Raw genomic sequence first — 533293 nt, 5'->3', positions numbered from 1 at the left:
CTATTTATAGTAGAGACGGGGTGTCGCTCTTGCTCAGGCTGGTTTCGAACTCCTGACCTCGAGCAATCCGCCCTCCTCAGCCGGGAGCCACCGCGCCCGGCGACATAACTTCTTGTTGGCCCTCTAACCCAAGTCGCAGGCACACCTAACTCTACGTTGAGTGGGCACACAGGTTGCTTAGGAAGCGGCGAAGTGGCCAGGGTGCAGGACGGAGGGCATGGGTCTAGCTAGCCTGGGGGTGGGCTGAGGACAGCTTCTATTTAGCTCCCCATTTCCCTGCCATGTGGAAATGCCAGCTAAGTGCTGCCAAATACTCAAGATTTTTAAAGAGAAGCTGAAAACAAGAGACTTTGTGTTAAGGCTTCCATTATTTTTAAACATTGACAAGTTTTTAAAATGTTGGAAACTGTGTTGGTCAAACAGAATGTGTCTGTGGGTGACGTTGTCTGCCTCAGACTCCCACTGTTCGATCTGTCTCGACGGAAAGTTCCACAAAGTGCAGGGACCATACTGGCTTTGTTCACCCATTTTTGTTACCGGATCCCGCAATGGTGCCTGGTGTATCTTAAACATCTGCTGCATTGTTGAAGCATGGATGGTGTCCTTGCGGTCAATAGCCCCATAATGTGTTCATTGATTGAATATTTCGGGATAATTCTATTGCCATCTAGCTATTTCCCTCTTCTTTCTCTCATCTGTAGTCATGGGCTACATTCTACCCTTATATTTTCATACTCGGAATAGCCTTTAACGCACACTAACCCACTTGTTCATTTTGCATTTAGAGTCTCCAAGAGGGATTTGCCCAAAGCTGTGCAGGGAGTTGGTGGCAGAGCTGGGTAGAAGCATGGGTGGTAGAGCATGGGTTACCTCCATGCTGCTGCTCTTCCTACCACCTTCTGTTGCCTGCTCTTTATGAAGACCCTGTCTGAGAGAGAAGTCATTGCTATCAATGAACGTTTAATGTGGAAATTGGGGCAAGAGGGCTCAAAACAACCAAGTTTAGGGGGAATAAATAGAATATTTAAGGAATTCATTTTGGGGAGAGAGTTTTCTTTTTAAGGCAAAAATCAGCCACCTAGCAAAAAAACACATTGTTTTTGTGTAACACCTGGTAGTTTACAAAACACTTCGATTATCTTCGAGGCATTGGAGATGCACTACAGATTTGTTGGGCCTGTACTAGTATCCTTTTTTCCCTCTGAGGAGATAATGATATTCACTTTATCACTAAGGAAACTGAAACCGTAAGAAAATGGTCTTAGACTGGAACCGAAGTCTATGGAAATCTCTTTATTTTCTTTTCTTTTTTTCTTTTTTTTTTTATTTCGGCATATTATGGGGGTACAGATTTTAAAGTTTCAATAAATGCCCTTCCCTCCCTCCCCCCACAAGTCTGAGTTTCCAGCATGACCATCCCCCAGATGGTGCGCATCTCACTCATTATGTATGCATATACCCGCCTGGAAATCTCTTTAATTTGGTGTTGTTCTGGCTGGCAGAACAGTCAGACAGTCAGACATTCAGACAGTCTTGCATCCAAATGCCAGCTCCACCAATTATTATATCTGAGATGTTGGCCAAGGCACTTAAAGATCCTGCACCTCAGTTCTCCATTTTCAGTAAAGGCGACAGTAGTCATCCCCATTGGCTTTGACCGCAGGAGGATTAACTGAGGTTACATATATGACAATGGTCTAGCACTGTTCTAGGCAGTCTGGAGCAAAGAAACACTCAGAAACTGGCAGCTTTTAAGATGGTCATTTTAATAAGCAGGCTACCAGATTACGTGTAGCCCAATACTTCTTAGATCTGTTCCATACATCTTTCTTCTGTTGGCACAATCACTTTTGCTTAGAATAAAAGTACTAGTCAGGCCGGGCGGTGGCTCACGCCTGTAATCCTAGTACTCTGGGAGGCCCAGGCGGGCGGATCGCTCGAGGTCAGGAGTTCGAAACCAGCCTGAGATCCTGTCTCTACCAAAAATAGAAAGAAATTAACTGACCAACTAAAAATATATATACAAAAAATTAGCCGGGCATGGTGGCGCATGCCTGTAGTCCCAGCTACTTGGGAGGCTGAGGCAGGAGGACTGCTTGAGCCCAGGAGTTTGAGGTTGCTGTGAGCTAGGCTGACGCCCCAGCACTCGAGCTGGGGCAACAAAGTGAGACTCTGTCTCAAAAAAAAAAAAAAAAAAAAAGAGAGAGAGAGAGAAAACGAGAAAAAAAAAGTACTGATAGTCAGTCATTGTTCTTGTAAAGGCTTGGCACAGCATAGATTTTATAGAAAAACGCTGATTTTTATTACTGCATCATGCAGGCTATCAAATGCAGACCTGTTTCAAAGAGCTGATTGTATTTTAATCTTTTTTTTCTTGTTCAGTTGCTCATACTCTCCTGTTGGTATTCCTATCTCAAGCAGCTGTTGGGGAGACTCAGAGACTGCCGCAAGGTTGGTGCTTGGGCCGAGGCTACATACTTAGGACAGTCTCTGGAGCCCCCCAGTGGAGAGGAGAATGAAGTAAAGAGTAAACCAGCGAGGAAGGTTTGTCCACATAGATATACAGAATTTTTAAAAATTAAAAATCTAGATCATGGTGTGCAACACAAACTTTAAGAGCATGCAAACTCAACCATGTTATTCTTGGCTTGTAACTGTGTGCTGAGTTCCACTGCATTTAGAATAGAGTGACGCTCTTTACTCCGGAAGACAAGGACTTCCGCTGTCCACTCCCTGCTGCTCTGTCCAGTTTCATCTAGGACCAGAGTTCCCTGGCACCTCCACTCCGACCCACCCACCTTCTGCTCGTTGCAGATCATAACAAGCTTGTCCCCACCCCAGGACCTTTGAATGGCTCTTCCTTATGCATGGACATGGTTCCTGATTCCTGCTCATTCAGCTGCCAGCTCACACTTCTCCTGCTCAGTGATTATCCCCTCGACCCCTTCTCTGAAGGTGTTTCCCCACTGCTTCCTCCCTTCTCCACTGCGTACCCTAATTTCTTCCATCTTGTCACTCATCATGAGCTGTAATCATTTTGCTTGTGTAACTTCTTTGCCGTGTCTTCCCTTGTTGGGTGCAGGTTTCATAGGGGCAAGAACAGCTGTCTTGTTCACCATTATATGTACAGCACTGAACCCAGTATTTGGCATGCGGAAGATGTTCGATAATTAAATAAGTGTTTATTTCCATCGTTCTTTTCGTTGAACAGTCGAGAAGGAAGATACAAAGAAGGCATATTATACTGCAAAACAGTAACCATGCACTAGCGAGGTAAACAGACCTTGACAGGGCTATGTTTAAAGGGTACAAAGACAAGGAAGAAATTATCGCTGTACCTGAGGATTTCGTGGTTTGGATAGAAGCATAAACCGCAGCCTGAGACTGACAGGCGCCTGGGTGGGAGCTTTTGCAAAACATGGGTTAGCTGTGCCTGAAGGAGCCAGCAGCCTCAGTAACAGCTGATCTGTGTCCCGGAGGATGAATGGAGGGTCACTAGGCACAGAGGAGGGCTGTCTGGAGAAAGGAGACATTAAAAAATGTAATATTTGGGGAGATTATAAAAGTTTAGTGTGATTTGAGTGTAGGGGGTGTAATATAGAGTGAGAGAGTGAGTATAGGGGAACCAAATGTACTAGGAAAAACAGGTTGAAGTATAAGCCTTAACCCTTTGCACTCGCTTGCTTTTTTCTCTTGCTGCTACTGATGCTAACCATGTCGAGTCACACTCGACATCCGAGTGCAAAGGGTTAAAGGTAATGGGAACCCCTTAAATGTGTTAGTAGGAAAATAGGCATATAGGGTTTTAGTAAGATTACTCTCCCCTCTTTATATAAAACAAGGCTGTATTTTATGTTGGTCTGATATGCAAGTTATTCTCAGTTATTAAAAAGATGAGATCTCTTTAAAAAAATGTTAAAATTCTCCTTAGCTATAAAATAAATAATGAGGCTTAGCACTGTGTCTCATACTTAGTAAGTTCTCCAATATTTGTTGAATCCAAATCAGTGCTCAGTTTTACCTGGTTTGTCCGCTTCTACAAATACAATCACTTTGAGAAACTACATGTAATAACTTCCCGGAGAATATTTTTCTTTTAGATATTATCGTGACAAAGATCCTCCATTTTATTTTCCAATTTCATTGAATAATTGAAGTTTACAGTCTCTAAGCAGCCTTTAAAAATTCTATAACCTCAAGTTCATTATCTGTTTAATAACCCATCCCTGCAGTGTTGATCATTTGTCTACAGTGGGGAAGGCACCATGCCAGGAGCTAGAAATACAAAGATAAATAAACCAATCCGTAATCTTGGAGAGCAAGCATTGTAGTGAGCTCACAGGACATATCGCGCTGTCTTCACTACTCACCCTGTGAGTTTGACGTAATTTGATTGCCAGAGAGGGAAACAACCCTAGGAAGTAATGGGAACATTTTGTTTCTAGTGCCCAAAATAAAAGCTAGACATAGTATGAAAATATTCTGTAATACATGCCTATTAAAAAATACCTAACTGGAAAAGAAAAAAAGAAGGAGTATAAGTTAAAGCACAGAAGAAATGAATATTTATGGCTTCTAATATTATATGTGTGTGTGTATAAATACACACATATAACATTTATTCCACAGCATTAACGGAGATGTGAATATTTTAATTTCACTCCAGAAAACTCTCACAGTAGGGCGTTGTTGTTGAGCGAAAGTATTGTTAACATCAGACAGACCTGAGTTTGTTGCGTGGTTCCACCACTTAAAGCTTCGTGGCCTTATGCAAGTCATTTAGACTCCAAGTTTTTGTTTCTTGATCAGTATGATATGGCTACTACTAGTACCTGCTCCTGAGGAGTGTTGGGATAATTAAATGAGATAATGCATGAAAGCACTTAGTGCAATGCCGCGCGCAGTATGGTATCCAATATGTTGCATTACTGTTATACCAAACATCTCTCTTTTGTGCAAAAAGTGTGAAAGTGCCCGTGTCATTGCACCCTTATCAGCACTGACTATTTCGAAAGATCATTGCTAGAAGCCATAGCTGCAGCATTGAACAATATACATTCTTATTCTAAGGAGCTTGTCATCTATCAAAAAACTGACAATTCTAACACAAGATGATAAGGACGTGATAGCACAAGTTAGGGGGCTTCATGAGTGCATAAATGAAGTACGCAGTCTAGTCTAGGGATGTCAGCAAAGGTATAACAGAAAATTAGGATCTGAGCTTGGCCCTAAAAGTAGAGTACAAGTTGCGCAGAGGGGAGGGGATGAGAGTGTTCCAGCCAGAAGGAACGGCATGAACAAAGCTGGGAAGGCAAGAGAGAGCAAGGTATGTTCAGGGAGACCAAGGAGCTATACTGTGGCTGTGGCCAGGTTGTGGAGAAGGAAGGCACTATACGCAGAGAAAACAGCAAGTGCCACATCCTGGATGTGATAGAGACCACGTGAAATCATGTTCCTTTATATAAACTGCACAATAAGCCTGTAAATCATGTGCTGTTACCTTCTGTTTTCAGAACAGAAAACAGAAACAAAGGGTTTAGGAGAGTTTCCCAAACTCCCAGGTCTGGTTTACTGCGAAGCCAATGCCATTTTTATCATACTACAGGCTTCCTCTCTGAATGGCACATGTGCGTGGTGTGTGAGTGTGCGTATGTGTGAGATACAGTTTTGATCCCTTTTTCTATATCATAAATGTAATGATAAAAAATACAAACTTAAAAAAAAATAACATTTCTGTGAAGTTGTTTTTAAGCCAGGAGATATTAGCCCAGTCTGTCTGATGTCATCTCTTCATAGCATTCCACCAAATGTTCTATAAATGACAGCTCAAAATATACAAATGGCTTAAATTCTTAAACAAATTTGATATTATAAAGAAAGGAATGAAACATTCACGTCTTGACTTTGTTTCCTACGTCATTAGTTTACATCACTCTTATGAGAGATGGGATAAAGTTGTGACTTAGAATGTGAAAGGAAGGAGTGATTTTATTCACCTATAACCAAATTAATTTGACACCTTAGGTCACCAGTTCTCTCCCTAGTCTCACTCCCAACACACCCCCCACACACACACACACACGCACACACACACTCCCTATGCAGTCATACAGCAGCATGTGCACATATATCCATGTTGAGACCCAGGAGCATGAAAGAAGAGCAGGAAGTGGACTTGATGTTTACCTAGATTACATAGCAAACTAATGAGCACTCAATCTACCGTTTCACCCTTTCCTCCTTCTCAGTGTTTTTGTAGTAAGGATGTCTTTGCAATGAGCTGGCCTCACATATGACCCAGAAATGAAGAGCATAACAAGGAGTTGTGCTCTGACAATAGAAAATACATCCGATGACATTATATTTCTTTTTGAAACATTTTAACGGTCCCATTGGTAATGTAGATTCCATAATGTACGTTTCTATGTGATTCCAAACACCCAGACTATCCACATGCAACTAATTAGGAGTTTGAAAAATGTCTGGATTATTAACCCAATTTTCCTATTTTTATTTGTGTGTAAGGCATTCTGTAAATATGATATATTTCCAACTTCTATTTTTATCAAAAAGCCATTTTTCTTCTAACCATGGAGGTTAGATAAACTTTCCTGTAGAGAACCTTGATCCTCTTAATTAATTTTGTGATTGTAACATTTTCTTCTCACTAGATACTTAATGTTTCTTCTACTACCCAGTTATTTCTTCCTTCTCTGTCAGTTGTTCTTTTCCAGTAATAAGAACTGAATGTTACCCAAATTCTAATGAAAGTTAAAGAAATTGCAAATTACGTATCAGCTAATGAGATCCCTGTTTCTTTCTCTGTAGGTGGAGTCATTAACAGCTTCCAAATCCTTTAAAACAAGAAAAGCTTTTTTTTGAAAAGATTACAGAATGTAATTAAGTTCCAAACTAATTAAATATGGACCTATATTGATAATTAATATTAAATAAACAACTTTCATTTTGCATACCTCAAAACTTAATCAGAAGCATAGTGGTTAAGCTTGCATCATTTGTTGCAGACTCAAAGATTTGTAAAAGCATGTGTAAGCATATGACTAAGCAATTTAAAAAGAAGTATTATGCTAACATTAGATATAAATATTAATAATCATTCTTTGACTCAGCATTTTTTTCATTCCACCATCCCTGTACAGGAAGAAGGGAGTTATTTATTTCAGTTTATGAAACAGAAGATTAAAGAGCTTAGGTTATTTGCTTTTTATAACTATAAAAATATTTTAATTAGGAAACTGAGAACAATTTGTAAAATAAAATATAATGCATCTTCCCAAGGCAGAGTATTCATTGAACTTACATCTTAACTGGATTATAAAATGCTGACGAATTTCATGTTGTATTTATATTTCAGAGTAGTCTCTATCATAGAGCCCCCATATTTAGGTCGAATTCTTCTTTATGGCCCTCCATAAAGGCCTAATTCCTTTCATTTTTGTGTTTGGAACTGCTTTCTTACAAAACATTTTATAACGAAATAATAAAAATTTTATAATGAACTTTATCTCTTAAAAGTGTACTATTGGATGAGTTTTTGACAAATATTCAAGTTATCTCACTTGCCTCATAATCCTTTAGAATTCTGTGATAGACACCAGCTCAAAGAACTGGTATGCAATACACAATTTTCTCACCTTACTCTAGTTCAAACTTTTTCTGTGAAGGATCGATTAGTAAATATTTTAGGATTTATAGGCCATGTGATGTCAGATACAACTACTCAATTTTGTTGTTATGGTGGGAAAGCAGCCACGGAGATTATGTAAATAAATAAGCATGATTGTTTTCTAATAAAACTTTATTTGTGGGCACTGAAATTGTAATTTTATAACATCTTTATATGTCACAAATAGTATTCTTCTTTGAATTTTTCCAGTGATTTAAAAATGTAAAATTCATTTGTAGCTCCCAGGCCATACAAAAAACCTGATGGCAGGGTGGAGTTGATCAGAGGGCCTAAGTTTTGACCTCTGCTGTAATCTAAAGGATCATAAAATCATAGAATTTCAGAGTAATATCTCATCTATCGATAGATGAGAGCATCTCATCTATTGTACTTTTTTTTAGTCATATAGGAGAAGGAAGCTCAAAAATAGTAAAGGACTCTAAGTGGTTACAAAATATATCATATGGTGTGTCAGAGGGTCTGGGCGGGTCAGCTGGTAGTAGCTGCCTGGACTGTTGTGGTTGGAAGGACTTTGAGATCCAATCTGGGTCTGCTGGGAGGAAGAGCATGTTGTGGTCGATTGGTGATGTCTGCCTTGCGTGCTACAGTGGAATCACATCGATGGATGGAATGTATGTTTGCAAATGTTTGTGCTCTGCTAAAGAAGGAGTTGGAGGAAAGGGAGGGTCAGAGAAACAGAAATCAAGATTGTGTGAATGTAGCTTGAGAATGAGAAAGAATTAATGAGTGAACAACTGAAATACAGCAGGCTCTTCTGACTGTCATTCTACTCAGCAAGTACATGCCTCTGAGCCAGTGTGAGAACTTCAATAGAATTTTATGTTCCCTCTGTGAGGAACATACCTCCATACAGAGCATGATTCCAGACTTCAAAGACACCCTTTAAAAAAAAAAAAAAAAGTCCCAGATGCAAGCAACCTACCTAATATGTGTTTAGTCAGAGGAGGAAACCAGTATGTTTCAACAGGGGGAAAAATTTACTGGCTATATTTAATGTTTTGAAGCATGTTATATAGTACGTTCCCCTATGGAGCTTTTCTAAGGGCAATTTTGACTTGATGCCTTTTCACCCGTGTTATGTGCTTACAGACCATCTCCCTTGAAAGACTGGTCTCTACTGTACACCGCAAATCTGTTATCCTCTAACAAGGTAAGAGGGATTTAATGCCAGGGTAACACCAGGCATTAAAAACTCAACTTCACCTTTAATTAGTACCCTCACTCACTTGCATACGAGGGATTGAAGGTTACGTCAAGTGCTTAAGAAAGGAGGCTGCCTTGTCACATTTGGCAGACACTGAATCCATTTACCCCATTCCTTTGGGTCCCCAAATGACCTTCTAGACCAGTGTCTTTACTCATTCTTTACCTTCCTCTCTTCTTCTCAGGCTTTGATTATTGGAGTAAAGGAGCAGTCAGCAGGCCTGGAGAGTGTTCTTTTCCTTTCTGGTAACTTTATTGGATGATCACATCGCTGCTTTGCCTTAGTCACGGGCTCACCCTGCTCAGCACTCTCTCAGGAAGGAGCGGGATCAGACCAACAGCAGTTCAACCAGTGATCTGTAACTCCAGCACAGTAAGCTGAGGCCCTAACCCAGGGTCAACCTCAGCCTATGCCCAGTTGTCAGACCAACCTGATGACAAGTCATGTGACCACGTGTTGTACACACCATTTTTCCATGCTCAGCATTGCTCCTGTCTTAGGGGATTTTGTTACCAAACAGAGATGGATCATATACACTGGCAGGTAAGAATTCTAAATACCAATTCACTTCTTTCCAATTTCAGCTCTTTCTCTGAGGCTTTTGAAAAATGCAGAAGTGTCATAGTTTAAGCAAAAATTCCAATTTTGATCAGGAATTAAGGATATTTGGTTTCTATTTCGGGCTCTGCCTTGTATGCCAGTTGTATTCAACATCCATTTATCACTGGCATAAAGAGACTGTATCTGTCTCTTGGCATAAAAGAGCTAGGAGGATAAATGACACACTGTGCTTCAGTATAATTCCTTAGTTAATTGCAATACTATTTAAACACTATGATTGTAAACACTTTTGCTCTAACATAATTATTATCTGTGGTTTAGGACAGATAAGCTTATTTTTGCCAATTAGTTCTAATTTAATAGCAGACACCCTTTTCTTCTTAAAGCCTCTAACTATCTGCTAAATACACCCTTCCAAATTATTGGTTGGGGAAGAATGCAAATCCATTGCCCTTGCTGTATATTAACTTGATAATATGGCACAAATAATCTTTGTGTTATAAATAGTTCCCTTTCATCCCAGATGCAACTAGAAAGTCAAAGAAAATAATGTTGTAGATGAAGAGAGGCATTCTTTCCATTTTCTGGAGAGAGCACAGTGCTGCCAGTGTTCAACATTTTTATTTTGCCTTTCATGACTTCCACTGACACTGCCTAATTGTGCAGCCCTGATAATTTTCCATAAGAGGCTTGCCAACAATTGAAGAATCATATTTTTCTGATGGTAAAGGAAATGCTGGAAAGTTAATGCAATAGGCCAAGGTAAATATCCTTCTAAAATCTTAGCTTTAAATTTGTTTCTTAAAAAATATTATGTTAATATAGAGTGATTATTAAAATAAAAAATAATACTGAATTATAAAAAATATTGTTAATATAAGGTAGTTATTAAAATAAAAATAATATTAGTTATAAAATATTATGTTAATATAAGATTATTAAAATAAAAAATAATATTTATAATATACATATAAAAATTGTACCTTTCATAAGTATATTATGATTTGATTTTATTTTTGATTTTTTCCCCATATATGTTGTGCTATTTTTAAATTTTTTCCAAAGAATATACATTTTCACAAAATTGTTTTATAACTTGACACTTTGAAAAATTAAGTAGAAAAGCAACATATATTCTGAATTTTATTTTTAAATATATGTACATAATTTAGGAAGAATATATAACAACATGTTTATAGCTATAATTGTTGCTTTGTGAGACTAGGGTAATTTGATTTTTATAAAAACTTTTTTGTAATTTCCAAATTATCTTCAATTAACATGTACTACTTTTATAATCGAGGAAAAGCCATAACAATTATAGGGTACTCTAACACCTAAAATTGCAATATTTGCCCTATTCTTTGGGTAAAATTGAATTTTTACAAATCACACAAATTTTTTTTTTTGCATATTAAAATTCCTTCTTCATCGTTCCATAATTATCACTGAGTTTTCACTAGAGCCGAGTCCAGCACTTGACGCACATGAACATTTATTCATTTGACTTAGCTTTGTAGAAATTATCTTTGTTTACATTGGGATGTCCTGGGGCAGTGTCTCCCATGTGCTGAAAGTTGGGATTGTCTCTCATACCATGGTATTAGTCCACTCCTCCTCCTCCTAAAAATGCCCCATGGCTTGTTAGTATCAATGGAATTCATTTGTTTCTGGAAATTAACTGTTATTTGAAAATATCTGCATCCATTGCTTGACACTTAGGTTGATTCCATCTCTTGTCAATAGTGCAGGAACAAACATGGGAGTGCAGATATGCAGATATCTTTTTGACACACTGATTTCATTTCCTGTGGATGCACACCCCGTAGTAGGATTCCTGGATTATATGGCAATTCTGTTTTTAGTTTTTTGGGCAGCCTCCATAGTGGCTGTCCCACCAACTGTGTATAAGAGTTCCCTTCTCCACATCCATGCCAGCATTTGTTGCTTTTCGTCTTTTTGGTAATAGCTATTCTAACTGGGGTGAGAGGATATCTCATTGTGGTTTCCATCTGCATTTCCCTGATGATTAGTGAGTTTGAGCATCATATACCTGTTTGCCATTTGTATGTCTTCTTTTGAGAAACATCTATAAAGGTCTTTTGCCCGTTTTTAAATTGGATTATTTGTGGGGTTTTTTTTGCAGTTGAGTTGTTTTAGCTCCTTATATATTTTGGATACTATCCTCTTATGATATGCATAGTTTGCAAATATTTTTTCCATTCAGTAGGTTGTCTCTTTACTCTCACTCTGTTGATTGTTTCCTTTGCTGTGCAGAAGCTTTTTAGTTTGATATAATACCATTTGTCTATTTTTGCTTTTGTTGCCTGTGCTTTTGGGATCTTATCCAAAAAATCCTTCCCCAGACCAATGTCATATATACAATGGAATACTATTCAGCCATAAAAAGAATGAAATCCTGTCATTTGTGACAACATGAATGAGCCTGGAGGACAGTATGTTAAGTGAAATAAACCAGACATACCAGTAAGACCACATAATCTCTTTCATCTGTGGAATCTAGAGAAGTCAATCTCATAGATGTAGAGAATAGGTTAGTGTTTACCAAAGACTGAAGAGGGTAGAATGGAGGGATAGGGAGAGATTGGTTAACAGGAGTAAAGTTGCAGTTTGATAGGAGCAATAAGTTCTGTTGTTCTATTGCACAGCAGGGTGATTATGGTTAACAATATTGTGTTGTGTATTTCAAAATGGCTAGAAGGGAGGATTTTGAATGCTCTTACCACAAAGAGCATAACTGTATGACATGATGGATATGCTAAATACTCTGTTTTGATTATTATGCAATAGATACATATATTTAAAAATATTTTTTTTTAGAGGCAGGGTCTCGCTCTGTTGCTCAGGATGGAGTGCTGTGGTATAATCATAGCTCATTGCAGCCTCAAATACCTGGGCTCAAGTGATCCTCTGCCTCAACCTCCCAAATAGTTGAGGCTACAGCTGTGTGCTACCACACCCGGCTAATTTTTTTATATATATTTTTTAGAGACTGGGGTCTCACTATGTTGCCTAGGCTGGTCTCAAACTCCTGGCCTCAAGCCTCAAGCCAAGGATCCTCTATCCTCAGCCCACTGAGTTGCTAGGATTACAGGCATGAGCCACCGCACCTGGCTCTACATATATTAAAACATCACACTGTACCCCATAAATATGTACCATTTTTATATGTCAGTTAAAAACAAAATAAAATCCAAAATATAGAAAAGTTAAAATCACCTATAAACCTAGTACCCAGTATTAGCTACAGTGACTGACTGAGAATGAAGGACATGTATATGTACATGTATACATGAATATATTTATGTGTATACATCCTCTATGTAACTGGAATGTAGAACATGTTGTATTTGGTACATAGGTTGTAACTTACATTTATTGTCTCCTCTCTCCACCGCTCATTCTAGATTTCCTTCATTCTCAGTCAGTCATTGTTGCTTGGCCAGCCAGGTGGTTGGGTTACCCAAACCTTCATACCCAAAGTGCCTGAGGATGTGTTGGACTGCACTTACTGCAATTTCTCATTTATAATCACCACTGCACTGAAAGTTCCAGGAAATGGCTGAATTGCAAAAATACTATCTCCTATTTCCATTGGGTAGCATCAACCCCAGCCCCTCCAGGTAATCAGGATCAATAATCCCTGCAAATATAGTAATTCTATTGCTTGCTTATCCACTGGTGCGAGAAGTCTGAAATAACCAGATGGTGGCCATAGCTTCTGGTTCAGTGTTATCTTTACTTAATAGTGTGGTTGAAGTTCCCATCACAGGAACCCAAACTTCTAATCCCCCCAAATCCTAAATTTGTAGGGACAGAAAACACGAATTATTCAAGTAGGTCTCTAGTAGTTTGGGTAAAGATAGTTAATCCTATTTCTATCCTTGGTTCTCAACCCATGTATTCTCATTCCTGGGGGACACAGTGGCATATGGTGGCCTTTAGTGCAATGAACATGTGGTGTTTTGGAAGACAGCACTGAAAACCCACAGGGTGTTACTCATACATGCTCCTTTGTAGCTTCACTATTCTTATTATCAAATCTGCTTTTCAGCATCTTTTGCCCCATGGCTACAGGAGATTAAGATCTCATGAAATGCTGCCATGGAGCCCAAATGATTGTCAGAGTGCTTCTTGAGTTGACAGTTAATTAGCCTGAGACTGTCAATTTTTTTCAAAGCTTTGGTAAAAAGTAGCTAAGTCCACAATTCATATAACTACCCTTGTCCCTATATCGTTCACCTGCACTACTACCACAAGAGTCAGCGCTTCACTTTCCACCCCCATGTCCTCTCAGTCACCATTGCTGACAGTCTCAAGGTCTGGAGACAAACACTGCTGGGGGGTTATCTGCACCCACTGACCACAAGCAAAGGGATCCTCATTACTGTCCAACAGGCAAGGGAGCCAGTTTTAGAATCCCACCCTGAGGCTATGATGTCTATATCCATTTCTTGAACCAGCTACCTGACCTAGGTCCCACCCACCCTTAAGAGCAAAGCATAAAACAAGGGCTCTCTTGCAGGCAGCTGATTTGGGGAAGTGATGCCAGGGAACAGCAATGGGGGGAGGAAGATGGAGAAGAACTGAAACAGGAAAGGAGAAAGATAACAGGAGATGGATCATTGAGCTGCTCATCACCCCTGTGGCTGACTGAGGCTGGCTCTTTGAAGGAACCTTCGGGGGAGCCTGTGTAATATCCACGTGAGGACAGACAAGGGGAGCAGTTACCACTGCGTGCTGCTGCAGGCATCATAATCCCTAGCAATTTCCAGCACAGTCCAAGTCTTGTATCACCAGCGTCTAGCATAATACTTTGAACATAGGAGGGACTTAATAATGAAGACTTATTGAAGGAATGAATCAAAGAATGTGTTCTGCTTTATAGTTATTTTGAGCAGAGAATGGCGTTGCTGAAATCCACAGAGTACATCAAATCTTTCCCTGAGGCAAAACTGTAAATATTAACATATGCCTTTTTCCCTTTTAACTTAAATGTGTCAAATTTATTCTCTGCCTCTTCACCAGGGCCACAGGGATGGTGGTGGGTATTTCAGGGTCTTCCATATTTACTCTGCATGTGACTTCGGACAGGTTGCTTAACCTCTCTGCTCCTCTGTTTTAACACCTATAAAATGATAGTCTTAGTAACTGCCTCATGAGACTATCATGGAATTATAGGTGATGAGCCATGTAAAGTACTTGGCAAATAGGCCCATGCCCTCCAAAAGGAGGCACTTCGTTTATACTATATAGTAATGAAAGCACTGTTTGGGCAGGAGAATAGAAGCATCTATCTCATAGCTCCTGTTGTCATTCCGAGTACATATTATCAGGGGCAGTGTTGAAAATATTTGACAACTGTCGGACCCAGGCATTGACCAAACAGAGTAGTCACTGGCCATCGACGATCATCATGGCCATACTCATGTGTACAGGTTCAATTAAGCACCTAACCCCTTCAGAACTTTCCCAATGCACAGGACTCCTCTAGTCCCCTACTAATCCCACTCCCCATCTGCAGGTTTCTCGCACCTGGAGGTGGGCCAGGATTGTGCATAGCTCTGTGAAGGCAGACTCAGATGGGAGACAGGGTGCTGAGAGGTTGGTAACCCAGGAGGGATAGTTGCTTCTGGGCAGTAGTATTGCTTGTGATGAGGAGGAGCCCTCAGATGCCACTCCCAGACGTTTCTCTTGCAGTGTCAGGGTATCAGGTGTGCCGCTGTTGAGAGGACCCGGGTCTCGTTGCCTGTGAGCACCACCAGAGCCACCTAGGGTCCACACGCTGGCTCTGCTCTCTCAGCTGCCTAGCCGGTAAGCCCAGGAGCTTCCCCCTCCCCTTGTGTAAGAGCCAAGCGTGCAGGCAGCTACAGCCATGGCAGGCTGAGTTGGATGGCTGTTAGCTGAAGAACAACATATTCTTTTTATTTCTGTAGGGAAACACAGCTCCCCATTCCTCTGATCACAAAGGACTTCCATGGCCATCCTGACTAAAGTAGTCCCCCAGCCCAGACCCCTTGCACTGTAAATCGAGTTATTGGCACAACAGCACCATATTCAGCATTCACTCCGATTTGATACTGTCTATCTTGCTTAGTGATTGGTTTTTGAATTCATTTTTTAACTTTTCCAATGAAAGATGAACTTTTTGAGAGCAGGCAACTTGTCCTCCTTTCTCGCTGGTCAGTCCCCAGCAGTTGTTGACCCCAAAGTGAGTACATGGCAAATAGTACGCACTGGATAATTATTTATATTTGCTGAATGAAGGAATAAATGAATGAAGTGTACAGTGCCAAGCACTCTGAAATAATTATAACAGTTTATTGGATGAGATGTTCCCCTGCTGGGAAGATAGGAAAAAAAGAGGTAGAAATTGCTAAAATTCATGCTATCAAACAATTACTCTTTTCCATTTGGAAGTAGAAGCTGTCAAGACAAAAGAAGGTAAAGAAAGGAAGTTCACTCTCTTAACGTAACAGTCAAGATAGGATTCAAATCTCAAACTGTCTCACTTTAAAATGCATGTTCTGTCTTTTTGCTGTATAGCACTGACCATAAGTGGCCAGGTTTCTTTCACTTAAGACATCGTCTAATAGAATAGTGATTTATATGATTCCATAATTATTTAAAATGTCATCAGCTCTCAACTGAATATTCATGGTGTTTGAGAACCACATTCTCTCTTATAAATATTACAGCTTTCTTCCTCTGAAATTATTTCAAGTGATTTGTCAAACCATGGGCCAGTAGGAAGCTTCCTCCCTAATGAAATAAAGTAATACCTGTAGTAAATTTCCTATATTCTGGACCACAAATACACGGGAGGACAAGATGAGTAAAAAAAAAAAAATGCATTTGGTTGGAAATAAGAAACTAATTCTGGGAAACAAATCTAATTGCCTCACTGGAAGCTATCCCAGATTTTTGAAAGTTACTCAGTGGTCACCAACCTTTATTGGCACCAGGGACAGGTTTCACGGAAGACAACTTTTCTATGGATGGATGGAGGCTGGGGGGAGTAGGGTGGGGTGGTTTGGGGATGATTCAAGCACATTGCATTTACTGTGCAGTCAAACCTCTCTGCTAATGATCATCTGTATTTGCAGCCACTCCCCAGCACTGGCATCACCATAGCTCTGCCTCAGATCATCAGGCATTGGCTTCTCGTAAGGAGCACGCAACCTAGCTCCCTGGCATGTACAATTTACAGTAGAGTTCGCGCTCCTATGAGAACCTCACGCTGATCTGGCAGGAGGCGGAGCTCAGGCGGTGATGTGAGCGATGGGGAGCAGCTGTGATTACAGATGAAGCTTCCCTCCCTCCCCCAGCGCTCACCTCCTGCTGTGAGGCCCAGTTCCTCACCGGCCATGGGCTAGTACTGGTCTGTGGCCTGGGGGTTTGGGACCTCAGCTTTAAAATTGAAGAAAGTTGCTCTAAGAAATTAAATGGCTGCATCTAAATCACAGTGATTTCACCTCTCGTCTTGAGAGTGACAGCCACTATCGTATGAGAGGTAAACTCCCTCTTTCCGTCTACTATGTTCTCAATTTAGAATCACAGCCAGGCAAGTCCTGTATCAAAGTCTACAAATGAATCCATTTATTCACTGGACAACAGTTGTCTTCTTCCTGTGTTATATTGTTCATATTACTAGCTCTAGACCAGGCGTCCCCAAACTACAGCCCGAGGGCCACATGCGGGTATTTTTGCCCATTTGGTTTTTTTACTTCAAAATAAGATATGTGTAGTGTGCATAGGAATTTCTTCATAGTTTTTTTTTTAAAACTATGTTTAAAAAACATAGTTTTTTTAAAACTAGTCCAGCCCTCCAATGGTCTGAGGGACAGTGAACTGGCCCCCTGTTTTAAAAGTTTGAGGACTCCTGCTCTAGACAGTTCTATTGTGTCAAATACTTCGCCCAGTGCTTCTTATAGTATAGCATCGTATTTTGCTCTCACAGCAACCTTATTTCTCCTATTGAAACAATTATGAAACTGAGTCTTGGAGAAGTAAAGTGACTTGTCCCAGGTCACACAGCTAATAGATATTGAAGTTGAGACTCATATAGTGTGACTTTAGAAACCAAATTCTAACCTGGTCCATTATACTCCCTACCTTTGAGGAGCACTGTAATATAATGTTCTCAGAGTTGAGGAATGTGCTGAATATTTTTGAGTGGAAAAAAAGAGATCTTATAGTCAGTGAATTTATTTAATTTCTTTTTTATTATAATGTTGTTTATTATAAGTAAAAACATAAATCCTAGGTATATATTTCTTCTACTTACAGCTCATATAAAACCATAAAACCGAAATACACTTATAAATTAAATATAAAATAAAGAACAAAACTTGGCCAGGCGCGGTCTCACGCCTGTAATCCTAGCACTCTGGGAGGCCCAGGGGGGCAGATTGCTCAAGGTCAGGAGTTCTAAACCAGCCTGAGCAAGAGCGAGACCCCGTCTCTACTAAAAATAGAAAGAAATTAATTGGCCAACTAAAAATATATATAGAAAAAATGAGCCGGGCATGGTGGCACATGCCTGTAGTCCCAGCTACTCGGGAGGCTGAGGCAGGAGGATTGCTTGAGCCCAGGAGTTTGGGGTTGCAGTGAGCCATGATGACGCCACGGCACTCACTCTGGCCCAGGCAACAGAGTGAGACTGTGTCTCAAAAACAAAAAAAAAAAGAAGAAGAACAAAACCAACAAAATTCAAATTAACACAATTGAATGAGGGAAATGAATCTTGTTTTACTGAAACTGTACCGTCCTCACAGCAGGGAGATGGTAGCGAGTCAGTGGTGGAAATCCTTTCTGACTCTGCGTGCCTCTGGTACTGTGGAACACGATGACTCCATTCCACCACCATTTTTCTCCATTAAAAATACCAGCAGACCTTTGTTTGTGGTGATGCATTTGGATTTCATATGGATTGAGCATGACATTAACGTGTTGGCTTTTCCTCCCTTCTCATTAGCCTGTGGCAATTAAAATAATGCCACCAAGTGGCAATGTGAGTAGAAGTACAGAACTGAACAACAGTACTAGCTTAGAAAGTGGCCATCCAAATATTCAAGAAGTGCTGATAGTAAGTACTTCAGGATAACCCCCCCCCAAAAAAAAATTAAAAAAATGTTTAAAGAATTTGTAGACCTCAAAAATACATCCCTGGGTACCCCAAGAGTCTGCAGATCCTAGTTTGAGTAACCCTGTCTGGAGTTGATCTATTTGACAACACTACCAATTTTCTAACCGTGTAAACTGGGTGCAAGTTATTGAATTCTCTGTTTCCCCACCTATAAAATGGGAATAAAAAGAATACTGTTCTCCTACAGTTGCTGTGAGGATCAAACGATACAATGTATGTAAATTGCTCAACCCCTATGGTAAAGGATAAGGTAAAACCTCTGTAAATATTTTCTGGTATTGTTCATATTGCACCTAGGAAGGCAGAGATGCATACAACTAACACGACCCCGGGGAAAAGGGCTTTGTACCTTTATATACGAAGTGTTCTTTTAACAGAGATACGATCTTGATAACAGCAAATTGGCATAGCTGGTAGGTGGCCAAGCTGGGATGCAAACCTGGGCAGTCTGGCTCCATGTGTTGTGCTTTTGAGTCCTAAAAAGAGATTTTAATGCTAAACAAAAAAGAGAGAGGAATATTGGTGATCTTCAGAGCTGGTGCATCTGCCTCTAAAACAACACACACTGAAGCGCTGTGCTCTGCGGCTTCCTCCAGCAAATGTCGCACACGGCTGGACTGTAAAAACCCCGATCAATCTTGGGGCACCTTTTATTTTGGGCAAGTGCTGCTGTTGCTGTGGGGTTCTTTCCACTTCGCAAATCATGTGTCTTAAAAGGAAGACGGCACTCCTGTGTCCACACTTAGTTCCAGCAGGAGTAAGCAAGCGGACCCAAACCAGTCCTCCACTGCCCCCTCATGAGGGGTGGTTTGTCCCAGCACAACGTTTAAGAAATTGAATTAGTTGTCAGAATGTAAACCTCAGGAGATTTTTATGTAATGATCCACCATCATTTCACCATCTCCTGAAAAAGCAGGATAGCTGCAAACTTTGAGCCTGTATTCCCACATGCAAGCGACCAACCGGGCCTGGGCAGCAACCTTCTCATGCCTTCAGTAGTAGCCTGCTCCCATAGGCAGGGAAGTGGGACTTCTGGAAAGTACTATGTCCATCTTATGTCGGCTGCTTTACTGGGGCTGTTTTGTTGTCTGCGTTAGATCCTCAGCGCTTTTCAGAGCCTGAGACTCAGGAGGTGTGACAGATTGCAAGAACTGGCCACTGATGCCCCCTATGCTTGCACGCACACCCCTTTGCATTACAGCTTAGCTGCCCTTCCAAACTCATGAAGGTGCCTTCACTCCGTGACTCTAGGCTTGGCCATGTGACTTGCTTTGGGTAATGAGGCGTTGGCAAATACGTGGAAAGCAGAGGCTGGGCGTTGGGGCCTGCTGACCGAGTCTTGCTGCTGGGAACCCTTGGCCACCACATAACAAGCCCACAGTAGCCTCCGGGAGGGTGAGTGACCAAGTGGAGGGAGAGTCCCGGCCATGTGGGCAAGGCCGTCATAGACCAGTGGACCCAGTGAACTCATCAGCCAACCCCTGAATTAGGAGAAGAAAGAAATCATTATTTGGGGTTGGCTTTTACACAGTGACAGCCAACTGACAAGAAGGCCAACGCTTATAATGCCCCACGTGATAGATGCTGCAGCATAAACTGTGACTTCCCACAGGGTCTTCAAATTAGGCATCCTTTCTCCACAAATAAGATCTGAAATAAGCCGACTCTTCTGCTTTAGTTTTTACTCAACTGTCACTGAATGAGAAAAGGATAGGGGTGAAAAATCAATAGTGAGAAAAAATTATGGGTGTTTTTATAAGCGGACAATGAATATTCAGGTAAATACTGTCAACTCAGAATAAGTGACTAAGGCCACGACCTCCATCAATGGAGGTTTATTAAGCCAAAGTTGAGGATGTACCTGGGAAAAACACAACTCCATGGCTATCTTTGTGGAGGGGAATTTGGGAGCTTCAGTATTTAAGGGGAATAGGGCATACAGAAAGGAAAAAAAATAAAGCAAGGGGAGTGGGTAGTGAGACAAAATGGTTACATTCTTGTGAGACCCAGGAAAACCTACATTTTACATAAGATAAGGCGAATGTTAGAAAAGAAAAAGGGAATAAAGGAAGCATCAGTTGTGTAGGTGTCCCTGGGTAGGTGAAAGAGTGTTTGATCCCGTTTTATCTCTGTTCTGCACCTGGAAAGATACACTTATAATTTATCATTAGTGTGCAATTGAGCGGACTTTACTTTGGGGAGCTAGACTCAGCCTACAGACCCAAAGTTACAATTTGCATGTCCTTGCTTATGGGAGGCCAGCAAAGAATTTCCATAATGAGTGGTCTGTGGGGCCAGGTACCTTCGCTTTTGCACAAAGAAGTTGTGTGTGTGTGTGTGGGTGGCCCTGAGATTTTTATTTTCTTTTACAATATGTAAAAACTGTATATAGTCATGTGCTGTATAATGACATTTTGGTTAATGACACATATATGACAGTGGTCCTATGAGGTTATAATACTTTATTGTTACTGTACCTTTCCTATATTTACTTATGTTTTAGATACACAAATACTTACCATTGTGTTTCAGTTGCTACAGTATTCAGTACAGTAATACGCTGCATAGGCTTGTACCCTAGGAGCAGTAGGCTATACTATATAGCCTACTGGAAGGTGTAGGTAGGTGCGGAGTAGGATAGACCATCTAGGTTCATGTGAGTACACTCTATGATGTTCACACAACTAAAAAATCACCTGATCATGTGTTTGTCTGAATGCATCCCCAGCATTAAGTGACACATGACCATATATATTAATACTTTCAGTAAATATACAGAAAACATTAAGGTAAATATACAGAAACATCTTTTTACAGAATTCATGTAATGTATAAAAATGCACAGAATCATACCATTCTAAGGTAATTCCTTAATCATTTTCCCAATTATCAAGACTTCATTTATGTGCATATGAGTTTATTGTTTGCAAAGTTATCAAGATGATATTAATAGGAACAACAATAAGAAGAATAAGAACGGTTTCTATATTGAGTACTTACACACCCAGCACTGTTCTAAGGATTCTTATGTAGATTTTCCCCTTTAATCTTCACCAGCAACCCTATAAGGAGCATTCTATTATGATGCCCATTTTACAGAGGAGGAAAGTGCGTCTCAGAGAGATTGGGTAACTTCTCCAGAGTTCCAGAGATGGAATCTACCCTATAGTTTTGCTAAAAGCCCAGGTTATTGATGTCTACACTTTGCCACTTTCCTCGTGACAGTAGAGAATTTAAAAAGGTTTAAATCAATAAGGACTCCAAAAGATGACCTGAATTCTAACAGGAGAATTTTTTTCCCTGTTCATTTCTTTACTCTGACAGAGCAGAGACACTTTTGTTCCTGTGCACCAGAGGGCAGCCTTAGCCAGAGTTTGCTTCTGACATCTAGTCTGTTTTCCAAGAGCTGCTGCTACTTTACCTGGCTGCGTGGAAATCAAGTCTTCGGCTTCATTTCTGTAGTTGTTTTGTTTTGTGTTCCATTTTTAAATGCTTAGAGGTGCCCCAGCTTTTCAGCACACTCACTGTTCTTTCTCGATTAGCAGCGCGATGCCGTGGAAACAGTGCTGGATAAAATACTAGGATACTTGTTTGCTTTGTGGTCCTGCATTAGTGACTCACTGACCTTTGGAAATGGCTCAGCTTGCTGGATCAGATCTGTTTATATAATGAGGTGATAAGGCTGGGCGAGTTTTAAGGATCGATCCAACTCATGCTACGACTTGTAGCGTAGAAGGTGGCACAGACCTTGACACTGTACAAACAAGGATATATAAGAAATGTCACATTTGTCGTTCATAAGTCCAATTAAATATGACTGAGTCCCCACCCTGCCAGCTTGGTGAGAGATGTAATCTGTCTTTATTGGGGTTCTTCCCAACTCTCCTCACCCCCAATGACCTAATAAAGGTGTCTAAAGGGTCCAGGAGGTGCCTGCTCTGGGGGCTTCTGTCCACACTGGTTGCCATAGAGATGTCCACCGTCCAAGCCTGTCTGGGCTCCTGAGATCAAGCAACTGCTGCTGTGTTTTGGTTGAGGACCCTTGCCTGGGTTGGGAGCCTGGGGCCCCACTTTTCCCCAGGTGTACTACAGAGTCAGGGAGGCTGTGACCAGCAACAGGAAAGATGAGTTGGAGGTCAAAGCCTTTCTCTGGCTGCCTCAGGGACAGTCCCGTTGCTCCTCAATCACATCATAGTTGCTGTCATGAGCTCAGATTTTCCCTGGAAGGAGAGAGAGGGAGGAAAGGAGGATGGGGAGGGAGGAGAGAGAGGGGAGCTGTCCTCCAGCAACCTCTACTTTACCCTTGCAAAAAAACCCTAAAAAATACCTAAAAAAACAAAAACAAAAACAAAAAAAAACTAAAAAAATCTTCATGGAAAGGGGAAGGGAAATCATGAAACAAAATGTGTTATTGTTTATATGGGTAGTGTCCTGTCTGTCCATGGGACAAGAGCCTTGAGGCTAGGAGGGACAGCGTCTTGGGCTAGATTGTGTTCTTCAGTGCTGGAACTAAGCCCTTGCTCAATGGATATTGGGTGGTTAAATTTTCTTCTTCAGTCTGAAAGAGAAGAGGAAAAGTGGGCAGAATTCGTTTTTGAAACAAATTGAACAGTATTTAAGTCGAAAGCAAAGCGTAGCTATGAATCCGGGCTCCACCGCTTTCTGGCTGTGGGACCTTGGAGAATATTGACTCTTCCTTCTCCAACATGGAGCTATGGACATTCTGGGTCTAGCTTAAAGGAATTTGCTGATTGCTTGAAATTGAGTCAGCATCCCTAAACTTCCCACCCCAGGAAGAGGCTGCAGATGGCGTCCTACGGCTAAGCTGGAGAGAGCCTTGGCAATTCTCTCCTCCTTTGTTGTGACTCTTTCTGCCATGTGTCCTTCCCTCTGTCCATGTGTCCTGACCTCTTGGCCTACACCTGGCCCTCAGCCCTCTGTAGAGCTCTGCTGGACTCTTCTAGACCCCTGCTCTGTCTCTGGACACAGCCTTTTGGATCCCATGTGTTGCTCACTGAGATCTTGCTCCAGATTCAAAACCCATAAGCCACATTCACAGCCCCAAGGCCCCCAAGATGGTCTTTTAAGTGCAACAAATGTCTACCATACCAAAGTAGCTGTACCAATGTACGTTCCCACCAGCAGTGTATGACGTACCCACTACCCAGTCCTTACTGGCATTTGGCATCCACAGACTTCGGCCATCCTGGTGGGTGTGATGCTGCTTTTCATTGTGAGTGTGTATTATATCATTGTACACATAAGATGTGTACCCTCTTAACCCTCCGAAGTGTGCAGTATATAATACATTTTCATTGTGTTTTTAACATGCATGTCACGGTTACTAAGAAAATGTAGCACTTTTAAGACAAGTTTACCAGGTTATCTCTTCTGTGAATGGCCTGTTCAAAAACCTTTGCCTGTGTTTCTGTTGTGTTGGGGGGAGGTTCCCTTTTCATTAATTTAAAAGAATTCTTTATATGTCCTAGATATTAGCCTATTGTCAAATCCAAGTGTTACAAATACATACTTCCAGACTATAGCTCATCTTTTCATTTGGTTAATAGGACCTGTTGATGAAGTTTAATATGTTGAATCTTTTTTTTTCCCCTTTTGAATTATGCTCTTTGTATCTTGTTTAAGAAATCTTTTCTACACTAAAAAATGGTGGGATCAAATTTTAGAGAGCTTTGCAGGCCTCTCTGCAAAAGAAATTTGTAAAATCTCTTTTAGCCATACAATTCCAAAAATTGACAATGAACATCTTAAGTATATTTGTTGGATAAATGCCATTGGGGCAACTAGTTATTCATAAGAAAGACAATCAAGTTAGATTCCTACTTTGTGCTATACACAAAAATCAATGCCAGTGATTTCGAAGCACTATTTGTGTGTGTGTTGGTCTACTTTTAGAAAATAATATATAGGGGAAAAAATCCTCATTTTCCTAAAAGTTTTTTTTTAAACTTATACATTAAATGGCAAAATTGATCCCACTCTCTTTTGTCAGAGGGCGTGATTCAATATTGTAACTGCAATGAGTAAGTAGAACAGAGATGGGCAACAGAAGTGGCTAGACATGGGACTGTCCACAGGCCAGGGCCAGCTAATGAGGGGCCTTGAACACTGGGCCGTGGTGTTGGAATTTTATCCTGAGGGTAATGGACAGCCCGTGAGAAGCTTTACACAGGAGAGGGATTCGATCACTAGATTTGCCTTAAGAAAAATAGGTCTGTAGACACAAGGCATAGCAACTAAAGATGGGAGAAAGAAGACAGAAGGGACAATGATGGGGAGGCCACCGTGGTAATACAGGTGAAAGTGATGGGGCCTTGAACTGGGGCAGTGGCCACTGTGATGGACAAAAGAAGATTTTAAGGACAGAAAGTTGCTGGGTGCTAGTTTATGTAAATTAGTTTCTTTTCCTGACCACAAGAAATAGGCCACAAAATTTAATAAGTAAACCATTCCCACTTATCTTTTCTCAATTTCAAAACTCCTTTTTGAAGGAGATATAAGAAATACCTTTATTTTGTGGGTGTTGGTATACAATTATTTGACAATAGCATTTTAATGCTAAAAAACAAGTTATTTATCTGATTTTGGTAATATTTCTTTTTTACATGCATAAACTGAAGGAGTAAATAGTCAGTGGCCCTTCCCAGGGAAGGAAAAGATGCTACAAATTCACAAAGTAAGATGAAGGCTAGAGAGGACATGTCAATTTCAGGGAATTATGCTTAACAAATATTAACTTGTAAAATACAGGGCTGAGAAATGCCTCTTTCCTACCCTCAAAATAAGCATAAAAGTTTAGAGCTTTAGAAAATGAGGCCAGGCATGGTGGCTCACACCTTTAATCACAGCACTTTAGGATGCTGAGAGGGGAGGATTGCTTGAGCCCAGAAGTTTGAGACCAGCCTGGGCGACATAGCAAGACCCCATCTCTACAAACAAATACAAAAATTATCCAGGGGTGATGCACCTGTAGTACTGCTACTCCAGAGGCTGAGGCAAGAGGATCTCTTGAGCCCATAAGTTCAAGGTTGCAATGCATTATGAGCACGCCAGTGTACTCCAGGCAGGGTGACAGAGTGAGACCCCATCTCTTAAGGAAAAAAAAAAAAAAAAAGAAAGAAAAGAAAATGAGACAGTAAGACAATAACCAAGTAAAAAAGAGATTGCTTTTTCATGTAAATTATTAATAATTAGATGAAATAATATTGGTGACTTCTATAGCAGGGATAAATTCAAGATTAAATATGCAAGCTTAAATGAAGATGTCCTAAAAATAATTACCTAAAATAAAGGTATAAGAGCATCAAATTTTGGACAGAAACTGTCAAAAACTTTAGCGTAATAACATTCATGAAGCTTTTACCACTATTGCTGGGGTCAGTATTGACCAATGACCAGCCCCTCTTACAGCAGACGATGGCTAGCATGGCTTCAGGCTTCGTATCTGCACACCATGTCATCAGCACACACCTCACTGGCCCACATTTAGTTAAATCTCATAGTCAGGGGGTGCAAGTGCTGCTTTTCTTTTCTGAAGAAATCACTAGGTTCAGGAGACTGAGATTACTTAGATGATTTAGGTCTATCAGGGTCCACCCTTGAACCTGAGGATGAAGACAGCTTAGTCTTAAAGCAAAGGACTGTCTAGGAAAAGGCTGGATACCAGAAAACTATATGAGTCCTGCCCTGGGGGAAAACAGGGACTGCATTATCACTCACAGCTTTATAAGCACAAGTGGGAGAGACTTGGCATTTTCTAATTGTTGATGCCGGGTAAGGAAACTTAGCTGAAATATGGGTGCAAATATGAATCCCTTATGTCTTCCTACTTTTCAAATTTCTTTACATTGAATCTCATTGGCTGCCCATAAAAACCATTGAGGCTTTCGAGAGAGAAAAATGTGATTTCCTTTCTTTTGCAGATGGAGAAACAGAGGGCGGAAGAAGGATTTGGAATCGCTCTATTCTGGCTGTGGGTCTATGAAAAAGCATGTGGCCTAGTGCAAAATGCATAGATTTTGAAGTTAGAAAGCTCTTGGATCTGGGGCAAGTTATTCGATCTTGCAAAGACTCAGCTACTTCGCCGGTAAACAGGGATTACAATATCCACCACTAATGGCTACAGGAAAGAGAAGCAAAAAGCATGATGCAGATGAAAGCACCAACTCATTGGGTGAGTCTGATATGGGGGAAGAGAGGTTCAGGCACCAGACAGGCTACCTGGGCCCAAATCCCAGCCCCATCATTTACTAGTTTTATGTATGGCCTTGACAAGCCACTTCTCTCTGAGCTGCAGTTTTCTCATCTATAACCTGGGGCTAATAAGATAGAATCTGCCTAATAGAGTTGCCAGGAAGATTCATTGAGATGATGCATCTAAAGCATTTAACACAATTTAGAACACTGGTGAGCACCAAATAAGATTTAGGGGTTATATTTTGAGCATGCATTAACAAGGACCCTCAGTACAGGTGGTGTGGATTATAGAATGATCAGTTTTTCCCAAGGTATTTGTAAAAGGACCAACCAGATTGACAACCGTTCTTATATTTCCAGAACACTTTTGATTTCCTTTACATAACTTGGGATATCCTTTTTTTTTTTTTTTTGTAAGAGTGAAATCCTGCAGGAAAACGTGCAACATTTTGGTTATTTCTGTGTCATCACGAGGTGGGCTGGATAGCAAGTTATGGAAGCACTGAACACCCACACGGAGCTGGCTGCTCTAAGGCGAGGAGACACGTTCACTGAGGAGGTGAGTTAAAAACAAAACCCCAACACAAATCAGGCTTCAGTTATATCCATTTCCCATAGCTGGGGGAAGATAGCACTGCAGCTATCTTTTCTTCCTTTGAAAAAGAAAGTAGAACATTTGGTGTGAATAAAGGCAGTGGCAAGAAAGACATGTTTGGACAGCTATTTCACACTCTTGTTAAAGGCATTAGCTCTTCTCCAGAATCAAAAAGGCAGAGTGGAGACCAGCCTTCTGTCTAAATGTCAAAGAGCACTGAAATTCAAATGCAATTTTTTACGCTCAATTATAGGCCTGTTTTGTTTTTTTGTCATCCGTTTTTTTTTTCAGTATATTATGGGGGTACAGATTTTAAGGTTTCAATAAATGCCCATTCCCTCCCTCCCCCCCCCACAAGTCTGAGTCTCCAGCATGACCATCCCCCAGATGGTTTTTAATGGGTATGCTCACAGAGGATTGGGATATTGTCCTGTTTTAAAATTATTTTCTCAACTGCAGCTCTGAGCATTTTTCCGATTATGTTTGCTTCCTAAAGACATATCAGGACAGGTGGATTGACTGTCACTGTTTATTATAACCATGACATTTGAAAATGTTTATTAATTAAGCAAACAGATTCATTAAGAGCTAATTATGTTCACTAGAAAAAACATGCACCAGAAAACACAAATAAATAAACAAATGAAAAGCAATCATAATCCCCAACCAACTTCTAACTACTGTTAACACTACATTGTAGTATATCTTTCTACTCTTTTACTCTGTATGTATGTTTTCATGATCACTGAGTTTTGTTCAGTGGGTGGGGCACATATGTGTGTGTTTGCATATGTTTTGCTCTGTTTACTTATATTCTAAGCATCTTTCCATAATAGTGTGAGATTTTTCTCTCTTGAGAAATTATTATTATAAATATACTTATTTTGGACATACAAAAAGGTATCAAGAACAGTATATGGCCGGGCGCGGTGGCTCACGCCTGTAATCCTAGCTCTTGGGAGGCCGAGGCGGGTGGATTGCTCAAGGTCAGGAGTTCAAAACCAGCCTGAGCAAGAGCGAGACCCCGTCTCTACTATAAATAGAAAGAAATTAATTGGCCAACTGATATATATATAAAAAATTAGCCGGGCATGGTGGCTCATGCCTGTAGTCCCAGCTACTCGGGAGGCTGAGGCAGGAGGATCGCTTGAGCCCAGGAGTTTGAGGTTGCTGTGAGCTAGGCTGACGCCATGGCACTCACTCTAGCCTGGACAACAAAGCGAGACTCTGTCTCAAAAAAAAAAAAAAAAGAACAGTATAGCAAACACTAGGTATCCATCACTAGTTAGGAATAAATGTCGTGAGCAATCCAGTTGAATCTCTTCCCTCACCTGCAAAGGTAACTACAAGTCTAATTTTGGTAGTTTTATCATTTACATCAGCTCTATATATTTTTACTATACATTTATGTTAAGCTAATTAAGTATTCCTATCTTAAAATTTTATGTAAATAGTGTAACTTGCTTTTTTTTCTCCCCCTCAATGTGATCTTTTTCAGATCCATTCATGTTGATACCTGCAGCACTGGTTATTTTTACTGCTTTATAATAGTCCATCTTAGCAGCATGCCATAAATTATTTGTCTACTCATCAGATGATGAACATGTGGAAGTGGCTCTATATTCCTAGAAGTGGAATTGCAGGGTGATGGGGTATAAATATTCTCAATTTAATTAACTTAATTAACTGTTGTCAAATTTTTCCCCAAGGGGTTGTATCAATTCATACCATCAACATGTAAAATATCCTATTTCTTCAAATCCTCTTCGATTCTTTAAATATTTTCGCCTATCATACAGGTGTGAAATGGGTTTTCATTACGATATTAATGATCTCTTTTATGATTGCTACTGAGATTGAACACATTTCACTTATTCTTTATCTATTTGAGTTTCCTGTATGTGCATTGGCTTCATATACTCTATTAATGTTTCAAATTTCTTATTACTTATTTTAGAGGTACGAAGAAAATATATATCAGTGTGTGGGATACACACACACACACACACACACGCACACAGGAAAATTAGGCAGTAAGAAGAATTAGGTACAGTAAATTAGTAAAAAGAATTAATAAAAAGAATTAGGTAAAAAGAATTAGGTCTAAAGATGTAGAGAAGGATTGGTCTTATTAAACAGACTCATGGAGAGGGGACTGGTTAATTAAAAACTGGGGAACAGGGACCCAAAAAACAGATATAGTATAAAGAACAAACACCTATATGTGTCACTAGTATTTAAGCCAAAGAAAGAAAGAAAAAAAATCTTAATTAAAAAAAAAAACATTTAAATGGAATATCCATTTAGAATTTGTCAGACGGAAAGCCATCACCAGAAGCAATTGTTTTATTTCAGTAAAAGGCTCACTTATCTTGTAAATAATGACAGCTTTTGTTTGACTAGCACTTTAACATTTGAAAAACTCCTTGGCTATACAATCTAATTCTGTCATTTGGCAAACACAGCCTGAGGGCCTTTAAGAGGCAGTTGGTGTGTGAAGTACAGAAGGAAATAAAATTTGGTTCCTGCCTTCAAGGAGCTTATAGCCTAGTGATAGAGACAGGGGCAAAAAGTTGGACAATATATCCGCGGTCCCCAACCTCTCTGGCACCAGGGACTGGTTTCATGGCAGACGATTTTTCCACAGAAGGTGGGGTGGAGATGGTTTGGGGATGATTTTGCAGCCACTTCTCAGAGCCTCCACCTCACCGCCTCAGCTCCACCTCAGATCATCAGGCTCTGTTTGGATTCCTATGAAGAGCGCGAACCTAGATCCCGCGCATGCGCAGTTTGCAGTAGGATTCAAGCCCCTGTGAGATCTACTGTCGCTGCCCATCTACAGAAGGTGGAGCTCAGTTGGTGATGCAATCAGTGGGGGGCAGCTGTACATACCGAGGAGGCTTCTCTTTCCTGCTTACCCCCTGCTGTGCAGCCGGTCCCTAACAGGCCAAGGACTGGTACCGGTCTGCGGCCAGTGGGTTGGGGACCACAGCCTGATGTCATCAAAAGGAGCCATTAAAGGGGGATGCATTTGGAGTGCAATGGTCCAAGGGAAGTGACAGACACCACCATGTGGAGGGCGGAGGAGAAGCTTTGCAATTAGGTAGTGTAGGGTGTGTCTTGCAGGGTGAGTAGAGCTTAGTGGGCAGACAAGAGAAGAAGGACATTCCAGACAGAGAGCTGCACAGCCCTAAAAGCACAAAATCTTGAAATGGTGGGAACACGTTCAAAGAGCAATAGAGAATGATTGTGGCTGAAGATTATTTGACACCCTTCTTGTCCAAAGGTGCATTCTGTGTCCCCTCCCCTCGACTCTGAGAATCCTTGTTCGCAATAGAATGCAGAAAAGTAGCCCTGCGTGGCTTCCCAGGAGAGGTCAGAGAAGGTGATGCAGCGTCTCTCCCCCCATAAGCTGGAATGCCAGTGCCTGGAGCCCCCAGCAACCGTGTCAGAAGGTCACCTACTGCGGGCGTCTCGTGCTGAGAAAGCCACGCGTGCGCATTCCGTGGCCAGCCCGGCTGAGCGCCCGCCCGGCGGCATCAGCGGTGGTTCTCACGAGGAGCCGCCTTGGACACTCAGCCCCAGCTGACATCTCACTGCGACCACAGGACAGACGCCGACCAGGAACTTCCAAGCCGAGCCCTTTCAAATTCCTGACCTCCCGGTAATCATGAACAAAATAAAATGATGGTTTTGAGCCACTAACTTTGGAGCCTGGAGCTAGGGGAGAAGTTCTTTTGGATAAGAATAATAAAATTTTTTTTTTGGCTAGTCTGACATTCATTTCCTTTTATTTTGGTGCTAGCAGTCTAATTGTTTGTGTGCAGGTAACCCTTTTCTTAAGCCATGCAGTTCAGGTGGGCCTACCCTGGCTGCCTGCATGTGCCTGCCTAGCCACCCTACTTCTCCTAAGGGACAGTCTTTGAGCAGTACTCCATATTCCACCATACTCCCTCCTAAGGGACAGGTGAGCAGGTGACCCAAGGAAAACAACTGGGATTTTGCCTTGTGACTTTTAGTGAAATTAGTGGGAAAATACACTCTTTTGGGGTAGGGGGTGAGGAGGACGGAATTTGCTAAATAGGTGCCAGGTGAACACAAGTTTAGGGGCAAATTTGATATTAAGTGAGAAGAGCCGAATGAAGAATAAAGCTGCCATGGAGGAAAGCAAAGCAAAGGATGGAAAGAGACAGCTTCCTAATGAGATCATGTGAGCCTTTGGACTCAGGTCTGCCTGGCCTGCCCCAGGCTTTTTTAGTTTCATAAACCAGTAAGTACTCCTTTTTGATTATGCCTATTTCAGAGGTGTTTCTGTTACTTGTGTCTGAAAGATTCCTTATTAATATAGAGGTAGGTAAGATCGAGGTCATGGAGGGCTTTGTACTCTTATGTTGGTAAATTTGTATTTTATTCTATCAATGATGGAGAGTCATATAACGATTTTAATCAGAAGCAAGATGATGAGATGCACACTTTAGCAAGATAACCAGATGCAGTGACAAGGAAGAAAAGGATTGATTTTTGGTGTTAGACTAGGAACAGGGAGCTGGGCTAGGAGGATGTAGCATCAGTCTAAGACATCATGATGCCAACTAGCATAGCTAGTGGGAATAGGGAGATAAGGAGATTTGAGAGGGATTTAAAATGTGGAATCAACAGAATTCAGAGACAGATTGGGCGTCGGGATAAGAAAGAGAAGAAACAAGGATGACTTTTAGATTTATGGCTTATGTACAAGCTGGAGTATGTACCACCGAAGAAAGAATACCGGCTCCAGTTCATGCCTGATGACACAGACTCAGAGAGGTTGAATGACCTGCCCGAGGTTTTAAGAACAGAGCCAACCAGGTCTGCAGGCTCCAATACCAGGCCACTCGCTGTGTTCAAGGTGCCACGTGCATTGCATTCCCAGGAAATCAACAAAGCACACGGGGCTGCTTGTTTCTCAGCACATCATGGGGAAGGCAGTATCATTAATGATTTATTTTCCTCCCCTTGCAGTATCTGTCTTGCTCCCAAACAAAACCTCTGCAGCAGGGCATTTGTATCATTCAGGCTTTCTTGGCTGACTTATCAGCGTTCATAAAAGGCACGGAAGATTCTCTTCCAGCCTTGCTGTATTCCAACTCCAGAAGCTGATTACAGACGCCCAAGCTTGAAGGGAGAGGAAATCTGTTTCCTAAGACAGGATTATTGATTTGTACTGAAGATCAAAAGGGTGTGGTTTTTCAATATGGACAGCAAGGTTTGGTGGGTTTTGCACAGTGGAGGAGAAAGGCCCCGTTAGGAAGAGAAGTTGATAGGAAGATTTGGTTTAAAGGCAGGTATGTAGAGAAAGTTTTGAACTTTATGAAAAGGGGGTGAGAGAAAGGGAGGCAGCAAGCTGAGGGTGGACGCTGCTGCTTGTTCATCCAGTTTAAATTTCTTGGTCTCATTTTTCACAATTTTAAAAATACTTTAACATATTTTACATACACTGAAGATCTGCTCCTTTCTAGTTGTGTCACATATTGTTAAGTCTTTTACCATCTTTGAACAGCAATGATCTCATCTGTGAAATGAGACCAGTGATACTTTGCACCGTATGATTGTTGAGTGTTAAATAAAATCATGGCATGAATGTGCCTCACCTGATGCTTGTCGTTTGTCATCTACACAGCTGATGCTTGTGGACTATATAGAAACTGTCCCAATCCTCCCAAGTAAGCTTTTATTTAAAAACACAGTTATGCATTAAGCTTCTTCCAGAATTACCAGTGTATGTTTAACCAGTGTATGTTAGGGAAACAGGACAGCCAGCGTTATGTTTATTTGTGAGTTCTCAGAGGTGAAGTAGCTCGATGCTGGTTACCCAACTATCAACGAATAGGAGGTGAGGGATTTTTTTCAGAGGGCCCCAGGCGAGATGCACAGGTGTTACCTGGCCACAGCACAGCACTCTGGGCTGCTTCACGTAAGGGCTTCATGGTGATTTTGATCAGTTCAGAAAGCCAACACCCAGGACTTAAGAAAGTGCTGCACAAAACAGGACCACTGCAAGGGGGAGGAAACGTAACGGTAAGGCCCTGGCTCACTGGGGAAAGATCACAAGTGGGAAGGGTGCTTGTGGGCTGGTGGAAAGTTCTTAAGTTTTGGAGCAGGTGAATTTGTGCTCAAATAATCACTCTTCCCCTTACTACCTGTGTGACTTTAAGCAAGGTTTTTAACCCCTCTAAGCCTGTTTCTTCAACCGTCCAATGGAGATAATGCCTTATTTGATCACAGTTATTAGTACAAAGCACCCATTTAGTCTCATTCCTTAGGAAATGCTCAGTAAACCTAATTAGTATTATTCCTGTTGTTTATATTTGAAGCAAGCCTTAGGTAAACATTTCACCTGTGGAATAAGACCGTTTGAATGGGTATTATTCAATCTGGAGGGATTTATAACATTTCCAAAAGGCTGTTTAGAAACTAGGTAGTTTGACAACGCCTAAAAATCAATTCACGTCAATTCATTTAATTTTCAGCTATTCTGAAGGAGAAGGTGATGTAGGTAACAGATAGTTGCAGCCCACCTGCACTCTTGTTTTAGTCCTGAGCCAAAGCTTGGGGTTAAAGTGAGAGAAATAGGGCAATTGATGACTGAGATCCAGAAATGGGGTAGAGTCAGAAATATATATTGTAAATTAATTTATGAAAATATATCAATTAGGGAATGTAAGTTTTCACATTTTGAAGCAGCTGCATTCATGCTGATTTGTCTGGGAGGCCTCAGATTAAGAATCACACCCTGTAAGTGCGGGGATAAGTGATTGAAGACCCATCCTTCTACCTTGACTGAATTTTATGTCCAACTTGCTGTGTAGAGGGGGCCATTTCCTAAATTTCATTCATATTCTGTTTTGGATATAGAATAGCTTGGGTTGAAGTTAGCCATTATTATCGTATAACCTTGCACACGTCACTTATATAATCTGTGCCTTGATTTACTCATCCGTAAAAATGGAAATCCTAACTTGTTTGTAGCCTGTTGTGAGGATTCAACAAGATTACTTTGTAAAGTTCTTAGACTGTTGTTTGGCACTGAATCTGTGCTCAGTAAATATTAGTCACAAATTTTAAGAGTTACCATCTCAGAAAGAGAACTGCTCTTTGACTTAAGTCTTGTAAAATCACACTGGTAGTATTATTGCTTATCTGCTTTCTGTTTCCCTGACAAATATTTAAAGTGAAAAGATGTGAGTCGTGCAGTGCAGCCATCTTGTCTTTAAGGCAGCAAGGAGGGGAAAGCTGCTGTTAGCATACAGTGTTTAGGGGACAGGACCCCATAGCATGGGGACTGGGGTGGCAACCACACTAAGAAAATGGACCTAGGCCAAGGAGGTGGGCTGGGAGGCTTTTCAAGGTGAAAAGTGACCCCATGGTAGTGTAGTGTTGGATCCAGAGAATGTGTAAAGTCTAATATCTGCCCCTTGTGATGTCTGAACCACTTAAAACATCCCTGCCAGGTGGTATTTCAGCTGCTTCTTATTTAAACTTTAAGTTGCATAGATTGTACAGAAAATGCCTATAGAACTTGCTATTCAGTTTCCCCTATTGTTACTGTTTTACTTTAGCATGGTACCTTTATCACCACTAATGAACCAATATCGATACATTATTATTAAGTAAACTGCACACTTTATTTGGATTTCTTAGTTGTTCCTTAACGTCCTGTTTCTGTCCCAAGATCCCATTTAGGATACTATGTTTCACTTGGTCATTGTGTCTTCTTAGGTTCCTCTGGACTATGACAGTTTTCTCAGGCTTTTGTTTGTTGTTTTTTTGTTTTGTTTTGTTTTCAATGACCTTGACAATTTTGAGGAGTACTCTGGTTAGGCATTTGTAGAATGTCCCTTTTATTGGGATTTGCTTGGTGTTTTACTCATGGTTAGGCTGGAGCTATGGGTTTGGGGAGGAAGACCACAGAGGTGAAGTGCTGTTCTCATCCTATCAAGCTGAGAATACAAACTGTCAACCTGACTTATCACTGTCATTGATCTTGATCACCAAGCGGAAGTCCGCGTTTGTCAGGTTCTTCATTGTAAAGTTGCTCTTTTTTCAGCCTCTCCATGCTACGCTTGTTGGAAGGGAGTCACTAAATGTAGCTCACACATAAAGGATTGGGAAAACATCTTTTGCAATAAAATAGTAATAATGTTAACAACAACAACAATGTTTGCGAATGTGTATTATGAGCTTATTCTATGCCAAGGGCTATGTTACCCTTCTCACATATGAACTCATATAATCCTCACAACAGCCCTGAGGAGAAACCCAGGCTCAGAGGAGTGACCAGCCCAGTGTCCCCAAGCTAGTGACTGCGAAGGCTTAGTCTCCAATACCAGAGTCTTTGAGAAACTTACCTGCCTCCCCTCGGTGGGGTTTCTAAATGCTTTGCTTGGATCTGTGGGGTCTGCTGTTTGCTTTCTACCTGATATTTCAAAGAATCTCATATTGTCTCCAAACTAGATATTATTCTTACTGGGATCCCGTGTGAGTTCCGTGTGACTGTCGCCCACTCCCCAGCCTGGGGTGCCTGTGACGAGACCCCTCAGACGGGTCTGTGCCAGGGTCAACCTTGCTCCTGCCGCCCCCGGGGCCCCTGGACCTGGCTCACAACTCTGCACCTTCCGCCCATAGACGCTGTTCCTCCTGTGAACGCGCACTTTGTAACGGCGTCGTCTTCTGTCGGCTTTCATCTCACTGTTGTTCTTTCACAGTAAGGGATATTTGGCGGCTTTACTCTTTTTAAAAAACAGACTAGCTGCCTTTCATCGAGAAAGCTTTCTTGTATTTAGTTCTGAAATCCCTTGAGAGAAAAGGGGTTAGGTTTTCTTTTTTCTTATGAAAATGCTGCCATGAACATTCCTTGGAGACAAATCTTCATAGCTATTAATGACTCTCTGATGACCGCGTGTTTTTAGTATCTGTTCCCCTCAATTTACGTGGCTAATTGAAAACCAACAGCAGCCCCAGCTGAGGTAGAGACAGTCTCCCATTGAAGAAGAGTGAGTCAGCCTGTCCCAGCCATCTACGGCAGGTGCATAATCTTCCACAGCCTCAAATGACACCTGAGGTCAACCACCCTCGGTGTGCTTTTGTGTTAAAATATGACTTGGTGATGACAATAGAGAGCGCCAGGTGTGAAGTGAGTAGAGGAAATAGCCCAGACGTTGGAACTAGACTCCTGTTCTTGGGCGGCCCCTGGATCACTTGGTGACTTTAGTGAAGTCACCTCTCTGTCCCTGCACCCACCAGGTGTGACAGTCACCCCTTCCTGAGACAGAGGTGGCCACTATATGTGGCTTTCTTGAGTATAAACACTATGGAGATGGGCGTACCAAACACCGCTGGGCTCCACGCTTGCAATTATAGGACAGATGAATAAAAAAAAAAAAAATGCACATTTCTGGAGATAATAAGGTGCTTTGTTTGGAAGCAAAGCGGCGCTTAATCAATAACTATGGCTTCTTCTGGACAATTACAGTTTGTTTATTACTAGAATTATGTTTACAGATCTGACCTGGGTTAGTGCATTGGGGAAGGATTTATCTTGTGTTTCCGAGAAAAATAACAAGGCCTGTAAATTAGCAAAGCTCTCTCTGCAATAGTTGAGGAAAGGCCACAGAGCTCTCAGAGTCTTGCTGGGAAGTCAGAGCTGCCCAGCCAAAACTGTCCTTAATTGCTGCAGCTACAAGAAGTGAAAGCTCCGGTTTCTAGGGAAATGAATGTTTAATGATAAGCCGAGTACTTGAAAGAGTAGCTCAGGATGCAATAAATACTCCAGCCAACAGAGGTTTTTTACCCCCCTGGTTTTTGCTTCTATTTCAGAGAGATCCATTGAAGCCAGATGAAATGTGTTTTGTGGTTTTGTTTTTTCCTCCCCCCTCACCTCAAAAGGCCTTTTTCATTTCCAGACTTTGCAATCATTAATGGAGCAGAGAGGATTCTGACCTAGGTATCGCCGGTTTGTTATTCTCCTATGATTTCAGATTTGGCCAGATCGTGCATTTGTGTGTGGATATGCACCCGCAGACTGCTCATGTACAATGACCGCTGTGCTACACACTGATGCCTTCACACTTGAGCAGTGCACATGCTCCTTACGCCTTACTCATTACTGCATACGCAGCCCAGTAGCCTCAAGAGGAAACATGCAGAGTAGGGAGAGCAGAGCTGTAGCGTCAGGAGGGAAAAGGAAAGGAAGGGAACAAACTGTTTTGCAATACAGGGATCAGGTTTTGAATCACAACCCCCTGAGTGTCTTAAACCATATATTGTAAGCTCGTTGTTTTACACAGCCTGCTTCTTAACCACGCAACAGCGAATCTCACATACTTGTGCAAAGTCCGCTTGTTCCAAATGGGAACTTCAGAGAAGAAATGACATGCACAGGATCTGACAGTGAGTCATCAGATCCTGAAATGCAGAACCATGGTTTCTGGAGTGAACGGGGGTAACCAGCCACCTCTCCTTCGAGGCTGCGGTGTGACCCTAGTAAACCAGTAAATGAGATTGTCTCCTTATACGCCCTGTGACAGGGACGCCCCTAGAGAGGCGTATCCATTGCAAAAAGCAAAGGCATACGAGTGAGGAAGGTGCGCATTCACACCCCAGCTTAGCCACCTCCTAGCAGGTGGACCATAAGGGCAGTCTTTCGTGGCCACTGTATGTGGGCCACCATCCATTGTGATTTACAAAGAAAACCACATAGCTTAACTATTGGATTTCTGCTTTGGTGAATGGAGTATGAGATCTGAGGAGGAGACCTGGATTGCTTAGGCAAGCAAAACAGACATTGTAAAAATTGCTGGGAGCAGAACATAAGCGGAGAGACCCAGCAATGGGGCAGCCAAATAGAGAAAATTCTGAGAGAGGACTGGACTGTTTAATGGTGGACTTACCACTGTAAATGTTTGGAATGGGGCACAGCACTCTTGTCTGTTCTACATAAAACCTTTAGTAAAAATCCCATTAATTACTAATGCTCTTGAAATTGTGCGTGTGAGAGAGTGTGGGTGTAACAGTAAGGGAAGCAATGATGCCCTGAGACGGGACAGGGCTCCATGCAAGCATGAGAGAGAGGGGTCAGGACCCAGGAAGTCTGTTCACAGTGTGCATCCTACGTGCAAAGCTCCTTGCACGGAGCAGGCACTCAGCAAATGTTAGCCACTGTCACTGTCATACCAAAATCCCTTGAAATTTTTGGTACTACTCAAAAAGAACGATACATGTTCCCAAACCAAAAGCTACTCAGTAAGCAAAGATTGTCAAAGAACAGACTTACTAAAAGGGTCCTCTTAGTAATTGCCACATTGGTAATAGCTGGTTTCTGCATAAATGACTTAAATTCACAAACTTTTGGAGGATCTTGCAGAGTTTATTACTTCTTATATTTTTATCACTAGGTCCAAAATAATGGTAGAAAGCTTCATAAAAGTAATCCTGTTTTTGTTCCAAATGCTGAAAAACAAAACCCAAACCAGAAAACCTCCTTTTGCAAAAAGATGCCCCTTAAAAGATTTTAATTTAGTAAACTGAATAATACGGGGTGAGTGCTTATTAATTATATAACTTAATTGTGGTATCATGTCAAATCAATTTTTAAATACTCTCTGGGAAAAATTAATAACATCCTCTGGGGAGGAAAAAAAAGAAGAAAGAAACAATACCATATTAACTGTTTGACAGTTAACATTGATCGTAAGATTCATTCCACTTTCAGAGATACTTAAATGTGGAAAAATTATACCTTAATATGGAGAAAATATGATAATTAACATTTATTGAGCAAGTGCTAGGCAACACACTAAGTGTTTTATATGAATTAATCCCTTTACAATAGGAGACAAATAACTGATTAGGAATGCTTTAGCTGCAAATACTAGGTCACACCCTATAAAAGTGCTAGTTTTTAAGTTAAAAATGCTTAAATATTGACAACTTCCTATGATTCCACCTAATAAGAGAACATGACTTCAGTATCCTAAATAGAATCTATTTTTCTCACAAAAAGAAACTAAGAGATAAATGGTCACTACGAATTCACTATCAAGACTTAGCATCTTAGTGATTATCTTGGTCTTACTGTCATGTTCATTTCCTCATGGTCACAAGGTGGCAGTTGCAGCTCCTGGCATCACATCCTTATTTAATGCAAGAAGAAAGGAGAAAGAAGGGGGCAGTCTTTTTTGCAAAGGATAGGTTTACCCAGAATCTCCCAGCAGATTTCTCCTTTCATCTCACTAGCCATCCATTTCCCATGGCTAACCCTAGCAGCAAAAGAAGCTGGAAAAGTATAAAAACAAGCAAAAAACAAAACTATTTAACTTTTCTACTTTAAATAGATAAGGTCAAGGAACAAAGAGTTTGAAATGAAAGTTATATTAGATAAGCAACTTATCCATCATGGTGAATACTATTTTCATAATCTCCATTTTGCAGATGAAGAAAGGGGGTGGTCTTAGAATGTGAGTGTTATATGTCTGCAGTCTCACACGCAGCTATGGCAGAACCAGCATTTAAACCCTGGTATATTCTGCCTCCTGAGTCTCAAGCTGTCAGTTACCATGCTATGTCATATAATTTCATCAATGATTGCCATTTATGTAAATTTTTAAGTCATAACATAAGTGGCTTGTATAGTCATTTCTATCTTAGAAGTAGATAATTTAGAAAAAATGACTCACTGCTTTGCTGATGGGGACTTTCCCTCTCCTGTCCGTCCGTCATTAGTAAGCTTAAACGTAGTGAGAGTTTCGGAGGTATGTAGAGAGTGGGAGAAACCAAACCATAATCGTATTTGCAGGGAAGGAAGAAGAAAAGGTGGGAAGAAGGAAAGAGGAAAAGGAAGGAGGCAGGAAGCAAGCAAGAAAGTGGGAAGAGGAGGCAGGCAAGTCCTAAGGGCAGTTATTAGCTGAATGAAACCTCTGTTTGTCCAGGATAATTTGCAAGCCAGAAAGCCAAGAACTCTAGGTTCTCCTTTCAAAAAAAGAAAAAAAAAAAATGGCAAGGAGCATTCCTTCTGTTTCATGCTTTTTTTGTTTTTTTGGGTTTTTTTGCCCAGAGACTGGCCTGACACATCAGCTAAGTTGGCGGGGGCATCTTGCCTCTCCGTTACGTCTGTGGCTACAACAGCACCAGTTTGCCACTCACCTGGGGACTGCGTTGGTAGGACTTTTTCCAGTGTCCATAGATTATCTGGATGGAGGGACCCTCTGCAGGGTTAGGAATCATAACCAACGATGAAAAGAATGCTGGAGCAAGATCCAACAGACCTTCAGTCCCAGCTCTGCCACTCTGACCTAAAAACACAACAAAAACCCTCTTTTTTTTCCTCTTCCCTATGAAACAATGGAATTAGATGGATGATATTGAAGATGATGCCAGCTCTCATATTCCGTATCAGTTGGGGTTGCTTGTTTTCAGGCAACAGAAACCAATAGAAAGCTAAAAGAATTGAAGGGAAAGCTGAGGAGCCAGGCCCTGGAAGGGGAAGAGTCCTGGAGCTCTTGGAATCTGGGAGCAGCAACTGACGTCCCCTTTACTCTGCAGACCTGTCATCGTCAGGCTTTGGGTTACCGTCTAGCAAGTCAGCATCAGATTGACCTAACCTGGGTCTTTGGAGCTTCTTGACAGCCGAAAGACAAGGACCTTCCTGGCATCCCTCCACAATGCATATAATTGAGAAGGAGTCATCCACCAAAATGAAATTGGCAAGTAATTAGCAGCAGCAGAAAGAACAGGCACTGGGCAGGAAGAAAACCAACAATCTGCCATAGGGTCTGAGTCTGGCCCCAGACGGTCAAATTTGGTTCATTAATAAGAACAAAAACTTCCATTTATTAAGCACCTAATAGGTGCCAGAAATTTTGCAGGATACACTAAACCCATTTTTAAAAAAAAATCTTCACAACTTACGTGTTTGCTGCCTGTATTTTTTCAGAGGAAGTACTGAGATGAATTTATATGCAGATGTCTATGAGGAATCAATCAGCAAGTCATTTATTGGCAGCTCTGAACACTCGGCTGCCTACCGTGCCCCCAGCCTTCTTCCAGGAAAGCCCTCCTGTAACTGCGTAAGTGCTTTTCTTTGGTCTTGTACAATTAGAATGTCAGGACAGCATTTCTTGCAAAATTGATGACATTATTTCCTCAGAGGAATAAAGTCATTGACACAAACTCTAATGCCTCTTTGTTCTCCCATCTATTTCTAAAAACCCTCCATTTCTGTATTTGTACAGACATATTACCATTCCAATTTCCATACCATGTAATTCAATAAAGGCAACAATAAGAGAAGCCCTGTCTGGGATGGGGATAACTAGAAATTTTATTATTTTGTCCTGAAGTAAAGATCTATTAACACTGATACGCAGTCAATTGACATTCAAATGCAATAAGTTAGCGCAGCATTTTAATAATTCACACCAAGTCCTTAGGTGCTTTGTCCATGAGAATAATTAACATCCCCTGCATCTGTGCACTTGGCAATCCTCTCCCAAAGCCTTCTGATTTGAATAGTGAAAATACATTTCCATGTGTTCCTTGCCAGCACAGGGCTGTAAAATGCATCAGTCGGATTCCAAGCCTTGGGCTAATATTAGCACCAGCCATTGTGGATCTTCCTAACTCCTTTCACAGATCACAATGGTCGTGTTCTGTGTCATTTCAATGGGTCTTAGGAAAGAACTCAGTGCCCTTTCCCAAGACTGTCCTGTCTCCATTACTTTCCACTTTCCTCTGGAATATTAAGAGGCTAAAAAAAGAATGTAATTGAATTTTAACTCGTCAATGATGTGGGCCCAATGACTGGCTCTGCCAAACAGAAACTCTTGCCAAACTGAATGACTGACTATTCCCATGTACCATTACCCCTTTCCAGCCCTGGTCTTTGCTCAAACTTTTCCTCTGCCTGTCATGAGACATGCCGTGCCCCTTGTCCCTGGAGAGCTTATTAAAATACAGATTCCTAGGCCCCAGCCTGAGAAATTCCGCTTCAGTAAGTCCAGGGAAGGGTTCAAGAATGTGCATTTCTACTAAGCTGATGCTGATGCTGCTAGTCCAAGATAATAATTTGAGAATTGCTCCTGCATATATTATGACAAGAATAGTTGAAGTGCTTGTGGAAGGCAGTTCTGGCTTATGGCTTCAAGATGAGGATGTTTTAAAATGAGATGCAACCATTCTGAAGGTATGAATGAAAATATATGCACACATGCATGTGTGCAATATATCACTTTCCATGCTGGAGTGATTTAAAGTGAACTACAGACCATATGAGATGAGGAAACTACAGAGAGGAAAAATGAAGGTAAACAGGAGTAATCCCAGAAGGCATCTCAGAAAAGTGGTGACATTAAGCTTCCATTTGGAAGGTTGCACAAGGGACAGGTAATAAAGTCTGCAACCCTCAAAAGGTTGGGAATTAAATAGGAGACTCCTCATTCACCCCCCCCCCAAAGGGCTACTGCTTTAAACTAAGGAGAAATGAGAAACCAACCCACTCCTCAGGAGAGAACAGCACTGAGTGAAGGGGGAAAATAGAACACATAAACATTTTCCTGAGATTTCAGAACTCCAAGTTGCTCCTCATGTGGGTTTGTGGCCAACCTCATATTGCCTGTAGGTTACAGAACACCTCCAAAGGAGAATTTGATAAAAGTCCCAAATTGGTAGTATACTCAGAGAAGAAATGCAACCCCAAGTCAAGTCCCCCAAATTCCTACAGATACATTTGCAAGGAACAGGATTTCATAGTCACATATAAATATGCACAGGTCCACATATACATACGTGAAATACACATGGCAATAGGGCAACGTGAAAAAGAACCTAAAGAAACAACAGGCAGCAAAATAATACTCAAAGACCTATATGATTTTGGTATTATCAGTAAGGCAAGTAAAAAGAAAGAACTCTTTTTAATATACTTAGAGAAAACATCATTGAATGAATCATCTTTGTATTTCCCAAGTATTTGCATATATTAATAGTAATTATTTAAGCAATATTAGTTGACTAAATTAAAAAAAAAAAACCCAGATAACTGTAATAGAGATTATCAAAACAGTTAATTATGTCCTCCCAGCAACAATCAGCTGGCATCAAGGAGCACCTTACTCCTGGAAGTTATTGATTAGTAATCTTATACCCTCTCTGAGCCTGGTAGAGCAGCTCTTCTCACTAGTAGGGTTCTGCTTTCACAAAGTTAAATATTTAAGGGAAGTTCTGAAGGATCTAGTCTCTGTTAGCCCTGAGCACACATCTACTAATCCTAAAGACTTCCCTTAGAGCTTTAACATACTCTGCTAAGTCACTTGGCGGTGAGAGAGCAAGGACGGATGGCTGCCTTAGGTATAAAAGAAATCTGAAACTTTATGATTGTTAGAAATAATACATTTTTTTCTGAAATTGAATTTAGAAATAAATTATACTAGACTCTTTAAACTTCGGATCCATAGGCATCTAGGGGACCCATTACTGGGTTTCAGGGCTTCTGTGAACTCATATGACATAAAAATTTGCATATTTCAGGGGATAGGATCCAGAAATTTTATTAAATTCCCATAAGCACCTGGCCCATGATTCCAGAAAAGGTTATAGAAAGATTTCTTTCTGGGATTTTCTCTTTCTTCAAAAAAATGGGGAAATTCCGAAGACCAGAGAGCTAAAAAGATCTGCCCAATATCACAAGATCACATGCACGTCTGCATTCAGAATGCCAGTCAAACTCCAGGGGAAAGTTTATCCATTCGAAAACTCTATCTTCAGTTAAGTCACTAAAGAGTGGCTTATTTTTTTTTATTTTTATTTTTTTTTGAGACAGAGTCTCACTTTGTTGCCCAGGCTGGAGTGAGTGTCGTGGCATCAGCCTAGCTCACAGCAACCTCAAACTCCTGGGCTCAAGCGATCCTCCTGCCTCAGCCTCCCGAGTAGCTGGGACTACAGGCATGTGCCACCATGCCCGGCTAATTTTTTCTATATATATTAGTTGGCCAATTAATTTCTTTCTATTCTTTTATAGTAGAGACGGGGTCTTGCTCAGGCTGGTTTTGAACTCCTGACCTTGAGCAATCTGCCCTCCTCGGCCTCCCAGAGTGCTGGGATTATAGGCGTGAGCCACCGCGCCCGGCCTAAAGAGTGGCTTATGAATATTTTCTTTCTGTGATAGTTCTCTTAACAGATGAGAACTTCTCTGCAGTTTCCAAACTTCCTTAATTTAACTTGCCATTTTGAAACCTACTTATAAAGAACTCTTTAATTTCCTTCTACTTTGCATGGATGTTCTTGTACAAATGCAGGTTTCTCCATTATACTGGGAGTATTCTACTTTGGACATCCAAACCTGCCCCCAAGAAGATCCTAAATTCAACCTCTGGCAAACACACACTTCTTTTTGTCAATGTTTGCATGAAAAACCAAAACAAGGGTTTGTCTTCAATTTTTCAGACTTGATCAGAAAACTCTAAATATATGTTGAGGCTGTCGAGAATAAAGTCTTCCCCAAAGAGGTATAATCTATTGGTTTTAATTAGCGTTAAAGGTACTTTACACGATGAGAAGTTTTCCCACAAGTCTATTTGCAAGTGTGGTTTGACAGAAAAACCACAAACTGAGTTTGCCACTTGCTAGTCATGGCGTCTGAGCAGGTCACTTAAATTCCCTGAGCCACAATTTCTCACGTGTTAAGTAAAATAGAATCACCTTTAAAGTATAGTGGGTACAGTTAGGTGTAAACCTAAGCATTGGGAAAGTTCCTTGTTTTAATGAAAGTCTGATGAAAAATTGCTTAGCCATTGGAGGTCATACTCTATGAAAAATATGTGTTTCATATGTGGTTTTCCCACTAAGCACTTAGAATTGAAATTACAGAAATTAAGCAGGCATGATTCACTATACAAGTAATGATACTAATCTTATAGGGTTGCTGTGCGGCGTGAATAAGTTATAATGACTGAGCCTACTCTAAGGCTGGGACTGAGTGTTAGTTATTCTTATATCCAAGTTCTACTGGAAATTGGCTAATGTATTAAACCTGTCTAGGCATCTCTTTTATGATCTGTAAAATAGGAATAGTAATAGTAGCAATCTTACAGGGTTGTGAAGATTAAATTAGGAAGTGTAATGTGCTTAGAACACCGGTAAGTTTTCAATAAATATTTTTATTGTGAACATCGTCATTCCATACATCATGCCCATCATAGGGCCTGACATTTATAGATGATCAGTGGCATTTTTAAATTAATGAATAGGGAACAACCAGGTTGGCACCCAAAACAAGACAGGTGCTCAGTAAACTCGTTTGGGGTGAGTGAATGAACTCATTCAGTGTTCGGCACATGGTAGGTGCTTGAAAACCTCAGGTGGGTTTGGATCTGGTTCCAATGATCCCACCTGCTCTTTTCTCTCTCTTTGCTATCTAATCCTTTGCTCAGAGGAACTAGTGACATAAGAGGCGCCTGAAAACACCAGGGCAGTTCTTCTCCCAGCCCTGCCTTAATCAGTAAGAAAACTTTTGGCAAAATGAAAGGGCACAGTTGTCTGATGTAGAGAAGAGGAACATGACACACGATCCCAGAGGGGAAAGGGAAAATATCCCTTTGGCGTTGGCAGCTGCAAAGCTGGAGTGACAGATGCTGGCAGACTTCCATCCCCAACCTCGGGCAGACCTCTTGGGACTCCGCAGGCAGAGCCCTATGAGCTGAAGACGGAGGGAGCCTTTCTAAACCCCGACTTCCCACCAGTTCTCTCTCTGGGGACTGGGAGGAGGAGGGGACTTAATGATACCCCGACTTACCTACAGGCTCCCTTGGTAGCTGGGTAAACCTGGGCAGGTTACTTTAATACCTGTGTGCCTCATTCATCTCTAAACTGAGAATAAAAATAGTGCCTGCTTCATGGCATTGTGATTAAATGTGTTAACACGTGTATTGTGCAAAGAACAGTGCCTGGGACATGGTAGCTGATAATGCTAGTAGCAATGAATGCTGCTTATTACTATTCTGCTCAGGACACAGGGTCTTTGAGCAGAGTGTGGGAGCAGATGGGGACCCATAGTCTCTTACGATAGAATGGCTGGACCTTAGAGTTTAACCTCCCAGGTTCAATTCCTGGCTGTTCTGCTTACCAGTGAATTCACTTCGATCAAGCGGAAAGCGCGTCTGAGTTTCAATCGCACCATCGTACATTGGATAAGCCACTCGCTTCCCTTCCCCACAGGACTCCTGTGAGCACCAAATAGGACAGTGGCTGAAAAGGTGCTTTCTGAGCGGTGAGGGGCTAGGCGAGTGCTACTGCCGTCCCCAGTCGGGCTTCCTCCAAGTACCCCTGCCTTCTCATTCAGGGGTGATGCCGTGGCAGGGATTCAGAGAAGGAAGAACTCAAGCGTCCCTCCCAACGCTGTCACTCTGAGAAGGGTTCATGCAGCTCTGAGCTGTCTTTGCCCTTGTGCAGTCAGCATGCAGCATTAGCCTGGCATTGGAGAGGCAGCATCATTTCCCCAAAAGGGTCACTTGGCCAGTCTCGGAGTCCTAGCTTCTAAGACAGGCTCAGGGAACGGAGTCTTCTTAGCAAAATAAAGGATCTTTTTAACTCTTCCAGTTTAGCAACAACGCCATCTGATTTCTTCAGCCCCTACTGTGTGTCACACACTGCTGTAGTTACTAAGGATTCAGCAACCCCTAGCTTCGTGGAGCTTCTCTCCAGAACCCCTTCATCTCAAAGGTGGAGAAACCGAAGCCAGGGCCCCAGAGGCGAAGGGGCCTGTGCACGTCGTGTCTGAGTTTTGCAGCTGAGCTGAGCCCACAGCTCAGGTTCTCACTCCCAGTCCAGACTGAGCAAATTAATTCCTTCCCTTTTTTCCTCCCTCTGAAGTTACCTGTCAACTCCCAGCCTCAAAAGAATACGGTATGCAATGACTGTATAGAACCATGAGCCTTTGGGAGGAGAATGGAATCATTATTTTACCTTGGGCTCACTTCCCTCTACATTCTGCTGACAGCATTGTTTTTGTCATACAGTTTTTTTAACAAGAGGAAAAAATGCTGGGGGAGCAGCAGATAAGATTACTAAAAACTTGCTCAGCACTAAGAGTGACCCCACTGCCTCTTGGGTCTCTGCCTTTGCTATTTTCAGCTGCAACCTTTTTTTTTTCCTGGCTTGTTGCCATGCTTTGGGAAATTGCTAAACATCCAGGGGCTTTGCGAGCCTGCCTGTGCTGGTTTCCATGGCAAGGGGCCGGTCTGGGTATGGACATGCTCCTGCCACTAAAGGAGATGAGATTCCCCAACACAGATACCAATGGCTCCCTACCTTAGGAATCTTCAAAGGCCTTCAGCAAAACATACAACTAACAGAAAAATAAACCCACATTGGACATTTTATTCCTTCAATGTTAACACTTAGCCTTTAAGTATTTATTTACTAGGCAGTGGTTTATGTGTAGATTTCTCAATTGAAACCATTCCTATGTGAAAGGCATTTACAGTGGGAATAGCTGTCACCATTGAGTGCTATGCACGGTCCCAGTGTGGTGCCCAGCAGTTGACCTGCATTAACTCATTTAATGCTTACAAACCCCTGAGAGATAAATAGGGACAAACACAATTAGCCCCATTTTGCAGATAAGGAAATGGAGGCCCAGAGAAGTCAAACTTTTGTCCAAGATTATACATTCAATAAGCGTCAGGCCTGGGACTCGAACTCCCATCTGCTGGACTCCCAGGCCTGAGTTCTTAACCAGTTATGGAGGCTGCCACTCCACAGACTTCTCACTGGAGGCATTCAACAAAAGGAAACAGTGGAGCACATCAGTGAAGGCAAGGCCTCTTTTGCTGTTTGTGCATTGGGTCAACTCATTCTGTTTTCTGGAATTCAGTTTTTCTTATGGAATAAAGATCTACTGCAGGAAAACTTCGTTAATTCTTAAATGATTTCATGGGAATCCCCGGCTGTATTAGTGAAATACAGTCTAAATCTGAGACTATTATAAAAGGAAGAAAGACAATATTTCAAACTTCGCTATTCCTCCCAGTTTCTGGAGGGTCACTGCCTATGTATGCAATCTTCCTGTATTTCTCTGAAGAAGCCACAGAGGTGGACAGGGGTAGAGCTTAAGGTGGCTTCACTCTGAGTCAGCAGGTTACAGGTTAAGGACAGTGTTTTGCCTTCAAGTAAAAGTGAATTCCAATTATGACTTGCTCATATAGCGGCATGGACTTTGAGCAAGTTGCTTAACTTCTCTGAGCTCCAGTTTCTTTATCTATAAAATGGCATAACGATACCCCTTTGGAGGATTATTTGAGGGATCAATAAATAAGATAAAGACATTTTAGAATTCTTAGTGTTATGCTTGCAAAGAATAAACAATAAATCTTGACTGTTAATGGTACTACTCACCTGATACCATCCACATCACATGTACATTTTTATATTTAATTAATGCCAAATATTGAATGCTATGGTGCCCTCTCTCATCCCCAATATGTAGTATAATCTTATATACTTAATAATAATTCTTATAATTATAAAGTCATTAGGCATATGTTTTAGAATAACAACAATAACAGATAACGTACTGAGCATTTGCTAAGATCCAATACCTGAACTAAATATATAATTTTAGGAGACAAATTGCAGACTCTAAAGCGTAAGATATTGTGAATAATCATCATAACAACTGATGTTTACTGAGCCTCTATTCTGTGTGAGGCATTTTATTAGGAGCTATAAACACAATAGCTCATCAATCCTCATAATAAACTTACCAGCTGGTCATTATCTTCCCACTGATGAGAAAACTGAGGCTTAGAAGGTTTATGTAACTTGTTTAAGGTTGTACAATCAGTAACCAGGCAAATCAAACCTGTTAGATGCCAAAGTTACTATGCTACCAGTTGCCCTAATGTGTTCCTTGTAATCTCTTGGGAGTGGGGGAAGGGACCACTTCTTCATTCTTGATTGTGAAAGGGACGTATCTTTAAATATTAAGCTAAATAAGGGGTGGATAATGGTTAGTCATTATTCCAACTTACTAGTTAGAATAAATTGTGTGGTAAGCTCTTAAGGAAAGAAGGTTGTTGAAATCTTCTCAACTGTATAAGTTGCTTCAGTGGCATTATTTCCAGGTCTTATTGCTGCTTGAAAGACTTGTCTTTGCTTTTGCTTTTCATCTTTTAATTTCTGCCATATGATCTTTCATGCCTCCTCCTCTAATTTAAAATATTTGCGGTACTTATGAGTGTTATAAGGCTGATGAGCATTGAATTTCTTTACTGTTGATATTGCAGTATCACAAAGCAAGCAAATCATCTTATCTTTAGCAGAAACAAGATAAGACAAGATAATATTGCAATTCCTAATCCTCATTTAAAAAAGTCTGTTTTCTTCCTTTAGCATTCTCTTTATCTTCGTTGACATGATGGACTGTTAAACAGACAGAATTAAAAAGTACTGTCATGCTGTGCAACTGTTTACAAATTCCACTTCAAACAGAAGCACAGGGCACCATTGTCAAAAGCTGAAAACAGACTGGTGTACTCGACCCCCATAAACTCCCGCCAAACAGCCCCATGAGGTAGTGGTGCCAGTCAGGCGGGGGAAGTTAGAACTAAATCATGAGGGTAGCAGCTGTCAAGTTAGCCCTTATGGCCTTCTAATGGTCTAATTCTGCCAATCAATCTGGGAGGATTATTTTGTTGAAATTTATTTTATTCTTTGGTATTTAAAATATGTTCATTTTAAAAATAAAAATATAAAAGACAAACAAAAATGTATTAATAAAACTAAAAGGACTTGTTCCATAAAATTTGGATTCAGTCAAAAGGCTTAAGGACCTAGAAGGCCACATGTGGCCTTAAGGCTGCAGGTTCCCCACCGCTGGTCTGGAACATTGACAATTGTGCCTATTACATCTTCTCATCTCAGTCTTCTCCAAGGGAAGAGACAAACTCTTGGAGATGATATTTGAGAGCTCATCTCAGCCCCGGTTTTCAGTGTGGGGTGCATAGGAGCAGGGACAGGGTTTATGAAGATGAGGAGAGGAACCCATGAACTGCTAGAGCATTAGCAGTGCGTGGCCCAAACCTGAAGCCCAAAGAGGCAGAAAAATAGCACTAACGACTGGTTCAGAGTCATTTTGCTTATCAAAGAAGACCCAACACAGAAACACATAAATCATCTACATGCCTAAGAATCTGTACAAAAACAGCTCTGTTTTACATGTTTCTCTTTTTGATACCCACACAGGTATTTTTAAGAAACAAGGCACATACGTTCTATGCAACAGGATAAAAATCTTACCATATCCTGACTCCATCAATTCCTGATCACGTGGTTTTGACAGTTCTTTAGCCATTAAGCTTGTTGTGGGTATTTAAAAAGAAAATGTATGAAAAACGCTTGGATCATGTTTTAACTGCTATTGTTATTATTATTATAAAAAATTTCATGTGAAGCAGCAGATCACTCCTTTGGTTATCTAGCTATATCCTAAGAAAGAAGAAAAATAAAAACCATTAACACTGGGAAAATGCCATTGTTTGGGTAGGTTTGAATGTCTGAAAGACATCATGTTACTTCCCTTTTTCAGCAGTTAAATTCTTCTTGGCTGGAGCACTTCTGCATTCATGTTTAGGCTCACTCAGACTAAATTTGTTTGCACTGTGAATAGAATAAAATGACATGTGAAAATTCTCTCATCTCTATTTTTCCTTATTAGTTATGTAATGCGACATTTTTAAAGAGTGAGAGTTTCTTTTTAATATTTCATTTTGTGTATCTCCAAATTAAACAGAATGTGAATTTATTCTTTGACTATAAAAGCTTTAATTGCTCAGAATATGTAAGAAACATTGGGAGCATGTCATTTGCTCCTCAACACGATTTTAAGTTCATAAGGAAAGGCCTGGCACTGTCTCTCTTTCCTTTATATAGAGGCTGTCACAGTTTTCTGCATTCAAAAGGGGCTTGATAAATGTATAAATACAGATTTTTTTTTTAGCTGAATAACTGAATAAATAAAATAACTTATCTTAATAATGGGGTCTTGATGCCTAGTAGGCAGAGCTAAAAAATTCCGAGCTTGCTATGATTCTTTGCAGGGACAAGACAGCATAGGAGCATGTTTATTTCTTATTGTTAGTCACAAACAAAAAACAATTGCTTTAATATCTGAGCCCCTACTGCATGCCAGGCATTATGCCAGAAGTGTTATAGACATTATTTCACTTAGTCCTCCTTCTCACTGGGTGAGATTGTTATTATTGTAGCCCCATTTTACAGGTGGGAAAACTAAGGCTTAAAGAGGCCTGTATGGTTAAACAGCCATGAAGAGCTAGGGCTGGCATTCTAAATTGGGTCTGCTTGACTTTGAAACCCATGTTCTTTTCAGGAAAACCACAGCCCTTCTGCTTATGCCAACTAGACCTATTGTGCACCAGGGTTGCATTCAGAATGGAAACATCATTAGGAATGCAGAAAGGCTAAAAAATACCCAACCAGTTCTGCTGTTCAACCTGCCTGAGGGCTACCTTCATGAGTTTAAGTTGGCAATGAATGCCAGGAAATATCATTAAAACCCAGCCAGGCATGGTGGCTCATGCCTGTAATCCTGGCACTCTGGGAGGCCGGAGTGGGAGGATGGATTGAGCTCAGGAGTTCGAGACCAGCCTGAGCAAGAGTGAGACCCCATCTCTACCAAAAATATAAAAAATTAGCCAGGCATCATGGTGCGGCGTCTGTAGTCCCAGCTACTTAGGAGGCTGAAGCAGGAGCATTGCTTGAGCCCAGGAGCTTGAGGTTGCAGTGAGCTATGATGACACCTCTGTACTCTAGCTGGGTGACTGAGTAAGACTCTGTGTTTAAAAAAAGAAAGGAAAGAAAGGAAAGAAAGAGAAAGGAAAGAAAGGAAAGAAAGGAAAGAAAGGAAAGGGAAGAAAGGGAAGAAAGGGAAGAAAGGAAGGAAGGAAGGAAGGAAGGAAGGAAGGAAGGAAGGAAGGAAGGAAGGAAGGAAGGAAGAAAATCACTCCCCTGGACAATCAAGTGTGCAGGCATATTTGATCTTTGAACAGATCTGAATGGAAAGGCATTTAATTTTCAAGCTCAGGCCAAGTTATAAGAGATTAAAGAAAGAGGGAGTTCCCCGGTGAATTGGAAGATGCATTAAATGTGCATAGCGCCGAGTCTAGCTCTCTTCCCTTTGCTTTTTTGGGGGTCAAGGATTAGTTTTACGCAGACACATTTCGGAAACTCAGTGGGAAGGCGCAGTTTATAAATGAGTCGTGTGTGTGACCCCCAGTGCCTTCTGCATTTTAATTTGCAAGTTTGGAGCTTACGACCCGTTATCTCTTCTGCTGTGCTCCTCTTGCTTCAAATTAATTAAGTTTGCTGCTCTCCAGATGCTCAGCTCTCAGTGCCCCGAGGAAGTGAAGCTGTCTGTGTGTGAAGAACCCAGAGCTGACAGGAAGAGTCTTCCGATTGCTGTGCATCTGCAGTGTGCCCGGCCTCCTAGAACCTTGCCCCTGTCCCCACAGCTTGCTACCAAGAAGCCTCTAACCGCCCAGGACACAGAGATCATAATTCCCGGCTCTGGCCTTCTACATGATGTGATGCAGCATTGAAAGGAGGTGTTCTTTCTACATTTCGGAGCCATGGTAGCTACAGCACAAGTAATACAGCTAACGTGTGCTGAGCACTTATTCCATGCCAAGCAGCATTTGACCTGTGAAAAGGCTCATAAAATTAACTCATTTCATCCTTTCAACATTCTGTTATCATCCCCATCTTACAGCTGAGAAGATGAGGCACAGAGAGGTCAGTACCTCACCCATGGCCCTATAGCTACTGAGATATGTGTCTGTTGGCCCAACCATCTGCCCATCGATATCCGGAACTACAGTATAAGCACACACAGAAACCCAAACCAGGTCACCTCCTTCTTCTCCATCAGTGGCCTAGCCAAAAGTAATAAAAAAACACAAAGAAAGAAAACCAATAAGGATGCTTTTGCAGTGAAACTGCAAATCATTTAATGATTTAGCAAAGACTTACTGAGCACCTTCTGTATAGCAGAACACTGGAGAACTGCTGTCTAAAGGAAATATAGGTCATTTAAAATTATCTAGTAGCCTCGTTAAAAAAAAAATAAACAGGCCTAGTTAATTTTAATAATATATCTTATTTAAACCAATAGATTAAAAATATTATCATTTTGACATGTATCCATTATGGAAAAATTATTAATGACATATTTTATGTACCTTCTTCCTATTCAGCCTCAATTTCCCTTCTTCTGGAATGTGGGCTGTCCTGTTTTGTGACTTTCCTTGACCAAGAGAACATAGGGGAATGAGGCTCTGCCAGTTCTAGACCTATGCGTTAAGGGGTCTGAAATCTGCTTTTGCTTAAGGGAGAAACCAGCCACCAGGACTACACTGAGGCCACCATGCTGCCAGGAAGCTCAAGCGATGCACATGTAGTTCTTTCTTGAAGAAAAAAAAGTCAAGGAACTGTACCAATTTCAAGAATTGGGGCCCTAGATGTATGACCCTAGTCGATGCCCCCATCAACCATCAGCTGTTTAAACCATCCCACCTCAAGCCCAGGACATCATGGAGCAGAGACCAGGCATTCACTCTGTGCCCTGTCCAAATTCCTGACTCAGAATCATGAGCAAATAAAATGGTTAATGTTTTAAGCCATTAAATGTAGGAGTCGTTTTTTTACATGACAATAGATAGCTAAAATATTAACTACGTGGCTTAGGACAAGTCATTCAAACTCTTTGAAATTTTATTTTCGTGTCTGTAAAACTAGGGATGGTTATACCCAGTTCAAAGGAATGTTTGTGAGAATTTTCACTTTGCAATGATTAAACAAAGTATTCTTTACTCATTTTTTAAAGAAATCCTCTGAAATTGGGTAGATTATCTTTATTGAGGTATAGGGCTATCAGGTGATGGTGTCCATATAAAATAAATAAGAAACATTAAGATGATAAGCTTCTCATTCCCAAAAGGCTGTTGTTGGAATTCCACTATATATATATATATATATACACATACACACACATACATATATATATATATATATATATATATATATATATATATATATATATATGCTGGCATTTAACTTAAGGATAGTCTGTAGTAGGTGCTTCATAGATTGGCTAAAAAAAAGAAAAACAATGCAAACGAAGTTTTTGAATCTAAAGTAGAATGATACCTGATGGAATTTAGGTCTTCAGAAATGAATTACGAGCATCCAAAATGGTAAATATTTGGGTAAATATAAAAGACTATTTTTCCTCTTAAATTTAAAATAATCTCCTGATTATTTAAAGCAAAAATTAAACCATTTTCCCCATACTACATGTAATAATTATTTTATAACAATATAAATGGCATCTATGGCACAAAGAAGAGGTTGGCAAACTTTTCCTGCAAAGGGCCAGATAGTAAATATTTTAAGTTCTTAGGGCCATCCAGCCTCTGTCATAATTATTCAACTCGGCAACTGTACATGAAGGCAGCTACAGACGATATGCAAACCAAGAGTAGCTGCCTTCCAATAAAACTTCATATACAAAAACAGGCAGCAGGTCTGAGGTGAGCCATGGGCTACAGTTTGCCAGCCCTCAGCATAAAGGGTGAAGACATTCTTGAAAATGGACCTATACTGTATCAAAGTTTCTACATTTTATATGAAGTGGTACAACTCTAAGTCGAATCTGAAAATTTGAGAAGGTGTATTGTATCCCCTATATAAACCATATATATCTTTTTGTATTAAAAATAATACAAAATGTGTAGCTGAAAAGCCCATAGAGACTGGGCCAATGGTGGTAGCAGGAACCATGGGGCTGTTGGCATGTGGCAGGCACACAGGCCAGGACAAGGGACCCTGGCGGTGTGGCCTGCTGAGCTGTAATCACCAGGAGCCAATGTAAGACTGAAATGGGATCTGCACCTCTCACCTTTCATAAAAATCAATTCATGGTGGATAACAGACTTTTAAACCTAAGGCATGAAACTATAAGAATTCCAGAAGAAAATGTTGGAAAAACTCTTACAGACATTGGCCTGGGCAAAGAATTTATGAAGAAGACTCAAAGGCAATCACAGCAACAACAAAAATAAATAAATGGGACCTGATCAAATTAAAAAGCTTCTGCACAGCCAAGAAAACTATCACAAGAGCAAACAGATAACCTACAGAATGGGAGAAAATATTCACACGCTATACATCCGATAAAGGGCTGATAACTAGAATCTATGTAGAACACAGGGAAATCACTAAGAAAAAATTAAACAGCCCTATCAAAAAGTAGGCAAAGGACATTAACAGAAATGTTTCAAAAGAAGATAGACTAATGGCCACCAAAAATATGAAAAAATGCTCAACATCTCTAATCATCAGGAAAGTACAAATCAAAACCACAATGTGATATCACTTAACTCCAGTGAGAATGCTTTATCAAAAAGTTCCAAAACAATAAATGCTATGCAGAGATAGGAACACTCCTACACTGCTGGTGGGACTGCAAACTAGTACAACCTCTGTGGAAAGTAATATGGAGATACCTCAAAGAGCTACAAGTAGAACTACCATTTGATCCAGAAATCCCATTGCTGGGCATCTACCCAAAGGAAAAAAGACACCTGCACTCGAATGTTTATAGTGGCACAATTCACAATTGCAAAGATGTGGAAACAACCCAAGCATCCATCAATACATGAGTGGATTTATAAAATATGGTATATGTATTCTACTCAGTTCTACTCAGCCACAAAAACCAATGGTGATCTAGCACCTCTTGTATCATCCTGGGTAGAGCTGGAGCCCATGCTACTAAGTGAAGTATCACAAGAATGGAAAAACAAGCACCACATGCACTCACCATCAAATTGGTAATAACTGCTCAACACTTAAGTGCACATATAGTAGTAACATTCACTGGGTGTTGGGCAGGTGGGAGGGGTTAGGGGTTGGGTATATTCACACCTAATGGGTGCAGTGTGCAATGTCTGGGGGATAGACATGCTTGAAGCTCTGACTCAAGTGGGGCAAAGGCAATATATGTAACCTAAACATTTGTACCCCTGTAATATGCTGAAATAAATAAATACATAAATCAACTTAAAAAAATAAAAATGTTCATAGATTGAAAAACTCCATATTGTTAAAATGTTAATTGTCTCCAAATTTATCAGTAAATAAATGTAATCCAATTATAACCATAGCAGGTATTTTTGAAAAAAATTGGTAAGCTGTTCTAAAGTTTAGATGGAAAAACAAAGGACCTAAATAATCCAAATCAGTCTGGAAAATGAACAGTGTTAGAAAACTTACACTACTGGATTTCATGACTTACAAATATATGATAATGGGGAGAGTGTTACACTTATATAAGGATTGACAAATAGACCACTAGAACAGACTAGAGACCCCAGAAAGAGATCTACATGTACACTTATTTTTTTTTTCAAATGATAGCATTAAAAAAATAAATGGAGAAAGAAAAGTCTTTTCAATAAATCTAGTGGGAGTAATTGAATATCCCTTTAAACTGTACAAAACTTTGGGGTAAAATATAGCACAATATCTTCTTGACTCAGGGGTAGCAAAATATCTCTTTTAAAAAAATCACGAAAAAGAATAACCATGAAAGGAAAAAAAAGATAAATTGGACCTCTTCTACATTAAAAACTTCTGTCAAAAGACACCACTTACAAAATGAATAGAAAAACAACAAAGTAGGGTAAAATATTGTCAAAACATGTATCTGGCAAAGAGCTGGTACCTAGGTTCTGTAAATAATATCCCCCAAAATTGGTTAAAAGATCTGAACAAACACTTCACAAAAGAAGATATATTAATGGCGAATAAGCACATGCAAAAATGTTCAGCATCATTAATCATGATGGAAATAAGAATTATAACGACGTGAAATGACTGTGTACCCTGTGGAATGGCTAAAATTAAGATTCCTGACACTAAATGTGGATGTGGACGCAGTATGGAGTAGCTGGAGCGTCGTACGTTGTTGGTAGTAATGCAAATGGTACAACTGTTTTGGAAATGTTCACACTACCTCTCATATAATTGAACATACACACCAAAGAAGGAGAAATAGGAGTTCACAAAGGACTTATACAAGAAGCATTAGCTGCTTTATACTTAACAGCCCAAATTGAAAGTAGTCCTGGGGTCAATTTTTAATAATGAATAAACAAACTTTGGTATACTCATGCAATAAAACATTACACAGCAATTAAAAGAAAAAATTACTAATAGACAACAAAATGGATAACTCAGAAACACTATGTTGAGTGAAATAAAGGTTATGTAAAAAAGTACATGCTATATGATTACATATACATGAAATTGTAGTCCAGACAATATAACTCTAAGGTGAAAAAAATTGAAATTGTGGTTGTCTCTGGTTAGGGGGAGGTAGGAGTAGCTAATGATTGGAAAAGGCGTAGGATATATTCTGGGACGAAAGTAACGTTTTGTGTCTTGATAGGGGTTTGTATTCTCCAGGTGTAGGGTTTTGTCAGAACTTGGTGAGTGTGCAGTAAGTCCTTACTTAGTGTCAGTGATTCTGGGAAAGTGTGACTTTCAATGAAACGAGATAACAAAACCAATTTTTTTTCTCATCACTGTTACAACGAAACAATGTCATGGTGAACGACATTATTTAAGGATCTGCTATATGTCAGTTCGCTTGAAGTTGCGGTTTCTAAAAACCAATTGACAAACATTAAGTGAGGGCTTACTGTATAATTTTAGATTCATAGACTTTGTCACATATACATTTTACATCAAAAGAAAAAATGTAAACAAATATTAAACCGTAGTGAATAATATGGATGGTGAAGTATTTAGGAAGAAGTGTTCTGATGTTTTCAATTTACTTTAAAAGGTGTCAAAAAAATGAAATGGTTTGATGAATGCACAGAGAGATAACTGAATAGAGATGTAAGTTAAAATAAATACAGCAAAATGTTAATGCTATGTGGATGAGTAGATGGGTGTATGATGGTTAATTTTACGTGTCAACTTGACTGGGCTAAGAGATGCCCAGATAGCTGATAAAACATTATTTCTGGGTGTGTCTGTGAGGGTGTTTCCAGGAGAGATTAGCATTGAAATTATTAGACTGAAGATTGCCCTCACCAATGCAAGTGGGAATCAGGAGAAGCCGAATAGAACAAAAAGCCAGAGGAAGGGTCATTTGCTCTCTGCTTGAGCTGGGACATCCATCTTCTCCCACCTGCAGACACTGGCACTCCTGATTCCCAGGCCTTCAGGTTTGCACTAGAATTATGCCACCTCCTTCCTGGGCCTCCAGCTTGCAGATGGCAGATCGTGGGACTTCTCAGCCTCCATAAGCACCTGAGTCAACCCTCATAGTAAATCTCTATATATCCTCTCTTTCTCCATGTAGCCCTATATATCCCATTCATTCTCTTTCTTTGGAGAACCCTGACTAATAATACAGTGTGTTTACTGTAAAATTCTTAAACTTTGCTGTGTGTTTGAAAATTGTTTTAATGTTGGAAAACAAAGCCTGAGATTTCTACTAGGAGGTGTAAATATACTAACAGCACTACCTGTCTCGGTCACTCTTATGTTGTGTTACCTTGAGCAACTCGCCATTCTGTGCCTCAGTTTCCCCGTTTCATATAGATTGGGGAATAGTAACTTGTAGCTGATCGAGGAGTGGGAAGTGACTATGTGTTACACCCAAGGATCTGCTGCAAACTTACGATAGATGAGTCTGATGAGCTTGATTCCTTAGAGTCCTTCAGTGAATTTTGGTTTAAATAAAAGAATTGCTGCTTGTGGTAGAATAATCACCATAGCTCCTTCAAGTCACTTCAACTCCTCTGATTGCTCTTCTCCCAGTCCGGGGTGATAACACACACTCTACCTACATTATAGGATCTGTAAAAGTCAAATGTGTCTGGGTAAAAAAAAAAAAAAATTGCAAAATGCAGCCTATTTTCAGAATTATGTAAATTCAGATAAACAAGAATGGGAATAGACCAAGTTTCCTTAATTCTCTGTCCTGGGGACTTTGAGTCTGTGTGCACACCAACAGGGCACGACCGAGCCTATCCTGTGACTTGCTTCTTCCAGAGGGGGAAAAGAATTGAGATAACTAGATTCAGAATTTTGTGTGATATGCTGGTCAGGGAAGCAAGGTTCTATACAAATCCTTTTTCCTCTAGGTGTCCTTGCTGTGTAGGAAGGAATTGAGAAGGAAACAATGTTCCTTGCCTGCATTTTCACGGGAGAAACGGTCACTCTGATTAACAACAATCCCTACCAAGACTTAGTTCAAAATCCTGGCTATTTACTCTTCCCTGGGTAATATCAGTGCAGCCGGAGAGCCCTGATAAACAGGGATAACACAGTCTCCTTCCCACTTGAACACACTAAAAACCACAGTATTGCCAAGGAAACCATTTGCATTAAAATTAGCGTCCAGTCCATTAAGTACATCTATAATTCAACAGTCGCACCCATGGAGATTTTTCCTTATAAAAAGATCTTTTGTGAGAAACACTTATTTGCAAGCTGTTGATTAGTTCATCAGATTAGACTTAAAGTATCATTTATAGCGATTCTTCAGCCTCATGGATTGGCCAACAGGTGGGGAATTCCAAAGCTTCCCAAGGCTCTGAGTTTCATTCAAGGAAGGGCCTACCAGATCAGTGAAGAAGAAGGAATGTAGCACTGTTTCAAGGGCTCAAAATCTGCTCCTCTACATGATATTGCCTTAAAGCATCAATTAATGTTATAGATGTTTCTTTAATGCATCCATCTGTTTTTAATTTCACTTTGGGTTTCTTAAAGAATGATTACTTTTTTTTTTTCTTTTTGTAATCTAATCTTTTTTTTTTATATATATATATATATATTTTTATTTTGGCATATTATGGGGGTACAGATTTTAAGGTTTCAATAAATGCCCATTTCCCCCCCTCCCCCCAAAAGTCTGAGTCTCCATCATGACCATCCCCCAGATGGTGCACATCTCACTCATTATGTATGTATATACCCGCCCCCCTCCCCCCTCCCACCTGCCCAATACCCTATTACTGTAGTACCTATGTGTCCACTTAGGTGCTACTCAGTTAATACCAGTTTGCTGGAGAATATATCTGGTGCTTGTTTTTCCATTCTTGGGATACTTCACTTAGTAGTATGGGTTCCAGCTCTAACCAGGAAAATATAAGATGTGCTATATCACCATTGTTTCTTAGAGCTGAATAGTACTCCATGGTATACATATACCACATTTTATTAATCCATTCTTGGATTGATGGGCACTTGGGCTGTTTCCACAGCCTTGCAATTATGAATTGTGCTGCTATAAACATTCGAGTGCAGGTGTCTTTTTTGTAGAGTGTCACTGGATCTTTTGGGTAGATGCCCAGCAATGGGATTGCTGGATCAAATGGTAGATTCACTTGTATCGCTTTAAGGTATCTCCATATTGCTTTCCACAGAGGTTGAACTAGTTTGCAGTCCCACCAGCAGTGTAGGAGTGTTCCTCTCTCTCCGCAACCACGCCAGCATTTATTGTTTGGAGATTTTTTGATAAAGGCCATTCTCACTGGGGTTAAGTGATATCTCATTGTGGTTTTGATTTGCATTTCCCTGATGATTAGAGATGTTGAGCATTTCTTCATATGTTTGTTGGCCATTCTTCTGTCTTCTTTAGAAAAATTTCTGTTCAAGTCCTTTGCCCACTTTTTTTTTTTTTTTTTTTTTTGAGACAGAGTCTCGCTTTGTTACCCAGGCTAGAGTGAGTGCCGTGGCGTCAGCCTAGCTCACAGCAACCTCAAACTCCTGGGCTCGAGCGATCCTTCTGTCTCAGCCTCCCGAGTAGCTGGGACTACAGGCATGCGCCACCATGCCCGGCTAATTTTTTTTTTTATATATATATCAGTTGGCCAATTAGTTTCTTTCTGTTTATAGTAGAGACGGGGTCTCGCTCTTGCTCAGGCTGGTTTTGAACTCCTGACCTTGAGCAATCCGCCCGCCTCGGCCTCCCAGAGAGCTAGGATTACAGGCGTGAGCCACCGCGCCCGGCCCTTTGCCCACTTTTTAATGGGGTTATTTGATTTTTTTCTTCCTAATTTTCGTGAGTTCTAAGTATATTCTAGTTATCAGTCCCTTATCGGATGCATAAGATGCAAAAATTTTCTCCCATTCTGTAGGTTGTCTGTTTACTTTCATGACTATTTCTTTGGCTGTGCAGAAGCTTTGTAGTTTGATCATGTCCCATTTATTTATTTTTGTTGCTGCTGTGATTGCCTTTGGGGACTTCTTCATAAACTCTTTGCCCAGGCCGATGTCTAGGAGAGTGTTTCCAACTTTTTCCTCTAGAGTTCTAATAGTTTCATATCTTAGGTTTAAATCTGTTATCCAGCGTGAGTTGGTTTTTGTGAGAGGTGAAAGGTGTGGGTCCTGTTTTAGCCTTCTATAGGTGGCTATCCAGTTTTCCCAGCACCATTTATTGAAGAGAGATTAGCATAACACTAGAATAAAAACCAACAGTGATTTTTTTTTTCTATCATTGCTCTTTCAAAGGTTGCAGATGACAGTTAATACATGACTTTTGGAAAAACCAATCATTTTTAGTTTAAAAGTAGGGCCAATGTCTATGTCTGATATGCATTCTCAGAATAAAAGTTGGCTGGCAGCTAGAGTCAGTGAGTCATCTGACATATAAAGTCTTTTCATATCTTAGGGCTTTAAAGAAGAGGGCCCAGTATAATTACTGATGTAAATAATGCTGATTCCATTTCAAATATCTTTTCAAAATGTATTGATTTGCTTTGTGATAATAAATCTCCTTTTAATTTCTGCTCTTAATCATTGAATTTATAAACTAATTAATTTATCCATCCATTGAGCTATTCATTTTGCAAATATTTATTAAGTATTCAGTATGCTAAAGCACTGTGTCAAGAAATAGGGATTTAAATATTCACAAGGCATAATTCCTGTCCCCAAGGAGCTCATATTCTAATTGGGGAGATGACTCATAAATAGTTAACTACGTTGCAATATGAGATTTATAAATTTAGTGTGGCATTTTATATTTTTCTAAATGTTGTGAGGCAGCCAAAGAAGGAAATATTAGTCCCATTTTACAAATGTATAGAATGCTGAAGCCCAGGGGTGTGACATCCCCAAAGTCACACAGCTAGTTAGAGACTAAAAGTGGAAGTAGAACTCAGGCCTTCACTTTGCTCACCCAGGCCTTTTTCTGTCAAAGCCCACTGTCTATATTTAGTGATTACGCCTATTGCTTTAGTTAACTTTGAATATCTACTTGTGCTTAAAAAAGAATCCAAATCACTTTTGCTTCAAGAAAAAAGCTGACTTTCCTAATTGCAAGCTTAACCAAGTACTAGAGTACATATGCCTTGTGCATAGATCATTACCAATTAAAGTTTGTAGAAGCAGCTGATGTAGCTAATCTTGCAAGAAGTAATATGGTAAAAGTTGAAGCTACACTACTCTGGGTGCTCATATAGATGCCTAACAAAGTAACCAATGTGTCTTAAGGAGAAGAGCCTACAAGGGCATGTAGAGTATCAAATCCTAGACTGAGTTTCTCTTATTCCCAACACTCTTACTAGTACATCTCCAAGATGAAAAGCCTCTTGGTCCAACCTCTAGAACAGAGATTCGTAAGCTAAATCCTGCAGTACAAAATCAACCCATCTCAATTTTTATAAATAAAGTTTTATTGGAAACAGTTATGCATGTTCTTTTACAAATTGCCTATGGCTACTTTCATACTGTAACAGCAGAGTTGGGTAGTTGTGATAGAAATGGGCTTCAAAACCTAAAATATTTAGGTTTTGGACTGTCTGGTCCATTAAAGATAGCTCTAAAATAAAATTTTCTCAACCTTTCACAGTATACAAATGGTTGCAAACTGTCACATACTGTCTGAAAATAAACTTGACCATCTATATTAAGAAATAAGAAATCCACATATTCTTTAATGTTGTAATTCCTCTTCTGTACTACATGGCCCTGGTTGACCAGTGACAGAGTGGATGAAATTATTGCTGAACTCTTACTACATACCAGGCATGACTTTTACAATCATAATCTCCTTTTAGTATCACAATTCTATAAAGTAAGTACTATTATTATTTCCACATTACCAAGGAGGAAACTCATTTTCAAAGAGTTTAATTTGCCAAAATCACACTACTAGCAAATTATAGACTATTTTGATATGCTGATTCGAAAGCCAAATGACCTGAAACACTATGTTGTACTATCTTTGGACCAAAACAAAACTTTTTTTAAAAAATGAAGTGTAATGGTTATCTATAGTCGTTAGGGTTGTATAACAGACAACCCTAAATTTAGTGGTGAAAACAATCATTTTACTCATGATTTTATTGTTTGGGCATCTGGGCAGGGCATAATGGAAGTGGTTCATCTATACCCCACAATGACTCAAGCTTCTGTTGAGTTATCAAATGGCTGGAGGTATCTGGGAAAGCTTCATTGATATTGTATGTCTGGAGTCTTGGTTCTGGCTATCGGCTTGGTTCCTTGGTCTTACTCCACTTGCCTCTGTTGGGGCTAATGTGTCCAAGATTGCATCATTCATGTGTCTTAAAGCCTGAACTGTGAATGCTGGAACAACTAGAGCTGGCTGAGCACCTCCCTCTTTTCACACAGCCTCTCCACGTGGCTAGCTTGGGCTACCATGGCACTTGCAAGATGTCCAGACTCCTACAAGGTTGCTGGGTTCCCTCAAGCGGAAGGTTTCAAGAGACAGTAAGTAGAATCTGCCATTTTTTTAAGTGTTGTGCCCAGAAACTGGTCCAGTGTCTCTTTTACAGTAGTCTACTGATCAAAGCAGACATAGAGCCCACTCAGATCCAGAGATTGGGGGCCAGGGGAAGTAGAATCAAAGAGTTAGTAGTCATCTTTAATTTATCATGGCGTTTTCTAGAGAGAATAAATCTTGAAGACATTGATTAAATTATCACCTCTGGGTGATTCGCAATGTATATTTGTCTATTAAAGACTGAGAATCCCTAGAATGAAGAAAGCTGTCTCCCAAATATATTTAACCATAGAACTTTATTTTTGCGTTACAAATGTTAATATCTTAGGACAATCGCTTTGTGAATTATTTTTTCTAAGGAAATATTCTGAAATAAGATACAGTTTTAATGCACAAAGGTCTTTGCAGTGTTATCTGTGGTGTGTTAACATTACACACCACTCAGTGTTGAATATCCGCTATTAGAGAAATGGTTCCATAAATAATGTTTCTGTAATAGGGTATTACATAGGCATTAAAATCATGTTTACAGAGAGTTTTCTCATTTAAAATTATGTTTGCATGGTAAAATGCTTATGCTCTATTTTGGTTTGGTTACGTCTTTCATTTGTTTTGTCTTAGCTTTTTATTTTAAGGTAATTGTAGGTTCACATGCAGTTGTAAGAAATAATGCAGAATTACTGTAACCCCCTTCAGACGGTTCCCCCAGTGCCAATATGCTATACTACTGTACTAGACTATCACAACCAAGCAATTAGCATTATACAATCAACTGATCTTATTTAGATTTCACTAGTTTTATATGCACCCATTTTGTGTGTGTGTGTGTATTTCTACATAATATTATATGTGTCTATTCATGCAGCCACCTCCACAGTCAAGGTATAGAACGGTTCCATCATAAGCATCCCTCCTGCTGCTCTTTTATAGAACTGGCACCACCTTTCCTGGCAACCAATGATGTGTTCTCCACCTCTAACATTTTATACTTTCATGAATGTTAATATAAAGACATACAATGGGCAATCTTTTAAGATGGACTTTTTTTCACTTAGCGTAATTCTTTTGAGATTCATCCAAGTTTTTACATGTATAAATAATTCTCCTTTTTCAGTGCTATGCAATGTCTGTGGCATGGATGTGCCACAGTTTGTTTGACCTTTCAGTTATTGAAAGACAGTTGTGTTGTTTACAGCTTTGGGCTATTACAAATAAAGCTGCTATGGATATTTGTGCACAAGTTTTCATACAAATATAAGTTTTCACTTCTCTGGGACAGATGCCAAAGAATGGAATTGATGGCTTGCATGCTTGTAATTTTAAAGGGGGAAAAGGACAGATATGTACATGAAAACTAGGTAAAAATATAAAGTAATGGAAGCTGATATATTCAGAATATTAACAGTGGTTACTGCTTCTGATAGAATTATGAATAACTTTTAAATTTATTTATATTTTCCCTAATTTCCAAATTTTTCCTAAAGACTTAGAAAAAAAAGTTTTTTTAAAAAAGGAAAGAGTAAATGTACAGTAAATATGAAAGAAAATATACTGAAATACTTAAAAAGTAACCATTTCTGACTAATAAGACTAGATAATTTTAATCTTCTTTAAACTTTGAAGAATTTTCCAAAATTTATTCAATGAGCCTTTGTTCTGAAAATTAGGAAAATGTCCTCTGTTTTAAATGTTGAAATTGTTTTTATAGAATATATCTAAATGTTGGTCTCCATTTTTCTATAGCTTATATCTATTTACAACAGTTTTCAGAGTCTGATACATTGAAAAATGCTTATTTCCTACTGCATCTTGAAGCCCATTGTACAAATTTTACTGCCATTTTTTTTCTGTTTCACTAGACATCTCATGGTGCCCATTATTCTTCTCCAAAGTTCTCCACATCAAGCCAGAAATAAACTCTGACATTCTTAAAAATTAATTACGATATTTTTGTCTAAGCTTTTGCACTTAACATTGATGAACAATTCTGAATCTTTCCAAAAACTGTAGTGGCAGACAATAATTTTAGCAGAGTGATGTCCTGTGTCTAATGGAATTGAATAAACTAAAAAGTAAATTAGTAGCCAATACCATCCTTTTTGGGCCCTTTTCTGTGTCATTCCCACTTCTCACCTGGTTCTTGTTTGTTACCCCATAAACAGGTCATTTGTCCCCTTAGGATTCTGTCACCAAGCCACCTAGCAACTAATAACAATTTGATAGTTGCCTTAAAATGAAAATTCATAAAGTTTTGATGTTTCCCTGGCTGAGTTTCTTTAGTTGAGTTTTTATCATACAAATAGAGTATCTTACCTGCCAGTGATGTTACATTCTGAAACACACCTTTGCTGAATCTTCAACAATGTGGCTTTTCCTGCCTTCCATCAATTCATTCAAGATCATTTTAAGTAAAAATTATACTGAACATGGGTAATTTTCCTTTTAGGAAAACAGAAAAAGTTGACCTCATGAGAATTAAGACTTGGAAGGAATTTACAGGTATTGATCCATGAATCCTCGCTGGAGGGCACTAAGCCCACCTCTTTGTAGCTAGTGGCAGAGACAAGCAGCGTAGTGAAGGGCCAAGGAGAGCTAAGTGGCTTTGACAGGGCCTAAGAAAATCAATGATTCTGAATTTGTAATTTCCGGTTCTCATGTTGTCTTAGTCTGTCTTGTGCTGCTATAACAGAATACCACAGACCGGGTAGTTTATAAAGAACAGATTTATTTGGCTCACAGTTACAAAGGCTGGGATGTCCAAGATCACAGGGCTGCATCTGGTGAGGGCCCTCTTGCTGTGTCATCCCTGGCAGAAGATGGAAAGGCAAGAGAATGAGTGTGAAAGAGAAGGAAAGGAAGCCAAATGCATCCTTTTTTTTTTTTTTTTTTTTATTTCGGCATATTATGGGGGTACAGATTTTAAGGTTTCAATAAATGCCCATTTCCCCCCTCCCCCCAAAAGTCTGAGTCTCCATCATGACCATCCCCCAGATGGTGCACATCTCACTCATTATGTATGTATATACCCGCCCCCCTCCCCCCTCCCACCTGCCCAATACCCTATTACTGTAGTACCTATGTGTCCACTTAGGTGCTACTCAGTGCATCCTTTTATCAGGAATCCACTCCCACCATAACTAACCACCCCCTTCCATAATGGCATTAATGATCTCTTAAAAGCCTGGCATTTTAAAACTGTTAGAATGGCAATTAAATTTCAGCAGGAGTTTTGGATGGGACATTCAAACCATAGCACATGTTCATGTTCAGATAATCTGGTCTTTGAGGAAGTGTGAGAAAAGAACGAGCCTCATATCGTACCAACGATATCTACTCAGAAGAAGCAACACTGAAGCTGGTTCAGTTTCCATTTTCATGTTGTAATTAGCCCTGTGCAGACAGACCATTTTTACTAGTAAACATTCATTGGACCGAAAAGTGTGGTGGACTTGAAAAGGGAAGGTAAATTTCTTCATCAACGTAGACTCTGCTAAATCAGTTCTCCAACTGATTCTATAAGTGGCCATTTAAATTCTTTCCAATATGGGCAATATTTCTTCCAGCATATGGCTCTAGGGCTCAATGCATAATTCCAGGGGCCAAGAGGTAAGAATTTTTTGCCTACTTTAGACTTGAATTATTTCTTCCCTGCTGCTTTTACCAAGAAACATTTTAAGTAAGGAAGCAAACAGCTAATGCTTTATGGAAAACTTTTAGTTGGCACAAGCTAAAGCTAATCAAACTAATGAGTAACTTCATATTCCTGAATTCCAAATCCCATTTCAAATATGCGCTCCCAAGGAAGATGAAATGTGACTGATGCATGGCAAATGTGTTAGAAATGACAAGACATTGGTTCCTCCAGGCTAGTCAGTACTTTTTCTCCTCCCTCCCTGTAGCAAACATTTATTAAGCACCCATCAGCTTGTGTCATGCGCTACACCAGATATTGTGGCCAAGATGATGAGTAAACACATTATCTAAAGGGAGAGTCATATTTCGCATTGGCTGCTTCTGTGGCCCTGGCATATAGTTCCTTCCTGCTTCTAGATTGGATATTCCTTTGGGAACAACCCCTTCCCAAGTTTTAGACCCGTGCTTTATTTTTATCCAAGACCTAGCCCTAGAATGAAGCATGTGACCAAGACCTAAACCGATCAATCAGTGTGCTTGGTTACTTTGGGCAGTGATTGAGTCAGCAATAGACTTAGCCTTGCTTAGAGCCCCTGAGAATCAAGGATATTGTCATGAGGCTTTTGATGAAAAAAAAATTGTTCTCTTTCCATTAGGAGTGAACAAGAGACTAAGGCTGGAGCTGTAACAGCTGTCTTGTAAGCAGTGGGACTGAGAATGAAGTAAGCATTAAGGATGTGGTCAAAGAAATAGGGAACAAAACCCCATTCTGTTGACATCATGCAAAGCTTGCATCAAACCATGCTGATGGAGAACTGCCCTGGACTGTTCAGTATTGTGAGCTTATAATTCTTGTTGGGTTGGGGTTTTTGTTTTTTTTTCTTCTTTTCTTCTGAAGGCTTTTAGATTTCTATCATTTAAACAAGAATCTTGAATAATATACATAAGAACAAAGAGGCCATATGGCAAGTGCCATAGCACGTATATGGGCTAAGTAAAGCCAAAGTTTGGAGGAGGAAGGGGTTACTTCAGTCTGGGGCTTTGGGGAGAAGGGACAGCACCGAGAGGACAGGCTGACACTCATCCTTTATGGACCTGCCACCCCTACACTAATCTAAATAGTGTTGGTTTTAAGTGAACCATTTCTACATATTTAGGATCTGGCCAAAAAGTGTCAATCAGCCAGAGAGGATAAACAGATTGGAATTTAGGTTAAAGGCCTGATACATAAAAATCTGTCTCAAAATTTACCATGAGCACCTACTATGTTTTTGTTTTTTTTTTTACTGTTCAGAGCTCAGGTAGTAACAAAAGACAAGTGAGATCTCGGCACGGGCTCTTCTCCCAGCCAAAGTCCATTCCCCTTATTCCAAAATTTCTTTGGGGATGGACTTTTCTCCTCTTCACCTTAGCTCAGTGATTGGATGGGGCTGACTATCGCCTGCAGCTCGGTGGTGGCCACAGGACTCAAGCCTGCTCCATGCAAGCAGCCCACCCTGGGACAGAGTAGGAGTCCCTAGACAAAGGCAACTTATTTTCCTACAGGTGCATTGCTGTGAGGATATGAACACAGCTTACTGACACAAGGTGAATCTGCCTGGAAACAACAGAGACAGAAGCAGATCTGAGACAGGGAGAAAGACTGAACCCTGGATGGTATCTTGTGAGCCCCTGGAGCCAGCTGTCCCTCACTTAACCCTTTGGGTTACACGAGCAAATATTCATAAATATCTACATAGGGCTCAGAGTCTTGGTTTATTATTCAATACCATCTTCCTACATCAGTATTTTTGGAATGCCTACCATGTTGATGGTACTAAGACTGCCTGCAGGTAGCTTATTAATTGTGGAAATAAGTCTCATGAGTACAAAAGAATTAGAGATTAGAATGATGGCTGTTGCAGAGAAGGGAGACATCCATGTGGGCCAAAGGCTTTTGAAAGAAAGTGGCGCTTGAGCTGAAATATGAATTTATGTATAACCCACACTTCACTTTTTTATGAAATATGTCAGCAGAGCATATTGGGACCTTTTATTCAGAGCAACACTGACACACATCTGCTCAAATAAATTAATGTCCCAATCTCGAGTGACTCATTTGGCAGGAAAAACAATTTCGTTTCCTATTACAAATAGAAGGAGTAAAAGGACACATGGGAAAATGAGGATGGAAGAAAACATTTTTTAAACAATTTATTAAGATGCAATAGTATTAACAGTGTAGTTGTGTTAGCAGTGGTAGTGGCAGTGGTAGTTGGAGGAGCAGGAGTAATGGTAATAGTAGTAATAATAATATTAATGATAGTGGTAGTAATATGGTGGTGTTGGTAGTGGTGACAGTAGTAATAATAGTGTTGGTTATTAGTAATTATTTGGTTCTCACTATCTATGTGGTGGCTTTGCTAAGTGATATACAGGCATTTTCTTACAGGCTCCTCACAACATCTCTGGGAAATGGCTATCACCAATATATTCCTTCTATATTTGAGGCCCAAGACCTAGAGAGATGACATGCTGGGGTCACAAAGCCTGGATTTAAATCTGTATCTCTTTAATCTCAGAACTTCTGTATTGAACCACTACGCTATCCTGCACCAGTGTATTTATAGATACCTATAAAGGTACATAGAATATTTCAGACCTCAACTTGAAACCACCCAACATGGCTTCTAAATGGTACATCTGAGGGGACTACAGGACCTGCTGCCAGGCCTGAGGACAATGCAAGTGGCCCTGTGGATGGGAACACACTAGTGAGAAGCAGGTCAGTCTCCTCTGGAGAACAGGTTTTCAGTCTTAATTCCTTCATCTTGATATATACATTCAATATTCATGAGCATTGTTTATGCAAAAGAAGTTTGGGAACAAATGCCAGAGAAATGGTGCATCACTTTTTTTCTTTTAAATTTGAAAGCTTTCCGGCATGCAGTTTATGCGCTTTACTTGGTAAATACACACTGGGCAGGGAAATAGTGTTTTAAAAATACCTCTTACCAAACCATGTTTATAAAATAGAATTGAATTGCATTCATTTGACTTTATTTTCGACCTCCTGCTTATTCAGATTTTCCAATTGAACAGTGATTTTTAGGCTCTGAATCTGGTTTCTAGTATGTGACAAAGAAAATCAGAGAGAGTTTATTCAATTGGATTTGTATGAAAAATTATTCAACTATCCCAGTGGTTGTCTCTTGAAATCAGTTTTAATACTAAGTGTCAGTAGTGAGACTTGGGTTTAGGAATCTGTTTTACTCTATTGTCTCTCTAGACTGGTGATGGTTGGGTTTCTCATATTGACTGACACCCCCTCTCTACTCCATTTATTTCTATCACCTCCGTGATGTGGAAAACCTGGCCAGTGAGGCACCCTATTTCTAAGCCAGAGGATGACAATAGGAGAGAACATTTCAGGAGATGAAAACAGTCTGAGGGAGACAGAAGCAGGAAAGTGCATGGCTTTGTGGCTCCCCGATTTATTGGCTGTGTATGACCTTGAGCAACACACTTGGCCTCTCTGAGCCTGGGTTTCCACTTCTGCAGAATGGAAAGTGGAACTCTTAGGGTTGCCATGAGGATGAAGTCCAGTTGTGTCCAGCTCACTCCCTATAAGTGACTAGTGAAGGTTGCCTGCTGTCATCATCATCATGTTTATTTCAGGAACATGAGATGCGAGTTGTTCAGATCAGCACTTCAAAGACGCTGCCGTTCGCTCCTGCTGAGGAACCTGAAGGCTGAAGCCTGCTCATGACTCAGTCATTGCACCCAGCAACAAAAACCCTGGAGAGCAAGAGGAGAATGTATCTGGAGGAAAGACACAACAGGGTCTATAGGGACAGATGCCACATTTGTGAATAACGATAACAACAGGGCAATGAGAAAAAAAAACCAGGAAAATTATCCTGCTTTTCTATATGGTGCAAACTGGTAGGTGGGTCCTGCCAGTGCTTCCTGTGACTGTTTTAAACTCCCAGAAGCCATCGTGTATTTTTTTGAAAGCAGACCAAATATAAATAGCGAATAAATAAATAAATAGTCCTTTGGGTACAGTGCCCAGCAAACAAGTGTTCAGCCAATATCTTTTAATTTTTTTTAAAGACTATTGCTGATGAAGTGAAATAGAAAAGGAGAACATCTTCAATTAATTAGGAAGGTGTTATGGACTGAATCGTGCCTCTCCCGTCCTAAACCCCAATGCTCACAGATGAGATTTTTTTTTTTCTATTCTTTTTTTTTTTTTTTTTTTGAGACAGAGTCTCACTTTGTTGCCCAGGCTAGAGTGAATGCCATGACATCAGCCTAGCTCACAGCAACCTCAAACTCCTGGGCTCAAGTGATCCTACTGCCTCAGCCTCCGGAGTAGCTGAGACTACAGGCATGCGCCACCATGCCCGGCTAATTTTTGTATATATATTTTTAGTTGGTCGAATAATTTCTTTCTATTTTTTTTTTAGTAGAGATGGAGTCTTGCTCAGGCTGATTTTGACATCCTGACCTCAAGCAATCCACCTTCCTTGGCCTCCCAGAGTGCTAGGATTACAGGCGTGAGCCACCGCGCAGATGGGATTTTTGAGAGATAATTAGGTTTAGATTAGGTGATGAAGGTGGGCCCCTTATGATGGGATTAGTGCCCTTACAAGAAGAGAAGAGAAAACAAAGAGCTTGCTCTGCTCACCCCCATTAAATGCCTCACTAGAAACTGACCCTGCTGGCACCTTGATCTTAGACTTCCAAATTCCTATTGTTTCAGCCACCTGGTCTATGGTATTTTGTCATGGCAGCCTGACTAACACAGAAGGTTTGCTGCGGTCACTGCTAACAGATACACTCCCCTATGTGGGACAGGGCAGAAGGGACCCAGAAACTGAGGTGGTGGCAAGAGCCAGAGCAGCAGGTCCCAACGTGGCCCTGCAGCAGCACAGCCTGGAAGTCCAGTCCTGCTGAATCAGAGTCTCCTGGGATGGGGGCAAAGACCCTGGATTTTAAAGGAGCTGCCCAGATGTTTCTGGCACGTGGGCAGGTGGGAGAGCCACGGGTCAAGTGCAGAGACTCATCCAGCTTTGGAGTGAAACTGACCCAGATTTTACAAATGGACTTTGCTAGTCATGAGGCCTCAGTTCATCCACTTTTTCTAGAGACTTTGTTTCTTCATATTTTAGCAAAGGGATAATACGAATGCTAACATTTATGGGGGCCCGCCATCTTCTAGGCACTGTGTGTCTGTTGCACATTATCTCATTTAATTCTCACTGCAAATTTTATTTTCAAAGTGAGGAAAAAGAGAGAGCCAGAGAAAGAGAGAGGATAAAGGCTAAATGGCAGAGTTAGAGGCAAATGCAGGCTTAGTAGACAGCAGGGCCGCAGTTTCAGTGAGGGTTAGTTAGTTGTGTTAATTTTAAAGTGCTGAGCGTGGTAGCCGGCATATAGTACTTATTCACTAAATTACTGTGACTATTATTACCTCTGTTGAATTAGTATCCATTATCTTTATTACTGTTATTTAGAACAGACCTGGGATCAGTCTGGGTTTTGTCACAGGCTGTCATGAATTGGTCATATGGCTCCACACCAAGACAAAGTACTTTCCAGAAAAACAGGTGTTTCTGTTTGTCTCCAGATTGAAATTAACTCTCATAAAAGGTAACATTGCAGTTAATTTAGCCTTCTGGTTTTGGAATAGGAAGACCTGGGTTCAAATCCAGCCTCTACCAGCTGTGAGATCTGATCAAATCACTTAACTCCTCTCTGCCTGTTAGCTCACCGACAAAGTAGGCTTCCTAATACTCCTCCCCTCAGAAAGCGGTTGTAGGAATTAAATAAGACAGTTCCTGTAAAGACATCCAGACAGGTACCTGACATATTAAGCTCTCAATCTGTGGTTATTACTAATATTTTTTATTGTCTTTTAGGAAAAGTCTTTGACCCCTGCTACACAGAGGCTGATCTGGTTACTCAGATGAGAAGCATTTCGGCTCAGGAGTCATTCGGAGTTTGCTTTTTGTTTTAGCAGAGCAGAAAGCCTGCGACCCAATTCACACCACCTTAGGTTCCGCGGTGTATACCCCTAACTCAGGCAGAAGGGCGTCCAGGGCAGGCCAAAGCGGCTCTCCGGCTCTCCTGCTGGGAGAGCTGTTTTCGGCATTGAAGGTCCGATGAGGGCCTGTAGCTCCCTGAGTAAATCCACACTCACTGTTCAGTTGGCCCTGAACCAGATTCTCACTGTTCGTGAATAACGAGCAGGCTTCAAATACCATGTGACAATCTCCTGTACGTAGAACAGGCACCTCTCATTGAACAGAAATGTGCCCTAGAAAAATTGAAACTTCATGCATCAGTATATGAATTGAACCAGAAAAATTAGTGCTCCAACCCTACAAAATGTGAGGTCCTGAGCCTGCCATCATTTGGAGTTTAAGATGGGGTTTTCTTCCACGTTAACTTTTATATAATAACTTGAAACATAAAGCTGTTGATTCACAACTTATTAATGACTGCCACCATTACTTGGGAATTTACTATGTGGCAGGCACCATGCTAAGCCCTCCATATATGTTGCTATTTCATTTAATCATCACTCTGTGAGTAAGTACTGTTGTTATCTCCAGCGGAGAGACCAGGAACCTGAAACTCAGAGGCTAAATAATTTATACTAGGGCTCCCAGCAAAAATGTGGCAGAGCGCGAAACTGAATCAGGCCGTTTGATTCCAGAGCTATGAAACATTGTTATAGTTTTCTCAGAAGTGTTTCAAATACCTTCTTTTAAAAGTATGCTTTATTCTAGAGTGTGATTTCTTATCACATCCAGAGACCCATTTTTTCCCCATTACTGCAACATCTCTTGTGTTTATCATGAAAGCCAATGAATTGATCAGAGTCACTTAACAAAAATTTGCTTTTAGACAAGCCTCACCAAAAAAATCTATTCCTTCAAGAGAGGGCTACCTGTAGTGCCACTGTCGAAGAAGACATCATTTCTCTACACAGGCAAACAAATGGGGAGAGCAGAGCAATTACCCAGAAAACACTATCAATGCCAGCAGGCAACAAGAAATAATTCAAACCAATCATCTCTTTCCCCTCAACTGCATGGTTTGGTGTAGGGTTTTCTTTTTCTGTTGTTTTCCATTGGCTGAGCTTTCCAAATAATTGTTCCATCTGTCCACTTCACTTTGCCTGAATAATTACAGCCAGAGGGCACTTGGAAGTCAAACGTCAGACTTGCAGGGAAAATGAAGGCGAGGAAGGCTGCAGGAAGAGAAATCGTTGTCTGTTCTCCCTCCCTGCAGCTGGGCCAGGAATCTGGAAGTAAATTATAAGCACCAGTTGCCCTAGGGAGGAAGCTTTAGTTTGGGAAGGAGAGTGGAGGAGGGATTGGGTAGACCCCATTGTCAGGAATGTCGGCTACCCAGGATCAAATGTGCTTAGCAATGGGATTAAGGAAAGAGATCACAGCCAAGCCAGACATGAAGAGTGTGGAGACAGGAAATGAAAACCAGAATCCTATGACAGCTTTGTACTGTGCCGTTCCCTCTCAGCTAGGCCCTTGGCTGGACACTCTACGTACTTTCGCTCCTTCGATCCTCCCGCCAGTTCTATTTCACAAATAAGGAAACTGAGGCCCAGAGAGTTCAAGTAAGTTGCCCAGGACCACACAGCTAATAAATGGTAGAACCAAGATTCGAACCTAAATGTTTCTTAATCCAAAGTCCCTGCTGTTAGCCACTGCTCCTGGCTGCTCTAAACCAGGGGTGCTGACCAAAGGTGTAATAGAGTTTTGGAGAGGACAAAGGTGCAAAGGTGAGCCCAGATTATAAAAACATGGTTACTGTTTATTGCACATCAAGATATTTTAAGTGCATCAGAGGTCAAATGCTTAGAGGTAAAACCAAATTAGAAGCTCAATTACAGAGGCACAGAAAGGTTTAGTAACTCACCTGAGGCCACAAAGCCAGTAAGTAGGTCAGTGGAGGATCTGAACCTGGGTCTCTAAACTTAGCCAAACCTGTGTTCTTTGTTATATCAGGCAGCCTTATTCCTTCCTTTCAATCTATTAACTTCCAAGTAAAGCAAGTTAGTTCAGCCTCTTATAAATTATCTTCCACAGAATGCCATGTTTCAAAAGATGTTTAGCAGCAAATAAAAATAGGTTCATAAAAATGATGTATTAAACAAGGCTAAACAGATTTCTAACATCTAAGACTTCTCCCCTCATCTAACCTGCTCATGTCCATTGTAAATATCCAAGGGAGAGCTTTGACCATGGAACCATTTTTTCTCAGATAGAGGTTGGACAACGCTTGGCCAATGTGTCAACCCTAGATGATGGATTTATTCCTGTGTCCTTGCCTTTTATAGCAGGATGGAGGTTTTCTTAAAACACCAGCGCTCACACTGTTTACTGCCTATTGCCTGGATCTTATGTAGGCTGAGCTGCAGCTGGGGAAAGGGTGAGGTCTATCCTTGTTGCTCTCTCGCTGCCTCTTCAGGACTCCACTTCCGACTTCTATTCTAAATGTCTTTACGTGAACCATCCCTTCCCTGGTGCAGCAAGGCACATAGAGATCATTCTATTCTGATTAAATATGAATATTTAATAAAAAATAATAGCTTCCCTTGTTAACCCATTTTATTGAAGGGCTCATGAAAAGAAAAAGTCAATGCTCAGAAATGCTTCTTTGTGCTGGAATTTTAAGCATGAAGGTCAGCTTGTGCCTTGTGGATAGTAGAGTCTTCCTGGTGCTAAAGTACAGACCACAAACTACCCTGACTACAGGTAAAGCCAGCATGAGGATCAGAGAGTTTCAGGGAATTATGTCAGGGGTGCAAATGGTATAGCTAAGATGGTCTGGAGGTTTAAACTTAAAGCTAGGCAGCCATAGATTTAAGCCATCATCACCTAAACTCAAGGAAATTAATCTATGATATTGTATTTTGAAAATGTATTTTCTATGTATTCTCCTAACTTTGTAATATTAATAGTAAAATAATACCAGCATTTAAGAACCTTGAATTGAAGGTCTGACCTGGGCCAAAGGGAAAGAGGAGGAACTGACTCCAATGGCAACTATACTGATCATGGCATGACTCACTCTAGGGGCATCTACACTGGTCATGGCATGACTCACTCTAGGGGCATCTACATGGGTCATGCCACTGGCAGGGCTCAGACCTGGCCCAGACGGGCCGTGGAAGTGGTTGGCCCAGATCCACACAGAGCTGTTGGAAGACTCGCTCCTCCACTCTTTCATTCATTCACCCATGTGCTAGTGACCGAGTGCCTACTCCAAGGCAGGCCCTGTGCTTGGTGCTAGGAATCCCATGGAGAGAAATAAACACAGTCACTGCTCTCATGAAACTGCCCTCCAGTGTGGAAGTTGGATATTAATCAAATTCAGACATTCTATGAAGTAAAAAAGCTTTTGCACAGAAATCTTGCACAGAGTAAAGGGTCATAGCAAGTAAATGTGATGATATTGAATGCCTATTTCATATCTAATGGACATCTAAAACAACACACACAAAACCTCCCAGCCTGCCTGTGCCTATCTCAGTAAATGGTGACTCCATTCTTCCAGTCTCATAAACCAAAGACATCTTGGCATCACTACTGTCCTTCTTGCATACCCAACGTCCAACACTCTGCACTGTGTCCACCACTACCATTCTGGTCCGTTGTTCACTTGGATTATTGCACTAGCCTCCTAACTGGCTTGTTTTTACCTCCCTTTTTCTGTTTTCGTTCTTGTTTCTTTTGCACAGCAGCCGGAGTGATTTCTTTGCTTAACACACTCCAGTGGCTTCTCCTGTCATTCAGAGGCTAAGGTAGAAATCCTCAGTGTCCTAAGTGCTTGAGCCTGATATGAACTGCCCACCACTGCAGCCTCTCTGCCCTTGTTACTTCCTGCTCTCCTCCCACCCCCTGCAGCCACCAGTGCCTCCTTAGTGTTCCCAGGACAAGCATGTGCTGGCCTTAGGGATTTTGCACTGGCTGTTCCCTGTGTCTGGGATGTCGTCTTCTAGCTGTCTGGCTCGCTCACTCGCTTCGTTTAGGCCTCTGTCCAAATATCACTTGTTCAGAGGGGACTGATCTGACTTTCTTATGAAAACTCATATCCCCTGTAGCTCTTTCTTCCTCTTAGCCAGCTTCTTTTGGCTTCATAGAACCTATCACAACTTAACAACTCATATATATCTATTTCATCATTGCCTATCATCTCATCTCCTGGAATGTAAGTTTCATGAAAACAGCACCCTGCTTGTCATATCCCACCGCCTTGAGCACAGCTGGCCCTCAACAAGTATCTGAACGATGTATATCAGGGGTCCTCAGACTATGGCCCGAGGGCCACATGCGGCCCCTCTGAGGACATTTATCTGGCCTGCTTGGTGTTTTTGCCCCCGCTGCCTGTCCTGCTTAGCAGCTAACTCATCCCGGGCCCACAGTGCGCATGTGTGGAAGGTGTGCCGCACTCTCCAACGGCCCTCCAATGGTCTGAGGGACAGTGAACTGGCCCCCTGTTTAAAAAGTTTGAGGACCCCTGTATTAGACAGATAAATGATGCAATAAGAAACAGCACCACACCAGCCTGAAAGCTTGGAGCAATGGGCGCACAGTTCCAATGACATTCGGCCTACTTCATCTCTCCTGCCGCTGTAATTGTCATTCCTTCTATTTGTTACTCACACATCTCCTCTCGTACAAAACTGTAGGAAGCAGAAAGTGGCTTATGCCCTGCAGAGGGGCCTTTTCCTCAGCAGCTCCTCTCCCTGCCGGTTCTCCTGAATCGAGTTCCCTGGGGCTAGTTCAACAGGTGGGCCAGCTGTGTCTAGTCATTTTGGAGCTGTCCCCACACCCGGTCGTTTCAGAAAGCACTCTTTCCAGTGGCCAAAGCTCCAGCCAGAGAAAAGGGCTTTCCCTATGTAGAAGCCGTGTGACCCAAAGGAACAAGAATGAGAGGAGAAATTCAAGTCATAAAAAAAGTAGCCGCAATCATTTCCTCCATAACGCCCCCCTCGACTGCCACCTCTTAGACTGCCATCTTGGCACAGGTACATTCAGAATCTAAATGTACCAATTTACTGTTATTAATGAATGCTTCATTTACCAAAGGATCCCTGAGGTTCCTTCTAACCAGCAAGCTTCCCTCATACATGTGGGACAGAATTTGGATCATAGAGATTCCACCTGCCCCTTAGCAACAGAGACCCCATATAGAAATGTCACGAGGAGGGAGGCCTGGGTTTAGGACCGTCAGACCAGAATGCTGATGCCAGCTTGTCCACACTTAGCCATATGACCTTGGGCAGGCCCCTAACCTCTCTGTGCTTTAATTTCTTTGCTTATAAACATCTAAACTATGGTCGTGAAGATGATATGAGTTATGTTTATCTTGGTGCCTAGGACGGAGCAGGCCCTCAACAGATAGTAGCTCTAGAGCTAGAAGACATATCTCATGTGTAACAGTCATTCAGTGATCTTGCTCATGCGTTTCTGTATTCATGTTTCTACTCTGTGTTCCCTCTGCGGGTATACACATGATGGGGAATTTGTGGCTGCATTTTACAAGAAGCCAGTCTTGGTCATGCTCACCTATTGCTCTCTGGGTGGTTGCCTGGGGCTGCTCTCACATCTGGAGGACATTTAAAATGATCATCTCTCGCAGCATTTTCCACGCCTGCACTTTCTGAGTTTTCACTTTCTGCTTCTGTTTGCTGTCAGAGCATTATTTTAGCAACTAACTTCGCCAATTCTAATTGCAACTACTTTTGTGCACAGCAAGGAAAGAATGTTGAGAATGAGAGTGAAGGACAGAGATAACAAGTACGGCCGTACCTTCTTGGCAGCTGAATTTTCTTCCCTCTTATTTTGATGTGGCACTGCTTGAGTTCCCTGTTTGCAAATGTGCTCCTTGCTTTCCATCTTGCCAACTTTTTGATCATTTTCTTCTTTCAGCAGGAAAAAAACCAGCCGCCACCAAACTTCATTTTCTATATAGTTTAATTGAATTGATGGCAGCTGTCACAAAATAAAATAAAAACCTCACAAATAAGAAGGCTGCAAATCCTAGGATTAAGGCTACCTCTGAAGTTTTAAAAATTCTTCAAGGCATTTATTTGCAAATTGGATCATTTGCATATTTTATAAGCATAATACAAATGTATTATTTATCAGGTGGACTAGGCATGAGTGTAAAAAATGAATGGTTGCAAATTCAACCTTCATTTAAAACTCCTCGTTGTAAACCCATCCCTATCCCTCCAATTTGCAGGAAAACTGGGCTTTTAAACCTTGCTTTTCTGAATCTATTCAAAATGCCCTAGGCTTCACATTGTGAGTGACCTTTCTTAGGATTACAGGTCTGTGTATTTGAATAGAATGACTTCCAATATATAAAATCATAATAAATGCAACATAATTTACAATGTCAAAATTTCCTGATCCCGTTGGCCCCATCTGATCTGTTTATCTCAATGACACCCATCCCAAAGACATTCTTGCAAGCCTTCGGCCAGAAGTATGATCTCACACTTAGGCAATTTCGGTTGTCAAGGACTCAGGACTGGGGAGTTTCATGCCTCAATAACTTGTCTAGCCTTTCTGTACAGCCATGAGAAGAAATGCAATTTGAGCTGTTGCTGGTTCTTGGTGGTTTCAGACGCCATAGGCCAGAGAATATTCCACACGCCCAGATCTGAGACAGTTGATGAGTTAAATAATCAGTACAGTAGAAAACAAAAATTAAATGAGCAGGCCATTGTTTTGGCTTTTTGCCACTTGTGTTTTATAATTCACTGCTCATTTTAAGTGAAACAATGCAGTAAGTATAATGTCTATATTTTAATATGATTACCCTCTTTGGTAAAATGGTTTGGTAAATAATGTTTCTGTAATAGGGTATTATGTAGGCATTAAAGGCTGAAAATGGAGGAGCATTGGCTAAAGCATCTATGAAGCCTTCTTTTTTGTAAGATGTTTTTTCTCTAGGAAGCTAGAGGACACTTTGGGCCTTGTAGAGCCAAATAATGCTTCCTGTATTACCGGAAGTGAGACACCAGTACACAGGGTGCTGGCCCTCCATCCTGGCTGCCTTCTGCTTGCCTGTCATATCACATATCTGGGAACGGGTTTTTGTCCTGTGAGCACAGCTTCCAGCCTGGGATTAAAGAGCTGCTTCTCTTTCTGTTGTAATTCAATTCAATAATAACTTCCTAGTCTTCTAACATGTACCAGGAGGTGTTTTAGGTTGTAAAGGCAAAAGGACAAAAAAGACATAGGTCCTGTCCTGAAAGAACAAAGTCTACAAACAGAGCTGTAAATCAATGATACATAAATTGTAACAATGCAATTTGTGCTTTGATAGTTGACGTTTTGGTTAAAGGTTGAAAATAGTGAAGCAGAAGATGAAGTAAATGATGGATCATTCTGAAGTAATTTATATCTTAAAAACCTAAAAATGACTGTTTGACTTTTATTGTGCAAGAAATAAAAATGATTGTTTCATTATATACAGATACTATCCTCTTTCTCCACTCTGCATATGAGGGATTGGATTTAGCTGTAACTGACTAAACAATGGCTTCAATAAATTAAACTTGTTGTTGTTTCTTCATGCCATGATAAAGGAGGCAGGCAGGTGCTATGTTAGTTCAGGGGTTTCAAGACATCAGGGCCAACGTCTCTGTAATCCTTTCTCTTTGGATGCCAGAAGACTTCACAATATCACAGATATTGCAAGGGAAGAAATGGAAATATACTACTGTAATGTTTAAGTAGAAATCACTAAGAAGCAGATTGTGATAACTTAAAGATAAATACTATAAACCATTTAGCAACCATTAAACAACAAAACTTAGAATTATAGCTCAATACTAAAATAAGTAGGTGAAATGAAGTCATAAAAAATACCCAAGAAACCAAAAGAAGGCCGTAAAAGTGAAGGGGAAGAAAACCCAGATGATGCAAATAAAAAACAATAAGATAATAGATTTAAACCTAACTATATCAATAAGTACAATAAATGTTAATAGTATAAACACTTCACTTAAAAGGCAGAGATTTTTAGATTGAGTTTAAAAAAACCCCAAATCCAACTCAATGCTGCCTATATGACAGACTTTAAAGGAAACAAATAGACTAAAAGTTAAAGGATAGAGAAAGGCTCACCATGCTAATACTAATTTAAAAAAAGCTAGAATGACTATATTAATATCAAAGTAGATTTCAAAGCAAAAAATATTACCAAGGATAAAGAAGATCATTTCATAATGATAAAGGAATCAGTTTATCAGGAGGAATAACAATTCTAATTATGCTAATGTATATAACAGAGCTTCAAAAATACAAAGAAAATATTAATAGAAATGAAAACAGAAATAGACAAACCCGAAATTATATATGGAAATTTCAATACACCTCTTGCAACAATTGAGAGAACAGAAAAATGGTAAGGATATAGGAGACTTAAGAAAACAAAATTATTCAACTTGACCTAATTGACATTTATAGAAGACTCAACAACAGCAAAATGTACGTTCCTTTTGAGTGCACCCAGAATATTTACCAAGATAGGCCATATTTGAGCCATAAAATGAGTCTCAGTAAAATCAAAAGTATTCAAATCAAACAAAGTATGTTCTATGATTATAATGGCATTAAATTAGAAATCAATATGAGAAAGATCTCTGGAAAATCCTCCAAAGATTTCAAAACTAAACAACATACTTCTAAATAAATCAAGAATTAGAGAAAAAAATCAAAAGGGACATTAGAAATTATTTTGAATGAAAATGAAAATGCAATATATAAAAATTGTGGCATGCCACTGAAGTGGTACTTACAAAAAATGTATGGCACTAATTGCCTACATTAGGAAAAAAATGTCTCAAATCAATGACTTTAAGTGGAACCACACAAAGAACAAAATGAAATCCAAAGTAAGCAGAAGAAAGGAAATAATAATGATCAGAGAGGAAATAAATGAGATAGGAAACAGAAAAACAATAGAGAAAAGCAATAAAACTAAAATCTTGTTCTTTGGGAGGATCTGACCATGCTGATCAGGAAAAAAAGACACAAAATACCAATGTCAGGAATGAATGAGGTACATCTCTACAGATTCTTCAAATATTAAAAGTATAATAAAAGAACATTATGAACAACATTATACCAATAAATTTGACAAATTTGATAAAATTGTTCCTTGATAGGACACAAATTAGCAAAGCCACTCAAGAAGAAATAAGTAACCTGATTAACATTATGTCTCTTAAAGAAATTGAATTTATAATGAAAAAATCACACACAAAAAAATGTCAAGCCTCGACAGCTTACTGATGCATTCTACTACATATTTAAGGGCGAGATAATACCAATTATACACAAACTTTCTGGAAAACTGAAAAGGAGCAGATAATCCCCAACTTATTTTGTGAGGTCAGCATTCCTTGATACTCATTTCTCCCATAAGTATAAATGCAAAAATTCTAAACAAAATTTTAACTAATCACATCCAACAATACATAAAAAGGATAATACATTCCAACCAAATGCAAGATGACTTTAACATTCAAAAATCAGTCAGTATAATTCATCGCATAAACAAATTTTAAAAAGAAAAAAATGTTTTCACCTTAATAGATGCTGGTTTGACAAAATCCAATAAGCATTCCTGATTTAAAAAAAAATCTCTCAATAGACTAGGAGTAGAATGGAACTTCCTTACCCTGATAAACAGATAAACCCATCTATAAAAAATCTACAGTTAATATCATACTTAATGGTAAAAAACTGAATACTTTCCCCTTCAGATGAGGAACAAGGTAAGGAAGTTTAATTTCACTGTTTCTAGTCAAATCTCTACAGGAAGTTTAGCCAGTGGAACAAGGCAAGAAGGATATATACAGCTAGCAAATAAGCACCAAAAAAAGTTATTTGGGAAAATGCACATTTGAAACACAATAAGATACCACAACATTCCCAGTAGAGTGGCTAATATTAAAAATTCTGACCATATAGTGTTGGCGAAGGATGTAGAAAAACTAGAACTCTCATACATGCTGGTAACACAATCACTTCAAAAAACAGTTTGGCATTTCTTAAAATGTTAAATATATGTGTACCATACAACCTGGCCATTCCGCTTTTAGGTATTTGTCCAAGAGAAACAGAAACATACACAGATACATATACACAAATGTTTCTAGCAGTTTTATTTGTAATAGCCAAAGATTGGAAGCAACCTAAATTTAGGTAAATGGATGAACAAACTATGCTATTTCCATATAATGGAATGCTTGTCAGCAATAAAAAGAAATGAACTATTGATTTTGCAAACACATGGATTAATCTCAATTATGCTGAGGGAAAGAAGCCAGAAAAAAAGGAACACATATCATAGGATTGCATTTATATAAAACTATAGAAAATGCAGACTAATGTATCAATATACAAAGCAGATCAGAGGTGCCTGAGATTGTGGGCAAGGAAGGCCTAGGTAGGCGAGGGCTGGAAAAGATTACAAAAAGCCCTGTGGAATCTTTTGGGGGTGTTGACTATGTTATTATATTGATTGGAATGATGGCTTCAAAGTGACAGTATACACATGTCAAAACTTATCAAATTGTACATTTTAAATATATCCAGTTTAATATATGTCAATTATATCTCCAAAAGCTTTTTTATTAACAAAAAGTGTGGAAAGGACTAAATTAACCATTTACTGAAACCTTACTATAAAAGTAACACTATTACAAAATAATTATTTAATATATATATGGAGAAAATGAGTAAAATATGCTTCGATTAGGCTGCTATTTTTTTTTTTGAGTCAGAGTCTCACTCTGTTGCCCAGGCTAGAGTGCCATGGCATCAGCCTAGCTCAGAACAACCTCACACTCCTGAGCTCAAGTGATCCTTCTGCCTCATCCTCCCAAGTAGCTGGGACTACAGGCATGTTCCACCATGCCCGGCTAATTTTTTCTAGATATTTTTAGTTGGCCAATTAATTTCTTTCTATTTTTAGTACAGACGGGGTCTCGCTCTTGCTCAGGCTGGTTTCAGACTCCTGACTTTGAGCGATCCTCCCGCCTCAGCCTTCTAGAGTGCTAGGATTATAGACGTGAGCCACTGCACCTGGCCTAGGCTGCTTTTTAATCATACTCCAAAATAGCATTCTAGGATGCATTGGACAAGAGATAACGACTATCTTCTCATTGTTTTAGTATCCACCATATAAATATTTCCATCAATCTATCTGAGGATGTTAGTCACTTCCACTTCCCTTGATTTGTAAAACAGGGTGAGGTTTCCTGTGAGGTGCATGGCAGCATTATTATTTCTTTGAGAGTATAAGCTTCTTTCTTTTGGCCAGCAAATAAATTCTTAGGAGGTAGGATAAAGAGATCAATAAAGAATGAATAGCTCCACTGGCTCACCAACAGCCCAAGGTTTCTTCACCTCTCCCCTTCCTCACGCGTATCTCAAATCACCACAACCCCTCATTGATTCCACCTTCTTAGCAATCAGTCCAAGGCGGCCACTTCTTCCCACCTCCTTTCCCTTCTTCCACTAGATAGACTATCGTGATGGGCAGTTTAGCCAATTACCAATTTGCTTGATTACCCATCGAAATCATCCAGTGAATTAAACTCTGCAAATTGACCCAATGACGGTTTCTAATGGCTGATGCAACCTTGTGCAAAGGAAAAGTTTGATTTTTAAATCTGACATGTTCGTATTCTGTATGAGCTCACTCACTGGCAAGTTGAGGACACAGATGTGGCCTGTCTTTATTAGACACAGTGGCAATTGCTAAAAATGGAATAATGTACAGAATGTCGAAAAATGAAACCCTTTGTTACTGAAGTCTGAGGTCCCCCTCATTTTTAACTGTCTCTGAAGCACCAGAGTGTCTCCTCGTAGCAATCTGGCTTCCTGGATAGGAAGATTTCCACAGCCTGTTGGGGCTGATTTGTTAGCAAGACATTCGTTCATGCCAACGGAACTGCTGTAAGTCATGCTGGTATCCTTATTACAACACGCTCAGAGAGGATCACACAATTGTAGGCTCTGTCTATGTAGTGAATATACATCTACAGCCTATAACATAATCAATTTCAAATTAGATTCCTCTCAGAGAACATTTATCTGGGTAAGGATCACACTTTCTCTCTCTCTCTCTCTCTCTCTCTCTCTCTCTCTCTCTCTCTCTCTCTCCCCTCCCCTTCCCCCTTTCCCTGGTCCCCTCTCTCTCCCTCCTTCTCTCTCCTTTCTCCCTCCCCCCCCACTTTCTCTCTCCCTCTCTTGCAGAGAGAAGCACACTGCTAGCACCAAGCCCCTGAAAATAACCTCTTTCCACCCCAAATCAATAAGGACTTTATTTGCTGCATGTCACACCCCGTGTTCATTGTATTCATGAAGCTGGATTGGCACAAAAGAGGCAGCACAAAGGCTGGCCTCAACCCTGAAGGGCCCGTGCAGGACATCGGAGCCCTGGGCTGGCTCCAACGCGGCTGTGAACTCACTGTGTGGCCGTGTCCCCTTCTGGGCGTCCACGTCCTCTGCTTTTAAATGAAGGATTTGGACCAAATGATCTCCAAGGGCTGACCAGACCCAGAAATTGGCTGTTCTATGACCCTAGAGATAGGACAGGTGTGTACCGACAATGGGCTGAGCTCCCGGCCAGGCCATTCGGCTGGCGGGACTCAGGGTCTGTTTGGGCCATGAGTGAGGAGAAAGAAACAAAGGTCTTCCAGGATGTTTAGCAACTGGATCTGTACCAGCCTCCTGGTGGAGAATGTTGCTTATTGACACCATCACTGTAGCAACCGGAGTGTCATTTGGCACTGGGGTCTAGGGAAGCTGTCGAGTTCTGTAATTTAAGGGAAACAAATTTTCCTTTCTCACTATGTTGGCTTAATTTTCCCAGTCATCCACTTTAGCAATCAAATACACTTCCCTAAGGAGCATTCATTAAATCTAGATAGATATCTTGCCAAACCATCACCATGAACCGTAGCCTAGTGGTAGAGGGAAATCAGGTACAAGAATTGGATTTGTCACCTTGGTGTCCTAGGCCTGCAATTAAAATAACTTTGTTGTGTTGTGAGTTATTTCCATTCCTGAGGCCTCTCTTCCTAATGGTAAAATGGTGAGAATGGACTAGGTATTCTCTAAAGTGTCTTCCAGCATAAATCTTCTAGCTAGAGATTTGCAGATTGGTGGCGCAAAGACCATATTCAGTCTAATGTGGTGTTTGCTCCGTGCTGTGTGAGCCATGCTGCGTGAGTGTTCTAACTTGAACTGATTGACAATATTTAAAAATTTGGAGCTATTCACATAATGATCAAGACTTCTGGCTGTTTCTGAGGAAAGTCAGCCAATCTGATAACACTGGACTGAGATTCGCCATGGCTACCGTCAGCTGGGGATGAGTAGCTGCTACTCCTTTAGACAGGGCCTGGGTCCTCCCGGTCCCACTTCCCCACCGCTTTCAAAAGGATCACAGACTCAGACCACGTGTCAGCTCACTGAGTGTCTTACACCTGGCCAGCTTTTCTCATTCACATCCAACCCAGCTAGGCATTTGTGTTTCTAGCTAGTGCTTAGCACTTGGAGGGTAAAGATGACATGGTCCAAACTCTCTTTATGTCACTAATGGCATCATTTGGCAATGATCTTGGTGGGAGATAGGAACTGGGTCTAGTCAAAGCCTGCTCAGGACAAAAAAGCTGTCGACGCCTTGGCTGCCTGGAACCCTCACAGTCATCGACCAACTCTAATCGCGGAGCACCCCTGGGCAATCCTATCTGCGGGTAATCCTCAGGACCGTCCTTGGGATGTGAATTGGCCACATGACCCCCTGCTGTGCCACTCTCACCAAGTCTAACTCTGTATAATTTGGGTTTTGCAGTTGCGAAAGGAGTTTATTTCACACATAAGCAAGGTTCCCTCTAGAGCTAAAATTCCCTGAATTAGGGTGAATATCTTGACGTAGGCTCATATTTAAATCTTCCTGGGTGTGTTATGTGTTTCAGAATTATATATGTTTGCTTGCTTTAAAGTACATGTTTTGTGATAACAGATACAGCATCTATATCCAGAATCGTAATTAGCCACATAGGAACTCTGCCAGGACAGAAGCCAGGGGGGAAATCTCACCTGTAGCTAATGGTCTATAAGAGATCAATGTAGGCCGGGCACGGTGGCTCACGCCTGTAATCCTAGCACTCTGGGAGGCCGAGGTGGGCGGATTGCTGGAGGTCCCAAGTTCGAAGCCTGAGCAAGAGCGAGACCCTGTCTCTACTATAAATAGAAAGAAATTAATTGGCCAACTAATACATATATAGAAAAAATTAGCCGAGCATGGTGGCGCATGCCTGTAGTCCCAGCTACTCGGGAGGCTGAGGCAGAAGGATTGCTTGAACCCAGGAGTTTGAGGTTGCTGTGAGCTAGGCTGAAGCCACGGCACTCACTCTAGCCTGGGCAACAAAGTGAGACTCTGTCTCAAAAAGAAAAAGAGATCAATGTAGTCTTCGCTCTCAACTGCAGAACTGACACAGTTTAGAGAGGGCCAGTCACAACTTGCAAGGAAGGGTAAGAACCTATTAAAGAATGTCTGATGCCGAAACCCAAGGCCAGAGCCGGGAGCACTGTGAGTGTGCTCTTTCCCTGCACCAATAAACGTTGCCAAAGGCCTTCTTTTCCCCTCCTGGATGCTCATCTTATCAGGAAGTTTTAGCTCTGTGTCATCTTGGAGAAGACGTCGATACTTTACTAGTTGGCATGTGCAGCAGCTCAGCCTTCCAAATGAGACTCTAGATCAAGCAGCGAAGCTTCTCTGAACTGTGAAATGGACAACTGACCTCTGCACATTGGGGATATTGGGATTCAGGCAGGCTTGGTTGACATCCCAGCTCAGGCATGCCGTAGGTATGATCTTGCGGGAGTTACCAAAACTTCTCTCGTCTCAGTTTCTTCACCTGCACAACGGGGATGATAACAGTACCCTCCTCACGATTCGTGTGAGAATGGAAATACTCTCTAGAAAGTTCTTAGCACAGTGCCTGCCTCATAGCAGCTACTTGAAGTTTTCTCAGCTAGTATTCTTTTTTACTATTGAACGTTTTAGAATCCTTGCAAATAATAATAACATCTATTATTAAGTTGCTTGGCCGTACTAATCACATTCGATATCCACAATAACTCCGAGAGATGGGTACTATTATTATTGTCACTTTAAAGAGGAGACAACAGTCACATCATGTTTAGGAGTTTGTTCCGAGTCAGAGCCAAACCCTGTCTAATTGCAAAGAATATTCTTTTAACGATGACCCTATGCTGCTTCCATCGAAGGTACAGCCAACAACAGTGAGAAAAGCAGATGAAAAACGACTCTCGCCCGGCGTGGCTGAGTGAGTGAAGGTTTCTTTATAGGAATTCAATAAAAATCTGCCACTGGCAATAACTACTCAGTTCACTGTGTGTTTTAAAAGGGCCGATTTGGTTTTGATATGCATGGTTTTTCCTACTGAATTTAATCATTCTTAAATTCACACCCTCTTCCCGAAATTTGACTACGCAACGTTCCCCTTAATCTTAAAACCTTGCAGCACGGAAGGGGATGCTCTTGCTGCTGGGAAGGAAACCGGCGCCTCTGCTATGCACAAGTGTTCTGAAAAGGGCCCCTGTGGTTTGAATACCTACAGTAATAAAGATATTAGGATATGTATTCGTATCTATATTAGTAGTGCATACCAGAAGTCATGATGACACAGAAAATTTAGCCCCATCAAATGTCTCGTCAAATTGCAAACAGAAATCTGCTGGAACGAAATAGGCCGCATTTGTCAGAAACGGACTGCCCGGCCCTGCGCTAGCTGCCCCTGCCCCCATCCCAGCCTTGTTTGTCGCTTTCCCCTGCTCTGCAGTCCGCTCTGACTTTGGCAAGCAGTCAAGGCGTGAACAAGAGAGATGGAAGTTCTCTGGGTGTCTGACCCCTTACTGGCCGCTCAACCATGCAAGCTGTGAAACCCAGTTTTTTTTTGTTGGTTTTTTTTTTTTTTTTAAAGTCGCCTTTCTTTTCCTCTCACCCCTCTAACGAACTGCCTCTTTCTCTTCCCCACCACCACAGAAGGAAAACAATCGAAAGCATTAGTATTCCCATGAAAAGGGCCAGTCACACAGGGGCGCTTGCAGGCCCTTCGTAGCTGCTCTAGGATGCTGCCAGGGCCCGAGAAGGGACGGACTCCAATTGCTCCAGTTCGCACTGGCCCTGGCATGGTCAGGCGGAGGGGACAGAACAGTGATTCACAGCAGGACGCGGCGCTTGCAGGCCCACCATTCTCCCGGGACTCATCAGGGTCTCTTCTCCAACGAGATGATACCGGGTGTGCAAGGCTCCTTCTAAAAATGCATAGATTACACCGTAGATTTCTCCTCTTGTTGGCCTTTTAAGAACAACTGGGGGCTCTTACCTAACCCGAAGTGTCTCCTTGTGTCGCTTTCAGGAATTGGAACGCTCACCCAGGACACGCTATGGTGCTTCAGCCAAGTGAAAGCCACCATCGAGATTGGAACCACAGAAGGTAGGAGAAAGCTCCCCCGCCCTTTTCCTTGCCTCCTTGGGGTGTGTGTGTGTGTGTGGGGGGGCGTGTTGTGCAGATTTCAGACCTGAAACCTTTCATCTCTGCTTCCATGAATGTAAGTCCCCATACATGTCAGAATAGCATTCTAAGCTACAAGCGGGTTTAATCATTTCTGTCTACCCTGTTTTCTGGTGAAGAATATTTTATTCCCGTCAATGAGGCAGCGCCGAAATGAACTTTCAGTGAAATGGGTTTGCAGAGACAGAGGCTGAACTGGGCAAGCCTGGTTTCTGGCTGGTCTGTCAACTCCGGAGAATTCTTGAGAACATTTCCAGGCTGTCAGCCATGAATCTCTCCCTTCCATCCTGTGCTGAGGGTCCCTGGCCATGCGCAGAGCACACAGGGAGATGGAAGAATCCAAGTCTAGTCGTACGACTTATGGGAATGTTGACTCCCAATTTCAGCATAGAATTTCCTTTCTGCTTCTCAGGAGACTTCCCTATTCCAGGGCCCTTCACCTGGGATCACGCATTAATTTTCCTCCTCCTGAAGAATTTATTTCTAATCATCTTCATTTCTTTTACAAGCCTGGGCTCGGAGACCTCTACGACTCTCCCTAAGGTTGTCATTTCAAAACAGCTACAGGATAGGCGATCAGAAGGAACCAGGCTAGCACTTCTGGGTGCTTTAAGTCATTGTTTAGCTCTTCCAGCAGAATGCAGTAAGGGTTGCCTAAAACAGATTTTACTCATTGATGGTAGATGTAGATTCCAGATGTGGTATAACACAGGTCTAAAACCAAGTTTAATGAATGAGGAAGTGAACAGTTGACAGGGTTGAACTTTATAATGGAAATGAACATGCATAAATGGCTTTGGGTCATTCTGTAGCATTTCAATTCTGAGTAAAACATAATTTGATTAAAAATTAATCTGAGTCATTTGAAGAAGGTTGTTTTATTCACAATCTTGCTATAATTCTTTTTTAGAGACTCGATCTAATGGTGGGTGAGTACCCAAAAACCAAATTATCTATGTTTAAAGAGCAGGAGAAAACACACTAAAATAAATTGATAAATACATGTATAAAATTATGCTTTTTAAAAATTGACACATAATAATTGTTCATATTTATAGGATATAGTGTGATGTCTCAATACAGGTACCTATTGCATGATGATCAAATCAGGATGTTTAGCATATCCATCACCTGATACATTCATCATTTCTTTGTAGTGAGAACATTCAAAATCCTCTCTCCTAGCTATGTTGAGATATACTATACAATGTTAACCCTAGTCACCCTACTGTGCAATAGAACACTAGAACTTACTCTTCCCATCAAATTGCAACTTTGTACCCATTGACCAACCTCTTTCCATCTCCTATCCCCACCCTTCCCAACCTCTGGCAACCACTATTCTCCTCTCTATTTTTATGAGATTAACTTTTTTAGATTTCTAGTATAAGTGATAAATAACATGTGGTGTTTATCTTTCTGTGCCTGGCTTATTTCACTTAACATAATGTCCTTCAGGCTCATCCATGTTGCCACAAATAACATGATTTCATTCTTTTTTATGGCTGAATAATATTCCATTTTATATATACATATATACACACACATATGCACACACACACACATATATTTTCTTTATCCATTCATCTGTGGATGGACACTGAGGTTGATTCCATAACTTGGCTATTGTCAATAGTGCTTTAACAAACATAATAGTGCAACTATTTCTTTAACATACTGATTTCATTTTCTTTGGATATATACCCAATAGTAGGGTTGCTGGATCTAAAATTATTCTTGCGCACAGCATCTACTATTAATATTTTTCACATGCATTGTCAAATGGAGCTTTGCAAAAGATCCTTCTAAAACCCCTTCAAAGACAGAGCAGGAACTATTAATTCCATTTTATGTCATCTAGCCAATAAATATTTTTGTGTGTCTTCTATGTGGCAGCACTGTGCCAGGCATTAGAGATTAACAAAAAGAAGAAGAAGGAGAGAAAAAAAAGACCTAGTTCCTAACCTCATGGTTCTTAAGAAAACTGAAGCCCAAGTTAATCAGCTGTTTTAAATCTTGGCTGTGATTCAAAAATCACTTGTGGTTTTTAAACAATAGAGACTCCCCAGGTCCCTAAGAGCTACTGAATTAGAGGTTCAAGGACCAGGGTGATGCGGTGTATTTTAATGAGCTCACCCAGAGAATTCTGATGCAGGAGACTGGCCCCCAGGCTGGATGACTTGTTCCAGGTTATCCATTATTCTCACACCCTGGACTTATCCTTGTGACTGGCTTCCTACCAATTCAAGGATTCTGAGTGTCTAATTATAGCTCTTATCAGTTGTGAACCTACTAAGTGCTTAAGACAAGTTACTAAGATCATGCAGGTATGGCATTGGCCACAGTGCTTGATACTTTGTAAATAATATTTATAAGCTATTAGTATAAATATCATTATAGTTAGATCTTCATCCTAACTTAATCGTCATCATAACCTTATGAGAGATAGTAGATATTTTTATTCCCACTTTACCTACAAGGATGTTGAAGTTAAACAAATGAAAAATATTAAGTACTTTGCCAAAGGCTTCTTAGCTTATAAATGGGTGAGCTAATTTTCAAACCTACTCTTTGGGACACCAAAGCCTCTGCTCTTTAAATATTGTTTTGACAACAAAGATTCTGACTTAGTAGTTTGGGATGAGGCCCAGAAATCCACGTTTTTCACACATTCCCTTAGATGATCATCCTAGATGCAGGTGAACTGAGGACAGGTTTAAATGTTTACTGTGTATAAGAAATAAACAGCCTGCTTGAGCTGTTAATTGGATCAGAGAGTCAAAAGCAAAATGACAATCAATCTGTATTTTGTCTGAAAATGTACTTCAAAATGGTGAATCAAAGCAGAAACGTTTTAAAGAGAATTAGGTTGGATACTAACAGCCATTGGCATGGAGGCCCCTGGCCAACATATCTTAGATGCCATCTCACCTACACTAACACTGCCTCAATAGCGGTTGAATATTTGTTAAGTGAATTAATGAATGACTTTAATTTGCTACTGGTTAAAAATTAGGTTCTTTTTTTTTTTAAAAAAAAATTGATCTCATCTACCGCAGTTGGTTTTCTACTCCAGTTTTACCACTTTCTAGCTGGTGACTTTGATCAAATTACTTAATATCTCTGTGCTTCAGTTTCCTTATCTGAAAATGGTGATAATAACGTAGGTACTCATTATGATGGCTGTAAGGACGAGATGGAAAAAAAATATATATATATAAAATGCCATTTTATGCATACACACACATATATCTATATATAGTTATAAGATGCTCAAATTGCATTACCTGCTATTGTCGTATTATAGAGATGGGACTAAGAAGGTAAAATGACAAACATAAAGATAAATATTTTTAAAAATAAAAATTAATGTAAAGTATCCGTGATGAACAAAATATCAAAATGTTAAATACAGAATCGGTGTTACTGATTTTTCTTGTTTCTTCAGTTTCCAATATGTCTCAGCATGGCACTGTTACTATTAATTTACTTATGTACATCTTGGGTATCAGGTTGTAGACTGATGCCCAAGCTGTATTTCAATGTGAGTCACACTTCAAATTATTCAGCAGGACTTTAATGAATAACACTAGGAGTACAACAATAAACATATTGTGAGCTCTTGGTATACCTAGGGTACTGTCCCAGAAAGTGGAAGGGTTGTAAAGATAAATAAAATATAGTCCCAGCTCTAAAGAAATACACCACTGAAGAGGAGACAGAGTATGGTACAGGAGAATAAAGCATCACAACAATAAATATAATACAAGGCAAGGTGAGCTAAAGACAAAAGTGCTTTGAATACAAAAGAGGTAGAAATTTCACACATTTGGGGGACAAAGGTATTTAAGATAGATCCTAAATAATTTTTTAAGAATATAACATTTATTCTTTTTATTTTCTGATTACTAAAATGGTATCTTCTCAGTGTAGAAAATTTTAAAGATAACTAAAACAAATATTAAAAAAGAAATGTCACTCATAATCTCACAAACCACAGATCAATACTGTTAAAAGTTTGTGGCATATTTTTCTAACCTCTTGATGATGGATAGATATTTATTAATCAATTCAGTCAACAAACAAGTATTATGTGTCAAATACTGTGCAAGAGACTGGCTGTTTTATACCAAACAAAACCATCACTTTTTTTTTTTAACAAAAATGTAGTCATAATGGAAATACTATTTTGTATATTGATGCTTTTTATCTAATACTATATAGTGATCATCATTCCTATTAAGAGAGGGAAGTATGTTCTAATTTATTTATCCAGACTTTCAGTATTTACGACATTGTTATGAACACCTAATTGCTGAATCTTTGCATGTATCCAGGAAAAGTTGTGTGACAGAGTGATTAAGAGCATACGTTTCACAGTTAAAATACCTGGCTCAAACTGGGCTTCACTTCTTATTGCCATGCAGCAAGTTATCTCAAACGTTTCATGATTCTACTTCTTGATTTATAAAATTGGGATAATAAAACTTATCCTGAATGACTATTGTAATGATATAATTAGACAGATATTTTAAACAACATAGCACATCAAAAATGCTCAATAATTATGATTATTTACTGTGATTATATCATTGGAATACATTCTCAAAAATAGAACCCCTTGATCAAGGTTTATGAAGGCATATTTTAAGATTTTTTTTTTAATTTAAGGTATTCATGTCCCTTTAGAGAGTTGCTAATGACTTACAAATCCACTAGCAATATGTAACAGTGACTATTTCCCAAATTCTCCAGTTTGAAGTATTTAAATATTGGTTTTGCAGTATTTGCTTCATTGATCCTTCTTTACTCAAGTGCCTCAGAGGATTTCAGGAAGCAGAAATTATGAGACATGAAAAGGAGGGAAGTCGAAGTGGAGGGAGCAGAGTGTGCAAGGGTCCTGGGGTGAGTGAGCTCAGAAAGAGGAAGAAATCCATTTAGCCGGGGCATTGAGTACTTGCAGAATCAAAGTGAAAAGACTGAACTCAAGGCATTAGGCACTAGATGGGAGACCCCGAATGTGAGGTGTCTGAATGACAGTAAACAATACTCTACATCTAGTGCCTTAGGATGCCGGTTGATGCTGCAGAGGCCTGAAAAAGTTATTGCCATGTGTTCAGACATACTTGAAGTCATGTCAGCTCATTTCAGACAATGGGATGAAATCGATTTGTTGGTAAAGTAGGAATTCTCTAATTTCATTTAATGGACTCTAATTCATTAATTCACTCACTCAAATATTCAATAGGTATTTATCAAGGGGCTGTTGTGTGCCAGGCACTGCACCAGGTAAACAAGACACATGATGAAAATTAAGTAGAAACAGAAGATCGTTGAGATTTTGATGAACACTAGGAAAGATATAAATAGGGTGGCATGAGAGAGTTTCTGGAGGTGGTCACTTCGGTGTGGGGCACAGGTGAAGGACTTTCTGAGGAGGCAGCACCTGAGCCACAGCCTGCAGGATGGAAAGGTGCCAGCAATTAAAGAATGATGCCTTGGCCACTGTAGGGAGTAACTCAATAAGCACATTTGCAGGCCCAACACCAGGAAAAAGGTGATGTCTTCAAAACACATAGATGAGCCCAGTGCGGCTAGAGTCCAGGGAGAGAAAACTGTGTGAGAGGAGGAGAGAGGTAGGGAAGGGCTAGATCTGGCAGGGCCTCTTAGGTCACCTTACAGAGTCTGGATTTTATTTTGAGAACGTTGGAACTCCCTGCCACTGACGGAGTTTAAAGATGAAATACATTCTGCTAAAATAAGTTCCTATAGGAAGTCTGATGAGAGATAGTGTGGCTTCATCAGAGTGGAGAAGGTACAGGTGGAGAGATAACAGGCTCCAGACCTATTTTGGAGGTGACAGGCTCAATTTTAAGGGAGAGGTTAAAGCACTGAGATAGTTTTCAGGTTCTGGCCTTGATCAGTTGGGTGTTTGGTGGACACCAAATACTGGTGCTGGAAAACCTGGAAAAGAAAGATATTTGGGAAGAAAAATCATGAGCTTCATTCTGAGCTCATATTAAGTGTGAAGTGGCTATAAGATACCCAGGTATAAGTGCCAAGAAGGAATTTGTATATATGAGTATGTGTGTGTATGTGAGTGTGTGTGTGAGTTGTAAATATATCTCAGAGAGACGATCTGAGATGGACATAGAAATTGGGGGGGGTCTCCACACACAGATGGAATTTGGAACCATTGAACTGGATGGGACCACATAATTCATGCAGACCATGTTGACATGCATTCCGCAAACAACTTGTTGATGGCCTAAAACTTTTAGGATGCCATCTAAGTAAACATTGTTTACTTAGTTTAGTTCTTGGAAGACATCTATCAAAAGGTTCTGATTTACCATGTGCAATTCTTGTATTTGATTTGCCTAGCATGAGTATTTCCTATAATATATGATTTTGTCTCATGAAGCTTTACACTATTTCATCATTAGGAGCACTTTCTGTGCTGGAGATTGCTCGCTCTGGATATCAGACTATATTTTGAGATTTGGTGTCTGGTTCTGTAGATGGGAAAAAGTCAGAATTATCTGGTGGAGTTTTTGTTTTTATCCCAGCTGTAGCATAGAACCATTTTCTTTCTGGTACTACAATTCTAGGGTCTTTTGTTTGTTCCTCATTCTGCAGTCCTTTGATGTTTCTCAACACAGGTCATTTCATCTTACTCACGGGAAATAATTGTGGTATTTATTCTGTTTTGCCACATAGGCATAACAGTTTTTCCTTCTCCTCCCTCTGAAAAGATCACTCATGTAGAGGGAAGGATGAGGCATTCTATCGATTCCATTTGCTAATGAGAGAAAAACATCAATTTGGCTGTCGATGTGAGGCGCATTCCTAAAGCAAAAGCCAATGACTGTGACTTCCTAGCAAACAGGCATCCACTACCTGTAACATTTGCAAGAACGCCTCATCTTTGCACTGATGTTTAAGGAATTCGAGGATTGTAGAGAGGATTTCTCAGCTTCCCTTCAGTGATTGTGACTCTTTGCTGTCACTGAAAAAGAAAAACACTGGCTGGGTTGTCTCAAAGCAGTATAAAGACTTGTAACCTTCTCCTCATTTTATAGAAAGAAGCCAGTGATTGACGAATAACCTTTCTTAGATGTCTATGCAACATAAATGACACAAAATAACTGTAACTGCAGCCCCCAAATCTTAGCCTGCAACATATAAAATGGAGCCCTACTTGCCTTGTGCCTCTCACTGCTAGGGACAGGGTGAAGTGCTGGCCGAGATATGAATTCCCATTACAGGAAGAAGAAATCTTGTCTTTTTGGACAGAAGCTTTCGGCTTCAACAACTGCAAGGGGTATTCATCAGGCACCAGTTGGAAGTCAGGTTATCCCTTGCTTTAAACTTGGTTCAGCTACCCAATTAGTGACCTTAGGCAGGTCATTAAATAATCTTCAAACTTTACTGTGCACATGAGTCACCTAGGAAGGGTATTAAAGTGCATGGTCCCAGGTCCCACCTCTAGAGATTCCAATCCAGTAGGTCTGGGATGCAGCCAAAGGGCTTGCAAATTTCACAGGCATCCCAAATAATCCCAACATAGAGTCATCCAAGAGACACACTGAGAAACTCTTTCTTTCCTTACATCAAAGGGCTCTGGTGAGAGCAGAGCAGCTAGAAGACCTCGATGTATTTTGAGTGCATTTAAAGTAAACTAGAATGCCAATAAATACAAGGTACTGTGCAGCCTGTTTCTCTGCCTAAGGCACCAAAGGAAGTGAAAACCTCCCCTCTGTGTATCAAAAGGAAGTGGGAATTTCCTCTCTGCATCCAGTAAGGCTGCAAAGGGATTTCCTACGCAACTTTCACTTTGTGTGGGGCTCCACTCTGCTAGAAGCAAAATTGGTCTGATTATGAACAAGTTGCTGCGAGATGAAAGCATTTTTCTTCTCAGCTGTGATGCAGGATGTCTTGATGTGAGAGGCTGGCTGTCCTCTGCAGGCGAGCTGGTGAGCCGCCGACTCTCGGTGGGGGAGGGAAGCAGGTTTCTCTGCACACCACCGAGGGCAAACGTCCTGTTCTTTGTCAGCATTAGGTAATGAAATATTTCCAAGCTGAGAAAGAGAAAAAGCTGCATGGCTGTTCATTTCACCCTTCCCTAATTGCAATCACTTTAAATGTGCTTAATGAACAAATGTTTATGGAGCGCTTAGTATGTGTTAGGCACTGGGCTGGGCGATGCGGCCAGACTCATGGGCAAGACCCTGTGGCTCCCCTCCCTTAAGCACATTACTCTCTCCTCAGGACATCAACAAGTAGATTTCAATTATAACCCAATGTGAGTGTGGAAAATGCTAGAAAAAGAGTGAGTCACTCAATCCACCGTGGGTTAGGGACGGAGCAGGGAAGGCTTGCTAGAGTCACTGGCAGCCTAAATCTGAGACCTAAAGAAGGAACAGGAGTTAGCCAGATATTTTAGGCACACAGACCTGCGTTTTATTCAGGGCTCAACTATTCCTTTGGGCTAATTACTCAGCTTCCCCAGGCTATCTGGAGAAGATGAGATAATTCGTTAATAAAATCTTCAAAAGCCCTGCATCATACCTGACCGGGGTAGAACGATGATAATGATAATTCTATTTAATTGGGCGTCACTAAGCCAGACTCTATAATCATTGCTTTCAACATATTGTCTCATTTCCTCTTTGTCACTATTAGATACAAGGCAGGTGCCAGCTTAAGCCCATTTTACAGTGGAGAAAATTGAGGCTCAGAACGTTTAGCAACTTTGCCCAGCCACACACCTGTCTGATCGCAGGGTTGGTGTTCTGGAGTTCTTAATTACTGTTATAGAGTGATAGAGTCTTCCTGGAAAGTAACCTGGCACTGAGTCAGGGCTTTGTGAATATTTATTGGATGAATATAGCCTTCAGTAACTAATAAATGTCAATGAACAACAAAAAAAATCAGTGTTACCATTAATATAACAATAATGAAATAGCTCATTCAAAACAGCCCATTATAAATACAAAGCACTTTTCTACTTTTAACATGTAGGGGTCATTTATTTCTTATAACCCATAGGATGATAACTAGAATAGGTCTTATAATCCCATGTTACAGACAAAAGAGATAGTATATATGCTCCAGATAGTAGATAGATTGTTCTTCAGAGAGAGGAGGAGATTAAGGCAGATAGAGATAAAATTTAAATTTCCCCAAGTCACACAGAAACCAGAAAGCAAAATTTTGGATCCTGCACCAGCACTTTTTCTCAACTTCCAATACACAGTATGAAATGTTGACTTCGGGGTGGGGGATACTCTCTTCTAGAGGTGCTGACTATGAGTTTAAGGCCTGGTTGACTGTCTTGATAATGCAGGGCACTGGACTTAAGGCAGCTCAAGGGACATCCATCATTCGAGATGCTTTCAGCCACAACAGAAAACTCCTATTCAAAATATCTGGAAAAGTAAAAGAACTATTATCTCTTCCTTATTTCTGCAAACATCTCCTGAGCACCTGCTATGTGCTAGGCATGCTAGGCCTTTGAGATTCAGTAGTCGAGAAGATAGACAATAGATAAAATAAGCAAGTAGAATGTAAAATATAAGGTTGTAAATGCAAGAAAACGAGCCAATAGAGGACGCAGGGGTATGGGGTTCCCTTTTAAATAGGATGGTCAAGGCTTCATGCAAAAGATGACATTTGAGCAATGGTCTGAAGAAGGCAAGAGTCACGTGGCTATCTGGGGAGGAGAATTCCAGATGGAGGGAAGAGCCAGTGCAAGTGTCCTGAGGCAAGAGCTTTTCTGGTAGGTTCAAGGACTGCACATGAGGCCAGTGTGGCTACAGTTGAGTGAGCAAAAGGGGCAGTTGTGAAAGCAGAGACTGAGAGATGATGGCAGACAGATGCAAGAGGGGGACTTCTGCCTGCATGAGATACAGCCACTGGTTATAAAATGCTCTTTCTACCAGCAGGTCAATAATAGATTGTAAGGCGCCAATGTCAAAAGCAGGAATCGCAGTTAAGAGGTTATTGCAATAATCCCGTTTTTCACATAAGTCCTGAGGAAGGGTCCTCCAGAGCTGATAAACTGCTCAGCTGAACCACAGCATGGGGGACTCTGCTTCTCTCCAGCTCCCTACCTTGCTGTCCTTGGAATGTCAGCTTTGTCCCAAGACAGCTGCAGCAATTCTGGGCTTCACACTCAGATAGACCCAACACTATCCAGTGAAAGGATATTCTGCCTTTTGTTTTTTTAAGCAAGGAACCTTTCCCTCAGATGTCTCTAGCAAATTTCTTTTGATGTCCCGCTGGCCACAGTTCGAGTTATATGCACACTTTTAGCCAACCACTGGCAAGGACAATGGGATTCGCCTAGCCAGCTTACACAGAGAGACTGGCATCTGTGTTTGGTATAGGATCATCATCCCTGAGTGTGGGGTACCACAGCAAAATCTAGGCTTTGGAGCAAGAAAAGGCGATGCAATTCAAGGTAGTCCAACAACAGTGTCAGCTACCGGAAGAAGAGACACGTGTGGCTTAACCAATTCTCTCGCTACTGCAAGGCAAAGGGTGATGGGTCATTGGCTCGTTCTTTGTTCTTTGTAGAACATTTTAGAATATTTGCAGAGGCCAACCTTCCATAGACTGACTTGTCTTGAAGCTGGAGGTTAGGGTGTAGGAAAAGATATTTGCCTTTTTAAATGTCACTAATTAAGCAGACTCTGCATCATCCTATGTCACCGCCTATGTCATTTGTTGATGGAATTTAAAAGCCAAGAATAAATAAATAAACACACGGACACTGCGTGGTAGTTCCTGGTTTTGTCCTCAAGGTTTCAAGTAAGCATTATTGTCTTTTTCTTCAACATGTTTATTTTTAATCTATTATGTACAGATTTTAAAAAAAGAGTATAGCTAACTTTATGCTAATATGGTTAGAGGCAAGAATATTGAATTTCATTCATTTTTTCATTCAATAAATATGTATCAGGCAACAGGTGTTGGAAACACAATAGCACTCGAAATAGCTGAGGTCTCTGGTGTTCATGGAGCTCGCATTCTAGCAGGGAGATGGACAATAGCTCATGCAAGCTTACAATGACACAAGATAATTTCAGATTGTGATACGTGGTCACATTGGAGTGGCTCAGCAAAGGAACTGGGCTGCCATGTTAAACAGTTGTTCTGTTAAGGCTTCTCTGAAGAGGTGACATTTAAGCTAAGAAAAAAATAATGAGTAGAAGTCATGTTCAAAAAACTTGCGGGAATAGTGTTTAGAAACAGGAAACAGCAAGTGCAAAGGCCCTGAGGCAGAAGCAATCTTGGCGTGGCCAGAATGAAGGACAGACTGACAGTGTAGGGAGTTGGGGGCAAGAGTCTATGATGTGGTTGCAGAGGGAAGCAGAGGCAGGTTCAGATGAGGCTTTGCAAGACCTGGTAAATAATTATGTTTTATTTTGAGCAAAATGGGATGTGTTAGAGGATTTTAAGCATGAAAGAAAAGTACCTTGATATTTTAAGACCTAAAGCCTAGAACATGTCATGTCAATGAAGAACTTTCAGTAACATAACTTTCCTTACAGTTATATTGTGAAAATCAGCCTCACCTCTAAACTCAACTATTTTTGTTTGTTTTGTTTTGTTTTTGCTTCCAAACCTAGAGGTCTTCACACTGCACCTCTCCTAGTAAAACAGTACCTGTGGTTTAAAGCTCACTGTGGTATTTTTGCCCAGAACCACACTAGCAATTTGTAAAATATTACCTTTAGTCGGTGCTCCAAAGTGACTCCCGAGGCATTACTGAGATCACTTAAATTTGAGAGCCCTTAGACCTGACAGTGTCCTTTCAGTTTATAGTTTGAGGACTATAAGACCTATTTTTTTTTTCATTTTACTTTTTACCGTGCATAAAATTTTCATAATTTTGTTAGCTGTTTTTTAAAGAATGATTATTATCTATCGTTTCAAGAGTGATTCTTCTGATCATGGTTTAAAGCAACCTTTCCCCAAATTATGGTGCAAATCATTTTTCAGTGTGTGCTTCTTACTCTACCCCATGAATCAAATATGCCAGGTAATTTCAATGCTGACAAGTCTACACAAATGATATTCATGCCATAATGATTTCCAAATATTGATATTAAGTACCTATTTTCCAAGGAAAACTGGTGGCAATTTTTTACAACATACCATTCACACATGCTTCAGAATTTATGTTCTTGTTCTTTTTCGGTCTATGATTCATGTAAAGCAAAGTTTCTCATCAGATGTACCTGAGAGAGAATATTTTTTAATAAGTAATTTACAGCTTGCTCAAGCTAAGCTGTCTTTAAAAAATACTGTTATTTAATAACAACTTCGGCTAATTCATAAAACTAGAACAGAAAAAAATGATTCACAAACTTTAAAAAAAAACACCAAGTGTTACTTTTAAAATACTTGCATTTCTTTTCACATAAAGTAATAATTTTTTTATGTCCCCAGTAGGGAGACTCAAGGACGATAGGAAGAATTTACCATAGTTAAGAGCATGCATGATGAACAGATGGTCTGGGTTTGAATCCCAGTGGGACCACTTTCTCTGCCACTTGGGATAGATTGCATAACCTTATTTTGATGTGACTTCATGTTACTCCTCTGTAAAATGGGAAAATAGTAGTTTCTCCTTCATAGATTTGTCACGAGGATGAAATAACCCACAGAAAGCACAGAACCTGGCATAGACTAAATGCTAAGTCGATGTTAGCTATAATGCTGATGAAAACAGATTACAAGAAAATAAAAATGACTATTCACCCTACCATCCAGACCATTATATCTTTTTTTGATGTTAAATATCTAATAAGTTTACTAAACTTGCTTGTAAACGAGTTTAAAGTGGCCATGAGATCCACATGTTTACTAAAAGGCTTGTTTACACCTGGGTGCACACAAAGATCAGCCTCATCTTTGGGAAGAGCAGTAAACATCTGCAGAGGATTCTGGGCTCTGGTTAAACCCACACACGATGCCAAAGGAGCTGAAAGAAAATGACGGATAGCTAGTTGTTACTATATCGTCAACAAACACGGACAATTAAACAGCGTTTCTTACGCCTAATCTAAGTGTGATCTGCCCACATGATGTTAATGAGCAAATAGATAACCGTGATTTAAACACTTAGATTCATAGCATAATGGAGTTTGAAGGAAACTGGAAGGCCATGTCTAATCTCCCCGCCTTCTAGATGGAGGAGCTGGGGTGCAGAAGGGAAAAGGGATAAAAACCAAAGTTGCAAGTTTACTTTTCCACATTGCCACTTGATGTTTCTACCACTCAGGTTCTTCTGTGACATTATAGGGTTACATTAGCTCTCTGATATCCTTTCCAGTTAAAAAAAAAAAAAAAACAATGGAATATTATTCGACCTTAACAAAGCCTTTGCTCAGAGGAGTACCAAGAAGAGTGGCATTAATAGTTACCAGGGGCTGGGAGGGGGGAAGTCAGGGAGATGTTGGTCAAAGGACACCAAAGTTCAGTTAGATAGGAGAGGCAAGTTCAAGGGATCTATTGTGCAACACAGCGACTGTAGTTAATAACAATCAATGTATTGTGTACTTGAAAACTGCTAAGAAGTAGATTTTAACTGTTCTCACCACAAATAAATGATACATAAGGTGATTCATCTGTTAATTAGCTTGATTTGGCCATTCCACAGTGTATGCATATTTCAAAACATCATATTGTATACCATAAATACATACAAGTTTCTCTCAATTAAAAAATTAAAACCTCCTGGCCAGGAAGTGAATGTGAGAATTTTCCGACTGCATTGTATCAGCTAGTTGTTTTCTTTCATCCACAGGGTGATTAGATGCACAAATGACAGGCAGGAGGCAGCAGCCCTCCCGGGGCCCTGGTGTGGTCTCTTGGCCGATGCCCAGGCTAATCACATCAGCAGAGTAGCTCAGCGCTGTGTATTTGGCTCCACATGAAGCCCAGCTCCCCTGGCGGCCACGGAAACATTCTTCATAAACCACTGACATTTCCCGACTTCTCATGGGCAGGGAGGCTTGATAGAAAGAATAAAAATTCATGGCTAGAAATGGCTTTCCAGAAGTCCAAGAGAGGCATTAGGACAGGAGCCCTGTCTATCTTGTTTGCCTAATACAGTGCCTGGTACTCATTGGAACTTTAATAAACAACATTGAGTTAAAATTATAGCCAGCTCTCAGCACATGCAACATGCCAGGTGCTGGGCTGTTGGCGTGTCAGCCACTTTCTAAGATCTCACTTCTTGGCAAAGGCAGCGTGACACAAGCAGAGAAGAGCCCAGGCTCCAGAAATGCTCACCCAGGTCTGCATCCCAGCTATGGCATTTAATCTCCCCGTGCCTCAGTTTCCCCATCTATCAAACATAAGAACAACAATTGAAGCTACTTCAAGGGCCCTTATGAGGATTCAATTAGCTAATGTATGTAAAGTAATTACAACAGAGCCTGGAATACAATCAGCACTCAATAAATGCTTGCTCTCTCATTAGTATCGGTGCTAACTTACTCACTCTGCCAGCCCTGGAGGGGCTGTGTTCTAACACCCAGACATTGGCTGGGAGGGATTTGAGATTCAAAGAGCTTAAATGATTGAATGTCTCTTCCAAAACTATCATTAGTCACTGGAAGACCTGTGATTTAAACCTGGAAGGTAAACACTCCAGTGAATTCACAATATTTATGTGTGCTGGTTCAGAGAGCCGGCTCTAGAGTCAGGTTGCCGCGATTGAATCTGGGCTCTGTCATGACCAGACGTGTGTCCTTGAACAGGCTATCCCGAGCCTTGATGTCCCGAGGGAATGATAGATCCTATCTCAAAGGCAGGTTGCAAGATTTAAGTGAGATAATGCTCATTAGCTGAGGGACAAACGTTCTTTCTGTTTTGTGACTCGAAGCAATGGCTGTGGCCCACTCCAGGTCCTCCCGCCAAAGCCCACCCAAAAACCCGAGGGTCCTCCTTGGCTCTGCCTTCCTCACTTTCCTGAACACGCACATTCACGTACTCTGTCACTGAGTCACATGTCACTCTTCCTCCTAAATGGATCAATCTTTCAGATCTCTGTCTCTCCAGCTCCATGGCCACTATCCTGGGCTGGACGCCACCTTCTCTTCTCTGCATATTGGAGTAGTCTCCTAGGTTTCCTCCCACCCTCTCCTTGTCCTAAACCCCTCCAGTCTGTTCCTCACACTGTTTCTCGAATGGTATCTCCAGTGTACAAACATGTCCCTGGCCTCCCTGAAACCTTCAGTAGGTGTCATTCTTCTTAGGATCCTCCCAGCCCCACTCACCATTCTCCCCACGTCCTCTGCTGCCTATTTACGTCCTTAATGCCATATTCCCTCACCTCCAGCACTGCACACATTCTGTCACCTTTGCCAGAAATATTTGTCACCCTCTCTTTCTCTGGCAACCCCCTATTCATCACTCAGACCTCAGCTTTGGTTTCATTTTCAGTAGTAAGTCTTCTCTAAGCCTGAACTCTGAGCTTGGTGGTCCTTCTAGGAGGGCCTGAGTGTTTTCCAACACATGCTTTCCAATGCACTATAATTTCCTTGCTCCTTGTATGTTTCTTCTACTAAATCACACTCTGTGTGAAGGCAGGGCCAAATCTAGCGTGTCTGTCCAACTGCGAGTTCCGTAAGCATCCCTGGTGCCCAGCACAGTGCCTGGCACAGAGTAACATCGGACAAATATTTATTGGGTAAATGCATGATTGAATGAATGAAAGAACACCAGCTTTCCGATCAGCAAGAAAGACCAACATGACGAGAGACTAAGAACATTCATTCTGGTGGCAAGAGTGACATTTCTGACTGCTAAGGTCAATTCCTTGTCAGTACACTCCACTCGGTTGATGGAACTCCTTCAAGTTCAAATGATTTACGGCAGAATATAGCTGCCATTTTTCAATGTGCCAGTGTCAGCGGTTGCCTAAACAGCCAGGTTAGACCAGAGGGCAATGACCTGATATGTTTAAATTTTCAAATCACTTCCACAAATACTGTTTCACCGGATTTATATACCAGAGCTGTGGGAGAGCGAGGTGAGGAAACCAAGATATGAAGAATTGCAGTCAGATCTTAGGTCTCTTTGCTGCTGCCTTATGTACTAATAATACGGCCATTATCACAGCCCAGGTCTCTGAGGCCATATTGCTGTAAAGCAGAGACTCTTAATCTGGGGCGTGGGAGGGTAATTTTGCCCCCCAGGGGATATTTAGCAATGTCAGGGAACATTTTTAATGGTCATGACTGGAGTGAGAGGCAGGCGTGCTACGTCTCTTTCCATGCAGCCCAGCTGTGGAGGGACGGGGAGTTCATACCCTATTTAAGGGCATGAAGTTTGAATTAGAAAATTCTTCCCCAGGCCGCTGCCTGCAGTGTGACACCCCCGGGGGAAGCTCGTTGCGGAATGAGCAAGCCTCGCTCCTTACCTCAAGAAAAACAGGTAGAACATTTTCTCCCTGGCTACCTCCTAAAAGATTTACCATTACAGCCTCTCAGAATCAAGGGGAAAATTGGGTTAGAAGTGTTTTCTAGAAAAGACATTAAACCCAATCACTCAAATGCCTTTTCTGCATCTCCAAGGCAGGCGTCCTCACACTACGGCCCGCGGGCCACGTGGCGGGTGTTTTTGCCCGTTTGTTTTTTTTACTTCAAAATAAGATATGTGCAGCGTGCATAGGAATTTATTCATAGCTTTTTTTAAAACTATAGTCCGGCCCTCCAACGGTCTCAGAGACAGTGAACTGGCCCCCTGTTTAAAAAGTTTGAGGACCCCTGCTCTAAGGGGTAGGAAAACTAAGATCTTGCCACCTGGATTCATGTGCTGGGTTGCTTTAAAATCCTCTGACATTCCCACTATGCTGCCTCATCCTGGGAAATGCTCTAGGGCCAAAATACACATTAATATCACAGTCAGAGAAATCCTTAAAAACCATTGTTATTATATAAGCATATTGATTTCTTTTCATAATGTTCATGGTTTAATTAAAAACCAGAGATGAGTTCCTTCTGAGAGGAAGCAGACAGGACCATTCCTTTTGAGGAACAGGAAGCACATTCTGGGTTTACTTTGGAATGTTTTCTTCTTGTGAAGGCTTCGGGGCATAAACACACTGCATAATTACGCTATTTTTTTTGTCCCGTCTGGTTGAGGGACGTTGAAGTCTACTATTTCCAAACGAGAACTAATTAGTGCAGAGCCCAAACACAGTAGTTAAATCTGCTTCATGTATTTAAAATACGTCTTATAATTCTATTAATTTATAATAGACAGGGAAAAGAGGGAACCTCAGTTGTTTTAGTCCAACTATTGCTCTTATTGCTACCTCCTACCAGAATGCTCTTCCCAGCAATTTGTCCAGCAATGTGTCCAGCCCTAATCAAATGCCTGCAAGTTCCAAATAAGTAGATACAGAAGTTTAGTCAAATTCTTGGTGCTCGGTCCTACACACTGGACCACAGGGAGACAAGGTCCACCCAGGGGGCCTGGCAGCATCGGGCCAGCCTGGGGGTAGGAGTGAATGGACAGCCTGCGTTGGAATCTTAGTTTCTCCACTTGCTTACAGTTGCCAATTTATTTAACCTTGCTGTCTAAAGTTCCTCCTCTAAAAAATAAATAAATAAATAAAAATAAAATAATAAAGTTCCTCCTCTATAAGCAGATGAAATAATGATATTTACTTTATTAATATTATAGGTTTTTCAGGAGGATTAAATGATGTATTCTAGGTATAGTGCTTAGCAGAGTGGCTTCACCCTAGTAAGAATTCAAATGAACTCAGATTTGGTGGTTGCTCTTATTACGACCACGGTCATGTGTCACTCAATTAACGACAGGGATACATTCTGAGCAATGCTTTGTTAGGGGGTTTCATCATGTGTGAACATCATAGAGTGCACTAACACAAACCTAGGTGGTGTCGCCTACTGCACACCTGGGCTATCGGGTACAGCCCATTGACCCTGGGCTACAAACCTGTACACGTGTTACTGTCCTGAACGCTGTAGGCAGTTGTAACACAGTGGGAAGTATCTGTGTATCTATCTAGATGTAGAAAAGGGACAGTAAAAATACAGTACTATACTTTGATGGGACCACTGTCATATTTGCAGCCCATCGTTGACCAAAACATCTTTATGGTGCATGACTGTGTTATCATCATCTATTCAAATCAAGTCATATTTGCATGGCTCAGAACTAAAAAAAAAAAAAAAAAAATCATATCGCTTACTTGCCCTGACTTCTTATAAATTAGGAGATGTTATTTCTCTACTTTTTATAGGTACTGTGAGAGTATGTAAAATTTGGTGGAAAACGTGCGTGGCTTTATTATACTTTTACTTCTATAGTCTTTTCAATGAGAGCCCAGATCTTCCCTTGTTACCCTCTGGTTTTGTTTCTTCCCTTGCTGCATGGTGGTGTCTGCTCTCAACAGAGCTGCCCGCCGTCTTCAGAGTCCTGCTCAGTCTTATCTGCGGCTGCCCACCTCTCGCTTGTTTTATTCCTGTGCCAAGAGGGCTGGCTGGAAAAAGCCGTCCAGGCTGCCAGTCAAAAATGTGAATTAAGTCACTCCCGACCGCTCCGTTAGGTCTGGGGGATGGGATGGGTGAGCAAGACAGCATGATCTGTGCCCCCACACAGCTTATATTAAAGTAGTGAAACAAACCTTAAATTGTTATTTTGAAAAATAATTAAACAGTTAATTAAATTAAAAGAGGGAATTGCTGTGAGGGTAAATTGCAGCCTGTAGTAGGGCAGGGGAGAGGGCCAAACCCATTCCTTGGCCAGCAGCTTGTCTTTTCAGCCTCAGCTCAAATGTCACCTCCTCCGAGAAGCCTTCCCTGACCATCTGAGCAAAGCACCCACTCTCTACCCCTAGCCCCATTTTATTTTCTTCATTCTACTTTTCACCAGCTGAAATAACCTTGTTGATGCAACGTTTACTTGTTTATTGTCTAGCTCCCTCTTCAAGAATATAAACTTAATGAACTAAACTTCAGTATATTATTTACTGCTGTATCTCGGACACCTAGAAGAGTGCCCAGCATTTAATACCTGCCAAAAAGATCGTATTGTATAAATGAATGGATGAATGGCCTATCCACTAAGAGAGTCCTGCTCCTTCCAGATCAGAATCTGCTACCTAGCTGTGAATTTCACACATAAGCTAGAGGATGTGGGAAGTGTGATGGACATTGAATAAGAATGCCCTTATTCAGTTCAACTGGATTCAATCCAGCACAAATTTACCGATTTATGCTCCAGGCAGCAAACTTTGAACCCAGGACTCAGCAGAGAAAAGTCAAATTTCTACCCTCCTGCAAGTTAGAGCCTAGCCGAGGTGTCAGATACTAAACAGCAGTTTATATTAAAGTAATTAGCATATCTGTCCTGCCAGGTAAAAATTCTCAGCACTCTACTGAAATATCTTGCTTAATCCTCACCGCTACCATATATGTTAGAAATAGTTATTATACTCGAAGAACAGAGCAGGTATTTTATCCGTCCTGTTTTACTATTGATTCGTTAGCACCATGAACAGTGCCTGGCATAAGTAGATGCTCAGTAAATATGTTCAATAACCAATGCGTGTTTGGGAAGGGGAGGATGGTGTTTGGGAGTCTGTAGCAGGGGGGTCTGACCCAGTCAGAAGCCTCCCTGTAGACGTGGCGTTTTATTTGAGATGTGAAAAATGAATAGGAATTTGCTTGGCTTTGCCTTGAGAGTGAAAACCTGGGCAGGCTCATCCTGATTGATCTTAAATAAGTTATTTTTCCCCCCTGGGGATTTACTTTCCTTCTAAGCAAAATGAAAACGGATGATAAATCTTCCCCCAAACGATGTTGTAAAAAACATGCTAAAAGAATTATCAGGGTGGCTTTCCCATAACACTTGGGCTTCAGTGAGAGTGGGCAACGGAAATGGCCCCAGATAGACGAGCCGTTGGGAGGCCCCAAGTCTACTAGGCACAAGGCAGGGCAGAAGCAATTGCTCCTGGTCTCCCAGGAGGTCAGTCTAAAGAAAAACTTGAGCAGTTTGGTCTATAGCACAGCACTCAAGAAACTGCTAATTAATTGCTTTTTTTTTTTTTTTTTTTTTTTTTGGTGCTGTTTGATGTCAGCACCTGAAATGTGGACATCATCTAGGGGAATTTCTTATCTCGGTACTCTGCCAGACTCCAGGGACCTTCTCGCATGCCACCTAAAATGGGTCACCTTTATCTTTCCTTCCTCCTAGGCTTCTAGTTTCCCTTTCACGTCCTCCTTCTACTCTTCGGCCCGCCCTCCAGCGACCTCTGCCATTGCCTTCGAGCATCTCCTCTCCTTATACAGGCGCCGCTCCTCTCCTGGTGACCCTGCTCTTATCTGCGATGGCATTAGGTGTACCAGAGACTAATTCCACTTACGGAGTTAATGACTGCTAACTCTTCACTCCTTATGCCTCCCAGTAAGATAATTGCCTTTTAACAGGAGCTTTTTGCAAATGATGCTTAATGCAAACACGCATATCTCTTAACATTGACCTTTTGGGGCTTTATGATCCCAAAGAATCTTTTCTGACCCTCTTCCTGCTGTCATGGCCCATATGAAGGTGTATTAAAATAGCTTAGTAGTCTCTTTTGTTTTCTGGAATATGCAATCCTTTAGAGCAGGGATCCTCAAACTTTTTAAACAAGGGGCCAGTTCACTGTCCCTCAGACCGTTGGAGGGCCGGACTATAGTTTAAAAAAAACTATGAACAAATTCCTATGCACACTGCATGTATCTTATTTTGAAGTAAAAAAAACCAACGGGCAAAAACACCCGCATGTGGCCCGCGGGCCGTAGTGTGAGGACGCCTGCTTTACAGCGTGGGTAAGATCTTACATCCTGTATCTCCGTTACTAAGCCTAGTGCCTAATGTATTTACCCAACAAATTGTTGGGTAAAAATGGTGAGGTACATGATTAGGACAAGGGTATTTGGAAAACGTTCTGTTACCCAGACCTATCAAGCCAAAGTGTGAAATTAAACACCGTAGTCCAGAGGTTCTCAAACTTGAAAGAAAGAATCACCTTGTTATCCCCGGAGACTGAATGAATTGGCTTAGCAGCGGTGAAATCTGCATTCTTCACAAGCTCATCATGTGATTCCAATGCGGAAACACTGTGTCTCCTTTGGATAAATTATCTCCTCTCAGCCTGTTTTCTCCTCTGTAAAATGGGGTTGTTGAGAGAATCAAAGAGGAAAACAGGAAGGGAAGGCATATGCAGACAGTTCGAATGGTGCAGTGCAGACTACCTGCGTGAGATTCACCCATCTGAGGAAGTTACAAATTTGTTCTTTCTGCCCCTTGCCCATTCTGACTTAGAGGCAGCTGTTTTAAATCTGGATTGGAGAAAACATTTTCAATTGAGGTCAAGAGGTACTGGTTGGTTTGGAGTGGCCCATTTGGCACTCGGGCGCTAAAGTTGAAGCATTTCTACTCATGAATTCCATACTGCCTTTGAATGATCTAGTCCAGCGTATGATAGGCTCAAGTCTACTTCATGCATGCTGTGAAAGACCTTCACAAAAAATCATATTGTGAACATATCTTCCGGAAGCTTTCACCTGTACATATTGATATATCCATGTATTATTCATTCATTTAATTAATATTTACTACCTACTTTGTGCCAGGAACTGGGCTAGGCACTGGGAATACAGAAATGAACGGGACATTGATCTCTCCCTCAAGACGTTTGCAATTTCATTGTTTAGATAAGATAGATAATTAGACACAGTGACATACTGTGATTAAGGGCTGATACCACTGTTATAGGCAACAGTAATTAAACTTGTGAAGCATTTACAATTTGCTAGACTCTGTATTAAACCCTTTATAGGAACCACCTTATTTTGCCCTCAACAATATTGTTTGAGATTCTACCATGTAATGAGGTAGAATTACATTAGACATGTAATGAGGCTTAGAGATGTTAAGTAAGTTGCCCGAGATCACACAGTAAGTCAATGTCAAAGGCAGGATTAAGACCTGGCTGTCTAGCTGCAGACATTCTTCTTAACCACACCCCGTCTTCGGCTGCTGTCAGGTTGGTGTTTGGCCATAGAAACGCAGAGAAGGCCAACAATAGCAACACTGGTAGTTTGTCAAGTGCCAACAACGTGCCAGATATTTTATGCTTATCGTCTCATGTCTTTTAAGAGTACATGAGAAAAACCTTGTTTCTCTATCTACAAAACCCATTTTATAGGGGGAGAAAGTAAGGCTCACAGGTGTTAAAGTTGTGTTCATGTCTACCCAACCACAAGTGGCTGCACTCGGATTCAAACTTTTAGGGTCAGATTGACCCCAAAGCCCACACTCCTGCTCCGCCTCACCGCTGACCAGAGGTGAGAGGTGAAGTGTCTCCCAGGATGACACCTCTGGACATGCAATTCTGTCGTGACTCTGCCCTTACCCACATGAACAAACCAGACCACTTCAGGATCATTTAAACAGCATCTTACTAGGGAAGTCCCTAAAATGCTGAGTCCCTGGCTCTAAGGTGGTTATATGACTATCCAGCACTAAATGGCCTGGCTCTGCCAGCAGTTTGTCATCATGTCACAATAGTCCCAGAGTCAGAGAGGTGGCGTATTGGTGGCAGAGCTGATTTACATCATCATGGCCCGGCCTGGCACGACAAGTACTTTGTGTCTTTTCTCTCCTGAGCAGACCAGCACATCAATCCAATACTAAAGTTAAATATTTGTGTAAAGAAGAGAGAGCCCATAAAGGCTTAAAAATGACTCCATCAGATTTTCAAGGCACATTTTAATTTTAAATTGTATTTTTAAAAAAAAAAAACCCACTCAAGGAAATATTGTATTTCTTTTACAGACATTTAAATTAGTTCCTTGTGCCTCTGAATGCAGCACGAAGGACATTCGCCTCTTTCTCTTTATCATATACAATAGTGCCTTTGACGGAACTGATTAATCCCAAACCGAAGCCCTGTGCTCGCTGGCCTTCCATTGACGAGCTTTCCAAAATCACTATGATTTCATGGGTCAGAACCAAACCAATCCCCCGTCCCAAATTCCTTGTATTTGATGACAGGTCATGTCCTTTAATCATCTCAATCTCTCTCCCCCTGTCTCTCTCTCTATCTCTCTGTCTCTCTCTCTCATTTGAAATCTCAGTGAGAGTTTTGGTAAAGTTGTGTAATCCTCGGATCCACTTACTGTTTCCACGTTTTTGTATGCCATCGGGGTTCCTGGGTTGGTGAAGGGTCAGTTCCCTTGGGTCTAGTCTCTATTCTTGCATCGTGGCTTTATATTTGGAGAGTGGATAACTTAAAAGTAAGTTATTGCTTCACTGTTAGAGCTAGCAAGAAAAAAAAAAAAAAGGCTGCCGTGGAGCACAGAATCTGTCTGTGTTAGCCCTCTGTCACCCACTGCTTTTGGCTTCACCTAAATGATAAATGGTCCTATTGTTTGGGCTTTCGTATTAAAAAAAAAAAAAACTAGAACTAAATCTAGATTGAGCAAGGACAGAGACCCATTTCATCGCACTGTACTTTAATATTCCTGAGACCCATGGCATTACGGGTGGCTCCTTTTCACTGCCGTCTCTCTCCAGGGCGGAACACTATGCTGTCTTTGTTCCATCTGATCTTTGAGCTAAACAAGAGATGGTCACTTATCCTCAGTACTCCCGTATCCTGCTGGATCCCTCTTGCTAAAAGAGAAACTGACCACATGGGAAAAGGTAGAGGTTTCATGCAGCGCATTTCAGCGTGTGTTTACAGGCAGGACTGACTTACTCAGCAAATCCTGCTCGGAGGAGCTTCAGCCAATGAAGAGGCTATATCCCGGCTTGCTTGGGGGCTTCTGAGTTTGAGCTGCATGCAGAAATGTAAGGCAGTGCTTCCTGGCGCTGATGGCAAAATGGGACCCATCTCCAGTTCTTCCTCGGGCTCCCCAGCTTTGCAGATCTGGGAGAGAACCGACATAAACATATTGGTGATGTAGCCAGCTTTAAAGGCCGAGAGAATCCTTATGGATTCGGGAGACTGGTTTTTTATTTAGCTTTTTATTTTTTATTTGGAAGATGAAATGCTTCTCTCGTTACCTGCCTTACATCTTCAGACCTCCGAACACCATCCTCTCTTCCAGCTGCCACACGGAAGGTACAGACCAGAGAGGGAGAGTGTCTGGGTGGGTGGGAAAAGTGGGCTGGTGTCTGACTTCCCGCAGGTTCTGCTGCTGCTGCTGCTGCTGCTCTCTGTAGCTACTAGATGACTGTCGTTCCTGGCAAAAGCATGTATCCGACAGACTTAGATCTGCTTTTAAAATCAGTCTGTCTTGTACGAGGAGAGGGAAGTATTTTCTGAAAAGCACGGTAACGTTGCAAAGGTAATCTCAAAGCTGACACAGCTGATCGGGAAATAATTCAGAATTGTTTTTTGCCAATTTCCCTTGTTTCATTTAACATGCAAACAAGTCATCGGAACTAACGTCAAGAAAACAATTTGTCAGCAGGTGCTGCTCCCTGCATCTATCCGAGCTCTCTGTTTTGCCACTGTCTGTTTGATAACTTGGTGCGTGCCCAAGAAAGCAATTAGCAAAATAGAATTAGCTTAGGACATCGCTGTGGAGTGTTGATTGTTGGATTGGTTCACTTGGAGTCTGTACTTGGGTTTCAGAGCAAGAAGAACACAGCTGACTTTCAGCACTTGTAGGAAATGTGGTTTGTGGGGGTCTTAAGTTAATGCTGTAAAGAGACGGGGAGCTGAGTGGTGCACACATTTCCCAGTTCCTGTTCTTTTGGGGACCTCCTCTGTTGCCTTCTAGCTAGCCTAGCACAACTTGCATACCTGTGTGTGTGCCTTACAAACATTGTGGTAATTCCCCTTCAGCTGAGCACTGCAGGAGTCAACATTTCTATAGTCAGAAGCTGCTTGTGCACCTTCTGTATGTGATTTGCCTGTTTCTTTGGATTTGGCACATCTTAGAAAAAGAGCAAATTTCAAGAAAAGCAACTGGCTGAACATTTTTCACCCTTAAGGATTGTACCTACAAACGGTACTTGATTGAAGAGGGCTGAGGGTGGCGAGGTGCTCTGGCTCTACCTCAGGGCCAGCCACACTGTCCCGGAAGCGAGCTGGTGACCAGCCTGTTCTGAAATCCCACGCTTGCTTCTCATCCTCAGAGTAGGGGCCTGGGATTGGGAGCTGTGCATATAAAATGAGAAGCATATATGATACTATAAGATGGTTCTCAATTAGTAGCCCCAGAAAAAGGGAATGGACATTGGGGGTCACCTTTGAATTGAGACTGAGGATGGTATTTTTCATGAACATTGATAACTCATAGATTTTTATACAATTATATATTTCCCTTGAAAATTTATTAGTGGCTAAAGGAAATGACCCACTGAGAAATCTGTTCTTTCTCATGGAGAGAAAGCTAGCAAGTGCCTGCATGTATTGAGGGGAGGAGAAGGATGGAAGGGTGTCATGGACTGAAGTTTCCAGGAGAACTTTCCAAATAGCAAAGGCCATATAGGAAGCTGCCCGGATGACTTTTGTATTTCTGTCTGGTCCCTCTGTCCTCTCCTCCCAGTTGAGACTTTGAGAATCGAAAACACTTGGTCCATTCACTGCTGTTTTGTGTATTAATCAAACCAAATCTCCTACATCATATAGTCAAAAACAGCACTACAAGAACTTTTTAAACTGATTTTTAAAATCAAATTTAACTGATTTATGCCAACAAAATGGAAACCTCATTTTGCTCAGGTCAAAACAATTTCTGCTTCACCCGTTATCAGCAGGTTTAGGGCTGGGGGTGGGGAGACATGTATTTAAATTTGTTGTAAACCTAATACAGACAGTGTGTCAGGAGATAGCATCTGTCAAACATTAATATAATGGAGCAGCCCCTGGGGCATAATGGAAAAGGCGTGAGTTAGATACCAAGCATTCGTTCCAAGTCACTTAACCACTCTGTACCCAATCTTACTGATGACATGGAAATAAAAAGACCCACTCCTATGAATGTTGAGAATTAAATGTGATAATTAAATAAAGTTCTTCCTAAAGCTCAGCACATAATAGGTGCTGGTTTTGAGCCCCTAGCCCATGTGTTTTCTTAAATGTTTAAGTTTTCTTTGTTACACTATCTTAAGCAACGGGTGGTTTCTTCAAACATATCACTGAGTCACTGAAAACTCATTATGCTTATTTAAAATTATCTAAGGAGAAAAACATGTCAGAATGAACCTGAGTTTGTGTTTTGTGTATTTGTGTGTTTATATGGTTAGCCATCATGTCTCCCTGTAGTCCATTCTGGAAAAATTATGGCTGCGAACTTCACATTTTATTTAATTGAAAAAGTGGAGAATGAGTAATTTGTGAATGTCTCTGTGAAAGTCAAATAAATACAAATGACCCAAACAACTTTCATAAGAGTAGTTCTAGGACAAATTTAGGAGCTTCAATAATTTGGGGGCTTCTTATGGGACAGAACCATCCTGCTTGGAAGACTTGGGTGGTCTTCCCAACTTTGTTTTGACATTGAGTTCTCAATGTGGGAAGGTCACAGGCTTTGACTCTTAGTTCTGGCACCTGTCAGCTGAGGGATGTTGGGTTTATTTAACCTCTTTGATCTTCAGTTTTCTCATTTGTAAAATATGGATAATGATACTCCATAGGATGGTTGCAAAGAAATATATTCAGGATGCCATACACTGGGTAATAATAATAGGAATAATAATCATCATCATCAGCCTTCACTCATACTGTATTTACTATATCCGATATCCAAGGCATTAACTAAATACATTATATGTTGTAACACATTTGTATACAAGGTAAATTAACAATGTGTGGTTCACAAATATTAGTTCTTTTTTCTTCCCCTCTCTCACTCTTAGCTCTCAAGCCTGTTTCTTCACCCATCAGATGGAGATTTGGTGGATTTCTCCATAAAGCAGTCAGAATGATTTTTAAAAATATGATCACCCCACCCTCTCAAACATACTCCACCTTGCCTGACCTCCAGACACGCTGGCCTTCTTTGGTTCCTCAACATGTCCCCTCCAGCCATGGACTTTTAGGATGCTTGTCTCTGCCCTCTGCCCCCGTTGCCTTGACTCCGGTCTTCAACTCTCAGCTCAAGCTGAGAAGCCATCCCTGACCCTCAGCTGCTCACAGCTCTTGAAGAACCGGGTTTCTTTACTTCAGAGCACTTATCCTAGTTTGTCATTGTGAATCAGTGGGTGGGACTGTTTGGTTAATATCTGTCTCCCTGCTCCATTGAAAGCTGCATGGTAGCAGGACCCACGTGTAATTTTGCTCTCTGTTGCAACTCCAAGCACTGGGAGCTAATAGGCGCTCAATAAATTTTTGTCATTTTTGTTGAATGAAAGATGGCAAATACCGAGGCTGTTGTATGGATACATTTTAAAACCGTATGTGAAAAACATTCCGAAAAAATATTCACTCCTACAAGAATTCAAGTTGTTTTAATCATTGTGAATTGGGGAGCTTTCTGTGGCCATACTCTAAGGGACTAGTTTTACCACAATGCTCTCTTTTCAGATTTGAAATAAGAGGGCACAACCAGAAACAAGGGCAACCAAATAATGCTGATGTATAATTAGCATTTTGAGAAGACAATTGGACTGGCTTTTCTTCTTTGTGGACCTCATTTAGGGGGAACATAACTTCCCCCATGCTTGAGAGGGGAGGATTCATGCACAAAAATGGTATCTAAATTGCAAGAACAAAATCCTAATCACAGCCCAAAACATAAAATAAAATAAAACAAACCATCTGAGACAGGACAGTGGGGAAGCAAAAACCCACAGCAATGAGAAAGTCAGTGAAGTACAAGGAACCTTGCCTGATACTTTCCAGTGGACATAATTTGGCAGCAGAAACTGGAGGACCTTTTTCGGTTATCTAAAAAATCAGTAGGGACACTTGCTTTTCCTAAAGGGACAAGGGTAATGTGCCTTGCCGTGTGCTCCTTCCTTCCCCTAAATCCTGTCTGTCTTACTTCCACGCTGCAAACCCCTACTCCTCCTTGAGAACTCAGCTCAAGTTAAGTCTTTCTAGGAAGACTTCTTCAGCAACTCCAAAAATGGAGTTGTTATGATGAGTCACACAAGCCACAGTAGCAGTGGGAAGAAGAAATGGGAAGCAGGAGCAGCTTCAGCACACGAAGCCTGTGAGCTGAGGGCCGTGCCTGGACCATCTCGTGGGCTCCCGGCAGCAGTCTCTCTTGCTGAACGCCATCCCCTGCGCGTTAGAGATGAGGAAATGGACTTGGACAGAGCTTGCCCAGAGCCACAGTTAGTAAAGCAGCAGAGCCAAGACTCAAGTCCAAACTTATCTGAATCTAAAAGCCAGTGCTCTTAAACTTCTCAGTGCACTGCACACTGCCTGCTCAGTGTCAGAGTGAGGACACCCTTCAGCTCACATGGAAACAGTCTGTTTGTTGTCTGTCTCCTGGGGTGGCCAGGAGCCACTGGGGCACAGGATTCTGTCCTATTCTTCTTCAGTCCTTGCGCCCTGCTTTTAGCACAGAGCTTGACTCAGAGTAGACGCTCACTCAAGAAATCCTTCTCAAATGAAGGACTGAATGGGAGAGGGAATGAACAAACTCACCCATATTCTGTCAATTCATGCTCCTGCAAGAAGAGGAAACATCTCGAAGCAGAATATCTTCCAATGGCACCCCAAAGCAGGCTTGCTGGAAGTCTACACACGCACACACACACACACACACACACACACACACACACAAACACACACACGATGGAAAAATGCACATTTTTTCTAACTCTTTATTATATCATAAAGGATTAGAAGCCATGCAATCTGGTTCCAGGGTGCATGCTAAGAATGGATTCATTGCTATCTTTGGGGCCTTTTTCACATTTACGGAATTCTTATCTTTCATGGTTTTAGAATCCTCTTCTCAGTCCCTTCCACAGATTTAGAACCAGCCCACTCTTTGTAGCCCACATCGTGTGCACTCGGCCCCGCAGCTCTCCCTGACTACTCATTTTCTCCTCCAGCTCCTGCATCTTACACATGCACACCTACCTTTGAAGTTTTTCCCGAAAACACATTCTGTTTCTCTGTAACATGGAAACAGTGATACATATTGCCTCAAGGGGTTATTGTAAAGATTGAGACAAAATCTTACATGGTTTGATATTGCTTTATGTCCGAAATAGACTCCTCAAATTTTACGTGCAGTGGCTTGAACGGTCCCTGCTGTCCTCTAAGGCCACGCTTCCGCTTTGGGCTGGACCCCACGCCCTCCCTGCTATTCAAGCGCATCACGCCCGATCTGGTTCCTGCTCCGTCAGGGCCAAGTTTTCCTCGCTATGGGATCATGATCTGCAGCCCGCAAACATGCTGGAAATCATCTCCTCTGAAGCCCTGAGGTGGCTGTCGCCACCGCCTCTCCCCTGATTTGCTCTTTCCATCACGCCACCAAAGTCGCTCTTGCGAGAGTCACCGGTGACCCCCAGAGCGCCAAGCCCAGTCATCCCCTGCCAGGTCTCCTGTCACCACAGCTCTCAGCGGCGCTAACACAGACGACTGCCGCTTCCTGGAGGGGTGTCCTGCCTTGGCCACGAGGCCACCCTTGCTCGGTGTTTTCTCCCTCGCTGGCCAGCCCTTCTCAGACGCCCCTGCTGGCTCCGTGCCATCCTCCTGAGCTGGAAGTGTTGGAGCCCGGGGCTCAGCCCTCTGCTTAACCTGCATTTGCTCCCAGGTGACCTCCCTCGCCCCCGTGGTCTTAAACATCATCTATTTAATTTACAACTTCAGCTCTGACCTCTCACCTAAAATGCAGGCTCGGACATCCGGCTGCCCACCCGACACTTCCACTTGGATGCAGAGTCGAGATCTCCAAACAGAGCTCCCGACTCCCCTCCTAGAAAGACCACGTTTGTCCAGAGTTCTCCTTCTCCACCTCAGGAAGTAAGGCTTCTAGAACGCCATGCTTCTCGCCACTCAAGCCAAAAACCTTGGCGTCATCTCCATTTCCCTCCTTCTCTCAAATCCTTCTTCCGACTCTGTGATAAATCCTCCGGGCTTAACCTCCTAAAAATATCCAGAATCCAATCACATCTTATCACATCATCACTCAAATGTTTCTTCATCAGGGAAGCCTTTCCTGGTCTTCCTATCTAAAATCTCACACACACATACTCACTTCCTCTGTCCCAAGATCTCCCCCCTCCCGGTTACTTTTACTTTTTAAATTTTTCCTTCATAGCACTCATGTTAATGTTTACCTGACCTGTGATGAATCCATTTACTTATTTGTTGCCCATTCTCTCCCACGGTAGCAGGTAAGCCACGTGAGAGCAGAGGCTTTCTCTGTCCTGCCCATCCTCGTGTCTCTGGTAGCCAGAGAAGTTTCTAGTGCTTGGTGAGCATGTAGTATCTGTGGATTGAATGAATGAATGGATGTATGAATGAATGATTAGCGGAAGTCTTAGTAATAAAGTGGGAAAAGGGGGCTCTGAAACCAGACAAACCAGAGTTCCAATCTCAGCACTCATAATTACCTGTTGGATGACCTTCCATCACTCAACTGGTACATTTCCTTCTCTGATAGTAATATATCAAAGTATTGTTACAAGGGTGAAAAAAATAATGTTGTAGCATCAAGGCTGTGAATAATCAGTGAATGGGACATCCTATTCTTTGTTTTTGTATCTCTCACTGCACTTGCCATGGTGACAGTCACAAGTAAGCATTAGTAGTCCCATGTTGATGGGATTTGTTTTGCCTGCCTACACAGCTAGCACTGACTATGGGCCCCTTATGTGTCAGGCCCTGTGCTAAGCATGTGATAGTCACTGCCCCACATAAATCTCACAAAAATGTCACAAGATAAGTACTATTCATTTTCCTCATTGTACATATAGGGAAACAAGGCACAGAATGGTTTAGTAACTTACCTAGAACCACAGAGCTAAAATGTGGTCGATCAGGGTTTGTACCCAGACTGACTCTAGAGTTCAGCTTCTCACCTACCCCACAGTACTGCTTGCGGCATTTCAAGCATTGTTCTCAGCATGTCGGCCATTAAAAGATGAAAAAGACTCATCCCTGTTTTAAGAAGCTGCAGTCCAGCTGGAGAGAGAAAGGCGTATGCACACAACTCTTAGCAGTAGGTTTGAACCCTGGCTATGATTGAGAGTGACCTGGAGCAGAGACACATGTCTGCATCCCCACAGCCCATTGAATCAGATTCCCTAGAAGCGGGTCCCAGGAATCCTGGTTTTGAAGCTTCCCCAGGTGAATCTTACGTGCAGTCGGTGGTGGGAACTTAACAAGAGTCAGGGTAGAGGAATGTGCTAAAAGCTCAAGGGAAGGGTTCTGGGAGAACAAGATTGATCATCTGCATCCTTCTGAAATGACAGAGTAAATCCTGCAGCTGAAAAAAGGTTGCTTTGGGTCAAGGCCTCTGATGTCTGCCAGAAAAGTGGCTGTCCTGAGAAGAATCAAGGTCACTGTCATCCACTTAGGCATTCAGTGGAACTCTGCTGAGCATTTGTTTGCTTCCAGGTAGCTGTGAATTTGCTTTTGGAGCCCATATTCAGGTATTAGCTAAATCATGTGCCTAATATGCAGAAAGTCATTCAATTTCTTGGGCTTTAATTTTGCCATCTGTGAAAGGGGGAAAGTTATGCATATATCAAAGAGTCGCTTTGGTGGGTAAATGTGATAATTCATGCCATGTATATAGTATGGTAGCCAGTGCAAATTAAGAGCTCAGTAAAAGTTAGCTGTTGTTATTGATACTCTGCATTTTAGTAGAGGCCTCAGAAATCAGCTCTTGGCCTGTGTACTTTGATATGATATGGTTATGGGAAGAACCCGAGGCCGGTAGTCCAGAGACACTTAGATTCTAGTCCTCATCTGACATTGATGTCCTTTGGGAAATTGGTTAATCCTGATATGCCTCAGAGTCAAATGGGAATATAATAAAACCTGGTGATGTTGGTGCCAGAGTAAGTGATTATGTGCTTTGTGAAGTCTGTCCCCTTCTTGAATCTTCCCATATTAAATCAGAAGTTGGGAATGGTAACCCACGTTTGGGAGTTCCTAATAAGATCCATAAGGAACTCAGCAGCTGATAGGAAATAGGGAGGAGAGGAATTCATGTTTAATGGAAACCAAATGGGCGCCAGGCACTCTCCTTGTGTTAGCATGTGGAGATAATTACAGCAATGCTACCTGGTATTAGCCACACTTCACAGGTGGAAAAACTGAGGGAGGACTGTTGAGATGAAATAGTTAGTGAAAAATGCCTTTGGCTTTGGAGTCAGATAAATGACAGCTGCAATTATAACTTAAAGTTATTTATCCTCTGAATACCTGGGGTTTTTTTTCAACTTTAAAATGGAAGTAATGTGCTTCCTTTTCATGTTTATTATGAGTATTAAAGACATTGAATGGAATGTGCCCGGTAGCCACCTAGTATAGGGTTCCTGTACTTACCCTGACAGTGTCTTTGTCCAGGACTTACCAGTGGTGACACCAAGCTTGTCCCATTGCAAATGCTGGCTTCCTCCCACTTCACTGTGTGCCCATCAAGAAAAGCTCCTGTTTCTAATTTTTTGATTCTTTCAACCTACAATCACCTTTGCTCGTGTTTGCCTTCAACATACACTGGTCAATGCTGTTTTGATTTGTGTTTCAGGATCCATTTTTTGTCTTTGGTACTTGTGCCCCAAGGCAATTGCTTCATTTTGACTCAATTTTATAAATCTAATAGAAAAATCACCGGCAGTGAAATCATTGCCATCGTTAGAGAGACTGGCCCATTAGTTTTCTGAGTCATGGTTTCTTCACTGGCAGATTGAGCCGGGAGAAAAGATGGGCTGAAAGGGCCAAGGCCTTTATCTTCACAAGTGTCTGCAAAAGCACAGTTAGTAGGAAAAGCAAACAGGAGGCAAATAAACGAATGACTTCAAAGATGCATATGAAACCCTGCTCCGGATCTTATTGTTGATACATGGAGTGACACTTTGGGGAAAATTTTAGAGGCAAATTCAGGAGTCAGTGAACCTCCTTGCAAGAGAAGTTATTCATTTATTTATTCATTTATTCAAAAAATGCACACAGACGTAAAGAACATCTCTATTATGTGTCAGATATCAGCTGGGTGATGGGTTCACAGGTGGTAAAAATAGATGTGGTTCCTGCAGGCATGGAAGACAAATTAATCTAATAGATGAATGTGCACTGTGACAGATGCTGCAATGGAGAGGGGATGGCGTTAGCACAAGGTGTGATGGAGTTCTGCTATGCACAGGAAGGTCAGGATGGCTTCCCTAAGGAAGTGTCTCTTGAGCTGAGACCTGAAGGATGAATAGAGCTTAACTAGGCAGAACAAGAAAGAGGATTTTTCAGGAAGGAGAGCGAAGGAGAGCATGTTCCCAAGGTCTAGTCTCCAGCAGGCCACAGTGGATGCAAGGTCCTGGAGAAAAGCCAGTGTGAACGGGGCACAGATACCAAGAAGGGGCACAGTGGGAAATGAGGCCATAGAGAGACATAACCCTGCGTGACTCTACAATGTAAATTATGGAGTTTCATCTTAAACCGAAGAGCAGCTCGAAATTATTGAAGGGCATAAATTTTGAAAAAAATTGATCATATTTTTCATACCATATTGTGATTTGAGAAGATTTTTCTGACTGCTGTGAGACTAGATTAGGGGGGGCCAAGAGTGGATGGGCATACAGCCATGCGTTGCTTAATGACAGGGATACATTCTGGGAAATGTGACATTAGGTGATCTCGACGTTGTGTGAGCATCATAGAGTGCACTTCCACAAACCTGGGTGGTACAGCCTACTACCCACCTGGGCTATATGGTACGGCCTGTTGCTCGTAGGCTGCACACCTGCACAGCATGTTACTGTCCTCAATACTGTAGGCAGTTGTGACACAATGGTACGTATTTGTGTATCTAAACATAGAAAAGGTGCAGTAAAAATATGGCATGAAAGTCTTATAGGACCACTATCATATGTGCTGTCCATCATTGACCAAAATGTCATTATGCGGTACATGACTGTTTTTTTTTTTGTTTTGTTTTGTTTTTGAGATGAGGTCTCATTCTGTTACCAAGGCTGGAGTGCAGTGGTGTGATCATAGCTCACTGCAGCCTAGGACTCCTGGGCTCAAGTGATCCTCCTGCCTCAGCCTCCCAAGTAGCTGGGACTATAGGCAATGCTACCATGCCCAGCTAAATTTTTTATCTTTTTTTGTAGAAATGTGGGCTTACTGTTTTCCAGGCTGGTCTCGAACTCCTGGCCTCAAGTAATTCTCCCACCTCAGCCTCCCAAAATGCTGGGATTACAGATGTGAGCCACTGCACCCAGCCACATGACTGTATTTTAGGGAGAGGGACACATAAATAGAAATATGTGGTCTCTAAAAACAGTCCTTACTGTAGCATTACAGTAGTCTTGTAGATGGCTGTATGTATGCCCCAAATTCCTGAATGTCTGTTTGTGATTATATCTGAATAGAACAGTCTTATGAACATGAAAACCTGTCCATTGTCTTGACATACAGACAGTAAAATTTTTATTCTCAATGAGCAATGGCAGGGACACACTATGGTCTGTTTGGAAGAGGCAGTAAACATTCCAGGCATAGGAGCGAGTTGCTCTTCCAGACACAGCACTTGCAAAGCATGATATTTAGAAGAAGAAGAAAGGCTGTCTTAGGACAGAACCACTAAGAATGTTTTCATATCATGTTTATTCAGCAAGATATAGCTGCTGCGTCAAAGCCTCTAGATAGAATTGTACGTATGCTCAGCTATGTATATTCATATATAAACAGCAAGGTGACCCTCTAGAGGGAGAGTGGACCAAAAGGCAGCCTTGTAAGTGAAGGTTGGGAAGCCATGTCTACCTTAATTGATAATCCCTCTTTTCCTGGTCCGATAACGCTTCTTTACTCTTTGCTCCAATTGTCAAGCCAAATACCTATCGTAGGTGGCCCTCAGGAGGTCAGCCAGGAACAGGAAGTCACAGCATAAACAAAAAAACAACACACTGGAATAAGAATAGAGGGATAATTTACTATGACCACAAATCATTGCTCCACTTCCACCGATCCAAGCTATCTAGTATATTTGGCAACCTAGAAATAAAGCAAACAAGCTGCAAGATAGTAGGTAGTCAAACTGTGTAAATAAATGTTCAAACCAGAGCCCCGCCAAGGGCTTTCCATTTTACTCTGAAAATCTGAGTCCTTCCATAGCCTGTAAGGCCCCTAGGTGATTCGTACCCTCTTATCTCCCCGGACTCTCCTCTTCCAGCCCCCCTGGCCTCCTTGCTATTCCCCAAACATGCCAGGCGTGTTCTCTCTCCAGGGCCTTTGCGCTCCTTGCTGCCTGTGCCTGGGATGTGCTTCCCTCTGCCACAGGCTTCTTGCCCTCCCATCTTTTATGTCTTTGCACAAGGTCATCCTTCCCGCCCACCCTGTCACCTCCCTGTCACTCCCCTGTCATCCTACTCTGGAGATTTTCTTACCACTAGAAGTGGCACATATTTATCATTCGTTTCCCTTCGCTAGACCGTAAGCACCATGAGAGCAGGTACTCTGTGCCTTTGCTCATCACTGCCTCTGCGTGTAGGAAGTGGGTGACATTAATATATCTTTGTTAAATAAACGAATCAACAGTCATCATGGTTAGCAGCAGCAGGAGGCAAGTGGAGTTATCACTCCAAAGATTTTTGTCTCCCTTCTTGTGGGACAGCAGCTTCCAAAGGTTAGCTAGCAGACGTAAAAGAATTACCTACAACGCTTTGTTGAAAATGCAGATTTGAGGACTCACACATGCCCCCTAATTCTGAATCAATAAATCCTGATCAAAGGCCAAAATTTCCATTTTCAAGAAGTACCCCAGTACCTTTTAAGGAGGGAACCCCAAGTGTAATACTTCAAGAAACAATGTCCTTGGATGACAAAGCACACCTGCTAAAGAAAGGGCCTCAGAGGTCAACTCGGAGCAAAAGGGCAACGTGAATTTCTTCCCTGAACTGTGCACAGTGCAGTTTTCTGAATGGCTGCTGCAGCCTGTGGGTAGGGAGGGCACCCACTGCGCCTTGGCAGTTCTCATCGAACCGGACAGCGGCGTTGGAAGAGACATTGAAGCCCTTTTGTAGACCCCACTCGTCGTCTTGCAGAGTGATTAAGGGAACTTCCCAAAACCACACAGCTCGTTAGTGTAAACAGCTGGGACTGAACCCCAGTCTGTGGACGTCACTGTGGTGTTTTGGCCTCTTTACTTCTGTGGAAAGTGGCTTGCCTGTCCCTGGCAGTCCTGTGAATACCTTGACGCTCACATCACAGCCTCGGCCCCGCGCCTTCCACGCCCGCCCAACCCGGCCATAGGAAAACTGTCTTCCGAGAAACCGGTCCCTGGTGCCAAAAAGGTTGGGGATGGCTGCCTTAGAACAGATGGCTGACCTGAGTGGTAACTCTTCTTAGACAAGGGGGGGAGGGGACCCTCAAGGATACACTGTAAAGCGTCGACTTCCCTTCTTGTCTTGCTAAGCCCTCAGGAGAGAACTAGCTTCAAGGTACTTTCAAATGGCTGAGCAAGGCGTGTGTAATGGTACTATTATTTTACAGGTTTTTGAAAGGAAGCTCATCTTTCCTTGAAATTGGCTCTATTTATACGCAGAATCAGCTGAAAACACTCTTATCTGTTATTAAGCCTTCAAGAATGTTCTCTTAAGTGCTACCTTCCTCACACTGGGTGTCTAACAAGGTAATCCAGGGCCAGGGTGTATATTACACGTTTCCCCACGTTGTGCCTCTGAAACATCACTAAGTAAGGGGCCAACCCTGACTGTTTATTGCTCAGGGCTGGGGAGACGGGACAGATATTATCTGAACTGGTCCTCCTACAATTTCTCCTACTCCACTCTCAAACATGACATTGTGCCAACCCACATTTTTCCCTGTCCAACTGACCCAGGCTAGGCTTGCTCTATCTGCTGGGAACAACCTCCTCCACATTCACTTCATTTGCAGTCGCTTCTAGTCTTCTGTTGGGAAATTGTATTTTTAGCTCTGATTCAGATAAATTCAAGCTGAGATGATAAATGAAAATGATCGTATAGGTGAAGCAGTGGCCAAGGCTTTAGTTGCGATTCTCTATTGATCCTCAGAGATGCTCTAGGCAACACAAAATGATTTATTTCATACAGCATTATCAGGTCATAGCACAGACCTCAGAGAATTGATTAAAGTTTGAGGTGCCCGGCGATACCCAACGTTCATTGAAAGAACCCCTTGCCCAGCAAGACCTGATTTTATGACATGGAAGAAGAAAGGCATCTTCCACTCCATACATTTTCGGTTTTCAAAGCTTGCAACTTAACAGGGGAAGCAAATGAAGTAAGGTATGTGAAAGCCTCTGGAACAGTGCCTGGGACTCACCAGAGACTCCATAAATGTTTGCTGCATTCCGTCCTCCCACCCGCCTTTGTCTGGAGACAGAGTTTAGTGTTGGCCCATTTATTAAATATCACTTGAGCACCTACTATGTGTTGTGCATGCTTCTAGGCACAGAGTATACAGTATTATAAAGGACAGATGGATCTCTGCTCTCACAGACCTTACATTCTGGTTGGGGGAAACAGTTGATGCATCAGGACAAACATTAGATCCACATTAAGGTGGGAACTACAATAAAACAAGATACGAACAAGAGGCTTCAGCCGAAATTGAAATGATGATGACCTTGCCTAAGTTTAGCTGCAGAAATTCCCTCCAAATTGACCCTTCTGCACATGGGCTCCTTGGTAGCCCTCCGAGCAGTCACAGCTCACTGGGCAAGTGTTTCTCAGGCCCCAGTTGCTGATCTCTCTTTTCCCATCTTGTGCTCCAATTCTGCACAGAATGGTGGGCAGACGTGTGAGCCTTTGCAGAAGTAAAGCCCCTGGGACCGGAGTCTGCAGACTCCAGGGACAGCATTGGTTCATTCAAATGTCTTTGAAGCCTCTGTGATGTGCCAGGCAGAGGTCAGGCTCTGGGGACATTTCAATCAAACAAAGCAGCCACTGCCCCTGGCCTCATGGCGCTTGCATACTCGTGGGGGAAACAGCCACAGGAAACAATGAATAGTGACGAGGACTGGGAAGAAAATAAAAATAGGATACACACAATAGAGGGATGACACGGTGGTCAGGGAAGGCCTGTCTGAAGAGGCACAGGTGAGCTGAGGCTTGACTGCTGGGAGGGAGCCAGCCAGGCCGAGAACCCAGGGAATGGCACCCCAGGGAATGGCACCCCAGGGAATGGCACCCCAGGGAATGGCACCCCAGGGAATGGCACCCCAGGGAATGGCACCCCAGGGAATGGCACCCCAGGGAATGGCACCCCAGGCAGAGGGCCTGCGAGTACAAAGGCCTGGGGGCTGGAGCCATGTGATGTAGCACGCAAGGAGTGCAGAGCTCTGCGCCTCATAATGTATTCTTTTGTGGAAGGGTTTGCAGCTTTGTTTAAAAATCTTTTAAATCCTCTCAACTATTTAAACCCTTATTCTTATTCCTAATTATATCTTTTAAAGGAGCAGTGGATCTTAGTAATTTAAAAAACTTGGATTCTGGAGGCGATGCACTTAATTCTGTGAGGCAACAATCTGGCCCTAGAGTCAGACTGCCCGGACCGGATCCTGGAGTTTCTACCTCGTAGCTGAGTGGCTCTCAGCCATTTACTGAATCTTGACTGTGCCTTGTTTGCAGTGAGAGGGGGACAGGAATAGTCTTATTTCATGGGACTCTTCTGGTGATAAATTAAGATAGCGAACATAATGTGCTTACCAGCACATGGTAAGTACGCAAAGCTTGTTGGCTGTTAAAATCCCTTCATCATTTCCTCTAGAAGTTCACTCTCTTGATCATTGCTGCCATCCTCCTTTTATCCCACCCAGCACTCACTGAACACATTTCTAAACATAAAGTAGAAAATAGTGCCCTAAAAGCTTTATGATTTGGGTGTCATTGTAATCCTTGAAAATTTTTCGATGTAATTTAACAGAGGCAGGCCTCATAAAATCCCCATTAAATTGGGTCTAGGCTCTGGAGAATGCTTTCCCCAGGGGAGATAATTTGGGCTGTAATCTCGTGTTCCTCCATCCCTCTCTTTCTCCTTTCCCTGCTTTTTCCTAGCATTTATCACCACCGGTCATGTTGCGCATTTGTCTGTTTTTCTGCTAAACCTATAAGAATGGGAACAAGGACCTAGCTTGTTCAATAAACCATCCCTAATTCCCTCTGAGAGTGTTCAAATAATGGAGCTCGAGACATACTTGTTGACTGAATTATGTCTCTACACACCCCTAAAAATATACCAGGTTTGCTGATGGGTCAAAGAACCTCGGATCTAAAAATATCCCGTAGCACAATCTGAGTTGCCAGCTTCTCAGTGACCCAGGAGAGCAATGACTCTCTGACAGGACCTGATCCAGTAAATACTAAGTATTGCATTCATTTCTTATCCCCTCAACAAATGTTTATTAGGCCCTGACTTCATGCCAGGCAGTGTGTTAGATGCTGGCATACAACGGTGAATGGAACAGAGTCCCTGCCCTCAGGAGATTAGAGTCTTGTAATTAATCTCTCTAATTCTTACAAAAAGCACCTCATTACCAGCCTTTGCAATATCCTCCTTTCATGTGAATCTGAAGATTAGAACCTAGACAATAAATAACCCTTCTGGCAAGGCGTCTGTGAGTGGGCCGTCAGGAAATGCTGTTCCCAGCCTGACTCATCCCTCCTCACACCACTCGTAAGGTACTGGTGGCTCTCAGTGCAGATGGCACCCATGGACACTTCCCGTGACACACAGCGGCTCCTCTCACTCAGCACATACGTGTACACACACACACACACACAACCCAATATAAACTCTCATCCAGCACCAAAAGGAATGTGTTAGAGGGCAAAGAACCTGAACACATAAATATGTATTCAAACATATATGCATTCATACATATATACATACATACATGTGTATCTGTCTCCCAGATTCAGGGATAAGTGTTCATCCTACTTGCTTGTCTAATAGTTTACTCACATCGAGCTCAGTTTCCTCTTGGATTGTGATGTCAGAAGTCACTTTGTCTTTAGTCCTGCCTGATTTTCATGCTGGTTACCTAAATGAGCTCAAGGCATAGTCTCTTTTAGGCCATCGATCCCACAGCCCCGTTATTGTGATTTACCTGCTTTAGGCAAACATGGATATCTTTGTCCTGAAGAAATGGTAGGTTCCTTGAAGAGTCATGTACAGGCATGGTCAGGCTCTCTAGTTAAACTGCCTGGGCTCACCTGGCTCTACCGCATTGTAACTTGGGTGAAGTTACTTAACCTTACTGGCATGTGGTTTGCTCCTCTATAAAACTGAGTCACAATAATACTTTAATAGGGTCGATATGGAATTTAAGGAGTAATTCACAGTGTGGTTAGCAAACTGCTTGATAATATTTGCTGATGTTCTTTCTAATACTTACCCTCCATCGCATCTACCACTCACTAGACATAAAGTAAGCTATCACCAAATTGTTACTGATTCCAAAAAAAAAAAAAAAAGGCTTCCTAATATTATGACTGTATTTAATAGATTTTAAGAACAGGGTTGATCCTCCAAATGCATAAAATTAACCACATTTTATCCCCTAAAATGTTAATATAGAAAACTAAAATTCTAAGAAAATCCACTCGGCAGAAGCAACAATTGCTAAAACACTTTGTGAAGTGATTCAGCACTATTATATCTTCATGGCACCAAATAACCAGGTAGAAATAAAAATTTTAATGAATTATCAAATATCATCAAACTATTCTTTTTTCTTCAGTTTTCATCAAGACATTTGAGGTTCTATAAAGATAATCTCCAGGTCGGTCGGTGAGGAATTTTATTTTTCCTAAGACTTTTCTTAACTATTTTTCTCTGTTCCTATTCTCTCCTATTTCAAACTAAACTTTTTGGCAGTATGTAAATGACTTTCTAATAAATACTGCCACTCACAGACGTGTTGCCAAAAAGTCTATTTCTTGGTCAAGCTAAGCCCGAAGATTAATTAGCCAAGTAAAATCAGTCTTTCTGATTTTCCTGAGCTCAAAGCCTTGAGAATTTATTAATTAGAGAGTTGTTTTAACAGAAGAGAAAGAAATTCACAGAGAATTACCTGACTTTGGTTTGTCCTTTCTTCCAGGAATGATATTAAATGAGCTGAGTTCAGAGTTTGCTACTCCTAAAGTTTTATCTGATCATGGTGGTAGGAAGTATGCTTGCTCTTTTTCCTCTTTTTCTCTCGCCTCCTTCCCTGTGTCCCTCCCTCTCCCTGCCATTATTGATTACCAAGGGGTTTGTTTAAAAACAAGTTATAGTCATCCAAAGTCTTCCTTATCATACCTGGTTCCTTGGTTCCTGAAGTTCATTTGAGATAGTAACATGGAATATTTTGTTAGCTTTTTGGCCTTGAGAGATTAATGGACACATTCTAAACCTTAGATATCTCATCCATAAGGTATGGATTACAATAGGATTTAATTCAGAGTGTTGATGTGAGAAATAAATGAGATAATCCAACACATTGGCTGGCATGAATATGAGATCAATATATGTTAAATCATTATTATTACAAGAAATTGGTAATAGTTCTGTAAGAAGAATGGGAGTATAAACAAAGGAAAAATGTATGAATTTTAAACTTTATTTACTCTATTTCCTTTTAAATAAAAAATAAACAAGGAGGACTCATTCCTAAGAAATGACATTTAGAAGAGCAGTGGTGGGAGAGATTGAGACTAACTAAGGCCCTTCAATTGTCATTCCCTTATATATTCCACAAATAAATAATGACTAGCTACTATGTGTCATAGATTGTTTTAGATGCTGGCAAAATGGTAATCAATAAAATAGACAATAAAAAGAAAAAGGTTTTAATGAACTTTGGTTAGCTATAAGAATTGTGAAAAAAAATAATGCAGGACAGTGTGATAATGAAAGATTGGGCAGCCATTGCATAGGGAGGTCCAGGAAGCTGGAGACACGAAGGATGTGAGTTTGCAATGAGCTTGCTGTGTTAACATAAGAGAAATCAGGGCCAAGTGGCTGCAGCTTAGTTAACAAGAGGAAGAATGATGAAGCCACAGTCATACAGCAAAGCAGGGACCAGACTATGTATGGCTTTATAGGTCATGATGAGGAGCTTGATTTTATTCTGAGTATAACAGAAAACTTTGGAGATTTAAAGCAAGTCAAGGATATAGTATGCTTTGATTTTAAAATACATGGTTGCTGCATGGAGAATAAATTATAGGGAAACAAGAGTAGGAGGCAGGGATATAAGTAGGAGGCTATCGTAATTGATAGAGAGGACAGAAGCTTGGATCAGGGTGACAGCAGAGATGGTGGAGAGAATTGAATGGATTTTGGAACAATTATTTTAGAGAATAGAGTTTATAGGTTTGAGAATGAATTGGATACGTTGAAGGGTGGCATCAATGGGAGGCATATGAGTGGCATCCCCATGGTGAAAGGTTGACTTGCTATGTAGACTTACAGACAGCAGAAATTGAGGATGAAACAATACCTCCCAACCCAATCCCATTCCAAGCAGAAGTCATCTAAGCAAAGAGAGGGACAGTGTAGCTATGAATATCTTCTCATAGACACTCTACTAATAGTCATTCAGTATCTATTACTGTGGTCTGTACCACGTTATGAATACTGGTCATAAGGTAGCAAGCAAGATAGACACACCTCTCTTCCAATGAAACTTATGTTCCAATGAGAGGAGATGTACTAAAAAAAAAGTAAATATAACAAAACATCAAACACCTAAAACTACTATGATAAAATAGGGACAGAATAATATGTTGGCAACTATTGGATTGCTACATGAGAATTGGTGTTCGGGAGGCCTTTATCCAGGGGTATCAGAGTTCTGTTTGGGAAAGACTCACTTTGAGCTGTGTACCATAGATCCATGAAGTGACATCAAACAGGTCATTAGACATCTGAGTCTGGAGTACTGGGAAGAGGACAGAATTAGAGGTAAAGATGGTATTTAAAGCCATGAGCCTGGGTGATTATTAAGAGAAAAAGTAGAAATTGGAAACAGAAGGAAGGCCAGGACCAACCCCTGAGACTCCTCCAATATTTATGAGTTGAGCTGACGAAGGACCAGCAAGGAGGACTGAAGCAGCCAGAGTTACAAGTGAACACAGGGGACTGTGATGTTACTGAGTGAATAAGCTGAACCCTTTCCCCCAGCTTTCACCCCTATAGACCTCCACCCTCCAGGAATTTCAGAAAATAATTTCTTTTGTGTAGGCAAGGGGAGCTTGGGGTATGGCCCAGTATCGGGAAACTCCCTCTCACTGATGTAGGGTGGTACACTCTTGACCAGAATTGATCCAGCCTGAGTCATCTCGATGAGCAATCGCTGAGCTGCTGGAGGAAGGACAAGGCCCTGCATTGTGGGGGCGCTGGTACCAGTGATGCTCTGCCCACTTTTAAATAGCAGGCAGCTGAACCAGTGATGCCCCCCAAGGCTGGTGGAGAAGTGTTCGGTATGCAAACAATGTCTAATTACTCTAACCAGGCAACATAATGGCTCCTTTCTAGGAGGACACAAATAAGAGAAAACTACTAGAGACACTGTAGCTCTATCAAATCTAGCCAAACTCACACTTTTTGAACCATCAGTAACAGACGTTGTGAGAATAACATCAAATAAGAAAGATGGGTAGGGATGAGCAGAAGGAAAGGTAAATTCTGAGGCCACGTCATAGCAGCAACAGATGAAAAACCTTAGGTTAAGAGAATAAAAACGTCTGATAACTCAAATTAAGAATTCAATCAATGCATTTAGCAGCTGCTGTACTATGGAAGTAGAGATTACTGACCAGAAAGTCAGGTGGATAAATATTCAGATTGAAGCAATAAGTAAAAAGGATAGGAAATAAAAAAAGAGCCTAAAAGATATATGGGATGTAGTGAAAAGGTCTAACATATTTTTAACTGAAGTCAAAGAAGTATGAGAGAGAGGTAATGATCAGTATCAATATTTAAGGAGATACTCGCTGAGATTTTTCTAAAATTTATGAAAGCCATTGAGTTACAGATTTAAGAAGTGTTACTATTTCCAACAAGGTAAATTTTTTAAAAAATCATACCTAGGCATATCATAGTAGAACTGCTAAAAACAAAAACAAAATCTTAAAAACAGAGACAATCATGTACTATTATTAAAAGAAAAACAATTTGATGGTTAAATTTTTAATGAGATTATGGAACCCAAAAGACAATGGAGTGACCTCTTTAAAACACTGAAAACAGCTAACCTCCATTGTAGAATTTCTGATAAAAATAATCTTTAAAATAAAGGTAAAATAAAGATATTTTCAAATGAATAAAATCTGAGATAATTTATTGTAAGCAGACATGTATTTAAAATACAGAAATGAGTGCACAATAAAAAGTATTGAATATTGATGGAAAAGAATTAACAAAACAGTAACCATGTAAAGTTTAAAATATAAGGCAAAAATAACACTGGCAGAAGGAAGAGATTAAGAGAGTCAAAGTAATTAAATACTTTTGGGGGAAGTAGTAAGATGGCTAATACAGATTAGACTCTAATAATGAATACATTTATGCTGTAATTTCTAGTGCAACCATTAGTTTTAAGTGGTAAAATAATGCATAAGTAACAGGCTAATAGAGGGGAAATTTTGAAAATTAAAAATACATTACCAACCTAAAAGACAGAAAACAAAAGGGAGAGAATGAGAAATATAGAACAAGTGGAAAAATAGAATGCAAATAATCATATGGTAGGTACATTAATTGTAAATGGACTAAAAACTAAAAGCAGATTCTATGGCTAGATTTGTAAAAAATTATATTATAAATATGCATGATAAAAATCAGTCAACAAACTACACATAGAAGGGAACTTTTTACCATTTTTATCAAAAAATATGAAGGCATTTATAGACAAAGTGTTAAACAGGTAATTTTGCAAGGTGTTTAGATACCTAGTTAATGTGTTACATGAATATGAATTTGTATCTTCCAGTGATAAGAACAAACATTTAGAATGATTTTTTTTATTATACCTTTATAATAGCAACAGTAACACCAAATACTTAGGAATAAATTCAAGTAAAGATGCTCAGAACATCAACACCAAAATAAATAAATAAAACATTAATTAATAAGAAATAAAGAAGACTTAAATAACTGGAGGTATATATCATGTTCACACACTGGAAGACTCAATATTGTAAAGCAGTCAATTCTTTCCCACATTGATCTACAGAGAAATGCAATCCTAATCAAAATTCCAGAATTTTTTTTGTAAAAAAAGAAAAGAAAAGAAATAAAAGCTGATTCTACATTTATAAATAAATTTAAAGGACAAAAAACCACCAACACAATTTGAAGAATTAAGCACTTATTAATTATAATTACATATATAATAATATATATATTAATTATAACCTAACCAGTCTGCTAGGGCTGCTATAACAGAATACCAGAGACTAGGTGGCTTAAACCGTAGAAATTTATTTTCTCATAGTTCTGGAGGCTGGAAGTTCTAGATTAAGGTGCCAGCAGGGTTGGTTTCTGGTGAAGCCTCCCTTCTTGGCTTGCAGACTGCCACCTACCCACCATGTCCTCATGTGGCCTTTCCTCTACATGTGTTTATTCTGGGTGTCTTTTCCTCTTCTTATAAGGATACCAGGCCTTTTGGATTAGGACCTCATCATTACGACCTTCCTCAACCTTAATTACTTCCTTAAAGGCCATGTCTCCAAATACCATCACACTGGGGGCTGAGAGCTTCAATGTATGATTTTACAAGGGGACACAATTCAGTCTATAACACCACTTACCAAGATTTCTCATAAAGCTTCAATAATTTAAGATGTTGGGTGTTAGGTAGGTGCAGGACAAACAAATAGATCAGTAGAATATAATGGAGACCAGAAACAAACCCACGCTGATATGGGTTTCCAGCCAGTGAAAAGGTTACACTGCAGAGCAGAGCAGGAAAGGAGGTCTTTTCAATAAGTGTCACTGGGAAATTTTGAAATCTATTTTGGGAAGGAATAGAACTACCAATAAGAAAAATTCTGACAACTGGATAGAAAATTAGGAAAAAAAAACTTGATAGACACTTCATAAAAGAGAAGAAGTACATGAAGAGGTACTCAATCCTGTTACTTATCAGGGAAATGCACATTAAAGCCATGATGGAATACCACTACATACCAACCAGAACAGCTAGAATTAAAAGGACCAAAAATTCCAAGGGATGTTGGGCGTGTTGTGATACTGAAATCTCATATGCTACTGATGAGAGTATAAATTATTACAAGCACTTTGGAAAGCTCTTTGGCGAATCCACTGAAGAATATGCCCAGCTATTCTACTAGGCATGTATCTGAAAGAAATGCTTATCTGTGCTCACCAAATGACATGTATAAGAATGGTCATAGTAGCACAGTACACAATAGCCCTAAATGAAAACAACACCATGTCCATCAAAAATAGAATGACCAAGTAAATTGTAGGATATTTATACAAGGGATTACTTAAAACAATGAAAATATATTGTGATGCTCTATTCATATACATTTCAAAAACAAAGTATCAGAAGTTAAGATAGTGGTTGCCTTTGGGGATTAGGGGTAATGACTGGGGCTGGAGTCCAAAGAGATATCCCAAGTATTGGTTTTATTTCTTGGTCTAGGTAGGTGGTGGTTACAAGGGTGAAAAAAAAAATCACCAGCCTAGGCACTTTCTGTACACTTGTTACTCTTCAATTAAAAAACATAGTGCAGTAACTGAGGGCTACACTGTTAGCCTTGGCCCCATAGGATCAAGGAGGGAGAAGATGTCACTGAAACTTAGAAAAGAGGAAGTTTTATTGAATCCTCTGCTTTGAGAGAAATCCCTATCTTCTGTTAAGGAACAAAGCCCTCATGGAAACAACCCAAGTGCCTGTCAATTCATGAGTGGATAATTAAAATGTGGTATATGCTCACAATGGAATATTACTCAATCCTAAGAAATGACTGTGAGCTAGCACTGTTTATGCTATCCTGGATTAAGCTTAAGTCCGTTATCCAAAGTGAGGCGACACAAGACATGGAAAATGGGCCCCACATCTACTCTCCATCAAATTGGTACTGACTGATTAAAACTATGGTTTTCAAATGGTGGCAATGCTCACCAGGGATTGGGGGGGGCCCAATCTTAGGGATGTGGCGAGCACTTCGGAGGGGAAGGGCATACCTCTAACCCTTCTTAGGGAGAGCCAAAGATATACAATGTAACCAAAATGCCAAGAAAACCCACAAAAAAACAAAAAAACCCACTTTTTATCGGGTGGTGGGAGGGTGGGAGGGGGGAGAAGGAAAGGGGTGTATACTTCCATAACGTGTGTGGTGCACACCACCGGGGGATTGGACACATCAGGGGGAGGGAGGGGGCAGGGGCAATATTTGTAATCATAACAATATTTGTACCTCCATAATATGATGAAATAAAAGGAAAAAAAAAGAAAAGAAACAAAGTCAACAGAAGATCTTGCGGGAAAGAGCCTAAGGTAATAAATATCTCCCATCCTTAATCTTGTCTCCTATTGGGAATCCTTATGGGCTAAACTAAACTCAACCAGTGGTCAGAGAGCTTCGGAAACTGTTGATAAAATCAACTTCAGGGATCTCATTTGCATGAAGCTGAAGAAAGACAAAGCCACAAAAATCCCCCACCAGCCCACTGTCTCTTGTTAAAGAGATATCCTGGAAGCCCCACCCACTAACTTCTGCTTATCTCTCATTACCCAAAAGAGACATTTAAGTAGCCATAGTTGCAAGTGAAGTTAAAGAAATGTATTTTTAAATCAACTTTACTGGGACATAACTTACATGAAATACAATGCATCTATTTTAAAGAATAATTCAAGGAGTTGTAACACATGTATTCTCCCATTAATCACTACTACGATGAAGGTATAGAACATTTCAATCACCCCAAAAGATTACTCTGTGCCCATTTGTAGTGACTCTCCCCAGTGATCAACACTGATTTTTAATTGAGGTGAAATTCACATAACATATAATTAACAATTTCTAAGTGAACAATTCAGTGGTATATTCACAGTGTGATATCCATACTGACTTGATCACTATACATTGGTTTATCCTTGTATAAGGATAAACTTCATATAAACGGATTTGTATTGTATGTGGTTTTTTTTTTTTTTTCTTCTTTGAGACAGAGTCTCACTCTGTTGCCCAGGCTAGAGTGCCGTGGTGTCAGCCTAGCTCACAGCAACCTCAAACTCCTGAGCTCAAGTGATCCTCCTGCCTCAGCTTCCCGAGTAGCTGGGACTACAGGCATGCACCACCATGCCCAGCTAATTTTTTCTCTATATTTTTAGTTGCCCAACTAATTTCTTTCTATGTTTTTTTTAGTAGAGACTGGGTCTCGCTCTTGCTCAGGCTGGTTTCGAACTCCTAACTTTGAGCGATCCGCCCACCTCGGCCTCCCAGAGCGCTAGGATTACAGGCGTGAGCCACCACACCCGGCCTGTTGTGTTCTTTTTTGTCTGATTTCTTTCACTTAGCAAAATCACAAGAATTGTGATTCATCCGTGGTGTAGCGTGTACCAGTAGCCCCTTCCTTTTATCACTGCATAGTACTCCATTGTGTAAATATACCAAGACTTGTTTGTTCATTTACTTGATGACAGTTATTTGCATTATTTCCAGTTTCTATTATGAAAGGAGCTACAGTGAACATTGTTTTCCAAAGCTTTTTGTGAACACAGGCTTTGATTTCCCCTGGGTAAATACCAGGAATAGAATCGCTGGGTCACGTGGTTAGAGTTTGTTTAGTATTATAAGAAATTGCCAAACTAGTCTTCAAAGTGGTCACCCCGTCACCAGCAGTGTATGAGCATTTCTGTTGTTCCAGGTGTTGGACAAGGTTTGCAATTGCCACTTTTTAAAATGTTAAGCATTATAGTGAGAGTGTACTGTGTTTCCCCAAAAATAAGACAGGGTCTTATATTTATTTTTCCTCAAGAAGACACCCTAGGGCTTGTTTTCAGGGAATATGTTATTTTTTTTAAGTACGGTACAACAATCTACATTGATTCAAATATAGTTAAGTCGTCTTCTTCTGGAACATCATCATAACTCTCCAAACCCCGAATTCCATCCTGAATTTCTTACGACTCGATTTCCTTTAGAACCATTGGCCCCAATCTCTCATGTCGAGCAGTAGAGCTCTCAGGGGGCAGATGAGAAGGGCTGCTCGTCTTCTTTACCGCTCCTCGATGAAATGCATGGGTTGTGCAGATGCGCTGCGTAGCCACGTCCATCACTAGGTCTTATTTTCGGGGTAGGGCTTATATTGCGCAAATGCTTAGAAATCCTGCTAGGGCTTATTTTATGGGTAAGGTCTTAACCACGGTATTAGCATTTTACGGTAGTTTTAATTTTTATTTCCCTGGTGGCTAAAGGCATTGAACATTTATTCATATGCTCATTGGCCATTTGTATATTTTTGGAGAAATATTTAATTTAGTTTGTCTTTTGAATAGTTTTGTTGATGTATAGTTGACATAAGTAAATTGAACATAAAATGCACAATTGCGTAAGTTTTGACACATACCAGGGCTGTCCATAAAGTATCTAGCCATGTACTATGACATGCAAACTGTTCTCATTATATTAACAATGGCTGGATACTTTACGGACAGCCCTTGGATGTACACAACCATGAAACTATCACTAATAGAATGAAAATATCTACCATCCTCAAAAAGTTTCTTGTGTCCCTTTATAATCCAGTTTTTTCCCTGGTCCTCTTTCTGTCACTGTGGATTAGTTTGCATTTTCTGGAATTTTATGTATGTATACTCATTCTATATGTACTTTTTCCTAGCTTCTTAAACTCAGTATCATTATTTTGAGATTCCTCAATGCTGCTGTGTGTATCAATAGTTCAATCTTTTTATAGTTGCAAAGTGTCCCATTGTATGATAGGGGAACATTTTAAGAAATTGCCCGATTGCTTTCTAAAGTGATTGTACCATTTTCCATTCCCACCAGCAATGTATGAAAGTTACGGTTTCTCCATCTTCTCACTAACACTTGGTAAAGTGAGTCTTCATATTTTTATCTATTCTACTAGGTGAATACTGGTATTTCATTGTGATTTGAATTTGTATTTCCCTGAATGAAGTAGGGCATCTTTTTACGTCCTTATTTGCTTGCTGCTATTTGCTAGTATTTTGTTATGGATTATCATGCATATTTTCAGTTTTATTTTCTTGGATGTTGTCTTTGGTGATATGTCATTGCAGCCATTTGGATCCACATTTTGGGATGTTTTCTCATTTATTAAAACTTTAACCTTTTTAGTAGATATAAGAATTTTCAGATTTTCTATACCTTCTTGCATTGGTTTTATTAATTTATATCTTTCAGAAATTGTCTATTTCCTCTGAATTGGAAAATCATTAGCATAAAATGGTTTAAAATATTCACTTATTTTTTAAAGTCTGTAAGATCTATAGTGAGATCCCTCTTTATGATACTGTCAATTTGGTTTTTTTATTGCTTTTTTCTTTATTAGTCCAACTGGAGGTTAATTAATTTTATTGGTCTTTTTGTCTTGGTTCCTGCTCTTACCTTTATTTCTTTCCTTTTCCTCACTTTGTTTTATTTGTCCTTCTGTTTTCAGATTCTTAAGATGGTGGTAGCTTAGATCATTGCATTTAAACATTTCATATTTTCTTTTTCTTTCTTTTTTTTTTTTTTTTTTTGAGACAGAGTCTCGCTTTGTTGCCCAGGCTAGAGTGAGTGCCATGGCGTCAGCCTAGCTCACAGCAACCTCAAACTCCTGGGCTCAGGCGATCCTCCTGTCTCAGCCTCCCAAGAAGCTGGGACTACAGGCATGTGCCACCATGCCCGGCTAATTTTTTGTATATTTATTTTTAGTTGTCCAATTAATTTTTTTCTATTTTTAGTAGAGACGGGGTCTTGCTCAGGCTGGTTTTGAACTCCTGACCTCAAGCAATCTGCCTGCCTCAGCCTCCCAGAGTGTTAGGATTACAGGCGTGAGCCACCGCGCCCGGCCAACATTTCATATTTTCTAACATAAGCATTTATGTTGTAAATTTCCCACTGTGTCTTTATCTGCAAGTTATCAATGTCGACATGTTGTTTTCATCATTATTATTTGGTTAGAAATATTAAATTTCCCTTCTGACATCTTTCAGCAATAGACTGTTTAGAAATGTGCTGGTTAATTTCTAATATTTGAGGACATTCCAGCTTTATTTTTTGTTATTAATTTTTAATCTGTTGTGGTCAGAGAACATGCTCTGTATGATTTCAGTCCCGCTGAATTCATTGAGCCTTACCGTATAGCCCAGTATATGACCTCTCTTGGTATACTCCATGCACACTTAAAAAGAAGGTATATTTTTTTAGGTGTTGGGTGCTGTGCTTTTCAATGTCAATTAAATGAAATTGGCTGATAATGTTGTTTCCATCTTCTACATAATTGCTAATTTTCATTCTACTTGTCCTATCAATTACAGAGAGAGGAATGTTGAAATTTCCAACTGGAATTGTGGATTTTTCTTTCTCCTTTTGCTTCAGTTAGTTTTCGATCCACATTTTTTGAGTTGTGATACAGGGCCCATACACATTTAACATATGTCTGTCTTTCTGGTGTATTGACCTTTCCATCAGTGTATTAGTCAGGGTCTCCAAAGAAACAGAACCAATGGGACACAGATAGATACATGAGAGATTTATTATGGGAATTGGTTCACATAATTATGGGGGCTGAGAAGTCCCATGCTATGCCACCTGCAATTCAGAGAATGAGGAAAGTGGAGTGTAATTCAGTCTGGGTCCAAAGGCCTGAGAACCAGTGGTGGAACTCTTAGTCCCAGGATTCCTGGAATGCTGGTGTGAGAACTAGGGGAGGAAGGGCTTCTGGTGTAAGTCCTGGAGTCTGAAGGCCTGAGAACCTGGACCTCTGATGTCTGAGGACAGCAGAGCATGCGTGCCCCAACTCCAGAAGAGACAGCACGTTTGCCCTCCCTCCACCTTTTTATTCCATCTGAGCCTCAGCGCGTTGGCAGATCCCTGCCTGTGTTGGTGAGGGCTGATCTTTACTCAGCCTACTGGTTTAAATGCTAATCTCTTCCAGAAACACCCTCACAGACACAGCCAGCAATAATGTTTTACTATCTATCTGGGTATCCCTTAACCCAATCAAGTTAACACACAAAATTGCCGTCACAATAGGTATGAAACACCCCTTTTTGGCTCTGGTAAGATAGGTTGGCGTTCAGTCTGCTTTATCTGATACTAAGATAGCTCTCTTACTGTTTGCAAGATATGTCTTTTTCTATCCTTTTACTTTTGACCTATGTTTTTATATTTAAAGTATGTATTTTTAGGTGGTATTTAGTTGGGCCTTGCAATTTTATCCAATCTGTCAATCTATGCTTTTTAATTGGTGTGCTCATTCCATTTTTAAATTTACCATCTTGCTATTTTTTTTCTATTTATCCATCTGTTCTTTGTTCCTTGCTTCCTCTTTTTCTAACTTCATTTGTCTTAATTGACTATTTTTAGTATATTATCTCCTCTGTTGACTTTTTAGCTATACCTCTTTGTTTTATTTTTTAAGTTGTTACTCTAGGATTTATAATACGTGTCTTTAACTTATTGCAGTCTAAGTAGTGTATCACTTATGTATAATGTAAGAACCTTACAACAGTATACCTTTCCCTTTCTAAACTTTGCGTTATTTCTCCATATGATGTATGTATACATATGTGTATAAATATGACATATATACATATGTATAACACAATTCATTGTTATTCTTTTTTGTTTCATAAGTAAATTTTTTAAATTGAAAAATGAAAAAAATTGCCTTTTATATTTACTCACATGTTTACCATTTCCAGTTCTCCTCATTTCTTTATGTAAATCTGAATTCACATCCAAAATCATGTGTGTGGCAATGAATTTACCCAACTCTTTTTTTTTGCTCTTTTAGGAAGTTTTTGTCTTCTCTTTATTTTTAAAGGCCTTAAGAATATTTTCATTGGTTCTAATACTCTAGACTATTCTTTTTATTATTTTGACACTTTATCAATTTTTTCCATTATGTTATGGTTTGCCCTGTTCATGATGAGAAATCAATAGTAATTCTTAAGTATTCTTTGTATGTAAGGGACTTCTTTTTTCTGGCTGGTTTTGGAAATTTTATCTTTGTAGTTGTTTTACAGTAATTATATTATGATGTGCCTTAGAAAGATTTATTTATCCTGAGTGGATTTTATTGAGTTTATTAGTTCTGTGGGGTTTTTAAAATTAAATTTGGAAAATTTTAGCTATCATTTCCATAAATACTTTTTCTGCTAACTCCTTACTCTCCTTCCAGAACTCCAATTGCTGTATGTTTAATGGCTTGATATTTTCCCACAGATCACTAAAAGCTCTTTTTATTTACCTTTTAGCATTTTTTTCTGTGTTTAAGTTTGGCTAGTTCTGTCTCCCTGTCTTTAATTTCACTGTGGTTTTTGTTTTTGTTGTTGTTGTTGTTTTTTCTTTTTTTTTTTTTTTTTGGTTTGGCTTGTTTTTTGGTTTTGCTTTTTTGTGTTTAATTTACACTGAAACCCACCTAGTAAAATTTTCATTTCAAATATTATATTTGTTAGCTCTAAAAGTTCCTTTAGGTACTTTTTTATAGATTGCATTTCTTTTCTCATGTTCATGTTTTCCCTTATGTCCTTAAACATACTTTTAATAGATTTTTTTATGTCCTTGACTAATAATATCATCATCATCCTTATCATTCTCAGAGCTTGTTTCTATTGACTGATTTTTCTCTTGCTTATGGGTCATATTTTGCAGCTTCTTTGCACATCTAGTAATTTTTATTTGATGCTAAACATTGTTAATGGCATGTTGAATATCTAAATTTTTTTATCTTTTGCTAAAAACAAAAATTGGGCTTTATTATGATTGCTGTTCATCTATTCATTAATGACCGTGTTACTCTTAAGGCCTGCTTTTAAGCTTTAAAAGTGAGTTTAAAGTTTGGGTGAGTTTAGATTAGCGATCATTTTAAGGCTAATTTAACTGTGCTGCTAAGGTATGACCTTTCTGGGGTCTCTACTCCATGGTTCGGGTTGAAAATCTCCCACTTTAGGGTAGTTCTTGTAGTTTAATTTATACCTCCCCAGGATCTTAGGCTCCCTGATAGTCATTCTTTGCTAAGCTTGCAGAGTCTCACATTATGAATGTGCATCTTTGTATTCAACCAAAGATTCAAGAGGACTTCTACTGCAGCTTTCTCACACTCTTTCTCTGCTCTCTTCTCTCTGGAATCTGCCTTAGACTTCCTGAAATTCTCTGTGTCTCCTCAACTAAGTCATGTTTTCCATCGCTGCCCCTTTGCTACCCCAGGGTTCATCGAATGCCTCAAATGGAAAGAACAATTAAAAGGCTTTGCTTGTTTGTTTCCCTTCTCTTGGGGATTATAATTCTGTGTTGTTTGTGATTTGATATCCAAAAATAGGGATTTCTTTCCCACATTTTGCCCAGTTTTCTAGTTGTTTACAGTGTGGAAGGGCTAGTCTGGTACCAAATACCCCACCATGGTCAGAAACAAAAGTCAGAAATATGTTTTTTTCAACTCCACTTCTGTTAACGTATACTGCCAATTTTGCATGTCAAGGGAGCTCACAAGTTTTTCAGTGACTATAAGAGTTAGTGACAATATGTCATATGGGATATCACAATACCCTGGAACTTTGGTTATACAGCTCTCCTCTAAAACACTTTCCTAAGCCCTCAGTATTCTTAGAATTTGCTGGGGTTGGTTTGGAATATTTCTTCCTTTTTCAGTCATGTACATAAATGTCTGAACTTCAGGGATATGTCTAATATTGACTAGGCTCATCAGTACTGTACTCATTAGAAGGTTAAAAATATATTAATATGAGATTTTGATAATCTGAGCTCTGATGTCTATGTAGTATTGAATACACCTTCTTTGTCGATCTCTATCAAAACCCCATAAGCAGAAAGATACAGATGAGTAATTTTACAAGTACTGTTGACTTAATTTTCAGGCTTTCTTCTATTTCTCCACCCACTTTGTCACCTTCTCTTGCCAAAGTGACTATTTTGTTCCATCCTTTTTAGTGCAATCCGTCAATCTTTCATGATAGTGTGGTACTGTCACTATTTCTTTCATTGATTTATCCACGCAATAAATATTTATAAATCATGTATGACTCTCTAGGTAGTTTGATAGAGTCTAGGGATAAAGTATACATATTTCTTATCCCAATGGAAATCAAAGGTCTGATGGGAAGAGGATCATTTATTAAATAATCACATAAATATATAATTAGAAAAAATGTGCTTTAAAGGAATGGTATAAGGAATTCTAAGGGTATGCCAGTAGGGTATCAGTTTGAGCTCTCCAGGGTCAAATGCCAAGATGGAATTAAAAGTGTTACAGAATTAATAGAGGAAACACCTATGGAGGAAAGAGGAGAGAAATCAGGAGTAGGGAAAGCTGCAGACAGAGATAGAAATCTGACACCTTTTTAAGGAGAGAGGGAAGGAGGGAAGACTAGGTAGAAAGAGCCTTAGGCTACAATGCAACTCTGAGACAGTCTAGGCCAGCCTAGGCTCCAGAGCAAAGACTGCCTTCCAGGGGAATCTCTGTTGATGAGGAACGGCCAAATCTAGTGCCCATGCCGTGCTCAGTCACTCCTCACAGCACATTTCCCTCAAAGAAGATCTGAGAGGTGCATTCCCACAGCTGCTATACGGGACAACCAGACCTAACCTGGGAGGCTGGGAAAGGCTTCTCTAGACATTATTTAAAATCATATTTAAGAGACTGCTTGAACATCTCTCACATGCTGTAATGGGAAGACAAGGTATTCAGGTCACACAATGAGAATATTTGGTAGACCAGTTGTTAAGACAAGAGCTGGCTTGCTGGGTTTTGGTGATAGATCCTGGATCTAAAGCACTCTGTGCTTTTTACTTATCTTCTTTCAAAGTAATGGATAGATTAAACAGCACAGTAAAGTCTTTGGACAGCATTAGATCTCACTGCACCAGGTTTTGTAGTTCCATTCTTTCAGTCATTGCAAAAGCTAACATTTTCCTTGCTTCTCTCCCACTTCCATGTTGGTAGCAGATACTTTATGCACTTCAAAATATTGCACATGGTACTTCAAAAATATTGGGGGTATACTTAACAAGTTGTAAGCATGATCTTATGAACTTTCTCTTCTTTTGCTGGATAATTACCAAGTAATAATTTACTCTGAATCTTTTCTATTTTAGCTTCCCTTGACCTCAGCAGATCACAGTTGTATCTTCAGACAGCTACTGTTTTCAGTAGCTTTGATTGTTGAACAGCAGTTATTTAAATATTTATGGTCAATCTGTTCCAAAACAATATTGAAAGCAGCAGGGCACAGTTTAAGAAATACATAAAAATCAATGGGGCAAATTTATGTATCAGAAGATTTACATTTCTAACTAAGCGCCAGATTTTCCATTTATAATTTTTGCAAATGAAACACTCTGGGTAGTCATAAATACTGACCTCTTTGAACCTTCCTTTGTGAATTATGATCTTGCAATAATAAACAGAGAGCAGCATTTGATTTGCAGGCTGAACTATACAAAGCAAGAACTCAATGCTAATGCCTTTGATCACTCTAATTCATTTTAACTGGCCAAGAGGGAGATGATGAAAAGTCTTTTATAACACCATCGCTTTATGTTCTCAGTGTGCCTAGTGTCTGTCTTGACATATTTTCTCCACAGTAGCTGTACCTAGCATTGTGTCTGGCACCACAAGGACATAACTAAATAATTGTTCATAAACCTGGTCGTGTAAAGCCAGCATGGAACATTGCCTAATTCAACCCACAACCCCAATTCTCCTGCAGAGGGTCTCATGACAAATGAAACTAATACAACACCAACTCACACTCTGTTCCAGTCCTCTCCTGGCTCCAAATGATTTAGTTAACTCAGCAGGGAATTTTTTTCCTTCATTTCCACATTTACTGTAGTTTCTAGAGTCTAGATCAGCCGCTCTCAAACTACGGCCTGCGGGCCACATGGGTGTTTTTGCTGCCGCTGCCTGTCCTGCTTAGCAGCCAACTCGTCCTGGGCCCATGTGCGCATGTGTGGAATGTGCGCTGCATTCTCCAATGGCCCTCCAACAGTCTGAGGGACAGTGAACTGGCCCCCTATTTTAAAAGTTTGAGGACCCCTGGTCTAGATAAATGAAGTTTCCTATTTAGAAGGGATCTTAGAAGTAATAGTCACATAATCCAGGGATGGCAAATATATTTTATTTTCTAAGCCCAGTAAGAAAAAATTCTGTTTCCAAAAAAAGTGTTGTCTTTTCAAGGGAGGTTAATACTGGGTCTTGACCATTCCAAATTGAGTCCAACCATCCCTCCTGACAGATGGCCATCAACCTCAGCTCGAATACCTCCAAGACAGGACGTCACTTCCTTTCGAAGTAGTCTATGTCATGACTGGATGATGGAAAATTGTTTCCAGCTGTAATTTGTGCTTTTGCAACTTCCCCATTCTGATTTGAGTTCTGCCTTTTGACGTCACACGAAATAAATTGACTCTGTCTTATTCTACATAATAGCTCTTTATATATTTGAACACAATTTCTCTGAAGTCCTCTTTCTTTTTGTTAGCCTCCAGCCTCTAGCATCTTTGATATTCTTATCTATGAATGCTTGAAGCTTTCTGACCGAAGTATGTATGTGTGTTTGTGTGTGCACGCGTGTTCCAGAATATAATTCATCAGGGTCTAGAAGGTCCCCTGTAGGCAAAACTCTGAGGTCCTGTTTTTATCATCTTCTAACTTATTTTGAGCTTTAATTGCCTCTTAAAGACACTGCTCTCTACCTTTCCAATTTAAAGATCCTTCTTCTTGACAGGGTAGACAAGCAACAGAAACGCTGTAGGCCTCCTTCTCACTGTCATCTGTTAACATGACATCATCTTTTCCAAGCAGCAGGCTAAAGCCTATCTTGTTTTCCTTCTTGCTCTAAACCTAATTTAAAATGCCTTTTGCCAAATCTAAGAAACACTTTTTAGTTCATATCTTACTTTACATTGCAGCTGCGTTCGACAGTGTTGATCAATCCCTCCTTCCTGAAATCCTCTGCTCCCTTAGCTTCAAAAGATTCATTTTCATGTTGTTTTCCTCTTCTCTTTCTCTGCACATTCCTAATATTCTTCCTTTGTGGGCTCCTCCTTCTCTGCTTTAAATGCCGTGTTCACCAAAATTCTGGTTTCTACTTAAGCTTTATCCTTGAGTGAGTTTACACACGTCGGGTTTGTAACCACCCTGTATTCTAAGGATACCAAATGTTACCTCCAGCTCAGATCTCTCCCTCCCCTAAGGTTAACACTCTGAGTACTGATACTCCAGTGTGACTAAAACTAAACTCATCATCTCCCTCCCACATGTCCAGCCTATACTCTGTTGCCTCTCAACAACAATGTCCTATCTCAGTATCCTGCTCACTCATCTAAATAGAAGCCCAGCTTCCTCCTTCCTCCAAGCCAGTTCATACATCAGTCCCCAACTCCCACTGACTTTGTTGCTCACAGTTCTTGACTCCAACCCTCTCCCATCACCCACCTTCTCTGCTTTGAGCAATCCATTTCTGTAGCTTAGAGTTTTTTAATAGCTTCCTGACCTGGATGTCATACCCCTACCCCTGTAGCCAGAGTCATCACTCTCTAACATAAATCTGATCATTTCCCTTCCCCACTTAAAATCCTTCAAGTTTCCCTTTTACTTGCAAAATAAATCTCTAGAGCATGACACTTAGGATATTCTGTGACTTGGTTGAAAACTCTCTCTCCAACTTTGTATTTTCCCACTACTTGCTCCAGAATAGACACTGTACATGCCTAAATGCTTGTGAAATCCAGCATGTATCATGCTACTTCAGGCCTTCTTGCCTTCGTTTACGACATGTTGTCTGCCTGGATAGAATGTCCATTCTTCTCATCTTCTTTGGACTAATTTTCACTTATCTCTAATAGTTTAGCTTAGCTATTATTTTCTCTAGGAAATATTTCCCAGACATAAGACAAAAGTACTGACTACACTACCTCTGTGTTCCCATAGTGCCCTGGGCTTGCTCCTACCCCATCCCTTACTCTGTATTTTAACTCTACAGCGTGTCTGTCTATGTGACTTTTGTCTCGATGGCAAGAGCCATACCTTTTTGAACTTTATTTTTACTCTTTTATTTTCTTCCTTTCCCTTATGCATTCTCAGGCTTATTTTAGAATAGTTTAGGCAGATAATTTCTTAACTGATGAGTCCTTTTTGTATACTAGGAAATATAATAAGAAAGCCTAATGCTAGAGAGCTTCTAATTCTATGATAAGAACAGCTGAGAAGTAAAACAAAGTCATATAGAAACAGATTTATTTGCTAAAAGATGATTGCCCCCCCCAAAAAAAAAAAACCTTCCATCAACTTTTTAGCAGGTATTTTTGCTTTAACTTCAAGGACAAAGTCATGACCTTGATTCTCAAATGTATTCAACAAATATTCACTAAGCACCTGGGTGTGTATAGAGGTAAATTAGACATTTATTCTGTTTTTAAGAAACTTACAGTTTAGCATGAAATAGCATAATTATATTTCAAGGAAGCAATGATGATGGTTATGATAATGATGATAGTTAACATGTATTGAGAAAATCAGACCTTTAACCTTATAATCATATGGTAAGTAAATAAGCATTATCTCATTTAGCCTTATAATCATTACTGTAAATGAGCTATGAGCAGCCCAATTTATGTTGAGAGAACCAAGACTGAGAGAGTTATAAAAGCATGCAGAAAGTCACACTCTGGAGGTGTATAATGTTATGCTTATCCCTCTGCTATGCTTTCTGCAGTACAGTGATATGTTATGAGACTTAGCGAATAGTAAGACTTAGAGAAGATACAGACAGATGACTTTTCTCCTGGAGGAATCAGAGCAGGCTCCATGAAGGAGATGGCATTTGATTTATTGAAATAAGAGTAAAATTTGGACCTCCAGAGAGGCAAGAAAAGGGCATTCTAGACAGAGGAATGTCTTAAATATAGACATGGAGGTGGGAAAGTATACAGCATACATAATGCTAAGCAAGGGAGAGCAGTTTGGATGAAGCAAAAGAATAGTAAGAAAGCAAACTGAAATGATAGTAGGAGGTTCACGTCGTTCCAACTGAGCAACATGAATTTCCTTCTGGAGTCATAAAAAGTCGACAAGAATTTTATAATAGAACAGAGCAATGATATAAGATTACCACAGCTTAGTAAAATTGGAGAAAGGAGGGTATGAAGATGGTTTAAGCGTCGATTTGACAAACATTAAGTTCCTTCTACGTGTCAGGCACTGTTTTATGTGTTGGGCGACATCAGTGACCAAAACAGACAATAAAAATCCCTGCCCTCATAGAGCTCTTTTAGTTGGAGGACAGACAATTCAAAAATTTTCTGCTATATACAGGTTGGGCATTTCCAATTTGAAATGCTAAGGACCAAAATTGTTTTGGATTTTGGATTTTTTTGGATTTTGGAATATTTGTGTATACATAAGGAGATATCTTGGGGATGGAACCCAAGTATAAACGTGAAATTTATTTATGTTTCATATATCCTTATACACATAGCTCAAAGGTAATTGTATACAATGTTTTTAATAGTTCTGTGCATAAACAAGTTAGTTGTATAGTTATATGTAGTTTACTTTTTATATATATGGTGATATATATAGTATGTTAGAAGGTAATAATTTTTGCAGACAAAGGTTAAGCAATGGAAGGAGATGGAAAGTTCTTATGGAGGAATGGAGGGTGCTTAAGATTTTCAATAAGGTTATAGGAGAAAAGGTCTTACTGGGAAGGTAACATATGAGCAAAGACAAGGAGATGAGAAAATGAGCTATGTGAAAATGTAGAATGAGAGCATTCCAGGCACAAAGAAGAGCAAAATTAATGGCCATGAGTGTGGCCGCTGCACTTAAAATACAGTGAAGTGGACAAGTATTTGGGGTCGGCTAAGGAGGGGCTGTAGTAGGTTACAGGAGGGAAGCGTTGCAAAGACTTTGGCTTTTGCTCTGGGTGGAATGGCACCATCGGAGGGTTTTGAGGAGAGAGCTGACGTGGTCTGATTCCTGTTTCTGGAGGGTAACCCTGGCTTCTGTGTGGAGAATGTCTGGACGGGACAAGAGCAACAGCAGGGAGACTAGTCACAAGGCCACTGTGGTTACGGAAGATGGTGGCTCAGTCCAGGGGGCCAGCTGCGGAGTCCCTTGGTGGAGTCCAGGTGTGCTGACCAGCTGGATGTGGAGTAAGTGACAGAAATAGAAGAGTCCAGATGACTCCAAACAATCCACGTACTCAATCGTGATTGTCACTTGTTTTTACGTATTGCTGGGTTTATGTTTGTTGGTGTATGCTGTTTATACCCTGCATTTATAGCCCTTTTATATTAGGCTACAAAAATTGAAAGTTCCTTCTGACAGGCAAATGAATGCCCTTGTAAAATGTGTATTTATGAATATGTACACATCACATTGCTCTCGATTAAGTCTTTTAACTTTGCAAAGTGCTTTCTCATCTCATTTTATACTCACACTTCTGTGTTAGGATGGCTATACTGATGTAAAAATGCATGAATTATCTCTAGGTCCAATATCTTGAGCTCAAAACATATATAAATGTGCCTAAGAAAGTTAGAGAATAATTGCTTTAACAATAATTTCTCATTTGGCATAGTTGTTAAATTGGCGGCCATGCCTACATATGCCAAATGTCTGGATATTACCTAGAAAATCATCTTTGCAATACTAAAATTAATTGGAAGCATGTGAAGCAATATCTTTAGGTTTACAGATATTCTAAAATATTTGGTGTAGCTTGCATATCCTAAAAAATGTCTTGAGTTTTTTCCATCATTCATCTAGATATAAAACTAGGATATTGATACCTCTACCACCAAATTTAATTTTTCTTCCCTCCATTATCTTTCCTCTTTTCCCCTTTAAAAATGCATAAATGTGTCAAGCTCTAGAAAAAGTATTAGAAATTCAAAACAAATAGGATACATTATCTGTCTTCAAGGAAATATAAATTATTTAAAGATCTATCCCTCACCTCTTTTATACAAGTATTTGAAGCATCTTACAGAAGTATATAAGCAAAAAGGGGAAAAATATTAAATGGAGGTGAGACTAAAATAAAGGTAGGAAAATAATAGGATCAGTATAAAAAATGTGCATCAAAATATTCTGTTCAGTGTTTATTCAGAGCTTTCTCCCAGCCAGGGCAGGACAGGAGTCTCTGCTGTCAACAAGATGAAAGCTCACCAGTTGCTTAGAAACATCTTTTCTTGGTCTTCAATCATGAGAACAATTTCTCCAGTGCTTTCTAACAATAATGTAGCAATGGGATACATACAGATCATTTTTGTAATATTTCTTAGTTCAGATAGATTGCACACCACTAACGCATAGACCAGGAAAGAGGCCCAAACAGTGGGATCAAAATGACTCATGAATATTTCTTCCTGCACTGATGCTTTTGAGAAGAATTCAGCGACAGAAAAGATCAAGTTCTCGGACCAGAACCTAGGGTTCTGTTACTTTGGCTGCTCGGTAAAGATTGACAATCAACCAAACAGAAACTAGAGTCGAGCTCCATCCATGGTGGATCAACGACTTAGCAAAGGTGACGTTTGGGAACAGAAAACCCTCCAGCTGCTGAGGTGTGCTCTAACAGAGGTTGTCTCTCCAGGAACAATCACGGGGACGTGAAGTGTGGGAGTTGGGGAAGGCTTCTTAGAGGAGGTGACTCTTGAGATCTCAAAGCATGAATAGGATTTTAATATGGAGAAGCATGGAAAGCCATTGCATGTGGAAAACAGCTTGATCTATGCAGGAAGGAGAGGGTTCACATAGTAGGTTGACAAACGTGGACAGTCCTATTTGGTTAGGACAGATGGTGAAGAGTGGCAGGTGTGAGGAAAGACAGTAGAGACACCGGAGTGAAGGTGTCAGCGTAGACACGGAGAGGCCTGGGTTTCCCCCTCTGAGAACCTCTCCCTTCACCTCACATGGCTCTCTAAAGAAACTAGAGCCCTGGCCAACTAGAGCACTAATTTACGACAAAGTTTGACAACTATTTATGACATTTAGGGAAACCGTGCCTTCCTTCTCAAGATCCAGCGAATGTCATTCTCCCCTTAATACAAATATTTATGCCCCACAACATAAACAGGAGTGATTCTTGGCCTCAGGGAGATACTGGCCATTTATTTCATTGATGCTCAATAAATAATGAGTATTGATGCAAAAGGTTTCTCTTGCTTTTTCTAAAGACTTTCGTTTAAGGTGCTGCATTTCATTATACTGTCCTTATAGACTGTCTCTTTGGAATAAAGGAAATGCAAACCCCCAAGGGACAAATTGGAAAATCAGGAAAAACAGGAAGCTGCCTGACTGTTTGACAAACAGTATGCAGCTTTGAAAAAAAAAAAAAAAAAGAAGAAGAAAGGTTCCTCTTAGGTCTCAAAGAAATCAGAGTGAACCTAATCAGAAGAGAAAACTCTCAGGCAGGACATGATTAAACTGAGGAGCATTTATGGATGATGCTGACTGTTGAAAGTATTCAGCCCACACTATGTGCTTCATGGTTGTAATCTCAACCAATTACTATAAACCTGTGTGATCTGTATTATCTTCGCTTCATGGATAAAGAAAAACAAAGCCCCAGAGAGGTTTAGCAACTTCCCCAAGGCTGCACAGCTTGCAGAAGGCAGAGGACATTTACACAGGCATGAAGAAGCCTCCAAGAGCTCCTTCTTTTCACCTCTATCCTACTGCCTCTCTGTTTAATGAAACTTTAGAACTCGAGCAGCCATTAGAAACCACTTGGTTCCGTGTCAGTGTGTGACCCCAGCCAGGGGATTAGAAGCAAGTGAATGAGGCACTCACTCATCTTAAGTACAAAATTTAAAGGGGTGCCAAAAAGCCGAGCAATCAAGATAAGCAATATTTCAATGCAATATTTAGAAAAATCAAAACTAATGTAAATGTTTATGATGAATAAAATGTCAACATTTAAATAAAAACTGGATCCCTGTCTTAAAGAAGAGAATCCTCTTGGGCTCCCTCTCTGTTAACGGGACCTTCGTCCGGGTCTTGGTGCTGGAACGGCAACACCAGCAGCACCTGGAAATTTTGGGGGAATGCAGATATTTGGGGCCCATCCCAGACTTTAGCCAATCAGTGGCGGAGGGTGGAGCCCAGCGATCTGTATTTGAACCAGGCCTTGGGTGATGCTGATGTAAGGTCAAGTTTGAGAACTATTGGTCTGGTACAATGCTTTCACTTGACCCTTGGGGAAGGGACTTTTCGGTGCCACAGCTTAGGACTTCAGTGTGAGTTTGGGGTCCTTCCTATTCTGCACTGCTCTCCCCATTCTACTGACCAGGTGTGGTTGACTCTTTCCTAATCTGGTCTATGCTGTATTTATCAGGATTTCCCGGGGATCTGTTTCTTTCTGGGACATGAGTCATTTTGCTTCTGAAAATCATGGTGTTCTCTTTTTATGGTGACACACAATCAAACAGAGGAGGAACCACACAAGGTTCTCTGAGGGGGCTTGCTAACAGCAGTGGTTTCCAATCTTGGTGGCATGTTAGAATCACCTGGGGGGCTTGGGCAAAGCACCAATACCAAGATCTCCCTCTGGCCAAGTAAATCCAGGGTCTCTGGGGGTAGGGCTTACGTACCGGTGTTTGTTTTGCCCACTCCTGCGAGATTGCAATGTGCATCCAGGGCTGAGAACCCCCGGGCTGGCTATCATGGGAGGATCCAGACCTGGAATTGCATTCAATAGTCACTGTCACTGTCCACAAATCATAAAGTCGACACCATCCTTATCACCTTCCTTGTTATCATCCTCTACATTTTACATTTATTCGTGTGACCTTTTAATTGATACACTTATCCTGCAATATAAATTGTGATGATATTAGCCCCTTCTTCTTTTGCTTATCACTGAGTCCACAGCTGCTAACTAGTGCCTGAACAGAGAAGGTATTTCATAAATATTTGCTCAAAGAAAAAATGAATAAGCACCTAGAAACTAAGCCAGCCGGGTAAACAATTTTTTGGGTTGATGGATTGCCTAAGAGAGACCGCAGAACCAGAGATAGACTTTCAAATCCAGGCTTGGACACTTTCTAGCCCTGTTACCTTTGAAAAAGCCTTTTACTTTTTGGGCGTGCGTCTTTTTAAACACTGTACTAGTGGTTTTTAAACTAGGCTTTACTGAATCCCTTAGGACCGGTGGATGATTGGGGGAAATGGGAGGGAAGGGGTCAGTAAAATAAAATCATTTTCATCTATTTCTGGGCAATATTGATTTTGAAGGAAGAATTTAGTAAAAGAAAAATAGTTCAAAAACCACGGGACTAGAAGGTGCCCGAAACCCCTTCTTGGTGGATATTTCTAGGACACTGGATGTTTTCCAGAGGAAACTGGATTTACAGAGTTCTGAGAAGACTGAACAGCTGGCGAGTCAGGTTTCTGTTTTTCTAGAAGGCTGCAAGTATGAATGCAAATACAGGTGGGCTTTTCTTTTCAGGAAAAGCCTTGTGGCAACGAAGCCCACGTGTTCAGTCACATCTGCCCATGCAGAACAGAACAAGGTGGCAGACACAGCCTGAGTCACTCCCACTTCCTGGGCTGGCAATTTAATAGGCTTCCTAGATTTTGGTGCTTAATTAAGTGCATTTACTAAGAGCACGTTCCTGGGCAGGTGGTCCAGTCTTGCAGCTGCAAAGATGATTGAAGCATCTGCATTTCAGTTGCACTCACCTCCTCCCTGGGAGGACCGCTGCTAAGTGAAGTTCACCTCCCTTCTCCCCATTCTTAGTCTTTAGGGAAAAACATGATCACAACAAAAACAAATTTTCTCTTTATGGTTAATTAAAATGCCAGTCCCAGGAATATGATAGACTTTCCCTGAGGCCTGTGCATGGGGCATGCAAAGTGAAGGGGGAATTAAAGCTATTTTCTGCAGTAATGGGCCTTGCCTGGAGCCCTCCTGGCCACTGGAGGAGGAGGAGTCTGCACCCCCTGCATTTGCCTAGAGTACAACCCAATTATCTGTTTTACGTTTGGGGTTTCAGTTTCGATTTCATTTAAATCAAAGGTTACATAGCTTTTAAAAACAGAGTATGTCTTGGACCCCGTGCATTTAGAGGATGCAAATAAAAACCGACCACTTATATTTGCCTTAATTACCTGAATTTTTTACACCTAAGGCTCCTGGGTAATTTCTTTCTTCCTTTGTCCATAGAGATATTGCCAGGTTACATGAAAGTCTCTACTCTATTCACAAAAGTTAAATTCCATCCATTCTAAAAATTTTACCACGTTTTATTACTGAGTCTGCTTTCAGCTCCAAATAATGAATATATTCATGTATTATTGAGGAGTAGTAATGTATTTTTCTTTTTATTGCTCCATATTTTAATTTATTGGTTCTCAAATTGTTGTATGAATCAAAATCACCTGCAGGGCTTTTTTTTTTTTTTTTAAAGGGACAGGCTGGGCCTCACCCCCAGAATTCCTGATTTAGTATATCCAGGTAGAGTCCAAGAATTTCCATTTCTTATGAGTTTCCAGGTGATGCTGATGTTCCTGGGCTAGGGTCCACACTTTAAGAACCCCATTTTAATTCAAAAGGGGGCTTGACATAGAGTTGTCAAGAAAGTGTAAGGCACAGGGGACAGGCCACATCCGTCAGTCTCATGCTTGTGTGCCTATCTGGAGGGCTCAGTGCCCTGAGCTGATGGCCAAGTTGGATGCCCTCATTCCTACCAAGTCATCTGTGGCTGCTGCTGGTAGACACAAGTGTCTTCACCAGGAGTCAGAATAGACAGTGGCGACAGAAAAGGACCTGAGAACCAGAAGGCTCCTCTGAGTCCAAGTTACCCTTCAAACTACCGACCTCCACGGCTGTTCCTTGAAACCCCACCATTGCTGCTGGCTTTCTTCATGATGAATCATGCCTGGTTTAAATACCAGTACCGGGTGGGAAGATGAGGATGCTCTGAATGTTTAACGACTGAGGGTGTGCGGTCTTGGCAGAAGTATATTGGAAAAATCTAGAATTTTAGAGGTGGGTACAATCCTGTGTTTCAGCCTTCTAATTTTAAAAGGTGGAAATGGAAGGTCAGAGAGGCTAAGAGATTCTTCCCAAGGTCATGAAGCCAGCCTGCCTAGAGAGCAGGGGGTGGGGTGGACACTACCAAGTTCTGGAGCCCTGGAAGCAGAGAAGGTCTGGGAATCTGGGAGGGTCCAGGAGTTTGAGGCCTTGTGGGAAGTAAAGTGAGGAGATAATGACAATGAGATGGAGAACAGATCCTTCCTGAGTTCCCTTGCTGTTAACGGCACCATCCACTTGTCCCTAAACTGGACTTCCAGAGTTGCCTTCCGCTTATAGTCCTCACCCAATCACCACACCTTATCAGCAATGCCCTCTTTTCTGTTACCCCTGGCACTGCTGAGGTCCAGACCTTCTTTGTCATTGTCGCTGAAGCCTCCTAATTCATTTTTCTGCCTCTACGGAAAGCAGTCTTCCACACAGCCACCAGCATTTTCTACGATCGGACCACACTCCTATTTAGGGGTCTTAAGGAGCTACCTAGTGTCAACAGGATAAAAATCACATCTTCTCAGTATGGATCTCAAGTTGCTCCATTTCCCCAAATCCAGCTTGCTTTTTCACTTTTATTTCCTTATACTTTCTTCCATGCAAACTGTATCCTGGCCAGAGCAAATGACTTAGAAGTCCCTGAACATATCCTATACTTTCACATTCCACTTTTACTTAAACCACACCCCATAACTAAAATAATAGTTAAATACTTTATTCTTAAAGTCAAAATTCCCCCCATCACTGAAAGCCAAGCTCAAATTCTTCTCTATGAAGTCTTCCCTCAGTCTATCAGAATTGGTTCTTCTCTCTCTTTGATGACCTGAGAGCATTTTTACTTGTGAACCTGTCATGGGTTTAGCTTAACTAATATTCATATGAGGATATGCTTATGAACACACCCATACACACATCCTGCTGTCCTTGGTCCTGAAATATAACTGAAGGTAACAGTGGCTGTTTAGCCTAATTTCCAGGATTCCAGTTATTCCTGCCCAAGCACTCACTAAAATTGTCATTGAATGTTGTCATTTTTTATCATGATTAATGAGTTGAGATTTGAATCCTACCTCAGAACAAATTGAAACATAGCATATATTTCACAATTTATATCGCTGATTTTAAGAGCTCAGGGCAGTTCTAGTACATCTAATAATAACAAATTCTTCCTGTCATGTCTAGAAAGCCCGGGAGGAGAAATCTTGCTCTCTTGTGTGCCTGCCTGCCTTGTGTTTTGCTCATGCTTGCTGACATGTCCTCTGGACTGGCCTCAGTTCTATCACCTTGAGAATGTTTTATGTCTTTTGTCTTATGGAACTCACAGTCTTGCTCATCAGCATGGAAACTACATAGTATTTTCCTCTGAGTCCTTAGAAGATGGTGATATAGCAGCTATGCAGGCAATATGGAGTTTAACTTGTGGGAAGGTAGGTAGATGGGACACCAAAGACAACCTTTATTCCTCTTATACTTTTTTGGCAACATATCACTATTTGCTTCAATGAACTTGGAAATGCCCATGTCATTTCTGAATTTAAACCTGCATATTCAGCCTTAGAAAATCAGCTCTTAAAAGGTAGAGCGTGACAATGGTTACACCCCCAATTACAATATATACTTCCTGTGCCCCCAGCCTCAACAGAGAATGTAGCTTTTTCTACAGACAGATCATTTAATCGTTCATTCAACAAATGATTGACTATTACTATATATCAGAACCTGGGAAGGTACTGAAGATCTGACAGTGAAAAAGGCAGGCACTACTCCTGTTTCATTTTAATATGAATACTGATTACCATGGAAACATAGAGCTGGGAAGTAAAACCCATTGTGAAGATTCAGAAAACTCTGAAGAAGTGACATATAATCTAAGACATGAAGAATATGTATGAGACACCCAGAGGGAGATGGAGAATAGAGTATTCTGTACAAAGGGAATAGGATTGTGGAAACCTCAGAGGCAGGACAGTGGCAACTTAAATCACTGAGATACCACTGCCTATGGGAAGTCTCCTCTGTCCCTCTCCCAAGTCTTGGGTTGGAGCCCCTTCCTATTTGTGTTCCCAAGCTTTCTTTACTTCCATCATCATAGCCGTTATCACCCTCCATTATTAATGCTGCTTACTTAGTAGGTCTTTCTCATTAAAGAATAAAATCCACAGGAGCATGAATTATGTCTCTCTTAACCACCTCTGCATCTCTTGCAGTTGGCACAGTGCTGGATATGTACTATATTGCAATAAATGCCCTGCACATAGCCGTACCACTCGCCATCCACATGCATACCTGCCTGGCTGCCAAACATCAGCACCTGAAGTCTGGGCAGAGAGACCCCACAGGCAAAGAGTCTCAGGCACCAGGGAATTAATACTCTCAGCAGCAATCTCAACCAAGGACTGTGAGGTTTGGTAGATAAATACGGTAATAGCTCTCTCGCCTCTAAGGTGGGATAATGCTGAGTTATATGTTCTATAGGAGACTTAAGCTTCAGTAGCCCCCAGAACTAAATTGCCTGACAATGCATTCTTCACTGGTTTCCTCCCCTACTTTCTCACATCCTACTCCCCTAACAAGGTTTCCTGGGATCATCTCCCAAAAAACCACTGTTGACTAGATCCTTGACTCGAGGTTCACTGCTGGAGGGACCCAAACTAAGATGATATCTACCAAATATGTGTTGAATGACTAAGTTCCTGCCTGACTCAACCACATATTGGCTTGATTAGGCAAGTTATTACCTCCCTGAGCCTTTACCCTCATCCCCATTCTCCTGTCAAATGCCCTCACTTTTCTCGCCAGGTTGTTGCTTGGCTTCAGCAACATATGGTGCATGACAAGTCTGAGCTGTGCCAAGTTGTTGAAATGGACAGTTGCCCTGTCACCTGCCTATCTGGCCCAGCTGGGACAGAGCAGACTAAGAACCAAGTGGCTGGAAGATATTTTGTGACTATCTGCTTTGACCTCAAGACCCTACAACCTGCTCAGCTATTCCTGAAGTGAGGTTATACCCAGAGGGAAAACACAGAGCTTTTAATGAGAGGTAGTTTTCTGCAGGTTGCACACAGCTCTGGGGCTTGTTCCTGCCTCCTGGCTTAACTGATAGCTCTGGATCCTTAGAGGATAGCTACTAACCATTTCTCAGTATCCTAATATAGGGAACCAGAATCTGGTTTATATGTGACTTACATGCATAAAAAAAATATGCTGGACCTTTCTAGTTCTGTGACAATGACAATGATGACAGTTATAATGATGATGATAGCAAGTGTCATTTATTGAACTCCTGCTATGAGCTTGGAGCTTTGCACATACTACCTGTCTAAAGTCTCCTAACAGTCCTGCTGTAGTAATAAGGTCATTATTACTATCTTCATATTTTTAAATGATAAAGTTGAGGTTTGGAAAGGGAAAAACTCTTCTCAAGATCACACGGTAGCAATTCACACAAACTGGTATTCTAAAGCTCCTATTCTGCCTATTTCCCATTAGATTTTTCCATCACAATAATAAAGAATTAAGGTGTTCACTGAAGACAGAGATGCCACAGCTATTATTGGTCTAACCTTAAAATAACATATTAGCTACCATAGCACCCCTCCAGCAAAGGCCTAGCGGACAGCCTAGGCTTTCACCCCTAAGAGTCTGTAATGAAGTATCTCAATATCCCACTGGGGTAAGGTCAGAGAATTCCAAGCAGGACGCCAGGACTTTATCCCAGCTATGTTGTAGTGAGAGCCTGCTGCCATGAAGTGTCAGTGGAAACCACATGAGGATCCTGGGCTTCTTCCCCCACCTGGCAGTGATGAGGCATCCTTCTCCCTATTAAGGGTATATCATAGAAAGCCTAATGAAGAATCAGAATTATTACTACCTTACTACCACGTTAAGGCCAATGACTCTTACATTTGCTCATTTGATGCTATTCCATAGACCTCATAAATGTTCTTTGTTTCTTTTCATACTTTTTTCCCCTCCTCTATGTATTTTCAAACAGCCTGTCTTTGAGCTTACTGATTATTTCTTCTGCTTGATCAATTCTTCTATTGAGATCCTTTAATGCACTTTTTAAATTTGTACATTGTATTTTTTAGCTCCAGAATCTGTGGTTTTAAAATTATCATCATTTCAATCTCTTTGTGAAATTTCCCTGGTAAATTTCAAAACTGCTTCTCTGAAGTTTGTCAAGCTTCTTTGCAATAGCTATTTTAAATTTCCTATCTGAGAGGTCACATCTCTCTGTCTCTCCAGGGACAGTCATTGGCACCTTATTAAGTCCATTTGTGAGGTCATAATTCCAAGAATGTCCCTGATGCTTGTGGACATTTGTGGATGCCTCAGTATGAAAGAATTAGGTATTTATTTTAGTCTTCACAATCTGTCCTTATTTGTACCCATCCTTCTTCAGCAGGCCTTCCAGGAATTCAAAGGGAATGAATGACTATTGAGTTCCCAAAGCCTGTGGTCACTGCAATCATTTCAGCACTAGAAGGCACCTTAAGCCTAGAGGTGCTGTGACTCACTCTCAGACTCCTAGGTCCTCAGCCCTGATGGACTTGGTAAGGTCACTAGCTCACTTCCTTCTCTTTCTCCCAAGAAGAAAGAGTCTCTTTTCACACTGTACTTCTTGAAGTCAGGGGAGGGGTGATGTAGGCATTCCCATGGCTGCTGCAGCTGGCACCACGGTTGGTCACACTGTAAGCCCATGGCCTCCCAGACCAGCACACCACTAGGGCTTGCCCACTGCCCACATCTGCAATTGCCTGACTGCCACTGACATTCAGTGCCTAAAGCCACTTTAGTCAGCTGCTGATAAAGCTGGCCAGAACCTGGGTTCATCACACAGAAGCAGAAAATTCCATTCTGGCCCAGGGTGGTCAGAATCTCCTTTTGGGAGCACTGGCCCAGAATCAGGAGCTGCAGGGCTTTGCCTGTTGCTGTGTTTTAGTGTGGCGGGGCTGGTACTAGGTTCCTTGGCAAAGGACCCTGCTCTCTTCCCTTTTCCCTCGCCTCCTCTAAGCTGAAGGAGTCTCTCTCTGTGCTGCTCTGCCTGGAGTTGGGGGAGGGGAGATACAAGCCCTCCCATGGCTGCTGCAGCTGACGTCACACTGAGTTGCACCTGAAGCCCACAGTCTCCCAGACTAGCACAGCACTGGGATTCATCCAAGAACCATGGTTACCATGGCCTGCCTGACACTGACTTTTACTCAGGGCCCAAGGCCACTTTAGTCAGGCAGTGATAAAGTGGGCCAGGGCTCAGTTTCTTCCCGCTGTGGCAGCAGATTCCCTTCTGGCCAAGAGCAAATCCTTTTGTGGGCCTCAACCTGGAGTCAAGGGCCACAGGGTTCTGCTTGGTCCCATGTTTTATTGTGATGGGGTTGGAACTGAGTTCCAAGCTGAGTCCCACACACACTTTCCTTTCCCTCTCCCAAGCTGATTTGAGGCAATTCGAGGCTGTTCCTCCTACCCTCTTCAATGCATCTTTTCTTGTTATTATGCTCAAAACTGGTACTGCAATCTCTCACCTAATTTCTTTAGCTCTTATGTAGGTGTTTTCTTGCACAGGTAGTTGTTCAAGTTGATGTTCCTTCAGGGGGATGATTGCTAGAGGGTTCTATTCTGCCACCTGGCCCCACCTTTTCCTGTTTTCCTGTTTTCTTTTTGTATAGCTTGTTATTTTTACATAGAAGTGCTACTGATCTTTGTGTCAATTTTGTATACTGTAACTCTGCTATATTAACTTATTAGTGTTAACAGTTTTTGGAAGAGTTAATTAAGAAAACACATCTCAACTATATGTTGTCTATGAGAAACTCAGTTCAAATATAAAAATATGGGTAAGATAAAAGTAAAAAGATAGAAAAGAAGACATATTATGCAAACAATTGGAAGAAAGCAGGAGTGGCAACATTAACATCCGTTAAAGTGACTTCAAAGCAAAGAAAATTATAAGAAACAGAGAGGGATATTCTATAATGATAAAAGGATGAACTCACCAAAAGGAAATAACAATCTTAAGTTTATATACATCACAAAACAGCTACAAAGTATAATGTTAGGCAAAACCGATATAATTGAAAGGAGAAATAAACAAATCTACAATTGTATTTGGAGACTTCAACAACTTCTTTTTAACAATTGATAGAACGACTAGACAGAAGGTAAGGAAGGATATGGAAGGCATGGAAGGGTATGGAAGAATGCAATTACACCATCAACCAGTAGGACCAAATGGCATTTATAGAACCCTATGCCCAATGACAGCAGAATACACATTCTTTTCAAGTGCCTGTGAGACCTAATCCAAATCCTGGGCCATAAATCAAATCTCATCAAATTTTATTTAAGAATTAAAATCATATGGAAGGTGTTCTCTGACCACAATGGAGTCAAACTATTGTAGAAATCAATAAAAGAAGGGTAACAGGAAAACCTCCAAAAACTTCGTAACTAAGTAACACACTTAAACAATTAATGGGTCGAAGACAAACTCTCAAGGGAAATAAATATATTGAATTGAATGAAAATGAAAATACAGCATATCAAAATTTGTGAGACATGGCTGAAGATGAAAGGCAAATATATAGTCCTAAATTGGTGCAGTAGAAAAAAGACACAAAAATTTCCAATCAATAATCTAAGCTCTTATCTCAAGAACCTAGAAAATGAAGAGCAAAATGATCCCAAAGCAGGGAGAAGGGGGAAAGATAATAAAGATAAGAAGGAGCTAGAAGCGAAACCTCTTACATGGTTGGCTTGGGGAGCATTTGGTTCTCTCTGGTTGGTCCTAAGTTGGAAGGAAGGGCAAAAAATAGGGAAACTGTTATTGACTGAGTCCTGACCATTCTGGGCTAAAAGCTGCAGAGGCTGTGGTTTGGTTTCCTGGACTGGCTGCTGCAGAGGCTGTGGGTCAGAATTGTATCATCATGGTCAGTTTGTGTATTTGTTGTCTCAGTTTGTATATTCAATCTCTTAGTTCCATTTATATAACATTAAAAAATATATATATATATACACATACACATAACATTTTGAAATGACAAAATTATAGGGTTGGAGAACAGACTAGTGGTTGCCAGGGGTTAAGGAGGGGTTCAGTGGGGGGAAAATAGGTGTAAAAGGGCAGCAAGAGGGACCCTCATAGGGGGAGCAGTGCTCTGTATCTTCATTGTGTCAATGTCAGTATCCTGGTTGTGATACTGCACTATAGTTTTGCAAGATGTTACCATTGAGATAACTTGAGCAAAGGATACAACGACTCTCTCTATATTATTTTTTCCAACTGCTTATGAATCCACAATTATCTCAAAATAAAAATGTTTAATTAAACAAAAAAATTCTCAGAGAGAAGAGAATGGTTATCTTCCAAAGAATACTAGACTGACAGCTGAATTCTCAATAACAACATTGAGGGCCAGAAAACAATTCATGAATAATTGATTTGAGCTACTGAAGAAAAAAAAAATAACTCATGATAGAGGAACTTTATCCAGCTAAACTCTCATCCAAGAACAAGGACAAAATACAAACTTCTGATCGTGACGACTAAGAAAATCTACCACTGAAGACTCTCATTAAAAGGATTGAAGTATGAACTTCAGTAAGAAGAAAATTGAACCCAGAATAAAGGGGGGGAATGGTTGAATTAATTAACAAATTTTTACAGAACGCTTACTATGAGCCAGGTACTATGCTGAGGGTAGGCATGGCACAGTGAACAGAATAGGCAAAATATCCCATCTGCTTAAAATTCCAGTGGAAGAAGACATATAATAAACAAGAAAAATGAGCAAGACATACAGCATTTTAAATGTTCTGAAGTTCCACCAGGTACTTCCTAGATGTGGATATCTTTCTATTTAATTTTTTGGGGATTCACTGTTTCTTGAGTTTGAATTTCCAAGTAAAAAGAAATTTACAAATCCACTCGTTCCAGTTGATAGGTCTAACAAACACCAAAAAATAGTAAAGATATAGAATATTATATAGAATATAGATAGAATATAGATATAGAATATTATATAGAAAAGATATAGAATAATAACATAATATCTAGTATCATTTAACAAACATATATGCATATAAAATCTTGTATATATACACTAAAGAAAGCAATTGTTTTGAGCACATGTAAAAGATTCTAAAACTTGACTACACATTAGCCTCAAGTTAGATGTGAAAAAATAGTACTAATGAGTATCAGGGAGACAATACTGTAAAATAAATTAGGATGACAAAGCAAGAGAGATTATCAGTCATCAGGGCTCCCTTCTGGATGAGGCTAGCAGGGCGGGGAAGGTGTTCAGGAGGCAAAGATTCTAGTATTCATAAGACCATTAGGTATTTATCCTGCCAAAATTGACCTTCTCTTTGCTTCACTGTGCTCAAAGGACTTATGGCTCCTTCTCTAAATTACCGAGGTTTCCTTCCATTACCCTACCTTCAGCCTATCTATGCCCATCTCTGGTAAGGGAGTTGGGGAGTGAGGAAAGTCTACTTGGAAATATAGATGCATGCACATATTTTCATTTTTTTTTAGGTGAAGTCATATCCTACCATTTTGAATTTCTTTTCTGTAAAAATATATTATGGACATCTGTTTGTAACAGTAAGTCTACCTCACTTATAAAGAATTAAATGAAAGAATTAATTTGTATTTTGTGGATATCTCAAAGATAAAAACCACAAAGCTGTATTAAAAGATAAACAAGATTCACATGTGTGTATCTATTATCTATAAAATACATATATGCATATAGTAGTCCCCCCTTATCTGCTTAAGGTTTACTTCCCACAGTTTCAGTTACACACGGTCAACTGTGATCTGAAAATAGGTGAGTATGGTACAATGAGATATTTTGAGAGAAAAAGAGAGACCACATGTATTTAACTTTTATTATACCATATTGTTATAATTGTTCTATTTCATTATTATTATTGTTAGCTTCTTACTGTGCCTAATTTATAAATTAAATTTTATCATAGGTATGTATGTACAGGAAAATAAACACAGGATATACAAGGCTCAGTACTACCAGTGGTTTCAGACATTTACCAGAGGTCTTGGAATATATCCCTGGTGGATGAGGGGGGACTACTTTTTTGGGGGAAGGTGCTGGGTGTGTATTCCAAGGTGGGAAAATTCAATATTAATTCATTGGTTCATTTAAGATTTACTCATTGAGCATCCACTATGTAGCAGGTACTATTAATACTTTAGGCACTGAGGATATAGCACTGAACAAAGCAAGTGAATTTCTCTGCTGTTGTTGAGCTCATATTCTTGTGGAAGAACACAAAAAATAAACATTATATGAAAATTGGGTGGAATTTTATAAGATGATGAATGCTGTGGAGGAAAAGAAAGCAGGAAAGTGTGGCCAGGGAATATTGAGATGGGGGAGCAATTTTCGATAGAAGGGTCAGGGAAGTTCTCAGTAATGCAGATGAGCAAAAACATTAAGGTAAGGGAGGAAGCCACACAGTTAACTGGGAGAAAAGCATTTCAGGCAGAGGAAACAGCAAGTACAAAGGCCCTGAGGTAGAAGCATACGTGTCCTGTTTGAGAATCAGCAAGGAGACCAGTGTTACTGGAATGGAGTAAATAGAAAGGAGAGAAGAAGGAAATGAAGACATTCTTAAATAGAACAGCTTTCCTTTCAAGTGAGATGGGAAAACATTGGGAAGTTTTACACAGAAGAGTGATGTGCATAGGCTAACTTTTTTTAACAGACGAAGAAAGTTTCAATTTCTTTTCACATTAAACATTACCATAGTCAGTTAACAGAAATTACTGTAACATTGGTCAAGATGACTTTATAAAATGAAGGATAATTTTTTGTTATGAGAAAATCTCATTTAGTGTGAATGATAATGTTAGATACTATATTTTTTTCATGGTAAGATACAATTTATCATGAAGAAAAAGCAAATAGTATAGATCAGGGAGAAACATGCTGAGGCTTCAGTAAAGAAGAAAAGCTTTGCCTTGCCCAGAACACTTAACTAAGTCTAGAACTTTAGATAAAAGAGATGAGTTAGATACCAAGTGCTGGGCAGAGGCAGAGGCTCATAATTCAGGTTTTATTTACACTACTGGATCTATGCAGCTCTCACCTTTAAATAAGTGAGCTGCTATTTTTGGGCAGAGAGATCTTTCAAAGGTAGCCTTGGATATGATGAATCGTATTTTAACCATCAGGCAGTCTAAGGGATTATATTTAAAAGGATAATTGAGTATTTTCACAAATACGCTATTAAGACATCTAAATTTTTGGTGTTTTCAGTATAAAATTTTACTACTACTTTTCTTTTTTTCATTTTGTACAGCTATGATATTGGGTATTTTCATAATTCTTTCTCTATTAATGAACCAGTTAATCCCACTTAGCAAACTCTAAATTGAGTTGACTTGATTTACACTTCTCGTGAAAGGGAAATATATAATGTGAGAAGACACAAAAATATAGGATCTTCTGTCTCCTGTGATGAGAATAGACTTTGCAGGACAAAGGGTAAATGCAGAACAGTCAATTAAGAGGCTATCACAATAATCCAGGGACAAGATAAGGGAAGCCCGAACCCAGTGGAGGGAGTTAGCAATGGTTAAATTCTGTTTTTCAGGGTGGATCTATCTAATAGAATTTTCTAATGGGTTGGACCTGGGGAATGAAAGAAGAAAGGGATTCAAAGATGACTCCAAGTTTGGTATGTTTTGGGTTTTTTTGTTTGTTTGTTTTTTTGTGTGGGTTTTGTTTTTGTTTTTGTCTTTTGACCAGAGCATAAAGAAAGATGAAGTTGTTACTATCTGAGATGGGATAGAGTACTGGAGGAGCATATACAGAAAGAAATATCAAACTATTAGAAAAAGTCAATCCTGGTCAATCCATTTCTCTCTTAATCTCTTTTATGGAGGTGTGTGGGGTGGGGAGATACTGATGAGGTGGCTGAGGAGTATTCTAAAAGTTCATAGTAAAATTTTCAGGAAGAATGAATATGCAAAAGTCACCAAGAAAATTTCAGATGAGAATAACAGTGAGAAGGAATTTGCCTGTTTGCTCAGAATATAAAATTAACCTACGTTGAATACGTCCATGTGGCACTGGCACGAGAACAGACAAATAGCTCGATGGAATAGAATGGAGCCTCCAGAAGTACATTCATATACATTAGGATTTGGTATATGAACAAAATACTGTTTCAAATGGATAGGAAAGGAACCATTTATTCAGTAAATTGTGTTGTGCCAATTGGCCAATCAGCTGGGAAAAAACACAATTAGAAATTGGTCCCTTACCTTCATACCATATACAAACATTAACTCAACATGAATCAAAGACCAAAATGTAAAACCTAAAACTATAAAACTTTTTTTTAAAAAAAAAAAAGCTAGGAGAAAAGCTTCATGACATTGGATTTGGCAATGATTTCTTGGATATGGTACCAAAAGCACAGGCAATAAAAATAAAAGTAGACAAATTGGACTAGTTCAAAATTAAAAACTTCTGTGCATCAGAAGGCATAATTAACACAGTGAAAAGTAACCTATAAAATGGGAGGAAAATTTACAAATCTTATATCTGATAAGGAATTAATAACCAGAATATATTTAAAAACTTCTATAACTCAACAGCAACAAAAGCCCAATTAGAAAAATGAACAAAGGGCTTGAATAGACATTTCTCCAAAGAATATATACAAACAGTCAATAAGCATATGAAAAGAAGCTTAACATCACTACTCATTAGGAAAATGCAAATAAAAATCACAGTATTACCTCATACTCATTAGGGTGGCTATCATTTTTAAAAAAAGGAAAAAAAATCAGAAAATAACAAGTGTCTGTAAGTATGTGGGAAAATTGGAACTCTTTTGCACTGTGGTGGTACAACCACTATGAAAAATATTAAAAATAGAATTACCATATGAACCAGAAACTCCACCTCTGGATATAGAGCCAAAAAATTTCAGAGCAGGATCTTGAAGACACATTTGTATACCCATGTTTATGGCAGCATTATTCACAATAGTCAAATGTTGGAAGCAACTCAGTTGTCCACTGACTGATAGGTAAGTAAACAAAATGTGGCATAGACGCACTGTGGACTATTTACCCAGCCTTAAAAAGGGAGGAAATTCTGACATGCTACAACATGGATTAACTTTGAAAATTTTATACCAAGCGAAACAAGCCAGGGACAAAAAGACACTATGATTGCACTTATCTGCGGTATCAAGAATAGTCAAACTCATAGAAATAGAAAGTAGAGTAGTCGTTGCTAAGGACTGGGGTGACAGTGAAATGGGGAGTTGTTGTTTAATGTGTACAGAGTTTCAGTTTTGCAAGATGACAAAGTCCTAGAGATTGATTGAATAACAATGTGAATTTACTTATCAACACTACTAGACTGTATACATAAATGGCAAACTTTACATTATGTGTGTTTTATCACAATTTTAAAAGTGTTTAAAGTTTTAAAATAAAAATCAGATCCTTTTATTTCAACACACACATTTTAAAAAATTACAAAGAAATAAATGACATAAATGCAAAAAAAAAAAAGCAACCAAAAAAATATATAAGCTTTTTACTTTAAAGCTGGAACATTGATTTCCATATGGAGTATTTTTTACTGCATTATTTATCTATTGCTACATGAGAAATTACCCTAAAACTTAGATACTTAACAAACTTTTATTATCTCAGTTTCCATGGGTCAGGAAATTGGGCATGACTTAGCTGGGTGCCTCTGGCTCAAGGTCTTTCTTGAGGTTTCAGTCAAACTCTCAGCCAGAGCTACATCATTTCAAGGCTCAACTGGGCCTGGACAATCGATTTCCAAGGTTATTCACAAGGTTGTTGTCAGGCCTTAGAAGATTTGTTTCCATGCTAGCCACATGGGCCTCTCGGCAGGGCTGCCTCACTACGTGATCGTTGGCTTCCTCCAAAGCAAGAGATCCAAAAAAGAGGGAAAGAGCATGCCCAAGACGGAAGCCACGGTCTTTTTCTAACTAATCTCTGCAGTGTCATCCGATCACAGCTGCAGTGTTCTGTTCACTCAAAGCAAGTTGTTAAGTCCATCCTACACTCAAGGGTAGGGAAATACCATAAAGACACGAATACCAGGAGTGGGGGATCCTTGGGGTCCTCTTAGAATCTATCTACCATAGGATCCTTGTAAGACTTTTACAGAAAAGAAAACCAGAATCTTATATCTTAAAGAATTGGATAATCACTTGCATAAGACTTTGATCATACCTCTATTCAGGGAGTCAAAATTCATTAATTTATTAAGCATCTAGTTTGTGTCTAGGATTATGCTGAACTTGAAAGTACAAAGAAGAATATGACTTAGTCCCAGCTCTCCTAGTGAAGAAATGAATCACTGTGACAATTGCCTGGGTCACACAGAGCCCTCTTAGGAAGGCTGGTGATTCAGACCATACCAGGGCTGAACTGCCAGATCCAAACCCAGCCCCGCCACTCCTGGCTATGTGACCTTCAGCTAGTTACTCATCGTCTCTGGACCTCCATTTTCTAACGTGTGAAATGAGGAGACTAATGGACCCGATCTCATGGCTGGTTTTGAAGGTTATATAAATTAATGCGTGTTAAAGGGCTTAGAACAGTGTAGAACACACTGCCAGTCCTCTGCCAGTGTGCGTTATTAGTAGTGTGAACTAAGCCTATTGCAGAACACAGTCCTTTGTTTTCTGTCCACTTGACTTTTTTGTTCTTTTAAAATATGCATTCTTGCTTTTAAGCTCAAATGATAGTTTCCTAGCCAAATTCCAAATATATTTACAAGTTTACTATTTCCTTCCTTTCTTCCTCCCTCCCTTCCATCCTCCCTCTCGCTCTCTCTTTTACTCTCTCTCTCTTTCTCTCTCTTTTTTTTTTTTTTTTTTTTTGTGACAGGGCCTCAGTTTACCCCTGGCACTAGGGGGCAGTGGTGTGATCACAGCTCACTGCAGCCTCCGGCTCCTGGGCTCAAGCAATCCTCCTGCCTCAGCCTCCCGAGTAGCTCATACCACAGATGTGCACCACCATGTCTGGCTAATTTTTATATTTTTTTATAGAGGTGGGGTCTCACTCTGGCTTAGGCTGGTCTTACATTCCTAGCCTCAAGCAGTCCTCCCATCTTGGCCTCCCACAGTGTGAGGATTACAGGCATGAGCCACCATACCTGGCCAATAAGAGTTTACTGTTTTCTAACTTCATTTCCTTGGTTCTTTACTATCTGGGGGTGGGGGGGGGGGGAATCAACAACACTCAAAACCTTAAAATCATCATTTTGTTCTGCCTCCAGATTATTTCTGTATATCTTAATGAAGGATGAGCCTCAGATGGAACTTTAGGGAACAGGATCCCTTTCCCTGTGCAAAGCTTGTGTACTCAGATTTGAGTGCCTGTTATCTGTACCAATTGCTCTCTTCTCTAATGCGATGACTATCCCGGCCAAGAGTGTCCTTCATATACAATCAAGTGGTTATTTCTCTCCAAACTGGGTTGAGTTATACATGGGGAATTACCAGCAATGGAATTCATCTCCCAGCCCCGATTTTATAGCTCTAACTATAGATTTAAAACAATTCTAATAACCCAGTATGATCTTGGTGATCCCTCCACTTACCAGCTGCTTAGCTACTGGCTAGGCCCGTGTTGCCCTTCAGATGCGGCTGAAATAAGGTCAAGGTAAGGGCAGCCCAATGTGCCAAGGGTGGTTCAAATGAAAACTTGTGCCCAGAAACATTGAGATCGATCTATATGAGCAACAATGTAAAGTATTGGGGTTCTGTTTGTTTCTTGTGCTTTACTCTGCCTCTATGGAAAGAACATGAGAATTCAAAACATACAGAGCTGAGGTTCCTATGCTTTTTTCCTGCAAAATTATCTAGTGTACTTTGAATAAAATAATGAAAAGTGGACTATTCAATAAATTGCTCTTGGGGCAACCAGGTAACTATGTGAAAAAGAAATAAAATCAAATCCTACTCCCTTTTATACCAAAATAAAATCCAGGTAGATCAAAGATATACCCTAAAAAAGGAAGCCATGGAACATTTAAAAAAATCATCATGGAACAGTTAATATATTTCTAAGTATGATAGAAAACCCCTAAATCATAAAGGAAAACTGATACATTTTATTACATAAAAATTTAAAAATGTAATATATATGGCAAAAAAAAGTCATGAAGAACGAGGGAATGCTGAGAAACTGTCAGAGACCAGAGGAGACCAAAGAGACATAGTGACTAAATGCAACAGTCTCCTCAATGGGATCCAGGGACATTAGTAGAAAAGCTGCTAAATTCCAAATAAAATCTGGAGTTTATTTAATAGGAATATATCATTGTTAGTTTCTTAGTTTTGATGAGTGTACCATGGAAATATAAGATGTTTCCACAAGGGGAAATCAGTTCAGGGGTATCTAAGAACTCTATCTTTGCAACTTTTCTGCAGAAGCTAAAAGTATTCCAAAATAAAAACTTTATTAAAGATACAATTTTCATCTATCAATTTGGCAAAGATAAAAAGTTTGATAACACACTATGTTAGAAATGGTGTAGGAAAACAGTATTTCATACATTCTTAAAAGACATATAAATTGAAACATTTATGGAAGTCAATTTGGCAATATGTCTGCAAATAACAACTGAATTACCCTCTTACTTAGGAGTTATAGTTCTAGAAATGCAATAGGTATATACCAGTATGTATGCAAAATATATAAGATTATTCAACATGGCATTGTTTGTTTTAGCAAAAGAGAGGAAATAACCTTGCCCACCAGTGGGGACTTCTTAATAACTTGTGGTTCTCTTTCAAGAGAAAATTTGCAATTGGAAAAAAAAAACTTCCAACATATAGTGTTAAGTTAAAAAACAATTCAAGATGCCCTAGTGTGGGTAGTATGCTATCATGTGTTTAATGACAGGTGGATACATGTAATATCTTCTTGTATGTACATTAAAATGCATTTAAAAGGGTCAACAACCATCTGGAAAATATGGAAAATATCATCTCCCTCCAGAGGGACACTGAAAAAGGCAAGGGTGAAAAAGACCTTTTTCTATGTGCCTTTTAGTTATTTTGAATTTTGAAAGATGTGGACACATGACCTACCATATTTTACCAAATCTAAGATACCATCAATTAAAAGATGGAGGATTCTTTGTACAATTAAGAACAAAAATCTGCCATTTACCTATAAAACACCACTGATTACAAGATAAATCCTGATTTTTAAGACGTGCAACTTTAGAAGCAATAAAGTATGATTTTAGAATAAAACTTTGAAAAATGTTTCAAAGAAATCCCTTTTTGTATGTGTAGAAAAAAAGCTGAACAGTTACCACAATTATTTCTAGGTATTTGAATACTGGTGATTTTTATTTGCTTCTCTGTATCTTCCATGTTGTCTAATTTTTCTGCAAGGATAAAGCATTGCTTTCATGATCAGAAAAGAATGCTAGGAAATGCAATGTGACTACGTTTTACAGGGCCACTCAATTGTCTTGTTTGCAGTGAAGAAGTTTTTAAGAAATTGGCCTTACAGTGATGAGTCTTGGGTTCTCCACCAGCATCCCTTGACAGTTCTCCTTTGTAAATTCCTCTTCTGTGACTTAAATACTCATTTACTCAGGGTTCTAACCTTCAGTTCTATTCTCTTTAGTCTGTGTATTTCAACAGACACAGCCCAACACAATGGTTGAGAAAGTAGGCTCTGGTGCCAGATGGACTGGCTTCAAATCTGGGCACCACCACTTCCTGTGCAGCCTTGGGAAATAGTTGCACTACTGTGCCTCAGTTTCCACATCCACAAAATGGGACTAATAATAATACCTACATTATAGGGTGGTGGTAATGATTGAAAGCGTGGGCGTATGTAAGGAGGGTAGACAGTGCTGGTAGAATAGATGGCACCATAAACCTTCGATTCTGTCTAGGCCCTGGATAATCTCACCCACATACATGGCTTTGGCTGTCACTTATATGCCCATGACTACCAAACTTACTTTCCAGCCCAGATCTGTGTTCTGAGCTTCAGACTTAACAGACTCAAGTCCTTCCTGGATATCTTCACTTGATGTCCACTCAGACAAATTTAAGTGAACTCTCTAAAAGTGAACTCATCCTCCCTCAAGTCCATTACTTGTCCCTCCTTCTCATTATCTCCTACTTTCATTATTTATCTACTCAGTTGCTGTTGTCAGAAACCCGAGTATCATTCTTGACTTCATGTCCCTTGACACCCCTCCAGCCCAAAAATACACACACACACACACACACACACACACACACACACACAGAGTCACTCACTTTGTCCAGCAGATACAAGCTCCCAAATGATTCATGGTTCCTTCGGTCTTTTTCATCTCTCTGGCCATTGCCATCATGCGGGCACCCTTCATCTGTCCCCTAGATTGCTGCAGCACGCCTGTCCTACCTCGTTCCTTTACCACAGGCAGAGGATCTAATAAGAAGTCTAATCGGGGTGCTCTCATATATACAAGCTGCCAATGAGCACTCACTAACCTTACAACAACTCTTTTTATGCAGTTCTATGTGCTGGGTCTGTACTCCCCCCTCCCCCAGTCTTATCCCATGTCACTAGCTTACCTTGAGCACTTCATTCCAGCCACGATGAAATGCTGTGTGTTTATAAAAGGTTCTGCTATCCAGTTTCACTCCAGCCCTTTGCCCAGGGTGCTTCCTCCATCTGGAACCCACGTTCCACCCTCCACATAGTTAATACCTACTTTCCTTCAGGTCTCAGATGAGATATTTTCGTCTCAGAAAGCTTTCTCCAAACCCAACTCTTGATTGGCTTTGCCTCCCAAATGCTCCCAGAAATCTTGATCTTCCTGCTTACAAAGTATTTCACATACTGAGAGTTTTTCCCCAACTGAATTATAAAGTTCTTGAGTTAGAAGACTGTGTCCGACCAGGGGTGTGCTGCAGTTCACAGACACCAGCTTGCTAGAGCCGGTTCTTAAATGTCCCAGATTGCTTCATACTGGTTGTTGAGCATAGTCATTAACAAAAATCAAATTTTATAAGTTTACAAGCAAATATGGTATATTTAAAATGAAAATACTAAATGCTCACGCTCATCCCTTCTTAATTACTATATTTTACTATAATCTATGCACCTGAGATTATGTGAATCTATATTGTACATCTCTTCCCAACTCCATGCTCAGGGAAAAAATACTGGTAGCTTGAAACTGGGCACAACAGGCATATTTACACATGAAAATTGGCAAATGCTATAAACTAGGGCTTGATTTATTCTTTTGTTGCTTGTCTAGACTCAAGAAACTGATGGAGAAATGTTAATAATGCAGATTAAACTTAAAAATATGTCATGTTATCTGTGAATAACACAAAAAAATCAAAGAATGATTCTTCTATTAGGGGCAGTATCATCTGTTTCAACAAAGAAGTTGTTCATGTCATTGACTAATGTCACAGACATAAGTCTTTGAAGTTTCATGTTTGTCTTACTCATTAGTGTAAAGGAAAATGACAACCAACATTTATTAATACATCAGCACTACACTCAGAGAGCCAGTTGTTCACCATGTGCCAGCACGGCACTGTGTCTAACTCACTTCGATGTTCTCAGCATCTGGTGCTGACCTGAAATAGAGGTGATGCTTAATAGATATTTATTCAAAATATATCAATTTATAAGTACATAAATATTTGAAAACATGAATGAATGAATATAAGGAGGCCCAGGATTTCCCTAAACACCATTGCTGCCTATTGCTTTGGAAGAAACGTTCCGGGAAGGTTGGAAGCTGTCTGAATGACACCCATGGAACACCTTTGCCACTGTCCTTGGTGTGTCGCCTGAACCCTTTGCCTTGCCCAGGTCCAGCAATCCAAGATAGACAATTCAATGAGCACAGAGTCAAGTTGCCCAATGGGCATGCGGGTGACCCCTAAATAACTTCTAATTAACACATCATTGGCAGGATTGTCCTAGATTCATGGGGCCTTGGTGATGCGTGCTGCTTATATAAGCTGAGTGGGCTGCCTTTGAGAAACGTCCAGACCTTGAAGGGAAAATTTTCCTCCTCTCCATCACTAGCTTGCTTGCTGCAGTGAAGATATTTTTGGATCTTGGCTGAGTCGGTCTCTCTTTTTGGCCCATGTATCCCTAGGGAATTGCTGTTCCTACAGATGGAAACTAATTGAAGGGTAACCGTAGGCTGGGACTGCAAATGGGGAGGAAGGAGAGCTAGCTGCAGGATGCCTGGTATCCCTAACCGTTCTGACTTCAGTGCAGTTTCTGAGCTCACACATTCTGGGACGTGTCCTGCCCAGGGGAGGTGGCCCTGGGGTTTCCTGAGGGCCTCCCCTCACCTGGTGGCAGCAGAAAGAATGTGCTGGGATTTGCCCCTTAGGGAAGGCTGCTGGTGCTTAGGAGTGTATCCTGGAAGCAAACTGCCTGCCTGGGCTCACAGCAGGGCTCTGGCTTAGAATGTGGGTAGCCATGGGGGAATTACTGCACCTCTCTGTACCTTGGTTTCCTCATTTGTAAAATGGGAATGATACCAACAGCACTCGTTTTACAGGGCTGTCATAAAGATTAAATGAGATGATTTGAGCCCCACCTGGCATATAATGAGATCTCAATGAATCTTAGCTAGTTACTATCTTTAAAGGGAAAATTCAGGAGACATCTAGAGTCTAATAAAGACCCAGCTATAGGAAAGTCCAACTTGGGGTTTAGCTTGGGAGCAAGGCTTCATTCAACTGCATAGCCAAAACTCAGATCTCAGTTTCCTGGGCAGAATCAAGAAAGCCTTTTTTATCCACATGTCTAATAGAAGGCAGTGCTTTATAGTGAAAAGAGTAGGGCCTTTAGAATTAGATGAGACCTGGGTTTTAAACTCAAGCTGAGGGACTCCAGAGTGCTTCTTTTCTCTGAGACTCAGCTTCCAAATCTACAAAATGGGTGAAACTATAGTGAGGATTACAAAAGAGAGAGGATTAAATAAGGTATGGCATTATATGAATAATACTGAGCAAAGGGGGACTGTGGTTGCTGAACTGGGAAGATCACTTAGAGGACCTAGAAATTTCTGATCCTATGTGGGTAGTGAGATTACACCCTGCAAGGAAGGTGATTATAAATATTAAATGAGATGATCTATGTACAGAACTTAGCTCTGTGCTTGGCAAATAAAGTAGGATCCACAAAGAGTGATATCTGTGATTATTAGCATTATCATTGTTATTTTATTCTATCGGCCGCAAGTATTTCTGAGCACCTACTCTGCGTGGGAAGTCTACACAAGCAGGAATCCTCAGATCTCTCCCTGGGTACAGCTCCAAATCAAGAAGCTGAAACCACTGTGGGCACAGTGGGCAAAAGAGTATCTTCTTGTGTGACCCAGATGACCTGACTTAACCTTCGCGATTTCCTTGCCTGCATGTTGTCAATTCTTCCACCAGGTGGCAGTGTTCAATAATGAACAATGACAACATTAACGAGGGCCTCTGGCCAGCACTGATACCGCAGGCTGCCTAAAGAACATTTGCTACCGGCACCAATTACAGTTATCCTTTCTGCTGGCTGATGGCTGTGCAGGATTCCAATTCCTGGCCTTGCTATGGTGACAATCTTCTTCTGGATCCTCTTGCATTTTATGTCTGAAATAAATAGATAATGTGTATAATTGCCATAAGTGAGCACATGTTCCGTGCCCAAGCATTATACAAAGAGCTTCACGAGCATTGTTGTGTTACACTGCTCTACCAGCTTTGCAGCGAGCCATTATCATGCCCATTTTATAGACGGACAATGTGAGGATCAGATATTAACAGCTTACCTATGGACACATAGCAGGTAGGTGGCAGTACCGGGTTCAAACCCAGGATAAACTGATGTCAAAGCTTAGCTATTAACCAGCACGATGCCCTGCTCTGGATTTTAAAAATTATTACTAAGACAAGTAGTACTGGAGCAGAGAAAACTGTCCTTCATATTAGGGTATCATACTCTCATCCATACAATACTAGTATTGTTACTACCGAAAGGAGTATTTCCGTAGCAGCCACCTGGCTCTAGGAATGACTGGGCGAGGACACAGAGGGAGTGGTCCTGGCAATGCTTCTGCTAAAGCCTCAGGACACAGGGGCAGGCTTCTAGCAACAGAGTTTTTTTTTATGACAATGACTGACAGTTCTGACACTATGTCTTAAGGGAAGGAAGGGCACGCTGTCATTTTCTCTTTGCAGATGAAGAGCACAGTCACAGAGAGTTCAAGCTGCTTGCCTGAAATCCTACTGCATTTTACTAAAACCACTCTAACTCTCTGTGGACTTTTTCATTATCCTGAAAATTGACTGATCAAAGAGAAACTCAGAGTTTGAGAAAGGGAATGTGAGTGTAATTCCAGAGAATACCTTCTATGATTTGCTAGCAGATAGAGGTCAATTAATATTTATCTGTTTAAGAATTCTATAGCTTGAGGAAGATTGTTATTTCATCTCTGCGAGACTGAATGAGATTAAGGAGATAAAGATGCACGCGGTTTATTATGATATTTTGGTTTGCATGCCCATCGATTCCACATGTGTAGATGATAGTAGGCTAGCATTGGAAGGGAAGTTAGGGACAAAACGGTGCATTGCCTTCATTGTGCTGATGGGGACACTGAGGTCCAGAGAGGAGTGAATTGTTCATAGTCACTCAACTAGTTAATGGCAGGATCAAGCCTAGATTCCCATAAGAGGACCCTCCACCCACTCCCTTTAAAATACAGGAGACAAGAATTTAAACCAGAAGCTTCTCCGGAGTGGGCTCCTGCGAGCTGTGGCTGCAAGATCAAAAAAGATCCTGAGGTCAAATCTGAGAAGTGCCAGGTCAAGCTAATTTAGCAGGACTTGTCAGAACCTTTAATATGCTAATATTTCCTCCAAAAAGAACTTAGAGTTTGCCAAAATTATTTGACCTCAAACTGGTTTTTTGTTTGTTTGTTTGTTGTTTTTACTATCAGATCTATTAACTGTTCACACAATAGTGTTTAATGGAACACAGCTGGGAACTACCAACTTAATTTTTGCTATCTCAGTTTCCCAAAGCATTTAATCATGGAATCTCATCTTTAAGAGGATAATAGGCTAGGCTAGGCTAGGCTAGGCTAGGATAAAAGTTGTGGGGAACACAATTAGGAACTGCTTCACTGAGCTATGGACATGACAAAACCAACTTTGTGCCCCAATGTCCAACTGATTTAAGGGCTGTGTTTGTAGGACCCATGTTTGCCCAGAGAAAGTCAAGTCTCACCCGAAGAAATTCAGCCTTTTGGCCTTGAGAAAGGTAAATTATTCATAGTAGACAGCTATCTTTTTAAGAAACTTCTGAACGAGATCTGAAAGGTCAAGCTATTGTAATTGTTCTTTTTGGAGGACAACTCCTTTATACAATATATAGGAAATCAGCAAAGATAGTAAGATTTTAGTACAATGAGTTGGGAAGTTAATGTCATTAACCAAAGCCAGAATTTGGGGAGTCAGAAAAATGTGGATTTGAATTCAGGCTTTGCAAGGTGTTAGCAGTGTGACTTTGGGCAAGTTATCCTCATTGACTTCTAGACTCCTTAAAATGGGGATAACAACATTATATAAGAAATGGGATAATAACATTACCTACAACTTTACCTATGTGAAAGGATGGAGAAAAGAAATGGAAAGTGCCATATTTGTTCCAAATAATTACTGATAAACCACTTGGGGAGACGAGTGGGATCCCAGGAAAATGCTCAAGCAATAAAATATGCTCAATTAACTGCTTTGCATAGTAAAAGGAGAATAAATTCCAAGGGGTAGGTGCAGAACTGACCTGGCAACTCGGGTGGGAGCCAGTGAATGACAAGGCAGAGAACAGGGCAGAAGAAGGGGAAAGAAGGGAAACCTCACCAGCCCCTCCAGATTCCCACTCCTAAGAAGACGATTGCTGAGAAGAGAATGTCTGGGAAATATTTTCACATGAAATTCCCTAGGTGATGTCAGCCCGATATTTACACAAACCCTCGAAGACAACAGCCAATCTCATGCAACAATTGGTTGCATTGATTTTTATTTTTATTTATTTTTTGTTTGTTTGTTTGGTTTTGAGACAGAGTCTCACTCTGTTGCCCAACACTAGAGTGCCGTGGCGTCAGCCTAGCTCACAGCAACCTCAAACTCCTGGGCTCAAGCAATCCTCCTGCCTCAGCCTCCCAAGTAGCTGGGACTACAGGCATGAGCCACTGTGCCCGGCCAATTTTTTTTCTATATATTTTTATTTGGCCAATTAATTTCTATTTTTAGTAGAGATGGGGTCGTGCTCTTGTTCAGGCTGGCCTCTAACTCCTGAGCTCAAGTGATCTGCCCACCTCGGCCTCCCAGAGTGCTAGGATTACAGGCGTGAGCCACCACACCCGGCCTAATTTTTATTTTGATTCGATTTGATAACCAGTTATAATTGCCACAGAGGGTTGGTATAAGGACTCATAGGAAATGCCCCTTAATGGGAAGCTAAGCAAAGATCATGGGCTTTAGCTCACTGTATATGATATATTTTTGAATAATTGCCCCAGTCCAATTTGTGCACATTCACTGTTTCTTCATTAAATTGCATCATCATCTCAAAGATGAGTCAGCCCGGGAAAGGGCACCAACAGTGAGTGGCCTGACAGTCAGGGGCCTGCATCCTCTAGTCAGCTCTGCCAAGAAAGTCTGAGTGTCTTAGGCCAGTTGCTTAGCCCACTGGGCCTGGGGTCACTCACCTGTAAAATGAGAGGAAGCTAGCATGCTAATTTATGAGGCATCCTAGCCTCATAAAATGAGTTTGGAGTCATAGACACCTGAGTTAGATTTCAGCTCTGCCACTATCCAGTTTTGTGGCCTTTGGAAAGTTCCAAAGTGAACTTGAGGGTAATCAGAATCAAATAAGGTTATGTTTGTAATTCTGAAATGGTATCTCTGATTGCATCTCCAATTTGTATTGGCTTCTAAGACTTTTTGCTTTAAGGTGTGTTTTTTTTTTAAATCCTAAACCTCCATATCTGTTTTAACACAAACACATACACACTCACATACACACACATACATATGCACACTCTTTGCTAAATCCTTCTCCCTTCTCCAGAAAAACAAAGGAAAAAGGGAAGCATTAGAAGCAAAGAGAAGGGCATGAGGAAATGTTGGTATGAGCAAAACTCTGGACTGACCCAGAGGAAAAACACATGCATATGCTCTTCATATCTCATGTGTTTCTGGGACTCAGCAGGCATGAGAGTGAAGAAGAGCCCCCACCATGCACAGATTCATGGCACCATACTGGAATGGGAGTATGGGCTGGGGCTGGGTGTGAGTTTATTGACCCATTCTTCTCTCTGAAGCTTATGCCTGGCTGTTTAAGCAAATGAATCCCAGACTAGCTGAATAAGCTTTTGCCAATCTTCTTTCTCTAAAACACCTTAGAGGGTGACTCCATAATTCATCCTATTCTCTAGGGACACACACAAGGCATGACCAGAAATTGCCAAAGCTAAAGTGGGTCACAGACCACATCATTTTGCTAATTGGGCCACTAAAGAAAATCCCTTTTGGTTTGTGATTGTTCCTTTGAAAAGAGCTCCTCCCTCGGGGACTAACATCTTCCTGGCTGTGGATTGGTTAAGTTTAAACATCCAGTAGTGATGTTGGGCAGATTTTAGGTTCAATGTTCTTCGAATTTTCAGACTATACTACGGGTTTTTAATGAATTAATATACAGAAACATCATCAAATAGAAATAAGAGCAAAGGACATGAAAATGAAATTCATCAAAACAATAAATGCCTAATAATAATATGAAAAACTGTTCAAGCCTAGTAGTATTCAAAGAAATAAAAAATTCAAATAGCAATACAAACTGTGCATGGTGGCTTACATCTGTAATCCCAGCACTTTGGGAGGCCGAAATGGGAGGATAGCTCAAGGCTAGGAGTTTGAGACCAGTCTGGGCAATGTAATGAGACCTTATCTGTACAAACAAAAAACACCTAGTGTGGTGGCATGTACCTTTAGTCCCAGAGACTTATGAGACTGAGGCAGGAGGATCACTTGAGCATGGGCATTGGAGGCTTCAATGAGCTATGATCATGCCACTGTACTCCAGCCTGGGTGCCAGAGGAATGAATACCTTGTCAGATGAATATTAACAGATAGATAGATAGATAGATAGATAGATAGATAGATAGATAGATAGATAGATAGATAGCAATGTGATTCTAGTTTTCACCTATCAGGTAGGCAAAAGTTAGAGCCAAAGGTAACGTCTAAAGTTGTTACAGATAGAGCAAAATAAACCTTTCGCTTAGTGAGGTAGTCCATGGATACAATCATTCTGGAGAGGAATCTAGCAACATGTAGCTCAAGTGTGAGACATACATACCATTTGGCTCAGCAAAATTCCACTTCTTGAATTTTATTTTAAGTAAATAATCATAGAAACACAAGATTTAGCTACATTCACGTTCATCACAGCCTTCCCAATCCTTAAGGTTTTTTGGTGTAAGGAATAATGTCTATGAAGAGGAGATTAATAAAATTATGCCATATCCACATAATGGAATACTCTGCAGGCTTTAGAAATGAGAATGAAAATACATATTCACAGTCTATTTAGTAGAAAAAAGCAAATTATACAATTAATATAATATTCCTTTAAATATTCCTTTATTCCTTTAAAAGACAATGACAAAAACAATATTGTGTACATATGAGGACAAAATCTGGGGCTAGGGTTACACCAAAATGTTAAGCCTGGTTGATTCTGGTTGGTGCGATAAAGAATAATTTTTACTTAAATTTATTTTTTCTGCATTGTTGGAATGTTTACAATAAGCATACATGAGTTTTATAATCAGAAAAACACATCAAAACATCAGAGAAGGGGTGTGAGGGGTACCCCACACAACAAAAAAGGCCTTGCAACTTTAGCATGCCAGAAATAGAAACTTTCATTTTATTATATTAATATTTTAAATGTTACTACTTACTTTCCTCAAACATTGGAAAAACTTGTCACCTGGGATTTAGGGCTGATGCCCTGCCAAAGAGACATGTTGACCTGAGCTCGGAGTCTAGTTTGTTTAGGTTTGTCTACACTGCCTGGTCCATTTCCACTCAGGTCTGCTGGTTTTTCATCCTAATTACTATGCTCCTGTTTTTTGCTCTGCTCAGGGTGACTTTCATTTATAGACACATGTGTTTTGTCTTTTCTCCCGGTGGTTTCTATAGGTGTGTCATGAGACAGTGTCTGCTAGCTGGAATGCACTTATATAGGAGTAAGGGGGCTTGGGGCTGTCCTGGGTGTTGTCAACAGGGCCCAGGGAACCTAAGTGAGAGCCTAGGAGGGAGATTTATAGCCAGTCTGGTCTAGAACTGAACCGGAGGAAGGATGACCTCTGCTCATCGAGTCCTGACATGACTGTAGCATTGTCTAACAGAGCCATCCCTACTGAGGCTTAGGAGACAAAAGTTTGCAATTTTACAGCCCACTGAAATTGGTCTTGACGTTTCCCTGCCTAAAACCTATCAATGGCTCTTCCATGGCTTTCAGAGTCAGGTTCAAAATCCTTAGCTTGAGAAACACGATCTGGCCCCTGTTGACCTCTTGAGCTCTCTCTCTCTCATTGTTGCCTCCCTAACTCTGCTTCTAGTCGTCCTTGTTCTTCCTCACCTGGTGCACATTTCTGTGCCGCCCCCCAGCCAAGCCTGGAAATCCTTTCACAAACCTATCAGCAGCATCGCAACTCGCCCACGGTGCTCCTGTCCGTTTGTCTGGTTCTCCCATTCCTCTCTTCCCTTGCCTGGCTTGCTCCTGCTAATTCCTCAGTTCTCAGTACACAGTTCAAAGGCTCCTTTAAGGACCCAGAAGCTTTTCCATTGTCCTCTCTGTTCCGTCCTTAGCTGACTTCGCCCGTCCCCAAACCCCAGTGCCTTAGCACCCCCACAGCGCCTCAGTCCATTCAGATGTGCGTTCATAAACGTGTTCTCACTCTCGGCCAGGCACTGGGCTAGGTGCTGGGTGGGGATACAGCACAGTAAGGCAGAGACCCTGTGTTCACGGAGCCCCCAGCCTGCCATAGCATTCGATACCCCTACTATAATCACTGGTTTCCTTCCAAGTCTCCACCAGACAGTAAGTTTGTTTTTTTTGTTTGTTTGTTTGTTTGAGACAGAGTCTCTCTCTTTTGCCTGAGCTAGAGTGCCATGGTGTCAGCCTAGCTCACAGCAACCTCCAACTCCTGGGCTCAAGCGATCCTTCTGCCTCAGCCTTCCGAGTAGCTGGGACTACAGGCATGCGCCACTAATTTTTTCTATATATTTTTAGTTGGCCAATTAATTTCTTTCTATTTTTAGTAGAAATGGGGTCTGGCTCTTGCTCAGGCTGGTTTCAAACTCCTGACCTTGAGTGATCCTCCCGTCTCGGCCTCCCGGATTGCTAGGATTACGGGCGTTGAGCCACCATACATGGCCAAGACTGTAAGCTTTTTGAAGACAAGAATCATGTCTCTATCCACTCTGAGTCCCCAGTTTGTGAAACTGCAGGCACTCTGTAAACACGTGCTAGTCATTGAACAATTGCGTGAGGAAACTAATGCCAACAGAGATATCTCTAGGGAGGCAGGTTTTGAACATTTCTTGCAAAATGCCATTTGGTTTCCAAGGATTATCATATTTGAAGGCAAAGACCTTATAATTTCCAGGTTTCTACTACACTCTCCCTCTGAACCAAATTGTAAACCTGAATAAGTCAGAATATTTTCCTAGAAAATGTTGAATTTGCATGGGTTAAGAAGGCTATGTGAGAACAAAATATAAAATTTTATTTTAAACAGTTTTAAACAATATCTCAACAGCTATTGTGAATTATTTGGATGTCACCTCTAACTACTACTAACTTGATGATCTTGGACATAGAATTTAATTTCTGTGTGCCATGGCTTTCCCTGTTCTCAATGGAGATAATAGAACCCACTGCATGAGGTTGTTGTAAGGTTTAAATTAGCTAATACATAAAAAGAGCTCAGGTCATGAAAGGTTAGGTACTATGGAGAGAGTGATTATATAGCTTATTATTTGAAGCAAAGTGGGTAGGAACAGTATCATGTACTGGTATATTCTGTGGCCTTTGGGGTTAGACAATCCTGACTTTGTATCTTGCCTTTGCTATGTATTAACTGTGTGATTCAGGGTAAGTTATTTACCTTCTCTGAACCTTGGTGCTCTCTTTAAACGGGGTTTCATAATGACTACGTCATGGAATTCTTGTGAGGATGAAATGAAAATTGTGACTATAACGATTTAGGCTCATTGATTGGCACATGGCAAGTGATGAATGAATTTTTATTTTGATACTTATGGTGATAAAGTAGTAAGGAAGGTTATAGAAGTGAGACGGCTAACATTGCACACTTTGGGTAGATTCCTTATATCTCCTTAGGGGGACAATATGTCATGTGGACAGATCAGCTAGTGCTATTGTCTCCAAAAATGGAATGGAAATATTTCTCTGGAATTGAAGTCTTTGGAAGGAATACAAAGACTCCATTTAACAAAATGAAGGGCCGGTAAAGACACAGAGAAGGGCCAGAAGCAGTGGCAGGTGGCGGGTCTCATGGGCGATGGAAGGCACTGCTCTTCGTAGATGGTGTCTGGAGTCTGACAGCGTGGAGCCCTCAGGAGCTCTGTGAGCAACGGGTCCTTGGTGTGATATCTCAGGAACACTGGATATTGGTTGTTTGATTAACGTCTTGGCACCAACACTTGGAGAAAAAAAGAATAACAAATATGCTTGCTGATCCTCCTCCAGATCTGCTTTTCCTACTGCCCCAATTATTTGACCCTTTGCCCCCAGTCCTAAGTTGTCTTGATATCTGGAGCAGATACATCCTTTTGACATGCAGTCAACACCGCGGGCTGTAGTGACAGCCTTCCCTCCAGGGTTCCCCGCTTTCGTTACGGGGTGATGCATGTATGTGCCTGTGAGACTGAAAAGTGGCGAACAAGGAATGTGGTCTCCCCACTTCCTCTCCTCCAGCCCTACTGGGCTTTGCACAAGTTAGAAAAAGAGGCTCTTTCTTCAAGATATAGTGTTGCCATATGTCAGAGAATTATTGCAATAAATGCACACACTGTGATGACTATGATGTGATTGGCGCCCCAAAGTTGGGTGGTGTACAACCTACGCAACTGTGTGTGCCAGGTGCCTTTACCTTCTCCCATTGCCCCCTCTGTTTATCTTCAACGATCATGCAAACAAAGATGCATTTGTGTGCTTATATCCTGTCAACTAGGGCTTGCTGAACTTTCACTTCTCTCCCAAGACTCAACTTAAACACACTATTTGAAGAAGCCATACCTAACATCCTTCCCTACTGTAGACTAAGTAAAATTCTTACCATGCCCCTCCCTTCTGCTAGCACTATATGTGGTACACACTTCTGTCATTCAATTTATCATGCTGGACTGCAGTTCTTTGCTTACATGGCTGTTTCCCATTCTCAACTGTGAGCTTCCAAAGCAAGACCACCTGGGGTGCTTATGAAATGCAGGTCCCTAAGCTTGACTTCTCATCTCCTAGGTCAGAATTCCCAGGCACAGAATTCAGAAAGCTACATTTTTTAAGCAAGACTCAGCTGGGACAGCTATGTTCACTCACTTCTGAAGGACAAAGCACATATTTACTGCAGGTGATGAGCTATTAGGTATTGTGTTTTACTTGAAGAAAGACTTGACTACTCATGTCTTCCCAGTAAGAAATTTTAAGTTCCAAAATGTGTTATATAAACTCTAGGATATTGCTATTGACTGAATGTTTATGTCTCCCAAAATTCATATGTCGAAATCTTAACCCCCCAATGTGATGGTATTAGGAGGTGTAGGGCATTGGGGAGGTGATAAGGCCATGAGGACAGAGCCCTCATGAATGGAGTCAATGCCCTTATAAAGAGACCCCAAAGAGTTCTCTTGCTCCTTCTATCCTGCAAGGATGTGAGGACACAGTGAGAAGATGGCCATCTATGAACCAGGAAGAGGGCCCTCATCAGACACCTAAATCTGCTGGCACTTTGATCTTGGACTTCCCAGCCTCTCCAGGACCATGAAAAAAAAAAAAATGTTTGTTGTTTAAGCCACCCAGTCTATGTTATTTTGCTATGGCAACCCAAATGGACTGAGATGGAGATATGTGTGTATATACCGCCTTCCGGAAAGAGGTGTGCTCTCAGTTTATGAACTGGTGTGCGTGTTTGGTTCGGGCAGAGTCCTGGGAGGAGACGAGGAGCACTGAAAGTTTGACGTGTTTCTAAGATAAACATGCAGGATAACAATATCCTGGGTTATTTCAAAAGCTGACTGTCTGAGTTGGACATATTTTTTTTTCCCCCAAGATCAAAAGGCTAATCTTTGGTCAAACAAAGGTTGATAAAATCTTGAGCAAGCTCTTTGGGGAGTGACCAGAGAGATTAGTTTTCTGTGATGACAGTTCCGTATAGTTGGGGATCAGATAAGAAAACGAAGAGTAAGGAGTCAAGAATTCAGGCAGAGTTTTTTTATGCATGGGATCAGAGTATACAGGAGAATACATTTTAAGAACTAATATGAAAACTTTTTAACAACAAATAAATAAAACTTTGATACGGAGAATTTTTTCACGTTTTTTTTTTTTTTTTAAGTCCTGAATAACACATCTGTTGCCTTTGTTCTGCGTTCTAATGGCCTTGTTGGTGTGTCTTTAGATCCCATTTTTTTCCAGACTCCTTAGAAGGAGGACAATTGTCAGTGATAACCTGTCAAGTGACCAGATTAAGGGACAGAATCCATAACCTCTCTTCTGGTGCAAGTCAGTCAGTGAATGCAGCGAGTCACTGCTCTCTCAGAGCAAGAAAGCCCCTTCGTTCCGGTTCTCGTGTTGGGTTTTACGAGTCAGGATATTTCTCTCAAGAATGATTTACCAAGCATTCATTGAATGGCTTTATTTCTATGGGGCCGGCACTGCTAGGGGATGTGGGTGCTTTATAAGATACTTCAAGTACTTACAATTTATCTGGGGAACATAACTCATGATTTTTCTTAGAGAACAGATATATAAACATTGTATGAGCTCATAGTCTACCAATTATGCTAAAATACAATATCTGGGGTTGGGGCCTAGGAATCAGAATAATTAAAAGCCATTCCCCCCCAGTCCTACCCCTACCCCATTGACTTGCTGTTCCCAGTGTGGTCTGAGTGTCAGCAATGTTGACATCACCAGACTCTCAGGCCCAGACCCAGACCCACCGAATCAGTGTCTGTGAAGTAACGAGACCCCACGTGATGCACACGCGCCTGAAAGACTTACCAGTGGGTTCTTAGACCAGTATTGAGCTGGATGCTAAAAAATCATCTGGAGGCTTTTAATCAGTCTGATTCCTAGGCTCCAACCCCCAGTATGTTCTCTTTTAGTAATTGTTAGAGTGTAAGCTCTTGGTGAAGACTGTTTAGGTTTAAATTATGGTTTTGCCGCTCCCTAGATGTGTTAATAGCCAAATCATTCAGCCCGACTGGGTCTATTATCCCATTTCTGAAGGAGGGAAATGATACCTATTTGGCAGGAGGGTCGGGAGGATAAGATATTCATCATGGCTCTTGTTGTATAGTGAGCATTCAAAGAAGCACTGGCTATTTTTGTTCTGATGGTCAGGGAAGTTTGGGAATGCCCACACGACAGAATTGTGCTTGGTTTATTTTACTGACCAGAAAATAGGCCCCTTTGGGTAACAGCTAAGTGAGGGAAACACTCAGTAGTGTCATGGCCATCATATCCTCAACTCAACATACGTAGACATGTATGTGCTTGGCATGTTTGTTTCTCTACAGATCTGGACTCTCTTCGGTTCATACGTTTTCTGGAGTTCCAACTGATCCGGCACAGGTGTCATTTCATGATCGTTCCATGTTAGCAGGGCAATATCTTTATTAAACTATCCTTATACACTTGGAGGTTCTAGAGAACTAATGCCAAGAAAATACCTTCCCAGAGTGACGTGTTCAGGGAAGGGAGAAACAGTAGCTTTAGATAGCTCCCCAAGTGGAAAAAAAATTCTCTCTTGGTAAAACCAAACTGTGATCCTCTCTTCCTCAGAAAATGCTGACAAAACGTGGTATTTATAGGGAAAATAAAATTGCATGCTCATACACCCCAGTCTACCCCACAGAAACCAATTAATATGGCGCTTGTATCCCAATTTAGAAATACTGGAGACTTCAGTTCTTCCTTACTGGCCAACCAAACTAGTTAATGCTACTTTGTGGAGCTTCTGCAATTCTCGTCTAATGCAAATGCACCTATTTTCTGGCTTTGGATATCTTGTTAAACTATCCACATTTATTTTTACATGTATGCATTCTTACTTAAGAGTTTGGCATGGGGCACACTCTCAGTAGCTGATAATCATTTAAACTTGTTTGTAACAATAACTACCTCACAGGGTTGTTGTAAAATTAATAGAGATAGTGTACACTAAGAGGCTCAGTGCGTGTTTAACACAGACTAAGCACCCCATAAACGGTGGCCATTATACCATAGTCACTTCTTCACTTGATGAGGTTCATTTCCTTCTGTCAAGTCATCAAATTCAGTTTTGTACAATTTTATATCTCTGTTATTTTAATGACAAGTATTTGACCAACTCCATTAACACCTCTGAATTAATTTTTTCCTTTCCTCGCTTAAATTACGTGAAGTTCTTATCTGTTTGAAGTAGAATGCCTATTCCATGGTAATACATTGCAACTCAATTAGCTCCAAGTTTGGAGCCTGTATATCCACTGTTCCCTGGGTAGTAAAATTATACTTACTATGCATTGGTAACAGTTTTGCAAATGAATTGGAATTTATATTTCAGACCTATTACAGATTGCAAATATAGATGTGTCTGTATAAGTACATGTGTATGTATTTTTAATGCATCAGTTACAGGTCAAGAAGATGCAGAGAATAGACACTATCAGACGCCATATTGCAGATTTATTCACAGTCGGTAGTTTCGTTCAGATGCAGATTCGTGAGCATTTCTTACTACATTTCCCAGGTTATAACTCAGTAATCTATTTTGATTAGAGGAAGACATGTAACTTGGTACCAGTCCTTTGGCTTTTTGCTTATTATTTTTCATAGATTTCATCTGTTAATTTCAGGTATGAGTTTTCTTTTGAAATTTTGTGGCTGTACTCCCCAAACATACTGTGATTATTATACTCTCACTTATTGTGCGCTGGTTCTATTGATTGGCTGACATTGTGTCTGAAGTGGATAACCTACCAGGTCATATGTTTTCTAAAGCTCATGACTGTCACCTTCCTAACAGCCAAGGTTATTCACATAATCACACTCCTACACTCTCTGCCAACCTCATCCATAATCTACCACCAGATCAGATTCTGAGGTTCCAGACTACATAGGCAGTATTACTGCTTTGCTTGCAAAACTGTATCATATTCAGTTATTTAGTTGTGAGCAAGAGAAACCAACTTTGGCTAACTTTACCCAAACGGAACACTGGTGGCAGAACATAGGTAGCTCAGCAAATTGAATGTCTATCTGAGAAGGGGCTGGAACCAGGCGGCTCAAGGTATTTAGGTATCCAATTGACTGTCTCATCTGAAAGCTGTTCCGAGAATGAATCGACCTCAATCTTTTTACTTTCCTGTCCTTGTATTGCTCAGCGCAAGGTCCAAAGTCTTGAGAAAGAAAACCTGATTATCTTAGCTTGGATCCCATGTAAGTCATCTTAACTAACAGTCTCGCTACGATCCCAGACCCAGACGATGGTGAGGAAGAGCTCCCCAGTCAGCATGCTGTTCCCAGTCAAAAGGAGTGCATGGATGGAGAGAAAAAATATCACCATAGCACTTTATGGTATTGTTTATCCTGGTTTGTAATAACAAATACTCATTATAGAAAATGTGGCCACCCAAAATCAAGATAAAACATTAAAAAGGGCAACAAAGGAAGGAAGAGTTATTCCCTTACTCCCATGGGAGGATCCCAAAGAGCATGATAATAATATTTTCAGTTTATTCAGGCAGGCAGAATTTTATTTACAGAGCCTCAGAATTACAAAAGTGCTAAAGATAATAAATTTCAGTGATTCTCAAATGCCAGGGTGGATCAGCTGTATTATGTCACTGAGGATGTTTTTTTTAAAAAAAAAAAAAAATGGAAATTTCAGAATCCCACTCTCAGAAATAATACTTCATGTGATTCTGGAGTTCATCTCCAGAAGTAAATTCGAAGCCCTGCCACGTTGGTAAGTGGAGGCCCCAGATAGGAGGGCCTTTCATGCCTGGGCCTCTCAGGCATGAAAAATCTTGGTCTTAATGCTGCGTGAGATTGTACACAAACCCCAGTACCAGGACCGGAAGAGGACAGCAGTCACACCCTTCCCTATTGTGTCCATACTGCCTACATATTTTGCACTAAGATTAAGGGTTTGTTATATATCTGTCAATTTATCTGGTAAATGGTGTACCAGTGGTAGTGATAAAAGCAATAACTTTTTCAATATATACCTTTGAAATGCATCATGACTTTGATCACCTTCTTTTGACATTTCTTCAGGCAAGAGGTCTGGTCTGTTGGCAGCTGGAAGGCACAGGCCTGACCCCACACAGAAGCACAGAACCTCTGATCCAGCACTTACAGTCCTTGTAGAGGTACTGTGGACTGCTTACTCAGTGGTTCTGGAGCTGAACATTCATTAACAATACTTTAAAAATAGTATTATTAGTGCTTTAGAAAGTACTGATGTTTGGCCTCGTGTCAGACCAATTGAACCTGAACTTCTGGGCACAGACCCCAAATGTCTCTATTTTTCAAGGGCTTTCCAGGTGACCCCACTGTGCAGCCAAGTTGAAACTGAAGTGAAATACAAAAGTAATTGCCACATACTTTGAGACCAGTGGAGCAACTGTCAGGCTGTATGCTCTGTCTTTGACAGCAGTGGCACCAGGCAAGCTGACATTTCTTGAAGCTCAATTGTCTTGCTCCTGTCAAATGTTAGTAAACTCCTGATCATCTGTAGGAACCTGGCACATGTATCACCTCCACCATTCAGCCTCTTTTGACCTATCTGGGCAAAGATTATCCTCCTGTCTTCTATGCCAGAAATTACTCATGAAGATCTGTTACACATACAGACACATGACCCCAGACCTCGTATTTCAGAAGCTCCAGGGATGGAGCCTGAGATTCTGTGTTTTTTGGCAAACTCCTTAGATAATTCTTCTGTGCGGCAGTTTTAGGAAGCATTGCTCTGTGACCTCGTGGTAGGTGTGCACACTTCTCTTATTGCCTACTCACTTAATTATAATTATTTACCTTTCAGATTCGTCTGCTAAAAACCATCAGCCCCTAGAAGGGAAGGATGTTTTCTTAATCAATTTTGACTCCCAAGGCCAAGCATAATGCCCTCTCCATAGATTTTGCACAAATGAATGAATATGAACAAATCTCCTCAAATCAGCCAAATTTCCTTTAATGCCTCATAATATCTCACAAGGACATTTAAAAAAATAAAATTATAAAGATTAAATTATTTCTTCCTTCCCTTTATTGCTTCATATATAAAACTTACAGAGTTTAAGCCTTCTTCTCATGACTGCATTTATATTTTTGAGTATATTTTATGTCTGGCATTATTAGACACTAGAAAAATAATCATAGCTAATATTTACTGAAAGAATACCATGTTCTAGGTACAATACTAGGCACTTCACATGGATTAACTCATTTCATCCTCAAAAAAAAAACCTATGAAGTAGGTATTAAGCTTATTCCTCATTTTACTAATGAGGAAACTGAGGCACAGATAGAGTAGGTAATGCATTTAAGTCACACATTCTAGGAAGTAGCAGAACCAATGTTTGAACCCAGGCAGTCTGGACTCAAAGACAGCCTGTGCTCTTAACAATGTTTCCTGCCCCCAAATGATGAATAAACACAGTTCTGATCTTAAAGAACTCACAGCCTCATGGGAGACATGGACAGTCTCGAATGGTATTCTCATAATGTGTTACAACTTCACAGAGTAAGAAAAATGGTTATGAGACCACAGAACAGGAAGTTTTAAATTTGGCCTTCAGGGGAATATGGGAAAACTATTAATGAAGAGTTCATAGAGAAGGTGAGTTCGGGTTGAACCATGAAAGGTGATTAGTAGGATTTGGCCATGAGGAAAACAAGAGAAAGGTAAGTGCATTCCTAATGAAGTGGTAGCATGAGCAAAGCCATGGGTTCATGAGAACACAGTCATGTGGATAAGCAGAGTTCACTTATGGTGGCTCCAAAGAAGGAAATGGTAGATGGTCAGGTGTGAAAGGACAAGGTGGGAAAAGGTGCATACAACCATTAGATCTCCTACAGAAAGTCTGATCCAAAGTGACTTGAGCAACAAGAGAATGTATCACCTCATTAAACAGAGTCACAGACTAGGGTTGGCCACAGGCATGAGGATATAAAGCTTCGAACCCTGTGCTTAGTTAGATGCCTCTTGTCTTTCTTCTGGCCTCTCAACCTGGCTTCTGTCTGTTGACTCTGTTCTCTGGCTGCAGCTCCAAGCCTCAACCATCTCATACTCAAAGCGTTAAGCCCAGCACCTAAGAGAGTCCACTTATCCAAGAGTTCCAGAAAAACCACAGAAACTAATTTAATTGACACTGGCTGACCGGATTTGAGTCTACTGCCGGTCCCCATTGATCCAGTCACCAAAGAGCACAGTGCACAGATTGGCTAGCCTACATCACATGCTCCACCTTCAGCAATTGTGAAGCAGTCACAAGGCACATGGGTGGAGAATAGAGAAGAGATATGTCCCAGAACAGAACCGGGATACCATTGTCACAGAAGAGGGAGTAAATACTGGACAGAAACATAAGTGTCCACTAGAGTTGAAGTTCAGAGTCTGAGACACCTGAATGATGTCTGCAAACTAACCAAGGCCTTTGTATCACATTATGGAGTATTTTTCTTGATCCTGAGCAAGGAGCTTTGTCTGGTTTCTAACCTTGTATGGAGCTCTGGTTTGTTCTTTTGGGCTTGAGCTGAATTGAAGAACAGGTTGCTGTCTGTCTTTCAGTTATGAGGATGTTCAACAAAGAATGAGATGCAGGGTTAGGAACTGTGCTTTGGCTTCCTAGAGAAAGCCTCTCTCAAGCTCCCTTTGCTGAGTGTTCTCCAGAGCTATCTAGAAAGATCCTCCCCCACACCCCCTGCCACCACCCTACTTAATCCCCATCCTATTGGCAGCCACTTTAGAAAGTATATGAGATGGGACTTATTTAGACAGAAACAATCCTTCTGTAACAGCTTTGGCCTTCTCTGGCATGAACTGAGCATTTACAGTAGTGAAGCCATGTTTTATTTATGTTCTTGCCTCAAGACCTCTGGTTAGCTCCTCCATTTGCAGTGCAAATCAGACATAGAAAAGGTTTTATATACTCCTAAATACGATTCTCTACATCCACATTCAGTGACAAATTGTAATCTCTTAGCCTGGCAATGCTAGTGTGATTTTAGATAGCAAAAATACTCACCACTCACAGTTCTAGTTTGTGCTAATAGACCCACAGTCATCTGAGATGCCGACATTAAGCAACAGACTTGGTGCTCAGGGAAGTGACACCATGGATTACAACGTCTTTTGAAGGGGAAACTTTCAATGAGATCCCCTAACTTACACCCTAGTACCCTACAACTGGGGAGGGGGGAACCTATTACCATGAATTCAAGCGTCACTTGGCATGTGAGCTCTTGCTTGTATACAAGCAAAAAAAAAAAAAAAAAAAAAATCCAGTGTCACCTTTGAATGAAGGGAAAAGGGACTTGTGTCTGCATCTGGCACAGTCTGCAAGTTGAATGCTTAAGTGTTCACTGGGCGAGTTGTGCTGCACTCGCTGCCGGCTAATTGTGTGCCCTTTTGTGCAAGGCTGTTGCTCAAGTGGCCACACTTTAGAAAATGGAACACAGGGATAAAGAGGTTTCACTTTATGGAATCCACATGCCTAATAGCTGGACTGGCTCAAAACCTAAAGGGTGGGTTAGAAGCAACTCCCCAAATGTAAAAAAATCTCACTCAGCCTTCTGGTCACCCTGCAGTCACTGAACAACCCCAATATTTGTCTTCGTGAGGTCAGAGTTGTCAGCCTGTGACAACACTCTGGCCACGAGGCAGGGGTCTATAATAGCATCTTGCTTCTAGAAATACCCGACACATGTATGTGTCGGCTCCCTAGCTATCTTTCAGCTCATTCTTGGTAACAATGGTCCTTCTATACCATCAGCCACATTCTTTCTCAAATTAGATCGACTCATGTGATGATTTTCTGTCTTCAAAAATTAGACTCATGTGTGCACAATAAATAACCACGTTATCCATGACGATGAGGCTGAAAATGCCTGCCCCCACTGTCCTCTAAATTTTAGGAAAACAAATTGCTGTTTTTATTTCCGATTGCCTTTCCCAGTGGGTGTGCCCTGGACACACAGCCCTTCACAAACAGCAGCAGCAGCTGCTGCAGCACAGCTTCAGCTCCTTGTACCTAAAAGCCTCTGGGTTGCAATGAGGACCCAGGTAATCAATACATTGGACTTGGATGATACCCAAATAGCTATTATAATTCAGACCATGATTTCTGGCCTAATTCTGAGGAATTAGCTGCTTTCCAAGATAGAAATCTGTTTGGCAGAAGAGAAATGTTTGTTTTTAAATGAAATCCATTTGGTTAATAATTATCCACTGAGTTTTAGGTTGCATTCTTCAATTCTGTAAATAGAATTTCCTGCATTGCCTCTCCCAGTGATTGATGGAAAGCAGATTCACCCTTTGAGGAACAGATCCAAAGGGGTATATCCAAGTCGCCCTTTCCTTGTTTGTTGGTAGTTGCACCTAATGTTCTCTGTTATTTTTCTTCCTGAATTAACTAGAAGATGCAGCATGCAGGGAGTTCTGAAGGAGGTATTGCTGGGAATTGGAGAGATTCAACATGGGTCACTAAGGTGCTGTATGTTGGCCTAATTTGAAAAAAAATTCTGCTATGGCCAACGTATAGTAGAAGTCAGGTTGTCTATTTGGGTAATTGGGCTTTACAAATTCATTTGGGTATATTAGAAGTATATAGATGTATATTAGAAGTATATTAGAAGTCAGGTTGTCTATTTGGGTAATTTGAGCTTTTGCAAATCCTAAGTTGCCCGTTAGACCATATTTATCAAATAGTCGAAGCAGCAAGTTACGCAAAGGAATATCTGGTTAAATAACAGATCTAATCACAAATTTGCAGTACCTTTTAAATGAAAACAAAATATTAGACTCCTCTGAGAAACAAGATCAGACATTTGTTTTTTCCTCCGTGTCATTCAGATGCCCTCTTTTTGTCGCAATATTTCTTTAATAATTTTTTTTTAATGTTGAAGACTACCAAGGGGGAGGGGGAGGGCAGGAAAGTAAGGTTGGAAATGAATTTTACTGATAAAATCAGCTTTCTCAGGTGCTATCAACTTGAAATAAATAGAGCTTTTATACCACCTACACAGCCTTTCTGCTTATATGAGTATTCTTCCTTTTTTTTTCCTCCTTAAATCACAGGACACAATTCTGCTTCCTCAGGAGATATATCGAGTTTCAATCAAACTGTATAAAAACCCAACCAAATAAAATCTGGTACAGGTCAACCACTGTAATAATGTAGAAAGGCTAACAATGCTGCTGTTATTTAATCTTTTGATTTCTCTCAACCTTTCAAATCATTTGGAGTTTCTCTGGGTTGCATAATTTAATAATGAAAGGAAAATAAGATTGTGAAATCTACCTTTTTTTCTTTCTCTCGCTCTCTCTGATCTACAGCTTGAAAATCTCTTTTCAATCTCTTCCATTCAATTAATGAAATAGTTTCCCAGCCCACTCCCATCCTGCCTGGAGACACAATTGCCATGGTTACCTGGATACCTGTTCTCAAAGAATATATGTAGCAGCAATTCGGCAATTTAAACGTCTCAGTGTATTGCACTTAGGAGCAGTAATGAGACCATTGTGAAACTACTTGTAGTGAAAATACCATTGATGCTGCAGACTGAGATTAAAACTTTAATTCGTATTCGTTTACTCATTTAAGGCGATAAGGCTGGTCTCTGCAGCTAAATAATAGCAAGTCACTGACATGAAATGTCATCCACTTGAGACTTGAGACAAGGCGTTGGGGCTGTCTCTCTCCTTGAAGACATATTGATGAAGCTGAAAGAACAGAAAGACTCACCCACCAACCCCATGGAAAGTCAACAGCAAAAGACCAGCGTGAAGAATGGTGTATTTTAGGAGCTGGTGTTCCTCAATAGTGAATCCAGGTGATGGTCCAGGAAAAAAGATATGCAGGGGTATTGTTTTCATTTTATCTGGAAACATTGCTTGTTTCAGTGAGCTTGATTCGGACCCCCTCCTACAGCCCCTTACAGATTTTCTCTGGGGAAAGAATATGTCCTCTGAGCTTATGCTTTTTTTCCTGTAAAAAATTCATAGTGCCTCTCTAAACCAGGGGTCTTAACTTCAAGTCTGTAAGAGTTGAGAGACGGTTTGCAAGTAATCTGAGCTATTGATAATTAAAAGACCCAGGTGTGCCAATATTACACTTTAAAGAGAACAAATTAGAATGGATTCGAGATTAACCCTATAATGTCATTTACTTCCTTCCAATCTCATAGGCTATTTTGAGTGGGAGAGAATGAGGGTAGTTACAGAAAGAATGCTGAGAAATTCAATTAACTATGAGTATTAGAGCTAAAAGTACTGCTTATTACCATGTGCTCAACATCATGTCCCTGATTGTTTTTTGAGTGTGCATTTTTCTGTGAATTATTACAAGGCCTTTTATTACATAAACCTGATCCCTTGGAAAGGCGAACAGGAAACACACTAAATTTCCTAGTTTGTATTCCCAAACAATACAATTTTTTAGAGTAAATTAAAAATTAAAAAAAAAAAAAGAAATGAAATGAAACTCTATTAGAATCTCTGGATTGCAATTCCACACCATCCACCAAAAAGGAAATTATAAATGAGTCAGAATTAAAGATGTAAAAATCTAATTATGAAAATACTAAATGAAATTATGGATTCATGTTTATTATCTAGGAATAAAGAAGAATCACAGTTTAGAAATCCAAAAAGAAGAATATATTTATAAACATTCATAAATTTAAAGTTTTAAACTTATGTATCTTGTTTATACTGTAATCTACACAACAAAGCAGGTGAGAGAAACTAAAACTCTTGTGTGTTATTGATGAGAGTAAAGTTAGTACATCCTTTCTGGAGGATAACTTGATAATGTATATTAAAATGCATATTTTCCTTCTGCCCAGACATCTTTTTAATAGGCATTTGTCCTAAAAATGTAGGTGCACAAGTGCGACTATAAAGAGAGAGAGAAAGAAAAAGGACACATAACAGCATCATTTATTATACTTTGCACAAACCTGCAAACATCAAGGACAAAACTGCTTCTGTCTTTGAACTTGACTTATTTCTGACACCATCAAGAAAAACCATTTGGTTTGAGAAACATTTGAAAAGATGTTCACCAAATTGTTAATACGGTTATTTTTGCTGGGAGGAAGCTGGACGATTTTTAGTTTCTTCTTTATATGTCTCTTCATACTTTCACTGTTTTTATAATGAGCATGTCTTAGTGTTACAACCAGAAGCAACAATTCAGCTGTGATGGGTTGAATTGTGTCCCCCCCAAAAGATACATTAAACTCCTAATACATAGTACCCCAGAATGTGACCTTATTTGAAAATAGAGTCTTTGCAGATGTAATCAAGTTAAAATGAGGTCATACTGCATTGAGCAGGCCCTATCCAATGGGGCCAGTGTCCTGATGAGAAGAGAGACACATGGGAAGAAGACAGCCATGTGACCATCCATACAGGCAGAAATTAGAGTGATGTATCTGCAAGCCAAGGAATGCCAAGGATGGCCAGCAAACACCAGAAGCTAGAAGAGCAAAGAAGGGTTCTCACCTACAGGTTTCAGAAGAGGGTACATGGCCCTGGTGACATCTGGATTTGAGACTTCTAGCCACCAGAACTGTGAAACGATAAACTTTTGTTGCTTTAAGACACCTGGATTGTGGCACTTTGTTGTGGCAGCCCTAGGAAACCAACACAAAAGCTATTTTAATTTGGGAAGGAAATTCCATTAGCAATATCGATGTAGTCAGAAGGTTCGTCATTCTACCATGCCACATGTGGGATAGCAAACTCTTCTATTAAGTGTTCTGTATGCAATATGGTAATCTGGAATTGAATTAATGGTACGGAGAAGAAGGAAGCAAAAAGGTCCTACATTCTTAGTTTTGCTACAGATGATGTCAACGCTGAAGTGGTTCTGAACGCATCCCCAGGCAACAGAAGCATCGTTTTCTGAGGACCCCAGTAGAGTCCTCCTCCTGTGAACCATCACAAATGCGAAATATCCAGAGATCTGTCTCACTGATGGACTGCTTTAAAGAATTCCAGGCCTGCTTGTCATAATTTTCTGTTTTTCCCCCTCAACCATATTAAATATGACTATAACGATGAGCTGAAAGGAAAATTAGGTCCCAAGTGCTTTGGCATCTTTTCAGTATCGAAGGTCAACCAGATAGCAGCGAGCCAGAATGCACTGTGAACAGACATATGGCATTTGTTTGGGAGGGGCGAGGGTGGGAGGCGGAGTGTCCTGTTTTCCAGTTGCCTTCTAAAGTCAGCCTTGATTTCTGTAAAATCTTGTTGCATTTTATGTAGCCTTATAACCATTGTTTTTCCAAATGGTCTTTGATAATCTCCAGAACCCAAAAGATAAGACTCCAGGAAACTCATGCCTTCATGCTAGGTCTTCAGCAAGGTAAAATCGAGGATCTACCTACATCAGGAGTGGACAAACGTACCAGTTCAAGGCTAAAGTCTGAACGCTAGGACAAGTAACTACTTGACAAGGCATACTTCTAGTAGGCATACTTCTAGGTAGTATAAAACTATACCTATTTGGATGTTCTTATGATAGATAATTCAACTGAGCATAGCCAACTCTACATGCATAGAAGACATGTGTATGTACCTAGTGTGATTTGGAAGGTAACCAAAGGGTCAAGGATAAGTAAAGAACTTGGGAAATTTCAAATGATAAAAACCCAATTCTAACAAGTTTATACAGAAAAAAAAAAAAAAAGGAAGGGATTTTGTTGAGAAAGCAAAGGTTAGAGGTGGCATCCAGCCTCTAAGGACTCAATAAATGCATCTGTCACTGTGCTCATTTTTAGCGCTGTTCTGCTTGGGCAGTGGCCTTATTTTCCTTCCTGCCAATGGGCTTCTCCATCAGGCCAGAGCAAATAGATTTAGCCCCTGACTCACAATGAGAAGCAAGACGCATGGGAAGAATACAGCCATGTGTCCCATGGCTCACAATCCTAGATGACAGAGGAGAAAAATTCTCCTTTCTCGGGGTCTATCTATAAATACTCCAGAGTTCACTGATTGTTGGATTCGGAGTAGGTAGCATACTTGAGTCAGTTATCCTGGCCAACTGGATAGAGTTTCTCTGATTAGCCAGGCCTGAATCTGCAACCAGGAGGGCAGGGCACTGAGACTGACAACCCTGTTAAGACAAAGTAGGGTGGGAAGATTATCAATGCGGGGTCCTGCTATGCAGAAAAAGAGGAAAGTGATGCAGCAAAGACGAATAGCAGATGCCTACTGGAATACACTTCTCCCCAGTTGCTGGCCTGTTTCTCTTTGACCTAGGCATCCACGTCACTTGTAATCTTTGTTTTACTCTTTTAGGTTACACCATCACTTATAAAAAAAAAAAATAGATGATTGATAGATACTATGTAGGTATTCGAAGATTACAAATGGCTCAAGGCTTGCAGAGCTGACAAAAGCAATGACAAACCAAATTTGATAAACACGTAAATAAAAGTTGGTTGCAAAATAAGACTTTTACATGAACTGATCTTTAAATTAAGGAAGACATAGATATATACTGTTGGAAAGTATAAGATGACTTAATTCTTTTAAAAAAAACAAGCTGTAAATAAACAAATATAAAGCTATATTGAAAATATCTATCAAAATGGCAACCCGGCCAGGCACAGTGGCTCATGCCTGTAATCTTAGCATTTGGGGAGGCCAAGGCAGGAGGATCCTTTGAGGCCAGGAGTTTCAGACAGGCCCAGGCAGCATAGGGAGACTTTATCTCTAGAAAAAATTTAAAAACTTAGCCAGGCATGGTGGTGCACACCTGTAGTCCCAGCTACTAAGGAGGCTGAGGTGGGAGGATCTCTTGAATCCAGGGTTTGAGACTGCAGTGAGCTATGATTATGCCCCTGCACTTCAGTCTGGATGATAGAGCAAGACCCTGTGTCTAAAAAAGAAAAAGGCAACTCATTAAGTTGGGGGTAACATGTACAAATGGAGGTACATAGTTACATTCTTTCCCATTCAGGTAGTTCTGGGAAAGGCCATTCCAACATCAATGTCCCCCGTGTGAACTGGGGAGACCATATATGATGTATGATTTGACTATATCATACACAGATAGAGTCAAAATGCTGCATTTTATCCTTAAAGTGGAGTCTAAGCCAGGGACAATTTCTCTTTCAGGAAATGCTATCATTTACGAAGAATCACAAATGACTTGCAAGAGAAGCTGAATTTGTGGCAGCATTGTACTCAGAGACAGACAGACAGACAGATTTGACCATTTCAGCCATGGTATTAATAAAAGCTGAGACCTAAGGCTGACTTCCGGCTGCCACCCTCCCCGCTAGCAGGACCCGGAAGCCGCCCTGCGCGTGCTCGCTTGGCCTCCGGCTCACATCACACCATGAAGGTCTAATTCTCCAGACCCTCTGGCCTACTTGTAGCCCGAGGTAGTGTTTATTTTCTCATTTTAGGTATCAGCTTTTGAGGGAAAACTCCAGGATATGAATCCGTATTTCCAGTTGGGGATCAAATAATCTTTTCCACATCATTTTAACCAGGGCCTCCGTTAGAACCACCTGGAGTCTGGGACAGGCTCATTTAGGAAACAGGGAAGATTCAGGAGCCTTCTCCATAGAAAACAAAGTTTCTGGCCAGGTGCAGTGGTTCATATCTGTAATCCTAGCACTCTGGGAGGCTGAGGCAGGAGGATTTCTTGAGCTCAGGAGTTCGAAACCAGCCTGAGCAAGAGTGAGACACCCCCCCCCCCCCCCGTCTCTACTAAAAATAGAAAAAATTAGCCAGGCATGATGGTGTGCTCCTGTAGTCCCAGCCACTCAGGAGGTTGAGGCAGGAGGATCCCTTGAGCCCAGGAGTTTGAGGTTGTTGTGAGCTAGACTGACACCACGGCACTCTAGCCCTGGTGACAGAGCAAGACTCTCTCTCTCAAAAAAAAAATAATAATAAATAAATAATAAAGTTTCTAAGTCAAGGTAGTTCATTTTCGAATATCCACATGTGTATTATCTATTTAAAGTCCTGAATCTAACTAGTGTTTGGTTTTCCAATTTTTTAAAAAATTAGAACATAAAGAAAAGGAGTAACTAAAATTGCATCTAGACAATCCTTATTAACATTTGATATATATCATTCAAGATTTTATTTCTAAGTAAAGATGAAATGTAAATGTCTTTTCTTTCACAGGAGTAATTTCCTTCCATAAAATATACCTTATTACCTGAGTTTTAAAACATATTATTTAAATTTTTTCCATTTAAATAAATATTCCTCCCAGCCTGAGCATCATAGCAAGACCCTGCCGATAGGAAAATTTTTGAAAAATCAGCTAAGCATGGTGACATGTGTCTGAAGTCTCAGCTACTTAGGAGGCTGAGTCAGGAGGATCACGTGAGCCCAAGAATTTGAGGTTGCTGTGAGCTTTGATCCACTACTGCACTCCAGCCTGGGCTATAAAATGAGACTTTGACTCTATAAATAAATAACTCTCTATCACCATTTTAATCTATTGCATAACTCTAACATATGATGAAGATTTCCATTTATTCTTTATTGTTTGCTACTATAAACAATTCCGTGATGGCATCCTCATAAACTTTTATACCTATTTCCTTAGGTTCAAATCCTAGAGGTACAATTACTAGGTCCAAGTGTTTGCACAATCTTCTGGATTTAGGTTGTTGGGCAAATTGCCATCCAGAAAGGTGGTGTAAGAGTTCTTAGTTTCTCTCAATGTCAACCAGAAGATCATGACTTTTTAGAATTTCTGACTGAGGTGGAGGATAGGATCATCGCCATATATTTTCTCTTTTAAGACATTTTTTTTCCACATTTAACACATCTGAAATCAGAGTGCATCTTGCAATACATCACCATCATATAACTATAACATATTGTGTTAGAATTTAATTTGCAGGATTTTTTCTTTCTTAATAACACATAAAGGAACAGCACACCCTATAATCAATGGCAGCTTAGATTCTGTGAAATACGGTAAATTGATCTAAGCAGTTTTAAGTTTGGGCACAGCTTTCCTTCCCTCCCACTAAGCTTCTGGGACCAGGCGCCCTTGCTAACTGCTTAAGTAGTGCTCAAAGTATGTAAATTCAATTCAACTTTTATTCAAGTCTCCCTGCATATGGCTCAGGGAATACAAAGACGAACATGACAGTGCTGAGAAAAACTTAATTAGGAAGGTCACTGCATAAAAGCCATGGAATGAATTTTACCTCAAAACCTTGGTGGAACAAGGCAGGATATAAATAAATAAAAACATTATCTGTACAGAAGCCAAACAGACATGAATTTTAGATCACTAGCGCTTGCGTTTCCTTTATTGTGCAGATAACCGAGAGCCATGCCTGGCGCCCTGCAGCTCCTTGAAGACACCCTGTTCAGTAAGCCCCGTGCAGGTGTGGCTGCTGCTCCTGCCTCAAAGGGTGTCTCCTGTCCTTCCTCATGCTCTCTGCACATGGCCGGCTCCTGCTCAGCCTTCAGAACTCTGCAGCGGCCACCCCCCACCCCTTTGGAGGATCAGATAGAGCTCTGGCTCTCTCCCTTTCTCTCTGCCTTTGTCAAACGCTCTTGCTATGTTCCTACAGTACCTCCACAGCGCTTAGTACTTACGTAGCCACTTGGTACCACACATCACAGTAACCTATGGACAAACTATAGGGACAGAGGAGGTGGCATGGCAAAGCTTGCAAAAGTGAGACTCTGGAGTGAGACTGCCCCTGCCCAGTCCGCCACTGACTACCCATCTACTTTTGGGAAAGTTACTCATTGCCACTCTTAAATCTCAATTGTTTTCTCTGCAAACGGAAGATAATACTGCCTGGTGTGAAGGGTTGTTTGGAGGATGAACTCCAATAAAACATAGGAAGCTGCCGGGGCGTGGTGGCTCACGCCTGTAATCCTAGCACTCTGGAAGGCCAAGGTGGGAGGATCGCTCAAGGTCAGGAGTTCGAAACCAGCCTGAGCAAGAGCGAGACCCTGTTTCTACTAAAAATAGAAAGAAATTGGCCAACTAAAAATATATATAGAGAGAGAAAAAATTAGCCGGGCACGGTGGCATGTGCCTGTGGTCCCAGCTACTTGGGAGGCTGAGGCAGGAGGATCGCTTGAGCCCAGGAGTTTGAGGTTGCTGTGAGCTAGGCTGATGCTGCCGCACTCTAGCCCAGGCAACAAAGTGAGACTCTGTCTCCCCTTAAAAAACAAACAAACAAAAAAAACACATCGGAAGCATTTAGGACAGGGACTGGCCATTGGATAGCATTGGAAAAAACAAAACAAAACACTAACACTCTGCCTGTTTGTCTCCCCCAGCAGACCAAGGACCCCCAGGAGGGCATAAAGTAGACCCTTTATCTCTAAGACTGCCCCCCACACACACACCAATACCTGGTGTGGTGTGAATGCTCAGTACAGGTGTGTTAAGTGTTCACACAGAAAAACCAAGCCCCCAGCCTCCGGGGCTAAAAGAAATCAGACAACAGGCTTCTCTCTGGGGCTGAGGCAGGGCGTTTTAGCTTTGTGAATGCCCTCCTACTGTCTGTCTGTAGAAAGACGTTTTGTTTGTTTGTGCCTAGTGATGTAAAAGCAATCAAAAGGACTATAAGAGTCTCAATAGACCCATCTTTTTTTTTTTCTTTTTAAAGAAAACGTCCATAATAATAGCTGTCTAGATTTTTTTTCTTTTCCTACTTACATGGAATCTTAAGACTCATAACAAAAAGAAGGTAATCACCTATCAGCAACCCTTGCATTCGTTTTTTCACTTACTTCCTATGCCCACTTAAAGGGGGGGGGAGATCGATGGTAATTTAGGGATCATCTCAGGCAGCATGAAAGACCAGGGCAGTGGGTGTGATAATGGGTGGGCACAATGCCTGAAATGGTACTTTATCAAGAGACTGCATTGCTTATACTGGAAAATCTTTGCCCTCTTGGAACTAAAGATAGGGCTATACTCCCATAAAGAATAAGTAACTGAGATACATCAGAAAGGTACCCCACCCCCAAAATGTCATCACCTCTAGCCTTGCTGATGCCTTAACTGAGAGCAATGCAGTTTACTTTCTCTGAGACATCATTCTTTGCTGAAATGACACTATATTTGGCCATTGTACAAGGAATAGCTATGGCTTCCATTTATTGAATACCTCCAGTCTGCCGGGTATAAGCATGTTCCACCATTTAATTTTCCAAGCAATCCTGTGAAGTAGGTGTATCCCCATGACATAGATGAGGACAATGAGGCTTGGAACTAAAGTCACTTACCTAAGTTGCTGGGAAAGATTAGAACTGGGAGTCAAACCCAGCTCCATCTGATTCTAGGCCTGTGCAGACCTCAGCAGTCGGGTCTCAAATCAGCATGGCTCGAAGACTTGCTCCCTCCTCTGGCCGTCATTCCTTCCACCCTCTTCCAAACGTCATGCCAAAGACACGCCACACTTCTTTTAGTGTCTCCGACCTACCATCAGAACTCTTTATTCCCTTCTCCTTCCCTCTTCACTTTCTAGCCTCCTTTACCTAGCTTATGCTTCTGGATCTCAGCTAAGATACCACTTGCTCCGGGAGTTTATTCCCTGACAGCTCCCCCTGGTATCCCCAGATATTGTTGGGAGGCCCTGCTAAGTGCTCCCAGAGCTACTTGGCCTTCCCCTGTGTCAGCATGGATCACATACATAGTTACATCTCATATAGTGGTCTGTAACCTTCGTGAGGCTGTGTCATGGTGCATTCAGGCTGCTATAATAAAATATCATAAACCGGGTAGCTTATAAACAATAGAAATTTATTCCTCACTGTTCTGGAGGCTGGGAAGTCTAAGATCGAGGTGCTGGCAGACTTGGTGTCTGGTGAGGGCTCTGCATTCTAGTTCAGTAGACGGTGTCTTCTAGCTGTGTTCTCACATGATGGGAAGGGCAAGGATCTTTCCAGAACCTCTTTTATGAGGGCACTGAGTCCATTTATGAGGGCTCTGCCTTCATGACCCCGTCATCTCCCTAAGTCCCCACTGCCTAATACTGTCGTCATGTGGGTCAGGATTACAGTATATGAATTTGGTGGTGGGGGTGGGGTGCAGAGAAACTGTAAGTATTTAGGGACTAGGTCTACATCCATCTGGTTTACTGTTGCATCTTCAGTGCCTGGGAGCTGGTAGAAGTTCAAGACATAATAGTAGGATGAATAAATAAAGACATAAATCAGTGGTAACTGGTGGATAAGGAATGCTTTGTAGTAGAAGAGTGATGACTTCGTATTTTTCCACACCAAAGGCAAATTCCACCTCCTTCATCATTCTACATCCAGGCTAGCCCTATCTATTTACAGACATTATCAGCTGAAAAATCTAGAAGAATGTGCTTTATGTTGTTGGAATAATAGTCCTGGCTCACCTCAACAATACCTTTCACTCTGAAAAAGATATTTGTTCTCTGATTTCTCTTTCAGTTTTGATGACATGGGGTCCGACTTTCAAATATTGAGTGTTAAAATTTGAGCTTCGGCTAAACCTAGAAAAGTCACACATATATCCTTGGGGGCCAAGGCCTCTCCTGGCACTCCGCACACATGCTCTTTTTCCCTCGTGAAAAATCACCCCTTCTGATGCCAGGGCACCTGAGAGTTTGTTTGTCACACTAAGTCACACACTCTTATACATGTCTCATTTTGCTTCTATCCGGATGCTTGGTAATCTGCCTGGAGTAGAAATTTCACAACAAAGCTAAGTGGTCTTTAATAGTTATTGCAAGTACGGTTGGTGATAATAGGTTTTATTTTTTCCTTTGTTTTTCCTCAAGAATCAGGCACCATAGCCAAAATACTTATCCGATAGAGAATGGGTATAAAAACTCCCAAATAATCACAAGAAATCTTCTGATGTTTAAAAGAAATAATTAAGGTACAGTTTTGACCTGTTCCCTGATCAGAGGATTGGGTTCCCTGGATACAGACAGAGTGCTATTCTACTTAACCAGAGAGCGACTTGGGCATTTATCCAGGGCACTCCTCAAGGATCTAATATGTTAATTGAAAAAAAAAAAATCTTAGGAAATAACTTTACAAGCAAACAATTCATTCAATTGGAAACACATGGGATTATTTTCCAATCCTCCTTGCTTGAAATCTCAGCTGCTGAAGCAAAGGATATTTAAAAAAAAAAAACAGAATTTCTCAGACAGCAAACAGAATTAGTTATAATTCTGAAGTAGAATACAACCAGCTTTAATTAAAACAGCATACACCATAATTCCCACATGGACATTTTAACATGCTTAATGCTGTTGCAGGTAAAGAAATACTGCTTTTGAGCCTAGCCTTCCAGATTCTCAAAGCTTCTTTTATTCCTCCACAGCTGTGATGTCTCTGATGGGTATAACTGTCTCTACCCGCCCTCCTTCTCAAGGGGGTCCTCCTGCTACAGCTTGTGGTGTTTTTGGCATACACTAGGCAGTTTTCCTTTTCTCACTCATCTGTGACCTTATTTATCATGATCACAAATGGGATGTGCATAGAGAAACAGTCAACTGGGAGAAAAGGGTTCAGCCACTTGGACCACTAGATTCTTCAGTCTCTTCACAGCATCTCTTGTCCAGAGGTTTGCTATCTTAGGCAGTTCAATTTAGCCCTTCAAACCAGAACAGAAAACTAAGGGGCAGGCCGATAACTTGATAAACCCTAGAGCATAAAAGAAACTCGAATTTGAGAATCCCAATTCCCTAGAGATGATTTTAAACTAGTATAAGAAAAAAAAGGGGCTGTGCGCGGTGGCTCACGCCTGTAATCCTAGCACTTTGGGAGGCCGAGGCGGGCGGATTGCTCGAGGTCAGGAGTTCAAAACCAGCCTGAGCAAGAGCGAGACCCTGTCTCTACTATAAATAGAAATAAATTAATTGGCCAACTAATATATATATATATATATATATATATATATATATATATATTTAGTCGGGCATAGTGGCGCATGCCTGCTGTCCCAGCTACTAGGGAGGCTGAGGCAGTGGGATTGCTTGAGCCCAGGAGTTTGAGGTTGCCCTGAGCTAGGCTGATGCCACGGCACTCTAGCCCCGGCAACAAAGTGAGACTCTGTCTCAAAAAAAAAGAAAAAGAAAGGTGGGGGGAGGGTGACATGATGTAAACAGTTACTGAATGAATGGGTGAGCCAATCTGAACACACATACTAAGGAAAGTCCAAAGAGTTTGGAATGCCTTGGGAAGAATGGTGGGACATATTCCAGATTGTTGCTAATGACCAGACATGGAGGAGCTGCTGGAGGTTGGCAGGAAAGGGTTTGGCTAAATCCGTTCACTCACACACGTGCATACACATGCCCTCACTCACAAGCGTGATTCTCCTCTAAATCATAGTCTAAACTAAAGATTTCTGGAAGTCACTTCTTTATTAGTCATTCAGATAATTAAGATGTGTTTCTCAATTACAGTCAACTCTCTACTAACTATGACACAGAAAGAACAAGCTACGGTGGGGTTAATTATAACCCACAGAGAATTCTTGAACCTCACTTTGGACAATTTCAATCCCTTCCACCACCCATCCAGCCTTTTCCACACCTGCTAATGAAAGGCTAAAAGTGGCCTGAATTTTTTCTTCAATGGCTCCTGTTTACCCTCTGCTAGAGTTGCTAGGAATAATGAAATACCTCCAAAGCCAAGACTTTAAGAAGGAAGATGACATCTGAGTAAATCCCTGTAGGCAAACAATCAACCCTTAAATCTTTGAACTGGTGCCATAGGGTACCCTTGACTGGGCTTGGATTAGTCAAGAAAGCGCTACTCATTTAGAAAGGAGAGACTGATGAGAGATGGTGCTATTTCTGGACAGTTCCAAGGAGGTCTGTTGTGAGCAAACATTCTTAAGAGATTTTGTCTCAGAGCCGCTGGGAGGTCAGCAATCCTCTTACCTCCATTTCCCACTGTGTAGCAGAAGAATAATGAACAGGTTGGATCTGCACTCAGAAGCAGTAAGAGAGGAAACAAAAGCATGCACACATAAAACATTTTCATCACATTGCCACTTGCCAATGTATCATTGCAGCAGCCTCTGGTGTGGGTTACAGAGAGATCACTTTCTCCTCCTTTCACCTGTAGTCACTGAGAAGAGCACTAGAGAAAAATCATCCCTGGCACAACACTGAACAAAATGTTCAGGCTAGTTTGGCAAGGTCAAATGAACACTAGTGAGAATTTATATTCACTGGGCATGTGGACAGGTTTTTATGTCTGCAAAAGGACTTCATCATGGTAGGGTGAGCAATTAAACTTTCACAGATTAAAAGTAATAGCATGTGTTATTTCCTGAATAAACATTACCCATGTTTATACCCAAAGTTATACCCAAGAGATTGGTCTCTGCCCTCCAAAAAGAGGATGGTGGGGAAAGAATACATAAAAGTGAATTTTTAGACTAACATGTCAACTAGGAGAAATGAGCATAGACTTCAACAAGAATGAGAACGTTAGAGGTCAGGGAAGATCACAATGTCAACGAGATCCAAGCATAGGCCTTTTCTTCTGCATTTTCAATTCATATCCCCCTATCCTCTAAGTTGATAATTCATATCCATCTAACCCTACTGCCCTTTTTGTGGACAGTGGAGAGCAAAGATCCCCACCTCATCTTAGAAAACCTAGTCAAAACAGGCTGGCCAATTGTCTCTGAATCCCAGAACTCTGACGATTGCATCTCCGTCAAGACCACGGGCCCATTCACAGACTCCCTCTCGAGCCACTCTCCTTCTCCCCAAAAAAGAATGATTAAATTGAAGGATCAGCCCATAAATAAAGGCCCAGAGACGCTGGTGTTATTTGAAGCTATAAATGCTACCTCTGTCCCATATTCCCATGGCCAGCCACACAAACTTTTCATGTAATCCTGAACAAGCCAAGCTTATTTCCCCGGTCACACCTCTGTCCTTATCCTTCTGGCTGTCCTGCTGTTGCTCTAGAAAGATCCTGATTTGGCTGGTTCCTCACTGATGAGCTCTCAGTGCAAATATCCTCTCTACTGAAAATGCTTCTGATATACTCAATTGGAAGCAGCCCTCAGTTCCCCTCTTTCTTTCCCATAACCCTGATTTATTTCCTGCATGATAGTGTCACTATCAGAAAATATTCGTCTATTGCTTTATGTGTTTCTAGTCTGTCTTCTGCCTATAGAACTAAATTCCATGAGGCCAGGGACAAATTTCTATTCTATATAGGCAGAATCTAGGATAACACCTGGTAGATCACGGGCATTCAAATAGTGGTTTGATTTTTAAAAATTTTGGGAGTGCTTACTATGTAATTCACACTGTTGACTTTTATTATCTTATTAGTCCTAACCCCAAACCTATGATATAGATACTATCCCTATTTTACAGATAAAAGGACTAAGGCTTAGAGACATAAAGTGACTCTTAAATGACTTAAAGTGACTCTTAAATGGCAAAGCCAGGATATAAACCCAGGTAATCCATCTCTAGAATCCACACTCACAACCACTATGCATGTTACTTATAAGTTTGAATTTGGCCCCAAATTTAAAAATAATAAAATTAAGCTCATTTCTTGCCTGCAGGACTTCTCAGAACTTTTTATATGCTAATGTACCTCACTAAGATAAGGATATAATATTCATCATTTCCCAATCAAGTTTTCTTTTTCTTTTTTTTTCCTTTAACCATGGACTCTTAGTCTTCCTGGAGAGTCTCTTGACATTTCTTTGAACTATGCTTCTCCTGAAGTTTCTTCAGGAACTGTTCTCACATTCCATCCATGTCTTCAAAAACACCCAACTATATCAGAACCATAGATTCACCACTGATTCGTTTAGTCAACAAATGTTTTTTGAATGCCTTTCATGTGCCAGGCACTTGTCTAGAAACTGTGAAACGATATGTCAGCGAACAAAAGTCCCCACCCCGATGAGGATAGTAAGTAGTTAAATGACATAGTAGAAAATGACATGATATGCTATGGAAATAACAGAAAATGTGGGACTGAGAGGGATGTAGGAGAAGAGTGAGACGGGGGCAGTGAGGGGGCGCAGATGGGAAGGATAGGTTTGCAATTGTAAACAGGGTGGTCGGCTGGGTTTCACTGGGAAGGTGGCATTTGATTTGAAGGAGGTGAGAGAATTAGCCACATGGATATCTGAAGGAAGAGCATTTTGAGAAACCGCCAGTGCAAGGGCTCTAAAAAGCCGGTGTTGTGTTTTCCAGAACCATCAAGGAGGCTGGCATGGCTGGAAAGGAGTAAGAGGTTGTGTAGTGAAAGACGAGTGAATGGAAGGGGTGGCAAGACAGACCACAAAGAGTATTGTAAGCCATCGAGAAGGCTTTGGCTTTTATCCTAAGGGGGGTGGGACGCCACTGGAATGTTCTGAGCAGGAGAAGTGACACAGTCACTTCTTCAGAAGGATCAAAAGGATCCCTCTGGCCACTATGTCGAGTATAGTATACTGGGGATCAAGGAGCACCTTGGATACCACGTTGAGTGTAGAATAAAAAAGGTCAAAGTTAGTAATGAAACCAGTTGCAATAATCCTGTGGACAGTGTTGTGGTTCAGACTAGGATGGTAGCGGTGATGGTGCTAAGAAGGCTCAGGGTTCTGATGCAGTTTGAAACGATAACTGGCAGAATTTCCTAATGGTGTGAGAGAGAATGAGAAGAATCAAGGATGACTCCAAGTTTTTTGGTTTGTGCATCCAAGAGGATAAATTTAATATCCATCAAGATGGATAAAGCCTGTCGGTGGAAGAGATTCCAGGTGGGAAACCATGCATTAGGCATGGTGACCTGGCATTGTCCTTACGATTTCCAAGTAGAGATGTTATGCAGAGAGTTGGAGTTTGGGAGAGAAGTCTGGTCTAAAAATATAAATCTGTAAAGGGCCAAAAGGTACATGAGATTTAAAATCATGTAAATGGATGAAATTGCCAAAGGAATAAGTGCAGAAGTTCAGAAGGAAAACAGCCTGAGCTGAGCCTGAGGTTTCCTTAGGAAACCAACCCCGAGCCTTGATTGGTAGGTGGAAGCTGAGTGGATAGTGTGAAAAATTATCAGTTTCAGCTTTGGGGACTTGAAGAAGGTTTGTCTAAGAGACCTCATGTCCTAAGCTGTGTTGACTGTCTGGAGTTCTGTCTGATGAGGATTCTGAGACCATGTCTGGGCTTAGTGGGAAAGAAAGTCTGTTGGTCATGCCTGCTACGGCTGTGGAGCACTGAGTGACAGCCTGCAGGCAGCATCGGGAATTTGCCATTTCTCACCTGAGAAAAGGCTACAAGCCTAAATGTAGACAGCAAGCGGTATTTAGAGTTCGCTGAATGTTTTCAACTTCTTGCAAGTCAATTTGTGGGTGTATAGTGATGGTATAACAGTATAAAATGGGTAGCCAAAGTTATGTGTTAAGAAAGATATTATTGCTCTTGAGCTGCTAGTGTGTGTTAGACTTAAGTGAAAAGGGAGTGATGAAGGAAGAAGGGAAATAATGAGAAAAATCAAAACTTAAAACCCAGCGGGGGGACTTTTAGCTATGGCTAAAATCCTCTCCCCAAAACACAACTAGAAAGCTGGAAGGAATCGACAACTACAACCATTTCATGCTCTGAAAATCAACCAAAGACACACAACCATCTGAGAAGTGTCTGTGCTTTAAAAACTACTGGACTTCACCCAGGAGCAGTGGGAGTCTGAGATTCTGGTCTGGGGCTTCTCTCATCCACCCCAGCCTTTATAGGTTGTGCCAAGGTAGGGCACACTATGATGGCCACCAGCTTCTCTGCAGATGTGCAAGGGCGCACATCTGTGCAATTGGAGGAGGTGGGCAATGTGCACACCCAGAAAAGTTGTCAGTACAAATGATTATCTCAGAAGTGAGTGAGTTGGCTCCACCAGCCTGAGGTTGCAGCTGTGGTCCAGGACAGCATATTGCTGGCAGAGGCCGTGCACACAAATAGTGGAGACTGAGGAGGGCACGAGCTTTTCATATACTTCATATGCTTCTGGTTAATCCCAAGTCTGAGTGCATGTGCATGGGAGACTGAAAATCGTAAACTAAAATTCATGGTGGCTTGAAAACAGCCTGAACTTTGAATGTGGTCCTCTACCCACGAACAGATGGAAAACAGCAAAGGATGGAAATCTTAGTGGTTCGAGGTATTTAAACACAGCTGATATACAGTCATGAGCTGACCACTAAGCTATACAGACCAGGGGCAACTTTGAGCAAGCCAAATTTAAAAATAAAAAGCAAGAAAAAAAAAAAATATATATATATATAAACTAGAAGAGGCATTAACAGCCACACGGGAAACAGATTTCACAGATTTAGGCCAGGCAAGTTACAAAGCACCAGCCACAACTACCGTCAAGGGAAAAAAATATCAGAATTCAGAGTAGCTGCGATATATTATCTAAAGTGTCCCATTTTTGAGAAAAGAAACAAGAAAATGCGACCCATACTCAAGGAAAAAAAAAAGCAGTTAATAGAAACTGTTCTCTGAGTATTACCAGATATTAGCAGACCAAGGCTTCTAAGCAGCTATTATAAATATTCTCAAAGAAATAAGCAAACCACATTTAAAGAATTCAAGGAAAGAGGGATAACAATAGATCAACAAATAGAGATTCTTAATAAGGATATAGAAATTACTAATGTACCAAGTGAAAATGATGTAGGTGAAGAGTACAATAACTATTTAGGTGATTAAGTATGAGATGTCTGATTTCCTTAAGTACTAAGTTTGACAGTTGATATCTCTGACATTTCACTTTGACACTTCTTGTTTTATTTTTATTGTGAAGGTACAATCTCATTCTTCCAAACACACATTTTGGCTTGTGATTAGCTTTCAAATTATTCTTTTAGAGCAAATTTTGTGAAACCATGATTAAGTCAAAAATTCGTGTTATTTTTAAATATGAGTTCTGTCACGGAGCCAATACAGCACAGACAGCTTGAAATATCAACGAAGTGTTTGGGAAGGATGTGGCTAATAAATGCACAGTATATTGATGGCTTGAGAAGTTCCATTCTGGTGATTTTAATCTTGAAAATGAACCACATGGGTAATGATGAGCTGAAAGCTGTAGTGTAAGCGAATGCATCTCAACTTAAGCATGAATTAGCATCAAGGTTTGACGTTAGTATTCCAACAATACGGGGCCATTTGAAACAAATCAGCAAGGTGAAGAAGCTGGATGGATGGGTTCCACGTGAATTAAATGAGGGACAGAAGAGAAATCGTCGGGAAGCTTGCCTGCCTTTGCTGTCACGGCATAAAGGTGAACCATTTCTCTACCGTATTGTTACATGTGATTAAAAAAATGGATTCTTTTTGACAATCACAAGCACTCAGCACAATGGTTGGATAAAGATGAAGTGCTGAAACAGAGTCCAAAACCAAATATTCATCAGAAAAACCTAATGGTGTCTGTTTGGTGGCACAACACTGGTATTATCCACTACAGCTTCGTGAAACCTGGTCAACCCATTATAGCGGTTGTCTACTGCAACCCATTGGACAAAATGATGAGGGTGCTTGTGATTAAGCAGCTGAGATTGTCACCCAAATAACGCTGCTCAAACTACAGCAGCTGGACTTGGAAACTCTCTGTCATCCACTGTGTTCACCAGACCTTGCACCAACTGACTACCACTTCCTCCAGGCTCTGGACCACTTCTTGCAAGGAAAATTATTCAATTCTCAACAAGCTGCGGAAAACCCTTTTTGTGATTTTATCGCCACTCATTCTCCAGGCTTCTTTGCTGCCGGCGTAAGCAAGCTACCGTTAAGATGGCAAAACTGTGTTGATAGTTTAGGCGCATACTTTGATTAATTGTACTGCTTCTTGTTTGAGACATAATAAACTAAACTTTCTATTTGAAATCAGACATTTATATTGAATGACCTAATAATTTAAAAAATTCACTACAGAGTTCAACCCTACATTTGAGAGAGAGAGAAGAAAAAAGAATCAGTGAATTGTAAATCAGTAAAAATTACTCAGTCTAAAGAATAGAGAGAGACAGACTGTAGGAAAATGAACAGAGCTTCAGAGACCTGTAAGACGAGATCACAGAAAGATAGCAGCCACATCACAGCCACATAGCGGGAGTCTCACAGGAGAGAAGAGAAAGGGACAGAGAAATTATTTGAAAAAATAATAACCAAAAACTTTCCAAAGTTTTAAAAAAAATATTAATCTGTACATATAAGAAGCACAAAGAAACCCAAACAGGATAAATGCAAATATATCCATACATTGACACATGGTGGTCAAACTGTTGAAAGCCAAATCCAAAGAAAATATCTTGAAAACAGCAAGGAAAAAAATTACTCATCGTAGATAGGCAAGTATTAGTACAATTAAGCTGACTTCTCATCTAAAACCATGAATGATAATTAAAAAGTCAAAAAACAATAGACATTGGCGTGTATGAAATGAAAAAGGAATGCTTATATACGGTTGGTGGGAATGTAAATTAGTATACTATCCATGGAAAACAGTGCAGAGATTTCTCAACAAACTAAAAGTAGACCTACCATTTGACCCAGGAATCCCACTACTGGGGATCTACCCAAAGGAAAACAAGTCCTTATATCAAAAAGACACCTGCAATTTGTACGTTTACCACAGCACAATCCACAACTGCAAAGACACAGAATCAGTCTAAGTGCCCATAAACCAACAAGTGGATAAAGATGTGGTACATATATACACCATGGAATACTACTCAGCCATAAAAAAGAAAGAAATAATGTCTTTTGCAACAACTTGGATGGAACTGGAGGACATTATCCTATGTGAAGTAAGACAAGAATGAGAAACCAAATACCGCATGTTCTCATTTACAAGTGGGAGCTAAGCTGTGGGTACACAGAGGCATATAAAGTGGTACAATGGCCATTGGAGACTCAGAAGGATTAGGGAAGAAAAACTACCTACCTGGTGATTCAGTGGTCCCCAACCCTTTTGGCATGAGGGGCTGGTTTCATGGAAGATAATTTTTCCATGAACTGGGGATAGGAATTGGGGTGTCATGGGTTGGGGGGAGGTGATGTGGAGCTCAGGTGGCAATGTAGGGCCTGTTTCCTAATAGCCCATGGACCAATAATGGGCTGTGGCTGGGGATTGGGGACTGCAGTGGTGAAGGGTACACTAAAAACTCAGATATCATCACCACTATATGATTCACCCATGTCACCCAAAACCACTCATACCCCTAAATCTATTGAAATAAAAAAAAAATAAATAAAACCATGGATGCCAGAGGGTAGAAGAACAGCACATCCACTTTCCTGCAAAAAGAAAGTAGAATCCAACAAGAACTCTACATCTAACAAACCTATACTTCAAAAATGAGGGCAAAATAGGGGCATTCACAGATAAACAAAGACTGAGCAAATGTGTTGCTATTAGACCTTACAAGACATCCCGCAGGGAGGAAGCCCTTTAGGAAATGGTACCATGAGGTAACACGAAGCCAAAGGAAAAAAAATGAAGGACACTGCAAATTATAAATATATGAGTTAGTATAAAAGATTCCATAAATATATTTTTCCCAGTTTTCCCAACTTCTTTAAAAGGAAACAATAATGTGAACCATGAATTGTTGGGTATATAAACTTATATAGATTTAATGTCTATGACAGTAACAGCACAAATGAGGGAAGAGGGAATAGAATTATATTAAAGTTTCTGTACTTTCTGGAATTAAATTAGTATTAATCAAAAGAAAATTGTGATACATTAAAATGTACCCTGCAATCCTAGAGCAAGTACTGAAAAACAACACAAAATGATAGTAAATCCCTAGGAAAATTTAAATGACATGCTAAAAATATTTATTCAACACAAAGAAAGCAATCAAGTAGGAATATCTAGTCAAAAAAGAGAGGAAACAGAAAATCTAAGGCAGGTCTTTGGTAGAATTTCTCTTCTTTTTGCCCTTGTGTGACTTTAGTAAAGAGGGAACTGAAGATCTATAACAATCAAGACGGTCTATATAATTGTGGGCCCAAAGCAAAATGAAAATGCAGAGTCCCTTGCTGAAAAAGCATTTCAAATTTCAGGAGAGTGACAACAGATTACTGAGCTAATTCTGAGCACAGCATCCTATAAAGCTGCACAAGTTGCTCCTCCATGAAGCTGACCCTAAATAACAAGCAGGAGGTTACTGTTCCCATTTTCTCACTCTCTGGATAAAACCCCTTTGGGGACTCCCTCTTGTCTCATCCTTATGTCCAAAATCTCCGGTATTTGCAAAAGGCCCATCCTTCACAACTACAACTCAAAGAGCTCAGATCCAAGTTGTCACCTCAACATGGGACAGCTGCAACTATACTTTGGAGCAGATTGTTTTGCATTAAAACCCGTAGTTCCCTTATTTGTGCTGACTTTGTGGTTTTCAAGCGCAGTTGTTCTTGTGAGCAAAGGCAGCATGGGCATCTCGGAGAAGAATATCATTCTCTAAGCAGCCAATATTTATTAATTGCTTTGAAAATGTTTAATGTATGTGAAACCCAAGAAGGGTCCGTGTGAGATTGCGCTGGGATAAGCTGATCGGTTTGTTAGCAGGGCTGTTACTTTTTGATCCAATCCTGCGGTGATCTCATCGTGTCTTCATAATTAGGCTTTGTGACTACCATAGAGAGAACAGACTGGAGCACTGTTCACCTGTGTCAAACACACTTCAGGACACTCTGTAAGATCATGGCCCTGCATCATGCAAGCCAAGTCTCCTCAGATTTTGACAGGTAGATTTTGATTGCTTGAGGTTTGTGATGAGCTGTTGTTAAGTGGTCTCCTCTGGTCCACTGTCACAGTGGCCTTTCTGGAAAAAAAAATGAATACGAGGATGAGCATGAAACAATCAAAGTTGTCACTTACGTATATTAAGAATCTTTAGGTTTCAAGTCAGAGAAAATCTGGCTCAAAACTGGCTTAGTCGAAAAAGGAAATTTAGACTCTCGTGTAGCCAAAATATCTGGAAATAGTCCAAGCTTCAGAGCAAGGCCTGATTATAAGGCTCAGCTATGTTATCGAAAGCAATTTCTTTCCATTCTTCTTCTTGGTTTACTACATGGCAACTTGCTTAATCCTAAAACCGGATTCATTCATAGATCCGGATTCATTCATAGAATGATTTCTAGCACCTTCTAAATCTTCCTTGTTCTACAAGAATATTTAGCAAGGAGAGAGACTCTCTTTCCTGGTAACTCTCTGAGCCAGGAAGCATTTTTTTTCCCCAGAAGCCCCAGCAAACTTCTCCTTGCTTCTCCTTGGTCTGAGCTGAGTCTTCTGATTTGAACTGATCACTGCAGCAAGGCCAACGGGATGTGCTGATTGGCTTAAAGCAACCGAGGTTCTACTCTAGAGCTGGTAGCGGGTGTGCTTCCTCCAAGCACATGGGCTGTGCGGGAGGACGGAGGGAGGATATTGTGTACTGATTGGGTTAAGCTAGCAAAAGCCCGCTACCCCACCAATAGGAAACATGGACTATTGTGAAGTCAGTGGCCACCAGGCCCAGAGCTCCCCGCCCCAGGTGGCTGTAGAGCCCAGGATGTTGAAGAGAGGTGGGAGGAGGTACAGTGGGCCACCTCCTGCTGTCTCGCTTACAGTCCAACATGTGAGTAACACCAATACAAATGAAAAGCCATCGCATGTGCCCTGTTGTGACTATCAGCCTGACAGACACTGAACTAGGAGGTAGAGTCCTGGAGAGGTGTTTATTTTGATATAAAAAAGGTAAGGGGAGCTTTTATTGACATTTTAGGATACCCAGTACTAAAAATAATCCTTAACATCATGCACACCTGGGAAAAATAGCCAGGAAAGCTGAAACCGTGAAGGTTTAACACGAGTGACCAAGGGAATGCAGGAATGAATTGATACTACGATATTCATCCAGTCTACCAACATGTCTCAGTGCCTACTGTTTACTTGCCCCTGACCTAGGCACTGTGTAGGATTAAGTACAGTGTAGCATAGTGTTTCGGAGCGTGGACTTTGGAATCTTTCAGATCTAGGAATGAATCCCAGCTCTGTCACTCAGCCTCTCAGAGCCTCAATTGCCCCATGGGTAAAGTGAGGGTTACCTACCTCAAGTGGCTGTTGTGAATCTTAAATGACAAAGATTACAGAATTCAAAGTTAAATAAATTAAATCACTCATCCAAGTGGCTGGCACACTTACGGTCATAAGAAATGGTAGGCATCTTAATCACAATGGTTATTATTATCAGTTGTTGTTGTTATACTTGCAAGACTGCTAAGACACGGTCTCTGCTCTTAATCTGGGGAGACGTGAGATGCGTACAGATAATGAAGTGTCAGTAGAGATGAACTGGGTGAACACAGAAGTTCACAGAAAGATAAAATTTCTTCTCTGTGTTGGGAACCGAGAATTGTCACCAGTATGCATTTTACACGCAGAAGCTTATGGGATTATATTTAACTTTGGCTGACATCTTTTGGGTCTTTCCCCTTGTGTCTTTTTAAGAAACCAAATCTTGGAGGCAGCACAAAGGTTGTAAGAGAAAGGTACATGAGTGCCATTGACACTCGCACAAGAGCATGTTCTCTAGAGAGGGCGAGTGGCCCGATGTCCCCGCTGCTCTGTCTTGCTGCACGTGGGAGATGGAATCGTGGCTGCCCGTCCACGTGGCAGAAGGAGTGGCTGTTTGATTCTTGGTTTAGTTGGGGCTATTAGGTTGTACTCCCCAAGGCATTCGATAATCTGTTTAACTGAGCACAGTCATTTGTCTTGTTTGCTGACTACTTTGCAGATGGATTTGTGATTTTGGTAATTACTATATGAACGTTAATAAGACATGATATCTTTTATTAATTAGCAACTTCACGGCGTTTGTTTTTTTTTCAAAAATAGCAAAGTCTGGACGATTTACAAACATTAATGAGTCACTAGTATTAGCTTTGCAAAGTTAGCATTTGGAGGTTATTTATTCTAGAACGCTTTTCCTCTCTGAAATTTTTTAACTCAAGAACAAAGCCCAGAGCCAACGTAGTGTACTCTGCACCCTAGAATAGGCTCATTTGGTCTGCTCAGCCAGAAACAGTTTAATTTAGAGACGGGCTCATTTACACATTTTCCATTTTAATTCTCCTGGAAAAGGTTTCAATAGCCAAAGGATGAAATCCTTTCAGAGAATTAAGTTATGCCTGAAGAACAATCTTCTCATAGAATTGAGATTTGTACTTGGTTTTCAAAGAGGGAAGGGAACTGCAGATGTACCCACTCACCCCCCTCCACAGCACGCACATGCACATGCACACACACGCACATGCACACACGCACACACGCACAGCACAACAGGCCACCACAGTGTGCCAGAGGCTGGGAGCAGGTTGGCGAAAGCTTCATCCTGCTTTGGGGCTCTGTCCCCTGTGGCCAGCCTTTCTTCTCCGTGCCCAAGCACTGGCGAGCCATCGTGAAAAGCCATTTCCTAGTAGGGACTGGCAGCCGTGTGGTTATGCAGCAAAGAACAGCATCTCTTGTGGGGTAGCTCAGTGGGAAAGGACTTCTGAACAAAGCAGTCAGGTGGCGCATTGTTACCGCCCTCCCCGAAGAACTCATCTAATGACTCTTAGGACAGTACAGTTTCCTTTAAAGATCCAGATGCCTACGGTGCTTTAAACCGCCTGCACATCCCACTGTTGACAGCTCCAACACGCGCTCCCTGAGCGCCCACTGTGTGCTTCGCGCTGTATTAGGCCTGGTGATGGCTCTATAGTGCACGGGGAAGACAGCCTGTGCCAGGAGGGGTTTAGAGCTCACGTCGCTGGTTATTACCGGAGCGAGTATGATGCCAGCTTGCTTTCGCCACTAACCGTAAACCAGCAGATAGACTCAAAAGAAGAGACTGCCAACTTTTCTGTCCAGCCACCTTTCCAGAAACCCAAATATTAATAATCCCTAATAATTGCTATCACCTTCATTTAAGCACTGATTGTGTGCCACACATCACACACTTTATGTGCATTTTCTCACTTCTCACAAAATAATGTCTTTGGGAACCACTTAAATTTATAAGCCCATATTATAGATGAGCCAGTTTATGATTAACACGTTAAGTAACTTTTAAAAAACTGCACAGCAGTTAAGAGGCAGAGCTGTGTCAGGGGCTGCCATTATATATAAACTGGTCTTACTTAATTTTTTTAAAATAAATGTTTAATTTGGTGGCCAACTTGTTTTCTTCTTATAAGCCACAAAATTGGAACACCTGAGCTTTTCACCTGTAGAATTGCTATTCTGGCATAGTCTACAGATCAAACATTGGGTTTATCCAGAGGTCCTCAAACTTTCTAAATAGGGGGCCAGTTCACTGTCCCTCAGACTGTTGGAGAGTGCGCACTGTGGGCCCAGGATGAGTCGGCTGCTAAGCAGGACAGGCAGCGGTGGCAAAAACACTCAGTGGGCCGGATAAATGTCTTAGGCGGGTGGCATGAGGCTCGCGGGCCATAGTTTGAGGATGCCCGGTTTATCACTCGAGCACATAGCAAGGATCTGGAGCTATTATTTTGGCTGTCCATGGAGATGTCCTTGCAAACTGTGTCCAGTTGGGACAGGTGCCTCTTTCAGTGACAACCCATTAAAAGGGTGTAGGGACACTGTTGGATGCCATCCCAGGAAGGGGGCATGGGTATGGGAGAGTGTGAGACGCTGCAGCGTGTCTCAGCTGGGTGGTCTGTTGCTCTGGCTCTGTCTTGGTTGCCTGGGCAACCTTCCTCAGAATGTGAGATGCTCACTTTCTCTTTTTCCGTATAGATCTGTGGGAAGGACTAAAGGTTGTAGCTATAGGTTGCCCATTACCCACGACCACCTCCAGTGGAGAGGCAGAAGCCGTGGTTTAGGGAGGTACGCCATCACACCCAGGGTGAAGAAAGATATAACATCATCCAATTTCTTTCATATAACTCAGAAATCAGATGGGAGAAAGATCACCTCCCTGAATCCTGGCAGCTTTTTCTACTCAATTTTTTCTCTAAAATAAATATTCTATGGTAATTGTCTTTCTTTTCCTTGTGACAGCTAGAGGAAATTTTGAGAAGGCAGTGCTGCGAAATGATTGTAAAATTGAGTTTGGAAATCAGTCTTGGATTCAAAGCTTGGCTTCCTTATTTTCTAACTGTGTATCTTTTATTTTATAAGTTTATTTATAAGTTATTTAAACTGCCTCCCCCCCCAACACCTTAACCTGTGTCGACATCTAAGAAATGGAAACACTCACATACAGACTTTGCGTATAATTGATTTCCATTCACTTATTCAGGGTCTACTCATGTGTCAGGCATTCATTTAGAGGATAGTGAAATAACTGTAAATTAGAAGCCATGGTGCTAGCCTTTGCAGAGGTGAAATCTAGCAGAAAAGGTGCATGTTTATATAGTTATTTCAAGTCCTGAGTTTCAAAAGAGGAAATAGAGTGAACTGTGAAAACAAGCAACAGGGGGAAAGCTTAACTAGTTTAGGGAATTGGAAACAGCCTCTCTAAGAAAAATATATTAAGGTTTTAAAGGGAAATGTGAGTTAGTCAGGTGAATAGTAAAAGAGATGTGGTTACAAGAGAACATACTTAAAGGCCTATAGGCAAGATAAATCACAAAACACAGGAAAAACAAAAAATGTTTGAGTGTAGATGAGACAGACCATTCCAGAAAGGGGCAGAGTGGTATAAGATGAGGTTGAGAGAGAGGCAAAGGCTCAGGAAGTCTTAGAGGGTCTCATAAACTAGTTAAGACATTTGGACTTTATCCTAAAGGCAATGGGAAGTCTTTAAATGATTTAAATGGGAGTTGTGAGGATTAAATAATGTAATGTATACAAAGGCTTAGCAGGTACTTGTGTTAGGTACCTCTAGTGCTAGCACTTAGTCACCTCTCAATAAGTGGTAGGTACATTCATCATCATCATCATCATCATCATCACTCTTAGTATTATCATCTTCAATCCAAAGGCAAAAATCCTACCCTGTACTATGGAAAGAGACATAAGGTGGTTTGTTATGGAGCAAATACGTTAATTCTGGAAGGCTGGTAAAACCATTCTCAATGACTTACAGAAGGAGGTTGCAAAGCCCAGGGCAAATTTCCCTTCATGTATATTCTTCCTCCTGTTTTTCTGCTCCTCTGCCTTGCTACCTCCTCAGTGAATTCACAGCTTGTTAAGCAGTGAAGTCATAATTCTTTCTGGCAGTTCTGTCATTTTCATAATGGATTCTTTGCTGGAGCCTAAACATACAAAAATGCAGGTGGACCAGATTATATGTTTTCAAGGAAAGCCAGTGGCGGGGGTGGGAGGTGAGGTGGGTGTGAGGGTGCATTGTCATTCACAACGTTTGAGAAAGCATCACTGTAAAGCAAAGGTAGGTTGCAAAATGAGACGTGTATCCGTCTGTGTTTGAGATGCCTTTGTTTTAACTGGGGGGAGATGTCAGATTACTTGGCATTTTACCATTAAATAAATACTTCACATCCTTGGGTAGTAAATATAACAGCAGGACTTGGTAAATGGTGAGGAAAACAAAAGTTATCATTTCTAAGTTCATTAGACTATTCATTTTTCTTCACCTCAGATCTTGCTACATCTAGATTATAAAATAAGAGTGGGCTAAAGAGTCAAAAGGGTTGACTTAGGCAGCCATTGTAGTATTAGAGTATTGATTGGGAGCCAGGAGACAGATGATTTATTTATTCATAACCCACCTTGTTCATAAAAGAATGTGAGGGGACCAAGTCAATTAGGTTCAGGAATCTACTTTACCATCAATCATCTTTGGACATGACTTTGGACTTCTCTTATAAATGAAGATCCTTATCTGTAAAATGAATTTCTTAATTGCACACAATAATTGATAGACACCACTGAGCAGGACTCTTTTTTTTTTTTTTTTGGCCCTGAAGCTCCTATACAATGCTGTACAAGGAATAACCCAGAGCTGAGGCAGGTACTTGGGGTGAAAAACAACTGACACACAGATGATGATAGTCCAGGAGTGTATACAGTAAGGACCAAAGAGGGGCACCAGAAAACGCCACCACAGTTACTCAGGTAAATGAAAGAGGTCACTGCATTTGGTTGTGGGACATGGGCTTTTAATCAGACAAAGCTGGCGTATTAATAGAATACTGGCTCTGTCATGCATTAGCTACATGAATTCATCACCTTTGTATATCTTGGATGCCACTCACATGTCAGATATTGGGTTTGTGGGAGGACAATAGCAACCAGGACAGGTAAGAAGGAAGGGAGATCATTTGCCTTGTATGTCTCCGCCATTCTTTGCCCAGCGTACATACTTGAAATCATTTGATCAAATATATGATGAGAGCTACACATGCCCTCAAAGAGATAGAACATTCTCTGAATATTAAAAAAAAAAAAAAAAAAAGAGGAGGAAACATCTGGTTAGAATTTCCTTTGATATTCTTCTGGGTTGGAAAGAACTCGAATAACTCAAAAACTCAAATGCCTTTTAAAAATATTAACCCTTTGCATCTTTTTGTTGTGGATACTGTACTATTTGATAAGAGATATTTAAGTACCAACGATGGGTCCAATGCTCTATAAACCATTTCAAAGTGAATAAAATTACTGATTTCCTTTAGAGACGCACTGTCATCAAGGAGCTTTTAGTTTAATGGGAAACCTAGTTGGCCCCAAAGTGAAAGGTATGAGTTTCACCAGTGTAGTTTCTAAAAACAGGACTCCTTCACCATCCCTGGAGGATGAAAAGCATTCAGAGTAGTGAGGCAGTACGTTTTGTTTTTTTTTTAAAAAAAGGAGTGTCATTGTAATAAGGGATGAGAAAAGAAAGATGTAGTAATAGGGTTGAAAAGGCCTTCCTTGTTTTTGGTAATGATTTTTAAATATTAGCAAGGAGAAGACAAGCACAAGAATTTGAGAAGAGGGAAAGATGTCAAAAATAGTGATTTTTTTGCTATAGTGGCTTAAACTATAGCATAATATATATGGACTAAATAGAATGGTGTCTGGAAAGGAACAAAGGGTAGTGAATTTGTGAGTCAGTCATTAAGGAAAAGTAATGATTAGAGCTTATTTCTTTCTGAGTCTGCACCTGAACATGACAGCTAAACTCAGGGTAAAGGAACAGAGTCTTCATGAGAGAGACTTAATGCCTGGAGTGCTGAAATTTCACATGGTGGTACTTGTTTTGAAGGCATAGTAGTGGGAAGAGGAGGGTATGCATAGTGTGTGTGTGTGTGTGTGTGTGTGTGTAGGAAGGATAACCTCTTTAGATGGATCTGGGTGGGAGGGAAAGATGATATATGAATGAGAGAGAGCTAGGCATGCAAAGGGCTGTGGGAAGAACATTTTGAGTTGAATGCCAGGGCGAGCAATTTGGATTTTATTCTAAGTGCAAGGGGAAGACTTTGGAGGATTTTTAAGCAGAAGGACGGCATGATCTAATTCACATTTTCTAAAAATGTGTTTCTCTGGCTACTTGGAAAAGTATAGTAGATTTCAAGGGGCAAAAATGGAAGCAGGAAAACCAGCGAGAAAACTGTTGCAAAGCCCAGATGGAAGACGATGGTGGCGTGGACCAGACTGGTGGTAGCGGAGATGGAGGAGGACATGTTAGAGAGTGACGTAGTGCATAGAGCCAGAGGGTTTGCAGTTATTAATAAAATAGATGTAGGAGATAGAAGAAAAGAGGGAAACCACATCTTGATTTTTAGTTCTATAACTTGTGCTTTTTAACTGGGACATCTTTATGAAAATGGCCTTCATAGAAACCACTGTTGATTCTAATGCTGAGAGCAGAGGACTGGTAAGGGAGATTCTTTTGAGCTAGAGAGGGACTTTATGTACCCAGGCCCCAAACTGTACTACACAAGATGTGTCAACCCCTACTAGGTCTCTTTGGAGCTCCCGTTTGGGCTACCAAATCTGCTTTCTGCATCACGGTGTGGCCAAAGGAAATGGTTTTGTTTCATAAAACCCGATCCTGTACTTGTTCATCAGCACACAACTTTCATTCTTTGCCAGTGTCCCCATCTACTGATGGTTTGTCCTTAAATTAGGGCCAATGTGGCAACAGCTTTCTTTACACAGTATGGATGCCTAATCAGTTCCCAGATTTTAAGTACTTTTTTTTAGCTGATTATGACAGGAGATCAAATGGGGAGATAGTTGTAGATATATACCAAAGTTAAAGATCACCAGAGAGCAGACAGGTTGCCCAGGAAAACACACAGATCATTAACTTTTGGAGGTGACCTTTCCATAGGTTATAATGAGGTGCTGGCATGCGGTCCAGTGGGACAGGCGTGTAAACTGCCACCACCCTCACCACTGCTCCCCAGAGGACCCCATGTATGGTTTCCTCTGAGCCCCAGTTACACAATCTTGACAAATAGAAACCATGTGGCCTCTATTTTGCATTTCATCTTGCTCAAGGTAGAAGGTCTTCTTTAAGGGGAAGAGAAAATATACTGCAATAAATCTTAAAAAGTATTGTAGCATTCAAAATGTCAATATTGGTTTTAAATCATTGCATCGTTTTCTGAAATAATGATTTGTGCAAGGGATGTCATGAATTATAATTAATTTACATATGAATTAAAGTCCACTTTCAAAGAAACCCTCTTTTCTCTTTCAAACATTGGGAATTAAATATTTATGCCTGTTGTGATTTCATATATACATAGTTAATACTGCCTCTCAAAGCCACCTGCTCTCCACCCTATGTCATTTTCTCTGCTGATTCTTTAGAACCTTATAGATTTGGAGTTGGGTTGGCCCAGACTAAAAATCCTAGCAAAGATCACATGAGTGGAGAGTGGAAAGCACTGAGCCAGTTCCATTTCAGTAGAACACAGGAGGCAAATGGAGATTAAATAATTCTATCCCTTTTAAGAATCTCTCCTTACAGCTTAATTCATTACAAAGGATTTAAGAATTTAGCTTATAGCCCTTGAACTTGAATTCCTGAGTGGTACCTGAAGTATATTTATTGTATTTATTTAAGTATGGTCAAGTTCCTCAAATTCTTCATGTCTCGACTGAATTTCACCTTTTCAAAATAGAGATGAGCATACAAATGAAAAACCATCCCCCCTGGGGTAATCAGGTAGGGGTAAGTGGGAGATCAGGAGGCTGAGCAAGTTGCTTTAACAAGATAGATTCAGGAAAAAAAAATTGAAAACAAGGAAATGAAAAAATAAAGAGGCCTAGAGTACAAAAAGAATTTCAAACTTTCCTAGAAATATAGATTGACCTCTAATTTTCTTTTTTCCATTCTTACTGAGCAGAGAACTTCCTTGAATGTTTCTACCTTAAGTGTAGGACTAGTTTGAAAGTTTGGGCTAAAAGTGTTAGTCTGCTGGGAGGAGGTGAGCCCCATGGATTCCTCTCTGTCTTCCTTAAACACAGGGCAGTTCCCTACAAAGATTACTTCTTCCAACTCACCAATCCTTTCCCTCTGCCTTCTCCCACCATCCCAAGTAGGTAATAACAGTAATGACAACAAGAACAAACATTTATGTAGCATCGTTTTTGTTTTAAGCTCTTGACTGTCTCTGTGCTTCTGAAACCACAGCACACAGACTCTTTCAGCCAGGTATAAACTCAGTCTTGCCATCAGAACACCTGACCTTCATAAGCAGACAGGACCTCCACAGGACATTTGCATCCCCAGGATGGCCTGAAATGAAGTATTAGGCAGGTATCTGCCTGTAGGGATGAACATGTGGTATTTTTAGCAACACTTTCTGCATGTTAGGTGAGAGTTTCTTGGATATAGACAGATTTGAACATACCTGTACATAATCCTCAGAAGAGCATCGGACTTGTCTTCTTTCATATAATATTTCCATGCCAAGATACTTGGCACATTGGAAGGACTCCTTAAGTGCTTGTTATGAATGAATAAGTGAATGAATGAACAAATGAACAGTTGAAAGAACAAAAGAGATTGTGGACTATGCCAACTCTTTGCAAATGTACAGAATGCCTCAATATCCCCCCACTCTTCTCTCCCCTCCACTTTTCATGTGTACAACTCCTAACTCATCCTTCGGGTGTTAGTTCAGAAAGTCCCCTCACTTAGGAAGTGGCCACTGATTCCTCAAATGATAGGATCACTCTCCCTAGGGTAACTTGTACCTCTCTTAAGAGATTTAATATATACTTTCTTACATCACAGCTTTGGTTGTATGACTCACCCTCCAATATGTTGAAAGAATCCTAAGTATAGGAAGCATACCTTTATTCATTGTATATACCCCACTAGGCTTAGTGTGCTACCCATTCTGGGCAATCAGCAAATATTTGTGAACTAATAAATATGCAAAGAAGGCGGCTATGCATGGAAGAAAGTAGGACCTTATTGTGACCATGTAGAAGGAAGAGACATTTAGACTCACTATGAGAGAAACAAGCAGTAAGAATTGTTAATACAAAAGGCAATGGTTTCCCATGGGAAGTCATGCATACCCTGTCTCTCGCAAGGATAGCCCTATCAAGGATAGAGCAGTTTGCAATATTGTTTTTATATCACTCATTAAACAATTAGTTATTGTGTACCCACTGATGACATGCTACTCTGATGAGGATAAATTGCCAATCAACACAGAAAGGGTCCTTGCCCTCTTGAAACTTAATGTCTAGTGGGATAGAGAGACAGTAATCAAATAATCAGACAAATATAAATAAATGCATTCATTACCAACCATGACTTATTTGAAAGGTCAAGAAACTGTCTGACAGATCTGATCTAAACCCTAAGGAAATGATGAATGAAGTATTATATGAGGGATAAAGTAGAGTTAACTATGTGAAAAGGGACAGAAAAGCATTTTAGATGGGGAACAGCCTACGCAAAGGCCCTGTGACAAGCAGAGGGATATATAAAGAGCATGATGCATTTAAGAACTTGACAGAAGACCCATGTGATTGGAGTACAGAGATTTTCAGAGAGAGTATTAGAAGATACTGACAGAGGAGTATGCAGAAGCCAGACTATGCTGGGCTTTAGGGATATGTTAATAATTTTATACTTTATTCCTTAAAGAAAAGGGGGGAAAAGAAACTAATGAAAGGTTTGGGGTAACATGATCAAATTGTGTAATGCAATATAATATATTATTCATGGCAACATTATTGAGCATTGATTGAGTGCTTACCATGTGCTGGGAATATGCTAAGTGCTTATTTCATTTCATCCTCACTGCACCACCATGAAGAAGGTTGCTATTATTAGCACCCTTCTGTGGATGACACTACTGATGCTCAGAGATCAGGGCCAGGACTCGGGTGAAGCAAGCCATAAGCCGAGGGCACACAATTTCAGGAAGGATGTACTCGCTGGGGTTGTGTGAGTGCCAGCTCTATACTTGCACAACCCTGAGAGCGAGCAAGTCCATGAATTTTTCACTCGAGACACCCCGCTTGTCTCACCCTCGTCTCACGTCTGGGTTAAGTAACCTCTTCTGGGCATCACCGCTCACAAACGATCAAACTAGCTTTTGAATCCATGGCTGTATAGCTCTTTAAAATTATTCCTATCTCTCAAATTTTCTGAAATTCCCAATGAACACCCTGCTGCCCTTCTCATTATTGAGCTCCCATAAAAATGAAATTATTTGCAATGAAAGATTAAACTTCATATTAGACTTCACATGGTAAATAGCTAGACTCAGCTAAAAATGAGTTCAGAGAATAGAAACTGATAAATTATAGGATTCATCCCATGGCGTGGGCTATCTCAGCATTATTTAGGAGATGAGAAAGAATGAGTCAAATATTTTAAAAGTAAACAGGTTTTTCCCATTAATTTTAAGCCAATGAAATGAAAATTAAATCTTCTAGCTGCAATTAGGTAAATGGATGTCAATCAGATATGAAACTGCTAAAGAAATTAGCCATGGGGTAGCCTTTAATCTGTTTGGGCTTTTTTTTTGTGGGATGGTAGAAATGTAATCTGTTATCAGCACAGGTATGATTGAATTATTAATAATATTGTGCAAGGCCACCTAGAAACCAGCGCTTGGGGACTCTTAAATCTATTCTAATTGAAACAGAGAATCAGCAGACTGGAAAAGACCCTGACTCTTCTCAAGATATGTCACAGGATGTGACACAGAGGACACGTGGGGCTTGCAACACAGTGGCAGCTGCAAGCTGACCTCTTGGCAAATTTAATCTGCAAATGGGTTCCTGTTTAAGATAGTTAATGCCTTCCATTATTATGGAGGCCTCTACATTTTGGAAAGCCTGGGTGAAAACATTTCATGCCAGGTAATTATGCAGATTGCCTAGCTAACAGGAAGATTATGGATGCAAATAAATCAGATTTTGAAATGAAGGGCTTTTCTGACCTCTTAAGAGGGTAGTAATATGTGCATAATGGTGGGGAAAATACTCCCAGATCATCAGGACAAGAAAAGGGTCACATTGTCATTCCTTAAAATGTACTGAGATTGGAGTAAAAATCCGGAGGCAAACGAACTGAATTCAAGAACTGCTCTACTTACTACTAAGTTACCCCCTCTTACCTCTGGTTTTCATGTGGGGGAATGTCATGGTCTAGGAGGATGGATGAGCTCCTCAGGGGACCCTGAGTAAGTCACTTAATCCCTCAGTGTAAATTTCCATTGTGGGAATAGCTGGTGGTCAGAAACAGCCAGGGTCACTCACCCTGCTACTTTCTGTGCCCTCCCATTGCCCTCTCTTAGCCCCGGGGGAAATCTTCTCCCACTATTGCTTCTGCATGGACCATCTGCTTTCTCTTTGGTGACTGCCTCCAGGAGTTGAGCTGAAACGTCTTAAAGTAAACCCAGTGTTAAAAACATGGGTTTTATGTGAGAGGAACCTGGAATTGAATCCCAGGTCTGACACTGACCGGTTTGTGGCCCTGGGAAGTTCCTCAACACTCTAGGTCACCAGCTTCTTCAACTATCCCGTGAGAACGATGATATGAAACTTACAGGGCAGAGATGTCTAAACTTTCTCTGTTCGCAAACCCCTAAGTGTCTCAGTAATTAATTGTTACACAGAGCCCTATGCCAAAGAAATATCTAACAGTTCCTTTATTAAGTGGTTAGGCCCAAACAACCTCATGCATATTTGCATTCAAACAATTTAGTAGCCTTTTGAAAAAATATACAGAGTGAAAAAACAATTTAATTGAATGTTTAAGAAACCACAGTACTTACTAAAGGAATGTGTGTGTGTGTGTGTGTGTTGAGTATTTCACAATTTCTTGTACCTTGGAATGGGATTTTTCTCTTCCACATTGACTTTTGCATCATACTTCACAGCAACTGCTGAAAACCAAGCTTCGCAAAGATGTGACACATAGCACGATGTGATCCTGAAACTGTGATTTACCCGGAGCTAACAGTTTGCATGGTATCTGACACAAGTATTTCTCCCAAACATTTAAAATTTCTCATAGCACCCCTGTGAGTTTGCCATGGTGCCCTGAGGTGCTTTGGGTCACTGTGGGGACCATGTCATATAGGTATCCTATCATTTGATTTTAGAAGGTGAAATATGAGAATGCATGTAAAGAACTTGGATTCGAGTGTGCTCCTGAAATGGTACTTCCGCTGTTCTTCTGGTCAGCAGGTTTTCTCTATGGCCACATGGGTTCATAAGGAAGAACTTTTTCCTTCTAGGGGATTAAATGCTGCCAACACTTGATCCGCCATTTTGAATGCCTGGCAAGGCACCGCACACTGTGGAAATGAAACACACGCCAGTAAGAACCTCGCGATTAGGTTGTGGAGACAGGATAAACACATAGGACATAACAATTGCTAAGTAATGAAGTAGTACAGGATTTCAAAGGAGTAGAAAATGAGAGTGGTATGAGAGAAGGCAGGAACTCTCTGGGCCTTGACAAATGGACGGCATTTATAAAGGGTGAGGGAAGGGGGAGGGCTCTCTCAAATAGGGGAACTTAGCCAGTGTGAACCTTGGTGCTTTTCACATCGTAGCCAATGGGTTGGTCTCTGGGGGGATGTTCAGATCCAACCCGTCCTTCTCCAACTGGGTGAAGACCAGACAGCTCATAGATGCTATTGTAGACTTAGCCCTTTGGTAAGGGCTAAGACATGGTAACTCTACAGACAGTCTTTGCCTACTGCATACATGAACATGTCTGTAATAGGAATATAAACTGAACTTCCAGAACACTCACAGAGGAAACATTCATTTTATCCAGCGTGTCCTGGAGCAGCTCGGGGATAAAGTGCTGCTTGAGCTGAGCTTCAGGAAGAGGCACACAGGTGGCTTAAAAGATGTAGTCGTAATAGTCCACTGACTCACTTGTGCAAAAATGCAGCTTTATGTTTCGATTTGAACTTCCGCTTCTGCTGGCAGAACATGCTATTTCATGCTAATCCAATCGCTGTCAGATTTAAGGTGATAATTCAGGATCTAAACATTCAATTTTACACCCACAAAAGCCTCCTTTGCCTTCCCTCTTCCCTATCACAATGGCATCCTGTGCTCCCCTCCGTCCTCCCAGAAATCAGCTAAGGAGTATGTCACCTTCCTACCCTTCTGTCTGTGCCTATGTCCCCTCACTGCCCCTTGCCAGCGTAGCTCATCTCGTCTCCTGCTCCACATGTAACTCGTCTTGAATGGGCTTTGATGTTGATTGTCCTTTTTTATTTTACCCTGCTGGGTGAGGCGTAATGGACATGAAATTCTCTAGTTTTAAATGTACAATCCAATAAACTTTGACAAGGGCATGCAGTGCCATAACCATCCCCACAGTCATGATGGAGAACAGTACAGTCCAGTAGAAACAGAATGTGATCCACACTCGTAATTCGGATTTTCCAGTGACTACATTTTTTAAAAAGCATAAGAAACGTATTAATACGTGTATCAAAATATCACTCTATATCCCATAGATGTGTACAACTAGTAAGTGTCAACTAAAAATAAAGGGAAAAACGTATAAGAAACAGGTGAAGGTAATTTTAATAATATAGTTTATTTAACTTAATATGGCCACATATTATCATTTTAACCTGTAATCAACAAAATACATGCATAAGGTAGTTTATCTCTTTTTTCCACATCATTTATTTGCAGTATCTCAGTTCAGATAATACCTTTTCATCAGAAACATTTGATTTGTAATTTAGGTCTTATAAAAGTCACAGCGGAAAAGTAGATCCCAACACCCAAGTTGTTTCCATCCTATTTACAAGTTTTTCATTACGATCTTTAATTTTAATTCAATTTGATTTAATTTAAATTATACATAATTAAAAGCTCAGTAACCACATGTGGCTTGGGAGCTTCCATATTGAACAGCACAGAGAACATTTCCATTACCCCTAAGAGTCATCTCCTGCTCTTTTTAAATCAATCCCATCTTCCCACCATTGGGCACTAGCAACCAACGATCTACCATGTGTCTCTATAGTTTTGCCTTTTCTACAATGTCATATGAATGGAATCAGACAGCATTGAGCCTTTTATTTCTGACTTCTTTCAATTACTACATTGGTTTTGACATTTATGTATGTTGGAATTATCAGTAGTTATTTCCTTTTAATTGATTCATAGTGTTGCATTGTATGGATGCGCTATACCATTCAACAGTTGGTGGGCATTTGGGTTGTTCTAATTTTTGGCTATTATGAATAAAACTGTTATGAACATTCAAATACAAATGTTTTTGTGGAAATATGTTTTTATTTCTCCCTCAAAAATATCTAGGAGCAGATTGGATGGTGTGTGTTTAATTGTATAGGGAACTACCAAATATTTTCCAAAATACCAGTCGACTAGCAAAGACAGTTTTAGTTGCTCCATTAGTTCTCACTAATGCTTGACAGAGTTAGTCTTAGCAATTCTAACAGGAGCACAGTGGTGTTTCATTGTGGTTTTAACCTGCATTTCTCTGATGACTAACAATGTTGAACATATTTTCAGATATTTACCATTTGTGTGTCTTCTTTGGTGAAATATCTGTTCAAATATTTTGCCTCTATTTTTATCAGGTTTTCTTTTAATTATTAAATTGTGAGAGTTGTTTTCAATAGACTGGAAATAAGTTCTCCATCAAATATGTTTTGTATATATTTTCTCCCAGTCTCAGCTTGGGTGTGACTTTTATGTATCTGGTTCCTCATGTTAACGTTAATCTGCTGGGGCTAAATGTGGTCTTACCACGACCTCCAGGACCACGTGCATGTACTCATTTTGATTCCTGGCACCTTTGGGTTCACCAATGTGTTCTCGACTGCCTCTACTTTTCCCTCAGGGAGTCTGCAGCTCTTTTATCAGTCTCTTTCATCCTGTACTGAGTCTACAGGACTTCAAGGAGATGACTTCAGCCAGTTTATATGAACAGTTGTCACAACCATCACTCAGGCACTGTATTAATTAGACATGAGGTTTCTCCAGGAAGATTAAAACCTCCCTGGGCTCTACTCTAGGACTCGAGGCAGAAGTTCCCACTGCCATGTGTGGAATTTCTTGCAACCTAGATGTGCTTTCTCTTACTCGGCTGCCTTTCCCAGGACTGGGCTTGATGAAACATATCAGAGACTGTGTGGATATTCAACCTCTAGACATGCCCTTCCGATATTCCTGCCACTTGGTCAAACTTTGGTCTCCTTTCATAGTAATGTTCTTATGCAATCAACTTGCATTCTCTCCCTTTTTCTTCATCACAGAATAAATGCCAACCTTTCAATAGTGCAGGAACTGGTGATCGGTATTTAAAGCCAAGCTTTTGATCTTCAGAAATTCTTTTTTTCCCCCCTTTCAGGCACTAGAATCTTAAATTTAAGAGTCATGAACTCTAAGATTAATATCCCTGTTATAAGTTGTAAAAGTCTCATTAGAACTCGTAAACAAAGAATACAGTACTTTGATCTTTGTTTCTGCCTTCCCTCCAAGTTGAGTGCACAGAAAGTTATATCTCTATTGCCTGAATGGTAGGTCTAAAGAAGAAAGAGAGAGAGCGACCTCTTAATTCTACAAAATATTATCCTGTTATGGCTGTTCTCAGTAGTTAACGAAGTCTCTGAGAGGACAGTCTCTGCAGAGACAAGAATATCACTAATGGCTCTGAGCCAGAAAAACCCAGAGCATATTTGGAAAATGACAATAATAATGAACACTGTGTTAATCATGAAACTGGCAGAACTTGCCAGTTGGTACCATTTGGTACTATGTGCCAACTCTGGCTTAAGTATTTTGCTTCTATTATCCTGTAAGGTCAATAGTTATTATTCCCATTTTGCAATAGAGGAAACTGAGTATCCTGATACAACTTTAACTTTCCTGAAGTCAAAAAGTTATTAGTATCACCAAGATTTGAAATCCAGGTTCTGATTTTAAAGCATATACTACTCTGAACCATTAGAACAGTGGCTCTTAAGCTATTTGTTCTGAAGACCTCTTTATAACCTTCAAAATTATTGAGAACCCCAAATATCTTTAATTTATATGGTTAATATCCATTGGTACTTGGTCTATTAAATTATTTATTGATTTATTTTAAAACAACAATAATAAACCCATTCATTGCATGTCAATATTAATGATATACTCTTATGAAAAATTGCTATACTTTCCAAAACAAATTTTAAAAAAGTGAGGAGAGTAGCATTGCTTTATATTTTTTATAAATCTCGTAAAACTTTGGCTTAATAGAAGACAGCTAGATTCTCATATCTGCTTCTGCATTCAGTCTATTATGATATCTCACGTCATATAGTCTCCGGAAAATTCCACTGTACACTTGTAAGAGAATGAGAGCAAAAAGGGCAAATAACATCTTAGTATTATGAAAAGAATTTTGATTAGTGGAGCCCCTAAAGGGTTTCAGGGATCCTTAGATGTACCCAGACCACAATTCGAGAATTGCTGCTTTAGGATAATTTTAAGTATAGTGATTCCATTGTAGTAAAACTCTATTATGTGTAGAGAAGAAGTAGGCTATGAATTGGGAAGTATAGAGTAGGACCAGATCATGGGAGGATGATATCAGGTTAAGGAATTTGAATGTTGTTTTGAAACACTGGGGAACTGTAGATGGCTTCTGGCTTGATCAGAGCTTTGTGTGGGGACAATTAGTCTGACAGTAAAATGAGTAGGATGGATTGAAAAGAGAATAGAGAAAAGGCAACCAGTAAAAGCCCTGTAAAGAGGCAGTGTACCATTGTATATCTGGAGCCAGATCTCAGGATTTTTGTGGCAATTAAATGTGTTAATATATATAAAATGCATATAACAAAGCCTGATCCATAAAACATAAGCACTGTTGATATTAGAAGTAGTTGTAATAGTTTTATTGGGAGTAGTAGCAGTAGTACTATTGTTATTATTATTAATATTAGATGAACAGTAATAAAAGCCTCAACCAGGCAGAATTAGAGAGATGCTTTGCAAAACAGTTCATAGGATATAGTTACCTATTAAATGTGGGGATAAGGAAATAAAAACATTTTAAGATAGTAATATTTTTTCATTTGACCAATATAGGAACTCAGGAAGCATTTCGACAGAGTTGATTCTCAATAAATATTTGAAAGAGAGGAATGGAAGGAAGTGGAGCCTTTTAGGGGCAAGGAAGATGAGTCTGAGATGCCTATGTACATGGTGAGGTCTCTAAGTAAATAAAACACATCGATTCATGTCCTTCCTGTGCTTTAAGCTCTTCAGAGACTTTTCATCACACTTAGGATTTTGTTCTAATTTCTTCAGGTAGCCTACAGACCCCATGCATTGTGGCTCTAATTACCTTTTCAATTTTATGTTGGGTCATGCTCCCTCTCCCTTACTTTGGCCCAATATTTCAGAGCCTGAACCTTCCCATTTTTTCCCATTTGGGGGCATTTGCACAGCTATTCCATCTCTTTATAATGTCGAATCCATCACGCCAACCCTTTACTGTAGCTGGATTCTTTGAGTCAGCTGAAATGTTACCTCCATGGAGAGCCCTTTTCTGACCATTCTGTGCAAGTAAGTCTCCTTCCCCTTGCATCCTTCTCCTTCTCCAAATTCTGCATGTTATCTTCACAGACTAAAAGCTTCATGATGACGGGAAATCTGTGTTAACAAAGCACCTAGGACCTCAGATATAATAAATATTTGTTTCATGAGTATATAAATGGGATTCAAGAGATAGTTTGAAACAGGGAGCACTGGGAATATAGGGAAGTTTGTACTTTGGCTTGAATTTATTTGTACTCATATTTTAAATTAGCACCAATAAGCCAGAAAATAAGAAATCTCTTCAACTATATTTACTCACATAAATATAGGTGGATCACTGATCTTTGAAAGTCGCCAAGGTAACAATAATGGCATAATGCATCTTTACAAATCGACAATAGCGTATCCCTTGCCCCAAAGTCCCAGTAATTAATGACTCTTCTGCTTCCACACTGTAGCTTCTTAACCCTGTCAGCTAGTCTGCCTTTGTGCATCCAAAGGCCCAGTGACATTTGTAGGAAGAAGAATAGCAGGTTGGCTCAGGCATAATACAATTGTCTGACTCTGACACTTATTTGTGACACTTATTCCTTGGGTTGACCCATTAGCAGATCTCATCTGTGAATGGTGTAAGTGATACTTCCCTTGAAGGACTATTGATAATTCCAGCAAAGCGCCTAGCAAAGGAAGGGCATAGCTCTGTAATTTCAGGTTTCCCAGCCATTCAGTCACTTCATTGGTAATATGGGTTTAGAATTCTTGCTCAAAAGTCATTCTCTCTTGGAACCTTGAAGTTGTTATTTCATTGTTTTCTTTAGGAACCAATGTTGTTGAAGAAAAAATACCAGTGACAAATCTGAGAGTTACTGCCATGTATGTGGCCTGTGTTTTCTTCCAGAAAACTTTAATGATCTTTTTTGTGTTCTTGGGGTGTTCACAATTATGTAGCTGTGGGTCTTTTTTTAAATAATTAAGATAAATATCCAATAGGGTCCTTTTAATCTTGAAGACACCTTTATTTTAGTTGGGGAATATTCTCTTCAAGTATTTAAAATAATTTATGTCCTTTCTATCTTTCCTAACTCTCTCTTTCTGATAATTCTATTAGTTGGATGTTGAGTTTCAGAGAATAATTCCCTAATTTTATGATCTGTGACATTTACTGTATTTACCTTTTTGTCCTACTTTTTAAGAGTTTGCCTCGACTACATATTTTAACCTTCTAATAATTTTTTAAAATTTTGCCGTATGTTTTAATTACATGAGTTTTTTCTTATTCTCTACTTTTTCCTTTTTTTATATATATAGCATACTGTTCTTGATTTGTAGATTTATTCTCTTTTCATATATTTCTGCATATATAAATTAGGATTTATTTATTTCTGTACCTAAAAGTATCTCTGTTTTCTCCAGTATCTGTTTTTATGTTTGTTTCTCTTGGTCTTTTTTTTTTTTTTCTTTCTTTCACGTTGTAGGTTTTACTCAATTGACTAGATGATCTCACATTGCCCAGTCATATGTGAGAGTGAATCAATAGAAGGGTTGAATGAACATGAATAGGACTTCTCAACTGGCCAGTTTCATTATCGAGTGAGAGCAGGCACAGAGGCGATCTTGCATTCTGGAATCCCTAAATGGCAAAAGGCAGAGAATTTGGCTCTGAAGACCCAACTCCCACACTCGTCCCCTAAGTCTACCCCACTTCATTTTAATTATTTGTTTCAAAAGGAAGAACCTTCAAATGTATCCTTGGAGGGGCGGGGATGGGGAGAAGAGTTAAACAGTGGGAACACAGGGCAGGGAATCCATTCTTGTCTCTATGGATTTTATTTTAGCCCTCCATTTTTCAGTACTTGTCTCACATCATTTTTGGAATGTCTAAGTCCTAAGCCTCTCCAGATTTCTGCAAGTTAGATGGGTGCCCTCCTTGGCTGTGTCCTTCATTTGTCATCTTCCATCTACTTTTCTTCTCCTAGAAACACATGAAATCCATAGTCCACTTGGTGACCCTTCTTCTATTCTCTTTTGCTGTGAGGTTGTATTTGCTTTACTTCTTTGCTATTATTTTTAAAAGATCTTGGGGAAAACAGATGCTAAATGTATGCTCATTCCACCATTGCAGTTAAATTTCTTTTTCTGCTCATCCTAAATCAAGGAGGATCATTACCTTCTTAAGAGGCTAAGCCAGCTTTTCTTATCTAGTCTACATCTATATCCTGGAACTTTTGTTTTAAAGAAGAAAAGCCATCTTCTTTGACAGTCTGAGCCTCCGCTTTTCCCTGATTATGCCAAAGAGTTTCTCTGCTTTATGTATTGACAACCCCCTCTAATGCCTTTACATCTTGGAATATTCAGTTTCATTTGATGTGTAGGTGTGTAATGTTCTGAGTAATAGGGAAGTGAATCACCAAAAAACAAAGAAATGGACTTAAAATTTTTTAAACAACAAAATCCCTGAATATTTCTTTATCATTCCATAAGTTCTCACCACCACAGGGCATTTCAAACTGAACAAATTTTCTTAGAGAAAAATCATTCTGGTGACTGTAGAGGTGTTCTTTTCGTATAATGATGAGAATTATAGCTCTTTGATTTTTTTTTTTTTTGACAAATACTTAGTGTGTATTTACTGGGTAGAAGGCCTGGAGCAGAAATTTCCAAAGGGAAATATAAGTGGATTCATTATGGGGTAGAGTCAAGTAAAGCTAAGTTTGAACCCCAGAGCTGCCACATTCTACTTGCTTTAAGATGGTTAACATCTCTGAGTCTCAGGTGCCTCAGTGGTAACTAATAATACCCCCTTCTGCAGATGGTTGTAAGAGAGAGAGAGAGACAATGGTTGCATTAAAAAATGAGCACAACACCTGGCTCTTGATAATCACCTATTAATGGTATCAGGTTTGATGGAAGTCAACAGGCTTTATGACGTCATTGCCTACCTTCTTGGTAAAATTACAGGGGAAAATGCACTCCTCCCCGTGGAGGTTGTATAGCTCCAAAGCCTTAGCATAAGCTCTCTCTGATGTCTCTCTCAGTCCCTCTGCTTTTGTCTCAGCTCAAACTGAGCCAGGCCACCACCTAGTCAATATCATTTAGCCCCAATGAATCGTCAAACAGTAATGACTCCTTGGGACTGGTTGTTTTGCCATTTTAATAATTACTTATTGAAGAATCACTGACTAATCTGTGACATGACAGATTTTGATGTCGTCCAATTATGTGCACATTATGGAATCTATGAATTAGAGCTATTGTCCTTCCTGTGGTGGAGGTGGACTCTGCAGCTCCCCATTTGCCTAATGAGATGGAGTCCAGGAGCCAGGCAGATGGGATTCTTTTGACATTTATTTCAAGGGAAGCTACAAACATATTACAGAATGGTAGGAAAATATGCAAATGTTGCTAAATTTGTAGAAATGAATTTTTTTTTTACCTCAAGCATACTAGCTAAAAGCTGTGTATAAACTAAGAAAAGAAGATCAGTTCTAGTCTTTCATTTAACAAATAGCTATTACCTCTTGAGCCCTACTACGTACACAGGGCTGAAACAAACCAGAACACTGTTTTCAGACACTGAGTTTTTAATTCATGCATCCTTTTAACAAACTTCTATTTTGTGTGTCAGACACTATACGTAGGCCCTGGGAATCCAATAGTGAGTAAAAAAAAGACACAGTTCTCTCAGAAGCTTACTGTCTACCGGACAGTATTAAATTTATTACTAAATAAGCATTCACAGATATAGGTGTAGAACTACACTGCAATGAGGGCAACGAAGGAGACACTAGGTGCTCTGAGAACAATACTGCAGGAGGACTGACCTGGTCTGCATCAGTGAGAATTCTTCCCTGCTGAAAGGATGACTGGTCTGAAATGTGAAGGATAAGGAGGCATTAACAATGGGCGAATGAGGAAGGAACATTGAGGAAGATGCAAAGGCCCTGCAATTGGAGCAAGCATGGTGCCTTTGGGGAACTGAAATAAGGACAATGTATTTTGTCAAAGGCAGGCACATGTGTGAGATGAAGCTCTAGACTCCTTCTCTTGTAATACCCCAAGCTACACTTTTAGTTTTGCTTTCATTTATCCATTTATTCATTCTTTGATTCATTCAGGCATTCAGCAAATAATTATTCCATGCTGGTTCTGTTGCAGGCACCATATTAGGTACACATACAATGGTGAGTAAGACTCAGCCCCGGCCCCAAAGATTTCACAGGAGAAAAGGATGCCCACATGCTATGGTGTCACAGAGAAAGAGCACTGTCCTTGGCCTACATTTAGGAAGCTCATGAATTAGCAAAGTGAGGAAGAGGAGGAGAATTTCAAGAAGTAGAAAAAGTATGCACAAAGGTCCAGAGGCAAAAAGAATATTTTTCAAGGTCTGGAAATCTCAACAGACTCTCTGAGGCATCCAGCGTAGACTGTGAGGTCCTGATTAATATGAAATGCAAGCAGAGAAGCAGAGAGTAGCCAGTTAAGTTAAATTAAGTTGTACTAAGTGTCTTGGATTTTTTTTTTCCTGAGAGTTACAGAAAGACACTGAAGGACTTTAGGCAGGCCAGTTGGCGCATGCTCAGATCTGCGCTTTACAAAATGATCATACTTGGGGCAACATGGAGAACAGAAGATTTGCTCAGAAGCTACTGCAGGAACATTGCTGAGAGATGAGAACGGCCCGAGCTAACTTAGCGTCAGTGTGAATGGATAGATGTGGACAGAGTTTAGGGTTGTTAGGAACTGGAATTTATAGGACTTGGCACCTGATTGGATGTAGGGTAGAGGAGGTATTCAAAATGTGTTCTGAGGTTCTGGCTTGGGCTGCTATAGGTAGACGGTAGGCACCATTCAAAAGACAGAAGAAGTGAGTTTCTTAATCTGTGTGTTTGTTTCTTTATCTGTAAAGCAGATACTATTTTAATCATCTTGTGGGATTGTCTATACCACAATAAGAACTAAATACCTGGCACAAAGAAGGTATTCAGTAAACTATTTTTATATACAAAGTTCCCTAGAAGCAGTTAACCATTGAAAGTAGAAGACAAAGTAGTTACTGAAAATGTCAGAGACTTTACAGAGCTAGTGAGCTGAGCCTTAAGTGACAAGAAACAAATCACTAGGGAAGAAACGGATGGATGAGTGGCAGGAAAGACATTCTTGGCAGAGAGCACAGCAGGTGCAGAGCTCAAAGTTCTTCAAGAAAATGAATGTGGCCCACTGTTTCTGTAGCGTAGGATTCGTGAAGGGAGTGGCAGGAAACGAACTGGGAATCTAGGGTGGGAGTAGGTTGCAGAGGTTCTGTGAACCAAGCTGAGTGTTTGTCATCCTACAGGACAGCATTTGACAAAGTTTTCCTACAGAACACAAGTATCCTATAATATGTAAATACGTTCAAATTAGTATGGTAAATTCTGGCTTAAACAAAATTAAAGTAACTTCATTATCGCAGGATTTCTTAAGAGTTTTTAAATATGCATTGGAAACCTCCAACAGAGGGCTATAGCATGATTTTTGCTTTTCAGACTCTGCACCTCTTTTCTCAGAATGCTGATTAACACCTCAAAAGACACTAATGACTTTGTACCATTGGGTTTGGGAAGATCTACTCTAGGCAATGGGGAACCACGCAAGGGTTTAAAACAAGAGTGATTGAAGCCATATCTATGAGTTAGAAAGATCACGCTGACTTAGGGAGGAGGGTGAATTAGAAGGGGCAAAGACTGAAGTCCTGATGACCTTCAAAAAGTTGAATGAGGGAATAAGATAGCAAGTTCATATATGCCAAATAGGAGGAGGTGGTGGCAGGGGCAGACATAAGCTCATGTGCATGTGTGTATATGTCTTAACAATATATTGGACACTCAGCAAGTGCTATTTGTAGCCTGTAGAAGCTAGGGAAGGCTTTATCAAGAAAATTCTAAGCTCTTTATTAATATGAAAAAATTATTATTTCAAAGCTCTTTTGCATTTTGTGATGCCTTCGATCCTTCCATCTTTTAATGGAAGAGACTTCTCATATCAGTTTCCCTATTTTGCACATTAGCACACCGATTATCAGAGAACTTAAGAAAATTGCCCACAGTTCCAGAGCTGGTGAAAGGTAACCTTGACCTTTGCTCTTCGTCTGGGGCTCTTTCAATTCCATCTTGTTCCCTCTAAGTGAGGTGGATTTGAAGGATAGGTAGGGTTTGCATACATTGAAAATATAAGTAAAAATGTTTTGGTTCAAAGGAAAAGTACAAGAAAGAACACAGAGGCAGAGATATGAATGGCATGAACAACAGTCTAAGAAATGTCCATCTGCTAATGGCAGAATCTCTCTCTGAGTCCCTGCATCCTTCAAGGCAGGGCCAGCTCTGTGGCCATGTGCAAGGGCTACAGATACACACTTACAAGGGTCCCGTGCTTCATTTAATTCTCTGCTGTTGCTATCTTAGAACTCCTCCTAATAGTTTTTAAACTAAGGGCCCTATGTTTTTATTTTGGCAAATTACGTAGCCAGTCCTGCTTCAAGCCCTAGGGCAAGTGTTTTATTCATCCATTTTACCTTTTGAGGCTATACTTTATCAGCTTGATGCCTCTAAATTCTTTTTTCTTTTTTTTTTTTGAGACAGAGTCTTGCTCTGTCACCTGAGCTAGAGTGCAGTGGCATCATCATAGCTCACTGTAATCTCAAACTTCTGGGTTTAAGTGATCCTCCTGCCTCAGCCTCCCGAGTAGCTGGGACTATAGGTGTGCAACTCCACACCCGGCTAATTTTTCTATTTTTTGTAGAGATGGGGTCTTGCTCTTGCTCAGGCTGGCCTCAAACTCCTGAGCTCAAGCAGTCCTCCTGCCTCGGCCTCCCAGAGTGCTAGGATTATGGGCACTAAACCACCACACCCAGCCTGATACTGACTTTCTCGCATTATTATATTATATATTATGTGCCATGTACTGCTTTAAGCATTTCATATATATTAGCTCATTTAATTTTTACAACTACCCTATGAAATAGAAGCCATTATCATCTTTGTTTCACAAATGAAATTAAAACACAACGTGATTAAGTAACTCGCCCACGATTATACTGCTAGGAAATATCAGATCCGAGATTTGACCACAAGCAGTCTGGTTCTCAAAAGTCATGCCTTTAACCACTTGCTATTACAGTCTACTGACCTATCTTAGAAATGAGACTCACTTCGTTCCTTATATCATTGCCCGTTAATTGCTGTATCTGCGATACCTACTTTTATTCGCCATGTAAGAATATGCACAGGAGGTGGTGGTGCTATAATTCCAAATTTGCAGTCAACTTTTTTTGGCCCCAGGCCTGTTTTCTTCTTTCTTTTTTTCCTATCTGTGAAATAGACATAATGAGTCAGCATTTGGAAGCAGGAAATGCTCTAAACTATGTTTTTCCCCCTCCCTGGGGAGAGAGTCCAAAACCTTCACTAAATTCTCAAAAGAATCTGTGATCCTAAAATGTTAAAGGCACTGCTCAGAAGCCTATAATACTATTCAGATGTAAATTTATAAACCTTGGTTTTCATCCTTTGTTCAGTCCTTGTGCCGCTGTCAGATTCCAAATGGAAAATGTGGAGGTCTCTATTTGCAGGATGTTTAATATAGTTATTTTCACTCTATAGTTATTCCATAAATATTTATTGAGTTTTAATATATATATAACCTTGCTTACAAGTTCAAGGTCCTTCTAGCCCTTGAATTCTGGCTTCTGTAACTTATCACACTAGTACGGTAACAGCCAGGGTGGCAACCTTGCTTGCATAACACTTTGAATTTGTCAACATGTTTCCCACGTGATGGGCTAAGTTTACCATGTGCTATGTCCTAAAGCTTCCAAAGAAGGAGAACGTGGCAGACCACGGTGGTCTTGGGGAGAGGATGCTACAGCTGGTTGTCAGTGAGCATAAAGGCTTCCTACCCAGCCCTCTGCAGGCAGCCTGTGGGGTCAGGAGGATTGATGCAGCCCCCCCTGCATGCAGCTCTTCCCTGGGCCACTGTAGGGCAGAAAAGCAGAGAGGAGGGAGGCAAAGAGAAGCTCTGTTACTTCACAATTTTGTCCAGGGCTAGCCCCAGGGATTTTTAAAAGAGAGTGGTAATTTCTCCCCTTTCTATTGACCTCAAAATACTGGAGACTTAAGCCAACCTCATTGTCCGATAAGTTTTAATTAGCTTTCTTAAGAGAAAGTGATGTGTTAGCTCCCAAAACAAAAGTTGGGTTGCTGTGGGTAAGGGGTGAGCATGGGGAGCCAGGACACCAGGTTTCGTGCTCTGGGTCTGTCACCTGGGCAAGTTGCTTCTTTCCTCCTAGCTTTCCTCATCAGCAAAACGATGGGCTAGACCTCATGCTCTCGGAACCCACTTTTTAGCTTTAACCTTGCCAGATGTGTGTTTAACATTATCTGGAGTTAGCCAAACTGCTAAGTTTGAGGGCAGAGTCCCCAAAACGACACTAACTTCTGACACCAACTCCAAATGTGGAGGATTTCCAAAACTACCCTCAGTTTTGATACTTCATTAGAAGGACCCACAGAATTCACTGAAAGCTATTATACTCACAGTTATAATTTACTACGGGGAAAGCATACAGATACAAATCAACCAAAGCAAGGGATGCATGCATAGGGCAGAGTCTGGGAGGGTTCCAAATGCAAAGTTTCCATTGTCCTCAGGATGCACGGCCTTCCTGCCATCCATGTGTGATGCTATGCATAGAGTGTTGCCAACCAGAGAGGCTTATCTGAGCCTGGTGTTCTGTGTTTTTATTGGAGTTTTCATTAATCGATTGATTTCCTACATGATTGAACTCAGTCAACTGGAGGTCAACTGATAACCAGGAGGTCAACTGATAACCACGTGACTGATAGCCTCCACCTAAATCACTGATCATTATTCTGGTGGGACAAGCCCCTACCCTAAGATCTGTTGTAGCTGGCCCTCACTGTAAACAAAGACATTGGTCTCATGCATGACGTAGGTTACTTCCACAAAGCCTAGGCAAAGGCCAGACCTCTCTTTGGGCAAGGCCAAGTTCTTTACTGCACAAGCACCATAGGTTTATTGTTTTTAATTTTCCCTCACGATTGACCTTCATTATTAAGCAAACACATATTCACTGTTTTATTTTTTCGTAAGATACATTGGAATAACCAGCATGTGCCGGGCAACTGTTCCAAGTGCTGTATGTAGAACAGGGAACACAAAAAAAAGTTCCCACTTCCCTAAAAATTATAATCTACTGGTGTAATAACCGAAACAAAACAGATATATACTGTCTGCTTGCCATATGGGGCTAGGAAGTGATAGGTGCTAATTTATTTTGTATAGAGTGGTCAAGGAAGGTACCCCAGAGAAGTTGATATCAGAGCAGACACCCAAAGAAGTGAAGTGCTGAGCCGTGATGTTGTCTGAAGGAAAGTACACAGGACACAGGGAACAGCAGGTGCAAAGGTCCTGGGATGTGTTTTTCCTGGTATGTGTGACAACCAGTGAGGATGTCACCGTGTCTGTGTAGGGTTGGAAGGGGAGGAAAGATTTGGCAGTGCTGCAGGGGATAAGTGAAAAAATAAAGACAGAGCTATAGTGGGAGCCAAATCTTTCCAGCCTTTTAACAAAGTTTTGCTCTGAATGTGTAGAAAGCTAATCAAAGGCTTTGAGCAAAAAAAGTGACACGAAGTGATTTGCATTTAAAAGGACCATTCTGCCTGCTGCATGGAAACTCTTCTGTAGGGGTGGCGGTGAAGGAGGGTTGGAACCTGCGGCTTTAAGGAAACTTGTGGCCTTGCTGGTCCTTAAGTGCAGCCTTTTGCCTGAATCCACATTTTACATAGCTAATCCTTTTATTAAAAGGGGTGCAGCAGAGAAAGATGAAGCTTTTCTTGTCTCCTTTGGTGCTTAAAAAAGAATGATCTTGACATCAGAAGCTGTAGGTTCCCCACCCCTGGGTTAGAGTTGATTAAAACAATCTTGGTGAGATAGGGTGGGTAGTAGCAGTGGAGGTGGTGAGAAGTGTGGGGGATTCTGGATACTTTTGGAAGTTAGAGCTGGCAGGATTTGCTGATGGACTGGAAGGATGTGGGGAATGACAGAGAGGAATCAAAGAACAGGAAGGTGGGTCGGGCAGGTGAGGCAGGGCGGTATATGCTCAACGTTCGGGAATTTGTCATCATGTGAGTGTTAAGCAATGAAACAAGATGAGGCCATGCAGGGTGGGACTGTGGATAGAGAAGTCTGAGAACTTGGGGTGCTGGAGTGGTTATGCATTTAGAGGTGAGAGCGGTGAGGAGCCAGCAGATGAGCCTGAGGAGTGTGCAGGAGGTAACAGGAGAAGCAAGAGAGAGCCGTGCCCAGGAATCAGTGATTGCAAGCATAGTAGGAAAGGAGGGAGTGCTCAATCGCATGTACAAAACTGTTTGCATGTACGTGTCAAAGGCGATAGAGTATCTAATTCAATAAGTCCTCAGAAATTAATCCACAGATCATGCGACTGCAAAATTCTACTCGCTCATCCAATCTAAAAGATGACTAATAGTTCTAAACCAGATGCCTGTAACTGTGCTTTAAAATTTCTCCCCTTCAACTAGTCCTAATACAGTCCAGATGCCCAGCTGTGAAAGTTCTTTTTTTGGCCGTGACATCTATTTTACTTCTTCTCTTAGCTGGAATTGAAGCCATGGGTATTGAACTAAACAGTTGGCCTATAGTTAGAATGGTAACTATTATAGTGAAAGAATAATATCTTACATCTTTCTTATCTGAGTGTGTTATAGGATGTCATCTTAGTACTTTTAGAATCTTGATCTTTTTGTATTTTATTTAGCTTACTAGTTTTATGGGAAAATGCAGATTAGGTTGAAATTTATTATTCTATATGATACATACATGGATATGTCTACATATATTTTCATATTCAGTTTGTATACCTTGTAAACAGTTTTGAGGGTCATCAGCTTACTGTTGTTTGGTTTTAGCACTACATTCTAGTTCAAGTTCTTAGTAGATAAAAATTTCTTCTTGAAAGAATATGTTAAAACTCTTTTTGTGAATGGAATGAAAATTTTGAAATAGTTCCACTATACCTGTGCTGTCCAATATGGTAACATTTGGCCGCATGTGGTTACTGAGCTCTAAAAATGTGGTTCGTTTTGAGAGGTCTTTTAGTGTAAAACACCAGATTTCAAAGAGGTGGCATAAAGAATGTTAATAATTTAATATTGATTATATGTTGAAATTATAATATTTTGGATATATTGGATTAAACCAAATATAATTTTACTTTCAAAACATTAAAAACTAAAACATGTATTAAAATCAATGCAATCTGCTTTTCACTTTTTAATGTGGCTATGAGAATATTTATAATTACAAATGTGGTTTGCATTATATTTCTATTGGACAGAAACGTTCTATGTGTTCCGGTCACACATACATTTTTATATCAGTGTCTCTCGACTTCCTAGTATGAGAAATTGGTTTGATCTTTTTAATACAGAGTTTCATCCTATAAAGTATTTCATGGCATTAAAAAATATTTTTTAAAATTGTCTTGATATAAAATGAAACATGTTCAAAATATTTTTGACAAAAATGTGAGCAGAAAAGAAAACAACACATAACCACTGCTAATATTTTGATACATTCCTTGTGGCATACATATTTTTTTAACCAAAAAATGATAGCAGTCAGTTTATTTTGGTTTATGATTTTTAAAATATAACATGAACATCTAACTTTGTCATGACTTTTAAATGTTTCTACACTAATATACCTGAAAGATACAGCATACTCCCCAGAAATGACTGTGGTTTATGGTGACATTTTAATCTTTAATAACTGTTTTGATATATAACTCATATGCCACAAGAGTCAGACTTTTTAAATGCACAGTTCAGTTGTTTTTAGTGTATTCAGAGTTGTGCGACTGTGGCCCCTATCTAATTTTAGAACATTTTCGTCACCCCAAAAAGAAATCCTGACCCCTTTAGCAGTCACTCCCATTTCTCCTTCCCATCCTACCCTAGTCCCTACCAACCACTAATCTTTCTGTCTCTATGGATGTGCCCATTCTGAACATTTCACATAAACAGGAATCATCGAGTAGGTGGTCTTTCCTGTCTGGTTTCTTTTACTATGCATAATGATTTCAAGTTTCATCCATTTTGTAGCATGTTGTAATACTTTATTACTCTTTATAGCTGAATAATGTTCCATTCTATGGATATATAACATTTTGTTTATCTGTGTATCAACTGATGGACATTTGAGTTGTTTCCACTTTTTGGCTATTATGAATAATGCTGCTATGAACATTTGTGGACAAGTTTTAATGTGACTATGTGCTTTCAATTTTCTTTAGTATGTGCACAGAAGTGAAATTGCTGGGTCACATGGTAACTCTTTAACATTTTGAGAAACTGACAAACTATTTGTGGCTGCATCATTCTACGCTCCCACAAGCAATGTTTGACGGTTCTGATTTTGCCACACCGTCACCAGCAAAATAGTGGTGATTATCATCTCAGAGAATATTCACCCCTAAGAGGGAGAGATCAGAATCTAGTAGTGGGTGATTTGGAAAAAGGCTTCCAGATGGCTCTGTTGTGACCTGTACCCTCTCCATCACACACACACAAACTCAAAACACAGTAGTTAAGAGGATGGGCTTCAGGTTCATGATTGCAAGCGAGGCTGCCATTTGTTTGAGTATATTATTTACCTCTGTTAGCCTCCGTGAAATGGAGATGATAATAGTACTTACCTTAGAAGGTACCGTTGTTAGAATTAAATGAGATAATGCCAGCAAAGCCCTTGCACAGTGCCTAGTACATAGTAAATGCTTAACAAGTGTTAGCTATTATTATTATATCAATGGCTCAATAATTTTCCATTATATGAACACACCATAGTTTTCCCAACAAATTGCATTGTTGGGCATTTGGGTTGTTTTTAGTTTTCCATAATTATGAACAATTCTCTTTAGAAATAAACTTATGGTTAAATTTTTGGTTAAATTTATGGTTAAATTTAACTTACGGTTAAATTTTTGCCCACATTCACTATTATTTTCTTAGAATAAATTCTATAAAGTGTCATTTCTTGGCACTTTAAAAAAATTTGAAAGACATTTTTCAATATATATTCTTGTTTAAATTTTACTTTGAGCAACGTAATCAGGTAGTAGGCCTACCTAGACACTGGAGTGTTGCTAAACTAGTTTTGGAAGGTCCTCACCTTTCACCTAACAAATACAATGCAAATCAAAACTATCTTGCACAGGATGACCTAAATTTAACTCTGAAGCCACTGAATGATAAAAAAAGTACAAGAGGATGTTTTTTCTCAGGCTCTCAAATCTGGACTCTTGGGTTTTTGTAACTTTTCTCCCATTGTATCTGTCTCCTAACCAGACTAGTAGAAGTGCTATCAATAAAATCAGGCACAGCGGATGTTTTTGTTTTATATTTAGGCAAATCAAGGGCAAGAGGAAGGCAATAATAGAGTCTGAATGATTTCTTGAGATTGGGCATGCCCTGACATTCCTTACATTGTCAGCTCTAGGAGCTTACAGGAGCAATCATTCACACGTCTACCATGGCAATTTCATAATCAGCCTGGAAGGGATCAAACAGAGGCATCAGATTTCCTTTGATGGCTATGAGAAGGCTTCATGGTCAAGGTAGGATTTTAAGTTATTTAACATTATGGCAGAATATTGGTTGAATGGTGGAATGCTCTGGAACAAACACAACTTAGGAGACGTAATGTACAGCAATTGGAGCGAACTTTGCACAGATAACAGGGATGAGTGGAAAGATATATCAGCAAGTAATGAGTTTCTACTGGTGTGCTGGGAAATGTTTAACAACTGGGTCTCAAACAAAGCTCCTTGGTTTATATAGTTTTTTAAAAATGTCCATGATATAAATATCCCACCATGGCAGATTTTAGATTTTTTAAAGCTACCAACATGATGCCACTCAAAGCAGAGCTGGAAAGAGACGGTCACAATCAGCAAAATCAGCTCTCAACTCTCAGTACCTATCAGCTCCAGCGCACCACTGTGATTCCCATGTTTCTGTATTTGAGTAATTGCAGGAATATTTTTATATGGTGAAATCCATTAAGATTCCAGAGTCTAGAATTAATGCAACACTTGGAGGGCAAGAGGTTTTGTTTTCTCTTCCCAATTTAAATGCCATGTTAAAGGATCACTCATGTGATAGTACATGTTGTAGCATGCACAAAAAGGAATTGCAAACTTGCTAGAAATTCAAGAGGTCATCCTCTGGGCAGTGAGCACATAGACCACCTTAGAGAAAGAGAGTTGTGCATTTGGTGCTTAGTGATTAGAGAGAGAGATTTCGTATAATTCCTCAAAAGAGAAATGTGACTAAGCATGTACATTACATATATGTTAAAGTCAAGAGAGGATAATCCTAATTTCTCCCTTTTGCACAGGACTTCTTGGTTTACAAAGGGCTTTTTGCGAGATGATAAAATTTCATGTGTCCAGTTTCTGGTTGCTCATTAAGACAGATGGGTAGGTGGTAAAACTCAGGTTTCTAGGTCACTTCTGTTCACATGAACAATCGACTTGCAGTGCGGCTCTTCAATTCTCTGCAGATGGAGATGGCCATGAAGCACTGCTAGGAGAGAGAACGGTCATGGTCCCGAGACCTGGCTCTGGGCCAAGCCTGGACTGAGCATTTCCTTACATTGTCTCTGAAGCCACCCAACAGCCCTGTGAAGTAGCTGCTATTGTTTTCTTCACAGAGGCTCAGAGATGTTAAATTACTTGCCAAAGGTCACAAAATTCATAAATGCCTGAGCTGGGACACAAACCAGGGACTGTCTGACACCTAAAGCCTCTATTAAGAATCTCCAGACTGGCTTAGGTCAAAGGTTTTAATAAAATTGTAGATATTTAATGTGCTAATTGGACAGGATGACCTAAAAGGTTTCCCGGTGCAGGAAGCACCAGCCTAATGGAGGTGGGGGGTGGGGTATGTGAGTGTTGGAGGAGGGGGACCATGACAAGGGTGATGAAGAAAGAATGTGTCCACAAGCTGTCATGCTGAATTGGGGAACTTAAGAGGGCTGTGTATTTGTAATTGGCCTTTTCTGTGTAAAGCATAAGCCTGAAATAGGTCAGCCTTTCAGAGTTCCCTCAGCTGCCCCCTTTGTAGCCTGTGGCCCCCTTTGCATAAACTGTAAATTAGGCACTAAGTTCCATGACGGCAGAGACTGGCTATAGATCGTGTGCATTGATGTCGCTGCATCTCTAATCCTGTCCCAGTGTCTGACATAGTAGGTGCTTGAACATTTGTTGAATATTGATGATGGTAATGGTGAAAATAAATACTCAACTCAAAGTAATGGCAATGTATTCTTTCCACACATTATCTCATTTAATCCTCACAATAACTCTATGAAGTAGATACTATTTATCTCCCTAATTTATAGATAAGAGAACCATGGCATAGAAAGATCTTGTCACCTGCTTAATGACATGAAAATGAGCAAAAGAAAATCAGCTTTGCCCAATATCAGAGTCTCGGCACTTAACATTGTGTTATAGTCTGTTGATTTTATAATGCATTTGTTTTATTTCTAAGAAAGCTCACGTTAATAAAATCAGATGATAGAATCTGAGAAGGAAGGGATTCTGTTTTGTATTATGTATATCTTCACAACCTACAATCATTCTTGGCATATATTAAGTGCCCAGTTAATTTTTTTTTTTGGTGTACATGCATACAGGAATGAATAGGAGTAATTATTTCAAAAGAAATAGGGTTAATGAGCTAGAAAATTTCCAGCTCACAACAGATTATTTTTTGCATGAATTTTAAGAAGGGTAGAGGTATAAAACCTAAATATTAAACTAAATAAAGTCAGCAATCTACTCATTTATTCAAGGAATATTATCTCCATTCAACAAAGATAATGAAGCATCCAAATGCCACTCAATATAGGAGATCTGGTGGAAGTGGCTGACAATAATAAGTAAACAAATATTGTAAAATGCAATGAATCATGAAGAAGGCAAAAAAAATGTGGAGACAGAAAATATCGAGGTAGGGATGATGGTGTGGTCAAGGAATGCCTCAATGAAATGGGGACAGTGGAAAGGCTGAAGAATGCCAAGAACAAGAGGAAGGGGCATAGGGAATAGCATGTGGAAATGCAAAAGCCTGGGGAAAGAACTTGACACACTGGAGAACTAGAAAGGTGCATGAGTCTTCTGAGGAATGATCTATGTAGTCTTCTTCCCACTGCAGTTGCACAGGGCTCCTTCCCACAGGTGGTTGGGTTAAGGCACACAGCCAACAGCTTTTTCTCCCTTTCTTTGCCAGTGGAGGGGAATTAGTCCTTCATTGCTCATAGCAGAAAAGAGTCGTTCACAAAACAGAAAGATTGAAATCTACTCAAACAGTGGAGATATATCTACTTTGCATGCTCAGAACTTGTATCTTAGGAAAAATGCCTATGCTGTTGAATAAATGTAGAAGGAATTTTGCAGAAAATAGGAAAATTTTGCAGGAAAGGGAAAATTTGGTAAACCCAGAGGCTTAATCTGTGGAGGGGACATTTCCCCCATTGGTTACAGTGGAAAATTCCTCAAACACAACCCGGCCAATGAGCCTGAGCTGACCTGATTCAGCACACAGCCCATGTTCCAGGAAGACGGGGGATGAATTTCCCAAATATTATTCCAAGGCCTCTTGTCACAATGTAAGGTCATTCCAACTTAAGGCAAGATGTCTTCTCATCTTTTGATACACTAAAATGAACTTAGCTTTTTCTCCCCTCTGCCTCTTCCCCAAATTATGCCAATCTCCAAGACAAGTTGGACTGTGTAACTAGAGGTGAGCTGAACACTGGAGCCTGGTGATGGATACAGCTCATCACATGGAAGAACCAGCCAGGACAACTGGTACCAAAGTGGATTAAACCAACTTGCACCAGTCTTCATCTGTTGCTGAAATTGTATATATGGATTTTGAACAAATAGTCAAACATGCATGTAAAACTTTACCACTAGATGAGAATAAAATGGAATCTATTGGAAGCTGAGCTTCCCTCCTAAAAATTATAGGAAGGAACATTTCTACTCTCTCCCCCCGGGGATATGCAGTCGCTTTCTGGAGATGCCGACGATGCCATTTCCTACCCCACGGAAGCATCTATTTTTCATGGAAATCTAATGGCAATTCCCAACCTCAGTTAAGGACTTGTTTTCCTATTTTTTTTTGAACTTCAAATACTTTCCAAATTATGTTAGCCGAAGCATTGTATGTATATAATTATCTCATAGGTCCCTCTGGGCTCATCTAGCTTAACTGAGCAAGACATTTGCTGACGTCTCTCCCTACGGTGACGCCTGTTGAAATGAGTACCTTCTACAAGAAGAAACCTAGGAAATTTATTTTTCTTTTCCAAACCGGCTTTCTAGGGATTTGGGTTGATTTCTTTTCCAAATTGGCGCTTTCTAGTGATTCGGGTTGCTTCATTAAGTGATTTTTGTTGTTTTGTAACAGTAATGATCTCATTTCCTTCCAAAAGTGGAATTTGCAATTTGGGGAAACATGGGTGGGGAGGAAATTCTGTATCTTCCTCCTAGCTGAAGTAGGAAGACAGGCCTCTTTTTAGCATTAATTGGATCCTTGAAATTCCCTCGGGGTAGCAGTGGCTCTCTGTGGGCACAGGGCTCCCTGATGCTTGGACGTACCTTCCGTGTTCAGAGCAATGGAAGGCGTTCCTGCACGAGCAAAACCTAACACAGGGGTTGCAGTAGTTTGTCCAAAACAAAATGCAAAGGGCTTGGGAGGGCGGACTTTTTCAAACTGACCACGTTAACTAGATTCATAACTCAGTCCTGTGCCTTCTCGGTCTGTGTAGACATAGATGCTTTTTCTAAACACCAGCCTCATGCAGTCAGAAGGGAATGTTTTGACTATGTCAGGAGTGGAAGAGTCAGACGTGATCACAGTTGCAAAGTTCTGGCCCCTGCTGGCACAGAGGGTTTAAGCTAGGCTATGAGCAGCTCTTCCTCCCACTTTCTCCTCCCTTCCTGAGGCTTCGAGCTCCAGGCCCCGCCCTTTAACTTCACCTAGGGACCACATGCATCACATAAGGGTGAGCATGGATGTATTAGACTTCCTGCCCATCCGAAGGAACCTTGCTGCTATCCTGAAATGCGGGTGTCCAGAGAAAGGCAGTGAGCTAGGGGCTTTGGGTGCCAGTGTAGTCGCGGCCCTTAGCGGCGTGGCACAAGAGCAGGGGAGCTTGTAAGAGGACGTGCATGCTTCCCGCGTGAACCTGCAAGCTGGCTGCTGGCCGCCCAGGTGCCAGTTCGCGGCTGCGTGCGCCCCACTGCAGCAGAGAGCAGCCGCAGCCTCTGCCTCGGCCACCGCGGCTGCTGGGGAAGAGTCCTGGGGCTGCTGACGCGGTTGGGAGGAGCCTCGCCTTTAATGCACCAGCCGCCTCCAGCCTCCTGCGGCAGCGCGGCGGCGGCGAGTGCGCGCGTGTGGGTGTGAGGGTGAGTGCGCTGGCGCCGGCCGCAGCGCCCTGCCCAGCTCCCCGCCGCTCCCCCAGCCCCCGCCCGCCGGAGCCGCCCTCCCGCGGGACCCGCACCCTCATCCCGGCCAGGCAAGCCTGCAGCCTGCCCCTGCCACCTCGCCACTGCAGCTCGGGTCCAGAAAGGCACCATTTTGTCGCGGCTGCCCGCTCTCCCTGGGGGAGGAGGGATCTTTTTTGCATTTTGGAGCGGCTGCCAACGAGGGGGACCTGTTGGGCATCTCCCCAGCCCCGCTTGTGACAGCCTGCGGGGCGGGCGGGCGGGACCAGACCCTCGGGGCACGGCGCGTCTCGGCAGCGGAGGCAGCTCAGCATCCTCGCTGGGAATTGGAGCTGGAGTGAGCGCACCGCGCGGGAGGAGCCGCCGCAGCCTCGGAGCACCCGAGTGGAGGAGGTGACAGCTCCATTGCCGGGTTTTTATTTTTTTTCTCTCCGCCTCCCCGTCTCCTCCTCAGGCTCGGACCATGGTGCAGTCCCTCTGGCTCCCCTGCCCCCCTCTCCTGTGAGACTGGCTGCGGGGAGGGATCATGGATACTTGTCTGCCGGCTTCTGGTTCCCACGCAAGTAAGCCTGCTGTCAATGGAGGAGGACATTGATACCCGCAAAATCAACAACAGTTTCCTGCGCGACCACAGCTATGCGACCGAAGGTAACGCCAGCCCCGCCGCATTCCGCCGCTGGGGCCGGGAGCAAGTTGCAGATCGCTGTGCTTCGCGGGCCGCCGGCCGGGCGCGCAGTGGCCGAGACTCCTCCGGGCCAGGAGCCCGGGCGGGGGCTCGGCTCGCGGGGGGCAGCCGCCCGTGCGCCCCACATCCATCCGGGCTCCGCGAGGCCAGCCCGGCGTTCAGCAGCAGGTGGACCCGGCGCCCACGGGAGTTAAAATGGCCCTCGGGGATTAGGCTTTCAGGGTGGGGCTCCCGCCCGGAAAGATGACCCCGGGAGGCAGATGACCCCCTCCCCCAAGATGCTTGCGGGGCATCTTGGGGAGGGGGGCAGAGAAGAAGGGAGGGGCCCAGTAGGACCTTGGTCCACCCTTCCTGAGCGGAATAGTGCCGTGTCTCTCCGTGGCTGCAGGGAGGGCATGGTTTCATTTCCTGCCCATTCATCTCTCCAGCCGGCCGGGTTACCTGCTCAGACAATTAAATCCCCAAAAGGCCCATCTGCAAAAGGGCGAAACCCTCTCCCCTTGGAAGTGCCTTAGCAAGAAATGAGAAGGTGGCTGGGGAAATAGTGTTCCGGCGGCCAGCGAACGAGGCTGACACGTGGGGCGAGCAATGCGATCGCGATCGGTGGGGCCTTTAAAAATCACCATTATGAATTCTGCAGCAGTAGTTTCTGCTGAATCAACAGCCAGCAGAAAGCAAGAGGGTTCAGCAAGCTGAGCTTTGCCAAGAGGTGAAATTGTTGTCTCTCTCTCTCTCTTCCTCCCAGCTTGTTCTGACATTAGCCCCAGTGCTTTGCGAGCAGGAAGGGAAAGTCAGCAGGTGGAATCTCATTCTGCCTTTTGTGTATGAATACAGAGTGGAGGCATTTTTTTTTTCCAAATGCCAAAACTTTTGCATTTTTGCTTTCATTTTCCATCCGCAGGCCTTTATCTTTAGCCACTCATACAGACTGTGGCATGATCACATTGTAATAGCCATGTGAGAAAATGTGTGTGAAAGTGTTTTAGGAAAATGTTGCAAGGTATATTAATTTAAAGTTATTATTCTTGGATGCTAAAATTTCTGTAATATTTAATCAAATCAAAATACTACTGGAGAAATGTGATGGAGGGGCAGTAAAAGAGTTCAAGCTCTGAAAAAAATAAAAAGACACATACTTCTGGGGGTAAAGGTGGCATCTTCTATAAATATCCCTGGAAGTTTTAGATGGAAGGAATGCCCAGTGCTATTGAAAATATATTCTCCATTTATCATCGTTATTGGAGAGCATCAAGCTGGATGTGTCTGTGGTACTAGACGAATTAAGCAGAGTTGTAAGCTCTGGTCTCCAGGAGCTCAGAGATGGCTTTAAAGATGTGCAGCCCATCGCCCCCCCCCCCATACCAAGCACCATACTTACTGATTCTTTTTATTTGCATGATGACAAGGTGATTGTAAGATATTCTTCCTCCGTCTTGGTGCTTTGTCACTGACTCAGTGACCGGGTAGCATATGACTAACTCTGTATCTCAGCATGTCACCCAAGAGAGAAGTTGGCCTTGGGTCTGTTGGCTTTTGGGGTAACATTTCTTTCTGTTTGTGACTACAAAGAAAGAGGACTGCCTTTATGTTTCTTCTATATTATTACATTATTTAGGCAAAGGAAATGCTTCCTGAGCTAAGAAGATGACCAAATTGGGGCCATGTGCATAGGGGTGTCAATTGTAGAATGAAGAAATCAGTTAAAAATGACATTCCGTATTGCTTTCAGGGGCCTGGATATTACCTTTGTTCCTATGTCAATACATGTTTGTAAACTCCAATTCTGTATAGAATGTCAAAAATGAGACATGAGTTTATAGCAAAGAGCTTTCTAAAACCTTTCTGATATGTGAGAATCAACCTTTCAGTTCTCATTCTCTCTCTCTGCCACACTCACACACACACACACACCACACTCAAAACCAAACATTTTTCTTTCATAGTAGGTTGTTTTTAATCTGATCTCAGTGAAGGTATGGGAAGACCAAAAAAAAAAAAAAAAAAAAAAAAAAAGGAACTTAGACCATGTAAATACTAGAAGTTGGGGTAGAGCAAGAAGTTCTCTATGGTCTTAATCCACCCATTTTAGGGAACATTTGTATAGTTGTGCTGCCAGAGGGGAAGATCCCTCCTATTCTGATGAATACCTTAGGGATTGTACATCTTAAAAGAGCACCAGGTCAAAATATTCTTTGTTAAAATTCTCTTTATTGAAGGCTTACCCTAAAAGTTTTCTTCCCCTTTATTGACTTAAACCCACTTACTGGGGAATTAGTTTCTAAGTCCATTTATAGACCTTTGCTTTTCTGTTTCCTTTAATATTTCTGCATTTTTCTCCTACTCAGATATGTCAAGTTGGTTTTTTCCTCCAAAATCTTCACATTTATCTCTGAATTTTTCTTCCCTTTGCTCAGATCATTCCACACTGCAGTGTTCTATTTAAAGCTGAAAGCTTTTTGCTGTGTAGTTAGTGTGAAGGACTCTAAACCCAATTTGCATTGTAAGTGGTGGCTGCAGGCAAGTACACCCAGCTAAGAGCATTGAAAATGCTAAGGGACACTTTTACCCAAGCTTCTTTCTCTCTTTCTTTTCCTCTCTCTCTCTCAGAAAAAAAAAAATGTATGGTTTTCATTTATTAAGGACATTTCCTGTGACTTTTTAAAAATTCTGGGCATTAAAATTACTGCTCTCCCCTACCTTTTCCTATCTTTCTTCCCTTTTAAAAGTTAACCTCTTTGAACATCTTCTATGTTCTGTTCTGAGTTCTTTATGTGCAGCATTTCAGTATATCCAAACCCTGCTAAATGGATGTCATCATTTCTATTTTCAAATAAGGAAACTGATGCAACTGAGGACTGGAGATGGCACTAATTTGCTAGGGTCACATATTCAGTGGGAAACCTTGTCTTCAAACTCAAGACTGTGTCTAAAACACATGTCCTCCCACTAGGAAACTTCACACTGCTTCATTTTCCTTTAACCATCAGTTCCTGTTATGGGAAAGATCACAATGGTTTTATCTTTGAGTGTAAGCTTTGTTTCCATCTGGAATAAAAAAATGCCTTGCAGGGATAATTTGAAAGTGTGTGTATGAGGTTGAAATGACTATAAAAATAAAGTCAACACAATGGTCTGGTTGGTTTTTTTAGAGAGGGAACTCCAGGTTTCTTAACCAAGGATTCATCTCTCAAATCTTTCTATATGTGGATTTCTTTCTGTATTTTTAGGCTTCTGTTAGAGCCAACTAAAACCCTATCTCCATAACAGCAGTCTGTTAGTTTTCCAGATTAATCTTTCTACTTTCTAATGGGGCCACAGGCAGAATATTCTATATAGATCAAGTGTTTCAAAATAACTGCTCTGTTCTCAGTTTCCTTAGCTGTAAAATGGTAACAACAGCAGAACCTATGCCACAGGAAAAATGATTCGATACAGAGAAAGCTCATGGGATAGTGCCTAATACAAAGGCAGCCTTCAATAAATGCCCTCAATACATTGTAGCTTTTGTTATTATTACTTAAATTGCACTTAAATAGCAAGTAGGCTATTTTCCCTTAGATTATATATTGATGTGGTGTGCTCTGGAGGGGAAGGGCTATTGGAGATGGGAGAGAGGTCAGTCACTAAAATCCACCATAGTCTTGGCTCAGCCACTAGCCATGGATCTTGCCATTTAGTAATTTGTCTTAATGTATTTTTTGGTTACATTCTGGCAACAAGTGAGTTCCATCTTCCATCAGAGGCCTTTAAAAAAACTGTCCTGTTTGTCTGTATTATAGGAAGAATAAGTCCACTATTCCATGCAGCTCCTTCCAATTATTGATTCATGCTGCCTCTAATTGCTTCCACAAATATTAATTGACTTTCTGCAGAGGTGATACAGCATGTTCCAATACATACATGGTCTCTGTCTTCATAGAATTTTCAGTCTAGTGGAGGAGGTAGACATTAGATAAATAATTTTGCAAATAAACATGTAGTTGCCAATTGTGATGAACGATATTCAGAAGAGGCACAAGGTGCCTTGGGGTCATATATAAGGGGGAAAATGGATCTAATTTAGATGAGGGGCTCAGGGCCAGACTCTCAGAGACAGTTCAAGCTGAGAACTGTCTGGGTAAGTCTGGAATTAACAAGAGCTGAAGGTGTTTTAGGTAGAAGGGACAATAGGTACAAAAGCCCAGAGATATAAAATAGTCTCACAGATTCCAGGAATGGAAAAGTGACTATGGCTGGAATTTAAGGTGCAAGGAGAAGAATGATGAAAAAGAGACCGGAGTCTGCAGTTCATGTTGGAACATATCAAAAGCAGGAAAGATTAACACTAAGATCGAAGATGGATGAATGGATAGAAATATAATAAAGCAAGTACAAAATATGAAAGACAAAATCTAGGTGGTGGATATCTATGGATATTCATTGAGATTTTCTTTCCACTTTGTTGTCTGTTTGAAAATTTTCATTAAAAAGTGATGGATAGGCCGGGCGCGGTGGCTCACGCCTGTAATCCTAGCTCTCTGGGAGGCCGAGGCGGGCGGATTGCTCAAGGTCAGGAGTTCAAAACCAGCCTGAGCAAGAGCGAGACCCCGTCTCTACTATAAATAGAAAAAAATTAATTGGCCAACTGATATGTATATAAAAAATTAGCCGGGCATGGTGGCGCATGCCTGTAGTCCCAGCTACTCGGGAGGCTGAGGCAGAAGGATCGCTCGAGCCCAGGAGTGTGAGGTTGCTGTGAGCTAGGCTGACGCCACGGCACTCACTCTAGCCTGGACAACAAAGCGAGACTCTGTCTCAAAAAAAAAAAAAAAAAAAAGTGATGGATAAAAGGGAAACCAGGGACCAGATCACATGGAGCCTTGTTAACCATGAAGAGTTTGGACTTTATCCAAAGATGGATGGACAGCCATAGCCATTAAAGGATATTGATCAGGGAGGAAATGTGATCAGGTTTGTTTTTTCAAAAGCTCAGTCTGGCTGCTAAAGGGGGTGGGGTCAGAGAGCCAGGTATGAAATGAATAGGAATGGAAGCTTGGGAGATAATTAGGAGGTCATGGCTGCACTCTGTGCTCTAGAATGGTAACATCAGTAGAGATGGAGAGAATTAGGTAGACTTGAGATGCTTTATAAAGAAAGAAAGCATAGATCGGATTTACTTGATGTGATAGAGGGTGTAAATGGAGGTCGTGTCAAGGGCGACTCCCAGACTTTTGCCATGAGAATAAATGGATAAGGGAGCTTGTCACCAAAACAGGAAACAGACTTTGAAAATTGATTAGCTTGAGGAGCCCGTGAGACATATAGTTTCACAGGGTGACTCTCAAGTATGCAATTGGATATCTGGGTTTGAAACTCAGAAGAAAGACCTGGACTAGATAATAAATTTGGGATTCGACATCACCAGCATATTAAAAATGTTTAAAACTGTGTGAGTAAGTGAGATGCCTAGGATAAGTGTATTCCAGGGCAAAATTTGAGCCAGTGAGTAAGAAAAATGACAAGGGAATTTGTAATCTTGGCTTGATGTAAAAAGTAATTGTAACAAAAAGTACCTCCCAATAGAATAGGGGCCTTGAGAAGCACCATTAACCACTCACTGATGTTATTTGCGTAATGCTATGTGGCCATTTCTCAGCGATGTGGTAGGATAAGAAGAGCCCAGTCTCAAGTGAGTTGAGTTTGGAGAGTCTCCCACTTGAGATCTGAGAGATTTGTGAAATGCTACAGCTTCTTAGGGCCACGAGAATAAAAGTGAGGAAGTAAAGGCCTCTGCCCATCCCCCAACCTCCATCCCATATGAGCGCAAGAAAGAGGGGAGCTGTGATGAATAAAGCTGGGAAGGTACATAAAACTGGCTTTTGATATGAACATGCTAGGAAGGCATTGGACAAATAGAAGGAGGTAGTGTCAGATGATGGAGAGCTGCCTCTTAGTTCCTATGTTGCTTTGGTATTTGTATGCAAATGCTAGATCAGAATGGTATTTCCAATGCATATGGATGAATATTTGAGCTCTCCAGTGTTCTGAGAGAAACCCGAAATGGGAGGTGAGAAGAAGCTGCCTTACACTATTGTAAATGACCTTTCTGGGGATGGGAAATGTTCTGCTACTAAACATAATAACCAGAGTGCATTGAAAATCACTAGCAAGTATTCATTATTAGCATCTAGGTCCCTAGGGGCAATCCCAAGCCCTTTATGAGTGCTGGTCAGAAATGTACCAATGAACCTGGAGTGAATAATATTAGGCTGGTCCTGTCAAAATATTGGTAATGCTCAATGAAAAGAGCACAGCTGTAGACTGACATTCCTAGACTCTGGCATTTGCATTTAAGAAGAAACTAAGGCTCCAATTTAGACACTTAGCTGAGGGAAAAGAACTAAGGTATCATGAGTACTGTCTGTATACCAGGCATTTTCCTAGGTGTTTCTCAAATGTTTACTCAAATGTTTAATCTCCTTCAATAACCCTGAGAAAATGGTTGCTTTAGCCCCATTTTTCAGAATAGGAAATTCCAAGGTGGCAGGGCACGGTGGGAACCAAAGGAATTGTATAATGAACCTATGCGTATTACAAATATAATTACTAGCAAGTGGCATAACCAGATTGGAGCCTATGCCTGCCTGGACACTAGACACGTGCTCTTTGCCACCCATGCGGCCTCTTGTTGGGAATTCTGGGAGGAAAATTCAGGTTGTGTTCCACCTCCACATATATACCCTGGATGCTCTCTCTCAGCATTGCTGGGTTCACTCGATCCATCTTTTCCTAGTACAGGAGTAGGTTTCTTCTACTCCATTAATAAGAAACGAAGAAAAATGTGTATGGAATGAGCAGTCACGAGGTGAGAACTGGCTGTGTTTTTGTAAATAGTCCCTTTCCCCATCCTAGGACATTAATAATGTTGTTCCTAGGCTGAGCCGAGAGGGTCCCACTGGGCCATGTGGGCACCCATTCTCCAGGGCTGATGGCAACTCATGTGGTTGCCAGGACCACTGCAAAAGGAGTGGGACAGGGGCAGCTGTGGAATGGCAGATGTCCTTTCACACATAAAGAAATGGGGAGGCATCTGAGGCCTCACTCTGGCCACAGCAGCTCTCCAGCCTGTCTCCTCATACCCTATTAAGAAAAAGATGAGTTTGCTTTCACCCAACCTTACTACCAAATTTCCTTCTTTTGCTTTTCCAATAGAACTCTAGAATCAGGCTAAAAGTCAGTTCTGACATAACTACCCCCATTGACAGCACAGATTCTTTTTACAAGGCCACATGGAGCTTTGTCAGAGATAACCTAGGAGACCTTGAGTTCTTCTGCTCCAAGTTTACTATGGAAAGAGTTAGGAGTGAGGATGATAGGGTGTGCATGTGTGAGGTCCATGGAAAACTAACTAGTATTAATAGGTTTCTTTGGAGAAAGGGCCATCATGGGTAATAGGAAGGGGTGTGCATATATGGAGGGAAGTCAGACCCTCAGTTCTGTGCTTTAGAAGAAAATGACTTGTTTATTTACAACAAATGTAAAGAAATGAAGGGAGTCTTTGGGTAGAGGACAAAAGATGTGTGAAGTGTGGGGGTCTACAGGGGCCCCTATGGGCAGGTTTTAAGCTGGGAAAGATGGGCTATGCTAGATGGAATGTGCCAAAGAATACCTTAGCTGTGCGAGGTTGTATTTCAGGTGTACTGGCTTTCATGCTTGGTGTATCAGTCAGCTTGGGCTGCATAACAAAATACCACAGATTGGGCGGTTCAAAGGACTGGGAGTTTATTTCTCAGAGTTATGGAGGCTGGGAGTCCAAGATGAAGGTGCCAGCAGGGTTAGTTTCTGGTGAGGCCTCCCTTCCTGCAGAGAGCCACCTTCTTGCTGTGTCCTCATGTGGCCTTTCTTCTGTGTGCAAGTGTGAAAAACAAAAGAGATCTCTGGCATTTCCTTCTCTTCTTATAAGGGCAGCAGTCCTGTAAGTGTACCGGTAGCAGTTCGTGGCCTGTCAGGAACTGGCTGCACAGCAGGAGGTGAGAGGCGGGCAAGCAAGCGATGCTTCATCCGTATTCACAGCTGCTCCCCATCACTCGCATCCCCGCCTGAGCTCCGCCTCCTGTCAGATCAGCTGCAGCATTAGATTCTCACAGGAGCGCAAACCCTACTGTAAACGGCACGTGCGAGAGATCTAGGTTGTGCGTTCCTTATGAAAATCTAATGCCCGATGATCTGGGGTCGAGCTGAGGTGGTGATGCTAGCGCTAGGGAGTAGCTGCAAATACAGATTATTATTAGCAGGGAGCTTTGACTGCCCAATAAATGCAATGCGCTTGAATTATCCTGAAACCATCCCTCCAAGCCCCCCATCCCTGTTCGTGGAAAAATTCTCTTCCATGAAATTGGTTCCTGATGCCAGAAAGGTTGGGGGACCGCTGCTATGAGCCCACCCTCATGACCTCATTTAGCTTTAATTATCTCCTTAAAGGCCTTATTTCCAAAGACAGTCATATTAGGAGTTAGGGCTTCAGCATACGAATTTAGGGAGGGACAATTTGGTCCAGAGCACTGGGGAACTGGCAGCTTCCTCCATCAAGCATTGCTTATTACATTACTGAGAATCCCTGTTCAGTAATGAACCTGAAGTGGTCCCAGAATGGCAGGCCACCTCCTCCACTTAATATAGGAAGATTATCAGCTCTGTGTCCCTCTACAGATGCACAAGGTATAGAGGGTGGAAAAGCTGCGAACATCTCTAGTGGGGAATATTGCAGCAAGATGCTGGGAGTTCCCAGGTGGTCTAAAAGGCAGAACTTGGATCCCTAAGTACAAAATATTAATGCCACCAGGAAGGGTTTTACTAGAAAGGAGTGCTATGCAAGAAACCCAGCGAGATTAACGGTGCTCATATAACTTTGCAGAAGTCAGGTTAGGGCCAGGGAGACCCAAGCTGGGAGGTCTGTTGACTCATGCTAGCTGTACTTTTGTCGTTCACATTTCCCTTTGCCTTTATATCTTTATAAAGCAAATAATATTAATACGTAAATTCTTTCTTACTTGAAAGCATTCAAGCATGACAGTAGATAAAGGAAAGCATGAATCACCTTCCATCCCGTGCCCACCCTACTTCCCTGCCCACATGTTACCATCATCGGTGGTTGGCGGACCTCCTCAGAGCCATCTCTCTGCATTTTCATACATTTGCGTACATGTACACAGGTATCCCACTGAGGGGGATGTTTGCATAAATCAGTGCACGCTGCCTGTTTCATTTGCACTTTGTTTTTCTCTCGCTCAATGTTTCTTCAAAAATCTTTTCATATCAGAACACCCACATCTGCCTTGTGCTTTTTAATGGCTGCACAGTGCTCCACGGCGTGACTGTGCCGCAGTTTATTTAATAGTTCCCTTGTGGATGGATAGAAAATTGTTTCCAGCTTTTATATTACATAAGATGCTGCAGTGATTATCTGTGTGTATGTTTTTGTTCAAGTGTTCTCCTTTCTGATTTTATTACCTTTAAAGCAGAGTTGCCAGTTTCCGTTTCTTAGCAAAATGTAAAGAAGAAATGTCTGGTTCCATTTATTCTCCATGTAACCTTGGATCTGTTACCTAACCTGAAAACCCAAATTTCCTAATGTAGAGAATGGGAACACCTTGCACAGCACCGTGACTTCCAAAACCATTGTGGGTTTGCATTTCAGTAATGCATAGTGACACTGGCAGTCGTGGAGGGCTTTCTATGTGCCGGGGACAGGCTTTGGCCTTTAAAGTACTTTTCTCATTTAATCCTCACAATTCTATAGGCTGATACTGTTCTTATCCCCCTTTAAATGAAAAGTTGAAGCAGAATGAGATTATTACTCGTCCATGGTTACACAACGGTAAGTAGAACAGGAGTCACATCCAGGGCTGCCTAATTCCATATATTCTTAAATACTGCAAAAGATCACCTCAATGTAGCATGTGGACACACCTGTTTAAAACAAGTTATGCTGTTGACACAGGGAAAAGATTATTCATTTTTCTAAGGAAATACTCCTTTGAGTCAATCAGTACAAAGGGTCCAATTTTTATCAAGAATTTGAAGATGAACTGAGGGACAATCAAAAGGCGATGCAATATCTATCATAAGCAGTGATGTGGAATGCACGTCACAACACCCGGGTGGGATTCTCAGTCCTACCACCATAATTAGTCCCTTTTGCTCTCTGGGCTTCATTTTCCTAATTTCCTATGATGAGGTTGAAGATGGGGGAGGGGAGGCACGTTCTCTCCCATTTTTTTCTGGCTTTAAGTTTCGATGATGCGTCGTGTCTGTGTTTGCGATCGTCTAGGTCTCTTTGGTAGCTTCTGCTGCCGCGTGCAGGGTGAGACTGGGGCAACACGGCAAAGGCTCTAAACGGGGCCCAGATATTCCCGGTCTGGCTGTACTTACTGATGGGTCAGATCATCCTTCTGGCAAGAAGGCTCTGGTGCAGCCAAGAGGCGGAGCCAGGAAAGGAAACTTCTCTTTGCCAAAAGCTGCTGCAGATGGAGGAGCCAGTCTGTCTGGGCAGCCATGACTTTGAGAGGAGCCATTTGGCAAAGTTGCTGGCAGGAGCTGCCTTGCAGCATGAATGCTGGGCACGGTCCTGGGGCTGCAGCAAAGGTGGCTGGTGGAACAAATAACCATCTGGGGAACCGGGCGCTGCTCATCTTGCCGCACTGACGGGAAGAGCACGTGCCAATCAGCGAGGCTGGGCTCTCCGAGATGCGAGGTGACAGGCACAATAGAACACCCCCCTGCCATTCCACACCACATGGCGCGGGTTAGAAACCCCAAGGGAACCTAGTTCTTCCAGAAACCAGGGAGGCCCCAATTTCTCTCACCCTTACAGAGTAAGAAAGAAAATTCAGCTCAGAACAAAAACTATGTATTGCCAAGTGCTTTTTGCAGGTTGTGCTGGGGCGTGGGGTGAAGGATACGCTCTTGTTCTCAAATATCTGTCCGTCTATTTGGGCAGGAGACGCTCTGTCCTTCTCAAAATGTGATCAATCACATCAGCACTAGGTTTGCTGAGACTGTGCCCTGTGTACCTCTCCGTCGTCATGAGGTGGCTGAGCTGGTGGAATCAGAGCCCACCTGGCTCTAGACCCCCTCTGGCAACGCCAGCTCTGTGGCCCTGGGCAGGTCACTGCATCTTGCTGGGGGTTTTCTTACCTACAAAAATACGGCAGCGGGTGAGGCACCATGGCATTGCTTATTTGTGAGAATTAAATAAATACAAAAGAATCCCTCTCTTACTCCATGCATTTGGGACCAGAGGTTGATGATAAATTCAAAAAGTTAAGGCAAGAAATCATTTTTTTTTTTAAAAAAAAGGCCTAATGAAGAATCAAGGCCTTATCTTTGAGTTTGAATCTGTAGATTGTGGGTTCTGATATACTTCTTGCACAAACCACACCCAAAATGACAAAGACGGTGCCCACCTTTAGTTTCCTTGACGTGGAATGAGAGCATGGATACCGCAGAAGCAATCTGACTTCAGAATCCTAGATTTTTTATGATCGTTCCCCAATTTTTATTGCTCCTACCTTGAATTTGCCAATTTTTTGTCAAGTCTTTCGAAAGCATTCAACTTAGTTTTCATATGAAACAATCATTCTCTTTCTTTTCACACCATCCTTTCTATCACCTTCCGTGATATTTAGTTAAATAACAAGTATAGCCGGTATCAAGGGATTTGGGAACAAACACAACTGGCTCTCAGTGAACATGAGACTCCACCAGATGAGTGGCTACGTCCCAGAGATTAGCTGCTACCTTAGCTGTATTTATAAAGCATGCGATAGGCCCATTTTACAGAGGAAATGGAAGACACCTTTTTATCCAGTGAATCAGCTACGTAGAGGTCTGTTAAAAGAGGTTTTGCTGTAATTATGAGGAAGAAGAGCTGCTACATATACTGAGTGCTTGTCCTGTAGTAGGAATGGGATTAAGTACCCTGTATGTGCTCTATGTGATTTACTATACATTATGTAGATGTGTGTGTATGGTATACTGATATGATATATATGACAGAAATGTGTGTACGTATGTGTGTGCGCATATTTTTATGTATTTATGATTCAGTCTTCATAACAACCCTCAAGATTATGTACAATCAAAGCCGAATTAGATGAGATTTTTAAGTCTTATTCACCACTGTTTATCCACTTCCTAGTATAGCGCCTGATAAATAGCCCTCGTTACACAGTTACTGAGGAAATTGAGGGAAAGAGAAAATCTATTTCCACTTTACTGATGATGAAATGGAAACCTAGAGAGTTTGTGTAATCTATTCAGTATCAATCAGCAGACATAGAACTTGGATGCAGGTATGTCCGACACAAAAATGTACATTCTTAAGAACAAATTTAGGTATATTACAATAAAATATTTTGTATAAAGCCCTAAGACATGTACTTTGGATCTCATATTGCCCTAAGAATAACCTAACAGGATAAAAATTTGGTAATATCTCCATTTTGTACAAGTACGTAGATGTTCTAGAACAGGAGTCGGTCAACTTTTTGTTTAAAGGGCCAGAGAGTAAATATTTTAGGCTATGTGGACCATACAGTTCCTGTCCCAACTCCTCAGCTCTTGTAGTACATGCACGTGGTTGTGTTCTGGGGAAACTTTATTCACATAATCAAGGGGTGGCCCTTTGGCCATAGTTAGCCTCAGCCCCATTCTAAAACAGTATGAGGAACCCAGTGGGAGTTTATGCAGTGGTGGTCGTTATCTAGGTGGCTGCAGTAGGTGCTAGAGGAAGGCTTACCTGACCAGGGATGGTTCAGTGGGGAAGTGGGGACCTTGGTAGGTGCTAGAAGGTGGAGAGGAGTGGCAAGGGCTTTCCTCATTGGAGGTGGGCTCTTGTGTGATGTTAGGAGGCAAAAGTAAGCAAGGAAAGTGGCATGTTGTTCGAGCAGATGAGCCTAGAGATTAGAGATGTAACCATGCTTCACAGGTCGTTAAAATCCCACACATAGCCATACCCCTTCTAAGCAGCCCCCTTCCCATTGCTCACTCCATAGTCATTTTAAAAATATTTATTGGCCGGGCGCGGTGGCTCACGCCTGTAATCCTAGCTCTTGGGAGGCTGAGGCGGGCGGATTGCTCAAGGTCAGGAGTTCAAAACCAGCCTGAGCAAGAGCGAGACCCCGTCTCTACTATAAATAGAAAGAAATTAATTGGCCAACTGATATATATATGTAAAAAATTGGCCGGGCATGGTGGCGCATGCCTGTAGTCCCAGCTACTCGGGAGGCTGAGGCAGAAGGATCGCTGGAGCCCAGGAGTTTGAGGTTGCTGTGAGCTAGGCTGACGCCACGGCACTCACTCTAGCCTGGGCAACAAAGCGAGACTCTGTCTCAAAAAAAAAAAAAAAAATATTTATTATATATTAGACACTGTGCGAAGAATATAATTTTCAAGAATCAGATATAGACCCTGCTGTCACAGAGTTTCCATTCTATTGGTACTCTGAACATCAAATAAACACACACATATGAATATGAATATAAATCTTGTCAAATGCCATGTAGAAAAGAAAAGAAGCTCTGGGAGAACAAACACATGTTCACTGAGGATAATTTGAACTGTAGAGAAAAGACTAAAAAAAGAAGGTGAATTTGATATTATTATAAATATTTTTTATGCCGGGCACGGTGGCTCACGCCTGTAATCCTAGCACTCTGGGAGGCCAAGGCGGGCGGATTGCTCGAGGTCAGGAGTTCAAAACCAGCCTGAGGGAGACCCCGTCTCTACTAAAAATAGAAAGAAATTAATTGACCAACTAAAAATATATATAGAAAAAATTAGCCGGGCATGGTGGTGCATGCCTGTAGTCCCAGCTACTCGGGAGGCTGAGGCAGCAGGATTGCTTGAGCCCAGGAGATTGAGGTTGCTGTGAGCTAGGCTGATGCCATGGCACTCACTCTAGCCTGGGCAACAAAGTGAGACTCTGTCTCAAAAAAATAAAAAAATAAATATTTATGTCGTGAATTTCCTTCTGGACTCTGTGTGTGTGTCTGTGTGTGTATGTGTTAGTTAGAGAGAGAGAGAGAGAGAGATATGAATGGAAATGAATGGATGAATGCTGAAATTATATGTAAAATGGTATCATATTTAGGGTTTGCTTGTCTGTTTTGGCTCCTAACACAATACTGTGAGTATTTTTTAATAATATCCTATAGTTGAAAAATAATTTTACCAGTTACCTAATGCTGGCAGTTTAGATTGTTTCCAATACTTGCCATAATAATTGTGTGACAAATAATGGCATGACTCTAAATCATGTTTTTGGTTATTCTTAGAGAAAGTTTTTAAAGGCAGGATTACTTGGTTACATGGTCTGAACAATTCAGTTGCTAGACCAGGCATCCTCAAACTACGGCCCTCGGGCCACATGCCGCCCGCCTAGCACATTTATCCGGCTCTCCTGGTGTTTTTGCCGCCGCTGCCTGTCCTGCTTAGCAGCCTGCTTCCCTGGCCCACAGTGCGCACTCTCCAACGATCTGAGGGACAGTGAACTGGCCCCCTGTTTAAAAAGTTTGAGGACCCCTGTTCTAGACAAAAGGGATTAATTGCCTGCAAAAACAGCTGTACCAAGGAATATTTTTGTAAATCACTGTGGCCCTTTTTCACCTTGCTTCTATCCATATTTTTCCTCCACCTCACATTGTACAGATTATCAGGGTGTTTAAATTTATCTCAGGGAACTTACATGGGGCGAAGATGGGGAAAATTTCATGCAGATAAAACCACTGATTTTTAATTTGATTGCCCTCGTCCCTCCCAGAGCCCCAGGTATTTTCACCCTCTCTGAGAGGAGTGGCAGTCCTAATTCTCAGCCTTTGCCAGTAAGCACATGGGTGAATAGCTCGTTCCCTGGGATCCGATTGCCCACCTTATGTTAAATAAAATTGCTTTCGTGGTTCCAGGGCATCATTTGTAGATGAGTATATGGAACCTGGTGACCCAGAAATGTTAATTTTCTGCAAACCTGTGAGTAGGTAACTACAAAGAATGATTGACCCAGTCTGACAACCTGGATGGTTGTTTAATGAGCTAGCCTCTCATGGGGTACAGATTTGACATTTTTGAAAGCTGTGCTAACTTTTTTTTTTCCTTTTTGGTTAATGCTCTGTGTGGTCGAATGCAATTTGAACCCAGGCAAATCTGAGAAAACTAGACTATAACTATCATTGACTTGAGACTACCAGACATCTCTAATTTTCTCCAAAAAATTGGCATTATTTGATATAAATGAAAAGTACAAATCGTATAAATTACCACTGGGGTTATATTGTGAGTAAGCGATTTTTAGTCCATTTTCAAAGTATATCTACTGTCTGCATTTTATCGGTCTTTGGGGATTACAGTTGAGAGTCAGTTTGAAGTTGCAATTGAGTATTTGGGGCATTTTCCCCCTCTGAAGTGTCTTGAAGTCTTTGAAGTAAGAATACTAAGCTCTGTGACGTATTTTCTTTTAATTTTAAAAATGTACGAAGTATTAAAAAATTATACAGAGTGTATATGACCTTTGTGTTCTGTACATAAAACTTAAAAGATAGTTGGATGGACAGCTGAATAGATAAATATTTGTGGTTTAGCCTCCTCGGGGACTGAAACTATTAAAGCATCTTCTAGAAACACCAGGTTTGGTGGTGATTTGGGGGTATCATATTAAAATCTACTTTTCATCCCCTTCTCCTTCTTCTTCTGTCTTGGAGGCAAGGGTAGGTGGGATGGTGTGAGAGGATATTGACTAGGTTGGCACAGATCCCTGGGGACATGCTTCCTGGAATTCATCAATGGTGTCAGTTTAAAAGTAGAAGATCTGACGAGGGGAGGAGAAGAGCTGCCCTAGAACCGTGAGCTAACAGAACAGATGAAGACAGTTCAGTGCCTTCAGCTGGCATCTCCTGCAATGACTAATTTCTACTCCTGTTTCTCATTCATCACAGTTCTGCAGGATTAGCCTGGGTGAAACTGACATGCTATGTTTTAGAAGTCAGAACTCTCTGGTCACTTCATAGGATGTAAAGGGAAAGTTTTAGGGACAGTTCCATTTGTGAACAAGGTGTGTTTCTGTGTAGGTTCTCTGAACCCTTCTGGGGTCAGAGGTCAAAACACTTGCTAAGGTCTCAGCAGGACCTGAAGAACTCTGCACACCACAGTGGAAAATGCAAAAGCCGTCTGATTATCACATTGTGCTACTGCTGCCAACACACTTACTCAGGCCCCGAGCTTCCTCAGCACAATTCGAGATGGAAATTTTCTGATCAAAATTTTTCCTATAAGTCTTAGAAGCTTGGATTTCAGCCCATTATACAAGCCAGGTTTGTGTTTTTTTTGTTGTTGTTTTTTTTTCTTTTTCCAGTTATTTGACAAGCAGGTCGCCTTTGAGTCACTCATATGGATGGCCCTGATCAAGACAGGGAGACATGCTGAAAAGGCAAAAGAAATTTTCTTATTTTTGTTTGACCCTTTAAGAAGATTCATCCATTCACAGTTTTCCCCTGTGCTTATAACCCTTTATGTTTCCTGCCTGTCCCTCTCATCTTCGAAGTGTCTCCTAACTGATCTTCAAACCATCATGGCTGGCTTGTGCCGGGTCCCCACTACCCAGGGCAGTCCTGCTTCCTTGCCTCGGTGTGTGCAGTTTCCTCTTCTGTGGAACCTATAAGGCCTGTCTCCAATCCACATTTTCTCATGAAGTTTCTCCTGAATTCCTCAAGTTCTTTAATCACCACAACAATCCTATGAGGTATAGTTTTTTTGGTTTTTTTTTTTTTTTTTGAGACAGAGTCTTGCTTTTTGTTGCCCAGGCTAGAGTGAGTGCCATGGCGTCAGCCTAGCTCACAGCTCAAACTCCTGGGCTCAAGCAATTCTGCTGCCTCAGCCTCCCGAGTAGCTGGGACTACAGGCATGCGCCACCATGCCCGGCTAATTTTTTCTATATATATTAGTTGGCCAATTAATTTCTTTCTATTTATAGTAGAGATGGGGTCTTGCTCTTGCTCAGGCTGGTTTTGAACTCCTGACCTTGAGCAATCCGCCTGCCTTAGCCTCCCAGAGTGCTAGGATTACAGGTGTGAGCCACCACGCCCGGCCGAGGTATAGGTTTTATCCTCATTTCACAAATGTGGAAACTGAGGTTCTAGTTCAGACAGCCAGCCAGAAAGACACAGCCCATATATTGTCTCCCCAATAAGACAGACACTCCTGAAGGCAGTGACCACATCTTTGCTTCTTTGGCTTACCATACAGAGTGCAGTGCAGTTCTTGGCATGCAGGTGCTCAGTAAATGGTTTTTGAACTTGACTTCAGTGTGAATGTAGATCGATAACATCTCTGTAGTTAGGACAGCAGCCAGTTCCATATTCTTTACTTGGGAGTTTAACTTTGTAGATACCTCTCTGAACATGTTGAAGCCAGGATCCCCTACTCCCACTAACATTTAAAGATACAGGGGAGATGTCAAAAGATGTGCTATGTGATTTTTGCAATCACTTGGAAATTGCACAAGCTAACTACGATTATAGTTTAATCTTTTATACGTTCATTTTTGTGTTTGTTCTTTCATTCTACCCTATAACCATTGTGTAGGTAGTTACTGAGCAACTGCAACCTCATTCATGTCATATGAGTTGGTATAGGATAAGAATATATTATTTTTGTATAATCAATAAGAAAAATATATAAAAGTTTATTAATTTTGCTATGAGGGGGAAAGATGCAAGCCCCCCCCAAAGATTGCATTTTAAAGAAAATTAAAGGTAACCACATCTATGATAAAAAGGGTATGTTTAGTATGACTCTTCTGATATAAAATTCAATATGTGTTCATAAAGTATTCCATGCAAAGGATGATGACCAAAATATGAATGATGGTTAGCTCAGGCTGATGAAATTTTAAGTAGTTTACATTATTTATGGTCATATTTTCTATAATGTGTGACAGTTTTAGATAATTATATATATTGTTCATATAATAAAAATGATAGAGTTGCCATGGTCATGAAATAGAATTCATGGAGTGTCTAGAACTAGTCTCTGGATATCAATATGGTAAATATTCACTTGAGTTCTTCCTTTTACTTCAAAAACGCATTAATAATTCTCCAAATGAAAATCAGCCTGAACCCTGGAAGAACAGCAGTAAGCGGACACTAGTGACTGTCAAATTCTGTAGCAAGCATCCCTGTCAAGGTCTCTTCCCTGAAGGTATGGGTGAGAGGGCTTTGGCAATGAGCTTGCCCCTGAGGCGCAGAGCCCCTTTGGTCCTTGTGTCTTGGCTGAAACAAGAAAGGTAAGACAATACCTCTGACCTCAGCCAATCTTTTCATAATGGCGCTGGGCATGAGTCTGGATGAGTCAGTGAAAATCAATTGCAATGATGGAAAACCCATCTAAGAAAAAATGTCCTACAGCCAGTGGATCAGAGCCAGCCCCTCTGCACATGAAAGATCTCACAGTCTGTGTTTATTGACACAGAAGGTGGTTTTAATTACCCTGAAGGAATTTCTGGCATGTTTTGCCAAAGCCAGTCTTAAAATGTTTAATCAGTGGATTAGTGACTACCAGACCTACTAGAGAGGTCTGCACATGGGGGGCAGCTGGTCAAGTGCAGTGTGTCACAACGAGGCCATCAGTGACAGGGCATCGGTACATTTTATCAGAGCAACACAGACAGGAGAATGCCACCGTCCACTCATGAGATGATCTTGGCTTTAGAAAATATGTCTGAAAGGCTTGGCTTCCTTCCTTGGTTTCACGATCTAAGCAACCTTCATGACCTCTGTTTTTGGTATGCTGGGAAAAAGGAAACTTGGTAAGATGATCTAGAGCCAGATTTTGAGTGATTAATCAAGCAATCAAATTTTTAGCCCCATAACGGGTGACTTGAAAGAATGAATATGCTCTTCGAAATACGGGCTCAAGGAAAACGTACACTTAGGATAGCATGATCTTTGCTTTTGTTTTACCTGTTTGTGTTGATCTACAAAACATTTTAAGAAAAGAGCTATACTAGGACAAGCACGATGGTGGCGTCACATCACAGAGCTATTCTAATCTGTCAGATACCTTGGGGGGAAACCAAAATCCAAGATAAATGTAAAAGTCACTAGAAAACTTGTTGCCTTGATTTTTGTCTATTTGCTTTACATTGCTTGGTTGAGTCCCTCCAATAAGATGGAAAAAGAGTCAATAGTACTAAATACCATCTTTTCTTCATCTCTCCAAGGTGAACTCCAGATGGAATTTCTCTTTTCTCCCTGCATATAAATGTCCTTCACACTACCTCCTTTCCCTGCTGTTCTAATCTACATGTAGGCTAAATTCTACTCTCCAGTGTAGACAAGCTAGACTGAATAACTTGGCACCTTGGAATTTGAAATAGGAACCCAAAAGTGTCTTTGGCAAAATATGTTGAGCCTCCCTCGTTGAGCTACTGAGAAGTGTTTATGTCTTGTTCGTTGACACAGTAGTTTGGTGATATTCCTTGTTGCTTTCACAGAGAAGTTTCTCAGGCTATTTCATACCCACATGAACTGATCTGGGAGGTTTGCCAAGCTTACAGGGAAGTAAGGCCATTTCTAATTTCTTAACTCCTCACTCTTACTCCCTTTTAACCATCAAAGCAACTGAGCAAATAGTTCCACAGATGTCTTTGTTACTGCTGATAGTTTTCCATTTCAAAGAATCCCTCTTCCTCTTACCTTTTAAACTAGTCCATCAGTAAACCAACGTGGCTAAACAGGTCGATAACTTTTAGCAGCCAAATTTTAGGTAAGGAAGGTGTTATGTAAAATAGCAACGTCATCTCACACTTGTGAAGGGGTTTTATATTTCTGCAAAGTATTTTCATGGCTCTTTAACAAACATGAAGAGTTTTACTAATTTTCATTTCCTCCATGAGAAACTGAAATCCAGTGGAGTTAATCAACTTGCCTATGATTCCATACCTAGTTTATGGTAAAGACTGAAGTCCAGAGATTCTGATTTCTAAAACAGAGCTCCACCCATTATTTTAGAATATTAGACAAATCGCCTTTCACTGAACTCCCAACTAGATAAAGTCTACAGTCTTGGAAAAAAGTGCTCATTCTTGCTGACTTTCTTTGTAAGATGTTGACCACCAACATCCTTAGCACAAGATTCTCTGGGTGGGAAAACTTGGTGTCCCTTAGACCTCTGTTTGTTGGGCTTGGCTATGGGATATGTCTCATTTTTAAGATTATTTATTGTTACTCTTGCCAAATGGAAGGGCCTCTGGGGCCATGTTCCTGGTACAGGCTTTAAAGACCCAGGATTTGGTGATTATAAAGATGTGAAGAAGCCAGTCTACTTATTTCTATTTTATGACTATATACTGCACCCAAATATCTAACCACAAATATCTTCCATTTGGAACAAGTAAGAACATAGATAAGAAAGACAATGGATTGATCTCACTAATGCCATTCTTATCCCTGGAAACATCATGTAAGGGCATAGAAACTACATTTACTGAGTGTTTTCATGTACCGTGTGTATCTTTTGTCTCATTTCCATTTAATTATGTGAGCAGTGAAATCTTTAATAAGAAGATGCACTTATTACTTAAATGCTCTAACTGTAGTTGCCCATATGTAAAATTGGGACATTAACAGTAACTGTCTTCCATGGCTGTTAGGAGGAGTGAGTGAGACAATAGCTGTACAGTGGCAGTTCAGTCCCTGACATAGATTAAACATTCGATAAATGGTTGTTCAGTTGTTTTTAGTGTTTCTAGAAGACTTAAGTGGTCAAAAATGTTATTTACACTAGACTATATATACTTTCTATCCTCCAAAGCCTAGGGTTCAGGATATGAAAAAATATACCTAAGTGGTTAAAAACACAGACTCTGGAGATGCCTAGGTTTGTGTCCTGGCTCCACCACTTGCTGGTCCTTGGGCTAGTTACTGGACTAATAACTAATATTAATAATATTAAGTATCAATCAATATTATCTTATATAATATTAATTAGTAATTAATAATATTAATAACTAATAACTGGAAAATGAGAATAACAGTGCTTAACCTCATAAGGTTATTGTATTAAATATGACGGTGCATGCAGTATGCTCGGGACAACCCCAGGTACATAGTACATAGTAACTGCTGAATAATGTTAGGCTGCATTTTCATTAATATTAGTACAATTATCTGTACATCTTAAAATATCGCATTGAAAGACAGTTGTTTCAATTATAAGACAGAGGGTAGATGAGTTAAAATTTCAACCTTAATCTTGGATCCAGTATCAGTATTGGCTGGTGGTGATTTGAGCCCCTTTAAGTAATAATTTCTTGTGTTGGAAATTTTGTAATCTTTCTATTTAGTATTTCTTCTTCTATTGCCTTCTTCATAGCTTCTCATAGAGTATAAAGTCATGAACATTTCTGGAGAAAAGAGCCATTTCCAATCAGTGAGATGATGCCCTGCCCCTGTGTCTGAATAGTTCCAACTGCATAAAAGTTGTTCTACACCAGAGCAGTCTCTGGATTTCACCCATTGCTCCTAGCCCTACACTATAAAGCCTTACCCAAAACACTCCGTACCCTGCCCACATGACCCCTCTGTAGCCATGTGAAGACACCTCCCCTGACCACTGCAGCCTCCCCCTAACTCCCCAAATGCCATACAGCAGTTTTCAAACTTTGCTGTGATTAGAATCATCTGAAGTGTTTGTTAAGCCTACAAACCTCCAGGCTCCACCCCTAAGAATTTCAGGTATAATAATAGGTCTGCGAGGGGGCCTGAGAGTTTGATTTTTCAGTTTCCCAGGTAATGTTGCTGCTGGTCGGAGAGCAACACTTGGAGAACCGTTGCTCAGGTCTCCAAAAGCAGACGGCATCTGCTTCTGGTGGAGGGGCCGAAGCACAGGGACAGGTTTCGTACTGTTGATTGTGTCACCTTGTTAGCCTGGATTTTGACAAGCCAGCTTCAACCTCGGCCAAGCAGGCTGCGGGGGGGATCAGGGCGGTGTGTACACGCGGCTGTATGTTACCGCAAGTTGAAGCATCACCACCTCCTGGAGTCTGGATCTGAACCCCGTGTTTGTCACAGGAGCCAAGGGAGAAGCCAAGAGAGAGAATAGTGGCACAATAATGAAGCATGAATTATCCAGATGAAAGCACCTATGGAAATAAAGGTATTAGTATTATTTTACCTACTATTCTAGATAAAATAGCAATATGGAAGCGTTGACTAGTTCCAATTGCTTAAAAGTTGTTCTTGGAACCCAAAGAAATCCACATTTTTTTTAAAAAAGAGGTATTGTACATATCAAGCATAGTTTGACTTACTGTTTGAAAAACTAAGAACACATGTTGACCAAATGTACACAGGGGTGATGAATTATGACTGATTATAAAATTACCAGGAGGGAGTGTTGGCTAGACAAGTGTAGAGCTTGCTTTATTGATGCTAGAGAGTGTGTCTAATAGGCTAGTGAACAAGACAGATACCTTAACTGCTCGAACCAAGAAAAAGAGCTTTGAGTTGGGAGGCAAAGAAAGAGAGAATATGAGCATCTTACTTTGCATATAATAAAGAAATTCTCACTAGATGGGTAATTTCCAATGCACAAGTAGATCTAGAAATCGCTGTGTAGGAAAAACAACTTCTCACCTGTGTCAAATATTCTAAAGCCCTTTCCTTTATAACTCCTAAGTAGTTCCATTTGATTTGGATGAGGTAGCGTGGAGACTCCTGCTAGTTTTTTCTGTTCATTTCTTGAACCAGAGTGTGCTGAGGCTATTTAGCTTTACAGCTCCATAGTTGACTATATTTTTGGGTCCTAGAAAGTAAGATTTAGTACAAAAGAACTGTATTTTAATTTAAGAAGAAGAATGATCAGAGTTTCTCCCTTGAGGTGCAATTTGTAACAGATAGATATGAACTCGGAGACAGATCAAAGAGGAAGATGTTCCGAAGAGATCTCCCTTTAATAAAAGGAATGAGGAAAGAAATGGTTCCAAATAAATATTTATCATTTAAGGCTAATAAAATTTAAAAGGTAGTCAAAGATCAAAAGGGGAATAAAACAAAGAGTAAGTGTGTGTGTGTGTGTGTGTGTGTGTACATATATATGGTTGTGTATGTTCTGCATCAGCCTCTGGATAAAGATGTGTAAGGCATTGGTGTCCCAAGGGAACTATGCAATCTTAGCAATATACACTGATATAGTTGCCATACAGGTGGTATTTGTTAATGTTTTTTAAAACATAACAGCGGGGTTTGTTTTTAAATAATATCTTGGGGTGTTTTGATACGAGGTGGTATTCAGCTCTTCCTTTGCTATAGAAAATTTATATTTTGCTGCCTGGCCTATTTTAGTAACAGGTTTATAGCTATTGTGATTTCAGTGTACCTTTTCCATTCCTACCCATCAAGTAACATTTTCAGTGCATACCAATCTAATATTGACTGAGGGTTTGAGCTTTAGTTGGTTTTCCCTTGACGATGCTACCTCATCTGAACTTCAGTGAGATGGAACCGGGGTAGACTTTGAATGGATTTCCCAGGAGCTTCCGACCCTTATGCCCCCTAGGCCTCCTTCAGGAGGGAGGGAGAGAGGAAGAAGTGAAGTATTTTGTTGTTTGCTCATATTTTTCTGACCTGTTGTTATGTCAGACTCAAGATTTCCAAAAGTGCAAAAACTGCAAGTGAGAAAGAGTTCAGAATTTTAAGAGCGTGTTGCGAGGAAGAATAGCAAGGACAAATACCTGCTTTTCACTGTTCCCTTTCAAATCCAAATGTTTCTGAGAAATCCTTTCAAAGTATGAAGACAGTGCTGTTTTCAAAATTATGCAGGCGCCCTCAAACTACGGCCCGGCCCGCGGGCCACATGCAGGCCGCCCAGAACATTTATCCAGCCCTCGGGGTGTTTTTGCCCCTGCTGCGTGTTCTGCTTAGCAGCTGACTGGGCCCTGGCCACAGTGCGCACACTCCAACTGTCTGAGGGTCAGTCAATTGGCCCCTGTTTAAAAAGTTTGAGGTCTCCTATTCTAAGGCTTGGTAACTATATAAAGAGTATTGCACATAGCTTAGTGAATAAGTGTGAGATATGAAAGGGATGAGTGTGTGCACGTGGGTGGCATGTAAGAGCCTCTTCAAGGTGTCGTTTTCACAAATCTAGTTACTTTCTTCAAAAGTGGAATCCATTAGAATTTGGTTAAGATTGCCTTGAAGAAAAGAGGTGGTCATGAGGCACAAACATGCAGTTAGATAGAAGGTCTGAGTTCTATGATCCATAGTTAGCAACAACGTGTATGTCATTATAAACAGAAGCGAGAACTTGAAATGTTCCCAACACATAGAAATGATAAATATTCAAGATGAAGGACACCCCAAATATTGTGACTTGATCATTATACATTCTATGCATGTAGCCAAATATCAACTTTTATCCCCATCAGTATATATATATATAAAATATTATGTATCAATGATTAAATTGCTTAGAATTCTTGACATGACATTAAGATTATTTAATAATAATATTAGACATGAAGCCACATGTGGCTATCTCTGATTTCCCAAAATATGCCCCAGTGAGAAATAGCAGTTTACTGTGCGGCAGCAGATTGGTATAGAAAGAGTCTGGCGTCTATCCTTTCACTTACGAAGCATTTATTGAGCACTCACTATGTGTCTGGCGCTGTACTCGGCACTGGGCATGCACAGCTGTGGCACACAGTCCTGATCTGTTCTGCCAATGAACCCATGGTCTGGTGGAGGACACAGGACAACAGGCAGTTATAATGTAGGATGAGAAGTTCTGCGATGGGGAAGTACCAGGCACTGTGAAAACACACAAGAAAGGCTCAGAGGAGAGCTCCTGAAAGAGGAGATGGCTAAGCCGAGGATGAAGAGGAGGGATTCAGGTGAAAGGAAGAAGAATGAAAAATGTTCCAGGCAGGGAGAATGGTACGGTCATAAGATAACGAGTTAGTCCTACATCAGTGATTTAGTAGTTGGGTGGTGGCTTCAAGAAAGTCTTAGATATTTAGTTTCCTTAGATTTCTGTGGGAGATGGAGTCTGGTACTGCTGGTAGGGACAGAAATAAACAACAACAGTTAATATTTATCGAGCACTTATTTTGTGCCACATAGTGTACTAAGCATTTTACATATATTAATTACCTATTAGGGTTTTGCAATCACCTTATGAGGTTGGTACCCTTATTATCTGTTTTAGAGATGAGAAAACTGAAACTTAGAAAGGTTAAATAAGTTGCTCAAGATCACTCAACTATTAGCAGAACAGCCAGGATTTGAAAACAGACAAGTTTAACTCAGAACCTGCATTTTTCACCATTACTATAATCTTTTTCATAAAGCTGATCGAAAGATTAGCAGGATATAAAGATTATTTGAAAGCTTTTAAGCTGCATTGAACTCTATACTGTCATTGTGATGAACTCTATACTGTCATTGTGATGTTAAACTGAGGTGTGACTCATGCATTTGGTAGCTAGCCCAGAATACAAAGTAAAGATGGTTGCATGATATATGGACTGCCCTTACTTGCCTTGTTAGCAACTCCTTGAATTCCATGGCCTCAACATGTTAGTAGTCAAAAGTGGCATTCCCTGGAGAACATTTTTTAAGCAACAGAATATTAGATGAGATGAACCATGGATTTGCTTCCAAATGGCAATTGCTGTGTTAGAAAGTCCTCAAACATTCCTGCGATCGTTAATCTCTGTTAATCGCCACATGCCCCTCTGTGACTACACGACACTAGATGGAATGGAGACTTGGCAATTACCCAGTTGTTTTCGAGAACCTTGCCTCCTAATGTGGGTAATCCAAAGCCCCAATAGCACTTTTTAAAATTCTAGATTACCCAGTTGACCCGTGTATACATATTCTCTACTCTGCCTCTACTTTCTTGCCAAATAGACTCCTCTTTTCCTGGCATTTCTACTAATGTATTTCTGATAATCCCCTATGTGCTCCCTGCACCTATCTGGACTCTGATCAGCCACTGCATTGTGAACTTGGGATCGTCTGTAGTAGTATCACATAGCCAGGTCTCTGTTGCTGGCCAACGCATTAGCAGGCATCGGGAATTATTGAGTGTTTGAAGAGAGGCAGTTGCACAATCTTTAGGCACAAAGAGCATGTCTCCACTACACAGGGAGAGACTGTTTCTACAGTAGGCAGAACAATAGTGAACCAAAATAATGAGTTCTTCTGCATCATAGTTCAATTCCAGAGGCTAATTGTTAATTTGTTTAAGTCCCGCTTGAGGCCTGATAAGGCAGCTTTCCGTCTGGAAGCTTGATTGAGCTCCTGTGAAAGGCAAGACTGTAATTCAGATATACTAGTGAAATGCAAACAGTTTTGTGTATTAATGGTCACTAATGACCTGTAATCAAGCTATGATTGGTGAGGCTAAAAACAAAGACACAATTAGTTTATTTGTTCAGGAGTGTAAGCAGAGGAATTTATCAATCTGCAGATTGTTCTTCTCCGCCGGAGACAGGAGGCCGAAGCATTAGTCTTGAGCTGTGGCACTTTGGGGCTGTGCTGTCAGTTCCTGAGATTCTCCTGGCTTCTCTCTAAAGCCTGAAGCTTTAGTCAAAAGAGGGTGAAGAGGGAGGGTACTGTTCTTGTTGCCCTTTCTCTGTGGCTTTTCCTCTTCATAAACGAGTCGCTTCAATTTTAATTTTTCTCTTCCAGCTCCACTCTGGTCTCATGCTTCAACTGGCTTATTTTCTCAAAGCATCACCATTCAGTCAGAAAACATGTAATTAATTAATTACATGTAATTAATACATTAATACATGATTTATAGTCTATTAATACATGTAATCAAGGATCAGTTGTGCTCCAAACACTATCCTCAAGGTTTATAATTGTTATCAAGAAAGTCATGATTCAATTTGCAAAATTTACAACCTCTCCATAGGTATCTTAAGGTTTTCGTGCCTCTAACTACTCTTTGTTCTACTTATCGCTAAAACCAAGTGAAAAATCTCTTGGCAGAAGACAGGTGTTCTGTTGAGATATGCATCCTAGAGAGCAAGGCACTTTGATCTTTTGGGGTGCATCAAAACTGTCAAGAAATTTTGAGGGATTATAGTGACTCCCTAGAAAAGCTATACCTTGTGCTTCACCTACTCATGTATTCATTCTCTTAAATAAATTTAAATTCTTATGGGAAACTATGATGTTAAAACATAAAATCTTTTATTCCTTCATCAAGTAAAAAGACTGTGATCTACTTGGTACCTTGGTGCTATAATGATGCAGGTTATCCAAGTGAGGCATTTGACTCACTTAAAACTATTATAAACAATAAGAATGATCTCACTTACATAGCATATGCTTTTTTCCCCTTGTTATCACTAATAATAATTGGCAATATTTTATTTGCTTGTTAGTGTGTTGGCCTTGCCCACTGCTTGAAGGTAAACACATTGCCTCTCTTGCCTAGTTTGTATCACAGGCTCTAAAACAGTGCCCAGAATGTAATAAACACGCTGGGTAGATATTTGTTGAATGTTGAATGAAACCTGAGCCCAGTGGTTAGAGCTTGGAAACCAATAGTAGCACTCAGAATATTGTGAAATAAAGCAAAATGACTTGACAACAAACTGATCTTAAAGGGTTGGACTAGTAGATGATCAGCGCCATAGTTGATTTCTTCTGAATGGGATTGTTTTTTTCATGTCCCCATATGTCCACTTCCCTGTAATATTCATTTGAATGCATTATTGGCCCACATGATAATAAAGGACCTCATGTTTATTTGGAAACTACCAAAGCCTAGCTGTGATATTTCTTCTACTTATCCTTAGGGTGACCAATCACATTTCTTATGTGAAATGACATGTTCTTCAGAATCCAAAGGGGGACTTTAGTGTTCAGGAAGGTTTTGACAATAGGATGGATGGGCGGTGTGGTCATTTTTCATTCGTTTATTTCATAGATATTTATTGGGCACTTCTTATGTGACAGGCACGGGACCAAGTGCCAGGAACATGGAGTGATAAGGCCCCCCTGGTTGAACGTATTAAAGAATAATAAAGGTAAATGTACAATTGTAGCTGTGACAAGCACTCTCAAGGAATTGTTAGTGATGCTCTGAGAGTGTATAATAAGAGGATTACTGGACCCAGACAGGGAAGCCTTCCTGATGTAAGAATAATGACTAAATCCTGAAGCCATAATAGGAGTTAGCTATGTTGAAGGGGACAAGGGAGGATGACCTAGACAGAGGAACCGCAGGTACAAGGGCCCTGTCATAGCAGTAGTAGAGCAAGAAGGTGTCAGGGGAAGTGAAAGGTGGCCAGGGTGGACATTAGACAGAAGCCACTTCTTACAGAGCCTTGAAAAGGTATATGAGCTCCGTTTGCTTTTTATCCTAGGAGTAAAGGGAAACTGTTAGAATGTTTAAATGTGGGGAAAAAGGGAGGGCAGTGACCAAGTTTGTTTTTCTAAAGATATCATTCTGGCTGCAGTGCAAAGAATAGATTGGAAAAGGTCTAGAATAGATTTGAAGAGACAAGTGATTTATGCATATGAAACTGACACAAAATGTGCATAATCTATGCCCATGCGAAGCAGTCCCCGTATAAAGCACGTACCCTTGCGAGAGATTCAAGATGTGTTCCTCTGCAGTGTAACATAGACCTCTTCAGGCTTCCTCTGTGTCACGCACACACGCATGCCCCAAGACATAGATTAGCATCGTTAATGCAGAGTGTGGAAGAGAGCCCAGTTCCGCTTCCAGCTGATGCGTCACTTTAGCACCTTTCCCTTTGTACTTTACCCTCAGCCTTCAAAAGCTGTTCTCGGGTCTTATTTTCCTTCCTAGAAGTGTGAGATTGGTTTTTCTGCTGTGCTATTAGAGTGATCCTCCACTCAGTCTAATCTGCCATGGCTTTGTGCCTGTTTGTCACGAACTTCGAGAATGTATTAAGACATAATGCAGAGTCGAAGCTCTATTTTGACAATGATTATGCCTATTATCTATTTTAATAAATGTAAATTGCGGCGGAGAAACAAACCATTTTATGCCACTTGAATCCTTTTCAGGGAAGCCTCAATCCTTTTCGCGTGGCTTAGATGTATTACTGTCATTTTCCCTTCACTGAGTTGAATAAAAACACTTAAATCAGACCTTTGTTAGTGTACCCTCTTGTACTGTTGCCCTAATAAATTGTTGTGATTTTAGTCGTTGAAATGCATATTTTATAACATTTGCAAATTTATCTGTAGTCTTTTCCAGAATTTGGATGATGGGGTAAAATCAATAGCAAGTCCACACACGTGTTACGTGTGCCAAGCACTATACTTGGGATTTATCAGTGACTGAGGCACTAATTCTGCCTCTAAGAAGCTTATAGTCATTTCTCACTATTGGGGCGGGAACTTGTTGATAAGCAAAGGGAGGAAGAAGTTAAAATGCTCCTCGCAGTAATGAATTAGAGTTGGAGACATCAGCAAGAATTCATGGTTAACTTTATGTAGATACAGATGATCCCATATGGAAATATTTCTGTGGATATATACAGGTTTGCATATACACATATATTTCTTTGTCGGCTGAAAAGGGACTAAAAGAAATGACACCCCAGTAGCAACTAGCAGCCAGATCTTGATTTCTAAAATTATTGCATAAAAGGAACCTTGAAGAAACATCTGGTGCTACTACTAGGGAAGGAAATACATGAGTCTGGAGCCTCTTATAGAGCTAGAAAGTAAGGGATTACTAAAAAAAGAAAAAGAAACAAAAAACTTACATTGATGGAGGTATGTCAAAGGGACATGAGAACCAACTGAAAGAGTCCCCAATGGCCAAAGTGGAACAATTTGAACAATAAAATAAAGTGGTATTGGACTATACCCACAGTATAGTCCAATTGAATCAATACTAATATAAGTAAATGATTGAATACATTAATAAATGGGAAAGGAGAAAATCTCCCATGCAGAAGAACTCTGAATACATTATGCAGATAGCATGCCCTCAAGGAGAATAGCAAATGGTCATAGCTCTCTGCACTCTCAGCATAGGCTGTAAATAATGACTTCTTTCTAAAAAGTACAGAGTACGGTATGGCAAGGGGAGTAACTTCACAGTGAACTAACCTGACAAACACTGCTTCAAACAGGTGATCAAGGTCAACACGAGCATAAGTCATGTTGAGAGTAGGTCCCCTTGATTGATATGATGTAATGAAAATGACATTTTCCCTCTGTGGCCTTCAATCATAACAAAACCATTAGACAAATTCCAATAGAGAGGCATCCTACCATATACCAGAATGGGCTTCCTTAAAACTCTCAAGATCATCAAAAGGAAGGAAAGTCTGAGAAACTGCCACAGCCAAGAGGAGCCTAAGGAGACGTGACAACTAAACATGGAATATATTATCCCAGATGGGCTCCTAGAATAGAAAAGGACATTAGAAAACTAAGGAAATACGAATAAACGATTATATTGGGTTAACAATAACATACCAGTATTGGCTCATTAACCATGGGACTATACCACACTAACATAAGATGCTCACACTAGGAAAACTCTGCAAGAAGTATGTAAGAGCTCTCTGTACTGTCTGCTCAATTTTTCTGTCAATCTAAAACTATTTTTAAAGATAAAAATCTATTAATAAGGTAAAAGAAAATCTAAAGACTAAGTAGCTTACAGTGCGTAGGCAGTTGTCATACAGGTATCATGACAGAAGTCAGTACAAGAGTTATTGGGAGAAAGATAATGGAGCATCTCACTGGTCTTTTAAATCTCGATGTGTCCACTTTGGGCAGGTCACTTTGCTAAGTTTCTCTTTCCTCGTGTCCAAAATGGCGTTCATACCCGCCACAAGTCAGTGTAGGCTGTGAAGTGGAACCACAGGAGCTCAAACGCAAAGCCCCGGCTGTGGAGGTGGGTAGTTTACTAACTCCATGTGGGCCTCAGTTTCCCATCAGTAAATAGGACAATAATAGCACCTACTTCAGGGAGTTGTCCTGAGGATAATATATGTGAAGCGCTTAAATGGGAGCTTCAGCTGTTCCTGTCTTCTCGTGGCTTTGCGGTGAGGATTCAATGGGAGAATCATGGAGAGGGGGTGGCGCATATATAGGCTGAGGCGTGTGGCTGTGTTACATACCCGCCACTGATAGAGCAAAGGCCCGTGGTGGCAAGAAAAAGGTTCCCGGAGGCCAAAAGACGCCTTCCCTTTGAATCTCATGTACCAGACACAGGGCTTCTCTAACTCACTGTAGGCTAAAGGGAAAAATTCAATAAGGTGAAAATTGGAAGAAAGTTTGTTTTGCATACCTCCCAAGGTTATCAATGAGAGAAAGATGGAATAAGGTAGTGAAAGTTCTGGAAAGACAATATTATGATCTACAGGTGCAAAGTACAGGAAAGGAAAGGAAAGGAAAGGAAAGGAAAGGAAAGGAAAGGAAAGGAAAGGAAAGGAAAGGAAAGGAAAGGAAAGGAAAGGAAAGGAAAGGAAAGGAAAGGAAAGGAAAGGAAAGGAAAAAGGAAAGACAAGAAAAGAAAAAAGGAAAGAAAAGGAAAAGCAATGTAAAGTGCTTTGTTGGGCTGCTCTTTGGAAAGAAATCGAGTATTTTCAGTGTTCAGGGTACTTTCTGAATGGAATCTCAAATTTCCTTCTAAAAATTAAGTTGTGCAGAGCAGAGCTAGGCATGTAGGTCTTCGGCCCTGTACGTGGTTTCTGGTTTTCTAGGTAAATCGTTGACTGTTTCTGACATGAAGGCTCGCAGATGGACAATGACATCTTTCTGGGGGTCCTGCCATCGGTTTGTGTGTGTGGAGAAAAGATCCCAGGGGGCTGGGAGAGAAGGCGACCTTTTATTTGCCTGGCATTTTGGAATATTTCTATATAGTTTTGAAATCATTATCTCATGGTCTTGATAACTCTGTAAGATAGACGAAGCAAGGAGGACCATTCCAAAATTATAGAAGAATAAACTTAGGGTTTTAGAAATGAAGGGTTAGTTTGTGGCCAAAATAGACAATGAGATTACATCTTCTAACTTATACTTTTTTTTTTCTTGAGTGAGAGAACACCAGTGACTTTTCTGATCCTATATTAATCTGTTACAAGTCCCGTTTTTTTTTTTTTTTTTTTTTTTTTAGACAGGCTCTTACTCTTTAGCTGGGACTACAGGTGCGCAACTCCACACCGGACTAATTTTTCTATTTTTTGTAGAGACAGGGTCTTGCTCTTGCTCAGGCTGGTCTCAAACTCCTGTCCTCAAGTGATTCTCCCACCTTGGCCTCCCAAAGGGCTAGGATTACAGGCGTGAGCCAACATGCCCAGCCACAAGTCCCTTTTTTTAGGAATGTATCAAATAAAGTCTGTGCTCATTGGGGATACATTTCCCTTGGGACTAATTAAAACCTAATCTCCTGTACTCTATCACTCTAGGGGAAAGGGAGGGTGGGGCTGTTTTTAAATTATCCTTTACTGATAAAGCAATTTGATTGTAAGCTCCAAAGTAACTGGGTTTATGTACTTCCTATATAGAGCTCAGTAGAGTACATAGTATCATTAGATAACAAAAGATGATGGAATCAAGATCTAAGTTGATCATCATTCATGGAGCCTGATACTGCTGATTTTTAAGCATTGGAACAGAAAAAGATCTGCATTTAAAAATTATTTTAATATAATTTACTAATTGAGAGCATAGGATCCAAATCTTCTAAGAGTTAGTAGTTGTTGTTATTAGCAGATAAGACACATGGAAATTTTTTTTTAAGTGTGTCTTTTTTTTTTCTTTTTCCTTGAATTATGGTTGGAGTGTAGTTATTTGGGAATGGTATAAAGAGAAAATTGACCCAGGTAGATTTAGAATACAGGTTCTTAAACTTTCAGGCAGGGAGTGTGGGGGTAGGGGGAATCGTGGAACCCTTTCAAAATTTGATGAAAGCTGGGTCTCCTGTCCACAGAGGGAAAAAAATGCTGAGAAAGCCATAAACATACAATAGGCCATATAATTTTAGAGAAATCATAAATTCCCATGAAGTTCATCTCTCAATGGCTGATTAAGCACTTCAGATTGAAGAAGGTTGGGGCGAACAAATGTGCAGAACTTAACCGAAGTTAAATGTGCAACACTTTTAGGGGAGGGAGGATGTTGTACTCCATGCCAAGATTGGAGTGTGTTGGTTCTGATATGGCCAGGGAGTATGGGTGAAGCCCTGTCTCAGAGAACTCAACTCTGAAGCTTGCGCAGTCCCAATATTAACACAACTTAGAATTTTAAAAGCTTTCTGACATCAGCCCTCTTTATTACTATCCTGATCTGACCCCATTTCTGGGTAATAACAAGAGCAGCAGCAGCTGCCTGAGTTGTGATTACCTTTTGTCCAAAGGGCAGTTTGAGAGGTAGCAATGGGGGACTTTCACAATCAGAAAATGCATATAGTGCATTTATTCTGAGCTTTGCTTTCTCTTTCTCTCTCTTTATTTCTTTCTCTTTTCTCTTTTTCTTTCCTTTTTTCTTCTGTGTGTATGGGGCAGGGGCAGAGCTAGTTGGACGGAACAGCTCCTTTAAAAACTCCACAGTGATATAAAAACCAATTATCTTTTGCCCAAGAGTAGTTAATGCTGCCTTTTGGAGGAGATGGAACCCAGGTAAAATTTGCGCTAGTAAATAATGAAAGAATTGAGAGAGAACTATTTATGTTCAGAAAGGAAAGGCATTATTGCTGCTGGCTTCTGCTTTGAGTTCTGGTTCATTCGATCTGTATGCACAGAGGGAATAGAAGACATTGAATAGTCTTCAAAACTCTCAGCTCAGATCCCATTTTTTCCCCAGAAACTTCCTTGACTGTGTGTTGTTTCTTCTGGGTCCCTACGTTATAGACTGTAGTTCATAATTTAATACTTATAATGCAGCATATTGACCACTATTGTTTAGTTCAAGTTTGTCTTGTTTCTTCTCCTGGTTTGGCCTCCCTAAGGGCAGACATTGTATCTTCTCCACTAAAGAGTGAGTTCTAGCAGATCAGGGATACATTTGTTTCTTTTATTATACTAATCCCATAACAATGTCTACACATTACAGGCAATGAATAGATTATTTTGAATGAGCAGTTCTGATATTTCAGCATCCTTAATAGCTCTGATTTCCATGCTACATATACCATACTTGCTGGCTGGTAATTGAAAAGAAAATCAGTTTGTTTTTGTTTTGCATAAAAACAAACTGGAGTCAAAATGGAACTCTTTGAAAGGGGTGTAGTATCTGAGACTGATTTTTGAAGTCTGACTGTAATGACTGATGGACCCCCAAAACACTTAGGGTATTCTAGGGGTGTCTAGATTTATGGAACTGTTGGTTTTATTTTTAGTTATATACAATAGCTGTGATTTTAAATCACAAATTGACTCAAAGGAGAGATCCATTTAGTTATTCTGAAGACAAGGAAAAGAAATTAAGATTTATTAAGCAACTACTATTAATATATTCCTGGCAATGGGCTTTGTAATTTTACATGTTGACTCATTTAATTATCATAAGAGCTCCCCTGCAAGTAGTAATGCATTTTTTTCTTTTAGATGTAAAAACAGATTCTGAGAGGTAACTAACTTATATGGACTTTAAGCTCTATGAGGACAAAGTGCTTGGCACAGTGCTTGTTAAGTATATCCAAGGGTACTCAATCAAGCAGCAACTGAGTAAGCCTGAGTTTGAACCTAGTGCTGTTGGTACTTGAAGCCCATCCTCTTTTCACTGTTGCCTCTCTAAATAGAAACTCTTGTAGGAAAAAAAAAAAATCAACATTAACTTTTCATTTTGGCTCTTTACTCTTTTAGCTCAGCTATACAAGACTCCAGATTTCAACATTTGGCCCCAAACATCATTTTCCTCTGTTTGTGCTATTTGCCCAGAGATGATGTTAAAGATAAACTTGCCTTCCTGGCAGCAACTCAGAACAGTTGTGTTAGAACACGTTCTTCCTGATACCCCAAGGAAATAAAAATAAATGTTTGGAAAGAAGGGTGAATAAAAGAACAGAAATGGTGACACTATTCGCATTCTATTCTCTGCCCACCCCCACACAGAAGGCGAGGGTGTGGGGTAGCGGCTGTCCAAACATAGCCAAGAAGTCAGCAAGTTAGAACTTTATCATGCTTTTATCATTCCAGTTTGCAGACTTGTTTTTAACATAAGCTTGGCTCTCCAAGTTGCTGACGATTATCTATGTGGTCAGCAGATTTAATAAGTCTGTTTTTTAAAGTAAAAATAAGAACATATTAAATTTTATAAGGACAGCCTCTGGTTCTTATACTGACACAAATACAAGATTTTTTATATTTTAGAAATTGCATATACATTTTAGGAATCAATTTGAATGCATGCTTTTTATGTTTTTACTTGAGTGTTGCATAAGCAATGTTTGCTTTTCTGCCCCCCCCCCCCCGAATCAAACAGAGTAGGCATGTGATATCTGAATGAAGAAGAGTATTCAGTGGGGCACAATTAGAACCTGCTCCTAACTCATTGCAAGTTAGAGGGAGGCAGGCTGGAGATCAGTACGTTGGACGAATGTTCTGGTGTCTGTCCTATCAAAGAGTGGAAGGGACTGTCTTGGTAAATGGTCTTTTCACAGGTAGCAGGGACAGTCACTTTTCAGAACTGTTAGAGAGGATGTAGTGGGGGAGATTGGGCTAAACCTCTAATGCTCCTTCCTACTAGTTTCCCTGCTTCTCACTTTCCCAAATTCTCTTTGCCCTGGGAAGCTTGTATTTTGTTTCTTTCTTATTTCAAGTAACCCCCATCAGGAGAGACAGAATGGAACTTCCAGGGGTAATATATAAGGAACTGTTTGAGATGTGTTAGACATGTTAGTATTTATTAATCATAAATATGTCAGCATATTGCTTTCTGGGCTCTGTGCTGTGACTCACCATTGTGTCTGGTCTATTGTCATCCCTCCTTGTTGGTTCTCCCTCCTGTTCTGTACAGCTGCCCCTTCCCCTCTCCCGTCTTTCTAAGTCCATGACCTTGGGAAATCATTTAATCCACCCTATGCTTTACCCTCTTCTCTTATAAAATGGTGATGTTAGTGGCTCCTTGCAAATTCATTACAGGTTAAGTATTAGAGACAATATATGCAAAATACCAACACAGGGTCCGGCAAGTGGTCAGGGACTACTTTTTCCCCCCTTTATTTCTTCATTCAACAGATAAAGACCTTTTAATACCCTAGGACAGGTGCATGTGAGGCTCGCCATTAGGAATACGAACCCAGAGCCTACTCACCAGATCATAAAACAGTACAAGAAGAAATACACTTCAGTGTGGGGCATGGTGCTAGGGAGCAAACGTCTCCTGGAAATCAACTCAGATGTAGTCATCCCTCATAAATGAGCTTCCCGGATAACCACTCTCCTCCACCTTCCTCAACTTTAGGAGCAATTGTTTCCTCCTTTGAACTTACTAGAATTGTGCAGTTCAAGAAGGCGGCCACCCCTATGGCTGTTACACATTGGGAAGTGCAGCTGTTTCATTTGAGGTGTGCTGGAGGCATAAAGCATACTCCAGAATTCAAAGACTTAATACAAAAAAGGAATGTAAAATAGCTCATTAATAATGTTTTAACATTGATTACATATAGAAATGATATTTTAGCCACATTAGGTTAAAGAAAATATCTACAGTTAAAATTAATTTCACCTGTTTCTTTTTACTTTTTAATGTGGCTGCTGAACATTTTAAATCACATATGTGGTTTGCATTTCATTCCTGTTGAACAGTGTGGTCCTGGTACTTCACTGTGCCACTTTAGAGCCTCACCAGTTGTCCCACCCCTCCATGTGACTTTCTAATATACTATACAGCTACATCCTGATAAACCCATGGTAAGTTGAAAATATCATAAGTCAAAAACGCATTTAGTACCCTTAACCTACTATATATCACAGCTTAGCACAGCCTACCTTAAATATGCTCAGAACAGTTGAGCCCACAGTTGGGCAAAATCATCTAACACAAAGCCGATTTCATAATAAAGTGTTGAATATCTCATGTAATTTATTGGCTACTGTCCTGAAAGTGAAAAATAGAATGATTGGTGCTTGGAGTACAATTTCTACTGAATGCATATCACTTTCATGCCATCATAAAGCTGAAAAATGCTAAATTGAACCATTGTGAGTCAGGACCGTCCGCACCTGTCACGTGGATTACTTTTGTTTCAAAATTTTAAACTCTTCCAGGATACTATTTGCCATTATTATTGATGTTGCTATTTGTTGTCATAGCACCTAATGCTGAGTCTTTAATATGCATTTGTTGGATGGAGGGAGGGAGGGAGGGAGGGAAGGAAGGAAGGAAGGAAGGAAGGAAGGAAGGAAGGAAGGAAGGAAGGAAGGAAGGAAGGAAGGAAGGAAGGATAGATGGACGGACAAACGGACAGGAGCTGTATTCTGAGGTCTTATGAACCTCCGAGGAACCTGGCCTCCCAAATGTCTCTGATGCAGAAGGCAAGTTCAATGGCTACAAATTGTCAAAAAGTCAACTTATTTCACCAATGTAGTATTATATCCATTACATAAAAAAGATATAGCGAGAAGGCTAATCAGTATGTCCCCTAAGGCTACATCTGTGTCTGCAGCTATCTCTATGACCTTTGGCCATGACTTGTTTCCACAAGGAAAGTTCTCAGAGTTCCATAAATGTTTGTGTTTTGAAAAAAGACCAGGCTGTCATTCATTCAGCAAAGCCACAGAACCTCAAAGGCACCTGCCTCCCTGAAAGGTAGGCGTCCAGAAGTGGGAAGAGCCACAGTCTCTAAAGTATTCATCCCAGAAGAGCAGACAAGCAGCACTCCTCTAGGTGTTGAACCGCGTCAGCTCAACTGCACAAAATACAAGTGGAATCCAGTTAGCTGGAACTTAGAACAGTGCCATCCCTCGTTCTGACTCAACACCTTAAACAAAGGCAGTGGGAAAATAAATGCAGTTCTTGCCTCCATCCCAATACTATAGTTTTGACAAAATACCCTTGTACAGGTTACTTGCCAGTTCATACGACCACACGGTTGTGGATGGGCCTTTCTTATCTCATCAGCCAGAGACATTTCCCAGTGAAGAGCCTTGAGGAGTGGGAGGGGGCACGGCCAAAGTGGACATTGTAAGTGGTTTCCCAGGAGTGTTCAGACTCCAAGTGGGTGGAGATAAAGGTGGGGAGTGAGGATTTGTTCATCCATTTGAAAGTGTAGCCAGTGGTATATCAAGTGCAGTAGGTTTATTGGCAGCTACATGGAGAGAGGGTAGGAGGCAGAATTACTTTTGTAGACCTTATAGTGAATTTTTTGTTACAATTTAGCAAAACGATAAGATAAAAAAATATTTATTGAATGTTTATTATGCATCAGATATATTGTATGAACTATTGCATTTATACGTCACAAACAACCCAATGTGGTTAGTGGTGTTATCATCGCCTTCTTACGAACCATGGAACTCGGACTGTGGGAGCTTTCATAACTTAGGTCATGCAGCTTACACTGATGGAGCTGGGGCTCTGATGCATATTGTTAGGCTCTAATTAGCATAATGTGCAGGATATCTTTGATGCAGGATTAGCAACATCTGTTTTCTTTTTATTATAAAGCAGTTTGTGGTTAACAGCATTAAGAGGAGGGAAGATTGTCAGCCTTATTCATAAATGACAGATCCTTTGCTGATTGTATCTGTGCAGTACAGCCCACGCAGGAGAGGGAGCATGGGATGGTGGCAGATGCATAGGACTGGCGCTGGAACCGGGTCTGGCTCCTGTCCTGCAAGCTCACCTCCTTTCTGGGCTTGTGTTCCTTCATTAGCAGACTATGAGGGCTGGAATACACTGAGTAGTTCTAAGGTTCTGTTCAGTGTTCTAATTCTCTAAGCCTTGGAAACGAGAGGAAAAGGAGAAGGAGAGGTGTGATGCAGTGGTCTTCCACCCCAGGTTCATTGTGGACAGGTGACAAACCAAAGACGCGCTTATTCCCAAGAACGCAGAGCGCTTCAAGAGGGTTGGGCCCAGGCCTCCTGACCTGCTGAAGTAGACTCTGTGCTGCCTCAGGTGATAGACCTGGAATTCCAAACACTCGCTGAGATATCTGATTCAACTTGGCCATATCACACAATTTCAGTATGTTTCTTCATACAGTTTTGAAAGGAACACTTTAGTGGCATTTCCTCTCCAAATATAATGAGTAAAAAAATACTAAACTGAATTACTATGATTATTAAATTACTATCATTCATCAACAATTTTCTGCTAGAGTATAACAAGTGGGGAAATAGATCCTTATAAATCTTAGAGATCATCCTTCATTCTGATCTCTAAAATCCAGTTTTGGAACACAATCCAAAGGTTTTGACCCTTCTGAAAAATAATAAAGGTGTATGACTTTTCATACGAAAAATGCAGTCAGTATTACTCAGAGCACTGATTAGAGATGTGAGCCTTGATAACTGAACCTGAATAATAAAGATGTTAGGTGAGTTGAGACAAGTGAAATATTTATAGCTAAACCAAAACAAAAATGGCTTGATATAAATCAATTCACCAAGAAAGGCAGTGCAAGACTTTTGACTCTTGATTCAGGTAGCACAATTCTAAATTCCAGTTCTGCCACTAACTAGTTGTAACCTTAGTGGAATCCCCCATTCTATCAAAATGCCAGTGTTCTTATCTGCGTAAAACGTGAATGATAATAATGGGGCTTACCTCCGTGGAGCTAGTATGAGAATGAAATGGATTAAGTGGCCTCGAACCTGGCCTAGTGAATTGCATGTGCTCCATAAATATTAGCTATTTCCATTATTAGAAGATAAGTAATGTATCTGAATAACAAAGTATCCTTTCTAAAATTCAAGATATTATAAAATGTTTTCCAAGGAAACTGTTACACAATAGACTTTAGTAGTAAGAGCATTTTTGCAAGGACATTTTAGAGCCACGTTAGCTAAACCCTAGGATATGCATGGAAGTGGCAGTCATTTCTTAATCATAAAGAGATAAACTAATTCATATAACGAGTCATCTCTAATTCCCCTGCAGTGTTATGTGAAAACAAATGTAGTTCTGCACATTGAATATTATTTGATTCTTTTGACATTGACTATTGATTGCTAGGGGACATGGGGATCAATATTAATAAATGTTTGAAGTTGTCAGCTGTGCAGCTGGGGGTAGGGGGGAGCAGGATGGAAGGGTGAAGGGGGAGGGACAGAGACAGGGAGACATGGCCCACTTGACATTCTGTGGACTATCTCATTATTTCCCATTCGCCAGACCTTAATATGAAAATGCCTCAAAGAATGGAGACACTGTTTCAACATGTCGTTCCCACAGTAGGTGAAGTGTCAAGGTTTCATAACCATGGAACGCCCTGAAGTTAGACACTGCCTGTCACGTTGAAGGTAAAGTCTGGGTGGAAAATGCCATGTTTCCATTGCCAGTGTTCAAACAGGCCGGGGGGATTTGGTATGATGATATAGATGGGTTTTCTATCCAGGCAGCCTAAGAACTTTGCTTACTTAGATCCTCGCGTGTACTCTTGCTGTTGACTAGTGAAAGGCTTAAAGATGACAATGAAATTATTAGTTAGTTGTGAACCTTCCACGAGTTGGAAAGCGGCCCAGCAAAATCCCCCTGCCTCGTAGGGCTGTAGATAAAAACCCCCTTGTAGAATGTGTTTACCTAGAGCCCCGCACGCCACACACACACACACGTAAGATGCTCAGTTTGGGGAGGAGCTTGATACACTGGCGCCGAAGGCATTTTGAAGTGATGAGCTGATGTGGAGATTTCAGAAACGATAATGCTAGAAACTAAGTACAAAGTGGAAGCAGCCTGTGAAGTATCTGCTGATAGTATCTGGAAATGTCTCAAGTTGTTGGCTCTCTAATATTAATGAAAGCATGAAAATGGGGATGAAATACCTCCCCTACCTAGTTGGCAGAAGGCATGTGATCTATATACAGTCATGCGTTGCTTAATGATGGGGATATGTTCTGAAAAAATGCATCTGTTAGGGGATTGGGTTGTGCAAACATCATAGAGTGTGCTTACACAACCTAGATGGCATAGCCTACTACACACTTAGGCTACATGATATAGCTTATTGGCCCTAAGCTGCAAACCTGTACAGCATGTTACTGTACATCATGTACCTGTACAGCATGTCACTCCATTCAATACTATGGGCAATTGCAACACAATGGTAAATATTCGGGTATCTAAATATAGAAAAGGTACAGTGAAAATGCAGTATAAAAGATAAAAAAATGGTATACCTGGGTAGGGTATCATGAATGGAGCTTATAAAGTACTGGAAGTTGCTCTTGGTGAGTCAGTGAGTGAGTGGTGAATGAATGTGAAGGCCTAGGATGTTACTGTATATTACTGTAGGCTTTGTAAACTCTTAGGCTATACTAAATTTAGCTTTAAAATTTTCTTTCTTCAATAATATATTAATCTTAGCTTATTGTAACCTTCACTTGATGAACTTTTCAATTTTTTAAACTTTTGACTCTCCGTAATAACATCTTACAACACAAACACATTTACAACTGTGCAAAAATATTTTCTTTCTTTATATCTTTATTCTATATTTTCCTATTAATTTTTTTTTACTTTTTAAACTTTTTGTTAAAAATTAAAAAACAAAAACACACATTAGGCTAGGCCTACACAGGGTCAGGATCATCAATATCCCCATCTTCCACCTCCACATCTTGTCCCAACAGATGGAGAGTCTTTGGGGACATTAACACATAGGGAGCTATCCCCTACGATAACAATGCCTTCTTCTGTACCATCTCCTCAAGGACCTGCCCGAGCCTGTTTTATAGTTAACTTTTTTAAAAATAAGTATAAGGGGTACACTGTAAAATAACAATAAAAAGTATAGTAAATGCATAATCAGTAACATTGTCATTTATCACTATTATCCAGCATTAGGTACTGAACATAATTGTGTGTGCTATATTTTTATATGACTGGCAGTGGAGTAGGTTTGTTTAGACCAGCATAGCCGAAAACACATGAGTCATGTGTCATGCTACAATGTTACACCAGCTACTACTCACTGGGCAATAGGAATTTTTCAGCTCCATTATAATCTTCTGTGACCACTGTCATATATCAGTTTGTCATTTATCAGTTTGTCAGTGACCAAAACATTGTTGTGGGGTGTGTGACTGTACCTCAATTGCTTTGTAAAATGGTAGTATGGTAGCAAATCACCTAATGAACTTGGAGACCAGTAAATATTAAAGCTGATATGCAGAAAATGCTATTGGTTAGTTATACAATGTGTGATACGTGCAAGTTGGCTAACAGGATAGAGGAAGAGCGAACTAATGTTTGTTAAGGTTCAGGTAATGTGGTTGGGCTTTATATACATGATCACATTTAAGTGTCAAATCAACCTTATTGAGTGGATAGGATTATGATTGAAATCTTAGTAGCCAGTTTTCTTACAGGAGTTAGCCTGTGTCAGATAGTGTGTTAAGCATATAGCAGAAATTATTTTAGTTCTCACGTTCCTTGTAAGGTAGGTATGATGAGCCCTATTTTACAGATGAGTAAACTGAAAAAGATTGATCAAGGTTTCCAAGTCAAGATTCACACCCAGATCTAACATTAGAAGCACTTTTGCATGTAATAGTAATAAAAGTAAAATATAAATGAAAATAAGAAGAAGAAACATCTATTGAGTGCTGACTATGTACCAGACACTCTACCATGTTTTACATAGATTATCTTACGTATGATTCTTACAGTCCTACAATGTTGGTTCTCTTATTACTATACTTATTTCATTTATGAGAGAATACAGGCTTACCTAAGTTAAGAAACTTGCTCAAGTTTATGCAACTAGTAAGATGCAAAGACCGAACTCAATGCAGTATGACTCTAGAACCTCAACTCTTAACCAATTTGCCTGCAATGAAAATAGATTATCAAAATTTCAGGCCTATTTGTGACTTTTTATAAAAAAAAAAACTGTCTTTCCTACAAAGTAAGGGTAGTTACATGAACAAATGGGGGGTCACTGGGTAGACGCTGGATTGTTTGGATAGTTCGAGACATCCTGGATTCCTTAACCATCTGTATGAACCTGTCTCCTTTGCCTCTTTTGTGTAGGTTGGAGGGTTTTTTTGCTTTATTTTCAGGATTTTTTATAAAGTGTCTCTGTGAAATAGGTCACTGATATGTAACACACTATCCTCCAATTTGCTAGGAACTTCCTTAAAGTGTTAGAGCAGAGGGCTCCCATTGCACCTGGGGTACCTGAGCTGTACCTCTTGCCTTTAGCTGTGCTTGGCTTCACAAGAACAATGTGATTCTACTCATGTTGCAGACAAAACAGGAAGATCCGTTGACCCTTTACCCATTTCTTAATACCCATTTTCCATTGCACACAAACATTCCCATTAGTATCTCTATGCTTAAGAAGCATATGCTCCATGTTTTTTTTGCAACTTACAAATGTACAACCAAAATATAATTTAGCCATTCTATTTAGTGATGAATTACATATTAAAAAATAGTTTTTGACTGGGCATGGTGGCTCACTCCTGTAACCCTATAGCACTCTGGGAGGCTGAGGCAGGAGAATTGCTTGAGCTCAGGAGTTGGAGACCCAGCCTGAGCAAGAGCGAGACCCCATCTCTACTAAAAATAGAAAAATTAACCAGGTGTTGTGGCAGGCACCAGGAGGCAGGAGGGATCGCTTTAAGCCCAGGAGTTTGATGTTCCAGTGAGCTAGGCTGACACCACAGCACTCTAGCCAGGGTGACAGAGTAAGACTGTCTCAAAAAAAAAAAAAAAAAACCCAGTAGTTTTTTTCTTATTTACCTTGCAGGGTATCATACATTTTTTAAATAACAAAAGAATGATTGGTGTTTATAAAATTTTGGCCCCGAAGAATCATTAATTCATAGAATAATGACATTAAGTATGGTTGCTCTGTCACCCTTGTCTTGCAGTGTATTTTTCTTACTCTCATTAGAATAAAAAAGAACTAAGACCATAATCACTTAAAATCACATTGAACAGGCTTTTTAAAAAAAATCTTTGCTCCCCATAAAGAAATGTTTGTGTTATTCAGTCCATTTGTTGTCCTTTTTTCTCTGTAAGAAAAATATTTCCGATTCAAGAGAATGTCTAGCATCAAAGTTTATTGTTTTTTACTTGAATTATAGCCAAATTGTATTACTTCTGATTTTCTGTATGAATCCTTAGTATCATTTTACTAAATCAGGGTTGTTAACCTATCTGGATGTTTTTGTCTTTGTGACCTGTTTAAAGAGTTATTTGAACATCAGAAACAGTGATAAATCACATGTGATTTAGAACCAGACCTGAAAATTCCAAAGGGGGGGGCAGGGAATCCCTTCCAAGAGTTTGGCTTGCAATAAAACAGGATTGTCATGTTTTCAGTGTTGTCTGTTCTGTGTTGGGGAAAAAAAAATAGTTCATCCTTTTTGTCCGTATAGTCACCCTTTGGTATTATCTCCATCTGGCTGTCTCTACAGCCCTGGGCCTCTTAGCTCTGAGTAAGTGTGTACCAGCAGCTATTAATAGCCGAATTCTACAACAGTCTGCTGTCACAGATGGAATCTGAGCTTTGGAAGACTAAGACCATAAAAAACTCATTACAAAGAAAGCAGTACATTCTTTGGCACTTAATGCAATTAAGCTATCTATAAATAAGGAACATTTTTAAAGCAATACACCAGCACTTGAGCCTGGTTTGTAGATCTCAGCCACTGATTTGGTTGCTGATACATAAGTTTCTCCTTTATGATGTTGAATGAGTATTAATCCAAGAACTATATAGAAAATAATAAGAGAATTTTTTTTAAAAAAAGGTAAAAGAACACTTAAGGGTGTAATAGAAATTCCATCACACAAAAGAAAAGGGAAAAAAACACTTTGAACTAGAGAATGTGCATTATAGATTGTGGAATCCATGGAGATGTGAATGTCCTTGCAAAAGAGGGGGGTGTCCCTTAATCTCCTTAATCAGGACGACCACCATGAAAAAAACCACCCTTAATTGTTGCACACACTCAAGCACACGAGGACTTCAGATAGGCCATGGAGACTCCCAATTCTTTTTCCCCTGCATAAGGCAGAGACCGCTCCTTCTCAAGGAACTGCCTGTTTCTATTCCAAACTGTAGAAAGAAGATGGAAAAAGGGCTTAAAGTCTATTTCTGGGCCCTCTTTCTCCATGATCCCCTTTCTTCCCCAGTATTTACCAAGAGAATTAAAGGCTTTATTAAATCAGATTAACTACTCGTGTCATCTGTTCTACACTCAATAATATGCAGCAAGGCCAGGAAAGTGAAAACCCAACGCAATGCATGCAGATGATTCTTTATCAATACTTATTGTGTGAATGAATGGGAGAAATTTCTTTATTTTCTCATTTTGTTAGAAGGCGGACTACATTGGTTTTGTTCACTTCTCTATCCCTAGCATCTACCTCGGTAAATATTATTGAATAAATATGTTTTTAAAAAATGGAGTTAAGGCAACTTGCAAGCTCTTGAAAAGGGTTCATATAAATTTGTTCTCAGCTCTGGGCTGAAGCACAGTGACTCAGTGTTTTCTTGATATGAGACATTTTCAAAGTAACCGATGTGTTCTGGGTGCTCTTTTCCTTTTATCCACATTTAATTTCACCTTGTTCTAACCTTTAATCTATGATCCATGCTGAGAACAGAATTCCTGGGCACAAATCTCTCTATGGTTCTTTGAAAATGATTCTCATGTGAAATAGAATCATTTATGAGTTTATCCACTTGGATTAGAGATTTGAAATTTTCTAGCAGTAGCTACTGAGGGGGTGGGGATTGGGGTGTGGGTTTGCAAGGTGGGGCGGTAATCCCTGTCTGGCTGCTGTGGTCATTGCTGCAGTTATTCCAATCACATACACAAGTCCCTATGATGCATTTGGCACCAAGGATACAATAGTGAGTAGGACAGAAAAAAATAGCCACGCCTTTATGGATTTATTAGGGGAAAAGGATGGGAATGAGACAGAAATTTAACAAGCAATTTCAATAAAATGCTGTAAATACTAACTTCAGTTTAAATACTTATCACGAGCCTACTATGATCTAGTGCTCCAATAAGATTGAAGAAATAAAGTATAAATATAAAAAGCCAATTTATACCAGTTCAATAGCAATGTGAAAAGAAATGGAAAAGATATTCCAGAGCAATGGGTGATTTGTTGACAAATGTATAGAATAGGCAGAAATGATATGAATACACAGAAAGATTAAATTCCTGTGAGTTGGAGCCATCTGTGAATGTTCATGGTGGAAAGGGAATATCAACTGGATCTTTAAGAATAGGAAGGATTTAAATAGTTGGAGAAGTAATTGCACTAAATGCCATTTTTAAAAGATATAATTGTTGAAGTTGCTGAGTTTTGAAAAGCAGAAGCGCCACCAAAATACATCTTATTTGAATCCCTTTATGCTGCAAGGAAATAATTTCTAGTTGGTTTAGGGATACTAGATTGGTAAATTGGTAAGTCAGTGTACTTGGAACTCAGCAGCTGATTCCAACTCTGGTCTGTTTCATTACAGAACCTGGGGGATTACCCTGAATTAGATTTCCCTTTATCTCCCTGCTCTAAAAGAACTTATTTTCAGAATGACCTCTAACATGCTAGATTTGGGCTCTCTAAAGCTCTACTTCAGAATAAGAAATTTGAGACTGTCTGGCCAGCTTCTAAATTAACCCATGTTCAAAGGACCCCTTCAGATATAGGGCGCTGTGGACATGATGGTTAAGAGAATAGACTTTGAATTCAGAATAACTTGACTTCAAGTTTTGGCTCTGCCACTCTTTGTTGTGTTGGGTAGGTTATCTAATTACTCTCAGATCACTTACTTTATCTTTAAAGTGGGAGTATTCAGATTAAATCATGACTGGGATATTTTTGTTTAACAAATGCAAGTACTGAAGAGGCGGCAATGATGATGAGCTTGGAGATGGCTGAGACGTTGGGTGTTAATCTTTGGATGAGTTAGTGGGATCTAAATGTTACAGCTTCCAAATTTGTCTATTCATTCAAGTAAATTTCTCCTTATTTCCATAACTCCTAATACATTCCTGGATTGAGATAGGTCCTTAATTCTTATAGACAAGTTCTGAGTTGGAGGAGACAACAAAAACTTTATTAATCCTCTGTCAAGAATATTTTACTGTGATACCAACAACAAAAAAAATGGTATGATAAATGCTTGCTTTCATAGCATGTCACAGTTTGCAAAGTACTTTGAAATATAACCAATGCATTTAACACTCCCAAAAAGTTAGCATTAATCATCTTTTTCTTTTAACAGTTAAAGAAATTGAGGTGCAAAGAGTAATTTGACTCAACCAAGTTGCTCAGCTAATAACTAGGGGAGCCTAAATTTGAATCCAATTACTCCAATCAATCCACAAGTACTTCCACAACCCTTAAACTTACAGTCTATTTGGGAATATAAAATGCTTTTGGCACAAAGAAAAAATGCAAGTAAGTGCAAATTAACATACCTCAATGTAGTTGTTAGTATCTGAAGAGTGAAAGAATAAAAGGAGAGATTTTATTGAGGTAGCATAATCAGACCAGAGTTTGCTATAAAAACAGAGTATTGGGAGTTTCCATATGTTTTCTTTTTCTGAATAAACATGGAAGTACGTGTGGGTCACTGCCCTGTGAGATAACACACCATTTCTGAATTCGTATCTCCTGCTGAATCGAAGAGGAAAGGGGCGAAACGGCTGCTTCCCCAGCACCATGGACAGCGCAGCAGCCCTCTGAAGGATTGTTCGAAATACAGCACGAACAAGGTCCTGTCTATTTGATAGCATCAGCTCTGTGAAGCCCAGGGGAACTGACCTGACCTTGTAATGTTCACTCAATGAGGAACGTAAATTTAAAATAGCGGTGGAGTTGCATTAAATGCTTATTCAGGAGGTTTCATTAGTGTCAATAAGTGTGACACATTTAAAATTATTGATTTCTGCATTTTTCTCAATTTGGAGGTAGGCAAGACTTAGTTAATTATCATGAAGTGCTTTCATACAGCTTTAATTCTGTCTCTGTTAAAGACCATTTCAAAAATTACCACTCTACCACAGTTGAGTTTCAAGAATCTACTTTTTATCATGTACATTCCGCCCACCGCTTTTACTCAATGCTTTTCCTTCAAAATCAACTATTCTCTGTATAGCTAACCCTCTTCTATGGTAAGGACCAAATGGAAATCCACAGATGGTAATCCTGTGCCTATTGAAGAGGGAGATCTAGGCAGTCAAAGAGCTAACTCATAAACTGGAAAGCGTGGAACACGGCTGCTGTACTCACCATGTCTGCCCTCATTGGCCTGAAAACTAGCGGTGACCATGAGGAACATAAACTGAGGCAGCCTAAGTACCAATTCAGATGCCTTCCCTATGATTGTTTTTCATGCCATGATTCATCAGCTGATTTTTAAGGCAGGGTTGGGCAGATGAGACCGACTCTGTGTTGTTCTAAGCTTTTGTCATAGAAATAGCCTCACATTCAATAAGCTTTTTGATCTTTAGGAAATTATGCTGCTATCAGATTTGATGTAATTACACAGATCCAATTCAAATCCTGCTTCATGTGACTTCCTGTGGCATCTGATAAAGGAGATTTTGTGGACCAGCTGTTTATAAATGAGGCAGAGGAAAATGGAAAATTGTGGAGAGCAAGCTTGGTGTTTGTGCCCAGATTCACTCTCATGCACATCAACTACAAGAGATCCAGGAAAGAAACGGAGTCTCAGGCCTAAGCTTTCAGGTGGTACTTTCTGACTTGTATGCAAAGACCATTACAGCATAAGTTTGATTGAGTCTTTTCCAACTTTTTTAAAAGTCAACTTGAAATGAAGCTAGAGAGACTTCCATTTTGCTGGGATTTGTGAAAATCACTGTTAGATTACAAGTGGGCTGATGGGTGCTGCTGTGTTTCTCATGTTACTACACGGAAAATTCAGGACACTGGGGAGAAGAACTATCTCATACCTCTGTTTGAGAAGAATGTCTATATGTCATGAATAATTAAATCTGTTTCCAAGATTTTTAACTTTAATGTGGACTAGTCACTATGACATTAGAAATGAAGTTTATAGATAATTTTGAAGTTAATCCCAGATATCAAACCACTTTGAAGATCTGCTCTTCCCCTCTTGATGCACATTTTGCCTGTTATGTGGTGTGCCATCTTAGTCAACTCTCTGACAGCTGAGCAAGTCCACCATAAAGCAAGTGACATGCAGGCTGTCAGATAAAATCTGCAGATTGAAACCAGAGCAGGCAGCTGAGCTCCAAGTTGAGAAGAAGCATGTGTGACCTCTTGGTTCAAATGGAGGGAGTGTCTCCAAGCAATGCCTCTGCCAAAAGACTCAGCTTTCCTTAGATATAAATAAAAACAAGAGTCCTCTATTCTCATAGATATAAGAGTGATGTTTAGAGTCGGCTCACTTCTTCCTACGAGTTCTAATTTTGGGGACTGCATTGCTTTGAGTTTTAAGGATGTACTGCTAGATTGTAAAGGCGCAGAAGGACTTATCTTAATGTTTTAGTGGTGATAAAAGAAGCTAATTTGTTCATCCATTTAGCAAATGTTACTGAATACCTACTATGTACCAGGCACCGTTCCAGGTGCCAGACAGAGCAGTGAGCAAAATCAACACGATTTCTTTGTTCTCATGATAGTCTATTAGAGGAAGGATCCAAAAAGCAAATGAGAATTTTGTATGGTGATAAGTGACATGGAGACTTTAGGGTAAGTAAAGGATATAATACAGAGTGTGGGTGATAGGAAGCCAACATTATATAGAGTAGACAGGGAAGGTCTTGACACTAAGACCTAAATTGCAAAAAAGGTACCACAATGGGGAAACTGAGGACTTCTAGAGAGGAAACAGTAAATGCAAAGGCCCTGAGGCAGTAATGAGCTGGGAAAGTATGAGAAACAGAAGGCCAACAAGACTTTGAGTATAATGAATGAGACACCACTGTAGGAGAGTTAGCAGGATGCAGACGGTGTAGAGGCTTGGAGGCCATGAAAAGAAGGTTGACCTTATTCTGAGAGCAAGGAGAAGTCAGCCTAGAAGCAAGGAAAGGATATAATCTGAGTTACCCTTTCCAGAAGATCTCTCCTTCAAATTTTCATTCTCATTTGCAAGTCTCTAACTTGGGCAGCCAGTCTTTGTTCTGGCATCTTACCAATCTATTATTTTACATATTTCTTTTCTTGTAAAAATAAGCATATTTAGGAAAAGTACCCAGCATAGTACAAACGATTGTACAACCATATCATTTTTAGATGGACTCACTTTCTAAAATGTGCGACAATGTTTTATATGTAAATAACACTTGATGCTGTGTTCTAGTCTTACCTGGACCATGGACTCATGGGGGCGGTTCCCAAGCAAAGTTACCTGTATTCTTGATCTGCATTTCCCCATTGGTACAATGGGAATGTTAGTAACTCCTTTACTTACCTTGCATAAAGGTTGGGAAGTTCCAGTGTGACGGTTTACTTGAATATGCTTTTTATGACATTGAAGCAGCTGAAAGCTAAATCCATTCATGTAATTAAATATTTGCTGAGTACTGGGTGCAGGAGGTCTAAGTAGTTTTAATAATGTTTCCATTTTATGGAGTCTTAACTAGGTACTAGGCACTTTGAATTTTCTCATTTATTTCTAATTTCGATTCCATTATGTAAAGTGGTGGCATCATCTCTGTTTTTGAAGTAAGAAAACAGGGGCTTAGAGAATTTACTTTCCCAAGCCAGTAATGGATGGCTGGGATTTCACCCCAAGTAGGTTTTCCCCAAAGCCCCTGCTGTTAAGTTGTGCTACCTTTTAGGCCTGCAAGGCCAGGTAGAGGGGTAGGGCCAACAGACCTCCTTGGTGCATTGTGATACACATGTACAAAGTGCTGTGACAGTCAGAGAAGGGAGGGACAACCCCAGCTGGGGTCATGGGGTTTGGAGTGTGCTTTGAACTTTATCTGGAAGTATAAGAGCTTCAGGGAGCATTAATGGTGGTATGATGGTGAAGGAAGGACATCTTAGGAGAACAAAGTAGCCTGAATAGACACTGGAAAAAGGAGAGAGGAGTATGGAATGTGAGAATGGCAGCAGCTTGGTGTGACTTGAAGATGCACGCTATTGTATGTGTGTGTGCGTGCATGTGTGTGCATGTGGGTGTGTGTTGTCGTCTCTGGGTATTTTTTGGTTTTAGAGATCATATATGTTTGTGGATTTGGGGTGTGTGGGGAGATTGTGTGGTGTGTATCATGTGGAGAAGTCAGGATGTGGCTGAAGATGCCACTGTCAAAGAGGGGGAATGGCAGAAGGTGGGAGCCTCGTTAGGAGGCGATGCACGAATCCAGGTGCAAGACGGTGTGGGCCAGGACTAGAAAGCAGTGCAGAGGGTATGGAGTGGAGGGGGAGATTTAGGAGAGGGATATTTTAGAGATAGAATCAGTAGGGCTTCTATCTAGGTCAACGGTGCTGCTGAGAGAAGAGTTCAGAATGAATCCTGGGTCTCTAGGTTGGCAATGTGATGGATGGAGTGCTAGGAATTTAAACGAGGAAAGTAGGAGCAGAGGCAGATTTAGAGAGAGGAGGAGGTGGGGGACAATTTGAGACTCAGTGATTTGAGCAGCATGATATCCGCTCGGAGATGCCAGTGCTGGGGGTGGATTTGGAAAGATGGTCTAGAGCTCGGTAGAAGAATAGCCTAGAGGAAGAGTAATAGGAAGGAAATGTCCCCAAACGGCATGGCCTTTCTCATCTAATACTGCAGTGGAATGCTTTTGTGATCACATTGCTCTCTTATATACATAGCCATTTTTTGATTATTATTTTTCATATATAGCCATTTAACACAAGAAATTTTCTGAAGGAATGTTCTCTGCTCCTAAGAAAACATTACCCAGTTCTCGATCATCCACAAATGAGTATCCATGCCAATTAATTTTATTCTATAAGTGGCTGTTTCATTCTACCTAGCATGTTTTTTTTTGTTTGTTTAAAATTTTTTAAATTTTTAATTGACATAATTGTTGTACATATTTAGGGAGTACAATGTGATGTTTTGATACATGCATACAATGTGTAATCATCCAATTAGGGTAATTAGCATATCTATCACCTCAGGAATCTATCATTTCTTTGTGGTGAGAACATTCAAAATACTTTCTTCTAGATATTGTGAAATATACAATATATTATTGTTAACCATAGTCCCCCTACTGTGCAATAGAACACCTGAACTTATTCCTTCTATCAAACTGTGACCTTGTACCCATTGACCAACCTGTCCCCATCTTCTCCTCCCCGGTACGCTCCTCAGCCTCTGTTAACCACTATTCTGCTCTCTACTCCTATGAGATCAACTTTTTTAGATTCCACATATGAGTGTGTCATTTGTCTTTCTGTGCCTAGCTTATTGTACTTAAAGTAATGTCCCCCCAAGCTCATCCATGTTGCTGCAAATAACAGAATTTCTTTTTTTCCTTTTTTTGGCTGAATAGTATTCCATCGTGTATACAAACCTCATTTTTTTTTATTCATCTGTTGATGAAAACTTAGGCTGATTCATATCTTGGCTATTGTGGATAGCACTGCAATGAACATGGGAGTGCAGATATCTCTCTAACATACCAATTTCCTTTCCTTTGGGAATATACCCAGTAGTGGGATGACTGAATCACATGGTCGTTCTATTTTTAAGTTTTTGACAAACCTGCCTACCATGTTTTCAAGTAAGTCTCTATTATTTCCTCAAAGAAAGCAAATTCATTTCAATATACATTTATCCAAGGAAAATATCGTGAGAAAGCTAGATCTTACGGGGGAAAGTTATAAGCATTCCAAATATTAGCTAGAGCTAGTTTTTAAATAGTAAATTTTCTGGAATTATCTATTTTGTCTCTCTATTCTGTTAGTTAGTACAATCAGGAGTTGAGAGTTTTGGAATCTCCACGTTCAAAGACAGGTGCCATGTTGTGATCCATTTCAGTTCTGTCCTGTGGTTGCATTTCTCTCTGCACACCCCTATCCCACCCCAGTGTTTTACTGATTTGGGATTTATTTCTTGAGGTTCTGCCCCACCCTTATGTTTTTAATCCTTGGCAAAGAACCTCATCATGAGAAGAAGAGAACTCTCCACGTAGCCCACGGAGAACTTGTTAGTGGAGATAAAAACGTCTGAATCTGGCAAGGCAGAAGAGGCAGGAGTGCAACAGCCTGATGGGGAAAGTGATGAATCAGCTCAGATTTCCAGATTTCTTGGCCCAAAAATAGTTCATTTTCAAAATATATTATTCAGAGCAAGGCCTGAGCAAGAGAAAGAATTAGAGCTGATTTCCATCTGGAGATTTTGTGCAGAAGAAAGCCTGCACTGATTTGTAGGCATAACTGACCTTGGTAGGAGTGTTTGATTTTCAGACGAAGAGAAGGCCATCTGTTGGTTCTGTGGGGTAGAGGAAAGAGGCAGGATAATCATCTTTACAGCTCGCAGAACTTTATTGCTGTTCAGAAACTTTTGCAGGCCTTGTCTCAATCCATCTTCAGATAGTATTTGATTCATGTAATCAAAACTAAGAGATTAAATGATTGGCTCAAGGTCACTCAAGGAATTAGTGGCAGAAGACAGACTAAAACTTACATCTCCTGATTTCTAGGCCAGCACCCTTTCCATTAACCTGTTAGATAATGTCCAATTCCTGCCATTGCTTACTCTATGATCTTGTCAAGTCACTTAGTCTCTCTGAGTCCCAGATTTCTCATCTGTAAAATGGAAATAATGAAACTACTTCATCGGTCACTGAGAAAATTATAAGTAACCTAAGATGCATGGAAATGGTACCCGCACATAGTAAGGTACTTGAGATATGTGAGTTCCCTTGGAACAATGGAGCTGATACTGGCAACATTTCTTCAAGATATTTTCCAGAAAAGCTCAGTAGTTTACAAATCTCAGGAAGGTCTCACTAGGAGGAATGGGGGTGAGATGAAAATGCTCATCAACCGCCAAGTGGAAGGGGCAGAGACTGAGTTGAGGGCATTACAAAAATCCTCGTGATTTTTTTTTTTTGCACCTGATTTTTCTTTTTAGCACAGATGAATGTCCTTGGAATTCATTTCATTAATTCATTCAGCAAATACCATTTGGCCATTTTATGCGCCAGATATGGTACTAAGTGACAGAGATACAGCAGTTAATAAGAGAGCTTTGTTTCCTGCCCTCACAAAGTTTAAAATTTAGTGGGGAAGACGTATTTTGATCCACTAATCACAGAGGAATATGTACATTCCAAACATGACAGCTCATTATAAGCCATGCTGGGCTAACCTGACCTAGTCCTGTGGGATCAGGGAAGGCCACCTGGAGGAAGTGATCCTAAAGCTAAGGTTTGGTGGTAGGACAGCCCTGCCAGGTGGAGGGGACAACCAGGCAAGGCCATGAGGTGGAAAGGGATCGTGACTTTGGGGAAAAGGAAGTGGGGCTAGAGCAGTGTGAGCAAGTGGGAGGGTGGCATTAGATGAGGCCAGGAGAGAAGCAGACACCAGATTGGGCAGGACCAACCTGAGCTCAAGGAAAAGCCTTTGTGGAGTTTTAAGCACAGTGTGCACTGATTTATGGGCACAAAAGGGGCATGTACAGAACTCCTGTCACTTGCTCTGGGAGCCCCCTAGTCTTCCAGGATCTCACCTGTCCTCCAGGTAATAGTCTTCTGGCTCTAGGGCTGGGGGGAAAGGTTTAAGTAGTGGTCACTCGGGATTACTAGCAAGGGTGAGCCAAGTTCCTTCAAAGTCAAATATGCTGCTAAGAAATCTACCAAACCAGAGTATGCACACAGTAGGCTGGTTCCCGATGGATTTATACACTTCTGATATTTTCTTGGGGGCTATAGGGTCCAAGTGGGATCCTGCTGATTCTTCTCTGCTCTTCCCACCTTTTTTCTTTTGTATACTTATTTGTGAATTCATATTCAACATATATTCATGAATCGGTTCATACTCTAGTCAGAGAGATGATATAGCCAATAAATTATTTATACAAATAAGCTAGAAAGAGGTGAATACCATAAAGTATGAAAACCAGGATCGAGATTTCAGAGGGGGAGAGGATCACTTCTAGCTTGTTAGGAGGCAGCAGGAGATGGACAGTACTCAGCAAAGGTCTCACGGGGGAGGTGGCCTTTGACACGAGCCCTGAAGGATCCAGAAATATTAATAGGCAGATATAGGGAGTATAGGCAAGAGGAGGCGCAGATGGAGATATGGAAAGAGCACAGTGAGAGTGAAGACACAGAAAATATGGGATGAATGGAATAAAATGTCTGGCTGAATTTTAACCTCTGCTAAGGGAAGTTCTTAGAAGATGGTGAGGACCAGGTGTAAGAAGCTGCAAACGCCAGGCCAAAGAGAGCCGCTGGGTTTCAATAGTGGGGAGCTAGACTGGGAAATGCCTTGACTTAAAAGGTGAGGAATCCACTGGAAGGCAGGCCGGCAGGGATGGGGAACCCGGGAAGGACGGCACCAGAGCACCCAGCACATGGCAGCAGGCACTTTGGTTTTATGTCCAATCTGCTAGGCCCAGACCTTGCAAAGCATTGGTGTAGCCTAGAGAATTTGTTAAGAGTCCCACTCCAACTTTACTATGCAAGAATCCCTGGGGATATATCCTGAGAAGCTGCATTTTAAAAGAGCTCCCCAGATGGTCCTAATGAAGCCCAGCATGTGGGAACTGCTCTTGTATTCCACTCCACACGAAGGCCTCACGAACTATCCAGTTAAGTTGCTGAAGGACCAGTAAAGCTGTAATTCGCTCTGTCTTCCCCCCAGGGTTATGAACTGGGCCACTTTAGATGGTGTTTTATGGAAGCAAAAGTCATAAACTGAATTGATAATTTAAGATTGGTACCCAAACAAATTATTGTTATAAAACGGGTGGCAGAAACATTTGGCAGTTGGTCAAAGAAATGAAACCAAGTCTAGTGGAGAGATGAGCTGAGTGTGCTGTACCACCAATGTATTAATAGTGATCGTCTTGGGAAAATGAGCATGAGTTGGGGGAGCCTTTTATTTTACATGTTTCCATGTTTTTTAAAAAATATTTTACAATAAGAAAATATTACTTTAGGCCAGGCGTGGTGGCTTATGCCTGTAATCCTAGCACTCTGGGAGGCCAAAATGGGAGGATTGCTTGAGGTCAGGAGTTCAAAACCAGCCTTAGCAAGAGCGAGACCCTGTCTCTACTATAAATAGAAAGAAATTAATTGGCCAACTAATATATATAGAAAAAATTAGCTGGGCATGGTGGCGCATGCCTGTAGTCCCAGCTACTTGGGAGGCTGAGGCAGGAGGATCGCTTGAGCCCAGGAGATTGAGGTTGCTGTGAGCTAGGCTGATGCCACGGCACTCACTCTAGCCTGGGCAACAAAGTGAGACTCTGTCTCAAAAAAAAAAAAGAAAGAAAGAAAGAAAGAAATTATTACTTTAAAAATCCTAGTTAGAGACTTCTATGCAACAAAATGGGACCTTTTCAAATCCTGATCTGGCATCTAGATTAATAGGGAAAATGTTCACAACAAAAAATAAGTATGAGAGATGGTGGGAATGTTTATTAGCTTGATTTTTACCATTTCACAATGTATACATCTATCAAAACACACATTGCATGCTGTAAATATATACAATTTTTAGTTGCCAACTATACCTTTATCATCAAAGTTTAAAAAATTGGACAGGGGAAGTATCTCCTCTGTTCTCAGTGGTGAATACCTGGGCCAGATGTCCAGGTCAATGGGGAAGAAGAAAATTCTGGTTGATGACATTGGGAGTATTTACCTTGGGAAAGAGGAGGTTTGCATATAAGTACCTTAAATGTCATTCTGATTGAGTTTTCAGATGACTCACAGATGGAAGGAGGAGTCAGTAAAAAACATCTTGACAGTCTAGATGGATGGGCCAAATCTAATAACGGGAATTGTAGGGGGCTCAATGCCAAAATCTTCCTTGAGGTCTTACAAAGCCACCTGCATGCATGCAGGGAGGGGAGTCGCCCTTAAGAGCAATGCTCATCACAACAGGCCTCCAGGGTCCTAGTTAACTGGAAGAGCGAGTCAAAACACCATGCAGCTGCCAAGAAAAGGGATATGTTGGCAGCATTAATAGAAATCTCCTGTCTAGTTTTATTCTTAACTAGTAGTATGCATCAGAGACACCTGAGTCTTTTTTTAAAAAAAAATATGCTCAGCCTCTACCCAATCTGACTATATGCAAATCTTGGGGAAGGCGGAGGTAAGGCTTAAGGACATGGATTTTGCAAACAACTCCCCATAATGGACCTTCGATTTTAAAAATTGAGCTGGATTGAGGGAGGGGCCACCTAAGACTCTCCAGTTGTTAAAGAACCTACAATCATAAATGTTTAATTGACTTCTGAAATCATGCTTAATAAAATAACCTGGTTTTATTTCTGATTATGGAAGTAATTTTTGGACAATGCATTTTTCATTCTAATTTTTCATCTTCAAATCAGTTTTAAATAAAATAGTTTTAAATTTGGAAACATGTTGCATGCATCATTGTTTAATGTGATTTCTAATATGGGCATCTTTCTATGCTCTTTAGCATGATTTTTAATATTTTAATAGGTACATAAACTGTCTTATAGATGTACCAAAATTTGCTCAATTCCTATTGTCATATATTAATATTTGGAACTTTTCTAAAATGTTTCACTTTTATCAATAGTAGTGTATACACTTGTGTGCTGCTACACTTTGAAGAGGAGTATTGACACAGCAGCGTGGTCAGGATGGTGGAGGTTTCATAAACTTGACAGAAGGAACAGCTGAAAGAACTTTAATCTAGAGAAGATATTAGTCAGGTTGGAGGGGTGCTAAATATCTTCAAATATTTGTAGGGAAATAAAAAAAAATAATTCAATTTGTTTTGCTAGCCTCAAAGGGCACCACTAGGACCAACTTGGTAAAAATTGCAAGGAAGCAGCTTTTGGCTTAAGCTCTAATGGATTTTTAAATAATTAAGAGTTTTGAAGGTCTTGCTTTCCTTCTCCTTAGGGATGTTCTGAGGGTGAGTTAGCATTTGTAAAGGATGTAATTGAGACGATTCATATTCCTAATGGAAGGTGGGGAGGGTAGGTTACAATGGAGTGACAACTCCAGCAACCCGAAAGCTATAACCCTACAGTAAAAGGATCTGTCCAGCTAAGGAACTCTTCTAAGACAATTTGAATTCAAATGCCTGTAGGCAGAACATTCACTCAGCAATTAGCCACAAGCCACGCCTTTTATTTATTTCACTTGCCTGGGCTCCTGAAGGCATTTATTTTACCACTCCTAGTAGGTCTCTGTGAGTCTTGATTCTAGGAGTATCATTCATTCAGTCAGATGCTTATTGAAGACCTACTGTGTGTCGAGCATTTGTGCAAGATGCTAAAATGGCGATGACCCCGCCAGCCTCTGTGCTCCCAGGAAGCACACAGTGGCAGTGTGTGCAGGAGTGTTGAGTGAATGTGGATTGGAAGAGGGGATACAGGTGCTCTAACTCCAGAAGGTCTAATTAGGACCCGCAAAGAGTGCTTTGTCTTGGTAAGAAGAGGAAGGTTTATAAACGAGTTCTCTTGGAGGCGAACAGACCTTACTGGAGGCCCTGTGCTCCCAGCAGCAGACTGGCGTGCCGGCGTGCCCACCTGCCCGGGCGCTGTGGGGAGGACAGTCCATCTCTGCAGGAGAAGGAGTATAAATGACCTTTCTGTCCCCTTCCTGCTGTAAGAACCTGTCATCCTTGGATTCCGTGTGGAGGAGATACAAAGGAAGAAAGCAACATTTGAAGAAGGTAAATTAGCAAATTTAACGTTGTCCAAACAGTAAGCTGCGGGGAGGTTTGTAAAAAAAAAAAAAAAAAAAAGTGGATTTTTTTTTTTTTTTAGCTGCTGTTTTTTCCTTTACTATTTATTTGAGGAGGTTGTGTTTTTACCATTCTGATGCTGGTAATCTATTTTAAATCATTTGTTAAGTGCATACTCCGTACTAGACACTGTGCTAAGTGTCCGGTGTACAATAGTTCATTTCATCCGCATGAACCTCTGGGGCACCCGCGTTTTGTGGACGAGGAAACTGAGGTTCAGAGTCCTCACTGAACAAGGGCTGGAGCCGAGAGCTCCAGGGCTTCAGCTGCTACAATCCACTGCCTTCTGGATGCTCTGCAGATGAGAAGCTTTAAGAATCTCCTTCCCCTTTCTCCTCCTGCAATGTCCCGAGTGTGGTCTTGTCTCTTCCTTGTCCTTACCGCTTCCTGCCCCGTCTACACCCGTGCGGTCCTCCCTGGACTCTTCCCGTTTGCTCGCTCCACTCCTGTCCCATTTCGATCTGGATTCTGCTCCTCTTGCTGCCTGTCAGCCCTCTCTTGGTCCTGCCAGTTTTCCTTCCTGCTGCTTAAGCAAGTCTCCCCATCTTTTGATTATTCGGCTGTTTGGGATCCAAACTCGTTCAGGCGGCAGGTTTTCTAATAACCAGAGCAGCGGCAGAGCCGAGCCGTGGCCAATAGGCGGTTTTGACTTTGAATTAGGAGATGGAGTTTTTAAAAGGAAGTGCTTTACTGATGCTGAGAAGTTTTCAGAATTGCCTTCCCGTGTGGCCTGCTTCGGCTCAGCGAGGACTCGGGCAGCTGCCCGTGCTCGCTTGGGTTTGTCCCCACGGAACAGGGCCGCACTCTGGCTCTTGCTGCAAGCATGGCTTCCGCTTGACTTCTACAGAGTAGGGCCTCTTGTTTTTGGAGGCACATATGGTTGGGTACAAAGTGTATAAGGTCACTGTGCTTGAAGCGGCTGCTCCTGAGGTTGGGTGTTTTGTCATACTCATCCTTAGTGACATTTATCGTGTGGTGGCAGTTGAGTTGGAATGTGACGTGTACGTGTAAAGAGGAGGTTTTAAAAAATAATTATAAAAAAAGGCTAAGATTTATTAACTGCTCTCTAGGCACCAGGCATTGCTCCGTAGTATACACTATATAACACATATATGTGCTGCTCTAGCTAGAGTTCATGTAATCCTCAGAAGAGATCTGTGAAATTAGTGCTGTTTTCCTCATCAACAATTTGCCCAAACACAAGCAGCCAAGCGTTACAGCCAAGCCTCCTTAGACCTGCTAGCCACCAGCAGCATCTTCTCTGGGCCACGCTGAAACGTATATTATGTTATTTTGATGCACTAGCAAATGAGTTATCATCCGTAGGTATAGTTTTATTTATATATATATACATATATATATAAAAACTATATCTTTTCAAGCTCTTTTGCATGTATTAATTTGGATTTCATTCTCACCCCATAAGGTTAGAGGGCCGACTTTCACTTACTTTCCTTTGTACTGAGCTAAGAGGAAACTAAGGGCCAGAGAGGTAGTGAGAATGTCCAAACGCCACAGAACTAGTTAGTGACAAAAGCCCAGACTTGACTTGTAGCCCCTTTGCTCCCAGGTTTCTCCAGGGAGCCAATGATGCCACCAATCCAGGCTCCTGATTCCTTGGGTTAAATTGGACAAATCCCAATCTCAACTTCACCAGTGCCTAGGAGTTCATTTAGCAAACATGCATTGAATTATTACTGAATAATAGTGCGTCAGGAACTGTGCCAGGCCTTAGTGGGGCAGCAGTGGGTAATGTATATATGTATATATGATCTTGTGTTCATGGGGCTTACAGTCTACTGGAGATATCAGATGATTAAGAAATTGCTATGATAAGAAATTGCTATGCAGAGGTTGAAGGACTGGGAAGGTGGGTATAAAAAAAAAAGAAATTGCTATACTTTGAGATACATTAAAGCAGCAAATGGCAGGAGAATGGAAATAAAGTTTAAGATTCTAGGAACAAGGTGGAGGTTGGGGAATAGAGTTTTCTAGACTGAAAAAAGGCCTTGAGCAGAGTGACAAGCCAGGGAAAACACTTAACATGGAATGATAAAGGTAGGAGCCAGAGAGACTGGAAGCTAGTAACAGAAAATGCAGGCAAAGGAAAGAGCACACACAAGCCTTGCAGACAGACGAGGGTTCAAATCCTGGCTTGGCCGTTCCCAAGCTGTGTGACTTTGGGCAAATTACTTGATCTGAGTTTCCCCATCTGTAAAGCGAGATGTTAATTAATAACACTTGCTCTTTCAAGGTTAATCATTAGTTTTACAAATAACGAATGCAAAGTACCCAAACCAAGCACAGGGTTCTACTGCCCATCAACTTTTCAAGCCTAAAACTTGGGAGTCATCCTTGGTTCCTGATTTTTTTCCTTAACCCACCCACACAGAACAGATTGGCTAGCAAGTTTTTTTTTTTCTGTACTCCCCCCAAATATCTTGGAAATTCCTTTATTTGTTTCTATCCTCCATACTGCAATGCGAGTCTAAGCTACCATCTCCCACCTGGACTACAAACCAGTGCCCTGACCACGTCTTCCTGCTTCCGCTCTCTGCCCCATCTAATCTCCAATCCAGTCTTCACACTTCAGCTAGAATGATCTTTTGAAAACATAAAGCACATGTCAAGTCAGCCTGCTGCTTCAAGCCCTCCGATCACTGCCCGTTGTTCTTAGTAGAAAACCTCAACCCCTCCCTAAGGCTGGCCTTGCAGCGTCTGGCCTCTGTACACCCCCTGGCCTCACTGCCCACCCCTTGCCCACCAAGCTCTGGCCACTTTGTGCCTTGGGTTTCAGCTGTGGTAGGCCAGCTCTTCAGTGAGGGTCTTCTCTGACCACTGGCTCTAAATAAAGCCCCACAGAAGCTCATTTGTTTCACTCCCAGCCGTTACTGTGATTAGTCAATATACATTTATTTGGATGCTTACTAGACTAAATGTCCACCTTCCTCACTGCACAGGTGGTTCTACGAGGCCCAGAACTATTCTGTTAGGGGCCTGACAGATTTCTAAATTAGCAGAGAAATGAAAGCTGGGCCTTCAATAAATGCTAACTATTGTTCATTAATACCTGTCAGACTGTTGTGGTATGGCTGGTGATGAGCATTGGGTAAGAATTTGTTGCTGTCCCCATGATATGTCTCAATTTCCAAAGCAGAAAGGCTGACAGCCACGTAGAAGGCTTTCCACTGACAGGGGAGGGGAAGGTCAGCTTTGTCACTGGGGCCACTAGAGAGAGCCGCCCGAACAGCCCCTGACATTGAGTTCATACAACACGTAATTTCTGGGCAGGTCCTTGGTATGTCTGTTTTGTTGTTGGAGACTCGGGGGACCCAAGGACATTCATCACTGGAGAAGTGGGTGCTCGTACACGCACCGTGTTAGCAGCTGGCATTTCTGCCTCAAGGATTTTACATTTACAAGGTAATAATAAAAGGGGTATTAGAAACCTGCAGACGGTCTGTCCGATGGAGATAAATGTTGATTGCAAACTCCAACATGAAAGTGGCATTGACTAGAAGCATTCCCAGGTAATTTAAGGCCCCATAGTGGCTGTCCCTGGGGATACCTTGGCAAGTCAGTTCTATTTTATTTCAGGGAGGAAATAAAACTCCCCCTGATTGGACTTGCTTTCCCCTGACAGAAATGAGGAGTTGTCACGGTGAATCATAAGGGCCAAGGCTGGGAACACATGCCAAGGCCCAGACTTCTCTTCTGTGGATGTGGTCTTTGAACTTGCAATCAGGGTCAAGTTCTAGGACTCCCATCTTGCTGGATATTTAGGATTGCTCAGTTCTTCCACCCCTGACAGCCTCTTACCTCTTGGCCGAGAGGCTCGGAGGTGGCTTTTCTTGGCGTGTGCATTTAAGAGTAGAGCTTTCAATGCTGAGAAAAGTAGGGTAACATGCGGAAAGGGCCGATGATGGAGTGGCAATTGTCAGCAATCTGATTCTCGAAAACAACACTATCCAACAGAACTCGCCCTGATGATGGAAATAGTCTATATCTACGGTGCCCAACATGGTTGTCACTGGGCACATGTGACTCTTGAGCATTGGAAATGTTGCTAATGCAATTAAAACTGAATTTTTAATTTAAATTTGAATAGCTGCATATGGCTACTAATTACCCCATTAGGCAGCACAAATCTAAAACATTGTACAATTGGGAAAAAAATAGCAAGAATGGTGTGAGCACATAGGGGATCCATAGGAGAAGGTACCCCAGGAGTTTTAACTGAATGGCTGGGGAGGGCACATCCCTGGTAGTTACGGACACATATTCCAGTATGAGAGATGTGGGGTCAAATCCCAGCTCCGTCAAATTCTAGTTTAGAACTTGTGCAGGTTATTTCTCCAAGAGTCACAATTCTCACCTGTAACATGAAAGCTAACAATAGAACCTACTTTCCAGGGCTATTCTAAGTATTAAATGAGACATTATATGAAAGCACTTAAGACTGTGTCTGGCACAAGATGTGTCTTAGAAAATTTGGAATGTTATCTTTTTAATATGAAATATGATCATCTTGTGCATCTAAGCCCATATCTGGACAGCTGTGTTGGTGAGCTTTGTGCTCAGAGGGAGAAAGAGGAGGAAGAACAATTTTCCTCTGCTCTGACTGACTAGCTTCATTTGACTATGCAAAAGTACACTTATAAACAAAAGAATTCCTCCATGCCCTCTTAGCCAGGGATAGCAAGTTATGCCACTGTCTCATGAAAGTTCTGTGAAAGTGCAGTGCACTGGACCACTTGTAGTAGAGTTTATAGGATGAATTTATAGCTGGAGAGGGATACTGACAACCAGCGATTCTTAAGCCTTAATGTGCATACAAATCACCTGGGGAATCTTGTTAAAATTCGGGTTCTGATTCAGTGGGTCTGGATAGGGGCCCAGAGTCTGCGTTTCTAACAGGCCCCAGGTGTTCTAGATGACGCTGGTCCAGGCTCCTCACTTAGAATAACAAGGTTGTAGAGCACCTAGAAGCTGAGGCATAAAGCCAATATGGTATTTTTTCATACGGGGCAATGGAGAGTCAGTGGCCTAAGGTCCCAGGACAGTGACAAGTGGAGCTACAGCTAAAACGAGCATCGCCTGCTGCCCGTCCCACTGTCCAGGCACTTCTGCACTTCCCAGGTGGCTGTAGTCTCTTGCATTACATGACACTCAGAAGTTTGCAAAATGCCCTTCTGTCGTGTATTCTTTTTCCATTTGTCAGCCAAGGATGACAAAGGGTTAGAGATGACTCCACTTGTCCATACTATTCCAGTTGGTGACTGCTAGTTAAACTGGAGCTAAAATTCAAATGTGCTGACTCTTACCCCAGACAGAGCTCCTCCCATTACCCCACAGCATGTGTCTTGCTCCATTTTCCATCTTGGGAAAGCTCCAGGCTGGAGATGAAGATGACCGACAACATAAGTATCTGTAGGGACACAGGGGTCGGTCTGCATTCGGGACACCACACGGCCAAAAATGGAGTAGAAAGAATCAGCCGCCTCTCCTCTCTCTCTCTTTTCTATATCACAAACAGGATTCTAGAGCCATTTTTACAAGCTGAATGGTAGCAATGTGCTTAAAGCCAGCCAATGCACAAGCCATTTCCTAAGGATATGTTTTATTCCTAGGGAGCCTACAATTAATGGCTCAAGTGGGAAAGGTAGGAATGAAGCACCAAACTGTCGGGGAAAAGAAAATGTTTCCTTGGTGGGTATGAGCCACACGCTTTCTTGAAGCAACTCATGTGAGAGAGATTGAAACTCAGAATAATTCTGAGCCCCATCACCAACTCTGGGTGACCTTGCATAAGTGTGTGCGTGTGCTTTGTGTATGTGTGAGCACGTATGTACGCGTGTGTATGTGCGCACAGCACATACATGGCCTCCCTACTTTCTCCACGTGTCTGGTGATGCACTCAGTTCGTATTTTCATCCACCACATTTCACAAAGGTGTTGTCAGGATGAGTTACCTGCCACTTGCATACCTCCCAAACAATTCTGAAAGATTTAGCCTTTTTCTTGGTGTTATTTCTTTACCTGCTTTAGTGACTGTGGTAGGATCTGACAGTTTTCCAGGTCTTTTCTATCATATGATTTGGATCCTAAGAGAGAAACGTCAAGAGCTAGGAACTCAGACTCATTGAGCTGCTGTCAATTAAGTGAATTTGTGGCCTGCGCCTGTCAGGTGTGGGTCAGAGGTAGAGCCACATATTTTGAGGCCTTAGCCTGGCAAACACAGCTTTCCCCTTGAGCTATGTCCCCTCTGCAGAAGCATGTCGGGATGCCTGGTGAGTCAGTAAGGTGCCACTTAAGTAAAACACCACTTCCAAACCAATCCATTTCTCTCCTCAGGTGCAATCTATAGTACAGGCACGTCTGTCCTTTACTGAGTTCCATTCCTGTCAACGAATTTCTTCATAAGGCCAGTACCGATACAGAACTGATTGAATAGGAGGGCTTTGGCTAGAGCAAAAACTGAAGAATGTTAGATGATAGCACTCCATCTTCTGCCCAAGTATCTTCTTGAATAAATGAGGAATGATGTATCTGCTTTCCATTTTCAAAACCATTGATTTTTTTTTTTGTTGTTACAGTTAGAGAATAAAGAGCTAAGCCAGGCGTGATTCTCTCTCCACTTTTAAAAACAGCATTCAAGGATCCCAGCTGTTGTATTGACATTCTCCAATTCCCAGAGTTGGAGGGAGGGGGAGCAAATGTTCCCTGAGTCAGCATGCCATCATTGCCGGGTCAAGAAAAGAGTGCATCTGTGGTCCAGGGAAAGGTTTGCAGATGACTTCTTGCTCAAACGGCTCAGCATCCCCAAATGGTTTCCCAGTCCTCAACTTTCCGTGTAATAAGAGCCATGGATATTTCTGAGCACAGTTTGACCTGCATTTCTATTGATCTAAGCATTTGGTTAATCACTCTCTGCAATGAAAGCCTTCTCCTTGCAATAAAGTTAATCTCTTCCCAGCACATAAAATCTGACCCCACAGCTTAAGGAGGAGAATTGCTGTTGTTTATGCTGCCATCTTGGGACCCAATAGCTTTATTCTGAAGGCTGAAACAACTCCTGTGGCCTGAAGTTATACCCTCCTCAAAGTGTTAGAATGCTTTTTACTTCCAGATGCAAAGCCCTTCTTAGCCTACCTTGTTCCTACTCGGCCTCATTTCTTCTCTAGAACTCATCGTGGAGTACGAACCACTAAACATGCTTTTCCTCAAGCAACCCTGATTTTCTTTGATTTCAAGGCCATTGGCGCACATATGTTGCAATTATTCTGTGTACCAGCTTTTGTTCCAGTTCGAAGAGATTAGTGTCTAGCACATAAACAATACCAGAAAATCCACACTCTGGATTTTTCTACCTTCAGTTCAAACTTTCTAAGTAATTGCTTCTAAATAAATTCTGATTTTTGTCTTTCCAAACAATGTCAGAAGATTCATTCATTCATCTGGCAAATATTTATCGAGTGGCAAGTCACAGCCCTGGCTCTCAAGGTATTTACAGCATAACTGAGAAAGATGGTCAATGTAAAAGGCAATGGGGCCAGAGCTGGGGTAGAGGGGACAGGACAGAGCAGGTAGCAGAACCATGGACTTTGCACACAAATGGACTTGAATTCCAGTCCCAGGTCTGCTAGATACTAGTAGTGACACCCAGACCAAGTCACTCACCACCTCTCTAAGCGTGAGTTTCCTTTCATCTTTAAAAATGAAAAGTTCCTACTTTGTGAGGTTATTGTGAGGATTAAATAATGCATCTTAAAATTCCTATAACAATGTCTGGCACATAGTCAGTGTTCAATAAATGTTAGCTGTAGTTACTACTTGATTTAATCCTCAGAACAATTGTATGAAGCAGGTGCTGTTATTTTCCACCACTTTGCAGATGAGATGGGTTAGAAAGGCAAAATAACTTGCCAAAAAATGACGTAATTTATAAGCGGCAGGCTTCAACCCTGGGGTGCCTAACTTGGGCTTTCACATGACCTTCCCGTTACCCCAGGAGGACTAGTCTTAGCTTTCCTTGTATTTTTCAGGAGCTGCGTACGTCACAGGGCTTTGAAAAACTTAATTTGCTAGATCTGCTAATGATGGACTTAAATCGAGCCACACAACTTAGCTAGAATATAGTATTTTGAAACGTTCATTTCATTGTGTTTTTTTTTCCCCTGATACCAGTGAGCATTTCTCTTCACATAAGAAATTTTTATTAAATACCTAATTAAGACGGGGTTGAAATCTCACTTATAACAGTTCTCAGTTCTGAATTTAAATTTAATGATGTGTTGAAATATTAATGACCTTTATCTTTAAAAGTGTCTAAATTGTACTAAAGTTAACAAATGTGGCTGGCGATGCCCAGCACCGTCTTGGAAACAGTCTCCCACATGAGACGTTTGCTTGGGCTTCGGTAGTAGTTCTAATGGTGGGTTTCGTGCAGCACTGAGAAACACACAGCGTAGGAAGATTTTTGCATCGCAAATTCCCTGGGGATTTGGTCTCCTAACACTTTCAAAGTGCTCTAATTGAGGATAAATAATAGTAGCTGTTAAAGCATTTGGAAGCAATTGGACGGCGTTAGACATGCGCGCTGTGGAGTAAACATATTTTTAAGAGAGAAGTAGCATTTGGAGCAAATGAAGGAAGCAATCCATAAGCTAAATCCACTCCCACTCTCCCTGTGTATCCTGCTTTCTATGACGCGAGCATTCCTTCGGGCGCTGGTTCCAGCTCCTTGAGCATCTTATTAATGTAGATAGTGAGGACAGGAGTAAAATTTATCTGAAGCTTAATTCTAATAGCCAGGTTGGACTCCTTCCAGTTCCTCACAAGTCCTTTGGGTCCAAAGCACTTGCATAGCTGGGGCTGGTTTCTGAGCCTTGGGGCACAAAATGAAAGTTTGCTGTCGTTTTTTTGTAAGCATGTCCTTTGTGGAAAGCCCTCGCTATACCCTCATCCCACCCCCCACCGTGATTTGGAGTGTCCGAGCTGAGGAAAAACTGTTTACCAACCTGCTCACAAAACTCTACTTGTAGGAAATCCCATGTCTTATCTGACTAAATAGCTTGGGCCATATGTTCATGTCCCAGAGCTTGGGATCTTTCAGAACCAGCTCAAATGTGCCTATTTGCATCACCTGGGGATATTGAAATTCCAAGCACAAGTTCATTTTCACATAACTCATTATCCTCCCTTGGATTTGGTGCTTAATATGAACTTTGACAACAGATGGAATGAGATGATGTTTCAGGAGCGCTTACTAATTCTTTTGTGCTCACAAATACACACAAATAGTGATGATATGCACTCAAATGAAACTTCCAGAGCTAGGCAGTGCCCTCAGGTATTCATTTGCTGCCCCCTGTTGAGTTCTTGGGTAGAATTTAATTATCCAACAAATTTGGGGATGGCTGTGCCAGATGTTGGGTACCAACCCAGACGTTTCCAATAGAAGGATCTGATGCATTCCGGAGACAACAGGGAAAGTGAATTTGGGAGATAGGACTCTGGATGGAGGAATAGGGGGCATTAAACTAGGGCCAGAGCTTGAAATTTGTGGTGAGTTCCTCTGAGTCAGATGAGACTCCTTAAGTTCCAAGAACCATTAGCCATTTGTGAGGGTCATTCAGGAGGGTCTGGGTACATGTTTTCCACCTCTGTTAGACAAACAAAAAAATCTCATTTGGATCCAGCTGAGGACCCAGCTTTTGTCTGTTCACAATAAAAACAGAATTACCCAGTTGATTTGATTGGCAGACACATGCAGCTGCTCCTCCCTCTCGTTCCAGCATGGTTAAGTGGGGCCACTTGGAGCACCAACTCATCTTCGAATTTGGACTTATCCATGGAGACATTATTGCAATTATGGTTTCTCATTGCTAAAATGTGTTAATAGAATTATGATAATAGCTAGCATTTATTACGTGTGGATTCTGTACCAGGCGCTGTGCTAAGCACTTGTACATCTCTTCTCATGACATCCTTATGAAGTAGGTAATTGTAATAATTCCCATTTTATGGATGAGTGAATAAAGCTCAGTCTTTTAACAGAACTGCCCGAGGTCCTACAGCTAATAAGAGGCAGAAGCTGGTGGCCTGACCCCCCATCTTGTGTGCTCCCCACCACCTTACTGATGGGGACTTCCCCATCTAAGAGGATCTGTTCTGCTCTAGTCTCCACTCAAAGGTTATGGAGAGGCCCCAATTTTTCCAGCTTCATTGTATAGTTGACAATTAGAAATTGTATTTAAGGTATATAACTTGATGACTCGATATAAATGTGTTGTGAAATATTCACAATCAAGCTTATTAATATTAAATGTATCTATCACCTCACATAGTTACCATTTCCTTTCTGTGTATCTGTGTCAAGAACATTTAATATCTACCCTCTTAACAAATTTCAAGTCTGAAAAATACTGATAATAACTATAGTCATATTGCTGTACATTAGCTCTCTAGAACTTACTCATCTGGCAAAACTGAAACTTTATACCCTTTGACCAACATGTTCTCATTCCCTGCTCCCCTTAACCCCTGAAAACCACCATTCTACTCCGTTTCAATATATTTGACTATTTTTGATTCCACATATAAGTGAGATCATGTGATAGTTGTCATTCTGCATCTGGTTTATTTCACTTGGTATAATGTCCTTCGGGTTCATCCATGTTGTTGCAAGTGGCAGAATCCTTCTTTTAAAAGACTGAGTAATATTCCATTGTGTATATATTTTCTTCATTTATCAATGGACATTTAGGTTGCTTCCATATCTGACTATCATGAATAATGCTGCAATGAACATGAGAGTGCAGATTTCTCTTGGAGATACTGATTTCGTTTCCCTGGTGAGGGGCCCTGTTTTGTGCCCTGTGTCATTCCCACCCCATCCAACCACAGCTGATTGGACCAGCGCAGAAAGACCACAGAAAGGCAGCCAATCAATAGGCTGGCATGTGGCCTTTTATGTGACCCAGTATTCCCCCCCCCCCAAAAAAAAAAAGTTTAGCTGAGTCTCTCGGATTTCTCCTCTTGGGAGTTCAGCAAAAAAATACCATTGGTATTTAGCTCCGAGAACTTAAGATGAAATGAAACGATGAGTTTATGTCGGGACTGTGAGTAATGAAGCAGCAGTGAGTACAAGTAAGCAGAGAAAATCCATTTGGCAGAGAGAGCACTAGAGAGCACCCACTGATGAGTGGAAGGGTCATGAGGAAGAAAAAAAGTAGACAGTAGCCTGGGATGCCCCCGACCTTAATGCCTTCCTGATTCCAGCCCATGGGATCCTTTTAATATATAATTGTGAAGATGAAGTGAGATAATTTATGTAAATCACCCAGTAGAATGCCTGATGCATAATTGGGTGATCCATACAAGTCAGTAATATTATTTTGTTTATCATTATTAGAAATTTTAACATGATTTATTGGAAATTACAGAATATCCTCTCATTCCCAGACTATCAAGTTGCTTGCAGCTGGAGTTATAAAGAGCCATGTACTTTCTTGTCATCCTTGAACTGGATCCCTTAACTGTTACGACAATTCAAATCTCGGCTTATAGTTATTTTTTTTTTTCCGGATCGATTCCACACCCACTAATGAACTATCGTGTCGAGCAATGGGAGAGCTATTCCCATAATCTGTTTTCCTTCACTCCCTCTTCTGATGCTAATGAGAAGTACCATGGAGACATCAGCCATTAGTATACATGTGCTGGTGTAAATCATGGACTATGGATCATTGAGCATCTTTGTTGTAAAACAAATGGCCTGTGGTCAGTTAATCATACAGAGAAACATCTCCAGGGCCTCCTGGCTTTATTCATAACCCCTAAATCCGTTTGCAGTTTTATAAACAGAACATCTGTTAAAATATGCAGAAATTACAGTCACAATCATTAGCAGAGAGCTGTATAGCTTTGGCAGATTTTTTTTTTCTTAAGCGTTTCATGGTAATCTTCTCTATCTGTGATGCATGCTTCATTCCCACTCTTGCTGAATCTCTTTTGTTCACCCCTCTTCTTTTGGGTTGCAGCACTTTTTAACCCAAGACTGAAGAGTGGACATGTGTTGTCCCAGGCTCGGTTGGCACCATGCCATTGTGCAGCATGGCACAGTGACTACAGCATGGCACAGTCACTGCAGCCTCCATACTTCCTTATAAAACTGTATATTTGGGGTGTGCAATATGCATAGCCTTAGGCAGCCAGAAGCTGAGACACTCGAATTGGTTTCACACCTCTTTTACTGACCCTGGACTCTTTGCAGTACTGGCATTTAACCAGAAGTAAATAAAGCCCCCCACTAACCACCACCACCAGCCCAAATCTTTCATATTCGTTCTCATTTATGTTCTCTCTCTCTCTCTGTTAAAATTTATACTGTGTCTAAAATTTAAATTAGCTTGCTGCAAATAACCTCTAAGACAGAGACCAGGAGAAATACAGTCATTGCCAGAAAACAAGATTTGCTATAAAAACCCAGATTGGCCCCTTCATGGTCTAGTGAAGAAACCATTATTCCACCTAAGAATTGGGGAGTAGGTAAACTTTCTTTGGCCATGGCTTTGTACTGCCTGCCCTAGAATGGGAATCGGCAGACATTGCCTACAGAAATCGAAAAGTCACTTCTGAGTATTTGGTGAGTATTCATCACCTATCCTTCTATATAAAGCATATGAAGTCCTTTTTATAATGTAAAGTCTCAGAGTCACTCTGGTTGAGCCTGAATAGAGCCTTCTAAATGAACAAGGAAAAAGAGGATGTAGCAATAAAATGGCTAAGAGAGCGAGCAGGCTTAGAGGTCAGACAGACGTGGACCTGAACCCCAGACCTGCCATTCGTTACCTGCATACCCTAGAGAAAGTTAACTCTTCAAGTTGCAATTCCCCATTTATAGTATCAGTGCCTGCCTTGTGAAGTTATTGACGGGGTTCAAAGAGATAATCCAGGCAAAACACCCAGCCACATGCCTGGAGCATTCAAGGCTGAGTAAATATCAGTAGTTACTGTTTTTATATTTGTTGTTGTTGTTCTCAGTACCAGCACATGGTGGGATTACGTTAGGTGTTGATTTTATCATCTGTAGAACATTCTTTTTTTTTTTTTTTTTTTTTTTTTTTTTGAGACAGAGTCTCGCTTTGTTGCCCAGGCTAGAGTGAGTGCCGTGGCGTCAGCCTAGCTCACAGCAACCTCAATCTCCTGGGCTGGAGCGATCCTTCTGCCTCAGCCTCCCGAGTAGCTGGGACTACAGGCATGTGCCACCATGCCCGGCTAATTTTTTTTTTTATATATATATCAGTTGGCCAATTAATTTCTTTCTATTTATAGTGGAGATGGGGTCTTGCTCTTGCTCAGGCTGGTTTTGAACTCCTGACCTTGAGCAATCCGCCCACCTCGGCCTCCCAAGAGCTAGGATTACAGGCGTGAGCCACCACACCCGGCCCAAGAACATTCTTTTTAAAGTACTTACATCATTTAAATTATAGCATTCATCTAAGAATACATCCCAAGACCCTGCTCTAGGCTCATACTCTGGTGGGTGTTGTATGAAGGTTTATCCTCTGGCCTGTCCTTGTCCTTGAGGAGTTCATGGGTACGGATCACCATAGAATACGTTGTGGATCCAAACCAAAGACTGGAAGCTGCGGATTAGAGAAATACCAGCTGGGAAAAGGCATGCTCAGTGGACAGTCGGGGACGCCAGGATCATGGCAGATCTCTCCAGTGGGAGGTGAGGGGAGAGAGGAGACTAAGCCTCATTGGAAGATGAAAAACAAAAGCAAAATGAGGCAACGGAGTGAAAAATGTTGCAACAAAGTAGGCAAGGAAAGGGCCAATCTGGCTTCTGGGAGCATTAAAATGGGTAAAAGCCAATTAGAGGATCCAAACCAGACCCACCAAGCCCTTGAAGATACTGGGGATAAAAATGGAAAGTTCCTGAGAAGGAGACTAAAAATGAGACACACGCCCGTCTAGGGTGGGGTAGTGATGGGACGGTGATGATGAAAGAAGACGGATGACTTATTTCTCCATCTCCCAGCCTGCACCTGAGACAAGCTCCTGTTCTCCTCCATGGTCACGGCACTTGTGGCTGCCCACCCCCACTGCCACCCCCCGAACTCCAGGAGCTGAGCCAGGCGTCCTTAGGCGGCCACTTTCTCGCTTTCAGAAGGAAAATTGCAGTTGTGCATTGGAGCCCGCAGCCCCAATTAAAGTGTCAGTCTCCGAGACAAACAATTACAGGTAACAAAGAGGGGCATGATATTTTAAAATTAGGTTCTCAGGAGTCCCCCATTAATTTGGAGCTCACAAGACAGTTCCTGCACGTTCAATAAACACCGTTTGATGACAGTAATGTGCTTAGCTGCTGGTAGCTGGTGATGCCCAGTAGATAGATCTCTTTAAGCGCGAGGTTACAAACATATCTTGTTATGTCATACTCAGCATGGGTGTGCGGCATCTTTCAGCTTGATAGGTCTTACGAATGTTAATCCCTCCAGAGGTCAGAAAGACGGGTCTGTTGTCCTCCTGCTAAGAATATAGGAAAGAAAAAAAGCGAGAGAGTTGGTTTGCAGAATCAGGATGGTGAGTTCAATGTACACAGACCCGCTGTATAATGCTCACTACACACAAAACCACTGCATAATCAAATAAACTGTGTAAATACCCAGAGGTTGTTAGTGCGATAGCTTGTAGAAATGAAAAAATTAGCAATAGTGGCATGGATTTTTTAAAAAGCAATTATTTGCTTTGTGTGATGACAAGAATCCACAGATGGTACATGCTCAAGTTCTGGAGTGTCTTGAAAGCTAAAGCCTGATTGTAGTCACGCTGTAAATAATAGTCGATAGAATGTAGCCGAGAGCCCTTTATTCTATTAATTGCAATGGAACAGTGCCGGTTATTGTGTGGATCCTGGTGGAGGGCCCCCGTGCTGTGACGGCACAGCAGGGATGTTGAGAGCTAACAAAGGGTTAACTTCCAAAATTTTTGGAAGAGTTTAGCTGATTTGCTATTTCCACCTTGAAAGGTGAGGATCCTATGGGCTGGGAGCCGAGGTGAAGCCTATTCTTCCCATTGCCAGGGGTACTATATTAAGTCACTATCTCTTCTACTACAAAGGACCAGAGTGGACCTTAATTAATAGCAGTAATTGTGAGATGATTGCACTCCCTTATCGTGAGATGATTGCACTCCCTTGTAATCAATGGCCTAGCTAAGTAAAAGCGTGTGCTTCCTGGCCAGGCTTGGAAACTGCAAAACAAAGAGTGCCTTTTGGCAGTACTAGCTGGGAATAGAGGCTTCCTCAGTTTGGCCTGATTAGTTTCAGTTTCTACCCTAAGCTTTATAGCTAGGACTAGCCCAAACTGTACATTTGTTCATTCATTGAGCAAATCTTTATTCATCGTCAGTTATGGACCAGGTCTTTCTACTAGGCATTTGTGGAGAAATAGTGTGTTCTGGGGCTTAGCATTTCAGGAATCTTGTCGTATTTGCCTCCACTCCCCCCCACCCCCAGGCACCGGCACAGTGTATATATGGCACATTGGAGGCACTCTGTGGTTGTTCATTAAAAGAAAAAGAATGTTTTGTCACTTGTAGCTGCCCGAGCAGTCAGATTCCAGGGAAGTGGCATTCTAACTCATAACCCAAACTTATCCTTCAATAAAAATTGCATTGCACGTGGTGAGGCCAGGTGGGTAATTTCAAGTTCTTTAAGATGACTTCTGCCTTTGATGGTGACTCAGCTGAGGGGCAGATATGGGAGCAGATCACTCAGTGTACCCACTTCACACATGGGCCCATCATGAAGACACCCTTTGTTGTGTGTGTGTGTTTTTTTTTTATTGTCCAGTTGAATAAGATGATGCTGCCACTGCATTTCTGAAATGCTCCTCAGATGTCAGACCATTGCAATGCTGTCTTTATATGGGTGTTAGCCATGGGTGTACCATCATTTGAGTCAGCAGCAAACACCACTGAATGAATGGCCACAGTGGAAGAGATGAAACAGAGATGCTTATTAAGCAGTAACTGGGTAGCTGAGTGCAATAGTGAAGTGCAACTTGGCAAAAAGTAGGGAAAGCCTATGTATATGCATATTTATGCCCAGTTGAGCTTATGCATAGATATAAATGACAGTTACAATGGCAGAACATTTATAGTGTGCCAGATACTATGCTGATCATTTTATGTGCATTATTCCATCTAATAATCTTTTTCTTAGTAGTGTCAATTGATTCTTTTCAGTTTGATTGAAGTGCATTTGACAAATCGAAATTGCCTATATTCAGGACATATAATCTGACATTTGGATATGCTATACATTGTGAAATTATTGTATTCAAGCTAGTTAACATATCTATTACCTCAAAAAGTTATATTTTGTGTTTTTTGTTTGGGGAGAGTGGGTGATGATAATACTTAACATTTACTCTTAGCAAATTTCAAGTATACAATACATTATTATTACCTGTAGTCAATATGCTATGGGTATGCACATACCCATAGGCCAACATTTCCTCATTCTCTCCATTCCACAACCTCTAGTATCCACCCTTCTATCGTCTGTCTCTATATTCAACTTTTTATAATTCCACTTATAAGTGAGATCATGTAGTATTTGTCTTTGTGTGTGGGGTTTATTTCATTTAGCATAATGTCTTCCAGTTTCATGCATGTTGTTACAAATGTCAGGAGTTCCTTCTCTTGTTTTTGTTACAGAATATTACAGGGGTACAAACATTTTGGTTACATAAATTGCTTTTGTAACATTTGAGTCAAAGTTATAAGTGTGCCCATCACTCGGATAGTGTGCATTGTGAACATTAGGTGCGAATTTACCCATCCCGTCTTCCCATCTCCCACCTGCTTAGTTTCTGATGAATGTTGTTTCCATATGTGCACACAAGTGTTGCTCAATTAGGAAACAACCCAAATACCCATCAATCTGTGAGTGGATTAATAAAATGTGGTGTGTGTGTGTATATATATATATATACACACACACACACACACACATACACACACACCATGGAGTACTACTCAGCCATTAAAAAAACATGGTGAACTAATACTTGTATTAACCTGGATAGAGCTGGAGACCATTCTTCTAAGTGAAGTATCAAGAGTGGAAAAACAAACCCCACATGTACTCACCATTAAATAAGAGTTCCTTCTTTTTTAAGGCTGAATAATATTCCATTGTATATATATACACACCACATTTTCTTTCTTTACTAAACTATTGATGGACACTTAGGTTGTTTCCCTATCTTGGCTATTGTGAATAATGCTGCAATGAATATGGAAGTGTACATATCTCTTTGAGTGCTTTTATTTCCTTTGGATATATACCCAGAAGTGGGATTTCATCTAATCTTCTTGACAGTCCTTATAAGGTGGGTTTTTTCACTAGCCCCATTTGGCAGATGGAAGAAACCAATAACCTGCTCATGAACATGCAATTAGGAGCCCATGACCTTAATATATTGCTATGTAAATGTTTAATACAATGTGATTAAAAGAGCAAATTATTGATGGATGGTTGGATGGGAATGAGAAATTTTTCCTTCTTTACCCCTATATTTTATTTTGCACAAAAAAGTATGGGAGAGGCAAAAACAATTATTTGTTGTCTTGGTTTTCCTGTTTTGGAAACTGGACGAATTTCATTTGGACTACCAATGAAACCAATAAATTAGATGAGTCAGTTGTTCTAGAAAAATTCATAAGTTAAAATAAAACTCTACTGTATTCATATGGTAATTAGTCCTGTCACTAAAATAGAGAATTTGTAAGGTGTGTCTCTAAAACCCTAAGTAGAAACAGAAAGCAATAGGATGTGCAAATATTTGGTAATAACATTTGATATTGGAGGAAATAATTTGTGCAATTAATTACCTTTAGATTCCAACCAAATTGGAAGCAAATATAAGCTATATTTTCATGTTTTTCTGGGCTTACTCAACTGTCAAATTGTTATAATATGTGCATTTCTGAGAAAATCTATACTTGTCTGTTTAATCAGAACTAAAAGAAGTGGATGCTCATAGCAACCCACTTTATATCTCTGCTTTGGCAGTTTATTGTAAAGTATGGTCACTATTAGCTTAAGTTAAAAGGTATTACACTTTGATTGCAACTGTCCTTAGGTAAAAGATACCTAAGCTCGGGTCTCCACTGACAAATGCAGGACATAAATTTCTCACACACTTCATCTTTTCAATGAGTATTTAGTGAAGACCTACCATTTGCTGTGCAAAGTTCAAAATCATTTCATTTACTAATATGAATAAATAAAAGAATAAGATCAATTTTAGTTCAAGTAGGAAATTGATTATAATTGACAAAAGAAGACTAAAGATCTTTATAAAGAATATCAGCTATTTTTCCATGCTAAGCTATAGTCAATATCCTGTACATATCTTTCTTTTGTTGCAATCCCTTCTGTGAACTAACATGAATTAAAGTTCAATTGTATTGGTGTTTTGAATGCACAGTTATTGGACAGAGGCAAGCCAAAGTATTTAATAGTACTATGGTGTTATTTCTCAAAGAGTTCAGAATTTCCTGAGACGTGTCAAAATGAAATTCCCAAGCTCCACACAATATCTACTGAGTCAATGTCTAGGCACGGTCACCTAGAAATCTGTGTCTTTTAGTAAGATCCCAAATGAATCTGACCAAGTGTGAGGACCAGTGGGCAAACAGGTCTCCTGTGTTTGAATGCCATGACCTCAGCCCTTACCTTTTGTATTTGCAGCGCAATCTAACTCTGGAAACAGGAACTGAATTGTTTTAGCTCAGTTGCCACTCTTAGGTCCTGCACACTCTCCTTATTTCTAATCCTAAACATCCATCAGCTGATTAAATAATCCCACTTGAGAATAGACAGCAATATTGGGTAATAGTTAGGAACACAGACTGTAGAGTCAGCCTGCTGGGGTTTCAGTCCCAGCTCAGCTATTTGTGTATTTATACACAGTTGAGCATGTGTGCTCTTGGCCAAGTTGCTCTGTGATCTTAACTTCTCTAAACCTCGGTTTCCTTAATCAAGAAAATGATTAGAATCTCAATAAGTGACTTCATGAAATAGGATAACAATAACAGCTGACTTCATAAGGGTATTATAGGAATTAAATGAGTTAATATTTGGATTCACTCTTCTCCTATAGTTACTCCCTTCATTATTTCATCCAGTCTTTTGACTTGCAGTAGATGCCAATAACTCCCACATTTCTATCTTTGGTCAAGTCCTCTCTACTGAATTCTAGACTTACATATCCAAGTGCTTCTTCAGAATCTCTACTAGGATGTCTAACAAAACATCTCAGATAATATTTTCAAACTGAACTCCCGATCGTCTCCTGAACAAACTTTTTCCATCTGCAGCTGTCCCTGTCCCAGTTGAAGGCACCTTCATCCTTCTAGTTCCTCAGGCCAAAAAATCTTAGAGTCTTTCGTGATTCCTATGCTGCAAACAACGCTTCAGGAAATCCTATTGGCTCTATTTTAAAACTCTACCCAGAATCCAATCTCTTTTCATCACATCCACGGCTACCATGCTGATGCAAGTTACTATCTAATATGCATTGTTGCAACAATCTCCTGCTTCCATTCTTGCCCCTGACCCCCAAAATCTATTCTACACACAGTAATCAGATTGATTCCTCTGAAAATTCAGGTCAGGTCATGTCACTCCTCTGTTCAAAATCTTTCAGTGACTCCCACCTCACTCAGTGTAAAAGGGCCCTTATGGTGGCCTGCAAGGCCCTACATCATTAGCCCAAGTTTCCTATCGAAACCTACCTCCTACTGGCTTGCCTTCTTGCTGGTACTTGAACTTACCAGTCATGAAGGCCTTATAATTTCCTGAATCTTCCACCTGGATTGCTCTTCTCCTAAACACCTGCATAGCCAATGTCCCAACTTCCTTCAAGCCTTTGTTCAAGTGTTACCTTTTCAGTGAAGCCTATATGGACTACCTATTTGAACTTGCAATCCCCTTCCGCCTTTTGTCCTTCTGATCTGCCTTAATCTCTTCTATTGCTTCCTTCTAACGTACTATATATTATCTATTTTTTATTGCATATTTCCCTCCACTAGAATCTGTTTCAAGAGGGTATTTGTTTTGTTCATTGTTATATTCCCAGCATCCTAGAATAGTGCCTGGTATGTAGTAAGTGATTAAATACATGTTGAATGGATGAATGCACGAATAATTTGGAGTTGACATAGAAGATAGTTACGGTTTCCCACAGGTTTCTGTCTGGGCTCTTCAACTATGTAGCATTTTTATCAGCATATTGGCTTTTGGGTTTTTTTTTGTTTGTTTTTGTATTGTCACTGTATTCATCTTTTGGTTGAAAAGGCTGAAAAGTCATACTAAAAATGTGTCTAATCAAAAGTTTGGCACACACAACTTAAAAGTTCAAATGAACACTAGTTTCAGGTAAAGCTTGATGCAGATCTTAGCTATGTTACCCTGGGTCAATAGTCTCTCTCTTCTGCTTTCTATGTAGACCCAGCTGCTGTTGCAGCTGCTTTGTGTTAGAAAATTGGCTGCCATTGAGCAAGGTTTCATATCTCCTTAAATTCCTAGGAAATGCTCCTAACATCTCGTTAGCTCTGTCTGGGTTCTGTGCCCATCCCTAAGTCTATGTCCTATCCTCAGTGAGATGGACTTACCTGATGGACATAGGCCAGTGGGGGCCTAATTCTGCTGTTGAGGGGAAGAATCACTGACCAAATTTTACTTGAGGATGAGAAAGGGGGAAGGCTGGAGATTGTTGGTAGAAGAAAGGAAGAATGGTTGCTGGGGAGACAGACAATGGTCTGGTATAATAAATAGTCGTGAGCATGTTCTTATTAAATTAAATATGGTAGCATAAGGTTTGGGGATTCAAGCCAAAATAGCATATGGAAGAACTGATGGATTTCTTCATTCATTCAAGAAGTGGAATAGCATCTGCAAAAGCACAGAGGTATGAAAATGCTTGACATGTTTGGAGAGCTTTGAGGACTGGGTGTGAAGAGTGAAAGTAATATGTTGGAATCTTCTCAATGTGACAACAAAAGTCTGGACCTAACTCTCATTGGTCCAAGTGGGATTTTTTTTTTTAAATATTTAAACCAATCGCTGTTGGCAGGGGTATGGAGTATGCTAATTAGCTCAGGCCTTTAAGATACAAACACACACAGAGACACTTACACACATGGCAAATTGGACAGGGAGAAAGGAAAATTGGGATTTCCATGGGCCAAGATATATCAATAGGATATTGATACAATTTTAAAGTTAGATGACATTAAAAGTGGTGTTAAAGGTGAGAATACGGTATGAGAATTGTAAAATGCCCTGCCACTTTTCAGAAAGACCCTCGCCATGCTCATCACTTTTCACATATGTGTCCCTCCAAAAGGACACATGCAGAGAAACAGGTCCAGAAAGGCAAGTGACAGCGTGTAGTTGAGTCCTGCCCCTACAGGTAGCCTCTCTTTGCCCTTTCTTTCTTTTCTTCCTTTGCACGGGCCTTTGAGGTGTTTTGAGAGGAGGAAAAGAAGACCTCACTGTTAACGAATTTGAAGCACTGGTTGTGACTTTTGTCCTTGCTGCTCTGCTTACAGGTCTAACCTGGTAGGTAATTCAGAATCAAAATGTGAAGGCCTGTCTTCTTCTTGCAGCCTTCGTTTAATTCTGCCTCCAGAAGGCCACCCTACTTGCTGCTCTTCAAGGCTAAAGTGGAACGTGGACTAATGCTTTACTTAACATAGTCTAATGCTTTACTCTTCTTCTTAGCATTGCTGGGGCTTTGGAGACGGCAACGGCGACGTTGGCATGTGATCCAGGCGAGAGCAGTGGGGAGCTCGAGGCTTAGCACAGATGGGCTTGTCCTTGCAAGGGACATCCAGGCTCTCGGTGTAGGTGTGCTCGCGGGTAAAGGTAGACAGCCGGCGTCTTTCCGTGCTTGTTCCAAAGCTCCACCGTGTGCTCCTCCCTTTTGTGCGTGCTCTCCGTTGCCTGGCTGGCGCAATTAAGCGCTCCCAGTGCTACTGCCCCAGTTTCTGGTCTGCGGGTAGCAGGAGCCGCCCTCCCCGTGCCAGCCCCCCCAGCAGGCTCCCTCATTAAATCATGCATATGCTAATGAAGTGTGAAAATCAGCCAAATAACAACTCTTTCTAATCACTTAAAGTCCCAAGAGCAAAGGGCTTTTTTTTTTTTTTCCTGTTCTCTTAATTTTGGGGTGGTTGTTAGGATTTTCAAGCCAATCGGAAGCACAATTCTCTGGTGTTTCTCCCCTCTCGGTTCCCTTCCACAGAAATGAGAGTAATTGGCATTTTCGCTTCTACCTCAAGTGAGAAGAGTCTTCAGGAAAAGCAGTGACCCACTGTGCCCTTTTCATTTGCATCTGTGGCGGGATAATCCCTAGTTTTACATTCATACACAGAGCGGTCCTGGAGGGCAATTAAGTAGACTGCATTACTTCCTGCCTCCTGGAGGGCCAGCGTTTGGGAACTGTCCCCCCCCCAGAGACGCTGCATGGCAGGGCCCTTGTGTTGTGATTACATTTTACCTTTGCGGTTCAGTCAACTTCCCTGAGCGCTTGCCAGTCTACCCATGATCCTTGCAGACCTAGTCGTGTTCTCGGTCTCCCAGATCTAGCCCCTGCCGGTCTCTCTGACCACGTGCTACACTCTTCTCCCCATCACTTGCCTTCTGCCACCTCCGGCCATGTGAGTGTAGCTCTTCCCTCTTCTTTTTTTTTTTTGAGACAGAGTCTCACTTTGTTGCCCAGGCTTGAGTGAGTGCCGTGGCGTCAGCCTGGCTCACAGCAACCTCAAACTCCTGGGCTCCAGTGATCCTACTGCCTCAGCCTCCCGAGTAGCTGGGACTACAGGCATGCACCACCATGCCCGGCTAATTTTATATATATATATATACACACATATATTAGTTGTCCAATTAATTTCTTTCTATTTATAGTAGAGACGGGGTCTCGCTCTTGCTCAGGCTGGTTTCGAACTCCTGAGCTCAAGCAATCCACCCGCCTCGGCCTCCCAGACTGCTAGGATTACAGGCGTGAGCCACCACGCCCAGCCTTCCCTCTTCTTGAAAACCTTGATGTATGGATCTTCGTGCGGCTGGCCTCTTCCCATCCTTAGGTTTCCCAGGCTCAGTTTTCACTCCACAGAGAGGACAACCCTGATCACCTAGTTAATGTTGAAGCCCATCCATTATCATTACCTTGTATGACCCCTTCTTTATTCCTGTCACCCCTGCCCCATCACTGATTCCTTGGATATATTGCCTCTGTCACCTTGAGGGCAGGGGACCTTGACTGTTCTTCTTTGCCACAACATGACCAGGGCCCAGCACATACCTGGTACATAGTAAAGGCTCAATAAATGTCTTTGCATGAACCCACAGTGGTTTTGTGAGTACCTTTGAGCAGTTTTCATGTGTTAGTATAAGGTGTGTTTTCTCTGGCTATATCACCTTTGTTTGCTCCTCCAAGGAAGAGACTTTGTTGAGCATGCATGGCAGCTACACTGTTAATACTGACTGTGGTACTCGATTCCAAAATAATTGATGTTAGTGAATATTTCGCTCAAAGTTTTCTGGAGAGACTAGAGTGAGGGTTATGCCATTCACCCCAGCATCTCTTTTTCTCTCTCCCATGTCTTGCCCATTTGCTCCCCAAGTTTCAGCTATTTTCCCTTTCACCCACATGTCCACTCTGAAACCCTCCTTCCCCCTCCTTTATCTGGACAAGATCAGCTGTTACTTTCAGATTCCACCCTGCACAGCAAAACAAAAGCCTCCGAGTGATCTGAACAGTGGCCATCTTTTGTTCCTCAGACACACTCCTTAGGGACCTGAGTTCATTCTAACATATTTGAATGAATAAATCACTGCATAGATGTTATCTTGGTCCCAACTGATCTGAGCCTTTCTTTCATTTTATTCATTTATCCAACAAATATTTACTAATGTTTGTGCCAGGTGCCGGGGATACAACAGTGAGCAAGATTGATTTGCTGATGCTAAGGTCTCTGGAAGAAACTGAGAGGGAGGAATGAATGCAGATCTGTGTGAGTCAAAACCCAAAAGCAGAGAGATTTGCTTCTGTTGTTGCAGGGGGGTGTAACTGTAAACCAAAGGATTGTATCAAAAGAGGACCCTCCACCATAGACCTTAAAGTGCTTTTCCAAATTACTTAAAACTAAAATGGTAGGTTGCTGCGCCCAACCTCAACCTCCCTGCTTTGGAGAGCAATTATTCTTTCTTTTTTTTTTTTTTTTAAACTAAGGTGTGCTAAGGAGAAAAAAATGTAGTTGATTAGTGTGAAGTTTATCATCACCTTTAAAATTTGGGCAGAGAAGGTTGAAGCTGAGCTATACTTCTCAGAGTCTGACAGGGATTTATTTTCTTTCTCCTCCAAGACACAATATACAGCTCGATTCAGTGGAAGCTAGTATGTAGCCAAACCACATGAGAAAGCTAGAGGTAATTTCAGAAATGCTCACACAACAGCCTGAACCGGGGAGGGAGGGAAGGATTCTTGTTACCAGTTGGAAATGCAGATCTCCACCAAGCCTGCTCAGTTTGGACTTTGCCTCTTAAGAACAGAGATGGGAAAGACAGTTTGCCACTCAACTCCTTACCACAGTGGGGAAGGAGAGAGAGAAATTTAAAAGCCAAAGATGTGTTGTTTTGTTGAAGCAGCGTGTTATTATCACACCTGTTGGGGGTTGAGCCTAAAGAAAGAAAAATACAGTGGTTAGAAACTCAAGGCTTTGACAGCTGACCTCCACCTACGCATGGCTTTTGCTCAGCTAGTATGGAGTTGTCCCTCACCGTTAAAATAGTTTTTAAGTGAGTTGCCAACCTTTAAAAATCTGATCCTCTGGCCACAGTGGGCACATATATCCTTCATGGCCACAGCTAGCTGGAACGGCCAGTGGTTTTCCTCCTGAGACTTCCAGGCCGCCATGTTTCTCTGTTCCACACCCTCAGTCAGCTGCACTCACGCAGATTACCTGCCTGGCACCTGAGTTTGCACCCCTCTACAAAGGCCACGGGTAAGGAAACCAATAAGGGTACTCGTAAGCACTGTTTTTGTATGTTTGTTTCATTTTTGACAGACCCAAAGTTTAAAATCCTAGATCTGCTACTAACAAGGCACATGGCCATGGGTAAATCCTTAACCTGCCTATGTTTGAGGTTTTTAATCTGCAAAATAGGGATTTATTATGGCAACCACTCCATCGAGTTGGGAAAAATGAACAAGATAAGCCCTATATAGAGTGTCACGCATTTGATTGGAATTATAATAAGCATAAAGGGAATAACAGGAGTTATTGTTAGCTAGGTTATAAAGAAAAGCTGCCTGAGTTGGTGAAATTAAAGAAAATTTTAGAGGCCCTATCTTTTTATTGCATCCAGGAGCCTTTTCTCTCAAGAGTGACCTGTAATAAGAAGGAACTTGCTAGATGACATCATCATACCCAGGTGTGTCTTCATTTTTTTTTTCCTCTACCAGTTTGAGGGGTTGTGGGAAGAGGGCCAGGGAATCAAACAAGTACCATCTTTTTACAAATGGGCAAAGGAATGAAACAGTTTATACAAAAACAGTCAAGAGCTGTAAACTAAGAGCTCAGAGAAAGCAGAGATGATGTAAACCTCTTCAGTAGCCCGGAACTAACCTGGCCCCCAAGAACAGCACTTCGGTGGTGGTGGGAAGTTGTCAGTAACTGCCGGTGGGTAGAAAGCTGGGGTAGCCAAGGGTTCCTGCAAGTGTCTGTCTTATTAGCATGTTGGAGAAACAGGAAAATGCCAACTTCATAATTGACACCTGGCTGACTATCTCCCAAAGCACTCAACTTGACAACCTAGGCGAACCACAATAGTGCATTTAAAGTAGTGTTTACTGATGTATTTGCCACAGGAGGGGTGCTTCAGAGTCACCCTAAAGCTCACAACTGACCCTTAAGATGAGCTTGGCTTGATGGGATACTCTTGGGTGACTCTTGTTTTCTGTTTGCTTTTCTCTTTGCAGTGGTAGATTTCACAAGTTGATTGCCCATCCTTTTAATTCATTTCTAAATTCGTATCTAACTTACATGTGTCCAATCCTAAAATTTCATGATTCTTACAGGTCAAAGTACGTCTGACCTGAACTTACCAGGAAAATGATATTCTGTAAAGTTAACATACTAGAACCTTCTTTAGTGAGGTAGAGATATTTATCTTCAGTCATTTCTTCTGGAGAGCTAAGAACCAGACGAAAAGGAATCGTGTTGATAGGGCTGTCAACTTGAACTAGCACTTTTATTTTACCAACATATAGTTAGATTGTAGACATTTAGAATTGCAGCTCTAATTGATATTAATTCTGATTTGCTATTACCAGGAGTTATGATATTTACTAAAGATGTTAATGTGATAAATAAGATTGTAGTGGGGAAATATCTAATATCTCCAAAGAGCGTTGTCTTGAATCAATTTTCCCACCAGTGTTACAAGTGCTAATACATTTCTTAATTAAAATAGGTCTGGAGGAATTTTCATTCACAGCAACTTTTCAGGGTGACATAGAAACATCCTTGCCCTTAAAAATAACTACATTCCTTTTACAAATACATAAAACTTCAGTAGTTTAGAAAACTGAGGCTGTCTTCTTCTCATACTTTTAGTCCCCAAGTTTCCTTTTGTTCTTATAGCTGTTTACTGAGAAAATCATCTTTGCACATCATTCCATTGTACAGACAAAACTGGAAGTTGGATGCAATTTTGGAGGGGAAAAAAAATAGGCTGCAACATTCCATTTTATATACAAACACAATGAGTGAGATGTACAACGTTTGGGGGATGATCATGTTTGAGGCTCTGACTCGGGGGAGCATGGGCAATATACGTAACCTTAACACTTGTACCCCCATAATATGCTAAAATAAAAGATTGTCAGCATCCAAAAAATAAAAAACAAAATGTTAGATGCAAAAAAAAAAAAAAAAAAGAAAGTGGTAAAATTTTAACCAGCTGCTGTTCTCGGTGCATAAGGTTTTGAGATATTCTGATCAATCCTTCACCGTTTTGGTACTGCTGCTGCTTCTATGGGCAAAGTTTTATAGATCTGGGACTCACCAACTAACACACACAGAAGGGTGCATACACACACTCTCATATTCCTTCTCCCTGATATTCTAATGTGATACGTTACTAGTGGGTTCACCGAGACAGTAGCACAGCCTTCCTCCTCCTCCTCCTCCTCTCGCCCAACCAGACAGTGACAAAACTTCTGCACTGCCCTGGGAGGGAATTGATGTTTAGTGATTAAAGTCTTTAGTCCTCAGAGGCTTCATTTCCTGTCTATGGAAAATTGTCATACCTGCTGTCGGGGACTTGCAGGTACATTGTCTACAGTCCTGTGTCTGCTGAGAGTTGCAAAGAAAAGCATCCACCTCCAAGAAGTTCCTTTTGGGTGCTTTATGTTAAAGGAGTGTTTTGTTGTTGTTGCTGTTTGTTAAACTATTTAAAGCCTCTGATGTTTTTAAAATAGCATGTCATTTAATTGATTACAAAAATCATGTGGACTTTGGAAAATAGGGAAAATGCAAAAACCATGAATAGAAAAATTCTAAATTACTTATGCCGTTTAATCAACCGAAGAGAAAAGCATGGGTCCAGAACAAGGGATACTTAAAGCACCCAAAGATATGTTCTGTGAACATTTTTGTGGAAATCATTGTCTCTTTATTCAATGCATACATATTTTCAGTGAAACCAAAAGCTTATACTATAACTTATGCAGAGGCTGTAATGTTTCCAGCATCTGAAAAATCTTCATTTCAGTCTAGCTGATTATGCAGTGCAACCTGAGCCATAAATTAAACCTGGGGATGAGACTATGCCCATGCATGCTTCTGTCATAGAAATATATCACGAATGTGTCGCCAAATATTCTGTTACATGATTTTCAGTAGCTTAGAAAGCCCACCATACAACTGTATTTTAATTCATTAACGCATTGAGCGCCACACTAGAAAAAATTTTTCTTTCCTTTGGGCCATGATGTTTTATTACAAAAATAGAATAAAACTTTGAAGACAAGAATGATCCTTTCTGGTTTAATGAGAAATTTTTTTTTATGGTTTTGTATGCATGAGTTATATGCAACTCAAAAAATAGTTCACGTGGCTCCCAAGGTAAAGAGACGTGTGAATTACATAGGTTTCATGAGGCCCCAGGCTCAAAACTAGTGTGAATCAAATACAACTCAGATGGCAGTTAATGTGTTAAACTTATCCTCTATTTTCAGACGTGTGGTTGTATCCAGTTTTCCAATATTCTTAATAACCCTTACTATTCCTACTTATTTTTTGTATATTTGGGAGGAAATTTCCTAAAGGAAAAATTTGAGTCAGAATATGTGATAGCAATTTTAAGGAATTTTTTCCATATTGATAAATTATCCTATTACACTCTTATAGCCACATTTCTTTTTGTTGTTGTTGTAAAAGTATTTTTTTAGTTAAGCATATTGTGGGGGTACAAATGTTAAGGTTACATATATTGCCCATGACTCCCTGCCCCCTCCCACCCACCCGACACCCCACCCACCCGACACCCAATAAATGTTATTCCTATATGTCCACTTAAGTGTTGATCCGTTGATACCAATTTGCTGGTGAGTACATGCGATGCTTGTTTTTCCATTCTTGAGATACATCACTTAGTAGAATGGGTTCCAGCTCTATCCAGGAATATACAAGAGGTGCTATATCACCATTGTTTCTTAAAGCTGAATAGTACTCTGATATACATATACCACATTTTATTAATCCACTCACGTATTGATGGGCACCTGGGTTGTTTCCACACCTTTGCGATTGTGGACTGTGCTGCTATAAACACTAGAGTGCAGGTGTCCCATTTGTAGAGTGTCATTTGACCTTTAGGGTAGATGCCCAGTAGTGGAATTGCTGGATCAAGTGGTAGATCTACTTGTATCGCTTTAAGGTATCTCCATATTGCTTTCCACAGAGGCTGAACCAGTTTGCAGTCCCACATTTCTATCCACACTCTGCCTTCTTTTCCTCTCTGTCTCCTCTTCTTTCTTCTCTTCCTCCCTCTCTTTTTTCTTCTTCTTATTCTGCCCTTGCCTCTTCCCTTCCCTCTCTCCTCCCCTCTCTCTCCAATTAAGTTCAGGCATTTTATACAGTGAAATAGCCAAATGCAGTTCAGAAACCAAGGTGATCACCATATACGAAGCATGGGTTGAAAAACTGTGGCTCAACTCTTTAAAAAAAAAATGGGCAAGGAAGAAAACAACTTTTGAGTATGGAGGTATATTAAATTTAAAGGGTAGCTACACATGATGTGATTTGTGCAAGACATGAAAATCAAGAGAGGGCAAACAAAAACTTTGTAGCTGGAAGAGTAAGGTTGTCATCCAGTAATTCAGGATGAAGTGTGAAATCCTTTGAGCTATCTTTATCAACTTTATAACTTATAAATTGGTGGGTATGCCACAGGGGTAGCTGCTTTAGGGGGAATTTTGGATCCTGAGCTTCTTGGATTAATACAGAACCTGAATATTCTAAATGTTAACAGGGTTCTGAATGGTATCTTTGAGTTTGAAGCAAGAATGTTCGAATCCTCAATATCTACAAGAGAGTTCTGGTTCTATTATAGCAGTGGATGATGAGTCTGGATTGATCCAAAATTTATTTCATTCACAGAATCTTCCTTTTTCCTTTATTTGAATCTCACTTGGATTTAACAGGGCTGTAATATCCTCAAATTATCTATTTTCATAAAGTAACACTTTAGGACAACTCTAATTCTGTGAAAAATTGTGGTAAGTTATAGAAAAATTCATTTTTACACTTGTAATGATTGAGCAACATGTGCTTTTTGTATAAAATCTTCCATTTTTTAGCTCAGATCTCTTAGGTTCTGTGTTCATGAAAAATGTCTTGCCTCCTGGGTATTATATGGAAATATAGGAATTCAGATGAGATCTGAAGTCTTTGCTTGAGTATCACAGCATTTTGAATATCCAGACTTTTGTGTTCATGTAAACTAAATATCCAGGTGGTCAAGTAACTAGTTTGAGTAGTTGGTATCAGACAGGCCAAGGGAATACCTAAATTGTTATCTTCAATGACATAGCTCAGTAGACATGCTTTCACATCTGTTTATGATGAGCTAAGGTAGGATAATGTAGTGGATAAGAGCGAAGATTTAGACTTAGACCTGGGTTGATACACTCACACTACCATTACTGTGTGATTTGTAGCAGGTTTACTTAGCATGTCTGTTTTAGTTTTCTCACTTGTAACATGCGGAGAATAATACATATATCATGGCAGTATTGTGTGTGCAGGTGAAATAATTATATATGAAGAGGTTAACACAGTCCAGAGCAAATAAATCCTGTCAATAGTGTTAACTGCTCTTATCCTCACTGTGCGGAATGTGAGTGAGAATTGGAAGGAAGATGGTTTGCTTTGGCACTGAAGACTGCATCTTCACAAAACCATGGCTATTCCTATCCTTCTATGCAATTCAACTATATGTGATGCCTTAACCATTTTAGAATGAGGTGAGATATATACAAATGAGTGAATGAATGAAGTGGATACTAATGCACCTCTGTGTTTTAGATGATATTTGAAGTAGATCTTGATGAACAGGCAAAAAGAGTTTTAATGGACTAGCCATTGGTGAAGAACGTCTAACCAGAGGGAATGCCACCAACAAAAGGCATAGAGATGAAGTCTCTTTTAATGTTATACATTCAACAGGCATTTGAGACTCTAGTCTGGCCAGGCACTAGAGTGAAGCCCATATAATGTGGCCATAGCATAGAATAGGGAGAAGAATGTGCCAAAGATAATAGTAGAAAATGTCATAGGTCAAGTTTGGGCTTTGTTCTGGCAAGTTGAGGGAAGTCTCTTCTGCTATTGGACAGTCACTTTTAAAGTCTGAACCAGTACTTGGGGCTGCATCCTTTTGTATTTGATACCACAGAGCCTGGCAGGAAGCATCCAGCAAACATTGTTTCTCAATTTTAGGAAGACAGAGACTATCATTTTTAATCTATATTATTGTCATTTTTCTGACTATATTAACATTGCCCATTTATTCTATGATACAAAATATAAAATATCCTACAATTTATTAAACATGTACTGTTTCCCAGATTTTGAGGCACCGATCCCAGAGATAATCCAGACTTTTGTTTCTCCCACAGCTCTAAAAAAGTGGCACATAATAGGTCCAAAATAAATTGTAGTGCCATATCAAAGGAACAAGTATTCTACTCTAGAGGAGAAAAATCTACACCATTATATCATTCCTTGCCATTTTGTTTCTGAAAACAAATTAGCTTGAGCGACCCTATAGAATACAAGTAAAGCTATCTAATTTAGCGTCCATACTCGACAATTCTAGGAGAAACCAAAATTTGTTCCCTGTAACTCAGAAGCAGACTATACCTTCACCCCAGCTTTGTCCATAATGCATATTATTAATCCAGGAAATTGTGCTAACCATCCTAGGCATGAGACTGAAGAGAAGGGAGGGAGGCACACACCTACCTTATGCAGAGCCCGTGATGTTTCTAGCATTTGAAAAATCTTCATTTCAGTCTAGCTAATTACGCAGGACAACCTGAGCCATAAATTAAACCTGGGGATGAGACTATGACCAAGTGTGCATCTATAATGTTTATGAGCTATAAGGTCATTGCAGAAAACAGCAAGGAACATAGTTGTAATCGACTGTTGGCCTCTAAGGAAATTATTAATTAAATTTTATCTTCTCCCCGGCATGCTTCAGTGGCACCACTATGAGTCTTTAGACCTGGGGAAACTACACCTCGGTAATAACCGGCCTTATCATCGGGCTGGCAGTCATTTAATACGCTCCTTTCTCTGACACCAATCATGAACTGCAGTGTGGGATGTCAAGGTTTCTGCAAATGCCAATCGCACGCCTCACTGTGCATCAGGCCCGGGGTTCAGATCTTATGATAGGAAATCCAAGAATCGGCAGCTAGCAGAGTAATCCGTTTTCTGGAAACAAGATGTGGGCACAGTCTCGTTTCCAGCACCCAGCCCCTTCAGTCTCACGTGTTATCTCTGAAAGAGCTAACACCACTCTCAAAAGACCAACGGGAGGAGACTCGAGTGCCACTGTGTTGACACCATGTCGATGGAGTGCTATTTTTGAGGCTCTGGCTTAAGGTTGCAGACTTGACTAGGAAAAGCAGAGCTGAAATGTCATTTCCAGCTACTTTCTTTGAGAGATTTCCCAGATGGATTGGCTCAGCCCAGGAATCAAATGGCGTTTTTGTTGTTGTTCCTCGCTGCTTGCTGTGGCAGCCAGCTGCGTTCGTCCTGCCCGCGCTGGATCCCGCACTCAACGCTTTCTGATCAGCTGGCAGCTGTTCTGCAGACCCGCAAAGCAGATTGGAGTCCGGCTCTGTTTTTCCGCAGAAGGGCGACCCTACCCCACTAATGGGGATTTAAGCATCTTCATTGTAGGTGAGACAGCAGGTAGAGAATGGAAAGCACAGATGTGTTTGATTAGAGTCTGAGTTTTCTGAATTGTTATTGAAACATGCCTTCTGTGGCCCAGCCTTGTGTTTGATGGCTCTGCCGTTTGCCACTGCTTTGTAAGTTTGAGTCACTGACCCATCTCCTCTCTTCATGGTCTTCTCTGTTACTGAAAATTCATGATAGGGGAAATCTAGGAAGAGTGAAAATTCAACTCGGGAGATCTAGACTGAATGCATGGTGAGATGGTGCGGGCAAGCCTTCCCTAAGACCAAGAATGAAACCAGACACAGTCCCCGGGAGTAAGAAAATCAAGAAGCGACAAACACTGACAGTAGCCCTCACAGTTTTTACTCAAATTGCCTCTGAGTGGGCTGCATATTTGAGGTCGGCAGCACGTGTGCAAATTACATTCACATCTTTATTATGACCTCCCTAATCATGTCATAGCCTTGGATGTTCTCCCTGGAAACATTATGACAATTAGGCTTAGAAGAATTTTATTTTCTGTGCTCCAGTTTCATAGGGGAATCTGTTCCATTCTGGATATTTAAAAATTATTTTAAGATGGTTGCTTGATGAAACCTGGTGAGTGCTATGGAAATTTCAGGAGACTTATAGCAAAGGATATTTTCAGTAGAGACATCGCCAGACCAGGATACTAAATTGGTATCGGGAATGCTGGCACCCAGAGGTTTGTCATTGCCTAAGGACGAAGGGAAATTGTTTAACCCCGGGAAAGTTTCTGGTTGTGTGCAACTCTCAGAGAAGCTCAGACTCTTGAAAAATGTGGAAGGCCTTTCAGACCTTTGTGCAACGTCCTGCCATTTGCATAAATTCCTTCTATGATCTCCCTGTTGGGTGACCACGCAATTTTTCATGAGTATCTTCAGTGCTGAGAAGTTTACTCCCTCATATCCCTGCATTCACTTTTGTAAACATTTATATACTTTTATTAATGTATTCAGGCAGCACTGATGCAATTTAGCCAATTAAATTTTACCTATCCTAGCTCTATTTGCCAAAATATGTTTAATTTTGTTTATAAAGGATACTTTTTCTTTTCTCAATTACATAGAAAAACTGAATGGTTTTGTGTATGTTAATAATATGGTGCTATTACAAATGTCAACAATTATATCTATAGACTTTACCTTTTTATTGTAGTAAAACATATAACATAAAATTTGCCATTTTAACCCCTTTTAAGTGTACAATTCAGGGACATTAATCATTCACAATGTTGTGCAGTTATCACCACTATTTCCAAAAATGTTCATTATCCCAAACAGAAACTCTGTACCCATTAAGCAATAACTCCCCATTTCTCCTATACCCTAGTTTCTGATATCCTGTAATCTATTGTCCATCTCTATGAATGTGCTTTTTCTAAATATTTCGTATAAGTAGAATCACACAATAATTGTCCTTTTGTATCTAACTTCATTCACTTAGAATGGTTTCTAGGTCTATCCATCTTGTAGCATGTATCAGAACTTCATTTTTTATGGCTGAATATATGTACTAGATTTTGTTTATTCAACTGATGGACACGGGTTATTTATACCTTTTGACAGCATTATTGTGAATAATGCTGTGTGAGCATTGGTATACAAGTATCTGTTTGAATCCTTGTTTTCAATTTTGGGGGGTATATACCTCGTAGTGGAATTGCTGAGCCATATGCTACTTCTGTGTTTCACTTTTCGAGAACCTACAAAACTGTTTCCCACAGAGACTATGCCATTTCACATTCCTACTAGCAACTCAATGAGATTCCAGTTTCTCCACATCCTTGCCAACACTTCTTTTTCTTCTTTTTTTTTAATTATAGCCTTCCTAATAGATGTGAAGTAGTATCTCACTTTGGTTTTTATTTTCATTTTCCTAATGATTAATGATGCTTAACATCTGTTCATGTGCATATTGGCCAATTATATAACTGTTTGGGATAATGTCTATTCAAGTCCTTTGGCCATTTTTCATTAGGTTGTTTGATTTTTTTTGTTGTTGTTGTTGAATTGTAAGAGTTCTTTTTATATTCTAGATATTAAACTGTTATCAAATATATGATTTGCAAATATTTTCTCACATGTTGTGGGTTGTGTGTTTTCACTCTTGATAGTGTCCTTTGAACAAAGGTTTTAATTTTGGTGAAGTCCAATCTTATCTGTATTTTCTTTTGTTGCTTGTGCTTTTGGAGTTGTATTTAAGAAACCATTGCTAAATCCAAGGTTATACACATTTGCCTCTGTGTTTTCTCCTAACAGTTGTATAGTTTTAAGTCTTAGATCAGAGTCTTTAATGTGTTTTGGGTTAATTTCTTATATGTGGTGTAAGAGTACAACTTCATTCTTTTGAATGTAGGTATCTAGTTTTCCCAGCACCATTTGTTGAAGATGTTCTTTCCTCATTGAACAATCTTAACACCCTTGTAGAAAATCATAGATGGTCACATAGATGGGAGGGCTTATCTCTGGGCTCCAAATTCTATCTATAGGTCCGTATAACTATTTTTATGACAATACTACACCATTTTGATACAGCTTTGTAGTAAATTTTGAAATTAAGAAATGTGAGTCTTCCAACTTTGTTTTTTTTTCAGTATTATAGTGGCTATTCTTGATCTCTTGAAATTCCATATGAATTTTAGGATCAGTTTTTACATTTATAAAAAAAAACACCGGCCGGGCGCGGTGGCTCACGCCTGTAATCCTAGCTCTCTGGGAGGCCGAGGCGGGCGGATTGCTCGAGGTCAGGAGTTCGAAACCAGCCTGAGCAAGAGCGAGACCCCGTCTCTACTATAAATAGAAAGAAACTAATTGGCCAACTAATATATATAGAAAAAATTAGCCGGGCATGGTGGCGCATGCCTGTAGTCCCAGCTACTTGGGAGGCTGAGGCAGCAGGATCGCTTGAGCCCAGGAGTTTGAGGTTGCTGTGAGCTAGGCTGACGCCACGGCACTCACTCTAGCCTGGGCAACAAAGCGAGACTCTGTCTCAAAAAAAAAAAAACACCATTGGAATTTTGATAGGGATTGCATTGAATCCGTATGTCATTTCAAGTAGATATACCACATTGGGCAGTATTATCATCTTAATGATACTAAGTCTTCCTATCCATTAGCACTGGGTGTCTATTCATTTATTTTAATTTTTAATTTACTTAAGCAATGTTTTATAGTTTTCAGTATATAAATCTTATACCTTGGTTAAATTTATTCCTAAATATTTTATTTTTTTATATACTATTATAAATGGGATTATTTTTTAATTTCCTTTTCCAAATATTCATTCCTACTGTATAGAAATACAACTGATTTTTTGTGTTGATTTGCTGAATTCATTTATTAGCTAAAACAAGTTTGTGTGTGCGTGCTTGGGGTTTTTTAGATATAAGACCATATCATCTGCAGGTAGAGATGGTTTTACTTCTTTATTTCCAATTTGCATCCCTTTTATTTTTCTTGCCTAATTGCTCTGGCTAGAACTTTCAGTATTAGATTGAATATAAGTGATGAAAGTAGGCATCCTTTGTCGTCTTCCTGGTCTTAAGGGATAGGCATTCAGTCTTTCACCATTTAATACAGTATTAACTGTGAGTATTTTCATATATGGCTTTTACTGTGTTAAGGAAGTTCCTTTCTATTCCTAACTCATTGAGTGTTTTATCATGAAAGGCTGTTAGATTTTGTCAAATGCTTTTTCTGTATCAATTGAGATGATCATGTGATTTTTTTTTCTCCTTTATTTTATTAATGTGGCATATTACACTGATTTTTATGTATTGAATCACCCTTGGATAAGTTCTACTCAGTCAGGGTATGTAACTATTTTGATATTCTGCTGGATTTGATTGTCTAATATTTTGTTCAAGATTTTTGCATCAGTATTCATAAAGGATATTGGTCTGTAGTTTTCTTGTGTTGTCTCTGTCTGGCTTTAGTATCAGAGTGATGCTGGCCTCATTGAGTAAATAAGGAAGTGTCTTCTCCTCTTCAGTCTTTTTGGAACAGTTTGAGAAGGATTGATGTCAATCCATCTTTAAATGTTTGCTAGAATTCACCAATGAAGACATATGGTCCTGGCCCTGTCTTTGGAAGGTTTTTGATTACTGATCCAATTTCCTTACTTGTTATAGGTCTATTCAGATTTTCTATTTCCTCTTGAGTCCTTTTTGGTAATTTGTGTGTTTCTAGGTTAACCAATTTCTTGGCATACAGTTGTTCATAGTATTGTTTTATATCCTTTTTATCTCTGTACAGTCAATAGTAATGTTAGTGCACTATTTTTTATATCTGCCATTGTTAGGGAGTTTTTCCTTGATTTTTACTAAAATCTGGATCCAAGAACTTTGTGACATTTGATCCTGGTTCTCAGATTTGATTTTTTTTGTTGTTGTTCAATTTAAGATAAAAACATTTGCTGCTGGTAGTGACAACATTAAGGGCTACAGTTTATAAATGCTTTCTATGAGCTAGGCACTGTGTATGAAAAGGATTACATACATCCTTTCACTTAACTCTTATGACAACCTCGGTAGATAGTTTTCAGAAAACTGAAACACAAACCAGTTAAGGCTCTTACCAAGTTAGAGTATCCAGAGAATCAAAGAAAGATTTCATTTTGATTAGAGTTTGCCCAGTGTTTATAAGTCCACAGAATCCACCAAGCCTACAAAATGCAGTTTCTACTTTTGTTTTGCCTATAAATACTAACAGTTTTTTATTTCCTTCTGTGGCTAACATTGCCTATTACCACAGGCTACTGGGAGAAATGTTTTGGGGTGGGAAAAGGGAGAATGTGGAAAGATGAGATATCTGGTAGAAGAGATGTTCTATGTAGGTAGGTTGTGACTTAAGTGCTGAGAAAAGCAGATGATCTGGATAAGTCACATTAAAAAACAACCCATAGCAATTTAAATTGGCCTCTATGGTTAAAATATTTCAGGAAAAGTTGGATTGATGGAGAGATAATTCAATCTAAAATAGCTATCTAGTTGCCTTATTTTATATGTACGGAACAAAACTTAGGAGAGACTAGCCAAACCCTGGAGCCTACTGGCAAGCTGAAAGGGAAAGTAAAGGGAAAAAGATGAACTTGGATCACCCTTGGGCTCAGAGTGTCATTCAGTCCACTCACCTTGTATCCTGTCAGACAACATTTATTTTTGTAGTTAGGCCATAACTCATTATTTTGGTGGATGTACTAATACAATCGAGAATGTGCTTTGCTTCCCCTAGTCAATCAAACACTGAAAGAGGAATTGTCGGATGAAACCATATACACTGCTTTAATTCAATTCTGGATCATAATAAACCACAGTCTGAAAGAAGAGCATGAAGGCCTGGCTCTGCTTTGTGCAAGCCTTTTGAAAAGATGAAATGAAAAGTTAAAGGAGAAGAGATTCCAGCTCTCCAGAATTATATCAGACATATTAATCATGGAAGGTCCAAATGGAATTCCAAGAACACAAACGGTTGTGCATAGGATGGCCATTTCCCATAATCCATTGTTTTCCAAGTTGTCCTCCATCAGCTGGATAATGCTGTTTAATCCCTTACGCTGATTTAAAATTCCATCAGAGGAAAGTAATGTGTTTCTGTTCTGGAGGTTTACTATGGTAAATGCATTACTGGATTAACTTTATCTTCACTGTTACAGGGGTCTTTTAGGTGCTAACACAATTTTAAAATAAAATAAAACAAAAACTCTTCTATTTGAAAATGCATTTTCCACATCGGAACCCATTTGTGATGTTTGAGTGCTGTTTGACATCTGAAAAGCTGAAATCTTGTCCTTTATGGGCAGAGGAGCCTTAGTAACAAAAGGGCTGGACAATCAAAACCCTTAAGTGATCCGGGATTGTCCAGTATTATGCCCAAGTGAGATTTTTATCCTTATTCCTTTGTGCATTTTAATTTTCTGATTATGAGCAAGGTTGGTTGGTTCTTACTAAACTTTTGTTGCCACAGAAAGCTTTGATCGAAAGAAATGTTACTCGTGGGCTCAAATAAGCAAAACAGATGAAGGCACAGGTTGAGGAAGGAGAAGAGGTGCCTCACCCTTGTCCCATGGTGGTGGCCCTTGAGGGTTCCATAGCCAGGCCTTCTGAAGGGCAGTTTTTTCCATTATTGGAATGCATTCTAATAAACAAATTCAAATGCACAAATGCATCCCCATAGAAAGAATTCGAACAACACAGAAGAATATAGACCAAAAAGTTATAATGCCCTCTTTGACCCCACTCTCTAGAGGTCACCACCATGAACAATTTGGTGAGTATCATTCTGGATCTTCTTTATTTAGAAGTAAATATAAGTATGTTATTAAAAATATATAGTTTTAAGATTTTGAAATGTACATTCTGTGTGCATGTAAGTTCTGTACAGGCAAGAGTTTTTGTCTGTGTTGTTCACCACTTGATCACCATTACCTAGAACGGTACCTGATAGATAAACCACCAATAAATGTTTGCTGTATTCGGGAATGAATTGTGTTGCGACTTGCTTTGGTGTTCAGCAGTACATCTTAGGGATCTTTCCATGACAGCACATACAGAACCTTTTTATCCTTTTCGAAGGCTGCATTGTATTTTATCGTACGGATATTCTAGAAGTTGCTTAACCACTTTCCTATGATTGTGGACCATAGGAAATGTTTTGGTTTTGTGTGTGTGTGTGTGTGTGTGTGTGTGTACATGCACAACTGTTTCTGTAGGATGGCTTCTTTGAAGAAGAACATGTAGCTCCGAGGGTACACATATTCTGATCTCCTGCAGGTTCTCAGATTCTTTTCTCTTCTCCTGCAAGTGGGGACAGAGAGAGACCTTACCTTGGAAGTTTTTTGATGGGCCAGGATAGGGTGTATATCATCTCCACCCACATTTCATTGGCTAGGACTCAGTTGCATGGCCTCCTTTGACTGCAAAGGGGACTGGAAAACATAGATTAGCTGTGTGCCCAAGAAAAATAGAAAAATAGCTTGCTGAGCTTGTAGCATAACTGCCACGGCAAGGGAAGCTGGGAAATGTTTCTAATTATGCGGCCAGCTAAAACTTTATTCTTGCTGAGGAAGGGAAGAACTGATTTTGGTAGATAATTCATCATCTGCCACTGCTCTGTTGACTTTTGTGTTTGTAAACCAGATATAAGTCATCTTCGAGCCAATGCCTTCTATTTAAACCAAAGGTATCCTTCCCAAAACTCAGATTTAACTGAATTTTAGCTAAATAAGGATATGCCTCAAGTCAACAGGTATACTTGCAGTTGACCTGAAAATGATGGACAGAACCAAGATGGGTCTTTAAAAAAAAAAAAAAACGAAAGAAAATTAGTAGCACCTGTTCACAAGGGATTTATTGTGTTTAGTGATCAGAAGCTGAGACCTTATCATCTGTCTCCAGGTTGTCAAGTCACTTATCATGGCCTTTGAAATTTCTGTACTGGTGCTGAGTGATGAACAAGCATCAAAGAGGTATTTTACTGCTCATTCAGTCTTCTTGGCCATTGACGAGGGCCAGACCCCAGGATTGGGCCTGCTTCTAGAATTCTGGCACTGGGAGCTTTTAGGTCTAAGATATAAGGCTATCTTTGAATGTCCTCCTCCTCCCTCTTCCATCTGATGTTATCTCATAATAATCCAGCCCTAGTGAAGCCTCTTCATGGTTTCTGTTTATTTGCAGTATTCTTTATGCAGCAGGAAAGCTGTCTGTGGCTTTTCAAAATGCTGAGAACAGAGCCCAGGGAGTATGGATGGCCCATTATGCATAAGTAAATTCTGATTTTGATTAATAAACAATGCCATTGTCCATATGGGGCTTTGTTTTCTTTTAAGACGGTAAACAAACAGATTGCTCTCTGTGGGCTAAATTTGGTGGAAAACTACAAATCCCTTCTGCAACTGCTTTAGCCTCATCGAGCTGTTCTCATCCCCCAGACACACTCTGCCCTTTCCTGACTCCTGCTTTTGCTGACACTTCTTCCTGCCACCAGCTCCCATGCCTTCTCAAGTCCCAGCTCAAATGACACCTCCTCAGTGATGACACCTCCTAATCCACATAGCAGGTTTGCTTGCTCTTTACATTCCAACTCCTTACTCTTCACATTTTCTCTCTGTCATAGTGCATTGTGGAAAATTTGGAAATAAAAGGAGAAAAATTAAATTCCTTGTTATACCACCCTAGTAACTTATGTTAATACTTTTGTATACTTCCCCAATATATTTAAGTATGTTTCTATTTTTATACGGAATTAAAAACTGTGTAGTGTAGTTTTTTTTTTTTTTTTACATAACAGTGTATTAGAAACAATTTCACATGTCATTAAGAATTCTTTTTAATTACAACAGGTTTTTTAGTATTCTATCCTACATTTAGGATAATTTTTTAATTACTCTTCATTGTTTTACTTCTAAGTTCTGATTTTTTTTTTTTTGGCTGGTATAAATAATGCTGACAAACATCCTTTTGATAAATGTATGTGTATATCTCTGGTTATTTTCTTAGCATTAATTTTTAGAACTGGAATAACTAGGTCAAAGACAAGTACATGTATATTTTTTATGCTTTTGATAGGTTTTGCTATGCTTTATAGTACTACTTGTCAGAACGAAATGATTATGTATTTACCTGTTTTTGTATCACACTTGTTTATAAATTCTTTCAGAATAGGGCTTGCTCATGTTTGTATGTATAGTGTCTGGAATAGTGCCTGGCATATAACAAATGTCCATAAATATTGAATAAATGGAGAGAAAATATTGGTAATGTGGTTCGTGACGCTTGAAGTTTAGCCATAAATTAACATAGGTCCTATGTAGAGCAGTATTTCCCAGGGTATGTCCCATGTCATTCATTCATTCACTAAATATTAGCCTCAGCTATGGTCTCATGTTGCAATAATGATTGCTGACATAGGGTCCTGTACTTACAGTCCTTATGTGTCTATTGAGGCTGTTAAACAAAACAGGTTAAATATACAATGAAGAAATTACAGTTTATGATAAACATGCAGGAAATAAACAGGAAACTGCCATAGAACAATACAAACTTTAGCATGTGTTAGAATCCCCTGGAAGGCTTGTTAATACACAGAATGCCTGGGCCTATCCCCAGAGTTTTCTGATTGAGCAGATCTGGAATGGAGCCTGAGACCTTGCATTGCTAAAGAGTTACCAGTTGTTGCTGATGCTGTCATTTGGGGCACCACACTTTGCAAACCACTGTGATAGGGAGTAACATTGAGAAGGGCAGGGGAGAAGGTTGCTGCTTTAGCTGGTTACAAAAGCTTTGCCTGGCTAGGCACAGTGGTTTATAATCTCAGTGGCCTATAATCTCAGCACTTTGGGGACTGAGGCTGGAGGATGGCTTGAGGCCAGGAGTTCGAGATTCCTGTGAGCTGTGATGATGCCACTGCACTCTAGCCTGGGCAACAGAGCCAGACCTTGTCTCAAAAAAAAGAAGCTTTGCCTGAAGAAAAGATTAACTGACACCTGAAGGATGAAGAGCCATAAAAAGTCTGAGACACTAGGCAGAGACAACAGCAAATCTCCAGAAACGTGGGAGGGTCAGCTTGTTTAGGAGGTGGTAGAAGGCCAGTGAGATTTGCAGATAATGAAGAGAATAATAAAAATCAAAGCTGGAGTGGTTGGCTCTATGTCAGATGGTACGGGACCTTGGACCATGGGAAGGAGTTTGAATTTCACCTTAGTACCATGGAAAACCAGGTGATGGCTTTGGAAAAGGCAAAACTATAGAGACAGGAAAAAGATCAGTGGTTGCCAGGGCTTAGGAGGGAGGGAGGAGTGAGTAGATGGAGCACAGAGGTCAGCAGAACTACTCTGTATGATACTACAGTTGTGGGTACGTGTCCTTATACATCTGTCCAAACCCATAGAATGTGCAACACGAAGAAAGAACTCTGATGTACACTGTGGACTTTGGTGATAACTGCATTGCAATGTAGGTTCATTGATTGTCACAAATGTGCCACTCTGGCAGAGGCTGGTGACAATGGGGAGGCTGTGATGTGTGGCAAGGAGTACATGGGAAATCTCTATAGCTTCAGCTCAATTTTGCTGTGAATAGACTTCAAAAGGTAAAGTCTATTAAATATATACATATACCTGTGTACGCATGTGTTTGGAGCAATAGTTTAAGCATCTGCCATTTCAATGCCAGTGCCCTTCTGTTGGCCTCAGCAGCAGGGGAACTTGCTAGAAATACTTCCTACTGAAAGATTCACCTCGTACCCGGTAAGAACCAGCTGCGGAGCAGTCATCACTTACCTGGCTAAAGTTGGTTGACCGTCTTAGGAGTGTGTGGTGCCGGGAGCATTTCTGACCATGGACTGCTAGCCCCAGGCAAAGTATGAATTAGATGTGCATATAGACTTAGATGACTGTTCAAGGAATCTAAAACATTCATATTCATCAGTCATCTAAGTCCATACACCCAAGGGGTGGGCGTAGGAGTTCGAACTTTGAAGGACATGAGACACTTTCATATACTCTCAAATATTCCTGTTCTGTGGTTTCCTTATTGACCTAAATATTTAGTGAGGTCTACACACATGCAAAAAGAAACTCATAAATGCTACCTAAGATATTCCATGCTTGTTATTGTCTCCGCTGAGCTTTTTCGTGATGCTACAGGGTAGAGAGGAGGTGCGTAGCATTCACAGTTATAGAAGTTAAGATGGGAACTTACTGTGTGATTTTGGGAACTTGATTTCAGTGAACCTCAGTTTTCTCATTTGAATATGGAAATAATAGAACTCACCTCAGGAAGTACTTATGAGGATTAGTGAAATTATTTAGGAAAAGTGTTAATATTTAGCACATTAGTTATAAGAATAATAGCTATGTTTGTTTAGGAGGAATTACGTGTTTTCTACCCCAGTTGTGGGCAGATGTTAACTTGGTTCTTCTCAGAATCGTTCTCCTCCTCCTGCCCCTTGTTTAGGGATTTAGTTGCAGTTCTTCCTAGTCTTTATTTGGGGTGGAATATTGTCGGGAATGCCATCTCTGGAAAATGGTCATTCCTTTCACATGTTAATTGAGAGAAATTTTCTCTTACATCTTTTTCCAGACATCTTGTTTAAACCTAAAAATACTGGAGTGAATTTTTTTGGGGGGAGAATGGAATTTGATTCTTTATCATCAGCAAAATGCATCAAAGACTGCTAATTATGTGGTACAGCAACTTTTCACGAATAGATAGAGTTAGCAAAGACATCCTTCTGTGTTTAAGCTGGGAACACAACACAGAAAGTGTGATGAGGACATTTCAGGATATGCCATTGTCTCTTTCTTTTTTCCTCAATTAATTATTAATGACTTAATATTTATTTTCCTTTAAAAGAACATGTTTAGGTATCATGGTCTTAAATTGATTCTTTAATCACCAGATTACAAAAAGTGGAGAGTCTAAAACGATCCGTCCAAAACATGTGGTCTAAACACTTTCCCTAAGTGACTCTGCTGGACTCGAAAGTTCCCAGCATGAGAGATGGTGATGGCTTCTAAAGCCATGCTGTGTGTCAGGGTGTCCTCATGAAAGTCTCTCTGATGGTGATTTGGGAGAACCGATGGGTTTCTTTGTCTATATTCAAAATCTCCAATGATAGCCACTTTTATTCCAGTCTCTTCCTGTGGTGCAAAATATGAATTAACTATCTTCTCTATAAATATGATGAGGAAACCAAGTTCTAAAAATAATGTACCCAGGGCTGGAGGAATCTGGGTAAAAGCATTGCCAGCATAGCAGATGCAAAGAAAGAATGCACGGTCTTGAGGTTTTCAAATTGGGGAGGATTTAACTACTTTTTATAATTTAGAATATCAATTTAGATGTCATCAATAATAAGTCATAACCACATAAAGGGTTTTGGTCACTTATAGTGTACAGTTCATGTTGCTCCTTCTGTGTTCTAGGTACTGTTCTTTAACTGTAGATTTAACCTCAAGGCTCAGAGGAATGAGGGAAAAAAGATTTTTCCTTATTTTTCATATGCTGTTAAACTTCCTATGAATCTTTCTTACTGGGATGGTAATAACTCTGAGAATTACCCTGGTACAATGTGTGAATGCACACAATGCCTTGACATGGCTTTCCTGCGCTCAGTCTAGCTAGCTAAGGGATGTGAAAACATTCAGATATCACATGAAGACTGTATCTTTTATAAATGTGGCATATAGTCATTTACAACTTTGTTTCTGAGTGACCTTTTTAAAATTGATAAATTTTCTACAGCATATAAAAATCCTCTTCATCGATATGGAACTTAATAAAGAAGATGAATTTGTTATAAAGTACTATGTAGGACACACTTGTGACAAAAATCTACTTATTCCTTTGCAACTTCCATGTACAACTATGTATTTTCTCTACAAAGAGTTTAATCATTGGCCTCCTTAACTCTTCTTATTCCCGAGAAGAATTAAATGTTTAATTGTACTGCAATGAAATGCGTGATTAAAGTAGCTTTATATTTTATTAATAACTAGGAAGATCTAGGATAGTTTAGATAGAGCAGAGTATAAACATGGATGGATGGATAGATTTTTTTTCCTCTGTAATAGGATGGAGATGCCCCATGAAGACGGACATTTTTCGGCTGGCATGGTTGATCACCTTTTGAGAGTAGAGGCTTTATCTTAACTATAGCAGACACCAAAAGGGCTGGAACCTGTGACATTGGTGTTGAGGTTGCTTATGACTGAGTGCAGATGGATAATGGAGAGTGATGAACTCACTCTTGCAGTCGTAGCAGAAGTGGGCACGTGTGTGATCGAGGGATAAAGGACCACAGGGACACAGGGAGCGTGAGAACTGAGAGATGCCTGCTGAAAACAGTTTGGCCACTAAGGACTGGCTTAGTGTCCAGAAATCATATTTGGTTGTATAACTACAGATTTGTATAGGTTGTATAACTACAGTCTGTAGCACTAGAAAGAGGCTATAGACTTGTATAGTTGCTTGGGTTGGAAAGGAATGAAGAAATAGCACTCTAAATACTCTTACGGAAATGATAACTTTGCCCCTTTCCATCCTAAAGCCAAAGTGATGTGTCCACATGCAAATCTATTCCTACTTAAAAGCGTTTGGTGGTTCCCATCTGCTCAGGACAAATTCCCTCAAAAGTGGACCCACAAGGCTTTTGTCATCTGGCACCTGCCCCCACCACCCCAGCCCTGGGTCTCTACAGCCTACATCTGGAATGCCCTTCCCAGCTTCCTTCACAAGGCTGATTCTGCGCTTACTGTCCCAGCTCAAAGCAGCTCCCATCTTCCCTGTGTTGAGCTGGTTGCCCCTCTCTCTGCATCCTGCCGCCTTGTACATTCCTCTTTTCTATGAAGTCCCTTTTAGTAATAATTATAAGTGCCCTTGTCTTTATTCACTTTTTGGGTCCCCAGTCCTTAACCTGGTTGGTGGCCCATGATAGGTGGGATAGTTCCAACATTCTTGGAACTGATCTGTGGGAAACCTAAAGTGCTGTAGCTTTTATTTGCATGGCTGGTAAGTGATCTCCACCATGTCTGGTCTTGCTTATCCTCGTACAAAGCAGAAAAGCTGTCCTAACAGGCTGCCATTGATCGAGCCTCACCTGCGAGTCGGTCTGTGTGCTGGGTATGTGCATTCATGCTCACTGAATTGCCAAAACACTCATACCACTGTCGGGTATGACTACTGCTCTCATAATTCTTCCCAGATAAGAAACCCGAGGCCCAGAGAGGTTGAGAAACACACCCGAGGATCCCCAGCTGGCATTTGAAGGAGCTGTGCTCTATCTCCCCCCAGCCTGGGAAGCTGTCCGAGTGGGTGTTCCCGTTTATCACAGGGCACTGTCCCTGCCCACGCCCTGGAGCCATTTCCATTTCCTCCTTCATGTTTGCTTGCTAGACCCCAAGCAGGTCATGGTGGAGCAAGAGCACTTTGGATGTAAGTGACAAGGGTGTGATTCCGGAGCTGAAGGCTGGTGTTTTAAGTGTGTGTTCAGTTCAGGTTGTATCGATTTCTCCCCTCCCCACTTCGTTACAGCCAAGTGCTCCAGGCAGAAATCTAACAAAACAGGCTCACAGAGCTGCTCTGGGACCCAGGTGGGTCACAGGTCACTCCACTGGCGTGTGGGGCACATTTGCCAAATGACAGGGGCTCAACTAGAGAACTCTAAGTGACTAGAGTCAGATGTTGGTGATATTCCCCACATGTTACTTATTACCTACCACCCTGGAGCAGGGCAGGCCTGGACTTGGTCTAGTTTGCTTCCGGGACAATGACGCTAGGCATTCGTTCACTTCTGTGATTGAATCCACAGCCCCTTGTACACAATAATTGTACTGCATTACGTTTATTTGTCTACGTGTCTCTTTTCTCTCCTATGAGTTTCCTAAACAAAGATTGGGTGGGTCTTGTGTATTAATTTATTCTTTCAAGTCACAGCTATTAAGCATGCACTGTGCTTCAAGTTCTGTGCCTGAGCCTGGATATATGGAGATAAACAGAATGGATTGGACCAGAACTCTGTGCACATAGTCTGTAGACATGAAAGAAATACCTATCAAAACTTAAGAGAATGCTCAGGTATTTTATTGACTTCTGTAACCCCAAATCCTGCCACAGCACATAGAATAATAAGAGTAGTGAGCATTAATTGAGTGCTGACTGTGTGCTTGCCACTGTGCTAAGTGCTTTATATTCCCAATCTCCTTTAATCTTCACAATCCACCTTGTGTGGAGCCTTCAGTACTGGTTTTAATAGATGGGGGAAACTGAGGCCTCCAGGAAACGTTTGACTGAGTGAATTCAGGAATAGTCTTAGCGTTGAGCCCACATTGTTCATAAGTGTTTCTTGTCTCTTCTTAAAATGTCTCCTATGAAAGATTATTCTAGAATATATCCTGCAGTAAAACTGTTCTTGCGTTTTAGCCAACATCACTTTTTTTTTCTTTAACATTTTATCCATTGAAGGAGTTCCATCAGTCCCTAGAGCATGTTGTGTGCAGTCATATCATTCCATTATGTTTAAGTGGCCATTTGGAGTCGGAGCTGCTTAAGAAATAGCATCAGACTAAGATGTCTTTAGGTTGGAAGGTTTCAGTCCCAAGATAAATTGGAAATGTAGTGCTTGTCAGCTCTGCCTCTGGCCCTTCCAGGCCACCGTTCCAGCATGAGACTCTGCAGAGAGCTCAGAGCAGTTCGCTGTCCGACATACATCTTGGATCAGTGATTCCCCATCTTTTTTTCTCCCTCATCAAGCCAGGGAAACATGACTAACATTAACTAACCTGCATGACCATTCGTGACACACCAGGTACCACGCTGGGGGCTTTCCAAACATTTTCTCATGACTGTAATTATTGTTTTATGGATAGGAAAGCTGAGGTTCAAAGAGAAATGGGAGAGGGCCAAAATTTGAACCCGGGTAATCTGACTGCAGAATCCAGACTCACAGTTACTACCCTCTAAATATTTCCATCAATGCCCGCGGCAGACTTCAGCAGTAACTTCTTCAACTCTGTGTGGTGTTAAGGGGGGAAGGTGGGAGCGAAGTTTGAGAAAGTCACCTCCCCGCCTCCTCTCCGGTATTCCTAACACATCTGTCACCCACAAAATCACAGCCGAGTGTGCAGACCATGCAGATAATTCCAGGTACAACTGAAGTTCTGAGGTTTCTTCCTTAAACCCAGAGCATATTTAGTTTAAATTGTTGAGTTGACACTATCACATGCTGTTTTATCACCTCTCATCTTACGCTTGGATATCTTGCCTCTTTTCTAGCTAGACCATGAGTTGCTAGAGAGCAGAGTTCATTTCATCCCATACAGCAGCCCCTAAAACACTTGGGGCACCTAGACACTTAAATGCTGCTTGTTTGCTTAAAGAGAAGCAATAAGGCAAGACAGTGTATTAAACTCTGGTGGCAGGCACTCTCAGTTCTCCACTTACTCTCCATTCGACACAGTGAAAATTACAGAAACTCCATACATTTCAGTCCCTTCATCTGCAAAATAGAGATTAAAACAATACCTTCTAGAGTGGTTGGGAATATTAAGAGGGTACATATAAAGCACTTGGCATAGTTCCTGACACATAATAAGTACTCGATAAATAGTAATTATTGATGCTATTATTACACGAGCTGAATTTATTTGGGCGTTTGCTGTGTATACAATTATCTCATTTAATTTTTACATCCTAGAAAAAAGGATTTTAGCTTCCAAAAAAGAAATACCTTTCCTGTTACCCAAAAGTTATTTAAGAACACGTGGGCTGCTCTCACTGTCTTTGGAGTTCTAGGACAGGCAGGTACAAATGCAGTATCATAATACACTATTGGTACGTCATGGTAACTGTAGGACATCACAGTGATTACCAACAGCTAAAGCACTGTAGTTGACAAGTGTTTTGCTTTTTTATATAAATGAAAGTAGATTCAAAATAATTATGATATACCATCATCATTCCCTGTCAATTCTGTCCCTATTCACTCCCTATCAAAGGAAAGAAGAAAGAGAACCAGATAGAAGTGGATTTGCCAATCAGAGAATCCCATGTGGACAAGTTGATTAATATATGTTGCTATACAGAATAGGGTGCAACCTGCACTCGAATATTTATGGCAGCACAGTTCACATTGGCAAAGGTGTGGAAACCACCCAAGTGCCCATTAATTCATGAGTGGATTAATAAAATGTGGTATATGTATACCATGGAGTACTACTCAGCTTTAAGAAACAATGGTGATAAAAAAAAAAAAGAAACAATGGTGATATAGCACCTCTTGTATATTCCTGGACAGAGCTGGAACCCATTCTACTAAGTGAAGTATCTCAAGAATGGAAAAACAAGCACCACACGTACTCATCAGCGAATTGGTATTAACAGATCAACACCGAAGTGGACATATAGGAATAACCTTTATCGGGTGTTGGGCAGGTGGGAGGGGGAGGAGAGGATAGGTATATACAAACACAACGAGTAAGAGGTGCAACATTTGGGGGATGGACACGCTTGAAGCTCTGACTCGAGGGGGGGCGGCATGGATAATATACATAACCTTAACACTTGTGCCCCCATAATACACTAAAAAAATAAAAGAATAGGGTGCAAGTCACTCCCAGGCATTATGTGTAGCATTCAATCTTACGGGACCCAGAGCCACCTGTAAGGCAAACACAGTAGCAGCTGTGTTATTCAGTGTGACCCGGACCAGTATTCACCGTGAGTTCTTCCGGTACCAGTTTGTGTGCTTTATGGAAAAATTAGAGCAGATTGCATTGAGAAAAACTTGTCCTGTAATTGACTTTTTTAAAAATCAACTTAGTACTAAATTATAAGCTAAGGGATTTCTGGCCATACCCTAGGAAGTGTGCTTTGATGACTAAAAAAGGAATCCTGTCCAGCTAGACAAACAGGTATTGAACATCTGCTACAGGTCAGCATATGGGATAGGTGTGGGGACACGAAAATAATTCCTTTGTGCATGTCCTCAGTGAGAATGTCCTCGGTGAGAAAATTAAGTCCATATCCTTAGTGAGCTGAAGTCTAGGAAGGGAGATAAGCAGGAATAAAAACTGCAACCATTGTAATAGGGTTGTATGAATATGCATGCAGAGGATGTTGGGAATGAAGAAGAAAGGGTTGCACCTAATTCAACCTGGAAAGTGAGGTAAGGGGAGCTTCTTAGAGGTGATGCTGAGCAGGGTCTTGTAGCATGAGTAAGAGTTTTCCAAGTCCATGGGAGAAGTGGGGTTGAAGGTGGGAACAGAGAAATCAGAATTTTGTTGCTGATTGGCTGACTCTAAATATGTCACTAAATGTGCCGACTCTAAATATGTGACTAAATGTGCCTTTAAACTTAGTTTTAGTTTTCTGCAGTGGCTAATTCCTTTTTCCCTGAGTGTCATGAGGTTGGCTTAATTACCGTTTGTAAAGCTTTCGGTAATCTTCAGATAAAAGGTGAGGTAGAAAGGGGGGAGGTATATTACTTATTATAGCTTTACCAGCATCTGATCACATAAGGAAAATTCCCTGAAAGGTCATTTCTAAGAAGCAGTATTATTAGTCTGGTGGTTCTTAAGCCTTGTGTAACTTCCTGGAACAATGCAATAGCAAGGGAAAAGAAAATGACATCAACGTGGAGATAATAATGAATTTAAATCATAAGCCTCCTTGCCTTCCTGCAGCTGCTGACTAGGAGACCAGCTTGAAACCTCTAAACTTAACTCAGCCACTGCCTGGAAGCTTCTAATTAAAAGTTTTCAAATAAAATCAATAAGTTTGGGTAGATAAAAGAGCAGATGGCTTAAGGAAGAAAATGGAAAGACTGCATTAGGAAAGCGTTCAGCTTTAACCCTTTGCACTCGCTTGCTTTTTTTCTCGATTCCTTTACTCGGGATTTAATTTTTTAAATACCCCAGATTTTACAAAGTGCGGCAGTAGAATTAAAAAAGTGGAGTTTCTTTTCATGCAAACTTATTTATTTGGGTTTTTTTAATATTTTAAATTATTGATATATGCAAAGAGTAATTTTAATCTCTATAATTTTTGCTAACCGTGTCAAGTCACACTCAACATGCGAGTGCAAAGGGTCAATTCCATTTGAGCAAAAACATTCCATGTGAGAGAGGGCAAGGATTAGGAGTAGACAAACCTCAGGCCTGCGGAGTCAGAATTAGGTTCTGTTCCGTCATAACTGTAGCTGTGAAATTTTGGTTGGTGGTACAGCTAAATCTTTCTGTTGCTCAGAATCAGAACTGTGAAATAATATTCTGTTTTCCATAAAACAGCATCCAGCCATTCCCCAAAGTGTAAGTTCATCCTGCCTTTCTTTCATTCAACACTTAGTAGGTATTGAGCTCCTACTAAGTGCTGGTACTGTCTTGAGGATTCAGGATGAAGAAAAATCAGACAAGTTTTTTTTTGCCCCTTATGGAACTAAGTTAATGGGGAGCTCATTAATTAGTTAATTGGCTAATTAAATACAGCAAGTAAAAAATAAACATTTTAAAACTTCATGTAAATACTTGATGTTATTTGATGACGATGATGGCAGTACCAGATTTGTATTTTATTAATTTGATAAAAAAAAATCATAATTAATCCTTGTGGCAAACCTTTGAGGTAGATGTTGGCAACTTTTAACCAAGAGGAAACTGAAATTTGAAGGATGAATGTTTGTGGCCCAAATCACAAAGCTGGTTGGTGGCAGAGCTAGGACTTGAACATAGCTTCTGTGATGCTAGTTCACATGTTGTTTGGCTGCAATGAGTTGAACCTTTTGGGCAGCCGTTTAGAATTCCGGTTATCTGACATTTGTAAGCCTCTAGTCCAAGGAGAATGCTTGTATGAGTAATTCTGGAGAAAGCGGTTATCACTGATGTGAATATTGAGAAGTAGGAGTGGCCTACATATGTAATATGTTTATTACATAAACAGAACCACGGTGTGGACAAAGTCAACCAAGGAATAAGTGCCACAATGCCAAGCTCCATAGTTAGACAGAGCTAAGCAGCTACCACTGAGGTTTTGTGTCCTGCCTTGGTCCTTTTCACTTGGATATCCACCTGTCAGTTCCGTTGAGTGAGCCTCTGGGGTGTATGGAAGAATTCTACTTTGCCTAGATGTCTTACAGAAAATGGAAGTTAAGCCCTGTAGGTTTCTTTGGCCTTCCAAGGCCAAGGTGATGTCAGGGTGCAGGGTTCCATTTGGTGCACATCAAGTCATGGTTATTTCAGGAGCTCCTTTGTGGTTTGTTTCCACGGGGTAGTCTCAGCACTGGTGTCAGTTGGGACATGAGAGATACTCTAGCAGGCCTTCCCTCCCCCGTATCACACAGATGTCCAGATTGCAGAGATCCATACATTAAATATGGGACACTCCAGGGAAGACCCATATGGCTCTGTGCAAGACACACAGCAGTTAGTGAAGCCATCTATGTTTTACAGACATCCCTGCGTGTCTAAAAGCAACGCCCTCTTCAAAGTCACCTCAGCTGAGGCTCCCTTGATCGGTACTCCACGTCTCGTGCTATAAACTCCAAGGGCACTTTGTAGCTCTCTGCGGGTACGTGTCTCTTACCTCTGTTTTTGTGTGCCTGCTCTCGTCGCTCCGTTCCACAATCCTCATCTCACGCGACAGCCAGCGCTATCTTTAAATACGTGCACATGTATGTATGTGATGGATATTTATATGTGACACAACTATATATACTACATTTGTACTGAACGTCCTAAATTTGTATAATTTATGTTTTAAAACCATGTCACTCCTCCGCTGCAAAAGTTTCTGTGGCTTCCCTTTACACACAGCATAAAACCGTAGCCACTCACCCAAGGGCTGTGTGTTCTGCCCCCCGAGTCCCCCTCAACTCGGGCTCCTCTCTGTCCTCCGTTAGTGCCTCTAACTGGCCAGGCTCTCTCCTCCCTCATGGCCCTCACTCGTGCCACTCTCTCTACTGGGACTGTTCTTCCCCACATGCTTTGAAAGGCTGGCCTCTCACTTCCTAAAATAAAAGAGTCCCCTCCCCCCCACTCCTCCCCAACTCCGGGCTTCATTCTCTAGCTCCGCTCCCCGTGGTCTACCCGCCTTCGTTTTGATTTTGTCTGCCTCTTCCACCAAAATGTAAGCGACACGAGGAAAGGAACCACGTTTGACATATCCCAAGAGCTTGAGACTGTGCCCAGCGGAAAGCCGCTCAGTATGTTGAATACGGATGTCTCTTTTTTTTTTTACCCTTCCAGCTTAAAACTTAGCTCACTGCATATGATATCAGGAGTAACCAGCAGTCACTGACAGTGGACGATGGCTCAGGCTGTCTTTTAAGCACTCTATGTGAATTCACTCATTTCATTTTCATGGAAACCCTGTGATGTTTATGCTATTATGGTCAGCCCCATTTTTCAGATGAGAAAACTGGTAAGTTAAATACGTTAAAATATTGAACAGATGAATAATTTGCTCAGGACTGCACAGCTAGAAAATGGCCAGGGCCAGGATTCAAACCCAGGCATCCCCGAGAATGGCTGCAGTTACCTTCTAGTCTTCCTGTAACAAAGACTCACGTGTGCATTTGAGTTAATCGGAAGAAACTTAGAACACTCACTACAGCATGGGGAAAATTGATAAAGCTCACACCTGCTGCAGTGTGCTCTTTCTCAGGCCGGGGAAGTGAGCGTGCAGCATTATGATTCCTTTAGTGTGTCCATATATGAAAGGAAAACCAGAGTCATCTCTGCAGATGCTGAGATTGAAAGAATCATTGTCCCCTCATCAGAAAGCATAATTATAAGAGCCTCTATGCCCAATAAATGAGGCAATGAACGGTAACCCACTTTGTAGAGGGCAAAACACCCTATAAATGTTAGTTCTCCTTATTCCTGAGCTCTATGGGACAGTGGCTTATGTGATACGACTACTGGTTCAGAATCTTTCAGAAGTACTAAATCTACTCAGTAGTCAAGGGAAGGAAATGCCTCTGGTTTGTTCCTTCCCATCATCCTGAAAACTAAACAGAAATCCATTCTTCTCTTGCGTCTCCAAAATCCTGGGTCAGATTTTGCAAATTTCAGTATGCAGGCTGCTTTTAAATGATACATGAAAGGGATTTTTGAAATGAATGTGCTGTGATTGAATTTCTGGTCAGTCACCCAGAAGGCATTTTGCAGCTAAGCTCTGGACCCAATTCCACTGAAAATGCATAAGCTTCGGTGCCTGCAGCCAGCCAAGCCACAGATGGGCATCCTGGTCCTTGCCTCGGAACTGCCACCAAGCGATGCGGACCCCCAGGCTCAAAGCTGAAAAACAAATGAGCACAAGCCTAAAAGAGATCCCATACAGAGTTACTTTTAACATACCTTTTCCATAACATTACCTGACAACAAAACCTCTTTGATTCCAAACCACTTGATAAATCCACAATGCATTAATATATAACTCGGCTTTTTCAACAGAGGTGTTGCCACCGTCGTTTTCAAAAGAATTTGGATGTTCGTTGGGAGTGAGAATATTGCCAATTGGTGTGGTCCAAATAAAGGTCTCTTTGACCTGCGTTAACAATAGATAAGAAACATGAGTAAAAGTTATTTATTTTATGACTTAGGCTAAGGTGATTCTTAAGAGCAACAAACAGAAATTGGCTTTGCTAAGTAGTTTGGAGAGCTCACTGATCACCTTGTTTATTATTAAACAAGTTTGCTAAGCAACCCTTTCATTTGGAGATGATCAAAGGTGAGGCTTCATCTGACTTACTATGAAATTCCAAAGTAGTGGAATTTTCAATTATTTCCTCCCTTTTAGTACTTTTTAAAAATTATGTCAATAACTCATGTAGAAAGTCTCTACAACAAAACTAGGGACAGAACTAGGTGAAGCTAATTCCATCTACCCCAGTCCCTCTCCCCTCCACTCCCCAAAGGTCATTGCTATTATCACTGTGGCCTATTTCCTTCCAGACCCTTCCCTACACATTTGTGTGTGTGTATGTTAAGGTTTTTTTAAAAAAATGTATGTTTATATAAATATATATTGGTTATCAATTGCTGCCAAATGACCTAGTATCTTGAAATAACAAACATTTACTCTCTCTCACATTTCCTGGGAGTGAGGAATCCAAGAGCAACTAAGCTCTGTGGGGCTGTAGTCCATGGTCTCTCGTGAAGTTGCCGTTGGCGGCTAAGCCAGGACCACAGTCATGTGGAAGCTTGACTGGGACGGAAGGATGGGCTTCCAAGATGGCACCCTGACATGGCTGTCGGCCAGAGCCCGCAATCCCTCACTGGCTCTTGGCAGGAGCTGCCACATGGGCCTCTCTCCGTGGGGCTTCTTGAATGTTCCTAAAACACAGCACCTGGCCTCCTCTAGAGCAAGTGATGAGTAAGAAAGCAAAAGAGAGAAATCAAAGAGAAAGCCACAATGCCATTTTATGACTTACTCTTGGAGGCGCCATGTTGTCGTTTATACCATATCCTAATAGTTAGAATTGAGTCACTAGTTGTGGCCCACACTCAAGAATAGGCTAACTAAGCTCCATCTCCTAAAGGGAGGAATATCAAAGAATTTCTGGACTTATTTTAAAACCACCATATGTGGCATACTGCACATATGATTCTGTGAACTTGCTTTTTTTCTCTTAATCATCTGTTTTAGTTTTCCATGACAATACAACTAGGTCAACCTCATTCTTTTTAACTGCTACATACTATTCCACTTTCTACTTAATTGTTCTCCTCTTGATAGGAGAGGCACGCCTTGAGAATGTACTCAGATTTTCACGCCTACAGATAACCCAGCAATGGGGGTGCTCACTTACGCCTCTTTCACGCATGTGTCGGGATTTCTCTAGGAAAAATTCAGTGAAGTGCAATTGCTGACTTGCAGGGTCTGCCTATGATAAGTTACTGCTAAATTGCCCTCCAAAATAGCTGTTCTAGTTTCCAACTATCTTGCAGCTGACACTTGGTGGGGGAACGAACTTGTTGCAGAACCTTCTTAAACAAAGTATCTTGGGGACTTACAGATTATTTTAGCTTTTTTCAAGCCTGGGTTTATGACAAAAAATGATCCTGACATCCACTTTGCTTATAATTGCGGCTTCTTTTCCTACAACTCTGCTTGATTTCAGCAAAAATCCAGGAGCTCTCATCCCTCAGGAGACTAGGGAGGCTTAACTGCTGTTTACAAAAGACTTGCAGGTTTTCAGGTACAAGGTGCCCCTGGAGATTCAGGTTGATTAGTGCTCATGCAAAACCACTTCCTCTATCATGGCAGCAGCTGAGAAGTCACATGCGCAAATCAAGCATGTGGATTTCAGCACAAAGGCAAATGCCATTTTAGTAGCAGCTATTCCCAGACTTTGGCTGAGCCAGTAGTATTGATGCATAAAATCATTGAATTCTCTGGGCCCTCCTACCTTATAACCTACCTTTAATTTAAAACCAAGGATCAGACTGGCTTTCTTACATTCAAGCTGCCAGGTGTCCCTGGCTGCCAAGAATCCTTCTCCCTACAGTATCAATAATTAACAGCAGCTGCCAATCCTGAGATTCCCAGTCTGGCGAGAATGGTCGGTCAGATCCAAAATGGTGTGTCATGAAGGCAACCATCATTCATGCATTCAACACGTATTTATTGAGGTCATGCCCCATGTAAGGTATTGTGCTATTTTCTCTGCATGTGTGGGAAGAGTATTAGCATGATTAATACTCTCCAGAATTTGAAATCTGATGATAATTACTACCAGGTATTTAGCATTCCTGTGTACCAGGCACTGTGCTAAGCATTTCATAGACACAAAACCTTTCATTCTCACAGCAGCCCTGTTAAGTGGCTGACATTCCCATTTTCCCCAGATGTGTCATAATAAATGCAAAACCCTGGTTTCTGTCCTGGACCAGCTCCTTATCTTATCTAGGTTCTGAACCCAGCTGAGCCTCTGTGCATGAAAAGCCTGTACTAGTTCACCTTTTGTCAAAATGTTTTTCTTCTCGCAAGGAGCTCCGTGCAAATTGGGATTCATGGTCGCAGCATGTAGTCTTCTCAGAGATCCCTGTGGCCACAGTGATACTTCCTGTGCCTCTGAGCTCAGAGCAGCTTTGCCTGTGCCTGGCAATGTGGTTGCATCCCCGGATCTCACACCGTCGTCGTTCCGTGAACCTTTCCTTCAGATGTCTTAGCACAGTGAATTTCCATGTCTGTGCGATTATTTACTGTGCCTGCACCAGGCTGCCGTAAGCTCTATGAGGGTGCAGGGGGTGCTTTTTCTGCTCACTTGTGTTTTCCCAGAGCCTGCCACAGATAATCAATTTAGCTCCTTCACTAATTGCTCTGAACAGAACTACACAAAAGAAACCTGGATACTTGTTTCACATCTCTTGCATTTTGCAAACCTCATTCCACGAGTATTTACTGATCATATCCCAAGATCCAGCCACCAAATTAGGTACTAAAGCAATAAACCAAGCAGCCATGTTCCTTATTCTCATGGGATTTGCATTTCAGCAGGGAATCCAGATGATAAATGAGTCAAATAAAATGGATAAGATAATTTCAGGTATGTGAAATAACATAAAACTGAGAGATCCTGATAGGATGAGGGGTGGTCAGGGAAGACCTCTCCAAAGAGGAGACATTGGACTGAGACCTAAATCATGATAAAGGGCCAACCTTGTGAAGTTACAGGCACAGAATTTTCTCATCTCAGTAAATGCACAGTCACTTGGAGTCATCCTTCACCTCTTCTTCTGACCCTCCATGTTAGTCCAAAGGCAACCCCATACCTCTGCCTTCAGAGTGTCTCAATTGACCAGCTTCTTCCCACCCCCACTGCCACCCCACTGGTCCAAGCCACCGCCATCTCTCACGTGGACTCTTGGAATAACTCCTAACAGGCTCATGTCACTGCCTTGCTCAAATCCACAGTGGCTTCTCCTTATGCTGCAGGTAAAAGCCACAATCCTAACTAAGGCCCGCAACATCTCACATTACCTGGTCTCCTCTCTAGCCCCATTTCCCACCATTCCCCTATTCTAGTGCCCTTCTTGCTACTCCACAAATAGGTTGAACATCTTCCTGCCTCGGGCTCTTTGCCCTTGGGGTTTCCTCTCTCTGGAAAGCTCTTGCCCATGTGTTTCTGTGGTTTGCTCCATCACTTCATTGAAGCACTGCTCCTATGTTAACCAGAAGCCTTCCCCAAACCCCTAGTGGCAATCACCATTATTTCCTATGCCTTAACCCTGTTTGATTTCTCTTGTCTAGAACGCATCACACAAGGCATGACAGTATATATGTGTGTCTGTCTCTCCCATAAGAATGTAAGCTCCAAGAGAGTGAGAACTGAGTCAGCTTTGTTCACTGTTGTATTTCCAATAGCTGAAGTGTAGTTATTTCTATTCAACCAATATTTCTTAACCCTTTGCACTCGCTTTTTTCTTGATTCCTTTACTCGGGATTTAATATTTTAAATACCCCAGGTTTTACAAAGCACGGCAGTAGAATAAAAAACTGGAGTTCCTTTTCATACAAACTTATTTGGAGTTTTTTATATTTCAAATCATTGATACATTCAAAGAGTAATTTGAATCTCTATAATTTTTGCCAGCCGTATCAAGTCGCACTCGACGTCCGAGTGCAAAGGGTTAAATGGATAGAAGAATGAATAACAAAATGCAAAGACCTTGAGTCATGGCAGGAAAGACAGAAGGCAGGAGTGGAAAGAGAGAAGAGGAAGCCAAAAAGGCAGGCAGGGGACAGGCCACACAGGGCCTCGTGAGCAATATATGGAACTCAGATTTTATTCCAATGGCATCGGAAAACTTTTCACCTCTGAAAAGCTTTTGCTTTGTAATTCCCACTAACAGGTGACACAACATTTAGAGAAACATTGAACTCCACGACCTCTTCCCTACTATGTTCTGTGACGCTCAGTAGAGCTCTGAGCTGCTCTTTAATCCTATCAATGGTTGCTTCAGATGCTAGAGATTAGATAGCACATGTGGACCCATCAACTGAATTAACCTTCGCAGGAGTACCTCATGCCCCAGTTTGGATTATCTGGGAAGTATCTCTTAACTCTTTCCTAGCGTGCTAACGGCCAGGCTCAAAGTGTCTGTACCTGGAGTTCCTGTGTAACTCCATTTCCCTGGGGAGCCATCCCTGACCTCCCAGGGCAGAGTTAAGGGTCCTTCCGTCTGCACCGACAGCTCCCACTGTCATGAGAGCACGCACCACTGCTTCGTGGTGTCTCTCTGTTGCTCCAGCTAGAATATAGCTTCCCTGAGGCTGAAGATCATCTCCCGTTGTCTCCTCTAATTCAGAGACTGCAGAGAGGCTGCTGGTACCTACATCCGGCCCACCAAGCTGTGTGTTTGACCTGATTTGTTTTATCTTCATTCAAAGTAGCTGCCAACATTGTAGTTTTTTTTAAAAAACAGATTTCTAGCTTCTGTAAGATTTATAAGCCATACCAATGCTGTGCCCACGTTCTTAACAATGAAAGGAATCGAGTAGCAAGTGCCCCACTCACAGGGGGGCATGCTTTCCTCCAGCAAGCCACAGTCCCCACAACTCTCCATTACGTTTCTAATGCTGAGGTCAAGTGTTCCTTGTCATTTAACATCTGATTGAGTTGTTATTTTCTTATAGTAGAGAAATATAATTCTGTATCCAATCTGCTATCAAAAGAAAGCTACATGTTTTTAAACCAGGTACATGAGACCCCTTTTAAGCAATTAATTTGTGACCTAGTCCTAAAATAAGTGTTGTTCTCTGGTGATTAAAAGCATAGGACTTGACTACTCAACATGGCAAAGATGTCAGTTTTCCCCCAAATTGGTAGACTTAATGTGATTTCTATCAAAATTCTAGCAAGACTTTTTATAGGTACAGAGCAGAGTATTCTAAAATGTATATGCAAAAGTCAAAGAAACTAGAATAGCTAGTTTCTTAAATGAATAATATAGTGGGTTACTTGATGTCAAGAGTTATCATATAGTCACAGTAAGCAAGACTGTGTAATATTAATATTAATAATGGGGGGAGGAGGTAGAGCAATAAAATAATGGAACAGAGTAGAATCCAAAAACAGACCTACACGAATATGCTCAAGTGATTTTTTTTTCTTTTTTTTATTACAAAGATGCCAAAGCAATTCAATGGAGGAAAGAGAGGCTTTTCAATAAATGGTGCTGGAACAATTGGACTTCCATAGGCACAAAATTAACCTCAACCTACAGCTTACATTTTAAATGAAAATCAAAATGGATCACAGACTTAAATGTAAAATGTAAAGCTATAATGTTTTTAGAAAAAAAAATCTTTAGGATCTAGGCTAGGCAAACAGTTCTTTCACTTGACACCAAATGTATAATCCATAAATCGAATCTCATCACAATTAAAACCATTTGCTCAGCAAAAGGCCCTGTTTAGAGGATGAAATGACAAGCTACAGACTAGGAGAAACTATCTGCAAACCACATGTCAGACAAAGACTAGTCTCTAGAACACATAAAGAACTCTCAAAACTCGGCATTAAAAAAAATAATCCAATTAGAAAATGGGCAAAGGACATGAGACATTTCACCAAAGATGATAGAAGACAAGCACATGAAACAATGTTTACCATCATTAGCCATCAAGGAAATTCAAATTAAACTACAATGAGATATCACTATATATCTATCACAATGGCTAAAATAAAAGGCTGAAATGCAAAGATCACTCATACATATTTTTGGTGAAAATGTAAAAGCCATTCTGGAGAACAATTTAGCAGTTGCTTTAAAAACTAAACATGCAGTTACCATATGACCCAAGAATTGCACTCCTGGGCATTTATCTTAGAAACATAAAAACTTACGTTTCACCCAAAAACCTGCATACAAACCTGTATACAATGTTTATGCCAGCATTATTCATAATTACCCCAAACTGGAAATAACCCAGGCGTCCTTAAATAGATGAATAGCTAAGTAAACTATGGTACAGCCATACCATGGAAAGCTACTTAGCACTAAAAAGGAATGAACTATTGATACATTCAGTAATCGGGATGAGTCTCCAATAATGTTGAATGGAAAAGCCAATGTCGGAAGCCTATGTACTATATGATGTTCTTGTCTTTGATGCCTGGCAACCACTAATCGTTTCTCCATTTCTATGATTTTATCATTTCAAGAATTTTATGGAAATAGAGAAGATACTAGTGATTGCCAGGGGTTAAGGAGAGAGGGGGGCTAGAGGAAAGTGGAGTGGCTATAAAAGAGCAACACAGAGGAGATCCTTATAGTGATGGCAGTTGTCTCTGTCTTGACTGTGACAGTGCCAGTGTCCTGGTTGTGAGAGAGTCCTATAGCTTTGTGAGATGTTACCATTGGGGGTAACTGGTCGAAGGGTATGTAGTAACTCTCTGCAATATTTCTTACAGCTGCCTGTGAAATCTATAATTATGCATTTCAAAATTCAAAGTTTAAAAAGAAAAAAGCACAGGCCTTGGAAATGACAGCCTTGGGTTGAAATCCCTCCTCTGTCACTTACTAGATAAATGCCCCTGGGCAGCTGGTTAGCCTCTCAGGGCCTCTATTTCCTCATCTGAAAAATGGGGATCATATTACGAAAGTCCAGTGCCCACGTTACTTTGGAGATTCGATGTGGTCATGCACTTACAATGTGTAAGAGCTAGCCGGTGTTTGGTCTGTGGGCAAGAGCTCCGTAAACAGTAGCTGCTTTTGCTGCTGCCATTGTAGCAAGCAGAGAACCCAGAGGGCAGGTTCAGCCCTGAGACATCTTGGAGTAAAACAGGAATAAATTGGGACTAGTCTCTAGCCCTTGTATAAGCCTTGTATATGGCTTCTTCCACTGACAGGCAGCATGATAGCATGATATCATAGAAAAGACTCGAAGCCAGGAGACCTGAGTGTGAATCCAAACTCTGCCATATGAACCTACTATGTCGGCCTTCCTGAGCCTCAGTGTTCGTATCTGCACAATGGGAGTTAAAATACCCCATAGCACCTTGGCTCATCAGGATTTAATGAGATAAACGCGTGTAAACTCAGAATGTGATGATGAACACATAGCCAGAATTTATTTGTGCCACCCTTTAAATCACTAATTCTCAACGCAAGCTGCTTTGCCCAAGGGTGAAAAGAAATGCAAACAACAAAATATATTTCTCATGCTTCTTACAAGAAATGGCCGTATCAGGGGGTGGGGCAAGGAAGAAAATTCCAAAAGCTTTTATGATTTCAGTGAGAAGCAGAGGGAGGAGCAGACAGGGCTGGCCTGTCTCAGAAGCCTTTTTCTTTTTCCTTCCTCAGGATGGAGAATATACTTTGAGACCCAAATTGATGGTCCTGTTCTTTTTTTTTTGTCTGGAATATATAAAAGAGATCAACCTTCTTGTCCCTGATTCTGGGTGTCACCCAATGGTTGTTGTATGCAGTGATCACCACATACGACTTTTCTTTTTGTCAACTCTCAGTGTAAAAGCTGTTTCAAAGTCGAAGTTAATATTTCTTCCCAGATATTGTGTCATTCCAGGCACCAGTGATAGATGTCGTTCAGTCAAGGTGGATCATCTGATTGGGATCCGTCTCCAAGAAAGCGAGATAATATGAGAGACCATAAAGCAGCTGTTAATTTCCCTCTCAAAGTGAGGCGGATTATGCACAGCGGTGGAAAGCTATTCTCTGGGTCCCCAACCTAATTGTCTTGATTAACACGCGGCATAGCCATCACAGGTGTAGCACATAATAGCTCTATAAGGTTTCCATAGCCAGGCCAATTAAAATCTGTCACCGAGCCAAGAACTAACAGTGTGTGCATCACAATGCCAAAAGTCAAAATGAGTTCTCCAAATCATAATCGCCTGCATTTCTAGGACAATTTATGGTTTTAAAGCACATTCACACTTCCTGTACCTCATTCTTTCCTCGTGCAAGAAGGCAAGCAGTTTAGTGGGGAAATGGAAGTTGAAAGAGATTCAGTGATGTACCAATTTAAAGGACTCTAATAATTGTGCCAAACTGTTCATGATAAATTCCTAAATAATTTTCTGCTGTTCCTATGGCAATAGCTAACATTTATTTATCACTTAATAGCTTACAAAATGCTATTGTATTTATTTTCTTGTTAGATCTTCTGTAATAACCCTGTGAATCAGGTCTTTATTATCACATTTTTATGGACAAAAAAAAAGCTCAAAACCTTGGAATATTGGTTGAAATCCTGGCTGTCGTTTTATAGTTGAGAAGCTGTGGTTTTGATGAGGTTATATCACTTGTTCGGGGGCGTAGGGTCACCAAGTGGTAAGTAGGATAAGAACTCAGGTTCCAGGGTTCTTTACGACATCATTCCAAACTCATTCATGCAATGTGCTCTCTTGCTCTGTCTCTCCCCACAATTTGGAGTTGTGCAAATGAATCAGGGCAACCCACACTGGGCTGCATAGATACCAATATCTCCTATTGCCACAGTGCCCGTGTTTGAGCTACTGAAAAGTGTTGGTGGCCAATGATTTATTCTCCACTGAATTGGAAATGGACAGTTTATATTCTAAACTCAATATAAATTTGACCCTTGGTCTCTTAACCCCCTGATCTCGAGGTGCTGCCCATGTGTGTTTGATAAAGATACTATTGTTGGTTTACGGGCCACCTACCAGAGGCCCAGCAATGCATTTAAAAGGCCTGGGTGGCCGTGAATGACCGTGAAGGTGGAGGATAAATGTCTTGGCAGGCAAGGCAAGCTCAGAAGTAGACAGACAGCCCGTCTAAAGGGAAAACAAGCGCCGAGCTACTCTCCATCAGATCCACAAACAATTTCTTGCAGTGAAATGTGTTGCTCTTTGTTTCTTAGAGATGAGGAATGAGGAGGGAAGCCCCTCTTTGGCTCTTCTGATGATTTTTGAGGTTAAGGCTGAGCCCCTGAGTCCAGATGATCGCCTGGCTGGTATCCCAGTCCTGCTGGAGCACACAGGAGGGTTCCCTGGCGACCCGTGTGAGGGTAGGAGTGGAATCTCACATTTTTCACTTCTGGGAGGGCAGTGTTTTCCACCCATTGTTCATTCTGAAAGCTCCCTTCAGTCCCGGCCTGTGTGTTGTCACTGGAGGAGGAGAAAGAATGGATTCTGTGTTCCCCATGGTGCACTGAAGCCTAAGGGCCAGGTTTCTTTAATCTAAAAAGCCAAAAATGATGATTTCCTCAAGAGCAAATAGCTTTCATTGCTTCTTCGGCTGCAGAGATACATCCGTGTCTGCTCTGCCACTCCATCCTGAAATCTGGGAATCTTAAAGTAGCCAAGTTAAGGACATCTCACCATAAATAGCCTCTTTTATTTAAAAAAAAAAAAGGGGGGGGGGTGGGAGGAAATGTTGAAACAGGCTTATATTCTATTCCATTTTATTTCAGATTTTTAAATAATATAAAAGGGAAGAAGGAGCAGATACCTATTCATGTAACTATAGAAGTATTTATTTATAAACTAGTGTGCGTGTGTGTATGTATATATCTGTATATAGTTAAATTTTTTTGCCACTATTTATAAAGTAATTTCCAGGCAGCGTGTGAATAAATCTACACTTGGCTTAACTTAATGCAGTTGAATTGATTTCTGCCTGCTAACCTGTGATTCTCTCTCAGTGGGAAAGAATCAATAAGGTCAGCCGGGCCCACTTTTGCACGTCATCGGTCCTAGTTTTAATCTTGGTAATCCTGGCTGTAAACCACTCAGTGTGAAGGCAGATTGATTGGCAGCAATATTTGCTCAATGATTTTGTGACCATATATGGGGCACATTTTAGCTTGTGACTTGGCGTAACACTCTCTCCTCCTCTTGGCCCTGTAGCTTGGTGCCTGTTTCCGCCTTGGACTGCACAGGGTCTATTGGAAGGAAGCTTGAGGAAAATCAGCTTGATGGGACGGGAAGTAAAAGAAGTCTTAAACAGAATGTGAAAGGGAAATAAAAATAATAATAAAATTAAAGCACTCTAGAGCCTTAGTGCTTGAGGGATTTTGAATTGGATTAGATTTGGGGAGGAAGATGGGAGTAGCATTCAGACTGGAAGTAAAAAATGCCATCAGGGGCCGGGCGTGGTGGCTCACGCCTGTAATCCTAGCACTTTGGGAGGCCGAGGCGGGCGGATTGCTCAAGGTCAGGAGTTCGAAACCAGCCTGAGCGAGACCCCGTCTCTACCAAAAATAGAAATAAATTAATTGACCAACTAAAAATATATATACAAAAAAAAAAAATTAGCCGGGCATGGTGGCACATGCCTGTAGTCCCAGCTACTCGGGAGGCTGAGGCAGGAGGATCTCTGAGCCCCGGAGATTGAGGTTGCTGTGAGCCAGGCTGATGCCACGGCACTCACTCTAGCCTGGGCAACAAAGTAAGACTCTGTCTCAAAAAAAAAAAAAAAAAAAAATGCCATCAGAATCCCTGAGCTAAAATTAATACCAATTCCCTCTCGTTATGTGTACAGGTGGAACCTCACCTTTTCCTTCTCTCAATAAGGATATCTTACATGTATCACAATTGGGGGAGCCCTGAACATAATGCCTTCCTTTAACCCCTTATGATAGTTTTGTAAATTTTTGGCAAAGCCACACATGAAAGGAATATATGAACCCTACATCATTGCCCAGGTCCTTTCAGTCAAGCATACCTTGCAAATCCTATTTGAATGCACTGTTGGTGGTGAAGAGAAGAAAAAATTCTCTCCCCACTAGAGCCATTCGTTTCCCACCAGTTAATAATTTATGCCAATCTACAAACCAAAAGGCTGCTGTTAAGGAGGATTAAATAATATAAGCAAAATATTTGGCATGGAACCTAGTTCATGTTTTACTGTATTATTTGCTAGGGCTGCCATAATAAAGTAGCATAAATTGGGTGGGTTAAACAACAGAAATGTACCGTCTCTTCTGAACTCTAAAAGTCCAAGATCAAGGTTGGTTGATCAAGGTTCCTTCTGGGGGCTGTGACAGAGAAACTGTTCTAGGTCTCTCTCCTAGCATCTAGTGGTTTGCTGGCCAAACTTAGGCATTTCTTGTCTTGTAGATGTATTACCCTCATCTCTGCCTTCGTGTTCACATGGTATTCTCCCTGTGTGCATATCTGTTTCTATGTTCCAATTTCTCCTTTCTATAAGGACACAAGTCATTTTGGATTGGCACCCACCCTAATGACCTCATCTTAACTAATTACTTCGGCAATGACCCTATTTCCAAATAAGGTCACATAATGAGCCTACTGGAGGTTAAAACTTCAACAGAGAAATTTTGGGAGGATATAAATCAACCCATAATATTATAATTACTATCATCATGTTTTCATTATTTAATCTTTAGCTTTTCATGATTTCCTTCTCATTATAAATTCATTCTCTATCCTGCACGTTAAAAATTTGCAGGAGAAAAAAAAAGTCGGGTGGATGAAGAAATCAGAATATCATTGCATAGTGTGACTGTCCTCAAACAGCACTGGCTGAAAAATTGTCAGACATGTCCACAATATCAAGGCATCAATGATCAATGGTCCAGGTAGGGGGGGACCAAGACGATTGGCCACCCTAGTGCAGTTCAGCAGCAGGGCTGGTGGTGAGTTGCACCCAAAGCCATGCAGGGTTTTGGCAATGTCTCCAACCCGAAGATTCTGGTGTCTTCCCACACAGGGGACAGGCCGGCAGAAGCCCGCCCAGCCTCACCAGATGGCGTGGAGAGTCCCCCGTGCCACCACCGTCACGTGCATTTTAGATTTATTAAAAAGCCCATGGAAGGAGAAATACCCTTTGGAGCAATAGAGTCCCCAAATCCAACAATTTCCTGCAGTATCACAGCAGAGTTCCCCCCCACCCCACCAACCTCCCGGCTGTTGAGATGGTTAGCCAGTAATTCTTCAAAACGTTTTCTTCTGACACACACAACGTTTTCCTTTGTAAGAACACGAAGGTTTGATTCCTCCAGCGCCCATCACGTAGATAGATAGGCCCCCGAGATAATGACAAGAAGATAGTCTAATGGGCTCAATTAAGGAAACCCCATTACGACCATGAAGAATCACCGGCGAGGTGTATACCTAGGCAGGTCTCCCTCTGCACACACACATATGAAATGTGATTTCTTACCTAGAAGCATAGAAACAGCATTCAGTCCACCTGTTTATATTTGGAAACTAGGCTGATATCGATCTGTCAAAATAGAATCGTTGAACCAGAATTTTTTTTTTTATTCCTCTCTGTTTCAAAAAGAATGTAGAAGGGCATACAAGGTTATATCAGCTATGACGTGATAGAATAAAAGTGAGGTGGCCCAAAATCATGGACTCTTAGTATTAGAATCCAGCTTCCCTGCACAGGCAAGAGTGGCAGCTCTAAAGAACCTGACAGGTGATGATCCAGTCCCTTCTATATGACATGGTCCACGGGGGGCTCTGAGCAACACCTCCTGAGAGAGGCAGCCCCTTGTGTTGTTACTACCCCTACCTATCGATTCTAACCTGCAGAGGGGGAAGAGAGCGAAAAATACTCGGGTGTCCAAGAGGAAGCATGTTGACTGCAGGGATACAGTGTGAGTGGTTTCACCCTCCATTCACAGAAAGGTGGGATTTGTATGAATATGCAACAATGGCAGCTCCTACCGTACACCGGCTCCCTCCCCCTGCCACCACCATCTCCACCTGCAGATTATAAATACATTTTTCGATGCATAAGAAAATGTTTTAGAAGGTGGAAAAAAATCAGTTTCATTAAATGAAAAACCTAATTAAGCTCATCTCTGTCCTGTGCTTTCTCAGTGTCTAAGTCACATACCTGTATGGAAAAGAAGAGTTGACTGTTAGGTTTGAGCCTGCCTTGCTGAATATGCTGCATCCTCATCAACTAGGTTTAAAAAAAAAAAAAAATGTGGAATTTTTTAAGTTGCCAATTCTCAGGTCCCATTCTTTTAAAGAGTCTGATTCGGTAGAACTGAAGTGAAACCCAGGAATCTGCATTTCTACTGTGTTCCTTTGATGATGGTGAGCTTCAAGGCCTATGACACACAATTTGAGAAGTACTGTGTCCTTCTATGGGCTGCTTTCTTTTAGAACACTAATTTTTACATTATCGTCCTACCATTGTTTTTTGGAAATGGAATCTGTTCTGTGTGCATCTCTATAAAACAAAACATGCTCGTTGTGAAAAAATAATCAGACAACATAAGTAAAAAAAAAAAAAACATCAATTTTCCAGCATGGAGACAAAATTACCATAAATATTTTAATGGCTATCCATCAAGAACTTCTTTCTGTTTGGGTGTATATAATCTTCATCATTTAAAAATATCATTTTAATTTGGCAGATCCAAATTTGCAGGAAAAAAAAGGGAGAGAGGTGGCGTCCACAAGACCTTCCCCCCCCCCCCCCAGAGATAAACTTTTTCTTCCTTGAGATCTGTGACTCTAAGTGCTCTTCATTTACAACAGCCTCTTCTGATGGTGATTTCAAAGCTCCGGACTTAACACTTCTAGTTGCAACATGCTTCTTTAAAGACTGGGTAGCTATCAATTGCTAGCTCAGGAAGCATGAGGGAAATTGCAAGATTCTTTCTTCTTGCAAACATCATCTTGCCCCCATAGCGCCGTTCTCTTTCGCTACTTCTACACCTCCTTCACTTGGAAAAATTTAGGTCACGTGCACATTCTACCTATTCATTTTTCTGCCTTTAATATGAACTATTGTTTAATGTTTCACCCCTGAGAGGTCTTCTCCGAGCTAGACAGGGCTGCAAAACTACAATTCCCGAAGATCTCCATTTATTCAGTACTTGGTAATCACTGTAAGGCCTTAGATCCCTTTGAGAATCTAAGGCAAGTGATGATCCCTCACTCCTGAAAACAATGCACATATTTACACCCAAATGCATGCATGTAATTTCAGGAGGTCCAAGGAATCTAGTTAAGGACCACCCTCCTCTCCAGCTAATACATCCTCTGCAGACTGAGCCCCCTCAGATCTGCCAAGGAGAATTATCATTTCTCACAATACATACCGGGAATCATTTATGCCGCAGATATTGAATTGGGGCACTGAGGATTCAAAGAGAAATAAAATAGGAGCCCTTGTACTGAGGACCTCAGTATAGTAGTAGAAGTAGATGGAAAAACAGTGACCACAGAATGTGAGATGCACCATAAGGAAACACAGCAAGGGCTTACAATAAAATGTCTTAAAGCGTAATTCTGACTTCTTTCCTTAAAACCCTTCATGACTCCTGTCATCCATGAAAGACCTTCATCATGAACCTCAAGCTGCTTGAACGTCATCTGGACATGTTCCCTTCCTTCGCCCAGCCCTGGCACTCCATGCTCCCATCACATCAAAGCCTCTGTTGTCCCCAACTGTGCCGTGCTCTTTGGGTCATCTTATGAGCTGTCCCCTCTGCCTGGTATAATTCCCTCCCCAGTCCTTTGCCCTCTGTCCAGGCTCACTTTAATTTGCCCTTAACACTAGACTTGGGATGCTTCCCTGATTTCTCTTAATTCCATTTAGATGCACTTCCTAAATGTTACCATGGCACTCTGTACCTATGCTTGGCTTAGTTCCTGTTACCATTACTTCTTTATATGTTTGTGTATATAGACACACTGTGTGTGTGGGGGGGGTGGGTGTGTATAGACACTCACCAGACAGTGATATCCTCAGTAGCAGGCACTATCATATTCACAGTTCCAGTCATACCAGCTAATGACTAACAGTTAATAAATATTTTAATTAATTTACTGATGAATCAATTTAATAAAAAAAACCCTCAGCCTAATTAGTTTTATTGCTTTCTAGTATAAGAATCACAAGGACTCCTACTTCTATACTCTCTGAGAAGTGGTCTATAATTAGAATTTTAACATCTGACCAAGCTGCTCCTAGTCTGTAGGAATCTGATTCTTGGTTACTTGGTACACACAGAAAGAAGGGCAGAGCCGAGGCCAGTTAACTAAGAGATGCTCGACTGGCATTTGCTTAGCACTCTGCAAAATGCTTTGGGGACTAAAAATGTATGAACCTATCATTGGAAACACGAGAGTTCCCATGTGAAATGTAGATACTACAGATGTGGTATATAATTTAGTGCCAAATTATGTACAGACAAGATGACATTTAAAGTCACTTCCAACTAGTCCTGTGAATCTAAAGGTTTTTTTATAACATGTAACTATTTACTAAACACTGCATGGCATGTCTTCCAAAGCAGACTGAGGATGAGGATTATGTGTTGACAGTCGTTGGACCTCTCAGGTTGAGCACAGTCCCCAGATCTGAGTAGGTCTATTTCTTAAACCAAATACAATCAAAGAAGATGGTGACACCATTAAATATGGATTTACTGGATGAAGAGTTTTCCATTTATAAAGTATTTCACTGGGATAAAAGGCCTGCACAATCACTAAGCATTGGGGAATCTCTGTACCTCACTTTAGGGACTATGACATACCCACAAGTATCAAAGTGGAAAGAAAAATAAAAGAAAGTGGCATGGATGAAAAATTACAAGCTTTAAAATTAGGTGTACCTGATTCAAATCCCAGCTCTTCCACCGGTTTGACAAGTAACCGTCTTCCATTGATTCCATAGATTTTTTTTTTTTTTTTTTTTTTTTTTTGAGACAGAGTCTCACTTTGTTGTCCAGGCTAGAGTGAGTGCCGTGGCGTCAGCCTAGCTCACAGCAACCTCAAACTCCTGGGCTTGAGTGATCCTTCTGCCTCAGCCTCCCGAGTAGCTGGGACTACAGGCATGCGCCACCATGCCCGGCTATTATAGATATTTTTTGAATCATGCTCTGAGCAAAGCAATGTGCTAAGTGTTGAAGAGGTAAAATTAAATATTCTCTGCAATCTTGGAGCTTCCAATTGCTTTTTGCAGTTTCTTCATCTGTAATACAGGACCACTATTTATTTTCTTGGAAAGCCACTGGGAAGATGAAGCATAATGTGTGTGAAAATGTCCAGTAAAGGCCTTGGCATGAAGTAGACACTCAATAAATGCCACCAGAAGGCACAACTCCTCTAATCTAGTCAGGACAAATCAGTGAACACTCAAGATGCAGCTAACACTTGCTGTCAATATGATGACCCATCAGCTGCTGAGCACTGGGAATGTGGCTAGTCCAAACTGAGATGTGTTACAGTGTAAAATACATACCAGGATTTGAAGATTTAGCATTTAAAAAAGAAAAATATGATAATGTTGAAAGAATATTTTCAATAAATTGGATTAAATAAAATTAATTTTCCCTTTTGTTTCATTTTTTAAATGTTGTTGCTAGAAAATTTTAAATTATATATATATATGTGGCCCACATTCCTTCTATTGGACAACACTGGGCTAGAGACTAAAAGTAAATTATGGGTTCTAAAAAGAACCAGTTGTTCCAAACCACAGTAGAGTTCATTTAAAAAAAAAAGAAAAATTTAAAAAGGAAGATGAAAATAACCAATTGTAGATGTCAAAAGTGACCCAGAAACATGTACTAAAAGGTAATGACTGAACAGGGATGAAAACACAAAGCTGCAACCCTGGTTTCATGCCCCAAAGATGGTATTAATAATAATCAGCAGATTACACCAGAGCCAGAACATTCGAATTCACTTTAGTTCGTGTATCACTTGTGACCTATACACACACCGGGAAAGGAGGTGGTGCCGGCGGCTGGGGGGAAGCTGGCAGAGGTGTCCTCGTGTCCTGCAAAGGCCACCGTGATTTCCTTCCTTGTTTGGAAACTGTGTAAAGCAGATGGGTTTGGATATCAGCATCCTTCCTGCCTGCATGATCTTGGGCAAGTTACTTAATCTCTCTGAGCCTCAGTTTACTCATTTATAAAACAATGGTGATAATAGTAACTACATCATAAGATTGTTGTGAAAATTGAGAGAGCAGGTTCATGGAAAACATGTAGCACAGTGTAAATGCTCGGTCATTTGGTATTGTCACCATCAAAGCCTGTTTTATGTAATGATGTCTTAGCTCTTGAACAATGCCTGGCACGTGTTGAGTGTTCAATAAATACTTGTTGAATGAATGAAATAATTCATCATCAAATCAAACAATGGATGATGATTCAAATTCCTGAAATTCCAGTGCCATCAGGTAGGATCCTGCTGCCATGTCTCTGAATGTAGGTGTGAATCCCATAAGAACAGTCACAGATACTGAGAGAGGACCCATCTGATGACTAAGTTGTCTTCTTATTTTGACAAGAGTCCCTCAGTGACGACTCCACCCTCAGGCCAGTCTATAGTTATCCCTGAAATGTCCATGGTTTTGCATTTCCCTAATCCTTTCCATTTTTCCATCATCCCCAACTGTGAGACTTTTCCCTCCCCCATCCAATTTAATCGTATAAAACCTGCTCTGATTTAGAATCCCTCCTTTGCAGCTAATCGAACCTTGCAGCATTCTATTAGCTCTTCCTATTTGCTCTCAGCCCAAGCTGAGGCATCTGGGATTATTATGTAATAACGTGGGCTCATATCTGGTCTGTATATACCATCCCTTTTCATTCTGCAAATCCCCTCAGGGTTTTCTTTCTGTTTGCTATGGGTGGGAGAAGGGGGTTAGAAGGGTTGTGGTGGGGGGCGGGGTGGGAGGGGACTATTTGCTAAGAGTTATTATCCCACACTTATCAGTATTAAACTGGATTTGACAACTCATAGCCTGGGATTTAAATGATCTAAATCCTTCTTCATTTGGCAGCCTGGTTTTACCCATTGTTTATTGTGCTACCCGATTTATTATCATCGGCACACTTGGAGGGTTGGCCTGTGGTGTCTTCACAGCCAAGTGATTTATACAAATAATAACAAAGACGGGGTTTCCCAGCGATGAAATCCGAAGCAATTCCCCCTCTCCTTTTCCTCTCATCGGGCTCAGTTCATCTCCTGCACATTAACCCTTGGCCCTCTTCTTCTCCTAGGGAAATTCATCCTGAGCTTCCTTCTGGGTCCTGGAAGGAAACACCATTGGCAGGGAGCGGGGAGGGTGATCAGAGCAGTGATTTAATTCTAAAAGTGGGTATCAGGTCTTCATACGGGAGATATCATGTGAACCCTTTCCATACATTATGGGATTTAGGGTGTCACACCAGGCCTTGGACAGGTGGACATTGATTTTACCCCATTTGACAGCAGAGAGTCTCTGTTTGAGACATGTCTCACCTCAGTCTCACTAGCACAGGTAGAGTGGGAGAGAGAAGCATGGGTGGGGCTGGGGGTTGAGACATGTCTAGGGGATGAGGGGGAATACTGGTACCAAAAGTATAATGGAGCAGTTCAGACGTGAACTTGGAACTAAAATAAACCTAGAAGTGAATTCCAGTTCTCTAACATATTTAGTTGTGGGACTCTGAAAGTAACCAGTCTGTGCCTTAGTTTCCTCACTTACAAAGCATGAATAATAAAGTACATAGGGTAATTGTGAAGTCTGAACGGGGTTATAATATTTAGGGCATCGAACACGGCTTCTCCATCTGTGAAAAGGAGATAATGATAGTGCCTGACTCGCTTTACCTTGATAAGAACTCGATGAGGTAAAATAGGTAAAGCACTTCAAACAGTGCCTCGAAATGCTCAATAAATGTTAGCTGTTGCCACTACTGCTACCATTACTACCGCTACTATCATCATTGTCATGATTCAAACTCAAATTCAATACCAAAGATTGGTACTATCCAACCACTGTGTTGCAAAGACCCAGAGACTGGGTCCTGTCTGCAGAATTCACCCATGACAGTAATGACAGCCCATACAGCCGTGTAAATGACGTGTGTCTGTGTGTGTGTTTACTTTTCCTGCCTCCGAATCTGTGCCCTTCTCAAACTGAATGCCAATTCTAAACTGTTTTTTGAGGGAGGCTTGGTCTAAACCTCTAGCTTAGGAAAAACAGCCTTAATAGGGGAATTAGTCTCAAGCCTTAGCGAGTATACTTTTATTGGGCCACATGTTTTGTGCTGAAAGCCAAATATTTACAGTTGTCTTTTATTCATCTATTTAGAATGAGCTTAGAATTTGCTTCCTTAGAATTAGAGAGCTTATTAATTTATTTAAAATATGGGTCAAGCGTAGCTCTGTTAGGGCATCTGGTGCATGGAAACTGGACAGAATCCTCCTTCCCTCCCCCTCCCCAATTAATTTTATATCTTGAAAAACTATTTCTGTTGACATTGGCTTCAAGTAACCTTTAGCAATCCCATAAATGCCATTGCTTTTTGCCCACCCACCCCTGTGCTTTGGAAATACTGTCAATTTTATCGCATGTTCCTACAAAACTTGCACTACATGTGCTACTGGATTGTTGAGGGTTGAATGTAAGAGTCTCTAGATTGCAGGAACAGAGAAGCCCCAGGGTCTACATTTGTAAAAGAGGCAGTACTGAGAATCACGGTGTCCCCAAAGTCCAAATTTCTCCTACATCCTGCATCTAGAGGCAAGAGTCATGTCAAATACTCAAAAAATAATTTTTGCTGTGAGTGCGTGTCGATAATTCATGGGCAACGGACAGCATTGTTTTCAATACTGCATTGCTGAAGCTGCAATAGCAGAAGATGGACGTTAGGATCAGTCTGCTTAGCTGACTGTGTGGTCTCGAGCAAGTTGTTTAACAGCGGCTTGAAGCCTGGAATTCCCCAACTGTAAACTGTGTATGGAAGCACAGAGCCAATCTAATAGTACTGTTTTAAGATGAAATGAAACAATGCATTTAGGGTTGGTCGCCCAGTCCCTGACACAAAGTATTCAAATACTTGTTGGCTGTCAGTATTTCCTCTTTTGTTGGCTTGCATATTCCTAAATTTTTTATGTTCAGTAAATTGTACTGATCCTGTCTTTGTTGCTGATTATAGCGTGATAGTGATGGTTGTGATATTAATGTTGTTATTGGTGGTGGTAAGGATACATTTTACCTTTAGTGTTTTATAAAACGTTTTATATTTCTTCTTAATACCTCTACAAGGTTGCCCTTTATTCCTGATTTCCAGGCCATAGTCACTGTAGAAATTCCAGATCATTCCTCCTTTCTATTTTTGCCTGTCTTCCCCTCCCATCACCCATCACTTGGTTTCCACTTGCCCTGTGGAGCAGCAGTAGTTGCTGTGTATCTAGGGCTGAAAGCCGAAGGCATCAGACAGTATTAGTTTATCAAGACTGTAGCACTTGGGTTCAGGAGGACTTTGCAAACACCTTTACGGGTGTATGTTTGTTAGAAATCCTTTTTTCTCTTGTGGTCAAAAAAGAAGTTATTGAAATTCCGATTCTCACCCTGAGCCCTAATGCAGTTTGACTCACCTTTGCCCTTTTGCCATTCGCAAGAAGCAGAATAAATGAGTGATGATCTCAGCTCAGCTGCTGCCTCCTCTCTCCAGGTAACGGATGAGTCAGCATCGGGGACTTTGTCAAGAGGCCTGAGTCATAAATATCCCTGCAATCCATCAAAAATGCCCACAAAAGGTAGTTTTTAAACGGTAAATGGGGAAAGAGTTCCTGGACCTTATCTTACTCATCGAGTCAGTGGGAGATATTTACGGTTCTAACTTTGGGGGTCAAACAGAAAAGCTATAGGGAACAATAGAGAGAGAGAAATTAGTTTGACCCCATTGTGAGATGATAAACTACTCATAAAGACAAAATTTTCAATAGACAATGGACATGCCCACTCTGCCCCCAAATTCTGGTCAGTTATGTCACATTGTTTTTTTCTCTACCATTTATTAAGGACTTATCAAAGGCCAGGCATTGTGCTAGCTCCTTTATTTGCATTATCCCATTTCATCCACACGCCTACCCTCTGCACTGAAGAAAGATCTTCTTCACTATTTTTCAGAGGAGGAAATTGAGAAGGAGGGTGACTGACTGTCCCAAGGTCTAGCAGCTAATAGGTGGCAGGACTGTGCTTTGACCCTCACATCCACCAGACTTCAAAGCCTGGGGCCCTTAGTGACTCAGTTCAACTCTATGAGAAGCTGGGGCAAAGAAGACGGAAAGAGCGATGCACAGAAATGCAAGTTGGCCTTTTCCCTGCTACACGAGGCGCTGATTGTTTAACAACAGATACAGTACAGTATAGTTAAGGTCTCTTGCAAAATAATTTTAATTTTCTGCCCAGTACTATAACGAGAAAGCCAGCAAATAATGCCATCGACCCTGAAAAAGTCCCAGCAGCAGAGCAGCATTCCTGGGGCTGCAGCACAAGTAGTCAGTATGCAGAACTGCAGATCAACACATTAAATGCCAGTAACTGGCAGTAATTGCATATACCTAAAAATGCCCCATTTTTGTCTTCATTCTAGTTTACTTGGAATGCAGTCTGCCATCAGGGATGTCTTTGTGAGATGTATCATATTTTATTTATGAGAAGAATAACAAAATTTGATTGTTGGATTAGCCAATGAACAGGAGATTGGAAAAGGAGCCAGCTGGTAGCTCCACCAGGAAGGCACATCTAATGCGTTTTTTTCTCCCCAAACTCACACCTTGTGGATGCCTAGAGCTTCCCAACTCCCCCTTTCCACTGAAATCCCCAAAAGGCCTCATCAGTTTCTTCTGCAAATGCAAAGAACATCTCTAGCTATATTTTCAGGCCAGATTCCCCATGGCTATTCAGGCTGCCCTGACCCACTCTTTTTAATGATAAAAAGGGCAGTCTTCCCAAATGTTGGAGCATTACTTTGCTCAGATGGGAAGGGCAAGAAAGCAAAGTGCTAAGCAACAGGCTCTGGGGTGCAACAGACCCACAGAGATCGCTTAACTCTGTGACCCCGTTATGTAAAGAACATGATCTCTGAGCCACATTCTCTCCTCTGGGAGGAAAAAAACCCCACATGCTTATTTTATGTTTTCACTGCTTAATAAGTAATACTCCCTCTTATTACTCAATATGGGAGAAGGGTCTCATTTTAAAATACTCCCTTTCTAGGCATCATACAGCGGAATAGAGAATGCTGGAGATGGAACTTTTGTTTTGCCCTTCCTAAGTCTGAGCCCTCAATAGATAATGCTCACCAAGTCACTATCTCTCCATTCCCTGTCCTTGCATTCCTTTTGTTGGGAAATCATCACATCTTAAAAAAAAAAATGAGTAGTTTTGTGGTATTTAAAATTATATATGCTTATTACAGAAAACTGAAAAATAGAATTATCGAAAAAAAAAAAGCAAACGTAAAATTAAAAACTTCCAGGCACACAAAGACAAATACTGACTGCATCAGCTCACTTACATGCAGAATCTAAAAAACTCAAACTTCATAGCAGTAGAGAGCAAAACGGTGGTTTTCGAGGGCTGGGAAGGGAGGGAGGACTGGAAGTGGGGACATAGGAAGAAATTGAGACTCAGAAAGGCTAGGTAACTTGGGAATGGGGAGATGATGTTCAAAGGGTACAAAGCTACAGGTGGAGAGGCCCTGAAAACCAATAGCTATTGCTGAGATTTGTGTGTCTCTAATTTGCATAAGATTCCACTCCATCCATCAGCCACCGATGCTTGGCAAGAAACACCTCATTGCCTCAAGTTCTCTTCTGTCACTTTCTTGTTACGATTTTCAGTTCCCCATGTGCTGAGCTAGGCACAGGGGAACAACAGTGACCGGGACAGACATAGGCTCTGCCCTTTTAGAGTCTAGTGAGGAAGATGAACGGGGGATGGTAAACATTAGTGTGATAAGTTCTGTGTCAGGAAATTCAGGATGCTTTGGGATTCTCAGGAAGATGACATAACTATTTTGACAAGGAAGGCAGACCAGCTGTGTAGCTTCAGTAGAAAGCAAAACTCCCCTTAATAAAATATAAAGTAGATATGATATTGTGGGTTGGAAGGTGTCCTTGTTCTATGTATGATCTATATTTTCTGTGCCGAGAAGAAGACAGTACATTAAAAATCAGAGTATTTCTTGCATCTGAGTGTTTTATGGTCAACTTACACCGCCTACAGTGTATGGAGGAATTTAAAAACACCATTTCCTCCTGAGGCAGGCTGTCCAACAATTACATGCATGCATGCATATCCTAGCTTCCAGACACCTGCATCCATTTCTCTGTGGCTGGTTATTAATTTTTTTTCTGAAATGATTTTTTTTTCTTTCTGACAGTATAGCAGCAGAAAGATATAGTTTCTTCATACTGTGTTTTTACTTTCCATTTTCCTGATAAAACTGTATCGCTGTGGAGGAAATCAAATCTAATCTGCAGTATATTTAGCATGAAAGCAATAAGAAGCATTAATTCACTCCAGAAAGAGTGAAATACAGTTGGATACTCAAAGGAAGAATCACCATGGAAACTGTTTTCCTGAGATTCTGTACTCTCCAGGCTCCAGGCATGACTAAGTGAAGAAAGGAAGGCAAAGGGGAGAGAAGAAATATTTTGCCCTTTCTGTTGTCACTAAAAATGCTGCTTGAGGAATCGCTATGAATTATTGATTGCAGGAATAGAAGTATATATGAATTGGAATTATTAAGCTGTTGTCTTTTAAATGAGCATGTAAGAACACACTGAGAACTTGTTCCTCAGTGTTCCCCTTTCCTAGCTGTCAAAATCCTATTGAGCAATCAAAGAACTCTCCTAAGGTCAAAAGTTGGAAGGGAAGCGCTAGGAATTAGGATGATTAAAGAATTATGTGAGCTAGAAATAAAGTAGCAGGCTTTTGCATGTAACTCTCAGATACACTTGCTTTTGTATACCATTTTGAGATGATTATGGTTTTAGAATTTTTTTCAAAGATATTAAATATGTAAAGATCAGAGGCTAGTTCTTGCCTTTGGGACCATGTTAATGGGATGTGATGGAATTTCCCTAAGGGATTTCTTATGGATGAAATTCACTCTGTGTTGGTATGCACATGAATATATCTCACAATGAGCCCACTCCTCTTGCTTTCTATACATTTTTACTTTCTAATTCATAGGTTTCTTTCTCTGACACCATACATTTGTTTTTAATGGCAGTGGTGAAAATATCTACATGTGTTAAGTGTTTCCTGTGAGTCAATCAATCACTGCACTGGATTCTTTGCAGGATAATATCAAGAGCAGGGGCTTTTATTTGGGTATGATTGTGTCTTATTTAGCAAAATGACTAATTCAGTACATGTTTACCAGTAAAATAAATACTCATTTATACTGTTATATAATCCTCACAACAACTCTATGAGAAAGGCCCCATTTTACAGATAAGGAAACTGAGTTCTGATGATGGCTATTGATTACACTGGATAACAGAGCCAGTGAGTTACAAAACCTGGATTTGAAATGACATGTGAATCCTAAGTCCATAGGCTTAATGACAACACTACATTTTCGTTCTAGAGAAGATAGACTGCCAGTCTTTTTTTTTTTTTTTTTTAAGGCAGGATCTTGCTTTGTCACCTGGGCTAGAGTGCAGTGATGTCATCATAGGTCACTGCAAACTCAAACTCCTGAGCTCAAGGGATCCTCACACCTCAAGGACTATAGGTTCACACTACCATGCCTGGCTAATTTTTCTATTATTTGTAGAGAAAGGGGGTCAGGCTGGTCTTGAACTGTTGGCCTCAAGCAGTCCTCCCATCTCAACCTCTGAGAGTGCTAGGATTGCAGGCGTGAGTCACCGCACCCAGCAGACCTGTCTTTTTAATCTCTGGACAAGCTCATAGCTGCCAAGGGTCTGGACACAGATCCAGATCCAGTAGATCTTCTGTGTATTCAAAACAGATACACATTGAGAATCTACTATTGTAGCAGGCACTGTAGTAAATATAAAAATTGAAAATAACACAAAGTCCCTGCCTTCAAGGAGCTTACAATCTTCAGGGAATGTTGGCATGAATAAATGAACCAGACAGAATAGTCAGAGGTTCAGAGAAAAGAGAAGTTAATGAGATTTGTGGATTTGTTGAGATTCGTTTTGGTCCTTCAAGAGTGAGAGCAGCTTCTGGAAGGTAAGAGGAAAAGAAATGAACATCTAGAGTAAGACAGCATGATTTTAGGCATAGAGGTGGGAAGGAGTGTGAGAAGACTTTGAGCACCTGTTAGCAGACCGGACCTGTGTCTTAGGAAAGTGAGTTTGAACAAGTAAGTTGACAATTGGGCCAGTTAGAGAAAATCCATGAACACTGGAGGCAAGGAAGTCTGGATTTTATCCAGCCAACACAAGTGAGTTTTCAAAGGATTAATTTGTTTATACTGAGATACGGATTTCTTACAGTAAAGGGCATTATTCTATTGTATTCTACTCAATGACTTTTACATGTATGTACATGTCACCATTACCCAGATCAAGATATAGGATACTTTTAGGACTCCATAAGATTTGTTCATGTCCTCCCTCACTTAACTCTCACCTATCCCCAGTTATTACCAATATTCTGACTTCTGTGTGAGTGTCCAAGGGGCGGGGGGCGGGGGAGAGTGTGATAGAAAGGGAAGTAACTCTCTAAATGTTTAAGATGAAGTTTAATGACTTATGGATAGAGCACGAAGTGTGGAGATGAGAGGTTTCAAATGGGGGAGACCAACTGAAAGGATGTTAGGAAGTTCACAATCCCTCCATCCATCCATTCATTTAAATGTTTATTATGTAGCAGACCCACACTGGGGACACAAGGTAAGCAACATGTGCTCTCTCAGTGAAGAGACCAACAAATAAACAGTTACTTTATAGTGTACTAAATGCTATAATAGGAGGAAACACAGGTTGCATTTTAAATGGACACCCAATTGGAATAGGAGGAAAGTCAGGGAAGGCTTCCTGGAGGAAGAGATGTCAACCTGAGGATTGAGGATGAAGAGGGATTAGCCAGACCGAAGGGGAAATTGAAATAAGGATGGCTCTAGGCAGAGAGGCAGCACTTGAGAAAGGTCCAGAGAAGTTACAAGGCTTGTCTGTGTTGAGGTTAGTGGTGGGCAAGAGAGGAGGGGAAGGAAATAAGAGGTTTTTCAAACAAAAGAAATGGCCAGACTTGGTTCCTGTAATATAGAATATGATTACTATGTCAAGCCAGGTCTCTTCAACACCAGTACTGTATATATTAATAATTGTGTTAGATCCTATGTTTTAGGCACTAGCCCCATTCTGCAACGGTTTGAATCCATTGTGCAAAAAATTTCAGATATTCAGTGTTGCAGGATTTTTTTATTGTTCTCTATATTGTGGGCAGCCCACCTGGTTGTCAATCATTTTGCTTTGGACTTGAACCAGAAAAGCCAGTCAGGCAATGAGATTTCCAACATCTTTCACCTGCCTCTGCAAGATGAAGTTGCTTTCTTATTCTTTGTAGTACATTCTTTTAGCTTCTCTTTTTTTCTGGAGTGGGCTGGGCTGTGCAAAGGAGCCAGGCCCGCCCCTCTTCTCACTTGTCCACCCGGTTTATTTCCTCGTGCAGCTTTAAGAAAGCTACTGCGTTCTCAACACCCCCTTTTCTCTCTTCTGTCAGCAGGTCACTCTGTAAGCAGATAGTGGCCTTTGTAGCCCTGCAGACCTGAGTTAAGACCTAGCCCTGTTACTAACTCTTCTTGTGACCTCGACAAGTCATTTAATGATTGTAGGCTTCAGTTTCCTCATCTGGCAAAAAGACCCACTGTGTAAGGTGTGAATGTAGATTAAAATATAATGCAATAAAGCCCTAGAATTAGTGTCTAACATAGTAGGTCTTCAGTAAATGCTACCTGCAATTGGTGAAGCGAAGGCGCTCCAGTGAGACTGCCCGTGTTAGACAGCAGGCTCCGCCAAAAGCTAGCTGGGGTACCCTAAGCTAATACCATAAGCTCCTGGTGCCTCAGTACTCTCATCTGTAAAATGGGGGTAACAACAATGGCATCTACTTTAATGGATTTTTTGGTGAAGGTTGAGTGAATTAATGAACGTAAAATGCTTCATATAGGGCCTGCTCTGTGTGTGTTTATCTCCATCCTTTACTGGTAGCGCTCATATTAACCTTCATAAGTATTATTTTTATATATTACTTGGTCGTATCTCCCGAGATCCTATCCGGCAGGGTTCTTGCCAAGAATAGCTAATGAAGAGGTGCAGGTGGCTCAGTGCCAGGCACACAGTGGGCCCCCAATAAATGTTTGTTGAATGAATGAGAGCAAAGTGCCTCTCTCAATGTTTTCTGTAAATGTTTCCTCTTAATGATCAGTGGGAGCTTCCACACAGAAGAGAGTGCCAGAGAGGTTCACAGGGTAGCAGCCCAGGCTTGGGCCTGGTGGATTCTGATTGTGTTGAACAAAATAGATTCAGATCAGTCTATTTGTTGCCATTGAAACTGTGCCAGTGAACAGCAAAATGTGATTTCACGTTGGGGGAGTGCCAGGATCCAGATTTGCAAATCAAAGAGAGCCCTCCCTATTTCCAGCACCCTCTCTCGCCCCCTCTCTGTGTTCAATATCCGGTGCGGCTTTCTTACCTTCGAAAGAGCTTCTGGATGCTTCACAAAATCGGGCCCCAGATGTTGGAACGACTTTTGCAGACAAGGTAATCAATCCATTTGGTGGCCAGATGCCGTCTGAAAATGTTCCTGCTACAGCCCTGCAAGTTTCTAAATTCATTAGAAACATAAATTAATTAAATCTAATCAACAGTGGGTGATGCACAAGATTAAACAGTGAAAAACAAATACATTTCCAACTGCAGCATCATATGAGAGGCTGAGAAAAATATCTCCACTTTGGAGGGGAAAGTCAAGTTAACCCTTGTTGTGATACTCTGAAGATACTTTTGTGACGCTGTGGTTCTTCCCAAATTAAGGCTGCCCTAGTGGGTTGATTGTGACATTTTTTAAGAAATGAGAAATAAATTGTGTGTTTCCCTGACGGAGACACATGCTGGATTGGTCTTATTTTCTTACACATCAATAAGGGTGAAAATCTTTATCATTCACCTGTCATGAAGGGCCTCTGTAGATAGGACATGCAAGGAGCACTATTTTCCAATAGCATCTATAGGCAGGTAAATTTGGACACAGGGTAGAGCATCCTCCTCTCGTCCACACTAGAATCAGTTACCTGAGCTCGGAGATATCATCTGTCAATACTGAATTCCTAACACCAAGAAGAACAGTACCTGACACATAGTAGGTGCTCGATATATGTTAAATGTATGGATTGTGCATGAACTTCGTTATTACAAGATTCCTGAATCTTTGATTTGCCCAGGTAAATTCCCCAGGTGGAGGATAACATACGAGCTATTTCCCAACAGCATTTGACATTCTCCCCACACCCCACCAAGGAACAGCGTCTTAAGGGACGTAATAATCCCCAAAATATATTTTAGAGAAGTAAGCTCTAAAGTACTGTGGTATAGCGCCCCTGTCTTTTGTCCCAGATCCTCTACCCTCAGTCTAAAGGGAACTGGAGAAGGTTCAAGGTGAGCGAATAGTGAATTTATGGGGTCAACTTTTGGGCAAGAGGCTGTTCTCCAAGGATGTGCTGAGCTTAGTTGGGAGGCTGTGGAATTCGCTGTGCCCCCACTCCCCGGTTCCGCTTGCTGTGCTGAAAAATGGCCTAAGGCCGTGCGGATAAAGGCATTGCTCCCTTGCATGCTGCCCACAAAGACACCAGTTTGCACCCAACACCAACCCACCAACCGACAGTCAAGACCAGCAGCTACTAACTCGGATGCCTCCAGAGGCCAAGTAACATAAAAAGCAGGGAGGTGGAGGAAAACCTGGGGAGGATAAATTGGAACTGGCATTTGGCCTCAAGGCTGGCTGGACGCTTGGGAATGCTAGGAGAGAGCTGCTTCCCCACGCAAGCCAGGAGTGGCCACAGGGGAATGCCAGCCCAATGTTGCAGTCCATTAATTTTTGTAAAGAAACTGAAAAATCTGGATTTTTTTTTAAAAAAGGAAACTTTCTAATTTTTAAATATTGGCAACTCAATTCAAAAAATTGGAAAACTTTGTATGGGGCTAACATTGCGGCGTTAATAAAGAACCCAGCCCAAATAACTCCACTGATCAGATACAGCCCATTCCCTGCAATTGGAGTTCCTGGGCCATTTGGTCCTAGGATGTGGGGCTGTTGAGCCTTGCTCTGTTTTTTCTGGGGTCCAGAAGGTGATCACTGGGAGGGGGAACAATTTATCACATATATTGAGTATCTACAACAAGCCAGGCACCATGCTAACTCCTCACCATCCTTATCTCATTTAATACTCATCATTCCCCTCCAAAGTGGTAGCGATATTATCCTTATTTTTCAGATTAAGAAACTGAGATTCAGAGAACTCAAGTCACTCGCCCAAAGGCACATCACTTATAAATGGTAGAAATGAATGATATCTTTCCAACATCTAAAGTTGTTCCATTAACCATTCATTATGTCACCTCTAGGTAAAGTATCATTCTAACAGTGCTTAGGTGTGTCAGGAACCATTCTAAGTGCTTTGCATAAATTATTCATGTCATCCTCAGTATAATAATCCCACTTTATAGATTAGGTAAGTGGAGGCGGGGAGAGGTTAAATCCTAGGATTTTGTCTTGAGGAACAATTCTAAGAGGTGATTAGTAGCAGACTCCCACCTTCAGTTTAAATCACAGCTTTGACTGCAGCTGGCTAATCTTGGCTATATTACTTCTCTCCCCTCTCCACTTACCTAATCTATAAAATGGGAATGCTATCATATTGAGGATTACATGAGTAATTTATGCAAAGAGCTCAGAATGGTGCCTGATACACATAAACACTAAGTGTTAGAGTAATACTATACCTACAAGTAACATAATACTTTATACAGCATGAGGTTTGTTGTCAATTGAAAACTATTTACTAAGCAGCTTCTACATTTTTAGCTATGTACAGGATTGGGACCCTGAGCCTAGCGTGTGCTTGGTGCCTCTGGGTAGCTGCTATTTCAGCCATTATTACATGTGACTCACTGGCACCTGTCACTCAGGCGGCCTTCACTGCGTCATTTTGCTAATTCCAGGCATGCAGAGAAGACCAACAGACCCTAGAAGCTGGTTCAGCCTCTAATGAACTGTCTAATCCAGAAATCCCTTCTCAGCAATCAAGCATTCCAATTCAAACTGCGTATTTGACTGAAATAGTTCACTGGGTCAGACTTCTTGGCATAGAAAGATCCTTCCCACCCAGTCTCTGGCATTCTGTTGCCTTTCTTCCTCAAAATTGAAAGGGTGGAGACGGGTTTAGATGAGGGCTAGAATTTAAGTATCAGAAGGGTGTGTGTACATATTACAATGCATGAGTTTTTGTGTATACATGATTAGCTAAGAGTAGACCTTCTTAAGAAGAATGAGGCAAATGTAGATTTAATTGGTTTTCATATTTTCATGATGCCATAGGTCGGCTACACCCAACTCAACTGAAAACTAAATGTATGAGTGTGTGCGTGTGTGTGTGTGTGTGTGTGTGTGTGTGTAAGAACAGTATTGTACGATATGAACCCAAGTGATCAGGCAACAACTATTAAAAAATATTCTAGAAAACTGTACTTTCATTGAACATTGATTACGTGTCTGTCTGGTATGTGTCAAACATTGGGCAAGGGGCTACGACTACTGTGGTGAAAAACATCAGCTATTGTCCCTGGCGTGGTGCATTAGACAGTCTTACAGGGGAGACAGACACTAACAAACATTTGTGATGAATTCTGGTAGATGCTTTAAAGGAAAAGAATAGGATGCTGTAGAGCAACGTGGAGATTTTTTAAATGGGCTGTTAGAAAAATGCCACTCTTGGGGAGTGCATTTAAGCTGAAATTTTTAAAAATGAAGAGATATTAGCCAAGGAAAAGGGAGTAGTTCAGCAGAAAGAGAGCAGCATGTTTGAAGGCCTCAGAGTGGTAGGGAGCAGGGCATTGATGAGATCCTGAAAGCAAAAGAGGGGCTGGTACATAGTGAGAAAGGAAGGTGGAGAGATGGTTTAAAGATGAGGTTTGAGAGGGAGGAACGCGCCAGTTCACAAAGTTTTCTTAGTGATAAATGATCAAAAGGTTGTGTTACCCCAAATTTCCTCCCAGAGGACTCCTGGAATACTTTACTGTTGATTTACATTCAGTTGAAGAAGCAGCAGGTATACTTGAGATCGTGGCCAGTGTTTTTACCTTTTCAATGGTTTGATTCCTTCTATTGCCTGATAAGATATTGACATATTATTTCTTCCCAAGAACTGTGCAGAAAACAATGAATCACAGTTAAGGCTCAGAACCCACTATGATGTGTATTGGAGAGAAAGGAATTTTGTGACTACATTTAATAGTTATTGGCTTTTTCAAGCCCTGAGCTTTACCATATTCTCCAAAGGCAATAACTTAGGTTGTCAGAAACAGAACTTAAAATGTTCCCCAAAAGTAGAGTCCTTGGAGATAAGAAAATATCTGATTTCCACTCCTCTCTCATTTGCTATGCTTGGAGGAAGCGCTTCTGAAAATGGCCTTGGTACTTGATTTAGTAAGTTACTGGCTTTATTTCAGAGGGGTCTGAAGCTGTAGACAAAAATGTTGTATGTGTGACTTTAAGTTTAGAGGAGAGCTGTCATGTGCATTACATGGGCCAACAATCACTCATCCTCATGAGAATCCTAAATCTCCAGTTGTGAACCATTTGCATCATTTTTGCTATTCACAGAATGAGATCCTCCGTACTGAGAGAGATGCTGGCTATTAAAGAAATAAATATGATTCTGTCTTCAGGGAACTTATAATCTAGTTGAGACAAACATACACACACTATATTTAAGCCATTTATCAAAATTTGTGCCATAATCCAATATAAATGAGCTGTGCCCTGTAAAAGGATGCTGGATAGGTTAGTGAAGTTTTAAATGGAAACTATTCTTACTTGCTTTCTGGAAGAGACTAATATTCAACTGGCTCTTGAAAGGGAGGGGAAAATAGGATAAATTTTAAGAGACTAAATTCCAGATTGAAGAATTGTGCAAAGGTCTGAGGCAGGGATGGTATTGAAGGATGGACTCAGATCCTACTAGAGTTCAGAATCTTTAGTTGGGGTCCAGAAGTCCCCTAAAAATAGGATGCAGAATTTTTCAAACATGCATTTTGTGGAGAAAGGAATTAGAGCTTTTTTTATTAGATCCCCAAGGAGTTCTCCTAAGATCTCCTAAACAAGGTCAAGAACTAGAGTAAATTTTATCATTAGAGAATGGTTCTGATTTTATATTCCTTTATTCATCACACATCAATTGTGCCTGATAGAGTCAAAGATGAGTAAAATAGGAACTCTGCCCTTAATGAAATGGATTTCAATAGGGAAAATAGAATAAGCACACATGCAAATGAGAATGTCATGGATAGCATGTGAAAAGTACAAAGAGTTCCAGGAGTTGTGAGGAGGAAGGAATATTCTAGTTAGAAGCTTAGGAAAGCTTTGTGGAATAGGTGGTATTTGAGCTGGCCTTGAAGGTTTCATGTATTCATGTTTTTTCATTGAGCCGGTCAACAGGTATTTTTTGCAAACCTTGTAGATGCTGGTCCCTATGGTAGGTGTGCAGATTATAAGAGTGGGTAAGATCCTGCCGCTGAGGGACATACTATCTAGGACAGCGAGACATGAGCAGCCACAAGTAATGGCAAGAATATCTCAGGTAAACAAAATGGTATGAGAGTTGGTCAGCAAAGACCTCATTTGCCTAGGGGGAGTCCAAAGAGTTAAACTTTGCAAAAGTGTAAGATGTGTGGCAAGGACAGAAAAGTTAAGGTCGAGCCCAGAAGATAAAGTCTGCTGTGCTAAGAAGTAAAATCTATAACTCTTAGTGAAAGATAAAGGATAAAAAAAAAAAAAAAAGATTGAACAAATGTGACAAAGGAACAAGAGGCAATAGAAGATGGAAGGGAAAGCAGCAGCGCATAGGAGGGCAGGTCATGAACACAAGCTTTGGAACTAGACTTGGGTTCAAATCCCAGGTCTACTATTAGTCTTCCAAACGTGGGCAAGTTATTTAACCTCCCTGGGCCACCATTTCCCCATCCGAAAAATGGAAGAAGATACTAAAATCATGGAGTTTGAGTGGCAAGGAAGTGATATAATGTAAAACACAAAGCACAGATTTTGGCCAAAGTAGGTATTTCAATAAATGAGGGTGATGATATATAATTGAGGAAGAGAGTGTAGAGAGAGGGTCTTAGGACTATGCCTGGCATGCAGTAGGCCAACTAAATAAATGGTGGTTTCCAAGAAAACCTGTGCTCTTCTAAACCGTGCAGTGCTGGTGTTTTTCTTAGACCGAAATGTCTCGAGGCCAAGTCAATAGCTAGTTCATTTCAGTGAGTAGTCTTCGTGACAGCTGCAAACCTCTCCCTGTGGTCATAGCTCAGCAAGGGAATGTGTGGCTGGAAGAGTTTTCCATTAAAGACTGACTTCCTGGAAGGAAGATCTACAAATCACTTGGAAAGTTCCTGGCACTGTCACCTGAGTCTGGCCATCTACAAAGTGTCTATAAATCTTCCACAGGGAAAGGATGAGTGTGTGGGGTTTTTTCTTCCCCTCCGCCAGACTGATTTTATAAGATATTAGGAACACTGGTGAAAGTTAAGAAAGGTCATAAGAAGGTCAGGCTACCCATGTGGAAGTGATCTTGTCGTACATTGCTCAGCACTTGGGAGTGTATACAGGTGTGCAGCCTTATACCTCCTAGGCAGATAGGAGGCAGCTAGAGGAACAGGGTCCTTTCTGCTCTCAGCTTCAAAAGGAAAAGGAAGGTGGGTGCGTAGAAAGCAGAAAAGAGAGAAGGGGAGGGAGAAAGGAGAAAGAGCAGGAGAAGGGAGGAGGGAAAGGAAGTCTTTCATTCATAACAATCACATGGATCTCTGAAACGCTGGTGTGTGGAGAAACTCTTGCAATACTAAATGTTTCAAGAATCCTCTGAAACCTTATATGAAGACAGGGTTTCAGTAGCATTTTTCTTACTTGTCTATCTTTTGGCTGTGGGTGGGAATTGAGCCTGTACAGATTTTATTTCAACTGTGAGTGGTGACCAGTCCTGGTTTGTTCACTCACTCGTTTATTCATTCAGCAATTCCACCCTCTTTCTTCCTCACCGTTAATTTTTTTCCTGGCTGTTGTGGCTTTCTCATCAGCACATAAGCTTGCTGCTATTTCTGTGATGTCACAAAAACGCTCTCTTGACCCTATTTTTCCTTACTGTCTTCCATCTCATTGCTTTTCTACTCTTTGCAGAAAAACTCCTTGAAGGAGTTGCACACAGTCGTCCTATCTTGCTCTCTCCTCCCATTCTCTCTGAAACCCCCTCCAGTTACGTTTCACTCCCACGGCTCCACGGAACCTATACTTGTCAAAGCCAAAAGTGCCCTCCACAGTGCCAAATCCGAAGGTTGACTCTAACCTTTTACGTTGCCTAGCAACAGCTTTTTGTGCGACTGGTCCCTCTTCTGCACTTCACTTGGCACCCAAAACACTGAGCTTTCTTGATTTTTCCTACTGTCTCACTCACTGGTTGTTCCTTCTTTGGTTTTTTTTTTTTTTCCTGGCTTCTCTTCTTCCCTCAAATTTTAAATCTTGGAGTGCCCCAAGGTTCAGCACTTGTCCCTCCTCTTTTCTTTTCATACGCTCACTCCCTGCAATCTCATCCAGTCCTGTGGCTTTACATACCATCCGAATGCCAATAACTCTAAAATTTATATCGCCCCCTTGGTCCCCTGCCCTGAACTCCAGACTGTTATTTCCAATTATCTACTCAACATCTCTCCTTATCAACCTCTCACATGTCACATGCATAAAACAAAACATCTGTTCAGCGCGTAAACAGGTCCACCCAAAAAAGCCTGCTTCCCTGTACAAAATTCCCAGTCTCAGTGATGGTGACTCCAACATGCCAGTTGCTGAGAGCAAGATCCTTGGGATCACCCTTGATTCCTCTGTTTCCCACCCCCCCCAAACCATTTAATATACTGAAAATCAGCACATCCTGACAAGCTGGCCTTCCATATGTATCCAAAAATGTGGCCATTTCTCTCCACCTCCACAGCCAACGCCTCGGTCTGACCTGGATCGTATTAATCCAGTCGTACATCCCTGCCTGCACCTCGGCCCTCTGCAGCCTGTTCTCAGCACTGCGGCTGAAATGATTCTTCATGAAACATATCACTCCTCTGTTTAACACCCTCTAACACCTGTCCATTTCTTTTTTTTTTTTTACTGTGGCAAAATGTACATAACATAAACTTTACCATTTTAACCATTTTTAAGTGCACAGTTTGGCCGCATTAAGTACATTCACATTCTTGTTGTGCCTGTTTCACTTTTAGGAAAAGCCAAAGTGCTTGCTGTAACCTACAAGACTCTACAGGACCTGTACCCCTCATTCCTCCTGCCTGGCTTTCTCCTGGTTTGCTCTGCCCTAGCCACACTGATCTGCATGTTTCCCTCTTAGGGACGTTCTAATGCCTCTTCCCTCTGTCTAGAACATTCTTCCTACAGACACCTGTACAGTGAACTCTCTCACCTCCTTCAGGTCTGCTCAGGGAAGCCTGTCTCAGCCACCCTGTTTACGCTGCAGCACCGTTAATCTCTCACTCAGCCCTATTGTTTCCCACAGTACATAACATACAATGTAATCTATTGTGTTCATTGATTATCATCCTCTCTGTACAGGTAGAACATAAGTTCCATGAGGACAGATATTTTATCTATTTTTTTAATTGATATATCTCCAACACCTGGAATTAGTACTTGACACATAATTGGTGTGCTTAGTGTATATTCATTGGGTGAATAAATGGATCCGTGAATGAATCTATCAAAATTGAGTCTTTCATGATTTTTCTACATTTAATATTGTTCATCGTTATCTAAACTACATGACCATGAAGTCAAATATAATACAGTAGATTTTCAAAATCCAATTGTCAGTGGATAGAAAAAAAGCAGTAGGTATATACTATAGTGCCTTTATCATGATAAATATTTATTAAAAGATTGGGTCCTACTGCTGATGAAAATTAACACGACTTTGTTCATTCTGTCTTTTACTGTTTACCTACTGGGTGTCCAGAAAATTCAGTGCTTTAAAATATGCATTTGATCCAAAAGAGAGTAATATTTTATAATACTCTTCAAATCACCACAACTCCTGGCCAGAAATAGAGCAGGGGAGGAGGGAAGAGAAATACTAAGTGATTTATAGAATTGTAATTGCCATACTTGGTTCTACTGCTTCCCATGTTCTTTGCTAAGTCCATGGAAAAGCAATCATAAGACAATGCCTTGTGAATGACTAGCAGCATCTTTATTTTCTTTGACACAGAGATCTCATGTTGTTAGAAGGAAAAATCCAAATTTTTTTCTCCATATTCTTCATCTCTTTAGGCCCATCTAGAATTTAACATGGAGCATAATGCATTTAGTGTTCAATATGTCATTTAGAAAAATAGATTTATTGAATGCAGGGATACATCTGAGTGTGTATCCTTAACTTCTGATAGGGACTTCCTACTTCTAAGTAAAAAACAACAACAACAACAACAAAAATATATATATATATGATTCTTCTTCTTCTGAGGCTCAAAGACCTCCATGATCAGAGTCTTTGAATAACTTCTCCTCCAACATTTTTTATTATATGTTAATCTACCACTACTTCCCAGTCCTGTAAACTAAAAGCTCCACAAGGGCAAGCACAAGTTGTGGTTTGTTTATTATTAACGGTACACCCCTGGTACCCAGCCCAGTGACATGCACATAACAGGTGTTCATCAAATAAAGTCCTTTCATCTCAGACTTAGTTGATCTAAATCCGCTTTGGTGGTCTTATTACCACCTCTGTGCTCCTTCCCCTTAGGATAGCACGCTATCCTAATCCCATCTCTTTCTTAACCCATCTGCTTTCTCTTCCTGAGTCATAGGACCCTGTATCCCTGCCAGTACTACAAAGTCTTTTTGGGATAAAATCTGTTCTTTTCTGGTCAGTCTGTCTGGTTCTAAATTCATCAAACACTCACTATTCCAAATAAGAACTTCCCCTTGCCTCACACCCCTTGAGAATATACTAGGCTTTCTCAGTATAAATATTTCGTTTGTTGATACTTTGTTGAAGGATATCTATTCGCTATATGTTGATCCACTTTGATATTGGCTCTCATTGGCTCTCATTCAGTGATCTGTTACACAAAAAACATGGAGAAGCATCTGTTACATGTTAAGACACTCACGTAGGCACTGAGGGTTTAGTTCCTTGTGGAGTTTACAACGTGGAGACTGAGACAGGCATTTTAAATGATCCTGTACCATTGTGATAGGTGCTAATGATGAACAGTGATAACTTACAAAAATAAAGTATGGGGAGCAATGAGACTGCTTAACAAAGGGAGCTATCTTGGGCTTGAAAGAAGTCATGCAAGGTCTCCATAAAGAAGTGATATTTGAGCCAACCTTCAAATATGGAGAAATTTAGCTTCCACAGGGAGGGTGCCATGTCTTACTGACTTCAGAGCATCCAACACTGCAAAATTCCTGACCAAAGATGTCCCAGACTCTGTAGTAAGTGTGTTTAGGTGGCACAGGGCCTGCCCATGGGCTCCCACAGATGTGAGAGCTTTGTCATTGTGGAGGGAGGGGGCAGCCATAGATGTCCCATGTTGTGCAGATAACAGAGCTGAATGATTGACAGCGTTTGTATTGCCTGAGCAGTTAATTACTCCTCTGCTTTTTGAAAGATTGGGTGACAGATGGTGGACACCTTGACAGCAGATTCCACTGTAAACCACACGGGCATCTAGGCAAGTCTGGACTGCTGTCAATTTCCCACTGGATTTTTCTGTTCTTAGAGACTTATCATTCTTAAGACTCCTTTGCCCTTTAGGCAAGCTTTGTTCCGACTACAGGAAAATTCTCTCTTCTAGGCTTCTATGTTGCTTGCAGGAACTTGTTTTGAATAAAATACAATCTTCATCAACCCACATGTCCCTCAGTTGTCTCAAACCCGGTTAGTGCTGAAGATTTGGTCAGCGTGAAGAAGCCGTGTGCATTTTAATGGGAACAGCATGGCATTCATTACTCACCTGCTTCCTACCATCTGGATTTTCACAGCTCAGCAAGCATGGTGGGCTTCCTGCGTATTAGCAGAGAGAGCTTGGCTCCTAAGGAGGAGCACATGGCTAGGTCCCTTTGAAGTCATAATTCTACAGTGGACACCATGAATAAATTGGGGTTGGCATTCTGTCCCAGGAAGCTGCTTTCATATTTGAACGGTTGAAAAATAATGCGCCATCTCCACAGAAGGGGAAGGAGGAAACAAACACAAACCATCTTAGTACTGGGAACCAAGCAAGTGGGAAGGAAAATTGGTTGTGTGATAGAGTGAAATTCAAATGTTCACATGAATGTTTGTGTTAGGAGGTTGCAGGACAAGGCACCATTTTTTCCAATTCAACATGCATTAATAATATGGCCCTGTGCAAAGTGCTATGAGAAAAGCAAAGATGGAAAGACATGTCTATTAGTATGCATTTAGAAGGAAGTAACAGAAAATCTAACAGTGACTTAAACCACAAATGTCTATTGTTTAACAACCCAGATATAGGCTGTCCTAAGGTAGGTTTTAGTTGCTCCATGGTATCATCAAATACATTGTCCCATTTTTCCAGCTGTCATACTCAGCCTTTTAGCCTGTTAAAGTCCTCAGGCATGTTGCCTCATGGTCACATGATAGCTGCCACAGCTCCATGTATCATAAATACATATAACCATATACAAAGACGGGAAGCAAGGAATAGTCAATCTTCCTGTCACTTCTTTTATTCAGGAAAGAAAAATCTTCCCCAGAGTCTTTGCCTCCCTGCCCTCCTTCCACCCCCAGCAGACTTTCCTCTATGCCTCATTGGCCAGATCTGGGTCACATGGTTAATCCTAACCACAAGAAAGGCTAAGAAGCAAGTGTCTGGGTTTTCCAGCCTCAACAGTGGAACGGTGAGAGGCAGGCAAGGAAGAAAACACTGGATAGGAATAGCCAACCAAGAGTATCTACCAGAACACATTAGCTGCCATTAATGGCCTTGGTCTTCAGGGGCAGACTGATGTTTAAACAGTGCCCATTTTCCAACACTGTACATAGGGTTGAATAGGAAGTAGCAACTGTGATGAAATCTTTGGTGGGAACTGGTGCTACTAGACCATTCTAGATACATTCTTTCATATGAGAGGAATACCAGCATCAGGTTGAAAATAGAATCAGTATTTACAAAATTAGTTATACTCAAATGAAAGGAAAAGGATTTAGTATTCAAATACCAGACCCTGGTTGGATGACAGAGGAAACAAGTCTGGATGAGACAGAAAGTATGTATTATACACACTAGGTCAGGCATAGCAAGTATGTGGTACATGTGTTGCCTATTTTCCTGCCCATGCCCATGGCAGACATGACTAATTGATCACAGCACTCATACCAAGACCAGATAGGACTTCAGAATTTCTCTCAATAGGCGGCTTCTGCCAGTAGGTTGAAATTGATGAGCAAAATTGGATCTACTTGTTGTTACTAATCAGTACTGTATATTTACTACTTCTGTCATTAAGACAAAGCTAAATAAATGTAAGAAGCAATGTCAAGAAGTTGATGCAACTGAATCAAGAATTCAAACATAGTCCCATTTAAAGACAAAGGGCTAGATGACAGGGTAGAAAACTTCATGTATAACCTAGTTGGTGGTGCAGGTTGACAGAAGTGTATTGATGAATTTTTTGAGCTGCCTACCACTCAAAAAAAACCACCAGAATTCTAAATAATGATAATATTTAAACAACTAAAAACAAACTCTTTGACTATATGTCATATGATAATGATTACTGGCTCCAAATCGAGCCGAGTCGTATCTGTAGAAACCAGTAATATTAAGCCTCTGTATTTTGCACAGCATTTTTAACTCTTAGACATTCTTATGTCTGTGAGTTCATTTTATTCCTTTTTGAAGAATTGTTCTCTACAAAGGTGCAGTATAAAGGAAATTTCTAGGGGGTGATGGAACTGTTCCATATTATGATGGTGGTTGTGAATATACATCTGTATGCATTTGTCAAAACCCATAGAGCTATATGCTCTAAAACAGTGAATTTTACTATATGTGAATTGAAAAATAAATTTTAATCAAGTTTAAAAGTCACTGAGATAAATGATAAAATCTTTCATTTCAGTTTGAAAACCAACTAAAATTATTTGCAAGTTAAAAATTCTTCAAATATTTATGATCATGGTAAAAAAAAAAAGAAAACACTAAAAAATTAGAACAGGACGATAAGAAAATTATATATATCCTACACCAAAACAATGCCATTTTGGACTCTCCCTGACAGTCTTTTTTCTATGTGTGTGTATGAATATTTGTAGGAATTAAAACAAGGATTTCTGGGGGAGTCAGATTATAAGGGAAATTTAACTTTATATTCTAAGCACTACCTTGTTATTAATAGAAATTTCAATAAGTATATATACATATTGCTTTACCTGTTAGAAAAAGATATATTCTGAAATAAAGCTACTTTACCAAAATTTTAGTCATTTGGCATATAGTTTCATTAACTGATTCTTTTTAAAATTTGATGACATATTAACATATTTCAACAAGGCCCTTTTGGCATAATCCCAGTAGTAGTAAGTTGGGCTTATATTATTTGGCCATAACCAGACTTTTCTCCCTATTTTGGTAAAATATGTTCCAATGTACTATTTTAGGTATCAGAACTTATCAGAGAAAACCTTATCGAGAAAATGGATACTGACTTTGGACTGTGAACCAGGCCCAGGAAGGAAGACCACAGTTTTATGTAGATGGGAGGAGTAATTTTAATTCTCATCGGGATGCTTAAGAATCCCCTGTTTGTTTAATGATCCACAAAGTCATTGCCAGTCTAGCAGAGATGACAAATGGTACACATCCTTCCTCCCCCCAACTGCTGCCAGACCTATTGCCCATTAATCACAGCACCCCAGCCTAGAAGTGACGCCCCAAGTCCTTCCCAACACAAACATTCTGGCAACTACCTCTATGCTACCATACTCATCCTCTGTGAAACTTATTTTCCATCCTTGCTGACATTCTTGTCCTAACTTGAAGAAGCACCAAACTATCTAGAGCCAACCCCGTCATTAGGAATAAAGCCCAAGTATTAAGTAGGCAGAACTAGTCAGCTGGCACAAGTAGGGTAAATGACTTTATATAACATTATTATCTATCAAATGCTGTTTAGATGAATGATAAAACATTTAATGGGCGCTGAAGGCCAAATTCCATTACCCTTTGATTTTTATCCATATGATTGATGCTGCAGGGGCAGTGTTAGCAACGTGGTCAGTAAGAGATTCTATCAGTAGATTTGGGGCTTAGATACTCTCTAAGTCTAAACTGTGTCATCATTCAATCACAGCAGTCACCCTACTAAATTTTGTGAACTGTACGTTGTCTAATAATCCAGTGCCTCAACCCCATCCTCTGACATGGCGTAGACTCTAGACCAGCACGGTATCGATCACCTGAATCTAATTGCTAAGTCAATATCTATTATTCAGGCAAATGGAAACTTTATATATGAAATAACTAGTCTGGAACTTTTGTAGGCTGCTGAGATTGACTTTTGAGAAGAAAAAGTCAGCCTTAACAGAGCCTACTGAACCAGAAATGGGGTTACCAGGCCACCATCTTGTGGAAATTCAATCAGAACAAATAGGTTTGGAGCAGGGTGAACCTCATACCACCCAGGGTCTGTTTCAAAAATCATTTTCACTACATTCAACCTCTCTAACTGTTCTTGGCTTTTGTTTTTTTTTTTAGTCCAGGTGCACTTTATCTACATCTATATGGAAAAGAACAAAATGCTAAAGTTTATAGTTTCTTGCTCATCAGTGTGATTAGGCTGAGCAATTATCAGTAAAAAAAAAAAAAGAGTCATCATATAAAATCATAATTTAAAGGGGAAAGCCATGTTGCACTTGATGAATTGATTTCTGTCGATCATGATTTCAGATCACATTATTGTCTGTAAATTTGCTGGCTTACAGTGATTATTATCACACCCTCTTTCCATATCACAAACGTTATTTTGTCTCGAGCAGCATGGGTTTTCCAGTTTAAACAGCCTTACCAAAGAGCATGTTGCAAACACAAAAGTGTTTGTATCAGAAGTTTCAGTATCTTGAAGTTGGAATGTAGGGTGATTCATGAGTTTTGCATCAATTATTAAACAGTCGTAGATGAAGATATGCAGAGATGGATGGGGCAGCACAGCACTCCAGTTACGCCTACTGGCTTAGCAATGATAAATGAGTCAGGAAACAGGAAAGTTCGAAGCAGGTATTAACTCGAGCTGCCATGGCATATGCCAGGGGGTAGACAATAGCTTGATATAAACAAGCTTGTATACAGACCAGCTGGCTGGTAGAATTCAAATAAAGGTAAGGTCTTTGCAAGAGGACTAAAGAATTTCAGAATCCTGCCATACCAATCACGCTTTGTCTTGCAAAGTTCTTGAGGGAGACATGTCATTGAAGAATGATAACAGCTGGAAAATAAAGGGAGCATCATTATTAGCTGGGACTATGCTTACTATTCCAGAATGCAGAGTTCTGGCAGTACTGGCTTAAATCATGTGACTTAGACTTGAGCTTGAATCCTACCTTGTTGTGACTCGTATGGATCTTACAGGGAAAGTGAAGACATTTTCACAGAATCTAGGCAGAAGGACAATGTATATGTCATCCCTGGGAAAGCAAGTTTTTATTTATTTTTTTACCCTTGGAGTGACATTTTCTTGGCAACTGAGATAAGGACTCACATTGGAAAAATCTATTTAACTCTCTTCTGATACACAGCTTCACCAAAAGGAAAGTCCTATTTTTTGTTTCTCATTGTGAGGGTCCTGCAGCCCACCCAGAGCTGCAGAGCTCAGCCTTAACATTGCTGCCCAGAGGAAACTGGGCAGAAACTACATGCAAGCAGAACCTTAAAAGCTTAGCCCTAGGACATGAGCCTGGCATTGTTAACCCCAGGCCTGGCTCCCCCCACCCCCTCATTGCTCCCCACTGTTCTTTCTCTCTGGGAAGTGTATGTTTGAGCAATTTGGGAGCCTTGATTCATTCCTTAATACCTGAGCAAAGATCACAAGTGAAAAGAGCCACACCCACTTTAGATTCTACCCAAGTCAGGAAGCCTCATGAATAACCCTTTGCCAACCACTCATTGAAAAGCCAGAAGCCTTAACTAATGTTAGAAATGTATCCTGACACTTGATGCTTTTCAGTCCGGGCATTCTGAGGCAACTGCAAGCTGAGGTTTGCGCAAACTAAGATGCACAAACGATAATGGAAAAAAGTGACCAAATAACTAACTTGAGCAGCTTGAGGCATCCCTTACTGGAAGGGATGTGGCTGGACTTTCTTACTACTCAGCCCATAGGCACTTGTGTTCCGGCAAGTGTGAGCAGCTCTTGGCTGAAGAAAAACCCACGCAGCACACGGAGAGTTGGAGAATCGGCTTTATTTCGCCGGCGGGCTCAGAGGGGCATATCTGCCACCAAACTCTGAACGCCCCTTTTTCGTTTTCTTTAGTTTTATACCTTTTGGGGGGTTACAGTTAGCCAATGGCAAGTTTTCACAAAAGTCATTTACATAGTAGTCAACCAATCAGAAATATGTCCCAAAAGTTACTTCATTTACATAGTAGTCAGCCAATCAGAAGTATGTCCCAAAAGTCACTTCATTTACATAGTAGTCAGCCAATCAGAAGTATGTCCCAAAAGTCACTTCATTTACATAGTAGTCAGCCAATCAGAAGTATGTCCCAAAAGTCACTTCATTTACATAGTAGTCAGCCAATCAGAAGTATATCCCAAAAGTCACCTCATTTACATAGTAGTCAGCCAATCAGAAGCATGTCCCAAAAGTTACTTCATTTACATAGTAGTCAGCCAATCAGAAGTATGTCCCCAAATCACCTCATCAGCTGTGAGTATTAGTAGCGGCTCAATTTAGGAGCGGAATAAGCGAAACAGGCAGGTATTGGTGGAACGCCCTGACAGTTGTTATATATAAATGGGCCTTCTGAACTTACATCTGAACTTAGCAACCACGTAGCTTATTTTGTGTGTCCTTAAGTTAGCATTCATTGGAGGGGTCTTTCTGAGAAAATGAACTGGATTTCTGGTTTATTTCATCAATATAGAATGGGGTAGCCTTTTCCCAATGAAGACTCCAGACCAGAAGTTCTAAATTGGTGACCCACAAACCATATTCAGCCCACAGATAAGATTATTTTTTTTAATTCTTGTGGCATGGAAGAAATTACTAGTTGCCAGTATGTAAAATTGAAGAGATTTTTGCAGGAAAGTCTACTTTTCAGCTGTTGCTTTAAAAATATCAGAATATCAAGCAACATGTGCAATAGTTCATGGTCTCCATTGGCTTAAGCTGAGTTAGCCACTTGTCCCTTAAAAGACGACAGGAGCTTTATCTGTTACTTAATGCCCTGGAGGGATTTGAATTTGCTCTCTGTGGGGTCAATCATCTAAGAAGCCAAAACAGGAAATCGGGAATTATTTTTTTAAATGTGCCTAGCTTGAAAGTGTCTAGGGCTGATGCCTTATTTTTGACTTTTTTATTTATTTATGTTTTACTTCTGCACAAAGAATGACTATTAGGAGCATTTTCATGTATGGAAAAGGACAGTTATATGTGAAACGAAGGATTTTACACCACTTACCTGAATAAATCAGGCATACAAGGCAAATCCTGAAATGATGATATAAAAGTAAGATTTGAGATCTGAATTACTCAGGGGTAATTGCCTTAGTTTTCCACCTCACTATTTCCCCTTTGCTTTCCTTACATAGACATAATCTTTAGAATGTTCCTCTGTCAAAGGCCATAGTCATAATTCCCCTGCCTCTTTTTTTTTTTTTTAACTCATTTGCACTCTTGGTAGCAATTGTTGGAGCCCTGCAGGGGAATAATTGTGGGGGAATTAACCTCTGACATTTTTCTAAAAATAGCTCTAATAAATCCAATCATAGGTAATTTACCTGTCCGTGTTCCTCTGGGGGTAACCAGCGTCGAAGAAAGAGTTGGCAGGCTGGCATTCCTTCAGCAATTATCTGTGATCTCAGTTCCTGGAACCTGTGCGTTTTCTTGGCTTAGAAATACGCAGTACAAATTGCTCTTACCCTCCTGACCTCGTGACCCTGTTTGCTCGGCACCCTTCTCCTGGGGTTGGAAGAAGGTGGGCTCTTCTAGAAGGATGTGTTGGGCTTGCAAAAATGGGCAGATCATGGGCCAAGCTGAGCGTTTGTGGGATCCTCCCTTGAACATTTGACTGGCGGAGTTTTCCCAGTGACTTCTTTGTGCTACCGTTCCTCCGTTTTCAACGTCTGAGCATCAAGCGTGCTAACCCAGCTTCATCAGCCCGAATTCGAATAGCCACACTGAACCCTGCTTGGGGAAATTCCTTAGTGGAAAGGCCATGAGTGGGTGAAAGGTCTGTGGTTGGTAGAAATTATCAAAGGAAATTGCCATGAAGAAATTTATTTCCTCTTACCAAAACAAAAGGGTCTGAACGTGCTTTTCCCTTTTGTCCTCTGCAGATGTTCGCAGAGACCACAGGGCACTGTGGGCATCTAGGAAATTTACTTTCCCAGGTCCCCCTTCTAGTGGCATTTAACACAGAACATAAAATCCTTGTAAATTCCACTGCAGAGACAGAGCCCTAAGCCCTTAAATGCACAGAAAAGTATGTCTATTATCTATCCTTTCAAAGTAAGTGTGCAGTTACTTAAATTGCCTTTGTCTTCTTCTTTGCAGCTGACATTATCTCTACGGTAGAATTCAACCACACGGGAGAATTACTAGCGACAGGGGACAAGGGGGGTCGGGTTGTAATATTTCAACGAGAGCAGGAGGTAAGTGGCGGTGAATGCAAAATGCCCATTTTCTTCTCTTTTTAAAGGAGGCCTCCTCCTGTTCCTTAATCCTCACATGTCGCCCTTCCACCTTGACGCTTTGCTCACAGACTAAAAACTGCCAAAAAGTCATTAACAGCAACAGTTCCACATTCAGACTCATAAAAGCGCCTTAAAAGAGAGCCATTCTGGGTATGGCCTTATCTTTCTAAGCCTGGATATTGCACATTCAAAACGACCTCACTGCTGGTCTGGCCTGCAAAATTCCGTGGGTGCTCATGGAGCCCAACTCCTCCTTTCTGGGTGAGATTTGTCCTAGGGCTATTGAAATTCAGGCTCCCTTGATTTCAGGGGCTGCCAGAATATGTAGGAGAAAAAAAAAATAGCTGTGATTTGTCAACAGATGTGAAGAGGGACAACTTGGGTCAGTAGAGAAGAAAATGATGATAGCCCGCCCTACCAGAGGGAATGAAATTCTACAAACTGACATCCAAGCAAAAGCATATGACACACACATTACCGTAGGTGACAACGAGGGTCCCTGGAGCTGATTGCTGCATGCAGGACTGTTTCTGAGGAGGAGTTCGAACTTCCAGTGCATCTCAAAAAGCCCATTTCTTCCTGAGACTTGGGTTCCACTAGGAATTGTTTCTCTTTTTCATATAAATTGAGTTTTTTGGTATCTGAGTCTATTTTGTCAGAATGGAATTATGGCCCCATTTGATTTGCTTGGCCTCCCCTGGCATGGTCTGGGGGCTTCCAGCAGGCCATTCTGTTCTAGTAACTCCCCCCATCTGCCGCTGCCTGCCTCTGAGATTCACCCAGCATTCAGGCAGCGTGAGGGAGGCCCAGCATAAGAGGAAGGTTTCACAAGAGACTTCCCTAGCAATTTCAAGCCTGCTTTGTGCCTCCAAGCCATTTGCATGACACCTCCCCTTAAAAAAGAAAAGCCTCATTTAGAGGTGATATATTTGGTAATTGCACATTATTTGCAATTAATTTCTATAAGGGCATCCTAATCCCTCGGGGTTCTGTATAAATTCAAGTGTTCAGCATTAAATCAGGCACCCAGCGTATGCCATTGGCCCTGGAAATACGAAAATGTGCTTGGCAAGTAGGAACTAATAGCTCTTCGTGACCTGGAATTTTTCCTGCTTTTCCAGAGCTGCCTGGTGCTAATTGGTCTGGCACATACTACACACACTTGACAGTCTGATTTGGATGGTAGCAAATCAACACTCTTATAAATTTATTGTTAAGGTGGACTGGCTCTCTCTGCAAATAAGCAGCATAGTACCAAGTATGCCAGCATTTAAAGTCCTTTGAAAAGTGATTTTTAAACCACCTCCTCTGGTTTCTTTCAAAGCCCAATTAGGTTCACAGTGATGTTAAAGAACCGGAGGAGATATTTAGCATAAATCACCCAAGGCAGCATGGTGCCAATAATACTCTGTTCCACATTTTCCATGAGCTATTTATAGGTTTCACCTATTTTAATTTACTGAAATATTTGGGAAGCCTGAATCATTAGTAGAATGATGGGGGACACATTTTCCAAAGCAGGCTGGTTTAGTTCGATAAAAAATAAATGTCGATGAGGTTAAAGATCATGCAGTTAAGTGCTTAGCTTTGTGGCAAGTATTGGGATTAAAATGAGCACTAAACCTAAGAAACAAAGCCATGCAACGTCATCAAGGGAGGGTCCGCCTGCCTTGGACTCCTGTGGGTGAATTTCATGAGTGAGTTCTCAGGAGACCCACCCCCAGAGAGGCTGCGCCAATACCCTTCACACCTGGGGTCCAGCTCGATCACCTGTCAGTAAGTAGAGATTGGGGTTTGGATATTCTCTATCTACCTAGCAATATAAATTTTTAAATTGAGCCTTTTATGAAGAGCCAAGCTTTTATAACAAATGAGCAATAGGACCTAGATTTGACTTTTTGAGCGCAGTTTTCCAAACCCCAAATCTTGAAGCTCTTTTAGTATAATAATAAGGACTTAAAATCGCTGCAATAAAAACTTCCTGACCCTTTTTCATTTTCAGCCTCTTTTTTTTCCTCTTGCCCTTTTTTTCTTTCTCTTGTCCCTTTCTGAAGACCTCTGCCCTTCTGTTTCATGCTCTCTTCATTTATTTAGTTCCTGCTGTTTGCTTTTTTTGCATAATCAGTGCTAGGAGAAAGCCAGAGGGTAAAGTACCATTCGCTTAACAATGCACGTGGCCTCTCCCAGCTCCTGTCTGCTTTGTTGTTCATGTTGCAAGAAATAAAGGGGAGGGGGGTGTCTGATGCCCAAATCTGCTCCCCGTGAGCTGTGTGGCTTGAAGGAGTCATTTAGCATCTCTGAGCCTCCTTTGTCCATTTTCCTTGCCCTGCCAGCCTCTCAGAGATTCATTCTGTGAGGATCTGATGAGATCTTCAAAGGCCAGTGAAAGTTGCAGATGCTACAAATTTATACTCTTTGTAAGGGCAAATTGATATACACGTATTTATGGATGCCACTGTGGGATGGCTCATTCCAAATAGCATCTGCAGTGTCTATTAGGATGCAAAGAGAAAATATTAGAACTTCTATTTATATTGATATTTAAATCTTGTCCTATTGTAATTTCTATTTCTATGTATATGTTATGATATATACCATATAGTGTGCAGTTCATATAATAATTTATAAAGATACACACACACACACACACACACATATATATATAGTAAAGGTGCCAGTATTGACCAACAGTGGTGCATGATGAAACGCTTTGGAGGCCACTGAGCTAAGGTAGACATGTGGCTGTCATGGTCCTGTCTTCATCCCACCCCTAAGACTCTGCTCAAAAAAAAAAGGAACTAGTGAGTTTAGAGTTGGATTCTGTGATTTAATCTTTCATGCATTTTTTTTTTCCCTTCCTACAGAGTAAAAATCAGGTTCATCGTAGGGGTGAATACAATGTTTACAGCACATTCCAGAGCCATGAACCCGAGTTCGATTACCTGAAGAGTTTAGAAATAGAAGAAAAAATCAATAAAATAAGATGGCTCCCTCAGCAGAACGCAGCTTACTTTCTTCTGTCTACTAATGGTACGTGGAGGTGGCTTTTCCTATTCGGTGTTTTCAGAAATATAATCAGCCAAACTATATATTTCAATCTCTCTTGGCCTCAGTTTTCCTTTGTACCTTGTGGGCTATTGAAAAACTTAGAAACACTTGCAAGGTGCTTTAGCGAAGTGCCTGGTACACACAGAGCAGTCCCTCAGTAAATAGTAACTCTTGCTTTTTAAAAATATCAAATTTATGACCCAGTTCTGTGAGACCAGTTATCTGCAGTTTTCAACTAATGCAGATTATTTGCAGGTGTTTTTGGAATGTGACTTCCTGTCTTAAGATTCACTGGATGTTATTCTGGAAATACATTTCAGGAAACTCAACATGCTGTCTCTGTGAGTTTGGCATATTGAATAGAAGTTATTAATCCCTGAATATATTTTAGGGTCTGTAAAGCTGTGTGTCTCTCTGGCAAAATGAAGTTCTAAGATAGGAGCGCAAATCAAGAAGGGATAGGGACCTTATCGAAGAACTGATCAAGAAATGGTTTCTTTCTCCATACCCTTCTCACATCATTTGTTGGATAAGGAGGAGTTGATATAAATAGGTCAGAGAGAGAGGATTTGGGGGGTTAAATAGACAATTTCCATATTCACTGGATAAATCTTTCTATAGTGGAATTACCTACCCTTCAGGTTCTTAAACCCACACCAAAAGAAGCTATCTATACTCAAAACAATTTGGAATAAAGTCATATACTGAAGAGTGCTAATTAAATAACCTGACAATTAAGAGGATTAGTATATAAAAATCAAACACCCTCTCCAAATCAAACAAGTTGGAGAGTGATTCATTTCATCTTGTTTGTGAGTCTAGGAGTAGTATACATTTAAATATAAACCAAGAAGCAAGGAATTTGCTTCTTACTATTTACCTACACCCAGCATTTTTTTTAAAAAAAGGGAAAATGCTCATAGGTCAAGTGAAAAAAACTCAGTGTATATAATGTGATCAAACATACGTGAATATTTTTAAAGACTAGAAGGAAAGACACCATAAGGTTCATCAAGTTTAATTTTTGATGATGCATTATAGCTGGCTTGTAAATGTGTTCCTTTTATCATTTTAATTTTCTAAGCTTTTACAATGAGCCTTTTATTTTATGAAAAAAAAGAGAAAAGTTTTTTAATGCATATGAACCCCAAATCCCTCAAATATAAAGCCAGTGTACAAATCTGTTATTTAAAAAAAAATGACAATTTTGAAACAGCCAGTTTAGGATTATCTAAGCATCTCTCATCTTAACATGACCAGATCTCCACTCATCTGTTTTTCCAGATTCCAAGTAATTTGCTTCTTTCTCATAACTATATTTATTGTTCTGTTTACTTTTTTGCAACCATGATTTCTTGGAAGCCAAACCACATGAATTTGTTTCAGTTTCTTCCATTTTAATTTTCCTGTTTAAGTTTCACTAACGGTCTCCTCAGAGTCAACACTACTCAGAATAAAAGAAACTTCTGGTGATTTTGACTTAATTACTTCAGGCAGAGGAAAAGCATTGAATTATCTTCTATAGCGAACTTACTTTATACCATGAAATTTAGCCTATTGATTATTGCAATGAAATCCAAGGACTTACTACTTTGGGGGGGATGGGAAAGAAGTCAGAGAAATGCAATGAAGATTAATTATATAGCATAATGTTCTCTTAATTGAGTTTTTAGATAGTTTTTTGATTAACAAGGATATTATCTTCCCATTTGGGATGCTATTTCAATATGCCAACAGCATCTCAAAGTGATTCTTATAAGAAAAATTCCCATGTTCTTATGTGACTTTTTTTTTATACTAATATTGAAGTTGCGAATCCCCCTTAGGCCAAATAGGTTAACATGCAAAAATTAATGGAAGACAATTGGAATGATTGTACAAAAGAGAAAATGAAGACAGATGATAAAATTGTGTTTAAAAGCTGCCACAAGTGATGATAAACCTACTCAGAGAACCAGCCAGGAGAAAGAAAAAGTCATTATTCATAGTAACAGTCACATGTTCCTTCAACTTTTTTATCCACAAAGCTTCAACATACTGAGTCAAGAAAAACTGTGTGATAATAAAGTCAAGAATGACTCCAGGCAACCCAACCATAGGGAATTGGATTGAATTCACCATCAATTATCTTTGAAAAAAAAAAAAAATGTGCTTATCTCATTATAGTTGGGAACAATTTTTACTTTCTGCTAGAAACTTTATAATTTTTAATGAAAAATAAAACCAGCATTCAATTATGAATCTAGACCTTCAAATTATTTGCCATATGAAAACACATGGCTTTACCCAGTTTTCTACTTTTGCCTTAATACCTATGATGAGAGTTGGGTGTATACTGAATTTGGTTGGTTGGTTGGTTTTGGTTTTTACTATAAAAGTAGTATATTGTAAAAAAAAATTTTAATACATAAAAACAAAATGAAAATAATAATATTGTTCCCATCCTGAGAGAACCACTGTTAATGTCTTTTAAAGAAAAAAAGCTAGGAGAGGTATGTTTGTTTCTTAAGACAAATGTGGTATATTCTACAAACTATTTTGTTACCAGATTTTTTATTTAATAGAACAATTAATAACAGGAATATTATCCTAATTGTTAAATAGTCTTCTAAAATACCATAATATTTTTGATGACTACATAGTATTCTTTTGTATGATTCTTATAGTTTACTAGTAAGTTTCCTACTATTAGACTTTTAGTTAACAAACTTTCATAACTAATAAGTTTTATATATAATAATATAGTATATATAATTTATAATATGCCTATAAACATGTTTATAGGAATAGATCTTGATACAGGTAGATTAGACAAAATGCATATTATAAACTATAACATTTTGTTTATTAAAATAGCTACATAATTGGATATGCAAATACAGTGAAAGAATATACACAAAATTTTCATAATAGTTATCTCTGTCTAGTGCAATTAAGGGAGATTTTTAATTTTTTTACCTTTATGATTTTTTAACTTACAATGACATGGGCCACATGTCTAATTTTAAAAAAGGAAATTAAATGAGAGAATAGAAAATCTGTATGTGCGATATTATTACAGGTTAGTAGTCCCCAAAAAAATTGCATAAAGAAAAAATTGCAAAGATGTATGCAAAATGTTAACAGTAATTGTCCCTAACTAGAGAGATGATAGGTGATTTTGATTCTTTATGTTACACTCATGATTTCTCCATTTTCTTTATAGCAATGTATCATTCACCATAAGAACAATATAACAATTACTGGCGAATTACAGTTCAGAGTGCACAAATCACACACTTAGCAGCCTTGCTGGGCAGGCCAGCAGGCATGACCAGCCCGAGTGATTGCCAAATACGAGAACACAGGGACACTTACCTGTTCAAGTAGCCACCTTGCTACTGAAAGCCCACTTCATAATGTGGCATGTTACTGCCTCTGGGAACAAGGCATTTGCTTCTGCCAACTGTGAGGGGAGCAGCACTGTGACCCACACGTCTTGCTTACAGATAAGATCCACCCCCCCCCCCAAAGGAGTGAGACTTGGTAGGAGGTGGAGGCAGGGAGCCAGGTGATGAGAAATGGAGGCATGAGATGAAAGGGCGAAAAGAAAAAAAACACCCTAATAAAGACAGGGTGGAGGGGCAGCCTTTCTCTGCTGACAGTATTACAGAGAAGAAATAGGATGTGCAGACATCTTCATGGGATAAAGCTAAAGTTGCCAAAGCAACATGTTATTTAGAATAGCTGCCCAGTTCGCTAATTCTAATAAAAACTGCCATTTGTGGACCATCATTAGGAGCCTTATACTGAGTTAAACACTCTACATGCTGTGATTCATTTAATCCTTGTAAAAGCCCCATGAGGAAGACGCTATTTTTCCCAGTTTACGAATCAGGAAACGGAGGCACAAAAAAATGTGCAGTGTTTTTATTTGTAAGGTTGAGCTATGTGGGATAGACTTACACTAAGAAATGATTTATTGTTTATCTAAAATTCAAATTTAATTGCGTGTTCTGCACTTTTTTTCTGCTCAATCTGGCAATCCTATTTGTTTGTTACTCAAGAAAACTAGTCATGCACCTGCTACATGGGAATCCCAGCCATTGGCCACATGGCTGGCTGGAATTAGAGCAGGTATTGGACTCAAGTTTGTCTGATTTTTAAGCCTACCTTGTGCAGGACGGAGGAAGACACAGAGAAGGCAACTTCCAACAGAGAAGCACATCTGATAAGGAGAACTTACAAAGGCAGGCAAGCCACAGACATGATCTGTTTGGCCCAAACATGTTTCCATGGAAAATGGAATTGAAAACCTGCAGGCGGGGTGTGCTGTCTCCAGCTCCCCAGATCCCCCCACCTATTTCCTTTGTGCCCCTGGCCTGCCCGGCCCCTGTAGGCATGGAAGCTCTCACCTAACACTATGGAAAATGACAGGTGTCATCAAGCGGTATAAAGTGCTGGGACAATACAAAGGTGAGAAAGGTAGCTTCCAGCTGGAGATGCCACAGAGACGACAAAGAGAAAGGAGTATCGTTTTGATTCATGTTCTCACCAGTTTGCTTCACTGAATATTGCTAGAAATAAAATAGGCACCGTGTAGGTGAGATTCGATCCTTCATCCAACCAATGCTGATCGAACAGCCATTGTGTCCCAGGCACTGCTCTAGGTGCTGGGGGTCTAGTGATGAACAAGACAGAATCCCTGCCTTCAGCAAGTTCACATTCTAGTGAGAGACAAATAACAAATAAATAACCAACTAATGGTTGGGTAGTGAAAAGTACTGTGAAGAAAAATACAGCAGGAGAAAAAGGGGGTTAGAGAATGGTGGTGAGGACAGCATTTTTTATGCAGGCTTTACATAAGCCTCTGAAGTTGAGATGTGAACAGCAAGAGCAAAGTGAAGGAATTAGTCAGGGGAGAAATAAGAGAAAGGGCTTTCCTAGCAGAAGGCACACAGCAAGTGCAAAGGCCCTGAGGCAGGGGTGGGCTCAAGGTATACAAGGAGCAGTAAGGAAGGCACGTGGCAGGAGCACAGTGGGTGAGGAGAAGTAGGGGTGGACGGTGAGATCAGAAAGGTTGGGAAAGTAGAGAGTTCAGGCCACGGAGAGCCTTTCAGGACATGGCAAGGAGACAGTGTTGAAGTGAGTTGGAATGCCAAAACAGAGAAAATAGAACTGCTCCCCGGAGTTATCTCGACTATTAAATCAATTTTCCGTGTAAAGTGCTAACATAGTAAGCTTTACATATGTGGCCGCTATTATTATGCAATGTTCAATAAATACTTTTATTGAATGACCTAAATGGATGTGTAAGCTATACATTTAAGAGCCCATTGCCAGGGAAAACCTTTTGTTCCCGGCACACTATTTTTGTTTTGAAGCATGAGCTCTGCCTTCAGACGACACGGGATTTATGTGCTTTTTTTGCAGCCCCTCACGTGAGCCGATTTCTCTAGCAATTCTTCCCCCGGTCCCCCCACCTCTCCCACTGCCCCTGGACACGCTCCTTCACGAGCTTGCTTTCTCCGCGACTCTCACGTGCTCCCGTTGCCTTCCCCAGATAAAACTGTGAAGCTATGGAAAGTCAGCGAGCGCGATAAGAGGCCGGAAGGCTACAACCTGAAAGATGAGGAGGGCCGGCTCCGGGACCCTGCCACCATCACGACCCTGCGGGTGAGTGCAGGCGGCTGCTGTTTCCACCCGGGTCCGGGGAGGGTCTGCGAAGGCTGGCCACGTGCGATACTGCCAGAGGAGGTCGCAACTGCACCGTGCAAGGGAGGGGGCTTGGGCGGACACTGTGGCCACCCCAGTCCCTGGTGGCAGGTGGAGGAGCAGGAAAGGTGCCAACCTGAATGACTGCAAATCCACGCTTTGCCTTTTGTCCCTGAGGACCTTCCCACGTGGCCGTGGCCAGGCGTTACTGTAGTCTTAGCCTCTGTCCACATTATCTAAAATGTCTTAAGTACATTCTGTACTCAAGATACAGGAGATGAAAAACCCCAGATGGAAAACCGTAGGCTCGTGGTTCAGAACACAAACTTTAGAACTTAACAGGCCTGGGTTCAAATCCTGCCGGGTACCAGAATCTCACATAGCCACTGAACCTTTTTGAGCTTTCCATCATGCGAGTTATTTTTAGTTTCTCCATCTGCAAAATGGTGCACAGAATACCTCCTGCTCATGGACTTAGGACAGTAAAACGCAAGGAGGCTGGAAGCCCTTTCCTCCGTGACTGCTCCTCACTACTCGATCTCTGCTCTTAGTCTGACTAGCTTCCTTCCTGCCCTCCGGCAAGGGATAGTCCAATAAGGAAAGAGGATGTGTAAGACTAATGCAGGAATGATTGTGACAGTAGAGTAAGATAGATGCATTGCAAGAGTGTCAGAGCGTTGCAGTTTTATCGAAGGAGGAAGAAATTACGTTTGGTTCTGGGAGGCCAGGAAAGGCGTCCTGGGGAAGTGGTGTTGAAACAGATTGCCGCCCGCACGCTTAGAAGCGAGGTCTCTCTAGACGTAGGTAGAGTGGTTTAGGGTGGATGATGAGTTCAGTTTTGAACACAATCAAACGTGAGTGGTAAAGCAGGCACGTGTTGGGACCAGCCCAGGCCCCAAGGGACTTTCAAACGTGTGTCAGACAAGGGATTTCAGTCGCCAGCTGCACCACAGAAGACCAAACGCTGCAAAGGAGACAGGGACGTGTACGTGGGGAGAAAGGTTCCCACCCTAGGTTTAAAAGCAGAAATGAGAATTAGATGGTCATCGTGTGCCTGATTAGCTCACTTGCTCACTCATTTACTTATTTGTTCATCCATTGATTCGGCAGATGGTTTTTGAACACTCAGTCTTCGCTGGCCACGGTGCTAGGCTGTCGGGTGCTTATCTAGCGTTAGTAGGCACACGGTCTTCAGTTGAGTTCTTTCTGCGCCAGCAAGCGTTGGCTGCTCTGTTTCCTCTCGTCAGCATGGAGAGCTACCGGGCAAGTCCACCTTGGTTTTGGAGATTTTTGGAGACTGGAGAGTAGAGCAGAGCGAAGTATGAACATCAAGTCAGTGCGGCCTGGGTTAGAATTCTGGCCCCATTGCTCTCTGGCTGGTGGTGATCTTGGGCATATTACAGTCATGTGTCACTGAATGATGGGGTTATATGCTGAGAAATGCATCCTTAGGTGACTTCATCGTTGTGCAAACACCATAGAGTGTCCTTACACAAACCTTGGATGGCAGAGCCTACTACACACCTAGGCTCCATGGCATTGTGCCTTGTTCCAAGGCTACATAGCTCTACAGCATGTCACTGTACTGACTACTGTAGGCACTGTGACACAATAGTGAGTATTGGTATATCTAAACATAGAAAAGGTATAGTAAAATACAGTATTATAATCTTGTGGGACCACTGTGGTCTATTGCTATGCAGTATGTAACTGCGTTTGAGCTCCTTGTGCTCCAGTGTCTCATCTGATTAACAGAGAAGACTTCCTGGGATTGTTGTGAGGATCTAATAAGATATTGCATGTAAGATAGCGCTTAGCCTATGTAGTCTCTGGCTCCGAGAAAGCAGTCAATAATGTTGGTTCCCTGCTGTTGTTTGAGTATTACAGCGTCGTCATAATGATCATGGCTGTTATGACCCCCTACTGGTAGTAGGCCTAGATATATGAGAAAATTCATGTTATCTTACTTTTTATCCTGTTGTATTCATTCCACAAAGCACTCACTGATATCTAACTACGTGCCCAGCACTGTGCTGGCGATACAGGAATAAGATTATCTTTTACCCCTGGGGACGTTGCAATCCTGCGGGGAAAACGGATGGATGAAGTGCCACTGAGGAGTCTATGCTGTGAAATTCTGCCCAGGCTTTACCTTGCCCTTGTTTGCCGTGTGGATGGAATTCTTCAGATGCCAGCCGTAGACTCCACTGTAGAGATCTGTTGTCCATGCCACTCACTCTGTGGGGTTTCCCATGTCTGTGCTTAGCCTTTGGGAGAAGTCCATCCCTGTGCTAAAGAAGGAAGGCCTAGTTAAGTTTCCATGAGAGCAGGGAGCCTCCCCAGGGCAAGACTGGGATGTCAATGAGGTGGACGCCGTCTGAAACGTGGGAGGTGGCCCTGAGGTGTGGCTGAGAGTTGGAAAATCCCGGTTCTGGTTCTTGCTTGCTCGTTAACCAGCTGTGTGACTCTGGCCGATGAATCACGTTGCTTCCCTCCAAGCTTAGTTCCTAAACTGCCAAGCAGAGGACCGGGAAATGCAGATTCTGGGGACCCATCCCCGGGGGTGAGTGCAGAGCAATCTGCATCTTTAGCACCTGCCCCTGGTGTCTGAGACAGGGGGTGTGTGGTCACTGGACTCTGTCATCCCTAAGGCCCCCTGGAATTGTCATTTTTATGAGCCTGTGTTTCTTTTCAATTATTTGAACTGTGGTTATACCAATTTGGGAGACATACTTGCTATATAATTATCAGTCTCGTCTTGAGCTCATCTTGATCTCACCCCTCACCTCCCTTCCTAGGCTTCCAAATACCCGGCATTTCAGTGTAAACATCCACACCCCAGCATTCTTTTTATTTATTTTTATTTGTTTTCCATGTTAGTTTGTCCTATCCAGCATTCTTTTGATGCAAACACTGAAAAGGCTAGCCTCCTTTCCTTTCTGATCCCAGTAGTAGGGGAAAAAGAACAACAGCAGCAGAAAACATGCAACCCTGAAGACTGTAGATTCAGAACAAAGACTCCAAACAGAGAACAAGCTGATGTGATATTAATCAGACTATAATTTACTAACATGCTCTGCTCTTGAAATTTGCATTGCCAGCAATTGTGTCTTTTTTTTTTCCTCCCAGAACTATGATTACTACTTGCTCACTTTCATAGTTTCCGGTTCTACGTGGGTCTTGAGAGTGAGAACATTTAATAATACCCGACAGCTAATTAATTCTCACTGTGTAATGAACCTGTTCTGTTTCAGTGCTGAGAAGCTCAGCTTTTCACATCAAGAATGTGGCTATTTTTTTTTCCATAGAAGATAGCCTTTCAAATCTGATCACTTGTTACCCAAAGAGCCTATGAGAAGCACTTCTATGAAAACCATATCCCCTGCTGAATATCATAACATTCAAACCAACAATCATGATGCAAATTTAATAATACCACACTATTATTAAAATTTTTAAATCCCATTTTATATCACAAAGTGTTTTACCTAATCCCTTGATTCATCTTCAGAACAGCCAATGAGGAGATATTTGGACAGGTATTTGGTATGTGGTGAAAATGCCATTATAGTATCTAGCATTCATTTACCATATCTCATGCACCATGCTATACTCCAGGCGTCCTCAAACTACGGCCCTCGGGCCATATACGGGCCGCCTAGCACATTTATCCAGCCCTCCGGGTGTTTTTGCCGTGGCTGCCTGTCCTGCTTAGCAGCTGACTCGTCTCGGGCCCACAGTGCGCACTCTCCAACGATCTGAGGAACAGTGAACTGGCCCCCTGTTTAAAAAGTTTGAGGACCCTTGCTATACTCTGTCTGTATTAGCTACCTCACTGTTAAAATGCCCAGTAGGTTACATAACATGCCCGAGATCACGTAGGGCTGAGAATGAAACCTTGATCTGCTTTGCTCTGGGACCTGACCCCTTAAACCCGACGTAGGCTCAGAGAGGGAAAGGGATTTGCCCAGTGTCCTTCAGTTGATTATTCCAGGGCTGGGACTGAAAAATCAAGAGCTGTGGCTCTTACATTTAAACACATACACGTGGACATACAGAAGGGGTCTTTGATAATTAATGCCACTGTTATTCCAGGTCAGGGGATCTCCTGATACTCTGAGAGGATGGGTAACCCCAGGCCAGTTCCAGGACAAATTACCGATTGAGTCAGGATCAGCCTTCACCGCCCCAGGTTGTAATGTGGGGTTTTATGTTTTGATAACCCAGCCCTCTTAAGACACAGATACAGCCTTCCTCTAACCATTTTTAATTTTTTTTTTAAGACTTCATGGTGTGATTTATTGCTGTTCTGGGGCTTCAGACCCAATCCTTTTATGGTTCTATCTCTCCTTTCCTTATATTTGTTGCAAATAACAATGGAGTGTTTAGCTACTGCGGTGAAAAATCAATCAAGCCTGTTCCATATTCACAGGCTTGCGATGGCACCAACAGCCCCTGGATTAGATTAACTTTGCGAATGTGTCACTCCGGTGTGGGCAATTTCTCAGCCTCCGCTCCGTCTTCCCCCTCCTGCGTCGGCGGGGAGATATTGAGATCTCTCATTGATTGACTGCCCCGAAAGTGAATGCTGGCATGTGATGTGTGTAACTCAGCGGGACGCACATAGTCTGTGTTTATGAAAATAAATAATAATTTCTGTTATCGTTATTGATTGCCATCATTATCTGATTGTATCTGTCTGTGTCATGGGGTTTCAGTTATGGGATCGGAGAGAGCTTCGCAAGAATTCAGGCACTGCCCTCACTGACAAGCCTCTGTGTGTTGGTATGTTTCACTTTTGGGGGGTGAGGGTTGTGCATGTTCCTCTTCTCCTCATTGGCTAATTTCTTTGGCTATTGTTCAGAGACTTCATCATTGTGTACATGGTTAGCCAAAGGAACTAATTCAATTAGGACTACAAGAGCAGCTAACATGTATTGAGCATTTGCTGTATTCTAACAACACATGCCATGTATTGGCTAATTTAATCTTCAAGATAAACCTATAAAGTGCCATTGATCTTATTTGCAAGACATGGTAGGTACCTGGCCAGGCATGGTGGCTCACGCCTGTAATCCTAGCACTCTGGGAGGCCGAGGCGGGAGGATAGCTCAAGGTCAGGAGTTTGAAACCAGCCTGAGCAAAAGCGAGACCCTGACTCTACTAAAAATAGAAAGAAATTAATTGGCCAACTAAAAATACATAGAAAAAAATAGCCGGGCATGGTGACAAATGCCTGTAGTCCCAGCTACTCAGGAGGCTGAGGCAGGAGGATTGCTTGAGCCCAGGAGTTTGAGGTTGCTCAGGAGTTTGAGGTTGCTGTGAGCTAGGCTGACACCACGGCACTCTAGCCCAGGCAACAAAGTGTGAGACTCTGTCTCAAAAAAAAAAAACATTGTACCTAAAGCCAGAGAGGTTAAGAAATTTGCCTAAGGTCCAATGGCTAGTGAGTGGTAGTGCTTAGACTTCAATTCATGTTTTTATTATTCTAAAATCCATGCTGCTATCCTGCCTCTTGTATTAAAATAGAGTGCCTAGTATATGTATCTGAATATTTAGTGTAAGCCAAAACATTCATGAGTAAGCAAGGAGTAGAGAAGAACTTGTCAAGGAAACTGTAGAAGTTACTGGTGCCTTGGGCATAGGTGGGCTTTCTGTTTTGTTTGGGGAGAAGGTGGGGCAGGAAGGGTACGTGGAACTAGGTCATGGCTTAGCAAACCAAATCTGGATGATCATCATCCTCTGGGAACACCCCAACTGACTCAAAATCTCCAGGAGCAGAGCCAAGGCATCCACCCATATTTCTCAGCTATATCTCTGGCAATTGTGGAGATCAGCTGGGTTTGAGAGCCATTGCCATAATGATCTCTAAGTTTCAATTCAAATGTGGAGTTTCTCTGATTTGATTTTTTAAAATTCCTTCCTTTTTCCTCTTCTCTCCTCCCACCTCGAGGTTCTATATATATTAATCAGAGGGGACAACATTATTATCGGAGCACGGTTGCCTTTACAAGTGATTTGATTTAGAATGAGTGTCTATGGTGACTCTGGCTATGATTGATTTGAGCTGTTAGTGTCTGTTATGACTCAACTTTTACCCCCCCTTACTCGTGGTCAAGTCACAGGGTCAGCCCACCTAGTGGCCAGTGTGCCATAACAGTAACACTATTGTGGGCATTTATTAAATACATCCTGTATGCCAGGCAGGTCCTTCTGCTAGGCAGGTTACAAGCACCAGCTCATTGTACCCTGACATGAGCCCTGTGGAGTGGGTATGGTTGTTATCACCATGTCACAGGGGAGGACATTAGATTCAGACAGCTGTAATAACTTGCCCAAGTCTACAGCTACTAAGTGGTCAATCATATTCTTAACCAGGTTCTATCTGACTCCAAAGTCTCTGCTCTTACCACTATGCTACAGAGTCTTCAAGAAAAGGGCAGATCTCTGACCAGATCTCAACCATCATCTGTAAAGTGGAAATAATTATATGTTCTTGCAGAGGTGAGGCTGATAAAGTAGCTGTCAAAGTGTCTGGTGTAATGCTTGCCATCAATAGAAGCTCAGTGTATCTTATAACATTTCTCCTCTCCCTTCCCATCTTGTCTTTCACCTGGAGACCAAGAGTTTCAGGAAAGGCTGTTGACTATATTGAAAAGTTCAAAGTAGTGTTAGATTTAGGGACCAGTAATCCATCATGCCTTATTTTGAGTGTGTGCTTGTACTAGCTTTCCTAAGCTGCCTTGGGTTCAGAGTGTATTCACTGACAATAAAATATTTTCTTTCATCCTCAAAGGATCTTTGTTATGCTGCATTTACCATGTGGTAATTAGATCCAACAGAAATGTATTACAAGTATAAGCAGAATCCTATACCTGGTTTAGGATTGAGTTTTCTTTGTCTCTTGCTCTCAAACCCTTTGCAACCCTTTGGAAGCCATCCGTGGTTTCTTGAATGTGATAGGAACTGACACAGGACACTTCCCATATGCATACTTAATGGCAGTGGGAAGCTGAGAAGCCCACTAGTGTCAGAAAAAGAAAAGAATCACATTGCAGAAGAAAATCTGGGTGTTCAACGGCATCTGGTGCCCTTTACCTTGAGACTCCCTGGCCATGAGGTTGGACAGTATTCCAGACCCATGCTCTTCCCAACCTTGGTCATTCAATGGTCTGAATTTCAGAGACATGGGAAGGCTGACCAGGACAGGGTAGGCTACTGGCCTTTTTCAAGCTTTGCAAGCAAAAATCTTGTCACTATTCAAACCCAATTCACATTGACCCAGATAGATTTTTCTCAAAAGAGAAATTATTGGGTGTGATTCTCCCATCTTTTCATGTAAAGAGCTCTTTGTATACTTTTTAAAGGAAATGGGAAATAAAGGCATAATTAGATGATCAAGAGAGGGTGAAGCTTTATTTTATGAACCTTTCAGATGAAATTATTTGAATTATAAGTGTAATGAGAAAGACATCCTGTCCCCACAGCAGGTCTCAGGTCCAAAGTGTGAGTTTCCTGTTGCTGGAGTGAAGAGTGTGAGTCTCCAGTCCCTGAAGCTACATGCGCATGCATGTGTATGTGCAGGCGTGTACCTGGCACACAGAGCCCAAGCGGTGCATTGCTTCAGAACCCTGAGAATGTTAACAAAGCCTACAACTGACTTCTGTTTTTCTGCTACGCTCTCTTAATAGGAGATCAAAAATACGCACCTACATCCCTATTTGCTACTAGGTTATGCAAAGAACTAATTTGAAATCAATAGAGGACGTCTAGAGCCTCTGCTCATTATACATAGGATTTTTGTAGAAAATAATGAACACAAATGGATTTGGAATCAAGTTCAATAGAGGACATGATCACTTTGATCCTAATACGTTGCAAATCAGGCTTCAACTGATGCATTGATGTAAGCATTTTAAATACCAGTTCTTACCACAGAAGAAGATTTTAAATATTTCCCTAAGGGGTAGTGGATAGCAAGATACTTTTTCTTTGATGCACTAAAACAAGAAACTGGTTAAAGGAAACCTTTTATAAAAGGCTGGTTTTGTGTTAAAAGGAGACTATTTTCAACAGGAAAAAGATTTTATTCTCTGGTTTCCTTAGAATGGTTGAGCCACAAGGAAAGGAATTTTCCACCTGAAAGGTGTTAGATTTGTGTTTGTTTGGGTGGAAGAGTGTGGGTCACACTGTTGCAGTGTGTTGCTGTGGTCCAGATGGGCTTGTTTGCTTTACCAGAAAAACATGAGAAGCAACAGTACACATCTACATTCTCATTCTCTCTCTCTCTCTCTCTCTCTCTCTCTCTCTCTCTCTCTCTCTCTCTCTCTCTCTCTTTCTCTCTCTCTCTTTCTCTCTCTCTCTCTCTCTCTCTCTCTCTCTCATGCCTCTTGCTGGAGTAGTACAGGAAACCCTACCTTAAACACACTGAAACAAGCTTATTTACTTCCGTGTTTCTGGGAATCTTTGATATGCTAATACACAGTATCCAACTCGAAGAAAGAGAGATGGCATGCAGTATTTTCCACCAAATTTATCTGACCATGAAGAGCCCTTTTCTCAATTCAGGGGATTATTGTCCTTTAGAGCGTTTACTCATAGTGTGGTCTTTGGCCTCTGCCACTCCCCAACCAGGTAAGGAGCTTGCATCAGAATGTGTGTCATTAGGTATGTGACATCAGGTGTGTCATTAAGCCACTGTGCCGTTCAGCTGACATTTTTCTTTTCCATAGCAAGACTCTCTCTGTGGATGAAGCGAGACACTGATTCTGACTTGAGCTGTTTTATCTTGTCTTGGACCAGTAACAAACAGTTCATCGATCTGTTGCTCAGAGTCTCGCAGCAGTAGACCTCACTTTGGGAAATGCAGGCTGGAAGAATTGGGTCAGTGAACAGAGGTTACCCGCCTGGTGGCATTTTCACTCTGCTCCCATGCCCTCCAGTCGCAGAATTGCCTGATGGTGAAAGATCTGTGCTATTAATAGAACTTCCCTCTTCACATTCAAGTCCATTAATAGCAACTGAGAACTTACTAGTGCCTGACACTGTACCAGGCACTTTGCCTACTTCCTAGTGTAATGGCTAACCCCAACAGCTAAGAGCATTTTGCAGATGAGGACTCAGTGCTCCGCATAGAGGAAATAATTTGTGCAAGGTTACAGTCACTCTGCTAGGAAGTAGCAGAACCACAATTCACTGGTAACTTGAGAAGAGACCACCCTGTCTCAAGCACCATGCTATCCGGCATCCCAATGGCATTGGTTTTCCACCCTCTGAGCCATAGAGGCTTTATCCTACTTTAGAGACTTCTTGAAGCAGAAATGCCCCCATTAGCCAATCTAAAAGCCATCACTGTTCACACACTCTCCCTTTTGTCTAACCTAATGTCTGTCTAATATGCCGTCTATAAAGACAAGATTCCACACAAGCAGTCATGACAGGCATGTGTGGTCCCTGCTCTCATGGGACTTAACAATGCAGTGAGCTAGGAGCTTTTATTTGAAAATGGTAATAACATCAACTTCGTGTACCCCTGCCTGACATCACAGTCAATCTTGTTGTGTATTTAGAAACTGCCTGAGTTCCTTCTCAACATGTTCTTCGCTGCTCTGTGATCCTACATTCTCTCGTTATTTTCAGAGATTAAGAGTTCAGCAACACAGAATTAAATAAGGGCATTGTCTATTTAATGCCAAAATATCCAGACACAAGGTGAAAACATCTTCCAATTATCTTGCTAGTTCAATGCCAAACTTGCAGATGTTTAGAAACGTCTGAAGGCTTGACTTTTTTTTTTTTTTCAATCCTCTGCTCTCCAAATTCAAATAGCATCTGAGAAAACTATCCTGCAGGAAAAACAAAAGATGGCCAGCAAAGACAGCAGAGCAGGAGCTCAGGAGTTACGAGGTTAGAGGTTGCAATAGAAGTGACAAAGCCATGCTTGGGTTACCATCATTCCTTCCCATAGTAAAGTCATCCATGTAGACGGATCCACGGGTGACTGTCACCCCCAGTCCTGATTAGATACTCCCTTGCCCTGCTTGATGATCAAACCAATTAAGAACATAGGCGGCACCTATGTTTCCTGCTGATTCGTTTTTTCATTGATCCTACAAGCACTCAAGTCCCTACTGTAAGCCAGGCACTGGGACAGGCCCTAGAGTTAAAGTAGTGAACATGAAAGACACAGTCCCTGCCCTCATGGAGCTTGCGGTCTCTTTTGGCTGGAAAAGTCACAGATCAAATGCTCCTAAGGTAAAACTGACACCGCAGTGGGGCCCCCAGAGGAGAGGGGAGGTGAGGAAAGCAGACGATATGGAGAATTCGATCCATTCAGGGTGAGCAGAGAATAATTTCCTAAGCGATTAAAATTTAAGGTGAAGCAAGAAGTAGGTCAAAGGAGGAGCAGGAAGAGCATTCCAGGCAGAGGGGCCATGGACAAAGGTCACAGGGTGGGAGGTAGCACCGAAGGACACAGGATGGGAGGAGGAGGGCGAGAGTGGCTGAGATGCTGAGCGTGAGAGGTGGGTGGTACCAGCAAGACGCAGGTGGCGAGGCAGGGAGGGCCAGAGCGCACTGGGCACTACAGGCCGTGTTGAGGAACACGCTCTTTTTCCCAAGAGCAATGAAAGCCGCCTCTGCACAGGCCACCTTTGTGGAACAGCTCTTCTTTGCCCAGATAGCTAAATGTCTTGCCCCCAAGACAGGATGTACACCAAGGTGAACCAGCCAGACAGCTCCTGGGGAATATATGCAGAGTTTAAATTTAGGAAGCAAATGGCATCCCATCACTTTGGCCAGGTTGCCCTCTAGCCCCCGGCTGCCACTGTTTGGATACATGTCAGGGCACGGTCCCCACCGGGCTTCAGCAATACCGAGGTGTCCTCTCTCCAAGGTGAATCCTCCCATGAGTGATTGAATTGTTGGGAGGGTCATGGAACCTGACAGCTCCCTATTACACAAAGGAAAAGATAAGCTTCCGATTAGTCCTGGGGCCGGCGGAAGCCAAGATAGAGCGCACCTGTCAGAGATGCTCACGACATATAAATCATTGCCTCAATTTTCCGTGCAAGCATTGGGCCGGGGAGAGAGAGGGGAGTGACTGAGGTTGGTCAGCGTTGCAGAAACATATAAAAGAGCTCCTGAGTTCCTCTAAAGCAGGATTTGCTCTGCTTTCCATGCAAAGAAAATGGAACCCCATGCCCACAGGAGTGACAGAGACAAATGCCCACTGGCTCCAGGAAGGGGCCATTTGTTTCTGTGGCATTTACTAACAGCTTTTACTGCTAATCTAACAATCGCAGCCACCAAAGCTTTCCCACACTTGAGAAGGGATCATGCTTGGTGTTGCCATCGCTGTATGCTTGATCCTAGATTTCTCTCCTGTGTAATCACCATAGTAATCGTTGTTGTTGTTACTGACATTTTCCCTTCTTTCATTCCCTGGGCAAAAATCTCCGAGATAGGGCAACCGGGGCTCACGCACTATCCCACAGTCCAGGAGACCAAGGTACCTCTAGGGGCAAAAAAACAACATAAAATTGAAGAAAAGATTGAACAAAGGGAGAGCAAGTCAGAAGATGTTCAATAACGATTTCAAAGCTTGAATTGATTGGACAGTGCCCAGATATTCATTACGTTTTATGTTGTATAAAAATACCAAGTGGCTAAGTAGAACATGAGAGCCTGCAAGATTCTGGTTGGAGAAGCCTCAGAGTCGAGTAAAGTACTAACTTGGGCAGCAAACCTCGAGGAACACTAAAACATGTTTCTTCTGGGCTGCTCTAGACAGAGTAGACAGTGCCGTGGGGGAGAAGGGTTCATTCTCCAGAACAGACAGGGGTAAGCTCAGCACCTAGAGCTTTGGAGAGGGCGTGTGGTGAGTGGCACCCACATTGAGAAGGGAACCATGTGTTTGCTCAGCCCGCATATCCCTGCCAACCACGGAGGAGCCTTTCTCCCTTTCCTCCTTGGTTATGTTTTAAAGGGAAGCATAGCCTCTAAGTTACAACACGGCCCAATATGTATTGGCTGCCAGTTAAAATGCCTTAGGACCCTGAAGAGAAATGGGGTATATTTTATGTGAGCAAAACCCAGAATATGAGTCAAGACCATACAACAATGTGGAAGTTGAAGGGGATGAGTCACGTGGATACTTTAAAATAAAACAAAATGATTACCTGCTTGTTAAAAACGTGAGCAAAACGTTCTTACTGCCAGGAGATATTTGGGGCCTACGTATATCCACCTATCCTCTAGTAGGGAGGACGGCCCGCAGTTGGAGTTGTTCTGGGAGACAGTCTAGGGTTCTAGAGTAACAGCTCGGGGTTCAGATCCCAGTTCTGTCTTTGTGTGGCTTTGGGCATTTTATTTAAGCTCTCAAAGTGTTGGTTTGATCATCAATAAGGTAGGGATAATACCATTAAGGTGTCTACCTCATGTGACCGTGTTATTGGAAAAAATGCTAGCATGGTATCTGGCTTTCAAGAACCACTCGATGATAGGTGAATCGGGAATGCTCAGAACATTGGGAGAACTGGAGGACTCCAGTTGCTGCTTTTGGATAGTACATACATTCTTCTGTGAGGGCAGGGAAGAGGCTTCTAACTTGGTTGTGTGGCCAGAGTTTTATTTGCCTGAAACACAGTAACCCCAGTAATGTGAATTGCTTCAGTGAATGTTCATATCCTTTGGCTGAAGGCAGTTCCCACCCAAGATTCTGCATAAAATTCTGTAAGTGCAGATAAGGTAGTAATGAAAAGCGAATCATCAGTTTGAATCTCTGTGGATTCATTGAGGTACATGGGTTCCCACTCTCTAATGCTTGTTTTTGAAAGACCAGTAAACTTTCAGATTCTCACTGAGCTGAGAAATGTCACTTGCTTAAGAGTCACTCCTTTGTAGGGAAGAAGCTGCAGCCACCCCCTCGTGGGAGTGGCCTCTGGCATGGTGGCAGTGACAGTTGCCTGCAAAGCTGTTAAAGTCAAGAGTCTGGTTTCAAATCTTCCTTCGTATTCTCTTGCTTCAACCACCAGTGATCAAAAATGCAAAATTCTCTGCCTGGGCCAGGGATTTCTCCTTAAGTCAAAGGATTCACTATCAAATATTAGTCTTTATTTTCTAGTAGCAATGAAACAGAAAATCTTTGGCATAGGTCACTTTTCCTTAAATAAAAACAAATCCGAAAAAGTACTTTTAGATATTTTCTCCCTTGTTTTGACCACCAAGGGAAAAAAAATGCCTTTTTTTCTTCCAACACAAAGCTCATTATTAACCCATGTGTAACGTTTGCAAATTCAGATACTACAACATTGAACATTAAAATTGAGGCTCCAGAAATTTTCCACTTAATTGGACTGCTTTCCTATAGAAATCATCCTGCCAGCCTCTTTGGTGAGATAAATTCTGGGAAAACAATGTGCCATGCCAAATTATCAGGTAGAACTAGATTGCTCTATATTTCTGTTTGATATCAACACTGTGCCTGCCTTTGCATAATTCTTGCTGATTATCAGAAAAGAAAAAGCCGTAACTCAGGCAGATGAGCTTTATTGGCATTTGGTCCCTTCTAGGAAAAGGAAAAAAAAAAAAAAATGTATGAGCAGAAGCATTTGCAAGTGTCATATATGTTGAGAGATTGAAATTCTAAACAGTCTGTAAACTTAGCGTCCCTATATCTGAAACCTTAAAAAAAAAATGAAAATACCTCCATTTGGTGTCATAACTCAAGATCTGGGTTTATCTCATTTTCTATAATTCGAGACAAAAAAAAAATGTACGTGCCTATAAATACGGTTAAAATAGAATGCCATTTTAAACTAGAGAGTTCTCATGAAGGAAAAAATAAATTGTTGGGGAGAGTCGTGAGTCAGACTCCTTGCAGAACTTGGAAACAAGAAAGTGTAAAATGAACACGCAGATTGCCCAGCGGAATACACTGTTCATAGAGGAAGGGAGGTTTGTCTGCCACCTTTATTTGTTTGCATGCTGAGCCATAATATGGTGTCCATTTTCCCTAGCTGTCCTCACCCGTCTCAGTTTCTGCTAGCGGTTTTCCCCGTGGGGATAAATAATGTACCCCGTAATGTTTGGACAAACTGCTTACCCTTTGTGTGTCTTTCAAAGCATTCCCCCCTCTCCAGCAGTATCCCTAAGAAGCTATTTCTTTGCCTCCAATTCTAGACTCTACTCTTTTCTCTAAGAGAATCCATGGAAACCCTTTGAGCTCCTTCTCTGAGCAAATCGAGGACTTCTCTGACTCAGGAATCAGGAATATTTAGTCCTAGTTTGCTGTACCCCAAAAAGCTTCAGCCATCCCTTAGTATCTAGGGCCAATTGCATGGTTTGATCCTTGTTTGACATCAAACGCGATGCTTTGCCTTTTTGAGGACTTGAAAACAAGAATCTTACTTCATAATCTTTTTTCCCCTGGGAAATTTACATCCTCCTCTTGCCTCCTTGGATGTCTCCCATTGTGAAAGCTGCAGCAAATAATTTTCCTTCCCTACGTCTTTCTTTTTGGCTCATTCTTACTTGTCGATCAATAAATTACCCCCTGCCAAGCTCCAGCAGCCTGGCTTCCTCTTTCACCACTTACATTCTCCTTTTGTGTTTAAAAAAGAGCTCATTATTTTTCTCTTAACCTCCGGTGGACTATCCCCTTTATTCTCTCCCTTTGTTTTGCTTATCATTTAACTTAATTCTCAGCCCAATCGTCCTCATCTGTACGTGCCTCTCAATTCTCTGCCGTTTCCTTTTAATAGCCAGAAGCTAATGAGACCACCCTTGGAGTCACGTGCTCCTTTCTTGATCACGTTAGCATAAGGAAATGGGATTCAAATAGCGGGTAGCAGGTGATACAATAGAAGAAAAGCCACAGCCAGGGACTCAGCCAGTCAAAACAGAAGCTATAGTTTTGTGTCCTTTGGGATGGATAAGACCTCCTGTATACAGCTATGCCTCGGTTTCCTCATCTGAGAAATGAAGTTAACTATCACTTATGGTGCCTGCCTCATAAGGTGCTAGTGAGCTTAGATGAGACAAATCATGTAATGTGTTTGATTGGGTAGCACATAGTAAACCCACAGTAAGTATCGGGTACTACTGTATTATGATTATAAGAAGCAAGTGTAAAAGACAGTCCCACCTCCTTTTGCTGGATTTGGAGGTGGCAGCTACATACGGGCTAAAGAGAGGTGGAGTCAGTGTCCAAGCCAGGAATCCCAGCTCTATGTGTTTATGCAAATAAATCATCCAACCGACCATTTAGCAATTCCCAACCGTGAAAAGGTACATGAAATAACGTTGAGCAACCTAAGGACAGAGACTTGTTTTTCTGTTTACCAGATCTGATATTTTGCCTGACACAGTACATTTTCTATAAATATTTGAAATCAACACATATGAATCACTTAACATGTCCCAGGTGCTGTGCTGGTCACCTTCATAGACCACTGTGTTTCTCAAAGTCTGGGGTCCGGACACAGCTTTAAGTTATATTGAATCACATAACTGAGGAAGTTATTCCCTTCTTGTGCCTTATTAAGTCATTCTGATGACATCAAGCCCAAAATCTCACTTTGATGTTAATATTTTTTTAATCTTTTTCATAACACTTATAACACTTGGTTTTTCTAAACTAAGAACTGGCCTTAATCTCTAAGTCTTTCCAGGTGACCATATCTCGTTGGAAGTTAAGAACAGTTTTTTTCATTGTACGTACTTTTATAATTTTCTTCTTTTTTTGGCAATTCATAGAAAGTGAGTTTTTGAAAATATATTACAATAATATAGGCCGGGCGCAGTGGCTCATGCCTGTAATCCTAGCACTCTGGGAGGCCGAGGCGGGTGCATTGCTCGAGGTCAGGAGTTCAAAACCACCCTGAGCAAGAGTGAGACCCTGTCTCTACTATAAATAGAAAGAAATTAATTGGCCAACTAATACATATATATAGAAAAATCAGCCGGGCATGGTGGCGCATGCCTGTAGTCCCAGCTACTCGGGAGGCTGAGGCAGTAGGATCACTTGAGCCCAGGAGATTGAGGTTGCTGTGAACTAGGCTGACGCCACGGTACTCACTCTAGCCTGGGCAACAAAGTAAGACTCTGTCTCAAAAAATAATAATAATAATAATATAAAGTTCCCTAGCAAAATAAATTTATTTAACTGAAAAGCAAATTAGTTTAAAGAAAATATTAAGTATTAATAGATAATAATACAGGTAAAACAGATACGGCAAAAAAAATCTGAAAAGCGTACTTAAGGAGTTTTATAAAACACCATTCTAACCTTCCCTTGATTATTTGGGGAGCTTCTTAAAGAGTGATATACTCAAGTCTCACCCCAGAACAACTGAGTTAGAATCTCATAATACAGATCTAAGCAATGTGTATTTTCTATTCCTCTGAGCACTCAGATGATTTTGATGAAAAACCAGTTTAGGAATCTTTGAATGAGAAAAAGCTTTGATTTTCCTTATTTAAATCCTTTTTTCATTCTTTCAACAAACATTTATTTAGTATCTACTGTGCGAAGGCCCTGTGTCCTAGGCACTGGGGTACAATGGAAAACAATATAGTCAGACTCCACTACTATAAGGCTGACATTCTAATAGAAGCGCATAAATACTGTGTTCAACGAGTGTTGTTTCTATGCTAAATCCCAGCCTGAGAGGTATAAAACTGTCATAATTTTGCAGACATTTTTTAGTTATGATTCTGACACTGAGTTTACTATAGAGAGAAGTCTGCAGCCAACCTAATTTTTCCCTCTTGTATTTGACTCATTTTTTAAAGATCTAGATATCCCATAAATCTTCTTTATACTTGAAGTCAAATAACTTCACCAGAAAATGCCCTGCTATTGCCCGTTCTCTGTCGGCTTCAGAAGGCGCTGGATTCCTCGCCGTGCTGACCCTAACTGATGACCCAGTGACTCTCCACATCACTTAACCTCACTGAGCCTCAGCTCTTTTAAGTCTGTAAAATATTTATGATGTCAAACCCGCAGGATTTTTGTAACATTTAAAGGAGGCCATGTATATAAAGCATATGGGGAATTGTAGGTATTTGGAAAAGGGCAGGAAAGTGGCAATTTTATAGAGGCTAGGTTCCAAAGCCATCCCATAAAGCAAGAGTCAGCTTTGGTCAAAAATATGCTTGAATTCTATCGAGAACTTAAAAGAATTAACAAGAAAAAAAAAATCAAACAACCCCATCAAGAAATGGGCAACGGAAATGAATAGAAACTTCTCCAAAGAAGACAGAATAATGGCCTCCAAACATATATATTAAAAAAAAAAAAACTCAACACATCTCTAATCATCAGAGAAATGCAACTCAAAACCACAATGAGATACCATCTAACCCCAGTGAGAATGGCTTGTATCAAGAAATCCCAAAACAACAAATGCTGGCAAGGATGTGGAGAGACAGGAACACTCTTACACTGCTGGTGGGACTGCAAATTAGTGCAACCTCTGTGGAAAAGAATTTGGAGATACCTCAAACAGCTAGAAATGGAAATACCATTCGACCCAGCAATAGCATTGTTGGGCATCTACCCAAAAGAACATAAGTCATTCTATTATAAAGACATCTGCACCCAAATGTTTATGGCAGCACAACTCACTATTGCAAGATCATGGAAACAACCCAAGTGCCCATCAATTCATGAGTGGATAATTAAAATTTGGTATATGCTCACAATGGAATATTAATTCTAAGAAATGACAGTGAGCTAGCACCGTTTATGCTATCCTGGATTAAGTTTAAGCCTGTTATCCAAAGTGAGGCGACACAAGATCAAGAAAATGGGCTCAACGTGTACTCACCATCAAATTGGTACTGACTGATTAAAACTATGGTTCTCAAATGGTGGTAGTATTCACCAGGGATGGGGGGTGGGGATACACATCTTAGGGTTGGGGCAAGCATTGTGGGGAGGGAGGGAATACCTCTAACTCTTCTTAGGGAGAGGCAAAGATATACAACGTAACCAAAAGGTCAAAAAAGAAAAAAAAAAAACTTTTATCGAGTGGTGGGCAGATGGGAGGGGGGAGGAGGGGAAGGATATATACTATCATAACAGGTGCAATGTGCACCACCTGGGGGTTGGACACCCTTGATGTTTTGGCAAGGCAGGGGGCAAGGAGAGGAATGGCAGGGGCAATATATATAACCCTAACAATATTTAATATGCTTGAAACCCCTATATGTCATCCATAAGATACAGTGTTCATAGTTTTTATAAACTCTGTACATAAGAATATATAGGTGCAAATATGTAGAATATAAAAACAATTGTAGAATATAAGGCTATTGTAAAAACTGAAGAGCTATTTAGAAAAATAGAGTTCTTTAAACCTTAGTAGCTTATTCAACATAGCAGGATTCTCAGAGATTAGATCTACCCAGACTGAGGAAAGAGCAGATCCACTCCCTTCCCCCATCTCATAGTCTCTTGGGGGGTCTCCAACCCATTATTTAAATTTGTTTCCTTCTTCCTTTTTTCTGCTTTATCCTATGCATATATAGTTGAATTCACATATTAAGTGCCTATGTGATGCAATGCAGTATATAATTATTCTTAGAGGCAAAATAAGTACTCAATAGAATATAAAATAGGTGGAAGGTCAGGTACAGTAATTTGATGTTCAACTACAGTGATTTTAAATGAACTGCACATTTGTTCTCTTTTGCCTCTGCATGATTAGTTTTCCCTGCCTTTTAAGTTTTCCTTTCCTTTCTGTTGCCTCCAAGCTTTATGGTTTTTAAAGGAGGTCCTCTGTTTGCTGTTGGAGAAAATAATTCATATTCCTTCCTCCGGGAAGAAGAAAAAAAAATTAATGGAGTCTACAGTCCTGTGAGTCAACCTCACAGAATATAGCCTCCAATCCTTCCACTTTTTCCCTTTTCTCCCCTTCTCTCCATCCTATGGGCTTGCATGTCACAAAACTAGGGGGCAAAGAAGAGGTCAGAAATGAGTACAGAAATGGATGGCAACCTTGAAAACCAGGAGGGAATAGATAGGATATAGAGTTATAAAAGGACAAAGCACAATGCTAGTGCAGGTGGAGAGAAAATTCAACCACTCAGGTGTAGAATGTGGAAACACAGCCAAAATGAAAGTACAGAAAAAGATCTCAGGGTCTTAGTAAATAACGTGCAAGTTAGTTAAAACTAGACCAGGCATAAATCACCCCGAATTGTATATTGTTCCGGAAGAAGTAATTACCTAATTTTCTTCAGTTCAGGATAAACTATTATTCTATTAATGATACAGTTTAAGGATCTAGTTTTTAAGTAAATCTGATGTCCATGAAAAAGGCTCTTAGAACTTCTAAGATCAGTAGGGAAGTGAAAATTATAAGGGAGAGTTCAATAAATAGGGTCATTGCCTGAAAAAAAGATTGAAAGGCAATTATAACAGCGTTTCAAACGAAATAAAATTTCTATCCAGAAAATGGTGACCAATTTGTGCTTTGCTCCCCTTGAACAATAGACTTAGAAATCTACATTAAAACAGTAGGAACTTGGCCGGGCGCGGTGGCTCACGCCTGTAATCCTAGCACTCTGGGAGGCCGAGGCGGGCGGATTGCTCAAGGTCAGGAGTTCAAAACCAGCCTGAGCGAGACCCCGTCTCTAAAAAAAAAAAAAAAAAAAAAAAAAAAAAAAAAAAAAAAAAAAAAAAACAGTAGGAACTCAAGTCAGAAAAATGACTCCAGGAGGGTTATCAACCTAGTGCCAGGTTGGAGAAGGAAACTAGAGAAATAATCATTTTCTTTAGGACTCAGAAAAGTATACTCTCCACTGGACTGGGGACAAGCAATGAGGAATGAGAAAAGCTCTGTTCACTGGAGTGATCAGGTTCGGGGAAGAATTAGGGAAGAGAGTGGGTGGATAGAAGTGGGCGAACAAGGGAATGTCACAGGAACAGGTGTGGAGGTGACTATGACTCTTGGGTGTCCAGGGGGCCAAGGACGAGCCCTGACCGGAGGGGTCTGACTCACTCATTCTCCCTACTTTGTTTTCCTGCGGCTTGTTTTCCTTGTCGCTTTCTCCTGAGCACTTAGGCTGAACGCGCTATAAATTCAGTGCTGGAGTGACTCATTGGAGGCCATGTTCAGACTGGTAAACAGATGAAATCATTGGTGAAGAGAAAGAGCCAGACAGGCAGAGAGAAGCCGTTTAAGAGGCCAGGTGGCCCCTAACAGAGACAGGCAGAGGGAAAAACAGAAAGACAAAGCATATTTCTCCAGGTCCCTAACAGCTTGCCAAGTCCCTGTTCCATTTCACATGTGTCATTTCAGTCCTGATGATCTGTAATATCTTTCTATCCTACAGTAATCTTTTTGGTTTTTATTTTTTTTTTAAGTAAATTTGAGAAGGTTTCTATTTCTTAAAAGCTAAAGAGCCCAACATAGAATATTATTTTAATTCTCTGCTTTCTTCTCCTTTCTCCATCATTACTTCTGAAGGCTTGCTATCTTTTTTTCTCTATAGAGTCCTATTTTCTGCTGCTTTTCTCAGATACCTTCTTGTCCTATTCCTTTTACCTCTGTGCTTTTCCTGCTCCTGCTCTTTCTCCTTGGAACTAGCAAACCTTCCCCTCTGGAGTTCTCTCTCTTCTGTCTATATCGTATAACAATTTTATTTTCCAAGATCATTACATTCAAATCTACCCCCGCCCCACCAGGGAGCAGAGGATTTAAGGTCTCTCCCACTCGCAAGCCTGATTTCAGAACATTGCCATTGTGTTCTACAGCTTCCTAGCTCGTTTGCTCACGCTCTGACCAACAGCCTTTCTTGGGCAGAAAAATCCAACTGTCCACAATCCACGGTTCATTAGATTCCTACCACCATCCTCCCATACATACCACTTTCTACCCCTGTATTTCATTTTTAAGAGAAAGAAGTAGATTCAGGAGAAAAGATTAGGAAATCACATTCAAGTTGAAAACAGTCACTAGAATGAAAGAGATTTGGCTTGCCATTAATTTATTTGAAACAAGACTAGGAATTTTAGTAGACAATATGATACAGACAATGACAAAGGTAAATCTGTTTTTAACCTACACAAGGAGAAAGCACAGGTCTTCTTTGGAAGAATAAAGGTCTCTCTGTGTTCCAGACTGGTAGATTTCGTGTTCAGTAAAGCAAAGCCTTAGTGGAGGCCAACAGGCCCCGACCATTAGTGGGGTGAAAAGATTGGGGGCCAAGTCTTGGGATAACCCATCAAAGTGGGGAGGGTTTGGATTGAGAGCTGTTCTCAAATATCTGAAAGAAGGGCTGTGTGTGGAAGAAAGGATCACACTGGCTCTTTGTCACCCTGGGAGCAAACAGGTGGGTAGTTCAGGAAAGCAGTTCTAAACTCACAGGAATGAGGAAGTTGTGTTCCAGTCAAGCCACTTAAGTTTTCCCAAGAAGAGTCCAGGGCAGACTAAAGAATCCTAAGAATCCTGCTTTGGCAGGACATTAGACATGATGACTTCTCTTGTTGTTTTTATTTTTTTTTACATTACAAAAGTAACACATGTTTATAGCAGCAAGTCAGATATTACTATCTTATCCTCCACTTCTCAAGGTAACTAACATTACTAGTTTGGTGCATGTCCGTCCATACCTTTTTCTGTGTCTGTACACATTTTAATATTAATGGGTGAATGGATAGGACTTTGTTTTGTTTTTACAAAACTGAAATCACACTATACACAATATTCTACCCCGTAATATAAACATCCCTCTGCTCAAGCCATCTGCATTAAAATAACTGCAGATATTCTAAAGTATATGTATACTATAAGCTTATTAAATCATTCCTCTATTGGTGGACATTTTTTTCTAGATTTTGCTACAATATAATTGTAACTAGCAATACTACAATAAATGTTCTCAAACATATACACAAACAAGCATTTTACCTTGTTTTATTGCATTGTGCTTTATTTCACTTAAGATAGTGCAGGGTTGTTGTTTTTTTTCTTTTTTTATGAAGTGAAAGTTTGTGATAATGTTGCATCAAGCAAATCTATTGGCACCATTTTTCCAGTACCATATGCTCATTTCATGTCTTTGTGCTACATGTTTTGGTAATTGTGTATTTCAAACTTTTTCATTATTATTATATCTGTTATGGTGATCTATGACCAGTTATCTTTGTTAGTATCACAGTTCTTTTGGGGTGTTTGGAGTATGTCACTTTAAATGAAAAGCTAGAAATGATTAATCTTAGTAAGGAAGGCATGTCAAAAGCTGAATTAGGCCCAAAGCTAGGTTTCTTGCACCAGTTAGCCAAGTTGTGAATGCAAAGAAAAAGTTCATGAAGGAAATTAAAAGTGCTCTTCCAGTGAACACACACATGATAAGAAAGCGATACAGTATTATTGCTGATGGGGAGAAAGTTTGAATGGTCTGGATAGAAAATCAAATCAGACACAACATTCCCATAAGCCAAAGCCTAATCCAGAGCAAAGTCCTAACTCTCTTCAATTCTATGAAGGCTATGAAGAGAGGTGAGGAAGCTGCTGAAGAAAACTTTGAAGCTAGCAGAGGTGGTTTCATGAGGTTTAAGAAGCCATCTCTGTAAAATAAAAACACAAGTGCTAATGTAGAAGCTACAGCAATTCAGAAACTCCAGCTAAGATAAGTGATGAAGGTGGCTACGCTAAACAAAAGGTTATCAGTGTAGATGAAACAGTTTTCTATTGTAACAAGATGTCATCTAGGGTTTTCATAGCTAGAGGGGAGAATACCTGGCTTCAAAGCTTCAAAAGGCAAGCTGACTCTCTTGTTACGGAGTAATGCTACTGGCAGCTTTATATTGAAGCTAAGGCTCACTTACCATTCTGAAACTCCTAGGGCCCTTAATAATAATGCTAAATCTACTTTGCCTGTGCTCTATAAATGGAACAATAAAGCCTAGATGACAGCATATCTGTTTACAGCATGGTTTACTGAATATTTTAAGCCTGCTGTTGAGACCTACTGCTCAGAAAAAAAGATTTCTTGAAAAACATTACAACTCATTGACAATGCTCCTGTTCACCCAAGAGCTCTGGTGAAGATGTACAAGGAGATTAATGTTGTTTTCATGCCTGCTCATCCAACATCAATTCTACAGCCTGTGGATCAAGGAGTGATTTTGACTTTCAAGTCGTCTTATTCAAGAAATACATTTGCAAGGCTTATAGCTGCCATACATAATGATTCCTCGGATGCATCTGGGCAAAGTAAATGAAAAAGCTTCTGGAAAGATTTCTTCATCCTGGATGTCATTAAGAATATTTGTGATTCATGGAAGGAGGTAAAAATAGCAACATTAGCAGGAGTTTGGAAGAAGTTAATTCCAACCCACATGGATAACTTTGAGAGGTTTAAGACTACAGTGGAGAAAGTCACTGCAGATGTAGCAGAAATAGCAAGAGAACTAGAGTTAGAAGTGGAGCCTGAAGATTTGACTGAATTGCTACAATCTCATGATGAAACTTGAATGGATGAGGAGTTGTTTCTTATGGATGTGGCAAAGGGAGTGGCTTCTTGAGATGAAATCTACTCCTGGCGAAGATGCTGTGGACATTGTTGACATGACAACAAAGGATTTAGAATATCACATAGACTCAGTTCATAAAGCAGTGGCAGGGTTTGAGAGGATTGACTCCAGTTTTGGAAGAAGTTCTACTGTGGGTAAAATGCTATATCTAACAGCATTGCATCCTAGAGAGAAATCTTTCAAAAGAGGAAAAGTCAGTCAACAAAGCAAACTTCATTGCTGTCTTACTTTTAAAAATTGTCACAGATACTTCAAACTTCATCAGCCACCACCCTGATCAGTCAGCAGCCATCAGCATCAAGCACAACCCCCCACCAGCAAAAAGATTATGACTTCCCAGACACTCAGATAATCGTTGGCAATTTTTAGCAATAAAGTAGCTTTTAATTAAAGTATGTACTTTTTTTTTTAGACATAATGCTATTTATTGCACACTTAATACACTACAGTGTGGTGTATACCTAACTTTTATATGCACTGGGAAACCAAAAAAATTGTGTGACTCCCTTTATTGCAATATTCACTTTACTATGGTGGTCTGGAACCAAACCCACAGTGTCTTTGAGATATGCCTGTGTGTTGTTACATACTGATGTTTTTGTAGGATAGTTTCCATTAAAGTAGGATTTGACAAGTTAAAAGATATATGCGTTATTCTAAAAGCTACTTCGAGATTACCTTCTATTGCAATTCATACTTCACACGCAAATGCTTATTTTTCATCCCCTCTCCAGGACATTTTACTATTACCCATCCAACCAACAGGTGGCATAGTGTAGTATTTGAGAGTAAGGAGTCTCTTGGTTAGAATATGCCCATGTACCTAACTCAGCTTCAGCAAGCACTAGCTGTGTGCTTTTAGCTAAGACACATTCTGCTTTGTGTCTCAATTAACCTCATCTGTAAAAAGAGGATGATATGAATACCTACTTTGTGAAATTGTTATGAATTTAAATGAATTAATAGTCGTAAAACTTACAACAGTGAATGGCATCTAGTAAATTCTTTGAGTAAAGATGATTAAAAGATTCATCAGATTAACCATTTGTAAGATTAAAGATTTTAAAATCTTGCAACTCCCTAACTACTAATGAGGTTGGGTATATTTCTATTTATGTCTTGGTCATTTGCTTTTTCCTTCCCCTAAATTTTCTGTTCATATCCTTTGCCCATATTTTTATCGAGTTACTTATCTTTTTTCAATTTTTAGGAATTCTTTGTGTATTATAAATTAGTAACCCTTTTCCTATCATTTTTATATTCTATAAATGATTTCATTTTCATGTTTATAAATCAATGTTATTTTAAAAGAAAGATTAACATTCTAAAAAGCTTTGAGTCAGTAAAGAACTGTAAAAATCATTTTAGACCCATGTGTCTTAGTTTGTTTTGTGTTGCTATAATAGAATACTACAGACTGGGTAATTTATAAAGAAAAGAAATTTATTTCGTGAAGTTCTGGGGGGCTGGGAAGTCTAAGATCAAGGTGCTGGCATCTTATGAAGCCCTTCATGCTGTGTCACCCCCAGGCAGAAGGGGGTGGCAAATGAGCAAGAGGAAGGTAAACCTACTTTTATAACAAGCCCACTATTGAGATAAGTAGCCCACTCCCATGCTAACGACATTAAATCTCTCATGACCTAATCACCTATTATTAGGCCTCACCTTCCAACACATGTATTTGGGGGTACATTCAAACCACAGCACCATGTAACCTCATACTCGAAAAACTAACCACTGTTAAGAGTTTGGTGTATGGAAAACCTTCTGTTGACCCTCATGGTCATTGGCTTTTGGCCTTGGCTCTACATAGGGGTTGGAGGGTGGTTCAAAATACCAAAGCTTAGGTTCCATTTCACAGGCATTAGGAAGTAACTGGTGGGGCCAAGGCATTCACCAATGATCACTACTGCCATCTGTTGGTGGGAGGCAGAGCTAGCACAGTTAGCTCTGTGTATAGCACTCATGAGATATATAAAAGGCCATGTTTTTTTAAAGCTCTTAGAAATGCATCTTTATATTTATCTAGACCTTTTTAATGTAAATGACTTCTGAGGCAACTTCCAACTGTAAGATTCTTGAAGTTAATATTAAGTTTATATTCTTGGTTCTGTATATTCCACAGTAAGAAATGGCAGAATATAGTGTGATATTCCTGAGTTCTTGTTGACCCTCGGTCCCTAAAGATTCAGAGATATTTGCCCTAATAATTAATAGGAGAAAGTGAATTAATGAATTTTAGAAATAATTTCCTCAATTGCAGTTGAAAAACAAGGCAAAAACAATTTTTGTGATTAATCGTAACCAAACAAACTAAAAATTAAACCACTGCCTCTCCCCACCCACCCCTTCCCCAACTATAAACGTTAATTGGATTTTCTTCTACTGGAGTATTTTAAGATGTCTCCTCTTTTTCTTATGGAATTACACAATGTGAAACATCAAGGGAAATAACAGGAAAGTCAGTGAACAAGGAAACACACTTTGAGAAACAGTGACGTTGGCAGAAAATGAAAGTGTCTGGGGAAAAAATAAGATAAAACTGGTAGCCTTACAGGCTTCTGCATGGGCTGGTAATTAGATAGTGAGTTTTTCTTCTGAGTGAAAGGTATTTTTCCCCTTTTTATCCTAGACAGGCCAAAAGAAGTCAAAGACACTGAGAGCATGAAATTGTTAGTTTGCCTTGAAAACCATCTTTGATGCATTGGGTTTAAAACATATATATATATTAATTCCCCAGGCAGCTTTTATCTGCTATGTGTTATTCTTGTAGCTAGCAATAGGGGATAATTCTTTCAAAAAAAAAAAACTACATATGTATATGTATGCATATGAAATACTTCTTAATCCAAAACATCTTTATGAACTGGAACTTATTGCTCCCTATTGTGGAAATTGATACTAGGCTGCTTCTATCCACCCTAGATTTGGACTCTGTTTAGAAAGGGTGTCCTTAAGAACTGGGTTTCTCAACCTCGGAACTGTTGACATTTTAGCCGAGATCATTCTTTGCTGCAGGAGGGAAGCTGTCCTGGGCACCACAGGGCATTTAGCAGCATTCCTGGCTTCTACCCACTAACGTCAGCAACATCTCAATTGCGACAACCAAAAATATCTCGAGGCAATATTGGCCCTAATTGAGAGCCACTGATTTAGAGAATTAGATGCTTAAGGTCCTACATTGCAAGGTGGTGAGTTGTCACTTCTTTAAAAACAACTTATCTGATTTCCCAATCTAAATTAGGGTCTGTATTTTTTTTTCTCGTAAAACTTACATACGTCTCTTCATGGCATCGGTGACAATTTATACCAATATATTTACCTTGGTACATTAATGTCTATCTTCCCCGTTAGTCTTGAAGTTCTACAACTTAATCTGTTTAGTTCCCTCGGTACATGTGCTACCCAGTGCAGTGATTGGCACTTAAGAAATGTTTGTCAAACGAAAGAATATAATTCTGGCCAGGCTGGTGGCTCACGCTGTAATCCTAGCACTCTGGGAGGCCGAGGTGGGCAGATTGCTCAAGGTCAGGAGTTCGAAACCAGCCTGAGCAAGAGCGAGACCCCGTCTCTACTATAAATAGACAGAATTTAATTGGCCAACTAACATATATAGAAAAAATGAGCCGGGCATGGTGGCGCATGCCTGTAGTCCCAGCTACTCGGGAGGCTGAGGCAGAAGGATCGCCTGAGCCCAGGGAGTTTGAGGTTGCTGTGAGCTAGGCTGACGCCACGGCATTCACTCTAGCCTGGGCAACAAAGTGAGACTCTGTCTCAAAAAAAAAAAAAAGAAAGAATATAATTCTAAGATATTTAATAACCTGAAGCACAAAGCCTGACACGGTCCAAAGGGGATTTTTCCTCGCAGGGTTATTTCAATCTATAATGGCCAAGCCAGTAAGAGAAGAAATTAGGGACATATTGAGGCTGTTGAAGGGTGTGAGCAGGGAGATCTAAAAATGATATTATTTGGATAGGATTCCCTGGGGGTTTTGGCAGGGGGCTGGTGAGTGGCAGTTTCATTCTGGAAACAGCACCTCTGCTATGTCGCTGTAAGCCCGAGCCAACCCATCACTCCTGCTTTCTGAACTCCATCCACCATTGATCCAGGGAAGAAACAAGTTTTTTGACCAAAGTGAGGTTTACTGCTCCATTAATTTTCTGAGGGAAAATGCCTCAGGACCAGGAGAAATGTATCTGCAGAGAATAGACAGCATAAGAGGACTTTAATTGCTTCTTTTTATGTTTAAAAAAAATGAAATTAAGATGCATATTTTTAAAAATGAAAAATGACTGGCATTCTTCCTACTGAAAATGGAAGGTAATTGAATTTGTTCGTGGTTTATTTTATTTGACAGTCTTTGTACATACTTGATTTGGTTTGCTACACTGAATTACCCTTTAATAAATGGGTACATATAATGCCAGACTCTGCCCCACCCCAGGATGGTTTGATAATTGGATGAGCATCCATATTGTTCAGTGTTCTCATGACAATGAATCGGAGCTATTTGCAAAACTTAGAACCAGGAAAGCTTTCAGCTCATTTTTTTTTTTTTCAATGAAGTTAATTGCTACCTAGTGACCAGTCCTACTTTTCCTAAAAAAATGCTACATTGTATAATCATGACAGAATTCTCTGGGTGGATGGAAGGGATGCTAACACCTCATAGCCAATAAAAAAATAAAAATGCAGAAAATCTTCCCTAGGCAATTTCTCAGAATGGACCATGTTTCTACAATTGGAAGTTAACAGTAAAAATGCTAACAATAGCTACCATGGGGCCGAATAGCTACCAGACTGCCAGAGCTCAGGGGCAGCACCAGCCCTAGGTATGACCCTGGGCAAACTTCATGACCGCTCTTGCTCCAGGATTCACATCCACAGAGTGGAAATGATCTTAGAACCGACTTTGATAAGGTGCTTTTGAAGCTTCAAAACCTTGGTGTGCATAAACAGATTAGCTCAGTCCTGGCGCAAAGCAAGTTCTCTGCAAGTCGTTTATTTGTTACAGGACATGTGCTAAGTTTTCTCAACAACGCTTCTGAGAGTTACCTACCCGAGTTACGGAAGGCAGCACTGATACCAATAGAGATTAATTAACAAGCACAAGGTCACGTCGCTGGTGAATGGCACAGCCAGACTCCGAGCCCAGGTCTGCATAACTCCAAAAGTCCTCTTATGTCGCGTAGCCCCAGATTTTGTGCTTGTGTACCCCATGGAAGAATTTTCAAAAAAGCCACATACCTTCTTGAGCATTTTTAAGTAAACAACTACACATTTCCGTTGCAATGTTGAATAATTTCAGAAAATGCGATTTCGGAGTATTTTAAACATTGGCAGTTTCAAATAAAACTGTTATGGCACCTTTCTAAAGAAGCCAGTGGAATTTAAACATCATCATAACTGGATACCCACCAATATGTGTAAAAAGAACATGTGAACGAGTTTTTCTTTAAAAGTCAGAAACTTTATATATTGTTCCTTTTTTTTCTTTAAACATCTATTTTTTATTATATTTCACCCAAATGTTTCAGAAGCCTTTTTTGATCATTTCCACAACCAATGTAGATATAGAAAGATTTTTTTCCCTTATAAATATATGACTATAAGAATTTAAAATTCTCTTCTGTATTTGATTGTTGCTATGATTATTAATAGAACATACTACACCAAAACACTATGAACATAAAATTCTAACACATAATGATTTAACATAAAAAGTAAAGTTAGAAATGTTTATTATTAATATAATGAGCTGCGGATGAGGGGCATTTATGGGCCTTGGTTAAAAGTTATCATCCAATGTCCCTCCAAGAAGTGCTTATGCCTTGCATAGTATACTTCAGTCAGATTCAAGATGAGTTATCTTCTATGTCTTTCTTTTGCAAAGATGAGAAGGAGAATGTAGGCTTCTACATTCTCCAATTGGAGAATTATGATGATTCAACCTGTTTCCTCTGCCCCCCAGAGGAGTGGTTATCTCCTGAAATAATCTGATTTTAGGAAGGAAAACATGGAGGTCAGGGATGAGGAAATAGCTTTCTTTAAAACCGTTCCACATAGTTCTTAAGAAGCCATCACCTACTCCCAGGGGACAGTGCCCTCGCTGAAGATGACTGCTCTATGCCACTAAGCCGTATCACTTTGGAATATGGATAGTTACAGGAGGATCTAATGGCTCTCCCCTCTTCAAGATGATTTATTCCTTCTTCCTTGAAAATGAAGTCTCGGTGTCCTTTAGCTCTTGGCTCTATTCCACACTTACAGTAATTGTTACTGGACAGTCACAAAGGATGTTTCTTGAAGTGACAAGGCAAGGTGATTTAAACTTAAAGTGAGGCTGGATCTGGAATTTCCAGGCTTCTCTGACAGCTTTATCATTTAGTGCCACTAGATGGATAGAGACAGCACATTCACCCCCACATTCTCCACTTGGCCTCATACCTGTGGTCCCAAAGAGTCAGGGTCTCATTACCATGTTTCCCCAAAAATAAGACAGGGTCTTATATTTATTTTTCCTCAAGAAGACACCCTAGGGCTTATTTTCAGGGGATGTGTTATTTTTTTTAAGTACAGTACAGCAATCTACATTTATTCAAATATAGTTAAGTCGTCACCTTCTGGAACATCATCCTAACTCTCCAAACCCCGAATTCTATCCTGAATTTCTTGCGACTCTATTTCCTTTAGAACCATTGGCCCCAATCTCTCCTGGTGAGCACTAGAGCTCTCATGGGGCAGATGAGAAGGGCTGCTCGTCATCTTTTCCACTCGGCGACGAAACGCATGGGTTGTGCAGATGTGCTGTGTAGCCACGCCCATCACTAGGTCTTATTTTCAGGGTAGGGCTTCTATTGTGCAAATGCTTAGAAACCCTGCTAGGGCTTATTTTATGGGTAGGTCTTATTTTCGGGGAAACACGGTACACCAAGGATGGGGTCAACACCCAGCACTTCAGCTCTCATCTTTTCTAGATCAAACAGCCTTGGTTTCAGCTTCCCGAAACATCTGGTTATAACCAAGAAGGGGTCAGGGGCTGGGTACCCTCAACCTCCCTTAACTTCTTAAGGATACTTTCTGCGGCAACTTCCCAGCATGTAGCAGGTGCTCAATAAATGTTAGAAGGCTTCATCAGGGGCCAGCACATGGTCCTAACCTTCCTACATGTACTTTCCAATTGATGATGCGGAGCCCACCTAACTCTGTGAGCTTCATATATCCTGTCAATCTAAATACAAAGTAATCTCAATGATTTGGGGAGGGAGGTAGAGAACATCTGTTGAACATTAACAAGGAGATGTGGAACAAGCATGGATTTAAATTGATGGCAATTTGTTTGAAAGGCCCCATAATGTTGATTGTGTTGATTTTACCTAACAAACAGTGTTAGTCAAAGGTTTCTGTGCTCATCTCAGTGAGATTTGACCTCCAGTTACCTGACAACCAAAACCCATTCACATCCTGCAGATAAACATCTCTCTCTTTCTTCCTTCCTCCTCCTCCACGACTCCATCATCTTCCTGTTCTCTATCTCCTATCTGGCCATCCCTTGTCTCTCAGAGTCTTGCTTTCAGTCTGTCGACTTACTGGGGCACTGGAGGTTGCAGCGGTAGTCACAGCTGTTGTTTTCTTCTCTGTGCAAAGTCTGCTCATGGAGGTACAGTGAGCCCTTCCCCACCCCCCACTCCCCAGCCTCTCCCTGCTGCGGATTTTCACAGATATCTTTTAAAGTGGGGCCTCAGGGCCTTCCTGTTTCCTAGGGCTCTGCTCAGCTTCAATTGTGTGTCCCTGAAGCCGGGCGCTGTGACCCATCAACCCCCACGAAGATCGTGAAGAATCGCTGGTGTGGTCACCAAATAAGCCAAATGACAGCCACATTCATTTCTGTGAGTGAATGGGTTCTGGGAAGTGAAGGATGGTCTGGTATTTCCCAAGAGGAGAGGCAGGAAAGATAATGAGAGAAAACCTGGGGGAGGAAGGCTGGAAGAGGGGTGGGGGGAGAGGGGAGAGGGTGGTGCAGGATTGGGCAGCTGCTCCCGCCTCCCTGAGCTTTCCTCACCCTCACAGTAAAAATCTGTGGACCGGCCCTGATGACTGATCCGACACCTCCTCCGACTACCCTCCCTTTTCCCTCCTCCCTCCTCTCCAGCCACAAAAGCTCTTTGCTGTTCCTCCTACACTCTAGGCACACTCCAACCTCAGTGCCTTGGCACTTGCTGTTCCTCTGCCTGGAATGCTCTTCCCCAGAGAGTCACATGGCCCCCTCCCTTCATTCATTCTTTGCTCAAATGTCACCCGCTCAGGCCTCCCATGATCACCCCACCTCGAGTAGCATACTCTCCACTTGCTGTCGTCTTACCCAACTCAGGCTGTCTTCATATAGGTATACACACGAGAACTTACAGCCCACGGAGATGGCTCACTGTTGTGTCCCCAATCCCTAGATCATGTCTGATATACAGGAGGGATTTAATAAGTATTTGCTAAGTGAATAACTAAATCACTGGTCCTATCCAAGCAGTACACAGAACCACACACCTGCACATGAACACGTGGCTCTCTGCCTCTGAGCTTTGGCATTGCTGGTGCCTCTGACCGGAACACGGTTCCCTGTCCTCCCCACCCCCAACTGCTGCCTTAGGGATTTCCCACTCACCCCCGAGCCCTGCCTGCCTCAGTAGTCTTCTCCTTTCCAAGGTCTGCCTTGATGTTCCCAGGTAGGCACAGGCCCCCTTGGTTGATATTGCCTGGGCGGTGCCTACTGACCTCCATACAGCACGACTGCCCTCCCTGCAAAGTCTACTTATTTAGCTCCCTCCCAGGCATTCCAGTGGGCTTTTCCAGGGTCCAGAATATGGGGTGACTAAGGGCATAGATTCCTGAGTCAGGGAGTGCCAGGCGTGAGTAGCTAGCTTTGCCTCAGACAAGCTGTGTGACTTTAGACAAATTACTTAACCTTTCTGTGCCTCTGCTTCCTCATCCCGTGCAACGGGGATTATAATGTCTGCCAAGCTAAATCACAGGACATGAGAGTGGGAATTCACTGATGAACTGCTTACATGTTCAAAACATTTTACACGGTCAGTTGGGTAAGAGAGCAGAGTGGAGAATGTGCTGCTTGAGGTGGGGTGGTGACATTTGGACAAAGACCAAATGACGTGAGGGAGGGAGCCTCCCATTGTAGCTCTCTGGGGGGAAGAGCTTTCCTGTAACATTACACCTGACATGTATCTCGGTTCGCTTTGCTGCAGGTTAGACTCGGACTGCTCTTTGGGGCCCTGGGACGTTGTTCAGTTGATATTCTGATGCGATACTGGCACACAGGCAGGGCCCAGGCCGGGGACGCTTGTCCTCTGGAGCCAGCCTCAAGAGGATGAGCTGAAACTGAATCGAGGTCAGGGAGGCACTGAATTCCAGCAGCTCTGTCCAGAGCCACCCGCACACTCTGACCAGAAGCTTTGAACTGAGCTAAAAGGTCTTGGCCTCATCCTGACTTTGGTCTGGTCTGGTTCTGTCATTTGACAAAAACCAGGCTCTGGTCCTGTGTCAGATGCTCGGCTGATGGCATAGGGGACGGGACGGCAGAAGCCTGGGGTGGGGACAGAAAACTGGGCCGTGCCAGCAACCCCTGCAGGTGACCATGGCCAAGGCACTAGACTTCTTGAGTCTCTGTTTCAGGAACCGCCCCTGGTTATTGTTGTAGTTTTCAAACTTTCCTTATCCACAGGAACTTTTCTTTAAGCAAGACACTGAGAATCGCCAAACACATACTGCCAAGAAGGAGGAGGTGAGGCCTGGCCGCCATGGCCTCCCACCTCACCCACCCCCCAAACAGAGATGATGGCCTGGGAAGAGGCTGGAAGGGCCCTTCAGACCTGATGTTTCCTGAATCAACATCATATCCATATAGCACAGAGTCTTTCCCAAGGATTAATATTAGGCTGAACCACGTGAGATTACTAAAATCTGACAATGGTTGGCTCGCAAAAAACAGCAGCTTCGCATCTCAGCCTAATAGTTTCATTTGCAACGGTGGCTAAGTGTGGCCCACTGAGGAACCAGGTTGCCTGAGTTCAGATCCCAGCTGTTCAGCTTGTTCTCTGGGTGACATGGGACAGGAAACTTCACCTCCCCGCACCTCCCCTGTAGGACGGGGCAAACAGAAGCATCTTGCTTGGGAGGTTGGCTCCTTAAGACTCTGAACAAGCTTATGTTGGGTGGGGTGAGCCGTGGGAGGCTCTAAGCCCAGCAACTGGCACAGGAAGCCCCCTATGAATGTCGTCCGGAGAAAGCCCTAGCAGAGGCCTGTGGGCCTAACCTCACTCGGGGAATAGTGTCCAAATCTCCCTGCCGGGCCCCAAAAGGAGTATGCGGCCAGGGTGGATGGAAAGCACAGTCTCAACATGGCTTCCTAATTGTCCATCCTGTCCTGCCTGGACCACCAAACTTCCCTCTCTCTCCTCGTGACGGGCATCGCTGGGCAGCGGGCCAGCCTCTGCCTAGGCCTGGGCCACATTTACCTCCTGTCCCCGCCTTACCTGGGCAAAGCATCAGAGGCTCCATCCCCGGATACCTGCACGGAGCCCTTCCCCATTAAGCGGCACACCATGGACTATGTCAGCCCGAATCAGCAGCCAAGCCCGTCACATTAAGCCAAAGCTCGGGGCTGGCAGCTCCCACTTTGCAACGCCTCTTGATCCTGGCTGTCAGGCCACCTTGCCTTCTGTGTCGCCACAACCACGTGAAACCTGCAGACAATGCTCAGTGACAGAGGGACGAGTGTATGGCACGGGTCCTCAAACTTCTTAAACAGGGGGCCAGTTCACTGTCCCTCAGACCGTTGGAAGTCCGGACTGTAGTTTTAAAAAAAAAAACTATGAACAAATTCCTATGCACACTGCACATACCTTATTTTGAAGTAAAAAAAACAAAACAGGCAAAAACGCCCGCATGTGGCCCAAGGGCCGTAGTTTGGGGACACCTGGTGTAGGAGGAGGAGCCACAGGAAGTCTTGCAGATTCCATGCATTTTGTGGCCCTCAGGAGCCTGCTTTGAGCGCTGGTACCTCTGGGGGGCACAGAGGAAGCAGGTCACACTCAGAATCTCCGGGTGGGGAGTCACACTTAGAATCTCCAGGTGGGTAGTTCCTCTGCTATAGACTAAAAACATGGCACACGTTATTGAAAGCACACACGGCAGATGCCCTATTCAAATACTGCTGTGATTACCACTGCCATTATTATTGCCAAGAATTCCATTCATTCCATAAATTTTCCTTGTGACTCACTCATGTCACTTGCAGGGCATTTGTCACTTCCTGCCCTGTGTGATATTCCAGCGTGGCCTGCCTGGTACAGTGCCAAGAACACTGGCTTCGCAGTCAGGTGGACCCTGGAATCAAATCCTGCCTATGTCTCCCATTCCTGGGCCACCCCGGCCCAGTGGCTTAGCCTCTCTGTGCCCGAGTCTCTTGTTTGCAATAGTGCTTTGTGCTCATACCTATCTCACAGAGCTGTTGAAAGAATGTCCTGAGATTATGTAGGAAGAATGCTTGGCACTGTAGATGCCCAGTAAGTGGTGTATTTCAGTGCAGAGTTCCTAAGGGCAAAGTCGCTGTTCTATCTGTTACAAAGTCTTAACTCAGGCGTGTCCTTAATTGGAGTCCAATAGCGTATCAACTTCCCTTTGAAAATGCCACCTCCTTAGTCCTCTGACTTGTTCTTCATTCTATATCTGGAATGATCCGATCAAAACCTAAACTCAATCTTATCACAGACATTGCAAATCCTTTCATTTTTCCCATTTCATTTGGGATAATGCCAAAGGCTTCCCTTGGGGCTTGCTTCCTGCCTGGCCTGTCACCTCACCTCCCATGTCAGTGCCATCGCTGTCTCGGCGACGCTGACCCATCAGGACTTCACTCTTGCCTCTCTCGCTCCGGCCACAGGACCTTTGCACATACCTCTGACATTTCTCTGACTAGAATATTCTCCCCTGTCCTGCCCTCCCCTCCTGGCCTAGTTAAACCCCTACTCATCCTTCACATCCTAGCCACTCCTACATTCTCAGGAACCCTCTCCAGATCTCCCTGACCAGGTTCAGTCCCTCTTGGCACTATTTGGCGCTACATCCTCTCTTTTGGGCATTTGCCTCATTTTATTATGAGATGACGTCATTCAAGTCCATCTCCCCGGACCAGATCCGATGTACACTGGCAGGGCCTGTGCCTGGTTTCACTCCCCACTCCGGGCCCCCTGGACTTTGTACAGCGTTCAGTCAATGTTGCTCTGAGAGTGGGTGGAAGTGTGAACTGGGAGCCAAATCCGCCCCACAAGTCCCCACGACCACCCTGCAGGATAATGAAGGCACAGTCACTGCTCTGCAGAGAGTAGGACGGTGGAGGAGGTTGGTGGCCCTGGTCTCTCAGCCTGGCGGTGAGGGCCAATCTGCCATCAGAACACAGGTCTCCTAGTCCCTGCCACCCCCGGGCTTGTGCCGTAGAACCATGATCCACGCCGGGGTGGGGACCACAAAGGCTTGCCCTCCCTCCCTTTCCTGGTGTTCAGAGGACCCCGGACTCTCCCTGCATCCGCGTCTCGAGCCGTCTCTGGTTTCCGGGATATCTGGCCTTCCGTCTGCTGAAGTCTGTGTTTCCCCTGAATTGTTCACTTAATTTAAAAACTCCCTCAAAGGTGAGCTCAACTCCCTCCAGACTGAGCCGCGAGAATTCTGTTCTCTGAAAGGTTATGTTGTTGAGGTGACTGCGCTTCACAAACTCTAACCTTCGTCTCTGCCGCCGCCTTCTCCCCACCGCCTGGGCGGAAGCCAAGTCAGAAGTTGAAGTCTTAATCCGCCATCTGGTAGCAAATCAGCCAGGGCTCGGTTGCAAGAGATGATTTGCTTGAAAAGAAAAATGCTTTCGGTCCTTTTATTTTCTTTTTTCTCTTAAAGGACCACGCCTCTGTTGTGAAGCTTTTGTTTGGTGTTTCTTATTATTATTATTGTTATTTGTGCTTTCAATCCCTTTCTTAGGAGCTAGCTCACCCACAATTTGGAGGTGGGAGTCTGAAAAGTGACCAATCTTATTTCATATTTGCCAGAGAGAGACGGATTCATGTGTAGGAACTATTTAACTGCCTGATTCTCTTATCTGTTGGAAAGAAAATATTTACTTGCATATTTTTACTCATCCAACAAATACTTAGAAGTTTTTAATGTGTCAGGAAGGTGACCATATAACTGATGTCCAAACTGGGACAGTTTTGAATGAGAAAGTGCACACTACCTGGTTCATACTCTAAGACAACAGGTATAAACCAAGATTTTCTCAGGTCAACCAAGATGTCAATGAATACCCTATATATTAATAGCTGAATTTGGGCTATTAAAGCCTTGGGTGACTGTAAGTTTTTATAAAATGCACTTAAGCCAGGATGGGGTCTAGCCCCCCCCCAAAAGCCATGAGATAAAAAGACATAAAGGATAAATTTAAAGTGGAACTAGACATTTCTTATTAGGTCATTAAATATGAAATGCCTGATTTCGAATCAAAAACATAGTTTATTATATCTCAAACAAAAAGCAGTACAATTAAAGTATGGGCCTATACTATCGACACAGTTTTGCCATCTTAACAGTAGCTTGCTTATGCCAGCAGAGAAGAAGCTTGGAGAACAAGTGGCAGTGAAATAGCGAAAGGCATTTTCCATACCTTGTTGAGAATTGAATATTTTTCCTTGCAAGAAGTGGTCCAAAGCCTGGAAGAAGTAGTAGTCAGTCGGTGCAAGATCTGTTGAATATGGTGGATGATAGAGAGTTTCCAAGTCCAACTGCTGTAGTTTGAGCAGTGTTGTTTGTGGGACATGTGATTGAGTGTTGTCTTGCAAGGGGACTGGGCCTGTCTTTGTTGACTAATTTCAGCTGCTTAATCACAAGCATCCTCATCCTTTTGTCCAATTGGTTGCAATAGACATCCGCTGTAATTGACCAGATTTCATGAAACTATAGTGGCTAATACTAGCTCTGTACGACCAAACAGACACCATTAGCTTTTTCTGATGAATATTCGGTTTTGGACTATGTTTTAGCACTTCGTCTTTATCCAGCCACCCTGACAAATGCGTGTGATTGTCAAAAAGAATTCCCTTTTCATCATGCGTAATAATACGGTGTAGAAATGGTTCACCTTTATGTTGTGACAGCAAAGAAAGGCAAGCTTGGAGATTATTTCTCTTCTGACACTCGTTTAGTTCATGCAGAACCCATCTATCCAGCTTCTTTACCTTGCCTATTTGTTTCAAATGGTCCAATATTGTTGGACTAATAATGTCAAACCTTGCTGCTAATTCACTCATAGGTTGAAATGGAGTCACTTCCGCTACAGCCTTCAGCTCATTGTTATCCACCTTGGTGTCAGGTCACTTACGTGGCTCATTTTCAAGATTAAAATCACCAGAACAGAACTTCTCAAACCATTAATGTATTTTCTGTGTGTTCATTAGCTGCATTCTTTTCAAACACTGCGTTGATATTTCGAGCTGTCTGCACTGCATTGGTTCCACGATGGAACTCATATTCAAAAATAACGCGAACTTTTGACTTATCCATGGTTTCACAAAAATTGCTCTAAAAAAGATTTGAAAGATAATCACAAACCAAATCATACATTTTAAAGACTGAGGATGTACCTGTGCAATAAAAATAAAACGAGAAATGTCAAAGTGAAATGTCAGAGATATCAACTGTCAAACTTAGTACTTAAGGAAATGGGACATTTTATCCTTAATAACCTAATAAAATTTTCCCACGGCTTCCTTTTTCAAATAGATTTCATGTTTTTTTAAAAAAACAAAAGTGAAAACAGTAACTTTGAAAGGTAGCTATTATCCCCCAGTAGAATCCAAGATCTACCTGAGATGAGGCCACCTGAAGGTCCTGGGAGGAAAGTTTAGAATTTATAAAGGATGAAATTTCCCATCAGAGCTAAGTGATGGTGATATCTTTTGAGAAAGGAGGAAAACTGAAAGGAACAGAAAATAACAGGAACAACATGTGATGTGTTCTTAGTCTCCTTCTTTCTCTGGCTTCAGTCTTCTTTAATGTGGCTGTGATTTTGTGTGTGCTAATGAAGGCCATAAACACGCACATTCTTTTCCCAGGGCCGAGCTTTGGTTCTGAAGTGATTTGTTTGTCTCCCATCCCAGGTGCCTGTCCTGAGACCCATGGACCTGATGGTGGAGGCCACCCCACGAAGAGTCTTTGCCAACGCGCACACGTATCACATCAACTCCATATCGGTCAACAGCGACTACGAAACCTACATGTCCGCTGATGACCTGAGGATTAACCTATGGAACTTTGAAATAACCAATCAAAGTTTTAGTATCCTTTCCTTGCAGCTAATCACCAGGTGGCATAAATCAAGAATATTCAGGTACAAGCAGGTTTGGGGGCGGGAGGAAATGGAGTAGAAAGGAGCCATCACTACTGTTAACGCCCATCACTTACATAGAACTTGCCCCTTTTAGGGTACACTGGAGTCTGCGAGACTCTTTCATCCTAACTATAAAGTTAGGGAAATACTGAATTACAAGTAGTGGGCCGGGGCTAGCTCTAGATTGGAACTCTGAGTCAATTCTTTCGTGTAGAGGCATTTATGTGTGGTGGGTTAAAATTAAACGTGATTTTTATCAATGATGAGATAAGGCCCTGGAGTTCAGTCAGGGTTACTTCCTCTGTTAATCCATAAATGGTCTAAATGGACAGCATGAACATCAGGTATACATGAGGCGGCTTCTGATGTAACATGATAGTGAAAATAGTAGTGGCTGACATTTATTTAGTTCCAGGCATGTGCACTGGGAACTTAGAGTACAGTATCTCATTTTACCTCTCATCAAAGTGTAATATGCATACCGAAGAGTATATGTATAGTTGTACAGCTTGATGAAATTTTGTAGATCGTGAACCCACCTGTAACCACCACCCACATCAAGAAACTAGAACCTTACTAGCAATCCTCAAGCCCCATCATGCTTCCTTGGAGTTTCTAACCCCTGAGGGTATATTCAGTATGGCAACCCTATAGTATGAGTATCATTTTCTACTATTTAACTAAAATTTGGAGAAATCAAGAAAATTGCTGAATAAGTCTCTAACTCGGTATTCTCACCCCACTCTGTGGACCGTCTACTTAATGATAAAAATCGGTCATTCGCTGAGTACCTAGTGTGTACTGCATTCCTCTGCAAACCTGATTCTTTACTATAATCCCCACTCTTAGTTTATGGTTTTGCTGCTTGGGCAGCCAGACAATTGACTTTAGGAGTCAATATTGATTCTCCTCTTGCACTCACCAGCCTACCCTACCCGACCCAATCTATCCATGAGCCCTGCCAATGCTTCCTCTATAAAAAAATCTCAAATCAACTCATGTCTCTCCATCTCCATTCCTACCAACCCAGGCTAGCGTGAGCCACTGTTGTCTCTCACCTGTGTGACTGCAGTGACCTTCTATCTGGTCTCCATTCTTTCTTGTTCTTTTATACAACACAGGTCCCACATAACAGTCAGAGTGGACCTTTGATCATTTAATCCAGACATCACTCCTTCCCTGCTCAAAACACTCTAGTTCCTCCCCACTGCATTTAGAATAAAATTCAAGTTATTTACTTAGGCCTATATGATTGCACATGTTCTGGTCCCTGCCTCTTCCTTATAGTATCACTCCTCCTTAATGCACTCTATTTCAGCCAACTAACCACTTTTCTGTTCCTGGATAAATCTTGTTCTTCCATTCTTTGCATTTGCTGTTCCCTCTTTGTGGAATATTCTGCCTCCAGAGTTCACATGGCTAGTTACCTGTCATTATTCAGGCCTCAGAGGCACTGTCTCCCGTTAACTTTCATGTAGCCGCCAAAAACTATCCCTGTTATCTTCCTAGTACTAGTTACTATTTGAAATTATCTTTTTATTTGTGTATTTTTGGTTTCCCCATATGAGAATGTAAATTCTGTGAGAGCAGGGACTTTGTGTGATCCAACGTATGGAACACTCTGTCATATAGACAGTTGGTTGGACGCGTCAAGCAGATCATCAAAGTGGAGATACTTGGTAGACAGTTGATCATGACATGTAACCTGTAAATTTATTATTAACAGTTATAGTAAAGCTCTGAATAGTCTGATATAAAATAGACCCCATAATGACTCAAGCAAATACAAGATAATTTCTTCTATAAAGTTGAATACTGATGACCCCCACTGGCCGGCAGCCTCATCCAATCAGTGATTCAGAGACTCAGCCCTCTGACCTTGTGGCTCCCCGACATCACCATGTTTATCAAGAACAGGACAGCAAAAGGGGGAGGTCATGGAGGACCACACACAGGAGGTTCCCATGAGCCAGGCCCTAAGATAGCATGTGTTCTATTGGCTGGAACTGAGCCACGAGGCCACCTCCAACCGCAAAGCAGGCTGGGAAATGTAGTCTAGCTGTGTGCTCAAGAAAAAATGCTGCAGAGAGTGCTCAGCAGTGTCCAAAGGCTTTTTAGAGGATGCAGCTTTAATTTGGTAGTGACAATTATGCGATATATTTGGAGACATTGAGAACTGACCATCAGGACCACGGCTGGCATCTTTTGTTGCTCCCAGAACAGACTCGACATGCTGTCTGGGCCTGGGAGACGCTGCCACAGATTTTGCCTGGCAGTGCAGCTGCTAATAGAATGAGTGTGGGTGGTGGTTCCATTTCTCTCTCCATGTCTATTCCAAGAGCCAGAAATCTGCTCAGGCTCAGCTGGCTGTCACTCTGAGCTTCTGCTTTCCCCAGTCTAGGTGACACGTTTTCTGAATTTTGCCTCTAGGCCTTCAAGGCAGAGGGAAGTTTCTTTAGGCACTCTAGGAGACAGATGCCTTGGGGAGAATGCAAAGGGGAAATATTAATAGCACAGTTTAGGTTATATTCAGCAGATGTGTGACAGCCTGCCAGATGCTGGCATACAAATGAGACCGTGCCATTCACCCTTAAAGCAGCCATATGTAAAATAATCATCGTCATCATGAGAATGATGATAACTGATATCTATATAGTTCTTTTCAACCAGACCGCCCTAAGCACTGAGGAGACTCTACAAACTGGGACCCTTTTGCCTCTCATCCCTGAAGCGTAGCCACCTCTGGGGTAGGAAACAGCCGTCTGTAAAAACAGCCTTGGAAAAATACTAACCACCAAGCACTAACCACCAAGGTTTTAAATCATCTCTTGGTTCTCATTTGTTTGTATAATGTCCCTTATGCACAAAAGAGGCGGAAGAAATAGAGTTCATGAGAGATGATATGGGTGGGCCAAAGCGTGGTGTGGGTACCCCTGAGATGGTAGGCAAGATGCTTTTAAACAATATGTGGACTTATTTTGTCTTCATAGTTATGTATTTATTTAAATGAATGTAAGAAAACACAACTGTCATATCCTGTGATTTCATAGATATTGAAAATCCATTTAAATTACAAACTAAGTATATGTAAAGTATTAAGTAAATAGTAAGATGAGTGTTCTGGAGATATGGTTAGAAAAACATGGGGCTGGGTGCAGTGGCTCACACCTGTAATCCTACCACTCTGAAAGGCCAAGGTGGGAGATTCACTTGTGGCCACAGGAGTTCGAGACTAGCCTAAGCAAGAGCAAGACCCCATCTCTACCAAAAATAGAAAAAATTAGCTGGGTGCAGAGGCACATGCCTATAGTCCCAGCTACTTGGGAGGCTGAGGCAGGAGGATTGCGTCAGCCCAGGAGTTTGAGGGTGCAGTGAGCTATGATGACACTACTGCACTCTACCCAGGGTGACAGAGAGAAACTGTCTCAAAAAAAAAAAAAAGAAAAGAAAAACATCATGATTTGGTTGTGACATTTGCATTATGGTTGAGAACTCAGGCTTTGAAGTCCAACAAGTGATAGAGTTCTCACTCAGCTCTACCACTTTCTGGCTGTGTAAACTTTAATGTGTTTCTTAATTTATCCAAGCCTTTCTTTATTTTGTCATCTGGAGAGAGGAGCTCTATTGAAGAGGATTATAAGAATTAAATACACACTCTTAGGGCAGTACCTTGCTAAGTAAATGATCAATAAACAGGGACTTACACAATCATAATTGTTGAAAGGACAGAGAAACTAGAAAAGTTTATTAGAATGGTGGATTCTATTCTGCTGAATTCATTATCCGGGTCATCTTCTCAATTCTAGAGTCCTCCTTTGGCTTTGTTCTTGGGTATATTTGCAAGATGTTGCTCATTATACCCTCCTTACCAGATATTTGCAGGATCTCTGAGGTCCAGAGCCTTGTGTTTAGCACCAGATCAGGGCCAGGCATTCCTAAGCCTCGTGGCACCTGGTCACAAATCCCTTCCCTTCCCTCCATAGCCAGTCTGTCCTTTGTTGTGTGTAACAGGTTCTAGCTTAAAGTAATCAAACTTTGGTCTTAATAAGACTACATCAGGACCATGAAAAGTCATTTCTAGATTAGTAATTTTCTAGAACAAGAGGCAGCCCTAAGTTTTCAATAAATGAAAATTGCTATTAAAAGATATTGCTTCTTTATGATGAAAACTGTGGTATACCCAGAACCCTTTGAGCTCTGTTCTCAGAACTGAGTTTACCTGGGTTCTTACCTGGTCCAACACAAGACCTAGCAAATAGACCCATATCAAGTAAAAGTAAAGACACAGCCCTCAACTACATATTGAGCACCTAGTTTGTGCCAGGCGCTGCACTAAACCTGGGATACAAAAATGCAAAGAGACCAATTTTCTGCTTTCAGAATGGCATTCATCAAATAATCACAGTAATGAGTATATAATTACAAAATGAGATAAGTTCTGTGAAGAAAGGGAGTATGGTTTTGTGAATGCATTTTTTAATCCTAATATAGTGTAGGATGGGCTTTGCTGAGTAAGATTGCTGAGTTGATATCTGAAAGAAGAGGAGCTAACTTGGCAAAGAGAGGTGGAGAGATGTGTCCAGTATGTTCAAAGGTCCTGTGGCAAGAGAGAGCATGACATGTTGGAGGAACTCTAAGAAGGCCATTATAACTGGGGCCCAGAGAATGAGGTGGGACGTGGTATCAGTGAGGCTAGAAATGGTAGCAGAAGCCATACCTTACAGAACTCTGGTCTGTAGGCATGAGATACAGGGGATTTCTATGGGAGAAGCCAGCTGGATTCTGGGGAACTTCATCTCTAACCTTGGTCTTAGCAGGCATGAGTGGCAGCTTCCTTTGTCAACTAAGCTGAGGCCCTTTGGGAAGTTGATTCCCTGATCAAGGGACCACACAGACTCAACTCTCGGCTTCCAGATTCTAGCACCCCTTAGTACCATGGACAGCAGCCTTCCTTTTATAGTAATCCAGTGGTGTTCTGCCAGGCAGGCTTTGGAGGAAGCTGTGGGGCCTTGTATAAATTTCTGTCCCTTGTGGCTTCAGTGGCTTTCCTCCTGCCAGGGGATCAAGTGTACGTATCAATCTCAGATTGGCTTCAGTATAAAAGGACCAGCTCCCTTCTAATGACACACCTAGCGAATCGGCCTTTCTGTGCCGGGCAGCCTCCTCTTCCCCGTATGAAAAGCAGCCTCGGTGGTTTTCCCAGGCCAGGTGCCTGACTAGTGTGCGGCTAACCCTCCGTGTCTGAGGCCACCCTAGGGCTCTAGGAGCCTGGGGGTTTCTCCCCCCGCAGGGCCTCATGTCAGGGGTGAGGGCAAGAATTCAACTGTGCAGATTTCTCTTGGGTTTCCTGAGCTTCCTCAGAGCAGTGGAGCTCAGTAGTTGGAATGCAGACTCCACAGTGAGATTCACTGGGTTTGAATCCAGCTTCGTCTCCTCATATCTGTGTGCCCTTTACAAGTTACTCAGTGTCTCTGTAGCCCTCAGTTTCCACATCAGTTAATGAGATAGTGTGATCTAGTAAAGTGGTCAGGATGAGATGAGGTAATCACATAAAGCACTTAGCAGAGCCCCGGATGCAGAGTGACTGTTCATTACACGGTAGCTGTGATTATGGGGAGCGTTCCCCCAGTCCCCTTTCTTCTCGCCTTACATCCTGTTCTCTCCTAAGAAAACTACAGGCTAAACAATTTATTCTATACAGGCCTAGCAACTTGGCCTATTGACCCACTGTGGGTTTTCTGCATTTAAAAAAAATACATAGAGAAGGTGCTGCTAAGTCATAAGGATGAATTAGAGAAAAAGCCATAAACATTTACTGAGCACTTACTATATGCACTGAAGATGCCATGAAGAATAAAACTCCACCCTTGATGTCATGCCCTTGTAATCTGGCGGGTGGGTGTACCATTTCAGCCAGGGAAGCAAAACCAGCAAAAGAGAAGTGTGTGTGTATGGAAGAAGAGCAAAAGAGGAGGCAGGAGGGAGAGATAAGGAAAGCGATTGACTTATTACAGTGAATTGGCTTTGCAATTGTGTGGCTGTACATGCAAGTCCAAAGTCTGCAGGGCAGGCAGTCAGGAAGGGAGAATCACAAGCAGACTGGAACCCCACAGGCATGAGTGAAGCTTGTCCACAGGTGGCAGCCATGAAGGAACATTTAAAGGGAAGAGAGAGCAATTGAAGACCCAGGAGGCATTTGGAGTCTCTCCCCTAAGGAAGGCCTGAGTGGTCTTTTAAATGCCTTCCAGCTGATTAAGTTTGGCCCACCCAGAATAATCTTCCTTTTGATTAACTTAAAGTCAACCGAGATTAGGGCCCTTACTCACATCTGCAAAATCTCTTCGCAGCAGCACGTGGATGAGCGTTTGACTGGGAGAAGGTATATTGCAAAATGATTGCTTCCTCCTTTCTGTCCCCTAACTCTGCAGAGAGAATATCCCTTGTAGCCTACCCTAACTGGGAAACATATTAGAAAGGGAAGTCTAAGGATTATAGTTCAGCCTAACCAACTTAACATATCACCAAGCCATTAAAGTGAGTATGGGGGCCAAACAGACACCACACAAGAGAAGATGAGTCTACCTATTTCTGGAGCTTGCATTAAGTGCCAGGTATTTACGTGTATCATCTGGAGGTTTTTTTTTTTTCCTCTTTGGGGACCTGAGTTAACAGGTTCAAAGACATTCAAGATGACGTAACTGGTCCCAGAATTTGGGATTCAAATATACACCTATTCCAAACCCCAGCAAAACCTATTATAGCACACCATCTCTCAAAGTATTTAAATAATTGAAATAATGTGTAGCTAGTGTTCTCATAGAGATGCATTCAAGGTGCTGTGGATGTACAGGGCAGGAGGGATCGTGAAAGAAAGGCCGAATGCTTCATGATGAAAATAACGTCCGAGTTGTCCTCTGAATCGGAAAATTTTTAATGGTGGGATTCCAAGCTCTCCGTCTTACATGAGTAGGAAAGAGTTTTTGGTTATGGAGCTTTCAAATGTTCCTCAAATCATAAAGGCTGTCTCAGCACAAAGTCTTTCATGGCTCAGTACATATTTAATATGGCACCGTGCGTGTGTTCGTCGGTCCCCTCTTACTGAGCCTAGCAACTGGCAAACACTCCGTGAGTATTTGCACATTGGCTTTTTTTTTTAAGCTCTTAAGAGAAGAATATCCCCTGCCGTCCTCCGTGGAGATCTCCAATGTCTCATCACCAAGCAGCGTGTCCTGTTAGCTAATAAGATCTGAATGCTTCGTAATCATTGCTGGATATCCAAAGATTAAATTCAGACTTTGGAAAGGAAAAACAGACCTCAGAGTGACTCATGTGCCCTAAAAGGGAATCCAACTCTGATATGCTCAGTGTTCCAGGCCACGATATGACTAGTTTCCACCGTCGGTGTGGGCAGACATTACGAGGGATATGAAAAGCCTCAGCTGCTTTTGCCTGTGGATACCTCACCCAGGCAAACTCAAGATTCCGTTCTGCAGCTTACAACACGAAGCCCTGAGGAACAACAGTCTATGTGGCTCTCCTATCCTTGATTGGCTTAGACAGGATTTAGGAGGAAAAAAAGCTTATCGATATTAGCAAAATCAGCAGCAAAAAGAGGCCTGTGAGGACACAGTCACCTTCAGAAGCCCACAGAGCCAGCGCATGTGCACGCTATCCGTAGAGAAATGGGTGCCTCCTTCAGAAGATGGGATGATTCAGTCCAAAACAAAAACCCACTTAATGGATAATGTTTCTCCATTATCCTGTTTGGTAATCAAAATTCTTAGAAGCTGACAGAGTAAATGGGATTATACTCATTTAAAGGAAAAGAAACTGGAACCCAGACAAATAAAATTATTTTCCCAAGCTCTCTTAGCAAAATATAGGGATGGAATCAAAACTGAATCCCAATTTCCTGGCCCGTTTTGCTACAATCACAATATTTAGCACGATATTACCTGGAACTTTACCCAAAGAGATGGAGTTCCTCTATCTCTGAATTTTTTCATGGATGATTTTAGGCTAAGGAAACTACTCTTTTTAATAGTGTTTTGTTTAATGATATATATTCATTGTAGAGATGTTAGAAAAAGGAAACAGAATGAATGATAATCTCACCACCAATTTTGCTGTATACACAGTGGATTATTCATGTACACATGACTAAACTTCATGCTAGTTCCGCAATAGAGGCTCAGGAGGAGGGGGAAACACAGGAATACGAGAAAAGCCAAAATAATTTAAAACTCTTGATTTACCCAGGAATCTTTCTTGTCTTCAGTCTAAGAAACACACATATCTTCCCTTTCCTGCTTTATTTTTCTGCTGAGCAGTTATCGCTGTCTAATATACTATATGTTAGACTGACTTTTGTCGGTTGCCCATGTCCCCCTATTTTCCCCTAGAATATAGGCTCCATGTACCAGGGGAGGTTTGGTCTGTTCTGGTGACTGCTATATCCCTTGCACTCAGAGGAGTGCTGGCAGGGTGCAGATTCTTTGGGAGCATTTGTAGGATACATGAAGGAATAAATGAGCTATTGGACTTGTAACTTACATGCTGACTTTGGAATCTAATCTCCCTATAAGACACAACTACATTTCTTTCCTTTTCTCTCCCTGTGTATTTGTGTGTGTGTACTGTTTATGTGTGTGTGACTTTTTCTTTATGTGGCTGTGTATATTTTGTACCTCACTTTCCTCACCAAAATAATGGTATATAATAAGCATAGAATGTTCGAGTCTTTTTATCCTAAAATACTACAGCTTTGCTAAAATGTGGAAATGGTACTGATAATTGCAAAAAAAAAAAAAAAAAAAGGAAAATCATTCAGAGGCTCACGCTGATAGAATTATCACTAACATTTTGGTGTCTTGGCTTTTAGATCATTGTTTTCAGAGTATAAGTTTTAAATGACATTAGGATCACACTATAGTTAGAACTTTGTGTACTGTGGGTTTTTACAGGATTGGAAATTTTATTGCAAACAAAAAGAATTTAATGAATTAGATAAAAATTCATTTAATTGTTTTTAAAAATTTCTATATATTTATTCAGATCGTTGTCAATCTTTTTCTTTTATATATTGCAGCAAACATGTTTTTGTAGAAAGCTGTTTCCAAACTTGGGGTTAGAGAAATGACTTTTGAATGGCCCTCATGTCACTCCTCACCATGCTGCGATGACCCTCTCTGCTCCTTCCCCCACCGCTGATATAAGTGATGGTTCTGGCTTCTTATTTGTTCGGAGCGGATCCCTTAAGAGGTGACCTCCCAGTGTCTCCAATTATTATTTTAAATGATGCCTCCGGCTACTGCCTGGCACAGCGGAGCCCTCACCTTCCCGCCTTCTGCCTTCCATGCACGGAGCTCAGCTGCCAACTGGCTGGGCCCCCTCCTATCCTCAGAGCTGCCTCCAGAGTCCCAGCAGAGAGCCAGATTAACCCCTTTTGTTAGCAGATGTAATTTGCCTGGGCACAGCGTTAATAAGGAATGCCATAAGCAGTTGGGTCAGAAAGAACAGATCTGTCAAGCCCCAGGGTTAATTTAATAGCAATCTGTTGGCTGTCTGCCTTGTGTATTAGCCGTGAATCCGATGCTATGTTTTGCTTTTGCCATTTAGTTCTTTGGGACCACAGGGAAATAATTTGGATAAAGAGCTCTAAAGGATAAGGAAGAGAAAATGGACTGTCAAAATGCATCATTCCATTTTCAAGATAATGCAGGGAGCTGTGCGTTGCTCACCTGCTTTCTCCTTCCCTCCCAACATGAAGGGCAAAACTACATGTGCTGAAAACCTGCATCTCCCTTTAGAACAGCACAAGGGAAAAGGCCCGGGTTTCTAGAAGATGCAGATGTAAAATATACTCTCCAATCATCCCCATAAACTATGGAATTTTTAGCAACTAGACTCTTTCTCTCAAATGTTTCTAGAACTCAGCAAATCCTCTGTCAAAAAAAAAAATCCCTTGTGAGGCTTCTGTCCCAACTTCTGGTTCAAAAAAATCTGTAAAAATGCTAGTTCTGGAAAATACAGCCACCAGAGTGTCAGGTGCATTAAGAGAGCACAGACCTAACGCAGAAGAGGTGGAGCTGCCATCTCAGATCAGCCAGGTCGTTTTGAGAGAGCCAAAGCTATCACACTCGGAAAGGCTGGCTTCGCAAAACCATTCCTCAGGGAGCAGAGCACCTTTGTGGTAAAGAATCCAGGTTCCAGAATCAGATGCATGGGTTCAAATCCCAGCTCTGCCCCCTGCAGGTCACATGATCTCAAGTAATGGAGTCACTGTTTCCTCCATTGTAAAATAGAGCTATTTTAATAGTACTGACCTCCATAGGCTGAGATGAGGGACAAATGGGACAACCCATGTAACGTGTCAGCACAGCACAGACCTGGCACTTGATAAGCATGAGCTGCCGGTTATTATCTTCCCCTTATCTTTATCATGGTTATTAAAGAGGGTAGAAGCCAGGCACAGTGGCTCACGCCTGTAATCCTAGCACTCTGGGAGGCTGAGGCAGGAGGATCGCTCAAGGTCAGGAGTTCAAAACCAGCCTGAGCAAGAGCAAGACCCCATCTCTACTAAAAAAAAAAAAAAAGAAAGAAATTAATTGGCCAACTAAAAATATATAGAAAAAAATGAGCCGGGCATGATGGCGCATGCCTGTAGTCCCAGCTACTCAGGAGGCTAAGGCAGGCGGATCACTTGAGCCCAGGAGTTTGAGGTTGCTGTGAGCTAGGCTGACGCCACGGCACTCTAGCCTGGGCAACAAAGTGAGACTCTGTCTCAAAAAAATAAATAAATAAAATAAAGAAGGTAGAGTCATGGTTTATCTCCTGAGCCCCATAGAGTCAAACCCAAACAAGCACTGTAGTCAAAGAGAAGACTCAGACTCGTGGGGGAAAGAAGCCAATGGCTTAGAAATGAGGGATAGGTGGTGGACAGGCTTAGAGGTCTGGTGGAAGGAAGGAAAGATCTAGAAGCAGCAGTCCTAAGCAGATTCCATGGGCACATTCCCATAACGGTGTCTTTGATGGTGGGGGAGTGTTCCTGGTTTCATAGAAATGTTTAGGCACTTTGTTTTCACACGCTCTGACTTTGGGGCTTTATTTTTAGGTGGGGAAAAAAAATAGCTGTAGCTCTAGCACCTCCCCCTCCCACACAGCGAAGATCCCTTCCAGTTGAGCTTGTTTTTAGAGCTCTGCGGGTAGAGGTTGAGAAAGCTGACACCAGATTTTCTTTCCCTATTTTGGGAAAAGAGAAACATGCTCACTGGCACAGTAGGGTGTGAAGGCTTCCTGCAGGGTGATGAAATCTGACAACAGTTGAACACTAAGCTCTGCTTACCCAACCGCAAGTCGGGGCCACAAAGCCCGGGGCATGGGTCAGGCGGCTCGAGAAGGGGACCAGAGCTGGAGCCTGGAGCCACCTCCCGAGTGACACCGGTTCTTGCTCCCAAGCAAGTGGTGCTACCTGCAAAGATATTTATAACCCTGGCAGAAGTTGAGTTGAAAGGTGGTATTTTGTGAATCCACAGGACCCATATGCCCTGGAGACCCAACTAATATTTGCATCTGGGTTTGGTTGGGGGGGAATTGTAGTAAAATGTAACGTTAGCTCAGTCTCAAGCTAATTTTAGAAAGAACCCAGCAGGATTTATAAGAGATAATTGAAGGGGAAGGAGGCACAGCCTAAGACAAAGCCATTGTTGCAATAAATTGCATGTTGGAATAGTTGTAGCAGGAGCATAGGTGATGTTTGATAATACATGACTTTATTTTTTGCTAGTGCTAGTGGAACTAAAAATATCGGTGCATTTGCTTGTGTCTCATCTAAACTCTAGGGAGGGGACTATGCTACCGGCTTAATAAAAAGTATAGATGGCTTTCATCCATCCTGGTCTGATAGGATAGTCTATAGCAAATTATTGCTTGTTGATTCAATGCATTGTTGCCCAAAATGTACAGAAACTCCAGGTGGGCACACATATTTTCATTGTTACTCATTTACTTGCATGAATATTATTAAAAATGTAACCAGCTCATTAAACCCCTGATTTTATGAATATTGGATGCCTGCTTAGATGAGGCTAAGAAAAAAGTGAGTCCATTTAAAGTTGATCCAAAGAGAAAACGTTAAGTAAAAAAAGAAAGAAAGAAAGAAAGAAAACACTACTGGACGATTAACAGAAAATGCAGAAATCCCAGAGGTAGCTCACAGATAGTAGGGTGTAGGAAAGCAAGAATCATTTGGGTCAGCTGACTGTGTTACTGCAGCCACATCACAAGGCCTGCTCCTTTGCAGGAAGTTGCTGGGTCCCCAGACAGCACCTCGGCCCCAGCCACGTGCTTTCCAACCTGCTTTCTGAGCCCCCAGGTGCTTTGTGGGGTGTGGAAGGATCAGTATAAACCCCTTTCTTCACTCACGCCAGACCCCCTGCAGCAGGTGTTTGTTTCCGTTGAGTTGCCTTCATAAATAGTATCGTTCCGATATACAACGGTGTGGTCTTAAAAGATGTAGGCATACAGCCAGGCACCGTGGCTCATGCCTGTAGTCCTAGTACTTTGGGAGGACTAAATGTGGGAGGATCTCTTGAAGCCAGGAGTTCTAGCTGAACAGCATATCAAGACCCTGTCTATAAAAAAAAAATTTAAAAACTTAGCCAAGCAGATGGCATGTGCCTGCAGTCCCAGCTGCTCAGGAGGCTGAGGCAGAAGGATCACTTGAACCGAGGAATTTGAGATTACAGTGAGCTCTGATTGCACCACTGCACCCCAGCCTGGGTGACAGAGTGAGGCCCTGTCTACAAAAAAAAATAGAGGTATAATAATTCTTGATCAGAAAGAAAAATGCTGGGGGCTTGGGGGGGACCCAGATGATAAAACTAAGGGTATGTACCATGGGAGCCTGAAACTTTCCCATCACACAACTGGATGTCTTCTTTCTGATACTTAAACTCATTCACAAGCTTTAAAGCAAACCACAGCTTACAGAGATAAGTCTTTGATATCTTAAATGAGAGAAATTTTGCATCATTATGAAAGAATACAGATTTTGCACCTGGGATGAAATCCTGGTGGTGTCACTTATTAGCCACGTGACTTAAGGCAAGTTACTTTATGCACTTAGAGCCTCTGTTTCCAACCCTGAAAAATGGGGATAAGAAAAGTGTTGATTATAGAGTTGTTACAAGGATTGAGATAAAGTATGCAATAAGCTTAGCATGGTGACTGACCTATAGAAAGTGCTCAATAAATGTTGGCAGCTATTATTGTTATTCTCATGAACACATCATTAAAGAAGGTCTCAGGGATTTCATGGAAAGAGATATGCAGTCTGTCGTAGTTATCATCTATCAGCCCGGGAATCTGAGTAAGGATTCAGAGACATTGAATTATTTGGTTGGAATGGGACTAGTTCCTCCACCACTGTTATAAAATGGAAAGCCAGAATCTTTGCAACTTGGTACATTTTAGCATGATTGCATGAGCAGGTAACTTTGTTCAGGAGTGGATATGTTCTACATGTTACAGAGGACAAGACACAGATACCGGGAGTAGGAGACCTGAGTTCTAATGCTGCCTCTGACTACTGGGTAACCCTGGGTCATTTTCTTACAGTCCCTGAGCTCACCTGCCTGGGACCCACAGTACCTGCTGCTTTGCTAGCACAGTTCGCACGAGGATCCGGCACGTGCGTGGCAAACGCTAGCCCGGTAGGCTGCTGTGAGCTGGCGCCGTTGCTAACCCCTCCCGGAGTTTCTGCCTCTTTCTCCTGGTTGCCTCCTTGACTCGTCTGTGCCAGACATCGTGGACATTAAGCCGGCCAACATGGAGGAGCTCACGGAGGTGATCACCGCAGCCGAGTTCCACCCGCACCACTGCAACACCTTCGTGTACAGCAGCAGCAAAGGGACAATCCGGCTGTGCGACATGCGGGCGTCAGCCCTGTGTGACAGGCACACCAAGTGTGAGTAGCGGCCTGAGGGTGATGGGGGGTGGGCCGCCGGCCCCCGCCGACGTGCGGGAGGAGAGAGTGGAGGAGGGGGTGCGCCTGGCAGGTTGTGATCTCCTTTCCGACATTGTATTTTCCCGGAGTGGCGGAACTGCCAGTCTGGGGAGTCAGCTCCGAGTTTGGTATTTCCGTAAAGATGAAACCTCACGTTCAATTCTAAAACGGTCAGATACAAAGATAAATAACAATAAATAACCCTGTGACATGATCCAAATGATGCATTAAGAATGGACCCGAGAGGCCGGGCGTGGTGGCTCACGCCCGTAATCCTGGGAGGCCAAGGTGGGCAGATTGCTCGAGGTCAGGAGTTCGAAACCAGCCTGAGCAAGAGCGAGACACCATCTCTACTATAAACAGAAAGAAATTAATTGGCCAACTAATATATATACAGAGAAAAAAAATTAGCTGGGCATGGTGGCACATGCCTGTAGTCCCAGCTACTCGGGAGGCTGAGGCAGAAGGATCACTTGAGCCCAGGAGTTTGAGGTTGCTGTGAGCTAGGCTGACGCCATGACACTCACTCTAGCCTGGACAACAAAGTGAGACGCTGTCTCAAAAAAAAAAAAAAAAAAAAAAAAATGGACCCAAGGAACAGCAGAGGGGAGGGGACAGGTTAGGAGAGTGTTGAAGGGTGTCCGGGACGTGGCAGTGAGCAGGAAGGGAGAAGGGAGGGCAGGTGGTGTCTGGACAGGTCTTGGCAGCGGAGTTAACAGGACTCGCTGAGCGGCGTGGGAGGCTGGGAATATAAAAGGCATCGGGAACGGCAGCTGGCGAGGAGGCTGGTGGCTTCTCAGGGAGGTTGCGTCTGCAGGAAGCAGCACCCTGGAAGTCCCCGTGGTCCCAGTGGGCACCAGGGAAAAACTTCAGGGAGATGGATTTAGAGTGAAGTGCGGCCAGACTGATGGCCCTCGGGTCACGCTGGAGTTTTCGGGGCACTGCGCCAGCAAAGCAGCCCCTAAGCCAGTGGCAGCTGCGTGCTTGGATGCAGAAGGCTAAGGCAGGTGATCTTAGCACGGAGGCTCACGACCTCACTGTGAGCAAGTGAGGCCTGCTGGCACTGACTGTGGGTGCCGTGGTAGAGAAGATGGGCCTGGAGCTCACAGGGAGGTTTCTAGAAAAGAAACTGCTCCCCAGAGCAGAGGTCCCTCTCAGCAGCAGTCCACGCCCAGTGCTGGGCTAAAGGATGTGCAGCTGCTGGGATGTCCAGGACAGGCTAGAGCTGTGCGTGTCCCGCTGTCACCCTCTGCAAGCTGCTGCTCTGCCACTCCCGGTTGCTGTGGAGTACCAGAAACGAAGATGCATCTCTCTCCCAAAAGCCCAGTTTTCTGTTTCAATGCCTGTGCGACACAAGTGACATGCCGACTCTCTGTGCAGGTGTATGACTAGGAGAGGGATGTGGTCCTTTTGGTCACAGTTGTTTGCTCATTTGCTGCCAGAGGTTTGTCACAGGGGAGCTGGTGTGGACGGCACGGTGGCGTGAGACGTGGGTTGTAGAGTCACGCACGCCCGCGTCAGACCGGGCTCCACGCTTACTAGCTGTCTGACCTTGTCCACCCGCCCCTGGCCCTTTTGAGCTTCTGTCTTCTCACATGTCATGGGCAAGAGAATCGTAACAGCCACCTCATGGGTTTCTCGTGGGGCTTAGATGAGATAACTGCTAAAAATTGTAATGAAATACTCTACATTCTTTCTTTTTCTTCCCATACCAAGTCTTTAAAAACTTGGCAGGTGTTTCTGTCTGACAGCACGTCTCAGTTCAAATCAGCCACGTTTCAAGTGCCGAAAAGCCTACGTGTGGCCAGTGGCTTCCAGATTTAGGACATTGCATCACTGCAGAAAGTTCTACTAGAGAGTGCTTAATAAATATTTGTTGATATTTGTACTAGTGCTGATCTCTGAGCAGTACACTTAACATAAGCCAACAAGGGGAAAAGTGCTCAAAGCAGGAGGATCAGCATATGCAGAGGTGCCTAGGCCTGAAAGATGATATGTTTGTGGAACTGCAGGGGACTGACATGGCTGGTGTGTAGGGAATGACCGGAGGAGGAAACTGAGGCTCAGGAGGAATGCCTGAGCCAGGTGGTAATGGCCATGATTAAAAAACTCGCATTTTTTTGTCAAAGTCAGTGAACAGCCACTTAAGTAACTAGGGAGGAATATGAGCATGATTAGTTGTTAGGGAAATTGCCTGGACAGAAGACAAGAGGATGGGGAGGTTGAGTTCTGGCTGGAGGACAAAGAAACAAGGAAGAAAATTAAGAAGGTTCTATAAACTAGACAAGAGTTTCTTAACAGTACACTGTTGAATTTGGGGCCACTAAATTTGTTTGGAGCAGGGGGCTGTCCAGTGCGCTGGTAAGATATTTAGCAGAATCTCTGGCCTTAGTCACTGGATGCCAGTAGCATGAGCCCAGTTGTGATGACCAAAAATGACTCCAGACACTATGAAATATCCTCTTGGGGAAAACATTGTTCCTAGTTGAGAACCACACATCTAGACAGACTAAAATTCATTGGGTGGGTCCTTCAGCATGATGCTCTTGTGTCTGAAATGTGTTCGTTACTACAAAGAACAATGATACAATGGGAAGGTAAGGCTTATTTCCTTCATTACTCAAATGATTTAAAATTTGGCTAAAGAGGCAGAATGTACCCAGGAAACATTTCAGGAACAATGGTATAAGGCAGTGTGCACTTTAATACCCAAATGAATGATGGAGAAAATTAGGGGTTAGGGCGTTCAGAGGAGGCTGGGACATTTGGGACAGACCTCACGGGGAAGGGGAAGGCAAAGGCTGAGTAGTCAAGTGTCAAAGCACTACAAGTAGGATTAGGCTAATGGGCAAGGAAGGAGGGTATTTTTGGCAATGCACATAAAATATGCAAAATTCTGAAATTAATAAAGTACATGGAAACATGAAAGAGTCTTAGGAAGTACCAGGCTTGGGGGACAGGGGAATATTGAGTGAATGAGGTCAGATAAGGATGATGGTTCTTATGAGGTCCATTATAAGGTTGGTCTTTGAAGATCAGAGTCAAAGGTTTATGTTCTCATGCATGCATGCATTCATTCATTCAGTGCCTATTTTATACCCAGAGCTAGCTTCTAGAGTATCCATTTCTTCTTAAACTTTTCCACCAAGTACAACTTTCCTGGGGCCAAGCTGTGAGTCCTGTGGCATGGAAGAAGGGCACACAGGGGCAATCCTACCTCTCTGATGTGTTCTGGTGGCCCATCGTGTCACCAAAGACAAAACAGCACAGGCCTGGCAGAGACCAGTGGCCGTGGGCAAGGTGCTGACCACAGCAGATTTTCTTTGACATCTTGTTTTTCTTTCTAAAATTTTATGTGAATTTTTGCATTTTTTTTACCCCCATAAAATGTATACTGTCAATTTTCATAATTGCATTTCTACCCGGCTTCCAAATTTCAAGCAAAATTGATGTTCCCAAAAGATGCAGCATTTATCCTATGGCTTCCTGTACCCACCCTCCAACGGCCAACGATTTATACACGTGCCCCAGTTTGAGACCCACAGGTCCTAGCATGTGGGGAGAGCTCTGTGATCATTTAGCTGGTAACCATAGAGCAGAGTTAATGGAATTTATGTTTTATGGGAGATTAACATAGTAGTATCGGGAAGAAAGGAGAGCTAGAAGCTTTTGCTGTAGTCTTAATACAAGGGCGAAGGATAAAAGGATAAAGTATTGCAGCTAGGGAAACTGAAAGGGAGGGGGAAGGAGGGAAAGAACATTTTCTTTTGAAATAACTGGGGGGATGTAAGTGATATTAGAGGTTGGCATTCATCGCACAGGGGTATGTTGACGTTGTTCAATGTCATTTCCCTCTAGACAGTGAACCCGCTGAGGACAAGAATCAAATCTGTTTTGGTCACATCATATTGCCAAGGCCTGACACATAAGTAGGGGGTCCAGTAGTAGTTACTTAATAAACAAAGCTATGCCCGAGGGTCGGCATAAATGACACGTGGGAATGGGGGGGGCGAATGGAAAGCCCCTTTGTCTCTCTGAGAGAGAGCGAGGGCTTGGGGTTCAGTTTGGGGCACGCTGTGGGTGACATGACATGAGCTGTCTGGGGAGGCAGAACCAGGCTTGATGGGCCACCAACCCAGAGTGGGAGCCCCGAGATGGCACAAGGAGCCCCGGCGCGGCAGACACCAGCCTGGGCTTGCAGTCAGACAGGCCCGCACGGGTTCCGGACACACCCACCGGGAGGCTCCATGAACCCTGAACTCAAGATGGACGGCGGGGCAAGGCCTTGGAAACCATCAAAGCTGGAATGGTTCGGAGCAGTTGCTTTGCAATCCGAACCCAGCTCTGCCACTCAGTACCTATGTGACCTCGGGCAAGGTATTCGATCCTCCCGGGCCCCGAGCTTCTCATTTGCATGTAGAAATAGTAAGAACAGCGTCACAAGGTGGGACATTCACGAGGAATAAATGTCATCATGCGTGTAAGATCCTGGCACTCTGCCGGGCACGCCAGAGTCAACACGTTGTGGCAGCAGCAGCAACAACAATGATTTCTCTCGAATTCCCCCGCCGCAGGCCTGTGGACCTAAGATGCCTGAAACCCTGACCCTTCTGCCAGATATAGGGGGCCCATCATTTATTTCATTAATTAATATCTGTTGAGTGCAAACTATATGTCAGGTACTGTATCAGACTGTGGGGACGCAGCAATGAGCAAAAAGAGGCCCCGTTTCCTTTCTCTTAGAGCTCACCGTATTAGGGTTTTCCAGAGAAACAGAGTCGATAGGGTGTGTGTGCACAGGAAGAGGTTTATTATAAGGAATTGACTTGCGTGATTATGAAGGCTCACATGTCCCAAGATCTGCAGTTGGCAAACAGAAGACACAGGAAGAACCACGCTTTCGGTTCAAGTGCAAAGGAAAAAAAATAAAATAATGTCCTTGTTCAAAGGCAGTCAGGCAGATGAATGCCCTCTCCTGTGCAGGAGGGTCAGACTTTTTTTTCTCTTCAGGCCTTCAACTGATTAGATGAGGCCCACCCACATTAGGGAGAGAGATCTCCTCTACTCATTCTATCAGTTTAAATGTTAAATTCATCCAAAAAGACCCTTCCAGAAATACCCTAAATGTCTGGCCCAATATCTGGGCACCCTATGGCCTAGTCAAGTTGACACATACAGAGTAAAGATGCATTAATTAGAGAATCACAAGCAGATACAGCATTGCAGCTATAGTAAGTGGTAAGAGAGACATGGGTGGTGCAAGTGGGTGTGACAAGGACCCTACGAGGCAAGGACGGCTGAGCGGAGACCTGAAGACTTGAAGGGGGGAGAGGAGCACAGGAAAGAGCTGTGCAGGCACACAGAAGCTACACACCCAGGGAGTCCCGGGGGCTGCCCCTCTCTCCAGCCTGGGCCCCGCATAGCCATGGAGACTCAAAGCCCTGGGGACAGTCCCTAGGGAGACCCAGGAGCTTCCTGGTGGCCTGCAGGCCTCTGCCAGGTGCTGCCTCCCCACCCCCTCACCAGTGGAGTTCTGAACTGCAAGCCCGTCAGCCTACTAATCTAATGAAGAAGTGAACAAAATTCATTTTCCTGACTCATCCAAAGTGCCGACCTCCTTCCGTGCACATCTCCCTTTGTTCGGCTGCTGCTGCAGCGGCCCCCCAGCTCCTGCCGGCTGGGAAAACAAGTTCCATCTGACCCCGCGCCTGACATTTCATATTGATTTTTCTCCACCTTCCTCGAACACCAGCCTACGGTCGCCCGCAGTTCGGCCGAGGTGTGTGAATGGAATTGAGACAGTTCATCAGAGTTCAAAATGAAAAGCAACATTGGCTTTCGGAGATGAGCACGGAGGAGGAGGAGGAGGGTATTTAATAACCGTCGGCGTTTAATCAAAATGCCGAGGAGAGCCGTGCTATCAGAGCTGCATATATTAATTTCCATATGTCCCTCGCTCTGCATGCTCAGCAGGGGTTGGGAGGGTTGATTCCTTCTCTCCCTCGCCTCTCTGGTTTTTTTCTGCCCCTTCTGGCGGTAGTGACAAGGGTTGTGTTTGCAGTTTGAGATGCCTGAAACGATGGGGTGCTGATGGCAGCAGCACATGGCTAGTCAGAGTACTGGGGGCTCGGTGGAGAAACTGGCCAGGTGTGGTGGATGCCATCGTGGGAAATGAGAGAGGAGTTAAAGCTGAACTCCTTTCCAGTGTCCCCAGGCATGTCCCCAACCAGCTCTCCAGTCCTGGCTCGCTGTAGCGTGGCCACACTGGCTTGCTTCCTGCACCTCCAACACACCCAGCCCTTTCCTGCCTCAGGACCTTTGCACAGGCTCTTCCTCTGCCTGGATTCTATTCCACCGTACCCCTCATCTGGCTGGATTATCTACTCATTTTTTAGATCTCTGAGAAAACATCACCTCCTCAGAGAGGACTTCTCTGCCCACCCAATCTGCACCCTATTTCTATCTTGTCACCCTATTTCTTTATTTGTATCCAAGTGCTCATCATAGTTGTTTGCCTTTCTTCATCTCTGTCTCCCCAACTGGAATGTAATCTCTAGGAGGCCAGGGACATCATTTATCTTACTGACCACTCAGTTTGGACAATACTTACATGGTGCCTGGCACGGAGCGTGGCTTCTGAGAGCATCCGTGGTAAGGAGGCAGGCAGGTGGTACAAGACAGATGGAAAAAGGTGTACTGGTCCCCCAAGGCTGCTGTAACAGAACACTGTGGCTTACAAGATGAAATCATCGTCTCTCAGTCCTGAGGGCTAGAAGGGCGAGATAAGGCGTGGGCAGGGTTGAATCCTCTTTCCCTGTCCCTGGCTTTCCCTCTGTACCTGTCGGTATCCAAAATTCCCTTTCTTATTGGATTAGGGCCCACCTAATGACCTTATTTTAATTACCTGTTTAAAGGCCCTATGTCCAAATACAGTCACCTTCGGAGGTTCTGGGCGTCAGGACTTCAACATGGGACGTGGGGGCGGGGCGCGGCTCAGCCCTCAGCAGAGGACAGACAGAAACGTCATCAGGAGCACAGCCCTGGGGCCGGCAGTCCAGACGTCGTCTGGGGCTCCCTTTCCGCAGGAAGCCTGGGCAGGGACCCATACAGATGCCTTCCTCCCGGCGGGCAGGGCGACCACAGGTCGTGAGCCCACAGCGAGGGCCACCCTTACTAAAGGCAGGGGAGAAGCCAGGCAGCACCAAAGGCCTGGGCAGTGACCTGCACGTGGGTGTCTACAATTGGTCGGGGTCCCCTGTGTGATTCAGGACGGGGGCGCCTGCTTCCCTGTGCCGCTCAAACAAGGCCTCTCGGAACAGACGGGACTTGGATTGATCTTAGAGGCCACGAGGGGCTGAGGAGCCTGATTCCTATTGCAAAGCCAGTCTCGAAGGGCGCGGGTCTTGAACAAGTGGAGCGTGTCACACCGGCGGCACAGAAAAGGCAAGAGGACCCTCGGATGGGAGGGGGAGGAGAACGGGGGCAGGGGGGTAGCTCTAAGGGCCATAGAGACCTGACTCGCCGAAGACCTGAGGACACAGTTAAGGAGGATGGCAGGTGGGGAGACGCTCAGGGTAAGTGTCACAGCAGCATGTGAAGGGACAAACTCACGACTGCAGCCACCAACGTGAGGGCGAGCACGTGCAGGACAGGGTGGAAGGGACGGCGTCAGGCCATGGAACGTGGGCAGCTTTCCTGCTTTCCAGGTGCCCGCCCAGGTTTAGTTTTACTTCCGTAACTTGGAGAAAGGAGAGGATGACGGGAGGCCCCCTGGGTGCTCCAGCTCTAGGGTGCAGGTGGCAGGAAAGGTCAAAACTCCCTGACCCCCCTCTACCCCCGCACCTGTCTTCGGTGCTGGGCAAGGCAGCGAGGAGCCCGGGACATTTCTGCTTCGTTTCTTCCTCTCTGTCCAACTCAGCCAGCGGTAGTGAGTGAATGCAGAGACTGGGCCAAAAACAGGGGAGACAATCAATGTAGTTTATCAACCTTTATCCGTGGCCTAAATGGTGACCTTGAGCAGGCCACTTCACCCTCTCTGTGCCTCAACTTACCTATACAGTGTGGCTAGTGGACGTATTTACCTTATAGGGTGCTTGTGAGGATTAAAGGCGATGACATCCGTGAAGCCTTAGAATAGCGGCTGGCATGTACCACGTAAGCACGGTGTTACCATGGAAACGCCGGTGCCATCTTGCTCCTCTACCGCGTGTGTCTTTTAAGAGTGCGAACAGGGAGGGCAGCAGCAATAGCTGTAGAAGTAGTAATGTCAACAGCCTCAGTCACAGCTAACGTCTATGACATTTTGCTATGTCCAGGAAGTAAGCCAAGTATGCATGTGTGAGCTCATTCAATCCTCATGACAACCCTGGGAGGTACCTGCTACCAGTATCCGTATCTCACAGATGAGACAACTAGCTGAAAGGGAACATGATGCATTTACGGCCACCAGAGAGCAAGTGACAAAGCTGGGGTTTGATCAGACCTGCAGCTCTTCACCAAGACACCAGAAACCACCGACTCAACTAAGATTTATTTAACACCTACTAGTTTCCTTTCCTGCCTGCAAGAAGTTGACCTTCTAGTGGGCAGGGAGGAGAGAAAACCATGTACAAATGCCCAAATAAACAAGATCGTTTCAGACAGTGATAAAAGCTATAAGAAAATTAAGCAGGGTCAGAGAGGAGCTGGGGGTAGGGGGCTATTTTCATAGGGTGGTGTGAGGGAAAGCCTTTGAATTGAGACCTAGATTATCAGAAGGATCCAGAGAGCACTAACATCAAAGTATGAGGCCCCGATGCAGGAACAATCTCGTGTGTTCAAAGAACAGAGAAAAAGACCAGTGGATGGTGACAGGCAGGCTGGGGGACAGGTAGGCTGGGACAAGATCAGGTACAGCTTTGTGGGCCAGGGCAGAGTGTTTGGATTTCACTCCAAAGGAAGTGGGAAAAGCCCTGAGTCTGTGTGAAGCACAGAAGTGGATCCTCTGTTCATGGTCTTAAAAGAGTTCTCAGCCGGGCGCGGTGGCTCATGCCTGTAATCCTAGCACTCTGGGAGGCCGAGGCGGGCAGATTGCTCAAGGTCAGGAGTTCGAAACCAGCCTGAGCAAAAGCGAGACCCCCGTCTCTAAATAGAAAGAAATTAATTGGCCAACTAATATATATAGAAAAAATTAGCCGAGCATGGTGGCACATGCCTGTAGTCCCAGCTACTCGGGAGGCTGAGGCAGCAGGATTGCTTGAGCCCAGAAGTTTGAGGTTGCTGTGAGCTAGGCTGACACCACGGCACTCACTCTAGCCTGAGCAACAGAGTGAGACTATGTCTCAAAAAAAAAAAAAAAAAAGAGTTCTCAAGCAAAGCAAGGGGTGGCCATCCTGGAAGCAGAGAGACCACTTTAGAAGGCTCTTGCCACAGTCTGGTGGAGAAATGATAATGGCTGTGACCAGGGTGGGGGCAGTGGACACATTCGGGGTCTTAGGAGGTGAGGCTAAGAGGACTTGCAGAGACATTGGAAGTAGAGAAGTGATGGAAAGGGGAGAATCTAAGATAACTCTTAGGTTTGTGGCTTGAGGAACTAAGGGTATAGTGGTGACATATACAAAATAAGGGGACAGGGGAAGGAAACAGGGTTGGTGTGGAAAGAGCAAGCATCCTCTTTTGGATGTGTCCAGATTGAGATGTCTGTCATCCAGGAGAAAAGTCAAGGAGACAATTGGATACATGAGTCTGGAAGTCATGGGAGAAGTCTGAGCCAGAGGCATAAATTTAGGAATCATGAGCATGTCCTAGTATTAATATTTAAAGCCATGGAACAAGGTGATGTCAATTAGAGGGGAAGGTGTGGATGGAGAAGAACGAGGGGCCCAGGAGACAGGTGAAGGGCATGACAACATTGACCAGTGAGGTTGAAAGGAGGCGGTGGTGGCCTTTTACAGGAGATGGAACATGAACCATCAAGGAAGTAAGCAGAAATCCAAGGTATTATGTATAAGCCAAGAGAGGAGAGTGAATTTAGAAAGACACCAGGATCAATTATGTCAAATGCTTCTGGAAGGTCATGGAGAAGCGATCCCAGGATTTGGTCTCATGGAAATATTTGACCGTTAATTAAAGTAAAAGCAATTAGCACACTGCCTGGCACACAGTAGACTCCCCGTGCACGTTTGCTGGATGAAATCAATTGTATGATGAGGACACCTGCCCTGCTGGCACGAGGTGGCTTCTGCAGTGGCCCCCGAGTTCCGCTGTGGTCTGGGCAGGGCTGCCTCCCTTCTGTCACCGGCCATTGAGTCCTCGCCCTGTTCCAAGGGAATGGCTTGTGCTGGGGACTTGCAGGAGATGAAGCTGGCCAGGGAGCGTCCCGACAGCCATTGTGAGGAACCAGGGCTTCCCTCGGGCGCCGGGACCGGGCAGCCCTGCAGCACCAGTCCCAGCTGCAAGGCCCTTCCGCACCGGCCAACCTGCAGCTCAAGACTTGGCCACAGAATTTCCCTCCTTCAGATGCCACCACTGCAGGCTTCCTATCCAGGGCCGTCAGCATCTGCCCCGGAGTACACCGAAATCTGTCTGTCGTGGGCCTGGTGTGAAGCAAATCTGAGTTTTTGATGCTGAGGGGGGGAAAGTGTCCGCATTTTAAGCCTTAACATCTGAGTTGTTTAAGTCAATAGTGTAGTCTCGGGAAAGTTCCAATGAGAATAGGGCCAAGGCTGATGCCCAACCTAATAATCCAAATCAGAAACTTCATTTTCCTCCAAAGGCGGGTGTAGTAAAGGCGGGTGCATTGCTATTTTTGAACGCTTCTGTATCTCATTTAATTCTCACAACAACCCATGAAGACCAGTATTAGCACCTCCACATTACAGATGAGGCACCGAGAGAAACTTGCTCCAGATCACAGTGCAGGGCCTGAGATTGGCACCCACATCTGTCTGCTACCAGGAGAATTCATCCCTCTTCTGGCTATTTGGCAGGGAGAGAAAAGAGTATGATCTTCATCTAACACCCAAAAGGATAATTTCACGGGGCTGAATTTTACACAATCCCATCGGCTGGACCACCCCCCCCCCCCCCGTCTGATCGTTTCTGACTATAGAATTAGCTCTGCCATTGCGCAGAACGGGAAATCCACTCGTATTCTTCACCCTCATCTATAAACAGAATTGCCGAGCCCTGGCTCTGTAAGCCACTCGATCCCTTAATAAACCTGCGGCTCGTTCCCCAGGCCTCTGATGGAATGTGTCCAAAGACATCAGCTGAGACTGCAGCTGCAATGAATCTTAAAGCCTCCGAGGTTTGGCGCAGCTTCCAAAAGGGGTTCAATATTGATCTGGGGCATAATTAACAGTGTTTATTTCGGGGGGGGGCTTGGTTAGGTTAAAATGACAAGGTCCTTTATTAAAATACTTTTGGCTGATGACAGGATTACAAACACACACAGACACACACACACTCCCCACCCTGGAGAAAAGCCAAACAGCCTTGCTGCAGGAACAGAACTCAGTGATACCCACCCCCACCTACCCACCTACCAGTGTCTGAGCTGCCCTACCCCATTTGAGCTCACAGCAGCGATTAAAAGCAGCACAGGCGAGGCCCAAGCCACGGAGTAAAAATAGAATCCCTTCCCCCTTCTTCCATCCTCATTTTCATTTTTTATTAATTTAACCAGTTCTGTCAATTAGTCATTCTGGAGACTCCATTCGAGTGGATTTTCCTAAGAACTTAGAAGGCTTATTCATTTTGGAAGTGAGTGTCATTCATTAGCAGTGACACCTTCCCAGGCGCTGTCTGCTCCCTCCCTTGGGGTCTTGGGTGAGAGCAGTGGAGGCCCAAACTGGCTCACACACGTGGCTGCACCTCCCGAGCGAGACACGCAGAGTGGGAAAGGCTGGCCGTGGGGTTAGGGGTGACTGCAGCCATCTCAGGGCCAACTTCCTTATCATCGGGGCCTGTGACAAGCCATCAGTGACAAAGCAGTCACAGGTACCAGTGAGCATCCTGAATTCGAGGTTTAAGAGAAACCCAATAGAGGAAATGCCTGGGAGGTAGTCTTTCCCCCAGAAAGGAGCATTGGCCTAGAATCTAAGGAGAGCTTGGGCCTCCTCTTTCCTTTCCTTTGCCTGGAAACACCAAAGGTTACCTTCCATTTTTCCAATTTGTAAAAATGTTACAACTTTTAAAATCTTAATGTATGTTTTATTGCCATTTTTTCACTTTTCATAACCAGGAATGCATTTTTTTTTTAAAGAGATGGAGGCTTGCTATGTTGTCCAACCTGGCCTCAAACTCCTGGCCTCAAGAGATCCTCCTGCCTCAGCCTCTTGAGTAGCTGGGACTACAGGTGCAATGTATGTTAATTTAAACATTAATGTAAGTTGAACATAACAAGGTGAGCATTTTACCATACAGTTCATATATATACTAGATCATCTGATAGCCCTTTCCTTCCCACCAGAGGTGAAATCAGAAATCACCTCTCGGCCGGGCGCGGTGGCTCACGCCTGTAATCCTAGCACTCTGGGAGGCCGAGGCGGGCGGATTGCTCGAGGTCAGGAGTTCGAAACCAGCCTGAGCAAGAGCGAGACCCCGTCTCTCCTATAAATAGAAAGAAATTAATTGGGCAACTAACATATATGGAAAAAATTAGCCGGGCATGGTGGCGCATGCCTGTAGTCCCAGCTACTCGGGAGGCTGAGGCAGCAGGATTGCTTGAGCCCAGGAGTTTGAGGTTGCTGTGAGCTAGGCTGACGCCACGGCACTCACTCTAGCCTGGGCAACAAAGTGAGACTCTGTCTCAAAAAAAAAAAAAAAAAGAAATCACCTCTTCCTCTTTGTATTCATTTCCTATGGCTGCTGTAACAAACACAAACTTGGTGGCTTAAAGACAGCACACATCTATCATCCTGCAGCTCTGCAGGTCACAAGTCTGACATGGGTCTCACAGGCTAAAATCAAGGCGTTGGCAAAGTTGTGTTCCCTCGTGGAGGCTCTAGGGGAGCCTCTGTTTCCTCGCCCTTTGCAGCTTCTAGAGGCTCCCTGCATTCCTTGGCTCATGGCCCCTTCCTCCACCTTCACGGAGATTAGTGCTTGTCACATCACATCACTCTGACTCTGTCTTCTGCCGCCTCCCACTTTTAAAGACTCGCCCAAATAACACAGAGCAATGTTGTTTTAAGATCAGCTGATCAGCAACCATAATCCCATCCACAATCCTAATTCCTTTTGGCCACGTAAAGTAACGTATCATAGGTTCCAGGCAGTAGGACTTCAGCATCCTTGGGGAACCATCATTCTGCCCAAGACACTCTTTGAGTTTCATTTAAGGCACTTGCCCCCAGGCAGACTTCCTGGACCCCCAAGCAGGATTAAATGCCCTCTCTCCGAGCCCTTAATACCGTATGTTAAATTTTTCAGACTGTCTCGCTAAACGGGACCGCAATTATGGCTAGACTCCTTTTTCAAACCATCTCAGCACTTAGGATAGCAAAGATGCTAAATAAATGCTTTTTGAAGTAAATAACTATAGTCATGTGACGCTTTTTTTACACAAATGAAAAGGCTAATGTTATAGAGCAGTTGACTCACAGTGTTCACTCATTTCTAGCTTTAGGAATATACAACATATATAAATCATGTGATTAAATAGCCACCTTGTTATGTTTAAGTTGTATTAGTGTTAAAATGAAAATGCATTCCTAGGCACCACAAATGGAAAAATGGCAATAAAATATAGGCTGAGATTTTTAAAGTTGCAACATTTTTGCAAATTGAAAAAAATGCAAGGTAATTTTTGGTGTTTGCAGGCAAAATAAAGGGAAGAGGAGTCTATTGTTGCCTGGTGTGGGCCGGGCACCATTGCAGGCACTAGGCAAATAGTGCCTCCTGCCCTTTCAGCACTATATTAAAGGAAAAGGAATCAGACAACACCCACGTACGTAAGATAAGGTGAGATCTGGAGAAAAATGTTCTGGGGAAGAAGCGACAGCAAATGCAGAGGCTCTGAATCTGGACTGTGCGTGGCAGGTGGAGGGGAGGCAGGGTGGCCAGCTGGGCAATCTATGGGACTGTGACAAGGAACAACATGAGGGGAGGCAAGAAGAGCAGGCAGGCAGCCAGCCCAGGTCATGGGAGGAACTACATTGTGGGCAATCACCTTGCACCATTTGGGCCCCAGTCACATTGTGTTCTTGGCAAAGGACATGGGAGTTGGACAACATGGTCGCCCTGTAGGCAATGGTAAGGACTAAATCTAGGAGAGTTTTGTGTGAAGGAGTTAGATGATTGTACTTACAAATAGACCACTCTGGGGCTATTTGTCCCAACATCAAGGGGTGTTGGGACAGGGAGAAGCTACAGGAAGCAATTGAGCAGAGCCTGGAAGCTACAAGGATTTTACCTTTTAGAGAATTTCAAATCCTATTGAACAACTGTCAGCCACTGGGTGGCTTTCAGATACTCTGTTAAAGTTCATGAAAGTAAATCATAAGGCCAGTTATAGGTGTTTGTGAGATTCTTGTTGTTTGGAAACTTGGCTTTAACAAGGATAGAGAGAAGACGTATACCACAGTGGTCAGTAGTGGTTCTGGGGTCAAACCTGTGTGGGTAACTTTGATTTCACTTCTTGCACTTAACCTCCATAGATGAGGAACAATAATGGAGCCTGTATTATTGGACTGTTGTGTGGATTCAATGAGAGAATGCTTGGGACAGGGAGAAGCATCAGGAGGAAGAGGAGATGGTGGGAAAAGGAGTCAGGAAGCTGTCAAAGTGCCCCGGCAAGAGAAGGAGTGGGTCAAACCAAGACAGTGGAAGTGGTGAGGTTGAATTGATTTGGGCCATGCCTTGAGGTTACAGTTAACAGGACTTGCTTAGACACTAGATGTAAAGCAAAGAATCAAGAAAAACTCCCAGCCTCTTGGCCTGAGTGCATGTCTAGATGAAGGGGCATTCATTAAGTTGGCAAAGACTAGGGGAGGGACAGTTTGGAGAGAAAAGTCACAAATCCTGTGCATGCCAAGATTCATGTTTAAAAAAAAAAAAAAAAGAAAATGATTAAACTGAAATCTTTTGCTGTTTAGCCCTTTACCATTGATAGAGCCCCTTCTCATCCATTTATCATCGATTCTCATACAAACCCAACGAGTTCATAGCATTTCTTCCTTTTTGCAGCTGAGGAAATCAAGGCCCAGAAAACATTAAGTATAAAGTGCTGACAGTGACTGGGCTGGTCTCTTCCTTCGTGTAATGAGTACAACCCCCTCGGCACTCGCGTGGCCCTGTCAGATGGAGAAGGGGCAGGGGGGGCTCTCTCGTGGGTAACTGACCCACGTTTAAGTGTGTGGGCTAATTCAGGCCCCCTGTGCAGCCCACATAATTCTATTTTGACAGCTCGGTCGGTAGCGTCAATAACTGAATTGTGAGAACTGTCGCCCATGCAAGCAGTTTCCAGCACCGTCAGCCCCTTTATCTGCCGAATTACTGAAAACACCTGCTGGCCTTCCAGCTTTATCAAGCACTCACCGGAGGGCAGGGGAAGGCCCATCCCCACGAATCTCATAATGATACTCACTTTTATCTTCTTAACCTGAACACAAGGATTTAAATAAGATTTATCTCATGTATGGGCATCCTTAATTCCTGGGTCAGCTAGTACATCCTGAAATTTTGGTGTGATTTGAAAATCCCTGTAATGTAGTGAAATTTGTCACCGAAGAGTTCCATGTGAGAAAAATGGGATCATCAAGCTCAGGGAAAAGACTGGAATCAAACAAAGCAAAGAACCGGTCAATAAATGTTAACAAGGTATTGTGCTAAGCACAGTGGGATAGAAAAGCATATGCCATTGCTGCCTCTCTGTACTTACCATGGTGGGACAAGAGGACATAAAATTATGAAATGTTTCTATTTTAAAGTTTGGGGATCTAAATTTCACATTCAATTTAAAACAATGTCAAAAAGAGAAGATGCTGACTAAAGTGTTTATGCTGAATGTTGTGTTAGACGGTTGAAACAAACTACAATGCCAAATGTCCTTATCCTCAGCGTACCCTACATGTTCCCCAAAGTTCTGACGCCTAGCATTTTTCAGTCTGTTTATTGAAAATCTTGCATGTTCATGTCATTATGTTAATAATGTCCCTGGAGAAAGCAACCATGCACTGGATTAAGTAGTAGAGTCCTGAGACAGTGCCTGACCTGTTATGGATACTAAATCATACTTATTGAATGAGCCAACACCAGATTAAATGGGTGTCTCAGAATACACTAATGTTATGAATATTAAAACAAGCATTGGCCTTCCTAATTCCCAGGAAAATCATATAAGCTAAAACTCACAATTGTCTCAATTTTAAACATTTCTTCCTAAAACTTCTATGGTCTATACAACAGAATGTATTATTTAATACTGTGTTATATATAATAATATACTTTAAAGATATCACAATATTTTATGGTGCTATGCACCATGACTATTGTGACTTGACCAGAACTGAGGGTCTTGTTCCAGAAGTTCAGAGAAGGAAGTAATTGTATCCAACTCAACTATCCAGAAAGGATATTAAGCGGGTGTTGGGACAGGGAGAAGCTAGAGGGAGCAATTGAGCAGAGCCTGAAAGATATAAGGATTTTACCTTTTAAAGAATTTCAAATCCTATTGTACCTTTCAGATACTCTGTCAAAGTAAATCATAAGGCCAGTTATAGGTATTTGTGAGATTCTTGTTGTTTGGAAATTTGGCTTTACCGAGGATAGAGAGAGGATGTGTACCATAGTGGTATCCATTGGTTCTGGTTGGTATAGGTTCGTATAAGTGGTGTGGGTAACTTGGACTTCTTGCACTTAACCCCTATAGATTAGGGACAATAATGCTTGGTCCACGGTAAACATTCAGTGTTTATTATCATAGCAATCCATAAAATCAGAATCATAGAAAATTTGGCTCAGAAAAGCAAGTATCTTACAGTAAATCAAAGATCTAGTCGGCAGTAGAGGCTCGCTTCAAACCCAGGTATAAGGGCCATGGTTGAGCATTGTTGATAGGTAATACCTGTAAACACTTCATGTCTTTGCCTCACTAAGCCTAAAGGAGAGGGCGCAGGAGAACACAGGTAGAGCCTGGCTTTCAGAAAGTCAATGTACCATAGATCCCATGTTTCCACAGAGCCTGCTGGGGTGTGTCTAGGGTGCTCTGAAGCAACAGTGGAGATGGAGAGACCTATTACTCTTTTCAGCCAGATGCAAAATGAGAACCGGGAATGGCCTTTTTCCACAACCAAGTAGTCTAAGCAAAAGTACATACAGACAGATAAAGCCTTTATTGTCCACAGTGATTGTAAAATGTGTCCTCTGTCTGCATCAGAGCACAGTGGCCTGGGGTCTCTTTGGAGGGGAAGGACAGCCCATGTGGTTTGGTATATCTGGAGCCAGCGGGAGGGCCTAGCAGGTAGTAGGCGCCCAGTAAGTTTGGTGACTAGTCTCCACATTGCCCCTGGTGCTTCATGTTCAGTTTGTAAAGAGATGGCTCCATTCTGGTTAGTTCTCTGTGGTTGCTGAGGGCACATAGCTAACGAAGCCCAAATCAGAGGTTTGATTCTCGAAGCAGTTGGATTTTATTTTACTAGGACCCACGTCTTCAGAAGTGTGGGGCTCCCCCTGTCTGTTCTCAACACCAGCTTGAAGGGTCACCCTGTCTAGTCAGGGGATGCAGGAGTCAGCTGTAGAGCCAGAGTTGGGTTTATATCCCAGCCCTGCCTCTTCTTAGCCTGTGACCAAAGGCAGGTGACTCTGAGCCTCATTTCTTCATCTCCATAAAGAACTTAGGCACAGTGCCCGGCGGATGAGAGGCTACTGTTCCATGTACCCCATCCAATACAGGAGTTACTATTATTCAATGCATGCAAACTCTAGGATCTGAAGACATGATCATCATCTTGTCTGGCTATCAGTGGACTAAGGAGCAATGCTCAGTGGACACAGAGCAATAGCCGAAAAGACAGTAACCAGCCCTCTCCATGCAGTGCATGCCCCTCCTACTCAGCCGTGAACTGCTCACCTTGCTCTGCAAGGAGATCACTGTCAGCAGGGAGCCGCTCCTCTCCCCCTTTCTGTGGCTTTGCCTCTCATTGCAGTCATTATGGATCTAGCTGGGAAAATGGGGACCAGTTTGCAATGCAGCCTCAGCACTACAATGACAACCAGCTTGCCAGCAATCACCCTTAATAACGGCCACTCCCTAGCGGTCTCTTCCACCTAGGCAGGGACTCCCCAGGGAGCTCCAGCTTCTCCTGAAGGAGCTGCACGAAGCTTCCTGTTGGGAACAAATTAGGAGAGAACCCGCTATGTCAGGGTGAAGAGAGAAAGGTGGCAGCCTAGAGCCTCTAACCTGATGTGTTGGGTAGGGGCAGAGACCGGGGAAACACTGCCATCGTGTCCCCGCTGGCTACAGGAATGTGTAATTCTGCTGTGGGGGGGGGGGAGGCCTCCAAGTCCCCTTGCCACTCCCTGATCTTGCAGAGAGTGAAACATGAGCGCAGTAATGCCGGGCCGTGCTATTACCAGATTTCTTCATTAGGCTCCTGTCGAGACCCCCACTGGCCACTCATCATTGGGAGCAGCTGCCGTCCAGACCACTCACTGCTGCCCAGAGCGCGCTCAGAGGCCTCCCTCAATCAATATCTTTCCAGAATGACAGTTCTCAAAAAGGCACCAGGCCTGCGTGGCTAATGAACGATGATTCCTCACGAAAGGAGGACAGACCGACCCCCGGTTAATGAACTTATGCGTGGATGTTAGCCCAAACTCGGCCTTCAGATTGACAGGCAAACCCTGAGCCAAACGGAGGTTCTCGCTGCCCGTCTCTCCGAGCACGGGTTCCAGGCAAGGCTGTGCAGTGCGAAAGTTCCACCCCTGCAGACAAGGAGCCTTCACAACGCCAAGCTCGCTCAGGGACCATATGCTCCTCCGGGAGCCTTTGTTGCCTCAGCTATAAGAGTTCTTACCTGTGCACGGCCTGGCCCTTTTCCCGGGGGCCCAAGCAGAGGGTGGTGGAGGAACAGGCCCTGGCAGTCTTCGTGCAAGTCCGGCCGCTGGGCAACAGCGCGTGGAGGAACTAGCGAGGTTTACTGGGAAGCTGACAGTAACACCGTTTATCAAGTTGATGGAAGTGAATCCTTCAATTTTGGACAAAGTTGCTTTAGGATCGAAGCCCTCGAAAGAAGAAACTGAAGATCTGGAAACGAAGCTGGCAAAAATAGACCTAGAGAAAATGAAAAACACCAAAGAATTTGAAAAGGAGTCTTTGCTTTAACTGACCTTTAACTGGCTTGAAGTTCCATTGTAAATTACATAAATCTCTTTGATTAGTTAACTATTTAATTTAAATATTGATTTTTAAAATACACAGGGAAGAGATTACATGATATCTAGCTTTATCATTGAATGACAGCCACAGTAGAACTGTATATAAAAAAACAAGGTGCTATCGTTATTATCGATGGTGTTTCCTTTCTGTGCAGCCCATTCCCCGAAGTGGAATTTCCTAACTCCTTGTGAATCTGAACAAATCCCTATTTTTAAAAAATAATAGGAGGAAGTTTGAAGAGTGGCCAGATTAGCCGGTAAGGAGGAAGAAAGGATGCAGTGGGCTGGGGTGGTCCAGGAGGGTCCCTAGAAGAGATGGCGGGCCCGGGTCAGGAATGAGCGTGGATCAAGTTCCAACTGCCCCATCAACATCTGCTCTCATCATTCCAGGACATCAACCAGAGCTCACAAACTGTGGCCCACGTGGCTTCCAGATGACTTATGTTTGTTCATGTGTTCAAATGTCTTTAATTAGTTGCTAGCATAGAAAAATCAGGGTTTCTCAGAGAAAACATAGACTTTACAAATGCCATAGTCTGGCCATGCCTGGCAGCACTCAACTAGAGCAGAGTAGAAAGTGCCCACTTTATAGGGTGTGGACACTGTAGTTTGCCACAGTCTCTGCCATTTCCTGTTGCTACCTGTGCATGCTTTGCTTATTTCACTGCCTGGCCCCTGAAAGCAGTTCTCCCACCCTGGTGCATAGGATGCATAGACCAGCGGGGAATGATTTTGCAATGCTGACCTAGGGCCTCATGCCAAGGGCCCAGAGTGCCAGGGCAGGTGGGACTGTTCGCTCTCAGCAATAGGAAGTCGCTGTAGGTGTCTGAGCTGGGAAGTGGCATTGCTTTGGGCAGATTCATCCTACACGTGGCAGGACTGCGTGTGGTTTCACATTCCACTGCTAAGCCCCGATGTCCCTGAGCAGTTTGGCTGGCTCTGTCTTTGCAGCTGTGTTCTGGCCTGTGGCAGGCTGTGGTACAGCAGGAGGAGGAATGCTGGGAGGAAGGGGTGGTTCACCAGCTCCTGTGGAAGCAGTGAACATGTCCTGGCACACCCAGAAGCAGCCCCTCTGGCCTGCCTTCCCTGGGCAGCTGTAGGGGAGCAGCTGCTGCAAGGGAGCTGGCATTAGGGCCCGGGGACAGTCTTTGCAGAGCCCGTCAGCTCTGCAAAGCCACCCTTCTTTTGTTGACAATATGGAGAGAAGGGGATATTAGTCTTCTATTGCTGCTAGAACAAATGACCACAGACGTAGTCAACTTAATAACGTAAAATAACACAAATTGACTGTCTTACAGTTGTGGGTGGCACTGGGCTAAAGCCAAGGTGTCAGCAGGGCAGTGCTCCTTTTTGCAGGCTCTAAGCCATTGCTCGGCTTTTCTAGCTTCTAGAGGCTGCCTGCACATTTGGCTTGTAGCACCTTTCCACCTTCAAAGCCAGCAATGACCAGTCTTGTCTTTCTCATACTGGGTCAAACCTTGACCTTTCTGCCTCTCTGTTTGACTTAGATTGTCTGGGTCTGCCCAGGGTCCCTATAACAGTCTCCCCCATCCTAAGGACAGATGATTAGCAACCTTCATTGCCCCTTGCTATGTCACATAACATGCTCCCAGGTTCTTGGGCATCTTGGGGACAGACCACAGGAACTGTATTTATCTTACTCTTATAGCACCAGCACCTCTCCAAGTGTCTCACACCCACCAGGTGCTCCGTAACTGTTGAGCAAATGGTATATGACACTCAGACTTGTTGACTGCTGACCACATGCCATGCACTATGCTAGGTGTCTTGTTTGCTTTCTCTCCTTTGACTCTTATATCCATGCAAAGTAGATATTGATATCTGCATTTTAAAGATAACGAAGCTGAATCTTAAGGGAAATTGGCAGAGATAATCCCCCTTGCAATGATGGAGCGCAGGTTCTAGCCCCAGTAGGTGACTCCAAAGCCCGTTGACTTCTCCTACACCAGCCTGAGAGACATAGCTTAGGAAAGCAATTTATAGTTTACCAAGCAATGATCTCATCTTCCAGCCCTTCTCCATGCTCTCTCTGTGCTGCCAGTCCCAGGGTCCTACCAACCCCTAAAAACACATATATCGCCCCAGGCATTTCCTCCTGCCAACAACACTCCTGAGTAGCATGGGAGGCCCTCGCCTACCCCCAGAACCTCATCAGTGACCAGCAAACTGCAGCCTACAGCCAGCTTGGGCCCATCACTTGTTTTTGTACGACTCTAGAAAGAATCATATTTTTACTTTTTTTTTTAAATGGTTGAAGAAATCAAAAGAAGAGGAAACTATTTCATGACACACAAATTATATGCAATTGAAATTTCAGTGTCCATACACAGAGCCTTAGTGCTATATATGCTCATCTGTTTGCAAACTGTGCTACAAAGGCAGGGTTGAATGAAGATATTCACTAACCTCTCATCTATCCAGTGCCTCTTGATCATGTCTCAACTTCTTAAGCCTTTCCTGATCGCACCCGTCCATTAGCTAATCACTTCTGTCCCTGTGAATTTTTCATCCTTTTTCTGCCTTAAAAAAAAAAAAAAAAGGCTTTGACTCATTATTTCTTAACTTTAAATGATTCTTCATTAGAAGACCTGATACTCGTGAAGAATTTTGATATGGAAACATTTTGAAAACAGTGACATAAAAGTTAGGGACCAAAAAAATTTCTTCTAGATTAACTTCTCAAAATTCTGCATCATGGTGTGCATCGTGTGACTACAGCGTTCACTGCCGGACGAAGAACTGCATGGAAAACAAGTGACGAAGGTTAAGCCACTGAGCTTCATTGTCTCCCCAATTCGGCATCCACCATCTGATTCTTAATACGATCTAAATTCCCAGTCTCCAGTCCGCCACGGGATACTGTGTCATTAGGCCCGTGGTAGCACAGTAGCCACTAATTAAATCTTAAACCGCTTCTCTCCCTGTCCTCGGCTGGCTGGAGGCCAGCATTGTCAGTCCGAGGGAGTTCTTACCCTCCGTGGGAAAATTGTTGGCCGTTTCTCTCATTGGGCAAAATTATTGGATGTGTCCTCTGTATAGTAAAAATTACTGGCTGCATCTCAATCGGAGAGCCTTCTCTCTCCAGGGGCAAAACTGTTGCCTGCCTATCTCCAAAGGAAAATTGCCATCTGCCTCACTCTGTAGGAAGATTGCCAGTTGTGTCCCCATTATGGGGAAATTGTCAACCATGTCTCCAAACGGAAAAGCATGCCAGCTGTGCTTCTCCGTAGAAGAAATGTCAGCAGAAGTGAGCAATTGAAAACCCTGTGCACGACTCCGAGTCTGTTCCTTTTTCATCGTGATCAGACCTTCACACCCTCTTGGCTCGTTTCCCTTACTCTCCCCTCTCCTCTGTCCGAAGTTGTCACAACCAGGGTGCGGGTGACACTGAGATGAGAGACACTTGTATCAAGGACGGTGTATTTCAAGGGACGGTCCAGAGACAAGCTATTGTGCATCTGTGTTATGGCCCAATCGGGCCAGACCCAATATCACAACTGGTACCTCTTAGCATCCGGCCCAAATGGAAACACACTTTGGGCTTTGGGACTCATTTCACACCAAGCTTGCCTTAAGCAGCACCTACCTCTCTGCATGACTGCTGCCTTCCCTCCTGTTTTGGGTACAGGCACTTTGCTGAGTGCTTGGCATGGAAGAGTTCATTCGTCCTTACAACCGCCCCAGAAGGTAGGCACTGCTGTGAACTCCATTTTACAGATTAAGAAAATGAAGCTTGGAAGGAGTCAAGCTGCTCATTCGAGGCTTCATAACTCATAAGCAACAGAGCTGGGCACCATCTGCATTCTCAGCCACCACACCATATATGGGACAGAGTGAGGAGGCCACTAGGATCAGCTATGGTGGCCTCCATGTCCCCTGCTGACCCCTCAATATGGGCATGAGGTCCTCTGCAGTCAGTGTCCAGTATGAAGTCAAGAGCAAGAAGCCACACCCAGGAATGGCCTTCCCACTGCTCTACCTAATCAAGCTCTCCTGTCCCCAGAATCCAAGACCCACCTCATGGTTGCTTCCTTTCTGCTTTTGCCCCAGCTGTAATGAATGTAGCTTTAGGTGTCTCTAAAGTCTGCAATTTACTTCTTAACTCTTCTTTCTTATTGGTAAATTCAAGGCTTTCCCCAATTTGGGGTCCTTATTCATTTATCCAGTCATCTCAGCCCTGTCGTGGGGCTCACACAAGTTCCCTACAGCTCAGAGAGACACCTGTACCTGCTGTAACACTAAACACTGTCTGCACAAAGCCTATGGGATCTAAAAGGAAGTGTTCAGTTGCTTTGACTGTGGCACTGTAACCCAAAGTATATTCTGAGGAACCCTGTACAGGAGCAACACTGAGCTGCAAGTGAATTGCAAATAAAAACTGGAATAAGGAGAGAGGTGTGATCAAATAAGGTTTTGAAGTAAGATTAAAGCAGTGGTTCTCAATCAGGGGCAATCACGCCACCCAGGGGCCATTTGGTAACATTCAGAGACATTTTTGGTTGCCACAACGGGGCAGATGAGGGGAGGTTAGTGGGTAGAGGCCAGGGAAGGTGGTAAACATCCTATAATGCCCCAACAGTGGGCTAATTGCATCGTCAACCCCCAAAATTTGGCAGGCGCTTTCCCAAGCTCATTTGACCTCAGAATCTGGAATGCCTGACATCTCACAAGTTGAGCCTTCTGCTCAAGTCATTTTGAAAAGTGCGGTAATAGGGATTAGGAGAGACAAATTGAAAGACCAGGGGAATGTCATAGATCTTATAATCTAAGAGCTGGAAAGGACCAGGTAGGCAACCCTAACTCCTTCAATTACCAGGCCCAGAGAGCCGACACTTGCCCAAAATCATTCAAATGAGATAATGTAGGACAGAGGTTGAGAACATCATCTGTAAGCAGACTAAGTTCAAATCCTGGCCCTGCTAGCTGTGAGTTGCAGCTGCATTGTCTGACTAGACTCATTTGTGGAAACAATAAAGTGATAATACCTATGAATATTGAATGAGTTAATACGTGTAAAGCACACAGCATAAGAGCGTAGTAGATGATAGGTATTAAGAGCCAGCCAGAGATGGTGCCCAACCTGGATTCCAGCCCACTGTCCCTAACTCCCAGCCTGATGCTCTTTTCAGCATCCCATGCTGGGTATGGGAAGAGGTGAGGAGGAGCAGAGGCACAGAAGTGGGAATACAGAGGTGTATCTAGAACATGAGGGACCCCTCTGACTTGAGCGTTTGCACAGAGAAATGATAGTGACAAAGCAAGGCCAGGCCCAGCTGTGGAGTCAGGGTCACAGGCAGACAGACGGTCAGAGTCGAAAGCCCATCTCAACCACTTGCTAGCTGTGTGAGCCTAGGCAGCTTACTAAAGCCCTCCTGATCTGTCAACAGTGCCTTCTTCATAAGTTTGAGCATTAAATGAGATAATGCATGCAAAGTTTGAGGACCAAGAGATGGTAGCGAAAGTTATCATTCCTGTTACTGTCATTGCCATCTCCAAAACCAACCGTCCTGTTGGCAAACTCGATGTGTCCCCACTGGCTAGGACTGGGCCACCAGGAGTCTCACCAAGTCTACTTCCTCACCAAGGGAGCGCAGCTCTGCCTGCCTCCCCTACAGTTCTCTTCCTTTATTCTCTTGCTGTCTTTATTTTTTGGTAGCTAGTTAGAAACCTTGCAGGTCACCAGGATCTCTAAGGCCAAGCCAGGGGTGTCCAGGAGAAATGCCAGTTCCGATCTGTCTCAAGTTCTACCACTCAGGCACCGGATACTGTTGTACCACACGTTCAACAGATCTTCAGCATCTCAGACACATTGGAAGGGGCATGAGAAATACAGTTCAAGGAGCACACACTGATGTTCCATCTACATGCCACCAGCCAGTTCCCTGGCCCCTTTACTCCCCTATGATAACTGCACACTCTCACTCACAAGTAGAACTACATTTGTGATTGTTCAATATTTGTCTTTTCCCCTATCCTGTGAGCTTCCTAAGAGTAAGACTGGATCTGCCTTGTTCATTATTTGTCTTGGCATTTGGTACAGGGCCTGGGCCGTGTCCATCCCACAAATACTTTGTACACTCTAGGTAATGCACTGTGTTGTACATGTGTGTGCACATAAGACATTTAACTGATAAATGCATGTTCAGCAAGGCCTTGTACAAGGTAGAAATGCATCATGATTAAGAACAAAGCACAGACCTGAGGTCAAAATGCAGCTCTACCTCAGTCTAGCTGTGTGTCCCTGGACAGGTTACAAAACCTCCCTGTGCCCTAGTTTTCCACACCACAGTACATGAACCAGTTCATAGAAAATATAGCACTTTGTTTTCTATGAACCACTTCATAAGCTGTTTTAAGGATTAAATGAGATCAAACTCATAAAGCACAGGGCCTAGAATAGTATAAGCTTGCCATCCACAGTATTTATTAATACTATTAAAGGTTGTTGCTGAATGAAAATAATTGCTGGAGTTGATGCTAAGACTTGAACACGCATAGACATGTCATGAACTGCAAAACGCTATGCTGGCATGTTATCTGCGTCCTGCCTAAAACAGACACTCCACAAATAATTAGTGGTGGGTTAAGAATTGCCCTCTCTCATCTCACATCCATCTCACGAGGGTGTCATTTTGAGGCTGTCTACACTGGCCTCCTCATATGCCAGGTATTTAGAGAACAGATTCCTAGGAAAGGCACCATAAATATATACAATTTCTATTTGTCAATTTAAAGACTTAAAAATAAGTAAGTTGGAGCTAAAAGAGAAAAACACCGAAAGGATCTCTTTGTAAACATTCTCTGTCTTTTAAATAGCTCACAGGCACTGTACTCTTCAGTCCCCAGTTCTTGAGTCTTGATGAATAAAAGATGATTGGCCAACACAGAAGCAGCGCGTGCTGGTGATGAAAGTAGGGACTTGCAATTTATTGAAATCCTGCTGTGTGCCGAGCAATGTGAATCCCCATTTTACAGCTGGGAAAACCAAAGCTAGAGTAGAAAATAAGATGACCATCGCTAGTAAACTGACAGAGGCAGAAATGCACTGACTTGGGAGCATGATATGCTGAGCTCTGTCCCCCCTTGCTGCCTCGGGCTGTCTCTGCAGGTGACCACGACTTGGGGGCTCCAACTCCCCTCTCTGAGGTTAGGAGTTTCCAAGTCCCCAGTGCTGATGAGATTGCTGTGAGCTGAAACTAATGTGAAATTGTTTTTTTCACTTCTAGTTCTCAGCTATGAGGGTACCAATCAGAATCCCAGGGTCTTCACGAATGCTTGATTGAAGCCCAAGAGATTAGGGTGCAGACTGAGACAATGGGTCAGAGGCTGTAATGAGCCACGTTTTTCTGTTTCAGTGGCTTTTTCAATTCTCAAGTTCAAGTCTGATTGATCATGGTTTTGTTGCTTTTCTCTTAAATGGTTCTGTGAAAATTAACATTTTGGTTTGGCTCATGGTTACCTTCTCTTTCAAACCTTGCTGAATTAACCATGTACTTAGGCTCTCTACATGGAATTTATTACTGACCATACAAGTGTATTCGGCAGGCAGGAAAAAAGAAGCCTTAGAGCATGAATTAACCTGCAGGCTAGTGTTTGCTTCAGCCTCAAATTGTGATATAAACCCTTATTAGGTTGACTCATATGCAATTGCCATTTTTGTGGGTCAGAAATAATTAAATATCTACAAATGCATATAGTTCAACCTCATACTGTACAAACTAAGCACCCAGAAGGCAAATAATTCATTAATGTATCTGGCTTTGGTTCCAATCAAGCAAAACATATTTACTGAGCATTTGTGTTTAAGACTCTGAGTACAAAGATAACTAAAAGCAAAATCCTGCCCCCAAGAAGCTCATGTCCTAGTTGAAGAGATATTTAACAATTCATGAATTTGTCCTGATAGTTTCATTGTAAGACAGTACCTGAGCAAATACTAAATAAATGGCCAGACCAAGTACAATAGGGCTTCAGAGAACACAAAAGATCAATTGGGCTGAAATAATGTGTAGTAGATAAGGTGTACAAATCAAAAGAACAATGAAGAAGGAATCGGGCAATGCCTAGGAATAAGATACATCAAGATATATTCTATATACTAAATTTAAAATCAAGGTAGAAAGAAGAGGCAGTTGATGATGGGCTTTGATAGAGTGAGGAAGCAGGCCTTTTCTCCTGTAAGTGGAAATCAGCTGAAGCTATTGAGAAACATAAGAGTCTGGATATCAGAGCAAATACACATTGTAGCCATTACATATAAGAGAACCTGAGGCACGAGAAGCACCTTGCCCAAGATCACACAAGTGACAGTCTGACAGCAAAGCCATCACTATCAAACACCAGGATCCAAGAGAAATGAAAACATACTTGTACACGCAGGCAGCAACTCACGCCTATAATCCTAGCACTCTGGGAGGCTGAGGCAAGAGGATTGCTTGAGGCTTGAGATCAGGAATGCAAGACTAGACCAGCCTGAGCAAGAGCAAGACCCTGTCTCTACTACAGTCCCAGTTACTCGGGAGGCTAAGGCAGGAAGGTCGCTTGAGCCCAGGAGTCTGAGGTTGCTGTGAGCTAGACTGACACCACAGCTCTTTAGCCCGGGCAACAGAGGGGGAGACTGTCTCAAAAAAAAAAAAAAAAAAGTATACATGCATAATCATAGCAACAGTTTTCATAGCAGCTAAAAAGTAGAAACAACCCACATGTTCATCAACTGATGAATGACTAAGGAAAATGTGTTGTATTCACACAATAGAATATTATCTGGCCATAAAAAGAATTTAGCGTTAGTACATGCCACGCTACGTATGAACCTTGAAAATATTCTAAGTGAAAGAAGCCAGTCACAAATGAATGACCACATGTTATTTGATTTCATCTGTGTGAAATTTCAAGAATAAGAATCAGAAAGCATATTAGTATTTACTAAGCAAGGAAGGAGAATTGAGGAGCAACTGCTAATGGGTATGGGGTTTTTTGGGGGGAGATAGGGTGATGAAAATGTTCTAAATTTAGATTGTGATTGCATGATTATGTGATTATACTAAAAACCACTGAACTGTATACTTTAAATGAATATTCTGGCATGTGAATTATATCTCAATAAAGATTTAAAAAAATTTTTTTAAGTACCAGGTTTTGGTACATGCAGTGACACTCAAAGACCAGGGGAAATGTGAAACAGATCCATAGATCAGTGCCAGATGTATAGATGAGACAGGTTCCGTGTCAGTCTTTCTGTGAGACAAACTACAGACACCAGTGACAGCTTTTTCTGCCACCAGGGAGCTGCCAGTTGTCTGTTAGCAGCTTGCTTATTATGGTCTGAAGATACCAGTCCTACTTAGTTGATAAGGATGTGCTAAATTCATCTTGTTTTGCTTTTGTTCTACAGTTTTTGAAGAGCCGGAAGATCCAAGCAACAGATCTTTTTTTTCTGAAATTATCTCTTCGATTTCGGATGTGAAGTTCAGCCACAGCGGGAGGTATATCATGACCAGGGACTATCTGACCGTTAAAGTGTGGGACCTCAACATGGAAAACCGCCCCATTGAAACTTACCAGGTACAGAACCCCACCCAGCCCTTACGTATATTGAGCACTGCCTGCGAGCTGCTAAGTCAGCCTCTGCTTGCAAAAGGTGACAGGGCAGAAGAGTAAAAAGCAGTACGTAATGATCTGTTCGATAAAATGGCACAGGCCGGAAATGCCATAGGATTTAAGATAAGGGTGCACATAGACCAGAATTCAATTTAACCCATATGGACCAAGCACTTCGCGTGGAAATGGATGCTATATAGGTGAACAAGCCAAACATGGTCCATCTCTCGTGGAGCTTGCCCTCTGGTGGAGAAGCCAGGTGATGAGCAGGGAGCTCAGTGTACACTTACAGGAGGGGTGGTACTCAGTGTCATGGAAACACATCGCAGGACCGGTTGAAAGATTTTCTTGAAGAAGTGACCCTCAAGTTGAGTCTTGACTGCCATGAACTAGTCAGGAAAAGGGTGTTCTTAAAAAAAAAAAAAAATAGTAGATTCAAAGGCCTGAAGTCAAGAGAAATGTGTGTGTTCAGAAAGCTTACACCTTGAATATGAAACAAGGCAGAAAGATGAGAATGGATGTGTAGCCAAGGCTGATCATTAGCCATGGTGAAGGAGAGCAGGGACTACTGTACTTTAGCTAATACTCGGTGAGGGTATTAGCAACAGAGGTGGCCAGCCTCTCAATACATTTCCAAGATGAAAACAGTAGAATTTGAGGACAAATGTGATGTAGGATCTAAGAGGACAAGAAAGAAGCACCAAGGATCACCCCAAAGTTTTTCTCCAGAACAATTAGAAAAGTGGGGTTGCCCGTTTATTTAGATGAAGAAATGGAAAGTTTGATTTTGGACACAAAATCAAACTTGTGTGAAGCCAAACACAATATCCAGACAGAGACAGCACAGTGTGAGTCTACAGGGTATTTAAAGCCATTGGATTGGATGAGATCTTCTGGGCAATGAGTATAATTAGAAAAAAAAAAGTCTCTGTTGGGTACTGTGCCATGAGACCCCAGCGTTTAACGATTAAGAATAAAAAGAATTTGGCAAAAGAGGTTGGGGGAAAGTGGCCAGTGATACGAGGAAAACTGGGAGGTATGTCCAGGATGCCAAGTGAAGAAACTGTCTCAAAGAGGAGGAAGTCACCGGCTGCTGAATCTAGTAGGAAAGACTAAGGATTGACCACTGCATTTAGTCATGTGGAGATTGTCAGTGATCCTGATGAAAGAGGAGTAGCGGAGTTGTGTGCACGAATGTCTGCTTGCAGAGAGTTCGAGAGACTGAAGAGAAGATGTGAACATAATAAGGACAGGCAACTGTTGCGACCAATTTTGCTCTGGATGGTAGCTGGAATGGGATACACATGAAAGGAAGTTACCACAGCATGTTTTCTGCTGATAGGAATGAGCCAGGAGAGAGACAATTTAAAGAGCAAAGCCCTCAAGGGAAGTGAGGGGATAAGGGTCCCTTGCAGAATTGTCCTTAGATGGGAAAATGGATCATCCATCTGTCAAAGGAAGGAGAGCAGTGTGCATATAGCTACAGATGCAGTAGGTTGTAACTTTTATCATGGGACATGGGGATGTTTTCTTATTGCTTCTATTTTCTCAGTAAAATAAGGAGGTCATCAGCTGAATGAGAAGGAAGAAAAATAATAAAATACTCATTTGAGAGAGGGAAATGTTGCAGGGTTGCTCAGGGATCCACGTGAGGTTAACATATTTTTGATTGACAGTGAGACTAATCTGTATGATTATGTGTTTCTCCCCAGCCACCTTCACCTGCTTGGTACAGGTAAGGAAAGGGCCGAAAGTTAGATTTTTATCAGTGATGGGGTTTTGCCAAGTGAGTGCAATGGAAAGAAAGAGAAAGGCAAGTTTGTTGAGCACACATGCTAAGGGGCTGATTGTAACGATGGACTGCTGAATCCAAGGTAGGTACACTAAGGGAAATCATGAACAGAAGAAAAGAGTCAGGTCAATGGATTTGAGGAATCGATAGAATCAAGAAACTAGAAAGAGTGAATTAAAAAAGCAGGAAGTAGCAGCAGCCGCAGAGGGAGAATTGTTCAACAGGTACAGTTGTAGCAATGACAAGGTCCATAATATGACCAAAAAAGCAAAGGACAAAATGCATCGAATATTATGAAACGGTTCACTGCTTTATCTCAAACACTTAACAGGCATTCAGTAAACATTTGTTGGATAAAAGACTGGATGTTGTCCTCTGATGCCTATGAGCAAACCAACTTAGAAAACGGGAATCTGCCACTTACTGAGCCTTACTGTGTATGCCACTGTCTATACAAGCAAGTTTGTTTAATCTGCCCCAGCCACAGGGCAGTTCACCCCCCCATCCTCATGCCCCACAGCCAGAAAGGGCCAAACCTGGACTTGGATTCAACACATGCATACACAAAAGAATTAAAGCTTACAGCACAAGAGGAGGTGTTTGCAAAACAAAATTACTGTTTAAAGTAACATCTGACCTTCTTGATGTGCTTCCCCCGCAGGTTCATGACTACCTCCGCAGCAAGTTGTGCTCCCTCTATGAAAATGACTGCATTTTTGATAAATTCGAGTGTGTGTGGAATGGGTCAGACAGGTAAGAAAGGCTCTGCACGTGGCTGAGGAACCTCCCAAAGGAGGACACTTGCCTTGAGGCGGCTCTGGGCAATTTATCCTAAATGGGGTACAGCCAAAGGGAGGTCAAAATTGGGGCCCGGCCAGGATGCATTGTGTGGGTCACGAATGACCCCTGAGGTCAGGCATGGGAATAAGGAAAGGATGTGGTGAGACCCTTGCATCCCATTTCAGGACTGGCACAGGTGACAATTGGATGTCAATAAGAAAGTCTTACCTTTTACACACACAACACATCCCAGCTCTAGGTCAACATGCCTAAGGGAAGATCAGTAATAATCTACCAGCAAATTCCAGCCAGAACAGTTCATATTACTGCAAAGTGGGCTTTTCCAGGTCACAAGTTTTCCCTTGAAGCTGCTAGTGTAGACCTGGCCAAAGGCCTGGGCAGTTCATTAGCTGGTTTCTAGTCGCCCTCATTTATCACGTTCCCTCAAAGTGATTTATTACTATTTTAAGGCCTTTGATTTCAACAGTACTTCATCGTACCTCCCACTAGTGCATTTTTACAAATTTTGCAGTTTGACAAATACAGATGAATGATTCTCTGACTTCCATGAGAATGGAAATGCAGGCTACCAGGAGCCCCTGGTCTTGTTCCTTGATCAAGGTGGCACCAATAATGGTGTTTGGAAGCGTGGACACTATGTTACGGCAGGAGAATCAGAGAATCAAGCTTTCAGTGAGCACACCCTCCCTCCTTCTCTGTGCCTGTTTTTTGGCTTTCTTTGCCACTGACCCAAAATGAACCCTCACAGGCCTGGAAGGAGTTACCACGTGGCAGAGGACCCAAGTCACATGGTCCAGTTGGTATAGGACAGACAGCAAATCAACCGTGACATAGGAACAAAATTCCCCAAGGGGAGAAGTAGTCAGCCCTATCGTTTTGTTATTTATAGACATATGTAAATGATAATATCTACTACTCATAAATAATAAATTATGACTCCAGTTTCCCCTTCATCTTAGCCTGGATTCAAAAGCTCTACTTCTTAGGCCCCTACTATGTACCAGGCACCTTCACATACATCATTTTATTTAATCCCAACCACCGTCCAACAAGGTTGCTTTCATCATCCTCATTTTACAGCTGACGAAACTGAGGCTTAATGAGGTAAAGTAACCTACCCAACCTCATAAAATAATAAGTCTCATAAAGTAGTAGAGACAGAAGTTTTGAGTTTGATTCCTAAAATTAACATTCTTTACATAAGATTGCAGTGCAGGCCGGGCGCGGTGGCTCACGCCTGTAATCCTAGCTCTCTGGGAGGCCGAGGCGGGCGGATTGCTCGAGGTCGGGAGTTCAAAACCAGCCTGAGCAAGAGCGAGACCCCGTCTCTACTATAAATAGAAAGAAACTAATTGGCCAACTAATATATATAGAAAAAATTAGCCGGGCATGGTGGCGCATGCCTGTAGTCCCAGCTACTTGGGAGGCTGAGACAGAAGGATCGCTTGAGCCCAGGAGTCTGAGGTTGCTGTGAGCTAGGCTGACGCCACGGCACTCACTCTAGCCTAGGCAACAAAGTGAGACTCTGTCTCAAAAAAAAAAAAAAAAAAAAAAAAAAAAGATTGCAGTGCAAAAATTATTATTTTTGGTGTAGATGAGGTTGAAATTTTTTTTCCCAAAAAAAAAAAAAAGATTTATTTAAAGACCAGTAGGGTCAGGATGGAGGAAGTAAACATCAATGCCTAGAGGCAGTGAGGCCAAGGGGCTAAATGCTTGGGCCAAGGAGTCAGGCACAAGTGGTCCAAGGCCAGGCTTTGCCACTTACTGTGCAAATTACTTCTCTTCTGTAACTCCCCTTTATGGGATAATAGAAAGTGAAATGAGATTGTGGAGGTAAAGCCCTCAGCCCTTGCAGATCCCCTTACTCAAAGGCTGTCTCTCTCCTCCTCAGCCCGTCACCGTGTCTGAAAGGTCCGCATTAAATATTCAGTACCTTTCTTCCAGAAGATATTAGGCATTCACTATCAGTTGAAGAGACCCCTGAGAATGGATAACTCCTATAAAAATGTAGATCTCATCTATTTACTACTACCAAATCTTTTTATTTCACCATCCCAAAGCCTTATTAAAATTTGAATTTGCTTACTCTCTTCCTGAGTAAGACCATGATGACATCCATTTCGTAGACAAGTTTTCTGAAAAGGCTGAACTCGGAGCTGGTCCTCAGAAGGGGAGAGGACGGGCGCCCCAGGTCAGCGCACTGCACTACCCGCCATTCCTCCTGCCGCCATGATGCCATGAAAGCTTCGAGGTCCCCAGGCAGCCATACTTTACTTATGGCTGACTGTTTCCAAACACATTCCTACTCTCACCACCTCATTCTAGTCACAATCCTGATGGGAGGGAGAAAAGGGCAGAAGGCTAGGATCATGAATACAACTGGACTCCTTTAATAAGCCAAGGCACCAAAAAGAATCTATCGAACAAAAGTAAGTACCAAGGAGAGTTACCGTCAGCCCTCACTTCCAAGCCAAAGAGCTTGTCCCCCTCTTAGTCATTCAAGAGGAAGTCAACAATCACAGTGAAGAACCTGTTTTGGTTTTTTGCTTATTGTGTTTAATAAAACTTACGGCACCATAAGCCAGCCCCAGCGTGGTTGTCATTTGCTCCACATGGGGGTGTGTGACTGCCTTTCTCCAAAACACACTCTCTCTCTTTCCTGTCTCCCTCGCAGCGTCATCATGACCGGCTCCTACAATAACTTCTTCAGGATGTTTGACCGAAACACCAAGCGCGACGTCACGCTGGAGGCCTCGAGGGAAAACAGCAAACCCCGGGCCATCCTCAAACCCCGAAAAGTGTGCGTGGGGGGCAAGCGGAGAAAAGACGAGATCAGTGTCGACAGCCTGGACTTTAGCAAAAAGATCTTGCATACAGCTTGGCATCCTTCAGAAAATATTATAGCAGTGGCGGCTACAAATAACCTATATATATTCCAGGACAAGGTTAACTAGGTGGACAAGTTATTACTTAATAATCTCACATACTGAATACTAGTCAAACCAGTTTTTAAATGTTTCTTTGGGTCTTCATTTGATGCATCGACTTTAATTTCCCTATGCAGAAAAACAATTGGAATAGAATTAAAAGGAGTCCAACTTTCCCAGCTCCCCCGTTCTAAGAAACTTTTGTCAAATCCAATAGGTTTGGGGACACTTCTGTTTAGAATTGAGAGCTGCCAGCTAACAGTAATTCTTCCATAGGTGACTTGAATTTCTGATGCTTTTATTGCCCAGTTTTCTCTGGTGGGTCCAGTGTTTTGTTCCTAGGTGTCTGCTGCGATAAAATGAGGTTGTCTGTAGTATTTAAGGAGAAAAGAAGTTTTGTTTTTTTTTTAAATTAAGCGATTCCATTTGATTGAAAAAAAAACAACAATAAACACCGTTCACTCTTAGAGATATTCTTCTTCTTTTGTGAAAAAGCAGAACTCATTAGTATCCTCTTGCTCCTCCACCATTTTTATTTTCCATTTTCTTTTTGCCAATTTCATTTAAACCAGAGATTTATTTCATGAAGCCGAGAAGAGGAGGCAGAATGACAAGGGAAGGAGACACATCAACCCTGCTAGACTCTCTTTTTGTCAGCTCCATAGAAACAGCCCGAGAATTTGGCTAGGAAGTGCCATGAATGCTTCAGGGGACATAAAGAGAATACTTTCTACACAGCGCTGCTCAGAGGTAGCTTGGCAAGGCCATGCGGGGCCAGATGCCATCTGCTGCCCTGTTACTCTTGCTTCTTGGCCTTTTAAATGGCTCCATAGATTCCTCTACTCACATGGTCATTGGCTTTTTCTCTTCAACCTTTTCCAGCTTATTTATTCTATTGACTTCTAAAGGCCAAGCAATTATCCGGTGTTCTACACGAAGCACTGAGTTGGAAGCAGTGGCACCACCCCTGGCTCCCTGAGAAAGGCTGGTCTGTTCTTTCTGGGGGTGTCTCCTGAGTAACTCCCTCCCCCCCCCCCCTGCTTTCAGTAACCACGATTAACAATTCACCAGTCGCCGTTATACCTACAACAAAAATGGCCAATTGGTAAAGTTTAGTCTAATCAAGCACTTCTAACCCACCCCATCTGGAAAAACAGACCAGAGGGCTCTTTTCCAACAAAAATGAACTATGGGAGAATCAAGAAGCTGGCATCAGAGGGAAACTGTGCAGGCTGGTTCGTCCTTTTCCCCAGTTGAGGATTCAGACTTATAACGGGTGGAGAGCCACCTCCAGAAGGTTCCCAAGGCACACAAATGCAAAGGATTTATACATTTAGAGAGGAGGTTTAGAGAGAAGGTAGGCGGTACCCAAAAAGCCGGGTCTGGGTTAATGTCTCTGTATCTGTCTGGCTGACTCTTTCCCCCTCACTTAAATGGAAGTTAGGAGAAAACAGCCTGAGATGAGAGTTTTTCATTGCAAGAGCAATGTTCTTTCAGTTTGTGGATTAGAAGTCCCAACTTGCAAGTGTAATTTGCTTCAAAAGAGAAAAAGAGTGAAATAATCATCTCAAATCTGAGCTACTATCCATTTGGTAACTAACAGCTTTTTGCCAAGGAAATAACTATCACCTTAAGTAAAAACAATTTTGTAAGATGCAGCCCAATTTCAGGAACATTAACATTTGAAAAAGTACCTCTCCAACTCGAGGGACCATAGGGATGAAGGCAGGACTTTCTCGCAGTTTCTCATTTTCCCTGCGAGCAAAACCTGTCATCAGGCACCTCAAGTCAAGTGGCCCGGGAGGGGGGGAGTACTCTCTGGGCAGGATTTCTGGCCTAACTGGGACCATGTTCTTGGAGGAGAACAGAGAGTCAGAAACTTCTCCAGCTCATGCAGAATTGTGATCTGGCAGAACGACACCAGGTTACAGCCCCGCATTCACCATCAACTTCCTCTACTTAAGCATCAACCCACCCTGCACTATTATTCATTTAACATTTGTCGCCTTTTCTTTAACAACAACAAAAAAAAGACAGCCTCTTCCAAAGAAATAATAGTCATAAAATTTCACTTCTGATTGTGCCAGTTGTTTTTTTCTAACATACATCACATAGCTATTAGTATAACAAACGTGCACCCACGCACCACCTAAAATCATCCTGTGAATCACCAGGAGCATGTTTATCAAACTGTAGGACCCCGAGTAACTAGTAAAGGAACATTTATGCCTTTGGAGGCATCAGAGAGGCTTGATAGCTCACGCTGAAGTCAGTGGTGCTGCCCAGAACACACACGTGAACAATTGAGATCATGGCTGTAAGGGGTTCACAGGCCCCCTGCAGTCTACCTGTGGACTCCAAACGAAAATCCCTACACTCGTCCAACGATAGAGGCACAACCTGAGATATGAGGGATGGGGAGGGGGTCTCACCAGACAGGTAAGAGCAGGGGGCAGCCATCCTCTCCTCCCTTCCATACGAAGGATGCATCAGAGCAAAAGTCCAATACTCCTGGACAGGAGCAGGAAGGGAAGGCCCCCAAGATTAGCACTGGGGAGCAATACCACCCCCACACCTCAGCAATCGCCTGCTCTTTACCACATGCTGAACTAGACTTTTCATTTCTGGGATCTCCTTCAGCCCCGGTACTGATGATATTTCTTAGTGGCACACAGAAATCAGTCTCTCTTCCAGGTGACCCCAAAAACTACTTGAAAGCTGATTGTCACCTTGCAACTGTGTTCGATTCTTAGGACCCTGTGCTACTTTATATGGTAAGCCCTGCTGCGTGTTAAGAGCCGTCAGCTTGCAACTAACTAGAGGGTGTCAGTTAAACGAAGGAAAATAGGAGTCACGCCTTCCTGGGCTTTTATATTAAAGTCATTCTCATGCAACATTCAGTTCCTGACATTTAAAAACAAGCAATTCAAAAAAGCTGAGTTTTGGCAAATATTCATGCTTTTTTTGTCAGGAGGAGGAAGATGAGTTAGAAGAAATGAAGAAGGAAGACAGGAGCCAGTATTAGAACATACATGGGTAGATAGAGAATTTCAGAAGCAACTTGATTCCTACTGCCTAAGTTTGGCTCCTTCCTCCACTCTTCTATTGGGGGAAAAAAATGCATCTTTAAAATCCCCTATTGGTCTTGCAATTAATTCAGCCATACCAACGTGTACTGGGCAACCAGCGTGTATGAGGCAGAATGACTGCAGGTAGAACAAGATGAAGCTAAACTTCTTTTAGCTCAGTGGCCTGATGAAATGATTCTGCTCTCTCCAATTAATTTCTTTTGAACGCCAGGGCATTACAATAAAAGGTGGATGCTCACATGCCCAATCACTGAGGGCATGGGAGACCGTGATCTCCCTCCCTTCCAGACTGCAGAGAAGCTGCCTAAAGCTTCCCTCCTACCATCGCCCCAGCCCCATTCTTGTTTCAGTCCCTCCACCGTCTGCCTGCAGGGCTCAAGAAAGTCCTGCTCAGCCTAATAACCAGGATTTAGGGATGACACTTTAGTCCACAGCCTCAACAAGGGAGAACCCTTCCTAATCTGCCCTCTTCCATTATGTGTGGTATAGATGAAGCTGGTGGTCTTTAAACAGTACCCCCAAAGACAGAAATGCCCTGACCCAGTCTACAGCTGCACCACCCTCAACGTGCCTGATTGCGTCTGATCTCAGAAGCTAAGCAGGGTCATGCCTGGTTAGTACTTGGATGGGAGAAATGCCCTGACACCGCCCTGGGGAACATTCACACTGCAACCTGATTCGTTGTGCATCCATCACGCCTGAACCCACCTCTTCCCCATGTGCTTCACCGTCAACACTCAAGGGCTGCTTTCCGTGGGAGCAGCTCGCCTGGCCAATGGGAAGAGGTGGGACTGGGACACAGGACACATGGGTCCTGTTCCCGGCTCCACTGCTAAGTGACCGCGGAAGTTGGGCTAGCTGCTCAGGCCCTGTGTCCGTCCCATGGCCTGTAAAATGGTCAGAAAGCCGTCTGTCCCAGCTCACAGAAGCACTGTGAGGAAGACAAGGAATGCATTTACTTCTGCCTGCTTTGATAACTTTAAAGCACTGTAAAATGGTAACAGCAACACTGACCGAGGGCACACTAGTGCTTATCATGCATCACACCTGTCCCCTCCCTTCACCCCATGATGGCAGAGGAGGAAATGGATACTAGTTGTCCATCCACCCAGGAGCACATAGCCAGAAAGAGAAGGAACCAGGACTCCAACTCAAGGCATCTGACTCCAAAGCCAGAGCTGTGAAAATACTGGCTCAAACACACAATAATAGCTAAACATTTATAAAGCAATTTGGGCCAGGATTTATTCTACAGATTTCTGATGTATTCATTAACCCCCAAAACTCTATTAATAGATGCAGATGCTATTATTGTTCCCATTTTACTTTTAAGGAAACAGAGGTGGTGACTACATCCACACAGTTTTTTAAGTGACAGAGCCAGGCAGTTTGGTCACAGTTTTTATCCACTAGCCCTATCTCACATTTGTGTGTGTTGATGGAAGTTACTGATTAGAAAACATCCCAGTAATGACCCATGAATTCAATGAATTGAAGAGTCATTGATTACCTAGGATATGTCAGGCAGCCAGGCCCTAGGCAAGGGGCTGGAGTTACTGAGATGTCTAAGGCCCCCCACCCCTGCCCACCAAGAAGAGCAACATGTATGTTGTAAATATAACACAATGAAATAAGTACAAGGTGCAGAAACAGTGCAGAGGAGGAAAAGACTAATCAATGAATGAAAAGAAAAGGTTTCTCATAATAAGTGACATCTACGCAGAGAAGTTTTTCTATTTTTTTTTCCTTATTTCAAAATATTAACTTCTGAGTTAATATTAACTTCTGAGTTAAGCCCACATATCCAAGCACTGCATTTAAATGTAAAATAGAAAGAATAAAAGGAAACCAGTATTTCCCAGGCAGATATCCTGTGGCAGGCACTGGGCTAGGCACTGTTTAAGTCATCCCAATCACCTGACAGGTAGAGGCACGATTCCATTTTTATAGCTGAGAAACACACTCAAGAGGGTTAAGCGACACAGCCAGCAGCTTCATCTAGATCGGTCCTGTCCCCGATCCTGTACTTCTTCCGCCAGTGACTGGCGATGCAGAGATACGCTGGCTTGTCTACTTCGCTAGCGAGGGGGCTCAACCCAACATCTCCCTGCGACCAAATATTGCCTGACAGCTGACTAGGAACACAATCTTGTCTGTCACCAAAGCGGAGAGTGAAGTCAAGTGGTTCACAGAGGTCTCCAACTCCTGACCCTGACCTTATTATGACTGATTAACCAGCTCCCAATTTAGATATTTTATGGCCCGTTGCTGAAACTGCTGGTGGCAGGACCGACGTGATCTGCCATCTCTGCCGATCCCTGTCTCGGCTGTGATCAAAATGATGATCACCGTTGGCCAGTAGCAGGGGCTTAGCGACTGCCAAGCCCGATCCCAGCCCCCCACTCCCAGCTGCTCCCCCCACCCCTGCTCCCCAACCCCCGAAAAGCCAACCTTGGTTCTCTTGGGTGGACAGTGGCCCCCAACCCCTCCCTGCTCGCCCATCTATCTCAGCACTCTCAGTTGCCACCCCAGTCGTTTGGGCTGCCACTGTCCTTTGAGTGAGAGTGGAAAGGCCAGATCTCCAGAACTCTTCGTTATACAGGAGCCCAGAGACCGTGGGGACCCGCCATAGTGCTGGCATTCCTGCTCTGGCTGGGTAGTGATGGGCTCCCTTCCAGCCAGAGCAAGAACTTCTTGTGGGGGTCAAGGGGGACCCCAGGGAGGCTGGAGTAGAAGTGAGGGAGGGAGGGAGGCTGCTTCCTTGGCAAAAATAAGAGTACCATTTTGGCACTCTAACCAGTCACTTAGTTGGGTGAATTTCATTCATTCATTCACTAAATATTTAACGATCAATCGTGTACTGCCTGCCAAGCCCTGTGCCACTGTGGTCTGTGGAGGCAGCCACGACAGCCCTGTCTTCATACAGTGTATAGCATAGTGGGGGGTACCAACAAACTCACAGGCACTGGGGGCCCAGGGTGCCGAGCCCACCTGCCCACCCCGGTGGAGATCTGAGTCCTGACCACTTAAAAGCCCAGCAACTCCAGACAAGTGACTTAACCTTTCTGTGTATCAATTCCCTTATTGACAAAATAAGGGTAAGAATGGCACCTAGCCCATAAAATCACTGTGAAAACTAAGAGATTTAATACACACAAAACTCTTACAAGGGTGCCTGGCATTGAGAACGTACTCGATGCACGTGTGTATCGCGACGGTTCTGCCAGTCCCACAGCAGCACGACGTGCTCTGCGGCGGGTACGCCAGGGTGCCCGGAGCACACAGGGCACCACTCCATCCAGACTGGAGGCTCCCAGAGGAGCCGATTCTTGCGCTAAAACCTGAAAGGTAACTAGCGAGTGACTCCTCCAGGGACTATCCCTCCTATTGGGATAGGACGTGTGAAAGCAGAACAGCAGGTGGTACATTTAAGGACTTTGCTACATTCCAGTATCACTGACTGGTCCAAAGCGGCAGGTGGACCAAAAGAAGAGGATATGGCAGGTCTGAGGGACAATAATGCATGATTCAGAAAGTAACGATGGGCCTGGCGCGGTGGCTCACGCCTGTAATCCCAGCACTCTGGGAGGCCGAGGCGGGCGGAGCACTCAAGGTCAGGAGTTCAAAACCAGCCTGAGCAAGAGTGAGACTCCATCTCTACTAAAAATAGAAAGAAATTAATTGGCCAACTAAAAATACATAGAAAAAATTAGCCGGGCATGGTGGCACGTGCCTGTAGTCCCAGCTACTCGGGAGGCTGAGACAGAAGAATTGCTTGAGCCCAGGAGTTTGAGGTTGCTGTGAGCTAGGCTGATGCCATGGCACTCTAGCCAGGGCAACAGAGTGAGACTCTGCCTCAAAAAAAAAAAAAAAAAAACAGTAATGATGCATGGACTTAAGTGCATACATCAGGGGCTTCTCCAATAGCTATACGCCACTCAATTGAGGAACTATGGTTTCCATATCTTGGCGAATATTTATAGTCCAGCCACAGAAAATATGTTGATCAACTCAACTCACATGTCATCTCTTTAGAGACCTCCCCTAGCTGCATGAGGACCGAGACACTGTTGAGTATCCCCAGATACACTCTTATAACCCCAGAACAGAAAGCAGTGCCTGGCTCACAGTAGGTACTCAAAAGATATTTGTCAAAAGAACAGTTAAATGAGGAAGTCGCACACAGCCCTCACCCACAGGAAGCTTCCGAGATGACCTGCGTGCCATGGGGAGTTTGGGTTCAGGAGAAGCCAGAGGAGAACAGCATCACAGGACTGCTCAGCTCAGAGAAGTCAAGAAATTAAAAAGAACACATCGAGAGCCAGCGAGCCGAGATGGGTTAGGAAGGAGCAAGCCACCGAGCTCGGACTGCAGCGTTAGTTCATAGAGCACACGCGTCCCTGCCTGATGCATTACCCTCCCGCAGTCCTTAGCCTTCTGGGACCCCGCAAAGCACGCAGAAAGGTTGACAGCTTACAATCAATACCATGTGCACCGATGCGGGCAGCAGCATTATCACATCCAAGATATTACCCCCACCTCCCGGCCGCAGCACTAAATATTCCCCATAACAAGGCAAAGGGAAGTGACAAGAGCTATTATTCTCAACCCTCCCACTTGGAAACTAGAGGTGAGACAAACCTTCCCCTGGAAGGCAAGCCAGTTCCCCAAAGAAATCTCTCGGAGCTGAGCACACGCCTAATATGGCAAGACTGGGATGGGGGAAGATTGGCGTTTTCATTTGCCCGGGTGTCCACAACATAGGAGGGGACGCTCTGTGGGTGGCTGAGAAGCACAACACTAAATTGGAGGGGGACGGACAGACGGACAGGTCCGTGGTACTATGTGCGGAGGGAATGCGGGATTTTATTCTACACGCCTAAGTCGCTCCAGTAAAAACAAACTTGACTTCCCCCCCTCCCCCCGTGTGGCTTTCTTATGCCAGCTTCTCTGATGGCGACATAATTGAAAGTCGTATTTCATCTAAGCCATTGGTTCCCAGCTGCAAATGCAGGTGGTGTATGCACAGTCGGCCTGAACCCATGCAAGAGACCAGCAGCAAACAATTACAGCGGCATGTTAAACACAGTCTGTTTCTCAGCGCAGGAAAGCAGGGGCAGTCCCATTACATACGGGCCACCACGCGGAGCTGATATCAAATGTGTCGTGGGATGGTTCTTTGGCTGAGGCCAGGACTCTAGCAGGAAGGCGGTGGGGTGGGACACCAGGGTTGTTTCCTTAATTCAATGGTGTATTTATATCATGGCAAGCTCCATTTTTCAACCCCTCATTTCCTCTCTGACAAGAAGAGGGACATAGCTCCTGTTTTTCATGCCCTTTTTGAAAAGGCAGAAAAGTTAACTAGGTTTCTTGATGAAAGCATCAGCTGAAACTCAAGAATAAGCATATTCATGAAAGACGGATGTCACAGAAACCAAGAAAGTCTCCATCGTGCAACAAGAAACTTCAGTTCAAAAAGCTGATTTTTTTTTTCCAAATTACATAATGAAGTCCCATTTCAGGAATGAAACGTGGCTTGAAGCAGCTCTCTGCTTGGACCAGCGCAGGGATAATTAACTGACTGCGCCAGTCTCGGACGAGTCCCACTGCGTCCCAATAGAGACTTTGGGGAGATTCCTGCGAGAACAGTGATCATAGCTTTTCCTTCTCTTGCATTAGACAAATTCTTGACATCACACACACACACACAGAGACACGCAATGACCCACTAGTAGATTCTGCTTTCTCAGAGAATCATCTGTGAATTCATTACCCTTCCTGTAGGAATGGAGGGTGCCCCAGCTGTTTAAGGAGACAACCTGGAAACAAAGGTTGTAAATTTTTTTGCTGTATTTTATTTCGGGACTGGGGATACGTTTACAAATTAAAGCTCCACTGGCTTGAGTGATAGTAAGGTTATATGACTCCACATAAGCCTGTAACGACTTCCTTTTTCACCTGCTCATTATTATATAAACGTCCAGGTGGTGAGCAGTAATTGAACATTATTGCTTTTGGAGATATTTCAACTTACCCAGGCACTCTCACAACCAGAAAGATGGTGACAACTTCCTAAGGCTACATGGAGTATTCCTCCAAGGCTGGGATAGAAACCACGTCTTTTGAACTTTTATTTCATTGTTATTGTTATTGTCGTTGCTTATTTTTCCATGTGCCTAAAAGCAATGGGTCATCTCAAACCTAGGTTGAAGTCCTTGATAAGTAGTTTTAATTCCTACCCAGAAGCAGTCAGCATTTCTGCCTGGGGTACTGTTCAAAGACAGTTCTGCACATGGCACTGGGGGAAACGTCCCATGCCCAGACTCACTGACATCCACACTGGCACAGGTTCTCACAGGTGGGCCCTCCTCTGCACTTATCTACCACATTAAATCTCATTTACCCACAAGATTAAAGGCTAGCAATTAATTTGCCTTCCTATAAGATCATTTCACCAAACAATTATTCCATACCCAATCATGTATGTGTCCCAGAGTAAGCTACAGAGACAAACAAGGCACAGCCTCCTATTTCTAAAGGAAATGTCATTCCAAACAGGTAATTTAAATGCAACCTGGTAAATGCAATAACAGAGCTATGCATAGACCATTGTCAATATACAGAGTTGGAACATCTAATCTCCTAGAGGAGACGAAAGTGAGTTAAATCCTCAAGGTTGACAGTGGCCAACCAAGCGAGAACAAACATGAGCAAAGGCATGTGTTTGAGAAGCACCAGCTCTTTCTGAGTAGCACAGTTTGATTTTGCTGAAAGGGAAGACTCTTGGCTAAGACTGGCTGGAGCGGCAGTGAAGGAGCAGGGCCAGGGCTGCAGAGGGCCATTTAGGGAGCTCAGATTTCTCTCAGCAGGCTGTGGAGTGCTGCTGGAAGATTTTAAGGGGTGAATTGACATCATTGGAATCACCATTTTTGAAGATCACGCTGGCAACTCTATAAAGGACGCCTGTGAAGTGGACAAGCCTGAAGGCAGGGAGCTTACTCGGGCAGCTGCTGAAGTGGTCCCGGAGAGAGGCAGTAAGGGCCTGAACTCGGGATAGGGAAAATATTGAAGAGGTAAAAATCAATGTAACTTACAAAGTGATTTGATGAGAGCTAAGAAAGAAAGAGAAGCCAATAAAGATGCCTAGGTTGAGAGCTAAGATGATAAACAAAGGTATGGACAGAGACGGAAAAGAAAGAAACAGGAGTAGCTTCAAGGAGGAGGAAAAAGAGGACAAGGAGCCTAATTTGGGCCGTGTCGGCTTTGAGGGGAGAGCTCACCAGCCGGCATCGAGATACAAAGATCTGTCACTGAGATGTCACTGGGTGTGACGGAGAGTCAGTCGTCAGTGTGTAGCGGCTGTGAGGAGGGGACGAGGCAGGGAGAATGCAGAGGGAGGGTATGCCAGCTCAGGAGAGGACCCCAGGGAATACCGTGCTAAGGAGCATCAGAGGTGCAATAACCATCAGCAATGGAACCACGGGAATAGAGCCCCCTCTTTGGAAAATAAATAGTTCCTACAGATTATATTTAAAGGAAAAAATAACCAGAAACCCAGTAGAAAAGTAGGTATGGGACTTGAAGGTATCACAAAAGAAGATACTGAAGAAATCAATGAGCATTAGAAATGTGGTCCACTTAGTAATGGGGAAATGCAAATAGTGGTATCTAGCCACAAAATGAATGAGATTAGGACTGACACTGACAAAAGCTAGCAAAATATGCTACAACTGGAACTCTCATATGCCACTGGTGAGATTATAAATCCGCCATTTTGGAAAATTGTATGTCATTATCTGCTAACAGCAGAGATACTCATACCCTATAACCCAGTAATAAATACATAAATATATAATATATGGCAATACATATAATAGGGTTATGCCCTATAACCCAATGCTAAGTATATATCCAACAAATTCATGTATGTGTACACCAGGAGACAAATCCACAGCAATACTATTCATAAATGCTAAAATTAGAAAATAACACAGACGACCATCAATAGTACAACAAAACATGTTCTTCCCACAAAATGGAATACTATCAAAAAAAAATAATAAAAAATTTTAAAAAATGGAATACTATCAATGAAAATGAATGAACTACAACTTGACACAGCAAACTGATGGATCTTACAAATAGGAGGTTACGAAAAAGAAACCAAAGGACTATGTGCATTATGATTACAATTATGTAAAATTCACAGGCGAAACACAACTACCGTGTTTAGAGATGCATATTTTGGTGGTAAAACTATAAAGAAAAGCGAAGAAATGGTCACTATGGAGTTAAGGACAGTGGTTGTCTGTAGGGGAAAGAAGGGAATATGGCCAGGAGGAAGCCTTCAGAGGGCTTCTGAGAGGCTGATATATACCCATTTGCCATGTTAGGTGTTCTTTTCCTTTATAGTAATTCATCAAACTCTGTATTTCTTCTATGTAATTGTGATACTTATATTTCATACCTAAAAAAAGTTTTTATAAAGTTCAGTAGAAGGCCGGGCGCAGTGGCTCACACCTGTAATCCTAGCACCCCGGGAGGCCGAAGCAGGCGGATCGCCCAACGTCAGGAGTTCGAAACCAGCCTGAGCAAGAGCGAGGCCCCATCTCTACTAAAAAAAAGTATAAAGAAATGAGCTGGACAACTAAAAACATAGAGAAAAAGGTAGCCGGGCATGGTGATGCATGCATGTAGTCCCAGCTACTCAGGAGGCTGAGGCAGGAGGATTGCTTGAGCCCAGGAGTGTGAGGTTGCTGTGAGCTAGGCTGATGCCATGGCACTCACTCTAGCCTGGACAACAGAGTGAAACTCTGTCTCAAAAAAAAGAAAAAAAGTCCAACAGAAGGACTCCGAGTTAGGGTCTCAGAGAAGACAGCCCCAAATGCACATCGAGAGCCTTGGAGGGCATCACTGCATCACAGCCCAGGACAGGACGTTGATAATGGTGACTGTGAGTCATCAAGGAAATCTTACATTAGTTCTGTATTTGCAGCTGGACAAGACAATGAAGCAGGAAACGCATACATAAGAGGATAAAGGAAAGTTATGAAGGTTGTAGCCGAAAGAGAACCAGTGGCCAAGCTAGGAGCTGGGTGTAGGTTCACCTTCTTTCCTTTCAGAGTTCTTCCTCACTCTCCCACTTTCAATGATCTCTTTCTTGACAGTCCCCAGAAACAATCGACCCAGCTTCTTGCAAGAGGTCGGGGTGCAGATGTAGCATTCCCATATATCCATCTGGGCACAGTACTGAAGTATTTCCACCCAATATTTCTATTTCCATCAAATATTTCCAATCAATCACCTCATTAAATGGGAAAATGCCCTAAAAACAGGACATTATTAATACAGCTACCCTTTGTTTCCACTACCCAGAATTCTGCCCTCTTTCTTACAGTAGATTCTCTAGATGTTTTTCTAGGGTGGACCACTCCTTTGTGACCTCCAGCCAGATACCTTGCATGAAGCTGACCTCACTCCTAGCTCCAGGGATGGGGGAGGTGACCTGGGCAGTCCAGAGATGGCCTAAATCAGACCAATCTGGGCCAGCAAGACTCAATCTAGGGCTTCGTTTCAGCAATCGGGGAATCCGATTTGCTCTTTCTTGATGAATATGAGCAAAAAAGGATTAGGTACTGGAGCAGCTGTAGCTATCTTGCCACTATATGAAGCCTAAAAATTGCAGATTCCAATATATTAAATAGCATACTGGTTTAGCACAGCGGCCTTGAATCCTTCCCATCAAGAGCCAGATAGTAAGTATTTTACGCTTTTTAGGCCATACAGTCTCTGTTGTAACTACCCAACTCTGTCACTAGAGTGTGAAAGCATCTGTTGATAATATATACATAAATGTGTGTGTCTCAGTTCCAATAAATTTATTCTTCTAAAATAAATTTTACAAAAATGGGCAGGGGCAGGATTTGGCACATAGTTGCTAGTTTGCCAACCTCTGGTTTAGATGAGTTCTGGAAACAGAGCACATGGATTCTAATCCCGAGCCCATCACGTGCACTGGCCCAAACAAATTATTTAATCTGTGTCTCATGTTCCTCATCTGTAAATAGAAGTGATAATACTACCATCTACCTCATAGGCTCTTTATAAGGATTATGTGAATCAGCAAATGTGATGAGCTTAGAACACTGCCTGGAACACCGAAACGGTGCATGTGTGAGCTATCATCATGATCATGACCAAAGGCACCAAGAGGTAAATCCAGTGACCACATCATTTGAGCTCCAGATCAAAGTGCACCAAAGCCCTTAGCCCGGCCTGTTTCCTTACATGAGGTAATAAATTCCCTATTTTGCTTAAGTCAGTTTGAGTTGGATTTCTGTCTTAATGCCCAAAATCATCCCATCTAACTAGATGAATGAGATCAGGGCGGGGTTGACAATTTACCCAACACCCACTATGTAACTTCCCTCATTTTTGCACCTACCACAGACATCACCAATCAATCACAGCATTTTCTCTCACTGAGCCCTGACAGGACCTCAAACGTGTTTTTCCCCTAAAACAAAACTCTAAGTGGTGTCTATCAATCAATCAAAGCCAGCATACAAAAATCAAACCTCTCTCTATCCCTGCTTTAGGTCATGAATTCTAATGGTTAGTCCCCAATAATGTTAACAAGCTTTGTAAACATTCTCTTAGTGAATTTCTGTGATAGAGAAAAATTGCCCAAAAGAGCCATACATTCTCAGGTGTGTGGTCTTGTTTTCCAACTCCTTATTTATGAGTTTCTGTTCCACTTCAAACCCATATACTTTCAGTTGACTGCAGAAACACTTGACGGCATTCTACTGTCCTTCTACCTTTACAAAGTGACTTTCTCTAAGAAAAGTGCTCAATAAATGTTAGGTGCGTGAAGGAGGTCAGCAAACGCTGCTAAAGAACAAGTTTCTCGGCCGATCCAGGAAGTGATAAAATTAATAGACTTTAAAATGTTCAGTGTCACTGATGCATGTAATGTCCTACATTAATCTACAGTAGAAAAAAAACAATGGCATAATTGACTTGATTTGTTTTATATTCATGAAGACAGGGGCTTTTGAATTCAGAATGCCAATGAGCCAAAAACCTTGATCCTATCTTTTTTCCTCAAAAATGTAATTAGTTTATTGCTAGCAACAGTCCATACTTCCTAAATTCTTAACTCACATACTAGGAGTATCATTACAACCCTCCCTGAAAAATTACTCTCTTGTATACCTTCCTCTCAGATAAACAGATCATCCCAGCCAAGCCATAACTCACTCATGCCTTAGGACTTTGTTCATGATGTTTCCTCCACCTTTCTACCTTGCCCACTTACTAAAATCAATGAAATCAGAAACACTTAGACTGTTCCCGGCTGCAAAAAAAAAAAAAAACACACACACACACCTGACCTAACTGGCTTAAAAATTATTGAAAATTTATTATACCAAACAAAGTCTGGAGATAAGATGGCCCCAGGGACGATGACATTGGCAGCTTAAAGACACCATCAAGGACAAAAGTTCTTCTCAGCGTGTCAGTCTGAGGTCCTCAGTACACCCTCTTGTGATCAGGCTAAATTCTTGCTGAGGCCACAAAATGGCTTCCACAGTGTGAGATATCACATCCCATCAAAGACACAACTAGAAGAAGCAAGCAGTCTTCTTGAGAGCTTTTGTCAATAAGGAAAACTCTAGTAAGTATCCATCCCATCTGCTTGGCCAAAATTGCGTTACATTCTCACTCCTAAGTCAGGCACTAAGAAAGAAGATTGGAATTACCATGACTCAGACCAGGGGTCAGCAAACTTTTCCCATAAAAGGACCAGATAGTAAATATTTTAGATTTGTTGGTCCACATGGGCTCTGTCGCAACCACTCAACTCTGCCTGTGTAGTGACAAAGTAGCCATAGACAATGCACAAACACATCAATGATTCACTCCAATAAACTTCATTTACAAAAACAGGTGGCATACTGTTTGGCCCAGTTAGCCAGCCCATGGTTTAGGCCAAACAGGAGAAATTTGTGAGTCCCTCTGGGAAAGCACAAATGCCCAAAAATCATCAGAGCTCCTCCAACAAAGGAGGAGAGAATGGGTTTTAGGAAGATAACCAAAAAATAATCAGTGGGAACATCCTTCAAGTCCTAGCTCAAACAGTACAAATGAAGCCTTCCCTATCTCATTTCGGAGTGAATTAATCATTTTTCACCTTTGAGAGTCTCCCAGTAAATTGCTTAGATCTCCATCTGGAATCACTGGAGATATGACATGAGCATCTCCTTGAATAAAAAAGCAAGTTTCTTGAGGGCAAGGTCTGTGTTATACATCTCTGATTTGCCCTTTGACCTCTTCCCAGCACTCTGTGTGGCACATACAAGGTGTTCAGTAAGTATTGGTGGAATGAAAACAATACAATTATACAACCCACGAAATAGTCTTCAGATCCTTGGTTTCCTCTCCATTGAAATTAGTCTACCAACAGTTCACACTCTACAAATTTCACAGTCCATCTGCATCCAGAAGTTTCAGTTCATCCGGAAGATTCACAGTTCCATGTAGTCCAGCAAGATCTGCTTGCACGCATAAGCCGGCTCATTCTGTCATGGACACTTGAACATACCCTCTGTGTTAGTTTTCTAAGCCATGTAACAAATCACCACAAACTTAATGACTTTAAGCAATACAATTTTATCATCTCACAATTCCCCTGGGTCAGGAGTCTGGGTACAGGGTAGCCACGGCACTCACTCTAGCCTGGGCAACAAAGCAAGACTCTGTCTCAAGAAAAAAAAAAAAAAAAAAAAGACTTTTCATGATGTTTTCAGAAGAAATAGAAATTCCATCATGCTGGAAAACCTCTCCATTTGGACATATTTGGGGTGTTTGCTCAGCTCGCCCCTTATTGGTGTTTTCCCCTACAAGGACACCCCCGTCTGCCACGTGTTTACTCTTTGCCCCCACCTAGTGCCACAGCCCCACAGGCCAGAGTACCACGGAAGACCTTTGAGCAAAGGTCTGAACCGCAGTTTGAGGCTGAAAGATCACAGTTCTGTTTGGTCTGGTTTCTTGCGGAGAGGTGCAAAGCTGAGCATTGAGAGGTTGTGATTCACATTTGCTACAAAAACTGCAGTCATGCCTGCTGACCGGCCATTTGTTACCAATCCATGAGGATTTAAGGACAAAAACCGAGAGCAAGTAAGTGCTTTAGGAACCTTTATAGCACATTGACAGAGTAAGTTTATGTCTACGGAATCTAGTCAAAAATTAGGGCTTATTTATTTCAACTTGATGTAACTCAATTTTACTGTGCTTTAGCACAGATAGTTTGAGAAACACTGGAATTCAGAGGCAAAAATGGACCTGCAGAGAGAAAAGGCACAGCTTGGTTCCTGGTTCCAGCCCACTCCTGAGCCCGTTGAGATGCATGCCCTTTGGTTCTAAAAAACACTCCTGAGTCCTTACAATGTTTCTTTTTTTGCTTAAATTTGTCCAGGCAATTTTACAGGCCTTGAAACTAGAGTCCTACTGCATATATTCACACCAGTCTATGAAGGAGAAAAAAAAAAAAAAAACCCTACTGGTCTTCATCCTAGTTTCCCCAAGAAGTTCTCAGAACTCGACACTCGACCTCAAACCAGTCCGAAGCAGTGATCATCTTTTCATTCTCATCTTTGGCTAGGAGCCTTAATTCTAAAAAAAATAAATAAAAATTTAAAAAATATTTAAATGGTTTGTTCTGTAAGAAATGTGTAGCAGAAAGAGAAATGACTGCAACAGATGACAGCGTCACTAAAAACGTGCAAAGCACCTACTGTGCGCTCTCCTTGAGTGAACAAGGTGAGTGCATGCACAAAGGCTGGCCATGTGGTTGGTGCTCACATCATACAGGGAGGAGAGAAAACACAAGGAAATTAAAAAAAAAAAAAAATAGTGATACATGCAAGGAAGGAAGTTATATACGACAAGAGAAACAGACCAGCTGCTCAAAACTATCAGAATAAGGCAAGGAGGAAAGTGAGGCCGAGAAAACAGACTGATAATTATAATCAGTATCATTTATTAAGGGTTTACTCTCTGCTAGGCACTGCTAAGTATTTTATATACCCTCACAACAAACCTATGAGATGGTGTTATTATTCCCATTTTACAGATGGGGAAGTTAGTTCAGAGAGATTCCTAAACTTGCCCAAGATAACAAGTAGAAAGACAACAAGGCCGGGCATGAATCTAAATCTATCTTCCTCCAGGCCGGGCGCTGTGGCTCACGCCTGTAATCCTAGCTCTTGGGAGGCCGAGGCGGGCGGATTGCTCAAGGTCAGGAGTTCAAAACCAGCCTGAGCAAGAGCGAGACCCCGTCTCTACTATAAATAGAAAGAAATTAATTGGCCAACTGATATATATATAAAAAATTAGCCGGGCATGGTGGCGCATGCCTGTAGTCCCAGCTACTCAGGAGGCTGAGGCAGAAGGATCACTCAAGCCCAGGAGTTTGAGGTTGCTGTGAGCTAGGCTGACGCCATGGCACTCACTCTAGCCTGGACAACAAAGCGAGACTCTGTCTCAAAAAAAAAATAAATAAATAAATAAATAAATAAATCTATCTTCCTCCAAAACCATACTCTGAACCACCCATGGAGAGTAATAAACAACAAGGTGAGGATTCCTTTCGGTCATCCAGATCCGGCAGGCTCAGCCATTCTTTCTGCCTGGCAAACAGGACGATGAAATCTCTTCAAATACATATTCTCTTCAGAAAAATCAAATGTAAAGTCCTGCTGCTCAGCCAGGCTGGCCTGTATTTGTTAGTAGAAACAGGGAGCAGCCAAGTGCTCCGGCCACATGAAAGCAATTTTTGCAGAAGCCATCTCACAAAATGGAACAAGAAAGAGGGTTGAATGTTATGACATTATTTCCCCAAACAGTGGCAGGGAATGGTTGTAAAATGTCTCGTAAAATCCCATCAAATGTACAAATGGCTTGGACTTAAACAAGTTGAACAGCGATTGAGTGAGTCATTGAACATCTGGGCTGGATTTCCAACAGCCAGAAGAGCCCCAGGCCCAGCTCCTTGTTCACAGGTGCTAACCAATCCATCACAGCACCTTCCTTCGAAGCCGTGCTCCCTCCCCAGGCCTGCCTCTCTCGCCCTCTCTCTCATTTCTCTTGATAGGTTAGTATACGTGGCTTTCTAATAACAGTTTCAGGTGGCTGAAGTCATCCATCTTTCTGGACCTTATAGGTAGGCAGGTTTTGGATTTAGGCCTCTATAACCAGCTCCGGGCAGATTGTTTGACGTCCAAGCAATGAACAAAGATGAATGCAAGAGCACTGGGTGCCTTGAGGTGTGCAATAGATTTATAGAATGGTGGCTCTAATGCAGTCAAAAATAAATAAATAAAACTTCCATTCCAGCCCCACCACCCTAGAATTTACAGCAATCTAAAACAACTTTTATTGACTTTACCTATACACTGTCTATGCAAGTATTCTAAAGCAATTAACATTTTCAAGTACTTAAGTCAAATTAACTCTGCAAATACACACATTCATCAAAGAGTTATATTTGGCCATATCTTGCTAATAGTAATAAGTGCTCAACAAACATCAGCTATGACAACTACCGGCAAAAGCATGAAATCTGAATCCAGAGCTCTCACCCTCAACCTTTCTGCTAGACTGTCCAGACATCTATTTTGCATCTATTCCTTACCGGCAGCGACTTGAGAGAAATAAAGTGTTTTTCAAAATTATTCTGAAATTCACAGAAGACTTGTCCTCTACTAGCTTGGGACAGGAGTAAGGTTTCCCTGCAGTTGAAAAGTTCTCCCAGCCACAGAATGTTCCGATCCACATCTCACAACTCACAGAGCCCTGAAGCACCTCTCCACAGGGACCCCGGCAGTAAGCAGGCAGAGGCAGTCTGTTTTCCTGTCCCTCATCAGATGGGCATATCTCCATGGAGGAGGAGGAGATATCTGAAGTTGATGGCAGAATAAGCCTAAAGTCCCACCATAGCCACCACCCAAGGGAGCAACACCCAGAAACTGCCCTCAATGGTCAATTCTTCCCTGCAGGGTCCTGGCCCCCACTGG

The 533293-nt window shown here is 41.5% G+C and overlaps 1 protein-coding gene and 1 long non-coding RNA gene across 16 annotated transcripts; one reads left to right on the top strand and one right to left on the bottom strand.

Annotated features, from left to right (window-relative positions):
• Positions 1-114582: 114582 nt before the first annotated feature.
• PPP2R2B (protein phosphatase 2 regulatory subunit Bbeta) lies at positions 114583-514592 on the top strand. Of its 14 annotated transcripts, XM_075996186.1 has the most exons (11): positions 220187-220265; positions 340927-341015; positions 342370-342435; positions 417757-417854; positions 420761-420926; positions 426487-426599; positions 465394-465571; positions 479425-479589; positions 508400-508569; positions 511059-511150; positions 513873-514592. In XM_075996186.1, the coding sequence occupies exons 3-11, from the start codon at positions 342417-342419 to the stop codon at positions 514150-514152; spliced, it is 1281 nt and encodes a 426-aa protein (XP_075852301.1). In that variant the 5' UTR covers positions 220187-220265; positions 340927-341015; positions 342370-342416; the 3' UTR covers positions 514153-514592. The 14 variants fall into 14 exon arrangements, with proteins under 14 accessions (XP_075852292.1, XP_075852293.1, XP_075852295.1 ...); XM_075996177.1 differs by lacking the exons at positions 220187-220265; positions 340927-341015; positions 342370-342435 and adding exons at positions 114583-114784; positions 257635-257828; XM_075996180.1 differs by lacking the exons at positions 220187-220265; positions 340927-341015; positions 342370-342435 and adding exons at positions 219303-219393; positions 279969-280053.
• LOC105876496 (uncharacterized) lies at positions 486309-487798 on the bottom strand. 2 transcript variants are annotated; one of them, XR_012913979.1, is made up of 3 exons: positions 487710-487798; positions 487471-487572; positions 486309-486397 (listed from the first exon to the last, which is right to left on the bottom strand). It is a non-coding gene; the product is annotated as an uncharacterized LOC105876496 (long non-coding RNA). The 2 variants fall into 2 exon arrangements; XR_012913978.1 differs by having other exon boundaries at positions 487680-487763.
• Positions 514593-533293: the final 18701 nt, after the last annotated feature.

Source organism: Microcebus murinus, chromosome 21 (assembly GCF_040939455.1).
Source record: "Microcebus murinus isolate Inina chromosome 21, M.murinus_Inina_mat1.0, whole genome shotgun sequence".
NCBI classification, from domain to species: Eukaryota; Metazoa; Chordata; class Mammalia; order Primates; family Cheirogaleidae; genus Microcebus; species Microcebus murinus.
The sequence above is the reverse complement of the archived record's forward strand: the minus strand, read 5'-3'. Positions and strand labels throughout refer to the sequence as shown.

What these genes read in the sequence shown, in the direction of transcription:
- PPP2R2B (XM_075996177.1), top strand. Translation starts at nt 114,711, where the DNA reads ATGCTTCTCTCGTTACCTGCCTTACATCTTCAGACCTCCGAACACCAT. An exon ending in CCACAGCTATGCGACCGAAG is followed by an intron (nt 257,829 to 417,756) that starts GTAACGCCAGCC and finishes TCTTCTTTGCAG; the next exon opens with CTGACATTATCTCTACGGTA. An exon ending in GTGTGACAGGCACACCAAGT is followed by an intron (nt 479,590 to 508,399) that starts GTGAGTAGCGGC and finishes TTTGTTCTACAG; the next exon opens with TTTTTGAAGAGCCGGAAGAT.